This window comes from Rousettus aegyptiacus, unplaced genomic scaffold (genome assembly GCF_014176215.1).
Source record: "Rousettus aegyptiacus isolate mRouAeg1 unplaced genomic scaffold, mRouAeg1.p scaffold_m13_p_17, whole genome shotgun sequence".
Classification (NCBI taxonomy): Eukaryota; Metazoa; Chordata; class Mammalia; order Chiroptera; family Pteropodidae; genus Rousettus; species Rousettus aegyptiacus.
Genome location: NW_023416292.1, coordinates 33,022,787 through 33,577,087, shown reverse-complemented (window position 1 = coordinate 33,577,087; position 554,301 = coordinate 33,022,787). Strand labels below are relative to the sequence as shown.

Here is a 554,301-nt window from a genome sequence, read left to right as displayed (position 1 = left end):
GTAAAAGCATTTTTGTAAGAAAGGGTACACAGGCTTGACCAGAAGGCCAGAGGCTCCATAACGAGAACAAGTTCAGAGCCCTGGGACTGTGTAGAGACCAAGTCTGGGGAAGAGGGAGCCACTGGGACCATGGGAACTGTCCCAGGAAGGGTGGTTGAAGGAGAAACAGCCAGGGAGTGAGGGAAGCTAACTAGAGAAACTAGATCGGACGCAGGAGAACCAGTCAAGGTCGAGAAAAGCAGAAAGCTATGGAAAGCTTGTGATTTGGAGAACCAAGGAAAACAAAAAGAGCTCCAAGAGCTGACCAGGGGGCTTCACACTCAAGGAAGTCTGGAAGGCGGAGGAGAAGTCTGCAAACCAAAGGCCACGGGACACTATAGTGGCCTATGAAGGCTGATCCTGCTGGGGGCAGGTCTTCCAAAAAGCCACTGGGGACTCCTGTGCAGGATGCCTGAGGCAGGACATCGGTGAGGGGATCCCTAAGCTGAGAGGCCAGAGCTCCAGGCCCTGCCTCTGACCAGCTCTGTGACTTGGTCCAATCTACTTCCTCCCTTGGGTGAGCTTGTATCCTCTTTCTATAGTCGAGGGTATTGAACTAAAATAGCTCTAAGGGTTCCTTCAATAGAGACAATGCGGGATTCTGTCGCTCCTCTCTCTGGGCCTGCTGTGATACCAGCTGGCTGGTCCCACCACACAAATGCCGTCCCCCTCTGGGCCTCCAGCTCCTAAAATTTGGAGATTGGCCAAATGTCCTTGCGGATCCTTCCTGTGCTGATTATTTTGGGGGACTATTTATTAACCATAACAGAAGTACAGCCTAAGGGAGCCCAGTCAAAAAAGCCTTGCTTTCTCCGGTTGGCAAAGTCCAAAGAGCCTTGTCTGGGCTGGAGGTGAACAGGGGGGAACCAGGAAGTAGACCCCGCTGCTCAGAGCCTCCCTCCTTCATTTTCTTCATGTACATTGTTCTGACTTCTTGTGAGACACCTCACGGCACGTGACTCGTCTATAAACCTGCTGTTTACCCCCCCTTCCTCATCTCATGAACTGTGCACTCCTTGAACTGTGACCTCACCTTACAGAGCCGCTTTCGATCTCCTCCTAGTTCAAGAAACATTTGCTGAATAGATGGATGATATAACAATTTTTTGAATGAATGACATAATTACATACCAAATTTCTTTGAGAATAATTATTTGATTGGGGCAAGAGCACTGAAGTGCAAACAGAGGGTTAAATATATCTGTGAGCATACTAAACATGGGCCACGGTTAACAGGTGGTGAAGATCAAATTTTGTTACGGGACTTTTTCCCTCCGCTTTACCTACCAGTATGTCTGGTAGAGGAAAATAATTTCGATAACTGAATCACTCTGATTGCTCTATGGGAGAGAGGTCTCTACAACCATCCCTATGCTTTCTGTGATTTCCTTCTCCAAAGTCCCAGTTGGAGAATGAGTCTAATGCTGATCTCACTGGTCAGATTTCAGGCCACTGATTGGCCCTCTCCTCTGCTTCCTGTTTCAGGAGCAGTAATTAAGCCACTGCCTACTCAGGGACACAGAATAATCTTATTTGGTCTTGAGTCCAACCTGCCTACTCTAGTTGATTTTACCAAAATTGCCCATTGAAAGGTATTAAGCCCTCGCCCAACCAATAACAAAGAGGTTCACGGTTTTCCACTTGCTGTGTGTGTGCACGGCCCCCTCAAGAACCTCAAGGAGAACATGCAGCTGAGGCAAGACAAGATATGGGTCTTTCCAGAGAAATCCCTGTTCGTTTGGATGTTTAATTTAGAAAGACCCTGAGTTGGAGTATACCGGTCATTGTATAGGGGTCAGACAGGTAAACTGAGGAAATGAGAATGTCTTAGAAATTGCTTAGTTACGAGGAACTGAAAGTCACTTTGATAACGGAAGAAGAGAGGCATTTATTGTAAACTACAAGAAAATTCAGAGAACCAAGTTGTACCAAGGGAAAGCAGAAGAGAGAAGGTACAGAAATAGGGAGCCAATGCAAGATGAAGGCAGTAGATTTGCAGCCGTGGCTGGCTGTTTGAGAAAGTTCAGTGATAACACCGAGAAATGAGTCAGTAATCCAAGAAGATACTGGAGAAGAAAATGTCCTTGGAACGTACATTGAGGAATAGGAGTCAGAAGAAGAGCGATAAGGAAACAAAAGATGAGATAATTAATGCACAGTAGATGCTCAATAAGTAAATGCAAATAAATAGAAACCACCTGGGCTGAAAAGCATTAAAGTTAAATCTGGCTCAAGGAACCGCTGAGCACATTTTCTACATTTCTGTCCTCCTGTTAGGCGACTCCGCTCTGACTCCTCACGCACTGCAGTGTGGGACTGAGGCACCTCCCTCTAGGGAAACCAATGGTCCCCCCAGAAGGACAGTCAGGGGGACGTGGAGACACAGCTGCAGGTGGACAGTTCCTGAGGCCAGCTGCCTTCGCTTCCTAAATGAGGCCAAACAGAGGTGAAGAGAGCAGAAAGCAGCCAAGATCCCATTTCCAAATTGCTGCCATGAATCATTATTAGCGAAATACCAGTTCCACCAGAAGCTGGTCTTTCTCTCAAAGGTGATTCTTGCTTCACGGCCAGCACAATAGGGGGTCTAGAGAAGTGGCCAGTGATTTAAGTGAATTATTCTAGCCACCACACAAAAATTAAAGAGGCAAACTGAGTAAATGAGATGTCTCAGGGACATTTTAGTTATTAGGAACAGATGTTCATTCACACTAACTTGAATAAAATGGAATTGAAGGACCCAGGGGAATATCATAGAATTGTTTTTTAAAAAATACAATGGGCCTTATAGAAAATGGGGAGTTGACATGTTCTCTCTCCTTTTTTCTTCCTCTATACTATTTCTCCCATGGAAATCGGATGTTTTTGGACGGGAGGAAGGAATCCGGAAGGCGGGGGAAGGAGAAGGGAAGAAAGAAAGAAAGAAGCGGAGGAAGGAAGAGGAAGGGAGGGAGGGGGGGGGGAGGGAGGGGGAGGGGTTTCTCTTTCTTTCTCTCTCTTCTTTCTTCTTCTTTCTCTCTCTCTCTCTTTCTCTCTCTCTCTTTCTTTTTCCTTCTTTCTCCCCAAACCAGTTTCTGTGCTCATTCACCACTTTTATATAATCTATCATGAATGTCCTAAAATGAAATTAGATAAAATCATAAAATGTGCAATTAATAAAAAGAAGGCAGTAAAGGTAAAAATGATGGGGAGTGGGGACAAGAACAAAGGGGCCAATAGAAAACAAAGAGCTTGGGGGCGAACTAAATTTTAACCATATCAATGATCACACAGGTCTAAATAGTATAAACACACCAATTTAAAAGGCAGGGCCGTCAGACAGAATTAAAATCAAACGTTAATAGACAACGAAAACCCCACTAACATCGAATTCTGTGTCCTGCAAACAAAAACTAAGAGAACTTGTCACCAGTAGACCTGCCTTGAAAGAAACATTAAAAGTTCTTCAGAGAGGAGGAACATTATGTAGATCAGAAACCTGGATCTACATAAAGGAAGACTATTAGAGAAGGATTAAGCGAAAGTAAAATAAAAATCTTTATTTTTCTTATATGTATCTGACTTAGTTCAAAATAACGATAGGGACAATACATTGTGTGATGATAGCTTATGGATCAGAGACATCAATAACAGCAATAATATAAAGAATAGATGAAATCGGGAATATCTTGTTATATCTAAACTACCCTTGAAGCACTATAGTGTTACTTGAAAGAGTAATTGGAAGTGATATTGCAAACTCTAAGGCAACCACTAGAAAAAAATTTTTAAGAGGTATAACTGATGTGCTGAGAGAAAAGTCATATACTGTGCTCAAATTAAAACCAGGTAGCAGACTGAAAAAAGAAAAGTATTAGTATAGGAAATAGAAAACAGTTGCAAATTTGGTAGGCACTAATCCAACTATATCAATAATCACTTTAAATGTGAATGTTCTAAACACACCAATTAAAAGCCAAAGATGTCAGAGGGGATTAAAAAAAAAACTACCCAACTACAAGTTGTCTATAAGAAACCTATTAAAGGCACAGATATATTAAAAGTAAAGAAATGAAGAAAGATATGTCATGCTAGAACTAATCAAAAGGACGTTAACAGAAGTAAAGCCTAAGGGAGCCCAGTCAAAAAAAGGTGGTTATATTAAAGACAGAGCGGACTTCAGAACAAGGAAAATTATCAGGGATAAAGAAATCAATCAATCAAGAGGACATAACAATATAAGTACCTAATAACAGAGCTCTAAAATGCAGAAACAGCACTGCAGAAAGAAGTAAATGAATCCACAATTCTGATCAGAGATTTTAACAATGCTCTCCAAATAATTGATACAATCAATAAACAGAGAATTAGTAAGGATATTGAAGACATGAGCAACACTATCAACCAACTTAACCTAATTGACATCTATAGAATATTCTACCCCATAATAGCAGAAGACATTCTTTTCAAGTGCACATGCTAAATATTTACCAAGATAAACGATATTCTGAAACAAGTCTCGATAAATTTAAAAGGATTAAAATCATTCAGAGAATGTTCTCTGACCACAATGGAATTAAAGTAGACATCAACAATAGAAAGATATATGAAAAAATGCCCAAGTATTCGAAACTAAACAACTCACTTCTAAACAACCCATGAGCCAAAGAATAAATCACAAGGGATATTAGAAAATATTTGATTGAAAAAAAAAAAGCAAACACAATATATCAGAATTTCTTTCTTTCTTTCTTTCTTTCTTTCTTTCTTTCTTTCTTTCTTTCTTTCTTTCTTTCTTTCTTTTTTCAAGCTAACGTAGGTTTAAAAGATGATCTATAGCATTGAAAACCTTAATATTAGAAAAATAGAAAGGTTTAAAATCAATGACCTATGCTTCCACATGCCCAAAGTAAGGAGAAGGAAGTAAATAAAAAAGATAAAAACACAAATCAATGAAATGGAAAATAAAAATAATGGAGAAAATAAAACCAACTATTTCTTTTAAAATATCAATAAAAGTAATAACCGTCTAGGCAGACTGATGAAGGGCAGGGGAGAGAGAGAAAACAAATTACCAGTATCAGGAATGAGAGAAGGGGCATAACTATAGATCTTACAGACATTAAAAGAAGAATAAGCAAATATTATGAAAACTTTTTGCCAATAAATTCAACTTGGGTAAAATGGAGAAATTCCCTTAAAGATACAAACTGTCAAAACTCAAGAAGAAGAAACAGCTTAAACAGCCCTGTTTCTATTACAGAAATTTGTTTGTAAAAACCTCCTCATAAAGAACACTCAAGCCTAAATGGCTTTGCTGGTGAATTCTACCCCAAAGCTAAGAAAGAGATATTACCTATTTCACATAAACTCTTCCACAAAGTAAAGGTTGAGAAGGTGCTTCCAACACATTTCAACTCCAGCATTACACTGATCCCACAACCAAATAGTTATTTTAAGAAAATTAAACTATGAACTAATTTCCAACATGAGCGTAGACACAAAAATTCTTAATACAATTTAAACAAATTGAATCCATCAATACATAAAAAAGCCAATACATCACGACCAAGTGGAGTTTATCCCCAGAATGCAAAATCAGTTTAACATTCAAAAATCAATCAATGTAATTACCATATTAACAGTCTAAAAAGAAAAACCGTGTATCTCAATAATTATAGAAAAGTCATTTGCTAAAATTCAAAATATCCATTCATAAAAACTCTTGGCCAACTTAGGCTAGAAGGGAACTTTCTCAGCTCGATAAAGGGTATCTGCAAGAGAGCTACAGCTGACATAATACTAAATGGTGAAAAACTGAACGTTGTTCTCCTGAGGTGAAGAACAAGGCAAGAATGCCTGCTTTCTCGGCTCTTATTCAACACGGGGCTGTAGATTCTATCCAAGAGCAATTTGGGAAAGCAAGAAGTGAAATAAAAGGCAGCCAGACTAGAAAAACAAAAATAAAATTCTTTTTTTTCCTCAGGTGATACCCACAAATCAATGATTTATGCCCCAACTCCACCCACCTCTCACTTGGTTTGTTTGTTTGTTTGTTTGTTTGTTTGTTTGTTTGTTTTTTATGCCTACAGCACCCAGTCCTCCTAAGTGGTCTCCCATCCAAGTACTAACCAGGCCTGACCCTGCTTAGCTTCTGAGATCAGACGGGATCGGGCATATTCAGGGTGGCATGGCCATAGACAGAAATAAAATTCTTTATCCTAAAATTTACTAATTTCATAGGCTCATCGTCCTGGCATGGTGAAATCTGGAAAAGTCCCAAACATCTACTGGATACTAAATAATGCGTCCTGCCCCAGTGTCCAGTGTCCCTCTTTTTAACACCAGAAGGAGGAATGCTTCAGATTGGACGTAGTCAGGGACTTCCATTCTGATGTCATCATGCTAGGGTTCTGATCAACTTCCTCCCGCCTCCCTCTGCTCTCCCCTCCCTTCATTTTCCCTCCTTCTCCCTCTCTTACCAGAAGACCAGACAGTTAAATAGGTCACTGCTGAGCTTCTGCTTGAGGATGCGCATCCATTTCGCTCCCTTTTTGAAACCCTCTCTCATTTCCAAGAGTTTAAATAGGTAAGATGGCCTCAGAATGTGCTTGTACTAGAGAGTTCCTCAACCAGGAAATGCAGGGAAGATGAAACTTCTGGGTGTTCGATAAATATATTGAGCTCCCTCCTTGCTGGATAGTAAGCTCTCAACGTCCTGACGGCGACAGATGATATTAGAGCATGGACTTAGAGAGGAACAGGCTCAGCAGCTCGAATTGCCTTGGTTCTTGGTGCTAAGCTGCTGGCGGCATGGCAAAGGAGTTGTCCATGGTAGCACAGACATGTGACCAGAGGAACGCACAGGCGCTTGGTACCAAAGCGTTGTTGTGATAAAACTGGGGCATTTGCCTGACATTGCCCTCTCTACACTCTGCTTTCCAGAACACTGCGGAGCTGTCAGGGGCTGGCAGAAACAGCCAAGGACCCAGAAACCGAGGTCCCCGTCATATCTCGTTCCATCTTTCCTTTATCTACTACTGTGATAACCCCACAAAGGTAGAATGGACCACCGCCACCCAAAATTTGGCTCCTCGTGTTAAGCTTGATGACGCCATGTACACACATGCTAAGAGGGTATTAGAAGTTTGATTGTTCACATAAGACTCTCTGGGAAGAGCAGGAGAGGCTCCCGAGAGGCCAAAAATGACCTGAAAGACAGTGGTGAAGGGCAACTGGGCTGGGGTTTTGTGGCGACTGTGGAATGAGGCTGGCATGATGGCCTGGACTTGAGTGGTTTGAACCTCCCTACTGATGCCACAGCAGGAAGTACCATGGCTTTCTTATCAGCTTGCCCAGATGTGGGCAGAAGGAGAAAAGGAAGTAGGTTTGAAAAGCAGTCAGGAGTCACACATCAAAAGAGGAGTCAGACTCTTCACTACAGCAACACTATCAGTAATGCCTGGAAAGAGCTGCCTCGAACTCTCTGCCCTCCGCCTGCGGAGCACCCAGTGCCCCGACCCAGCAGCAGCTGCCTTTGTGGGAAGCAGGCTGTTGGGCGGGGGGGATACCGCTCCCCCACAACGAGTAGCCATTTTTTGCGGAGATGACAGGACCGAATGAGCTTGCAGAGAATATTTAAATTGCTAAACAGAATAGCATATTTACGGCCGTGTTCATCCCTAAGCAGTTGCAGTAAAAAATCAAAGTAATGCCATTATATGATCCCCCGGTGGCACGCACTTGGAAGCTCTCCTTTTTTAGCCAAAATTGATTTGGGGTTGTGTATAATTCTCCTTTTCAAACGGCAATTGAAAATTTCAATGGCGGGGCATTGAGCAGAAGAACATAGAGGAGCTTAAATCAAGAGCAGGAAGGAATCTGCTCAGCTTCCCCTGGGAGGCGCCCATGACAGCCCTACCCCTCTCTGCTGGCCGACTGCCAGGATTGTCAGCAGCATGGCGGAGGGGAACGTCTTTTGGCTTTGGTGCTGACTGACTCAGATTTTAACTCCGGCTCAGTCGCTTATCATGCAACCTTAAGAAATTAATTTTCTTCTAACCTCACATTAGGGATAACAGTATCTACCACAATAAAATTGTTTTAAGAAAAGAATGAGAAAATTTGTATTGGTTCCCAGGGTAACATTTGCCACATATACAACAGGCACTCGGCAGATGTTATCACATTTCTACCACTATCCTCACCATTAGGACAACCACCAAAGGATTTCGAGTATTTACAAACATCTGTGTTTCTTTCCATTCTTCTATCCACGGTACATAAATTGCTCTCCAAAATTACCAATTAAAAAGTCATGTCTGCACTTTGAAACCTCCAGAGAACCCATCACCTCCTCAACACACTCCATCTTCTGGATTCTAACAAAAGTTCTTCCTTAAACTGAACTGAAATCTAGCTGTCAGTATGTGACTAGCGGTGGAAGTGTAAATGGGCACAACCAATTCACAATCTCTGGAAACAGTTTCTAGTAAAACCAATGAGTTGCATCCTCCCCACGACCCATGGACGGTTACATCATAAACTTGCCCATACGCACGGGAGAAAGTACGAGAATGTTCACAGCAGAACTGTTTGTAATAACGAAACAGAAAAGAATGAAATACCCCCAAATGTTCAACAGGAAAATAGATAAATAGCTTGCTATATATTCATACGATGGAATATTAAATGACTATGGAAATGAATGAATTACAGAACTCGTCAACATAGATGGATCTCATCAATATAATTAATGAAAAAAGCAATTCGCAGAAGATTACAAAGAGAATAATTCTGAACTGGTACAATATTTCAAAGAGGTGAAACCTAACAAACAACACATTGCTTGGAAAAACATACAAAAGTGATAAAATTCAGGTTGGAGTCACCTCAGAAGAAAGGAAAGCAACGTGAACCAGGAGAGGCAGGCGGCCTCGGAAGGATCGATAACATTCCATTCTGTAGCATTTTACTACTACTCCAAAGACACTTGTATGTGTTATATATGTAGTATATACACTGCTTTAGAATAAAAAGATAATGACAAATTTCTAAAGAAATAATTTTGCGACTTAGCTGGCTGCCACTTTAAATGGTCATGAAGTTGGAAAAAGTAATTAAAGAAAGAAAATGTTTTCTGCCTAAAATAATTCTGTTTACTCGCCTGCTAAACTGATTTTGTTTCGTTAGAATTCTGGGACTCAGGGTCTTTAACATAGGAATGTGAATCATATACATCTCCGAAAGGAATTTAGAATTCCGTAATTCCCAAACTTTCTTAACCATGGACTATTTAGACTCAGAATATCTCGAAGACAGATACGGTTTGAGAAAAGTTCTTTTAGTCCGAGTTCCATGCCACACCTCCCACCCCGCACCGGAAGCCATTCCTTTCTCCCCCCCCTGACCCCGCCCTCCCACCCCCCACACCCCCCCCACCCCCCCCCCACCCCCCGCTGCAAACCTTCGCTGAATGTGTAGGGGACCGCTTCTCTGTCTGCCGACCTGTTCTCTGCTGGGTTTTGGATTCTCATAAATTTCGTAAGGCCTAAGAGCTTGGAAAAAATTCTATTGTCTCCCCCTATGGCCTGCGGCAGGATCTCTGGGCCCATTGTCTTTCGCGCACACTTTCAGCGCCGTATTCTGCCGACTGGCTTCCCTCCCAGGGCTCACGTGGGGCTGTCCGCTTAGCTCCTGCTCTAGCGCAGCAGACAGACGGAGTTCCAGATCAACCCCCTGCTCCGGCCTCTCTGTCCCCTGCACTTTGCCAGTTTGTTATTGGGTGTGACTTGAGATAAGATCATGAGACTTGAAGATAATTTCCCTGGGGACGGGCAGAACTGGAGTGACAGAGAAGAAAAGACTTGGGCAGACGGGCTCCAGAAAGAAAGAGTGGCGTGTGCTCATGAGGTCACCACTGAGGGCAAGGCGGTTTTCGAGGCCCACATTACAGCCCAGAATGAGAGCCGAAATAACCAGCTCTCTTCAAAGAGAAGAACCGGCCTAAATAATTGATTAGTGACTATGATTTGAGCAAATCAGGCAGATCTCAGACAGATGGGGATGGAAGAGAAAGACTAGCGAGCCCCCAGAAACCTCTTGGGGGAACAAGGGGGGAGGTGCAGGGCTAAGTGCCAGACGGTCCAAGCCCAGAAATGTCATGGAGGTTCTTGGAGGGCGGGACTGGGGTTCCCTACTGCTGCAGCAAAGGCTGGTCGGTGCCAGAGGAATACCGGTTCTACTCTGCCCCCTCCATTCATCTCCCTCTCTGCCCCCCTTACGTGGCCTGGGGAAAGCAGATGTCACAAATCTCAACAGAAATGCAAACTAGTATGTCATGAGTTATTACACAGCATTTGACTCTTGAAGACAAAAATCAAATGGCATAAATTAGGGTCTTCTGTGATAAGCACTCTGGCTGATGTTAAAAGAAAATGAACATTTTGGAAGAATCGACAGAAGGCTGGAGAACCAGGACGTGTCAGAACCCAGGATGGGCAGCAGACGCGATCCAGGTCACTCCTCAGACCCATCGGGGCAGGATAGGATCTCTGCTGTCACAAGGCCACCGTCACCTAGGGATAATCAAATCCAACACGGCTAAGTGCCGCCTCTCAAAGGCTGTCGCCACCACAAATAATGTCTGAATTATTCCTAAATCTTAGCACGGCTCCTTCGAGATTCAACGTGTGAGACGGGTCCAGAGAACTGAACCGAAGTCCCAGGCCGGCTCCCAGTGGCCCTTGGCCGACAGGATTCACAGAACGTAGTTATTTCTGTCTGAGCACCCATTTCCCAGACTTGCTACAATCAGCATGCGTAGCTTTTATAATCAGAAAAGAGAGCAGTAAAGAAATAAAACAAACTCCAGTGGAAGCTAGCCCTTCTTTTCCACTTCCCGCCAGAATAAATAAATCATCTTAGGGTAACAATTAGAAGCTAAATGTGCAAGAGGGAATATGTGTCTGGTGTGTGTGTAAAAGACAAAAATTAGCAAATTGTAAATCTGTAAGGAATCAGAACGCGGTCCTTGTGGTTTAGTTTGGAGTGAGTTGGATTGGTTGCAATTTAATTGCTTCTAACCGGTCTCTTATTTTGGGGAAAAAAAAATCACTTCTTATTTAATTTGGCAGCGATCCCTCTCTTCGGGTTCTACATCCTTTCCCCTGCCCCCTGTCCCCACCACTGCCATATTTTTCTGGGAGGCCCCTCTGGTCCTCTCTGGAGCAGCCCATCCGGCCCCCACAGACTGTGCACAGACTCATCTCCTGTTCTAGGGAGTGGCTCCGTGGAAAGTGTGAACACAGCCTGAAGCGACACCATCATGCGCAAGGTCGGGCAGCAAGGGGACCAAGTCCACGGCACGGAGGCATCATGCAAGATAGGCAAGACCCCAAAGGGGGGCAAAGTCCTTCTCATTCCAGATGCCAGGACAGGCAGGGGAGGAAATCCAATGCAAAGGAGGATGTGCGCATGGGCAACTTGAGGAACGCGGGGCAGATCTTTCCTAAGAAACCCATCCAAGGCGCAGCAAGGAGCTCCAGGAGGGGCCAGGCACCGGGATCTGAGAAATCAGCACTGAGATGCAGGTGGGCTCTGTTCCCAGGCACCGCATGTCCAGCCTGACCCCGGCCTTTGGGAAGCGGTCCCCACCTTGTCCAGAGGCCATGCGTTCAGACCTTGGCTTCCTAATTCACCCACCCGACCCATTCCCCAGCTCACTCCATGTTCTGGTCTCTCCAAATTTTATTGTCTGGGCTGCCGTGGTACCACTCCGGTCTACTGCTGTAGCACACCCTCCTTGCTGAAAATGTCACTCGTCACTCTCCTTTACTGGACACAAATCGGCGCTAAGCGATGGTATAACAAAACAGTTACCACCTCAGACAGATTCTCTCCCTGTATGATCAGAGGCATGGAAAGAGGACTGAATCAAAGCATAATTGTTCAGATGAACAGTGGCATACCAAGGAGAGGGAAGGGGGGCCGGGGGAGTATTTTACCACTGACACTGCTCAGCATCGTCAGCCACAGTCGATGCACCTCCTGTTCCTTGCACCCAACAGACCACTCGAACCTCCCTTGGTACTGACCAGCTCTCTTAACTTTGTGAGTGATGAGCTAACTTGCACTTTTGCGCCCTTGATCAACAGTCTTTGATTTCTCTATCCACATAATGGCATCCACAAGCGGGAGACAGCTGAGATGGGCTGGGGAGAGGGGGTTAAATATCATGCAGTCCAACCCTCTCATTGCACAGTGAAAGAAACAGGTGCAGAGAGACACTGTGATTTGCCCAAGTTATGGGCGGAACTGGGTCCTGACCTCAAGTCCTCCGAGCTTCTGCACCGGGGACTAGCACAGGAGGAGGCACAGCTAGTCCATGACTCAACCGAGAACTTTCTCTTAACTACTGAGGGTCCTAACAGCCATGTGCTCTCTGCCTGGGCCCCAAGACAGCTTTCTCCAGCACGATCAAAACCTCTTCCCTTACACCAGCTGCCCAAACGCAGACTTTATGGCCCCCTGGGTTCTACTCACAGAAAAGCCCTGCATTACTGCAATGAAAAGTGAGGGGAAAAATCCACTCTCCAGGCATGTGGTGTTTAGGGTCAACGCTTCCTGTGCTGCTCTGACTTTGAAAGCCTTTTCAGTTAGGCATCCTGAGCAGCGTGAGGCATTAATCACTCGGCACCCCTCATTCTCCAGCCAGAGATTTTCTAAAACCTCCAAGTTTCTCTCCGTTCCAGTCATCCCAGCGACTCCAGCCCTTGGGGGGGACAGTGAGTTCATGTCTCCCTTTCTGGGTCCCATGGACACCTATGAGATGGGGTCGTGGAAAACACCGGCATATCTGTGGCATACACCGGTTACACATTTGTTCCGCTGCTCTCGGCCACAAGGGAGTTTCTTTCCCCAGCCCCTGTGATACCGAGCCTGGGACGACGGCCGTGGCTCTCAAGAGCAAGCAGTTTTCACAACGGCCAGAGTAGAGTCTACAAATGAACGAAGCAAATCAACGGCTCCCCCAACAGCAAACTGTGATCTGGTCCACTCCACAATAGGGCTGAAGTTCTTTCCCATTGTCCATTATCTTTAGATTATTCATGCCATTCTTCTTATTTTCCCAAGTCATTGAGAGTTTATGGTTGGTGTGGCTGAATTATTGCCCAAGTGACTCAGCCTCTTGAATTAAGAATAGAACAAAAAACTTGTTAGTTCACCATTGCTTACCCAATAAAGACCCAACTCCCCTGCACATTCAACAAACCTGGCCACAATAAACCTTACCAGTTTATCATCCATCATCACCAGAAAGCCCTCTCTTTCCTCTTCGTGCCTCCACTTTCCATGCCTGATGCCTACTCACCCTCCAGGACTCAGCTTAAGTCACCTTCTCCAAGAGTCGACCTTGATTGCAACAAGGCCCCTCCTCTGAGCTCCCTTTCCTTCATCTCAGACTCATCTCTAACTTTGTTTCTTCCACTAGACTGAAAGTATGAGGAACGTATGGCTGTGGACAAGTCCTCGAACCTCCAACTTTCATCATTTGTAAATGGAAGTAAGAGTGCTACCCTCTCACACGACTGTTAGGGGGACTATATAAATTAATGCATATTAAGCACTCAATAAATTTCTGCTATTATGATGATCAGTATTCAAGGCATAGGGAAGGTTGATCATTCTTGGTCTTCCCAACATCTAGCCCCGTGTCTGAGATAAGTAATTATTGAGTAAGTTAATATACAGATATATTCCATCTAACCCTATCTTCCATTTCCAAAACACTCCTTTTTTTTTTTTTTTTTTTTTTTTTATAACTCTTTGCCTGTACACGCTCCGTTTGGAACTCCTGTTCCTGCTCACCCTACCCTACCCTCATCCATTTTCTACCTGGTGAACTCCCACTTATCTTTTCTACCTTCCCAAATGCCTTTAGAGAAAATTTATCTAAGCTTACACCGAATTGTGTTCATTATCCCTGTTATCATGTCCATGGCGCTGTCTTACGATTATTGTAATGCTTGTTTATATGTTAGTCTCCCCACTCTTGACAGTGAGCTCCTGCAGAGCAATGATTGATTTACGTATCCTTCTGCCCCAGTAGTCTGCACCGTGCTGGCATACGTTAGACACTTAACAGGCAAAGACTGGATTCCCCAATGAGTCCGGAGGTTGATCCAAGTGTCACAGAGATGGTAAGAAAAAAGAGCCTCGGACCTCTCCCAGAAAGCAGGAGATAGGGCTGTGTGCTTGGAGCAACATTGCCATTTCTTTATTTGTTAGCACAACAACAAAGAAATAATTCAAAAGAGAAGAAACATCATCCACTATCCTATTAAACTAACACATCAATTGCTTTCATTTTAATTGTTCCCCTACAGTGCTTTATTTATAAGCATGCATAATTTTACATAGTTGCACTCATAATGTAGACACAATCAGGCCTTCTACTTTTTTGTACTTATCCATTTCTCATAAGCATTTTTTCAAGTTACTGCACTGTCTACAAAATCGTTTAGTCTGGCTGCATAATATTCCATGTGGTCGCTTCTATATTGCTACTATTAAATATAATACTACGCCAAACATCTTTTTTACTTAGAGCTTCTCGTCTTCTAATTGGTGGTGTTTTTCAACCATTTCTGCCTAAGACTTCAGAATCTTCCTTGGAGTTTTGAAAAAAGCTGACTTTTTTTTTAAGTCCCAGCAAACAAAGAGTTAAGTCCAGGGGTCAGTTAAGGCAAGAGCACAGAATAATAGTTTCCAGACTCTAGATGTGCCTTGGAATCATCTGAGGATCTTTTACAGCTACCAGTGTGCAGGCCCGCCCCAGACCATTTGCATCGGAATCTGGGAGTAAAGGAATAGAATGTTTTCAAAGGTCTCCAGGTAACTGCAGTGCGAGTGGGAATCACCATTCTAGATTCTGCCAGGTCAGAGAATTAGCAAGAGCAGGAGCACCATGGTAAACAGCCTGATGGGTCTTTATTCCAGAACAGAGACCTCGATGTCACCTGCTGGGGTGGTCTCTACAGACCACAGAAAATAGTGATATACAGAAGGCAGTTAGAAGCTCATGAGAGAAACCTCGTCAGTCATTCAATAAGAGTTTATTGAGCACCAAATTGAGAAAACTTCACCCCTGATCGAGTTATTCCAGTCTAGCACACCTGACAGCCTGCTCTATATTTCTTCTTAGATGAAGACATCTTGACTTGGCATGTTCAGGGCCAAACAGACTTTCCTCTCTCAAACCAGTTGTTCCAACAGTGGTCCTCATCTCAGTCGGGAAAGCGTCTACCTTCCAATCGTGCAGGCCTAAAAACTTGGGACCATCCCGATGCCGTTCCTTGTATCACATCCCACATTCCAACCGATCAGTGAGTTCTGCGTGTTTTCCTTTCAAAATATATCCAGAATCTAACCCGCTCACCACTTCCACCATTACCCTGGTCCAAGCCACCACCATCTCTTACCTAGATTATTGCAGTAGCCTCTGAAATATTCTCCCTGATCCCTTGCCTCTTGTAGACTTTTTGCCACATAGCAGCCAGAGTGATCTTTTAAGAACATAACTCAGATTACATCACTTATCTCTAAATGTCTCCCCATTCGCTCAGAATGTAATGGTTAATTTTGTGTCAATTCGACTGGGCCATGGACAGACCAGACATGTGGTTAAACATTATTCTGGGTGTATCTGTGAGGGTATTTCTGGATGAGATGAACATTTGAATCTGTAGACAGTAAAGCAGATTACTCTCCCTAATGAGGGTGGGCCTCAACTAATCAGTTGAAAACCTGAATAGAACAAAAAAGCTAAGTAAGAGGAAATACCTCTTGCCTGACTGTTAAGCTAAGACATTGGTCTTTTCCTGCCTTTGGACTTATATTGAAATGTTGGCTCTTCCTGGGTCTCAAACCTGTAGGCTCGCATACTAAACCAAGTTGCTGGTGGCAGACTTTGGGACTTCTCTGTCTCCAAAACTGCATGAGCAAATTCTTTATTTTATATACATTGATTCTGCTTCTCTGGATAGCCCTAATACAAAGAGTAAAATTCCAAGTCCTTACCAACGCCTACAGGGTCTTACATGTCAGACCCCTGCCTCCTCCTGTTCCCCCTCTGTCCTCGGGCCTCTTCCCGTCAAGCACTATGATCCCACCATTTTGGCCTCAAATAAACCAAATGTGCTTCTGCCTCAGGACCTTTGCACCTGCTCTTCCCTCTTCCTGGAAAGCATTCCCACGTGTCTCATTCCTTACTTCCTAGAGCTCCCTCGGCTCAATGACATAGTAGAGAAGGCGGCCTCGACACACACACACTCGTGCAAAACAGAAACCCACCCCCACATGACTTTCCTGTCTTCTTCCCCTGCTCTAATTTCTTCTGTTAAGCTCATGACTGCCTGGTATGTTAAATATTTGCTTGTTTACTGTCTTTTTCCACACTAAAATGATACACACCAGAGGAAATCCAGATACATAACATATTAGGTAGTGATACATGCTCTATAGAGAAAAGTATACAGGGAAGAGGAAGAGAGCATGAGAGGGCACGGTTTCAAACAGGGCAGTTATAAAAGGGCTCCCCGAGGAAGCGAAACGGGGGCGAGACTTAGGCAAAGTGAGAAAGAACCAGGACTGAAAACAGGAAAGAGAAGCCGTGAACACAGCGCCTCTCCCGAATCCCCTCTTCACTCTTTATTCAGGTAAAGCCAGGGGCGTCCTTGCACGCGTGCCTACGGCTCTCACCTGAAGGCGTCTCCGGGCCTGCAAATGGGGTGGGCCAGCGGGCCCTCTGGGAGCAGCTCTTAGCCAATGTCGGCAGAGACTTGGGGCCTCAGTGTCCCGACTCCCTCCTCCTTCGGCGGGACAAGTCTGAGGCCCTGGTGGACCGAGCCTGCTTGCCCACAGCAGTCACCTGCTCACTAACTCCCCATTGGCTTCCTTCCCTTCTGCACCTGCTGGTGCTTCCTGGGTTCACGGCTCCCTGGACTCCCTGGCCTTCAAAGTCCTTGTCTCAGGATATGGTCTAAGACAGAAAAGAGCTCACCTGGTCCCCAGTGGCTTCTCAGCCTTCAGGAGGACGGTCGGACACACAGGGAAGGAGGACACAGGGACTGTAGGCACAGGCGGTAAACGCACACCTGCTGAGGTGGCTTGTGACCCCAGCACCCACACCACCCCCCACATGATCGAATGCAATGTTCAAATCAGGCTGAGGTCCTGGAGGGAGAGGGCAGCTGCACAGGCCTGGTGGTGAATTTACAGAAGCAGATTAACCCAATCTGCATACTAAATAGCATGCAAATTGTGTTATTTCAACCCATAAGTTTAAACATGTCCATAGGAATAAAAATTTATGACAATAATAAGAGGTATCGTTGGTGTAAATAAGCTAGCCCAAGCAAAATATGCTTAAAATGCTATGGAAAGTCTCCAAATTAAGTGAGTGATGCCAGCCCCGGCCTTCAGCCAGAAGCAGAAGCTGACGCCTGGCCCTTGGGAACCCTGGTGCTGCCTCAAGTCACTGCAGGAAGAGGGAGGAAATGGTCGTTGTTCACGCACAGGCAGGGGAGCTGCAGACAGAGGGCCCAGCCTTCGGAGGGGGTCACCCTCAAAGATGGGAACAGAGATCACTCCGAGATCCAGCAAAAATCCATTCAATAGTAATAATCGTCAATAATAACAACAGCTGACAGTTTTGAGGACTTAATATGTGCCTAGCACACTTCTGAGCCCTCTATGTAATCTACTCATTTGATTCTTACAACCACCTTTATGAGGTACATACTACTATGAATCCCATTTTAATATGAGGAAACAGGCTCAGAGGTTGGGCATGCAGTAACTTGTAGAGCTGACCTTGGACGGTCTGACCCCAGAGTCTACAGATGTAACTATAATGCACTACCGCCTCCACCGAATACTGTGCGAAAAGGAACGAACTTTCAGAGTAATTTATTTCAACTCTCTCACTTTATAGGTAAGGAAACTGAGGCCAAGGGGACATGGTGACTTGCCCAAGGTAAATGGCAGAGCCAAGATTCTGGCCTGGGATTTCAGACATCACGGTCAAACTCAAGGGCCTAGGGCACCCCTACCTCTTGTCATATGCAATGATCTGAGACAGCTAAAGGCATTGGAATCAGGTAGGGACAGCTAATCTTGGCTTTTCCTGAGTCCCAGCGGAGGTCTGCCTTCAGTAGATTTGCAAAGGGTGGCATAGAGGAAATTCAGCTCCCGTTCTCGGGTTTCTCTCATAGCCAGAAGACTCTGTCCTGCCCTCTGGAGTGAAAGAACCCAGAAAAACATAGATCAGCTCCTCCTTCCAGATGGCTTGACTCTGTCTCTTGGCTAAATCAACACAATACCCAAGAACCAGACGTTCTTGTCCAGAGTTCATTCTGTTGCAAGTGATCGACCCTATAACAAGCCTGCTCAGCCAAGGAGGAAGCCCAGGTGGAGTGGGCTGGGTCCGGTGAAGACATGGCTGTGTCCAGAGACCCGAACATGTCTTAAGGTCTCAACGTCTCCTTCTCGTCCCCCGCTGCCTGTGGGCCACACTCTGAGGGAGGTTCTCTCCACATGGCAGGAGAGAGAACAGCCCCGAGCAGCATTCTGGAGGCCAACCATGCAGAGGGGGAGACCTCCTCCTCTCCCAGGGCCATTTATTCATTTAACAAGGATTAAGGGAGTATCTGTTATGGTCAGGCACAGCGATACAGCCATAAACAAAATGAATATAAATCTCATGAATGTAAATAGAGTAAACACTCTATGAGAGGCAGAGTGGGAAACAAAAAACAACATGGATCTGGTCAAGATGGAGGAGTAGGTAGGCTCTGTTCTTGCCTCCTCTCATGACCACATCAAAATTACAACTAAACTACAGAACAGCCGTCATTGAAAATTGCCTGAAGTCTAGCTGAACAGAAGTCTTACAACTGAGGACATACAAAAGAAGCTACCTAGAGACTGGTAGGAGGGGCGGAGATGCGGAATGAGCGGGTCCCACACATGTGAGTGGCAGTGAAAAATAGAGCGGGATAGCTCAGCTGCAGCGGAGTTCCCCTGGAGGAGCGAGGGATCCAGGCCCCACAACAGACTCCTCAGCCCAGAATTCCAGTGCCAGGAAGAGAAGGTCCCACAAAATCTGGATGTGAAAATTCACAGAGATTGTGGAAAACTTTTCTAACCTGGCAAAGGAAATAGACATACAAACCCAGGAAACACAGAGAGTCCCAAACAAGATGAACCCAAAGAGGCCCACACCAAGACACATAATAACTAAGATGCCAGAGGTTAAAGACAAACAGAGAATCTTAAAAGCAGCATGAGAAAAGCAATTAGTTACCAACATGGGGGCTCCCATAAGACTGTCAGTTGATTTCTCAACAGAAACTTTGCAGGCCAGGAGGGATTGGCAGGAAATATTCAAAGTGGTGAAAGCAAGGACCTACAACCAAGGTCACTCTACTCAGCAAAGCTGTCATTTAGAATCGAAGGACAGATAAAGGGCTTCCCAGACAAGGAAAAGCTAAAGGAGTGCATCATAGCCAAGCCAGTATAACAGAAAATATCAGAGGGACTTCTTCAAGAAGAAGAAAAAAGATAAAAGATAAAAAATATGAATTATAAAATGGCAAAAACTACATATCTAGCAACAATCACCTTAAATGTAAATGGATTAAAGCTCCTGTCAAAAGATATGGTGGCCGAATGGAGAAGAAAATGAGACCCTTACATATGCTGCCTATGAAAGGCTCATTTTAGATCGAAAGACACAGAGACTAAAGGTAAAAAGATGGAAAAAGATAATTCGCGAAAATGGAAACAAACAAAAAAGTGAGGGTAGCAACACTTATACCAGACAAAATAGACTTTAAAACAAAGGCTGTATAACGAGAGACAAAGAAGGACCCAGTAATCCCACTTCCGGGCATTTAGCTGAAGAAACCCAAAACACTATTTAAAGGGACGTATGAATCCATATGTTCATGGCAAAATTATTTACAATAGTCCAGATATGGAGGCCACCTAGGTGTCCATCAATGGATGAATGATAAGGAAGAGGTGACACATACATACCATGGACCATTACTCAGCCACAAAAAAAAAAAAAAAAAAAAAGACGAAAATCTTGCCACCTGCACCAACATGGATGGACCTAGAGGGTATTGTGCTGAGCGGAGTAAGTCAGACAGAGAAAGACAAATGCCATGTGATTTCACTTACATGTGGAATCTAAAGAACAAAATAAACACACAGACGAAACAGAAACAAACTCATAGATACAGAGAACATTTCGGTGGTTGCCAGATTGGAGGGACATCGGGACAGTGGGTTAAAAAGAAGAAGGAATTAAGAACCACAAATTGGTCGTTACAAAATAGGTGTGGGGACATAAAGCACGGCATGAGGAATAGTCAACGATACTGTAACTACTATGTATGGTGTCAGATGGGTACAAGATTTATCAGTAAGATTTATTTGTAAGTTATATAAGTGTCTAAATCACTGTGTTGCACACCTGAAATTAATATATCAAATGCCAACTATAATTGAAAAATGAAAAGTATATCAAAGAAAAAAGACATAATTAGATGAAAATACATTATAGGGTGATAATTGCAGAGAAAATAAAATGGAAGGGGAATAGGAGTACCGGATGGTATATTACGGAATTGGAAGGAGGGGCAGGGAAGGCTTTACTGACATAGTGGCACTTGAGCAAAGATCTGAAGGAGGCAAGAGAGAGAGCAAGGCAGGCACCTAGAGGAGGAGCACTTCAGCAAAGGAGCCGGCCTGTGCGAACCCCCTGAGGCGGGAGCGTGCCCGGCGTGATGGATGCGCAGAGAAGGGGCCAGTGAGACCAGTGAGACACGGGGAAGTAGAAATAAGAGGGTCAGAGAAAGGACAGGGCCTTGTGGAGAAGTGGGTTGTCACTGCAGGGCCGGGGGGCGGAGAAATGGCATTACCTGACTTACGTGTGGAAAGGCTCACCCTGGAGCCGTGCTGAGAACTGACTGATGACTGACGGGGAGGGACAGAAACCGGAGGCTGCTGCTACAAGCCGGGGCTTCGGCGAGCATGGAAGCAGTGAGAAGATTCAGGATATATTTTGAAATGGAGCCAACATGACTTCCTGATGGACCGTCCGTGAATCGACAGAACAGTGTCAAAAATCACTCTCAGATTTCCCGCCCGAGCAACAGGAACGATGGAACTGTCATCAGCCGAGGTGGGGAAGGCTAAGAAAGGCAGGTTTGGGGAGGAGAAACAATCAGGGAGAACTGATACTTGCAGGCTTCCATGTCCAGGTCTAGGTGAATCACTGCACAAGACAGGGAAGGCACCCTAACTGGCCAGCATGTGTCACATGCCATGGCAGGAGGTAATGCGGCATGAACGACAGCCCCCTGAAGACCCCATGGGGTGGAAAAGCCATCGTTCCTCAAGGGAAGGCTTGCTGGTTATAGCTTCCACACACGTAGAGACACTAGTGAGAGGAGCTAGGTGGCTCGTCCAAAGCCACACAATCTCCAGGAAACAGGCCCCTCCTGTTTGTTCACATGCACGAAATTTGGCTGACTGCAAACCAAGTCCCATCACCTGATATCAGAAGAGCCTGCGTGGCATACGTTGAAATGCGGTTCGGCGGCCCAAATATACCCCCAGGCATTGGACAGGGGCACCACTGCCCACAAGCAACAGCCACCTGAATCCCCGGGGCCTGGCACAGTGCCAGGTGCTTAGTAGGTACTGACAAAACATTTACTGAGTGAATGAATGAATGAATGAAGCAACTGAAACCCCACTGAGCTGGTCTTTTGCTCATTTTTTCAGACGGCAAAGAGATACAGGCCATGGTCCTACTCTAACTCCATCAAAAAACCTCTTTGGGCAAACTCTGTAGACACAAAGGACGACCTGTCTTCCTCCTCTTCACGGGAGGAGCGGGCAGAAGCCACGGTGCTAGGCAGTACTGGTGCCCCCTTGCTTCCCAGAAAAGGTTTATGGCCTCGGTTTGGGGAATGGAAAGCTGAGCAACAGGGCCTGACCATGCAGGCCACACGCCCACCCCATCCCCCAGACACACCCTGGCCTGCAGCGGCTTCCCGCCAGGGTGCAAGAGCTCCCGCTGGCTCTGGGCTGCCCGGCAGGCCCGGCTGCTGAGGCGGGTCACATGGAGGGAGGGCAAGGCTGGGAAGGAGAAGGGTGATACAGCCAGATGCCTAGAACCAGGCGGGACAAACTGGGGTCTCTAAAATTTGGAGTCTAAACGCAGAGAGAAAAGAAGAGGGAGGAGGGTGAGAGACAGAAAGAGATGGAGACAACTCTCCCCCCATCAGGACGAGCCCCCATCAGAATCGTGCTCCTGCAGGGGAGAGGCTCAAGGCCGCTTGCCAGGGGGTGCGAGCAGGAGAGACAGCCAGGACCGCGCTCTGCTGGTGCTACAAGTGCATACGCTCCCCATCCACTCCCAGAAGGCGGACCCCAGGGGCAGTGTCACCCAGCTCCCTTGATGCTCCCAGTAGGGTGTGCCCATGGGAGGTCCTGACAGGGTTCAGAGGGTGGGAGGAGAGAAAGGTTGGGGCGTTTCATTCCCACTGCTTCCCACACTCTGGATCTTTCCTTCTGTGACTGTAGCTCCTCCAGGACGGTCCCTTTTACCCAGTTCCTCTGGGGCACCATCCCCTCCCCCTTGTGTATGGTCATTCTCTGGGTGCCTGACCAATCTGTGCCCCCTTAACTCTGCCCACATTTCTATAAAGCGTCCCTTCATTAAGGTCTCTTCATTGGGATAATCCATTTTCTTTTGAACTCAGGCCGATACAGACCCCAACCCCCCCCTGAGAAATCAGGAACAGTCATCCCTATAACCAGCACCGAACAATGGCCAAGGAGGGACAGCGTCACTCAGTAGAGTTACTCAAGATCTCCTTTGAGCAATGCACCGCGGGGCACCCAGAAACGATTCGATTTCAACCCCCGTCCCTAGGAGCATATCGTCTCGCCAGACCTGAGGCTGTAGAGACCTGACGCCCGTTACCTGGGTCCCCTGCTGCCTAAGCGATCCTCGTCACCTTCAGCCCCTCACTGCAGCCAAAGCCTGGGGCTGCTCCCCCATCCCACACTCCCACCCCCAAGGCTGCGCTGGATTCTCAGTTGTCCTCGCCTTCTGAGCAGATGGGGTGGTGTAGGGTGGACAGAGAGGAGAGTTCCCCAGGGGCCTTCATGGGGCTTCCACACCTCTCAGCTCTAAGGCCAGCACAGTGTTAGCCAGGAGGCATTTAACAAATAAGCAAATGAAGAAATAAATAAATGCACCTCCTGAATGGAGGGGCAAATATGCAAGGTTCTTGCAAGGTGTGGCACTGGGCTGCAGGCAGAGAGAAGGAAAGGCCATGGTCCCACGAGCTGCATAGCTCCATTATCAATGCACGAGGTGTCCCCAGGCAGAAATGCTAATGCAGACAGACCAGGATACCCAGAGGCCCAGGGAGCCAAGGGGAGACCACAGCTGAAGGGTCACACCCAACAGAGAGCAAGAAATCTGTGTGCTGTGGAAGCGTCTATCTGGGCATGGTTAAGAGCACAGACTCTGGAACCAGACTACCCAAGTTTGAATCCCGCTCTGCCTCTTACTTACTGTGCGACCTTGAACAAGTTACTTAACCACTCTGCGCTTCACATTCCTCATCTGTAACCTGGGGGTGATAACAGGACCCATCTTATAGGCTAACTGTGGATACTAAATAAGTTATAAAGCCAGTGAGTAACGAAGCCTAAGCCCTTAGAACGGTTCCCAGCACGTAGTAAGAGCTATACATTTGCTGTTGTTATGACTCACTATTAAAATGAAAGTACGAATTCGCGTGAGCAGAAGGGCAGGGTGCCCACTGAGCAGATACGCTACTATTGAAAATTATCAGCCAAGTGGCACCAAAGCGCTCTTTCTTCTTCATATTTTCTCATTTGACAAAAACGTGACGTTTTTGTACTACTGCAAAACAGATAGAACCACAACCTCATGCTTCAAAGTTACACATTCCATTTCATCTTCGTCTGAAGATGGTTCTAAAATATTTCTGATATGATTTTCTTCCTTCCTAGGAAGTGGAGGGGCACCTGGCACTTACGATGTGGGACTTAGGATATGGAAGTCCAACCTAGCAGAGGAGGAATCGCAATTTTGCTGGCAGCTAGACCTAAAGGGAGCAGTTAGTTTCCTCCCGGGGGAGACAAGTGGCAGCCTCGAATCAACGAAAGAACAAAGATTCTGACATAGGGTCAGGGTTCAAACCCACTTGCAAGCTTGCAACCACAGGAAAGTGGCAATCTCCCCAAGCCTCAGTGTCCTCGTCTGTAAGACAGAAATAACTGTACCCTCTTCCGGGAGTCTTGACAGAGATGAATTAAATAAGATGAGTTCTTCAGAGCACTAACACCGAACCTGCTTTGTCACAGGTGACCTTGTACCTTCCACTCCCTCGTTTTTGGAGAAAGGTCCTTATTCCCCACCAGCTGCCCAGCAGAGAGAAATGATGCAGGTAGCCCTCCTGGTGTGGTCTACCCAGAGGAGAAGCTACCGGTTCATCCCAGCTGCTCAGAGGCCCCTCTGAACTGGCTCCATTTCCAGAATTGGCTGAGGGCTCCTCCAGGGAGCAGTAGCCTCCAGGAGGATGAAAAGAAAGCTTGCACAAAGCTTTGAAGCCCGCCATAATGCTGGACCAGTTTCTCCTCCCTGCTCAGACGTCGGCTGAAGGGGAAGATACAAAGAGAATCTGTGATGAGCAAATGAGGGACAGCCGAAAGCCAGGATTTGTATCAACAGCTTAATTCTCCGCTTTCTTGTCAGGTCTGATGGCTGGCAGAGAGGATAATTTGAAATGAAGAATGTTTTTCAAGGAGGAGCAAGAGTTCCTCATCTGAAACTAATTTGTTGTCCAAAATTGTGCTGCAGAAGTTATTTAGAAGCTGCAGATTAAGTTGTGCATAAAAATACAGCCAACTCTTGCTTATCCGCACCCATGGATAATCCAAAACAAAACAAAACAAAAAAAACAATGATACTTCAAATGATTTCTGTTTGGTTTCATAATACAGGATTCTTTTCCCTCAACATTTTTTGTTTTCTGCATTTAATTGTCTTCAGGGTATAAGGCAGAGCTAGTGGATCTATAACCTTCTGTTAATTGCAAAACAATCAAGTTTTCAGCATCATGCCCTGCAATGCAGGAGCTGCCGGGATGGTGTCTATGAGTGAAAAAACAATGCAGGAGAATGAGGAAGGAAGTGAGAAAGTACGGTCGGATCTTTGTACTTTTCACGCGCAGACCAGGGAGAGGTGATGAAGAGCATAGCCCTGGAGCCAGACTGCCCCGATTCAAATTCCATCTTCATCTCCTACTAGGTGTGCCTGAGCACGCGAATCTCTCCCAGCCTCAGTTTTCTCATCTGTAAATTGGGGTTCGTAACAGTAGCAATGTTATAAGGCTGTTGTGCAAATTAAATGAGATCATCTGCCTCTGAACCACCAACCAGGCTCTTCCATTCCCCTCACCCCACATAGCAAAGAATCAGAGGGAAGGGCGTCTGAGCTGGTAGGGACCTTGCAGGCTGCGCTGTCCAACTTTCATTCTATAGGTGAGGGACTGAGGCCAGAGGGCCAGCTATTCCAGTCACGTGGCTGGTTACGGGCAAGACTCTGGCTGCATCCCAGGGCTCTTAACTTCCTGTTCAGTGTTACTTCTTTTGCAGGGGAAGCTCATCAAGACCTGGGAACAAGCATCATGCCTAGTGCCAGGCACCTGCCAGGAGCCCTCCAGCGAGGGTGGCTAACCCGCAGGCTGTCCGTCTCCCTACTTGCTCTCATTCTGGCTGACAGTAGAAAAATGAACCAAACAGTGACTGATGGCTTCATGGAGCCCTGAGATCCAGTATTGGTTTCTAATCAGTTTCCCCCAATATGAAGAGAAGCTCCTGAGACTCAAGTGTAGATCAGGAGGTGGACTTAGTAGCCAACAGAGAACTTCAGCCCAAGGAAATAGGCCGTGTGTACTTGGCCGCAGCTCCCAGAGGCTGCCCCACCACCCCAGCCCTCCCCAGCCCTCAGCTCCCTGGCTTTGGATCTCTGAGCAGAGAACTTCCCTCATCAGAGAGTAATTGCCCCCTGGCTCCCCTCACTTCTAATCAGCAAGCCAAGGTATTAGTTCCTGGGAGAGTGATTGATTTCCAGGGACTTGGAACTTAATTACATTTTTGCAAAATCTGTTTGGAATCCTCAGAGAAGCGAGACACTTTCTGTTCTTTGAACTCACCATGCGGGAGGGCTTCCAGCATCTCAGATATTCCATTCATCCTTCCCGGGCTAAGGGAGGGCCATGCTATGGCTGTCAGTTTTAATCTTCCCTTACCCAAGATCCCCAGCCCCTGGAGTTTGGCCGGAGGAATTTGGCTCCTCATGCAGAAGAATTCCTCACGTGGTCCTCCCCACACCAGCAGTGACCCTGTGATGCCCAGGGAAGCAGGAGTCCTGCCTGGGATGCAGATCCACCTGCCCACCTGCAGCTATGACAGGCCCATCCAGCTGGCCTCCCCTGCCAAGTCAAGCAGGCCAGGCCTCTGGCTTCAAACTCCTCCTCAGGGAGTATTATCATTCTAATCATCACCATCATTCATAACTACCATTTACCGAGCACTACATGCCAGGCCCTGTAAGATGCTTTATACACATCGGCTCCTTCCATCCTCACACAAAACAGCTGAAGATGACATTAATCTCTGTGTTGACCAAGGAGATGGTGCTCAGAGAGGTTCAGCAGTTTTTAGCCAAGATGACAGAACCGGAAGTGGCTTCGCTGGACTTTCAGCGGGCCCATCTCTCTGGGAAGTTACCGCGGTGGCCAGTTCAGCATGTTTTCTGCTGCTCTGATGACTAGCTCTGTCCCCCGCCTCCTCAGGGCTACCTCGCCTGGGGTCACAGGTCCCCTGAAGGCCTGCACCCCTACTCCAGCCTGACAGCCACGGTGCTGCTCCCCGCTTTCAAAAGCAGCTGAGAGTATAATAAGCAAATGGGGCAAAAAGTTAACTCTCCATAAGTGTGAAATTATATCAAAATTAAAAGCTTAAAAGAGTAAATAGTTTGTGTTAATGTCTATTTACAATAGTTTCACAGTCCTAGTCTTATTGTTCCTTTTACATATTGTACATTAATGATTGAAAGCTCAAAAATAATTTTAGTAACATCTATACAGTAAAGCCACATGAGATTGCTTTTGAGATAAAATGTCATAAATAAATAAATGCTGTCAGAAACAAGGTGGGGAAAATACACTTGATGGCAACCACATGCTTGTCTGGCCTCCAAAAAGCGCGTGAGCTGGATCCCCTAGCTGTCTGTCTGCTGAGCCCACCTGTCAGGACGCGCTCATCAGACCTGCCTCCCCCCGGCCCACGGCCCCGCCCAGGCTGACTGCCCAGCTGGGCCATTGCTCCCGCCCTCAGGCGCTCACTCACTACTGCTTTTCCCAGACCTGCCTGCCCCACGGATGGTCTAGTCCAGGCTCTGCCCAAGCCTCGGGGTCACACTGTGTCCCAAGATGTGGCTCAAACCCAGACCAAAGAGAGTCTGAGCCCAGGGGAATCTACTCTCTCACCCCACTGCAATCTGCCTTCCTTCATGGTCCCTGAGCTTATCAGACGAGATATAAGTTCATTGGAGCGTCTTGCTCACAGACTTAGATTTTTAATCTTGACTGGAAATTCCTGAGTGGAATTTCAAATCTGGAAGCTTCCTATGGGCCATGGGTCTGTTTAGATCAGCACAAATTTTGAAGGCATGATGAGGAAAAGAGTTTGATCTTTTTAGAAATAGATTTACAAACTTGGGTCTTTCTCGCATGGTATAGACCAACAGGTGAGTTCCAATACATTTGTTGAATGTCCACGGCGATAAAACATGTTGCATTATAAAAAGACAGAGGATGCTGGCGTATGTGAGCAGCGTGCAGCAGAAGCAGGGTGAGCGGGCCAGCCTGTGACTTCCCCGACCCGTTTCCATCGCCAGTGTAGATGCAGTGCCAAACCTGAAACCCATCCTCAGCATCCCCAGAGGACAGGGGAGCCTGCTCCCTCACTTTGCAAATACGTGGCTCCACCCCAGCCCTTCCTGGGCCAACCCTGCCATTTCCCCTGACCCTAGTTGGCACCCAGGCCAAAGCACCAGGTTAGGGGTACTCCGGCTCACTAAATTCTAGAGTCACCTCAAGGGCACACTCTGGAGCTCCTAAAAATTAGATCTCCTCTAGCTAGCTGTGGGCTTCCCTGAAGACACTTGTTGTTTTGAGAGCCACCGACTTATTGCTGGAAAGAGGAAGGGACAGTGGGAAAGGCAGCCTGAGGATTGGGGTGGGAAAAGAAGGAGAATCGATGTCTGCAGAAATTTCCGAACCTGTCAGTGAAGGTAAGGGAGCAGCCCTCCTCTTCCTCCCTGCCCTCCCCGCCAGCGCTTGCCACCGCCATTTACGTGAACCCATCCATCAAACGACCTGGAAACGTCCACGAGGAGCCAGATCCAATCTCTCCAGACAGACGCGAAGGCCAGTCCCGCTCAGCAGCAAAGCTCAGCTCCAACCACCCCAGGCATGGGAGCGAAGAGGGGAAATGATGCACAGCACAAAGGATGCGGCGAGGGAAATAAGCCTCCCGGCCAAGCCCAGGAGGCCTGCTCAGGAGCTCGCACGAAGAGAGAGCAACTAGGGCCACCCCGAAGGCCCCGACGTGAGATCACGACAGGGCCAGTGCCTGGAATTGTACTGCAAGCCAGACACCTGGCAGGGCAAAATATCCTTGGAAAACATGAGCGTATGAGATAGATTCCTACCCAAGTGCAAATGACACTAGGGGCAGAAGAAACCGGCTGGCAACAGGGGCTGAGTGACACGGGGAGAAGAGGCCCTGGCATCCGGCCCGGCGGCTTCACGTTGTCCAGGAAGATCGGACCTGGCCATTCACTCGATTCCCTACCATCTTTCTCGGACTGATTCTAAGCCGTGGCTTTTTTTTTATTTCTAAGTTAATTGAGCAATAGCGTACCACCTTCCCGGCTCCTCCCGACTCCCTATTCCAGATACACGTTCATTTCAGAGCACTGACCCTGGGCCTCTCCTCCCTTCCGATCAGACCAGCCTTTTCCCCTTATTTACCGTTGTTCGTTCATGCAGCCCATCCATCTCTCCTTCCCCCACGACCTCCTCCTCTGAACCTCCTTCCCAGGGCATCTCCCTGCAACTGAGAGCTGAGAACTCGTAGGACAGGGTCTGGGAAAGAAAAGACAGTAGAGGAAACCTGCGGGTTCGGGCTCGGGGATGTAGGCTTCCTGTGGCTCGAGCCTGTCCTTCCTCCGAGAGGCCCCGGATGACCAACAAGACCGCCCCAGAGCTGAGGGGAGGGCCAGGGTCAAGTAAGAGGGAGTGAACCTGTGCGATACAAGTTATTCTAGTCGTAAGTACTCTCAGTCGGGTGTCTACTATATGCCAGGTCCCTGGCTAAGCTCCCTACCTCATTTAATCCTCACAGGCAGGATTGCTCTATATTGATAGGAGAGAAATCCAACTTTCAGAGAGATTAATTAATTTGCCCGAAGTCACAAAAAACAAACAAGACCGAGATTCAGAGCGATCCTGGCTGTGGGTCCCGATGAAGATCTTACCTTCACTGCTCATCTCCCACCCCTCATCAGCGGACAACAGGAAGTGGGTGTGAGCAGAGGGAGGCGCAGAAACCCCAGGGTCCTAATGCCCCGACTCTGTCGACAGCTGAGGTGAGCTCATGTGACAACACCTGAGATTGCCCTGGCCGTTTTTGCCTCTTCCACAGACTCAGGTGGCATCCAGGCCTGGGACTCAGAACCGCCACCCCCCTTCGGGTTCAGTCGCTGCCTCTCACTGTGGTTTTTGTGTATCCCGGCCTCATTTCACCCACCACAAAGGTGCCGGTGGTTACCGGCATCGCCTTTTGGTCTACAGAACTGTCTGTCTGGTCTACAGAAGATAGCATTAAAGATGAAAAGAAAATTAAAAGATGGGCTTATTAAGAGGAAGGGTGTTAGTTGCTATTGATATTAATGTTTTAGCTAAATGACAGGTGGTTCCTGGCCATGCCCACTGCCCCCTTGGACGTGGGAGCCACATGGTAACCTGACAGTCAATCAACAAGCTCAGAAGTTCTAGGATTTGGAAAGAAGATCGGGTGCCCTGGAGGAGACAACCTGATGGTGCTTTTTTCCTGGACCAGGTCCAGACCCCAGAGGTCTGGGCACGGCCAGGTGCAGGGCAGAGGGGGTCTTTCGCTTAGCAGAAGAAAAGAAAGAAGGATAAAACTGGAGGAGGAAGCAGGAGATCTTGTTTTCTGCATCTTGAAATTCACACGCACGATGGAGCTGTAAAAGCCATCTGAGTTGTTTAAAACAGATGTGCATTCTGCCTCGTTGTGTTGGGCTGGGCTGAGAAGACACATTTATAAAACATCAAAAGGAAAGTTCCAGTAGCTGCTCACAGCCTTCAGACTCAGCTCCTCTAGGAATTTCTTTCCAAAGGGATATTTCTAGGGTTTTGTGCATGAGAAAGCCAGGGTTGGAGATTCACTTGGTCGACCAGCCCTGCCACCAAAATAACTGATAACTATCCCCCCGGGGAGGGGTGGGAAAGGCTGAGGCACTCAGAGGAAAGATGTCTTATTTATCTATCTACATGCTTCTAACATATACAGTGATAACACATCCAGTGCCTCAACTAATATTTATTACTCTCTGCCAGACATAAACTTATGTGTGGACACATAGTGATTAACATGCGGCCCCTACGCCCCAGGAGTTCTTGACTAATAAAAAAGACAGACCGATAAACAACTTACTACCAGTCTACTTTACGTTGGGCAGATGACAGGGACATAAAGTGCCTGGCGGCATAGAAGCAGGACCAGGGGAGCCTTAGCAGATGTGACATTTCTCCTATGACAATTTTCTAGTCATCAGAGGAGAGGTAAGAATTCTTCAAGGAGAAAAGGGAAGTGAGGACTCTTCCGGCAGAGGGAACAGCTCTGGCTAAGGCAGGAAGACGCGAAAAAGCATGACTGGCCCGGTGTGGGGCGAGCAGTGCAGGAGGTCTGGCGTGGTTACTGATGATTGAGCATCATAAATGACCATTTACTGGGCTGAGGCGTCATGATGATATATTTACACTCAACCCAATGTCCCTGATCAGTTAGCCCTTCCCCTGGGCATTCATGTTGGAAAGAGCACCCGGTCTTTTACTAGATTTCTAAAAGGTTCATTGGGATACTTTGACGAAGATCCAATTTCCTTCCTGAAGCCATGCTAACATCGGAGATTTTACTGGGGTCTGAGCGAACTAGATCCTGGACCCTCCTTCCTCACCCCTACTCCTGGGGCTGTGCTGGTACTAGACCCAAATACCCCCAGACCCATTCTTCATCCTTCCTTTGCTCTATTCTCTATCCTGGTGATGACAAGGACCTCGGCCCCTGCAGCCTGTCTCTCCCAAGCGTCCGGCTGTGTTCAGCCAGTGGGAGGTTGTGTCAGGGTGTAGCAGGAGGAGGAAGGGGGAGCCGGGGAACTTCTCTCCCCTCTCCGTGCCTCTCGGGCGCTGTCTCTGCAGCAGCTGTGACTCCTCCACGCCTCCAGGTCCCAAATCCGTTTTGGTTCAAGTTCCCACCGAACGCATCCACCGCGGTCACAGTGTCCACCTGGTGACCCCGACCCCTGGGCTCCGGCATTACCTCACCTTCCTTTGTCTCCCCGGCCTAGGGGAGCAGCGTCTCCCCAACAGCGCTGACTTCTGTGTTGTCACACCATCTCTCGTTCGGCCACCCAGTTTTTCTATCACCAGCTTCTTATACTAAATCCCTCTGCTGTTAATAGTTAAAGTGGTCTTAATTTTTTCATCTTGAGCCCTGAATCAGGGGCACTATTTTACTCATCTTTGAGTCTTACTATATCACCTGATACAGTCATTTTATGAGTGAGTATTTGATGAATGGACAGACGGGTAGACAGTCGATTAGACAGATAAACGGTGGTACAGTTAGGTAGATGAAGGGTGTGATGACTTTTCATGATTGTATGAGGATTTTTAATTTCGTGAAAATAGGGGAGTAGGTTCCAAGAGGACTACTAAGAAGGTGATTCCAAGAGGCTCCTAAGTGTGGCAAGGTTTAGACAGCTGCGCCGCCACTGATCAAGCCAAAAAGAGAATCCAGCAGCTGGACAAAACACACAAAGGAGGAGTCCTCCGTCAGGTTTATTCCTCGTCGCGTCTGATTCGAGTCACTCCTTCCTTCACTCTCTTTCTGGATCCCTTCCCACACTGGCCGAGGCCACGGTGGAAGGCGTGCTAGTGGCGAGTGGTCCTAATTTTCATCCGGCAGACATTTCCATCACATTTATTATGCCTAAGTCTCTGCAAAGTGAAGAAGATATAATGGAAGGAACTTCATCACCATTGATTCTCGGCCATGTACACTTGAAGAAGTTGCCTAATGGCTACAGTTCTGGGCTGGGAAGAATGTGATTGGCCAGACAACTCTAGCCTTTGGAGTTGTCGGGGAATTTCAGTAATTATATTCTCAGAATCCTGTGTCCTTCCTCTGAGTGTATTACCTTGAATAATTAACAATTCCGAGACCAAGCCTTTCCAAAGCCACTTTGTTTATCCCCTGGGGAAGCAGGGTTATACTGAAAGATGCTCGATTAGAGACGTATTTCCATCTCAGCTATTGGCGGTGTGGTGCAGGAGAGCGCTGAGCATCCAAGTTCCTGGCTCCGCCGCTTATCTGCTGGTTGTTCACAGGAAAGGCAGTCCCCTTCCATGAGTCCAAGATTCCTTGTCCTCGCCTGTCCTCCTCACAGATTTTTGAGAAGACCAGGTGAGATGATTGTGAAAGAAAATTAGAAGCCATCAAGCTCTATATCACTGTGTCATTTGTTTTAGAGTCAATCAGTTGTCCACAGAGATGTAACCTAAAACCCTCTAGCAGTACTTTAATCCCAGGCCATACTGCCCTGTCATGCAGGATAGATCTGCCTACTGAATCATCAGAATGCAACAAGTCACATCAAGAGTGAGAGAACAACCAGGATTCGCTTAAGGCAAGGGGCTGCCGCTGATCATAGCTGGATGGACAGAAATGACCAAGGTAGATGAAGTATCTCTTTGCTTCCCTCACCCCCAGCACCCTTCTCTTTATCTTCAAGAAAAACAGTTCTCATGTCAGGTTTCCTCCCAAGACCAGTGCTCCGAGACTACTGAATTGTGTCCATCCTCCCCATTTTCCTGCATCAGCTTCTCTCTCTTCCAATGCTGCTAATCTCACCTCAGAACTTAAGATGCTGATGTAGGCTTTCACACCAAGGTACAGGATGGCCTGGTGGGCCCCTTAATCGTGGGCTGCTAACTTTCTAAGGGCTGCACATTGGCCCCCATATCTTTAGATTATAGGACATTATAGGAGAAGTGAAGGAGGAGATATTTGGAGAGTGGAAAGTGGAGGGCCTTCCTAAAGACACTCCAGTTACTCTCCTAGGAACAAATTATTCAGCCTCGAAGAAAGGCCAAAACGGTCATGCCGAGGCCCTTTTCCCTCTCGGCCAATTCGAGGTTGGAGAACAGAGGCAAATCTACCCAGAGAATTGTTATCACATCGTATCTCCAGGGGACACAGAGGAAGGTTCTTTGTGCTCATAGTTCTTGGAATGGAAGAGATCTCCCTGCCAATCGAAATCCAGTTTGCAGTCAATTCCAAGACATTCTCATGGGGACAAACCACTTTATCAAGCTCCTCCGGCAAACGTTTTGTGCCAAGCTGGCCTCACCTGCCACGCTGGCTGTTCCCCTCATTTCACTCTGCACCATGGGTTGGTGAGTGTTCGGAGCATAAAATCTACTTTTTAGATTAGCCTTAACAAAGCATAAAGGAATGAATATTCTGCAGCCGCTGACTCATTGCAAAACCAATGTCGATCGATAGTTATTCATTGAACATCAACCGGCTCTGGATATGCTCTGCTCAGAATACCCACCCCTCACTTCCTCTTCACAGCCTCTTTTGTGAGCACCCCCTTTACCGAACCCACTGCCAGCAAGGCTGCCACCATCACCATCACTGGTAATCAAGCTGACAGCCCCCCCAGGAGCTGTCCAGCATTTCAGCACTGCACATCAAACCAGGGAGGCGGTTAACTGGCTTCCTTTTCCTCTCTTTGCCAGAAGCAGATGGGAAAGGTGGGAGGAAGGGAATTATTTATTTTCTAGTCTTGCCCAAAGCAATCTCTATTTTGAGGGTCAGTTCCCTCCACCCCCATTCCAAGCGCAACACTAGCTTGACTGACAGTGGCCCCCACCTCAGCCCAGCTGCGAGAGGCCCTAACCGACCCTTGCACGGGAGTGTCTCTGCACTGCGCAACTTCCAGTTCCAGGATTTTGCAAATTTTATGAGAATTTTCAGTCAAGCTGGTTTTTAGCTCCCCCTTTTCCCTCCAGCTAAAATCAAGATCTTTCATCCAGCTCTGATCTCAGAGGGACTTTTTTCTCCGCACTGGGGACATGATTAAATAACAGGCGCACGTGCATGCGCCAGCCCCAAACTCTTTTATTTCCCAGATCTTTCTTCAGTAATGAAGCCTGAAATGGAAAACTACTGTGCAGAGAAACTGTAGCAACGAGAGGAACAACGTGCCAGCCCGGCTCCTTCTGGAGAGAGAGGCGAGGACGTTTGCTCACGAAACAAGGGCAAATTAAATGCCGTGTATCAAGTGGAAGCCTTTCCAAGGAGGTTCAGTGACTACCAGTTGGGGGTCCATTAGCTGTGGATAAAGGAGGAATCAGGAAACATCTATCTTTCCACACTCTCCGGAGAACCTGGAGAGGATGAGAAGGGGATTGGCCGCAGGGAGCATTCTTTTCATTGTCCAGTTGGTGTGATCATTAACTCTACCAATTACGGCAATATAAAGAAATCATTAAAATCCAATTATTACAGCTGTATAAGTTTATAACTGCATAACTACATCAAGAAGCTGGCCTTTGTAGGTCTTTATGTGCTCTGTAAACCTGAATAAATTGCAGCAAAGAAATAAATTACTTCAATATGAATCAAGAGAAAATTGGAAATGTTTGTGCTACTCTTTGGATAGCAGCATTGAGAGGACTGGGTCCTCCTGTGACTCCTGGCCTCCCGAATGTGCCTGCTAGAGTCTTATCTTTGCTCTAGGCCTCCATCTCCCATGACCTGTCTTTGCTCAAATTGATCCAAAAAATGAAACGAAAGCCAGCTAAGAAAGTACAAAAAAAAAATATCACAACCCTATGCGTTTATATAATGTCTCGCAGCTCTCACATTAGAGAGCCCTCTGGCTATATAATTAACCTCAATTACAAATTTTTAAGGAACTCGCCTAAGGTTGCACGGCGGGCTGGATAGTGCGTGTGTGTTCTCCACTCTCCACCCTTCTCTGCACCCCAGGAGGCCTCCTGTGGGCTGCATCGATAGGCTCCCCTGCCCTCTGACGTTCCATTCGATCGGGAAGCAATGGCAAGAAAACAGAGTTGGAGAGAAGAGAGACATCAGGATTTTCATGCCCCTGGCTCCCTGCCTGTCTGGTCAGGGTCTGGCAGTAGCTGTTTTCTGTCTACAGCCACAGGTCCTGCCAGGTGGCCCTCTCCTCAGTGGTGGCCACAAGCCTCTCAGGTTCCGATAATCAGTCCTTCCATCTGCCCCTACAGGTCCAAGGCGGTAGCAGCTGCCCCGCTGTTGCTAGGCTCGAGGTGCTTCACCATTTCTGGTTGGGGCTTCCCCGAAATCTACACGCACCCCTTTTAAAAACCCTCTTCATGGACTCTCGAGTGTGCCCCCTGTTTCCTGCCAGGACCCTGACCGAGACACATAACTAATGAGTGCTGGGATCTGAACTGGAACCCAAATGATCGAAACCCCAGGAGCCCAGGTATGAATAATTTAGAACATTTACTTTGGTCCAGACACAGACATACTGAATGTCATCGCCATCAAAGCTTTAAGTCCCATACTTCATTTGGCACTCACTGTGCTGGGCCACTTACAGAAAGAGTTACAAGAACACAAGCTCTGCCTTCCAGGAATTTCCATGCTACATCAAGCCTACTGACATGAGCTACTCTGTAGACAGACTACAAGTGCAGGCAGACACATCCCAAACCGAGAGCTGGATGGACAATGCTTGGGGCAGAACTGTCCCACGGAGTAAAAGTAAGTTCATTTGGGAGCTGAGGGTTGAATATCTAGAAAACACATTTCTGTTTCTAAACTAGGTGGAGAGCAATGGATCATCCTAAACGAACCCAAAACATTTCTATTGGTTTTGACATACATGATTAGACAACACATCACTGTTTTGTTTGGGGATTTCTGCACCAGATATGCCTTTCTAATTAATTTTCATTAGACTAATAGTAAAGGGAGTTAGTATTCCTGGAGTTCACACATAACTTTTGTTGCCACCTGAAAGGAACAGACAGAGAAATCTGGCTTCCGATGGTTCTGGAAGTGGACTGAGAAGCGGATCTCCCATAGGCAGCCCACCACAGTTCACCGCCCGCTTGCACCGGGATCTGACATTTTCACTCTACATGATCTGAGATCATGGGTCTGTGCTTGCAGAATGTGGGTCAGGTTCTCGGGACAGAGCAGGCCCTTGCTGATGCACGGTGACTCTGTAATCCTTCCTCTGGGGATCTAGATGCTCCAGAATAGCAACTCGGGTCTCCTTAATAAATCACAGACAGAGGGCGGCAGTAAAGACCAAAGGTGTTTGGGAGTCAGAAGACTCAGGGGCTGGTGCATCCAAGCTAAGCTTCCCTGAAAAAGCCTCTGAACCCTGCTGATTTTCAGTGTTTTATGCTTGAAGACGAAGACAATAATATTCATGCCAAGTTTAAAGTGAGACACTGTGCTTGGCACATAAGATGTTCTCAGTGATTGAATCATGAATGAGAAAATGCTATATAAATGTTAAATTCCAAATGTCTGCAGCATTGATGTAGACTTTTAGAGTTGGAACCAGTCTTGCCAAGTTTGTAGATAAATTTCACTGAATTCCAAGCCATTATAAAATTATATATATATATATATATATATATAATATATATACATACATATATATTTGCAATAATGATGGCTAATACTTCTATGGGACCATCTACCAGACCATCTTCTAAGCAATTTATCTATATAATCCTTGCAATTAGTCCACAGAGTAAGTACTATAATTCTGCCCCATTTTAGAGATGAAGAAACTGAGACTCAGAGAGGTCACAGAGACAGTAAACAGCAGAGCTGGGATTCAGGTTGTGGGTCTGGATCTAGAATCTGTGCTGGATGACAAGGTAAAAACTGGTATGCCAAAAAAGAGGTATAAATAAAGTGTTATCAGGACACAGAGGTGGCTGAGATTTCTTCTGGCTGGGTAACCAGACAAGGCTCCAAGGAAGAAGTAACCCTTAAGTTGGACCTAGAAGGATGCGAAGAGATTGAACACACAGAGATGAAGTAGAAAAGGGACAGGGCAAGCAAGGCATGAAGATGGGGGACAGCAAGTAGTTCCCCGTGGGGTCATGAAGAGGATTGCGGGAATTACACTTTTGAAGATGGGTGTCCCAGAACATGAGGCCAAGTTGCATGGATTCTTTTTTCCTGGAGGACACGGGGAGCCACTAAGAGTGTTTGAGCAAGAGTTCAACAGGATCAGAACTGTATCTGAGAGAGAGTTAATGTGACAGTTGTGTGTAGGATGGTGTGAGGGGGAGAAACTGAAGGCAGGGAGACCACGTGTCCCAACCATCTAATAGGCAGCGCTGCACCCACTGAGATAAATAAAGACTTGTTGACTGACTGACAGACTGGCTGATTGACATGCTGCCTCCAAACCACAAACCCATCTCCATCGGAAGTCCCTTTCTTGGGGATTAACCACAATGGCAACTCTCTCAGAAAGTGGGGACAGAACTCTTAGGCTGAAATGATTGGAAAGAGACATGACCTTGCATTTGTAGATAGAGAAAGGCTGAAAACTAGAAACTGCACCCCCCCAAAAAAGACAAAGCTCCAGAGAAACACCCCCGAGGAACTGAATATAACCCCAATTCTTTTTCTTTTTTTCTTGTATTCCACAGTCATGAAGGGAAAATGCATGGCAGCTGTACATAAAATGATGGTTTTATTTCCACATGTGAGGTTGTCAGAGAATTTGGCTATAACCTTTTATTAGATGTTAATAATTTAGAAAAGGAAGAAGCATTCCCCAGTCAAATCTAATCTTGTACAAATAAATACTTTGCAGGGGAATGAGAGCATCGCATTCGTCCTGGGATGAAGAGCCGATTACCAAGCTTCCACACGTTGCTGGCATCCATCAGCCGGGCCATTCACTCTGGTTAATGGCAATTACATTACTTTCCTTGGGTCTGTTTTCAGCAGTTAGATTCGTAGCTCTGGGTGTCTCTCTCCTATACCGACTCTCCAAGGCTCCCTTCTATGTGTCTGTGAGGACCTATGTTCTCTGTGTATTTAGCGTGCACTGCAATAGCTATACATAGGAAATAGTCTAAGGTGTTTGATGTTCACTGATAGGCTAGTGCCCTGTGTTAACCCAAGAGGCCCCCTATGACTTAATGTTCAATTAAAGTCAAAGCATTCACTTGGGGGTATAGAAGTGACTTCACTTCGTGTCTACACGTAGGGGCCTCCGCAGGCAAAAGGCCCTGGCTGACCGGATGCGTTTGAGATTTTGCTACGCAAGTGAGATATTTTCTTGTTGCATGTTTCACTTGGATAACTGGACCTGAGTCAGCCCTTTGCAGCACTGCACGCATTGGCAGTAGCTATACAGCTGTCAGCCTGCTGTTAAATGTTAGTCAAAACGTTTATACATCTATATATTGGGGTCTGTGATTGCAAAGCTACCCTTTCCCATTGCAAAGGAAAATGAGCCTTAAGGAAGCAGGCATATAGTAGAGAAGAGAACCAAGAGAAAACTATGTTGACTACAAAGTATACCCGAGCTAATGTTTTCACTATAAAGAAACCGTTATTGTGATGCATTTGTCTGCTGTCCTGGATCCTGAATCAGATAAAAAGCTCTGCCTCACTGGGCAGAATGGAGTTGACCCTCATTTACTTTCCCGCTCCTCTCCTAATACCAGCCTTCCAGCCCCCAAGGGGAGCAATTCTCCCCAACTGGTCCAGCAGTCCCTCCAATCTGGCCAGATCCCTGGACAAAGCCGCGAGGATCTCAGACAGCTGCCACCCCGCACACAGAGTGCCCGAAGTGAGGGTGGCCCGGTGGAGTGCTGCTAAACTAGTCCTTCAGGAGAGAAGAACAACCCTGACTTATAGTGTTTGCCCATTTCCATGGTGTAAATAGCCCCACCACGGCCAATTTCAAGCTACCGACATTTTAACAACCAGTATGTGACATCCTTGAGCATTTAACAGTCTGCCCACGTGAATGAACTTCAGCACGGCACTGTCGGCTCCCCCTGTCCTCCGGCGCCCCTCAGGGCCTCCAGGCCTACGCGGGTGGTGGGCGCCCTAACCCCGAATGGTCTTCACATTCACCACTCTGCCTCTGGAGACTGCGGAACAGTAAGAACCTAACACGCTCCTTAATCAACATCTTGTTCAGAAAGTGTCACTTGCCATAAATATAGGCTTTTAACCTGTCTCCTTGGCAGCTACCTCTGGGTGTAGGGACAGGGAATTCATCATAAATTTCACAGCTGGTTGATTTCAAGGGAGCAGGAGAGGCTCTGCGCCCACAGGAACTGTGCAGTGTGCATGTCTCCGAGCTTCTTCACAGAGGAGCAGGGCAGCCTTTTCTGTGTCTGCCTGTCCTGGGTGCCCGGGCCAGGCGAAAGCCAGCCCGGACTCTGTTTTCATAAAGTGTAGGAGGGAGGCTAAGGGAGCACTGACCTCAAAGGTGTGGAAATTGGAGATCTGTTCAGGTTCAGAGCTGGAAACCCATCAACGGTTATTAAGTTATTAAGGGGATTACAGGAAACGTTTTGTAAGCATAAAAGCTGTTGCCAGAGGCTAGAGAGAGGAAACAAACCAGACGCAGAAACAGGGAAATGGAAACCGAGACAGGGTCAGAGATAGAAATGAGGAGAGGCAGAGACAGATGGCTAGAGATGGGCCCGAACCAGATTGTCTTAAAACCAAAAAGCCCGAAATGGCCGTATTCCTTTATTGTTTCCAAGCTCCTGGGTACAGTTCGAAGCCCGTTCAACCGATGCTCCCCTCCCCCCACCTCAATTCACCGTTTAACTTTTCATCGTAGCTGACAACATGCCCTCTTCTTTGTTCAAACTCGCAGGCCCCGACAGAATGTTCTAACTTGACTCTGTGGCTTTATCTAGGCCATTGCCCCTCTGTAAACATTCTCTTCCCTTCGAAATGACTTTCTTCTTCCCCAAACTCATTCCGGTCCCTGCCTCGCGCAGAAGACATCCCCGGTTAACTGACCCAGCTTCGAACGCTTTATTTCTCTCGGGCTCCCTCAGCACTTCGGGGCTCCATTTGGACGGATCTGTATCCTGGTGATCTCATAACGACTCTGCAACTATTCAGCAGTGCGGCCGACTTTAGCCAAGTCATGTCCCCTCACACCATCATTCTTCAACCGTACAAAAAAAAAAATTAAAAAGGCCAGACCGAATGACGTTTAGTTTTCTTGCAGCCCTGACATTCATCAGCTCTAAGTGATGAGAGCCACAGAGAAAGATGAACCGATGGAGCAACGTACCAACGAGAGGAGAACAGCCAGATGGGGTGGCCGAATGTGGGCTGAGAGTGATCAACGGTGACGGCGTAGCCATGATCTCAGTTGTCCCAGTATCCCCTCTCCCACGGGAACAACTGGCCACCCCGTTCGAAGGTCATAGATCCCAGTGTACTTTGTACTTGCCTAAGTTCTGGCTTATCAGACAGAAACAAAAGTGATGTGTAGCAGCTTCGGGGAACCTTCCTTACAGGACAGCTAGCGACCATCTTTTGCTCCCCTTTCTTCTTGATTCTCTCGTCCACACTGCTGCCTGGAATGTGGACGTGATGGCTGGAGCACTAACGTCCATCGTGGTTCGTTAGGATGAGAACCACACGGTGAGCCGGAAAGAACCTGCATCCCTGAGGACTTCGCAGAACAGAACCTCCCAAACTGCATCCCTCGGGACTTTCTGCTGAGAGAGAAATGACTCTCACGTTTGAGCCGCAGTTATTCTGAGTCTCTGTTACTCATAGCAGAACCTACTCCGAAACGATATACACAAAGTACTGAGTTTGAGGAGGAGTTACCGCGAGGCCCCTCCAGTCAGGTGGTAGAAGGCAGACGTGGGGTAACAGATGACAGGTGAAAGGTCGCAGAGGAGGAGTGGAGAGGAGCGGTGCCTTCCTCACGCCAGCCCCAGCTTCTTCACCGCAGGGCCAACCTCAGGCGTCTCTGCGCAGTTTTCTGTGTCTTTCTCTACGCCTACAGCACCTGGTCTTCCTAGGTGGTCTCCCATCCAAGCACTAACCAGGCCTGACCCTGCTTAGCTTCTCAGACCAGACGAGATCCGGCACATTCAGGGTGGCGTGGCCGTAGTCTGGGACGTTTTCAAAGCCCACCCCGAAACCCCGCTCCATAAAGCCTTCCTCTCGTTTGACCAGCCCAGCACCTCCAGGATCTGCCCTTCTCAAAGCCCCAGGGCAGTTCCTATTACTTATCTGGCAAGGGCCAAAATACTTGGTATCATCTTTGGGGATGTGTTTATTTTCCCAACCCAGCTACACCATATGCTTCTGGAAAAAAAAAAAAAAATTCTCACTTTTCTCACAGATACAATGACGACAACCTAGATTTTCTGGGGCAAATCAGATTTCCAGTATTCCGTCCTGGTGCTCCCTGAATTTTTAAAATTTTAAAATTTTAGTAGTTAAACTACATCAGCCAAACAATCTTTTTAATATAGAGCCATAACGAAAATTCCAGTTTAGACTCAGAAAATCTGATTCCATACCTATACAGCTACCTCATTGCTCAGTTAAAAAAAAAAAAAATCACTGATTTTTTTTTTCTTGAGAGATTAAAAGTATCTTGACAAGGGCCCAAGGGCATCTAAGTGGAAAGAGTGATGTACAGGAATAGGGAAGAGGATGAAATATGACAAGTGAAAGAAGTGAGCTTGACAGGGGTATTATCAGGACAGGGGGAAGATGCTGGGCCCAGAACAGTGACCAATGAGCCATCAAGACAGGGACAATATCAGCTTTCTCTAATGCACACGGTCTGTGTCAGGTATCCGGGGCCTTGCCATGGTGGGAAACTAGAAAGGTCTTTCTTTAAATGATAAAAGTAACTGGCCTGATTTCCTGGTAAAGGCGGCGAATTGAACACACATACATCTAATTTTACTCCCTCCCAAAATGCGCTACAACTACAGCAAAGGGATTGTTTGCAAAGGCATAAACCCACCAGGACAAGGCAAAATGGGAAAGGAGAAAATAGCAATAAAATTTGGGGAAGCCGCAAAGTGGATGGGCAAAGAAGGGTGAACCTAACAGCCCCGAGAAGTCTAAGTCACTGCTGGTAAGCGGGAAAGCTCAACGGCTACCTGGTTTACACCCCGAATCCCCCAAACGCTCCAGAATCGGCAGCACTGGGGATTTCTGAAAGTGGGAATGGCAGAGGTTTCGGGGTGGCTAAAGCAAGGAGGAGAGGGAGAAAGCTGTTCAAGACGCAGTAGTGTCTGGATCTCCTCTCCCTGTTATGGGCACCCAACAGCACCCACCTCCCCCCACCCCTACCCCCCCCCCCCACCGTGTTGGCCAAGGGCGAACCCGACGGCTTCCAGGCGCCTGTGAGGATGGTTGGTTCACTTTACCGAGACTGAGGGGCCCGATGCAGGCACTTTGAGTGCTTCCCCGGCATTACCAGACAGACACCTGACAAGAACCTCTAAAGCAGAAGAGAGATCAAAAGAAGCTGAAGGATCAACTGAAAAGAACTGGAACTGTGAAGGGAGAAGAACCCTTTATGACTAGACCCCGTTTGAAGATGCCAGAAAGGCACGTCTTCGGCTCTGTGAGCCTTCTGTTTGCCTGCCCGCCCCCAGGAAGACCAGCTGCACAGCCCCGAAGGTCACAGGAGAGAGCGGCCTTGCCCTGCACGGTCCAGTGGTTCTCAAACTCAGCGCGGAGGAACCCGAGCTCCCAGGAGTCCCTCACCAAGGGCCGCGCGCCGGGGGAGGAGAGAGGCTGAGCGGCGGGGCTCCCTCCTTGCCCCGGTTCAGACGAAACCGCTTCACTTTTTAAAACTGCTTTTAAAACTGAGGTTCTTGGCAAACTCTTGCTTAAAAAAAAAGGTAGTTCTCTTATTTAAAAAAAATAAAAATTCATAAAGGCTGCAAAGCACAGATGAGATCCAGGCCCTGGTTTGGGAGACGAGGAGAGCCAGCGGCGCCTTGGGAGTCAGGCTCCTGCCCAGAGCAAGCGATGGCCCTGCAGCCTCCAGCAGATGTCACAGCTGTCACACTGCCGAGCGGAGGCCCCTGGGGCCCAGGCCTCCCCCTGGAGACCAGGGACCCTCCCGCCTGCATTCTGCCATCTTCTCCCTGTGGTTGTCACCCTAGGGCCGTCTCCCCAAGCTGGGACCTGACAGCTCTGCCGTTTCACCCTCTCCACCTGAGACTCCTCCACACCCCCCGAGGAGGCCTGAGCCTCCTGGCACTTGGATGTGAGAGACTGGACGCACCGGCTTCCTTGCAAAGGCAGGTGCAGGAGACCCCACTCCGTCAGGTCACTTTCTAACCGGTCTGAGTCCCTGACTCTCTGTCTGTGGCTCCTCTGGACTCCTCACACCTCAGGATGTGTGTGCGCCCCTGCCCCTAGTTCCACTCTCCTGATCTCCGTTCTTCTCCTTCAATTCCCCTCATCCCCACCCACCCCATTGCCCACCCCCACTGCAGCAATCTTGAACAGTCCCCTAGAGGCTTGTGTGACAGTGGCCCTTGACTCTAAGTGGCAAGGCAAACACAGTCACTCTACTTAGCCTCAGAACTCACTTCTCAGACCACCTCTCTATCCCAACCAGGATGCTCCACACGTAGCAGGAGTCTCAGAGCACGGAAAACAAATGCAAAAATAAAAGGCTTCTCATGGCTCAGAACACTCTGTCTCTGTTACATAGATCAATAACTCTCTCTCACAGACACACATGCACATGCACACACACGCACACACACACACCTCTCTGGCCCGGGGCCCCCTCCCAGGGTGACGTGGCTTTTTCTCCTGTGACCTGCCTGCAGAGGCTGGAGCAACTGGCCATGCTACCTTCTAGCCTCTCCTTGCCCAGCCGACTTCGAGTACAGGGAAGAGCAACTTCTTTGGCAAAGTGACGGCTGCTCAGCGACGCCCTCCGAGCTGCAGGCAGCCCCTCTGAGACACAGGGCTGTCCGATGACAAGTCGCCTGCATGCAGCAACCTGCCCTGTGTCCCTCTGACTCATTTTCTGCCTCACTTTAGCGATGACATATTTCTATACTCTGCCTTGCTTCTACCTTCTGGAAAAGGAAAAAATAGAACAGCCACTATTTAACTCCGGCTAAAACTGGAATGTAAGCTCCTTGAGGGTGGATTTTGGTGTGGTTTTTTTTTGTGGCTATATCCAAGGGCATAGAACCCAGCACAGAGCAGTACTGGGCACAGAATGAATAAATGAATGAACAAATGAATGAATGAGTAGTAAAGCCAGTCTTTCTCATTCTCTCTCCCCTCCTAAAAGCCTTCCTTGCACAAGGCCTGGCCCAACGTCAGAGTGAAATCCAAGCCATGAAGAGGACCCTCAGGAGACAGGGAGCCCACCCCCATCGAAGTGGAGCAGGGAAGGGGAGAGGGGAGCCCCCCACCAAGCCCCTGCCAGGCCCCCTTTAAGTGCCAAGACCATCGCTCAGGGTGAAGGACAATCTGGTGATTTAGAAATAGAATAAAATGACCGGAACCTTCCAGAGATTCCAGAGGGAGCTGCAGCAAGAGAATCCCAGCTGTCCTCATAAATCAGCCTCCGCCTCCGAGTACGTGGCCTCTGAAGTGGAAGCCGCCGTGGTCACTGCAGATCCCTCCCGCCCCCCCCCCACTACTCCGCCCCCCCACCCCCCCCACCACTCCCCGTCCCCCTGCCACGACCCCCAGCCCCAAGCAGCGAGCACGGCTGGGGTGCCCTCTGGGACACCGGCGGAGAGCACCTCATGAGTCTGCAGGAGACTCTACGAGGACACGGGCAGCGGCGTCTGTCCCCGGGGAAGGCACATGACGCCCCCAGGGCACGGGGGGTCAATGGCCCCGGGGGCCCCGCCGCTCATCACCTCGCTGTGTGCCCAGGACATGGTCAGAACACACCTCTCCTTTCCTTTCTTGCTTTGTTTAAAATTTTTAAGAGAAGATAGTTTAACACTGTCAGTTTCTTGGGGTTTGGTCTTGCAGTAACGACAACAAAATAAAAGCCAGCTCGGTGAGGACAAAGAGCTGTCCTTAGGCCCAAGTGGCCCAGGTCACGTGGCGGTGGGGAAGCAGCGAGGGGCGGAGGGAGCTGGGGGTGAAGTGGGGTTGGGGGGGAGCAGCAGTGGGCTCAGTGCGGAGGGCGCGGGTGCCACCAGGGACTTCCCAGGGGAGAGCACCGTTCTGCAGGGCACAACGACCCCGACCTCCTTCACGTCTCCCACCCCTCTGCCCCCGGCTAAGCCACTGGGTCACGTTCCCATCACCCCCTTACTGACACCCACGCGCGCATGCGCACACACACGCCCGCTGTCCCTACGCGTGGCGAGGCTTTTCTGCCTTGTGAGGATGGATGATCCTGGATCAGCCGACAGCAAGACGGCCCGTTAACGCGTAAGCAGAGCTGTGTTAACCACAGACAGCTAAGTGTGGAGGACGGGGGTGATGTTGGAAGGGAAGGAGAGCACGCCGTGAACGGTCACCAGGGGCAAGCTGCCCCTCTCTAGAAGTTCGGCGGCACCTGGAAGATGCCAGTGCCCCCCGCCTCCCGTTCTCCACATGTGTTTACTAGAGTCCGTGGTGAGCCAGCGCTTCACCAGGTGTTGCAAAGACAGAGATGAAGAGCTCCAGCCGCACCCTCAGGAAGCCCCCGGTCAATGAGGGAGGTGCACGTGGGTACCACTCCCTAAACACAGGACGGACAGTCAGCGCCGGAGGCCGTGGGAGCACGGAGAAAGAAATGATGGGTGCCTGACGAAGATCCAGGGAACTTCACGAAGGGAGCGGCGTTTGAGCTGAAACTTGAAGAGAAAGTTTTGCAGGACCAGGGCTGAAGGCAAGATGGCAAACGGACATTCGATAGGTAATGCCTTCATTTCCTGGGGATGCTGTAACAAATTACCTCCTATCCGGTGGCTTAACACAACGGAAAAGTATTTACTCACAGTTCAAGAGGCCTGAAGTCCACAGGCCGACTCTGTCTGGAGGCCGAGGGGACCTCCCCCGGGGCTGCCTCCTCGCTTCTACAGCTGCCAGCGATCCTCGATGTCCCTCGGCTGAGACTCCCATCTCTACCTCCATCTCCACATTGCCCTTTTCTCCGTGTGTCTCTCGGTGTCCTGCCCTCGTCACATGAGGACACACCAGTCACTGGACTTGGGGCCCGTCTTAACTCCAGGAGACCATAAGAGCTACATCTGCAAGATCCTATTTCCAACTGAGGTCACATTTGGAGGTTCTGGGTGGATATGAATTTTGTGGGGAACACACTTACCCTACTAAAAGTGGTAAACAGATGAAGGAGAAAATGGTTTGTTTTCTGCCACGCCCTCTCATAGTCAACAATGCGAATCTTTGCCCCACCCACTTAGGCAGCAGGGATGTGCTTCTGGGCCCCAGCCGGGCGTGGGCCCAATGGCAGTGGTGATTTGGACCCCACATCCCAATGCCCAGCTTCGGAGAAGCAACTCATGGATCCCACCTTCAGGTGAAGGAGAGGCCAAGATCCACGCTCTGTATAAGCCAGTAAATCGAAATCCCTTCCAAAGTCCTCTGGTTTCTGTTCATTCAAATCTCCAACTTCGATTTTGACATTTCTCAGAGTTTGCTAAGGAAACGAGTAACGCTCTCTCAGGTCGACTCCTGCCCTCCCCTCCTCTCTCCTCACACTGGGTACAGCCTGTTCTGAACAGAGAGAGGAGGCTTCAGTGAGGTATGAAACGAAACAAATCCGCAGGCAAACAGCGAAGGAAGTCGGCGTGTGTTTAATATGCAGGCTCCATTTCGGGGCTCGAGGAGAAAGTTTTGCCTCTTCAAGTTGAAAAACCGGTGCGCTGGAAAGGGAGCCAGAGGGAGCGGGGAGAGACACACACCTCTCCCCCCTCAGCCGAGCCACTTCTCACGGAAGCAATTGTTTAAAGACAATGTGTGGGGAACCAACTGTTCACACTTGCCAAATATTTGCAAGGCTTCAACATCACTCAAGGTAGTGGGGTTTTTTCCCCCCCATAACTTGTCTACAAAGTCTGTCACCTCGACGCCCAGTGTTCAAACGGGGCAGTGTCTTGAGAAACGACTTTGTTCTCTGGCTCCTTCGCCGCGCTGGCCTGACGCAGCCTCTCTTGCCTGCATCGGTGTGAAGGCTGCACGGGGCTCGGAACAGCCGCCAGGAGCCAGGAAAAGTGGCCCTCGAACCACAACCCCCCGCCCCCTGCCAGGCGGCCACTCCCCTCCGTCCCCCACCCCTTCCACCAGCAACTGGGAGCCGTACAAGGGGCTCGCTCACTGTCAACCAACGTGAGCCGGAGCTGCCTACTCCGCGGAGGCCGAAGGCAGCGCCTCAGAACCACGGATCTGGGAGCAGCCTTGGCGAGCAGCTAGTCAGACCCTTCTTTCTACAGAAAAGGAAACTGAGGACAGAGAAAGGAGCGACTCGCCCTGGGGCTAATGGACGTCTACCATTGGCTTTGGCTGTTTAGCAATGCAACCCCTTCCTTTCGCGGGTGAATTCCTGACCGCAGGCGTCTTGGTGGGGATCAGAGCCCTCTCCCACCATAGAGGCTGAAAATGCCAGATGATAGCTTCTTCCCATATGTTTCTTGTATAGCCAGGGCGCAGGCACTGAACCTGACCCCTTGCCAACCAGACACTCCTGCTGCCCATATCAGGACATCACAATCAGGAGATAGTGACTCAATGAAAAGCAGACAGAGGAAGATTTTGCCTCCAAGGTCATGATTTTGAATGTTTTTTTTTTTCTGGCTCTAAAACTCCTGAGTCAGCGAGCTACCCAGTCTCCTTTTAATCCATCTTTTTTTCTCTCTCTCTCTCTCTCTCCTTAACTTAGCTAAAGTCTCTGTTGTTTACAAATAAGAACCTTAGCCGATGCCAAAAATGGTACCAAGAGATGGAGAGAAACAGACCCTCCAGAGACTGGCAGGAATCTGGGGTGGTGTGTGTGGCGTGGTCACGGCTGAACGCACTGGAGCGCAGCTGGAGGTGTGACTCTGCCGAAGTAAGGTCAACAGTGACAAAACTGTGAGGTGTGTCTACCTGTAGTCACCTATATATTGAAGTCAAGGTTTAGAGTACAAAAAGGACAATATAATGAATGGTACGAGAAATTTAAGGTGTGTGGAATAAAATGCTTGCTTCTCATAGTGCTAGATGGATTTTTTAAAAGTAAGAATGAAAAACACAAATTCTTAACTCAAAGCACGAAATGAAAACCAAGAACTTTCTACGACGGTACTAGAAGAATCTCTTTCATCTTACAGCCACAGTGCTGAGACAGACAAAATTAAACACACAATCGTATCCCGCAGCTTGCTAAATTACACAATAAGTTGAATTCGCAGCCTTCCTCTATTCTTAGGTGAAAATCAGAGTATTGATCAGGAAAGAGGTAGACCTGGGAATTGAAAGAGAAATTCATGAGAGGATTCAGATAACTCAGAAAGCATTGAATTTCTAAACTTCATTGATTCCTATCTCTTTCATCAGCCAAATCAGCTCATCCTTTCCTTCTCCTGAGTCTACTTCCACGTTGCTTAAAAATCCCAATAATCTGAACCTGAGGGTGTCACTTTGCAAAGGGAAGCCAATTCTCTACTAACTCAACCTCCTCTGACCGTCACTGTCTCCACGCCTACAATTAGAGTTAGATCTCAATATGTCCCTTGGCCAGGGTAGGGTGAGGAGGGGGAGAAGTTCTTATCTGAAGTCCATACTGAATATCTGAAGGGAAAACCTTATAGTCAAAATTGAATGACTTTGATAATCAATGTTAGCACAGACCTGAGAAGTAGATTCTGAAGATGCTAGGCCAATAAGGGAAAGCCGAAATTTTAAGTCAGCTGAGTTCATTGATATGGCGGCATCTGCCAGTGATTCTGCATTTAATTCACTAGCTTGAACATCTAGGAATCACTTTAATCATTTGCTGGGTGGGTTGACAGAAAACTGGACTCATTAGTGTACCATACTAAATGTAGTTGAGATGCCAAAAATTAAATATTATAACTCAGAGGAAGCACATTGAAAGACCATGGAAGATAGGAATGTCGGAGTGGATTTATCATGTCTGCTTGCCCGTCTCCTAACCATGTCTCCCAAGAGGATCCTAAACACACTTCCTCTGTCAAGGTGATGGCAAGTACATTAGCGAGGGGAGCGCCAACGTCTTTATGAAAAGCTAGAGTGGCTCTTCTTTATCAGCCAACAACGATGGTGGGGAAGAGCCGTAGTTGGAAATGAGATGCACGATTTCAATCGGATTGGGAATGTCACAAGGTTAACACGGGCCTGGGAAGGACACGGACTGCCAGAGGCATAGCGAGCTTGGCTATCACAGCAGGCAGCTGGCAGCAGGTCAGAACGGTCTGACCATAGGGATCTGCGGTATGGCAGCTCATGGTGTCCCAAAATGAAAAGAGGTGGACACACCAATCGGGTTCTTATTGTGATTTGACAGACCTAGCAAACAGAGGCCGACTGTGCCATCATGATGCAGAGCTGCGATCTACAGCGGACCTTGTTCATTTCCTACTGACCATTCACGCACATCCTTCATCTCGCTAACAGAAGTGTAATGAGACCTCTGGGAGAGGAAGCCCCGCTCCGAGAAACAAACTCTAAGAAGGGAGAGTCCCCCTTCCGTTAGACATTATTTGACTACAGGTGTTTGGCAGCCAGGGTGGCAGCCGCTTTGCAGTCATGGAGGGAAGCAAACAAACACAATGAAAAGGACAGAGCAAAGAAATTAAAAAGCCCACATCTTTAAAGGTATTGTTGAGCTGTTGAATTAACCGGCCCTGGTACTTTCCTAACTTCAGAATTTTCATGAGCTACATCTTTTTAAGTTTAAACCAGTTAACATTTTCTGTGATTGAAATCTAAAATAGCCTAATGATACATAATCCCTCCCTCGATCCTCATACCTGAGTCAGTTTACAGTCAGTTCTCCATGTATGAAGAGGGAGTTAAGTACCCTTGAGTAAGAAACCTGTCATTACACAGCAACCATACCCTGAATCTCTTCCCCAGAAGTCCCCAAATTGCCCTGCAACAATTTACCAGAGTATCTGAGTCCTAGAGAAGAGAGAATACTCAGAGTCCTTCTCCAGATTACTAGACATTGGCTTGGCTCTAGGATAATGGAAAAATCTGAAGATCTAGAGCATGATTGTGGTGTCAGAGCAGGTAATAAAGGGACATAGGCAACAGATGGTCTTTTACCTAAGTCTACCTCACGGTGGGCCCAGTAGGACCTCAAGCCCAATCCTCTGTCATTTTCCCACTTCACGAGCATCTGGCTGAAACAGACGTATTCCGTAGCTGGCAACATCTTCAAACAAGCTCTCTGACTAGAGAGCAAGGTAACAAACTAAAGGGGGCTAGGTAAGAGGAGTCAGGTAGAAACACCTGGAGTTCCCTCTCACTACCAAAAAGGTAAATAAAATGTAAGTCTTTCCCCATGAAGGGATCACAGAAATTTAGTGTCACCCTTAAATATTTGAAAGATGCAGAGGTAATGATTTCTCTTACATTCCCGTTTACCTGGCCAGCGTGGCCAATTCAGGACAGGGCGGGCCTTCCCAAATGGCCATGGATAATTACAAACATAATCAAGAGGCGATTCTGTTATAATCATAGCTTCTGATGTGGTCTTTTTACGGGAATAAATCACCATGCTCCCTGGCATCTGGACTGCATCTCTCTCTTCATATGCTCTTCCATCCTCAAGGGGACTGAACCAGGCTTTGTCACAGCACGCTGGTCTCGGGATTCCGAGAGAATGAGAGCCGAAGCAGCAGGACCCTCTTGAGACCAAAGCTTAGAAGCCGACATGTTGGTTCTGCCACAGTCTATTGGCCCAACCTAGGCGCGAGCCAGCCTGGATTCGAGGGGCGGAGAAGTAGACTCGATTTGTGTACAGCAGGAGACAGTCATGTTGCAAACAAGTACGCATACAGAGACAGGAACAGTTATTGGGGCCATCTTTGCAAACGATCTGGTATTTGTTCGGTCATATAACTGAAATGTGCAGACTCCGGGGTCCAGGTGCTCAAGCATCGCCAGAATTCTGTCTCTTTTTCTCTACACTGGACTGGAAATACAGCAATCAGCACCTCTGAATTACAGGGCCCTTACAGAAAATGACCATGGGACAGTTCCATAAAAACCACTTAGGATGAGTTGCCCAGAGGAAAGACGGATTTTGTTCACCAGAAGAAAGAGAAAAGGGTGGAGGAGGGACAGTGGCAGAGGCAAACCTTGAATTCAAATGGCCTGTCTCCTGGATCTGGGATCTCTCCACTTCAGTAATTGCCTGCAATCGAGTCACATTCCAGATGAAAGGAGAGGAAGGGGCGTGGGAAACTAAGACCCTGGAACCTTGCCTCAATCACTTGGCAGAGGGCCGAATTGTCCCACCTATTTAGAGGAATGTACCATCTTAAGGGAACTCGACTTAGCTTCTTTAAACACTGAAACTGGAACTTTGAGGCTTTCCATCCATGTATGCTTCTCTCCGAACTCATGCTTCTGAGACGGGCAAATTAATGTGTGCTCCAACTGTCCGCTTACCTGAGTTTAGGGACTTTAGGCAAGCCCCTCAAGCTCTGAGTGCCTCCGCGTACTCATCACTAGAGTAGGGTTGACACCCTTACCTTGCAGGAGGATGAAACGAGATCGTGCCCACATTATCAGTTGCCCCTCCGTTACCAAGGGAACACCTCTGAACCTTCTATCCTGCCTACCTCACACACGCATTCAGCTCGCCCCTGGCCACGCCCACGTCTTCCTTACTTCATAGCATTGCCACACTTGCCGTTCGGAAAGCTGCTCCTTTAGCATCTGCTCCATGACTTCTGCGCCCAGAAACCTCATCACGCTCATGCTCTTAGTTTGCGCTCTTTCCTCGTATTCAAGATCCTTCCTCATTCCGTCTACCTGGGTTCTGCGTTGATTCTCCCTTCTTGGAACCTGCTGTGTGGCTCTCCACACAACACAGAACGGAAGATGGAGAGGGAAGGAGAGGATGGGCACCTCGGGTCTCCGTGGAGGCAGCATCCTGGATGCAGGGAGAGTGCTCAGACTCTCGTGTACAGCTGCGGCCTGGGCAGTAGGCCTTGCCCTTGCCTCTCAGGGTTTGGTCGTCTTAAATGCCTCCCGAAACCTCCAGCCAATGACAGGAGATCTGCCTGCCGTTCTCCGCAAGGCCTTATTCCATGCCTCTGGGTGCATCCTTTGATCTGAACCGACCCTTTCCCCAGCCGGTGTGTAATCGGACCTCCATTAAATTCTGCTCCTGATCCCTCTAGAGCGATGTTAACTAAACACAAAGTTGTCACCACGTTCTCAGTCCTGCTTCCTTCACAGATGCTGTGACCCAAGAGCCCTTTGCATGTGCCAACGAGCTTTGTTCTGTCCTACTTGGGTCATTTCACCCGTGTGTTGGCCAGGGGGCAGACACGACCAATACCATCCCACCCATCCGAGACAGAAATGGTCTCTCGATGCCCTTCAGTCATCACCGTATCAAGGAAACTTGATAAATGATAAGTATACACCCAGCGATGTGCAAAGGATTCATTCATTCATTCATTCATCAACAATTGTTTTTTGAGCATGGGCTTCTATGTGCCAGGCACCTCTGTTGTTGCTGGGAATATAGCAGCAAACCAAAGAGACCAAGTCCCTATTTTCACAAAAATTACATTCCAGCGTGGTCTTAGTTGAGACCAATAGTTTTCGATCTTGGCCACACATTAGAAATACCTAGAGAATTTTTAAAATCTTAATTCCCAAACACATATCAAACCAATTTTAAAAAAAGAATTTCTAGTATTTTTTAAGGATCTCTAGATGATTCCTATGTGAATCTACAAGTATTTCTCTGATGCCTCAGATGATCAATCATAAGCCCTTTAAGTAGTCTGGGATGAAGTTCATCTAGAGTGACTTTCATCTTAAGCTTCATTAATAAAACCTCTCAAGAAAGGAGGAGACTGTCCTGCTATGCTTCATTCTGACCAGGTTAGTGATGATGCCTTAACAGGAATGTGGACAAGACAATGAAAGGCTAGGTTGGTCCTGAAACTCTCACAGGAGTAACAGAAAAGGTGTCCCTGGCAAAGAGACGATTCTGGGTGTAGGCGAAGGCTTTCTCCAAATATTGAAAAGGTTGCACTGTGATTGAAGGCCCAGGCTTGTCTCAGCAGAGGGCAAGAGGCTACAGGAAGGCATATTTCAGTTCAGCGCAAGCCATAACTCTCAATAATCACAATAATCCAAAGACGCGAGGAGCTGCTCTGGGGGACAGTATGGTCTCCAATACTATTCAACACTGCCTGGACCTACTGTGCCATGGGGGTCGTGTGGAGGGAATCTGGCATTGAATGAGGGACTGACCGCCCTGCCCATGAGAACGGCCTGTGCTTTATGGACTTTGGAGGAGGCAGGTGTGTGGCCAGCAACAGTGATCGAGTCTCCTAGAAACTGCACAGTGGGGCGGTTGGTTTGAGGATGCATCTAGGGTAGTCTTCTCCCTGAACCGTCCACCCCCAGCAGACGTCAGGTCAGACATTGTTTAGACTTCCTGTCCACCCTGCAGCTTTCAGATTCTACAACAGGAGGTGCCAGCGCAGTCATGCGGGCACGGGCCTTAGGAGGGGTATCACGTGGCAGCTAAGAGCAAGGAGCTGAAGGAGCTGGAGCCAGACCGCCAGAGCTTGATTTCCAGCTCTGCCTCTTACCACCAGTGTAACTTGGCCAAGTTACTTAACCTCTGCATCCCTTGATCTCTTCTACAGAATTAGGAAAATAAAATTGCCTACACACAGAGTCATTAGGAAGATTAAATGAGTTAATCCGCGGTGTGTGAAGAGCTTAGAGGAATGCCTAGCACAGCGCACTTGCCCAATAAGTGTGAGCTATTACCGTTTTCAGGAAAGATTGGTGAAGAAAGAAAATTATTTTGTCATGTTTTCCTACAGTAGATCATTTTCTCTGCAGTAAATCATTGTCATTTTTCCCTACTGTAAAGAGACACCCAGTTTGGCCTTCAAGCGGGGCTTATCACCATGCCCAGTTCCTCTATTTACCAAGTGCCCAGATTCTGCCAGTGAAGATGAAACAAGGCATATCTCTGGATCCTGAAGGTTGCTGTTCATCATGAGCTGCCCTGGAGCAAGCATGCATACACATGCACACACATGCATGCACACTTACACATACATGCACACACAGAATTCACCATCTAAAAATGTCACAAAACCCTTATCTCTCTCCTTTTGATTTTGCTCCCTGTTCTCTTACCCCCGACCCCATCCCCCCCAAAAAATGAAAGCTATCATACTACTCTCTAAAGAAGAGAAAATCATTGTCCCTGGAGTGGTGAGGTTGGCATTTCAAGTCTGAAGAAGCTCTCTCTGAAAGAGGAAGAGTTGATAGGTTCGGATCCTCTGTCATCTGAAGGGCCTGGTGGCTCCAAAAGGCAGGCAAGGGGCTGGCCTTGAACAGATCGCATCATCCCTGGGTGACCAGGAGCTCTCCAAGAGCTTGGACCATTGCTTTCACCACCATGTTCATGCAAAATTGCCCAACATACAAGTCCCCGAGCTAACGAATGATCTAACCTCATCAGCTCAGCTCCTCCTGCTCTATTCTGTCGTTCAGACATGACGAGGGGCCTTCTGCCAACAGGACACTTGTCCTCAGAGCCAGTTGTGGCCTGGGATTAAGACCTCCTTCAACTGGTGATAAAGTTCTAAGTAGCACGTCCTTCGAAGTAGGTGGCTCCTCTTGCTCAGCAGAGCCCGAGTCTGACTCTTGGACCCAGAAGCTCCTTACTCAGGGAGAAATGCTTCATGGGATGGAAGGAGAGAGGAAGTTCCCAGAGTTGATCCTCGCCCCTGGCTCTGGCTTGAATACAACTGCAACCCTAAGGGAAGGTGACGGCAAAAGAGAAAGCTGTCCCAGCACATTCGGTCCTCCCACAGAGAGTAGAGGTGAGAGAGGCGGCACAGGCGGTGGCTCCACTGGGTCTCGAGAGGCCTTGGTTCCGGGGCCAGTTATGTCACCAATTAGCTGATCGACCTTGGGAAAGTCTCATTCCCTCTCTGGGCACAACTTCCTTTTCCATAAAATTAAAGAATGCGCTCAGATAAAGATATCTGAGGAACCTTCTAGATTTGACTATCTATGAGTCTAGGATTCTAAGAGGTTGAGGGCAATTGGCTACTCCACTGGGCAAGAGAATCCAGGGACATGAGGAAGGGGCCAGAGGGTACCCTGCCCAAGTAGAGAGGGCAGAGATGCTTATTCAGAGCCAGACTCCTCACTCTCTGGGCCATGAGGTATCAAATTGTTTACCCGGTAAGCAGGTAAAGAGGGGTGAGTGGCTAAAGACTCATCTACCCCTTTCATGTACCTGTGAAACATGGAAAAACATCCTCAGCTCCTGGGAGTTCTGCCCTGCCCTAGAGGACAGAGTGAAGTCATGAAGAACCCCACAGGCTCCAAGGCTGAGCTGGATTCTCATTTGAAACTGTCAAAACTGCAGCTTGAATTCTGAGTAGTCCTGGTCTCTGGGGCTTATGGCTTCTCCTGCCTGCCTGAGAAATTATTTACTTGGATAAACTCAAATTAGACTTAGGAAAGTAGCCCATTTTTCTCTACCCCCAGATGTCTAGAGAGTCTCTCTACTGCCCCCCACACTTCTACATATATCTTCCTCTCTTCCCCAAATCCTTCAAGTCAGAGCCCTGAAAAATTCTCAGGACTAAGTCATTTCCAGAGTTTGTCAGAGATATTAGAGGCTATACCGAAGTCTAACAATGCTGGAGCTGGCTTTGTGAGATCCATTCATGGGGAAGGAGGGATGGCATGGGAAAAAAGAAACCTATGGGCCTTGGAAATAAACGCAGAGTTCCCAGGCTATAAAGACTTAGTGAAGACATTAGGAAATCTTTCCTAGCTTCCTACCTCCCTGTCGCACTGCTTTTAATGAAGTGCTCTTCCTAGTCCCTCTATTAAAAAAAAGATGAAGCTAATTGTAGGATTTACAGGGACGTACCACTGGCCATGTCTACCTATACTCCTGTTTTTTGCCCATGCCTGATTTTGCCCAACCTGGGCCAATCAGATTCTTCTTCCCAGGAAGTTGAAGACTTGAGCACATACAAACCAGGCAGTTGGTACTCATGGCATTTATTGTCCCGGAGACCAGATCCAGGAAGATCTATAGTGAAGACCCTGGAGCTGCCTTGGTTGTTCAGGTTTCCTTTTGATCTTGCGAACAACGATGATGGCCTTCATCTTGACCTCCCTAGATCAACTCAGTTTCCTCTAAAGCCACTCAATTAGTAAAGGCTCCCTTAAGTCCTATCCTTCCCCCATCCCAGTACTTGCACACTATCGCAATCACCTTTTTCTTTTTCCCAAATTCCTTCCCTAGACCAGAAGCTCCTTGGAGTCCTGGACCATGGATTGGTCTCACCTTTACCTCTCCACTCCCTCTTCGGCTGGCTAACTCTGGGGCTTTCCTCAGATCCCAGGTGATACTGATAAGCCTTCCCTGAGCTCTGCCCCTGCACCCCTTGTCTGGGTTAAGTGTTCCTGCAATGTATTCCCACAGCGCCAGGTACTTCCCCTAAGGCAGTGTGTTAAGTACTTTATCTCCTGGGAGACTGTAGCTCCCTGAGGCAAACCCTGTAAGGTGTTTGCTGTTTTATCCCTAGCATGTAGTGCCTAAGACACAGTAAGCACTCAGTAAATATTTGTGGAATGAATAAATGAATTAATGAAGACATATACTAATCTTCTCTCCTCCTCCTCTCAGTGAAATAATAGAAATTAATCACCTGGTCCAAATTATTATTCATCTCAGGATGCAATCAGCCAGTCAACAAATTAGTACTAACTAATGTGCAACTGGGATAAAGGTACAAATACAGGCAAATGAGAGGGGAAAATGTAAATCTGTAATAGGGGAAAATATACTCTATAATAGAGGACTCCGAGTTCCATTCGCCTGGTCTGAAGCATTCTATGCCTCCATTATCTGTGTCTGGAAATGGATGTGTAAGAATTACCATTAATGATTTATTGGGTTTGCAGCAGTTTCCTAAATCAATGGGCAGAATCTTCCAGAATAGAGAGCTAGATCCAAATGAGATAGAAACCTTTGGGCAAAATGGCACACCCAGCATGGCTAATTCTTGGGGCCCCTAATTGCTTCATCTCTGGCTCCTGCCCGGCTTGGAAGAGCCACTGCCCCAGATTGTGGGCTAAGGCTCGAGGCCAGTGGATAAGAGGGGGCTCTGAGCCTCTTTTTCCGGAAGGGCCCCATTGCTGCCATCCCTGCTACTCTGGCAGGTGTCGATAGGAGGGAGAAAGGGGCCGCTCCCCCTGCCCTCCGGGCTAGCAATTACAGAACCCAAATTGTCTCTTGCAAGAGGCGTTGTTGTTCCAATGTCATTTCAGCACAAAATAAATTGCCTTGCCCATCAGCTTGCTAGAGGCCACAGGCGGCTCCCGCCAGAAAGAACCTACTCAGATGTGGAGACAAGTCGACCAGCTGCAGCCAGCGCTGGGAGTGACCCTTCAGGCAGGCGCAGGGAGCACGATTCTGTTATGCAAGGACCCAGGGCGTGCCTGAAAGGGCGCAGCTCCGGCCGGGCACCAGCGACAGCTCTGCCACGCTTGTCTCCTGTTTGTCAGGTCCCAGCAGAAAGAGAGATAAATGATGCAGAGAGAGGCAGGTAACAAACATGCCATCCATGTGGTATCCGCTACTCTAGATGCGGGTCCACGTGCCTGCGTGTCTGCGGGTCTGCGCGTGCAGACCTCTGATGCTGCCCGGTTCAGTCCTCGGCACCTCGCGCCTGATTCTACCCATTCTGTCTCCCCGGCCACACTCCCCCATGCCTCGAAACGTGTGTTTCAAAATCGGAGCTGATCGTATCAAATCATCAGAAATAATGCCTACGATTCATGACCTTCTCAGCCCCAAATTACCTTGTTAAACCATGAAAACAAACAAACAAAAAAAAACTGGACATGTCTCCAAAGCAGTATGAATCCTCATTTCAAATGTTTAGATTCTAGAACTTGAAGGCCCCTCTCAAATGTCCTCTCCTTCAGGATACTCTTCCCTCCACCCTCGCTCCGCCGCCCCGAAGCTGGACGATCCCCCTCCTCCCTCTGACAAATCAAAAGTGGCCAGCATGTATCGATTGCCTGTTATGTGCTTGACACTTTATCTGCATCGTCATATTTATCCATCATATCAATTCTGCTCTTATTCCCATTTTACAGATGAGAAAGCTGGGGTTTTGGCGGTTCACCCAAGCTCACAGAAGTCCTATATTAGAGCCAGAACCGGAACCCAACTGCTGACTCCAGAACTTACACCCTTAACACTCTCTCTTCTGCTCCAAGGGCTGAGCAAGACAGATTCTTCGTTCCTGCAATTTCTATCACCACTCCAAATAAATTTATAATCTAAGCAGCAAGAGATTTATTCTGATGCCAGTGAAGCCTTATGCATCAAGGCCCCTCACTTCTTAGACCCCTTAGAGGTTCTGGGGGAAGCCCCGGTAATGCATTCACATGACCTTACGTTTTCGTAAAACTTTCTAAAATAATATGTCCTAATGAAAACTGGCTAAAGCAGTTATCTCTTTCCATCCCAGCCTCCCTCTATGACGTTTTCCCTCATACCAGTGGTGACAGAGTGACCACGGGCATTTAGGGATCAAGCTCAGGGGAAGCTGAATCGGGAAAGCTATTAGTTGGGTTAGTTACAGTTGTATAGTTCACTGTTTTGCACAGACTTAAGTTCTTGCTTAGAAATAACTCTGGGAGCACACTTTCTACCCCCTGTGCCAAATCACCTGGCACCGTGACCCGAAGGTGCAGGGCCAGAGGTCACACTGCATGGTGAACATGCCCATGGCTCCTCATGCTGAATTTATCACAATTCCAAAGTTTCAGGGCAGAAACCTATAGCATTATCACAAAAACAAGTACATCTGCGTGTGGAGTCTCATGGTTTAAGAATCCCAACTACCAATAATAAAAACAAATTTTGATCAGCTGTGCCAAAGAAAGAATCATCTATTTTGTCTTTACAAAAGGAGATTCCAAAATTGTTGCCTTGTGAAGGAGCATCAAAGAGAATGCAGCCCAAAAATGTAGGGAGAAGGTGCCACAGAGGTGTACCAATTAGCTAATTCATTTTTCATTTTACTATTTTTCTGATTTTGTGGTGTTCGTAGTATTGTCAGCTTTTATAATATATATTTATTATGATCTATTTTCTCATTTGAGATATTCAACTTTTTACCTGATTCCGCATTCATAATTTTATTCTTTTTCTTAAATAACCCCCCTCTCAATTAATAAGTTTCAGGCCCCCCCCAAAAAAACCTGGATCTGCCACTGAATCTCAGTGGAAACAGCATTCCTGCTATGCAAGTGCCACTTCAAGCACCCCGGGCCCTCCTTCCGTCTAGCTTGGTGGTGGTCTCAGGTACCTCTCTCATGGCACCAATCACTGCTTCTTTATACTTATTTATGTTCCTGTTTTATTTCTTTCCGGTCACCACCTCAGGGCCTTACATGGAGTAGACATTCAATAAATGTCTCAAGACAAGAGACCAGGTAGAAGGGCAGGCAGGAGCCCTTCGATCCTGGGGCAACCCGCTGGTGATGGCAGAAGATGTCTCTGATGTTTATCTTTTGAATACTTAAATTGTATGGGCAAAAGATTTCCTTGTCTCTTTCCCTGTATCTCGATCTCTGACATTCTTTTCGTCTCTCTGATTCTTTCAATTTCTTTCTCTTTCCCTCTCTCTAGCCCTGAAAGAAAGTAAGAGGGCCAATATAGCAGTCTTTGGGAGGAGCAGGAATGGGAGACAATTACAGGTCCACATCTTCCCATGCCAGGTAGAAATTCAGGGAGAGGAACCTACAGATAGGCGGCGTTTCAGGGAAGAGGTAAATCTCACCCAACCCCTGTGTTTCTCCATCCATGTGGCTTAAACCAAGAGTAAACCAATAGCTAAGGATTCCCGAAATCAGGGGCCAGTCTCATCAGTGACAGGTGAGGGGGAAGGTCTTCTGTGAAAGGAAGCTGAGCAGTAAAATCCATTTCAAAGATCACAAGGCTTGGACCCCACTTACGAGATGAGTCTTCCAGCCAACTCAATGGGGACGAAAAGGAAGAGTATTCAAATCACACAATTTGTCTGGCTAAATCAATTGTTGCATTCATTTAAATGGATTAGAGATTTTAATTAGCTGGGTCTGATTGTTTGCCAAAATTGAGTTTTGGGCATGTGGGTGTTATGTACACACATGTGTTTGTTCTAGCGGAGCCCAGGCTGGAGCAAATCTACAATGAATGCTGTCTCCACAGATGGAAGGTTCTGGCAGCCTGGAAGGAACCAGCCTTTTCTCCAAAGGTCCCCACCGTCGAGCTGGAAGGAAGACCATGGCATTCTCACCTGGCCTCCACTGGGGCCTTGTGCAGCTGGAGAAAAACGCCTGTGGGCTCAGAAGCAGCTCGAGGGGGAAGGAGGAAGTGGAAGGAGGAAGGGGAAGTGTGTGATGAAGAATGTTGACCGCAAAGCTTTCCTTCGATTTGTACCAGATGTCTCCCAAGTTGCACTGCAGGATGTGCGCCCCCAGGGGGCAGCAGAGCACCAACCCTTGGGTAGCTAGCTGCCCAGCTCCGCCATAAGGGCCAGAGAGGTGCTCTGGATAACGGTACTTCACCTGGATAATGGTTCTTCACTGCAGGAAGAACCACCTGGATAGGAGAACAAAGATTTGAACCACCCTGGGGCCTTGGGAGGCCAGTGCTGAGTTGGCAAGATGAAGAGCCAAACGGTTACAGGAAGAGAAAGGCTGGAACAAATGGGGGTCAGAACCAGGTTGGCATCAGTCCTAAGAGAGAAAAGGGGAGTCAGGGCCCAGCAAGCAAGGATGAGAATTCCCAAGGTGCAGAGCTTGAAGTCTGAACAGAATTGAGGGTGTGCCAGCCAGGCCACTACCCCAGACACCATCTATAAAAATTAAAATATCCCTGGAGATGGAAGAAGCTAGAGAAGGTGTTTGCTAGAACTTCCCCCCAGGGCGGGGCTGGAGGGGTTGGTGGAGCTCTCCGCTCAGCTGAGCCTCCCTGGGCCTGGGGCTGGGGCTGGGGCTGGGGCATGAGAAGAGAACTCAGGAGATAAAGGGGGTTCGAGGGAGGGCACCTCCCGGTTACAGATGCTTGCTAGACTCTCCTTATCCAACAGGCTCTTCTTCACCTGGTGGGGTAGGCAAGTTCAAAGCCAGCAATGAATTATTGGGGACAAACAGAGGAGAGGCAGGACCTGCCACCAGCGGTCCCCACCAAGCTCTCAGCCTTGCCTATAAATAATCGAGCCAGCTGGAAGGGAGTCCAACCATGATGCTGCCAGGTGCTCACCTCTGCGTCTGGCCCTGCCTATACTGCGGGGTCCACACAGCCCCACGGCAGGTGGGCCCCCTTCTGCGTTTGCTTCATTGACCTACTCAGGGCCTGGAGTAGTGAGTGGAGGTCATAGCAGGACCTGAGTCTCTTTTCAAAAAAGCCAAAGCGAACTCCTCTGCCTTCCCTACACTGGGCTGGGCAAAGAGCCTCCAACCTGGAGACAGAAGAAAGATTTGATTCTGTGATTCATTCCACCGCAGAGTTTGCAAGTGAGTTTGAACAGCACCCGTTACTCCTTGTAAGGTCTGTTTCACATCTGTTATAAAGAGATGGCAATAATGCCACTCGTGGTTATGTGGTCGATGGAGCAGAGGCAATGAGATTGTGTCTGGGCAGGGAGGAGATAATCTCATCTGCTTTGTCTTTTTGATCATGGTAGCAGGGAGGAAAATGAAATTTTATGCAGTTTACTCCTTTATGCTGCAAATGATGATGATGGTTATTTAACATTTCCCGAGTGCCAAAAAGGTTCTCGTCACTGAGGAACCTCTCCTCAGCATAGAAACAGGATTCGGCAGACGGGTACAAAACAGTTTCAGGGAAAGACCAACTCTCAAGATCATTTGATCCAGGCCTCATGCCTCTGGATAGGAGTATGCATAGAATATTCCAGAAAAGGAGGCGTATAGCCGAGTCTTACATTTCTCCCATTTTGAAACATGGTTTACACTCAGTTGATTTTCTCTTTAGCGTCAATCCCCACTCCCCACGTCCTCTCCTTCCACCCCTGACACACACACACACACACACACACACACACACACACACACACACACACACCCTGCTCGCTTTCAGGCCACTTCTCGCTATTTAGAGGAAGTGGGTAGTGGTAGTAGGTAGCTAATGCCATCAGGTCTGGCCTGTCAAATGAAAAGAATGTGAGGCCTTCTGCCACCACACCCCTCTGCCCCTTCTCACCGCATGCCACCGAGATCCTCCTACAAAAATAGAGGGAGCTAACAAACTGAGCGCGAGTGAATGAACGCGCTCTTCCTGGTCTCAGGTTCCTCATCTGTAAGATGACAAGCTTGGACAAGTTCCTGTTCACGATCTCGTACAGCTCTGATTGGATTGACTCTCAAAGGAACAGTCCAATTAGAAGGCTTAGGTTAGCTCCCGAGCACTGAGCACTGGGTGTGGCCACACTGAGGGGTTAGGGGGCAGACCCATGCAGCTGTGCCCTGCAGCTGTGCTGCTGGTCGGGGAGGGCAAGGAAGGAGAGGAGAGACAGAGAGAAGGCTGCGGGCAACTATTTTTTAAAAAGAGTCTTTAAAGTGTGTGAGGTAATTTCTTCTGAGGCTGCAACTGAAAACAACTTATAATGGAAAGTCTGAGGGCCTTGGGTGGGGAAAGCTACGTGATAGGGGATGCCAAGCTGCGGGCTGGGGTCCCTGGGGAGCACAGGGGCACTCGGTCTCAGCAGAGCCCCGCCCTGGGAAGGTGTCTGCAGGCCTGGGAAGAGGCAGAGCCCACCCCGAAACAGCAAAAGCCAGCTCAGGAAACCTCGGCGGGCCCATTCCCTCAAGCCCCGGGTCCAAGTTCAAACCACTGCAATCCATTCTGTTCCGAGAGCCCGGAGAGAAACACGGGGCTGCGGAGGCAAGAAGCCCTTTCTCTCTGGTGCCAGGAGACAGGAAGGTGATCTGGGGGACTCTGAAAGCATCAGGAGCGGGATGGAAGATGTGGTGCACGTGGGAGGTTGCATGGGGTGATGGTAATAACAGAGCTTTCTGCTTTATACAGCCCTCTCACATCCCTTACCTCGCGGGAGCCTCTTTGCAGCTCTAAGAGGCAGGCGGGGCGGCTGTTATCCTGTTATGTTTTATAGTTAAAGAAGATGCAGTGTAGGTAAATTAAGTGACCTGCCCAAGGTCACCCAGGCAGCTCACAACAGAGCAGAGCAATTCCAGCCACTCTGGAGTGAGCACCGGCTTGGCAGGCAGACAGACCCAGGCCCCGACCCTGCTCTGTCCTGCCCTTGCCTCCTCTGAGCTTCACCATCTCCATCCGCAGAACTGGGTAAAAACAACAGCAGCGGGTAAGGCAGACGATAAGCAGATAGGGCTCAGGCCCACGGAGACAAATCAACTTATCTGCTCTTTTCTGCTGCTAGCATTTAAGAATCTCCCTTCCTCGGGGTAGAGAGGGAACGAGGTAGGGTCAGCAAACATGATTTTGACTCCTGCTTACCACTTCTGGCCATGTGATCCTGGCACAAGTTACCAGAGTGGCTGGCAGTTTCCTTCTCTGAGAAGGCGGGGACCATAATGCCCGTCTCAGCGAGGTGCTTGAAAGTTAAGTAAGAATTGCGTATAATGCACCCCAGTAACTGTCTTAATAAATCCAGTTTTTCCTTCTTTTCCTTCTCTTCACTACAAGATGAGATGGCCAACCTCATGGAGCCTGCGAACAAACCCCTGAACTCCAGGTGGAGTTTCTAGGCCCCTGCTGTCTCCTCCGCCTTGAAAACAATGGTAATTGTTATTGTTGTCGTTTTTATTTGCCAAGTGCTTACTCTGGCTCAAACACTGTATTCGGTGCTTTACCAGCATTATCTCATTTAATTCTTACATCAGTTCAGAACTACTTAGCCCCATTTTATGGATGAGATAGCTGAGTCACAAAGAATTCGGGAACTTGCCCAAAGCGTTTCAGTTAATAATGGCCAAGCTGAGGCTGAGGGCTGAAGCCAGAGCTCTTCGCCTAGCTAGCCCCTAACTGCCCTGTGCCTGCTACCCACAGACTTGGGGGAAAAGCCCTGCTCTTCCTAAGGCCCTAGTGCCCGCCCCACGAGGTGAGGCCCCTGGCAAGCTGGGAGATACCCTGCCCCCATTTATAAGCCCAGATTTAATCATTTATGCAAATGCCAGGATTCTGTTTGCAGAAGAGGGTCCAGGCTGAGTTTCATTTGAGAAGCCAGAGAGTGTAGATGATCCCAGAAAGCCGATTAGCACACAAAGGGATATGATGCCCAGCTCCAAAAGCCAGGCAGGCACTGAAGGTATTAAGAAAATTTACTCTTTGTGGAAACTATTCAATTAGAGAATCAGCCAGTAGGTTTAGAAGCAAGAATGAACACGGGGAGCGGGAACCCCTCGCCTACCGTCTGGAGAGGACAGATTTTAGTGTTCAACCACCTTCCCTGGCAAATCAGTGGGTCAGGGCGAATTAACCGTCTCCCAAAAGCCCGGACACCCAGCGCCCGGCACAGATCCCGGCCCTGGCTAAGTGCTCGAGGCTACCTGAATGAATGTACGAATAAATATATGAATGGATGAATCAATCAATCAATCAATCAACCAAACAAACAATTCTCTCGCCAAGAGGTAGCAAAGAATCTGGAATACTTCCCAATCCCCCACAATCTCAGGAGATTCAGAGAGAACCCCGGTCCTTAGGGGAGACTTGAAAATGAACTTCCTGAGAGTGTAAAGTAAGAAACAGATGGAAAAAGGAAAGAAAGAAACAGATGATGAAGGATGAGGAAGGACCTGCCGCCTCCCAGGAAGGGGTCCTAATACCAGGCCGTGGCCAGAGCACCACATGGAAGTATACGGCATGATATCTACCATCCGAATCCTAAAACGATGAGAGAAATTAAATAAGAAAGGATTCGTCCAAGTAGAATAGAAGCTGTTGGCACTGGATTATTAGCGTATTTTGCTAGATGTTGAAGTGCTGGGAAAATCAGGATGGCCTACCCTCTGCCTGCTCCGGGTCCCTGACTCTGACCCCGCCCCAAGTCTCAGGCACTTCCTGCCAAGAGACAGTTCTATAAGACCTCTCCTGGGGCACACTCCACCCTGGTCACACCCACAGAACAGCTCCCCAGGATGTGGCTGTTTGCCAGCTCCACACCCATATTTTTAAAAGCCCTTCTCCTCTCAGAGCTGAGGGTCACTTTATGAGATGGTAATAATAGCCACAATTTAGAGAGGGCTTACTCTGTGCCAGGAGCTGGGCTACGGGCGCACGGGGATTATTTCACTTGAGTCTCAGAATAACCCTGTGAAATTGGTATATAATTAGCCCATTTTACTTATTTAACCCAAGTCACATACTTAATAAATGAAGGTTCCAAATTTAAAGGCCCAAGGCACTGAAAAGATTATGACAGTCCCTCGAAATACAATGCAAAAGCAAAACTAGTCCATGAAATGAATGTAAAGAAATCCATAGACTTCATTTTCCCATTTTTTTAAATTTAAATTTTAGAAGCGATCATAAAACTACTTTGTTAACTATCGAGTAATCTCCCAGGTGCCAACCCATTCTGCCTACTCCAGGCCTGAGCTCTTAACCGCAGTACTCCATTACTAGTGGACTTTGCTTTTTCCCAGCATCCAGTGCTTTCAGAGTCCCTAGACCTTCCAAGAAGCCCAAACATTTGTTTTCTTCTCAGGAAAGATCACAAAATAGATACTGCAAATGGCGGGGGGTGATGAGGAGGGTGATTTAGGTTGTTTGAGCTCGAATCTTAGGAAAGAGATTAGAAGAAATCTGCTGGCTCGCCAGCCACTTGGGCTCCTTATCTGAGCCAGAGTAATCACTTGGAGAAGGGCAAATCCATCCATCGCTGCCGCCGGTGTGGGAAGAGGCTTCTCTTTATCTTCGCCAGAAGCAAAAGAGCTTCTGCCTTTGTAATCGGGCCCTGTAACGGAGCTGCCACTCAGGCTTGGCCAGCATTTATGAATCGGGAGTGTCTGGTCCTGCCTTCCTCACACTGAACGGGCTGAGGTCAGCACCGATGTGGGGGCCAGACGTCGTGGAGTGATCCCCAACTGGGATGCACAAGTCCAAGGTAACTGGATGAGAGAGCCCTGGTTGACGAACATGGGTATATCAAATCTGACAGGCTTCATTCTTTCTCTCTACTGTACTTAGCATAAGAGGCTCTTTCTTTTGTGTCTGCCCGGTCTCCCCACCACCAACACGCACCACCTTCTCTTGTCACTTGGGAGGGGAGCATTCCTGCGCCTATGTTTGTGGAATGTGATCCTAAGAGGGCAGAGACCTGTCAGCTCCGCCGAGCCGATCACATTTCTCGTCTACAAATACAGACTTGAAGAACTGGAGCACTGGCCGGTGGCACTGGAGCTTAGAGAAGCCGACGCAAGGGGAGAGTTGGCCACGTTCTGCTGTGGACCCAGAAAAGCAGAGGAGACTCGTCTACCCAGAAAGAGAAGCACGCGGCAGTTGCGCAGGGAAGGAAATGAGGCCTCGCAGCCGGACAGTAGCCATCCAGGGCCCTGACAACGTTCTAGTTTCGGGTCCCTGACTCTAATGAAGCCTGAATTGACGTCCTGCCCTTGGGCGTCGGCTCAGCTACATCCCATGGAGTCTCCTTCTTCCTTGAGCTCCTCTGAGTCAGTTTCCATTATGTGCAATCAAAAAAAGGAGCCTTGAAAAGGAATTAACACTATCATTCAGATTAAGAGTCTACTAATGATTATTGAAAACCTATTATGTGCCAGGCATTGTTCCAGAAACATTGCCGTGATTCATCTCACTTATCAGCATCTTCATCGGCAACATCATGAACATTAGTACCAAAAAATGTTTATATAAAGAGACTACTCGGCTAGACTGAAAGATAATGACACCAGTCAGGCCTGTGTCCCCTGACAGTTTCTTAGACAGGCGTTCTGATGTGAAGACAAATGTACAGGGTGTTAAATGAAGACAGGAAAAGACAGTGAGGCATTTGCCTCATTATCAGGTTAAGAGGAAGGAGGGAGGCAAGAGCTAGGCGGGGCAGATAAGGGAGCCGCTGAGGGCATTCCAGGCCAGGGGCAGCGAAGGGCGATCCCCAAGGGAGGGAACGCTTCAAGCCAGCTCAGTTCGAGCAAAACGATACATAGAGAGAAACGTGACAGAGGCTGAAGGACCATCGGTTCCTGGGACCTGCTTCGCTAATCGGTGGGCACTGGCTTGGTCTCTGAATTCGGAGAGCGAGGAGAGCTGAGGGGGGACTGAAGGTGGATGGTGGGGTGGAAGAGCCGAGACAAGAAGAACCAAAAGAAATCTTCGACATCGATACGGATCCACCTGGCAGACCTCAGCCAGCACCCAGGATGCCAGAAACAGCGGAGAGCTGGCGGGGAAAGAGAGGCTGGAAGGGATAAACACTCAGAGTGGGAAAGCACTGATGAGGGTGGAAGCAAAGACAGAGAGAGGCCAAAGGGACGTGAGGGTGGAGGAGAGAGGCAGAGCGAGAAAAGGCAGACGATAGAAGGTACAGGATGGGGACAGAGGCGAGGAGGGCCCAAGGCTAAAAAGACGCCAGGAGAGACGAAGACGCCAAAACAGGATGAAAGATCAGAGAGACGAAACTTTGGAGAGAGAGAGTGGGAGGCCAGCAGGACCCTTGGGAATGGGCTCCCCCTACTCACCTCGCCACGGCCCTGGGGGATACTTCCAGCCTCTCAATCCTTCTAGCTGGAAACCTCAAAGGTTTTTCCCCTACTGCAGGATAGCCGGGCACCGTGCTTTGTCATTCTCGCTTTGAAACATCAGATGTTCTCGACCCCTGTGACCCTCACATCGCCCTGGAAGCCTGACACTGAAACTCCCGCCTTCCAGACTCACCATGGTCTTCGTCCAGGTCCGACGACAAGTCTCTCCCTGTTACCTTCCACTTTACCAAGAGCTCACGAGATGACCTATGATCCTCCCAGTTGCTCTGTGAGTTAAGATCATTATACGTATTCAACAAATCCACTTATTCATAAAACCAGTATTTCTTGAGAGCCATTCCCAGTCCCATGCTCAGGGCAAAGGATTGAACACTGAATGGACCGATACCGGCCCTGTTCTCCTGGACCCACAGATATTAGAAAAGTAAGTACAGTGTGACAAGTGCCACAAAGGAGTAGGAGGGGGTGCCGTGAGGTGTGGGACAGAGGGCCTGACTTAATCGAGGTACCAAGGAAGTGACGTTTCAGCTGAGCTCTGAGGAGCCAGGGAAGCTGAAGTCGGCGAAAGGAATCATTAGACTTGCCCGGGGTCTAGAAGCTACAGATCTGGGCTCAGAACTGTCATCTTCTGACTCTAGGTGCAGCGTCTTGCCCTGTAGGCCACTGCGTCCCTGAGTCTGCCATCTTGCTAGGCATGGGATACACAGAGGTAGACACGACTCTCTTGCCTTCAGGGGTGATGCCCCTGTTCTAGAACACCAATGCTTCTCTCTGGGCCCCTCATGTCAACCCCAAATGCCCAGGCCTCCACCACCTAGCCATACGGCCTCCTCCCTCTTCGTTCTACAGAACACACTCTGCACTGGTGAAGCCTTGCTCTCGCCCTGGGATCGTAGCGATAACTTTCCATTTAGCCATGACAACGACCCTGTTTCTCCTCTCTCCATCTCACTGTCCCAAGGCATGGTGCAGCCTTGAATTCACGTGTATATGTATTCATTCAGCCAACATTCTTAATCCTCCTGCCCATCGATTTCTTCTGCTTGAACTTTCACTCCCTTTCTTTTTCGCTAATCTAAAATTCTACTTACCTGGAGTCTTGTCTCCGCCTTCTTTAAATGCTTAGCATGTTATAAGGAGAGGAGCAGGGAACCCAAAGTAAGAATGCTGGTGTCCAATCAACTGAGGGCATGAATTTGCTCGGCCTCAGTTGTCCCATCTTTAAAATGGTGATATAGTATTTGCCCACAACAGAAATGCTGGCATACACAAGAATTAAAATAATACCGAAATAGGATAAGTTTTTGTATGAAAGCACGTTGCGAATTACTATACAGGTGTTAAGGAATGAGTTGACCAATTGGCCTGGAGCTCACCTGGAGCTCTCTCTTCTCTGAACTCCTGTTTATGCACACTCGACACCAAGCCATTAGGCTTTCTCAGCTTCAACCGTTGTTAGCCTTCCCTCTTCAAACGGGGTACAGGCAGTGTGCGGGGCAGAAACATAACACACTCTTTCCATCCCCCGCCGTGCATAGGGAAGTGCTAGGCACTTAGTAAACATTATCTCGGTGGGTTGTTGGAGTCATCTTGAATTGTAAGCACTGTGTCTAGCGAGTGCTGGCCCCAAGCTACCAGGAAAGAGAAGAAGCAGGCAGAATAACTCACACTTTGACCCTTGGCCAGCAACTGCTCCGAGCGAAAACCTGCAGGGCTGTCAAAGAGATGGGCAGCCCCGTTCTTCCTGTCACCTGACCTCAGGCTACCCATGCCCTAGAGCTGCTAGGGTGCCCCGTGCCACCACACCTCAGCAATGAGGACCACCGGCCATCAGATTGACTTGGGGATGTGGTCTATTTTTCTAGCGATTGCTGGAGTTCTTGTCGCCTTCGCCAGCCTCGCTAAAGCTTTTCTCTAGCCCCGGAATTATAGCAACACATTCCCATTTAACCATGACAAATGACTACTACTGCCCCCTCTCCCTCCGCCCAGACCCACCTCCATTGTCTCTCTCAGAGGCAGCTGAAGGGCTTTTCCTTTATGTAACATGGGCAGATCCTGCCATTTCCAGTCCCCCCAAAGCTGGTATCACTCCTGACTGTGATCCCAGGGAAAGAGATGCTGGGGCGGGAGAAAGAGGAAGAGAAAGAGAAGGGCTGGGTTGGGACGTGGGCCCGCCTCCCCTCGGTAAAGTCATGGACGACACTGACGAAAGCAAGGAGAGGAAATGAGGAGAGTACGAGGCCGACGGGAGAGGCAGAGGGCACAGGGGAAAGGAGGGAAGGAGGAAAAGATGTTCATTAGTTGCACTGATTCAAGGAGAAAGACAAGTGATTAAATAATTCGCCCCCAAGGAAGAGGCTCCCGCTTGTGACTTCCTCCCTTGGCAGGAAGCAGAGATAATTTCTCAGCCGAGTGGCTCTGCCTTGCTCCATCTGAGTCGGGGGTTGTGATGGGAAAGGATGCTGAGGAATGGGGCTCTGCTGCCAACTCTCAGCAGTGTTAATGGAGGGGAACGATGGCATGGGCAAGGCCCCAGCATAAACGGTCCCCTAATTGTCTCTCTCGGCCTTGGAATTTATGCATGGAGTGTGGGTATGCTTGGCTCAGTTAGGTCTGACAGCAAAACCCAGCCTAACATAAAAGCCTCTATTCCCGGAGCCTTGAGACTAGGGGGTGAGGAGGGCGAAAAAGTGGAGGGGCAAGCCGAGGCGGGAAAGTTGTACATTATCAAAGTGAGTGATCTGCATTCCCAGAGTCAAAAGTCAATTGTGACAATATCCGGAAGGGTGGGAGGCTAGCATCATACATGCCGGTACCTTCCGCTGGGCTAACCGGCACTGACTGCACGCCTGGTGCCTGCCAGGCGCAGAAGTTCAGGGTAAGGAAGACACAGTCCGGCAAGCATCCCTCAGTCTAGACCGGGAGACGAAGTGTCAGCAAGTCATTTCCACACAATACAGTAAGGGCGGAGACTAGGGGAGGTGCAGGAATGGGCAGCAGTGAGGCTGAGGGGTTCCAGAAGGTTCTCCGGAGAAGGTGGAGCTGGGACCTAGTCCTGGAGCTATCGTCTGAGCTGGTTCAAGGGTTTCCCTACGTCCGATGCTCCAGGTGCCCCAGCCCAGACTCCCTTTGCCAGTTCACAAATTTCCCAGGTGTTACTATCTTCCCGCCTACTTCCTTTGGTAGCCCCTGCAGAGGACAAGGAAGCCTCAGACCCCAGGCCCTACCTGCTGGAACAAGGTGTCCTCCAGACACCTGACAGGAGGACACTGGGGTCCTTCCTTCCCACAGATGTCACCACCAGACTTCGCCCCGCCAACTCATTACCACCTTCTTGCAGGTGCAGGCCACTCTAAAAAGCATCCTCTTTCAATACACTCTCTGGGATACATGGTATCAGACTAAAGTACAAATCCAGGCCTGGGACACAAGAGGATCCAGTTGTCCCTGGGCTGCCCCTGCCCTCAGAGAGAAGTAGGAGGGAGGCTTCTCCTCAGCCTTTAGCCTCCCACACACATCTCTCATTCTTGGCCAGGTACATCCACTTCCTTTTCAACCAAGGATTTAGTAGCAGCTAATTCAAAGAGCAAGTGCAGATCTTTTCTCTGTAGGAATTATCTCAAAGAGAACCAAAACCCAGCAACTCCCAAGGGACTGAAGGAGCAGTCAGGAGGTCACATGACTAATTCTGAGTTTCCAAGAAACACTGCATGTTCTTCCTTTTCCTGTTACGTGATTCCAACCCCTGCTTCCCAGGTAAGACTGCACCTGTAGGGTCTCACGATGATTCTGCGAGAGCTCTGCCTTGGCTCCACCTCCTCTCTCCATGGCGACAGACCCGAGGGAAAGCATCGGTTGGTAGGATGGAGAGACCCCTTCTCCCCTCTCACGTCAGCAACGCCTGTTTCCGCCCTGATTCGTGCGCCCAACTTCCCGGACTGAGCCAGCTTGCGTTTCTCCACTTTCTCAGACAAAGCACATGGCTCGACGGCTCCCTGCACCCCCACCACCAACCCCCGCCCCCCAGTACACACACACACACACACACACACACACACACACACACACACACACCAAGGACCCTAAAGGCAACCCACAAGTTGATCAAATTTAGCCAAGTTCAGCAAACTTCAAACAAGAAACCCTGAAAAAATCGTTAGTCTCTTCCCTCCCAATAATTGCAGCCAAAGGTGTCAATGGCCAGCTCAGAAACAGGACTTTTCCAACGGTAGCTATTTTGCACATGTGCAAAACCACATATATGCCCAGAAGCTTTCCCTGCCTCGAGCTAGGTGATGAAAGGAAAGGAGACATGCTATGTGTGGCCGGTGTGGGCATCGCCGTGGTTAGGAGTAGAAAGATGGGCCGACCCACACGAACAAGGGCTCCTTAACCCCATCTATTCTCCGTGGTGGAAAACAAATTACCAGCCATGTTCTAAAGTTAAGATCCAAGCACTAGGAGTTGGGGAGCATTGCAAAGTCTCTCTTCCCTTAACACTCCCTCGCCCTAAGAATTGAAGCTTGCGAGATGTCATCTAGGCCGAGGCCCTGGGAACCGAAGGTGGAAGTAACTTAACCAGGTCAAGGTCAATGGCTCCCCGAAGCAGGCTTTTCTGCCATCGCACAGCCATTGGTTAAAACAAAGCCAGGACGGGCAATTATCCTCCCCGTGATAAAAGAGTAGCTCTGTCCTGGCTGCCACGGCTTATTTAGCGTTAGCTTCATTCTCGTGGAAACATTTTTAAAACCACCTGTGACTCTGCAGGGGCTGGCTGGCCAGGCCTCGGGGGCGGGGGGTTGGCAGGTGGCCTGCTCCAACTCAACAAACCCAAGTGCACTGAAGATTCCAGGCACCTTTTTCCAGCCTCACCATCAGCTGGGGAATGTGCAGACGCAGAGTCAAACAGCAACTGTGATTTATTTTTTTTCCTTGGAGCCACTTGCTCAACCCCTTCCTTAGAAAGGTTGTAATCAGAAGACCGAATGTTTCGTTTTAGAAGCATGGATTTACAAGGCTGAAAGGAATAGGAGGGAAAGAACAAGGCTGAGTGTCGTGAGCATCTGGGGGCAGATCCTTCTCCCTGCCCAAAGCACCCCCTTCCCTCCTGCCTCCCTAAGCAGGGGCAGGCAAAAGAAAATGCAACTTTCGCTCCTCTTCATGACTGAAAGGACTTTGTCATCTCCAGGCACCATGGACTAACCACCCACTTCTCGTGCATGCCGTTGAGGTAGTAGAGACGCTGAAGTACAGAAGGATGGAGCCACCTCCCCCCAGTGCTGGTCTGGAGCCCGGTCCATGTCTGCCCAGTCCCAGCCACACTGCAACCCAAACGGGACCAAGAAGTCTGGTTTCCGAGCACTAAACACGGCTTTTTCCCACATCTGGGAAAATGGGGCGAGCTTCCTATTTCGCTGACCTCACAGAGCTGCTGGGAAGTTTGAAGAGGTGGTATCAGTGACGGCCCCTGACATTCTGGAAAACAAGAACGATCGCTCATGCTCTGGCTACATCTCCAACGAACCTGTGCCCTAAGACTCCTGGGCCTGGGTGGCCTTTGGAAAGACCTGAAGGGATGGGTATCTGTCATCAGGGGTACCTGACAGATACCCCAGAATCCAGGGTATTTATCCAGCCTGTCATGAGAGAGATGTCTCCACCCTTAGCAGGAGCCTGGTGCCAACAGCAGGCATTGGGGCAGTTACCCACAGACTCCTCCCAATTTGGGCCCACGCAGTCTCTGCAGCAGGGAATGGAACCTTCCAGCAGCACAAACTTCTCCGACTTACGCTCAGGCTCAGGGGCTAGGGTCAGGGGACAGCTGGGTGGACTGACATGGCGGCCTCACCTGGTAGCTGGTTTTCCCCCAGAGGGGAACAAACCTCCCCTTCTCCCCACTTTTTTAGGCTTGAAAGTCCCTCCCGAAAACATTCACCAAGTGCCACATCCAAGTCGCTTTAGGGCCCTGGTGACGTTTGAGCAGGTCTCAGGCAGGCAGTGAGTGGTGACAGAGGGGTGAATGTCTTGGGGTTGGGAGGGGCAGGAGCACAGAGCCCTCAGGCCGGGGTGAGGAGCACAGACCCTGGGGTAAGCCTCGGCAGATGTGCCCTGGGATGGCCCGAGAGGTGAGAGGTGCAGCCAAGTGGGCTCGGCAAGCACCAGAACCAATGCGCAGGGCGATGAGTCAGGGCGGGAAGATGGGGCTTCAACAAGGAGAGTCTTTTAGCAGGAAGCAGAGTGATAACACGGAAAACTCTGTCCAGGGAGCTCAAAGTGAATGGCCATCGGCCAGCTCTCCCCACCTGGGGACCTCAGCTGGTCATCTGAGAGCACAGCAAGGCACCTCAGGATGCATGACCAAGCCTAGGTTCCTGACAAAGGGACTACATCCTGGAGGGAGGGGTGGGGAATAGAGGGGGAAGTTGTTACAGCCACTAACCTCCTCTTTCTGGGCCCGAGCATCCTCCCCCCTCAAATACAGGGATTGAACTCGGTGGTTCCTAAAGCCCCTCCCAGCTCTGCCAGAGTGGGATTCCATGGTTATTTTTTTTTAATGAGATAGACAGACAGACAGACAGACAGGCAGACAGTGAAACAACAAGAAAAAAATACTGAGAGGAGAAGAGGAAGCGGAGAGGTAAGCTTGAGGAAGAAGAAAAAGAACAGCAGGCCAGCACAGGATGGGGAGGACTGCCCACTTCTGAGTGCGGCTGAGCTTTGGGGAGTGGGATAGAGTCTCTGGGGCCCACGGGTGCCCTTTGTTTCATTAAGAGGAATTAACTTTGTCAAGGCTGACAGCACGTCTGTAACTCCCCGGCCCGGCCACAGGACGCCTGGGTCAGCGGGAGCCCTTTGTCTTTCCATTAGAAATCGCTCTGAGGACCCTCGGCAGACCTGGACTCCCGCCCTGGAGAGGGCGACTCTACGAGCGGAGAACCCTCACGCCTCGAGTGACACTGTCCACCCGAGAGAAGGCGGAGAGGTCCCTGGGCCTGTGGCCACAGTCAGAGTCTGCTGCTCATGCCTCAGTGGGGCAGGGCCGGTCCAGGCAGGAGGATTAATGACAGTGATTGAATATTTTATAAGTGAAATATTGTGTATTTTCCAAAACCAAATGGAATGTCATTTTTTTTTTTCCAAGAGAGATGGGGGTTGTCACTGTCCTCGTTTCCCATTCAAACCACACACTCCATGGCAAGCAAGATGAATGAGACTGGGAGCTTCCCAGGGAGAAGGGGAGAAAAAGGGAGAAAGACGATCCTTCTTCGCTTTGTCTTCTCCTTGCTGGCCTGGCCCCACATCGCTGCCTCCCACGTCACCCAGTCCTTGAACCCCCTACCCCTCGGACCACTCCAGCAGCCAACTGGGAATACGTCTCCTTCCCTGACCCCTGTGTGGTCTCCATACTACACAGAGATCAAACAGATCACAAGGTCACCTAATCCGTCCTTGTTCCCAAGAAACACAAAGTGTCAGACATGGAAAATCTGCTCCCAGATCTTCCTTTGCGTTCTTAAGTCCAAGGTCCCCTCTTTTCTCTAGAAATGCCTTCCTTTGTTCTCACTGAAGCCCGCCTTGTTGCAGATGCCGGTCATGTCCTCTAAATGCTGACGTTTGTGGAGAATAAGCTAGAACTGCCCTCCCTCCTCAGGGCGGAAGCCCTGCCTCTTCTTGATATGAAAGTCTTTGAAATTGAAGTGCTTCCGAAACCCTGGGCCTCGCATCGCCTCCTAACCCATCCACTCTAATGCATTACTGGCCTGTGCAAATGGAACTGTGCGATTAGCACTGGAATGGCGAGAGGCCCCTTCCTTTCTCAATACCCTGCTACATGCTCCAAGGCCACCCACATGCTCCGCTACTTTGCATTTGCCCTGCAATCTTTCATGCCAGTTGACTTCTCATCTCCAAATCCCTTTTCACATTAAACACAAACCCACACACTCTGTCCCATTTTCCTTTGAAATAAATCATAAGCCCATGCCAGAAACGACTCAGGGTGTTCTCTGGAATTTGTAAACAGCATTAAAGTCTTGTGGGAAATGTCACAGAGTGTTGGTCTGAATTTATTAAGTAATTTCTCAGCTTAAAATATATCTTTCCAGCCCGCTGTCAGACAACATTTACCTCTAATGGAATTTTATCCACTCTTGATCACTAAGCACACTCCCACCCCAGAGTGCGGATGCTCAAGCTCCTCTTGTTCACCTCTCCAGCCAGGTACATTGCAGAAGTTCCAGCCATGCCCCCCCCCTTTCTCAGAAGAGGCCCCTGGGGCTCTAAGACCACCTGACTGTTCCATATTTCTGAGGTTGCGAGCGCACCATCACAGCACATGCATGAGGACGCAGCCGAGGATGCGAACGTTAGTCACAGCTACCTATACCCCGCGCCAGAGGCAGACCAGGGAAGGGCTTGCGGAAGGAACTTCGGTCCCTCCTAATCTCCACCAAGGTACCGCAAACAAACGTACTCTTTGAAATACCGCCGGCACAGACTGTACGAAATAGCTTCAAGAAAAGGCCCCTCGCCCGCCTCCTCCTCTTCAAACAACTGTCGTCCTTGAGCTCCTCCTTTATAAAAATTTCGGCACCGTCCTTGGGATTTTGAACTCTGGTTTCAATCGGTCGGTCCAATTATGTATCTGTAAAGAGCAGCTGTTTTGTACAAAGTTAAAATAAAGTGAGAAATGAGGCTAGCGGGTTGTGTCTTTCCTAGATCTGTCTGTCCCAGGCTCTGGTGTCTTCCACCTGGGGCCTCAGGCCTAGGTGGTTCCAGCAGCATCAGCCCAGCAGCTGGTGGGGCCTGGCCTGGCCACGGTACTCCGAGCACAGTATCCAGGGCGGTTAATCCCCAGGCCTGTCACGGCTCTGAATGTCAGCTTTCCTCTACCCTGTACTACACAGAAGATAGGATAAAACCCAGACCCCGGAACCAGAGCTGGAATCCCAGTTCTGACACTTACTCGGTGTCTGACCTTGGTCAGGCTGCTGACCACTCTCTGCTTCGGTTTCCCTATCTGTGTCATGGCGACGATATTAGCACCTACCTCATAGGAGTGTCCTGAGAATTAAAATATGTAAATATATATTCATATATAATGCATAGAATATAAATATATATATAGAATGCACAGAGTACGGCATGGTTATTGTTTTTAAATAACGAACGATTAGTGATAACTGACGATTACTTATTACTTTTCAAATACTCGCTATTATTTTGTTATCTGGCTGGCCGTGTCCCTTTCGTTTTTCTTCTTCTAATGAGACCTACGAGTTCCTCAGTCTCTGTAAACTCTCTCCTGTCCGGTGACTGAGGAGAGGATCAGAAGATGGCTTTCGATGCCGGGGTGTGGCCAACCCTGCTTCCCAATGGGCTCTTCTTGTACACCCCACTCTGAGGATGCAGGGACACAATCGGCTCTCAAGAGGTTTGAACTTTCGGAACCGAAGGCAAGTGCTGCCCACTCTGCCTCCTTCCCAAGAGACTCCGGAAGCTCTCTTCACATGAGCTCGGCCACCATCGCCCACGTGGTAAGTGAGGAACCAGACAAAGGGAGCTGTAGGTCTTAGGAGATACTTAAAACCATATTTCCGAGGGTGCAAGTTCAGTGAGGCATAATTAACAAATAAAGCTGGGATATATTTCGATTGCACAACATGGCGATTGCACAACAGGCAAAGGGAGCTGTAGGTCTTAGGAGATACTTAAAACCATATTTCCGAGGGTGCAAGTTCAGTGAGGTATAATTAACAAATAAAGCTGGGATATATTTCGATTGCACAACATGGCGATTTGCTTGCTGTATGTATACGTTATAAAAGGATTCCTACCGTCAAGTTAGCACATCCATCACCTCACAGTTACTGTTTTTCTTCGTGTGTAAGTGAGAATGCTTGAGATCTGCTCTCAGCAAATTTCAAGTATACAATGCAGTATGTAGCCTCCATGCTGCACATTAGAGTCTCAGAACTTATTCATCTTATAACTGGAAGTTCGTGCCCTCTGACCAATCTCTCCCTGTTTCCCCCACCCCCAGCCCCTGGAAACCACCCTTCTACTCTGTTTCTTTCTTTTAAGTCTGACTTTTAAGCTGAAACTAGGTTCGACCACCAGTCTCAGAACAGAAGTTAAAGTAACAGTTAATCAGAATAATAATAATCAGGTGTAGAAACAGCAAGTTAGGAAAGAAAAATCTGAGACAAAGTCCACGTGACTTAACACCCACTGGGCCAGGTTAAGAAGCGAAGAGCAGAATTTTAAATTTGAAAGTTTCTATTAGAAATTTTGCCCTGATCTGGAACATAGGTTCTATTTGAGTATACGTCTCCCTAGTCTAAGAATATCCCTGCGAAGGAGCTGGGATGCAGGTGCAGGTGCTATAAAAAGCTTTATTTGAGGTGGCTTTTTATCTGGACTCAAGACACTATCCAGCTTTCTGTTTGACAACAATGCCTTCGACTTGCTACAATTATTTATACAACTTTTCTTCACATCGCATTTTAATTTGGGAAGATGGGGGAAACATCTTTGTTTCTTGAGATTTGTAAATTGGTCCAAACTCACCAGAAATAGGTCGCCAAACTTGTAGTCGGTTCGCTGTGCATATTCTAAATTCTCGCTCTCTTTTCGGTCTCGGAGGATGGCTTTCTCATCTTTGTCTTCAACATCTAAAGGATATTTTGAGTTGGTTGGGAGATGGATAAACTATACATTTGTCTTTTTATGCTACGGCTCGAAGTTTTAAGTAAGTGTAAGGAATTACGAGAGGGCTTAAAATGTTTAATTCTGTCCCTTAACCCCTGGTCGAAGCTGTGGATAGCCCTACCTGGCAGGACAAGGGCTCAGGCAGCAGGCGGGAGGCAGGGCAGGTCCCGAACAGCCAGAGTGAGGAAGCCCGACCAGGGAGTCAAAGCGTCTTCCTCGGGGCTGTGAGATCCAGCAGTCAAAACCACAGGAACACCAGAGAGCTGGAAGACAGGTGGGAAGGTCAGCCGCAAACAGGACAGAGCTGAAAATAAACCTGGGATTAATTATAAATGAATTAAAGCTACCAGCTCAAATTAAACAGCCGATTTTGCGTTCAGCATTTACGAGTTTTTCTGCTGCAGTTTGTGTGTGCGTCGGCGTCCATGTTCTCAGAATATATTCCATTTGTCTTGTCTCAACATTCAGTAGGAAACTATTTTTCCTTAAAAACAAATTTTTTTTTTTTTAAATTCAGGCGATATTTTCTGTCTGTAGAGTTGGTTTGGCAAGTTATGCCCCTGGAAAATTATTCCCAAATCTTGGTCTACATCAAAATACCTGGGAGACCCTGAGTCAGGATGACTGGGCACCCGCACCTTCAATAAGCTGCTTGGTGAGTCTGAGAACCCCAAAAGCTTTAGAACCAGCACCCCAGAAAATGGACCCCTCCACACCATGTGAGTGACGTGAGTAACCGCTACTTGGTGCTGTAACTCTCTCACTTCCTTCCTTCATACTTCGGTGACCCATTAAAACGTAAGGAAACTCATATGATAACTAAAAACCTCTTGAGATGTTTTTCCTACCTTCAAGGTACTTATCTGGAGAGCCTAGTAGTAGGGAGACAGAGCATATGCATGGAGAGTTCATCACTCATAAAGGCAACCTGGGACGGGGGTGAGGCTAGAGGATGTCGTATTTTGGCACAGAACCAGGAGGTCAGGCTAGTTCTGTGAGAGCTAGGGCTGCAATGACCAGGGCAGGCTTTATAATAAAAAATGGCTCTTGGAGGGAACCTTAGAAGATGGGCAGAATATGTACAGACTTGTACCCAGAAGTGTGTTGCAGGGTGACCGAAGGTGCCATTTGAGGCTGCCGGCAATTATGGAGGTTCCTCTCCTTGGAGCAGCAAATGCTAATTAAAAAGTTGCCTTTGGCTCCCAAGGCACTATCGAGTTAAAGCTCGAAGAAGAGGAAATTTTTTTAAAGAGTCCATAAAATTTAGTACCAACTTAATTTTTATTCATTGTGAATCAGTGCAGAAACCAGAATAGACCTAACGCATTGTTGATGAGTGTGCTTTGGACCCACGGCACATTCTCAGCTGGAATCAGAAAGGTGAGAAAACTAAAGATGGTCTCGGGTCTCCAACGCCACTCGCGATCCCAGTTCTGCCCTCGCCACTTCCCAGCCGGGACGTCCCCGAGTACAGGAAGGCGGCCACACCCAGAGCGATGGATGGAGGGTGAACCAAACGTATGGGGTTTACAGGGGGCGCACACAGTTTCACCCCTGACCCTGGGTGACCGGAGCCTCTGCCCTCGTCTCCGCGTTTGGAGACTCCTTCTGCCCACTCCTCCTCCTGGTTATGCCCCTCCCCTCAGGGTGAGGAGTCCCTGGAGCTAAGAGACAGGCCCCCAAGAGTATGCCCTTCCAGACAACACTCTGGGTATCTAAGACATTGGAATTCCCTGCCCTCAGAGGCCTCCTCGCCAGGTCCATATTCCCAAGGGTATACAGGGTTCCTGCTGTATGGACAGAATTTGGATAAGTGAGCAAAACGCATTAGGCCACTTGATGAGCGTGCTTTGGACCCACGGCACATTCTCAGCTGGAATCAGAAAGGTGAGAGATGAAGAGGAAGAGGAAGACGGTGTGTCAGGATGACCTCAATTTCTACTCTCGTCCGAACCGTGAAAACATTGGGGGGAAGGCACTAAATAAAGATCCCCAGCCTCTTGGGAAGTGCGGCATGCTATCACAGTCACCTTCTACATGGCCCCTTTCTAGTCCCCGTCCAACGACCAAACGCTACACGGCTAATATTGCTCCACACCTCACACTTACACAGCGACAGGGGCATCCCTCTTTATCCCGTGGAAGGGAACGCTAAAACGTTCTCCATCCTCTCGCTTCTCCCTTCTGTTCTCCGTAAAGCTTTGTCTGATTGGTGATGTTGGAGCAACTCCCATAATGCATAGCTCAGCCTTTGCTGGGCCCTCTTAGGGACTCTACCTGCCTGCAGCACGGAGGCTCAAAGCCTCTCCATCCCGTGACTGGTATGTCTGTAGATTGAATGCAGGGGGAAAGGAGCAGAAAGCCAGCCTTTGGTCCTAGATCTGACTGCATTCCCCATGCCAGCAGCCACCACAGGCCTCTCCAGCTGCAGACTCAGTCACTTTACGCATAGAGTGACACATATCCAACTCCAGCAAAGCCGATTCTGAGATGAACCATTGATGGGTAACAGAAAACAGGAAGTAAAAGGGGAGAAGGAGAAAGGAAACCTTTAATCGGTTTAGGAGAGAAAATAACTAGAATGAGCTATGAGGAGCCACAGAGAACCAACTGCAAGGGGCGAACAGGAAGAAGACGGAGGAAATCGCTTCGTCTGGAAAGAAGGGATTGAAAAGGGAGACGGAGGTTAAGGAACAGGACTCTAGTGGAAGTTAATGCAGGCCACGAGCATGAGAAAAACACTCAAGGGACCTTAAGAGGACGCCAGCAGGCAGGCAACCTGCTGAGAGGAGGCCCTGGGATCCAGAAGGGCTCACCGATTCCCAGGATCGAGGTCGGCCACGGGGCCTGAAATTCTGTTTTGTAAAGCTCGGTCAAGCTGCATTTAACGTCTCGGCTGAGTATCTGTGATTGACCTGTTACAAGCTGTGTAGGCCCTGAAGCCTGGAACTCCCCTCGCTACAGGAAAAGAAACTCGCTGGAGGAACGGCCAGTCCGACAGGACTGTGATTTTGAACCATGAAGGGCCACAGTGCAGAGCTGGGTCATAGGCCTAACCTCACAGTCTAAAAATGAGAACAACTTTCCCCGTTCCTGTGTGTGGAGGTGACGGCAGCGGCCAGAGCGGGTGGCCAGTTACTGTCAGACACCCTGCGCTTTTTGTGCACTTATATTTATCTAAGTTACATAATGGTTTGGGAGGAAAGGGTTGGTTTATTTTATTCTTGAATCCCCTGCCCTCACCTTGGGTGAACTAAAGACACCTTGGATATCATAAAACTAACACCGAATTTATAAACGGCACATTTGGGATGGTACGTACCCAACGCTAGAGAGATTAATTAACATACAAAACCAAGGAAGATGTGAAAAATGAGGAACAAAGAGAAATAGAGTGTCCTTGGGGAGAATAAATTTTGACGGTAAAAAGATATAGAAATAGAAGCAGGAAAAGTTTCTTTCAATGGGGGGGGAGGGGAGACGGGGTGGAGGGAAAGGCAGGGAGGGAGGACAATGCCCGGATTAGGTGACTAGGGAAGAAAGCGAGGAACGGGGAAAATAGATGTTCTCTAAGTAAAAATATCCTCATCCACATGGAAACAAGGGTATTTTCTGCATTTCATTCACCCCCCTTTGTCGGTTGTTTTGTTTTAAGGCGGCAGGGAATGTCAAACAGCTGTTTTTACAGCTTCCGTCGCTCTGTCAAGGGCGGCCTGCGCTGTCTGACGGCGGGGCACACCCAGCCAGCACGGCGGGTGGCGCGGAGCCGCGTGAGCAGATGGGCCGGGGCCCAGGCAGCTGCCGCCGGAGACAGCGCCTGCCCGTGGCGCGCTCCCGGGAGCCAGGAACCGGGCCCCCCGGGAACGCTGCGGAAGGGAGATAAGCAAACATGCAAGGCGGCGTTTCTCTTTCCCGATTTAAAATTAAAAAAAAAAAAAAAAATCACCTAGAGGAAATCTTCCCTCAGCGGGAACAGCACAAAAACACAAAATTCAACGTCGGATGATGTGGACTTAGGCCCCAACTCTACCCTTTCTGAACTATGTGGCATTCTTAGGCTGGTCGTTTCACCCCTGAAAGTCTCAGTTTCCCCATTTGTAAAATAGGGATAATACTTGACACAGTTCCCATGAGGATTAAATAAGGTAATAAATAACATGGCACACAGCTAGAATAAAGTAAGTATGTTAAAACTCCACATTTGGTTTTAAAAAAAAATAAAAAGAAAGGAAGGGAGAGAGAGAAGGAGGGAGGGAGGGAGGGAGGGACAGAGGGAGGGAGGATGGAAGGAAGAAAGGAAGGAAGGAAGGAAGGAAGGAAGGAAGGAAGGAAGGAAGGAAGGAAGGAAGGAAGGGAGGAAGGAAGGAAGGAAGGAAAGGTAGAGAAAGAGAGAGATGGCAGATACAGAGATAGAACCAAAGAGATACTGAGATGGAGATCGAGATCAAGATCAAGATCCAGGAAAGTCCTTCGGATGAACGTTCGGTTCCTAATAAATACCAGAAGGAGTTCTCATGCTCCCTCCTCTCCTCCCATTCTGTCACTAGCGAGGCCCTTTGGAAATCGGAGGTGACTCGCTACCTCACCTCTCAAATAAACCCTCCAGCGGCACTGCTCTTAAGCCCACCAAGTCCAACGGAGGCCTTCGCCGCCACAGGAGACCCCCCGAGGGAGGGGATTCCTCCCCTGGTGGTCTGTCCCTCCTGAGAGTCGCCGTACAACTTGAGTGAGCCTGTGGTGGGGCGGGAACGGGACTCAGTGGGGAGACCTACTAAGAAAGAGACAAAGGCATCAGATTATAAAAGGAGAGAGCAGTGGGCCAAAGGTGTGGTCAAGATCATGGTCAAGGTCAAGGATTAGGGCCCTTTCCTCACAAGACCAGACACGGGTCATCCAATTAGCCCTCACGGGGCTGTTGCCAGCTCATCAGCACCCTGGTCTCATCAGCACCCTCGCTCTTGTCCCAGAAGAAAAACGAGTGTTTTCCATGGGGCTTGGAGCATTACCCAGTTCTGTCCTTTGTGCTGACCCTGTGTTTGGGCATCTGAAATCATGGCACTCGGCCTGGCCTGCTGCGGAGACGCCTTTGGGGCCTGCTCCCACCACCACCTTCATTTGGGCCCACCCAGAACACTCACAGGGCCAAGGGCAAGAGAGCTCGAAGTTATAAATCAAGCTAACAAACCGAGATAAAATATACACATATCCTTGACGAATGTATCTGCATAAGCCTGCAAGGTTTAAATATAAAATTCTCGGGTCCTTGGAATTCTGCTCTGACACAGAGAGCTATGTGGAAATCGTTCTAGCCCCGAGCCTGTGCCCTACCTCTTGCCATGCTGGGTTCTGTCTCACCCTTGAGGGACCACACACACACACGTTCAGCCCACATGTCCACTCTCCCAATGACACAGTCCACTCTTTAAAGGGTGTGCTGGGGAAGACGCTTAGGCAGACACTAGAAACGGGTTTGGGGCCATCTGGGCAGGGGACTCAGGTTCCCAGGTACCCGAAGTGTGGTACAGAAAGGGGGTCATGGGCCTTACATGAGCACATCGCCGTGGCCCCCAGGTTTCTTTGCCCTTTGGGAAGGCTTTGGCTGGAAGAGGGTCAGAGCGGGACCCCTAACGTACAGGGTCCAGAGCTGGGGCTCCTCTTGCCCAGCGCACGCTGTGAATTCATCAGCAGCACGGCCCACACCGAACAGCAGGCGCAGGCCCACCCTCGGCAGTGTGGAGGCCGCTCCCTGTGGATTTGCTCCCGCTCGGGCTCTCTCCCCTTCCAGCCAAGGTCTTACCGGCTCCAGCATGAACTGCAGTCACTCAGGTCCTGAGCCGCTTTGGGGAGGAGTGCAGGGGCGGGGAGAGGGAGAGCCAGGCTGGAGACTGAGGCAGCGCTGAGCAGAGGCAGGGCTCCTGAGGCGGGTCCCACTGTCAGGCAGGCCCCCCGCCAGCCTTAATGGAGCGTTTCTGCTGCGCTTTTCAGCGTCGTGGTTCTTAATAGGCTCCCCCGGCGGGCGGGCCGCGCAGGCCCACGCTGCCTCTTAGCAGCGGCGCCGCCGAACACTGAACTGAACGCGGGAGAGAGAGCAGCTCGTTTGCAGACCGCGTGCCTGTTGTCTTCTCCGGAAGCCATCGGGGCGCATCCTGGAACAGGCTCCCGGGGAGGCATCGCACTTTAGTGTGATTTGTCAACTTCACAGCTGCTGCTGGGGAGAGAGGGGACCTGAGGAAGAGCGCCTTCCCCAGGCCGCGAGGGAGAGAGGGAGACGGAGCAGGCAGGGCTCCAGCACGCCTCTGGCTTCGCCTGCAGCCTGTCAAAGGCCTGGTGGCTCCCCAGAGGGGGTCGGCCACTTGCCCAGACATCTGCTGTCACTCAGGGCGCTGGGAGGCTGGAGAAGCTGGGAGAGAGCCAAGATGTCGGAGTCGGGCTGCCTGGATTCAGACCCCCAGCCCCGCCGCACCACCCACTGGGCATGTGACTTACATGCAGCAAGTTACTTTGACTCTCTGGGCCTCTATTTGCCCATCTGTAGAATGGAAGCAAAAGTGATTCTTACTCGCAGGCTTGATGTTCAACTGGGGCTGTGCCGGTTACGAAACACTGAAATACTGGGTACGGAGAGGTGGTTCTCAAAGCGTGGTTTCCACACCAGCCGCGGCAGCATCGCCGGGAACCTGGGACACAGGCACAGGCCAGGCTCCGCCGGGCACCTGCGGAGTCAGCGCTCCGGAGCCAGGGCCGGGGATCTGCTTCAGCAAGCCCTCCGCGTGCTTCGAAAGCGGGTCAAAATCTAAGAACCCCCCCCACGCCCGACAAGCCTTCCCCACCCACCCCGACCCCGTGTGCTCCCCGACCGCCAGCTCGGGCCCCTCCGCAGGACGGCCCAGGCCTCCTCCAGACCAGCCACTCACGGGCCGGTGCCCACCACGGGAGGGGCCCCTGGATCCCTGCTCCAGCTGCCTCCACTCGGGGCAGTGCCCCTCACCCCAGTGTGTGAGTGTTATCAGCCTCGCGTAGCCCATGGGGTCGCTGTGAAGAATGGCAGATGCCCGCGGAGCACCGGGCATGACGGCAGTGCCCGACCGGAGGAGGAGGCACTCTAACGCTATTTGGGGGACCCCGTGCTAGTCTTTGCAACCTCTGGGTGCACGGCTCCGTCCTGGGCCAATTCCCCTTTCATGTCTTTCTTCTCTCCCTCGACCACAAAGAACCAGCCCATTGCCGGCTCCGATCCAGGGGTCATCGGAGCATCCCTCGGCCCCAACCCATCTGGGAACCGTGCAGCCTGGAAAAGTTGAGCTTCTTTTTCCTTTTATTCCTTTGATTGATTTTTAATAGGTTTTAATTTGTAGAGCAGCATCAGGTTTACAGTAAGATGAGCGGGAAGTACTGACTCCCACACACACGGCCTCTCCCACTGTCCACGTCCATACCAGAGAGGTACACACGACGTCACGGTTACGAACCTCTACGATGGTACGACAGTCCGTAGTTTACACTGGGGTTCACTCTGGGCGTTGCATGCTCTACGGGTTTGGACAAACGCAGTAATAAGTATTCGGTGTCTATAAGGGTTTGGTGCTGTGTGCTCTATGGGTTTGGACAAATACACGGCGACACGTATTGTTGCCAATGTTTGGGATTTTGGCTCTTCTAACAGATGTGTGTAATGGTATCTCACTGCTGTTTTAATTGACACTTCCCTGATGACGTATGTGGAAGATCTTCTCATATGCTTATTTACCTTCTATATCTTCTGTGGTGAAATGTCTGTTCTGGTCTTTTACCCATTTTTCTTTTTTTTTTAAAATCAGGTTGTTCATTTGCCATTTGTTGAGTTTTAAGAGTTCTCCGTGTATTTTGAATAACAGTCCTTTTTCAGATGTGCCTTTTGCAAATATTTTTCTGTCTGTGGGAGAAAAATATTTGTCTTCTCAATCTCTTGAGGTTGGTTGATGTGTTTTGTGTTGTGTTAGTAATACAGAGGAAAGGAGTAAAAGCAATAAATATTTAGGGGGAAAATGAGTATTATACGAATTTTAAAGGCCCCGCAGTGCAAGTTCTCCCGACGTTGGCCAGATGGCTCTACAAAGTCCCCTGGCTCCTGTCCCTTATTTCCGCTTATCTCCAAAGACAAAGCTCTGTCATTAGATAAGGAACTCCCCAGCTAACCATCCCCAGAACAATTTTCTGCTTCAACAGACAGACAATCGGTGTTTCTTAACCCTTTTGGGACCACTGACCTTTCTGAGGATCTGATCAAAGCTATGGATCTCTCCAAAGGAAAATGTGTGCACACACATGAGCACACACATTGCACGCTAACTCGGTGCTCATCAGTTCTGAAGCCCACACAATGCTCAGTGACCCTGTACTAAGAGGCTCTGCTGGAAAGAGAAAGAAAGACGTGAGTTGCTAATCGGAGCACCAAGGAGCAAAGTACAAGCCACTTTCTTTCCAAAGTAAAACCCAGACTCACAGTCCCTATCTTCAAAGCCCCCTGGGCTCTCTCCTTGTCACTGCCTTGCTCTGCTGAAATTGTGGGAGGAAATGAAGAAGTACCAATGGCCGGAGTGTGGAGAGGCCACCGAGTCCTGGTCACACCGACCTCATGCAACCCCTAACCAAAGCGAAGGGACCGTTCACCCACTGCCATCCCTGGTGGCGGTCCTGCTCTAGCTGCACAAGGCCACCTCCATCCAGGAGCTGCCTTCCCACCCACAAGGCCTTCTAGCTGCCCAGCCAGTGGTCCTGTATGTCTGCCCAGAGGGAGGGAGGGAATGTGGCCCGTGAGAGGGTTGGGTGAGCACTGGGCCCGCTCCTCACCCGGGGCGACTTCCCAGCACACTACACGCAGCCACCGTGAGCTCACTCAAGTCCTTCCCGTGGTTCCTGGGCATTCACGCACCTCTCCCTCTAGAGCTAGGTTCCACGGCCCCACAAACGCTAGTTCTTGGTATCCTTGCTCCCCTCGCCTTCTCCCAAGTCTGTCTGCTGCCTAAGGCCTGGGAAATGCCAGCATGCAGGGGAGGGCCCCACACCTCAGCTCGCACCTCACCTCACACCTCACCTCGCAGCCACCTCGTGCCCTCTGGCTGTGGTGGCTGAGGGGGGGGGGTGGTGTTAAACACACAGCAACTGAGAACTGCAAGAAGGGAACATCAACAGCTACTCTGGTGTGAAGCTGGTGAGGCCCCCGAGCTAAAAAAGGTGAGAAATTCATCCTAAATCCTTCTCAGAAGTGGCAGTTTTCACCCACTGATCCCCCAGTCCAGGAAATGCAGGAGGCAGAAGAAAGGCAACAAGCCCCCAACTAGGGTACCCCTCTCCCTCCACCATGCACCCCTTTCTTCTTCTCGCCATGGCCCCCCTACCAGCCTCGTCCCACTCCGCCGTCACCGCTACTGTGTCAGACCCTAGGAAAGGTAGAGCAGAGGCTACCGAAGGAGGTAGGCCACACACGCACACGCACACATGCACACACACACACACACACGCACACACAGAACATTCGAGAAGTTGGAAGTTTTTTTCCCTAGTCCCCATCTCTTAGAGAAGATGTTTCCAGGGTTGGGAGAACGGAGGTGATGAATCTTAAAAAGTTGTCCTATAGAGAGAGATGCAACTATGAATAATTGGAAGTCTTCATAACAAGAACCTGCCAAGCTCTGGAAGACAGGACAAGTCTGGAAGTCAGCCGTGCGGCTTCCTGACACAGTGCCCCACCCCCCTGCCTCCCACCGCAACTTCACCCTGAGATACTACACGAGATGGTTCGCCTTCCTGGGCCTCAGGTTCATGACATAAATATTTATTGAGCATCTTCATCGCACCAGGCACTGTGCCAAGTATTAGAGATCAAACTCATAATAGCTAACATTCATTACATGCTTATGGATTAAACACTGTTCTCAGGACTTTGCCTTTATTGTCTCATTTAATTCTCACAATAACCCTATGAGGGAGACACTATTAGTATCCTTATTTTATACACAAGGACACTGAGGCACAGAGAAATTAGGCAACTAGCTCCTGGTCACCCGGCTGGGAAGTAGTGGAACAGGACTTGACTCCAGACTGTCTGATCTCAGACCATGATCTTAACCAATACTGCAAACTCCCTCTCAAGACAAAAACAGACATACTTCCTGCCTCATGGACCTCACAGCCTAATGCATAGTATGGTCCACGGGCCAAATTTGGCTTGCTGGCTGTTTTATAAATAAAGTTTTATTGGAGCACGAAATTCATTCATTTACCTATTAGGTCCACTTTCACACAACGATGGCAGAGTGGAGTAGTTGCGACAGAAACTGTGGCCTTCGAAACTTAAAATATGTGCTACTCAATCCTTTACAGAAAATGTTTGCCAGCTTCTGGTCTTTAGAACCCTGTCGCCCTTCCCTGGGACAGGAGGACACAGACTATGCATTGAGCTCTTTGGCCTACGAAGTGACCAACACCCACAGCCAGAGTCATCCGTCTCCGGGATGATTAGCCAGGACGACATGGGAGCAGCCTGCCCCTAACTGTCCTCCTGTCACTCAGAGTCCTAGGCCCAGAGGACACAGAGGGGACATTGACCAGCAAGAGTCATAGCTAGTTACAGTCAGAGCATCCAAGCTCTAAGAAAGGACTAGGCACATTCCTCGGGGCCTAGACACTGCAGGCGACTTGGGAGATGGTGCGCTCCGCCTCCGCCTGGGGCGGCTGCTCATCGATTTGTCTAATCACTCAATATTTGTTAAGTACCCACTGTGCGCCGTGAGGATACGGTTCAGATAAAATCACACGCCGGGGAAGGATTAGACAAAAACACCGCGCTGCCTCGTCTAATTCGAACGCTGTGCCTCCGTGTTCTCCAGGCGTCGCTCCCTCGCTAGGGAGGCCTCCCCCGCTCTCCGGGGGACGCAGGAGAGGATCCAAGTTAAGGAGAGCTGCCCCACTATTTTCCTTCCTTCCAGCTCTTTCCAGCACTACCCCCATTCTGTTGCAGAGCAGCTGGTTCAGTGACTAGCACCAGATACGGAAATATATATGTATAAAATAAGCCCCACATTCGTCCTTGATTAAATGGCACCTAATGAAAAAAACATCAAGCAAAGACGCTAGCTATTGACACAAGCGCTTTGAAGATGCGAAGCCCCGGGCCAGCGTGAGGCTTCGCGGAGACAGATGAAAAAGGTTAGAAAATATTTACACATCAGATACGAAATTTGGGTTAAATCCATACCCTTTCTGTATCTCGTCATCATAAAGTTGAGTTTCCATCTAAGTCTGTTGATGAAAAAAGGCAGAGAACTTTCTTACAATAGCGGAGAGGTGAGGAGGTCTACGAACTGCTGACTTGTAATCATGAGACCGTTAAGCTTTGCTATCAGAGACAACACGTGTTGAAATGTTCGCTGTAGAAAATTGTTCACCTAATGTAGCTAAGCTGTGTTTATCAAAGGAGGTGGAACTTCCTCACCAGCTTTCCTATAATTAATACACTGACTATGACCTCACTAGTCTTGTTATAATTCAACCAGTGAGAAAGACTCGGCAGAGCGGTTAAAATTAGGAGCATGACTAAAGGCATGCCTTCCCTCAAAAAAAAAAAAAAAAAAAAAAAGGTTATTTTGAAAGTAAAATAAACAAGTGGTTCTAACAGATTAACTTCAAAACACCATGCAGAATCTCAATTTTCCACAACAGGGGAGTTCTCATGTAAAGAGGTTTAATGAGACTCTGCCTGAAGACTTTTTCCCTCTGTAATGGGAACACACGGGAACAGCGTCAGGTCACCAGGGTGTATTCTTACAGGCTCAGCCATTGCTCGTTCCTCCTACTTCGCTCCAAGTCTGAGGAACACGCAGCAAGTGCATCTCCTCCACAAGCCAGCAGCCAGAATCCTCGTTTCCTTCCCTGGAGCTCGGCCCCCTGCCAAGGCTGCTGGAAAGCGGGCAGGGAGGCTGGCTGCAGGGCGGGTGCTCCCAGACCACTTGGGCTCTCCTCCGAACCAGCCCAGAGCCTCCCTGAGCCAGGACTGCCCCTGGAGAAGCAATATGATTTCTAATGCATTTTCCCCACCCAATCAGGATCAAAGAAATGGTGCTGGCTGTTGCTGAAAGCTTTTTGGGTTAGACACAAATATTAATAGAATGAAAACTGGAAAATAACAAATATAGCACTATGCTGCCAGGCATCTCTCAAGGGAGCTGGCTAGATGGCCCAGGCAGAGTGGCCAGAAACCCGTGGGGCAGGATCCATCCCGGCCTCGCAGGCCGGAAGGCGGGTCTTTTCTCCTGACCCACCCCACACGCATTGCAAGCAGGTTCATGCCGAAGGAAGGTATGGCTCCTGCGGCTCTAGGAGGAGACTCCCAGTGCGCCTATGTTTTCAAAGATCAACTGCTTAACTGAAAATAGTTGAAACTGTTCTAAATTTCTGGGCTAGGCTAGACTGAGGACCAGCGAGGTATCAAAGAAATGTTGAATCCTCACAGACTCTCAGGCGCAGAAGGGGCACCCAGACACGCGGACACCCAGACACCCAGGGCAGCCGCCGCCCTCGCTCCCCACTGTGGGAACACCCGACTCCAGATGAAGAGCACCAGGGGCATTTTTCAGCTCCTCCCCTGCTCCTCCCTTCCTTTTCATGCTTGACCTTCTTGGCTTCCTCTTCCTCTTCTCTCCTTCCTCTCTCCTCACTCCTTCCCTTTCCTTCTCCTCAGTAGCCACCTTGCCCCCTCCCATTTCCCTTCCTCGGTGGCCTCTACCTGTTGACCTGAGCCTTCATATGCTTATAGAAGGATGTTTCTCCCAAACTCGGGAGACAGACCTGCTAGTGAGAGGGGCCAACGCTAGGAGTCCCGGGACAGAGCCAAGGGATCACTTTTCTCAGCCTGACCTGGGGGGGACAGGACTGTACCTCTACCCTGTTAAGAAAGTTGCAAGGTATAGTGTCAAGGATACAGGCTCTAAGTCAGAGAGACTGGAGGTTGAATCCCACTTCTAATAGTTACTGGCTGTGTGATCCTGGGCAAGTTACTGAACCTCCTTGGGCCTCAGCTTCTTCATCTGTAAGGGCAGGAATAATAACACTTAGCTCAGAATTGTCGTAAGGATTCAGAGCATCTGGCCCATGACTGGTGATTAGTAAAGTGAATCCCATCCTTTTTCCCTCCTCCTTTCTATAAATCAGGAGTGCGGCTCCCTGATGATTTGTGGCTTCCTTAGAGAAACAGCCCAGGAGATTATGTCTGCATCTGTCCGTCCAGATGACACTTCACTTCCTGCCCAGATCATACGACAAGTCAACATCTACAGGGTGTTCTGAGTCTACTACCAGGCCTCTGCTGGGCCAGCTCAGAAGACCATGGTTAAGAGTCAAGCGGGATCGGACTCCGGGAGCAGCCACGTGTGAAGGGAACAGAGTTCTGGGTGGCTCACGTGGTCAACGAAGTTTCCCAGAGCCTGTTAACAAACGAGTCAATGTCACCTCCCTTTTTTAGCCCTGGAGTGCTCAGCCCTCGAGCAGCTGATGCTCAGACAGCCGGTCCCGGGCCCACATGATGGGCCCCTGTGCTGGGTTACTGCTGCCCAGTCTATTCTGAGATGAGCCTGCTCCTCCTCCAAGCGTGATGGGCAGTCAGGGCTCCCTTCCCGGAAGGAATCACGCCCTGGCACCCAGGCATGTACACCTCCCTGCGGTCAGACCGCCGCCTATTTTCCAAAGGCCTCCCCTGGTCCCCTCTCCATCCTTGAGCATATTCAGGGACTATATAGATCCTGGGGGAAAAACTACAGCTGTGCATTCAAAAAGTTTTCTAGAATAAAAGCCACAATGACAACCAGTAACATCAGTATAACACTCAAAAGTTTTTGTAGAACTTTTCTCCATTTAAACCTGGTCAAAGTAAGCTAACCATTACAACGAATAACCCTAAAATTTCAGTGCCTTAACATGATGAAAGAATTTCTTGTTTTCATCACAATTCAATGCAGATAGGCAGAAAAAAAGGGGGAACTCTATCCTATGCAAACTCTGAGGGCCCAGGCTCCTTTCGTCTGTGGAACTGCCATCCCCTAGAACCTCCAAGTCCTTCACTGCTAGAGCTCAGACAGGGAAAGATAGAGTATGGAACCTTCTGTGGCGGGTTTCTATGGGCCAGGCCCGGAAGTGGGGAATGTCAATTCTACCACATTCATTGGCCAGAACTCAGTTACATCACCCACCTAATCCCAAGGAAGGCCGGATGCTCAGGAGGAAAGGAGACAAGAACTTGTAAACAGCACATCGTCTTTGCTGCAAAATCATGAAATGAATATTTTTCCCCCAAAGCAGGAAACTAAGGCTCAGAATGGTTGACATGCCCAATACCACTGTCAGTAAGTGGACAGAAGCAAGACCCGAACCCAAGATCTTCTAGCTTCGGTCCATTCTTTATCTCATGGAGAGTTTCTCCCTTCTACAGATATATGTGGCTGAACAAGTTACTGAGTCTTAAGAAGGACTCAGGTTTTCACATTTGTGTTTTGCATATACCAGGAGCTCTCGGAGGCCAAAGCCTGCACACTAGTTATCTCTGGGTCCCCTGTCCCCAGTGCAATGTCTCATAGGAGCCCAACAGACATGTGTTGAGTGACTTATCAATGAACTAAGAGTTGTGTCCACCAGGAAATGAATACTCTCTAAACTTACTAAAGTCAGTGTTCTTACACTGGGCGGGGGGCTGTCCTTAATTTAAAAGTAAAACTTCTTTTTAAAAAATCTAATCTCTCTTGGTTGATCCACGCAGAGAGGAATTTGTCCATGCTCAAATGCAGTGGCAGCGGTGAAAGCAAGACCAAGGTCCATCGTAAGGGGCGAGATGAAGACTCTGCATGAAGGAAATCTCAGACTCATGCAAAAACTCTTAAGAGAAACTGAGTTAAGAGTATGCAACTAAGCCTCAGGCTACAGAAATTCCAAGGGTCATTCAACGCAAAGAAACCGGCAACCGTCTGAGAGTGGAGGTGTGTCAAAAAAGCAGACAGTGGATCCAGGAAGAACTAGCACCAACCTGCTAAGATGAATTTCCATCAAAGGGTCCCTGAGGATTCCTCACGGGGAACAAGAGCAGCTGTGAACCCAATGGCGTCTCCCTCAGGTGTCCTAAGGGTGGGAGCAGGTAGAGTGGGAGACCACTGCAGCTGCTTTTATTCTGGGATCTCTCACGAACTCTTTTTTGCTTGTGCCTCAAAGGACACCACTTTACACATCCGCTGCTAAACCCAGAGAGAGACAGAGACATACTGTTTGGGAGTTTGATGACCTTAGGAAGTTAAGAAAGACATGAGCACTCTCTGGACAAATAAGGGAACATAGCTGGTTCCCTTTAGTTCGTTATTATAATTTTGTCACGTTTGCAGGAATAAACAGATCTTCCTCACCCGGGGACTCAACAATGCCTTTTTCCAGCACCTTCTATAAGGTAGACACAGCGGATACAGCCATGTATTAATGAGCCAGGTGACACTTTTGTAACAACAAAAAACAACAGCAATGTTCAGTGACTGAAAACACAAGAAGCTGGCTTCTTTCTCACGTGACAGCCCAGGGAGGACGTTCAGGGCCTCCACCATCCTCTGCGGACCCAGGTTGCCAGCGTCCAGAGCAGCCTCCAAGGTCACTCGGGTATCACCACGCCTTTGTCATCGTCTGCAGCAAGCCGCGAGAGGAGAAAGGCGGCAGAGGGGAGGCACTCTCGCTCTCTGGGCCTGGAGTAGCACGTTCCAGCAGGAAGGAAATGGCCTCACCCAACCGCCAGGGAGGCTGAGAGGAGCAGGGAGGCAGAAACCCTGTCCAGACTTCCTCACCCTCCGTCTGCTCTGCCGATGAAGCACACGTGGCCACCGCAGGGCGAGGCGCAGGCCAGGCTGGCTCCTCGGCTTAGGCCTCCCCCTCACTGCAGTTTCCAACGCTCCCGAAAGTAGGGGTTCATCGCCCACCCCGAAATCACTCCCTCACGCATCCAGTCGACATGTAAGTATTAATTTCATACCCTATGCCAGGCGTGGGACCGGGAACGAGGGGCACAGTGATGTGTAAGCCACACGCACACGGCTCCACGGAGCCTGCCTCCGTGTGTGCAGGAGAGAAAGATGCGTCCGTGACTAAACACGTGACTTCCGAAAGCGGTAAGAGTTTTACAGGAAATAAAACAGGCTTGTGAATAAAGGAGGTTGAGGGTCAGACGGCTCCTTTGGACAGAGAGCTCACAAAAGCCCTCTTTGTAACCTAAGAGGAGAAAAGGGGCAGCCAGAGCCACACAGACAGCAGTGGAGGCTTGGTGGGCAGCAAGCCCCGAGGCAGGAATGGCCTAGGGACTGACCAGAGGACCAACGTGGCTGGTGCCCCCCGGGGGGAGATTAGAGAGGTCGGCGGAGGGAGTGGCAGTGGAAGGTCATTCGATCACTCAACAAATGTTTATTGAGCACCAACAATGAGTCCAGAGACTGAAGATACCACAGTGAACGCATAAATCCCCGGCCTTGTGGCCCTTCATGTGCCGGGGGGACATAAAGCCAGCAAATGGATAAACAAACCGCCTCGCCAGGTGATGGTGGGGGGGCGGAGGGATGTGATGGAGAGCACACGGACGGGGCCGCTGGCGGCTGGACCGGAAGGGGAGCAGAGCGCCGGAGGAAGTGAGGACACGGGCCACGTGAGGCCCGAGGGTACCGAGTAGGGAGCTCGTAGGGGCGCCGCGTGAAGTGGAGGACGCCCAGCCACATTTGAAATACCGCATGGGGCATCCACTAAAAATTAGTCATTGTTTATCTGAAATCCGACGCTAACCGGGCAGCTCGTATTTTTATTTGCTAAATCCGGCAACTATGAGAGGGAGAAGGGAAGGTGTGAGCACCCTGAGGTGGGACGGGCTTGGCGCGGTCCAAGCACAGCGTGGAGGCTACCTGCGGAGTATGCGGTGGGAGGTGGGGCCGGAGACGGAGGCAGAGCCCGGAGCGTGCGGGCCACAGGGGCCACGGTGAGCATTTCGGTGTTTATTCTAAGTAGAATGGAAGATGTGGGAGGATTTTGAGCCACTGTGTGAAAGACAGGAACAGAAGACAGAGTTGCTACCTTAATCGTCCCCGCTCCAGAAGGGTCACGTGGAGGAGGTCAAAGGTCATGCTCATTCCAGTGCTCGCTATACTACGCCTGCCACCTGGTAGCCCTAGAGATGGGATCTAGGGAGTTTGGGACCCACTAACTCAGATGGGAGCATCGTTCCGTGGGCAGAGATCAGAGGCACCCTCCCTGACTCCCCCTACTCTTACTCTTCTCCAGGTCACCAATCCGTAGGGATAAGAGGGTTAATCGGAGCATCCAAGGCTCAGACACCACTCCTTCATCCTCCAAGAAGAAATGTGCATTAGACGAATCCCCTTTCTCTTCTCTTGACTGCTCATCAGTCAAATTTGGGATGGAGACAGTGGGAAAGAAACGGCTCGGTTTCTTTCGGTCCAGCCGCTGCTCTTGATTCTTTCTCCATTATCAGCACTTCTGTCCTGCAGTTTGGGCTCCTGGTTCTCCAGCTGTTGGCTTAAATCAGCAGCAAGAGTAAATACAGGCAGATGCGGGCTGTTCTCGGGATGCTCCATAAAGCTTCTCACACTCAGCTTGAAAAGGAACATTTTCTGGGATCGATTTGGGATATGATTCTTCAAGCATCCCAGGTTCCAGCTGAGAGGGAACAAGGAAAGAGCTGAGACAAGGCATACTCCCTTAAAGAGGCGCAGGAAGGAGGTTTCTTTATGACCGCTTAAGAAGCTCCAGCTCTGCTTCCAATAAAGGCGTCTGGTTCCAGTTTCAGTGGTTGAGGGTTCCCCTACAAAGACTACTGATTCAGAAATTGACGGGAGAGTCAGAGATCTACCTAGAAGGGGTTCTCTGGCGACTTATCCCCAACGTTGGCGTTGTCCTATAAAGCATCTACTTTGACGGCTTGAATAGAAGCATGCCACTTAAGTTTACAGATGACCCCAAACTAGGTGGCAGTGTGATGTAGGGGAATAAGCACTGAGGCAGCGGCGTAGCCGTAGGCAACTTACCTAACCACTCTGAGCTGCAGTTTTGCATCTGCCAAATGACACAGTAAATCCTGCCTCTTTAGATTGTTCTGAGAATTAACTGAGATCTCCTATGCGAAGCATGTATCCCAATGTCTGGCACAAAGGACGCACTCAATAGGCAGTACTTCCCTTCCCTCAGTTTTGTCATCTATAAAATGGGGACAATAAAACTATAAACGTCATTAGAACCTGAAACCTGACAGACTCTGGAAAGGAAGACTTCGCTGTTGAATAACTACCACGAACTAGAATAACAGACGAGAACCAAAAAATGCATATTAATAAGCCATGCAATGAAAAACTAATAGCCGCACAGAGACTACAAGCTTGATACCAGCCCCAGCGAAAAAGACCCAAGAGTTTTCATTAGCCATGAGCTCAGCTTGAAACAAGAGTGGGACGCATTTACCATGAGTAGCTTATGCAACCACAGATTACATAAGAGTGATTAACAGGTATTTAAAGACCCCAACACCCCTATGAGCTGCTACTTTTATCACTGGTTTATTGATGACAAAACTAAAGCAGAGAGAAGTTAAATAAATCGCCTGCCGTCACGGAGCCCATTAATAGCAGAGCTGGTACGAAAACACATCTGGAGCTACCGTGTGACTTCTGAGGACCATGTCAGGGAGAGCTGTGTTGTCCCCGCCCTGGTATCACCCGACTGCAACTGTTCTATGCCAACAGGTCAGGAGGGGAAGGTTCAAGTGGCACGACTTAGAACTCAGCCACCCTCTCAGGCCCAGGATCTAAAGGCCGAGCCATGACATCGAGACTCCCGCATTGACCTTCACATCTCGCGGCCCGTAGGGCAGACTCTGTGCTCCGTGGAAGGACCCTGGTTGCCCTGGTGCCCCTGAATTGTCACATCTCTTCCTTCTCTTCTCACCCTCAGCCCATTCAACTGATCCCCATAACAACGCTACCTGCCATTAACAATGATGGCACAGAAGAAGGCGGCAAGCTGGATATTTCTTTGAAGTCTCTTATCATCTTTTAAAAATTCAGGCAAATTTTATACTCTGCTCCATACTCAATCTGGGTTTGTTTTAATATAAAAATAATACTTTAAGTGACTTGCCGCTGAGTAAAACAGATGCTCTAGAGCGACGAACCACGGTTTTCCTGCAGCTTCTCAGAGCCCTGGGTACATGGCTACATGTCCCTAATTTAAAAAGCTCAGAACTGCAGATACATATTTCATAACAGGGAAAGATGTCCAGAGCATTGCATTAGGCAATAAAAGCAGGTTAGCAAACAGTATGCACAGTGAGATTCTATTTTTGTGGGCCGTCTGGAACGCTGCGTGTACGCCGAAATGTTAATGGAGGTTATCTCTAAGCCGTGGGGATGCGGGCGGTTTTTCTTTTGCTCTTTTTGCTGCTTATGCATCATATACTTTCTACAATGAGCATACATATTATTTGTGGGAGTGGAGATGGGGTTTTGTGGTGGTGGGGGGTTTTCTTGGGAGGCAGTTTTGCTTTTTAAGGTTTAAGATTTCACAGCTGCCTGAATTTTTTCAGACACTCGTTTTCAGTTGCTGTACCTTTCAGACCCTGAGATCTCTGCTCTCCAAAGCAAGGGGAGCCACACCACAAGGCCACCGTGCACACGGACTTAACCAGGCATTCTCCCAGAGCCCCACCTTGTCACTGCTTAACTCTGTCAGCCGCGACCTCGAATATCCGGACCGCTCTCGCAAACCCCTCTCACCTACGAGGCTTGCTGTGGGGCGCCCCAGCGGCAATCCCCAACTCTGCTTAATCTTAAGGCAAAAGGTTCCAGCGTCTGGGTGTGACCGAGGTCCTGCCTCCTCACCACCAGTTTAACGCTGCTGGCTTGCACGCGCCACGCAGTGAGGGAAAGGCCGCCCACGCTGGACTGTCTTCCCCACACTGGACGCTGCCCGAATCCACCACGACTTACTTCACGTTTGGAACCTATGACTCAGCTCTCCGCGTCTTCCCCAGAGGTCGCCCCACGGCAAGTTCAGTTGCCCAGTCTTCTGTCTCTACCTAGTTCTAAGGTCCCAATCTAGGTCGCCTTCCTGCCTCACTCATGACATCATCAATCACAATTTTTTGTTGCACAACTATTATGTGACAAGCACACATTGACCACTTTATATCTATTGTCTTTCAATTCTCAAAGAAGTCCTCTAAGGCAGATTTCACAGTCATTTCGTAGATAAAGAAAACTGAGGCTCAGGGAGATTGAGTAAAGCTTAAGATAGCTGTTCTGATGATTGCTGTATAATGAATCGCCCCTACGCTAGTATCTTAAAACAATGGTTTTATTCTGGGGGTTGACTGGGCTCAGCTGGGTGATTCTCGCTTGAGGTCGCTCAGGAGGCTGCAGTCGGACAATGGGTCAGCATGGAGTCACCTCAGAGACACCCTCACTACACGTCCTTGTACCTGGTTCATGCTGGCTCCAGGCTAGGACTTCAGCCCAAACACCTGCACATGGCCTCTTCCCATGGGCTCTCCACTCGGGTCAGTCTGGGCTACTTCTGTGTGACTGAAATCGAAAGGGAACGAGAAGGAAGTGCCTGGCACTTCTAGGATCTAGCCTCAAAAGTCACACAGTGTCCCTTCTGCCATCTATTATTGTCCATGGCAGTCACAAAGTTCTGCCCTTTTTCAAAAGAAAGGAATGCGGACCCCGCCACTTGATGAGAAGAGTGCTGTCACCTTGCGAGAGCGTGTGGGACGGGATCTATTGGGGCAGCCATCTCTGAAAATTGCAGTTGGCCACAATCACACAGCTAGTAAATTGGACAGAGCCGGTGTCTGAACCCGGATGAGCCTAAGTGCAAAGCCTGTGCTCTCAAACCATGACAGCGCGCCGCTAAGAGAGATTTGTGTGGCCTCAAGCTCTGCGTCTGGAAGACAGGATGCAACACATCGCGAAGACGTTAACCAACAAGCATGTCCAGAAGAGGGAGGCCAAGATGTGAAGATGCCCGGAGACAATGTCATGCAATATGACAAACAGTTGATATTTAGCCAGAAGAAGACAAAACCGAAAAGCGACACGATGGCTTTCGCGAGTGCATTAGAGGCGAACGTGTGGAAAAGGGAAAACAGATTGTACCTTTCATCCTCCGGCGATGGAGGAGACAGAGAGGCAGGCTCCGACCCGTCAGGGCAGCTCGGCGCAGACGGCAGAGAACTGACTTCGGAGGCAAGCAAACCAGATTTACCTCCTGGATACACCTCTTAGCAAACCACTTATCCTCTCAAGGCCTCCTTGCCCACATCTGTAAAACGGAGATAATAAAACCCATCTTACCGGGTGGTTGTAAAAATCGGAGATGATATACGTAGAGTAACCTGACATACAGTAAGTACTCAGTGACGACCGCTTCTATTACTGTTGTTGTTGTCATTGTCATTGCCGCTGTTCATTAGGCCTATTTAACAATGAGATGACTGCCGTGCAAAAACGAGAGGTGCCCAGAAAGGATCCTGTACTTATTTGGCGATGGGAAGTATCTGGATAGAATGTTGGACAAAAAGCCAGAAAGCTCTGGGCCCTTGCCTACCTTGGACCCAGCAGAGATGAAGTCCAACTGAGGAAGACCCCGTTTTCCTTCAGGTGGACTTAGCCCTGGGGCCTGCGGGGACACGGGCAGCCCTGGAAAGGAGAGAACAAGAGGAAGCCAGGAGGAAAGCATGGGGCTGAGAGAGAGTCATGGGTGGAGGCAGCAGAGACAGTGATCAGATATGACGATGTCAGTTGGGTTCTGGAAGCATCTAACCAGAGGGGTTCCCCCCAGGCAGGGCTCCTGGAGGCAGTCTCTAACTCCAAAAGGAAGGACAGAGTGAGACTGAATTAGGAGCTAGGGCCCCAGATTGAAAGGGTGACCCCGAGAAGAACTAATCACAAATACAAATCAGGAAACCAAGACCTGAATTGGATCTTACAGCCTAGGAGGAAGAGGGAAGGTAGAGGGGGCAAACGCAGGGAAGGGGGAACTTGATAAAAATAAATTAAAAAAAAAAAAAGCAATGTGTATAGCACTCACTATGTGCCAGGCATGGTTCTAAACATTTCATGTGTTAACTCTTCCAGCCGCCACAATGGTTCTATAAACTAGGGGCTATTATCATCCCCAGCTTACCTTGGGGAAACCAAGGTCTAGGGAGGCTAAGTTACTAGCCCAAGTTCCCACCGCTAGAAAGTTGCCAGAGTCAGGTTTGAACCCGAGAAATGTGGTTCCAGAGGCATGATTTTTACTACTTTACTCTTCTGTCTCTCTAAGTAGCAGGAAGGGTACTAGCAGGGTGCATATATCATTTGATTTAATTTTAAAGGTAGTTATTATTGCCCTTATTTTCAGAAGAGGAAAAGAGAGGCTCAGGAATAGAGAAGCATTCTCAACATCAAACAGCTAGTAGAGAACTGAGGTAGGATGTTAACACAGATCTCTAAGCTCTTCCAACTACACCAAGTCCCTTGTTTAATAGGCACAAGGCCTTAGGACCCACCAGAGGATGCTGGCTACCAGCGCAGAGCAGCAGGACCGACTGATCCCATCTGCTGCATCCGGAGACTATGAGCCAAAGGTATGCTGGCTTGTCTTGGGCTGAGGGAGCCCAAAGGATGGGTGGTTGGTTAAATCTCAAGGGCAAGGACAGGGTCTCAGTGCCCTGACAGGGACAATGTCCTCAGGGGAGGACAGCAGTTCCTTCCCCTACAACCAGTCACTTCTCCCCCACAAATGCAGCCATGCCTGGGCCTGGCATCACAATGATAAATTCCAGTCTCTGATGGCAAAACTCTCCAGCCCCATTCGTATCTGCCTATTAAGCTGCAAGACCTTTTCCGGGCTCACCAGGGAACACCTTGGAGGAAAAGGAAAAAGACTGGGTTTCCAGAACATTAAACTTCCATTGCCACTATTGCCTGCCAATCTCCCTGCTAATCACTTGGAGAAAAGAAAGCCAACGCACCTCAGAGGGAGCCGGGGGCAGGGGCTGCTCACTGCAGCACCGCCTGCTGACAGTCCTTGTCTTTCCAGCAGGAAGGGACCTTGGAAGGTCAATTCACCCCTTCTTCTGCCCTGGCCTAGACTCGCTTCACGCAGAGAAAGAAACCTGGCCCAGCCAAAGGAACAATTCTCCTTCCATACTTGGTGACAAAAATATCAACCAGAGTTTATTCAAGAGCCAGCAAATATTTAGTGAGCCCTTTCCATGTGCCAGACACGCCAACCCTCTGTCTCCAAAGTTTATAAGCAGGGGCTTAAGCAATGAGGACCGAGGAAGGAAGCGGTCCTCGGATACGAGGATGTACATGCTGAAAATCTCCCTCCCCCATCCGACTCTAACGCCTCCACCAGCACCCCACAAGGCACACGTTCTTTCCGCCTTTTCCAGCTTGACTGGACCGGGAAAGATTTTCATATGCATCAGCAGACTGCTCCACCACAAAGATGCAGTGGGATTTATCCAGCAGTGGGAGTCATAAAAAAAAAAAAAAAAAAACACTTAGCCGGACATGCAGTTAGGAGACTGGGTCACAATATGGACCCGGACGAGTCACTCAACCTCGTGATTCTGTCTCATTACCTATAAAATGGGATTAATTATACCACCTGCTTCATAAATTGTTCATCTCATTCTATTATCTTCAATTAAGCCCAGCTCACCATGCTGGCATATATGATATAAGGACACTTTAGAAAAAGTGCACAGAAAGGAATTGGCCCTAGAGTGTGGGGAAATCCACCCTTTAATGCACGGCTGGTAGTTGTATAACTTGGTTACCCTTTCAGGGGGCAGAAGGAGGGTGGCAATAAGTTTCAGAGAAAACTTAGTTTACTTACCCTTATCCTCAAAATCTTTCTAGAAATTCACTTTATAACATGAGAACAATGGTAATCACAATATCATCCATAATTAGTCCACTTTGATCATACTGTACATACAAAAGGTATATATGATTAATATATACATTTTAAGGAATTGCAGTGATAAAAAAATAAACAACTAAATATCCAATATCTATCTTAAGAAATAGAATAGTCACAATACATTCAAAGCCCCCTCCGTCCCACCCACCTCCTTCCCCCAACTCCAGGAATCCACTACGCCAAATTCTGTGCTAATTTTTTCATTCTTTTCCTTTATAGTGTTAACACACACCGATGCCTCTCTTTAAAAAAACAAAAGTTTCATTTATCCTATTTTTTTTTATCTCTATCCAAATATGGTCCATGATTTTAGGTCTAACTTGGTTTTTAACCCCACGGTTAGTTTATTATTATTTTATACAGTCGATATGTATTTATATAGTTACCATTTTCTTTCTTCGCCATTTATTCTCGTACTTCAAACCTCCTCCTGGGATCATTTTATTCTTCCTGGTAAATACTCGTATAAGTTCCTTTAGTGTCTCTTGGTAGTCAGTTGTATCAGTTTTGTTTCTAAAACATTTTTAAATTGTCGTTATTTTGCCTTTACGGTTAAGAGATCATTTTCGTGGGGGTAGAATTCTAACATATTTTCACTTAGCACTTCAAAGCTATCATTCCATCGTCTTCTAGCTCCATCGTTGCTACTGAGAAATAAGCTGTAAGTAGAATTCTCAGTGCTTTGTAGGGAATCTCTCTTTTCACTCTGACTACTTTAAGGATCCTCTCTTTGTTTTCAGTGTTCTATTTTTCTACAAAATGTGGGTTTCTTTTCTTTGTCCTGGTTGGGATTCACTGGGTTTGTTAAAGCTGAGTACAGCTTATCGTTCATCAGAACTGGAAATTCTTCACTCATTATCTTTTTTAAAACTTCTTTCCAATTCTCTCTGTCATCCTCTGACACCCCAATTATATGTACACTGCGTCTCTTCACTCCGTCCTTTATATCTCCTAACTCTGTCTTATCTTTGTCTTTCTACTATATTCTAGGTCATTCTTCAGAGGAACTTCCAGGTCACCAATTCTCTCTTCATCTGTGTCTAACTTATTATCACATCCATCGAGTCATTAATTTCAATGATTATATTTACTTTCTAGAAGTTGCATTTGTTTCTCTTTTACATTTGTCTATGTTATTCTAATAGTCTTTTGTTCCATAACTAGACTCCTAATACTCTTATTTCATAAACAAATTAAATACATTTGTTTTATATTCTGTATTGAATAAGTGCAAGTCATTATAGTCTTTGAGGAATCTGTCGTTTAAACTGAGTCCCATTTAGGATAATTTATTTCCTCACTTGTTTGTTGAATTTTGACTATAAAATCTATGTCCCTTAGAACTTGATCTTTCAGGGAAGATTGGTTTTTGTTTTTGTTTTTGTTTTCAGGCCCTGGGGAATCTCACCAATTCAGGATACTTTAAGTTTTTGGAAGGAAATTTTGGGTAAATTCAGGTTTAAGATTAGGAATTCTCTGAGAAAACATTTTCATGTTTTTCTTCTATTCCATCAAAAGTAAAGGATGACAAACAAGTAGCTTCACCAACTTTCTCTTTCTGTAGAGTGTGTTTCTTCTAGTTCCCCTAATGGGAGTTTCATCCTTCAGGGCTTTCGGCTTGTGTGAGAATTCAGCTTGTTTGGGCCCTGGGCTATATCTCCCACCTGGCATGTATATGGCCCATATTACCTATTAAACCCAAATAGGCTCCAAGACAAAGACTAGCTCTACAGCTCATTTTCTTTTTTCCTTTTTTTTTTTTTTTTTTAGTTTATGTTTTCTTGTTGTTTTTTGTCTCTTAAGAAATTTCCTTTATTTTTTTGCCAACTCAACCAGGCACTCATGTATTTTTTAACGGGGGAGAGAATATATATATATATATATATATATATATATATATATATATTCCATCATTTAGAAGCATACTGTTCCTAGAAGAGTTTCATGGAACATCTAGTCCACTATATTTGATGAAAAAATAATTGTAGTTATATTTATTGGCAAGGAAAATGTCAACATAATGAATGAGTATAAAAATTAAGTTATGTAACAGTGTTCTCTCTGGATCACGGGTTTTTGGGCGATGCTTGCTTTGCCTTTTGTACTTTATCCCTGTTGTTTTTATTTCCTTGCAATGGGAATTTATTATTGTAACAAAAACAGTTGTCTCCATTCTACTCACACCATTACGCAGACATGAAAAACATTTGCGGCTTCTTTCTCTCTCGGTAACAAGCTTAATTATGCTTCTGGAGATTCCGTCCTAGTGGGAAGCATGAGACTAGGGAGTAGGAGCCTAGTGGACCAGATGGGCCGGCTGCGTCTCCCCAGATCTGCTCGTGTCTCCCCTTCGCCACACGCTCGGTGGGTAGTCTCGGCTGCTGCCACCAGTGCCTCGTCTCCTACCACGGCTGTCTCAGCCTTCTCCAAAGTGAGGGCGTCAGCAGGTACCTCACTGTGGCTGCCACGCCAGGAGCCACAGTGGCTGTGGCGTCCAGGTCTGACTCCACAGGACTCCTGAATGTTCCGGCTCCTCGACAACCTCCAGACTCAGATGAGGGGTATATTTTTACTTATTTCTTTGTAATGAGTTGCTTCAAAACCCGGGCTCAAAGCAGCAAATGTTCATCATCTCACAATTTCTGTGGGTCAAGGATCTGGGAGATGGCAGTTTAGATGTTGACAGGAATTGTAGTCACTGAAGGCTTGAATGCACCGCGGTCAAGTTGGAAACTGGAGGTCCCCTCTAAAACGGCTCGCTCTCATGGCTGAAGGCAGGACGCTTTAGGTTCTCACCATGCAGGCCTTTTCGAGTGTCCTCAAACATGAACGCCGGCTTCTCCCCAAGCAAGTAATTCAGGAGCAAGCAGGGAGGCATAATGCCTCTTAGGAATGAATCTCAGACCACACACTATTCATTGTCACTCTGTTATGATTGCAAGAAGCAAGTCGCTAAAAGAAGCCCACACGCAAATGGAGGGGGACACAGGCTCTACCCCTCAGAGAGAATATTTCGTATTTGTAAAATACCACAAAGAGCCATGGTATAGGTGTGCGATCTCCTGCTTCCTCAGACCCTTCCCACAGGGACCAGGTAACACAAGGTTATAGTGCAGCAGAGGCAAATGATGACCATTGAAAGACAGGAAAGAGTTAAATACAGTAAAATATCAAACCATCCGCAGACTATTTGCGGCATGGCGGTTTCTCACGGTGCATCTAGAAGAAGTCTCATGTGTCTGAACAACCAAATGGGCGTTCTCGTGAAGCCGTGGCCCGGCAACGTCCTCTCTTTTTTGCCTTGCTTCCCTTCCCCCCCCCTTATTCGTCCTATCCTAGGACTGCACTGTTCAGTAAAGCTTTCGCATATGAGCTTTGTGTCAAGTTCTATGTTCGTGAAACTTTGGTTAAGACAAGGAGCTAATCCTGAAAATTACTGATTTTGACATAAACATCTCTTTGGATGTTTCTTCAGAGTAAACGTTCAGACTTTCAGATTTCACCCTCCAAGCTCCACCACCACTTCCTGAATGGTAGCTACAAAGATGGCAGAGTTGACTTGACCTTGTAATAATGGGGGAGAACTAACCTCTGATCAAAACTAATCTCTGCCATTCACCTACTCTGGTTCCTAGACTTGCCCACAACCGATTCCCACTAACTCATCTGGATGATACACTAACCCCACAACTAAAGACCACAATTCTGGTCCTTTCTCTCCAGTTGCAAAGCCCGCCGCTCTGTAAACTCTCTGTTCCAACCCCAGTCCTCTGCTCCACTGCAGTCTCTCACAGCACATAACCCAAGGCTAGTAGGAAACTCTTACGTGCCCCGCACAGCGTGCCCAGGGCACGGGAACACGAGAATTGCCACAGTCTCATCTCCTTGCCCACCTCCCTGCACTTTGACTTCTCTGCCACATTGAGGAGAACATCATGTTGGAGACATTACACCCATTTGCTTGGGTTGCTTCATACATCTACATGTTTCCACGGGGTCCAGTGATTTGGCCCACAGGAGCGGAAAACAAGGAAACTGGATTCTGACTCTATTGTCCTCCTTCCAACTTTCCTTTCTTCCTCCAAACCCGCTTAGGTGAGAAGGGGTGAGCTTCCCAAGTGACTTGCATCACACCACAGTCTGAATTTTCTCTACCCTGTTGTTTATAAGGAAATTCTATGATCATATTATTGGGAAGGTAAAAAATTCAGACTTTCTTCTTTCTTTATAAGACCTTATGTTGAAGGCTGTTTTGTCCTAATGAAATCTTTGAGATTTAAAGCTAAACAATGACTTCTTTGTTCTAGGTGGTTCCTGCCCTTCCTGAAGCAGTGAAATGTGTGGCTTTCAAGGGTGAAGAGCTCCAGGAAAACAAAATTTACAGGATATGGACATGCACTCAAAATACATTCTCAACATGTTATCTATCTCCTTTAAGCAATTAAAAAATAGTTTCTCAAAAAATAGCATCATCTTCATTGACTCGTTATTGCTTGATAAGGATATTCCTCTTTCTTCCTCCAGCTCTCAGTCCCAAATACTCAATCTTCCCTCATTATAGACAGCTCAGTTGAAACCCATTTTCCTGGTTTTGAACTTAGTCCTTTCAAAATGTGAGTTCTTATACTTACCCTATTGACCTAGGGTAAGAAGGAGCTCTCTCCAGTCAGGAAAGAGAGATCAAACACAAGGATGTCGTAAAACATAAAAAGATCTATGTGAGGTTACTTTGCAAACTGTAAAGCACTGTACAAATACCAAGTATTATCTCATGAAAGGTGACTTCTAAAGAAGCTGGGAATGGTACCATTCCTAATGTTGCCTCTCTGGGTACTTTTGTTTTGAATAATACTTATCCCAGGGCCAAGAAGGATAAAGTCAGTGTCAGGAAGAGGCTTCTTTATGTCACTGAAGAAACAAGACAGAGCAAGAGGGGCACCTGTGGAAAGCCATTTTTAGATGCATTTTGACTACCTAGACGACCACTGGCTTTGGGCATCTGCCGGCAGGGCAGAATTAGAGAACCCAGCTTAGGGAACACATCCAGAAATGTCCAAGTAGCAATACTGAGATGGTGGCAAACCAGAACCCTAAAATCTTCAGGCAGGCCACTTCTGTGGCTCTGGGCAGTGATCCACCCAGGCCGCTGTCCAAATTCACTCTGCTGAGTACAAGAGGAGTTGATTTATGTCTCTAGCAGGTATGCCAGAGAAAATTCAAATTGATCAAAAATTAAATATTCATAGGACATTATTCATTAAGATTCATCTCACCGAGTGGATGAAATGAGGCAAGGGAAGAAATTAGCTTGCTTGAGAGTGTCAAAGTGATTATGTGATTAAATTGCAATTTATAATTTCTCCTTCAAAAAAAAAAGCATTACTTCTTGATTTCTCCTCCTGACTGTGCCCCCTTGTTGTCTAGGCCTGAGCCAAGGGCACTCAGGGTTCAAAGGAGATGGGAAGGCTCCAAACAGTGCCTAGTCTCACTCTCTCCATCCTTCCCCCGACCCACCACTGACTCCGGAAGAGGCCCCTCCGTCCAGCATCAGGGCTCTGCTCTTACAGCTGAAAACAAAGCCTCCAGAAGCAAGTGGCAACCTTCCGAGAGGAAACCAGACAAATCCCCACAGTGCCATTCAGGTGGATGGTTTCCAACCTCAGGCCACTGCCTCCCCTTCCCCTGTGAGGGGAAAAAAAAAAAAGTGTACAACATGCGATTTCCCTGCAGATCTCCAGTCATCCCCACAGGGCATATCTGGATGGTCTCTGGGGAAGGCCCCTTCTGATCACCATCCATCTTCCAGAGAAGGCAGGTCTCCTTCTCATACTCTTGGTTCCCACCCTGAACTTAATGTGAAGCTATACAAAGCCTCCTTGAAGCAAAGTCAAGGTCAAGTGAGGACTCACGAAGTTCACCCACTGAAGGTCGACAAGCCTGTTCCCCAGTCCCTTCCAACAAAGGTCCCCAGGGGAGGGTAATCATCAGAGCTCAAGAACCTAGCAGGTTCAGGGGTCAGAGAACAGATGTCCCCTCAGGTAGCCCACCTCCTGCACCAGCTGGTGGACCCTCTCTACCACACACACTCCCCTTTCGGGTGACTCCCAGACAAGGCCGAGCCCGAACCGGGGAGGAAGCAGGGACCCTCTCAAAGCCCTGCCACACGGAGGCCAGGCAGCCTCAGCTTTCCCACAGTGCTCTCTCTCCTGAGCCCTGAGGATCCTGAGGACACAGCCCACCCCGTGGAGAGGAGGAGGGAGAGGCCACGAGGAGCAATAAGCCCCAACGGGAGCCCTTCGCTTTTATCTGCTTTATACATTGTGCTACTCCATGTGATTTCGTTTCATTTAGTTTTGCTGCTAAAAATAATTTCAAAACCACTGAATTAGATGACCTCTTACAAGCCCCATTCAGTCCGGAAGCTTCTGAATCTCTGACTTCAGGGATAGAGAAACAAAATGTACTCTGAGCTAGACAAAGGCTCTATTTCCTCCTCTTACCTCTCACTGTAAGCAGAAATGCAATCTGTCTGTCTGTCTTTCTAGGATCCAGAGTCTGGCTAAGAGTATGGAGACAGACGGATGGATAACTATTTATCTTGCTCTGTCTGTCTCCTTCCATCTTTGCCTCTCACCGTCTCTATAACTCTCTGCGTGTGTCTCTCTTGCTGCCGCCGATGAAGATTCGGAGGCCGCCTCCAGCGGCCAGGGAAGGGCAGTGTTAATTCCAAGCTTGTTGCCAAACACCACGGAGGCCTGGCCAGGTTAATTAGTTGTGCAGGCTTTTCTTCAAGCGACTGAGCCGGCAGGGTTTTTTCTACAGCTCTGCCACTGTAGCTATTTGTTTGCTTCCTGTTTTATTTGGAAATACATTTATCTGAAAATAAATAACATCCACTGTGACTAGGGCCAATAAAGGCAGTGAACAGCCCCTCCAGGGGCTTGGGAGTCACTGTCAGAAGGCTTCAAAGCTCTGTCCCCCTACCCCAAGCAAGAGGCACTGTCAGGCCTTGGGAGAGGCAGAGAGGATGTGGGAGAGGCCAGTGAGGGAGGCGGGGGGGGGGGGGGCAAAAGGAAGCAACAGGACCAAGGGGCACGGACAGGACTGAAAGCAAAGAAAGGCAATGCCCGCTGGCGAGCAGAGCCCACTGCGAGGGGACAGGAGCCTGAGGGTCTCGGGGGAAGGGCGCCGAGGATGGACCTGCGGTAGAGTAGAGCAGGGGCGGGACATCTGGTTCCAGGCCCCAGGTCCAGTGCGTAGAGGCTGCGTATCCTCAAGCAAGTCTCTAACGTCCGTGCCTGTGTTACTCACCCATGAACTGAGAATGGTCATAGTGGTTTCCGACTTAAAGTGCATTACAAATATCTAGGAGACCATGGAAGGAAATGTACTACACGAACGATAGAGATTCTCATTTTTCAGATGAAAAGAATTGCCCAGGTGGACTATCCTGGAAATATGGTCAGGGCTCTGGGCTTCCCTGGGAGAAAAAAAAAATCGATCTAAACATGTTAGAGAAGAGATTTCATGAGGGAGTTTCAGCCGTCTGTCCAAAGGTTCTATGCTCACAACCTCTACCCGGTCACATAGTTTGGCACGTTGAGACTCCATCCCGAAGGTCAACGAGCCAGTTCCCCCAGCTGACCACAATCTCACCATGTGCTCAACTCTTACACAAGCCCCAACTGGACAGATTCTGTTAGTCCAAACAAAAATTAGTATTGTAAATAATTCACGCTGATCTACAAGTACTTTCTTCGGGCTTAAGGGATGACAGAAGGGGGTAGGTGAGGGGGCAGAGGGAGCACGGTATATAGCCAGGCAGGCAGAACAGAATATTGGTAGAAGGTATGACCTTGGGATTCAGACTGCCCATTTCAGGCCAGGAGGTCGTAACAGCGCAGGCCCCTGCGGTGGTTCACCCGGCAGGACGTGAAAGGACCCGGTTCCGCAAGAGTTGAAAGAAGATGGGGGCAGCAATTCCATCCCAAGTCCGCGTGGCCCTCGAAGGCCACCGTCCTCCCAGCAGTCTCTGTGGCTCCGCACGGGCATCCGTGGGAGTCGGCCAACAGGCAGGAACCAAAGCTTCATCCAGGCTGCTGCTGAACTGAGAGTCGGACCCCTTAAGCCAGGGAGCGGAGTCGTTGGGAGCCTGTACCTCTAGTGACGCCAACAGGAGGTGCAGCAGAGGTGGAGGGAAGGGGGAGAAAGGGTGGTCCTTGAGGATGAAGGCGGCTGGGGCGAAATCTCTACCATGTATCAGAACCAGGACGGGGGAAAGGACATGAGACCCCTTCCTCTGTTCTCGTAAGTCTTTTGAAAAGGCCTTCTACTGCTCATCCCTTCCTGCAGCCTCCAACAGAAATGCTAAGTCCCCGAAGAGGAGCTGGATCAGATGCTGCCAAGCCAGTGGCCACTGCCCCTCCACTGCCCCAACGGCCACTGCCCGGCCCTGGCTTGTACTGGAGGGAAGGGAGAAGAGCTTTGAACCAAATTGGCAATGAAAGTTTTAAAGATGCAAAAGACTGAGTCCTAATTACGGGAAAGAGACTGTGCTAGCAACTGCAAGGGGCTGGGAAGTATGGAAGCAGACCAAGATGTCATTAAGGGAGCTGCTCCCCGGCAGGCAGGCGAGATCTGGCATGACACAGCTGGGGCGGTTACTGGAAGAAATAAAACCGCTTCGTGTTTACGCTCCAGCGAGCTGAGACTCCCCAGTAAGTTAGGCCCATTTACACGCACATGAGAAGTAGCCGGACCTTGGAGACCTGGACCCCTGGTCAGCGCACCCCAGATGAAGGATAACGACCCTCACAGAACCAGCCCCCTCTTTTCCCATTCGGCCGCTATCCCGCCTCCCAGGGCAGAGACAAATCCTAAGTGAAGGAGGGGAACTCTGTCCTCGGGCTTTTAAAGAGGCACGTAGAAAGGGGACCGCGACGGTTTCTTCTTACAGGAATCAACACCGCAGTGCGCTTGCAGGCAGCTGAAATTTGCTAACCCCTGGTCTATTCCAGGAGGCGTTACCCCCACGTCATCCTAACATTGGCCAGTGGTCCCCACCAGAAAGAGCCAACAGCCACGGAGATCTTTGCGTCTGGCTGAGAAAGGAAGAAGAGGAACAAGTCGGGGGACACCCCAGGCCCTGGGACGCAGGGGCAGCATGTCCCCAGGGTCGAGAAACTGCCGGAGGGGCTCAATCACCTAGTGAACAGTGAGAGGAAACGAAGTTTCTGAAGAGCAGCGTGGGAACTGGCTCTTTGAACAGGATGTTCCCTTGGCTCATTTCCATCTGGGGGAAAGGGAAGAAAGGACGTTCCTAAATGCCTGTTCGTCCTCCTCTCATTCAATCCTCCCACAACCCGGTAAAAAAAAAGGGGGCCTCCTCTCCATTTTACAGATGAGAAAGCCAAGTAGGGTGGTGGCCTAAGGTCACGTGCTGCTGCGAATTGAACCTCAGTCTGTCCGTGTGGCATAGTGGAGAGGGGCTGTTCATACTGACCCTTCAATATAAGACCTCCTGCCCTGCTGCTGAGAGTGCTGGTTCTAGCCGGCCCCAGCAGTTACCTCCTTCAGGGACCCGTCGCCTTTGAGCCATGATCATGCTTTTCTCAGGGGCGGCCCCCGGCCGATAGTTGAGGGAGATAGTGGTACAAGGGCCTCGCCCTTTTCTACCAACATGGAACCCTGCTAACAAGCAATGTTTCCCCAGGGCACCCCATTGGACTGGCAGGGGCTTTGTCAGTCTGCGTCACAGGCTGAGACCTCTTCCTGGGCAATCTCTCGTCCTCCCTTTTCCTGTCACGGTGTTACTCCCCCTTTGTACTCAGAACTCCAACTCGGCACCTGGTTCCAGAGAATCCGCCTGGGACTCCGAAGCTCCTGCTCATTCTGACACGTTATCCTCAATCTCACTCACCCTTGAGATAACGTTGCTGCAACTCAGGCAGTGGCTTCCTATCGGTAGCTGTGGCTTCACCCCTTCCGGAGGAGAGCTGCTACAGGTTTCGGGATTAGAGGCATTCCCAAACACTTAGTTGTCCTTGACTATTAGGTGCTCAGTGCTCAAAGGAAGTGGCTAACATTCAACCACACCGTGAAGTGTAAGTCCAAGTCAATAGTTTCCTTCACTTTCTCCCTTTCCCTCATGTCAATTTCAACCCTTACATTACCATAACCCGGAACCGAGATATAGAGTTTTATTATATGCCGTGCTCAATGGAAATATTTTGATTCCCGTGTTTAACTTAAAAAGCAAACAAGCATGAGCAGAAAAAGAAAAATATATGTAAATTGTACTTCATCAAAATTAAAAACTTTAAAGCAGAGAGAATACTTCCTAATTCATTCCATGAGACCAGCATTATCCTAATACCAAAACTAGACAAAGACATTACAAAAAACCATAGACCAATATCTCTTATAAATATAGATGAAAACTCCTCAACAAATATTAGCAAATAAAATCCAACAATGTATAAAAAGAATTATACACCATGACCAAGTGGGATCTATCCAGGTATGCAAAGTTGGTTCAACATTTAAAAATCAATTAATGTAACCCATCACATCAACAGGCTAAAAATGAACAGCTCACATGATCCTATCGATAGACGCAGAAAAAGCATTTGACAAAATCCAACACTGATTCATGATGAGAACTCTCAGTAAACTAGGAATAGAGGGGAATTTTCTCAATTTCATAAAGAATATCTATAAAAATTTGTAGCTAATATCATACCTAATGGTGAGAAACTTGCACTTTCCCCATAAAGATCAGGAATGAAACAAACACGTCCCCTCTGACCACTGCTTTTCGACATTGTAGTGGAAGTACTAGTTGATGCAATAAGACAAGGAAATAAAAGGCATATAGATTGGGAGGGAAGAAATAAAACTGTCTTCGTGCACAGGTAACGTGATCATCTATGTATAGAATCTGAAAGAAATGACAAAAACAAAAAGCCCTGGCACTCGTAAGTGATTATAGCAAGGTTGCAGAAAACAAGGTTAATATACAAAAGTCAGTTACTTTCCTGTGAGCAGTGAGCAAGTTGGTATTTGAAATTAAAAATACAATGCTATTTACATTAACATACCCCCAAATAAAGTACTTAGGTATAATCTAACAAAAAATGTACAAGATGTATCTATGTGAGGAAAACTATAAAACTCTAATGAAAGAAATCAATGAAGAACTAAATAAATGGAGAGATATTCATATTTACGAGTAGAAGGACACAATATTGTCAAGATATCAGTTCTTATCTACTCGATGTATAAATTCAATGTAATCCGAATCAAAATCCTGGCAAATAATTTGTTGGGTATTGACAAAATGATCACAAAGGTTAGCTGGAGTGGCAGAAGACCCAGAATAGCCAACGCAATACTGAAGGAGAAAAATGAACTCAGAGGACTGACATTACCTGACTTCGGGATTTCTATAATGCAACACTAATCAGGACAGTGTAGTGTTGGGGGGAAAAATAGATAAATCAATGGAATACAACAGAAAACCCAGAGATAGACCCACATGAACATAGTTAACTGATCTTTCATAAAGGAGCACAGGCAATAAAATGAAGCGAATACAGTCTTTCCAACAAATGATGCTGGAACAACTGGATACTCACATGCAGAGATAATAATAATAATCTAGACATGGACCTTATACTCTTCACAAAAATTAACTCAAAAATGGATCATACGCCTAAATGTAAAACTTAAAGCTATAAAATTCCTAGACATAAGAAAGCTTGGATAACCTTGGATATGACTATGATTTTTTAGATACAACACAAAAGGCATAATCCATGAAAAAAAATAATTTATAAACAAGATTTCATTCAAATTTTAAAGGTCTGCTCTGTGAAAGACAATGTCAAGAGAATGAGAAGACAAGTCAAAGGCTGGAGAAAATATTTGCAAAAGATGTATGTTATAAAGGACTGTTATCCAAAAGTACAAAGAACTCTTAAAACTCAACAATAAGAAAACAAACAACTCAATTACAAAACAGGCCTAAAACCTCAACAGATACCCCACAAAGAAGATATACGGATGGCAAATAAGCATATATAAAGATGTTCCACATCATATGCATCAGAGAAATGCAAATTAAAACAACCAGATACTACTACACACTTATTAGAATGGCCAAATTCCAAGACACTGACAACAGCGAATGCTAAAAAGCTTGTGAGGCATCAGGAACTCGCACTCATTGCTGGCGAGAATGCAAACTGGTGCAGCTACTTTGGAAGACAGTTTGGCAGTTTCCTACAAAACTAAATCTACTCATACCATACGATCCAGCAATTGTGCTCCTTGGTATTAACTCAGAGAAGCTGAAAACTTACATTCACACAAAAACCTGCACACAGATGTTTATAATAGCTTTATTCATAATCACCATAACTTGGAAGCAACCAAGATGTCTTTCAGTAGATGAATGGTTAAATAAACTGGGGTATATCCAGACAACAGACTAGTATTTAGTACTAAAAAGAAATGAGCTATCAAGCCAAAGAGACAAGGAGAAACCTTAAATGCATATTACTAAGTGAAAGAAGCCAATATGAAAAGGCTAGATGCTATATGATTCCATCTATATGACATGATGATAAAGGGAAAACTATGGAAACAATAACAAATCAGTAGGTGCCAGGAGCTAGGGATGGAAAGGGAACACAGTAACCTACAAAGTGGAAAAAGTCTCAGTTCAATTCCACCCCAAGATTTTTAGTGTTTTGGGATGGAATGACCCCAGAAGACCAAGAAGGCTGACCTTCCCCAGATTCCTGGACACAAACTTTCCCTTTATTAGAACACCCTTCCCTCACCTGACTGCCTGGCCAGTGTTGACACATCTTTCAAGCTCAGTTCAAACCTAGTCTACCCCTTGAAGCATTTCTTGTCTTCTCCAGGCAGCATTAGTTCGTGGCTCGGTCTGTTCTTCCCTAGCACCTGGGAATCCAGTAATCTAACCCCTTCACATTCCAGGGTGTACGATTTGTGGTTTCGACTGCTCCCAAAAGCTCCTAAAGGCCCACGATTTGCACTGGTTTGTCATGTGACTGAGGGACCAATTTGATTCCAGGTAGATGTGGGGTCCCACAGAGGAGCCAAGCCCCTACCCACCTCCAGGCCTTCATAGCCCGACCCATCTTCCTGGCCTCTACTTGATATGAAAACTGTTTTTTCCCTTTATGGAGAACAGACTGCCCAAAAAGAAGCTATCAGCTTATGATGGAAATGATGAGTGAGTGAAGCAGTCCAAAAAAGGGATGGTTCTTAGCCAGAAAATAGCTTTATAAATTACTTTAATCTTTTATTAAGAATCTGGACGCATCGCTTAAAAATCTTAGTTGTACTTCACAGAATTTTATGGGAAGAAGTTATATATACAGAGGCATTAAAAGGGCTGCAGACTTGACAAGGCTTTGGGCCTTGCCTCTCAGAAACGCCAAACCTCCCTGTAGCCCTAGTGAGTATATGTCCTGCTGTAGCATAATTATGCGTAGCTATCGCCCATCTAGTGTAAGAAGTACCGTAGTCTAGACTCTAGAGCTAGTGTCTGGGTACAAATCTCAGTTGACTTTACAGCCGGGTGACCTTGAACAGATGACTTAACTTCCTCGTACCTCGATTTCCTCATCTTTAAAATGGCAAGTAAAATAGTACCTGCCTAACAGAGTTCATTTAAATGATTAAATATGGCAATATATAAAAAGCACTTAAATCAACCCATCAAAAGTGCTTGATAAATGTTAGTAATTAGTTTGAGAGTTTCCTGTAGGGCAGAGTTTATGTATTAGGGACTTTATTAAAATTTTCAGTTCTCCAGTGGCTCAAGCGGGGAGCTCGGCCCATGGTACGTACTCGACGAGAGTTAAAGGAAAGCGCGCATGAGTCAGTGAGTAATGAGCTACGGCTCTGCCACTTTGCTCCCGAAGTCAAAATTGCTTTATTTCTGGTTTAATGGGCTTGGCCTATCTGGTATGCAGACACCACTCATGTGGCTGACATCCCTACCGCTGTGACATCCACCGCCGCCATGAATTGTACAGCGATCGAGAATCATGGTGCAGCAGACGCGGAGAGGACGCTGCAGAGGTACAGCTTGGTCTGTGGGCCCCTCTCGGCTATCACAGGAGAGAGGTGACAGCTAGAATCAGACAGAACGGTTCAGGAGGGAGGCAGAGCTGCCTTGGGATTTCAAGAGCACTCTCGCCCCTCCAGACTCTATGCTCAGCCCAGCACCCAGAGTGATCCTGTTCAGACCCCCATTGAATCATGTCACTCTCCTGCACAAAACCCTCCAGGCACCACTTCTCACTTGGAACGAAACCCAAAATAGTCGCAATGGCCTACAAGGCCTCGCGTGCTCCCGCCAGAGCTCCGCTCCCATCCCATTCCCCAGCCCGCTCCTCTCCTCTCCGCCTGTCCGCTCAGGCTCAGGCCTGCGCTGAGCGCGCTGGCTTCTTGCAGCTCCTCACACACGCCCGAGAGACCCCGCTGGGAGTCTTTGTGCTCGCTGTTTTCCCAGTGATCTGCAGCAACTCCTGGTTCACTCTATCGCTCCACTGGGGTCTCGGCTCAAATGTCACCTCATCGGAGAGGGCTCCTCTGTCCACCTACCTAAAACTCTATGAAGAAGAGACGTCACCTGTTTTAGGTATTTCTGCATCCCCAACACCTTGCCCAGTGCCCGGCACATAGTACTCAGTGAAAACTTATCAACTGATGAGGTGAATAAAACCCCCCAGGAATCTACCTGCTTTCTGCTCCTGTTTCCCTCCTGGGGCTGGGTCCTCCCCAAGTGGAGGCTTCTCCCCAAATTAAATAAGACGTGTAATGCGCCTGAAACACAGTAGATACTTAGTAGATGGTAGTTTATCACTATTGTTTTTATTGTCTCTGCCTTCTGAATGCTTGCAACCTCCCTACAATGCTCTATGACAAATTGGCATTCATACCTTTCCACTCTATGGCCTCACGGAGCTGAAAACATAGCGTCGAAAGGGCCAGCTCTTCCACAAATCGGAAAACCTTGGTCCATACCTTCCCCAGGGTTTCTCTTCCCTCCTCCAGAATAGATCAAGGAACATATTTTTGCTCTTAACTACCCATTAATCATTAATAATAAATCCTTACATTTTTAGAGTCTTTACCAAGGCTTTCACATATATTTCAGGACAGAAAATTGAAGAAGGTCGAGCAGGCACCATCATCACTCACTCACAGAGGTCCAGCAGTCGCCTGTGTGCACAGCTAGAATGTGGGTGCGCTGGCACTTAGACCCCACAAACCCTCTGCGCGCGCCATTAGGCCACATCTGCCACCATCCAGACCTCAGGTCTCAGGGCTTGAGGGCAAAGAGGAAAAAGAGACAGGAGAATCCATCTCCTCTTCTTCCCGCCCCTTCTACGAGGCAACAGGGCTCTGGAGCGACGGATCGGGACTGAGGGGGCGGCGGGTCTTCCAGGCGTGGCTGTCCCACCTCAAGGACAGTCTCGTCGTCCCTCTGAAACGCCTGCCTCTCCGCCCGGATCAGAGGGTGGCAGCAGCATGGCGTCTCAGCCTTCCCGCGGCACTCTGCAGGCCAGCCTTCTGCGACTCCACAGCCCCACCTGCTGGAGGCTGCCTGCCGCAGCCCGCGCGGGACTGCAGCTCTCCTGAGTTCCCCGTGCCATACGACAGGCTGGAACGGGGAGAAGCACCCCTACTTTTGTCTTGGTCTTACTGTAAATCTGAATCTATCATATTGGGTGATCTCTTTACTATCTCTGAACCTCCTCCCAGTTTCTCCCAGTTTGTAACCAGAAGATTCAGCCTGACTTTCCCTCCCCTCCTAGGGTGAAACAGGATAGGATAGCAAGACACCCACTCTGCCAGATGAAAAGAATTGGGGCTTTGTCGAGGAAACTGCTATAAATTTCCGAACTAGGGGGATAAAAGCAGCAGGATTCTCAGTAAACAAATGGAAAAACTAAGTTCCAGAGAATCGAACGAAGTAAGCAGCTGCAGCGGAAAGACTTGATTTGTTCACTTATGTACTCAATTGCTCACTCAGATATATTAATTAAGCATATAATTAATAAATTATATGCTTAATTCTTTATATTAAAAATTCTCTGTTCAAGTTAGGGTGTGGTTTCTGTTTCCTGAGTGGACCCTGACTGATATCACCAATCAAATAAGGGAACAGAAATTTTCGAGATGTGGGGTTGGGGGGGGGTCACAGAAGACAAGAATTTAGGCCCAGATGGAAAGGCTGACTATGACTAGAGAGAGGAATGACCTTGGCACCTGGAGACCAAAAGGAAAGCTATGTGGTGGGTAATCTGAATATATTTATGAGAGAAGATGAGGAGAAGCTGAGGGAATTCTTGGCTTTGATTTTCTCAGTGACGTAGGAGGACAGGCTGTTTGCTGAGGGCTTGAGGACAGTGAGGCAGATCAGTAACAGCCCTTGGTGAACGTTACAAAAGACTGGTTTGTGCCAGAGTATACAGAGCTCAGGAGTGCAGGCTTAAGAGCAGGCGGGCAGTTGTAGAACTGACTCAGGGTTGGGCTTTTCCAGGACTTGCAAGTGAAAGGAAAAGGGAGTGAAGGTATTGAAGAGGCTGATGAGAAACCTTTTAAGTTTTTGACCAGAGGTCTAGCTAGGATTTCAAAGGACTGAGGCCGGGTTTAAGGGGGAAGGAAAGGCAAACTGTGAGGCAATAGAAGTTAATGTGGTTAAAGGGCTGGAACTCAGTGAAGGCCAGGAGTGGTGAGGTGAGAGGAACAGAATAGAATTGGAACCATCATAGCCCAAGTGAGATGTCGAAGTTTAATTTTTGAGAGACGGAGCCAGGCTAGTAATGGTCCAATCGTGGCCTTGGAAAGGGTAGACGCAAGTAGAGCAGAAGGTTATTTGAAGTGATCTGGATTAATCAGGGAGAGGTCCGCGTGTCAGATGGGTTGGCCTCAGCAGTTTGGCTCAGGACGATGACGAGGTTAATGTGTAGGGGGAAGTGGGCGAGTCCTCAGTGGGTGTGGCCTGGGGTCCATGACAGCGAGAAGAGATAGAGGGCCATAGACCATTCAATGTGATGAGGGCTTTAAATGAGGGCAGAAAAGTCATAGTGTGAAACGGGGGGCGGGGAGAGGGGGGAAGCCGGGAGGCTGCTGACCCCCACGCACCTCTACTGGCTGGGAAATGGAGCGCATGTGGAGGAAGGTAACTCTAAAATTACCTTCTAAAGGGAAAGAAAGAATTCAAATATTCACATGCCTGATTTAAGAAGCCACTACCTCTAAGGCTGAGACAGAGCACCCAAGGAGGAAATACATCTGGAAGACACCCTGCTCCCGACACTAATACCTAAAACAGATTGGAAAGGGTGAGCCCTGACCTATCAGATGGCAGAGAGGTTGACTGAGACGTTGTGCCAACAGAACTCACCAAGAAGCCACCCTTCGGGATGCCTGGGGAAGCCGCCTGCGTGAAAGGTCTGTGCTGGAGAGCCTGCTGAGCCCACCAGACACTGCCCAGGAAGCCGTCTGGGGTGCCAAAGGACATCCTTGAGGAGGTGCTTCCCTACAAAGCTTGCTGGGAAAATACCTGCAAGGACGGTCCCCTAGGAAGCCACACTGGTATGCTGGGAGAAGCTGCCCACAGGGAGGGGCCGTGCGCTGCTGGCCGCCATGTGCATGGCTGGTTGCCACACTGTGGCTAGCCACTGCGTGCTGCTGGCGCTCTGCTGAAAGCGCTGACCAGCTCGTGGGAACCGGGAAGAAAAGCTTTCTCTCAGCGTCCCTTCAGCGCCCTCTACTGACGAAGCTTAGCATTGTTCCTTCCGCCAAAAGAGAAATGTTTAGAGAGTCCGGCTTCATTACCACAGAGCAGGCAATAAAGGATGTATTTGGAACAGAGAGGCAATAAATTGATAATGGACATAATTACTATCTTCCACTTCCCTTTTTTACCAGCTTCTTTCACTCAGCCTATGAACACGTACAAGTATTACCAATTAAACACACACTCATGCGCACACACACACATCCTCTAGGCCCTATGTTCCCCATTAGTTATGACGATACCTTTCTCATTTCCTTTTAAGCTAAAAAATGTAGTCCCCATTTATTGATTTCCCGCTTCCATTTTCCTATCACCCTTTTTTCTACTTTAATCTGGCTCCAACTACCACTACCTATAGAAATTTCTATAACCAAACTCATCAATGAAAGGCAAAGAATCGTCTTTATCCTTATCTTTTTTTTATTGAACATCTGAGCACATTACATTGATAACAACTGCTCACTCTTTCCTTGGGTCCTGTGACACTCTTTGCGGTAGATTGTGTCATTTGCTCAAAATTGTCCCTTCTTCCAGCCCAGCCGTGGTTTACTATGGCCTGGGTATGTGTCTCTGCTCCCATGTACTTGTGGCTTGACTATGGAACCCCCACTGGGCAATGACATGTGAATTGACAATGTGGTCGGTTCCAAGAAAACCAGCCTTCAGCCCTTCAAAGCAAATTCCCAAAGAAGCCACTTCTCCATCAGCCTGAGTCCCAGAACGGGGAACACACAAACAGACCTGAACACAACTCAATCTGTATGTGAGCTGCGGAATGAGCATGTAAAGTGAAAACATGCAAGATATAATAAGACTCAAATCAAACTTCTAAAGATAAAAAAGAAAAGGTCTGAGACAAATAACAGCACATGAACCGCAAGACATAATAGTAGAAACTATACAGAATGAAACATGGGGGGAAGAAAAAGACTGGGAAAAAAAAATGATCAGAGTATTAGTGAGCTGTGAGCCAACTTCAAATGACCTATTACGCATGCAATTGGATCCTAACACGAAAAAAGAGAGGAAGTAAAAAATGTTTTTGAAGAAATGACGAAAATTTTCCCAAACTTTAGAAAAATCCTAAGTCCACAAAATGAACCCCAAGCACAAGAAATATGAAAAACCAAGGCACGTCATAAAATTACATCAAGACATGAAGTGCATAGGGATAAATTTAATAAAATACGTGCAAAACTCAGACATGGAAAACTAAAAAAACATTGCTAAAATTAAAGAATAGCTAAATAAAAGGATAAGAAGACACAATATTGTCAAGATGCCAACTCTTCTCAAAATGATTGATAGATTTAACATAATTTCAATAAAAATCCCAGCAGGCTTTATTTTGCAGAAATTGACAAGCCAATTTTAAAATTTACATGGAAGTTCAAAGGACTCAAAATAGCCAAATAGTTTTGAAAAAAGAAGAGCAAAGTTGAGGGGCCTGAAGATTTATTATAAGTATAATAATCAATACAATATGATAGTGCTATAAGGATAAGTATATATACAAATGAAACTAAATAGATCGGAAATAGACCCAAAGAATGACAACGGATCTAAAGCACATGACAAGATAGTCGATCATTAGTCATCAGATAAGTGTAAATTAAATCTACAATTAGGTACCACTATAAACCTAGTAGAATAATTGAAAATTTAAAAAAGTAAAATACTGAGTAAGGTAAGAATAGAGCATCTGGAAATCTCATATGTCATTGATGCGAACGTGAAACAGTATAGCCGCTTTGGAAATAAGTTAGGCAATTTCTTTCAACATTTGACAAAAAAAGTCCACTACCAGGTATTTATCAAAAAAAAAAAAAATACATATACACAACAAGACTTTTCATAGCAGGTTCATTCATAATAGTTCAAACTAGAAATAACGCAAACGTCCATCAATAGGTGGGCAGAAGACAATTCGTATAACATTCATACAGTGAAATTTTATCCAGAAATAAAAGGAATACGTTTCTGAGCCATTCAATGACACTGACGAATCACAATACAAAAGAGTATATATCGTGTGGTTCCACTGACATGAAATTCTAGAATAAGCAAAACTAATCTATGATGATGGAAATCAGACCAGGGGTTGCCCGAAGCAGGCGGGGCAGGGGAGTATCTGAGGAAGGGGCTGAGGGAGCTTTTAACGTGATGGAAATGTGCCATATCGTGACTGGAGTGGACGGTACATGGGCGTATGCATTTGTCAAAACTGCACCAGAACTGCCTGCTACCTGATGAGATGGTAGCATCTCCTGCTGGCCTCTTTCCGGGAACTGTACCCTCAGAATGGGTAAATGCATTGCTTGCATGTAAATTACTCCTCAATAAGCTGATTTCTAAAAAAGGAAAGAGGACCTGACGGCGGAAAATGCACGTGTGCCTGTTTCGTGTAGTGCGTTGGGGTCCACACAAGCGTCGTGTTTCGAAGGCTACACACGGGCACAGTAGTGAGTTCAGCAACTAATTTTACAAGCACACCTGAAACTAATATAAAATAACAAGAAATTAAGGATTTAAAATTTAAAAAGATTTTTAAAAAAGGAAATAGGGAAAAAAATCCAGCTAAATTTATCCCTGCCTCCTGATTCTCTGTCTACATCTTTGGACAATCCTCTTCTATCTTCTTTACAAACTCTTCACTTCCTTTGCCCTTCGAAACATAAGGATTACCTGAAGTTCCATTCATAATGCCCTTTCCCCTCAGACGACCTCGTTTCACTCATTGCTAATGGAATAACCACCGCCTATTTGAAGACCATTCCCACATCTCTGTTTCTTGCACAGACTTTTCCCCCAGAACTCCAGACATGTATTTATATTCAAATGTTTAATGAAGAACCTATATCTCAAGCTCAATTACTACCTACAACCTCAAGCCTGCTTTTCCTACGGGATTCGTCATATAAGTTGATACACTGTGCCTGAAACAGCAAACACTGAATATGTATCTGCTGAATGAATAAGAGATGGAATCACTAACAGCCAAAAACTTGCCCCTCTCCCTCTTATACTAATTAAGCACAGGACCAACATGTTTTGTCTTGCCCAGCCTGTCCCTCCCTCCCCCTCCCTTTGGGAGGCAAGAGAAATATAAGGTCTTTCTAGGCTGGCTCTATGACACGGAGCAAATTCTCACCCTCTCAGGGCCTCAGAGACACAATATAAAAGGCACATGGTTTGGAATCAGATAGGAGCAGATTCTAATGCCTGCCAATCATTGATATACCTTTTGTGCGTTATTTTTATTCTTTGAACTCCACTTTCTCCATCTGCGAAGCAGAAAGACTAATAGCTATATTCTAAGGTTGTTCTGGGTATTAAATGAAATGGAAAGTTACCACTGCCTGGCACATAGGAAATGTCACTAAATGTTAGCTCGTGCTCTTACCCCTCCCCCCTGCCCACCGCCTTCCCTACTCCCACCCCGGAAGGAGAGAGAGTAAGAGTGGAGTTGGTACTCATCTCTGAATGGCACCTGCTCAGACTGACGGGCTTCGGTATTTCAAGAAACCCCCTCCTCCTCCCCTCAGGTGCCATGGTCACCATCAGAATTGCCTGCAATTGATATTCCAGGCAGATGCCACCAGCTGCAGAGGTGCTGTTATCTGATGGTTCATCTGTCTGGGAGAAAGAATATTTTTCCCCTCCCCAGGTAAGCAGCAGAAATAATAGAATTCAAATTGGAATGGCCATGAGATAAAACTCCTGCCCACCAGGTGTTTATCCCAGTTCATATAAACAACTATTTTAAGGTAATGAAAAAACACTCCCCGTTGGGGAAGCAAATGGGACCACACGTTTCCGAAACAGTTTGAGAGAGAGCGGCAAACTCAGTGAGCGGACAGCAAATGCATGTCAAGCAGCAGCATCACAGGCTGCCGGCCTCGCAGATCGCCCCCACAGACAACAAGGCTCCGGGGAAGGCTGGACCCCTTCCTACCACGCCACCCATCAGGAAACCGCACGGGCCTCCTCGCTGTCAAGCCCTCAGGCTTCAGGGGGACGTGGAGGGCCCCCATTTTCTCCTCTACCCACGGCCCAAGAATTCAACTTCATTTCTGTTTCTTTCATGCTGTCCTACCAACACCATTGCTTAGGACACTGTCTCCCCGGGTCTTCCTTTCCCTGTTGTCCCCAAAAATAAGCCCATGGGCTTTTATGGTTGGGAGAGCTTAATGTTAATCACTAGAAGAGAACGGACAGGGAATAACAAAACCAACAAAAATGAAGACTTTATTTACCTAGTGAACCCTTATACGAAGGGTAACCGAATGTCCCTGTTTACACAGGACAGTCTTGGTTTATACCTGTTGTCTTAATCTAATTATTAACAGCATCCCTTTCACTATCAAAATTATCCATGTTTGGTCATAGAGTAACTTATTCTATTTATATGGTACTTACTTACTTTAAGCCAAGCATATAAACAGTAATTTATTTAACCCTCGAAGCAATCCTATGAGGTAAGAAACATTTTTAAAATAGGAAGCCAAAGCTTAGAGTTAAGCAGCCTGCCAAAGTCTACACAGACAGTCAGGATCTGAGCCAGGATTCAACAGAGGCATCTGGCTTCCACACCCATGCTCTTAATGACTGGAGTAGGCTAGCTATGACAACGCTTTAGAAAACCATTTCTTTCACTTAGTAAATACTATGCATGCCTACTATGCACCAGGCACTATGCTACGAACTGCAAACATAACCACGAACCAGGCAGAGTCCCTGCCTTGGAGGAGTCTCAGCCTGGGGCAGATGCAGATACAGGCAAAGGGCAGGGAGTCCAGAGTGCACTGAGAACTATAGGGCAGGAAGAGGAATGTCTAATCCGGCCTTAAGAGATCATGGAAAGCTTCCCGGAGGTGAGTCCCGAAGAAAGAGTAGTTTAGTTAGCGAGCCTGGAAGAAGCAAGAAAAGACAGAGAAGGCAGAACAGCACTTCAAAGGGTCCTGAGGCCAAAGTGCAGGAAGAAGTGAAGGAATTCAAGGGGTTCGGTAGCACCCCAGGACCGCCTGGGGGCCAGGGAGGTGACACAGGTTGGAGCCGGAAACAGGAACAGGGGTGGGACCAGGACGGAACGGCTGGCATGCTCACCTTTGCGTTTTATCCTGAAGATGGCGGGAAGTCCATGACTTTCCAGGAACTTAAGCAGAGAAGTGGCCTGATCAAATTTCACTTTAGAAGAATCACTGGGGTTGCCATGCAGAAGTGGACTGAAGAGGGAAGAGCTGGAGCCGACATGGGAAACGCTAAGGCTGTTGCCGGGATCCAGCGGGGGGAGGACGGTGGCTGGTACTCAGATGGCCACAGGAAATGGGGAGAGCCTGGGTGGGCCGAGGGAGGACTGGCAGGACCTGGTGACTGGGCGGGTGAAAACGAGGGCCATGGGTGCCACGGAGATGTCCTCTTGGAGTCTGGAGCTCGGCAGAGAGGCCGGGGCAAGTCATCCAGGTAGAGGTGGTAACTGAGCCACCTGATCAAGTGGCTCACCCAGGAGAAGTGTATGAAGTGGGAGGAGAAAGAAATGGCCACAAAAAAAAAAAAAAAAAAAAATGGGAAGCAGAGGCAGGAGACCAATCCAGAGAGCACGGTGTCATCGAGACACCGAGAGGAGAAGGAGAAAGCGGAGGACTGTGTCTCAGGCTGCGTGGAGCACAAGTGAGGGCCCAGGCACACCCACGTGGTTTACCGACGGGACGGCCACTGGAAGTCCGGGGAGAGCAGCTGCATGGCGCAGGCTGGAGAGAGACCGCGGAGGGATGCGGAGAGGACGGAAGGTGAGGGTGCGCAGCAGGGGGCGGCCTCACGAAGCTCGGTCCCAAGGGAGGGGGGTGCGGGGGGAGCTGGAAGTGGGGTCGGCTGCTGGAACAGACGCCCGGCTCCCTGCTCTTCCCCACCAGTTCTACGTAGTACGGTAAGAAAACAGAGGGCAGTCGTAAGAATAGCTAAGACATCTTACTAAGTTCATGTTGCCATTCCCCTGTTTTATCGTCCAAGGCGCCTAGAAAAGTCCCTCACGGACTTTATTCCCGGCAGGGTGTCTTTGCTAGGCTGGCGGCCATCAGGGCAGAACTAGCATCCATGCCTAAGAGCGTCCACGCAGGAGACCATCTGTCTCACGGGGATTATCTGGATTCCTAGGAACTACCCAGATGGGTCACTGGGTTCCTTTTGGACATTTCCTCAATTTCAAGGTCATTTATTTAAATAACCACCAGGCCCAGGAATTATTCTAGACATTGACAATCAAAAAGTGAGTAAATCATGGTCCTGGAGATAGTTATAAGGGGATTTTTCAAGAGGGCCATCTAAACTCTCTGGGCTTCCCGGGTACCTCCAAGGGTGGTTAGAACCCTAGGGTTCCCCCAGAAGGGTTTGCAGTAGGTTAAAATAGGCCATAGAAGGTTGTATTTCCCACAACAACGTCCAGGATTATCATCGCAGCTGGAGACTAGGAGAAATGCTTTATAAAGCACCTGTTATATACAGTGCACTTTCTTTCATTAATTAATTCATTCATTTAATCAATAAACAGTTATAGAACACCTACTATGTGCCAAGTACTGAGTTAAGGTACTAAAGAAAAGAATAATGAGTAAAATAGACATGGTCTCCCCACGCTTGTGGAACATACGAAAGAGTTATGTAATCACTTTAACACATTAACCGAGATAATTCTACAAATATATAACTACAAATCATGATACATGCTACCAAGATGATACACTGGAGCCTACTCGCTCCATTGGGCTCGGGTAACTTTCTCGAGAAAGTAACATTGAAATGAGATCTGAAGGATACGTAAGCTTTAGGGATAGGGGAGGAAGAGTGGCTCAGAAAAGTGGAATAATATTAGCAAAGACTCAGGAATGGAAAAGCTGCCAGCGTTGAAGAAAAAAAACATTCTGGCACTTGTTAAATAGTAGGAAAGACTTCATTCAGGACTTTTGCAACAGGCGTCCAGACTACGGCAACAGGAAAGATCAGGTTCAACTCCAAATCCAAATGGGAAAATGAAGATGAAAAATGACTAAGAAATGACAATGAGGGCAGGAGGATTCTTGCCGAAGGCAGGCCAGGGACTTAAAACATCTAGGGTGAGAGATGAAGAACTTGATCGGATATCATGGGTGGGGAATTCTCTAAACGGACTCAGCAGGATTATTGCTAAGACTGGGCTGCGCAGACCCAGCAAGGCAGGGGAGGGGAGGGGGCGAATCACATCGAGACCTAGTCGATAACAGAGCTCAAAAAGCCTGACTAAGGTTTAATCAAGCAGAGAATCTCCATCGCCAATTGTCTGGAGCGGAGGGGCATTTGATGACTCTGGAGAGAGAAGCAGGAAGCAAATAATGAGGGCTTTGTAAATCAGGGTATCCTAAGAGCACTAAAAAGTTTTAACTAGGAAGGAGGGGGCATGACATGGTTGGATTGTGTTTTCTTAAGATCTGCTCCGCTTGCTGCGTGGAGAATGAATTGGAAGGGGTTAGAATGAATGCTAGAACACCACTTAAAGAGCTAATGTCATTGCCCTGGACAGAGACGAGATAATGGACAGACAGAGTCGGTAATGATGGTGAAAACAGGAGTAAAAAGACTTGAGATATTCAGGAGGTAAGATTGACAGGACTCAGTGACAGATCTGTAGCAGGGAGAGAAGCTTTCAGCAAGCTTCCTGGGATCTCATTTCGTCTTTACTACAACCTTGCGAATCACGTTATCATTGTCTTGATTTTATTAAAGGGGTTTGAAACTCAACGTAGCTAAGCGATGTGCCCGGGTCAAAGGGCTGGTACGTCCGGCTCGAAAGGAACTCTCTCCACGTGCTACAGAGGAGTCAAGTAGCCTTCCTTGAAGAAGGCCCCCCCACCCACCTCTGTGCCCCTGAAAGCTGTGCCTCGTCAATACCTCCGACAGCGGCCGTCACCCACAGCGTCCCCTGTTCACCTACGCAATAGGAAAGGAAATTAAAATACTGTCGCAGAAGCTGGGTGCCGTTTGAGTCGTGGACCTCCACAGATAGTACAAATTGATTCCTTTGTTGAAAAGAGTGACTTCATGGCCTTATCTAGTATGGCCCCTGGGTTGAACTGAGAGGAGACCAGTTTGGGCGACAGGAATTAAATCGCTCTGCATGACAAAGTTAGAGGAATTTTGGAGCAGAGATCAAGGCCACCACTGTAACCACGGTGTCTAGCGCACAGGAACTCAATACATTTTGTTGAAGCTCTGGCGATAGGGCCCAGAAAGCTGTGATTTAACAAGACCTTCAGGTGATTTCTATACACCCTCGAACCTGAGAGACCTATCTTTAAAACCCTTTTTAACATTGCCCATCCCATCCCCAGATCCCCAAATCCTCAGTGCGAGGCTGCCACACCCAGTCTTTTGTTGGTTGTGCTTTGGGCAGCAAAGGGCAAAGACCAGCCATCCTGGAGTTTCTGACAGTGACCAGCAGGCAAGGAAAGCCCAGGCCAAGGCAGTGTTGGGGCCGGGTTAAAGACGCTGGCTGCAGCACAAGCGGACCTAAGAGCAAATGTGATACACGCTCGCAAATGTGTAGTGAACACCCACTATTTCCTTCCCAGGCAGCCGTCTCCATTCTTTCTGGGAATGAATGAATGAATGAATGAATTTTAGGTTATAGCTTTTCCCCACACTTAATCTATAGCTCTAGACAGAGCACATAACCTAGACCTTGCCAATCAAAGCGACACATACCCCTGGCCACAGGGATGAACACATGGTCCCAGCAGAGCCAAGAAGAAAGACTGAGATTTTTTTCAGAGTTTTGGGAAACAGGGAGGTGCTCTTTCCTATTGAATATGACAGGACACGAAGCTGGAGCTACTAAGCTTATGGCCAACTGAGGAAGAAAGCATGTCTGAGAACAGAACCAATGCATTAGTAGAGTTGAGAGAAACCTGACCCAGAAACATTTTTGAGAAGCTAGACCCAGCATTGTCTGAAGTCAGTCCACTCCTGGACTCTCCATGGCCAGTTTGGAATAAGTTTTCTGTCCCTTACATCTGGAGGAGTCCTGATTATGACACAAGACAGTGGATTGAGTTATTTTCTTTGGAAAGTGTGGCTATAGAAAGCAGGAGAACTTGGGGCACAAGCTACATAAGTCTGCCTCCCCTCAAGACTGTGACCACCCTGGAGCTGGAACTGTGTGTTACGTCTTGCAGGAATGATGATGGGCACTGGAGGATTGTTTCAGGAACAAAAGAACAAGAGGGAGGCGAGGGGACAGAAAGAAAAGGGGGATGAGAAATACGCAGACTCCTCCCAAGCAAGCAGTAAACCTGGGTCCCCTGGTCACATGGTTCAGGGCAGACGAGACTCTGCAGGAGCCCAGCAGGAGCCATGAAGCAGGAAATGAGGGCATAGACGCTTCCAGCACTAGCCTACTCCAAAGGGCCACTTACCAGAAAACTGCCTGGAAATGACGGTGCAGCCATAACCAAGTCATTACTTTCCCTACAAATATTTCTCCCTTTTGTGAGCAACAAGGACCCATTCAGCTGGCCGCGTGGTGCCTCAGCTGAAATAACAGACTGGGGGAAATGTGTAATTGGCTTTCATCAAATCGAAAGCATGGGGCGGCCCAGCCAAGCCAAGGTTCTGTCTCTGTCCATAGCACAGAAATTATATTCTGCTTAATGTCAGTCCATGTGTGGGGGCAAAGGGGGTGGTCAGAGGGGCAAGAGAACGAGGACCAGCCTCAGCCCTTCGGGCAAAGCTACTCAGCCCAGATCTTTGTCTGTATAGGCAGCAGAGACAGAAAGGGGCTCTGGCTCCCGACTTTTGGGAAGAAGGCACCTGGGGCAGAAAGAAAGACAGAAAGGGGAAGGGCTGGAAGAGAGGGAAAGAGTTAGCCTTTAATAAAAAAAAAAAAAGGCAACTCACATATTAAAAACAGTAGCCGACTGATATCTTTTCCCACCCATCCGCCTATATAACGCTTGGAAATAAACTTAACATTAACCAGTTTATCAACTCGTCATCTGGTATACGTTTTCCAATTATAATTTAATAATTTCAAAGATTAAAATGAAAAAGAAAACTTAAAACTCAGCGCATTCTTCCAGGGTCCTATGACTAATCTATATTTTGGGAATGAGGGGAGGAATTAAAAATAACCCAAATTCTTGGGAACTTTGCTGAGTGATTTGGAAACTCTACAGTTTATCTCATCTACTTCCAGGAATTTTGCCCCACTGTGTTCCCCATCCTGGCCCCCCAACTTCAGGGGAGCATGTGAGGTCCACATAAGAAGAGGGAGACAGAACTGAGGGTCCTCCGGGTGCTCTCCCCAAGGCCCCTAAGAGTAATAACTGTTGTGCTATCACCGCTGCCCCGATTACACATTACCCCAAGCGAATCGTCCCCAGGATCCTGTAGACATTGGCCTTGGCTTTGTCATTGCCATCCTATCTCAGGATCCTACCTCTGGATCTTCAGATCCAAAAAAACCACATGGCCCTAGTTTCCTGGTCCTCAGCAAGGGCCAGGCAGCCTCAATAACAGGAAGAACAGTGAGGCATTACACGTGGTTCCATAGTGTAGCGGTTAGCATGTTAGCTTTACACGCAGCAGGTCCTGGGTTCGAGCCCCAGTGGAACCACGGTCCTTAGTCTATGGCCATGCCAACCTGAACAAGTCAATGTCTGATCTCGGAAACTAAGCAGTCGGGCCTGGTTAGTATTTGGATGGGAGACCACCTAGGAAGACCAGGTGCTGTAGGCACGAATAATAATAATAATAATAAAAGAACAGTGAGTCACGCTGGCCTCAGCTCAGTCCCACCTCCACCCCTGTCCAGCTCCAGGAGGCAATGGCGGAATGGAAAGAGTGTGGGACTGGGGTGCTGAGGACCTAGCTCTTCGATCTCCACCACGCTTCCCAGTTATCCCTTTCTTGAACTACCCAAATCTCAGTGACCTCTCCAGTAAAATGGATTAAAAGAAACAATGTGCCTCACGTGAGGTAGGCCCTAAGTAATTGGTCGACATTGTTATCATTATCATTGTTATTACCTGACCTTTGGCAAGACACTTAACCTCTGAACTTGCTTTCTTATCTGAAAAACTGGAATAATAATTACCTCTTAGGATGGTCATGAGGATTATATAAGGGATTATAAGGATTACATATGTAAAAATGACAAAGATTACACACACAGTGTAATATATTGGTAAAGCACCGGGCACAGTGCCTGATCCATTGTAGGCAGTCAATGTTAGATTTCCTTCCCTTTCCTTTCCAGACCTCCTCCTACACAATCCAGGATAAGAATTTCCTGGATTCCTCATGGCCAAGATGGCCCCAACATTTAGCTATAAGACAGAAGAATTTGTCCCCAAAGGTGGCTTTTCAAACAGTTGGTCCTTGGTCTCAGCCCACACCCACAAGAGGAAACGCCGGCAGGTGAGAGGCTTCTGCGCAACACACACTGAGATGGCCAAGGAGGAAGCTGACAACTGCAGGACTCAGCGCTCAGCACTAGGGGGAGCAATAAGCTCAGGAACACAGTGAAGGCCACGCCCAGAAATCTCTCCACTCTCCGGCCGGGTCTCCTACATAAGGGCCGATCGAGCAAGGAAGAGAACGTTTAAGGAATACTCGGAAAGGCCTTTGTGGAAACAAATGTTGGGAGAAAATGCGAGGTGCCAAGGAGAGCCCACCCTCCTTCCGGCTTCAGCGTCATCCCTGCCTGGAGAGCCCTCTCCAGGTACTAGGCTGCGACCTCCCCATCCTTTTCTGGAGGAGCTGGGAGGGACCTTGAGGAATCGCAAGACAGGCCAGGTCACTTTTCCCAGGCGGCCCAACATCTACATTTAGCTCACTCAACATCTTAACAAAGTCCCAGTGAGTCACAGATAGAAGGAGCCTTATAAAGCCACAGGTGTTCAACCCTCAGATGTTTAGCTGGAGGGCTGGGACAGACGGGCTGAGTTAAAGCAAGATCTCCCATGTAGTTTATACTGTTACACTGTCCTTTATAGAGTTAACCAAACCTTTATGTCCATCATCTCACTTGGATATTCACAAGCAGCTGGTGTAGACAGAGACCTTTACCCATTTCGCAAATGAGGAAACTGACGTTTCAGTGCCATAGCGCTCCTCTTCCCTACTAAATGTTCATTGCCATCCATTATTCCCTCCTCTCTTGCTTTCCTTATTTTAAAGTTGGTCCAAACTTCGAACAAAACACCAGGAAGATTGCTCCTCTACTCCAAGCATTCCGTTAATCGAAATTTAAAATATGTGTTACCTCCATCTAACCTATGCAGCATGATGGAGAGATGATATAGCAGAGTAATTATGAGGGTGCACTTGGGAATCGGACCTGGGTAAGTATTTTATGTTCATCTCTTATTAATTCCATGACCATGAACCACTCTATGCCTCAATTTCCTTATCTATAAAATGAGAATATTTACTTCTAACTCCTGGGATTCTTTCAAGGGTTAAACGAGATGTGCTATAGAGCAATTTTATAGCTCCTGTGATATGGTAAAAGCTTGATAAACAGCTTCTAGCATATAATCACAGAACCGAAATGAGCTTTGGGAATTAGTTCTTTACTTTTATGCTATTTACCAATGAAGCCAAATCGAGTTAAGCAGAGATGTTATTTTGCATACTGGTTCGAATGCTTCCCCCTCTCAAAATTCATGTCTACCTGGACCCTCAGAATTCGAACTTGTTTGGAAATAGAGTCTTTGCAGACGTAATGAGTTAATACGAAGTCACACTAGGCTGTTGTCCTTATAAGAATAGAACACACAGAGACGTCAAGACAAAGGGAAGAAGACCACGTGAACACAGAGGCAGAGGCTGTGGTTATGCAACTACAAGCCGAGGAATGACAAGTATTGCCGGGGACCACCGGAAGCTAGGAGGAAGACATGGAATGGATCGTCCCTCAGGGCCCCCAGATGGAACCAATCTTGTCAACACCTTTATTTTCGACTTCTAGCCTCCAAACCGAGAGAGAATATATCTCCGTTGTTTCAAGCCACCCAGTTTGTGGTAATTTGTTATGGCAGCCTTAGGAAACGAATAGAGCTTGTGACAGAGGAAGAACTGGGACAGAATTCCAGGTTTTCGAAATTCCAGTCTCGCCCTCTTTACTTCATCGTTGCCTCTCCAAGCCAGCAATAAACATTTATGGAACACCTACCTAGGAAATTTACTTGTTTGGAGAAAAGTCGACACAATCTATATAATCTTTAGCATTTCCTGCTAAATCGTCACCTGACACACTGTAGGCATTTAATAAATATTTACTGGCAAGTCGATAAAATAAGATATAAAAATGGCATTTTTATATTGTGTTACACAGATTTAAGGTATTATGAACCCACTTTCTGCGCTGCGTATGCCGTTGTACTATAATTTTTTAAATACTGAAGAATTTAAATTTTTTATATACTGAAGAATCACAAAACCCAGAACTACTTCTCAGAGCTGCCACTGCGGCCTGAAGGTCTCCTGAGGTTCACAGCCCTGCTCATTAACTACCTCCAGGGGTAATGAATTAAAAGGAAAGTGTTGACTCTAGAAGGAATGTACCTGTCAAAATGGACTCCTTGTGGTTAAGAGGGCCCAAATTCAAAATCAAGAGCCCAGCGACCATTGTTTGCAGACGCCTCTCAAGTACACCGCCACAGACTGAGTAAGCCATGCCTCCTGCACCGCCTTCCAGAAGCCTGAGTGGAACCTTATAAAGGAGTTTCTGAACTCATAATTTCAACCAATGGGCCGAGACTACCCTGTCCAATCAGAGCTGTGGAGATATATCCTCATTTGCATCTTTACCAACCAATCAGAGTGGCTCCATAACAACCAATCAGAACGTATGATTCTGACCAATCAGGACAGTGCTATTTGGACCAATCTAATTGTGAAAATTTTGATGCTTTATTTGCATAAAAATGAACCGATCAGGGATCAGGGCAGCAGCCTCCCAATTATATCAGGGGCTGAGCTTTCAATTTCCCTTCTTCTATTAGGCTGCTTTTCTCCCGGAGCTGTTATTTTCCCCAGAGGCTATATTGTCCCCAGTTTGCAAAAAGTTTACCAGAATAAAGTCTCTCCTCCACTCCACCTCACCCACATACACCAGACTGGGGACTCCTGGTGGCATTGGGTTGGTGGCCCAGACCCTTTGTTGACAAAAGCAATCTGAACCCTTCGGGATTCTGAATCTTCCAGGGCAAAGGTAATTTCCTTCTTGCTAGTCCTCCCACAGTAGGCAGGATCCTTCTTGCTAGTCCTCCCACAATAGGCAGGGGGGAGTCAGGAAAGCTGACAGTTGATGTAAAGGGAGTAGGCCATAGAGCACTATAGCCTGGAGTAGAATGGGTGGTGCTGTGTTAACAGCTATAAAAGGAAGGAGGGGAGGAGGGAGGAGCTGATTCACTAGGATTACTCTTAGAGTGACTCAGAAGCCAGCAGAAAATAGCTCATTCTCCCAAGTCAGCCTCATTGTCAGGCAGTGAGGCACTTCCTCATTGCACACCCTTAGGCAAGGCAAAAGGGAGGAGAAGCAAATGGGATTTTTTGAATTCGTAGGCCCAGTTCAGCACCTGAACTGTGTGTTTATAATCATTTCAGACATTTTGTTTCTAGTCAAATCACTTTTGAGCACTTATGTGCCTGGCCCTTCATCTTGCCTTTCACATGTCAGTTATCTGAACACAGAGAATATGTTTTTCCAAAGTTCTGTATTTTCTACTTCATTACCTAAAAGGCACTTGGGCTGCTGTTGAACACCTCACTACAGTCTTGCTGTCATTCATATAAATGACTCTGTCAAGCCTACTATCAATCAATGAGGAGAGGCACGAAGCTTTTTTCTGGCTCTAATGCTGATTTTAAAGTCATCCAGGCCCATTCTCTGGACCTGTCCACCGTGTGAGAGCCAGTGTGAGATGAGCAGAATATGGCACAAGTTTGGAGCCACACCAACTTTTTTGGAAGTTCTTTTCTTTCCCATTTATTAGCTCTTATGACTAAATTTCTCTGAATCTCTATCATCTCATCTGTAAAACGGGTACAGTGATGCCTATCTTCCAGGTTAGGAAAGATTTTTCATAGAGTAGTGAAGAGTAAATATCATATGAAAGTACCTGGCACAGTGATGACGTAAAAACCGATTTACTTCCTGTAGTTGAACAGACTGAATACAACCCTCCACCAAACTGTAAACTGAATGAAGGCAGAGCTGCGTCTGCCTTGAGGACTAGATACCTGTATTGCTTAATAATTAAAGTCAGTACGTCATTAAAATTAGTACATTATTTACACATTATAAATATTTGTTTTATAAGTATTTTATCATAAGAATTTATTATATTGGGGTTATTGATTTTTTTTTTTTTTTAGCCTAACCAGTCCGTGAACTGGAAGAGGGATACAGAAATCTTGACCTCAGGTAGGAATGTATCCTCTCCCTTCTCTTGTTGCCACTAGCAAGATCTGCATCCCTGTGTTCCCAAGAAAGGACAGACATTCTTTGCATACCCTACGCTTTGTTTTGTACCAGCTTCATTCCAAACGCTATTACCCACAGTATGAGGGAAGGACACAAAAAAGTCCCCACATCTGGCAAGGATAGCGTGGAAAACCCTGACACAGAAAATTGCGATTATTCTTTGGACTTCTACCTGGAAGGCAAGTCTGACTAGGTTTGTGTTCTCTTGGATGCTAGCCGGTGTCCCCATCCCAGGGGCTTCAGATCTAGTGTGCTTTTCTAAATGTAATGTGGAAAGAGAAGGGAGGTCTCAGAGGTTTTCATGTGCGTACCCTCGCTTTTAACACCACACGCTCAAGCTCGTCCAAGAAAAAGAGACCAGGAAAGAAGACACGTTACCGGGATTTCTACAGCTAATTCTAAAGCAGACACCAAAGCCCACTGCAAACATTAATGAGCCCAATCGATCAGGGTACCCGCCATTCCTAAGCTTCCCGGACCGGGAGGGTAAAGCACGAAGCGCTCGCCCGGGTCCCGCCTGGAAACTGCACAGAGGTGGAAAGTTGCAGAAGCCGGGCCAGGAGGGGCAGGAGCCCAACCCCAAGCTCAAACCGGAGGGGAACGCTTCCTCTCGGAAGTGACGCGAGCTCAATCCCAGCTTGGCTCTCCCCAAACAAAAGGGATCTTGGGGCCCCGGGAGGAGCCTCAATGACATTGGAGCAGCCCCGCCTCCGGCCGGCGCGGATTGGTGGCGGGACTGGAGAGGTAAGGTGGCTATTGGTCCTGGTGAATGCCAGTTCCCCCGCCTGGCGGTTGAGGGGCGGGACCTCGGGGGGCAGTGGATGGGAGCGGGTGGCGGAGGCGGCAGGGAGCGGAGCCCGGAGCGCTGGAAAAAGGTAGGATCTGCTGGGGCTGGGGCTTGGCCGTGGCAGGGAGGCCGTGTTCTCGAGCGAAAAGTAAAGATAGGACCACAAGTGTCCTCCTGCCACCGTCCCAACTGCCACTCGCGCCCATCCGCGGAGGGGGCGGGGCCGTCTCTTCCACCTCCCGGTATTCCCCGTGAGCTCCTCATCCTTCGAGGGTCCTCGCAGCTACTTATTGTTCCCCGTCAATCCCAGCTCCGCAGGAAAGTCTCCCCTTCTGACATCCCTCATTTAAAGACACCCCCTCGCCCAGCGCCTCAACCTTGGGGGAGGACGCACAGGTTCCCATCCTCTAGGGTGGGCCCCCCCCCCCATTTTGTCGCCCGGGGAGGCCAGACATCCCTCCCAACACCTGCCCCTGCTCGCTAAGGTGGCACCGGAGCTGGTTTCATCCGTAAAATAAAATCAGTGTTTTCCGAAAAAGAGGGATGGAGCGAAGCAAAAATCAAAGACCCGATGTAGGCTGCCTGGTCCACAGACGAAGCGGCCTTCCCCGACTTCGGTTCTTCCCATCCCCCATGGTCTGATCCTCAACCTTCCTCCTGAAGCCCCTCAGATCCTCTGTTCTCCTGTGGGGGTCGATAGCTCACCTGCGGCGGGACGTTTTTAGACTCCCGGGGAAGGAGAAATAGTAACTCCCCACCCTCACACCCCGCCCTTTGTACCTTCTCTACTCTGTTCCTTGAAGGAGAACCCAACTTCGAAGGGTCTTTCGGGTTTGAGTTGTGTTGCATGTTTGCTTTCCACTCTGTTTCTTCCATGAGAACTTGAGCAAAAACCATCTTTTTTCTTTCACAGTGAGGTGTTGGATATCTGCAGAGATGGCCTTGTGCGAGTAGGTGTTCAGTGTGTATTGTTTGACTCAGTGAATAACATGTGTCAAACGACACAGTATTGATGAGTAAATAAAGAGCATTAGATTAGAAATGAGTATTTATCTCCCCCAGTCTAAGGTGGGCTGGTCTGTTGCTCAGGGAGACTGCAGTTAACCTTGAAGTTGTAGTCTTGTCGAAACAAAAGGCAGGAAGTGTTTGAAGAAAATTCGGATTCAGTTGTTTCAGTTTATGATTAATCTGGTCCCGTGGCCTTTGGTTACTTTCTAGCCCTTTCTTATGGTGAGTTTTTCCTTCCCGGAGAAACTGATACGTATATGATGTTATCGATTGGTTTTACAAGAACAGTATCAGCTACCAAAATTTTTACATCTCAGACATAAGGATAACAAAGGTAACACCAGCTATTCACACACATTGTGACTACCAGAAAGTGTCTCTCTAGTGTGCTCATAAAGGCTTTGTCAAGTTGACCTTCATTTCAGCAGGTGCAAAATATTGATGAGTTTGTCCTAATGTTATTGCCATTGAATCCCCAGTAAGCATCTATTGCTAGCACTTCCATGTGTTAAAATTTGCCATACGTTTTAGCTTGTTTCTTTTGATTTCTATCTGTAGTCCATCGTAACTACTGTTACCTATAGATAAAGCTAATAGCAATGAGATGCAAGGAATTGGAATCACAGAGGGTGATTATTGTGGCTGTCCTTCACCTTCCTGATTAAACTTTCTGCAGGTAGGCTTCCTGAAGGTATTTATTTTTGAATAGTTAGGTTCGAAGTTTTCAGAGCCAGTCTCAGTCCTCACAGATCTGTTCGGTGATTGTTTCCAGATCTCCAGTAAAAAAGCACAAGGAAAAAGCTGTGTGGAGGGTCTCTGCAGCAAACGCAAAGCGTACTGCAATGGGGGGGGGGGGGGGGGCAAGTCACGGGCCCCCAGCAGTAACAGCAGAGAAAATTAAAAGCAGACCAGGAAATCCCCCAAAGATATATCTAATTACATGAGCGGAGAACAGAAAATAAACAAAGGTAAGAGACCAAGGAAACCAAAGTAGTGGTGATTGTCAGGGCCTTAATGAGCAGATAGGAAAAAGCGAATCCTGCGCTTTGATTATTTGGCACATTAAGTTAAGTACCTGTTCGATACACATTGGGGTCTTGGAAATCTTTCCTCTAACTTTTTCAATAACTGGTCATATTAGATAAAGAAAAGCATTGTGTTTGGAGGATTTCTATGTGTGTGTCTAATAGCGCATTAAACTGTAAATTCTTCAAGAACAGATAGTGTGGTTTTTTTTTTTTTTCATCTTTGTATCTTTCACAGTGCCTGGCATATAGTTTGACTTAATGAGTGTTGAACTTAGTTTGAAGCTGTCACCTTAGCCTAAAAAGATAATGTACCGATAAGATATGGCATAGCTTGTTAGGATGAATAGTCAATCCACTCTTTGTCTTGATTTAACTTTTATTTTCCCTATCTGACGTCTCATAAAACTACAGTATCTTGTATAACTCTAAAATAGTGAACTTCTTATAAGAAAATATCTGCTGGTTAGATATATAATTTTGCTATAATGAAATTTGAACCAGAATTATTGATGTAATCAGTGCTAGTCATTTTCGGATTTTATTTTCCTATGAATCTGACCGTAGAAGAATGAAGTCCATTTAGGAGAGCTCACTAGGAACTGGTTGCTGATTTTTGTTCAAGAAAGTTTTCTGCGTGTTTGGTTTTAACACATTACTGTACTACTCTGGGATTTTTCAAATGGATTTTTTGTTGATTTCTAAACCAGGACTAAATATGTGAACAGGGGCACAAATGGTAGTGGGTCCCCACATGGAGTCACCAGACTGACGATGGCCCGCGTGATGCACTCAGTGGGTTTGGCATCTGGTTTGCAATGCTACCATGAACTTGCAGAACAGGACTGGAATGCTTGGCTTTTCTGAGTGGAGCAGAATGGTGTTTCTAGAAGTTGCCACTGAATTGGTGTTTGGTGGCATGAGATGAGAAACTTTCTAGAGGAAACTTGTCCAGTCTGAGGTGGTTGACCCCAGGAATGGCTTGTCAGCCTATTTCTAATGACCATTTTTTTTTATTTCCTGAATGTTTTCTATTAACTTAAAATCAAGTCTTCCAAGTTTCAGTTCAAAGCATTTCATTGAGAAAATGACATATATCGAGAGTCTATTGAGTGTGGTAATTTACAGTAGCAAAGTTAGGTTCAAATCCCAACTCTGTAGTCTTTCACTGTGTGAGCGAGGACGAGAACAGAGTTTTCTGTCTTCACCGTTTCCCAGTTTCCTCTGCTGTGACATAGAATTAACTTTGAAGTTTTTTTCTAAGATTACATTTAAATATGTACATATCACAAAGCAAGGTACCTAATGTGTAGGAAGCACTCAATAATGATCAGTATTATTGTCATCAGTATTAGCACTTTGCATGTGTGCTAAAGAATTTAATATTAAGTATTCTTTTACTTCTTTAGCATTTTAGCAGAGGTGAGGAATTAGTGTCTGATTTTAGTTATTGGTTGATTTTGTTTAAACTTTTTCAATATACAGCTAAGATTCCTAAGTAGAGGAAAATGAAGCTTATATATGTCATGATCCCAAAACTCTGGTACAAGGGTTTTTAGGAGAGTGTGTGTCTTATAGTGTGTGTGTGTGTGTGTCATAATTTTGTCCTGCAAATTATCTTCCTTGAATTTTTTTGGCCCAGGAAAAAGAAAGGCAGGGTATTCAACCATCTGACATCTTCTCTCTGAATTTATTGTCCATTGTACCACTCCAAACTCTGCTGTCTTAAGTACCTCTATCCTGAGTGGCATGTAAATAAACGGTTTCGTGGATACTGTGATATGGTACCTTCTGTGAGATTTCAGGTCTTTTCACTGGCAATTTTGATTGAAAGGGATTTTAATTGAAGACAACTCTGCCGCCCCCTCCCCCACCCCCCAAGGTGAGACGCCTTTCATAGGAACAACCAAAATGGGTCCCTAGGGGGTAGGGGAGTGAAGAGGGGAGGTGGGGAGAGGAAAACAAGACTGCAAGCCAGCACCGATGTAAAGAATGCAGGAAGTTGGCTTCTCCCTGCCAAGTGTCTCCAGACTCTCGGGATTCAGGTATGGAGCCAGCGCTGCTGCTGCCGATCTAAATGTGACCTTCTGGAGCCACAAAGAATGTAATAATTCTTAATTGTCACTATTGTTACTGAAAAGACCCTGTCTTTTCGGTGGGAGGGTCCCCTGTTCCTCCGTTTCTGCTCAGGAGGCCTTTCTGTTGCAGCAGGTGTTAGAGGAGCGAGGGCAGAACTAACCTGGTTCTTAACGGGTGTCATAATCGAGGACACAGAAATGATCTGGTCTGCTTCTATATGTATCGGCTTCTTCCTTTTGCTTTTTGTTCCTTCTTTGAAGGCACAAAAGTCTTCTGAAAAGGCTCTCCCCCCTAACGACTTCTCCACTCCTAAACCTTTAGCCTTCACCGCAGCGGCTGACTTACCACGTTCCTCTTGGGGCCCTGACGACTTCCCATTCAGCGTGTCTCACATCACAGTCATCATTTCCCCCGAAAATCAGTTCCTTTTCTAACATCCCTGTTTTTCTCAATGGCATCATCTTTTTAGTCACCCAGTCTGGAAACCTCAGCTGATTTGGGAGTATTTCCCCTCTTGCCTCCTTAAATGGAAGCAGTTCCGAGTTACTGTAAATTCTTTTTTTAAAGTCTCTTGCATCAGTTATTCCTTTTCCATTCTTACGGCCACCATTCTGGTCCACACATTTTTGCCTCATCCCTATACTACGAAAGTCTTCTCCCTGCTGCTCGCTCTGCTTCCAGTTTCTCTTCAGTCACATCAGCTGTGTGTGCCTCAAGCCTTAACCTCCCTAACACTGTGCTTTCGTTATGATAGTCCCTGTGTTAAAAATGTCTAGAGGCGTCTCATTTCCTAGAAGATAAAGTCCACTGTCGTTGGCTGTAATTCAAGGTACCATGCTGTACATTTCTTTCCAATCAGCATTTTTTGAGCACCCCTTTGACCGAGAGACTGCTAGGTGCTATGTTTAACCAGTTGAATACAACAGAGTGTTCGTCTAGATTAGCAGTCATGTGAGGCAGAAGACAGATATGTAAACAGATGAACAACAGAAGTGATAACTGCTCCTGGGTTACGAATGTGGACACGTACCTATTATGCATGTAGCGTGATATCGAAGATAGCTGTAATATTTTTAGAAAACTCATTTCTCAGTAATTACAGGTTAAAAATTGTGACTTGATTAAAAGCTGTAAAAATTCAGCGGCAGCAAAGGCATGCTTCCCACCCACACGCTAAAGTCACGGAAAGCTAGTCTAGGCGGGAGGGTGTCTTTTTCTTTATACCGATGGCCTGAGCAAGCGTTGTGTGTGTCCCTAAGCCCGCCCTCCCGGGACCTGGGCATGCCATTCCCTTCTTGACTTCTTGTCGAGTCAGAAAGCGTAAACTTGTTTTGATTTCTAAGTTAGACGCATGGATGATAGAAAATGAGGACTCATTGGAAAAAAGGAAAACTTCATTATCCTTGCAGATGAAACCAAATATATGCTCTCCAGGGATGAGAAACGAGCAAACTGACCAGTCACTAACTCATTTAAGCCATTCAGCATCCAGTTAGACTATGTAGTGTTATCCCCGCTTTATAGATGAAGAGCATAAAACTCAAAGGTGAGGTGGATCAAGGAACCATGAAGTGGCCGAGCCTGGATGCAAACCTAGGTCTGTCGAACTCCAAAGTCCACACTTTCCACTACAACACACTGCCTCCCAGGAGAATTATTGTCCCCACAGAACCTTGCAGCAAAGACAATTGCTAAGGACTGTTGGTAATTTCCAACTGATACCAAATTGTTAAACTTTTTAAAAAAAAAAAAATCATCAGCGATCTGGTTTAGAAGACAAATTTAAAAGGCAAAGCGACATCATCAGTTATCATACTTCTGTTAGAGGATTTTGTGGAATTTTTTTTGCAGTTCGGGGAGAGTCAGGAAATGGGCATAGCTAAAACACAGATACTTAGAGTGTTTTATGGTTCGCCCTCCAGACCATAGGCTGTTTCTTCCCAGGTTGGAATCCTGATGGGGTCAGACACTTCATCCTGCATGAATATCTGAAGGGCTTTTATTCTACAGGCTCCCTCTAGAATTATGGCCCATGAATCATTTCGCTGGAAATAAAATTGGTCTACATGTTATTGTTCCCTTGTGGTATTTTTACAAATCATGGTGGCATTATTTCAGAAAAGCATAGACATAGACAGATATACTTATTTCAGTGAAATGTTAAAATTTCATTGAAACTAAATAAAGCCAACTGACAAGTATACTTGAAACGGTTCATACTTCTGGTTATTTTCTGATGTTGAAAGAGATTTTTTTTTTATTATTTTAATGAAAAAACGTCATCACCAAAAAACTATTATTCATTTTCATTAACATACATTCCAGTAGCTTACCTAATGTAGTTCTTCTGGTTTGGTCTTGTCTCAGATGAGAATACTTGAAAGGGTGTAAACAGATATCCAGGTAGACAGACCTGTTTTTAATAGCGTTGTACTAAATGTCCTCATTTTGAGGGAGAGATGTTTGAATGTTTCTTTACAGGCATCAGGCCACTTCCTCCTTTTCTTATATATATAAATCCCGTTGGCAACACAGAGACAATGAAAAAAACAGATGTACAACACCTAGTGAAGGAAGAGACAGACCTTCACTCATACACTTAGAAATACACCAGAGATGCGTGAGTCTTAAAAAGCTAAACAAAGTCAAAACCCGACATCCATCATAGTGTCCCAGAAAGTGGATTAGACTGGATCTCACAAAGTCATGAGTGTTAGACCTCGTCCTACTATTTAACTGTAAATATCAGTAATTCACTTACCTCTGGCCTCAATTTTCACCTGTAAAATGAGAGTGCTGAATTAGATTATTTCTGAGGGCCCCTCCAGCTTTGTAAATTACATTTTACTGAGGTTTTTCCACCACACAGTTCCTAAGGCTGTTAAAATGAGGTGATCGGATGTGAACAGTGGTTACCAAGTAGCGGAGTTAGTAAGGAAGCCTCTGGAATCCAGTTATCTAGGTTCAGATCCCATTTCAGCCATAAACCAGATGTGAGACTCTGAGCAAGTTATTTAGCCTCTGAGCACCAGTTTTCCCATGTGTAAAGTGGGGATGATGATGATGATCATGATCATGATCATGATGATGAAATCATTGGTTAAGGTTATAGCATCTGTCACTTAAGATGGCTGTAAGGATTGAACTAATACATATCAAGTACTTACGAACACTGCCTGGAACACATTAATACTTAGCTCGATAAACACAGATCTTTTTCATTATCAGTATTGCTTGAATTCTTAGGAAACTATGCTACAAAACTCTGAGGTGGTAGTGATTAACGGTGATAAATTCAATTATATCATTAATTTCTACACTAAGCATAAATGCAGAAAACCTGATATCTTAGAATCTGCTTTGAATACAGTACAGTGTATTTGAATAGAGTACTGAGCATATTTTAAATGTTGACTTTAAAGAGTACCAGCTTTATTACAGAACTGGTTTCTTGGCCTGCTGCAAAGTCTGCATTGACACTACGAGGTGAACAAGCATCTCGATGCCTTAGCACTGGTGGAATTTCGTTGTAAGTGCTCTATTCATATTATGTTGCAGGATCCTGCAGTTTATAACCTCTAAAACCGTTTCAAAACCATTCAGTTTTGTATAACACTATCTATAGCGTGGCTGGAAAAAGCAGACTGACAAGACAGAGCAGGGCACTCTGAGGCATGCGGTGTGGTGCTCACACAGCAGGCGGAAGGCTTAGCTCTGGCTGCTCCAGTCTTTAAACGTTGTCAGGGGTTAGCGTGCTGTGTTAGTTTGCTAGGGCAGCCCTAAGCACCTTGGACCGGGTGGCTTACGCAATGGAAATTAATTTCCTCACGATCCTGGAGGCTGTAAGTCCAAAATCAATCTGTCAGGAGGGTCAGTTTCTTCTGAGGCCTCTCTGTGTGGCGTGTGGGTGGCCGTCTTCTCCCTATGTCCTCACAGGGTCTTTCCCTGTCCACTGTTTGTGTCCAAATCTCCTCCTCTTACATGGACACTAGTCATTAGATTAGGGCTCACCCTAATGATCTTACTTTAACCTGACTACCTCTTTAAAGAACCTGTCTCCGAATGCAATCACATTCCGAGGTACTGGTGATTAGGACTTCAACATAGTAATTGTTGGGATGGGGGGGAGTTGACACAATTCAGCCCATAACACATGCTGTATATAACATATAGACACATGAGGATCCAAATAGTCCAGTAATATCTTTTACCTTCAACTGAAAGACTGTTGATTGACATTTGTAGTAAAGCTTATATTGCTTAGCATTACACAAGTCAGTAAAATGAAATTCAATTTATACGGTTTTTTTAGAAGCTTCATAAATAATAATAGCAAAAACAACTGCCTTTAGTAAACGTACAAAAGATCTGCTTTCTTGATCAGAAAGTTATTTTCCCATAGTGCTCTAACATGTGTTTCTTCCCTAGCCTCATCCCAAAATTCCAAAAGTTGAATGAGAGGTAGAATTTGGAATGTTGTCACCCTCCTACCCCCAAATACATAAATAACCCTTCCGAAAAACCGGAAGTACCAGGGGGTGGGGAGACGGAAATCTTTTGGGAAAGTCAAGGTAACGATGTGTCAACACCTTCCACTCCCAGAGGAGGGGTTGCTTTGGATCCATTTTTTAAAATACCAGTGTATTTTTGTCCATATTTAGACTTAGTATTTGTTAAATGTGACACATTTATTTTATTTTATATACATTGGCTTTTTAAGGAAGTAAATTATCTGGAGGAAAGCTGTCAGAAACACTCGTTTTGTGTGTGAGTGTTGGCTCTTTGACTTCTGAGAATTAACTGGCCTCCCACATTTTGGTTTTGCTCATATGTGTGTGGAAGAGTCTTTACGTAATTGGAGCGAATTTGCTTTATAGCTTTGCTCATATCTTAATATATTAAAAATGGCCTGAATCTCAGTCAGTTGTAGCCCAAGTATAAATTTCTTAAATTAGATATCTGAGTATATAATAAAGAAATAATTTTTTCTCCAGTTTTGCAAGAGCGGTCTACTGGGTAAAATAGCTGATTTGTTTTTTTTGTACTAGCCAAGTTGATTTTTTTAGAAAGCAGATCATGTAGACTTTTTCGAGTTGTTTCTATGTCAGGAAATATCTAGGATTTATCTAAAAATGTTATTTTCCCTCTTTTCACGTCCCATAACACCCACCACTTAGAAATAAAACCTTCGGTTCCAAATAAAGACATACACACACCCAGATACTTGATAGACAAACATCTAACTTGTACTCCACCCTGCCCTGCCCTATTGCTTACATCTCTATAGACGCTGTCTGGGCTGTTTCTTTTTCTGCCACCCAATCTCTGTGTAGTAAAAGGCAGCAAAGCCTGCTGTCCCGTAGAATTAATTCAGAGAGCTCCAGAGCACAAGCTGGGACCTCCCCAAGAAGGAAAAGGCACAGCCAGAACCAGAATAAGTCGAGTGTGTATTTTCCAGAAAAGGATGGGAAGGTCAGAAGAAAGTGAACAGAGCCCAAGCCACGGCATTGTTCCGTGGCACAACCAGCACTGGCATGTGGGAGACTCTGTAACTCTGGTGTCTCTTGGCACATGGAAGTTCGTATGGAAGAGACTCGTGCTCTCCTGGCTGTGGGCCCTGACCTGGTGGGAAAGTAGCATGTGAACAGGCCAAGTGGTATGCTGGGCAAGCTCATGTTTGAAATCACTTATCGATAACTTAAAAGTAAGTTTCATACTTAGCCCATAAATAGGCTAATTCTCCAGGGTATTAAAATATATATGACTTTGGGTTTTTTATTATATATTTATATTTTTTTAATCGAGAAAACTATGACACTCGATACAGCTATAGCTAGCTGTATCATTGTATATGATAATATATCCAGGCCACTCATCACTTTATTTGAAATAAAGTGGTCTTTATTTCAGATTTATAGACTTTAGCGTTCCTTAGGCAGACATTTCTGTGTCAAAATTCTAAGGAAAGGGAAAGTTGGGTCTCAGATTCTAACAGAAGGAAAAAGCTGAGCATCTGGTTGAAACGATCTTGTCTTTCAAAGTTACTTAATGGATGGTGACGGTGAGGAACTCATTTAGAAAATGAGTCGAGAATGAGTGTGTAGACTGCAGTGTGGCATGCCAAAAATCTGACAGCCTCATTTTTGATAATGAATATGGAGTTAGAAATAGCCATTTTCTGAAAATCTTGGGCCACATAATTTATATATTGGGCAGAGATTGCTGGAGGGGCTTATTTAGTGGTTTGCCTATATGATGGCTCTATACTCATTACTGACTTTGCAACAAACTCACACTTCTCCTAAATGGAGAAATTTGTAATTAGGTTAATGACTGATTCTTGGTTGAATGACACAAGCCATTATTGCTGCATTATTCCTCCTCTGACACTGTCCCGATTTGACTGTCAGGTTTCAGCAACTCAAACAAACAGGCTTTCATTCCTGGTGCCTAAAATATAATACAAAACTTATGTTTTATCAACTAAGATTTTAAATCTATTTCCTTTTTTTTTTTTTCTTTTTTTAACTTTGCCGGGTCTAATACACTTGTAGGGCAACATAAACAAAAATTTCGCATGTGATCCAACATTTAATATTTGAAAATAAATGAGAAAAAGTAGAAGCTGGAGATCCGTAATCAGCGTTACAAAGTCAAGATGGTGATAGGTTGATTCACTTCTCTGTCGATTGGCAGGAGGTGAGAGGCTGAGAATCTTCCTCAAACGAATTTGGCAGTTTGAAAATTTCGGTTGTGCTTATTTTTCTCTCAGAGTCTGTTGTGCATAAGTCACGTTGATTCAAACAAACAGCCTTTTGTCAATTCAGGGAGAGAAAATCAGTCTCTTTCAGAAACGTTCATAAGTTAGTCCATAGCAATGAATGTCTTGAAGTAAAAAAGATTGTGAAAGCCCTCACCTCCCCTAATTATAATTGCAAAAGGGAGGTCAGATTCCTGGTATTTTTCCTGTATTCCTCAGCCTCAACTTGAAGAAGTGGCTATTTTCTTCTTCCTGGTTCAAATCAACCTACAGCTGTCAAAGCCTCCTCAGCTGCCGTTGGCGTTCATGGGATTTAGGAATTGTTTCTAGTACGGTCACATAAGCAATACATTTCTTATTATTTTGCAGCATTGGACACTTTTTCACCATGCCGACGGCATTTTAAATATATTTGTCGATTTTCCCAAATTCTAACTGAAGAAAACTCTCAGAGTTTGTACTCGAGGACTAAAGTGCGACTGCCAGTAATCAGGTCAGTGTCACCCTCATTCTCACCCCTACCTGGTCCCCAGCTACATCGCTGCCATCCCAAAGCATAATGCAGTGTTACTGCCTTTCATTCATACTTCACGCAAAAATTCATTGCAATATCTTCGTATTGAGATGAGATTCAAATGTACAGAATAACGAAGATCTAAATTTTAATATTTATAAAGAAAGATTATTGGCATATGCAAAAACAAATCTGTTGGTTTTTTTCATTATTAAACAGTTGTGGCCCTTTTTTTTTCCCTCCTGTCATATTTGTATTGTATTCATTTCATGTAGACACTAAGCTAAATGAGTTGGGACACATTAGCAAAATGTTCCACATATTAAAATTATGCGCAGGAGTGATTTACAAATGTAGAAATGATGAGAATATTATTCTTTATGCCATTGACAAAGAATAGACTTTTTCTTGCCTAGGCTGGACTGCTTTATAATTAAAGTGACTCTGAAGATTGTTTCAATTTTATTAATTTATGAGGATATGTATTTATTGAACAGATGAAAAACTTTGATATAGGCACAATCTATTATAGTTCTTTATATATTTGTCTCTTATTCTTATTTAATTGGATTCTCTAACAAACAGTTCTTGATTTTTACCCATTGAAGCTTAGAACGGGACCAAGAAGGACTCCAGAGATTATCTATCTAGTCTGTCTTCTTTTACCTGTGAGGAAACAGCGCCAGGGCAGCTGGGTCATATTTTTCCTCAGGGCCACATAGCCAGCTGCTGTTCAGCGGCAGGGCTGAGACTAAAATTCTGCAATTCTCACCCTGAGTCTCTTGCGTTTTATTCATACCACTCTGCTTCTTTAAGCCACAGCTTTGGATCTCTAAATAAGAATATTTAAGGACTGTAAAGATATTGAAGAAAAAAAGTAATATGTCTGAACACTGTCATGTTTTGTGCTGTTCCTGCCTGCCCGTCTTGGTGCTTATACATCCAGCTGATTTACTCAGTGAAGTTGATACTTACGGAGTACCTTTAGCGGGTGTCCATTATCCCGATTAACATCGTGGAAGGGGAGTGGAAGGGCATAAAATGCTAGGATTTTTCCCCTGCTATATAATCTCTCTGAGAGAGAGAGAAACAAATACGAAACCATCAAAAACTGAGTGTGGGGGTCCTCTAACAAACCAGTGTGACTCAGCTGGTAGTTTCAATTCCTCACCATTTTCCACTCCAGGAGGCTATTGCCCTTCTTTTACAAAAGGGCAGGTGAAGATATTTCTGAGGTCTTTGGTTTGGCTTCCCCCGAATTTGGTAATACCATTCTAAGAATTTCTTTGGAAAATGAGAGAGGATAGTAGTTATTAATAATTAAACCATTGTTCATCTTGTATCAGGAAGTTGGCAAGGTGTTCTACATGTATGAACTCAGTCTCCACAGTAACCCTATGAGAGGGATGTCATCATCCCCCTACACAGATAATAGAACTGACAATCAGAAAACTTGCCCAAGTCACGTAAGTAGGAAGATGCAGGCCTAGCATCTACCTGACTGCAAAGCCACGTGCTCTTTCCAGCATTCCATCTTATATTAAGTTTAGCTGTATTAGGTTTGTAGTTGTTTTGCTCTTTTAGTTTTTATTTTTAAAATAACTGTTGTGAGATAGTTCTCTAATACCAAAGTGAGACTCTTAACTAGTCGCATAAACTCACTATTTAGAAAGTTTGCAGTTAGAGCTCAAGTTACACTGAACATATGTTACCACGTGGCAAAAGATTTGTATAGCCTCGCCACACGGCGAAGTCCACATTTCCTCCACGTTCTCCTTCATCTAAAGGCAGTAGCCCTGGAAGGAATCAATGACTCTTTTGTGTGCCGCCTAAAGTTTAATGTACTCATAAGAGCTGGGAATTCCTGGAGGGTGTGTGAACTAGTCATGTTGTGATTCACTTTAAAGAAAACTGTATGAGAGTGTCAATTTGGAAGTAAAAAGTGGGAGAAGGAAATTATTATTTGCTCTACTTTGGAAGTTATAAAATATATTTGACCACACACAATGGTCAGAAGACTTTTTAAAGATTGTAGAGCCATCTAACTTCTATCTATGTGTGGTTTGTGAAAAATTAATCTTGTGAAAAGGCCTGAACTTGTGCCATGCAATTTGCCATTTAACTTATTTCAAAAGATGCCAGGCCATGTAGAAATGCGAACTTGTTTAATGAAATAAATCCAGTTTGTAGTAGCATGGCCAGTTAAGATGTTCAAACAATATAGTAAAATATTTCATATAGTAAAATAAGACTTAGATGCACATGGTTGCATCTAAGTCTTATTTTACTATATGAAATATAAGTATTGTGATATTCTCTGTGAAAGTAGACAATTTAAAAGAAAAATTTCTCCCATACTCCCACCGAACATTATCTTTGCTCAAATTTCATTTCAACCAATTTCAGAGGGATGCCAGAATGTTTTATATACAGTTTTGGAATCTGGTTTTCTAAAACTGGAATTTTTCATTGTCACAATTTTTCAGCGAAATAGTATTGATTATACATAACACAATTTTACTTGAATTTCTAGTGAACAGAATTAGTCACTAATTCATTCTGAGACCTTCTAGGATGTTTGTAAATATGCATGGAGCAAAAATGATAAAAAATTAATCTTTGTGAGTAGTGACGAAATCAATAAAGTGAATTTTATCTTCTCTTACTATTCAGTCTGTGATTGTCAAGAAAACGTATTTTTCTATTTAATTTCCTTTCTTCAAGCATTTTATACTGTAATTGTTGCTCTTCTCTGAATGTATTTTTTTCTTTGATAATATCAAATTAACTCTGTCTTCTGGAGGTTGTCTGATTGTTGTCTCTGTTTTAGGCTTTCAGGATGAATCTGGAAAAACTCAGCAAGCCTGAACTCCTAACACTCTTCAGTATTCTTGAGGGAGAGCTTGAAGCAAGGGACCTTGTTATAGAAGCTTTAAAGGTACGTTAAAAGAAAGCAGAGAGAGGTCATCATATGTTTTCAAAGTTGTTTCATTGGTTGTAATTTCTTTAACTAGGGTATTTCTTATAGCCCCTGTACAAGTTAGAGGCCTAAGTATACATATCAATACTTGCAGTGGCAGCCATGTATGCGGTATGATTTTAGGGACACTGGTGAAGCCTTCTACCCCAAAAGTAGTTCCTTTCATCTTTCTACCTAATGTCTGGACATTGAACTTCATTCTTCGTGGCCTTAGTTTTATTTGAACGCCAACCTCTTAATAACTTGACGAGACCTGCTTCCTAAAAAATGTGTATATACCCATATGCCAAAATTCAGTATATACTATCTGAGATCAAGGACCCTGTGAAGACTCATCCATGGATTCCCTAGACCCCTGATTAAGAATTCTTTCTTCTGTTTCAGTATTTGATATCTATTAAAATATAAGGGGTGGGCGGGGGGCAGTGTGGAAACTGTACTTTTCACTCAATTTTGCTGTGAATTGCTCTAGAAGATAAAGTCTAATTTTAAAAAAAAATGCAAGAGGGCATAACTCCTTTCAAGTGTCAGGAATCTGTGAAACACCTTGGTAGGGCTGCTTCCCCGTCTGAGATCTGCAGAGGGGAAGAGAAGACGTTAAGGATGTCTGTGTGAGTAGTAGGAAGATGGTACCCCAAAAAGGAGAGGAGAAACGGCCAGCGAAGGTGAGCCTCGAACGTGCTGAAGAAAGTATAGTCCCTGCAAGATGCAACTGAGCCTAAGTATCTAAGAAGATTTTTGTAGTTTAAAATTTTAATTAGAGGGTATATATAAAGTTCATCAGTGAGAGGTTTATGAAGTGCTTTACTACATATTTTCAAAATTATCCAAGTTCTTTATTAGTAAATATTGTATTATTCATGTGCGTTCATAGGAAGCTCCTTTGTTGAAGTTTTTTTTTTTTTTTTTTTAATGGAAGCAGAGGTAATTAATTTTCTCTTTGCCATTCTAGGAGCTTAGAGAGTAGGTGATTTTTCCTAAGCAGCCAACCTAATAGAGTTCATACAAAAGGATATATCTTTTCTTTCGCTTCTCTTTTTTTTTTTTTTTTTCCTTCCTGCCCTGAAATAGAAGTGTGTTCATTTGGGGGGTAGTCATATTTGAGTAGTCTTTTCTTGGATTACTCTGAAATTATAATTGTGATAAAAATAAAAGCCGAACCTGTTATTTCTATATGCCGTTAAACTTAGAACGACATTAAGTTATGTTATTTAAGGCCGACTGAAAAAGACTGACATTTCTAATTAAATGTGCCTCAGGGTAATTTTTCACTGAAAACTATTGCCTTTTTGTTTTCCCTTGTAGCTTTGTAATGTATGATAAGTAATTTCCAGTGCTTTCATTTCTATAGAGTGCGTGAGGCAGTTCCCTTGTGATATGTGGGGGATGGAGTCTGTCTTTTCTTCCTTTCTCTGCTTGTTTCAGTCTCGTTTGACATGGCTTCACATGTTTATGGCTGTGACACATGACTAATCACGTAAATGTTAAAGTTCATTGCCTGAGTCTTTGCCTGCCATGCCGCTAAATGTGTGACCTTGGTCAAGTCATTCCATCTGTCTGGAACAAACCTTCTTTGTCTTCAGTTAGAATAAGTGATTAATAACTCATATTTATGTGTAACACTTGGCATGACATTGCACATATTCCAATCGTGTAGGATGCATTTCTTCTTTCCCCTCTAATTATATCCCGTCGGTGAATATCACGTAAACCATATCAAAGGAACCCCATATCAGTGGTTGCTGACCATCTGAATGGATGTCTCTAGAAGCCCTCAACAATGCCTGACTTTAGTCTGTCACGTACACACACACTACTGGTGATTTCTCTGCCTTTCCGTGTACATCTCTGAGCACTATTTCTCATAACCCCATTCCACTATTACCGGTAGTCCTAAGCTGCTTAAACCCAGGACACCATTCCATTTTTATCTGATCAATGAAGAGAAAAGGGAAAAAAAAAAGGATTAGGGAAGGTCTGAGCTCGCTCCTAAGCCTCACTCCTCGTGCCCGTAGTTCTTCCCAGTCCCTTCCCCTGGCTCTCCTATGAGACCCCTGGCTCTCCTCACCAGAGGAGTCATCTGCTTAGAACCGGAAGAGTTTCACTGCCTAGTGAAACCAGGAAGACTGAACCAGGAAGAACTTTGTCCTTGGTGACCCCTTTTAGAAGTCAGAAAGCATTTTCCAGGAGCAGCATTATTATAAATAGCAATCAGATTTTATAAAACTACAGTAGTTTGGCATTGTGTGTTCAACAGATTCACCTGAGGACCTACCCACTACTTGCACGGGGATGCAGTTTCCATAAATACCACAGTCAACTTATACAGAAAGTTGTCAGCCTCACCACCCTCGTAACTGGGGCAGGGGTTGGAGGGAGGATGGCCGCCTGTCATGGAAAAATCAGAGAATGACCTTATTTTCTCTTTGCTTTTCCTCTTTAGAAGCCATCTAAGCCTGTAGACTTTATGTGCCTCTTTTGCTAATCATTATATCCTCAGCCCCCAGCATCGTGCCTAGCAGATCGATGCTCAATAAATATTTATGGAACAAATGGAATGATTTTGCCATTGTGGTGTGTTGCTTTAAATGATTACCATATTTCAAAGCGAATGTTGTGAATTATTAAATTTTACAGCCTGTTCTTACATGTGCTGTAACATACTGCCTTCTGTTTTTAATGTGACCACATGCTTAGGTGCTTTGGTGCACATGTTTTCCTAAAATATATTTTTTCTGCAGGAATCCAATTTTAGTCTCTTCAGGCAGCTTCTGACACGTTGAAAGAGCAGCTTGAGAAGCAAGAGCTATAATTAAGAAAGCATTTTGATATAAGATACCATTCAGAACCAGGCACAAGTGCTGTATTTAGTCTGAGCATACGGCCCAGAGGTGATAAAGTTATCTTCTGAGGCTTAAGCTATATGCAGTGTAGGTGAAATGAATAGCTTCACCAGAAGTGATACATCTTTAAACAGTCTATTGTTAGAGAAAATAAGTAGCAGCTGAGGTCCGAATTATTTCAGCCCTTTGAAAAAAGCAACTGCCATCCCAAATTCTTAAAGTTAAAATGAAGTCTCAGTATTAATTTTGTTTTGTTTGTTTGTTTGTTTGTTTGTTTTGATTCTGTAATATGTTACTGCGTTATTTCTATAGTTCTTGCCTAAAACAAACACCTGTTGGACTTCTTGGACTAATATGGCAGCTTACTAATTTCCTTCCCTTTAGTAGTATTCTTTCTTAATTCGTGCTTAATGGGTTGAAAAGGTTTTAGTCTTTGTTCAAAATGGGTATGATTGATCTTTCCTTTCTATTCAAGTAAAAAAAAAGATATATATATATGCACACACACATATATACATATATACACATATATATGTTAAAGTTCATATGTGTGTGTATGTGTGTATCTTTTTTTTTGACTCCTCACCTTCAAAATAGATCCCCCCCCCCCCCCCGGGATATATAACCTCTTCTTCAGCCTTGCATTTGGAACAGAACAATATGGTTCATTCACTATTGCTGCCAAATAAATAGGTCACATTGGCAAAGTTTGGGTTTATATAGGGATATGTTATAAAGTTGCCATAGTTTATAAGTAGATCCTACCTATGGAATTATAATTATAGAAGAGCTTCATTCATTTTCCAAAATATTTGCAAAGTGCCAGATTGCAATGACACCCTTCTAGAGCCCCCATAGTCATGTTCCTTTTTCTCCCCAAAATATAAAAGCCTCCTCATTCTTCTGTTGCAGCCAAGGCATGTTTGGCATAGAACCAGAGAAGCGAATAGAAAATAATGTAATATTCAGCCTCTTCTGTATTTGAAGCCTAATTGTTACAGAGGCCGTTTATACTGTATTTGGTCCTAATTGAACTTTATATAAAGTATTTTCTGTTTTAGAAGGAATTACATCAGAGAGAAACATTCTTTATGAAAGTCTTTCCCTTTGACCACTTTATTGCCATGAATGAAAACACTATAGGAATCCCCTCCACAGTGAAAGCAAATCATATTGCTTATGAACTAACTGTTGGAGGCTGGGGGAGAATCACACAGTTCGGCAAGAGAGCCTCAGCTCATTAGTTCCAAGCAAATCTAGGAAAGGCTTCCCAGCCTGGTCTGACTGTTTCGGAAGAAAATGGGGAACCTTAATCAATGGCCAGTTTGAAAATTTGGAAAACAGATTTGACTGCTAACAAAAATTAGATTCGTTTATTTTTTAATCTTCCACATTGGGCATATGATATTTCTGCCTCTTAGCTCTGATGCAAAGCCACACTTAGCTATGACCGAGTAGAACCTACCCTGTATTTATTAGGATCATTTTATTTTAAAGCATTCTTTAAATTGCTTGTACAATGTTAAGTGGTAAACTATTACCACTTTCATGTAGAATTAGCTTAAGAAGCCTTAAATTCCTTCCCACTGATGTCTCAATCATAAAACAGTAAAACTCTTTTTTAACAGGTATAACTCTTTTAAAGCTTAGATAGGACTTTGTTGTTTTTGGCTAAAGGCCATTACAGAATTCCCTGAGCAAGATCTACTGACAAAAAATGTTCTAGACAGGACAGAGTTAGAAATTAAATATTTAGAGTATGAGATTATAGTATGCTATTCATTCTATTGGTTTAACTGTTTTGAGTTTTTAAAGCAGCCAAATATAAAAATTAAAAATCCAAATATTACATTTAGGTCTGTGTTGAAATAATAAATGATTTATAGGTATATCTTGTTTTATTGCACTTCAGTTTAGTATTGTGCTTTACAAATTGAAGGTTTATGGCAACCCTGCTACAAAAGATTAAAGTTGCTAAAGGCTCGGATGATGGTTAGCATTTTTTTTAGCAATAAAGTACTTTTAAATTAAGGCATGTACATTGTTTTGTTTTGTTTTTTTTAGATATAATGCTGTTACACACTTAATAGACTACAATATAGTATAAATAACTTTTATATGCACTGGGAAACCAAAAAACTAGTGTGACCACTTTATTGCAGTGGTCTGAAACTGAACTCATAATATCTCCGAGGTATGCCTGTACTTTTGCTGAAAATATTCTTAAAAAAACAGTAATTATAAGGATCCATGACAGTGCCAAATATATAGGAGAAAAAAGTTATCATGGCAGGCACTGTGGCTCAAGAACATCACAAATACAAGTTCACTCTAAGCGAAGTCTGACATATGTTTTTGGTCATGGCCTTGTGCCTCTTATGGAAGCAAATTATTATAAAGGCTGGTCTGAGATGAGGAAGGTAACATTGAATTTAGCAATCAGCATACATTGTCCTATATTAGTAAGCCTGTCAAGGGTGTTTACATTAAAGGGAAAAAAAACCAGATGTTAGCCTGCTTAACAACACATCTGTGAATGTACTTTAAACTCAAAGTTGATGCATTCTTCAGCACCCGTAAGCCTGGACCTAACAATGCTTTGGTCAAAAATGATCCCATTTTGATAAATGATTTTTAGAAGAGCTTTTAGGATTGGGGTAGGTAGTTTAGATCTTTGATAAAGATCACATGAACATAAAAGCTATAACTGAGAGAAGTTCAACTTCTGCCTGAATAAATGAATTAGAATATAAAGAAACAAACAGAACTTTATTGAGGAAATTGTAAGACTTCGGAGTTATATTCATTACCTTTACTATGAAATATGGTTTAGAAAGGAATTAATCAGTGGCCATTTTGGGCTATATTTTAATGTGTTGTTATAGTCGGAATGGCTGATATTTTTTATTCTCATTCTCTCTGAATAAAGTCCATATATGATATCCTAGCTTTTCATAAAAGAGATATAAAGATAATTACTAAGCACACTTCAAAACTATCAACTAAAACATTCAATTATGGGTAGCTGTTAAGAGCATGAGCTTTCAAATCAGACAGACCTACCTAGCTTTGGGCTCTGCCATTTCACTGTTGTATGATCTTAGGCCGGTTATTTACCCAGTATGCTTTATCTGTATGGTTATAGTGAGAATTAAATGAGATAGCAAATGATAATCGAGGTGCTTAGTGCTCAATTACTGTTATTATTATTAGGACATGTTTTAAAGTCCATCTATTTAGTAACAAGGTATATTCCATAAAGAATACAGATTCCAAAGCACTAATTTGCTGCCTTTCATGAGAAAGATGAGTCTTTAAATTAAATCTTTGTCAATTAACAGGGCTTGTACTTTAGCTTGTTTTTCTTACGGGAGTTGATGGTTTCGAGTTGGTCTGGCCTCACCCCCAGCTGTAGTTTGAGACAGCTGGCAAGGGTTAAGGGTGTACTCTGGGGCATGAAACAGATGTTATGTTATATTCCTCTCTTTCTGCCTTTATAATGAAAACAGGAAACACAGGGACAGTGTCGAAGCCTTTTTAGAATTGATTTTTTCCCATTGATTTCTTTGTTTATTTCTCTATGTTTGACTTGGGATACTGTTATAGTTTGTTTTTTAAAACAGCTTTATTGAGGTGTAATTGACGTAAAATAAACTGCATATATTTAACGTGTACATCATGATGTTTTGACATATGTATTCCCCATGAAGTCATTACTATAATAAGGAACATATCCATCACCCCCCAAATTTTCCTTGCAACCCTTGGTGACCCTTTTACCTAACCTTACCCACTGCTCCCTACCCGCTGTCCCTAAACCGCTAATCCACTAGAGATTAGTTTACATTTTCTGGAATTTTATATCAATGGGATTATGCAGAATGTACCTTTTTTTTTTGCAGGGGTGGGGGGTACCTGGTTTTTTCACTTGGTTGAATTATCTTGAGATCCATCCATGTTTTCGTATTAATAGTTCGTTCCTTTTATTACTGAGTACTGCTCCATTGTATATGTATGTACCAGTTTGTTTTAGCTGTTCATCTGTTGAACATTTTCATTGTTTCCAGTTTGAGACTATTAACAATGAAACTGCTAGGAACATTTATATACAAGGATTTCTAAGGACATGTGCTTTAGTTTCTCTTGGATAAGTACCTAGGAATGGAATGGCTATATTATATGGCAGGTGTATAACTTTTAACTTTTAAGAAACTGCCAAACTTTTTCCAAAGTGCCTGTAGCATTTTACATTCCTCCAGCATGTATAAGAGTTCCAGTTGCTCCACGTCCTCACCAACATTTGGTATGGCCAGTCTTGCCATTTTAGCCTCTAATAAGTATATAATACCTCATTGCAGTTTGAATTTGCAGTTCCCTATTGACTAATGATGTTGAGCCCCTTTCCACGTGTTTATTTGCCATCTGTGTTTTCCTTGCTAAAGTATTTGTTCAAATCTTTTGCCCATTTTTTAATTGAATTGTTTTCTCATTATTGAGTTTTGAGCATTCCTTACATATCTAGATGCAAGTTCTTTATTAGATATATGCCTTTTCTCCCGATCTGTGGCTTGTCATTTCATTCTCTTAACTATGTTTTCATTTTAACGAAATCCCATTTATCAATGTTTCTTTCATGGATTTCTTTTTAGTATCACCTGTAAGAAATCTTGACCTAAACCAGGGTCAAAAAATTTTTTTTCTTCTCCTATGTTATTTTCTATAATTTTTTTTGTTTAAAGTTTTACACTTAGGTCTATAATACAACTTCAAAATTGTTATATGGTACAACATGCAGATCAAAATCCTTTTTTAATATGGCTATTCAATTGTTCTAGCGCCATTTGTTGAAAAGACTTATCTTCCTCCATGGAATGGCCTTGGCGCCTTTGTCACAATCAGTTTCTCATGCTTGTGGGTTTATTTCAGGAATCCGTTATGTTCCATTGATCTACTTATCTACCCTGGTGCCAACACCACATTGTCTTGATTACTGTGGCCTTATAGTAAGTCGTAAAATTAGGTAGTGTTAATTCTCACATTTGTGTTCTTTTTTAAAGTTGTTTTGGTTGTTCGTGGTCCTTGGCATTTCCATATGAATTCTAGAATTGGCTCATCAATTTCTCCAAAAATCTTATTGAGATTTTGTCTTCCTTTTTTTCTCTCTCTCTTTTTTTTATGGGGCAACTAGAAATAACCTCTGATTAATTCTAAATCACAAGGCTAACACATGCAAGGAAGACACAATAAGAGGAAGTCAAAAAACAGGAATAAGCTGTTTCCCTTTTTTATTTGTTTTAGTTTCAAGCTGAATAAATGTAATAAAAGTCCCCACTGCCATAATCTTTTCCGTAGCCTGAGAGAGAACTGTGTGCTCTGTAAAGCACTTAACAAGCAGAATTCCCCCTTTTCTTTCCTTAAAGGCAGAGAAAAAGAGACCAGTGAAGATGTCAGAGAAATGCGAAATTTGTTTATTCTTCTGACGTCTTCGCTCTTGAACCCCTAAATGCCACAATTTGTGATGTGAAGGATGACATGTGATAAGTTGTTTAGCAAGTAGCTGATGTCAGGCAATTCTTTTTTTAAGAGTGAGCTGTTATATATGGGAGTCAGTGTTTTCCTGAATGAAACAAAGATGCTTAATTACTTAAGAATGCAGTCCCCCTTTTTTATAAATACCCAGTTTTTGTATGACCCATACAAATGCCCAGCCTTTCCTGCTGCTTTTGGCTCTTTTCTGCCAGAGTGCCCGCCACTGAGCCTGGTGCTCTCCTTTCACGAATTTCATTCCCTTTCCCAGAGCAGAGCACTCTGGGAACTCCTACCATCCTCATGGGAACCGAGCCCAGGGGGTAGAAGGAAGGGGCTTTGCGAGATGTGTTTCTGGCTTCAGCACTTGCAACTTAATACTGTCTTTCTCTCGCCTCCTTTTTTTAAAATATGCACACTGTTCTTTATCTTATTTTTCACTTATTATATCTTGGAGAATGTTTCACATAAAGATCTCTCATTCTCTTTAATGGTTGCATAGTATTTTATTGTACAATAATATCATTTATAAGAAATATCGTATAAGCAGGAAGATGGCAAGGAGTTAAGAAAGACATTTACTTTTTAACTATTGTTACTTCTAAGTAGCTTGTTCTTCTCACATAATCTGTGGTAGTTCTAAAATATAGTTAAAAGCGTGGAGACAGGTGTAGCCTAAGGAAGGCATGATCTTGTTATCTCCATAACCCTGATTTTTTTCCCCAAAAGAGCAAAAAGTAAATTTCCCACTAATTTTCAAATTCTGCTTTTTCACAGGATACCTAAAAGTTATTCTTTAAAGTAGATCTCTTTCTCACAGGTCATGGACTCAAATTAAATAAAGCTAACCATATGTGTATGAGCTACAGCTAACGACTAAAATTTCGAGAAATTATTATCATAGCCAGAGACCTACGACCATTCAAAGCATTTTTCTTGTTTTCAGTTTCATACATGTAGTTCATAATATTCCATTGTTTAACAACAACAGAAAGGATCTTCTGCCTCAGAAGGCTAACTGTGCCTAGTGAGTTCCAAGAATGCATAACTTTAAAAAAATTTTTTAAACCTAACTCAGCACCTAGCATACTCTCTGTATAACAGAAGCCTAAATTTGTTGGTAGACATAAGTATGTGACTGTGTTATTAAATTCAGAAGTCTCTGTTCCGATTGATTGGAAACTTCATACACAGAGCCTCTCACATTATTGTACCCAATAATTTTTTGTAGACTTGAATCATAATGTGATTCCTCTTTTACTTTTGTCTGCACTACATTAGTCATAATATGAGAATTTGTCCACTCATGCTGATAAACATCAGAGATTGTGGGGATTTTCATTTCTGTTTTCTTTCAGTCTAATATTTCTTTTTTCACTAAATTTAAGCTCCATGAGGGTACTTCATCTTGTTCAGCACTGCATCCCAGATATATAGAACCTAGTAAGTTCTTCAGAAATATTTGTCATGTGATGGGAGGAGGTTGAGGGCTGGGTAAAAAAGGTGAAGGAATTAAGAAGTACAAATTGGCAGTTACAAAATAGTCATGGGGATGTCAAAAATATTGTGATAACTGTATAGTGCCAGGTGGGTACTAGACTTATCAGGGGGATCACTTCATGAGTTATATAAATGTCTAACCACTATGCAGTACACTTAAAACTAATATAAATAATGTTGAATGTTGAATTATAATTGAAAAATAAAAATAATTTAAAAAGAAAGAAATATTCGTCATGTGAGAGAATAAGTTCGGGATCTTTAAGTCTAACTGGAATGTATTCAAGCCTCAAAAGAGATTGCCATTTAGTAATTCATATTTTTGAAAAGAGAGGTTTAACAATAGTAGTCTAGTTTCCTAACTTTTACCGTTGTTGATAATTCCCACTCAGTGACCTCTACATTTCACCCTGTACTAAGAGGGAACAATTTGTTCTTCAGGCAGGAAATTATTGCTTTGTGTTTGTTTCCATTTTTGTAGTAATTAGGATATGTACCTTTGTTCACTATGTATTTGTATTTGTCTTAAAAAAAATATCAAAGACCATATTTTAGTTTTCAACTGACATTTTACCTTGGTGTCCTTTCCTTTCAACCTGGGATGTGGCCATCTGCCTTCCCCAGCTAGTAGGTAATGGGAGCTTTGTAAGCATCAGAGAAAAAACAGCATCGTTTTAAAAAGGGCACAGCGTTGCTCATCTTTCTTCATCTACTTGGATATATATAAAAAACACTGTTTCCCAGCGAGGACCTCTGCGGGCATCTGTCTAAATTACATGTGTGCTCCCTCTTTCAGAATGTATTTACTTTCCCCCATTTCTCCAGTGTTTTTTTTTGTTTTTGTTTTTGGCTTTCACAAAATCTTCTTTTCTCCTTTCTCTTTTTGCTCTCCAAATTGATGACTCTGAGCTCTTTTCCCTTTAAAAGTTTTCTTTTAGTTCTTGTCCTTCCTTCCTGGCAGTGTCTCCATCAATGGGACAAATGACTAACTCCTGCACTTAGACCTAGAAGTCATTAGAGGAAAAGAATGCTGGAACGAAGTCTTAGAGGCTTAGAATGGAGCCCGTTTTCCCTGCCCCTTATGAGAGTAAAATGGGAAAGCGGTCGTGGAAATCCCATTCTTGTCCTTGGCGACATTCCAAGTTTCCCGATGGTGTTGCCATCCTTTAGAATAAAAAGGAAGAGCCCGTTTAGCTCCTGACAAAGGTAGCTCCTGCTCGTCCTCTGATCCATGCGTATTCTACGGCCCTTCAGTACAGCGTGGTTAGGAATGCACGGGCAGCCTTGGGTCACGGGCAGCCTTGGGTCGGGATTACTTGGATTGCTAGTGGCAGTGGCCAGCTTCGGCACGCTCCATCTCACCGTGCATTCAGTACCTCACTGCAGGGATGAACACTGCCCGTTCACGTTTAAAGTTGTCAGTAGACACCCCACCGGGCACCGACAGCCCAACATTTACTTTACAGTCTCAGCTGCTTTACCCTTCTTTCCTTTCTGTTCTCTGAAGAAAAACGATCCTTCTCAAATCTGAGTCCCAGTCTACTCGTATGATGGCTGCTTGAAACTGAATAGCCGGCTAGTTACGACCCGCTGTGGAAGGCTGCAGTGGCAGCAAGAATCGCCGCCTTGCCAGCTTCCAGCTTGCAACGTGGGGCTCATTCTCCTAATGTGGCATCGCAGAATCTGTCTTTAGGGTGTCTCATTAGCACTGTCCTGGCTTCCTTTTGCCCGCCCTGACATCTTGCTCTCGCCGTGGTATAGCTTTCAAACCATGCTATTCACTCTGCCCTGCCTCCACCCGCCCCCCCCCCCCACACGGCCCTCTACCCCCACACACTTCTTTTTCCTGTTTACTTAATAAGCTTCTAAATGTGAACACTTTCTACTTCTCAGCCAAGCTAAGGACCCTCTTCCCAGGACCTTACATTTGAGCAGCTTGTTTCTTGCCATGCCTCCTTGTAATATCAGTGTTTGTAATTTAAGAATCTTGCTTGGGACAAATTTTTAGAGTTAAGACCCATCCCACAATTATACACCTCCCTCCAGAGAATCCTCTAACCAGAGGAAAAAACTATCCTTTTACATCTTATTTAGTGAGCTCTTTTTAAATATTTTAACCTCGAAGTTAGTTTCTGCACTGTTAAGAATAGAGTGAAAGAGCCCACACACATCTCTAACAAAAGAAGTGTTTCAAGTTCGTAGTTACTTCAAGTATCACGCACAGTCACAGCTGGCGAGCTAGGTCTCTTCGTATAATACTTTAGAGACAGTTTTTGGGTTGTGCACATTTCCTGTGATTCATTAAATTGCTGATAGTCCCATTTACCTACCAGAACCCGCCCACTTCCAGGGCTGGCCTCTTCCTTCCTATTCCCTACGAGCATGAGGTCTGAGTCTTAGAAAGTTCTGCTCAAACAAACTGTACTTGGTGTTCCTCTGAGCATCAGGGATATTGTTCTGAAAACATTTAACGAGCAGCGGCGACTCGTTTATTTCTGCTGTTAGGCTTTAAACTTGTCTGGCAAATTTTAAGCTCCTAGGAGGACTACATCTTATCTGGTCAGATCTGTGTCTCCATATCAACATCCATGTAACTTAGCACATATCGTACTCAGCAGATTAAGTGTTTAATAAAAGCATTCAAAGCATGTACCTTGGTAACTCATCCGTAGGCCAGAAAATTTCCCCAGAATTCCCCAGTGCTGATAACACACACACAAGTATGTACATATATTACATTCTGTATATTCGATGTTAAGCTAAACTCCTGGTTTGTAGACTTTTATAACATTTGTTAGTAAAAAATAAAACAATACTGCTTCCTTATCACTTTTAGAATTTATGTATTCTAGCTAAAACTATTTAAAATCATAGATTTAGGAGTCAGACTTTTTGGATTCATTCCTTCTAGTGTTCTTCAAGCTTATTTGACAGGGACACATAGTAAAAAAAATAGGCTTTATGTTGTTACCCTGGAAACACCACACACACACACACACACACACACACACACACACACACACACACACACGTATTCTTATGCCAGAAGAAAAGTTCCTCAAAACAGTACTTTCCTTACAACATTCAATGCTCCACATGTTTTCTGTTCGGTTCTATTTCATTTTTAAGCTACTTACTGAGCCCTACTAAATGAAATTCATTCCTACAAAGTCCTGAGGAATGTCTTTATGTAGCATTCATTCAGCAAACATATTTAGTGCTGACTATTCATACCATTTACTGTTCTTATCCACTACTTCACTGTTTTTGTAACCTTGGGAAAGCCACGTGTTAATGTTCAGTTTCTTCCATAAAATAGAGGTAAGTGTGATGTCCGCCTCCAGAGGACTGCTGTTAGGCGAGATTCGAGCCGACGCGTAAAGCACTGAGCGCACCGCGTGGCAGGCAATAGGCGCTCCAGTGTGAGTTCTCTGTTGTTTCTGCTGCTGCTGTTGTTATTATTATTATTAAAATTATTTTGGCTTGAACCTCCCATGTTTCTGAGACATTATATATAAAGCATATATGTTACATATAACTCAATTTTCCCTTTAACTCATTATCTATTTTTATATTTTTAAATTAGAGATACAATTTAGATACAGTGAAATATACAAATCTTAAGTATTCAGTTCAATAAGTTTGACAGATGCGCACACCCATTTGACCTATACCCCTATCAAGAAATAAACGTTCTCGTCATACTGAAAAGTTATCTTGTGCTCCTTCCTGGTCAGTCGTCCCCCCCACCCCCGTACCCCGAGACAACTATTCTCATTTTTTCACCAGACATTAGTTTTGCCTATTAGAACACAGTCACGCAGAATGTGCTCTTTTATGCCTGGCTTTTTGTTGTTGTTGTTCAGTATAATGATTCTCAGTTTCATCAGTATCACTGTATATATCAGTAGCTCATTCCTTTTCATTGCTGAACAGTATGTGAATGCATCACATTTTATTTATCTGTTCTCCTCTTGATTGATATTTAATTGTCCCCAGTTGGAGCTATTATGAATAAGGCTGCTGTGGACAATTGTGTAAAAGTCTTTTTGTAGACAGAGGTTTTCATGTCTTTGGGATAGATATTTAGAAGTGGAATTGCAGGTAGGCGTTTTTCTAACTTAGTGAGAAACTTCCTATTAATTTCTAAAGTAGTTGTGCCATTTATACTCCCAGCCGGCAATATGCGAGTGTCCTAGTTGCTCCGTAGCCTCTCCAACATTCTCTAGTTGGCCTTTAATTTTAGCCTTTCTAGAGGTTGGATAGTGGTATCTTATTATTTTAATTTACATCTCCCTGATCACGAATGAGGTAAGCACTTTTTTATGTGCTTTTTGGCCACTGATATTTTATCTTTACATCTGTGATCCATCCCCATTTTTTGTGTATGGTACGAGGCAGGTGTTGACTCATATTTTGAAAGATGTATGGTCTTGAATAAAAGAGATTAGGATCTAATGCCTCACTAAAAATGTACTTTAAAATCCTTAATTTATATTCAGAGCATTAATTTATTCAGGTCTTACTGAATCCCTTTATACATTTTTGTCCCCAGCTCACAAAGATATTTATGTAGACTCACTCCAGATGTATATGTAACTTTTTTCAAGCACGTACACAGACCAAAAAAAAAAAAGACAAACTCAGCATATTTGTTTCCGTTTTACCAGAAATCCAGAAATTTTCACAGGATTCTTTGGAATCGACTGTTGAAGCAGCTACATTAGGCTGTTTACCCATAATTTTTTTTTTTCTATTAACAAGCAGGCCACTATCTGGAAGTACCACACTTGTAGCTATTTGTACTAAACTTACCATTTTTAGTCTTCAAAAGAATTTAGTACATGTCAAATAATAAATGATCATCTGTCCTTATGTAAATAATGGCTTTTATAAATATCTGGGGTTCCAAAAGGAATCTTTGAAGCTCATTCTACTTCAAAGTCAGTTTGCAAAGTGTATAAATTGACATTGCCTTAAATGATTATACTAAGTACATTGTAGGTTTTACTAAGAGCAAAATAAAATATTGACCTCGCAAAAATGGTGAGAGTAAGAAGCGGAGGCATTAGGAAAGAGGCTGGAAAGTAAATATCTGTCAAGTGTCTTAGGCTTCAGGCAAAACATAAGAGATCGAAAGAAGAAAGATGTCCGAGAAGTGCTTCTTCCTTTGAGTCACAATTTAGGCAGGAAGAAAAAATACAAATGAGAAATGTTTAATCATATGCTAGAGATACATATTAATTAAACACGCTATATAGAATGCCACATAGTAGTTCAAGACTGATTGCTAAATGAATAGATACTGTTATTAGTTATCCAGATTCCCACTACTTTCAGTGACATGTTATTTTGGAGTTATCTGGGGATTGATGAATTTTGTTTTGCTTTTAATGAGGATTTCCCAGCACAATCCAATTTTACAGAATCTTAAATCTGCAGGAGTGAGTTTAGTCATTGGGTCTACAATAAAGGAAAACCTATATTCTAAACTTGGTTATTAAATTATTTCATATTTATAGTACTTATTATGTGCCAGGAACTATAAGAAGCATTTTACATTATTTATTCAATTTTTATAACAAAGCTATCAGTAGATTGTTACCCTTATTTTACAGATGAGGAACCTTGAGGCACAGAGAAGTTCATGAAATTGCTGAAGGTAACACAGATAGAAAGTAGTCGAGCCAAGATACAATCCCAGTTCTATTAGACTCGAGAGCCAAAACTTATTAAAGAAAATAAACATGTAGAAAAGGCTACATTTGAGAAATAGCATTTATGGGTAAGTGATGGAGCACTGGATTTTAATAAGATATTAGAAGTCTTCTAATTCGTGAAAATGTTTGCTCTTTATTGCCATGTTACATTTTGTGCCATTTTCCAAAAATTAAAGTTTAATGCAAATGAGGCTAAATCCTCTTTTATCAAACTTTAAAATCTAGTTTTCTTTCAGCAAGTGAAAGGCAATTTCCAGAACAAAGAGTATTCTTGTAATGTTGTTATCATCTTTATCCAGAATGTTTGCTTTATTTCCAGTTGCTCAGGCAGCTATTTATAGTTTATCAAAGATTCTAGAGTGTAAATTATTTGAACATTAACAGATTCAATTTGAATGTGAAAAGGATTCCTGATAACATGCTTTTGGTATCATTAATAAAAACCATATTAGACTCATGTTCTTTTGTCTTTTTATTTCTGGCATAGAGGTATTCAGATATTTTTAAAGGCCCAAAGTTTTTATTGCTGATTACTTTTCAAAATATCACTTTAGAATTGGCAGGAAATGGCAAAGACACATTCTAATCCAGTGATGGTACCAGCCTGAGTCTTGAAAATAAAACTTTGCACTTGACTATAAACCCCCAATTTAATGGGCCTTAATTCTTCACCTTTAGATATAGAACAACTTTTCATGTTGATGATTATCGTCCAGAGAAAAAAGAGATGGATTTCCTATTTTAATATTAAAATGCATATATATATTTACTATAACGGTATATATTTTGCTATTTACATGTTTTATTATACCATAATGTATATGATATGCTATATATGATATATTGTATGTGTAATAGTATAAATAATATCAGAGAGGGTAGAGGAGACGACTGCTTCATATTTCTTTAAAATTTGCCATAGCAAAGCTGAAATTTTTAGAGAGCAAGCACGGTGGACTTTAAGGATATTATGTTGTTTTATTTTAAGCTTTCAGTAATGGTATGTTTCATTCAGCCTACGACAATAAAAATAAATGAGTAATAGATGACTAGTGTGTTTTGTAATACCCTATATAATTGAATCTGTCTAACCAATTATTTTCCTGTTGTCTAAAATTAAATATCATGTTTTCTGACAGTGTAGGAATTCCTATTCAGTTAAAATGTATGTTGTCTTTGAAATGGAAATAATGAAGTTATAAGAAATTGATTGGTTTTCACTATATTACTGAATTCTTCTCCCCAAAAGTCAAATCCAGATCATTTGAAATTTCTTATGAAATGGCTGAAATAGCATTAAAATGTTAAAACTCAGCCTTTACAGTCTTTAATATAGATCGATACTTGGTTTTGTGATTTTCACCTGAGATGTCAATAGTGGCAGTGTATCTGGTCATTCACTTTGTGAGAGCCAGCCTCCCAGATGGCGCCCAGTGATCCCACCTCCTGATAGTTCACACCTTTATGTAGCCCCCTCCCCATTTACCAGGGTTGGTCTGTGTGACCAATAGACTACATCGGAAGTGATGATGGTATGTCACTTCCAAGAGTAAGTTATAAGAGACACTGGGGCTTCCAGCTTGGTCTGTCTGTCCATCATCTGTCCATCTCTTGCATCGCCTGCTCTGTGGGAAGCCGGCACGTGCAGGGAACCACGGCCCGTGCCAACAGCCGTGTAAGGAAGCTTGGAAATGGATCCGCCAGCCCTCGTTTTACCTTACGCTGACTGTAGCCCTCGCCAACAGCTTAACCGAAACTTCCAGAGACACTGAGACAGAACCACCCAGCCCAGCCTCTCCTAGATTCCTAACCCTCAGAAACTATGAGATAAAAAAATGTTTACTGGTTAAGCTGCTAAATTTGGGGGTAATTTGTTATGCAGGAACAGATAACCAGTATACACCTCCACTAAAGCTCTCCTTTCATTCTTCACATCTTAACATTTCTTTTTCGTTATTATTGTTGTTATTTGTGCTGTTAACCTGTCACCCACACAGTTCACTTTACTGAGGCATTAAGTTGGTTGAAAAATACCATATTCTGTCTCTCATTTTCCAATCCAGTGTTTGGTATAAAAATACAGACCATTTTCTTCCCTACTTGGGCCCCATATTAGAATGTATTTAAAAGAATTGTTTTGTGACAAGGAGCCTTTTTTAGGTTATTCCACAGATTCTTTTCATTTATGCGCAAAGCCACCGACTTTGTATAACTTGGAATTACTGTGCGAGTGATTATGGAATTACTGTGAAGTACTTCAAGAGAAAACAGACAGCTTAACAACTGTTCTCACAGGCGTCTCAGACCTCACCAAACAAGCTTCTCATCCATTACTCGTAATTCAGTGACGCTTATTAATTATGCAGGATAATAACAGAGTGGGTTTTAAAAAGTCATATTTTTAAGGATTAGTTAACTATATATTCAAACCTGAAAGGCGGTGTCTCAGCAGATCTGATGGCAAGGTCATGACTTGTACTCCCAGCTCCCATACCACTCTCCGCATGGTGTTCTGCAAAGGGAAACATCATAAAAACATTCAGATGGGGGGGGGGAGGTGTCAAATTTTTTTCCCTACTAAACCAATTTCAGTGCCAGTAATCATTCCTTTACCACTACTAATCATGCAGAAACAGTAATCATAAATAAAAAGCGTGACAGTTAAAAATGAAGTAGAATTTGAACTTTTTAAAGGGTTTTTTTCTTTTACCCTAAGTATTTTTCTAAACATGGATTTGCCCTAAGACATTAATAGCTATCTATAACTGGATATTTTCATTGAATCCTGGGCTATCAATCTCATATTTTTATACCTGAACTAAAAGAAACAGATGTATTTTTTAGTGAAAGGAAAACATTGATGAATCCTGTGTTGACACTGTTGCTTTTTAAAATGTAACTAAAAACTAGCTATTTTTTTACTCTCATCATAATTTTTATTTTTTATTTTATTTTATTTTATTTTTTTAGGCAAGGCAACCCTTGGTTGACCTCACAGATTGCAAGGACCTTGTCAGCTTACAATCCCTTATTTTTTTTATTTTTTTATGCCTACAGCACCTGGTCATCCTGGTCTTCCTATCCAAGTACTAACCAGGCCTGACCCTGCTTAGCTTCTGAGATCAGACGGGATCGGGCTTGCTCAGGGTAGCAAGGCTGTAGACTATGATTTTTAAATATAATAAAATAAAAATAGCCAATTCAGAAATTGGTCTTGTCATTCTCCACTGTAAATGGCCTAGAGCTTATATTGAAATTTTACTGAGAATTTTATTTTAAATTTGGAGCTGAAGAAAAGAACAGGATTGTCTCTCGGACTCCATCTTTGAAATCCCTCCCCCTTTAGTTCATATGCACTTGCAGGAACACACACATGCAATACGATTATCAGTAATTTAGAGGAGCAAACAGAGTTCACAAATCCCATTTCCAGTACACAAATATTATCCAAATACTCCAATAATGTCATCTTGTAGTCAAGACAGAAGTAAAACCCTGGGCTTCTAACTCTGCATTGAACATTTGCCCGCAGATACCAACATAACATTCGTAGCAAAGGCTAAGTGATTCCTGGGTCTTAAACTTGAACAGTTTAATGAAGAAGGAGGTGTCAGATTTTCGACACTGAAGCATACTTCTGTTCTATTAAAGAAACCCCATGTCTGCTTTATTTTCTTGAGGGTTTTTTTTTTTAAGCATAGTCATTGAATTGTGAATTTTCCTTTCTTTTCCAATGGGTTCCTGTTTGTGGATGGTGGTTATAAGAAAATATAACTCCTGATGAAATAATTTTAATTGATAAATTATAGTAATTTTCATAATCGGGTTTCATTTGAAAGCTTAAATTATATAGTACTTTGCTGTGGTTTTTGAGAAAGTTTCCTCAGTGCTATATTAACTCTTTATTTTTTTTTAATATCTCAGGAAACTCGAATATCTGTAAAATAATTATTACTCTCCCTATGTTCGCCCGCATGTAACATATGATACTCATAAGAAGTAGTACTTCACGCTCTTCCCAGCAGATACAGGAGAAGAGGGAAGCCTAAGAATATCTTTCCCTTCCCAATCCTTAGACCTGGCCTGGCACCCAGGCCCAAAGCCCAGGACCAGACTCCAAGCACCAGCCCACATTCTCTGTTCACCTTCTCCTTCATCCACAAAGCTCCCAGGGGACAGATAGGAGGATGGACGATAGCAGCTAAACAGAGACTAGAGGAAGGGGTGGAGTTCGGCAGCAGGTAGAAGAGATTTCGTTTGCACCTCTAGTTATGATCGTCTCTGCCCCCTTGACCCACCAACAGCTATGTGAAGTTCTGTTCGTGCCAATGACTGACAGTCCTAGGTTATAATGGGAAAATAGTTCTAGTATCCTTTACTTAGCTACGGCCGCCTCGTTAGGTTCTAAATATGTGAGCTCCCAATATTATCACATTTCGCATATTTTATAAATTACAAATGCCATTAACGCCGAAAGAAAAGGCCAGATATACCCGTTGGTAACATAAGCATCATAAGCAGAGGGAGAGAGCGTGGTGGTTAAGGACACAGCCTTTAGAGCCAGGCTGCTGAAGTTTAAATCCTAGTCTGACCACTCGCTAGATACACATAAACCTGGAGCAAGTTATCTGCCCGCTCTGTCATCATTTTCTCAGCTACAAAATGGAGATGAGAGCCCTGCCGAATGGGGCTGTAAAATTTAAATGAGCTAATGTCAGTATAAATGCCTAGAACAATGTCTGCATCCTTAGCTCTGTGTAAGTGTTATCACGCCCCATTCTGAGGTCGGTTCGTATTCCGATGACCCCGTCGGATCTGTAGTCGGCAGCTTACATTCACACAACCCCCACCACCTTCGATGTATAACTACCAGTAAATCCCCCTCCTCAAGAGCAAAACGTTCATTTCTGTTCTCTTTCCCAGGCCCAACACAGAGATACTTTCATTGAAGAACGCTATGGAAAATACAACATCAGTGATCCTTTAATGGCTCTACAGAGAGACTTTGAAACTCTGAAGGAAAAAAACGACGGCGAGAAGCAGCCAGTGTGCACAAACCCGCTGTCCGTTCTCAAGGTGGTGATGAAGCAGTGCAAGAACATGCAGGAGCGCATGCTGTCCCAGCTGGCCGCCGCCGAGAGCCGGCACCGGAAGGTGGGCCCCCGGCGGCGCGCGCGCGGGCGCCCGTGCAGACGCCCGTGCAGACGCCCGTGCAGACCGTGCACATGGCGCCCGGCGCTCTCCTGCCAGCTGTCAGTTTTCACAGTAACTCAATCACGAGGTCTCACAGGTGTTAAAAAACCCCTTAGCTTTCTCAGGAGCCAGGAGATAGAAAAGAAAACATAGGTCGTTCCAAATGCGAAATTTAGGGAGTGTGCCAGACACATTCAAGACAGCATTCCTTCCTGATACGACACTCCAAACACTTGGGTGTTTTTTCAGCTCTTGATCATCCAAACTTTGGCAATAAACAGGTTTCACCAAGCTTGCAGCTGAACAGAGTGTTCTCTGTTTGCTTACTTAAGTGATAAATAGAAAGATTAACAGGTATTTGGGGAATGAGAGAGAGAATTTACCTGACTGTAAACATACAAACCAATAGATTATTTTCATTTATTCCTAGTTTTGAGTTTCATTGCATGTTACTTCTCATGAAACCATAGAGTCCCAAGGGTTGTTTACCTTGAAGCTGTTCTACCCTACTGGGAAACGGGGAGGAGGGGAGAGAGAGAGAGAGAGAGAGAGAGAGAGCGAGCGAGAGAGCGAGCTTGAGCGCGAGAGCGCGCGTGTGGTCTCAGGTCCTACAGCCCCTAGTTAGGAAAGGCAAACCTGTGCTTTCCTCTACCTCATCTCATCGGAATTCTAGTGTTTGTGATTTTATTCCCAATCTTGTCATTTACTGCTCACATTTGACCTATAAAAGACGCTCGGCTAGAATGTGTATTTTAAAAACTATTGGCTAAGGTTTATACCAACACAGGGGGTGGGCGCTTCAGCACATTTGATAGGAAGCATTTTATTCTGAAAATCTGGGTTAGCAGCTGCAGTTCGATGGACCTTAGTTTGCTTTTATGGTCACCTGCGTTAGAGAGGCATCTGCTCACAACGTATCTGACAAATTGCTTAGACTTAGGTCTTGCCTGTGATTTTTTTATTCCCTTCACAGAGTCCAAATGAAAGGCCAGAGTGGAGGTCCGAACCATGGATAGACCTCAGATGTCCTGTGCCACCCCACCCCCAACCCCCAGAAAATATACAGAATGTCAAAAGTTTGTACGCTTTCTAGAAAATGAAATTTCCCCTGTATCTTTAATTGAATTCTCAAAATTTTCCAAGACCCAGAAAAGTTTAACTTCCATTCTAGAATGAAATAACCTGAAGACAATTCATGTTCTGGTTTAAAAGGTATCAGTGCGTTTGAGTTGCCTAAGTTTTGGGGAGCTTTCACAGAATCCTCTAAGAAAATCTTTACAACACCCTTGTTTGATAGGCAGGCCTTTTTTCCACTTCATACGTGAAGCAATTGAGTTGTGCCGAAGGGCTGGCTGGCCCTCATGGCTATGGATGCAGTATGGTTGGGATGACTTGTGGCTTAGGTGACTAGAAAGAGGAAGAAGTTAAAAATAATTCAAACTTCTTTAATACTGTATTTGAATGTGAGTTTCTTAAGTGAATGTTAAATATCTTAAACCAGCTGCCTATCTATTCTTAAGTAGAACACTGACTCGTTAGAATTCAGGGACCTAAAGGCTCATGATTAGGCCGCTTAGAGCCCCAGTTTGCCTGAGGGGGTCCCAGTGTGTGCCTGTGGCCGTGACACAGTTACTCACAGTACCCCCTTTGACTCTCAGAGGGGTTGTGGTTTGAACAGTGAATTACATGGTTACTCTGCTTATTACGAAAAAAAAAAAAGTCCCCTCGCCCGTCTCTTCCCATTCCTGCTCCTCAGTAGTCAGTCAACCACTTCTTTCTAATTGCTGTTTATTCTGGTAGCTAGCTTCCATATTTCTAGATAACGTACTCCTCTCTCACTTATCAGTTTTAGACACATACTACTTCCTTTCCTTATAGATGTGGATTTCGTTAGCTTACACCTCACCTCCCTTCCCTCTCTGCCCCATCGTCCTCCCAAAGCGAACATAATCCCCTTTCCCGACCCCCGTCTGGCTGCTGTTCTTGTGTCCTGGGCCCGTCTTCTGTCTTCAGAGGAGAAACATCTGGATCATGCCTGGGCAGTCGGTGCCTGGCTGCTGACGGTCTATGTGTGGGAATAAAGTCGAGGGGACAAATACCTCTAATGGAACGTGCCGCCTTGGAGCCGGTCCCCTTGTTTTCTGTTCCACATCTCACCTCTTCCCTGCAGGATGCCCCACTCCAGGTTCAGTCTCTCTTTGGGGACCCCAAAGGCAAAACGGCTTCCTCCCCCATACCAAAGCAGTTCCCACTCTTCTAGCCTCTGTCCTTCTTCAGAGTGTTATTAAAAGTCCTTGTCTACTAAAGTCTCTCTCTATCTTTGTGGGTTTTTTATTCTTGTCATTCCATTTCTTTAATTTTAGGAGGCCCTTGGGAAGGAAAGGAGATGGTCTACCACCTTTAGCCAAAAGCTTATCTTTCTATTAAATTGAAAATTTAGATTTCTTTTTAAACTGGAAGGAAGTACACCAGAATGTTTTCTTTTTCGTGTTTAAAGAGGAATTTCGTGTCCCAGAAAATTTTCTCTCTCCATTCATAAAAATTGTTAGTGAGGAGAAACGATGAAAAATGGCCATTGGGACGGCAGTGCCCTGCCCTGGGGGTCTGGGCCAAGGCACCTCCGAAGCATGAGCAGAAGGGACTAAGAAATCCATTGCCATTCAGAATACTGCGCAGCTCTGGGCTGGATTATGTGGCAAATGTCCCTTTCAATTTGCATTCTCCTTAAAATTGGGCTTAATCCTTTGGCACCAGGATAAGTGAAGTGAGTAGGGAGGTGAATTAAAAGGCCTTGTGAAAAATCTCCCAATGATTTAGCCTTTTTACACGCAGGATGAAGTCACGAGAGTCTTTTCACCTCTTATCTAACTACATACAACATGCATGTTGATAATTAAGCGAGGCAGGGTTGGGATGACTCTCATTTGAAGTGTTTAATTTCAGGCCCCCCATTTGGTGCCTCCAGTGATTTGAGCATTGAGGGGAGAACCTCGGCTTTTAGCTTTCCGTGGCCCTCTCTTGCTTCATCACAAACTCCTGTCCCCTAGTGCCACAAAGTGCCTTCAGTTTCCTGGACCTTCTGTTAATTCTCTGAAGACTTCTCAGCCCCTGCCGCTGGACGGTTGGCTCTCTTCTGTTTACGTGCCATTCTGCGCATGCCTCCACCGAGCGCACACGTGGCTTGCCTGTCTTACACCCTACAAGGCAGCATGCTCCTTGATGGCTCTGCCTGGGATTTGTTTATATATTTATCCTATCTCCGGAACTCTCTTAGGTGCTTAGATAGGTACAGAGTACTTAACTGTATTGTAGGTGTGATGCCTTGATCTTGGAAATGATTTTTTTTTTTAATTCTTTAAAGGTGATCCTAGACCTCGAGGAAGAAAGGCAAAGGCACGCACAGGACACGGCAGAAGGAGATGATGTCACCTACATGCTGGAGAAGGAGAGAGAGCGGCTGACTCAGCAGGTATAGTTGAGGCGGAGGGATTCACAGCAGCATCTGCATTTCTCAGAAACTACTCCACTGGGTGTAAATTGGTGTTGCTCAAGCAAAGGGCTTTGTAGTCAAATAAGCCTGGGAATTACTGAGTTCCACGAAGTTAAACAGGGTTTCTAACCTGGATTTCTTAGACCCTTTAGTATGCAAAAGCACATTATGAGTCTTCAAGAGCAAGATAGGGTATTCTGTGTTTAGCAGATCTGTATTTTCATAAAATCTTTTTTGACACAGATCACTCACTGTGGGACTGTTGTTCCATAGAACATACTTTGGAGAACGCTAACACTGAGCACTCAAACTTTTTTTGACTCCCAGTAAGAAATACGTTTTATATCACACGGGCCTGAAACAGAAATCTCATGAAATCATACATAACCCTTACTGCTTACAATATACATTGATGTTTTCTATTTTACTTTTTAAAAGTTCTGGTTATGACTCACTAAAGGATTTTCCCTATCATTAATGAGTCTCAGAGTTTGAGAAATACCGACTAAAAGGGTTTCATTAATCCTTCCTGTAAATGGGGTTGGAATGACAATTAAAACAGACTGCATTTGTGTAAAAAGGTATAAATCAAATGCAACATGTTTGTTTTTAAGACCAGAAGGAATTATTACAGAAGATTTCAAGGTTTGTTCTCCACAGCATTCATCGCAGAATGTGGTTTAGATGGCTTTCTGTTTTCGGTTCTGATCGGTTCTAATCCTCCGGACTCTCCGCACACCTAAAACACAGTGACGGTTCACATTCCCACCAATAACCCTGAGACCATATAAAAATGAGAAGCACCTCCTAAATCATCAAAGAAAGACTAAATTGTAACGTAAATTTTTATGTTAGGTGTCTTAATACTTCAGAAACGTTTGGAATAAACACATAGCATACGTTGCTAATCCTGTGTGCCAAGAACAGCTAGCTAACCGGGGCACTTTTTAAAAAAAAACAAAAAACAAAAAATAAAAACAGTTTTCAGTGTATCTCGTTTGTTTCCTTAACTCTAATCAAGACATGTGGTGGCTTTTTTTCTTTCTTTCTTTCTTTTTCCTAGTTGGAATTTGAAAAGTCCCAAGTGAAAAAGTTTGAAAAAGAGCAGAAGAAGCTCTCCAGTCAGTTGGAAGAGGAGCGCGCGCGCCACAAGCAGCTGTCCTCCATGCTGGTGCTCGAGTGCAAGAAAGCCACCAGCAAGGCGGCGGAGGAGGGGCAGAGAGCCGGAGAGCTGAGCCTGAAACTGGAGAAGGAGAAGAGCCGGGCGAGCCAGCTGGAGGAAGAGCTGGCGGCCGAGAGGAAGCGTGGCCTGCAGACCGAGGCCCAGGTGGAGAAGCAGCTGTCCGAGTTCGACATCGAAAGAGAGCAGCTGCGAGCAAAACTGAACCGAGAAGAGAACCGGACCAAAACGCTGAAAGAAGAGATGGAGAGTCTGAAGAAGATCGTGAGGGACCTCGAAGCTTCCCGTCAGCACGGCAGCCCTCACGAGCCATCGAAGAAGCCGGGAGCCACGTCTAAAGGCACAGCGACGGAGCGCCCCGTGCTAGTGTCTGTATGCTGCCAAACGGAGAGCGTTCAGGCAGAAAGAACCCATGGGAGCAGCATAGCCAAGGTGCCAACCAGTGGGCTGCCTGGTCCCACCACTCCTCCCTACTCTTACGCAAAAGCCAATGGCCATTTTGACCCAGAGGTGCAAACTACCAAGGAGTTGATCACGGGCAGCAGTGTAGAAAACCAGGTGCCACCGCGAGAGAGATCTGTGGGACTGGCCCAAGAGAAGGCGGTGGAGAACGGCGAGTGCCCCGTGGGAATGGAGAGTCCGGGCCCGGGGCCTGGGCCCCTCCCTTCCGGCGGGAGCTCGCCGTCTCCCTGCAGCACTGCGTCCTCCTCGCTCACATCCTCCCCTTGCTCCTCACCAGTACTGACTAAGCGTTTACTGGGCTCATCGGCCAGCAGCCCCGGCTACCAGTCATCATACCAAGTAGGGATCAACCAGCGCTTCCACGCAGCTCGGCACAAATTTCAGTCCCAAGCAGATCAGGACCAACAGGCCAGTGGTCTGCAGAGCCCTCCATCCCGGGATCTGTCCCCCACCCTCATAGACAACTCTGCCGCCAAGCAGCTGGCCCGAAACACAGTCACTCAGGTGCTCTCCAGATTCACCAGCCAGCAAGGGCCCATCAAGCCCGTGTCGCCCAACAGCTCTCCCTTCGGCACAGACTATCGAAATCTGGCCAGCACTGCCAACCCGAGAGGTGACAGCAGCCATTCGCCTACTCCAGGGAAAGTGTCCAGTCCCCTGAGTCCCCTGTCTCCAGGGATCAAGTCCCCCACCATCCCCAGAGCTGAGAGAGGAAACCCTCCACCCATCCCCCCCAAAAAACCTGGCCTCACTCCTTCTCCATCCGCTACCACTCCACTGACCAAAACCCATTCCCAGGCATCCTCTCTGACAGCCGCAGAAGACCTTGCGAGCAGCTGCTCCTCTAACGCTGTCGTGGCCAATGGCAAGGACGTTGAGATCCTTCTGCCGACCAGCAGCTAGTCCCTAGGAGGGGCCCTCCACAGTTGACATTCCATCAGATTTCGTCCAGGAGCTCAAAATTTAACCCCTTGAGTCAGATCATGTTATTTATTTTCATAGTAGCCGAAACCGTCTATAGAATACATTTAGTGCATTTCACCTTTTTGTATTTTTTTTTTTAAGTAGAAAACTGAGTAGTTTGGATTTTTATGACTCAGCTCTTTGTGTACTCTAAAGCTAGACGGGCACCTCAAAGACGTGTCAAGCTCAGCAGTCACCGTCACGCTGTGATGCAGAAAGCTAACTGAGGACCAGATGGTGACCTGCCTGTCTGTCTTGGGCCTGGAACCACTCAGCACTCCATTTGAATTATGCAGAAGTGGTTCGTGCAGATTTTATTCCAGATCCAGATGAATATGTCTGAAAAGTGCCTGAAATAAGACTGCCATGTGAATGAGATTCTTCAGCAAAAACACAACATGGCTCCTTCCGTTGCAGAAAACACGATCCTCTGTGGATTCTGAATGTTAAAAACCAACACTGCTTTTAATCCTCTTTTACCGTTTTTAATATTCCGAGCTTTGTGTTCAGAAACAAGGCTGCATAAGTAGAATAGGAATCCTAAAGGTGGGTGTGAACTCACCACAAAGCCGAACTTTACGGAACCCGCGAGAAAACCCCCTGAGCAGTGAGCAGTTGGGGTGCTGATTTTCTTGTGCTTTTGAGAAATTAAGTCATTCCCAGTTTCCTGCATACATTCTCGATAGAATGAAATCACATCTCCATTCAAAAAAAATGTCTTCAGGCATCTACTGTTGTGTAAGGAACTTCTGATTCCAATTACTATTACTTGAATAGGAACTGGTTACTCGTTCTGTATAAAAGTTTCGCAACAGAATGAGATTTTTATTCTGTAATCAGAAAGCAATAACTTAAAATTCACTCTCTTTGTAATATTATAAGTCAGAATTATCTAGGTTTTACCAAAATGTTACACTTATTCTCCAAGCAGCCAGCGCTTCGTGGCTGTATCTGTGGAACCAAATTAACTTTTGCCTAACTGAAAGTATACATATATCTGTATAGACACACACCCCTTTACGTGTTTAACATACACACACCTAATACATGAACATTAGTGTGATTATATCTTTGGAGTTTGCAATATAGCATAAAGGATGAGTAGAAATGCACGTTAAGATTACCTACCAAAGCAACTAGACGTGGCTGGGACCCAAGCAAAGGAAGAACCTTGTCCACAAGGAGGTGGGGGAAATTCCACATGAAGTCACGCCTTCAGCATCATAAAAAGGCAGAGCCACACTGACCCCAGTGTTGCAAAACTCAGCTGGTCATGTGAATGAGTAAAACAGGTCACTCAGTCAAGTGGTGTAGGATGCCAGCAGCAGTGGGAACAGCATAGGAACCTGGAGTCCCCAAGCCCCATTTAACAGGTCCCTGTTCACACCGGCTGCTTGTTGCAAGAATGCTAGACCTGGGTTGTCAGCTCTTCAAATTTTTATGGAATCCAGATTTTCCTGAGAATTATTCTCAGTTTTAAATATCAAGAACAGATTCAGAAAAATGCTAAATACTGCTAAACAAACACTTCTGCAGCTGGACTGAGCCCACAAGCTACCAAACTGTAACCTCTTTTATTCTAGAAACTTCTTTCATGTCCATCATAGTAAGTTTATGAAGAGAAAAGCCTCCAGATTTTCCAACTTACAGGCTGCTACAGCCTACGAAGCCCAGGGAATATAGTGACTGGCTCCCTCTTCTAAACAAGACTACCCACAACCCAGCTCCAACACGGTGGTTACGTGATTTTGTGTCCACAGGGATGGAGAGGCCTTGGGGTTCTCACATACATTCTCCTAGCCAACATCTATCCAGCAGCCCCTCACCTCCTGCTCGAGTTGATAGGGGAAAGCAGGTGACCGAAATTATTGTTTAAATCACAATGGAGTATATTGGTGTCTCCACAGCTTATGGTTACATTAAGGCCATATTAAAAACTTAATGCCCCAGGGTGCCTACCAAATGACGAAGGCGGCATCTCAAACTGCCCAGAGCAGTCATGCACTAAACTTTATGTACAGCCAAATGAGCAGTGTTGATAAAATTACTCGAGTTTCTAAACAGGAGAGGGGGCTTGTTACCTCTCTTGCTTTAAATGGTAATCTTAAAAGTTGCATTGTGCACCTCCTCTGTTTTGGCATAGATATATATATAGAGAGAGAGATACTATAAGGAAGTTTATTTCTTAGGAAGTGCACTGAATAATGTATTTCTTTTACAGTGTAATATGGGGGTGGGGAAATGAAAGAGAAATGTGTATTTTTGCTAGTTGCCTATCTTCAGAAGATTAATAAGCACAATCCTGCAATGGATCCAATAATCCAGTTAGGTATTATAGATTAGTATTTAAGTTTGCTGTATATTGTGTGTGTGCTAAGTAAAAGTTCCATGATTCACAATTTTGGTATTAACCCATGTTGTAAAAGCTATGTTACTGGTCAACGGATTATAATGATGTGAACACGTAACACGAGCATTAACTAGTCATTAACATTTGTAAATCAAATGCACCATGCAGAAGCCTTCGTCCCATTTTTATAGCAAACTACATTAAAACAAGTTAAATCATACTGTCTGGGGGAGAAATAGTCTTGTTTGTACAAAATGAAGAATGTTGCACAACAGGGCCTGTTTTGTCGGAGAAGGAGCAAGTTGTATGGAGGGATCACTCGTTCGTGGCTCTAAAAAATCAAATGAGGTCAGTCCAGGTTAGACTCCAAGAGGAGTTGGGACATTGATTTTCTTTGGAATCTTGGATCTGAAAAAGGAGCCTTCACAGTTATCCAGTCTGTAATTTCTAAACCATTTGGGGGTTCCAGACCTTTTGAGAATCTAAGAAAAGCTAGACTACCCCCGGGGCGGGGGGGGGGGGGGGAATAGGTTTATATGCAAATTGATGGCTTCAGCAAGATCCAGAGACCCTGAAGCCATTGGTGATTCATGTACTCTAACTTCAGGATGCCTGCTCTGGTCCTGCCTTCTCATTTTATGAATGACTAATACATCCCTCGCCTCCTAGTCAGAGGCTGTTGCTGCTACATTGTTAGTAAATGCAAGTTGTAGCCAGACAAAAATACTCGACAGTCCTTTGGTGTACCAAAGATTTTAAAACAGTGTGGATGTTTATATATCTTAAGTTTCCAGCATTTAAGCCAATTAATGGTCATGTCAACAAACACTGGCTATATCCTTTTTCCCATAACAGCCTCACAGTCAGCAACATTGCCTTGTCAGTGTGTGTGTGTAAATTATAAAGAGTGCTTCTGATGCTTAGTCCTTGAAACAGAATCTCCAATGTCTTTTAAAACACTGGCTTCTGATAGGATGTATTTTCATACAAGATGAGTCAGAGGTAGGCAGTGAATATTGTTTCCACGGGAATCTTGTTAATGTAATTACTAGTTGATAAAACTTAAGAGCCTATCTCCAGCCATCCGCTCGGGAATCAATGGCCAATTCATTGGTAAAAGCAGAGGCAAAACACAGGGTAGAGGTTCTCAGGCTTTATTGTACTTCAGTATAACCTGAGTTCCTGGGGTTTGGACCTGGGGCCCAGCTGATGTAGGTAACCTGAGGGTCACCTTTTGAGAAGTTTGCCTCGTAGCCCTCACTGGTTCTTTCACAAGACCTTGTTATTTGCCTCTGACATAGGAGATGTCTTAAACTCCTGGATCTGGTTTGTCAGAGGTCAGTGACATTCAGTGTCAAGAGCACCTAGTTGGGTTCCAGCGCCCACGTTAGGGATTGCATGCACATGTCACCTCACTAAACTTCCCAAGGGAGTCGTGAGGTGTTACTAGCTCTGGTGTGCGGATGAGGTCTTTGAGGACCAGAGAGTTGTACGAGGGCCCTTAGTAAATGACAGGACCAGGATTTAAACCCCAGTAATTTGCTCTCCCCACTCGCTACCTGTGTTCCCCGGATGAGAAGGTCCCGATCGTTTATTACCCTAATCCCAGGCCTGCTGGAGATTCTGATTCTGCAGACTAAGGTGGGGCTCTAGATAAGTGCCTGGACAGATTCTTAGGATGGAGACAGGTTTAAACCCTGCAGTCACCACACTGCTGCTCCCACTCACCAGAACCACCCCACCCTCAAAGAGGAACAGATATTTTAAGATGGGACAGAAACCGAGGTAGCTATTACAGAAAACGAGTTTTAATGTGTTCCCTGTCCTCAGGGTACTCACAGTCTCATGGGGGAGGGGGGGAGCAAAACATTAACACAAAAAGTTGAGAGACAACTGAATAAAGCAAGTGGGGTTTAAATGCCACACGGGGTTATTGAAGGTGTTCCTGGCAAAATCACTATGGTAGAAGTGAGGTGACCTGAAGGATGAGAGCTCTGTCCACGCTACTGAAATGGTTTTCTCTGAGAGATTCCTGGAAACATCACAGTAAGATTGGCTTTGTCTCTGGGAAGTCGCCTGCTTAATTTGTCCTAGTACCTTAACATGGTAGACACCCAGGTCCTCTCCAAGAATGGAAGACTTTTTCCCTAGCTTCGGGGAATGATGACAAACTTCCCTCAGCCATAATCCCCTTCTACATGTTGCCTTCACTTGGAAGAAGGCCGTTGGACCAAGGTCACACCTCCTTCCAGGGGCAGTTCACATCCAAAGACCGATTGATGTGGAGTTGGAGTATAAAGATCTGGAACCCTTGTCCCTAATCAAGCGACCTCTGAGGCATCATCTCAGCTTCAAAATCCCCTATAGGACTGGCTGAGCTGCAGCTCACCTTACCTGCCCTGTTTCCTCCCCTCCCTCCACCTCTGCTCCTCCATGTGGATGCTGAGGGAGCTCCTTGCTAACCCTGCACCTTAATCCACCTCGGATTCTACTCTGTTCCTTCTGGTTATGATTAAGGCCTCTAAAGCAGGGGTCCCCAACCCCTGGGCCGCACAGCAGGAGGTGAGCAGCTGGCAAGCGAAGCTTCCTCTGTATCTGCAGCCGCTCCCCAGCGCTGGCATCACCGCCTCGGCTCCACCAAGGATCGTCAAGCATTAGATTGTGATAGGAGCACCGGTCCCTGGTGCCAAAAAGGTTGGGGACCGCTGCTCTAAAGGAGGGTACCAACATTTTCTGAGTAATTTATTTAATGCCAAGCTCTCAATCGGGCATTTTCCATGTTACATCATCAACACAACCACAGGGGCAGGTTATTCCTAGTTGACAGATAACATAATTCCACCCCACCCCACCCCACCCTCCCTCCCGCCCCCAGGCACAGGAAATTGCTCAAGGTCCTACAGCACAGCAGGGCTGAGATTCATAGCACAGCTGGAATTCGAATCTTTGTTTAATTGGCCTTCCAGTCTACTTTTTCCCACGGGCCACACTATAGTCAAGAACATGGAATTATACACCTGGGGAGTTTGAAGTATTAGCTTATTGTCAGTCGGGTGCCTACGTGTGAGTCCACTGGTTAGCGAGCTAGCTTTTGAGACTTTCAACCAGAAGCAAGACACTGAGGACGGGGCTTTAGTGAGGAGAAAGGAGAGGGATGCTTTGCCCACACACCTGGACCCATCAAATGTCAGAGCGAGAAGGAAGCCGAGAGACCCTTCCGTCCAGTTCCCTCATTACAGATGAGAATGAGGCCCGGAAAGGCCGGACTTAAGAGCTAGTTCTAGTTCGTGGCAGCACTCGAGCTAAAGAGTCGGCCTGGCCCTCTTCCACTCCACCACCTGCACCGCCCTGAGCTGACCTGGGACCAGGAATTGCCAGCCCAGCCCCGGCTGCTCCCTTGGAACTCCTTCCTCTCACCTGATTCTCTACAACGTCTGGGCTTTGATCTTGTTCGCCTGAGCCGCCCCATATTCCAGGCTTTGCCCTCTGCCCACTGGCCTAGGGCTGTCTGCCATACTTGTCGACACAAAACTCCTGTCCTCCTGTCTGAACCGGTTTGACAGCTGTGTCGAGGATGGCGGAGCTGCTCTTCCCAGGGCTGTGCCTCCGTCTGTGTGGCGTCAGCGCTGGGAAGCATTGACTCATAAGGCAGCCTTGCTCCTCAGGTGTGGACGAGCAGCCACTGGAGCCATGAGCATCTGTCCCCTCCCAGCCTATGAGTCTGACTGGGACACACACCTCCCTGCCCTGGTTCTCCTTCCCCACCTGAATCCAAACTCACAGCTCTCCTGGGAAGGGCCTTTGTCACTGTCAAAAAACTTAGCCATCTCGCTTCTCTGCCGTGCTCACCCTCCCACTTCCCTGCTCCCCCGCCCACCCGACCCAGATCAAAGCCTTCCAGGACTGATTGGGCCTCGGAACAGACAGGGTGTCCTAGGTGTGGTAGGGTGGTTTGGGGGTGCTGACCACAGCATACAGGCCCCTTCTTCATCCCTCATGAGTTTTCCCTCCCCTGAGTCTGGGTGAGTCAGAACCACTGGGCCACACACAAGGCTCCTATTCACGGCTCATTTCCCTTCTACTCTAACTCAGATCTTGGCGTCTCTCCTTTCTCTCTCTCTCTCTCTCTCTCTCTCTCTCTCTCTCTCTCTCTCTCTCTCTCTCTCTCTCACCTTATTCTCTCCATGAGAAAGCTCTGCTCCCTGCCCTGTGCCTCCTTGATTTTCCCCTTTACCCAGCCACGTAGGCCCTCAATTCCTCATCCATACCTTCTGGGAGTATGGAATTCTAGATGGACACAAACATAAAGGAAGTAGAACAAAATAGAAATGTTAAACCATTAAATTCTCATTCACGTATTTGCAACAGTGTTTGTGGCTGCTGGCTCTGCAGGCCCTGAGCTATGTTAAGAAGCATACACACACACACACACACACACACACACACACACACACACACACACACACACACTTGCTGTGTCTGCCTGTCATTTATTTGGCTTGTTTATTAAGCACAGACTGTGAAAAGCCTTGTGCTAAAGGCTGGAGTTTACACTTTAAGAGGAAACAAGTCTGAAAGATGTGACCTCTTAGGGCACTGCTAGGCAGGATGCGGCAGGTGTCCCAAACAGGTGATGGGGACCCCAAGTGCCTAAGAAATTCAGCAGAGCAGGGAAACCTGTGGTTTTAGAGACACTGATCTAAATAAACAGAAGGGGCAGGATATAGGTTTGCATGGATGGGGGACATGGTGCAAAAGCAGGATGAGCAAGGAGAGTAGTTCAGGACAAGAGCGTCGTCATCCTCTGTGGCTTTGGGCAAGTCGGCCTCTGCTAGCCTGTTTCAGCATCGGTATAATGGAGATATGAGAACCTCCCCTCCTAGGGCTCTGTAAGAATTCATGAGATAAAGCAGGCAAGTGCCTGGCGCGTGGTGAGGACCCCCCTTTGGGGACGTGGTGAGGACCCCCCAGATTATGTGCTGCCTTTGGGGAAAGGCGCCGCGGTGAGAGGGCCGCCCAGGGCCGCGCGTCTAAGTGGGAAGGTGAGTGCTTCCTACGTCGGAAAGCTGAGTTGCTTGCGCCCCCTGGCGTTTCTATCGCTGTGATTCTCTCTGCGCCCAAGGTCTGGCCGCATCCCTCCCTCCCCGGACAGCAGCTACTTCGGAGTGGGTGGCTCGGGCACGGATACAGCCCCTTCCATGCCCGCACTCCGCCATCTCCCTGATAGCGAAGGAGGGGGCACGGCCACAGTTCCTGCCTCGGACACGGATAGAAGCCCAAACGGTGAAAGGAGAATCACAAAACAACCCTACGAGGTGGTCGTGCGCCTTGAATGAGCAAATCAGGGACTGCAGACTACTTAGGGCATACGTGAGGACTCAGCAAGGGACAGCCTTTAGTATTATGTAGCTCCTAAATCACACCAACACACCGCAGGGCTCACCTATCACACAGGGGTCAGGAGAAGTCTACCAACGTTTACTTATTCATTTTCCCATTAATTATACTTCAAAAATGTCTTGCTCCTCCTATCCTGTCTTTTCTGTCAACAAACAGACAGACGTTTAATAAGTCAAGTAAGAGCCAGCACTCTGGGGAGGAAGACAAAGAGATTTCATTCATCCAGACATCCTAGCAGGTGCCGCTCCCTGACTTAGGCACTGGGTAGAAGAATAAGTCACAGGCCCTTAGGGGCTTTAGAAGCTGGTGGGAGAGACAAATGCCCAACAGGGTGTTATGTGGACTATAATAAAAATAGGAACAAGCTGTGGGATAATAATCCCCAGTGGAGTCAAGAACGACCAGTCTCACAGAGGAAATGACACTTGTCCTGGTCCTGAAGGAGTAGATCCTCCCAGGTGAAGAAGGAGATGAGCGGCATTTCGGGTAATGAGAACAACATAGGCAACGCAGAGAGCTGCAAACGGGCATCGTGAGAAGGCTGGGGCGGGGGAGTAATCCAAAGAAGTAAATGGGGACAGGAAAGGGCATGGTCTGCCCAAGGGAAGAACTTGGACCCCACTGGGAGCCTGAACTGAGGCGGCATCATGAGCAGAGGCAGATTCACCATGAAGTTTAAGCTTCAAGGACCGTCACTGGCACAGCCTCTTCCAATCCCTGAAGGGCCCCAGCAATGTGCTCGTGTGGTCACCTTTTTCTAAAGTTGGCTAAAGTAAGGTATCTTAACTGCAATTAGTTAAGACTGCTGGCTCTTGTCACGCTAATTTCTCCTTATATCGTGCTTTTCCCCATGTTAGGTGGCCTTGGGGTGGTGGCCGCAAGCGTTTTGGGAATTCAGCTAGAGGTAAGTTGGATAAGGGATGATTTTTGAGTGAGATATATTTATGTGATTTGCAGTAACATCCATGTATAATTGTTTTTGCTAACCATCCCAGTGTAGGAATGGCTTCCAGGAATACTGCCATCAGTCATCATATTGCCTCATGTTAAATAGTGGCATGAAGGAGCAACGACAAGGTTGTATTGCAATAAATGTATCCTATAGTACCTGGCACTGAAGATAAAGTGGGAGGTGGAGGAGAAAAAGGTTTTAAATGTAAATAGAAGCTGGTCTCTAGAAAATTCTTCCAGTTACTGGATGTATAAAACTGAAGCGGGCAATTAATTTCTCATCGATGCCTAGTCAAAACAAAATTTCTCTTTTGTCAAGAAGATATTCAATAATGCAGTGTACACAATTATAAATACACGATAAATATGAAGACGTAATCAAAGAGTATGGAGTCAAAAGATACATATTTTTTTATTTTAGAAAATTCTGCTTCTGACCAAGATGAAATAACAGAGACTGGATGTTTTTCTCCCACCTAAAACAACTAAACACCATGCGAAATATACTAAACAACTTTCAGGACATTGGCTATCAGGCAACAAAGAACAGACATGGAAAACAAAGTGAGTCCTATGATTGTCCCAGCAGTGAGGGGGAATCAAGGCATAGCCTGGCAACTCCTCAAGGAAGAGTATTGGAGACGAGAGAGCTACAATGAGAGAGATCTCCGGAGAGCTTCTCCTGGAGTCTTCAACTGAGTACTAATCGACATCGGCATATGATGGAAAAAAACTCAAGGCCAATGAAAGAACCAATCAAAAGAATTAGAGGGAACAATACACAGAGCTCACATGGGACTTGGAGCAGTTTCTGTTCCCACTAGGCAGAAGGACAAATCTCATAATTCCTGGGATATTGGATAGAGTTATCTATCCAATAGTATAGAGTTATCTCTATAGTATGCCAAAGTTAGCTCTAGACTAAATGCTCCCGCCTCCAAAAAAAGCTTAAAAGCAAGACTCGAAAGGATCAAAGTGTTTCCAAATAACTACATCCCAGAGCAAAGCTCAAAAGTCTGTATAGGAAAACAAAAATATCTGCATCCTAAAAATTAAAATTCACAATGTCTACCATCCAAGCAAAAATTAACAGGCATGCAATGAAGCAGAAAAATATAGCCCATAATTAGGAGAACAATCAATTGAAAATAAACCCAAAATGACACAATGATAGAATTAGTATACAATTATATTAAAACAGCTATTATCACTGGATTCCATATATTCAAGGATATAGATGAAAAATCGAGTTTGTTAATTAGAAACATGAAAGATATAGAAAAGACCCAAATCATAATTGTAGAGATGAAAACCACACTATCAGAGATTAAAAAAAAAAAATCGAATGGAATTAACAACAGATTACACACTATGGAAGAAATAAATGATTGTCGAACTTGAAAAAAATAACAGTAAAAGGAAATATAGAACATAAAAAATGATTTTAACAATAAACAGAACATCACTGAGCTTTGGAAAAATTCAAGTGACCTTCATATAAGTTTAATTGGAGTTATGAAAGGAAAACATTTGAACAAATAATGGCCAAATTTTTCCAAACTTGATGAAAATGAGAAACCCACAAATAAAAAAAATGTTAACAGATCCTAAGCACAAGAAACATGAAGGAAACTATACCAAGGAATATCATAAATTGTTCAAAACCAGTGACTGATAAGGTGAAAACCTTCGAAACCAGATGGGAAAACCATATTATAAAAATGAACTAGAATAACGGCAGACTTTTCACTGGTAACAATATAATCCTGAAGACAGTGGAGTGAAAGCTTTAGAGTACTGAGGAAAAAAATATCAACTTAGAATTCTATACCTAGTAAAAAAATACCTTTCAAAAACTAAGGCAAAAGAAAGACTTTTCTCATACATACACAAGCTGAAAGTACTCATCACCAGCAGACCTTCAGTACAAGAAATATTAAAGGAAATACTTCAAGCAAAAGGATAATGATTCCAGAAATCTGGATCTACGCAAAGGAATGAAGAGCACTAAAAATGGTAACTATGTGGGTAAATATAAAAGATTATTCTCTGATTTTTAAAATCTCTTTAAAAGGTTATCACAAGGATCGTAGGACTTATAACATATGTAGAAGTAAAATGTATGACAATAGTACGGAAAAAATAATATGCTGAGAAATAGTGTATACTATGGTAAGACTCTTATACTATATATGAATCAGTATAATATCATATGAAGGTAGACCATGATAAGTTAAAGATGGATACTGTAAGCCCTAAAGCAACCACTCAAAACAAAACAAAACAAAACAAAGTTCGTAAGACAACAAAGGAGATAAAAATGGAATCATAAAAAGTACTCAATCCAAAACAAAGAAAAAGGGGAGTAAAGAACAAACGATGGAAAAATAGCAAGATTGTTGATTGAAAACCAGCCATTTCAATAATAACTTAAAAGGTAAATGATCTAAACAACCCAATTGAAGGCTGAGATTGTCAGATTTATAAATAAGTAAGACTCAAATATATGCTGCCTACAATAAATTCACTTTAAATATGAAAACATAAACAGGGTAAATTGTTATAGAATACTCCAACCAAATGCAGCAGAATACATATTCTTGTTGAGTACACACAAAACACTCACAATGAGACTCGTAATTAAAATGTCTAAGTTTAAAAGGATTTAAATCATACAAAGCATGTTCCCTGACTACAAAGGAATTAAACTAGAAATCAAAAACAAATGTCTCTGGAGAATCTCCAAATATCTGAAAAATTACACAGTTTTAAATAACCCATGGGTCAATAAAGACATTATAAAATATTTTGATGTGAATGAAAATGAAAACACAACATCAATATTTGTGGGACACAGGCTGCAATCATAGCGCAGGAAGAGGAAGATGTTAGAGATTACGATTTGACTGAGGAGCAGAAGACAATCAAGACCACGTATCCAGCCAATCAGAAGCATGAGTATTTGGATCATACAGCGGATGTCCAGTTATATGCAAGGGGAGATACTCTGGAGGAAGCATTCAAACAATGTGCAATGGCCATATTTGGTTACATGGCAGATACTGGGACTGTGGTTCCCCTCCAAACAATAGAAATAGAAACCCAGGGAGATGACTTACAATCTCTTCTGTTTCATTTTTTGGATGAGTGGCTTTATAAATTCAGTGCTGATGAATTCTTCATACCCCAGGAAGTGAAAGTACTTAATATTGATCAAAGAATTTTCAAATTATAGTCAGTTGGGTAGGGAGAATTCTCATTGTCCAAGCACCCTCAGGGAACTGAAGTTAAGGCAATGACATATTCAGCAATGCAGGTCTATAATGAAAAGAAGCCAAGAGTTTTTGTGATCACTGACATTTAAGATACCCACCTCTAAAAAAAGGTTCTTATGGAACACTGGTTTTTTTCTCTTCCTTTTGAGAAGATACCATGATACCATGATATAAATTCTACAGTATCTGATGATACATGGAGATTGCAGAACAGATATTTTTAACCTAAAGTGTGACTCTTAGAAATGGAAAATCAAGGCACATCCTTGGCCTGTGTTAACCAAATAGTCAAACATTAAGAATTCTTCAGGTGGCAAGTATGGTTTCTCATTTACTAATTCCCTGCTGTAACAGAAGCTGCCTCACACCCTTCCACGGGAATGCCAGCCCTCCAGCCCAGTGTCAGAAGGGATCATTGGTGTTAGCAGCAGTCCAAGAGACTCTGAAGCCTCTGCGCTCTTATCGAATACAGTCTGGAAAAGTAATTATAATTTGAGAAATTCTACAAGCGGAATTTTGCTTTTCCTCCAAATTGGTTAAGACATATATTTTGTATATGTATACTAGAAGAGGTTGTATTTTAGACTGTGTGGGACAGAGCCATCCTGTATTCCAGTTGGTTTTCTTAGAATAATATAAACAATTGGAAGACTTCTCTAGAAACAGCCTTGATTTTCTCTCACCTTTTTAAAGTACTGATTGATACATTGATACTTTCCTCTTTTCTCATAAGAAAAATTTGATGCCCTTACAAATGGACCATTCCTTCTACATGTAATTTTATATTAAAGCTAGGATTGATACATTGATACTTTCCTCTTTTCTCATAAGAAAAATTTGATGCCCTTACAAATGGACCATTCCTTCTACATGTAATTTTATATTAAAGCTAGGATATTTATACAGTTGTAAAAGAAAAGGAGAATTTTTAAAAATTACTTTCGTTTTTAAAAATTGCCTAAGCTTTTCATTTCTAAAGAGACAGGAGGCCAGGAAAACAACTTTAAATGGATCTGAACTTTTAAAAGTAGATAACTTTTAAAAACAGGGGAAAAACATTTTTTGTGTGTGGGAAAGAGATAAAGCAGTACTTAGGAAGATACTGGATGAAAATAGGCCACTAACTCTGGTAATTGGGAAGAATTTTATAATAAGAATAATTCCCAATATACTTTTGGGTATTGTGAAACCAGATTATAGCAGATTAAGAAATAAACAGGAGTTAAGAAAAAATGGAAAAAGTTTGGAGTTCTTTTTAATGAAGACTGTACTCTTTAAGAAGTTTAGAGGTTAAGGAAAGACAAGGGAGGGTAACTAGATTTGAAAGAGAGTTTTAAGATAAAGTTGATAAAACAAAATAGATTTTATTTATAGACCAAGAATACTTGGTTAATGGACAGAGAAATGTAGAAAATTCAGAAACAACTTGGCTCATTATACGGAAAAAAGTAAAGTCAGGCCTTGAACCATGTACAAAACCTAATGTGGTTGGAATAAAAACTGAAGTGCAAAATATGAAACTGTAAAACTAATTGAAGAAAACATAGGGGAATCTTTTTGTGATCCTTGGATAAGGACAGACATCTCAAATAAAATCAAGGAAGTACAAAACCATGAGGCAAAAATTGATAGGTCTGAACACATCAAAATTAGGATTTCTGTTCAATAAAGAACACAATAGACAAAATTAACAAACAATGTTCGGAGTTTTTTGTTTGCTTTTTGTTTTTAATGATTGAACTGGGATAATGGGGAGGAAAATCTCATCACATCATATCAAGGGTACCCACCAACAACATGACTTATCACTGTCGATGTTGACCTTGATCACCAGGCTGAGGTTTGTTGGATTTCTCCACTGTAAAGTTGCTCTTTCCTCCCCATCTCCACAGTTTTATTTTCTGGACTTTTTGGAAATCACAATCTGTAGCCCACAAAGTAGCTACATAAACTATTTTGAATTCTTCTGCATGGGAGATTTGTGTCTTCTGCTCACGTATTTATTTACTCAATCACTGATTTCGGTATGGACTCGCGCATATTTATTTTATACTTTGGGTTAAAATTTAATACTTAATTTTGTTGCTCAAATTGTCCGGTGTTGACCACTGGGGGCGCTTTCAGTTCACCCATGTTCGTTTCTAATTTTTAATATGGATAGATATAACCTACATTAGTAAAAAGCTCTTTGGGGTCCCTAATAAATTCTAAGCGTGTAAAGGAGTCCTGAGACCAAAAAGCTTGAGAACCCCGCATGACCCCAACACCAGGTGTGGGCGTGGCTCTTCCTGAGGAAGAGGCTGCAGACGGCGAAGAAGCAAAGGTGATCATAGTCCCGCACCTATGGGGAACCCAGTTCTCCCTCCCACGCTCTCTCTCCACACGTTTTCTCTGGGTCTGAAACGCACGAGTCCCCCGCGAAAACGCAGCTCACCGTGCCACGCTTTCCCAGGAAACGCCACTGCGGGGCGCACCGCCCACAGAGTGAGTCACCGCCAGCGAGCCAGGACCCGGCCATATCCTGGGCTCCAGGCTCAGCGCTTTCCTCTGCGAGGCGGGGCCGCGGCCTGACGACTTGAGAGGTTCGGTACCCACTCCAGGCTCTGCTGGCTCGCGCTCCTGAGCCACATCAGGCGCGCAGGTGCGGCGCCGGCGGGAAAGAGCGCTCCTGCGGCAGGGGCAGCGCGCGCAAGGAGGACCGGCCGGTTCTCCAGTCCTCCGATGGGCGCCCCATGCCCTCCACCTGCTAGGCCCTGCTGAAAGCGCCCGGACAGCTCCCTGCTCTCCGCCCTCCCCTCGTTGGCCCGGCTGGGCCCCGCAGACCCTTTCCTCTGCAAGCGCACGACAGACAGATAAATGGTTGCAGCTGGAGGCCGGGCTAATTGATACAATAAGTTCCGTAATTGCCTCGAAAATAAAGTAATGATTTGGCAGAGGGAATACGTTGATCTTATCAGCCAAGAAAGACCTCTCCAAACGAAACTTCAGAGCACTGCCTGCTCCCCCCTCCCTCTTGTCCCCTGTTCCCTGCCTGATACTCCAGGCTTTTCAAGAAAGGATGGAGGGACTTGTCTCCTCCTATAATGACTGGAGAATATGCACACATATGCATGGGTTATGTATGCAGAAGGGGTGGGTTCTGGGCTGTTCAGGAACAGGGGGATGGCTGGAATGATTTCTCCAGCCCTCAAGAAGCTGTAGAAAAGGAGATGGGGGCGGGGGGTTGGGAAAGGCCAAATGGGATTATGAAAAACCAGCCCTGGCTCAAGCTTGATGAGATTTCTTATACAGTGATTTGGGCTTTTCAGGAAGGAGGGAATAACAGAGAGAGAACCTTGGTCCTGCCTTTTCCAAGAAGCTGCACGCGTGCGCGCGCGCGCGCGCGCGCGCGCACACACACACACACACCCTGATTCTGCACTGTGGGTGTCCCAGCCTGGCAGAGGCCCCAGCACAAAGAGGATTAGAGAGATGAGCTAATCTGGTTGATATCCCGGACACGGCCCCAGAAGGGGACCTTGTCTATCCTGATGTTTAAGGGGTGAGGAAGTGAGGAGTCTTCCTTTGGGGACCCGTTAGCTGACAGTATCAGAGACTCCTAATCATTGGGGTCTGAAGGATGCCGAGGTCCTGACCTCAGGATCAAACTTAGGGAGCAGAGAAGCAGAGGGCTTGGACAGCAGGATGGACTGTGCTGGTAGAAACCAGAGAGAGAGAAAGAGAGCAACAGGCCCCCACAGGGGAACTAGGTCTCCACCCACCTTGTTTCATCAGTGGGGAAACTGAGGCCAGGGGTTGGAAAGTGACCTACAGAGTCGTGCAAGCCATGCATGGCTCGGCTGGGGAAAAAGACTCCAGTTTTCTGATTTCTTTCGGCCTAATGCACTTTGTATTGTGTCTCAGGGACTGCGGAGGAAGCTGTGAGACAGAGAGCAAAAGAAAATGAGAAAGAGACAAAAAGAAAAAGATACGCACCAAGAATCATACAGGGAAGGACACACACAGAGATTGAGACTGAGAAAGCCACAGAGTCAGAAACGACGTGGAGAGAGACAGACGGGGAGACTACAAGAAGAGTGAGAGAGACGGTTACGCAGATTCACACACAGAGAGAAAGCCGGAGAGACAGAGGTACATGCCAAGAGGAGAGTGACATCGACCGAGAAGGAGACAGATCCAGACAGAGGAGGAAAGGCAGGCGGACGTAGACACACAGAGAGGAAAATGATGACAGACGAGCAGAGAGGCAGGAATAGACACAATGACAGAAATGAGCCGGGGAGAGCAGACCCAGAGGCGCACAGAAAAGAGACATGGGGAGAGCGAGAGGTAGGGTGAGCCCAGGAGGGCAGAACAGGAGGAAGGCAGGCAGTGTCCTCTGCAGATTTTTGTTCAGTGGAAGCAAATCTCACTTCCAGATCATTCTGGGGCCCAGAACAGGTGGCGGGGAGAGAAAGAGAGGTCAGTGCTTAGCTTATTCGATACAAGTAGATTGGGAGAGGGAGGCCAGGGGCAAAGTGGGAACTACCCTCCCTTGGGGTTAGACTGGTCAGTGACCACCCAGGATCCCAGCAGCACGCCCACTGGCCTCACACAGAACCTGGGCCACCCGCCCAGGATGGCTGTCAGCCCGCCTACTGCCTGGCTCCAGTCTGATTACAGCCGAAGTACTAAAAGGCTCCAGACCCCCATGTCCCGCCTCCTGAGCCCTCCCTCCTCCTTCGCCTTCTTCCTCAGCTCCCTCTTTTCCTTTCTCCCAGGCTCCTTGGGGAGCAGTCTACCCCTGTTTGGCCACACTGGCTGGGAGGAAGGGGGTCCCTGCCCTACCAAGCTCCCTTCCCTGGTTTGGGGCTGGATGCTCCTTCCTTGCAAGGACCTCTTGGTCTGGTCTCCTTGAGACATGTTCCATGCCTCGCCTGGGAGCTCATAAATACCAAGAAGCCGGTCAGGCTGTGTACAAAGCATGGATCCCCGCCCCGGCCCCCTTAAAAGCCCCTAGGTTCTTCCTAAACTCCCTTCTCTTCCCTAGACACCTGCATGAGGAGGCTGGGGAGGGAAAGAAAAGGGCAGGGGGTGGGCACTGGGGGCCTGTGTGAACCTGGAGCCATTTCAAATGAGACTGGCTTTGGTTTGCAAAGCAATCTCAGGAAAGGCAGCTCAGGGCCCCTTGTGCAAGCAGCAGGCGCAGGAATTCCTTGACTCTCATCCAAACCTCCCCCCAGCCCCTTCTCGGCCTTTCTCTCTGCTCATTACCATCCACACCACCTCCCACCCACTGGGAAAGAGAGAAGGTCATCGCCAAAGGGGCCCAGGGAAGGGGGGGGCCTCCTGGGAAGTGGGGAGGCCCAGTGGAATAAGAGCTGTTTACCCACACCAAACCCCTTGAGCTCATCTCCACTCCCATCCAAGGGCCAGTAGAAATTCAAAATCATTCTGTCACACACAGCTGAGAATAGAGTGAAAGAAGATGAATCTCAATTCGAAGTGGTCCCCCCCACCCCCGTAGGGAGCAGAGTAAGAGGTGCACTATCAAGGGGGAGAGAGCGCTCACTTTTGAGAGGGCAGGAGGCTGTGGTGCCACCTTGAGGCAGAAGGAAGAGCTGGCTCTGCTGCTGGCCGGAAGCTGTCCTGCTGGAAGCCTGTGGTGGGACGGGGCCTCTGGGATTTTCTCTAGGTCTCTCCTGTCATCTGCAGCATGCAGCCACCAACAGCCAAGCATAGTGTGCCACCCTCAGATGGCTTCCTTGTATTTGCAAGAAAACGCCTTGGACATAGGACACTTTCACTCTTTCTGTGTCATTTAGGATGCCCTGGCCAGTTCCGGGCATACAGCAGGTGCTCAATAAGTGCCTATGTGACTCCACGCAGGGCCCTCCAGACCAGAACTTGACTCCCAAATCAGCGACTCTTCCCCTGGCTCCCATTGTAGTGGAGGGCGGGGCGGGGGCGCAGGGGTTGTTGCGGGTGAAGATGGGAGGGAGGAGTAAGTCAGGCAGTGGTCTGAGCCTCTGGCCTTGACCCTCGGCTTGGAAGCCCGACAACAGGCCCTTGCGTGAGGAGCTGAGCTCTCCAGTGGTGTCTAGGACCTTGAGACTGGAAGTTTATTTTGAGATTTGAAGCTCCAAAGTGGCAGATCCCAGAAAACCTCTTCTCTGGCTCCGTATTTGTTCTCCAGTTAAGTGGCTGAGTGCAACTCTTGCAGTCAGCTGGCTCCTGCAGCCCCGGGTCCCTCCTGGGGAGCTGGGGGGGGGGGGCTCAGAGGGGAAACGAAGAAGAGGAGGAAGGAGCGAAACCCCAACCCGGGTTGTCCACTCAGTGGTAGAGGTAGCCTGTAAGCACTGGGGAGAAGTCTGGTTCCTCACCCACTTCCCTCCCTTTTGGAGCTCCTGATGTTTCTGGGCTGCCCACCCCCACGCTCAGCTCAGCAATATGCTTTAATAGTTGAGCATCTATGTAGTGCCAAGACACAGTCCCACTTGACTATGAAGACAGCTGAAGCCAAAGAAGGGGCCTCGTAAATGAGTTTGGGGCCCATGTGGGCGAGTCCACCCAAGGTTAGGGCTGATGTGATCATCTCCAGCTCCCCACCCTGCAACCTCAGCCCATATGTAGAAATAAACACAGGGCCAGAGTCACACCCAGGCCTGAGCACACAGGGGAGTCTGGGAGAGGCTGCTAGAGCCTGCAGACTGCTGCCCAGCACCAGGGTGGGGCCGGGCTGGGAGGAGGTGAAAGAGTGGGTCCAAGGGAAGGGGTCTTGCCAGGAATGAGCCCGCTCCTCTCTCACCTGCCCCTCTCAGCGCAGCTCAGCACAGAGTCTGCTCTGCTGCTTTTTCAGGAAATGGAAGGGCCGGCTGGAGCCTCCCAGACTAAGGGAGCGGAGGGAAGGGAAGGGGGTCAGCTGGTGGGTCTTTCTATTCGACCCTCCCTCTCCCGCTCCCACCCGACCCCTGCGCCACTCCACTTTCCACCTTCCCCCCAAGGGCGGGCACCCTCTGCCCCGCATGACTTGGCTCACCCCTGTCACCTCTCCAAACTCCTCTCCTCCCTAGTTCCCTCGGCACCAGCCGGCTACCCCCCTTGCCAGCTCTGCACACCCGCCCACTCCCGCCGCAGGGGTGCTGTACTCGCTGTTCCCCAGTTTGGGATGCTCTTCACCTGCCTGGCTTGTTCCATGCCTCCTTCAAGTCTTTGCCTGAATGTCACCTTACTGAGGCCTCCTGGATCAACCCAGTTACAACTGCTTCTTCCCCGCTGTACTTATGGCTTTCTGACACACTCGTGATGTACACTGTTTAGTGTCCATCTTCCCCCAATAGAAAGTAAACTCCATGAGGGCAAACATTGTTTTGCTTTGCTCACTGATGTGTCTGTCCTCCGTGTCCCAGTGCAATCTGGAACATTGTAGGGAATAAATATTTATTGAATTAATGAACACACTCTACCCTCTGTCGCAGAAAGTGAGGTAAAGAAGTTAAGAGGTGAGGAGAGGAACTAGAGGTCCCTCTGAGCCCTCCTTCCTCGTCTCTGCCCCTGGGTCATCCGCAGCCTCTCCGCAGCCAGCTGAGCCCTGTCTGCTCACACTCCAGTGTCTCGAACACCCCCCCAACCAAGAACTGACAGTGAGTTTGGGGTTGAGGGAGGTGGGCGGTTTCCACTGCATTGTTTGCTTCATAGTTTAGATAAATCTCGAGGAGAGGCACCAAAGACACCTGGGAATGAGGAGCTAAGAGAGAGAAACTGAGGCTTGGAGACGGGGTTGGGGCCAGATCCAAGGTGAATTCTCGAAGTTGGAAGACCCAAAGCTTTATAAAGAATTTTACGCCTTTTAAGGGCCACTTTGCCCCGCAAGGCTCTCTACCTGCCCCCCTGGGCAGTGCGGTGGTGGTGAGTGGGGGGGGGGCGTGTGGAGGAGAGGGGAGTCGCCGGCTGCTGTCAGCACCACCCACCCCTTCCCGATGTACCACGCCCCCAGGCGGTGTGCGGAGGAGGGAGCAGAGGGCAAGAGGGAGGGTGGAAACGCAAAGGAGAGAAACGGCTCCGGGGCTCCCCCTCTCTCAGCAGGACCCCCACCCCGGCCTCGGTTCGGGAAAGCCGCCCAGCTGTTTCTGATTCTTTGGTACTCGCAGCCGCGCCCGAGGGGGTGGAGGGCCGCAGCACCGGGGCAGCCGGGGAGACTGAGCCCTGCTGAGCCCCGGCAGTAAAGGGCGGGGAGTCCGTGTCGGGCCCGCAGGTGCGCCCCCCTCCATTCGGCCACTGACTGCTGGGCCACAGGCCGGAGGGAAGCAGCGGGGCCGGGCGGGTGGGCAGGAGCCAAGTCGGAACGTTGTTTGGGGCTGCGGTGGGCAGTGGGTGGGAGGAACCAGGGACAGCGAGCCCCAGAAGAGAGAAGCCCCTACGCCCGAAGCTGGCTGCCCAAGGCGCCCCTGTTGGCACGGTTGAAAAGGAGTAAAGATTCTCCCGCAACTTCCCTTGGCAGAATTCTACCCATTTCACAGAAGCGCGGGAACGGAGAGGGCCGGAGCAGACGAGAGCGTCCTGTGTGCTCAGCTCCAGGATCTCCGTAGGTTGGCGGACAGGGGAAGTGTCTGCCGCCCCCCAACCTCCGCGCCCCTGGCCGTCGCCCACGGAAGTCGGGGTTGCCGAATGAAGGGCGCTAGGACCCGGTGGCGCGGCGTCGGCAGAGACTGGGCGCTCTGGGCGCGGAGGGGCGCCGCTGCGCCCGACGCATCCCGTGGGAGCAGGTGGGGGCGCGGTGTGGCACGGCGCTGGGGCGCGCGGGGCGGAGGCGGCCGCCACACCTAGGGCGCAGCGGAGCCGGGGCTGCGCGGGCGGAGCCGCCCTGCGGGCCGCGCGTGTCCCCGGCCTCGGCCCCGCCCCGTGCCGTCCAATGAGAGCCCGCGGCCGGAGGGGTTGTCCGCACACTCTGCCCGCAGCCCCACTCCGCGTCGCCGACCCCCTGACACCGCACCCCGCGCTCAGGCAGCGCGCCCCAGTCCCTGAGCTCGGTGCGCCGGCGGCGGCTTCCGGACGCCGCTCCCTGCGCCCCTCTCCGGGTCGCTGCGCCCCGGTCCCCGGAGTCCAGGTGTCCCTACGTCTCCAGCCGTCGGCGAGCCTATGGCCCCCCCGGGGGGTGAGTAGGGACAGCCTGAGTACCCCCAGCCGGTGCCGCGTCCACGCCCCTCCGGGCCGCGCGGCGGGCGTCTCCGGAGAGCTATGCTGAGGCCGGGCGGTGCGGAGGAAGCCGCGCAGCTCTCCCCCCGGCGCACGCGCGCCCCAGTCCCCGCGCCCGGACCCGCGGCCGCCGACGGCTCTCGGGCTTCGGCCCGCCTCAGTCTTGCCTGCCTGCTGCTCCTCCTGCTGCTGCTGCTGACGCTGCCGGCCCGCGTAGACTCGTCCTGGTGGTGAGTGTGGCTCTCAGGGTTTGGAGGGTGAGGCGCTGGGTCACGGACGCCGGAGGGAAATCACAGCTCCGGGCACCGGCTGCTCAGGAGACCAGGTTGTCGCTTGGACGGAGTTAGAGAGGTGCCGGGCAGGGCTGTCGCTGGAGCGACTGCGGAGTGGCGGGGGCAGAGCTGGGGGAGATAGGAGAGCGCCGCTCCTTCCCGCCCCGATGAGGTGGGTGCTGGGTGTTTGGAACGAGGGCGCGCTGTGGTCAAACGCTTTCCAGGCCCCCATAGGCTATGCCCTCTGTATTTCAGCTCAGTCCTTTTAGGGTAAAAGCTGCCTTCCGAGTTTATCTCCGGGTAGATTCAAGAAAGCAGTCGCCCATCTGGGGTCTTGGTTGTCCAACAGGAACCCCTGATCGCCTAAGGCTGCCACCCTGGGAAGTGGACAAAGGGACGGCTGGCGAGGGCGGACGAGCCTCGCCTCTCCTCTCGGGTCGGTCTAGGCATTCCGCAACGCAGCAGGGCTCTGATGAGGACGCGGCGCCCAGCGCGGAGCATGGAACCGTGGCAAAAACACCCCCATCAACTCTCACGATTAAAACGAAACACTCGGGTTTTCATAATTTAGGCATTTGTCTGCAGCCTGTTTTAAGGACGTCACTTCAAATTTTGATGTCTCCATTCTGTGTTCTTTTTCTTCCCCAGTTGACTCTCTCTCTCTCCTCTCCAAGAACTAGAGGCTTCTGGAGTCCCCAGATATTGAGACCCTCTCCTCCGATTTACTGCAGGCCTTAAACTCCGGGCACTTCACAAGAGGGTAGACGAGGCAAAGGCATTAAAAATCCACTGGCTGCCTGCTCTTCTCCGGCACCCTCCCCCACCCTCGAGCCCTGGGTGGCACTCATCTTTTTCTTTCAGGAAGAGCTGCTCTCCCTCCTTCCCCACCTTCTGGGGCGCAGGGCAGCTGGGAGACTGGAGAGCCAGCTCGTCTTTCCTCTTCACTCCCCCTAATCAAACTGGCCTCTAGGACTGGCTGTTGCCCCTCTCTACCCATGCAGCGTCCCCCTTTCCTTATTCTGCTCTTCTCCAACCCGCCCTGACCCCACCACCACCTCGAAGTGTGGTCTCTTCTCCCCTTGCACCCTGTTTTCTCCTCTTGACTTGGAATCGTGACTGGAAGGGTGAGGGGTAGCTGGCTGAGAAGCCAGCAAGATCGGGCCGCAGATTCCTATCATTTCAAGATGCGTCTCTTACCATATCCACCCCCACCCACCCCCACCCCGTTTTCCTGTTTCAGAAAAATCTCTCTTTTAGATCTTTTTTATCTCTGCAGTGTTGGGGAAGGCAAGGAGGGGAGTTCTGGATGGGGGAGCAGGGAGGCCCATATCTTACATCTGGCTTGAAGCATTCCATTAGAAAGGGAAAGGGAAGAATAGGGGATGAGAAAAGCCTTTCAAAGTTCAGAATGAGCTTAAAGCCACCCTTTACCTTCAAGGGCTCAGTTTGGCCGGGGACTTACATCTTCAGTGGCCCTGTAGGAAAGAAGGATGCAGTGACCACTGCACATCTTTATCCATCCCAGGTGGCAATTTGCTTTAAGGGACTCTTGATTGCTTCTTACCAGTTTGGGAGGCTGTCTTGGAGACCACTTGGTGTTTAGATGAGAAAGTGTCTGATAGTTTCAGCATCTTGGTAGTGGTCCCTAAAGACCCATTTGGGGTTCTTCCTAGTCCCCCTTCTCTCCCCTGGGCTACTCCCTCTCCCTTTTCCTTTCTCTACTAATCTCTCCCCCTCCCCCCACATGGTTCATATTAAAGATTTTGGAAAAACTCCTGGGTGGGAGAGCTAGCTCGGAAGGCAGCCCCAGATGCTCGCCTCAGTGGGCACCACCTCTGGGATAAAGTGGAAAGCTGCTTTCTAAAGGCAGGACACACCCCCAAGGGGATTATTTCTCTTTCCCTTAGGAAAAAAGCCGGCAAGATTGATATTCTGTACAACTCCTGGAAGAGATGCTGTTGACTGTGTGTGTGTCTGTGTTCCACTCTGGAGCAGAAGGCATCACTGTCACCAACTAACAGTCTGCTCTTCCCCACAGCACCTCCCCCTCCCCCCCTCCAGCACCACTCCCCTCTCCCGCCTTTAACTGCAGGAGGAAATGATGGTCTCTTCGTAATCTATGACCAACGGAACAAGAAACAGGGGGCTCCTGGCATGTGCTTCCCTGTTCTGTTTTGCATTCTGCAGGAGGCTGGATATAGGGAATCACCAGAGCAGGACCGCGTTCAAGGATTCACAAAGGGAGAGGAACAGACACCAGCATCATGACACCAGCATCACTGTTACCAACAACATTTAACAAGCCCTTACTAAGCTCCAGATACTATGGCTAAATACCTTATGAGCATCATCTTCAATCCACCAAATAATCCAGTGATGTAGATACTATTTCCCCATTTCACACATGAAGAAAGTGAGGGAGAGGAGAGTGGTAAGAAACTCAAGCTCACATCAATTTGAGAGCCAGATCGGTATATTCTTGGTTAAGCACTGTGCCCCTGACTCCTGCCTTTGGAACGGAAATGAGCTTGGATTTTGGAATCAGATGTCCTTGGTTCACCTGGTTCTTTTCTGACCAGCTCTGATGGACAGAGCTGGGCACTACCACTTACTCTCCCCAAACCTCATTTTCTTCACCTGTAAAATGGAGCGCGCGCTCTCGCTCGCTCGCTCTCTCTCTCTCTCTCCTCTCTCCCTCTCTTCTCTCATCTCTCTCTCTCTCTCTCTCTCTCTCTCTCTCTCTCTCTCTCTCTCTCTTTCTCCCTCTCTCCCTCCTCTCTCTCTCTCATAGGGTTTTTTATAGAAAAATGTTTTGTGAACTGTAAAGTACCATATAAATGATGTTGCATTACAAGATTGAGGGAAGGGAATTAAGTTTTTTCCTTGTATTCAAAGCCCTATTTGGGCTGGGCTGAACCATGTATACTAGGGGCTGTAAAAGAAAGGGGGAAAATAAGAGGATCCCTGGCCTCATTAAAAAGACACAAACATAAAACATCTGCCAGTGGCTGGCCATGTCCACAAGGAGTAAAGCTATAATTAAAATGAAGTTTATGACTACCAGAGGGGAGAAGGGAGTTGGAAGTAAATCGGAGCACTTAGGTGTTTACTCAATGAATAGTTAAGTACCTACTGTGTGTCAGACACTGTCCTAGGTACTGGGGATACTGAACAAAACTGACAAAAATCTCTGCCTTTATGGAGCTGTGCATCCAAATCACCAAGGGATGCTGGTAAAATGCAGATTCTGATTCAGCCTGCGATAGGGCCCAACGTTCTGCACTGCTGACATCCCCAGGTGATGCAGATACCTCTGTTTTGGGGTATACTTTGAGTAGCAAAGGGCTTAGAGTATAGAGTAGGGTATGAGTCATTTTGTAAAAGGAAGGGATGTGAATTGGTCAAAAGCAGGTGAAGAGAACATTCTGGAACAGATAGCTGGGAAGGAAATGAAAACTTCTGGAAGGGTTAACAGAGCTAAAGAGTCAGGGATATCAGCCCTTCTACCAGCCCATGAGCTGGGGGATGCCATAAACATCTTTGTGCCCGTAACAGCCGAGCTGACTCCTTGCTCATGGCAGACATTTTGCAGGCATGTGTTGAATTGAGAGGAGGGTGGGCTGGGCCTTGGCTCAGTTTTGTTGGAGGTCCCCACACCTACTACAAGGGGATGACCTCTGGTCAGCAGGCAAGTGCCCTGCTCTGCAGAATCTTGAAGCAGCTACTTAGTGGAGTGAGGGTGGTCATAGGAGAAACTTAATTATCTTCTCATCTTAGATACTGAACAGACGTTCCCACGCTCAGTGAGGATGTAACAAGGACCAATGTGGGCTGCAGCAGAATGGATTTAAGTCAGACCACAGGAAGGACTTTTAGCCAGAGTTTGGCCTGCCTCACTCCAGACTGTCTCATGAGGGCTAGATTACTGGCCTCCCATGCCCATCCAACCCCCCTCTTCCCAAGACCCAGTAAAAAAAAAAAAAAAAACGCCCATTGCCTCAGGCAGTTCTCCAGGCTGAACTGAGGAAGCAGAACGTGGTGAGACAGGGACCAGCTCCAACTCCAACGGTCCTGATTCTCCAAACAAAGCACCACGGCAGTGGGTGTAACTCTGGGCTGTGCGTCAGGCAGCCCTTTCCGGCCTGGCCCAGACGGGGGTGTTTATTTTGTTTGTTCCTGGAAGCTGTTGCCCTGATGGACAGCGCTGGGGACGCTGATCCCATGGGATTTCTCGGTGATGGGTCAGCCTTCTCACCCCTCCCCGGGGACAGATGGGCCCCATCAACCCTGCTGAGTTTCAGAAGAGGCAAGCATCAGCCCTCCTTGTGTTTGTTTGAGTTGGTGTCACCAGTGGTGACCCAGTCTGTGGGTGAGGGCTGGGTGTGTGAATTGGGGGGCGGGTCCATGGAGAGCCCAGGGAAGTTCGGCTTTGCCCTTTCACCCACTGGCTGCCCTCCCTTCTCCTCACCCACCTCTAGGCCTATTTGGGGGCCTTTACCAAACCATAGGCTCATTCACAGCCCAAAGCAAATCTTTTCTGTCTGTAGCGGCAACTGCCTTCCTTGGCCCCCACCTGTTCAGGAAAGGGGAGAGAAGGCACCCTTTAACATGTTAGGACAGAAAAAGAGAGAATTCTCTCATCAAATCAAGGAAGGTGATAGGTGTTAGAAAAGGGAGCGAGAAGTGAGTGAAAGGGCCAGACCTCATTTGATGGCCTTGTGGGGAGAAAAGATGATGATGTATTCCTGTCTTCTCTCTAAAATGGTCTTCCTCCGGCTTGTGGTGGTATCCAGGGCTAAGAGTGTTTGGATGAAGAGAAGATAACTGACTTGAGAAATTTAAGAATGACTCTAGCAACCCACCTACCTTTTATTAGCCCCCTCCAAATGATCATATAACTGTTCATATTGGGCAAATTGGGGATGGAATACGGTGAGTGTCACACTCTTGCTTTATCTTGGCTTTTGGCTTCCCACTACAATAGCTCTTTGCCCGTGCAGGTCCATGCAGGACATCCTGCCCTACAGGTTGTGGGGAAGGGGAGGATTTTGAAAGACCCAAGACTCATTGGTTAAGAAAGGCCATAGGGTCTAGAAATAAAGAGTATAGGAAGGAGAGTTGGGAGTGGGGTCTTCCTCCCCAGATCTCAGCATTAGGAATGAGGATTTTTAGTCAGATGAGTCTGACTAGGGCTATAAACATTACTCAGAATTGCCCACTGTGTCTCTGCCCACTGGCCCCTCCCTGTCTCCATCCTTCTTCCCTCAAACCATGTCTTCATGGACCAGCCTTGCAGGATGTGCCACTTACTTGTGGGTGTAAGAGTGTTGTCTCAGACTCCAGTTTTGTTAGTTTATTTTTCCATGGGGCTCTTAAAGTTTATTAAATAAACAGGCAATGGGTTTATGTGACATGCCCGTCGCTTCTTGTGTACGTGACACATGCCTGGCCTGTGTTCTGGTGGTGTGTGTCACTCTGGCCTTTGGCTGGGGAACTGTTAATGGTGGGAGACCACTCAATTACTCTCTCTGCAACTGCATAACTATTTCTCCAGAACTTGTGGGAAACGGTCCTACCCATCAGGCTCAGGGAATGTGGGTTAAGGAAGGGGAAGGGACCATACCAAGGTCTAATGCCAAACCTCTCCCCTTCCATTCCTCTCCTAATGCAGAAGAAGGGCTGGGATGCTCTGACAGGGCCATTTCCTCCTTGCAGGTACATCGGGGCGCTGGGGGCCCGAGTGATCTGTGACAACATCCCTGGTCTGGTGAGCCGGCAGCGGCAGCTGTGCCAGCGTTATCCAGACATCATGCGCTCGGTGGGCGAGGGTGCCCGAGAATGGATCCGAGAGTGTCAGCACCAGTTCCGCCACCACCGCTGGAACTGCACCACCGTGGACCGGGACCACACTGTCTTTGGCCGTGTCATGCTCAGAAGTAGGGGTCTCTTCCACCTTGCCTAGCTCCTTCCGTTCTGTGCTTGGGGTGGTAAGTGGGTGGGGTAGGTGTGAGCCCCTCTCCCCTCTCCTACACACTACCTCATAATAAGAGGAACAGGGTAGGCAGAGCCCAGGACAGTTGGGAACAGAGCCTTTGTACCTTAGATATGTAGCAAGGAGCCCCTCCAAGTCCCAGTGTTCTGGATGATGGGACAAAGGAACCACATTCCCAAGCACCTCCATCTCTCTTCCTCGCTTTCCTGTGGGTTCCCATGAGCCATGAGGCTGAGGACTAGGTGTGCCTGCTCTGTTCTTATTACCGCCATCACTACCCTCACGCCAACTCTCCCAACTCTACAGTAATGGGAGCAAGGGATAAACAGAAAGGTGATATGTAAATATTTGGAGAGTCAGCAGCTTAGCCCCAGCTCAGCAAAAAAGCTAAGCAGAGCTAGACAATAAACTAGGACTAGGAGAAAGGGAATGAGATGAGAATCAGGAGGTGTGGTTGGGGGGGGAGGAAGAAGCAGCCTATTTCTCCAACAGGAAGACATCTGGGCTGGGGTCTCCATTGTAAGGGAACTGTCCAGCAGAGTGGGCCTGAAAAGGCCTGTAATGTGGACTAAGGCAGGCTTAACTGAGTCAGAGCTGGCACTCAGTGGGAGGAGATGATTCACCCTGAAACTTTTCAATGGATGGACCCAGAGAGTTTGGAAGGAGGCAAGAGTACAGGTCAGCCCCAAAGGTCAGCTGTGCAAAGAAGTGGATAGAGAGTTGTGAGGGCTAGGGGAAGGGGTCAGATACTCTGGAGAATGCTCTTGGAAGGAAAAGGCAATTTGAATAAAGGGGGTGGATGGGTTGCTTTGGGAAAGAAAAAGAAGAGAGATTTCATGGTTGGAGGCTAAGTGGGCTGAAGAAGGGGACAGACATGGGCCTCTTTCCCGAAACATGCTTCTGCCTTTCTCTCCATAGGTAGCCGGGAAGCAGCATTTGTGTACGCCATCTCGTCAGCAGGGGTGGTCCATGCTATTACTCGCGCCTGCAGCCAGGGCGAACTGAGTGTGTGCAGCTGTGACCCCTACACCCGTGGCCGACACCATGACCAACGTGGGGACTTTGACTGGGGTGGCTGCAGTGATAATATCCACTATGGTGTTCGCTTTGCCAAGGCCTTTGTGGATGCCAAGGAGAAGAGGCTTAAGGATGCCCGAGCCCTCATGAACTTACATAACAACCGCTGTGGTCGCACGGTCAGTACCCATGTCTGTGCATGTGCATTCATATTTTCCAGGGGTGACCCGTATATGTGATCACAGACTAAATGTGAAGGTGGAAGTGCTGAAGGCTTCTGGGTCACTTCCAAAGGCCCTAACCCCTGGGACAGGGGCAATAAATGCAAGGGAGCTTGGGAATGCTTAGGTTCAGCCAGGTGCAAAACAGTGTTCACATAGGTGGAAAGCAGGGGAAGGTGGAAAAAAGAAGGGAAATAACTTTTTGAGAAGGAAAAAAACTGCCTCCATAAAGACTGTTTTGTCAGTTCACTGGTATTTGGGCACCTCCTCTGTGCCCAGTCCTGTGCTGGAAAATGACATGCTACAAAAATAGAAGGCATGGTACCTAGAACTCTAAAACATGAAAACTGGAGGATGTACCAGCATACTGTAATCATGAACAGAATCCTATGGCTCTGAAGTTCAAATGGCCTGTCATGAAAAGGAAAGCACTGTTGGTCCAAGAAGGTTTTCTGGAAGAAGAGGTCCGTGAGTTTGATCAAGAAGAATGAGTGGGATCTGATGGGGGAGAGAACAGCCAGTGGCTCCACTAGCTAGCCAGCAGCAGGTCCAGCAGACCTCGGGGCACTCACATTTTCAGTCCTAGGGATGACTGAAAAGTGCCCTGACTGGCTGCCTCTCCCTTCTCTGCCTCTCCACCTCCCAGGCTGTGCGGCGGTTTCTGAAGCTGGAGTGTAAGTGCCATGGCGTGAGTGGCTCCTGTACTCTGCGCACCTGCTGGCGTGCACTCTCAGACTTCCGCCGCACAGGTGATTACCTGCGGCGGCGCTATGATGGGGCTGTGCAGGTGACGGCCACCCAGGATGGCGCTAACTTCACAGCAGCCCGCCAAGGCTATCGCCGTGCCACCCGAACTGACCTTGTCTACTTTGACAACTCCCCAGACTACTGTGTCTTGGACAAGGCTGCAGGTGAGTAAGGAAAGCAAGTAAGGACCTGGAGTCCAGTTCTTAGTGCTGGCGTCCTTGGGTAGGTAGTCAAGGTCTGCTCAGGCTTTGGAGTTAGGGAGGGGACGCTCTGGGAAGAGTCAGTCTCTTCCCGACATGAAAACCTTGTAATGAGATTGATGATACATGCCTCAGTTCACCAGGCTCAGTGCTGCCCAAGCAGAGAGGAAGTCTGTAAGATACACAGGAGTGATAGAGACTGCTCAGTGAATCTTAAATGAATCACTCATTCTCAGTACTGAGCAATGTGTGGGCTACATAGAAGCATAAGATGCAGCCTTAAGTCTTTGGCTCTTTAAAATCTAGCAAAGAGATGTAATGTAACGGGTAGACAAATGCAACTGCAAAAAAGAGATGACTGGAGAAATCAAGAGAAGCTAATTTGAAAGAGTGGAATGTAAGCTGGTTCTTGAAGTGTGAGGATTATATGGATGTCTAGAGAGAACAGGCAGACAACTGTCTACACATAAGCAGAGTGGTTAAGTGAGAAAGTACAGGATCTGTTCTAGGAACGGAGAGATTAATCTGAGTGAAGGTTTTGGGTAAGGGAGATTACAGGTGGAAAGATAGGTTGAGATCAGACCATGAATAACTTTGAAAGGTTTTATCCAGTATACTGCCACCAAAGATTCTAAAATAGAGTTAGGGAAGCAAAGAAAGAGGTGATAATTACCAAAGGCAACCACTGGCAGAAAGCAGCAAATAGTTATTTTTCAGTCTGTTCCAGATATTTGTGGTGGAATTCTTGGGGATGCGGGGAGGTGATATGGTATTCCCCCAAAAGAGTGGAAGTCACCATCCTGGCTCATATTTCAGGCTCAGATAGGTTAAACTAGGAGCAACATGCCATGTAGCAGATCTGCTCTTCCCCTGGTTACTGTCATGGGCTCTCAGGCTCTTCTCTGCAGACCCAGCGGTCAGGACTTAGGTGAAGTGGAGCCAAAAGCCTCAGCTGTCTTCAGTACTGTTTGGTTTCCCCCATCACTGTCGTTCCTGGAGAGTCAAGTGGTTCAGGGCAAAACTGGGCACAGAAACAGGGTGGAGCTCCACCCAAGTAACAGAGAAAGTAGTCTGTGTACTTTGAAGGAAGCGTGCTAGGAGAGAAAAAAAAGGTCGAGAGCCCTAATTCACCTAGTGATTTCCTGCCCCTAGGTTGTATTTCTTCCCATGTGTTACAATCGAGAGGGCCACTCTCCAAATGCCTGGAAATAATTCCCTAACCTCTGACGTGTACACCTAAGCTATGATGCCTAAAATGCACCTTTGGGGAAGGATCTTTGGAGTTAAGAGGGAGGACGACGAATGTGTGTTGGTTTTTCTCAGAGGCATAAAATTAAGTCTCATAAAGCGCAAAGTGGGGCCTGGAATTCAAAGGGTCCAAGTCATCCCAGAAGGGAGTATGGAGCCAGGAATTCCCTCCGAAGTACTGACCAACGGAAATTTCTGTGATGATAGAAATGTTTTACATCTGTGCTCTCCAATATGGTAGCCACTTAGCCACATGTGATTATTGAGTACTTGAAATATAGCTAGTATGACTGAGGAACTAAGTTTTAAAATTTATTTAATTTTAACTATTTAAAATCTAAATGACCACATTTGCCTAGTGGCTACTACACTGGATGACTCAGCCCCAGGGTGAAGAGGCTTCTGGTGCACAGGAAGGACTTAGGAGCCAGCCCCTGGAGTTAGAATAACATATATATAAGACCTAGTTAGCCCACACTCTAGAGTGTATATTCCTATCACTAAAAAAAATTTGAGCATGTACCTCCATTATGTGTCTATTTATTTCTAAATTATATCTATGTTCCACTGTGCTAATACGTACATTATAAAACATAATATAAAATATTTTAAATGGATGAGATTAAAAAACAAATATAGAAGTTCTAGCATTTTCTTCCTATATCCCAGTGAATGTAGAGACTATTGCTATAGAAACCTCCCATCTTGAACCCCGAGGCTTGTCACTTTCCTGTCTCTGGGAAAAGGTTGGAGTAGATTCTGTCTATGATCCATTCCATCCAAAATTCTATGACTGTATAATCTTTTGGCAGCATCTCCTTTGCTAAAATCAGTCAGAACAAGGTCCTGCACATGGTTCCTACCCTTCAAGACTTCCCACTGTGAGGGGTAAGGCAAGGAATATTCTTTAGGAATTCCTCAGGGATATGCCTCCAGTCAGTCATGATAATCAGTTCACCTCCTCAGTTGACCAGAGATTACAGAGAGAACACAATAATCCATTGGGTTAGATGCTATTATTATGCCTATTTTCACATGACAAAATTAAAGCCCAGAGAGAGTAACCAACTTACTAAATCACACAGTAAGAAGTGGCAAAACCGGGATTTAAATCTAGATACTGTGACATCAGACCCAAGCTTTTCAATTTCATACGCTACTACTTCCCTACATAGTACAACTTAATAAAATATAAACTAAGGAACAAAATACTAACAGATGGTATAAGGATCAGAGTTGTGGCAAGACTTCTTGGAAAAAAATAAATTATAGGTAAGTTATTTTTTTAAACATTTTTATTACAGAAAAATTTAAACATTAAGTAGAGAGTCCTCACCCAACTTTAACAATTACGAACACTTTAAGGCAAGGTTTTGAAGGGGATATGAGATGAGTATTGGCAGGGAGGGCACTGCAGGTAAAGTCAGTGGTCTTTGGGGAGCCTCGATGGTGGGAAGAAATAAGCCTGGTGCACAGAGCTATGAGGAGATGATCATTTTGGCTAGTGGGTGTATTTTCAGGAAAAGAGATTCTTTATGGTTTCCTCATGAGGATGTGGGTAAGGGAATGCAGAGCAGCTGAAGTAGGAGGTAACTTGGTTCTCTCTCTCTCTCTCTCTCTCTCTCTCTCTCTCTCTCTCTCTCCCCCCCAACCCAGGTTCCCTCGGAACTGCAGGCCGTGTCTGCAGCAAGACATCTAAAGGGACAGACGGCTGTGAAATCATGTGCTGCGGCCGAGGGTATGACACAACTCGAGTCACCCGTGTCACCCAGTGTGAGTGCAAATTCCACTGGTGCTGTGCTGTGCGGTGCAAGGAGTGCAGAAATACTGTGGACATCCATACTTGCAAGGCCCCCAAGAAGGCAGAGTGGCTGGACCAGACCTGAACATATAAATACCTCACTCATCCCTCCACTTCAAACCTCCTGACTCAGAAGCACAAGATCTTCGCATGCACGCCTTCCTCCACCCGCAACCCTGGGCTGCTCTAGCTTCTATTTAAAGGCTTGGAGAGTAATCAGAGGGACTCTGGTGTCCTGACTGGTTCCTCAGCCCTGGGAGGTTGACATGGGATGTAAGAATCTGAGCGGCTCCCAGACTGCTGGAGGTTAGACGGGAGAGTGAAAGAGATGTAGGGGTCTTCAGAGTGGTATGAGTTGCACTAAAGCATGTGGTCAAGGCTCATTTTTCCTGTCCCTTGCACTGGCTTCCTGACACTTATTGCGTGTGCAAGAGGAAGGGTACCTGGAGAGAGTTTCTTTTTCTTCCTACCTGGCTGATGGTAAATGAGACATAGATGAAACCACGTATCTCCTCCCTGGAACAGTTTGAGCATACTGCCTGGTACTGCCCACTCCCCACCCCACCTCACCCAACCCCCCCCCCAAAAAAAAAAAAAAAACTTCTCAAGCTACAACATTCTTTCATTATTGAGACTTAGACAAGAGTTAACCATAGTGGACAAGGTTCCATTCATATGCTCATATGTTTATAAACTGCTCTGTTTGTAGGGAAAACATTTTATAACTATACAAACATACATTTTCTTCCAATCTGTACTTTCCATCTATATCAGACAGCACTGCCTTTTTTGGTCGTTTGTTGCTCATTCAAATTGAGTGGCATGGAGTGGTACCCATGCCTAACAGATCATTAGAATACCCTGGAACATTCCTGAGAAAGAGTAATTTAGTAAATCTGCCTAGGCCTTGGGATTTTACTTTTTAAACTTTCCATGCAATATTCTGGGTCAGCCAGGATTCGGAAATACTGAGTAAAGGTAAACAATTCATGGAGGGTGAGAGAGGGCACTAGTCCTGATCTTAAGGGCCCACATGAGGCATCAGTGTATAGTAGGCAGGTAGAAATTTGACTCTGGCGATTTTTAGGAGGGGATCCTAGCCTTTGAAGTTGGGAGCAGAGTCCAGGGGCTACAGAAGAAGGAGAGCTAGGGCTTTGGGCCAAAGTGGTAAACAGCTTAGAAAGTAGCCTTTCCCCATTTATTCAACAAATCTTTAGTAGCTCTCCAAGTCCTGGTGATTATTGTTCACTCCATGTTTAGCTTAAATAAGGGAGCTCTTTCTTTGCTACTACCCGCTGCCTAACGAAGCCTGCAGTGGTGGAGTCTCCAGAGAGAGCAGACTCAGTAAGCTAGAGGGCAGTCCCCAAAACTGTGATGTCCTATTTTTATGTGACTTGGAACAGTGGTTATCTCTTGCCTGTTGATATTTTAAAGAAGAGTGATATAGAAATTTGCAGTTATGACAGATGTGAGTTGAAATCACAGCTGTTTTTGATATTTTAAACAAAGTACCCAAATTCTCTGAGCCTCTATCTTCTCATCTGTAAAATGAGGTACAAACCTATCTCAGATATCGAATTTTAATTATGCCCCAAACTCCAGCCAACAGACACTCTTTACCAAAGCCCTAACTGGTCTAACCCATCATGACTTATCTCAGAACCTTCAATTCAGGACTATACAGTATTGACAGCAGGCTGTAGATCAAGGGGCTTATACAAGGGATTCTGAATATAGCCCCCCTCCCCGCCCCGCTCTTCCCAAGTTCCTTCCCAACGTCCCCTGGGGTCCTCACATGTTTGTGGAGCAGCTTCACTCTGCACAGGCAGCAGAAGGGAGCCACAGCTCAGGGCCATGGGGGCAGATTTATTTGGATGATAGGACTAATATTTGTGTAACCTGCTGAGACCTGTGTGGGAGAGTTTGGGGTGGTTTTTCTTTCAGTGAGGGGGTTTGCTCCGATTTCACATCCATTAACACAAAACATGAGCGAGTCAGGGCCCTTGTGGTCTGCGGTGAGGGGATTCCTGTGGAGAAACGGGACTGAGTGAGTCAGGCCAGGGGAATGTCTTCCTTACAGAGTGGAGGCCACTGGATAACTGATGAGCCAATGGTGGGATTAAGGAGGGGAAAACGGGAGGGGAAGAGAAGAGCTTCTGACAGCTTGAGCTGGGATTAAGAGGAGGAAAAGCCCTAGGGTAGTGGGAAGGTAAGAGGGTCATAGTCTGAACTCAAGGACAGAGTTGAATGAATTTACAAAAGGGTGCTATCTTGTTTGCCTTAGGTCCCAGTTAGCCCCTGCTCTCACAAGAATATCCAGGTGACCATGTAAATGATAGGCCTTCTACGGGAAATCAACCCAAGTTAAATCTACCTGTGCTCTATTATCTATTCTTTTCAATTCTTACCCTGTGGAAGGAAGTGAGCCTCTTCTGGCATCTCATACTACTCCGTGCTTTCCCTTGAGCTCTAAATTCTAATTCACAAAGACCCAAGTTTTACATTTTCCTATAAATGGTTAAGAGCAAGCTGTTCAGAGAGTGAGAAGTTTGAAAAGAGAGGTGAATAGGGAGAGAAAAGAGGTCCATGTAAGCCGCACTACAGGAGCTATGTGGCCCCAAGAAGGAACGATGGCCAGTTTTTCCTCGTATTCCTTAGCTTGCCTCTGCATTCCGAATGGCTTTAGACAACTGGCGTCCATTCTGCGCTATACAAACAAACTAATTTATTTGGAACAAGCAGCAAAATGAGAACTTTATTTGGTGTAATCGGGGCTCCATTTGGTTCTGCTGCTACTCACTCCTGACCCTACCCTCCCCCTCCACTAGTAGAGCTCTACCCCTCAGATCAGCAGTCTCTCAGCCCCTCTCCTCTCTTCTGGTCCTTCCTATTGGTGCTCATTTCTTTTAACTTTTAATATTTAGGTATAATACAGGCAGAAAGTGCTACTTGGATACAAAGTTAACATAAAAAACATTATCTTTCTCCTTTAAAGATCTCAGAATCTTTTGGAGAAGGCACATGACTCGAGTACCTCAGCTGCACGGCCTGTAGCCAGTTTCTCTTACCTAAAAGTAAGGATGCCAGCCTTAACCTCACCCTGCAGATAAAAGCCAACTTGTATTATTACTAGCCTTGAATAATAGCGCTAATCAGGGACTTCAGATTATTTAAAAGAATCAAACATTGCCTGGCCCTGAGGGTCTGTTTGCAAAAGTTTTTTAGGTCTGACTCATGACCACTCACTGCCTAATTTCTCTTCCTCCCTGTTGCAGAGAGTAATTTCTTCTCCTTACTCTCACCTCCCTCAGCAAGAACACGAACCACTAAGTCATTGCCAAATTCGCAAACCCACTCATCAGGACATTGGCTTAATATAAGAGAGATAATTAGAATTTTTTTCCCCTCAGCCTTTCTGAGGTTTTTATTTAAATGCCCTCAGTGGTCATAGGGCAGAAGCCCAAGGGAGGACGCCAGGGAGAGTATGTTTCTCATCCCTGGGAGGCCGTCAGCCTCTGCTCCTGCAGCCAAATTACAGCACCAGAGAACAATGTGATGCATTCCTCTGCAGGTCGGTGGGACCCTGGGCGCCTGGGCCTGTGGAGAGAGGTGCCAGACACAGAGCTCTCCGTAAGCAATCCTGCAGAGCCGCCCCCTGGGTGCAGAAATGAAATACGAGAGAGCTTCACATTACACAGAGACCTGTAGCTCACACCTAGTTATTGATAGCCTTGGTGGAGGCCTCTGCCCCCACCCTCCACTTAGGAACTGCCTGCTACTACGGGGGTTGGGCATCTTTTAAGCAATGTTGGAAAACATGAGAAGCTTCCTTTTCACTCTGCCCTCCCTGTCAACCTGAACACAACTGTGAGAATGTACACACACATGAGATGCACATATACATAGCATGTACATATGGACATATACATAGCATCTCTCAGGTTGTACAGGAGTTCTAGTCAGCTTCCCTCTCCCCAACAATAAAAAAAAGCAACTAGATTTCAATCAAATCTGTCAAAAATCATACCAACAACAGGGGTTTCGCTATAACCAATGAATAGTAAAAAGTTGGATTATCAACATGCAAGCAGCTCTTTGGTTTGGGGACTAGTTCTCCCCTGGAGCCGGGGGGGGGGGGGGTAGCAGGAGAAGGAAACAGAAATCAACAGTGGACAATTAGCACCCAAGCAGAGGGGCTGAGACAACTTCTCACAGCTGGTTCATCCTGGACATAGTACAATTCGTGCCCTATGTGCTGTGGGTGATAGGGCAGTCTCCTGCAACTACACCAACCAAGCTTTCTATTCACAACCTGTTGTTTTTAACTCTTGTTAGTTTAGAAAGCAAGACAGCTTTGGGTTCCAGAGATGATCTCCATGAGAGAGAAGTACTGGAGAGGAGCAAGCAGTGGTTTTACTAGAGTAAATATGACATAATTACTGCACTGAACTGAACTTTCCCAGAAAATGTTATTCTCTCTGGGTGACTGGCAGGTTTCAGGCAATAGCCAGGAGGGTGTTAGTAATATCCCATCTTTGACCTCAAAGGGATAGAAGAGAAGGAGAGTTTATAAGCAGTTTTCTAGTTCCATGGCTTAAATGATCTCTGATCATTCTTCATTTACTTAAGATGTTTTAGTCATCCTGGATTTGAGAAAGCAAGGTATGCATTCTCCTTTTGGCCCCCTAACTCTGAACTATCCTGATTTAAACTTGCCTTTGCTCACTTCCATTCTGCCTATGGGTCTATGAATAAAAGAGCTGGACAGGGGAGTTCCCTTTCTTTAAAAGGAACCAAAATCTGGTGACTTTATTTCAATATCACCAGGCCTGACCAAATAGGAAGGCTACATTAATTGAATAAAAAAGGAATATGGTTTAGTCAACAGCTGTCCTGTTTGACTACTTTCAATGTAGGGCTTCTCCAAGAATAACTGTGATACTCATATAAAGCTTTTTTATGTACAAAATGTTTTAGCATATACGCAATTCTCACACCAACCCTGTGAGGTAGGAATTACACTCACTATATACAGGTGCTGTTCAGAGAGGCTCAGTGATTTGTCTAAGGTCACTTGGATTTTTTTTTTTTTTTTTTTTACACATACATAAGGTTACGTGGATATTGAGTGGCTCAGCCAGAATGCAAACCTAGGGCTTCTGACTTCAAACCCTGTGTGCTCCTTAAAGACTGAGAATGCCTAGGACTGGAAGTGCCAGAGTCTCAGCACCTTCAAAACAGAAATTGATACAAAATATTCTAGGAGGGTACATCTGAGCAGAATTTACAAAAGGAACAGCCTAGGCCTTCCCTAAGCCCATCAATAAATCCCCTTTTGCCATTTCTGTCGCAATTATCACCATTACCCAAATGATCACTATACTAAGTAATCTACATTTAAACAACTCTGGCTCTTAGTTCTATTCCTTTTTTCTTCTTCAGATTAATACTTAAAATTTTGTTTTAGTTTTATCTAATCCTTTTAAAGTGATGCTAAATGTGTAGACAGAGCAGAAGTAGTCATAAGAAGCTATGGGAGGAAGTAATTAAGGCTTTGGGCTTTTAAAGTATATATTAGAATTTCCTTTGAGGCTTCATTCTTTTTAAAAATGCTGTCAATCCCTAGGCTAGGAAAGCAAGAGCAGGGAATGAGAGTGCTAAAAAACCATCCGTCCTATCCCAGGCCAGATGCCTCCTTGCGGCCTAGTAAAAGTCTTGGGAACTCTAGCTAAGACAGGCAATTTATCTCCACCAAGGCAAAAAATATCTACCCTGCAGAGAAACCCCTGCAAGATGAAGCAGACAACAGATTTTCACTTGATCAAAAACTTTTGCTGTGCCCAACCCCTCCTCCCATCCTCATTCAAAATCTGGATTTCCATTTAGGTCCAAGACAGTGAGACAAAGCAGTTCCGAGAGATGCTGTGTGCAAGGGGAACCCCGTTCAACCCTGGAATGCATTCTGTTAGAGACAGTATAAGCCCTCACAGATCCTACCTATTCCACTCCTGTACCCCGACTGTGAAGGCAGGAGGGAAATCTGCAGGAACACAATGTTCATCAATCATAGACCTGGGATGCTATAGTTTCCTGCCCTGGGCCCCCACAGGAGCTAAGGGAAGAACACCTCATGAAAACAGTCTACCTATAGGAGGATTTCTCGCAGAACAAACTTTACTTTTTGGTCCATCGATCTTGGCTCTCGCTGCTCTCCCTGCTTCCCACCCCCACTGCCTCCGCATGTGGGCTCAGAAGTCATCATCTAAAGAATTCCACTGCTCACCTCCTGCATAGCAGCACAGCCCCATGAGGCCGCACACCAGATGGAGGGGATAAAAGTACGAGGTCATGGCTTCTAGCAAGAGGCTTTTTCTTAAACTAACCCTGACTCCTAGAAAAGAGGCAGAGCAGGAGAGTGTCGGGTGAGCTGCTGACGACAGCAGCTTCATAGGTCTTGTGTAAAAAGGAAGAAAAAAGCTAACTTGGCTTTCAGTGGAAATTTCTCTGCTCCCATCTCCAGACCTACTCCTGGTCTCACATCTACTTCCTGAAGGTATCTGAGGAGAATGCAGAGAATGTCAAACCAAAGGGTTAAATCTTTCCCAACTGAAGGGATCTCTTCAGCAGGCTGCCATACACATGCTGAGGTAGAGGCCAAGCCCTGAACACATGCCCTGTTTCTTCAGGAATGTAACTATGAAATAAATGGAAAGGGTATGGAAAGTGGACTAGAACTCAAGGGAAATTGAAAAGGTTGCCAGTAGGCCTTCAAAATATTTGTGTATAATAAAGATAAGGGGAAAGAGGAGAAGCATCATTCCTAGAATCATGCTGTCGGGTGACTATATAAAAGCAATAATTACAAAGAAACAAAACAGTTTAAGTAATGGACTGAGAAGTCTCAAAATAAAGGAATCAGGTGAATAAGATTCATCTACAAGAGGTGGCTTTTGAATTATATTTTTAAAAGATAAGGTTTGGACAGGCTGAGGACATTCGGAGGAAGGCATTCTAAATAGAAGGAACCAGTTTATGCTGAAACTTAGAAGAATGTGCAAGCAATATATAAGGAATTTCAAGCAAGTACATATTATATACATTGGGGAATATAGAGAAATTAGAATGCTGAGGTCAGGGCTTAAATAATGTGAGGTGACTGACTGCATGTGCCTAGACTGTCAAATGGTTCAGAGTCCCTTATAGAGCCACACGACATCTCGAGTTATGTCAGTAAACACCAGGACACCTATGGGAAGGCACAGATGAGTCCATTTGTTACACATACAGGGACTAAGCGAGAGCTAGAAAAAACAAGAGAAAGATAGAGAGAGGGAGGGAGAGCGAGCACCCACACACGCGCTACACTGTAATGCTCGACAAAATGTGAGGTATCATTAATTACGGTTCCCTGTCATTTTGATTCTGGGCTAAATAAGAGATCAAATACCCTATCCAGAACTGTGATGCATTAATGTAGGCTTACAGGCCCAGAACCTAGCTTAAATCAAGCCAAAGTCTTAAGAAATGAGAATATAAAAAAAGGGAATCATTTAAAATAGAAAATGCATGCTTCTTTCACTCACTGCTAACCTTAAATCTGACATTCCCCCTATACTCCATTTGGCATACTAGGCTTCTGTGGCTAGCAGAGGCATCATACCTGAGGCCATAGTGAATAGGAGAGCTTTGCAAAGCCCGTTCACTAATAAGTCAAAAGATAGTTGTTGAGCACTATAGGCTGCTAGAGCAGCAGCCAAAGACAAGAGACACGTTCTAATTTCATGACTTTCAATTAGGTCCCTGGCTTCTTGTATTCGTTGAAGCTACAACAAAGATATTTATCAGGCTCCTGCCATACTTCCTAAGTGAACTGCCCTGGCCTCTGAGGACAAACCACAAGGGCAACCCTGTTCTTCCACAGCACTTACCTGTTGTCACTTTCAAAAGAGAATATTGGAATATATATATTTTTACATTTACGAACATTAAATAAGCCAAAAGGTCAACAGTATTCTAAGTTTCTGCTTTACTTCACTGGCACAATTTGGTGTTGGAAGAGAGGCAGCCACTTAACAGTGACAGCATTTGTTAGTATCATCTTAGTTGTTTCCTCCTTTCCAAAGCAGTTTAGAGAAGGTGATTTCTGAAATCCTTCACAATGGAAAAGCTCAAGGGTTTACATTCAACTGTGACACAACTATGAATTCATTAAGAAGCATGTTTCAGGTTGCACTATAATTTCCCTATGTAACACAAACCCATGGAATCTGACACAAGCTGATTGCTCATGCTAGTTATTTTATTTACATTTCTGAATGGAAAAGATTTCAATACTCATAAAATATATCACTGGCTTATTATTTTTCATCTATTCTCCCAGAACAGCTATTATAAAATAGGCATAGAGACAGAAGTCTCAACTTGTATGACTGGTTAAGAAAGCAACCAGGGAAAAGTTATTGCTCAAAAGCAATTTTTAAAAAATTCAATAAGGAGCTTGAGGCCAAACAAGAGATACAGTTACTCTCAATGCTGTCTAAAAGATAAAAGTTTTTTTAAAAAGTTAAGTAACTGTGTTCGTTATCTTTGTCCAAGTCCTATATGAGAACGGGGTAGCTTCCTAGGAACACAGGGGCCCAGGGTTTACTTAAGTCTTTCTCTAGAAATCTAATGTTAGCAGACACCATTTAGTATAAATGGTAACGTGGGTGAAAGGATGAGAGTGGGCTCCTTGCAACCCAGAAGTATGAACGTACCTTTATGGACGGTTCCCCCTGTAAAAAGGTAGAATTGTCCAGGATACAGAAATGATCAGCAAAATTCAGTTTGGAATAAGGAGGAAGGAGCCTTATTTTAGTGCCTTAACCCAATAAACCTTTCATTGTTTCGTTTTGTTTTGTTTTTTAATTAACATGCTACGTGCCTGTTCTCAGAATCAGTGGCTACAAAATGCAGCTTTGACATTAACAGTGGGCTCTGGGAAGTTCTGAGTGGCTCTTTCTCAATCCTTCTCACATGTCCACAGAGCCAAGTAATTTTAGTCCTAACACTTGCTATCCTGTTCTGCTTCACAATGACATCACATTGTTTCATTTTCTAAACAAGGATGGCCTTGGCCCTTATTAATCTGTCATTATTAGGAATGAGAGTATATAAAAGAAATTTAAAATGTATTAAAGGCTTTTGTCTTATGGCAGCTACTATGTAAATCTGAGGAGAGACATTTCTTACTTACATTTTAAATTATGGAGTGCTTCGTTTTTTGATAAATTCTAAACTTCAGATAAATATAACAAATACTACCGATTACAAAAATATAAACTTTGCCATTTAGGTATAAAAACAAACGTCCTCCATGTCTCACTTGAAAAAGAAACAAATAGAGACCTCTTTCTATTTTCTCCTGATTGACTGAAAGGAATCCTACCAAATAAATTCTTCTAAAAGAAAAAGTCTTCTATGAGTCTAGATTGACTTTTTGGGTCACTAAATCTTGAGACACATGTGAAAATAACTCATCAGTCACTTCTAGTCAAATGAATACACATGCGAGGATGTAGTAAACGATTCTTGTGGCAATCGCCTCTGTCTTATACCAATACATCTTTTGCCTGCCTCAAACACCCTGCCCAATAATTATCTGTTCATTGAATGAATAAGTGAACAAATTCATTAGTATTAACATCTTAATACAATGAATTCAAGTGTCAAAAACTTATGTTACAGAATAATCATTACAATATTATAGTATGTTATAAAACAGTAAGTAACATATTTTTCAATGCTGAGGCTCTTTAAAGACTAAACTTTGAAAATAAATTAAGATAAGCTCTATTGGAATCCTTCCATTCAATAGCGAATACTGAAAGAAGAATCATTTTAGGGTACCCAGGACTCGGAACTGCATGTTCTAGTGCAGTTTTTTTTTTTTTTTTTAAGGCGGTATTACAATAGCTAAAATACACCAAGAGCAAATTAATAAGAAAAGTCTACACAGCTAGGGCTTAGCTGAATTAGAATCCCTGGGCTCCCAATAAGGGCTAAATCCCAAAGGGATCACAGTTGAGTAAATAAAAAATCGAGCTGAATTTTATCAGAGGGCAAAGTTTCAACTTTGAGTACCCCAGCAACCCAGGATGAATTATGTATAAGATTAGTAAAGTGCCTTCATCCACACCCCAGCCAGAGAACATTCTTCTATCTCACTGTGACTAAAGGAAAAACAGCAATGCACTTGCCTGCCAAGAATAGTTGTGGCTATACTCTAGATAGGAGTCTAACAACACTGAGGGATTAAAATTTAATTGTAAAGCTGCTGCTACCTGGGAGTAAAAGCTGGAACTCTGGCTTCAGAAATAAATTGGGACTCCAGCATACTGAATAGATGAAAACAAGAGCTGGCATGTTACTAAGAGTGTGAGAATCAGCCCCATCTTAAATTCTTTCCCAAATTGCTTCTTTTTCTGTACATCACATTGGTAACATGCAAGAATGCTCAAGGGAATATAGCCCTTTTCTACACTTTGAACGGTACATATACATTTCATTTCCAGAATGCTTGAAATTACAGGATGAAGTGAGAGGGTGATTCTATAATGTGAATTTCTCTGAATATCGGTTCTCTTAATTTTGTTGAGCATCATCTGAAGCCAAAATAATTTCTTTCCTTAAAGGTGATTGTCAAAAGGAATCTAAGGAAATCTTAATGTTGTTACAGAACTAAGAGAGATAACTTATTTTTTTCCTCAAATTCAGATACGCCATCAATATCAATCCTTTATTGAGGCCTCCTCTACCTTAAGGAAGACACTCAAGTTTCCTACCTATTGGTACAACTACTAGACGTACCTCTGCTACCTAAAATTCCCACTTTAGCAAAATAAAACAAAACAAAAAACCCAAGTTATATCTTAGACTAAAAGTTTATTCTGTTCAGTTAAACTTCCCCCCCATAATCCTTCACTAACCCTTTAATTTAGAAAAAAAATGATGTTGAAACATATGATAGATATATATTCATATTTTATATTAAAACTTTTTTTTTACCATTTCAGAGTCAATCAAATCCCCTTTGAATTATTATAAACCAGTGCCTACTGTTTCTTCAGTTATTACTGTATATTTTAGACAGAGAGGCTGAAGTTCTTTATACAGTTGTATGAGTGTGTGACATAAATGATCAAACGGTGTTCTTTCTTAAGTGGCTTACTAGCAAAAACAAGAATGAAATTAGAGGGAACCAGACTGAAAGACAGAAAAGCAAATGTGCATTCTTTATTTTAAAGCATCCTAGTTCATCAAATAGGCTTATACCGTGAAGAGTTCTCCGAGCAGCTTATTGTCTCCTTGTGCCTGTGCCTTTGCAGCGAGCATTTCCGCACCCGAAGTGCCCTTTCTCCTTTCTGACAACCTGCATCAGCCTCTTCACTCAAAATTCTTCTTTAAATTAATTTCCTATTAGGAAGACTTCTCTACAAAACTACTTTCCTATCACTACTGCATCTTTCTATATCTCCTCAGTTTACTGTATGTGGTTTGAAATTTATTCTTTGGTACTTGCTTTGGTGTTAAGCTGTGAAGTAACATATTATTGAAACTGAGCATATATATCATGGCTAAAGGGCTTTCTATTGTGTGATTTCAAGTAAGTGACCTAACTTTAATAACTCAAACTTTCCCATCTATAACATTGGAAGATCGCAATTTGCCATCCATTGTCTCTGGTAAGAATAAATAAGAGTATAAGTATAAACTCTTAATAAAAAGATAACTGAAGTACAAATTATTCTTGGGTTAGAATTATATTAGGTAGTCATACTAATTTAGTTCTTTTGAACGTTAGAACTTTGAGTGGTGGGGAAAGGAGCTAAATTACACTCAAGAACAAAGCCAAAAACTTTTCCTCAAGATTATAATTTTCTTCTGTATCCCATTATTCTCTCTAGTTAGAGGACTATGCTGAGTCAGCAAAAAAAAATGAAGTTTGTTTGTTTGTTTTTTTTTTCCCTAAAACAAAAATCCATAAGTTTCCTAATGTGATTCTAATATCACTAGTGTAATGAGTTTGGAACTGAGTGATTTACATCAGTATCTAGGCACAGCTCTTCTAAAAATTGCTATGCAGCCCACTTGCCCCACATGCTAATGATTAAGCAATAAATATATTAGTAGCAGTTACTGACAGGATCACCTAAACTTTGGCACTGAGACTTCTACTCGGAGGGGAAAAGATGATTAAATATACTGTCAAATAAATTCAGGGAGAGATTTTGTGAACTTCATACTTCACAGACACAAGTTAATATGGAAAGAGAGTGCTTTCCACAAACTTCAAAACTGAATTAATCCCTGGAGACATGTATTAAAAAGTACATATCTTTTCTTCTTTTTTTTTTCCCCCTTTGAAAAGAAGAGTCCAGTACTTAGAAAAATTGGATAAAGAAGAATATTAGTGATTTCACAAGTATCTGTCTGATATTCTTTGAAGGAGAACAATGAGGATGAAGCTTGAGGAACCCTTACGGAAAACAGAGAACATCTTTTCTCTTGCTACAAATATCTCAGTTAATAAATAAAATCAAAAGTGGAATATGCCAGACTGCTCAAATAAAGACTGCCAACAGCACTAATAACAGAACAAAAAAGTAAACATTTGAAAATTTTGACCTGTCAGACAATAGGCTCATTTTATTATCAGGACAGTCTCTGGATAATACCTCAGATGTATTGCTGTGGAAATGGCATGGTTACAGAATAACATTTCACAGGAATATAAGCATATGATTCAAATACTTAAAAAAAAAAACTCTATCAGTTTTTATTAACTAAAGAAGTCTCACAGCTTTGAAAAATAGTCTATTTTCAAACAAAGTGAAGAAATTTATTTTAACTGTCAATTTAATTTCCACTTTGGCCCTATATATCAAAGAGAAATACAACTATCAGGTTTTTAGTATTAATAAATCAAGTTGGATGGAGAATATAAATAAAAATCTTTCACCTATGAACAGATTAGGAACCTTTAAAAATGGTATTTATTTTTTCTATTGGTATATATCAACATATAGTTATAATTTTCTACAAATTCCCCTAGTCGTGAGGACAATCTTTGCCCTGGAAAAATGATGGGAACAGCGGACAAATCTCAAAAATTTTGATCAATATTCAGTAAAAGACATTTGTTATTTATATCTGCTTATTATTTTTTTAAATGTAATTTGGGTAGAAAAATGTTAATTACTTTTGGGCAGGGGCTAAAGACATCCTAGTGAGACATTCTGGAGAGAGGTCTTTCATTAGTATAACATCTGACCTTCTATATCTTTGGAAATCATGCAACTTGGCTCATGTAGTCCTTAAAGAATTAATCAAGCAGATTGTTAGGCCCCAGTTACACTGGAGCCAGCCAATTATGAGTTGCTCAGAAATTCATCACTGGCGTGTCCAACCACATTTTCCCACATAAAGATTAGTGGAAACATGTGGAAATAGGGTCCACCCCAGCACAGCTACAATATGTGGTCAGTGAAACAAATTTTAACAAAGTTTTGTCTTAGTGAAACAATTTATTTGGGAATCTTTTTGATTCCTGTCTTTACCCATAACACCTTTTCTGCCAACATTTCAAAGGCTGCCATATTTAGTTAAAACCTAACTAGGGTTATTTTTAAATATTGAAACACACTTCTGAATTCAAAGCACTAAAATCACATGCCACAAGCTTGAATTCATCAGTAAGTTAGTGAAATCCCCAAAGACCAACACCAGTCTTCACTATTGTGATAACACCCACCCAAAGCTTACTAAGAAGAAAGCTTTTCTTGCAAGAGAGAAATGAAAGGGCCCAGAGCAGATGAAGACCGGTTCTCTGAGGGCAGTGCTGCTCTTAAATAAAGAAGCTCCTTTCAGATAAGCAGAATCGGATTCCAGTTCATTTGGTTTGCTGGCTACCCTTACTTTGAACCCTCATATTTAACCCAGCAGGCTTCAAAGCAGGTGAGAAAATGACCCACCACTTAAAAGCAATTTTTCCTTTTTCAGGAATTCTGGCCTTGGAGAATATCAGCTCTAATATCAGCACATTCCACATCTCCAAGGATTTATGCAATTTTTTTTTTCATTGCTCTATGTCTAATGTCAGACTCAGTTTTCATCTAAGCCAGGAGAAAAATCAGAAAAAAAAAGTCCTAACTTGCTGGAAATGAAGTTTTATTCCACATAGCTTTACACCGTACAAAAGAAGGGGGACTAAAACCACTCACCATTCTAGTTCATTCCCTTCCATTTATCAGAATCTGATGTACGCTGAACATTTTAAAAAAATCATTAACCCTTACTGCATTCCTCCACAAAATGCAATTCTTGCTAACAAATGCATTTTAAAAAATTCAAATTGGATTTACTCTAGGATGTGAGCTAATACAAAAAGATATTAGATAAAGAGATAATAACAATGGAAGAAATTTAGCAAATTTTCTTAATTTTTTTGCCTTACTAAATAGAAGAACAAGTATGTTCCAAAGAAAATTCTTACTGAATTCTACTGTATTTGACCATCAAATATCTGACTTAATTGAAAATCCTAACAGAGGCAGTTTAAAAACTTACCAATAGGTTCTGTGCTACAAGGCAGTTTGCCAGTGCCTAGAATTTTAAACATTTCTCCGCTTTCTGTGGTCTACATATACGTAATGTACCAGAAATACAGTACCAATAATATTGTTTAAATGACACCAACCACCATTTACACCACATGTCTACGGGAAATGCGTTTTGAGTTTACTTTTAGGACATAGCTCCTCCACATGTGAGGGGAGTAGGGCTTCCCACAGAGCCGCACGTTGGTGTTGATAACAATGACAGTGGCAACAACAGCAACACTCAACTAGTTTTTACTACAGGCAGACACAGCTCTAAACACTTGACATACTTAAACTCATTTAACCGTCACAAAAACCTATGAGGTAGTATTATCGCATTTTATAGAGAGGGGGAGAAAAGGTTAAGTAACATATCCGAGGTTGCATGGCCAATAAGTGTCAGGGCTGGAATTCAAAGCAAAGCAGTCTGGCTCCAGAGCTATGCTCATAACCACTCAGCAATGCTGCCCCTTCTCTACCCTGATAAGGTGGCACCATCCAGGCCTTCTAAATTCCTCTTTTTGGGGGCAGAGTAGAGCAGGGCTTCTCAAGTTTTAATGTGCACAGAGGGTCACCTGGGGATCTTGTTAAAACACAGATTCAGGAGGTCTGGAGTGGTGTCTGAGGTTCTGCAATTCTAACAAGCTCCAGGGTTATCGATGGTTATGCTCATAGTGCATAGACCACACTTTATTAAGTGGTAAAGAAGTAGGATTTACGCCTCTGTTCCTTAGCTGGCTGGCTGGCTGGCTGTTGAGGCATTTATACATATATTTATAAGCTGAAGATTACCCATACCATAATCATTTCCCATTAATTCTTAAATGGAACCTGCCCTTGGAACTGCTGCACACTAAATATTGGTCTGCAGATACTTTCAGTAAATACTTAGCTTTTAGGAACTTAAAACATACATGTAAAGGCCACAGGAACTGGCTATAAAAGTTTGCTGTCAGGCACGTTTTTAACACTATAAAGCACCAACTATACGAATATCAAAAGGTAGTAAATACATGCCTATTTATTGTTCATCAACTAGAATCACAGTAAGTTAATAACTTTTGGTCTAAAAAAGAAGCTTCTACTTTAAAACGTATAATTATTCATTCTCAGCTCTGCTAGAGGAGTGACAAGGCGCTGTGCTTTGTAATCTTAAAGGCTCTTCTGGTGCATCAGTGATCACTTAGGTAAAGGCAGACACTATATTCTTACATCAAAGAATAGAGCAGACAGTGAGTACACTCCACATAAGTTTTAGCCAATAAGTACACTAGTAACAATTGCTACTCATCTATTCCAGATTCTAGATCTTCTATTTCACTCTATTTCACCTCCTTCACACTGCTCTAAGAGAAATCCAAGGACTATCTCTTCCATTGCTTGCATATTTTTTCCAGTTATTAAATGGATGGGATTCCCTTTCTAGACCATTTTTTTCCATGCCAAATTATACAGTAAGGTCATTTCAGTTTGAGATGCACTCACTCCCCAATCAGTACCACTGCAAACAATAGAGTCATGCTATGATCGCTCAGCTTCCTTTTACATCAATCGGATAGTCAGTTTCCAACTCAAATATCAATACTCCCTAAACAATGGAAAGTCATTCTTCTTAAAGTCTGACTGAAAATCAAATGCAGTCTCAGACTCCTAGGCCTGCAGCCAGAGGCAACTTATCACATTATACAACTGACCTTCAGGGAAAAAGGAAACCAGTGCTCTCACTATGGGTGCCAGAAGAAAACCAACTAATTTTTAAGGCACAAAATAAACTGTTTTTTAAGCAGGAAAAGACATTGTGAGGAAACAGTCAGAATGGAGTTAGAATGGAGGCATTCAGAAATTATATTACCAAGTAAGGGCTAGTGTTTCTATAGTTCTCAGTACTCTTCTATTTGGGAATATAAAGAATCAGCATTTCCTTTGGTGTTTGAACTCTTATTGTCTGGTAAAAATGAAAATATGTACAAAAAAGACACTTTTTAAAATGCTTGGAGACTTAAAGAACTTATCTTTAAGTCTTAATTTTACTTTGAGCCAGTGACATTAATTTATAAGTTCATGTAAAAGAGTACACAATCATGGGATAGCCTTTCTAATATCAGTCCTTGTGTATTTCCTGGACGTGGGTCAGGAAATGGGGAAGTAGTTAAAAACTGAAGGGTAAAAATGAAAATAAAAGTCTATATATAGTTCTATCACCCATGGTTGGGATAGGTCTATAAGAACATGCAGATACAATAACAGGGAGAACCTTTGAGTAAAGAAGTACATTGTACACAGGACAAATGCCCTATCTGTCCCATCTTACCTACTTATTCTCCATCTTAGCTGAACTCTTGAATTTAAAGTTCAGCAAATCCTTAAAACTAATGATTTCATTTAAATGGAAAAATCAAAAGTCTTGTTTACAAAATAGGGAATTTTTTTAAGTGCCAAAGAAAATGTATTTAAAAGGGCTGAATTATTCTTTAGCTAGTAATGAGTTCTATGTTTACCACCAAAAATAATCTACACAGACCAACTTTATGTTATGCCATTGTATTCTTCAAACTTTTAAGCAACAAATATATAGTTTGAATCACCAAAACCTTATGTTTGACATATTTATGGCAGCAACTTTACAAATCAATTCCTGTAATTCACTATAACAAATATCTCCTACTGCTCAACTGGTTTAGCACAAACACATCAGAGATGGTTCCTTGTGTGTTTTACAAATACTCTACACAAGTCCTTGAGATCATACTTACAGCTTTAGCAAAAACACCCATGATTTCAGGAAACTGGTGTGTGAGAAGAGCTATCATTGCTGTAGAAGAACACAGTCCTGCTGTGAAATGGATGAAAAAAGGAAGCTCCTTCTTTGGGTAAACAGAAACATGATGAAAGGCTGAAAGGGAGAAAAGGTAGAAACAGATTTTATTTCCAAATACAGTTTAAGCCAGTTTTAATATTTTCAAATGAAATCTATTTTTCAAAACTAAAAAGAAAAAAAAAAACAACAACAAGAAGTCTCTAGCAAAGCAAGGTAGAAGAAAATTATTCATTATTTACTCCAGCATCGACAGCATACCTATATAGCCAGATGACTGTGCTGGGGACCAGAAATAGGATAGCATCATGGGAAAGAACATTAATTGTAAAGTCATGCTGAGGTGGTTTTGAAAAAGAGCTTTGTCACTTACTAGCTGTGTGATCTTGAATAAGTTGCTAAACTCTCTATTAGTTGCTATGGAGTTGTTATGATGAACATTGTAAGCCCTTAATAAATGTGAGTTATAGTTCTTGCTCTTTGGGAGTTCAGAGACAAGTACAGCGACCAAGAGACAGACATGTGATTGAAGATTTCCCAGAACCACCAGTTAATAATTTTACCCAGTTATTCTATATGTGGTATTTCACTGAGCAATGTAAAAATCAAACTAGAACACCAGCACCCTAGGATTAGGAATATAAGTGAAGTTCCTTGTGCTATTTTACCACATTCAAACATTTATTCAGGTATTATTTTTCTAATAATTGTTTATTTCACTACCAATAGTAGTCAAGTATTTATATCTTACTTGAAATGGGAAAACACTTGAATAATAATGCTGAGATGAGCCTATTACAATGTGTGGCATGCAGTAGCTGCTCAATAAATGTCTGTTAAATTGCTAGCTATTCCGGGACTTCATCAGTTCAGGAAGTTGACTGCTCAGAGACAAACCCAAAAATTCCTGATGTAATATCCTGCATAAGTAAGGGATGACTAATTCGGTATTGAATCAAGGTCAGCTCTAAATTTTACTTTTTGAAACATAATGATTCACAGAGAATATTACACCTAAGTTTCTTTCAGTAGCCATGATATTTTTACGTCTTATACTATATTTAGAAGGTATATACCAAAAACCGAACTCATTAAAAATTCAGAAAATTACCAGTCTTGAGTCATATTTAAAGTAAAAGTACATCATCTATGACCATGCCACCCTGAACATGCCCGATCTCATCTGATCTCAGAAGCTAAGCAGTGTTGGCCCTGGTTAGGACTTGGATGGGAGACCACCTAACAATACCAGCTGCTGTATGTGCATAGGCATAAAAGAAAAAAAAAAATTAAAATAAAATAAAAAAGTAGAAGTACATCAAACCTGAATTTTTTAAAAAGTGAGTAACATTAAAACTGTGGACAACACTGTGCTTACTTTCAGCACCCCAACAAACAGTATTCTCTTTTGCCACATCCCTTAGCCATAAGAGGCCAACTTCTTCCAGCAAAGAGAAACCATGGTATTTGCGAAGACTGGGAACAAATACTTACAGGTACCAATGGTTATTATAATTGCTATCAAGTGAGATATAGCAAAATTAATAATGTTAACTAAACTGTAGAACATTTTATGGTTTACAATGTGTTTTAATTTATATTGTTTGATTTTTTTTTCAATAATCCTAAGAGATAGACAATATTATTCTCATTTTATAAAGTAGAAAACTATATAGCTTTAGTAAGATGATTTCCTAATATATGAGATTTTTATACTGTAGGAGAGACCTAATTACTTCTTTTTGGATTGCTTTCTGTAGATTCAATTGTCAGTCAATGTTTAGCTAATACATCAATATAATGGATGACTCGTACAGAAACACTCCCTTGGAAGTCAAGTTCAAATTTCATCACTGGCTTGTAGAGAAAAATTTATCAGGAGGCATAAAAGACAACTAAATAGCAATGTAGACTAAGGGAATAGTTCAAGTCTGAAGTTATGAGGTTCATAAGCAAATTCCAGAATGCTGTAAGTCATATCAAGGTTGAAAGAGAATTAAAAACAAAAAATATTAGGTACTCTTGAGTATAGAACTCCACATTATTAAAAATTTGTTCATTCTAACAGTCATAGACAGAAAAAAATACTCTAAGAACATACAATATAATCAAACAAAATGCCTCCAGCATATCCCTTTTCTCAATCCTCCTGTAATTTACTAATGAGTAGCACCCTAGAAATAATAAAGGCCTGCCAAGAAGCAAACTGTCAGTTCTTATAGCCTATGGCTCTAACAATACATAATAACCCTGGCTTTATTTATATTACTACATAAAGTTGGCCTTATAGCAGGCAACTTTTGTAACGATTTGGGGGACATTAACTTAGGTTAAATGTATTAGCCTAATATACTATACTCCTGAATATTGATGTTCCATAGTTAAAGATTTGTTCCTTTGCTTTAAATATCCTTGTTCTGTTAAAACGGAAAAACAAGAAAAATTTCTACTGCCACCTTCCTAGGAAAGAAAATAAACCTCTTCTCACTAATGACCATCAAATTGCCAAAATCAATGGACTCTTCTCAGCAATTACGTACCTTACTTAATATCTCAGATACGCCTTTGGGAATGTTTTCCTCCTTTTAGTTTCTAGGATATCTAGTTCTGGTTCTTGTCCTGTCTCTCTGGCCACTCCTTTACAGGATCTTCCAGACTCCTTATCAGCAACCCATTCCTTAGATATTTTTGTGCCCCCGTGGTTCCACTTTTAGTTTACTTCTCACTCTATTAAGTTTCCCTTAGTGATCTCATTCAGGCCTAGAAAATGGTGACTATGTAATAAAATATTTAATTTTAAATTAACAATGTATATGTGTGTTTATGGGTGAGATGTAATATATGTAACATACTCAAAGCTCAAATTTATTTACTTCCCCCACTACCTGCTCCTCCTGCGATATGATGAATTTACCATTCTTCAGGTCACCATAACCTTGGAGAGTGAGGCACTCCCCAGTCCAGCTTCCTCATAATCTATTCCATACATACAGCACTTAACACATTGTTTATCAGTCTTTCTATTAACCTATGAGCAGCTTAGGAGTTTGGAGAAGCGTAGAGAGGAAAAGGTACTAATATTTAATATTTCTGTCAAGTACTTAGAATGTACCTGGCGTGTTTGTTTATAAGAATAAATTAATAAACTTGACTAATTTGCATATTTCTTCAATATCAGTTTTTATGGTACACATTATAGAGATACATAGAGGAACAATATGGAGAATCCTGGCCTTCAAGTTTACAACCTAGAATGGGGAAAGGAGAGTTCAAAAAAAGCAGAGATAACTTACCTCAGAGGATGGAGGAAAATAAAGACTCTGGGAGAAAAATATCAGCATATTCAACTTCCACAATCTCTCTTAAATTTTTATCTATCTGAACTTTTCAGCTCATTAAGTTTGATGGTTATAAAACTGCAACTTTCCTTCCTATACTTCAGTTCTAAAGGCCCCAAATTGTAAAAACTGTGACACATGTAAGGAAACATGGTGCTAGTGTGTATAATATTCAGTATGCTTGCTTACTGGTTAAGTTATAAAAAGAAAAATTAAACAGAAAGTTACTAGTTCACAGAGGAAAACAGTGAGTGGATGATAGACAGTTGAGACAAAAAGTATAGACTATTCTCTTGAGAAGTTTGGCTTCCTGAAAGCAGGGACTAGAAGGAAACATTCTCAGCAATCATAATCCTATATATTTCTAGTTCTCCTCCTAATTCTTTGACTACATGTTTTTTAAAAAAAATAATGGGGAAATATAGTCCCTCAAATTACATTCTTCTTTGTAAAGATTGTTTCAGCTATGCTAGGTCCTTTACCTCGCCATATAAATTCTGAAATCAGCTTGTCAATTTTTGCAAAATCCCACCTAGGATTTTGATAGAGACTGTACTGAATCCATAGATCAATTTGGGAAGAATTGCTATATAAATAATATTGGGCCTTCCAATCCATAAACATGGAATTCTTCCCCATTTATTTAGATTTTCTTCAATTTCTCCCAGCAATATTTTATAGTTTTCAGTGTCTTGTACTTTTTAAAAATTTATTCATAAATTGTTTGTTCTCTTTGATGCTATTATTATTGAAACTGTATTCTAAATTTCATTCTTGGATTGTTCATTGCTAGTATATAAATATACAATTGAGTTTTGCATGTTGACATTATATTCTGCATCCTTACTGAACTTATTAGCTCTAATAGTATTTTTATGAATTTCTTACAATTTCCTACATATCATGTCATCTGTAAACAGACAGTTTTACTTCTTTCTTACAAATATCAATGTCTTTTATTTCTTTTTCCAGCTCGATTGTACTGACTAGGCCTTCCAATACATTGCTGAATAGGACTGGTGAGAGCAGCATCCTTGCCTTACTCCTGATCTTAGGAAGAAATCATTCAGTCTTTTACCATTAAGTATAAAGTCAGCTGTGGGGTTTCATAGATGCTCTTTATCAGGCTGAGGAAGTTCTCTTTTATTCCTGGTTTGTTCTGAATTTTTTATCATGAATGGGTGTTGGATTTGTGTCAAATGCTTTTTCTGCATCTATTTTCCTTTACTCTGTTAACATGGTACATCACCTTTTCAGATGTTAAAATAACCTTGCATTTGTGAGGTAAATCCCACTTGGTCATGGAGTATAATCCTTTTTATATGTTGCTGGATTCAGTTTGCTAATATTTGGTTGAGAATGTGTCTATAATCATGAGGGAAATTGTTCCATAGTTTTCTTGTAATGCCTCTGTCTGGCTCCGGTATCAGGGTTCTATTGGTCTTACAGAATGAGTTGGGAGTGTTCCTTCTTTCCTTATTTCTTAAAAGAATTTGTAAAGGACTAGGATTATTTCTTCCTTAAACTAAGATGACCGCTCTTATGATATCTTTAATTTTTGTGTCTTTCATTACACCTAGCACGGGGTTTTACCCTAAAATATTTGGGAGTGAATTGTTTTATACGACTACATCCAAGAAATGGCTAAAATAGTATTTAAACAGTATCCTGAATTTCAACCAAAAGCACCTTTAAAATGGAAAAATGCTATGAAAAACAATCTCATTACTATTTTTTAGTTTAGAAAAACTAGAACATTTACTTACTAGGTAATAGCTCTCTATCAGCAGTCTCTGTGCAGCTTGGATAAGGGTAAAATAGATGGCCTTTCTCTAATGGGTATGGAATCATTCTAAAAGCTGAGGGGAAAAAACACAAACATGGACATTCAATTCAGACTCCTTTTCATCCTATACCACAGATCAAAGCTATTTTTAGGACATATTTTTATAACATTTTCACATAGTATTTTATTTTATTTTTTAGAGATACATTTTAGACTAAATAAACTAGGTAAACAAAATAATAAATAAAAGAAAGAATAAGATGATTTAGAGAACAATGAATGGTTTGGCTGGAATAAAACTAAACAAAGTAGTAGATGGTAAGACTGGCCATGTCCTTCCTACCTTAGTCTCTTCATTACAAATATGACAGACTTTACTCTCTGGTTATGAATTCCACTTTCTATAGCAATCTTCATAAAACTGTAGCATATATAACAGTTGCGGCCATAACTACTGGCAACTCAAAAGAGTTCTCAATAGCTCCTAACTTCACATGTGAGATGTCACCAAAGTTTTCTATGAGCAGAGCTTACTTTAGATTAAGGACTATTCTTATGCTTTGGCCCAGTGGTCCCCAACATTTTTGGCACCAGGGACCAGTGCTCCTATGAGAATCTAATGCCTAATGATCTGAGGTAGAGCTGAAGCACTGATGCTAGTGCAGGGGATCAGCTGCAAATACAGATGAAGCTTTGCTCGTCTCCTGTTCAGCCCAGTTCCTAACAGGCCACGGACTGGTACTAGCCTGCGGTCTAGGGGTTGGGGACCTCTGCTTGGCCTGACTTAAGTCAGCTATCTGTTTTTATAAATAAAATTTTATTAGAATACAACCAAGCTTGTTCATTTACATATTATGTAAGGTTGCTTTCATGTTATAGGAGTTGGGTAGCTGTGACAGAGACTACGGCCCATGGAGACTAAATATATACCATCTGGTCCTTCATGGTAAAAGGTTACCCATCCCTGATCTAGATTATTACCAACTCTAGTAGACTTCTTAAAGAAGGAACTCTTATTGACCTACTTAACTAGTTAAGTATTCATCAACATTGTGAAAAGGCTTTTGCTTTTCCTTTAGTGCTTGTCTATATAAATTTTTACCAAAATACTGATTTTGAGAAAAAAACTGATGGTTGCTGGATGGGGGGGAGGGGGCGTTGAGGGGCTGGGTGAAAAGGTAAAGGGATTAAGGAGTACAAATGGGCAGTTACAAAATAGTCACAGGGATGTAAAGTACAGCATAGGGAATATAGCCACTAATATTGTAATAACTATGGATGCTGTCAGATGGGTACTAGACTTACCAGCGGATCACTTCATAAGTTACAGAAATTCCTAACCACTATGCTGTATACTAGAAACTAATATAATATTGAATGTCAACTGTAACTGAAAATTTTTTTAAAATATGAATTTTGTATGACCATAATAAAAAGTAGTGATTTGTCCAAAGTCATAGAGCAAATCAGGAGTAACATTAGGAAATCATGCGTTAAGATAATTATTCATGAAATGCAGTATAAATCATATACTTATTGAAAATCTCCTCTGTGCCAAGCAAACAGCTAGGCACTGAAGACACATACAAGATGAATAAGATAGAGTAGCTGGTTTTGAGGAGCTTATAGAGTACTGGGGGGGGAAAGCAAAAGAAACCTAATAACCCAGAGACATTCAGCTCCTCAGTTTCAGTTGCTCCAGTTTCCTTACTCTGTATATTGTCAGTGTCAAACTCAGTTTCTGACCCTGAGCAAATGGTTAAGGCAGGCAGAGGTTCCCAAATGTCCTTGGTTCAAGGACACATGGTCCCCTTTCCGTCTCAGTCATATTTTATGATGCTCCTAAGCTGAAAGAAATATCTAACAATTATACTTATTAAGTAGTGGATTCAAACAACTATAAATGTTTATGTTCTAACAGTTTAGCAGTGATTTGGAAAAAAATGCACATAAATTAAAAGGAAAAATAGTTATGTAATTTTATATAACCATCATTTCTTAGTAATGGGACATATGAGCCTGCTGGGTACTGCACAAATTCTCAAAAACATCGAAATCAGATTGGACAGAACCAACCTCATTTTATGTTTCACAGAGATTTTTGGGTGATACTTCTTTTAATCACAGCAACAAAAACCCGGCTCTGCAAAGCTATCACATGGAAAAGAATAGAGAGTCACCTAATTGTGAAATGATAAACTATTTAGAGTAATAGTTTGAATGGTGTCTGACAGGTGTTGATATTGCTGTATTTCCACTAAAATTTTAATACATCTGGTGCCACTCTTGTGAGTTTGCTGCAATACCCACAAGGTGCCTCAGTGCAAAATTTGGTAAGTGAGAGGGTTAACCAATTTTAGTGAATGAGCAGTGAATTTATTTTTGAATTTTTATTGATAGCAGAGGTGTATTTTTCAAGAGAACTATTATAAGAATTCAACTGATAAAATACTTTGATTAAGCGTCTTCATTTTCTTAGTGATTTAAAAAGTTACAAATAAGAGATCTAGTAGTTGAAAAACAGTCCAGTTCTCCAATGAAGATATACAAATGGCCAATTAGCACACAAAAAGATGTTCAACATCGCTAACATTAGGGAAATGCAAATAAAAACCACTGAGATACCACTTCACAGCCATTGTGATGGCTATAATCAGGAAAATAGAAAATAGTGTTGGTGAAGATACAAAGAAAGTGAAGCATTTGTGCATTGCTAGTGGAATATAAAATGGTACAACTGATGTAGAAAATAGTATGGCATGTCTTCAAAAAATTAAACATAGAATTATATGATCTAGCAATTCCCCTTCTGGGTATATACACAAAAGAACTGAAAGCAGAAATTTGAACAGGTATTTGTACACCCATGTTCATAGCAGCATTATTCACAATAGCCGAACAGTAGAAACAACTTGTTCATCATTGACAAATGAATGTATAAACAAAATCTGGTATATACACAGAGAATGGAATATTATTCAGTCTTAAAAAGGAATGAAATTCTAACATGTGCTATAACATTATGCTAAATGAAATAAGCCAGGTATAAAAAGACAAATGTATGATTCTGCTCTATGAGAAACCTAGACTAGTCAAACTCATAGAGACAGAAAGTAAAACAAACCATTACTAGAGTCTGGGGAAGACGGAAAAATGGAAAGTTATTGTTTAATGAACATAGAATTTCAGTTTGGGATGACGATAAAGTTATGGGGATGGATGTATATAATACTACTGAACTGTATATTTTAAAATAGTTAAAATGGTAATTTTTATGTTACATATACTTTACCACAATAAAAATTTATAAATAACATTGATATTAGTTGTGAGAAAAATAGTTTCGTTATACACATCTGAAACCAAAACAACAAAAATAACAGTCCAATTTAAAAAAGTATTAGAATAGCTCGACCACTAAAAAGATTATAAACCAAGATATGTATGTTTTCATTTTCTTTCCTTACAAATACGTAATTTAAATGGACACATGGCAGAATAGCACGACAGTTTCTCATTCTGCTTTTCCTAAATGTGGTACCAATATAAGTACATTAAGCATCTATTCTAGCAATAAACCAAATATAACACCACTGAGTTCACTTTGAAACTAATCAACAACAAATCCTTATGGAGACTCAATTCCATTTAAAAGGACTACCTGTGAACGCAATGAATAGTCAGAGAGATGAGTGTTACACGTGGAAAAAAATACTTACTGCCTTCCCAGGTACACTGCAACAGATTAAGAGCGCCTTCTATTCGCTTCCAGTGCTGAAGATGAAAGAAAGCATAGGCAATTGCTTCACTATCGCCCCGTTTCAGAATATGTTCTGGAGGTAAAATTAGGCTTTTCATCTCTAGTAAATACTAGAAAAATAACATATACACACATAGAGACACATCACACAAAAAAATTATGTTAAATTCAAAGGCCCACAAAAAGGTAGATTCAAATTTTATAAACTCGATTTTATTTAAAAAGCAAACTTTAACCTAAGTTGAAATAACATGAAGGTCCTACTGGCAACATGTGTATAAAATGCTTTAGAAGCAAATTCCAAAGATTGGAATATTTCTACAGGTAAAAATAAGTAGATAAACAGCTTATATGTGACCTTGCTAAATACAAAATGGAAACTCAAGCTGAGGAAATGTGAGAGCAAATATTAATTTTTCCAAAAAATAATTATGTATAAAATACAATTTTAAAACAACATTTCGTGGCAACATTCAATTCTTTTTTTCTTTTATTCCCATTTTACAGGTGAAAGATCTTAATTATGAAGAAGTTCAATTAAATTAATATGTACCAAGTACAAAGCACTATGCTTATCAGGAAATACCAAAACACACTCTATTTTTTGGAGCGTCCTACTATAATGAAAAAGACAGATTTCTTAAAACTGAATGTTTTATTAGAGGTATAAACAATGTATATGAGAATATGGATAGGAGGTATTAATTTTAGCTTTATTGAGATATAATTCATATACTTTAAAATTCACCCATTTAAAATATACAACTCATATATATGTGCAACTATCACCACAGTCAATTTTAGAATATTTTCACCACCTCAAAAGGAAACCCTGTACTCTTTAGTTATTACCCTCTACTCCACCATCTCCCTAAGCCCTGAGCAAACACTAATCTGCTTTCTGTCTCTATAGATTTGCCTATTCTGGATATTTTATACAAATAAAATCATGTAATACATGATCTTTTGTAAGTGGTTTCTTTCACTTAGCATAATTTTTTCGAGGTACATCTATCTATGTTGCACTATATATCAGTACTTCATTCCTTTTTTTGGCCAAATAATATTCCATTGTGTCGATATAACACATATGTTTATCCATTTATCATTTGATGGGTATTTGGCTGTTTTCACCTTTTTGGCTATTTTGAATAATGCTGCAAAAAAAACATTTGTGTACCAGTTTTTATGTAAATATGTTTTCATCGCTCTTGGGTATATATCTAGTTGTAAAATTGCTGGGTCATATGGTAATTTTTACATTTAGGAGGTATTAATTCTGATTTAGGGGCTAAAAATAAACCACTTGATGGAATTTGAAATTTGAGCTGATAAAGATGGACAGAATATGGATGAGCAGATTGGGGGTTGGGGTGGGTAGAAAAACAGGAGGATATATTCAAAGTATAGGACCTACTTGAAAAAAGGCACTGACTGAGCCAAGAGAGTATAGTGTAAGATTTATTTAAGGGATTAGTGAGTGTGCCTGTTAAAGAAGTTATAGACTATCAATTCTTATTCATATATAAAATTAAATTCTATCTTAAACTCTCGAAGAAAATACCTGCCTTAATATTATAATCCATAACAAAACCAGTACAATCACAGTTATAACACTAATCGAACGTACTAATTACACAAAGATGCTAAATTAACCACTTATATGTCATCTTTACTAATAAAATGGTCAATTTAAAACCAAATATTTAAAAATAATATTTAGTTAGTTAAACACTTGCAAAGACTTCCCCTACTGAAATAGGTCTGAAACGACCTCTTTGGTTCTAAATAATTTGATATTGAATGATGTGTCATAAGGTCCAAACCACATTAACTTCTGTTATAAAATGTAAAGAGAAACATTCCAGAGGTGTCTCAAAAGATATATTCTCATGTTTCAAATTCTAAATTCTTCAGGTTGTTACATAAACTAATGAGATAAACAGCAGAGTTGAATTTGTGAAAAACACTTTGTAAAACTGCTACAAGCAGGAAGAATCTTAAAAATAAAAAATTGTAATGGTTTCAAAATTCAAACCGTATGTTATTACTCAATATATATGTAGACATATTAATATATCAAAAATAAATTTTTCTTATGAAATATGCCTTTCCAACACTTATTGAGGTTAATGCCCATCTTTAATTACTCCTACTCCTACATCTTAATAAAGCTGAAATTAAAAAAAAAAAAAAAAGAATTACTCTTAGTCTTGATATATATTGCTTTCTCCTCAAAGTGTAAGAATGCAATCTGCTCATCAATTTACTTTAGCAGATGTCACAAGCTATGAGATTATTTACTAATCCAGTTTGGGGACTTAACATTTCCCATTCAGTTTCTTAAAGGAATGCAGCAGAGGTTGTGTCCTGGTCAAGCAAAGCCCATTTGCTGCCTGGTTGGGTTCTCTCCCCTTAGTGCCTTGGGCCTATATTCAGGAGGGTAATATTCTTTCTAATCCTCTCTAATCCTTGCCCATTTTTTTAAAACACAGTAAAAGATCACTCACACCAGGCGGCTGTGGGAAAATGGACTCAAACAGCTGACCCTTGACATGACTCCTTATGGTCTATCCAAGTACACGAAGAGCTTCTTCAGTAGGAAGCAAAGAAAATGCGGCAATCACAGTGAAATCTCCATCATAAGAAAGAGTATCTCATTTTCAAAAGAAAACTGTTTAACACTTAAACCAACTCCTTTCTATTAAAATTCTGTCTAATTTTACAGATAGAGGAGATAATATATTTTCGATGAGTTTTAGAACTCTGAAGCTTTAAACTAAACCCTATCTTGGTAGCCACTTAGCAAAGAGTAAACAAAGATATTCAGTTAACAATTATTCACTAAAATTTATAGAAAATGTCGACTTAATACTTTTTTGAACAGCAACTATACATCTATATTTTCACTGTTTAATAATCTAAGTGACAATTCAGATAGTAATTAAATACATATGGTATGCTTATTAGGAAATACTTCAGAAGTTGATATTAAAAAATCTTTGCTATTTAATCATTTTAAAAAATCTTCCTTATGCTTTTTTTATTATCATATCTTACCTACCAGCAAATGTCATTTCCAATTTGACTTTAAAGCAAATCAAATCTTATTTTTCAATTTCTAATAAAGCACTGAAATAAAATTTCATCCTCGAAAATAAAAAAAAAAATCAGTTTAAGGTATTTAAAGTAATTATAGGATTATTGCTTATTTTATCTTCCTACAAACTGCTACTAAGGAATTTCTGCTACCCAGCATAAGCTGTTAAGTTACCACACAATCGAAAACATATTCTTCGTATTCTACTATAGCACCTAACACTATACTACTCAAAGTAGGCACTAAAATACTTATTAATTGACTTGATCTGATTTATATAACTAAAATGTCTTCAAACTCATATTTCAGTTTTTACTAAGATATATATTTTTTAGGCAAGGCAACCCTTGGTTGACTGCACAGATTGCAAGGACTTTGTCATCTTACAATCCCTTATTTTTTTTAATTTTTACTTTTTACGCCTACAGCACCTGGTGTTCCTAGGTGGTCTCCCATCTAAGTACTAAACAGGCCCAACTCTGCTTAGCTTCTAAGATCAGATGGGATCGGGCTTGTTCAGGGCAGCATGGCCATAGACACTAAGAGATATTTTCTAACTCTCTGGGCAAAAAAAAAAAATCTGCTATCCAGACTACTTTTCTATGAAGAAAAATGTGAAAATTTAAAAACTGAAGGGTGGTTGGTTTAGGAATTTTTTGGCCTTTTTTCTTGCTTATAAAAGTATATGCTCAGTGTACAAAAAATGCAAACACTGCAGTTACATAGTAGAAAATAATATATTACAAGATTGAATAAAAGAATAAAGAAAACAAAGATAATCTGATTTATGTAATGTCTAATTTCTTTATGCATAATCGACTTTTTCTTAAAAATAGAATCAAGCTGTTATGCAACTCACTTTTTAATTTATGATACATCTCATACGTTTCTTCCTGTCTCTATATAAATCTAAAGCATTATTTTTTATTATTGTATAGTATTCCATTAAAAGCTGAGTTATTTTATAAATTCAGATTTAAGGTCATGCTGGAATTGTACTACCACCCTTAAAAGGTCAAAAATGATATCATTAAGCAAATCTCATAAAAATAGTAAAGTAAAAGTAAAATATAGAAAATTTATTTAAAATAGGAATATAAAATAGTAAAAAATTCATAAAAATAAGATGGCTTAAAAATTCCCAAATATAGGGTCTAAAATGTTATGTTTTAAAAAAAACTTACATAGGCCTTTCTAACAATGCAGATCTAAACTAAAGAAATGTCTATTTACCAAATATTTATTGAATGTCTATTATGTGCTAGGCAGAGTATCAGACATAAAATGAGAAAGACGAGAATTCTGCTTTTTAAAAAGCTCACAGGGAACTAAAGGAGATATATACAAAGAGACAAAAAAAAAGGTATGATTAAGGTATTGAAGGAACAGAGAGCCTTATCTCTGCTCAGGAAAAGTAGGAGACATCTCTATAAAGGAGGCAACACATGAGCAGTGTCTTTAAGAATGAGCAGAAACTTGCCAAGTAGAGAAGAGCGTGAGCATATACACAAAGGTAGGTAGAGAGATGCGATGAGAGATTACCAAATCCAGGAAGCAGTGATGCTGGAGATAAGGAGCAAGGCAGAAGTGGCAAGGAGTAAGGCTGGAAACAGATACTAGGCTCAGATTGTGAAGGGCTTCTATATAGGCAAAACTAAGGGACTGGTCCTTATCTTATAAGCCACAGGGAACAAAAAGAGCTCTTTAAGCAGAGTAACATTTGATTTTTAGGTAGCTAAGTCTGACAACAACCAAAATGGAGAGGGGCCAATGGCAGGGAGACCAGTGAGGAATTTGTTGGTAAACAAACTGTACATTTAGAGATGCATAGAAAATGTCCGGCAATATATAAGCCAAAAAGAAAAGAACGGTTACTTGAGAGAAGTAGAACTGGCAGAGAAAGAATGGAATATTTTACTTTCCAAACTTCCGAAGGGTCTGAATTTTTTTAAAAAGTACTTATCATCTTTATAATAACAATAATAATTTTAAGAACAAGTAGTGAAGGCACATAATGTTTGGTGACAGTGGGGATAAAGTAGATGGCTAGATCGGAAAGACATTTTAAGGTTATAATGCAAGTTGGGAATTTGGAAAGGGCAGAAGTAAAGGTTAATGAGGAGAAGATAATAAGGCCATATAATCAAAATATATAAGTAAGGAAGGACAGGCAAGTAGAAGAAGAGACTTAAAATAAAATTTAAAAATTCAGTATGAGACACATTAAAGTTGTCTGAAATACCTATTAAATGTCCAGATAAAAATCTCCATAACTAGAAAGAAATGCAAATCTATAGATAAGGAAGCCAAAGTTGAAAGATACAGATTTGCATATTAACAACAAAGACAATAAAGTTGAAGACATAAACCAAGGCTGGTACCTAGTATGCACTACATGGCCTTCTGTATTACCTCCAAATCTCCTTATTATTATATCTGGAATAAATCAGAAATTGCTTGGGAAAAATTCTACTAGTATTAAACTATGGACAATACATTCAAATAACTATTCAAACCTCTTGATTTTCACTAAAAATATAAAAAATTAAACCTACTTTAGAAGCTATAGTTAAAAAGGCATAATGATGTATGGTCCGATGGTTTCTTTTATAACTCTAAAACCATACCTATGCTTATACTCAAATTCACTTTAATTTTGAATTGCTTTGATCTTTATAATTTATCTTTAGATTACTTTGTTTCTATTACTTTGTAACTCTTACAGCAGCTTTTGACCAAAAGCAATATAATTCTGACCTGAAGTAATGATAATGCTTTATAATCTTCCTCTTAAAAGCAGAGGTTAAAGAAAAATCTCTCTGAAGGCATCTGAAATTAAGGTACTTTGCTCTTGATCAGTCATGCACACCAAGAACCAATTTATCTCTGCAATTAGTTTTCTCAGTGCACATTCTATGAGATTGGACAGGCAGGCCGAATGCAAAGAGTCCACATGAATGTGTATTGGGGAGGAGACTAAAGACGGTTCCCAGATAGAAAGTAAACAGAATTGCTATATGAATAAACTGAAAGAAAATATAATGGTAACTAACAACCTCTGGAGAAAAGGGAAAGGAGAGGGAAGGGAGGTTAGAAAGGGCATTTGCCACAGAAAAACTCCTTTCCACATCATCCTACAGAGCAGCACCTTGAGAGATAAGCATTTCATATTTCATCTCATCCACCTAAGTCACAGTACTACATACTGGAAAGGCAAAGGCCTCATTGTGCTCTAAGTTTGGGTCTTAGACTTCGGCACCACTTTCCCATTTCTCCTTTTACTCCTGCTATGCCACTCAAAATCTCCAAGAGTGCCTGTTTCTCTTATCTTTTACATATGCTGATATAACTAACATAGGTAGTTTGGCCAATGATATGTAAATCTGCCGCTAAAGAGCTAGTGTCTTCTATGGTGGATGAGACTCGTCTCATCCTAAAGGCTTCCATTTCTGGTCAACAGATGGGTTTTACCTTTTCTATCTTAATTTATTTTTAAAATTTCCCTTGTACTGATAAAAGCCTTTTTTGTTTTGTTTTTAAATGTTCTACTTTATTCTTCCTCCAAGAGCTTCTGTAAGACACAAATAAATTGTCCTCAAGGTATTAACTAGTTCAAATTAGTTAATTCCTAACTGTTTCAACATCTTCACCTTCACCTCATCTTAACAAAGGAATCCCCAAATCTTATACATTCTAAGGCTCTAAAACAATATTTACAAGGAAAGAGTACATACTGAAACAGCTTAAACAGGAAGAGAAAATGGTAACAGAAGTATAAGTAATGACTGCTCGATAATCAAGACTGTTGCCTGACACTCAGTGTTTTAAGCACTTCATATATATCGTCTCATTTAATCGGAAAGCATGATACTCTGACAGAGTAGTCCATTCTGAGAAAGAATTTTTTTTTATTGAAGTATAATTTAAAAAGTCAAATGCACAGATCTTAAGTATGCAGTTCAATGAGTGTTGACAAATGAAGACAAGCAACACCCAAATCAAGACATAGAATATTTCCATCACCTCTGAAAAATTCTCCTTTCCAGTTCATCCCTTACCCTGACCGCCTGAGGCAACTATTGTTCTAATTTCTACCACCACAGATCACTTCTGTCTTTTCTCAAAAGTCATCATTCAGTATGCACTCTTTGGTATAACACTCTATGTTTTGCTTATATCAGTAGTTCTTTCTTTTTATTGCTGAATAGTATCCCACTGAATAAATACATACCAATTTGTATGTTGACTTGTTAAAGCACATTTGGGTTGTTTCCAGTTTGGGGTTATTACGAATAAAGCTTCTATGAACATTCATGTTCAAGTCTTCTGGGGAACATATGGTTTCATTTCTCTTGGGTAGGACTGGAATTGCTGGGGTGAGGTATATGTTTAACTTTTATAAGAAATTGCCAAACGTTTTTACAAAGTGGTTATACCATTTTATACTCTTAGCAGCTATATATAACTGCTTCACATTCTTACCAACATTTTATGAGTCTTTTTAATTACAGTCATAAGCCGCATAACATTTCAGTCAACAGACTGTATATACAACAGTGATCCCATAAGATCATAATGGAGCTTAAAAATGGCCATTGCCTAGTGACCTCGTAGCCATGGTAAGGTTGCACTGCAACCAGTTCCTCATGTGTTTGTGGTGATGCTGGTATAAACAAACATACTGTGCTACCAGTTGCATAAAAATATAGCACATACAATTAATTATACACTGTACATAATATTTGATAATAAACAACTATGTTACTGGTTTACGTATTTACTATACTTTTTATCATTATTTTAGAGTGTACTCTACTTATAAAAAGTTTACTATAAAACACTAAACTGCTAAGTTGGCAAGTCACTTCATACACTTTATGTTTATTACATCTCTCAATTGTGTCATTTTCTCTTGTGCTTGATTTCATCTCATGTTGTTTTATAAATTTGGTGTAGCCTAAGAGTACAGTATATATAAAGTCTACAGTAGTGTAATGTCCTTCACATTTACTCACCACTCACCAAGAGCAACTCCCACTCCTGCAAGCTCGATTCATGGTTCGGTGCCCTATAAAGTGCACCATTTTAAAATTTTTACTGTATTTTTACTGTACCTTTTCTATGTTTAGATACACAAATACTTATTGCTGTGTTACAACAGTTTACAGTATTCAGAAAAGTAACATGCTATACAGGCTTGTAGCCTCAGAGTGATAGGCTATCCCATGTAGCCTAAATGTATAGTAGGCTAGACTATCTAGGTTTGTGTAAGTTTACATGATGATAAAATTGCCTAATGGTGTATTTCTCAAAACATATCTCCATCATTATGAGAAGTATGATTGTACAGCCATTCTGGTAGGTGTGAAATGGTACTTTGTTGTGATTTTATGCTGCATTTGCCTGGTAACTAATGATGTTGTGCATCTCTTTGTGTTTATTGGATATTCCAACATCTTTTATGAGGTATCTGTTTAAGGTTTTTGACCATTTTTCATATTAAGTTGACTTTTATATATTTATATATTCTGGATATGAGTCCTTTGCCAAACAAACTGCAATTTTTTTCTCTATCTGTGGACTACCTTTTCATTTTCTTGACACTGTCTTTAATGAGCAGAATTTAAAATTTTTGAAAAGGCCAATTAAAAGTTTTTTTTCTCTTCTAGCTCAGTGCCTTTTGTGCCCTGGGAAATCTTTGCCTGCTCCAAGTTTCAAAGATATTCTTAGATGTTTTCTTCTAGATATTGCATAGTTTTAACTTTTACATTTAGGTCAATTATCCATCTCAAATTAATGTTTGTGTATACTATAAAAAAATTCATGATTCCCCCCGCCCGACATTCAGATGTCCAAATGTTCCAGCACCATTTGCTGAAAAGTTTCCTTTCCCCATTGAATTGCATTGGTGCTTTAGTAAAAATTCAACTGTCAGTATATATGTGAATATATTTCTGGACTTCTTATTCTGTGATTTTATTTTTAAGGTAATTTTGTTCAAATTTAAATAGAAAAGTAATAAAAATTTAGAAGAATTTGGTAGTGGTATGCTTATTTTAAAAAACTTTCAATGAAATATTGTGGCAAGGTATTGCTAGATTTTAAATTAAAGTTAGACAACACTACTCTGATGTGTAAAGTGTCATAATAAGAACAATACCTTTATAATAGATCATTGACATTCATGGATTTAATTTTTCAATTTCAATCATTGGTAATATCTCTAAACACCCATGATTTATAAGGCCATAATTTTGCTAAGGCACAAATTTGAATCATGTGCGCTAAGGCTTGTGCACATATATGAGTAACTTACCTAATGAATAACTCCAGCTGACTCTTCAGCATCCATATCTCAGATAAGTTCATGACCCATTCCCATGTTTACCTTTCATGGGTGAAATTATATGTTACAATGGTGTTTTCAACTACGGAGATTCACAATGGTTTTGGACCATATTCATCAAGAATCTCATTGGCCTACTATAATAATAATGTTAAACAATACCTTCGATAGTAAGAGACAAACTTAAAAATGTACAAAGGAACTGAATAGACATTTAACCAAAAAAGATATACAAATGGCTAATAAACACATTAAAAGATGTTCAACTTCATTAGTCATTTAGGAAATGCAAACCAAAACCAAAATAGATACCATTTCACACCTCCTAGGATAACTATAATCAAAAGACAGGCAATAACAAGTGTTGGCAAGAAGGTACAGAAATTGGAGCCCTCACACATTACTGGTTGGAATGTAAAACAGCACAGCCACTTTGGAAAACAGCATGGTATAGTCTCTCAAAAAGCTAAACATGGAATTACAATGTGATCCATCAATTCTGCTCCTAGGTACGTACGACTAAGAGAAGTGAAACCAAGAGTTCACACAAAAACTTGCACATATTCATAATATTCATAGCAGCATTGCTTATAATAACCAAAGTTGAACCACCTCAAATGTCCATTAACTGACGAATGGGTAAACAAAATGTAGCTTATCAATACAATGGAATATTATTCAGACATAAAAAGAAATGAAGTATTGATACATGCTACATTACGCTAAGTGGAAGCAGTCAGACACAAAAGGCTACATATTATATGATTCTAAATTCATAGAGACAGAAAACAGATTAATGGTTGGGAAGGATTGGGGGAGAGAGGTACAGCATTTCTTTTTGGGTTAATGAAAATGTTCTAGAATTAAGATAGTGGTGATGATTATACAACCCCATGAATATACTAAAAACCACTGAAATGTGTACTCTAAAAGGGTAACTTTTATGACATGGTTTATCTCAATTAAAAAGACAATACCGTCTGTAAAGCTTCTTGATGGTTGGACAATGAATATGAGACAGTAGAATGAAATAGGATGCTATGTGATATTTAGAAAGTATGAAATATTTTCTACTATAAAATAAAAAATCTGTCAATTTCTATAGTGGCTGAAAGATGCACAATCTTTTTCTTGTTTGGTGACTAAAAAAAATTGTTAATTGAACCAAAGTCATAGGTAGGTAATGAAGAAAAAGTCGAAAACCATGAAAACATGCTGTTCTAATTTTTAACTATTATTATTGGTTACTGCACACTGAAATTCATTCAGTAGATTAAAAAAATCTGTACAAGCAATCGATATTAATGAAATATCTAAAGCAAATCATAGCCTGAAGAGATTTATGTGATCTTTCTCTATTGCACTTCTAATAGTTTCCAGCTTTAACAAATTGCACAGCTCCAGACCTACAGCCATTTCTGTTATAGCTATGTGGAAAGTTGCCAAAAATGTTTCTTGCTAAAACAGCTTTATCCTTTGTCATTTTACTGGTAACATTCATAAAATATTTGTCAAATCTGCATAATAAATTTGTAAGATTAAAAGAAGAGTTAAAATATAGATATATATTTAAATGTCACTGTTCATTAGCTTAAATAAATTATCACCACCCACAGCCAAAGTCTGAGGAAGAAAACCCCTAAAGCCCTTTATGTTTGCTTGGCTCCAGCTGACAGTCAGGAATATAGACCATAATATGAGAGTGAGAGAGAGACAGGGGGGCAGGGGAGAGAAAGGGGGAGGGAGAGTGAATGAGAGAGGGAAAGAGAAAATGAATCTGAATCTGTACATACTTCACTTTAAAACCCTAGCAAACACACAGCAGCAAATTCCAGAGCTTTCCCAGTTCATATAACACTAATGTTATTTAAGTGGAACATTATCCAAGTTGCTGCACCTTAAAATTTTACCAAAAAAACCTTAATAATTATCCTGTTTGATAACACCCAGTTAAGGTGTCTATCCACAAAGAATAATGTAAGATTATAGCACCATCCTACTTAGCTGGACATTTTAAGAGTTGAATCGTCAACTGGCTTTGACATAAAGTTGAAGGGGAAATAGTTAAATTTCTACCTATAAACAAAAATGATTTTAAAATGTTAAAGTATATATATCTTATATACTTTTTAAATACATATTTTTATCTATTAAATTATATATATTTAAGTTTCACGGAGGTATACTTTACATATCACAAATTCACTGTTGTAAGTATACAGTTCAATGATTTTTTAGTAAATTTATACAGCTATGCAACAATCACCACAAAAAGTTCCCTTGTGCCTGTTTACAGTCAATCCCTACTCCTATCCCTGGATTCAGGGAACACTGATCTGCTTTGTGGGTCTGTAGTTTTGCCTGTTCTAGAAATTGCATTAAAATGTAATCATAAAATATGTGTGTCTGGCTTCTTTCACTTGATATAAAGTATTTGAGGTTAATCTTTATTGTTGCATGTACTTATAGTTTGTTCCATTTTAATTCTAAGAAGTGTTCCATTGTATAGATATATCATAACTTATTCATTCATTCACCTATCTTTGATTGTTTCAAGTTTTGGGCTACTGTGAATAATACTGCTGCGAATATTTATATACCTGTATACTTGCATACAAGTCTTTGTATGGACATATGTTTTCATTGCTCTTGAGTAGATACCTAGGAATGGAATTGATGCTCATATTGTAAGCAACTATGTTTAACTGCAAACTGTTTTTCAAATTAGCTATACTATTTTACATGCACAACAACAATGTATGCAGCTTTGCCACATTCTTGTCAACACTTGGTATTGCCAGTCTTTTTGAGTAAAGCCATTCTAGTGGGTATGAAGTAATATCATACTGTGGTTTTAACTTCTATTTATCAATGACTAATGATGATGAGTATCTTTTAATGTGCTTATAGGCTATTGGTATATTTTCTTTAGTGAAGTGATTATTCATATCCTCTGTCCATGTTTTAATTGAGTTGTTTGTCCTCCTATTATTTGTATTGTAAGAGTTTTTTATAATTCTGGACATAAATCCTTCAATAGATAATATGATTTGCAAATACCTTCTCCCAGTCTTTTGCCTGTCTTTACATTTTCTTAATGATGACTTTCGAAGAACCGATGTTTTAAGAAGTCCAATTTTATAAACTTTTTTCTTTTGTAATGGTGTTTTTGATGAAATCTTTGCCTAACTCAAGGCCTCAAAGATTTTCTGCTGTTTCTAGAAGTTTTATAATTTTATCTCTTAAACTTAGATCTGCAATCCATTTTGAGTTAATTTTTTATATGGTATGAGGGAAGGGGTCTAGGTCCTCCCCTCAAATCCACCTAATTATTCCAGCACCATTTGTTGAAAAGACTATTCTTTCTCATTAAATTGCCTTGGAAATCTTGTTGAAAATCAACTGACCATAAATATGCATATTTACTTCTGGACTCTCTGTTGTCTTCCAATAACCTATACTTCAATCTTTATGCCAATATTATACTATCTTAATTACTATATAAAATGTCTGGAAGAAAAAAAAACCTTTAAAAATGGGTAGTATAAATCCTCCAACTTTGCTCTTCTTTCTCAAAAAATTTTTGGCTATTCTAGGAGCCTTGCATTTTCATATAAATTTTAGCATGAGGCTGTCAATTTCTACAAATAAACCTGCTAGGATTTTTAAAAGGAAATACATTGAACCTACAGATCAATTAGGGAGAACAGCGATCTTAACAATATTAAGTCTTCCAATTCATAAATATGGTATATCTCTTCCATTTATATAGGTCTTCTTTCATTTCTCTCAGACTTGTTTCAAAGTATTTCAGTGTATATCTGTGTGTGTTTTGAAAAAAGAAAAGTATCCCTAAAGGCATCATAGAATACTTAGAGCAGATTCAACCTGAGAGCTAATATATATTACCTATCCAACACTTTAATTTTGTAATTAGGGCAATGACTGCATTTCCACTAAGCTCCCCCTATCCATGTGCCTCTACTAGTAGTTTTGAAAATTAATGTATAATTTATATCATCAGAACTGTTACTATTGAGAATACATTTTTGCATGAGAAGAAGTCTATAACCATAGGAAACGATAGTTCATATTTTGGTATTTTGAGTAGGAATAAAATAAAATTTTTAGACATCTTAGTGGTGTATTTAATTTCAATAGTTCTGATTAATAACTACTATTCATTTTCTTACACAAGAAACAGATTCCCATCTCATCCTGGATAATAACAATAACAATCACTTCTGTTTTGCTTACTATGTAACAGGCAGTCTTCTAAGCACTTTAAAGATATGAACTCATTTAATCTTAATAACAACTCTAAGAGGTAGGGAATATTATGCCCATTTGACACAAGAGGAAACTCAAGTCCACAGAGGTTAAATAACTTGTCCAAGGTCATACAGCTAGGAAATAGTAAAGCCCAAATCCAAACCTAGACAGTCTAGTTACAGAATCCATTCTGTAAACTACTTGGAAGCATGAGACAGCACGGCATTTCAAATAAAAGTATTTTCAGACCTCTGCTTTCAATAGTGGAACACTAGGTAATTCAGATCAATCCTCCCAGACAACATATAAAAATCTAATTAAATACATCATATAATTAACAGAAGGTAAGAAATTATCAGCCCGCAGTCCAATGAAGGCAGAAATCAGAGAAGTAATGCAGACTTGGGGCTTCTTTTACTGTAGCAACATTTGCCAATTCTTGACAAGATGGCTAAGAGGCTGTTCACCCTATTTTGTCAGTGTCTTAAGGCTAGGGTAACAAAGTCAGAGTGACAAGCCCTGGCAAACTGCTCAAGATTGGATTGGGACCCTGAAAGTCTTCTTCCTAAAAATAAGAGTGAATCAGAAATAAACTAGAACTTTCAAGGACTATAGCTCACTTTCAAGGCATCTAGATGGACCAAAATTTATCAGTCCCTGAAACTGAATTAAGGTGATCCTGTCCTGCTTGTGCTTCTTCCAGACCTCTAAGAGCAAAGAAAATACTCTCTGAAGAAAGATAATATTATTTGAGGTTTTAAGTTATTTCTACAATTTCAAACACCTGGCACATAGTCAAAGAAAATGTGGCATAAGAGAAAACAAGACAATAGGAACATGATGCAGTAGGAAAAAAGAAAACAGAGACAGATACATGGAAGTTCCAGATATTGGAACTATCAGAGAAAGACTTTATTACTTTAAACTATTTTAAAAGAGATAAAAGACTATATTTAAAATTTTGGTAGAGATTAGATGCGAAAAATAAACAGAAATTCAAAAATTGAAAAATATTTCAAAGGAGTGAAACTACACAAAGTATATTCTCTAACCACAATGCAATTATGCTAGAAAACAATAACAAAAATATAATCTTATATATTTGGAAATTAAGGAATATACCTCTAAATGGAATAAATATATCTCTAAATCAAAGCGGAAACAATGGAAATTAGGAAACATTTTGAACTAAATTATATAAAAGATATTACTATAGTATGCAGTTAAAATTGTGGTTAGAAAGAGGTTTATAGGCTTAAATAGATAGATTAGAAAAAGAAAGGCTGAAAATTAATGAGTTAAGTATCTATGTAAGAAGATACAAGAAACAAAAACAAAAAACAAAACTGGGCCAAAGAAAGCTGAAGGAATGCCATAAAGAACAGAAATGAATGAACCAGAAAACAAATAGCAGAGAGGATCAACAAAGCCAGAGCTTGGCTCTTTGCAACTAATAAAATTGATAGATCCCTAGAGAATTTGACCAAGGGAGGGAGAAAAGGTAGCCAGTATTGGTAATTAAAAAGCGGATGTTATAACAAATCCAATAAATATTAACAAGGTAATAAAAGAATTTTATGAAATCTTTATGCCAATAAAATTTGAAAATTTTGATGAGATAAATTCCTAGAAAAATACAACTTCACAAAAACCAATATAAGAATAAGAAATTTGAATAGTTAAGCAATGGTTAAAGAAATTGAATTTGTAATTAAACTATTAAACTAAAGAAGTAAAATCTGTAACAAAAAAAATCCTTCTTATGAGGAAAACTCCAGAATCAGATGACTTTTTCAGGAAATTCTACTTGTTGCTTAAAGCAGAAATAATTTTAATTTTACACAAATTATTCCAGAGGAAATAAAAAGAGTGACCACTCCTTGTTTTATAAAGTCAACAAAAGAAAAGTATAAACCAAAAATATAAGAAAAGGAAGTGAACATACTGGATGTCAGAATAATAGTTACCTTTAGCAAGAGGGAAGAAGCTGTAATTGAGGAAGGGCAGTCAGGTGGGCTTTTGTGGGATGGTAATGTTGTTTTTTTTTTGGCCTCAGTGGTAGTTTCCACTCATTTGTTTTATAATAAATCTTTAAGATGCATGGTTCTGTTTTGTTTTTTTTTACTTTGCTATATATGTATTATAATTCACAATTAAAAAAATTTAATTAAATTTATGGAACAAGTGTCATTTCTTAGATTTTAGTAATTTTCTTGACTCTACTCTTTACTTACTCTAACCGATATACAACTTTCATTTCTTGTAAATTATCTTTTAGAGATTAATCTCTTCAATGTCCACTAGCTTCCAAATTCTATTAATACAGATTATATGAAATCAATAGTTACAATTACATTTTGTAGTGAAGGCATCTATTCTTGAATATTCTACACTTCCTAACATGGGCATTGTTTTTAATACCCACAATTTAATCTTGGGAGACAACACGCACAGATAAACCAACAATCTGTATGTATGTCTGCAAAGTGCACAATAAAAAGACAAATGAGATGGATGTAGTCTCATCTGGAACTAAATAAACATTAACTCGGCAGTTTTTTCTGGGAACTTCCATATCTGTTTCCTATTACTGATTATTTTAATCTATTTATTGGCGGTCTTGTCTACCTAGCTCTAGTTCAAAACCCAGGCATCTGTCTAGATATAAAAAGCTTTCACAGTAACAGGAAATTTGATTTAATGATCTGAAATGTGAATGATCTTTTATTAAGACCAAGCCATTTTATTTCTTCTCCATAACTATAGTAGAGGGAACAGCTAAGCAAACACATTTCAAATTTTATTTTGACAAGAACTGCAAAACCTATAATGAACTACTGCTCTTATGTACCTTCTAAATGCCTTTTAACATCTCTTTTAAGGTGAATAATAAGCATCAAATTATAGCAGACTAAACAATTCTGACTCAAATAATGGAGACCCAAACTTTGGTCTATGCACTGTGATCAAATTGACAAACTTAAAAGCAGTATTTTTTTTTATCATAAAAGTTCTCACTTTTGGGACATGAGGATTAAATTCCACAGCTCTATGAATCGCTTCCACAGCATTAATTTCTGCTGTGTTTAACCCTCTTCTGGAGGCTGTTTCTGGAGAGAATCTGTAAGAAAAATGACAAAATAAAGAAATGAATATAAAAAAAATACATGGATTTAGATCATAATCTAGCCCCTGATCAGAGGTTTCTGGTGATGGCTAAAGATAAAGCCAAATAACTAAACATGAAAGTAAAGACTTTGGTCTAGCATATAAAAAAAGGCAGCATAAGAAGTGAAAATCTTCAAATTCAGGTAAAGAAAGGCTTCAGGAGAAGTTCACTGAAGGTTCACTTGGGGAAAGAATAAAAGAAAGGCTACACAGCGATATCCAGAGAATCTCATGAAATAGTACATTCTTATCATATTTTAATTGAGGAGAAAGAGATTGAATATTCCATTCTAATCCATATCAAGGTGTAGTAATCTCAGGTGAAAAAAATTGTCACCAAGGTGGTTTCTGAATAGCTTACCTGTGGAATAGAGACATTCATTAAGGGCAGCCAAAAAATACAAGGTATACGGAATAACTCAGAGTAGATAATATGAAACCTATTTCCCTACCACACACCTTATCATCATCATCATAACTGCTATGTACTGCATGCACTTTCTTTCCAGCATTGCTTTAGGCATTTATTATACATAATCCTCACATAACCAACCACCTTACAGTATTACTCTCATTTTACAGATGAGGAAGAGACTCAAACTGATTAACTTGCCCAAAGTTCCAAAGCCTAACTATGTGGTAGACCTGAATTTGAACCCAGGTTTACTTAGCTCTAAAAACCTTGCCCTTTCCACTACTACACATAGTAAGAAGCCTCAAGGGCTTATTCAGAAAGGGTTATTCGGAAAGTAGAAAGGAAAACGAGCATTGTTTGAAGTCAATGGATGACATACATAATATTGAGGTCGGCAGTCTTTTTAAATTATTTTATTTTTCATAACTACTTACTTATCTGAAACAGTCCTTGTCTTCAATAGTGCTGCTGTATAACAGATTGCTGCTGACTTTGGAAGGCTTATATCTGTAATAATAATTTTCAATTTTGGTAAGAATCAAAAAAATACCTGGAGACAATTTTTAATAAGAATAATTCATAGTACAAATTCAACAGATATAATATAGTAGTAGAAACATGAGGACATTTAGTTAGAAGACCTAAGTTCAAATCTTGATTCTACTATTTACTAGCTATGCATTCCTTGAACAAGTAGCAACTTCTTTAACCACAGTTTTCTCTTGTCAAAATAGAAAAATGGTACCTTTCTGAAAGAGATTAAATTAAATTATGTCTGTGAAAGCCCTCAGCACAATGGTAAAAAGGACTTAAGAAATGTTTGTAATAATTTGCTTTCAATAATACTATTCAGGGAAAAAGGCACAGTATACTTAGAACTACTATGTAAAAACTCAACCTATTCACAGAGAAAAACTAAGATTCAATAAAAATATTTAACTGTAGTTAAATCCAAGTGATACAACCCTGGGTAGTTTTAATTTTTTCTTCTCCTGTGTTTTAGTATTTTCTACATTTTCTTAAATGACTTTTTTTTACAGAAAATAATTAATCAGAAATTATAATGAAATAATTATATAAATTTTTTCTTAAAGAATGCCCAAAATAGAAAATCAATCAATGTGATATACCACATAAACAAAATGAAGGATAAAAGTTATTGATCACATCAATAGATGCAGAAAGCATTTTAAAAAAATTTAACATTGATTTATAATAAAAATTCTCAGCAAAGTGAATATACAAGGAACATACCTCAATATAATAAAGGCCATTTGTGATAAAACACAGCTAACATCATATCATACTCAATGCTGAAAAGCTGAAAGCTTTTTCTCTAAGATCAGGACAAGACAAGATTGCCCACTCTCATCACTCTTATTCAACATAGTACTGGAAGTCCTAGCCATAACAATCAGGCAGAAAAAGAAACAAAAGGCATCCAAATTGGAAAGAAAGTAGTAATGTCACTATTTGCAGATGACATGAGTGAAAAAAATGAAGGGAATTAAGAAGTACAAACTGCCAGTTATATAAGTAGTCACAGAGATGTAAAGTACAGCATAGTGAATATAGTCTATAATTGTAAAAACTATGTATGGGGCTTATCATGGAGATCACTTCGTAAGGTATAAAAATGTCTAGCCAATCAATATACTTGAAACTAATAAAAGAATACCTAAAATAATGTCATCAGGAAAGTAAGACTACAGAATTCCCTTGAAGTTTCAGATTCCATAGTTATACCAGTAAATGGAGAACTAAAAAAGTAAATTTGCTTTTAACTTTCTCAGAATTCTAGAATAGTAAAAACTAGGGACTCATAAAAACAACTGAAAATACAGACGTTTATCTGTTAGTTTTATTTTTAATGAATCAGGTCCTAGCTGATGTTTTATTTTTGGTCTTTAAGCTTGTTTATCATAGTATCATAAGCAGGCCATGTATCTGATAAGTTACAGATGGAAAGATTTCTCATAAATTTCTTCATGAGCTTACATATTCTGAAGTACTTCTTAAGAATTCCAGATGTTTAAAAGAAATAAACTTCACTTTCCAAGTGTAACACATTTCAAACCTTCCAAGTCATGAGCATTCCAAAGCTAACGGCTAAAAACTTACAACTGGACAAGTGTGAATAAGTGACTTCTGTGTTCTGTTATAGTGAGAGAGATGATCAGAAACATTATGCTACTTAGGATGTTCTCAGTTTGGGCTTAAAAGCTGACGCCTCACTAAGAATGAGGAGAAAGGCTAAGCTTAAAAATTCTCTCAACTCCATTTGTGGTAAATTAGCACTATTATAGTATAATACTAAAAACAGCCAGTATATTGACTTCTTACTACTGGAAGGCTAGTAAACAAATAAATGGAATACCTGGATTTAAGTTCAGGCCTGCCTCTTACAGGCTGGAAACCTTACTCAATCATTAAACCCTCTTCGACTGCAGTTTCCTTATATACTTACTAACTGGAGATAGTAAAAGTACTTGTCTCTCCACCTCACAAGATTATTATGAGGATCAGATAAGAAAAATTATACTTTGTAACTAAAAAGCACAGCAAAAATTTTATTCTGAATTCTTTTTTTTTCTTTTGGTCAGAAAATCTTATTCATAATTTAATTACTTATTAATCTTGGAAGAAAGACATTTTATACATCTTGCACTTTATTTTGCACAAACATTTGATTAAAATTATCCCTCCAGTTTAAGGGGCAAATCTCACTCTGAATACAGCTTTTGTTTTGGGCCAATCTGTCATGGCAATAAATAATTATGTATTTAAGAAAAAACAATATTTGTATTTGACTTAATGTACTCTTACATTTATGCAATTATATATACATCTTTGAATTGCAACTTACCAAAAGAGTTTCTATGTAACAGCTTAATGTTTTGTTTTCCTGACAAAATATTCTGAATTACTCTTATACATACTGCTAAGCAACTTCTGTTAAGTACCCTGACACTCCAAAACAAATGAGGTACCATCCTATGTGAATAGCAACCTATACTTTTCCAATTATCTCACATAACACACTATACTTCGATGTAACTACTATTCATTTATCTGTATGTTCCACTAAACTATAAATCTTACAAGAGTTAAGTTCATGTCTTCCTGTTCACCACTGTAGGCCAAGAGCTTCACTCATATTAGGTGCTTGATAAACAAATATATCCCAACAGAAGAAAAGTTCCTTCTTGCAGGCTTTTGCTACCTAAAGTCCTGATGAAAAAGATACTAATAGTAACTTAATAGTAACTTGTACCCATGGATTATAAATACTGGCTAGTACAAATGGAAACAGAAAATCAGAGAAATACCAGAATAGGTTCACATTTACTAAGACAAATGTCACTTACCTACTAAGACAAATATCACTCACCATCATATTTTGCTAGGACTGCCTGTACATCTGCATAGGCCTGCAATTCTAAAAGTGATTCTAGGAGATTTTCATGGATGTTCAACATGGTAAGAGGAGGAAATTCTTTCATCAACTGTATATTAAAAGGAAAAAAAGGTTAAAATTATTGCAAAGGAATTCAATAGAACTAAATCAGATTCATTTAAACAGAAATTCTTTTGTTTCTTAAAACTGTAAAGACTCAACCTTTAAGAAATGTATGTATATTAATAACTACATATTAAAAACAGTGATTCTGCATTAAAATAACTGGAAACTTAAACCACATTTTCAGAGTTTTGAAGACTATAAACAGTCATCCAATTTACTTACATCTCTCATTATTTTTACTGCTTCTCTTATTCTTCCTAATTTTCTTGCACACATTGCCAATCTTCTTTTAATATATACCAGTACATTGGTATCTCTTCCTATTTAAAAAAAAAAAAAGACACAACTATCACTTTTGTATTATGACTTGCTATTTCATTAACATTAACATTAATTTCATTTGCTTATTCTAGAAGGTTCAATTGAAATGAAATTGTGTCAGAATGGAAGAATATTAATGACTGTTGAATTTGGGTGATGAACATTTAAGGAGTTCATCATACCATTCCATTTGTATATATGTTTGAAGTTTTTTATATTAAAAGATTAACATATATACATATTTTATATTACTTTTCCCTCTAACAATAAGTACAGTATGTATAAAGTAATCCATGTATACTTAACAAATACATTTTAATATTAACATAAAAGGAATACATACATGAGTAGAAAGAAATAACATTAACTTAGTAAATTTCAGCATAAACAATCTATTATTTTAATATTCTCTATTGTTCTAACTGACAAACAAAAGATGTTCAAAACAAAATTTCCATGGCTAGTGTACACTTTTACTCAATAGCTAGTAACTAATAAACTATTATACTACTAGAAAGGGCTAACAAATATTTCTGTAATTATCTAATAAACATATTTGAGATGATACAAAGACAAATGGTATAACTTTTTTATAGATGTAGTTTCATTAGTTTCAAAATTATGTATTCCCACAGTTGTGTATCATAACAACATGCATTAATGAAACATACTATACACATCAATATTTAGTTTAGAGAGAAAACATTACCCAAATTTCAATTTCCACAAACAAAAGATTTAGAACTTAACTGATAGCAGATAATGCATTATGTAAACAGATTTCAATTTATTGCCTACAATCTGCCAAAACCACGAAACTAAAACCCTCTGACCATAAGAAACAGCAGGAAGTAGCAGTACTACAGATTCTAAAATCTTTGGTAAAAGTGTCTCAATCATAACTGGGACAGTATCCCTAAGAGTAAGAAGAAAGGATTTCAGTTGTTATGCCCCTAAAGACCTCAAACACATCAGAGGAAAATCAACTAAAGAAAGAATCAATGCCAATTATAAGGCTGGTTTTTGTGCTAAAGGGGCTACTCCCTGGCACTATATGGAGATACAGTCTGAAGAGCAAAGCAAATGTCCCTCTACTATTGCTTGGGGGTTAGGGTGAGGATAAAGGTAATAGCTGCTTATCACTACTAGGAGGCTCTCCTGAATCTTTTTGAGTTGTTTCTCCAATGACCAGCCCAATTCTCACATAAAATAAATTACTATAAAGTCTTAGAGCAGAACAGCTCTGAATAACCAGGGCAGATCTGCTACCTTCCACGAGCACTCTCTAGCTAACATATATTTCTGTCTTGCTGGCTTGTAGATATTATGAATAGATTAGTTATCTCTTATGAAAAGTAGCTAACATCTGAGTATTATTGTTTTGTGTTTTAAGCATAAAAGAGCCAATTGCAGAAACTAAAAGATGGGTAAAAATTAGTTCAAATTTGCTTACTCAGTTGAGCTTCATGCTGAGGACTTTGGTGCTGGCACTGCTGTGACCGCCTATAAATTGTTTCTCCTGCCTTGAGTGCCTGTTTAAATAACCTTTCAGCATCTACAATAGTTGTTGCTTCTTCCTCGGCCAGTAGAACATATGCAGTAGCACAGCTATGAAGAAAGCAAGCAAGGCAATTTTAAGTAAAATGGTAAAGCAAGTATTTTTTCTCAGGTATGTCCCTTGGCTAACTTTTCCTATACTTTACATCTCTTAAAGAAGAAATTCATTCTATATTTTAATTTATTAGAAGCATATTGGTGTATCCTTTGTCCTGTATTTTCATTTTGTGGAAGGGGGTGGGGAAAGGGGATACATAAAAAATTATCTGAAAAGTAGTTAAAAGGACTATACACTCTAGTAGCCATGCCTACTCTTAGTCACTATGTACTTTGTAATACCCATCTAAAGGCTACTGAAGGTATAGGAGAGGGTGGCGAGTGAGAAGAAAGTTCCATGACCAACTAGGCACCTTTAACATTTGACTCAGAAGCATGGTCCAGGACTAGATCTTTTCCCCAGCCCAGAGTAGTCCCTCTGTGTGCTGCCCCGGCCTCTCTTGGACTTACCCACAAAAGTACTGCAACGAAACTCTCCTTAGCCCGAAGTCTAGTCTTCCCTCCTACACTTTTACTCTCACTTGTCATGTCCATGTTTACTTCAAGTTTCCTTTTCTTCACCCCACTAAAATACAGATTTCCCTTTGTATCTTTTAAGTCAAAAACTGTCTAATAAGATAAACTAACTTGTTTCAGAGCAAAAAAGAAAAACAAAAAGTTTTTTTTTATTCCCAGAAATAACTAGTATATCCCTTCTGGAGACGATGTCCTAGCTCTGATTATCCATGCCTGGATTGTCCAGTATTGTAGCCATTAGCCACATGTAGTTATTGAGCACTTGAAACATGTGTAGTCTAAACTGAGAAGTGCAAAATGCACACTGGTCAGTGTATGGTCAGTGTAAAATGTATACTGAATTTTGAAGACTTAGAAGAATGAAAAATACTTATTAGTTTTTTTAAAATATTGATTATATGTTAAAATATTTTAAATACAGCTAAATAAGATATATTATTCAAATTAACTTCACCTATTTCTTTTTAGTTTTTAAATGTGGCTACCACAAAATTTAAAGTTACATACATAGTTTGCATTGTATTTCTATTGAACAGTGTTTAACCAACAGGAGAGGAATTATTGGTAAAAATACAAGGCCAGGCATGAAACAAAGTGATTACAAGATAGTGATCAAACAACTGGGGACAAGAAGGGTCTTTCCCCTGTATAAAATGCAAATCATATCATTTTGGCATCCTTTAAATAATTCTCTAATTTGAAGTACACAATAATTTCATTAATCAACAGAGATTTCTTCATCATGTTACAGTGGATTTCTCTGAAGCATCAGATATACTGCTGCTTTAAACACTAGGCTCTCTGCTATTTTAAGTCCAATTCAAATGCTTTAAAATAACAAAATAATCAAAGCACCTTTATAAGATATGGATGGATACAAACTGATGCAATAGAATCAAAATATAAACATAATTTTAAATTACAGTATAGCTACATAATAAAGAGGTTGTTCTCCCTTAAAGCTTCCTTGTGTTTGTTTGAAAGTATTTCAAATTGAGATGTTAACACAAGAAATTAATTTACAAATAACCAATGACTCTTACTATTGGAAATTATTTTTAATTGAGGTAAAATTCACATTGCAAAATTAACCATTTTAAAGTATATAATTCAGGGACTTTTAATAACATTTACAAGTTTCATTCATGTAACATGTAGTGGTATTTCATTTTTATGAGTGAATAATATTCCATTGCACAGACATACCACATTCTATTTATCCATTTGTAATGTGATGAACATTTGCATTGGTTCCAACTTTTGGCTATTATAATACCATTATAAACATTTGTATAAAAGTTTTTTTGAACACCTGTCATCAGTACTTTTCAGTATATGCCTAGAAGTAGAACTGCTGGGTCATACAGTAATTTTAACTTTTTGAGGAACTGACAAACTGTTTTCTACAGTGGCTGTACCATTTTACATTCCCCCCTTCAATCTATAAGGGTTCCAACTTCTCCACATTTTCACAACACTTGTAATTTTCTGGGGAGTTTTGTTTGTTTGCTTTTACTCATCTTATAAAGGGGTATCATCTCATTATGGTTTTCATTTCCCTAATGATAAATGATATTGAGCATCTTTTCATGTGCTTATTGGTCAGTCATTTGCATATCTTTTTTGAGGAAATGTGTATTGAAGTCCTTTGCCCATTTTTAATTTTTAATTTGTTGTTGTTGTTATTGAGTTGCAAGAGATCTTGATATAGTCTCGAGACTAGACCTTTATCAAATATATGGCTTGCAAATAATTTCTCTCATTCTGTGGGTTGCCTTTTCACTTTCTTGATAGTATCTATCCTCTGATGCGTAAAGGCTTTTAATTTTGATGATGTCTAATTTACCTAACTTTTCTTTCGTTGCTTGTTATACCTAAGAAACCACTGCCAAAGCCACAGTCACAAAAATTTGCCCCTAAGTTTTCTTCTAATAGTTTTAGCTCTTACATTTATGCCTTAATTTTGAATTAATTGTTGTGTATGTTGTGAGGTAATGGTCTAACTTTATGCTTTTGTATGTGATTATCTAGTGGCTCAGAATCATTTCTTGAAAAAACTGTTTTTTCTCCCATTGAATGATCTTGGCACTCTCATCAAAAATCAATTGACCATATATGTATGGGCTTATTTTTGGACACTAAACTTGCTTAATCTAAATGGCTACCTTTATGACTTAATTACTATAGCTTTATAGTAAGTTTTGAATCAGGAAGCTAGTTCTTTAAATTTGTTCTTCTTTTTCAGACTGTTTTGGCTCTTTAAGGTCTCTTGCAATTCCATATGAATTTTAGGATCAATTTGTCCTATGAAAATGGCAACTGAAATTTAGGAACAATTTATCCTTCTGCAAAACTGACAATTGAAATTTTGATAGAGATTGCATTAAATTTATAGATCAACTTGAGAAGTGCTGCCATCTTAACAATATTAAGTCTTCCAATCCATGAACACGAAATGTCTTTCCATCATTTAGGTTTTCTTTACCTTCTTTCAGTAATACTTTGTAGTTTTCAGTGTACAAGTCTAACACCTCTTTGGTTAAATTTATTCTTAAGTATTTTAATATTTTTGATGCTATTGTAAATGGAATTGTTTCCTTAATTTCCTTTTGAGATAGTTCATTGCTAGTGTATAGAAATACAGCTGATTTTTATATGTCGATCTTTTCTCCTACAACTTTGTTGAACTCATTTATTAGCTCTGTTTTGTGTGTGTGAATTCTGTAAGATTTTCTCCATGTAAGATAATGTCATCTGTGAATAGAGTTTTATTTCTTCTTTTCCAATTGGGAAGCCATATTCCCATTCATCTTGCCTAATTGCACTGGCTAGCACCTGCAATATAATGTTAAAAAGAAGTAGAAAGAGAAGACATCCTTGCCTTATTTTTATTTAGTTAGTTACTTTCAGGTATACAGTACACTGGTTAGACATTTATATGGTTTATGAAATGATTCTCCCTGTCTCAATTTCTCTATCACCCATCTGGCTCTACACAGAGCCATTACAATATTATTGACTATATGCCCTATACTGCACTCTACTAATTTGTACTTCTTCAACCCTTCACCTTTCTTGATCTTAGAAAGCTTCCAGTCTTTCGTTATTAAGAATTCAGTTAGCTGTGTATTTTTTACGAATTTCCTTTACCAGTTTGAGGAAGTTTCCTTTCATTCCTTGGGTTCTTTTAGTGTTGATTATTTATTATTTATTTATTATTAGTTATTATAAAATGGTGTTAAATATTGTCAAATACATTTTACACATCAATAAAGATGACTATGTTGTTCTTGTCCTTTGTTCTATTAATGTGGTGTCATACACTGATTGATGATTTTCATGTACCACCATCCATGCTTTCCTGAGACAAATCCTGCTGAGCCATGGTATATAACCTTCTAATATGCTACAGGATTTGCTTTGCTAGTATTTTATTAAGGATTTTTGCATACATATTCATAACAGATATTAGTCTGCATTTTTTGTATCTTGTGATGTCTTTGGTTTTGCTATGAGGGTAATACTGGACTCACAGAATGAGTTAGAAAGAGTTACTTCCTCTTCTATTTCTTTGAAGAGTTTGTAGAGGACTGGTGTTAATTCTTTAAGTGCTTGGTAGAAGTCACTAGTGAAGTAATCAAGTTCTGGGCTTTCTTTGAAAGTTTTTAAATTACTGATTCAATCTCTTCATTCTTGATTTCATTCTTGATTTTAGTATTCTGAGTCTTTTTTCTTTTTTAATTGGTCAGTCTAGCTGAAAGTTTATCAATTTTGATGATCTTTTAAAAAAATTAACCTTAGGCTTCAGTGATTCCCTCTATCATTTTTCTATTCCCTATTTTGTTTATCTTACTCTAATCTTTACTACTTCTTTCCTCTGCTTGGAGCTTAGCTGGCTCTTCATTTTTTTACTTCGTTAAGGTATAAAGTTAAGTTACTGATATCAGGTCTTTCTTCTTTACTAATGTAGATATTTACAGCTATAAACGTTCCTCTGAACACTGCTTTTGCTGTATCTCCTAAGTTTTGGCATGCTTACATTCAAATAATTTGTGAAAAGGACTTGTTTCTGCCATTTTCCTATTTGTTTTCTATATGTCCTATCTTTGTTTTGCCCTCATTTCCTGCATTATTGCTTTCTTTTGTGCTTTCTAGTATACCATTTTGATTCCTTTATTTCTTTTACTATATATTTTAGTTATTTCTTGGTGGTTAATAGTTAACAATCTAGTTTAAATTAATACAACTTAGTTTCAATAGTATATAAAACTCTGCTCCTACATAGCTCTTGCCCTACTCTTTATGCTGTTGTCACAAATTACATCTTTATAAATTGTATGTCCATCAACATGTATTTATAATTCTTGTTGTTACATAGTTGCCTTTTAAATCATATAGAAAAAAAGAATTGCAAACCAAAAATACATTACTAATGACTTTTATATTTGCCTATGTAATTACCTTTGCTGGCATTCCTCACTGCTTTGTGTGGAGTAAAGACTGTCTAGTATCCTTTTGTTTCAACTTAAAAGACTCCTTTTAGCATCTCTTGTAGGCCAGGTCTACTGCAAATGAACTCTCTCAGTTTTTGTCTATCTGGGAATGTCTTAATTTCCCCTCCTTTTTTGAAGGATAGGCTTGCTGGATTATAAAATCTGTAGTTGACAGTTTTCTTTCAGAACTTTGTCATCCCACTGCCTTCTGGCTTCTATAGTTTCTGATGAGGAATCAGCTGTTAATGTTATTGAGGCCTTCTATACCTGATGAGTTGTTTCTCTCTTGCTGCTTTCAGGAAATTCTTTTGGTCTTTGGATTTTGAAAACTTGATTATAATGTCTTATTGTAGATGTCTTTGAATATATCATACTGGGGGTTCATTGCGCTTCTTAGATATATAGACCCATGTCTTTCATGATTTGGAGGCTCTTTTCAGCCATTATTTCTTCAAATATTCATTCTGTTCTCTTCTCTCTTTCTGGGACTCCTTTATGCATAGGCTGATATGTGTAATAGTGTCCTGAGTCTTTTAGGATGTTATTTATCTATCTATCTATCTATCTATCTATCTATCTATCTATCTACCTATCTACCTATCTATTTATTTAATTTATGCATGCATGCACCTCAGGCTAGGTAATCTCGATTGATCAAAATCCAGTTTGCTGATTCTTTCTTCTGCCTGCTCAAATCTGCTGCTGAACCCCTATAAGAATTTTTTTTATTTCAGCCATACTTTTCAACTCTAGAATATCTATTTAGTTCCTTTTAATTATTTTTCTACATCCTTATTGACATTTTCTAATGGTGAGACATCTCCTGGTTTCCTTTAGTTCTTTGTACATGGATTCTTTTACCTCTAAGCATATTTAAAATAGTTGATTTAAAGACTTTGTCTAGAAACTCCAAAGTGTGAGCTTTCTCAAGGACAATTTCTATTCATTTCCTTTCTTTTCTGTATATGAGGCATATTCTGTTTCTTTACTTGCTTTGTAACTTTCTCTTAAAAACTGGAAATTTTGAACATTATAACCTAGAAACTCTAGAAATCAGATTTCTTCTCCTCCTCAGAATTTGTTGTTGCTACTTGTAGCTATTTTTTAATGACTTTTCTGAACTAATTTTGTAAAGTTTTATTCTCTATCATGTGTGACCAGTGAAGTCTCTGCTCTGCTAGCTTAGTGGTCTGCCAGTGGTTTAATAAAAGATTGCTGTAAACACCTGGAAACCAAAATAAAAATAAAAAATAAGTCTTTGCAGATGAATTCTGTGTGTGTTGGGCACACCTTTAACATTCAGTGAGGCAGTTTACAATTCTACCTTAGCCTTCAGCATCTGTTTAAGCAGAACCTCAAACTTAGACAGACATGAGAGTATGTAGGGCATTCTTAAATCTTTTCTGAGCATGTACCCAACCTTGGGCACGAGTGAAGCTTTGAGATTCCCAGGAATATGTGGCTGCTTTTCAAAACCTTTATTCCCCAAATATCTCATTCCCCAGGCTTTTCTCCCCGAGCTTTCTAGTTCGTCTGGTGTTTGCCCCAACTCTTATCCCTTGGCCCAGCCACCAGGGGCTAATGCATTTGTCTTTAAATGTTTTAACAAATGCCCCCCGTCGTGTAGCTGTGTCAGTGCTGGGAGAGTTCTGAATTAATGTAAATAAAGGTAAGCCCCTTAAAGTGGTTCTTCAGGGAGCCACCAGATAGGTCGAAATAAACCACCACAATTTCTTGAGAATAAGGTTCATTTCACTTCCTCTGGTAGTAGGAATCTATGCTTAGGATGAAGACTCTTGTCTTCAAGGCTGCCACTGAGCTAAGGAGTGGGGAGTGAGGCCAATATAAGTTAAAATATCACAAAATTCTCTTACGGAAATCCAGCTTTTTTTAAAATTGATTAAGCATTCTCCAGATTGCTATAAATTTTTGATTGGTTTCCAGAGTTTCAATAAAGTTGATTTACTGCTTTTGGAATTTCCTATACTGCCATTTTTGTTCCACCTTGGGAAGGTCTTAGTAACAAGGATAATATATCTGGGGTGAGACAGAGGGAGGAAGAAGAAGGGACAATGCTAAGTTCATATTATTAAGGGAGCATACCTTGATTAATCCCAACTGGGGCCATATTCTATTCTGGGCATTTATTTAGTTTTAGATAAATATTTATTGAGCTGTCCCATTTAAATATTAAGTTAACTTATGATTTTACATTTTGTCTTTTCAAAATATAAAATTAATACCAAGAGCTATAAAAAAATAAATAGTGTTAACACACAAAAAAATTAAGTTAAAGCTACATTTAACTTATTTCGAATCCTCTTCTCATATCTGCAATCCTATTAGCAACTAAAGTTCTCAGGGTTGAACAAATGCTTTAAATGAACGATTTAAATGAAAAACAGAGGCGAAATACAGATGTCAGTGAACACAAAAAGAGAAAGGGGGCTCCTCATGACGCCAAGAGTCTTAGGAACAGACAAAGGGAAACATAAAATCATTTGCCTGGGTTTCCTTCAAAACAAACTTATTTCCCATACATTTCAAACTTACTCATTGTTTAATTCTAAAGCTTGGTAGGCTGCTTTGATTCGAGCTGGAGGATTTCTTTCCCTCCATGCCTTCTGCATAACTGTAGGAAAAATATTCAAAAAGTCAATGAGATGGTAAACATAAATAATCTTATGCAAAATATATGAAGAACAAGCTAGGAGAGTAAACAAAATCTTAAATAACATGTTCTCAAACATAAGAAACAAGAAATTGGGGTGCTAGCTCACATTAACCTTACAAAAAATTTACATTAAATTTAGGAAGCTTCACATATAATAAAAATATACTGCTTCTCTGGTCTATTTGAATAACAACATATAAGGCATTTAATCAAGTTAATTAAATGCATACTAAAACTGAGTTTGAGTGATATCAGATTATATTCAATTAAACTATAATCAATATGAAATATTCTAATTTATCATTTTGAAAAGGTTCTTTGGAACTACTAGAAATATATAAAATACTTAAAGTCTTTGTCTAATCAGTGATTCAATCCAGGAAGAATGTTTGAATTTGTATTTTGTATAAAAAGGAGGGGATTAATTTAGAGTATAGTATATTTATGGAAAATATCAATCTCTATTAAGATTCAGTAAAAGCCTGAATTAGAATCTCTCTGGAATAACAACATTAGTTTTACTCTCATTTACAGTACGGAATGAAAACTTCACACTAAGTAAAGTTTCTTAAAAATTAAACAAATAAAGTACATTCATGAAACTATCTGGCATATTTCAAGTTTGCTTTTGAAATCAAACCTACTACTGTCCAGAAAGAATAATGTGGATAAATTCTGAGTTTTCCTTTGGAAACAAAATATTAGTCTTGGTTTAGAAAATGAGACAATATATTCTACTGTGTAACAAAAATATATTTCTTATATCAAACATGTCATCAGCTAGCTGATAGCTAATACTTCCTAAACTTGACAAATTGATGTTCATCAGCACCCATCTGATAATAACCAGGTAAAGAATAGTATTTTGCTGAAACTTTAAAATGTAACATAAAATTAAGTATATTAAACTTGCCATTTTTGATCATAAGATTTCTTCTTTAAGTTACATGATATTCACAAGTCAAATTCTGACACTGAATCTTTACCAACATTTTTAATGGTTTAGTATTCTGGTATATTAAATATCATAATTTATTTAACCAATTCTCTTCTGATGGACAATTAAGTTACATCTAATTTTTTGCTAAATAGAAATACTGTGGTATCCATCTTTCAATATCTACCTTTGTATATCTGGCCAAGAAGCAGAATGGTTGGTTAAAAGATTTTAAATATATATTCCCAAACTCCTCTCAATAAAATTGCATTAATTTATATTACTTCGGGCAGTATAAGAAAGTGACTCTTTCTCTACTTCCTTACCAACATGTTAGTACATGACAACTATCTCATTTGAATTTGCATTTCTTTTATTTCTAGTAAGGTCATTGAGTCCACATTTAAGCATTTTTTATTTTGTTTTCAACTGCTCTATCCAGCCTTTCAAGATTATTCCTCACAACCAATGTAGTTCTAAGCCAAAGGGGAAGGGAGAAATTAAGTACAGGAAAGAAAATATATATTTCCTTCTAAAATAAGGTTTAGGACTAATTTAAAGAGAAATGTGTATTTAGTATTCAACTGTCTGCTTTAAGAGCTCTTGATATGCTTAAAAAATAACACAAACAGTTAGCAAGTCAATCAAATTTTATTTATTTTTCAAGTTACATAATATTCTAATATGCTAACAAGCAGAAAAGAGAGTAGCATTTAACCTAAGATGAGAGGTCACAAGCGTAAGTGCCTACAAAGACAAGGCAGAAAACAAATGAACTAAAAACACATGTACTATCTAAAGGAGAGAATCACAACTTAGGTCTAACTAATCACTACCACGTGGAAATGCAGGTCCAGTTTTGCCATATTTTCCAACTTTCAAACAGTGTAAATCTAGCTTTTAATAATAAATATCCTGATTTTATTTTTTTTTAAATGTTGCAAGAAAATACCATGAAGATAAATGATCAAAAAAACACTGCTAGCTAGCCCTGAGGTTATGTTTGTTCTCTGGCTTAGATAAACAAATCAATAGGATAAGAACAAAATTTACTGATACTATAGTCAATAGAAATTTGTCACATCACACATAATACACATTTGTCTTTTCTGAATATAAAACTACAGATAAAAATCATTATCTTAATGTGAGTGTCTGAAAAGATCAATATGGAACCAATAGACCATTTCTGGATTATCATACACAGATAAAGTCTATTCTTGAGCTCAGTCTTTAGCTGGGATTATACGTACCTCTAGAAATACATGAAACTTTGCAAGGACCAGAATGGAATGCATGGTTTTAAGAAAATCAATTTCTAAAGCCTCAACTTTATATGATTCTTTCTTATAAGTGATCTACCTGAAGAATGTTCCTCTGGTCTATGCATCATGCTGGTTTTCCATCCTACCCAACATCTGTTTCCCTGCTCTCCAAAGAACATATTCCCTTTCCCTACTTTACAAAAAGAAGGCATACTTCTCAATCATCATGAACCTTTCCAAGGTGCACTGTCCTAGCATGTAAAAATCTCCAGGTGCCGAAGGGACAATTCACAGTTCAGGTTTGGGGGCAGCCATTTTTAATCAAAGAATCTATAATAGGGATTCCTGCCTGTCACTTATTTCTTGTAATAATGAAGCTCAGCATTAGAATTAGGGTATTCTGGCCATTGGATGCTCTGAATTCAAGTATATTGTAGAGTGGGAGGGAGTGATAACAATATTTATCAGTTCCATTTATCAGCACCCCTCTCCCCTTACTACCAAAGAATACATTCCTCCTGAGAGAAGGTCCCCTCACAGTAAGGCAAAGGGGGCATTAGTAAGTAATAATGAAATCAGTCAAATCTTATTTCAGCCAGTGATAAGCTCTAGGTAAAGCTCCAAGACTTATCTATCCTTCTATCTTATAATCTTAATTCAGAAGAGTGATGGTTGTCATGAGGATGCATGTTAACATGTTTATTTGAACTGAAAAATGAAGTTAGACTTTGTCAGAAAGTAAGTTTGATTTGGTTGAAAGGAATGACAAAGAACTCACAGAGCCTATTAGGTTATATGGAAGACATTTTCCAAAGTTAAAAGATCAAAATACATAGCTCCGAGGATTTGACCAAAATATAATTAAAGTACATGATACCATTTAGTACCTTATACAAGGAAAACAAAATTTTTAAAAATTTATACAAAAAGAGTTTATTGTGGGAAAGCATATACATGTGGCAAAGGACACTCAATCCTAAAATAATTACATTAAAATCATATGGAGGTATTGAATGGATATTAATTCAGGAAGAAATAAAACTTATATAAAAGTCGCTACTGTTACGGAGTATTTGTTCACGTTCAACAGTGGGTATCAAGTCATTAGATTCCTTGAGATACATTTAAATATAGGATATTCTAGTTTTATTTTTAAATGTCTATATTTGTATGTCAAAAATCACATTCTTTGCAATTATTTAACCTTGTGACATCAACTTAAAAATGTGTGAAAGAATACATAGTTTTTAAAAATTCTTTTAGGCGGTATGTGAACAAAAATGTTTTAAGACTACAGCTTTAGTGGATAGCCAAGGCTATTATCTGAAAAGCCTGTCAAATCTGCAATTCTGCCTGTGAGAAGGAAATGAAGCTTTAATTTCCAGAGTCATCTCAGTCCTTAAAGTTCTTAAAGTTAATTTATAACACTGACTTTCTACTGCTGTTATTTCTCCAACACCTACACTTTTGCCATTAATATAAACATTAAGCATATAAACATAAAGGACTTCCTTTTTCTCCTATTCGCAATGAAGCCATTTAATGTAATCATACCAAACATCTGTGCGTTTCCTGCTAGTATCCCTTAATATATTTAATCCAGCAGAGAGATATCACAATGAACTCACTTCAATGCTGGAAAACTGGCTAATTTTCAGATCCTTATTCTTGGTGAGTTTCTTCTGCCTATCAATATGGTAAGTAACAGTGGCAATGTGGTAGGGGTGGTGTAGTGGGTAAGAGCCAGACTAAGTTTGAAACCCAGTTTTATCATTTAACAATTAGATAACTTAGGCATGTTACTTGATTCCTCTTTGCCACTGTTCCTTTATTTTTAAAATGAGGCTGAAAATAGTACCTACTTCATAACGCGATTGGGAAGATTAAATTATTACATTTAAATAAATTGCTTAGAATAGTGCTTGGTGCATAATAAGTGCTTTACAAGTGTTAGCTATTATTAGTGAAATTGCTTACAACATCTGTGACACCAAGACCACTCATTCATTCACACTTTCACCAAAGAATATTAATATATACATTATGTTAGGCAATGTGCTAAATGATAGAGATTCAAAATGATGAGAATATAGCACCTGCTTTCCAAAGTTTCACACCCTATTAGGAAGGACAAACAGTAAAGCAACACAATAAATGTTTGTGGTCAAATAAATTAACTAACATTGTTTCATTGAGGTTTGGACTAAGTACTATAGAACTGTAGAGAAGCAAGTGTTTAACTTTGACAGAGGATCCCAGAGAAGGCTTCCTAGAGAATGTAACTTTTAATTTGGATCTTCAAAGATAAAAGAAGGAAGAATAAAAGTAGAAAGATATATAAGGGGTGGGAGGGCATTCAAAGTAGAAGACTAGTTATGATAAAGATGTCTGTCTTTAAGCCATACGTTTAAAAGTTCAAATACTCTTTCTATAGAGAAGAAGAGCTTAGAACTAAACAGGCATTTCTATGATATTCCACCACTTTACATGCATCTCTAACTTATAATGGAATAAAATATATCCCATTTTTCTCTACATGCCATGCCCCAATGTTTATACTCTGACTTATTCTTAATTGCAAGTGTCAATTCCCAAACCAAAATTGGGTATACTGTTCTCTGCATAAGCAGTTGCTGTATTTGATCTGAAAGGTTTTTTTAAGTAATAAAAGAGGTAATTTAGTATTTTAATAAAATACCTTAAATTCTTTGTAAGAAAGAAAAGTAGTATAAAAGCCTAGTTTACAATCATAATTAGCTTCAATTTAATCTGGGTTTCTTATCAATATTACAAACTCCACGCCAAAAACTTTGTATATTATAATAAATAATTCTAAACAACTATTAAAGTAATTTCCATGACCACTGTTTACCCCATGAACAGATATGACACATACCTGTGTCTGAAGGACGTAAAAAGTCTGTGTCACAGGTGAAAAAGGTCTGATGGTCCTGAGCTGACAAATTCATGTCATAATATGTAAGTGGCTCTTTACCAGTCACCCAAGTGTATCTTTACCAAAACACAAGAAAATACATAAATTGAATATGAGAAAGCATCTGTCTGCTACAACGGACACTTTAAAATTCAAAATATACTGCTACAAATTCTATTCAGGATGTTTTAAAAGCTTACTATAATCAATAAAATGAGATAACCTATATACACTACTTAGAGTATGATAATAAAACATCAAAAACTAAAAGGGAAAAGGCTAGAATATTCAACAAACAGTACTTCAAAATTGGATTTGAAGGGTTAAAACAATCTGACTTAGATATGTACCTTATTAAATATACCTCAATAAATTCTCAGTGGGTTAGAATTAAGTTAAGAAAAGTAAAACTACAAAGAAACTAGAAGAAAACACAAGCAGGCTTTTACTAGATGTCAAGATAGTAAAGGGCTTTCAAAGCATAAAAGCAAAGAGAAACTTTTTCAGATTTTACTAAATTAAAAATTTTAACTTTCATATCTCCCTGAGACCCACAATAATAACAGCAAATTAACAAGCCAGTTAATAAATACAATTTTTTCAACAGTAAGTCATATATACTACATTGTGTGTTCACAGCCAATTGTTAAATTTCTTTCTGTAATCACGTATTTCACCCTTAATAAATACATTTTTAAATTGTCCTATCTCATTAGTAATCAACAAATAGCGAAATAAAATAACTAATTTTTACTTTTCACCTATCAAATTGATGAATAAATATATGTTGTCAAGGGTGAGGTGGGATTGGCATTTACATTTCTGTTTCCAGAAATTAATTAGGTAGATCAATTAGGTAAATCAATTAGCAGGGAGAGGTAATATCTATCAAGAGTCCTAAAATATTCACACTTAGCTAGGAGATAGTATATGTAATTCCATTATACCATCCTCTCTACTTTTGCTTGTTTTTGAAATTTTCCATAATTAAAAAGAAGAAAAGATTTAAAAAGGAAAAATCACTGTCCACACCCTTTGATTCAGCAATCCCAGTGCTACAAATCAACCCTGTAGCTAAATATTTATATATAAAGATATCCCTCTAGTGAAAATGTTAACAGTGAAATATAATGTGTAACCCAGACAGGGGACCAGTTAGTAAAGTATGGTATGTCTATGTAACAGAATATAGTACAACTATTGAAAATTATGTTTTTAAAGAAATTCATGGTTAAAGAAATTCTGTGGGAAATTCACACATGTATTAGAAAAAGGTAAAACTACATACACATTTTTGATGTTCAAGTTCTGTTTCTATATACACATATAGGAGAGAGACTGAATGGAAATACTAATAGCCGTTATCAGTGATAAGAAAAAGTGGTTTTTACTTTCTTTTTCATATATCTTTTTATTTTCCCATTCGCTACCATGAATATGCATACATTTTATAATCTGAAAAACACTTTAAGAACATATTATAAATATTATTTATATATGTGATTAAAGACTTTAGGTTATTTAACAGTATGAGTTGCCTTGCTATTTAAAGTTTTTAGTTGGTTTGTGAGAAATTATGAAGAAAAAAGGAAAAGCAAATCCTTGTTCACTTGGCAAATTTGTACACTTTCAGAAACCATAAAAACTTATTTATTACCAATCTACATTATTCCCGAAATAATTTAAAACAATTAAAAAATAGAATATATGATATTAAAAAACAAAACTAAAAGTAAATTTAAAATATTCAGTAAAGTAAAAACAAGAATTGGGCCATAAAATAGAATCTGGATGAGGCTAACATATGAAATGCATACCAGAGTTCTATACACTTGCTAAGGGTTGGCTACAATATGACTCTAAGCTTTGATTATCCATCATTATCAGTGCAATTTAGACTTTTATATTAAGACAAACTAATCATTCAAAAAGAATCATAAGTGTTCCTGATACTAAGAAATTTCTCTTTAAGATCTTTATGAAGTGGACACTGCATAATATAATATGGAATAATGTAAAAACTTTTCAGTTAACACAATGAGAAGTTCAAGGGCCTGTTTCATGTATCCCTTAATAAAGGCTAATGTCATCTCTCATAGAAGCCTAGCTTTCACTTCCCGTAATTGACTCTTCTACACAATCAAGTCCTTAAATACAGGGATTATTGCTTATTCATTTTGTACCCCTCATCATTTTACATAGTGCCCATATATAGTAGACGCATGTTTCTTATTTAATGGATTAAAAAGCATGCCAGTCTACCTACAGGTAAAACATAGCCCTTCTCAAAATAAAAGTAAAGTATCTTTCATTATAAGTTTCAAAAGATGTTTTCTCATTTAAAATAAAAACCAGAAGAGAAATGGATACAGTATAGTAGATAGGAAAGGGCTATATAAAACACAATATAAAAATACTATACCTTGTACCATTGTACAAATGAAGTTCATATTCACAGTCGGATTTATATTTTCTAGTGAATCTTCAAGTAAATTTTAAAGTTGAGCACACAGGCACAGAAATACACTGATATTTGTAATTTTTTCTTAATCTCATGAATTCTTTGAAAAGGCTTCCATAAACCAGGGGCCAAATGTACACTCATTACGTAACATGAACATACGGTTTGAAGCAATGTTTCTCATGATTATAAAAGTCCAGATGCTGTCAACTAAACTTTGGAATAATCATTTTATCTCATTATATGTCAGTACCTCCGACTAGAAGAGCTGTGATATATTTATAAAAACAAATGTTTCCATGATACTTTTACTCTGAAACCAATGCCATAATCATACAGAAAGCAAATGTAATACCTCCTATATTCTGCTCCTCTGAAAAGGTTTAGAGGGTTTCTCCATACCTTGCATTCTAAAAAAAAAAAAAAAAAAAAAAAGGGAGGGAGGGGAAGGGGAAGAAATGAGACAGTTTAATCAAATCCAGTTAAATCTTAATTTCATCAACATTTATTGTATAGTCACTGTATGCTAAGCACAGTACTTATCCACAGATAGCACCAAGATAAATAAGACATGAATCACCCCTGCTGTCATGAAGCATACTGTTAAATCTAGTCATTCCCTTATTTCTGTCTTTAAGCATTTAGTTCTTAATTCAAATATAGCACTTAATATATTACAATGTGATTATCTGTTTGTTTTTCAATTTCTTTCTTTTAAATATGTTCTTAACTTTGTTCAATTGTCTACATTTTCCTGGAGCCTAGCACAGCATTTGGAAATAACTTATTTAAATGAATAAATGTAGCATGAGAATTATGTAAACTACCACCTAAACTGTGTTTTGTTCCAAGAGAAAAACAGGAAGTGACTAATTTTGCTCTGGAGAAATTAGGGAAGGCTTTAGAAAGGTAACATTTGAACTGATGTTGAATCATTATAAAAGTTGAGCAGAAGGTTGCCAGATAAAGAAGCAAAGTATCATAAAACCACACAACACAGTTAGACTAGAGTATAAGGCAGGTAGTGAGAGCGCAAGCTGTAAATGAGACTAGAAAACAGGATGGAGGGAATTGATGAAGGAGCTTATCTACCATGTAGAGTTTAGATATTTTCCTTCATCAATCAGAAGTCATCAATGGTTTATAACCAGAAAAATAACAAATATCAGATCTTTGTTTAGATTAGCAATTCTCAAAGTATGATTCATAGAACTGCAAAGTAACAACTCTTTTCATAATAAATGCTAAGACATTATTTGCCTTTTTAACTGTGTTGACTTGAACTCAACCCTGAGAGTGAAGGCTTCCTTAAATTTTGTGTCCCAGGCACCTGACTTGCTTCACACCCTGGTTCCAGTCCTACAAAGTTGAGCCAATGGTACAAAATCATAGTGGGTAAAACTGCTAGTACTTTAGCATGAGTCAAGGCAGTGACACCAAATTGTACAAGTCATCACCGTATTCGTTAGCTCCTTACCCCAATAAACAAGGCAATACAAAGCATGACAACTGTCTTCAGTATAAATAATTGTTTTTTGAGTTGAACTGCCCTTTTTTTTTTTAATTCATGGAATATCACTTTTACTTGAAAGAGACACCAAGAGGAAAACTTATGGTTATTAGATGAATATCTAGCAGACATTTTCTCAAAGATGAACAAAGTGAGTCTGCCAACTTCAAGGAAGAAAAAACAGTATTTGCTGCCAATGAAAAAACTGGAGCTTTTGGGTAAATATTAGAATTTTGAAAAACCTGTCTCTGCTACTGTGAGCCTGGCAATTTCCCAATATTCTTCTGTGAGACTGGTGGTAATATTAACAAATGTGATTTTTTAAAACCATGTAATAAAATGTGTCAACATCCAGAAGATATGCATAACTCAGTGAACAAATTTTCTAAATAACCAATGTGCAATGTTATAAAATTATGCATAAGTAAAAGATCCATTCAAAATGTAAGATATACCAATGGATTTTAATGTATTATAGAGTGAAAAGTTCATTGGTATAGCTTCAGATTACACATTGCAACTAAACTTTAAGAAAGTACTTCTTAGAAAGTTTTGGTATAGTATCAAAAAAGAATATCCACAATTTTCTGAAAAAGTTATTAAAATACTCCTCCCTTTTCTAACCAAGTATGTATACAACCATATTTTCTTTATATACTTAAACCAAAACAATATATCACAAAAGACAATGTAGAAGCAGATATGAGACTAAGCTGTCTTCTATTAAGCTAGACATTGAAGAGATTTAAACAAATGTAAAACAATGACAGTATTCTGACTAAAATTATTTTTGAAAATAGTCAGCTCAGGCTGCCATAACAAAATACCACAGACTGGGTGGCTTAAATAGAAATTTATTTTCTTACAGCTCTGGGATCTGGAAGTCTGAAATTAGGGCGCCAACATGGTAGGGTTTCGGTGAGAGCTCTTTAACTTGCAGATGGCTGCCTTCTCCCTGTGTCCTTATATGTCTCCTCAAGTGGTGGAGAGAGAAACTGATCTCTCTTTTTCTCTGTTCTCTCCTTTATCTAAAAAGACCCCTTGATTATTAGCTAGGCATATGTAGACTGAGAAAATGGTTACAATTTCCAGCTTCCTTTACAGTTAGTTGTGGCCATGTGATGAAGGTCTGACCAGTAAGAAACAAGCTGAAATAGTATGTAACACTTCTGGGAAGTGTCTTTGACTGCTGTGGGTAGGGGGAAAGGGTGTCCTTCTGGTCTATTATTCTTACTGCTGATTGGAATAAGTATGATAGCTGAAGCCAGAGCAACTGTCTTGGACCACAAGGAAAAACTGAATTTGGAGACAGCAGGCTAACAAAATAGTAGTCTGGGTTTCTGATGATCTTTGTTCTCCCTGTCGGCCATGGATTACCTCTATTTACATGAAAGACAAACTTCTTTATTGTGAGTTTCTATTTCCCACAGCCAAATATAATCTTAACTAAACAGCTCTGAAAATACATTAGATAAGTAGTCACCTGACAAATTCTGTCTGCTGGTTTCACTTTCTCTGTTGCTGGAAGGAGAACCTGGCTCTGAAATGCTGCTTTCTGTTCCTCCCATCAATGGTCGCAAATGGCTTACAGACACTTGTTCAATAAAAGATGTGCCATGTTTATGGAAGTACCACCATTCAAATATCTGTGACAAACAGAAAACATCCTGCACTTAAAAGAGGACTGATGAGCAGATATATAGGCTCAAATTAAAATATTATCTCAAGATGTCCCCGTTTAATTCAGCATTTTAAAGGAGCTCTCCTTCCAAAAAATAAGCTAAACACAAGATTCTGCAATAATGCATGCTAAGCAAGAGTGAAATACCTTTTTCATTGTTTTGTAATGAAATTCAGACAAGCTTAGGCAAAACTAGAAGAACTATATCTGTAAATAAAGCATTAGAAAATAAAATGTTTATAAAAATCTAACCTTGTTATATTTACGTTGTCATTTTATTCTATCCATAGCATAAAGAAAAAAAAAACAAGTCTGAAAAAACTAGCATGGTGGATTAAGCACTAGACTAGGATTAGAATGCTCACATTTGATTCCCAATTCAGCTACCTATTAGCTTTGGGCAAGTCACTTAAGCTCTAACCTCTCAGAGCTTTAATGTTCTATTTATTAAATGTGGTTAACAAGAATTATAAGTGTCTTTTGAGCAATAAAGTATTATTCCAGTGCTTGCCAGTATTGTTAATATAGGTTAAGAGTCAGGTTGAACCATCTAAAAACCAGGATATTAGGAATATAGTCACTAATACTGTGACAACTAAGTGTAGTGTCAGATGAGTACTAGATTTACCAGTGATCATTTTATAAGTTACATACATGTCTAATCAATATGGTGCCCACCTAAAACTAATATAATATTGTATGCCAACTGTAATTGAAAAATTTTTTTTAAAAATCAAGATACTCATTTCTTTCTGCTTCAAAAAGAGGAATCAAAAGCAGCTCTGTGAACTAGCAGAACGTTTCATACTTTGGACACTCCAACCTTCTTGACTCCCTCCACCTGGCTCCTTTGGGTTGCAGCTTAAATGACACAACCTTGGGGAACTTTTTTCTGAACCATGGAACAGAAAGCTGTGTTAGGTACTCCCATTGGATCTTGTGTTTTTCTTTCAGAGTAATCTTTTCACTTGTACTTATTAAACAACTTATTTTGTTGCTATTCTTCAAGCTCCCAAGCATATTACCCCTATAGGAAGAAGTAACACAAACAGCACAGCTAGTTTCCTCATTTCCTTGAGATCTTTACTAAAGAATCCCTATTTCAATGAGGCCTTCACTTGCTTCCCTGTCTAAAATTTCAACCTTCTCCTCTGACACTTCATATGACTTTTTCTGCTTCATTTTCTTCCTTTAGCACTTATCACTAATAGTAAGAACATACTATTTGTTTTACTTATCTTTTATTACATATTGCTCTAATATAATGTAAGCTCCATCAGGACAGGGACTTTTTTGTTTTGTTTACTGCTATAAGCCCAGTGCTTAGAAACAGTGTGTGGCACCTAGTAGGTATTCAATAAAAACTGTCAAATGAATTAATCAATGTCCATAATCACCTTCTAGACCAAATTCCATGAGGATAGAATCTGTGTTTGTCTGCTTACCATAGCATCCCCAACACCTAGAAGAGTGCCTCAGAGATGAAAGGACTTTATAATTTAAAACTGTTTGAATAACTAGTAACTAGTTTTCTATGTTTTGACTGTACAATAACATCTTCCTCTTCTTATTTATAGACTATTTCCCTTAAAAAATCAACTGACTAACCTCCTGCGAAATTAATGGACAAATATATTATTATTTTTTTAAAGAATAAACAAACACAACCACAACTACCTAAAGGCCATCTCTCTCTCTCTCTCTCTCTCTCTCTCTCTCTCTCTCTCTCTCTCTCTCACACACACACACACACACACACACACACACACACTCTGTTTTCGAACCTTTAGGAATGTTATTGTTTGCTTCAGGAAACAATAGAATATGTTACAATGGTGCCAAACATATACAGTCATTTTGCACTACATTGCAGCCCAATTACTCTACTGACTAAACACTATAGCATTTACAGGACATTGCTAGGAAATCAAGGTGCAGACTTTATTCTATCAGGCCACTAATGTTTTATGCTCAATCTAGAATAGCTTTTTCTTTCTGCTCACTTTACTGAGTTAGCACCACCAAATATGGCTCTGGTTTGTTTTTTACCATGTTTTACTAAGAAGTAGAAAGAAACTTGTTTAAAACAACCAGAAGAAATCACACAAGCAGAAATTATTCACGTGACAGAAAAGATAAGATTTATATTGGATCATAGTCAGGGACAGTAATCACAAAGGCAACAATTACAAACTGTCCTTCACTATATGAGGTATAGGTAGATGTTAATATAATGTTATGAGTCTTCTTCTAGTTTAGAGTCAACTTTTTAACACAAATTAAATGAGCAATGATAATAATTGCCAATATTTATTAACCATTGTGCTAAGTTCTTTACATGCATTATATCATTTAATCCTTACAACGACTAATTTTAGAGATGACATATAGTCCAGGTTTAAATAACTAGCTCTGGTTCACACCACTAGGACTTGGTAGAACTGGGGTTCTTACTTAGGTCTGCCTAATTTCAGAGTTTCTAGCCAATACACAGACTGCCTTCCAATCATTCTATAGTGTGTGTGTGTGTGTGTATGTAAGTGTGTGTGTACAAGTTTAACAATTCTGGGTGGTAAAAGAAATTATAAACACAACCTTTGCTGATGAAAACTCATTAATATTGCAAGAGTAATGACAGTTTAACCTTTAAAATGTTTTCTATTGCCTAATTTAAAAAATTTGAAAGATAAGATGTATAATATATATTTAAGTTTTCTCCCCTCTTATATATGAGATTAAGACTCAGAGAATTTATATGACTTGCCCAAAGTTAACTGCTGGTAAGGGGCAGAGTTAAAACTCAAAACCACATCTTCTGGTTCTGAAACCAAGGCTTTTTCTATTACATCGTTGTTCAAAAATAGTTTATTTTCTTTAGAGTTTTATATACTATTGACTAAGTATGCTAAAATATGCTTAATTTTGAGTGGGCTTTATGAATCAATAAATATTGAGGCTTATGTTAACCCACAGTTTCATCCTGAATTCCTGATAATTTTTTTAAGTCAGGAGAAAAATCCCTTTCTTGTCTGGCATTTCACTTAAACAAAATGGTCAAGTACTAGTCGTTATAAAAAAAAAAAAAAGACAAAGTCTAAACACTCCAATACAAATGCCATTATTTCTACTACAGCTGGAGAGCACCACCTAGAGATAAGAAAAAAAAATACAGAAAAATTCATTGGCCATGAATGTCATAATACTTCCTAAGATTTTTATCTGTAGTAGTATTTTTCCAAAGCTTATACTAGGAAACACTAGTTGCTAGGGATGTTAATAATAATTATAAAATTAAAAAAAAATTTTTTAATTAAAAATGCTAGCTTGGTTAAATAAGACAAGGAAAAACTAAATTAAAGTTAAACAGGTTTCTTTATTGTGGAACCTCTCACCAAAATAGCCAAAATTCATTAAGTGTTCACTCCGAGTTAGCTACCAGGTTGTTACAAGTTTTACACACATATCTCACTTAGTTCTCATAATCTTATGAAGTATTTTCTATTATTACCCTCAGTTTACACAGGAGGAAATTGGGGCACAGAAAATTAACATGCTCTAAGTCATACCACTAAAGTGATGGTTAGCCTGACTCCAAATCCCTGCTCTTAAATACTCCAGAGAAGATAACCCGCAGCCTGTACAGGCTTTAATCAAGACACAGATAAATTTTTAGTCTGCTCAATGTTGCCACGTTAAAGTATTGCAAGATTTTATATAAAAACTTGTATACCCAGGTTCTCTTGAAATCATTTGGAAAATTGTAAGATCTGGTAATAATGGTCCGTAAGTCTACCTGGCAACTATAAGCGTTAGCCCTTCCTAGAAGGAGCACTACACATTTTCCAGTTTACCCAGTCCTCAAAGTAAGTAAAGAATTCAGTTCTTATACTCTGCCCATGTCACACTCATTTTTGTTACCATGTTGAGCCCTGCAGGCATTTAGTTGCAACCTACCTCCCAATCCCCTACAATAATTTATAGGCAAATGAATACTGTCAATTTCTAAAAGTGGAGGGAGAGGCAGTGTTTTTTCAAATGCTGAACACATCATCTACAAGTATCTATAATTACTGTAACCATGTAAAGAGAGTTGATCTTTAAATAAATACCAAAGCATGAAAGTAATGGAAACTACTTACAAATATTAGTCCTGATATCAAAGAAGATGTCCCTGTAAGTGCCACATAGAATTTGGGTGTCAATGAATTTAAAAATAGTGTCACTGCCAAAAGGAAAAAAAAAAATCAAAGTTTAAAAATGCAAATTCAAAGTACTTGAGTTACAAATACACAGGTGTGTTTAATAAGAGTGGAAGAACATAAGTCCATTAACATTTATTACTAGATTCATTTAAGTTGTAATTTTTTAAAAACTACTTTAAAGTCCCATTGTATCATATCTTAAAAATGCCTTTGCACATGTAAGGGTAAGATTTAAGAATGCTGATTTGTTAAATAAGCAAGTCAAAATGAGATAATTTAGTTTTCTTTGAGAATAAAACTAATAATTTATAAATCTTAATTTAGATAAGAACTTTTGCAAATCTATAAGGATAAGCCAAACAAACATTCTGTTACAAAGATTTAACAAAGCTCCCTGATTATTTTGGTGAGACACAAACCAGTGGTTCAAATTAGAGGGAAGGAAACAATGTATTTGGTAGTCAGCTAGAGAGGGAAAATAGCCCAAAGAGAACAGCAACAAACTGAGACTGCCCCTCTCCAGTGCACCTGACTGGCTGAAAGCCTAGATCAGATTGTTCACTTCAAATAATTTTCATAAATACTTTGGGTTTGAGAAAGAAATAAAAATGTATTATAGTCAACTACTCTCATCTAAAAGGTGTATCTATTTAACGTGGAGAAAAATAAATGGTAAACTCAATGAATTTCATTTCACTGAGTATTAAAAACACTAGTAAGCACTTCATAACCTGTTACAGACACCAAATTAACTTTCAAAGTCTAGAAGGTCAGTTTATTTAGCTTGTTTAGTGTGTAAGATATATCTGAATTTACATATTACTATGTTCTAAAAAGCACAAAATATTTTGGCATACTGTTTCAGGGTCTTTCAGGTCATCTCATGGAATAGAAAAGGAGACATTTGCCTTTTCTTGGTGCAGAAAAATAAACCACGATATTGACAGTCACAGTCATCACATAACATAAATACTTTCATCTTGTTCTGAGGTTGCTGTTCAGAGCTTGAAATATTGTTAATGACACGGTAAAAGGCCCTGGCTTCCATCCATTTTGTCCTGGATACAACTAAAGGGTAGTGTTTGCAGACCCCACGGGCATCATCACTTCTCACAAGTCTGTATTTCAGCCCAGACTACACAGCAAACTCTCTTCAAATGTTCAAAGAACCAAGAACCCACTGCTGTTTGTGGCTCTCTACTTCCTGTACTTTTTTATTACTCAAGGTAATAAAGACAAAAATATGAGGAAAAGTGTGTCTTGATAGAACTATTTTAAAACATGAGAATGGTTGGCTGAGATCGTGGCATTTTTTTCTTTTAGATCTAGGAATATGCAAACGCTTGTCTTTGTCGTCTGGGGTGTGGGCACTCAGCTGAGCCGCGGGGTCTCAAAGGAATGATTTTCAAGGGATCCTGCCAACGGTGGAGGTGTATATAAATTCTTTATCCAAGTCGGAAAATGCTCTCATCAGTCCTACCACCTGAAGCTTACAGCTTATCGGGTGGCTTTTCCTCGGGTAAACGAGGACGGGGCACAGAGGGCGGATCTTAAGAGCTCTAGGGAGGAGCCCGGAGCTGCAACTCGGGTTTGACAGTCAGCTGCGGAGTTGCGGCCCAAGGTGGGGGAGGGGGACCCCACTTGGTCGCGCACCACCGACTCACTCTCCGAGACCCTCCAGTGACTACTGAGTCTCCGCTCTTTAGCCCTTGCCCCGGCACCTCTCCTGGCTCCCCACCCGTCCCCGGGGAGGTCTGGGCCTCTCACCCGCTGCCAAATTCTCACACAGCCTCAGCGGGACCCTCAGAGCGTAAAGCAGCCCCAGCCCCGCCACGAACCACAGCGAGGCCCCAGTCCCCGCCAGCCCGGCCCGCAGCCGTTCCCTCCAGCCCGGCGGCGGGCTCAGGCCGGGGGCAGGTGCTGGAGAAGCCGCAGCAGTCGCTGCTTCACTCAAGCCGTCACCGTCCGCCATCTTGCCGCTCCCTCAGGCGCCGGGAGCTGGGAGGGGAGAAGGGCAGGAAACCGGGAGTCGGGAATCCTGGGATTGTGGCGGACCCGAAGTCGGCCTCTGGGAAGGCTGGGTACCAGGGAACGGAGACCGATATTTGGAAGGCGGAGCGCCGCAGGACAGGGGCTACCTATTCCTTCGAAAGGGCGGGAAGGGACGGACAGCGGCACCTATTCTGGGGGAACTAGACTGAGATGTGCCCTCGGAGTGAAGTGATTTTGCTTCCATACAAGTGAGGGTCACCTTTAACCCCCCCCCCCTTCCTGGGGTTAGAAAAGCTACTGACCGAGGAGGGGCACTGCAACCGTTAGACTTTTGGACTCGGCTGCCATGGAAATCACTGGTACTGGGAAAACCTATAGGAGTAGCAACCGCTGTTTGGTCGGATGGAGCTCGGGCGCCAAGAACAGTCGAAACACTCTCCCGCGTCCCACAGCTGAATGGGGGAATGAATGAAACTCAGTGAGAAAGCTAACAGACTGAAAGTCATTTAAGGCAAAGCGCACTCCCTGGGCCGCTGGCGCTCAGAGCCATCCCCCCTACTCCCGCCCGTAACTGACATGGCGCCTTCTCAGTCGGCGTTTCCGGGCGGGTCCTTCCTACGGCCCCCGCGGTGATTCCATCACTCGGCTGCCTTCCCGGCCTGCCTCGCGCCGGGGCCGGGCTGGGCCACAGCTGCCCAAGATGGCCGACTTCGAGGATCGGGTGTCGGATGAGGAGAAGGTAAGGGGTCCGCCTCTCTCTGTCACCTCCTTCCGCAAAAGGCAGCAGGGGCTCGACCCTGCTGCAGTGGGAACCCTGTAAGTGTCCCCCCGGAGAAAGAAGCTTCTTAGCTCTTGCTGGCATACGGTCTCCGCAGTTGGGACGCTTTCCTTTTGAGGGGCTTTTCTCTGGCTCGTGGTGGCCCCAGTTCCCCATTCCTCAACTCTCTTTTCCTTCCGGGCCTGAGGCACAGCCCAGTGGCTTTCCTGAAAGAGAGGAGACTTGCCTTATTAAATCCTGACTATGGACTCTTCCCTATAATTAAGAGAGGCGGCGATAGTGATGTCGCGACGTATCAAGAAGCAGTTATTTTACCGCCTTTAGCTGTTAGGGCTCGCCTCATCCCCCTCCCCCATTTTTAGATATGATTGAGGCTAGTTTAGGGCGAGTCACTTCCTGGTCAGAGTGGCCTCTTGACTTCCTTTTTGCTCCTCCTTCCCCAGGAAGTGATTTTGCTGTCACGACTCCTCGACAGGGAGAGGTCCCCATGTGTCATCCGCCTCTGGACACATCCACCTCTTTTGTACTTATTATAGGGTGAACTAATTCACAGTAATGTGTAACCTTCAGGACATTTGATTCAGCGTTTGAACACCACTCTTTCCTGTAGACACTCCCTTGATTGTGTGTGTGTGTGTGTGTGTGTGTGTGTGTACATAGGGCCCTCGCGGTGGCTCCATTCTTGGCGTCTTACATCCTCTTAACGATAATTTTTGAAAAATAGTTTTCGATTTTTTGAATAGCCAACAGATTTTTAAAATACTCCATAAGGGTTTTTTTTTTTTTATATATATATAGCGCAAAAACCTCACGTTAACACATTCAAGTCTGGACAAAGCATCCTGCCGTTGATGCTCCACTGGGGTGTCTTTGATCATATTGAATTTGTCATCGTGTTATTTGTGTACTTATTTCTTCAAAAGCATTTTAACTAGAAAAGCATATTCTGTTACTTGGGTAACTTTTTTTCTAACAGCTGCACACCTTAACAATTTGTCAGGCTTTGCCTTAACTATGTGACTTTAGGGCCTTGTAGAAATTGGAATGATTTCACTAGGTGACTCGCTAAAGGACAAGAATTATGTCTTTTGTTTCCCACAGTGGCACATTACAAATGTGCACCCTTGTGTGCTCTATAAACGTTATCTGGGCGCTTTCTTTTTCAATAAAAGAGATTGTGATGATAGAGGAGACTATATGCGGTCTAGCAGTCCTTTGTACAGAATTTGGTATATTATACTCAAATATGGTATGGTATTTTGAAATGCTGAAGAATGTGCTAAACACTCAAAAGCTGTTGAACAACACTTTAGCGTTAAATTGTCTGTTTCTTGGAAGTTCTCATAAATGTGTAAGTCTGGGGGGGGGAGCATCTTATATATGAACTTATGCTGGAGAGAAAGCTGTAATAAACGCTTATTTTAAGACAAATAGTTATGACTCAGGTGAAATTAAATTACAGTGGAAATCATGGTATAACAAAACATTTGTTAGCCCAACTGATGGTTCACTTATTTTAAGCAAAAATATTAGCAAAAATTATAATAAAATTTCACTAAGAATTTAAATAATAATAAACTTTGGCGCCCCAGCAGTACTACTAGTGCTGTTAGGTCGTTGATTTTGACACTGGGTTAGAATGTCTTATTATTTAAACTTGGGAAGATATATATGTATTTTGAAATGCAAATTAAGATGTCTTTGGATATTGACAGTGTTTAATAATAACATTAATAGTCTTGATTTTAAAATAGCAGGTCTGTGACCAGATTCCTCTTATCTTCCAGCATACCTCTTTTGTTGCTTAATTTTAAAAATGACTTAGCAAGCTAATCAAAATTATTAAGGTAAATCTGCCATAAAATGTTGATGAATTTCATATTTGGTAAACAGTTTTTTAAATTAACCACATTATCTTCATTAGTATGGATAATTAAGAATAACTGATATAGTAAACGTCTCATAATAAATCCGTATGATTTGAGATTACTAAAATTTTATTAGATTCTTATTCTCAAAGAGATTGAACTGATCTGTAAGTACAAGGGAAGGGGTTTGACTTGTAAGATTTCTTCAGTTCTCCTTCAGCTGCATACCTACCTACCTTGCCCCGTTTTCCTCCAGGCTTCTGATTCCTTTTAATGAATCCAAAAATTAAGGAAGTATTTGTCCAACAAGACTTGTTGATATGAATATCTTAGCATTCGTAAACAATAAGTATCCTTTAAATGAGATTCTTGTCTTGTAAAATTTTCACAGCCAAGGTACATTACAAACAAATTTTTAAAAATAAGATATTTTCAGCCTTTGTATTGATTCTTCTTTAAAGGAACTCTAAAGTTTCCATTTTTTTCTCTTTTTAACTAAGACCTGAACTGCATTTCATTTTGGGTGTTAAAAGCATGCATGTCATGGTGCCAAATATATTTTAATACTGCCTTTCATCTTTGTTACATTTTCTGAAAGCAGTGAACCCAGAGGTAAACTTGGTGATGATGGGCTCTGATTTCCTTGCAAGTATTTCTCTAAAAGCTGGTAAGATCAACCATTCTCATAACTAACTGCTGAATTTTGTATCACTTTATAAAGAGGAAGTTGGGTTTTTTAACATATGTGTTGTTACCTGAAATGGTCATGGTGAGCTGCCTAAATAAAACAGGAAGTTGAAAGTGCAATAACTTGCAGAAATAAATGCTGTTAGTCTTATCCTGGAGTTCAGTTTCTGAGAATGAGTTCTACTCTTCTTAGACTCTTCAGTTACTTGGTTCCAAATGCTTAACAAGACCAAAAGGACTAGATACCATAATTAGGAAACTTAAAATATGAGATGAACTACATGTTTGGGGTTTTTGCACTGTCTGTTTCCTTTATTTCATGATTCAGCATTTTTAAAACAAATGCAGGGGAAGTATTAAGGCTGAAAAGAAGGGAGTTTAGTATATTTTCCCTTCACCTAACTAGTGGAATATTTGTGTACAACCTCAAAAATACCATAACTAAAAAAATAGATCTCTATATTTTAAGTTTAAACAGTAATGTTTTTAAGTTACTTTTTGAGAAACAAGTTTGTCAAAATTATTTAGGGGAGATGTGGAAAATGTTGTATATAAATACAAAAGGGCTCTGTTAGAACTCATGAAAAATACACTTATAAACTGGATTTCCTTTGATTTTGTATTACCTCTTTAATTTACCAAATGAGTTGTTACCTTTATAGGATGAAGTGAGCCCAAAATTTTATTTGTCATGGGTATTTTCTAACAGGTCATCAATTAGTATGAACACAGATATTCTTTTTTATCTTCCCTTTTTTCAGTGAGTTGTGCTGATTAGTATTTCGATAGTCTGTTACAAAATTCTTGGACAGGAACATAAAGCCTAAGCAGGTACAAACTCAGATGCCCAATCTTTGGTTGAGAGTATACATTTATTACAATTTCTTCCAGAACATCTAGCTGTTTTATTAGGACGAGCCTTAATGCTAAGCAGAGTATAATTTGTCAGGAAATTCAAACCTCAGGTTTGTCTGATTCTGAAGCCATGCTTTTTTCACTACGCTTTTTTTGCACATAGCCATGAATGAAAAACACAGAATAGAGGTATCCATTTAATGAATTATAAATGAGGTATTGTGATATAGAGGGAAAGAATGATTCTGAGTGTTTGGAGATCTGACCTCTCCCTGCTGTGCTTTTAGCCACCAGTTCAATTTTAGAAAAATCACTTAACATCTGTGGGCTTCAGTTTTCTGCTAAAATAGGAAGGTAAAGGGAATTGGATCAAACCCACCGAAAAAAGTTTATTGAACTTTTTCAAACTCTAATTTTAAAAATCAGTTTTAAAAATTGAAACATTAAAATGTTCCCAGAGTTTCTGTCATTGTCTGCTTTTGCACATTTGTCCTGATAACAAACTGAATTCATTGGTAACTGAAATCATGTCTTTTTATCTAACACCTGGCATTGGACCACGTACATATTATAGGCACAGCCTATTTCTGTGAAACAGACCAATCACACCTTCATTCATTTTCATATCTCCCCAACTCATGCTCCCTGATCTCTCCCCACCCCACCCCCCAAATTATTTCTGGAATCCCTAGGTATTTCTTGTGTTCCGGAATGTGTCCATATCCTGGGTACCTCTTGGGCATTCATTGTGCCTAAGCATCTGCTGCCATTACTGGTGCTCTGCCTAGCCACTCTTGGGACCATTTGACCCTCCTGGGATCATTTTTTGCAGTAAATAACATAAAGCTGCAAACCCTTAGGCATACCAAAATGACCGTGTATTTATACTTCAAGCCTCGTAAAACTCCTAATCAAAGTATTTCCTTCATTTCTAAGTTCTCTCCTTTTGAGCTCAGAAAACATAACACTGTGGGATTGGGTATCATTTGCTTTTTTCTCTTTCCATTGTACAAACTTCTCCCATATTCTTGGGGGGTGGGGAAGGTAGAGTTAAAGTCCTTATATGGATCAGCTCTTGCAAAGAAAAACCCTAGATAGGGGAAATTAGTCATGATACTGAAGACAATTTGAGTACTTGGGGATTTCTGAATTAGGTGATGATTTTAATATTTTAAATATTTAATATTATTTTTCCTTCTTTCATCAGAACCTCCTGCCAATTTCAGCATTTCCATTCATTCCAGTGTTGTTCTGTTTGAGTCACACAAGCTCAGAACATCAGCAGGATCTTTTTCACTCTTAGCTTTTCCTCTCGTCTTCAGTCAGTTGTGTTCCAGTCCTGTTAATTCTTCCTGCCTATCGTTAGATTCTGTTCTTCCATTTTCATTAGTTTTTTTAAAAAAATATTTTAGTTATATAAGAACTGTAGTCACATGTTTAAAATTAAAATGGTAGGAAAGGGCATGAGTAAAAATTCCCTTTTCACCCCTGTTTTCCAGCCACCTAGTTCCCAAAGAGGCAGCCAATATACCAGGGTTTTTTGTTTTGTTTTTGTATATTTTCTGTTCTACACAAATACAGGCAGGTATGCTTTTCACTTAATATGTCCAACGTGTCCATATTCTTTCTACCATTACCTTCATTGAGGACGTTATGCTTGAATTATTTTAACATCATTTTTAATTGTTCTGTTTGCCTCCAGCCTCTGTTTTTACATTTTCATTGATTTGCCAGAATCCTTCACACTACTATACGTAGAGCTTATCTTTGCTATAACTACACATACATATTTATTATAGGGGAGTGTCTGTGAGATAGAATGTTCAACTAAGTGGACAGTGTAAGTCCTGGTATAACATATAAGCAGGAAGATAACATAAGGCCAAACTACACCAAAGAAAGATAGGGGTTTATTGGAATATGAGAGAACTTTGCCTGTGACTTATTTGGCCTCTAGATAACTTAAGTGCTTATTATATACTAGATACTGTACACATTAACTTGTATTAATCTCAGAACATTCCCATAATATAGGTACTTATATTATCATTCTACAGTTGAGTAAACGGAGGCACATCTGAAGTCAAAAAAAATAATGACCAAGCGTCCAAAACTAGTAATAGGACAGACACAATGCCAGCCATTCGCTTCCAGACCTGTGCTCTTACCCACTTTGATTTCTTTGAGTAGATAGTAAGTAGAGTTAAGATAGCAAATAGTTCTACCGAAATAATGACATAGCCCTAGACAGCAATCAAGTTTAATGGTGTAACACGGATGCTTCTATAGACACTGAAACATTGATGTTTTCTGGTAGTGACTGCAGTACAATTACTGCTAAATTAGCTTAGTGCTCTTCTGAACTTCTCTATTTAAAGTGTGCCACTAAGAATTCTAGTATTTAATTGTGTTATAAACTCAAAAGTATTGAGAAACATGACTTTAGGAGTTTAAAAATCAGGAAAGTCCTCAGGACAAGGCCAATGACACTGTCTTAAGAATGTTATCGTGTGATAGTACCTTAGGACATTTTTGCCTATAGTAGAATCGCTGGCGTGTTTCTTTCCAAAGCAGGTTTCTGGTTTCTGTCCTAGACCAACTGGATCAGAATTTGGGGGAACCAGTCCTCAGGAATCTATTTTTAATAAGCTTCCCAACAATTTTTGTGCAGCTCAAGAACCACTCTCCAAATCTTAGTCCTCTGCCCCTTAAGCCCAAAAGCTTCATTCATCAGGATACTAAGACCAGCTCTCTCAGGGACAAATTCATATTAGCTAGGCTGATGAAACTAATGTATAAAAGTAGAGTAACAACTAATTTAGTAAATACAGAAGGGAGTAGATTGTTTTAATCAGGTAAGTCAAGCACATGGGAAATCAAATTATAATTTTTCCACAGCATGGAGTCAGGACCAGGGAAGTTATATAGTCTAACATTTTAATGGCATTTCCCTCCATAATATATATACCCAAAACCAAGACCAAGTCAGGTCTTTGGGTAAGGCACCCTCTTAACTTTTAACAGAAGTGGACATTCTTCCTCTAGATAGATTTGGGCGGGGAGGGGACTGGAAGGAATCCCTTATGTCAAAAATTTGCATATTGTAGCTTCCCCTGCAATCTTTCCCCTCTTAGTTAATGACATCTTCATTCATTAGTTGCTCAGACCAAAAAGTTTAGTGTCATCTTTGACTCCTTCTTCTCTCACAATCCACATGTGGGCCATTAGCAAATCCTGTTTTCTCTGCCCACAAAATATATCCAGAATTTGACTTTTTCACCACACTCTCATTCTGTGGTTTCCCACCTAGGTTACTGCATTAGTCTCCTCTCTGGTCTCCCTGCTCTGCTGTTGCCTCTCTCCCCAACCCCTCCAGCAGTCTGTCCTTAAGGCAGCAGTACCCAGAGTGATCTGGTTAAAAAGAAGTCAGAACATGTCACTCTATTTAGAATCCTTCAGTGGCTTCCCATCTTTAGAATAAAAGTTCTTATTCTGGCTACAAGTCCCTACCGTGACCTGGGGTTTTACCTTTTTACCACTTACTCTCTGACCTCATCTCCTGCCTGTTCTCTTCTGATTCTCTCTGTTCTCTCCCCACATTCTTGCCTAAAGGGCCTGTGCATTTGTTCTGTATTCTGGAATTTCTCTCCTTCTGTATCCTCCACTTCCTTTAGATATTTAATCAGAAGTCACCTCACTGAAGCTTTCTCTGGTCACCCTATCCAATTCCAAATCCTAACATTTTAGATCCCCTTTTTCTGCTTTATGTTTTTATGCTTAGCATTTATCACTAGCTAGCATATCATGTAATTTAGTTATTTAATCTCATCTATTGTCCGTCTACCCACTAGAATGTAAGTTGCATAAGGACTGTATGCTTTTGAACCACCATTGCTTAAAACAGTGCCTAACACATAGTAGTAGGTCTTCAGGTATTTGTTGACTGAGTAAACAAATCTTGCTTTGATAGCATCTGTCTTGATTTCATAGTTAACTCTTAGAGGACAATCTGATTTCCAGGATTTTTGAAGCTGTATTGACAATTTCAGTACTTCCTTATTACTGCCAGATTTTTTTATTTTTTTAGGTGAGGCAGCCCTTGGTTGACCTCACAGATTACAAGGACCTTGTCAGCTTACAGTCTCTTATTTTTTATTTTTTACATCTACAGCACCTGGTCTTCCTAGGTTTTCTCCCATCCAAGTACTAACCAGGCCCGGCCCTGCTTAGCTTCTGAGATCAGGCATTATCAGGCTCGTTCAGGGTGGCATGGCCATAGACAGATTAATTTTTATTAATGGAGCTTCCCACTCAAAAGGCTTCAGCAGTTCTCCTTTCCCTATAAAATAAAATCAGACTTGATATTATAACTCTTGCCTTCTGACTCATCTTACTCTCCCCTTTTATTGTCTCCAAATAAATCCCCTATTCTTTCCAAACTCATTTGTTTACAAAAGGCTGCTTTTCCCCACCTTTTTTCCAATTTTACCATTACCTCCTTTGTAAAACACTGTCTCTTTTGCCCCCTTATAGTAGTTGTTTGACCAGACCAGCCCAGCCCATATTCATCTCCTTAAATTCTGTGCTGTATATTATCTCTATTACTGATTTGGCAGTTTTGCTCCTTCGAATTATAGTTATTTTTTAATGTTTGGTAAGTCTTTACTGAAGGCTATTATTTGTATACATTGTTTACTAACAGGTGGAAAAAAATGCAAAGATTTGAAAAGCTGAGTATATACTTGTCATGTTATTTGTATCCACTATGATGATGTACACTTAATATTAGGCTAAGGTAGTGGTTCTCAACTTTGGCAGCACATTAGAATCACCTGAGGAAGCTTTAAAAATCCTGATGCCCAAACCCTACCCCAGAACTGTTACATCAGAATCCTTGTGGATGGAACCCAGGCATCAAAATTTTTAAAGCTCCCCAGGTGGTTCTATTGTATAGACAAGGCTCAGAATCACTGACTTAAGGCTAAAAAGAAAAAATTATTCTGACACTTGTTGAAATGATACAAAGACTTTATTCACTACTATTACATTAGGGGAGAGATCTCCAAATAAAGCAAAAAACAACTGGAGATTTATAGCCAACAAACAGAGTGAGGGGGGTCAGTGGTTGGAAATTACTAAGAGGAGACATTAAGGGTAGAGGAATTCTTGCTAAAGGCAAGAATTAAGGACTTATACATCAAAGGTGGGATTGAAGAACTTGATCAGATTTCAAGAGTGGAGAAGTTCTCACAGAACTAACGAGATTCTTGTGAAGACTGGGCTAGGCAGCCCATACATGAGATGGGCCAAGAACATAGCCTTGTTGAGAAGAGAGCTCAGAGGAATCTGACTGAAGTTTGGAGAGTCTGACACCCCATGTGTGTGATATAATTAATAAATCTTCAAGTGTATAAGACATCCCAGAAAAACAGTTACTCCTTAGAGTTTGTAGAATTCTTAAAATCAAAATTGCTTTACTTAAACTTACTTGCTTTCTCTACCTATTTGTCTATATCTGCCATTTATAATTAGTTACTAGAGAATAGTTTCTAAGAACTACTTAAAATGGCCTTTAAAAGAATAAACATAAAACAATTTGGAAATGTCACTGTCTATTTTTTATAATGTTGATCCTAATTTAAGACATATCTGTATTCTTAGGCCTTAATCCTTACTGATAATGATAAATCAATATATACATCTAAAATGTTATTTCTAAGTGCATTCTGAGTTAATTTTTTGTTTTTTTTTATTTCGTTTTGTTTTTTGTTGATTTGTTTTTAGTGTTTCCAGGGCTAAACTAGGAAAGTAATATTTAGGTTATTGGAAATTTCAAAAAACATAGCTAACAAGTTTTATTTAGTAAAACCAGTATTCTATTTGGTCCTGGAGATCACTGAGAATACATTTTTTCTAGAATTACAGCCCCAAATTAAATTCTCACTAGCCTTTCAGAACCCTCAGCCAGAATGGATTTTGTTTATTTGATAAAGGCAGTGAAACTGGTATTCTAGAACTAGTTTGATACTGAAATATATGCACATCTATTAAATTATTGCCCCAGTTTATTAATATACTGAAAGCCTTAGAAACAGATGAAAAAAATGAACCACACAAAGCAAGGTGTGTTTAAAATTTTCATTCTTTTTTTTTTTTTTTTTTTTACCAAAATAACATTCTAGGGCAAGAGAGGGTTGAATAGACAGAGCACAGAGGATTTTTAGGGCAGTCAAAATACTCTGTATGATACTGTAATGGTGGATGCATGTAATACCTTTGGGTGTATTTGGGTGATGTGTCGATGTAAATTCATAAATTATAACAAATGTTCCACTCTGGTAAGGATGTTAATAATGGGGGAGTTATGCATGTGGGAGATAGGAAGTATATGGGAAATTTCTGTACTTTTCTCTCGGTTTCACTGTGAACCTAAAACTGTTCTTAAAAAATTTAATAAAGTGTTAAAATACAAAATATAATAATATCCTAAATATTTTAAAATAGGAAAAAAAAATTCTATGCAAATAGAACTTACTTTCTTACCAAGATAAGAATAAGGTATCTTTCAGGAGGAGAAATGCAATTATTTGTCCTTGAACGCTTCTGGAATGATGTAATAAAAAGTAAAGTGAATATTTCAAAAGCACAACTTACTACTATACTTTTTTTGAAATGTAACCTAGTTGAAAACATAAGTAAACTTTGAATGATGTAGTATTTCTTTAAAGGGAAGTGAAGCATAATCACTTGTCTGTTTTGAAGGGGATATGACATAAATTTACCAGATGGAAAATCCCGTTAAAAAATAGAAAAGCTTTAGTAATTTACGTAGTGTGATGGTTTTATCCTTTTTTTTTCTTATTTTTCTCCTTTGGTCTATAACAAAATTGTTACAGCAACGCAAAATAAAATTGTATGTTTAAAAAAGAAATAAAGTGGAGCAGAGCCAGTTTGGAAAACTTTTTGATGAAGATTATAGTAATGGAAAATAAAAGGTGACTAGGACCTAAAAATTTAAACAGGAACTTTTATTTCAAGGGATGTAATGAAAATTTTATAATCTGTGAATTTCTTCTCCTTTTATCTGTCACTCTTCATAGTTCTCTTACTATGTATTATATTTCTCTAGGTACGCATAGCTGCTAAATTCATCACTCATGCACCCCCTGGGGAATTTAATGAAGTGTTCAATGGTAAGTAAAGATTAGTATTTAGTTATTTTAAGCCCTCCTTATAATAAGCATTTACTGAGTGCTTGCTATCTTTTCTAATCCTTATAATATATTATAAATAAAGCTAAGGAAATCGGAATTCAAAGAGGTTAAAATAACGTGCCCAGCATTACCCTATCTTATTTGAGAAAAGATTTAAAGTAGTTTAATATACTAAATGTAGAAATAATATTAAATCGTTTTCATAGTTTTACATCTCTCATTCTAAATCATGGCTTAAATTTCTTCGGTGCTTTCACTCAGCAGTGCCATAGTGTAGGAGACTTTCTTGAGCCATTGGGTGTAACTAACTGCATCTGGGAACTTTTTAAATATACACATTCCAGTGTTATCCTCTCAAGATTCTCATTCATTAGATCCAGAGTGGAATCTGTTTCATCAAGTTCTCTCAGGTGATTCTGAGTCAAAGCCAGTTTGGGAATCACTATTCCAATATATTTATAACCTTCCATACTGTTCACTATCTTAACACAACTTACAGAATGAAAGATGTAGATAAGGGATCTTGAACTTAGTAGTAAAAAGCAATAATCGTGATCTCATTAATTCATCTTAAACTTCCTTTAAGTAAAATCATAATCTCTGGGTGTCTTGGTTCAGTTTAGCAAGTATTTTGAAATTCTAATTTGCAAGAGAAAGATTACCTACTTGAGAGGGACTGTGTGATACTCATCTGTAGCTGACCCAAACCCTACATGTGGTAGAGCAATCAGTAACCTCCATTGGTAAAATTAATGAAAAAGTAACTAGGATAACATGTAAATATTTACTATAATAAGTAGATATGCAATTAAAAAAATCAAGACAGTATTAATAGACTTGCTTGTAAATTTTGAGCACTGACGGCAAAGAGAAACAGACGCAGTCTGTCTTTCCACAGTCTTTCTTCCATGTTGACCAAATGTAAATTTTCAACAACTGAGCTTTTAGAAAACTCTCCTTTTGATCTGAACTTTATCCAACTGATTAGTTCAGATAAATTTTTGACTTAACAAAATTAATGATCTTTGTAGTTAGAAGTCTCTTATTTTTGATGATTAAATGTACTTTATAGGAATATCATGAAAATAATTGCTACCGAATCATTAGATTAAGAATTGGTAGTATACTTAAAACTAATAAAATTAAATTAAAAAAATAAAATGATAAAATTGAAAAAAAAAAAAAAGTGTTGGTAAGCTACTTGGCCATGAGGGCTGGTTTTTATTGGCATGCTGCACATGAGCCACTGCCAGCCTCTTCTTTCAGAAACTCTTAACAGTTGATGGCCTTTGGTTTATAATTGGTTTTCTCTCTTAGAGTTAATTGTTGGTAGTTTTTTAGTAACAAGGACCCTCTTCCTCTGAAAGAAAAGTGACAGACTCTTGACACACAGCTTTTTAAAATGGTTGTAGGCCCCCCACATGAGATTATTCAAAGAAAAATATGTTTAGCAATTTTACTGCCACTGACTTAATTGTGCCCAGCTTTCTTGGTCTAATGTTATAAACAAGCCTGTAATTCTTAATAAAATTTTAAAGGATTCTTTAGATACAAAATTAACAGTCCTAACTGTAACCTTCTATAAACCATGTTTTTCATATGCCATGAAAGTCCTTGAGAATTTATTGTTAGATTATTGTACCACAAATAATTATGTGCAAATCTATGAACATCAGCATCTGTTTGTTTACATTTTGAGATACAGTATATCCAAAGACTAACCTTGCAAAGGCTGATTTTTAAAAAATCTAATCTAGAAATCTAAAAATTTTCAAGTTTGTCCTCTATTAAACATTTTAATTTTAACATCTTTTAATATTTTCTTCTTCCTAGATGTCCGGCTACTACTTAATAATGACAATCTCCTCAGGGAAGGGGCAGCACAGTAAGTTATATCTTTATAAATCCACTTAAAATGTTACTCTAATATTGGATAAACTATTTTGATAGTAAACTAGACCCTGATAACTAAATTTAAAATACTTCAAAATAAAGCAGTAGGTTTCAGCACTTTTAGGGTTTTTTTTTCCCTTGGAGAAAAGTGTTTCTCCAAAATGTTGTTTACTTCCTTAAAGCTTATATATGGTCTTAATTATTTTTTATTTTTGAATAGATTTTCCTTATTACAGCAGAATGTAATGTTAGCTCTTAGGTTTTCTTCTATAGTTCTTTCAGTTTATGTTGAATTTTTTTTAAAACTGCTAGTTATAGAAAGATTAGGCTGCTGTTAAGAATGAGAATGTTTCTCAAATTGCCAAAGACTAGCAGATATTCATGAAGTATCTTAATAGTAAGAATTAACCATAGAAAAATAGCATGATTATTCTACCCAGTCATCGACTCCTTATCACTGTCAAGCTAATTTAGCTTTGTAAAATATCTTCATTTTGTCTTTGTCAAAAACATTACAGTGATATAGGGTTGTCTGTTTGTTTTGTTTTTGTTTTGTCTTCAAATCTAAACACTGTCTAGCAAATCTAAACACTGTCTAGCTTTCAAGGCCCCTTGTTTTAGGGCTTTATCACTACTCATTTATTTTTCAATACTAAGTTTTATTTCAGTTATTCTCTACCCAGCTGGCCCAGAGTTCCTTTGTAAAGAGGAAAACAAAATTGGATAATATCTGGGAAAGGGTGGAGTGGGGAAATGGGACAAGGATTTTGATGCAGAGCAACAGATAATTAACATGAAGGCATTTGTTATGAAATATAATTGATTTAGAGTATTTAGCTACAGAAAACTATTTTAAGAGCTGCAGCCTGGGAAACATGCATCCTCTGCCTTGTCCATCATGCTTTTTTGGAACTCATTTTGGTACCAGATTCTGCCAACCTAAAATTTGCATACCATCACTATAATTGTCATCATGAATGATACCTTAATTATATACATTGATGTAGAAAATTATACATTGACTTAAGCACCACCCTAAAGGTATATTGTAATGCTGGTTTCTCTTCGATGCATAGAATGTGCCATAGAAAAAGACATTCATGATTTGCTAGTTCAACCCCGGTCTACAATCTGCCCTTTTCATTGAGAGAATCTCATCTACATTTTGTCAACAGATGGTTATTGAATCTGAATGCTTCTAATAATAAGGAACTCTCTGTCATACAAAGCAAGCTCCTTAAGTTTGCCTCTCATGTTGCTCTTAATTTTATTCTTGAGTGCTACCTGAAATAAATTACTCTACTTCACTTGATAAGATACTGCCAAAGGGGGAATGGGAGTGGACTGCCAAGACCCAAGAGTTATCCCAAGTTTTAGGCCTGCACACCTGGTAGAATGAAGATACCATTTACTTGAGATGAGATTAAATGTTAACAAATTTTAGTGTTGGTGTTTGTAATCTATATAGTCCTAGGACATGTCCTAGAATGAAATACTTACTTGTTTCCTACCCCTTAAGTTTTTTTTAATTAATATTTAATCCTCTTTCCATGAACATGTAATTTATATTCCTTTCTAAAGAGCCAGTGTGTTAGGACTCATTTTACTTCATGGGAATGTGGTGTTATAAGATGATTCATTGAAAAACACAGCAATAGTCTACGGCCTTGCCACCCTGCATAAGCCCAACCCCGCCTGATCTTGTAAGCTAAGTAGGGTCAGGCCTGGTTAGTACTTGGGTGGGAGACGACCTAGGAAGACCAGGTGCTGTCGGTGTAAAAAAAAAAAAAAAGAAAAAGAAAGAAAAACACAGCAGTAACTTTAAAAGAGGAGATTAAAGATTTGTCTGATATATAAAAAAAGTTTAAATATTTGTTACTTTGGTTTCTCTTGAAAAGTCTAGGAAAAGTTTAATGCTTTGCTTAAAAGCAGTAATCTAGCTGGTGTCTCAGTAAGTTAAAATTGGGCTGGAAAGATGTTAAACTCTTCCCTTGGTAAGTGAATTCAGTGAAAAGACTGATACTATATAAGAATATAAATAAATGTATTAAATGAGTATAAATGTGTTATGCTTTCTCATACTGTAGATTCTTTCCATTTTTTTTTCTTGCCTTATCTTTTACTTTAGTTAACTTTATAAAATGTACTAGGGAACCATTGAAAATGCAGTTTCATAAATCTAGTCAACAAAACAGAACAAGTACAGAACAAGTCAACAAACTATTAGGCATGTACTTTGATTATTTATTCATTATACTTTTTTAAATAACTCCTACTTTCCCTTTCGTTCTCCTGAGATTTACACTCTACTCTCACCTTATACTCTCTCCATGTCAGATGCTTTCTAGCACATTTAGTTATGGTTTCTCCTACCCTGTCTTGCCTCAGAGAGCCCAGAATAAAGAAGACAACATTTCCAAAATAGTGCATCAATTTAAGATTTTGCATTACTGAAAGCTTCTGTCTAAATGATTAAACTGTTGGAATTCACAATAATCAGATTGCTGAAAATTTAGAAATTATCTGAGTGGGAGCTCTTTTGTAGCTTAGGAGTGGAGAGGAAAAAGTGAATTCAGGCTTCAGGCACTTCTGAGATTTCTGTGGAAGGGATTTCCTACAGAAAGCTGGAAGGCATTATAATATCACCAGTTGTCTGGAGAGAAAAGGAAAAAGCAGCAGGGAGTGTTTTCACATTCTCTTTTAATATTATGTGAAATACCTTTTGTGTTTATATATAATTCTCTCCCCCTTTTTTTTTTATTTTTTATAAACCAGTGCATTTGCCCAGTATAACATGGATCAGTTCACGCCTGTGAAGATAGAAGGATATGAAGATCAGGTAAAAATTGTTCCCATTAGATAAGCTATGCCTAGAAGTGAATAGAAATCCTATAAACCAAAGTAGATGTCTATAGATATGATGCTGGATGAATTTATGTATTAGTTTTCATAGCTTTTGTAAATATTCTACATAATAGTAAATTCTTCCTCTCTGATAATAGTAGGAGTTTCTATGACAGTAAAAGAGAGCTACCTCTAACAAGAACAGTAAAAATAAAACTTTTAGGTTCTGAGTCCTATTTCTAATTCTCCTCGTTAAGAGTAACAGGAGAGATTATATTTAATGGGAAAGCAGTCATTCTACTCAAATATAGGAACAAAGCAAACATTCCTATTATTATCATAGTTATTAACATTACATGGCAGGGCTTTGTAAATTCATTAATATATACTTGAAAGGTGATATGGAACTAAATGCCAGTTGCCTTTTAAAAGCCCGACCCGGATCCCCTTTGGACCTACAAGTCCACAGAATATTTCTTAGGAAAATCAATGTACAAATGTATAAAAAGACTAGATGAAACAAGGTTTATAATAGTAAAAAATTGGGAACAATCTAAATGTCTGATGTTAAATTAAACATCTATAAACCAAAATATTCCATAGCCACGGAAAACCGAAATAAATAATTGATGTGGGAAGAGGTCCATGATATATTCATCTAAAACAGAAAGCAACATGTAGAATTATACTATTTTGTAGATATTTAAATGAACAGATATGCTGATTAGAATCAGTTCATCTTAAATTCAGTGAAAGGTGCATCATTATTTTGTGTACCACTAAAAAAGAGAAAACACTACCAGTTAAACTACAACAGTCCTAAGTACTGTCAAGTGTAAAATGCATCTTATTTTATCAGGTATTAGAAAATGGGAACATATGCCTCTTAAGAATTAAAGAAATAAAGTATGTAGGAGTGCATAGAAATGGAAATGTGGGGAAATATACACCAAAATGTTAACTCTATATTTTGGGATTACAGGATTACTAGAATTTATTTTCTTTGTTGTTTTTTGCTTGTTTTGGTTTATATTTTTGCTCATCTTAATTTTCTTAATGAAAATAGATTAATTACAAATATAAAAGACAAAAATACTGGACGATGGTAAGTATTTCTTACAGTTGATATCCTATATTTTAATAATACAGAGAAATTATTCAAATAATAAAGTCTGTGTCCAGATACATGATATAAGAAATGGCTAACTTTGTCAACATTCCCATACACCAGTAGTGGTGAACTTAATTTTAGTGTATGTGCTGCCAAAGTGAGCACCAGTAGTAACCAACTTAAAAATATACTCAAAAGGAGATCACATTCTAAGCCATAACAGTAACAATAACAAAAAGATGTTACCCGGAATCTAAAATAGGGAAAGATATATCGTTATTAAAGTAGATACCATCACTGTGTATAACAAAAACATCAGCGGGTTAATTAAATAGAGATTTTATTTTTGCTACGAAAGAAGTCCAGAGGTTTTATGTAGGACTGATATGGTAGCTCCATGATGTCATCAAAGACCCAAATTGCTTCTAGCTCTCTGTTTTGCCATTCTTAGATATGGTTTTCATTATCATGCTCTCATGATAGCTGTTCCATTTCTGGGCACTGAATCTTTATTCCAGAAGGAAGGAGAAGGACAGTGCACAAGTGCTATTGGCCATTCCAGAAGCAGCTTCCACTGATAAGTTATTGCCAGATTGCTTGTCACTTTATCATTGCTAGCTGGGAAGTATCATTTTTTTAATTTGGATACATTGCCTTTTTGAAAAACTTTTAGGTTCTGTTATTAAGAACAAAGAGAGTGGAGGTTGGATAGGAAACTAGCAAGGAAGGATCTGCCACACAGTTCACATACACTTTTCACACTAAAACATTTGCCAACACACTTTTTGATCCGAGAAATAAATAGAAAATTAAATAGATTTAAATGCCCTGTTTCTGAATAAGAAATCTAAATAATATGGAAAGCTTATCTGAGTAAGAAATATAAATGATATGGGAAAGTTCGTTTTTCATTTATTTCATACAATGTGTCTGAAAATTGTAATAGACTACAGGATTATTCTGATCAGCAACAGTGAAATAAGACTAATGCTAGCAAACATAAAGACATAAAGCAATAATCATAGGGCCCTCAAACCTAAGTGTCATAGAGCTGAAGGGAAAAGAAAACAATTGATAAAATGTATGGGATAAATCTAACTTTGATTTTCATTGCCAAATATATACTTAAATTCTGGGGGGTGGGGGGGTGGGAGGTGGTTTAAAGTTAACTGTTTTTTTTTTAACATAAAAATTTAGTAGGAAATCAAAAGAATCTAACGAATAATAATTAAACATTAACATTTATAAAAGAAAGTGGCTTCTACATAATAAAAAACTTTTAAAATGAGATTTAAAAAGGAGAAAACATGTACTACAAACATAATAGAAAGATTATTCAAATACCTGAGGATGCTGCTAAGAGTTCAGAAAATAAATGAGCAACAGGCATGAACCAGTCGCACCCAGTTAGGGAATACTAACCAAACTTGGAAAAGTGTTAGATCACCTAGTAATAGTAATTCAGGAAGTGCAGATTAAAATTTTAATGATATATTTACTTTTTAGTTAAAAAAGTTGCAAAATTACAATGAGAAAACTTTTTAAGGGTAAGACTAGGAAATGGTTGTTTTGTTCCTGCTGTCATGAACAGGCTTTTTAAGGATAGTCTGATGATAAAGACAGGAATCTCAAAACAATAAATTCTTTCCAAAGAAATTTTTTAAAGAAGACTTTATCTATGGTAGAGTGGCTTCTTAACGGTAAAAATGTAAATAGTTTAAATCTCCTTCAATTCAGAAATGATTAAGTATATTATGATATGTCAATATTGTGAAAGCATATGTAATTGTTAAAAATTTTGTATTGTTCAAAAGACATATAGCAAATTAGGGAGAAATAATGTGGAACTCAAAACATATGCAAAGAGTTACTCTCTCAAATTAGTAGAGTTCAGCTGGAAAAAGACCAAAGACTGCCAGAAAGTCGGCAAAATATAGGAACAGACAATTTACAGAGGAGGAAATATAAATAACTCTTTTTAAAAGGTAAACAAATGTCAACTAAAAATTTTACTGATGATAGGCTTATAACTTGGTCCAACACCCAGTTAGAGAAGAGTTTGTTAGTCTCTACGAGAATTAAGAATTTATTTCCCCCTTGACCCAACTGTCCCACTTCAGGGAATTTATCCCACAGTTGTACTGGCACATATACATAATTCGTACATAATGAACAGAGAAGGGCATTCATTACGATGTTGTTCATAATAGCAAAAGATTAGAAGTAACCCAACCATCCATTGAATAAATTTTTGTGCATCCATACAATGCACTAGAAGACAGCTGTAATAAACAAGGAAGTTCTCCAAGTACTAATATTGAAAGATCTTCTAGATACATTAAGGAAAAGACAAAGTATAGTATAGTATGCTAGTTTTTATGTAAAAGAAAGGAGTGGAGAATTAGAATACATATTCATATTTGCTTGTATTTTTAAAAAAGAATGCTGAAAGAATACTCTAAATCAGAAATTGGTGAATTTTTTTTCCCATAAAGGGCCAGTAGCAAACATTTTCAGCTTTGTAAAACAAAAGAGTTGTAACTACTTAACTGCGATTATAGAAGGTAAGCATCTGTAGACATGACAAAAACAAACGAGGGGGACTATATTCATGCATCATTTGTCAACCCTTGCACTAAGTTAATAAAAATCTGTTACCTTGTGAGGAAGGGGAAATGTGTTAGGAATTTGGATGGGAGATAAAGGTGAGAAAAAGACTTCACTTTTTGTATATATTTGTTTCATTTCTGAACCATGTGAATGTATTACCTATTTTAAATGCTAAGTATAATAACTGGAAAATTTTATGAAATATGTAAAAAATAATACAAAAGTATAAATATAAGTTATTACAGCTATATAAGAATAAAAATGTGACTAGATTGAAAAATTGATGTGAAAGAAGAATCTGACTAAATGAAAAGTTAACTATCTTCTTCAGAATTCTTATTTGTTTTGTAAAATCTGTGAAGAACTAACTTTTTTCCAGAGTTACTCATATTTGTAATTATTCTTTGGAAGGTCTTAATTACAGAACATGGTGACCTGGGTAATAGCAGATTTTTAGATCCAAGAAACAAAATTTCCTTTAAGTTCGATCATTTACGGAAAGAAGCAAGTGACCCCCAGCCAGAGGACGTAGATGGAGGTCTGAAGTCTTGGAGAGAATCCTGCGACAGTGCTTTAAGGGCCTATGTGAAAGATCATTATTCCAACGGCTTCTGTACTGTTAAGTATCTGCCCGCTTTAATATTAGAGTGTTTTCTTTCATTTCCTCATCCTTTTAAGGCTTTGGCCAGCCAAACGTCATTTCTTAGTTATAGTCTTCTCTACATTTTATTCCCTAAATAAGTTTTGAAAGGGCTATAAATGGAAAATTTTATATGGAATGTTCTTTTTTTAAATCACAGTGCATGAAAATTTTAATTCCCAGTGTGTCTTGTTTCACATCTCATTAGAAAATTGTCTTCCATCAAAAAAAAAGTTTTAAAAGTCTTTAGCTTACATGTGGGAAAAGTAAACTAAGATTGTCGAGAGAGCTATTGGCTATGTTTATGACTTTTTGAAATAAATATCTTTATACAAAGCTACTTTACATAGTTTAGGTTCTTTTATTGGACAGCCAAAACTATTTCAGCTATATAATTTTTTTAAAAGTCACAGGTAATTTGACTTTCTTTTACTACCTCTTGGCTTTAAAAAATGATAATTTGGGCTTCATCATGATTTGTCCTTTGTAAAATTCGAGCATATTACTAAGAAAAATGTCAGAATATTTTAAATTTGTAATGATAATGAGTTCAGTGGCAGTATAGAACATTGTTTAACAGCACTTACTTTTGAAGCCATACAAACCAGTTTGAATCCTAGCCTTACCACTTAACTAGTTGTGTGACCTTCAGCAAATTATTTGACATCTCTGTGCCTCAATTTCATCTGTAAAATGGAAATAATAGTTTTTACCTCATAGAATTGTGAAGATTAAATGAGTTAATGCATATAAATTGGAAATTGGCTGGCACAAAGTAAGCTCTAAATAAATGTTGGTTATTATTGTTATAAGTTTGTGTTTAAATAATGGAGAAAACCCATTATGGTAAATAAATACAAAATTCCATTTTGGAACCCACACTCTTTTTAGAAATTGACTATTCAATCCTAAATATACTTTCAACTTAATCATTTGTTACTTTATTCAGAATTTGTCACTATCCATTCTTAATTTGGAGAGATTCCACACTGAACAACTCTACTGTGTCCTTTACTCATTTCTTCTCTTAGCTAACAAATGAGCAACAGAAAGTCATGGAATTGTTCCGACAGTGTCTACTGTACCCAAATGTCTTATATCCTCAGCTATTCTACTTAGTAATTCTTAATTTCATCTCAATACTCTCTATGAAATTTTCTATATATTTCAAACCTTTCTCCTTGTCCTTAGGCATCTAATCCCCTCACATTTTAATAAAATTGAGACTGACATTATTACTTTTCTTCTTTCCACACTTAGAAATCTTCCCTTTCTTCCATTGAATCTGAGGAAGAAAGATCTTTATTCTTGATTTCATACTATCCTATCTACTTCAAGATGTCGTGACATTTTCTCTTCTGATGTATTTCTCTTTACCTAGAAGTATTTTTTTCTCCTGTCCTAGGGTGGGGTGGGGGGATTTTCCTCAGTCATAATTCTTGTACATTATTTTTCTTCCTACCTCGCCCTTCCTCCTTGTCCTCTGCTTGCTCTCTTCTCTCATATCTGTGTCTATCACTGTCTCTTTCCCTCCCCTACACAAATAGGAAACATTCTGCTATTAGTATCATTTCCTCATTACCTACCTACTTCTTAACTCTGTGAATTTTGGCTTCAATCCCTACTCTACAGAAACTGCTTTTGAGGTTTTTAATGGTTCCTGAATTGCCTGACCCAGTGTCCTTTTTTCAGTTCTTGATTTCTGCCTGGCATTTCATACCGAGGCCAACTAGCTACTCCTAGAAACTCTTTTGCTTAGACTGTTATGCCAGCATCCTCTGCTTATTCTTACTCTATCTTTCCTTATTTTTCTTCTCCCCTATTTTTGTAAATGTAGACATACGTCGTTACTATATTTCTCTCTTGAAAATTCATAATTTATTTGATGTAGGGAATGTAAAAGAACTTGATGTCAAAAAAGCATTGGGTTTGGGTTCCGTATGTGCCACTTACTTTCTGAATGACTTTGGGCAAGAAGCTCTATGAATTTACACTCTCGTGTGTACATCAGGGGTCCTCAACCCCTAGGTCGTGGACTAGTACTGGTTGGTGGCCTGTTAGGAACCGGGCCACACAGCAAGAAGTAAGTAGTAGGCAGGCTAACGAAGCTTTATCTGTATTTGCAGCCTCTCCCCAGCACTAGCATCACCGCCTCAGCTCCAGCTTAGATCACCAGGCATTAGATTCTCATAGGAGACCGGTCCCTTGTGCCAAAAAGGTTGGGGACCACTGCTGTAGATGATAATGATAACAGTGTGTTTCAGAGCAAGATTTTAGAGTAAGGGAAAATGCAGTGGACTGTAGAGCACTATATTCATTCATTTATTTATTTATGCATGCTTGCTTTCCCTTGGTGATTACGTTTCTGTTCACCTCTCCCACACTGAGAACAGTTGGTCTTTCTAACTACTAGTTGGAAATTTCCGCCTGAATTTCCCAATTTGTTAATGACATCACCATCTTTCTAGTCACTGAAGCGTACAAGTACTTTAGCTCCTTCCTTTCTTTTGCCCTTCACTTGCAATATATTGCTAGACTTTTGATTGTGCTTCTGCATCCTGATATCCATTGATACTACTCTGACTTATTACCTAGATTAATTCTGTGGCCCCAAAACCAATATTTAATATTCTTCCAAAATAATAGTTCAGGTCATATTGTTAGTACGTGGCCTAAATCTATCACCCTATTTTGTCTCCCACTAGTCCACTTCACATATACCTGTAACTTGACACAATTAATTGCCATTAACTGAATAACCCCTAGTTTCCTACCTAAGCTGTCTTCATCTTTATTTCCAGTCTCTGCTTATCAGAATATCATCTGATTTATAATGCCCAGTCTGACTGGCACCTCCCTGTGCCCTAAACTAGGAGCAGTATTTCCCTCTGTATTCATTTTAAGGCTGTCTAGTCTAGAATTTAACATATTGTGTTCATATCCCATGAACTCCTGTGAGTTACCAGCTTATCCTGTCTGATTCTTTGTCTTCCCCAAGGATTTAGCTATCAGCATACTGCTTTTGTACAGTGTTTGTTGTTTAGATCAAATGTGTTTTCAGAGTCTAACTTTTTTCTTTAAACAATAGGTTTATGCTAAAACTATAGATGGACAACAGACCATTATTGCATGTATTGAAAGCCACCAGTTTCAGCCTAAAAACTTCTGGTAAGAAAGTAGATACTCTCTTCTATTTGCATCTAGATTATATTGGAAACCAACAGTCGAGACTCATTTTTTAATATAACCAGCTTGGGATAAGTTATTTGACTTAGAGGCTTCAGCTCCCCATCTTCAAAATAAAGGATTTAGACACAATCGTTTAGATTCCTTCCACTGCTAAGATTTTATAATCTTTTTTTGAAAAAAGTACTTTCATATTGAGTAAGACTACATGATTAATAAAGTACCCAGTTGAAAGTCTGAGTCTTACTTAGGTTTGATTAATAATACTTTAGTTAATTGCAGAACTCAGCAACCCATCCATCTCTGGAAGAGCCTCCAATGAACAGAGTAGGCATGGTTTTCTACTCCAGAATAAAAAAAAAAAAAAAACGAAAAATGAAAAGTCCAAATTACTTACTGAAGGCTTCTGATTAGGCCACTTAAATACAACTTTCATTCTAGTGGGCAGAGCCTTGGATTTGTCAAACTGGAAATTATTTGTTTCATTTTTCCTCTTTTTCAAATTCTCTGCCTTATTGGGAAATCATCTTATATGCTTATTGCTAATTTTACAGTGACGTGTGTGTCTTTTAATAGGAATGGTCGTTGGAGGTCAGAATGGAAGTTTACCATCACACCACCTACAGCCCAGGTGGTTGGAGTACTTAAGATTCAGGTGAGATCCCAGCTTATTAATAAGCCATGTTAAAATGTCACATCTTTAAAACAAACCTGCAAGTTGGAATTTGTTCTGGTGTGAGAAATAAGGAACAACTATGTAGATGCAAAGAGAGATCAGTGGTAGTGAATAGAAATAGAAGCCTCCTTCCTGGGGAAGTAGTGAAACAGAGAGAGCCATTCTGGCTTGATAAAGGACGGTCCTGTGACGTGTACAGCTTGCTTGTTATTTTTCTCTGTCAAAGATAACCTGAGATCTTTCCAGGAATTATCAAATAACAGTTCTAGGAAATAAGAAGAATACTTACTAAGAAGCGACTATATAGCAGCTACTGTAACTTACTAAGGGTCTTTTATACATGTCTCATTTAAGTATATGCATATAGACATATGGAAAACTTAACTGTTATGTCTGAAGAAAGCTATATGAATGGGTTTATTGTTTTATTTTTACAGTAATGACAAAGTTTTAAAATCCAGTCAATAAAATAGGAACTAGAGAAAATGGCCAAGTGTCATCACATTATGGAATATAAGTAACCAGAGTAGAAGTCTAATGCTGGTTTCTGGACAGACAGGCAGGTGAATAAGGTGCTTAACTCATTTGATGCCTGTCTGGATTGATTTCTGATATCCTAGCATGGGTTTGACTTTCAAAATTCAGGGTGATTTAATTCTTAAGCCCACCTAACTCTAAGATCAGATTAAATAGTTGCTGATAACAGAATATCAGTACCTAATTACATCTATGTATTGTGTTGTCTTGCTTTGATAGCAATTAAGAACAGCTATCTTTTTACAGGGTATAATGTAGTCAAACATATGTAGTAGATATCATCTACTGTGCTATACAGGTCTTCCAGAGTCAAATGCCCAGTTGTTACCTCATTAATGCACCAATAACACTTTCTTACCTTCTGTGTCTGACTGTGTCTTTGCTAGTTCTTCCTGAGATTACCTCCCAAATATACTACTTCCTGTCAAATCTTGGGAATCTGCTGTTAGGGGAGTCCAACCTAAGACAACATATTGTTCTATTTCTGTTAACCATACCTATGAGTAGCGTAATGCTCTAGACCTCTTGTAACTGTGGAATCAGAATTAACCTAGCAGCTTACCATAAATTTATGTAAAAGTAAATTTATTTTCCTTTTAGAAGGAAATAGTTACTTGTGTTTCAGCTTTGCCAATGCAAACATATAAATTAAGAGCACACACCAGAAAGGGTGAGAGTTTCTGTTAAGACTTTTATAACAGGGCCCAGTACCCAGACCTAATTTATGCCTTTTACCCACAGATTGATCACACTTTGGGGAAAGGCTTACTTCATTTACACATCTTTCAAAAATCAGTGTGAGAATTATTTGGAAAAGTCATTATTATATGTAGCCTGTTTGGTTATCGTGTAGGCAAAAGGGTAGTTCTGGGAAGGCAGCAGTTTCTGAGGATTTATGTTGACTGAAGTCATGCTGAAACTTTTATTAGATGAGACCTAGGAAAGGTTTTTCTGCTTTTGGCAACTCTGAAGCTGGGGAGATCCCAGCCAAGCCGAGAATATCAGATATCATTGTCCTTCCAGCCCTTCTACACCTCCCCTAAGCCCCTCAGTAAAATGGTTTGATTCCCCACCCAGAAAAAGAAAAAGTTTTTATTGAAACAGGTAGAATTTAAGCTTAATTTATCACTAGTGTATTAGGTAATAAAAATGATATTTTTAGAATTTTTAATTGAGTTCATAAACAGCAAGACTTACCAACCTTACCCTGTATTCCTCTCCATGTCCTAGTTCTTAAGAAACATGATAGAAGTTTAAAACAATTACACAGTCTTTAGTCTTAGACAAAAAAGAATGTGCCTTGCATACTTCCTTCCTTCAGATGGGTTCTGAAATGTGTCTCAGGTATAATCAAACAAAACTAGTCTCTGAGTGTGACCCACTGTATTTTAAACATCCTTGTTCTTGTCTTTTGGAATTTTAAACTTGATATATTATCATTATTTAGCCCAGTGCTTTTTAGCCAAATCTTTGCTCCTCTGATTTTTGCATGTAAGTATTACTGGCATTTATCAACTCCCTGCTTTTCCAGTGTGTTTTTAAATTGTCTTTTCCTCTTTAACCTCTTTTAGAAAGCCAAAAGAGGGAATTTAAGGGTTTGGATAGGGTATGGAAAGTCTAGCTTCTCTTGCTCATCTAGACAGCCAAGTATTTGTCCCCATTAAGGAAGACACCTATTTTTATTCCTTAAACAGGGCTGTACAGTAGGTTCATGTTGCCCATGGAAGTCCTTTTGCTGCTCATAGGATCATGGTTTCTGCCTAGATGTAGCTTGGCTGTTTTTATACTCTTCTAATGATATCTTAGAAGAGTTAAGTTCCTCCTGAGACAGTTTACTTCTACTTGAATTGGGGAGTTTCTAACTTTGTGAGAAAACATAGCATTGAGAGTTATTATGCATGTTGGATAAGGTTTTAGTTCTGGAATTTGACCTAATACAGATTCTAGTTCCTCCTACTAGGTATGTGAACATGGGTAATTTATTGAACTGCCTTAAGCCTCAGTTTCCTCATCTGTAAAATAGAATTAACAGTGGGTCCTATTAGAGTTTTTGTAAAGAATCCATGAGATAATATAAGCAATAAAATATTTTCCATAGTGCCTAAAACATAGTAAGGACTCAGTAAATAATAGCTATAGTAGTGCAGGTTGTTGATCTTTTCTTCTATTTTTCTACTTTATCTCTAAAAACATTGCTTTCTGTTCAAATATAGCCTGGTAGGGTAGACTAGATAAAGGAAATAGGCATTACTTGGACTACTTCTGTTTTAGCACCATGCCCTCAATTTTCCCCTCTTTCTACTTTATTTTCTTCATAACACAAGTATAATCTTTCTAAAACATTCACTTTCTCTGAGTCCCCATAACCTGTAATAGGATCAAGTCTGAATTCTTAACATGGTTTATAAGGTGTTTATTCTTCACAGTCCATCTCCAACTTACTTCTGCCACACTCCCCTCCTCCACACATACTCATCTGCAATGAGTTCTTTGTTCTTCCCTAAATTAAACCAGTTGGCTCCTTTCTCTTATACTTTTTTATCCCCTTGCTAGATACACTTCTGTACCTTGTCCACTTAGGTGACCACTCCTGTTTTCAGGACCCTGTTCAAATGCATTTAAAAGGAAAGTCATCCTATTCTTTATGGCCAGTTTGTAGCCGTGTTAAGATGACTGAACCTAACTTGTAAGTTGCCAAAACTTCTCGAACCTTGTGTGTCATTGTGTTATGTCTCTTGTGTCTCCTTCTTGCTAATTGTTTTCCTAATTGTAGCATGCCTCTTTAAGTTATATTCTCAGAACTGCTTTTGTCTTATTTTTGCAGCCTGATTTACCAATAGAATATTTAATTTTCAATCCTGTCTTTAATCCTCAATTAAGTTTTTTCTGCACCTGGTCAAATCTACTTAGCAGTATGACGGTAGTGTATGTGGAAAGATGTGTAAGGGATTAGGATCCATTAAAATTCCTTGGTTTTCACAGAAAAGTTAGTGTTCAATGTTTTTATTTTAATACTGTTAAGAGTGGAATCTCATTTAAGATCTTTGTATCACAATGCCTAGCACAGTGACTGAAATGCATAAAGACATAATAAATATTTGTTGAACTTATAATCAGTTTTCCCTAAGGAAAAAAATAATTTTTTAATTTAAGTGTTCTGTGAATTTTAACCACCATTGTAAATTATCATTGATCATATTATCCGTTCAGAATTGGTAAAGATTGGGTATGGCTTAAGGCATGGGTTTGTGCCCTAAGCAGTAGGTTTCTACGTAAACTACACATAAACTTGTTCCAACACTGTCTCACACAGGTTCACTATTATGAAGATGGCAATGTGCAGTTGGTTAGTCATAAAGATGTACAGGATTCAGTGACTATTTCGGTGAGTGTGGGATATTTAATGTCTGTCTCACTTGTATCTTGTTTTTCTTCAAAAAATTATTTTTGATCCTGAGTACTGATTTTACCACTAGAAATTCAGTTTGTTTTCAGTGCTTTGATTTTGGAAGCTTATGAGAGTATGTAAGCAACCAGCTATATTAATTCAGTTTTGACTCAGAATAGTGGGGTTAGAGAATTCAAACTTCCTTCTTTCTCTTTCTTCCTCAATTTTTCTTGTATTATCAGTACTTGTTTATATTTCTAACCCTCAGATAGCTTGTTTGTGTTTTATATCTATCAATATTTACCTGTTAGAAATTAAGATCTATGTATGGTGCCAGATTGGTACTAGATTTATGGGGATGGTCACTTAGTAAGGTATTATAAATGCCTAATCACTATGTCATTTACCTGAAACGAAGATAAGATTGTATGTCAACTGTGATTTTAAAATGTTTTAAATAAAAAAATTCTAAATACAAAAAAATTAAAACTGAAAATATTAAAATGTTAATTAAAAATAACAACAACCTATTGTTAACCTAAATAACATTTGTGTGAAAAACAACTATATTTTCCAAACAAAAAATAAATCATTGAAAAGAATGACACTGATTTACATTTTCACAAATTGTGCTATGTCTGACCTAATAAAAGAACTGGGTTCTCAAATGTGCTACACATTCGAGGGTATTCCATTAACTCTCCAAGTGATCAGACATTACACACATAACTTCTGTGGAACTGCATTGTACATACGTGAGAGAGCACTAAAAGGGCAAGTAACTTTGTCTTTGTGTTATTATAAAACTAGAAAATAGTTTTGACTATTCGAAAGAATCTTGGGACTGCTGCTCTAGGGGTGAAATTTTTACCCTCTTTTAATTCTGTTGTACTTAATGGTAAAAGGAGAGAGATTCGATTCATTTTGTACACGAATCATGTAAATCAAAATGTAATTGGTTGGTTTAGCATCATAAGCAGCAAATAGAGGAGTATGTGAGCTTACCATATTTGACCAATCTGTCTGAGGGCACTATTTATGTCATCTTAAACCAGAGACATTTTCAAGGCATGAAAATCTGAAGGCATCATGATCATGTCTTTTATATTGTGGTAGGTTGGAAAGAGTGTGGTTTTTCTTGTTTTGTCTTGTTTTTGGCAAAGCCCTGGATTCAGATCCCGTCTTTATCATTCAAACGCTGTATAATTTTGGTCAAGTCTCTTAAGAGGGTTCTATTTTCTCATCTGCAAAATGGAGGTGGTGATAAGAGAGCTACTTCACAGGTTATAGAGAGAATCAAAGAAGATACTGTGCATGAGAACACTTGATAAACCATACACTGTCATACAAATGTTAGTGAAGATGGACCTTTTGGACTTTTCAACTGTCTTTTTAGTCATTGCTTACACATTTTAAAAAAAATTCATATTTTCCTCTCCTCTCTCCATTAGAATGAAGTTCAAACTGCCAAGGAGTTTATTAAAATCATAGAGCATGCAGAAAATGAGTATCAGGTAAGAAGATTTGGAACTAATTTCTAGATCTGCTGCTGTATTATTTTGCTGTTAACATTTTGTTAAATTTCTGTGTCCTTTTAACAAATATACATGTCGTTCAGTGTTAGTAAATATGGAGAATTTGCAGACCTTGAACCTTGGCATTCTGCTTATAATCAAGGCTTCAGCATTGGAAGGGACTGTAGCCCTAGTTTTAGAAATGAGAGAGGCGGGCTTGTTAACTAACCCACTTCAGATTGGAGCTCAGTAGAAATAGTACGTGCTGTCTGTCCTTCTTGTGAGACTCAAGCATGTCCTTCGACATCACTTACTTTCCTATTCACAATCATCCTGTCTCTGTTCAAGCAACTTATCTTTAATTATCTATTGCAGACAGCGATTAGTGAAAACTATCAAACAATGTCAGACACCACATTCAAGGCCTTGCGCCGGCAGCTTCCAGTTACCCGCACCAAAATCGACTGGAACAAGATACTCAGCTACAAGATTGGCAAAGAAATGCAGAATGCTTAAAGGCTGAATCTAGGATTTTTCAATACATGTAAAGAAAGGATTCAACGTGTGGTCATATGATAAATAAGTGATTTATAAACAAGAGTGATATTTTGCTAGGGCTTTCAAAGTTAACAGGTTTTCTAGCCTCATGGAATACTGTTGAACCTATAGCATTGTCTTGATACTTTTGTTTTCTCTGCCATGTAATTTTCTGTTTTCACTATATCTACTTGTACCTTTTTTTTTTTTTTTTTTTTTTAATTCTGCCACATTTAATAATGGAGAGAGAGATCTATCCTGGAGTCATTTTACTATTTAGAAATTTTTCCTAGCCATGAAGCCCTGTTACTGAGGTAGACAGGTAATATGTTCAGTGCTTTTCTAACCCCGTCCTTCAAAACACTCCTGGTACTTCCGTGGTTTATACTGATCCACCAACAGCTAAAGAGGCTATGCTACCAACTGTAGCTGAATGGAAGACACATTCATCCTTCTCCCTCCAACTGCTTTGATCATTTATAGCATCACATACTGTAGTTTTCAAAAGTTTAGATTGGGGCTTTTCAGGTCCTTTTAAGGGGCAAAGGAAGTTTTCTGGGAATTCCATTATAGCCAGCTTCTTTGGGGAAGTTGTTTTTAAATCCAAAGACTTGAACCACATTCCCTGCACATGAACGTGTTTTTACCCTTCCCTCATTGTCTTCTTCCAATCTAGTACCATTATAGTAGTTATAGACATCTGCATTTTTAGCAGAGTTTTACCCATTTGTTTTTTTTAATATTCAAGAACTGCTGACATACGAGAGATGTAGTAGAGTATCAAACTTGAAAAATGCAGATGTTGAAGAAATAATAGGTATCATGTGCTTTAATACTTTGTGGCAGGATTGTACTATAAGCAAATGAATCAAAACAACTATGTAAATCACAAACAAAACCTAAACATGAACCAAAGTGAAAAGGATAACTTCTAGGCAGTATCTTTCTATTGTAACCTGTTATTTAAGGGAATACTAGTGATTTGTTCTAAATAGGATGTAAAACTTGTTCCAAATCATTTTTCCTCAGTCCTGCCTGCCAAGAACTCAGATGTAACTGTGATTTTGCAACCCTTCCCAGGTATATTGGCAGGTATATGTGTGATCTCAGAATATACAGGTGACATAGATAAGATATGACAACTGAAATGGTGGATTCATTTACATTGTTTACACTTCTATGACCAGGCCTTAAGGAAGGTCAGTTTTTTAAAACCAAGTAGTGTCTTCCTACCTATCTCCATATACATGTCAAAAAAGAAGGGTGTTTGTGCTTCAGCTTCGTTTTTGCTCAGTAATACAGTCAAGCAAGAGTTTGTTTCCAAGTGACCCGTTGAGTTGTGTAAGCATTTTTGTTTATTTCAAATAAGATATATTTGTATTATTTGTCATTCCTACTATCCATCCATACCACAGTATCCTCTGTATCAGGTAGTCCAATAGAAATATACCTGTTTTGTTCTTAAATTGTCTGAGTCTCCTTTTTGATCTGTTTCTTCAGCCTTAGTTCACAAGATGTGGTACTGCATTTGATCTAATTTGATGAGAATGGTCAGGGTTTCTGAAATTGATTCCTACCTTCAACTATCGTAGACACAGTGAATACTGAAAGATTTATAAAGAACGAGTCTTTTCTTTTTTTTCTTTTTTTTTTTTAACCAATGTGTCTATGGAGTCAACTGCTTTTCGCTCTGAGGTTACTGGTGACTCAAAGGTTTTGTTTTGGGTTTCCTGTTTCTGTCAAAAAGAAAAAAAATCTAGTTGTCTTTTCTACCTATGACTCAGGGATGGTTGTAGTCACTAAGCAGGAAATAGAAATGATAGAATCCTTGTACCTCAAACTTAGGTAATAGTTTACATTGACTTCATTCTAAGTACTGCTTTCCTTGCACGCAAATCCGACTTAGCTACAGACATGTGAGAAAGGCACTTATCCTGGTTCCCAACAGAGAGCCAGAAGCATATCACTGCTTCACCTGCCATCCAAGGCCAGTTCAAATTCCCACCTTTTTGAGGGACATGTAACTGCACTACACCTTGCCAGGTCCTACAAAGACCTCCTGACTTTAACCTTCTTCAGGCACACAGTATGGGGGCAAAGTGTTTCCCAGCCAGAAAGGAGTTTTCTGTGAGGCTTCACTGCTGTATTTGGGTTTGAAATCACACTGCTGAAGACTATTTATTTCATTTGAGCCTGGGTGGTTGTGTGTGTTACCTATACCTAGTTCCAGTACCTGTTCTCTGTTTTATAATCTAGAACTTGGATGCTGGACTCATCTAGGTTCATGAGATACTTGGCAACCCTTGGCACATCCTTTGCAAACTCACAAAAGACCAATATGTATCTGAATGCCAATTTATGACTATAATTTTCCATGGAACTACGAAGCTACCCACTACGTGGAAAATCAAAGAAAGGAAAATTGGTAAATACAGAACAAAACTGGATGGTCCATCAAGATAAGCTGAGCTAACTAAAATTCTCCCTTGAAGAGACAGGGTATATAAAGGTAGGGTAGACCTAAGCCAGCTTGAAGGCAGAAAGCAATCTCACACCTCTTCAGATTCAATGTATTAAAAAGCACTCTGTATATATAAGAATGTACAGTTGATTCTCACAGTAGTTATTTCTATAAAGTTGCAAGCAAACATGAGCGAATACTGCAACATTGCTCTTAGGGGAAATACAAGGTTAGGTTCCTATGAGCTTCTGGTCACATTTTCATCAACTGATCAGTGCATAACCCTGTTTTATATGTGTTTCTATTTAAACCATTTTATTCAGTATACATTGTTAATTCAGTAAAAATTGAACTGACTGCCACCGGCACTGTAATTCATGCCTGAAGTTCAAAGGAATTGTCTTTGTAAGTCACATCACAGCCTTGCACTTAAAAACACTAGAGAGCACTTCAGCACTCGGTAGGCTTGGGGCCATTTTAAGCAATGAAATCAAAAACAAAAAATAACCATGAAAAGGACATTTGTTTATAATGTGAGCTAAAACCAAGGCAGAAATCACCTTGTTCCACTTTAGCTGGGAACAGGTACACTGGGCAACTCAAATATTTTTTGCTGCTCTGGACACAAATGACTGCAAAAGTACCGCAAACACTAATTTTTAAGTTATAATTAGGTTTCAGTGAGTTGGTGAATTTGTAAGTACGGAATCCACAGATAATGAGATCAACTTGTCCCTCCCACAGCTTCTCCTTTGGTCTAAGGTAGACTGATTTCAGCCTTTTAGTTTAAGGGCTGATTCTAGTTGCCTTAGGGAGTACAGTCTGGAATACACAATGTTAGAGAACGTTCGAATGTAATTGCAGAAGCTAAGTTACTATGGAGTAATAAGAATTAAGAAAATACAGAGTTTTTAATCTTGAGAATCTATAGATCTATTCCAATAACATCACTGACCACAGTTAACTTTGGAATTTCCTTCAGTGCTATTTGGACCCATATTAAAACCAACCTTATTACTTTAAAGTCATATTCTTATAAGTACAAATGGATTTGGGGAAAGCTTCAAAGATGTGAAAGGTGGGGAGGAAGACCATTCTAGATATCTAGCCAGCATGTTTGAAAATAAGAGTTGCAACTCCATGTGAAGCAGATTTTTTTTTTTAGATGAAACTGGTTTGGAGAGGTTACATTGTAACCAAAGCCACATAATATCACATTTTTACCCAAGTTTTACTATACTATGGTTGTGTATGTTTTGAAAACATCCAGGAGAGAGGCCTAGCCAGAGAGTAGGAGATTACATATCCAAGATTTATGGAGACTTAGATGTGTTGATCAGAATGGAGCCAGACATGGTAGTTTTTTGAAATGGTAAGTAAACCAATTTTGAGTTCACTCTCCTCACTCTCAGGCCTCACCAGGTAAACGAAGGAGAAAAAAGGTAAAATCTTTCTTAGTTTTTTCCCCTACTTTGTAAAATAAATTTTTCAGATATTTTCCCCTGCTCTGTTTTCCCCCTCCCTGTAGCCTTGGTTCCCACTGACTTTGCATTTCCTGTTGCTAAAAGCTGTTTTTCCTGGCGTTAGTAGGTTGTTGGCCTGGCAAAAGGTACAAGGATAGCCCAGCTGGAACATGACATGAGGTCTGGATTTTCCTTACACTAGGTTAGACTGTGTGACCGCCCACAGTATATTTGTTTATTTGGTATATTTGTTTAAGATTTTTTTGTATAACTTTTATTTTCTTTGCCCCAATCTAATGTGTTTTGTTTTGCCAGAGGAGGCATAAATGCAGAGGCTTGTTTTAAGTTTGTTGTGATAGTCTTTTCTAAAGCATGTTGGTCTTTTACTTCTCTTCCTGGTACTGATGCTGACAATTAACCATTTATTGCCTAAAATAACAGTCTCTTGCTCTCAAGAAGCTAATATTTTGATGACTGGAGCAACCCTTACTTATATACTAGTAACAATTAATGAACAACAAAGACTGAAGTGCAATTAAGTGCCCAAATACATAGCTCAAGGGTAGGGATCACCAGCCTCTCCACGTCACGAAGCCTGTGTACCAGAGAAAAGTAATGACTGTTCCTCCTGGCGGAGCCCCTTGTCCCTCCCACACGTACACACCTTTATCTCAGAGACACTTGGTTCTTTCCCTCAAACTTCTTTTTCTCTTCTGCCTTCCTCCCGGAGTCTGAAGGGGAGGGGGCGTGCCGCTCGCTTCCGTACTGGTTTCTGTCCCTGGTAGTCTGGGGGAGGTGCTGGATGAGCTGCCCCAGTCCAGCTGCAGCCGACTCAGGTCCCAGCCCCTGCCCTTTGCTCGCCTGCTTTTCACTAAGTCCCGAGGCCCTGGGGGCGAGCGTGGGAGTAGCCCAAGCTCAGGCTGGAAAGTCTGGACTGTTCGGGGGGCCTCAGGCGGTAGCCACGTTCAGAGTCTGGCTAGAAACCAGGGGAGGGAGCTTGGGGCAAGGGGAGGGCCCTGAGGGAGGGGTCAGACTCCTTTAGTAAAGAGTTAATGGGAGAGGGGGAGGGGATAGGACGGAGACCGAAGGGAAGGCTCAGGTAGGGAAAGGACGGAGGAGGGGAGCCTGGTGAGAGAAGGGACCCTGCAGGATCGGGGATCTCAGTTAGGGGGCTTCCCCCCGGCTGCACCCACATCTTAGGGCCGCCAACTTCTAGCCGCAGCGGCGACTTTCAGTTTCATTTCCCGGACACTTCTGCCTGGGCCGCAGCCGCCGCCGCCGCCGCCGCCGCGATGCCCCGCAAGTTCAGCTGCCGGCAGCTCCGGGAGACAGGCCAGCGCTTCGAGAATTTCCTGGTCGAGAAGGGACTGGACTCGGAAACAGACCGCGAGAAGCTGCGAACCATTTATAACCAAGACTTCAAGATCAGGTACGGGCCGGCCCACTCCCCGGCCCTGCGCGCCTCCGCGACCCCCGCGGCGGGGCCGCCCTTCCCGCCCCGGGGCGCGGAGTCGCTGCAGCTCCCTCCGGCAGCGGCGGCTCCGGCCGGTCCCGGGGCGGCGCAGACCTCCCCTCCCGCGCTGCCCACGCCCCGCCCGCGGCGCCCGGAGCCCGCCCGCCCGCTCTGCCGGGGCCGGGCCGCCGCGCCGCGTCCCGGTGCAGAGCCTCCCGCGCAGCCCCTCCTCCCCCGGCGCCCCGGGCCGGGTCGGGGTCCGGCGGCCACCCACCGCTTAGGGGGCTGAGGGGACAGCCGTGGGGGAGGGGGCGCCGGGTGGGGGCCCAGGCGGCGCGTGAGCGCGGGGAAGGAGCTTCCTGCTGGTGGCCGCGAGCCCAGGCGCGGGCGCACGGGCGCTCCCGCCCCCTGGCCGAGGGACTGCTTCTTCGGGGGTCCACTGTCCCAGAAAGCCGAAGAGACTCCGTGTAGGAGAGAAATCTCAGGGAGCTCGGAAAGACAAATAGGGTACCAACTGCGTATGTACCAAACCTCCATTAGCACCTGTGGCTTCTTAATGGAGACCCAGTGCCAGGGCCAGGCTCCTGGGGGGACCCCTTCCACTCTGTGGCGGAAGGCTGTTTGGTCCCCCATTCCTGGTGCCAGCCAAGTGAAAATCAAAGAGACTTCTCTGTGTCAAACCATAGAATTGTGCTTCAAAAACACCTCTATCAACAGGCTGCATGCAGCCTTGGGTGGAAAACTGAGAAACAGTTTAACGGGGCTTAACGTGAAGACTTAGGCAAATAAATACGGGGTTAGGTTCAGTAATAGCCCTTCTGAAAAAGACTAGATTTTAGCAGACCAAAAGGCCAGCATGGCTGCTAAAAGAGCGAAAGAACTGTGAGACTGCGTTAACAGAAGTATGTGTGTGGTGGTGATTGGGGCGGGGGGAGGTTGGGGGCGGGGAGCAGTTACTCTCCATATTGATCGGATTGTATCTGGAATATTATTTTCAATAATGAGTATCACATTTTGTGAGGGGCGTTAACAGGCTTGAGCAACAACTGAAGAAAGGGCAAAGATGAGAACTGTTTATGATCCCACACTGTGCTGAGTACTATGGGGAATCTAAAGATGGAAAATGCACAATCCCGGGGAAGCAATAGAAGCTATGATATGCCTGAAAGTATAGGAGGGAATTCAGTGCAGAAGGTGGCATTGGCCTTGGCCGTGAAGGATGAAAATTAGTATTTGAAGGAGGAAAGGCTTCTGTGTTGATTTCATAGTCTGTCGTGAGACCCAGTCAAAAGAAATCAAGAAATTAGAGGAAAAATTGGAGAGGACAAGTTAGTTAACTATGAATATTTTAAAGATTGTCATGGTGGAGAGGACAGTACCTCTGTGCCATTCCATAAGGCAGAACTAGTATTCTAATTAGAACTTTCTTATGCATCCTTTAAACCCAGGCTGGAATGCTGTTGCCAATCCTCATCCTCCTAATGGTACTTCATTGCTTCATCCTCTGGACTCTTAGAGCTCGTTCTTTACACCCTGGGCCATAGCCCATGCACTCCGCCTGTATTAGAGCTGGTAAGGGACTGTGTTCCCCCACCAGACTGTCAGACCCTCTGAAGACAGAAACGGGCTTTTCATCTTATTTGCACCTTCCCTCAGTCCCCACCTTAGGGCCTTGCTCATTCAATTCTTGCAGAATCTAATTGAATTGGTAGGTGGAATTGATCTACAAGACAATGGACTGTCCTGGAGGTACTGCAAGTCCCCCACTGTCAGGAATCCTATGAGATTCCTACACTGGGAAGGATTAGTCCTTTCCAGCTGGGTTATTTATGATGTTAACGAACTGCTGTGCTCCCAACTCTTGCCTTTTCCCATCTCTCATTATTCATTTAGCAAACCTATTTAAGGAGGGTCTGCTCTTCCTGTGCCCTGGTTCCTGCCTCTAAGGGCCTAGTCTAGTAGGGAGTGGCAGACGTGTAGACAGATATGTGATATGGTGCTGCAGGTGCTAGTGTAATGTTTGGAGAGCTGAAGTTGAAATCCTGGTTCTGCCCTTTACTAGTTGCATTAGATTTTGAACAACTATCTGTTAAATAAGAAAAATTCAACCAAGTATATTTTAAAGATCTAATTGTCTTTTTTAAGCAATTCATGCATTGGGCATCATTCTATCTAGTAAATAGAGAGTTGCTCTGAGAAGTTTTACAAAATGGGAAGTTTTTTATAGGCAGGAACTGGGCTGGGCAAGGAAGTTATTAGCAAAAGAAAAGGATGTTTCAGTCTGGGGCACCTTTTTGGGTGGGGGGAGGGCGGCAGGGGTCTTATCTGGCATATTACCTCACCAGTGTGGATCTGGAAATTCCAGACTGAATTGTTTGAGGGCACATTCCTGGTAAAGGCTAAAAACTGCAATCTAGTCTTGGTTTCTTGTCCTAGAGGCAAATGACTCTGCCTTGGGCCTCTTTTATTTTTTTCTTAACATATCTCAGTTTTCCTAACTGGAGTGTATAAAATGCCTGTCTCCCGGGGTTCTGTTGAGGCCAGAATGCACTATGGTAGGTAAAGTGTTTATCCTGTGTAGCACATTGCATAGGTTTTGGGAGTGCTGGCTATCATTTTAGTACAGCGAGGCTTAGGAGTCCTTTATATAGAGTAAGGACTGGTGTCATGAAAAGTTTCTAAGATAAGATGATTATTTCCTTGAGCAGGAGACTCATTCTTTTATCAGTAAGTATGGGCCGGATGCCTCCTGCGAGCAAAGCACCACTGTGTGAGTCACAGTAGATACACGGAAGGAATCTAAGAAAGGAGGCCACAATTAAACAATTATATAATTATTGCTGTGATAAGTGTTTGTAAGAAAAAGTCCAGTATGCATTGAGTGTCTCCGTAACTTGTAGGTATAATTATTGTTGTGATAAGTGTTTGTAAGAAAAAGTCCAGTGTGCATTGAGTGTCTCCGTAACTTGTAGGTCTAACTTAGTCTAGGAATTTGAAGTTTCTGGGAGAAAGTCAGGTTTGAACAGAATCTTCAGAGATAAACGGGAGTAGGCAGAGGTAAAGGGCAAAGAGAGAGCATTCCAGACAGAGGGAGTAGCACCTTCAAAGACTGGGGGTGAACTAGGGAGAACCCAGGGACACAAGGCCAGAGGGAGGCAGGGGCTGGAGGGGGCACGAGGTCCTCCTGGGCTGTGGGGAGGTGTTGTGCCGTTTTCATTTGTTGTGTTTCCTTTTTAATCTTAACAGAAATAGGAAAGCACAGAACGTTTCAGAGGAGGAGACTGACAGGATCAGAGTTTTAGAAAGAACATTCGGGCTTCTGGCATGGAGACTGGCGTGGTGGTCGGACCTCTGTCCAGATGAAAAAATACAATTTACTTCAGGGCCGGGTGTACATAGTTTTCACGGAACAGTATGTGTCCTTGGTACGATACGTAGCCTCACTCCCTGCCCTCTGATTTTTTTTATTCCATTTTACCTTAATTTTATAAACATTCTAGTCTTGACCCCCCTAATCAGAGTTGCAACCCAAGGTTTGTAAAACACAAAGATCGCTTCCAAATCTGATACTGTGTTCTGAGATACCATTCCTCTAGCCGATAGCTGATAGTCTTTCCTGAACTGGATCTGAAAAGATTACTCATCTTTCACCCTGCAAACCACAGGGGCCCAGGGCAAGCATTACAGACCAAGAATGTCCACAGCTGCCGCCAAGTCTGGACAGGCGTGCTGTGGTACAAGTAGCTGAGAATGGCTGAGGTTCCATTAAAAGTGGTTTGACCAGAGGCCCCATGTGGCGTGAGGACCTGTGCCTAAGTTTCTTCTTTTCTAAAATGGAGCGGTAATAGTCGCTCCCTCAAAGGGTTGTTCTGAGGATTAAATGAGATAATGTGTGTAGATACTTAGAACAGTACACAATAAGTGCTCAATAAATACTTTCTACTGTCGTTGGTAATGTTATTGTGTTTGCCTTCTCATTGTAAACATAGACGATCCAAGTGTGCCATATTAAAGCAGTAGACTTAAGCTTGTAGACTGTGGAGCCATAAATTGGGGGACTTGATCTGATTTGTGTTTAATGGTCACCCCTGTCCATTTAAGAGATGGACCAAAAGAGGGCCATGAAAGAGGAACCACTCTAGGGCTTGGAAAAAATGTCATGCTCAGGCAGTTCACGGAAGAAATGTAAATGACTAATGAACAGAAGGACAGTTCCTCAACTCTGTAATGATCAGGGAGATGCAGATTTAAACAAAATGCCATTCCTTTTTGCTTGTGGATTGCAGTTTTCTGGTGTTAGGGGCTGGGGGGAAAGGGCATTCTCAAATTCTTGTTAGTGAGAATATAAGTTTGTACAACTTGTTTAGAGGACAGTTTGGCAGAACTTACTAAAGTTGTAAAGGTTCATCCTCTTTAATTCAGAAGTTCTACTTCAAGGGATTGTCTCATAAAACTCACCGACTAGTACAAGAGTTTCTGTGCAAGAATGGTTATTGTCATATTTGAAATAACCAAAAACCGTAGGCAGCCTTAATATCACTGGGCAAGTAGTTGAACACACCACAGTGCATTCACGCTGTGCTGTTCTGTGCAGCCCCCGAAAGAGCGAGGTGGCTTGGTAAAATGTCACAGGAGGATGTCTGTGGTGGTGAAGGAAGTCTGTCGCAGAGTAGAACGTATAGCGTAAAGAAATAATGTATGCTGAAACATGTTTTTATGTGCATAGAAAGAAATCAGAAAAAATATACATCGAGCAGTTCAGTAGGTAGTTGGAAGAGAGGGATGCTAGGTATTTGTCTGGTTCAAATGTTTTTTAGTGCTTTTTGTAACTACCCTTTCATTTATCTCTTGCATGCAAACTGACATCACACCTATGTAAGTTAACCCACATGAGATCATTATAATAAATGTCTTTTTTTTTTTATCATGGGTCTCTCCCTATATTTGCATCCCACCTTCATTTCCACATTTTGCCCCACCCTCAGGTAACTCATGATATAACTCAGGGTATTTTTTTTTCCCCCCCGGTTGTTTCATTAAAAAAAAAAAAAAAAAAAAGATCATGTTACACATTTTCCACATTCTGATTTTCTTACTCAACAATACACCATGGAAATCACTCTTAACTGTCTGGTATGTGCCACTAATGCGTTGTTGGGGTTTTTTTTTCTGCCCAACGTTTTGTTTTTTGATGCATTTCAAAGTAGGTTATAGACATCAGTGCACTTCATCCCTAAACATTTCAGATGATTATCATGAACTGTAAGAGTTCAAAATTTGTTTATGATTCTTTTTCAAGTAAAAATTACATACAATGAAAAGGACACATTTTAACAAACCCATATATCTTTGTGCGACCCCCAGTCAAGATTTAAAACATGAGCAATCACCCCAGAAAGGTTCCCTTGCCTCCTCTCTTGTACCCACCCAGAAGCAACCACTGCTCTCATTTGTTTTGAGATAGTGCCTGTTCTAGAACTTAATTTAATGGAATCGGAGATACTTTTTTGCATCTTTCACATATTCGACCCTATTGTGTGTATCAGTAGTTTCTTTTTAGGTCTGAGTAGTAGTCTTTGTATGAATACAAATCAGACTTTGTTACCCATTCTCCTGTTCATGGTTTCAGTTTGGAGCTATGTTGAATAAAACTGCTTTGAACATCTTGTACAACTTGTATTCTCATTTCTCTTGGGAATATACCTAGGGATGGAATTACTGTATCATAGGGTAGATAGAATTTACTTCCACACCCACCTCCCACCCCCGTAATCTTAGGCACCTCTTTTTTGATGGCGGCAGTGATGTCTTCTGGACTAACCTGGCGTGACTTTGTCTGGGATTAGGCTGCTAAGCCTACACTACAGACAGCCCATTTCCTGAGCCTACTTCTCCCAACTTCCCAGCAATTTTAATAAAGCTCATATCACTTAAATCACCCATCGTTTATTTTGTTACCTACAACTAATGACTCCAGTTGTACACAGTCATCTAGAAGTAATGCGACTTTTAAAATAGATAAAAATATTTAAAATTTAAAGATAAAAAATAATTTTAAAAATAAAAAAAATTTTAATTAAAAAAAATAAAAGTAGTGTGGTCATGTCTTTATATGTTTTAGCTCCTTCCCACTACCTTTCTTCCTTTACATAGATTGTCCAAGTTTGGACAAAATATATAACCTGACCTCTAACGTTCCAGGCCATTGCAGAATGGCACTGTGTAATTGCCCACCCAGCTGTTTGTTTGCATCGTCATCTGGTTAATCTATAAAACAACAGTTGGGGATTATTTGATATTTCTTTCACCCATTCTGTCAACAAGTATTTATTGAATAAATACCAGGGCTAGGTCTACAGTAGGTGTTTTAGTTGCATTATTTTTCTAAATGAACTTTTATTGGACACATAATGTAATAATGTATTCTTTTCATTAAAAACAGAACATTACAATATATGTTTAGGTTTATAGACTATCAGTCCTTTTCCAAAGTGATTTCCATTTTATATTCCAACCAACAATTCATGAGCATTCTGGTGTTTTCATATCCTTGTCAACCCTTGGTGTTTCCCACCTTTTAAATTTTAGCCATTGAGAGAGTGTGTGTGTGTGTGTGTGTGTTGCATTCTTTGTAATGGTTGCATAACGCTCCATGGTATGAATGCTTACAATTTATTCAGTCATCTCTCTGTTGATGGGCTGTGTTTTGTCTCCGGTTCTTGGCTGCTGTGAATTACTCTGCAGTAAGCGTCCTCGCACATAAGTCCTTATACACTGGCACTTTTCTTTCCATGAGATACATTCCCAGGAATGAGATTCCTCAATTAAAGGAAACCTCTATTTCAAGGATTAGGAGATGTTACCGTTACCGGAGAGTGGGGGGTCCTCTCCTGGCACATTGTCCAGGCTCTTGATGTCTTGAACAAAGAATTGAGCAAGACACAGAAATACAGTAGAAAAGAAAAATTTTATTAGAAAGGAAAGAACATTTCCTGAGCAAAAGAAGCGTGGCTCAAAAAGGCCTGGTAACAAAGCCTTTGGGGTTTTTATCCCTGTGTGCTGTGGGTGGTTACTTTTCTTAGAGGGATGGGCTTCCTTGATTGACAACTAAGATTGACAGGACTCAGATTCATCATTTTGCTTTCTGCATGTGTTTGCTCCCAGAATTCAGTCTGTTATAATGATATTAAGGAACTTCCAGGCATATGCATCATATTATAATGATGATATAATGAGCTTCAGGTGAGTTGAAAGTTGTTGGGGGTCTCACTGCACAGGTGCAAGTGACTGGCTTAAACTGGTACCTACTTCTCTGCCTATTTGTTTCTTCGAGTTTAAAAAATGCCTTTTGGCTTGCGTAATTGTGGGCGGATTAGGGCGGACCCCTTCTAGGATAGGATGACCTCAGTGTCTTTGCTGGCATACTCAAAACCCCCTAACTTTCCTGCTTAACTCTTTTCTAAGAGTCATGACCCACCCCCCTTTTTATTAGTATGAATGTTGAGGGACGGGAAGTCTCTTCTTCCCCATATCTGCCCCCTGCTGAGAATGGCCACAGTCCCTGCCTCCAGGGGTTTCGTGGAGCTCTTTCTCTTTCTTCCTCAGTCAGTGTGGGGTCTTGGGCTTCCTGCTAAAGTACCACCTCAGTCCCTAGACAAGGAAAAGAATATACAAACCTATTATTTAAATCACATATTAATTTCTATTATTGATTTGCCTATTAAGTGAGTAAAGGGAAACAGGCTTGATTAATACATTGCTTAAAGAGTACAAAAAGACCTTTGGCCTAAAGTTTCCTCTCCTCTCAGACTCTTAAGGGCCCTGTCTGGCTTAACACCATTTCTGCTAACAATGGGGTGATGACCCTTATCAATAGCCAGAGAATCTGAGTCTCCGGGGCAGTTATCAGGATTTGAGGAAGAGGGCCTTTTTGCCAAAGAAATGAGGGAAGAAAACTTAAAAAGATTAAGAACTCTGCAAGAGTGTCCCATTTCATTTGTTGCTAAAAAATTAAGAATTTTACAAGTGATATTCCGTTTCGTTGCCAGATTGTTTCCCCAGAGGTTATAATAACACTTCACCTTTCTACCAGCAGCGTACAAGAGTCCACTTTCACAGGCACCTAACAGCAATACACGTTTTGACTATTTCTATTTTTATCAATCAAATGGAATAGTATCTCACTTTTACTTTACTTGGTATTTGTCCACTTTTTGAAGCATCTTTTCATACTTTTTTGATGATCTGTATTTTTTCTTTAAGTCGACTATCTGTTTTTCTATTGAATTATTCATCTTTCTTTTTTTTCTAGAAATCTATGTGAGTAGATGTATAATACAAGAATTGGGCCTTTTTTTTTTTTTCAATCAATATGGACTAAGTTTGTGATTTAAAAAAAAAAAATGAAAAAGAAAACTTTTTATGGCGGTCCAGGGATAGGTGAATTTGGGTGGTGGTGTTACACATGAAGAACAATTTGAGAAGTACTTAGGTGGTAGCACCCACAGTAGAAGTTGCAAAATTTGCAAATTTGAGTACTTCCTGCCTGTGCGCCCATACATTAGTTTCCAAAAAGTCAGAAGATCTGGCCATCTTGGGCCTACATTCCCTGCTGGCAATATCTGTCTGGAATTGAGGAACCCTGAGGATGTAGTCCTTACACTAATGACTCAGCAATGGGACCGTAGGAGTGCCTGAGAGGGCCGACTGCAGGTATCAAAGATACCTGAGTAGGTTGGCCTTTGTCTGCATTTGAGTTTGTGCCTGATGCATAGAATTTAGTGATTCAATCACCAAGGGGTCCCAGTGAAAGTTACTGATGACAACCTGATTTTGGTGCCTTTATGACTGGACTCCTCAGCTCCATACCTGATTTTTTAAGACTTCCTTCTGATACTCCTCCCATTCTTGGGGGTTTCTTCTCTGATTTCTCTTCTTCTCTGGGTTATTCCGGCCTCAGCTGTTGTCAGACTACTCACATTCTCTCTGGGGAAGTCCCAAACACTTCTGATAGCACTGGCCAGCGTTACAATCAAAAAGGAGGTTTATTAGAGAAGTGGTAACACTCCGTAGGCAGAGCATGGTCTTCACTCAGGGACCAACAGTGAGAGCCTGAGAGAGAGGGACAGAGCAAGAGACAGTGAGAGGGACCTGAGTGCTGGGAGAATTGAGTGTATATGTCATTGTTAGTTTCTATGAATTACGGTTTGAAGACTTTGTTTACCCATTTTCTTTTGATGGTACGGCTGTGTGGTGTGAAAGATAGGAGCATGCAGTGTGAAAGGCCTGCCGGCAATTCCTAGCCTTTAATCCATAGGTTCCCCCGTGATCTTAACCTGTAGAGAATGAATGACTGCGTTTATTTTGTGCTTTCCTGTTTTCCCTTCGTGGTATAGATAAATGGTGTTTCAGCAATACCAGCAGAAATCTTCCTTTTTTTCTGTAGGTTTCTTCGTGTTCTGGTCTTAGGTCCTGTCAGCACATGGCAGTCTCTGAATATGGCTTGATTTAACATTTAGTTCTGTTGCCTCCTCCCTAAATATACCTATTGTTGTAACTCCTACCTGAGATTGTCACTGCTCCCCAATATTAGCGTCTGCGTTGATTTTGGCCTGAGTTCTCAGCTTCTGACTCAGGGACCCAGCTGCCTCTGGATCACAGGAATCTCAAACTGAGTGTGTCCAAATCATAATGTCATGGTCGGTCCTCTCCTCCTCCTCCTCCTCCTCCTTCTCCTGTCCTTTTTCCTATCTCGGGAATAGTCCTCTAAGCCAAGCCACTGATTTGGGTATTGTCCTAGACTCTTCCTTCTTCCCAGTCTCCATTCTTCCTCCTGTCAATCACCAAATCCTGCTAATTTTACATTCGACATATTAGATCCCGCCTCTCTTCTATCCTTAACCACTGCCTTATTCTGGCCCTTGTCATCTTGTAATTGGACAGTTAGTTACAATGGCCTTCTTCTAACTGGTCTCCCTGCCTACAGTCTTGCCTCCAGCATATCCATCCTCCAATCCTGATGCCAGAGTGATCTGAAATGCAAATATGATCTTGCCACTCCCCTGCTTAAAATCCACCACCGAGGTGGTTCTGTAACCACAGTGTAGCCCTCTGATGCAGGCTGAAAGTAAGTCGTTACACTACTCTTCCTACTGCTACTACTGTTAGTACCACGATTACTACTAATACGAATACTAATAATAGTAGTTAACATTTACTGAGCATTTTCTGTTGTGTTTCGGAACAATTCATTATCTTTTTAAAACAGATCAGAGCCCATTCCAAGTTTTGTGAATAGTGTCATTCTCATTTGAGGTGAAGGAAAGGAGCAGAGTTATAGGCAGGGGGCAGGGCACCAGAGAAGTGTCTCTATCTGTAAATTGTCTTACCACATGCCAATGAATGCCCATGCTTGACTGAGCCTTAATAGTTTAATTGTGGCCACCATGGTCCCTACCAACTATGGTTTGCTTTCATTCCCTGTAAAGCATCGAGGGAGGGTGGTCAGCTGTCCAGATCTCAGATATGTCCATGAAGTATTGTCACATGGGGGGATGCTCAGTGGCTCCTGGGTACCAGTAAAGGAGGAGGACTGCTGGCCTTCAGGGTCAAGTCCAGGCATCATGGCCCGGCACACATAAGTATGCGTGACCTGGTCCCTGCCCACCTCTGCTGCCTCCCTTGCACTTTTCACGCTAGTACAACCACACTGTGTCTGACACTAACCATAGCTCACCTCACTGAGGTCTCCTTATGTGCCAAGCACTGGGTTAAGCCGTTCACTGCAGTGTGTCCATCTCTTGTAATCCTCGCAGCCCCGCGAAGTGTGTTGTCATTATCATTTTATAGAGGAAGAAAGCGAGGCTCTGAGAGGTGAAATAACCCCAAGGGGACCCAGCTAGTTGCAGAGCAGGTGGGCCCCCTGTCCCTACCCCTGGATCACACCCAGCACTCACGTCGTACCCGTCGACACCCATTCATTCATCCTTCAGCGCCCAGTTCTGGTGCGGGCTCCCGGGAAAGCCCTGTCCCTGTCCCTGTCCCTGTCCCCGGGCTGGGGCCGATGCACTCAGTCCCTGCTCCTCGCAGCAGTTCTGGAGCTCCTGCCAGTTTGAACCCACAGCATCTAGCGCAGTGTCTGGCACATAACAGGTCTCCGTTAAGTGTTTGTCGAGTTGACTAACCTGAGTTACAGGCGTGGAATGTTGACGTCCTTGTCCTTCTGACCAGTTTTCCCTGTCTTCACCTTCTCTAGGCACAAAGCCAAGCTCTTTGATCTCGGGAGAAGGCTCCTTTCCCTTCCTGCGTGGGTTCCGCCTGCACCCTCTGACTCTGGGTGGAACCTGCTGTCTGATCAGCCACCTCCCCCACGCAGCCTGGACATCTGTTCTCTCTGGCTGACCCCCCTCACTCCCCCATCAGCCTGGACCCTAGATCCACCCTCCGAATCAACTCACTCACTTTCCCTTAAACTTAGCCCTTCCCACTGGGTCGTTTGTATGTTTTTCTGTCCCGCAAATAGTTTTCCCCGCAAATCTTCATTTCTTTCTCCCTCTTAGTCCTCCAAATCGACAGCCCACAACTGGACTTTTCTCCTCAGAAATGCACGTCCACGACCTGCTGTTTAAAACTTGGGAGGGCCCATTGCTTTTCCTTAAAACATTTAAGATTCCTAGGATCCCCAGCCCGAGGTTGTCCTTGGGCCCTGTCCCGGACCGCGGCAGGGCTGATGTGTCCCCCGCAGACGCCCTCCCCGGCAGGCCGCCTGCGTCCCCCTGGCCCCGCCCCGCCTCACTTCCCAGTCTCCTCTGCTTCCGGCAGCTCTGGGACCCCCAACCCTGGCTTCTCCTCCATGCTGTACGGGATGAAGATTGCAAATCTGGCCTTCGTCACCAAGACTCAGGTCAGGTTCTTCAAACTCGACTGCTGGGCCGACGCGTCGTTGCCAGAAAAGAGGAAAATGAAGCTGGGGTCCGATATCAGCACACACCACAAGTCACTGCTAGCCAAGATCTATCACGACAGGTGTGTGCGACAGGCGGGGGCCGGCGCGTGCGGGAAGCCGCCTGGCTGGGGAAAGCGGTTTGCCTCTGGTGGGGGTGAGGACCCGTCTTTGAGGGGGGCTGGGAGAGGTGGATTAGGGGCTGGTTGTTCTGCGGGAGGGGTGGGTCCCCTGAGCACAGCCGCCACTTGGCCGGCCTCCCCAGCCTAGAACTTTCCGTAAGGCAACCCTTAGCCCACGTGCCCCTCACCCCAGCCCCCACTTTGATTCCCACTCTCCCCAGGGCTGAGTATCTTCACGGAAAACATGGTGTGGACGTGGAAGTCCAGGGGCCCCATGAAGCCCGGGATGGGCAGCTCCTTATTCGCCTGGATTTGAACCGCAAGGAGGTGCTGACCCTGAGGCTTCGCAATGGAGGAACGGAGACCGTCACCCTCACCCATCTCTTCCCACTCTGCCGGACCCCCCAGTTTGCCTTCTACGATGAAAACCAGGAGCTGCCCTGCCCACTGGGCCCTGGTGAGGGGGTTTCCAAAGGAAGAGCCTCTGGTGGACAGGAGCTTGCAGAAGGAAGGGCTGGTGCCCCGGGAACCATGCTGTTGCTGTCCCGTGGGCCCCACCTTGGGACGGGCTCTCGGGGCAAGTGTCCAGGGCAGGGATGCCAGTGGGGAACCACTTGCCCACAGCACCCGCACTCACAAGCCCCTGTCCCCCAGGTGAGAGCTACGACCTCCACGTCCACTGCCGGACCACCTTTGTGGGCTACTTCCCAGCCACGGTGCTCTGGGAGCTGCTGGGACCCGGGGAGCCCAGTTCCGAAGAAACGGGCACCTTCTACATCACCCGCTTCTTGGCGGCCGTCGCCCACAGTCCCCTGGCAGCACAGCTGAAGCCCACGATGCCGTACAAGCGCATCCCGCTCACTGGAAAGCCCGTTGTGACCACCCGGGTGGAGGAAGGAGAGAGACCTGACCGGTAACTCTGCCCCCTCCCCGCAGCCGGGCTGGGGGGCGCCCTGACTCGACCGAGTGGACCTGTAGGAGGAGCAGAGCTGAGAGCAGAACCCCCATTCTTAGAAACTGTGAGTTCTTAACTCCTCCAGGTCTCAGAGACCTTTTCTGCCTGGGAAGAAAGATGCAGATACACGCAAAATTTGAAGTCTTTTCAACTGTGTGATGTTAAAAAGGCAGCGCAGTAGAGACCACTCACTCTCTGGTGACGACTTTATTGAGACAGTTCACACACCATGCGGTTCACCCATTTAAAGTGTACAGATCTGGTTTTTAGTATATTCACATGTATATTCACACGCCCGGCCATCACCGCTGTTCTAGAACATTCGTTACCCCAAAAAGGAACCCACCCCCTTCAGCTATCACTCCCTTCCACTCCCCATTTCCTCCCAGTCCTAAGCAGACACTCATCTGCTGTCTGTCTGATATGAATGCAGTCATAGAAGCTTTGCAGGCATCTCTTCCTGGCGTTTTTTTTTTTTTTTTTTTTTTTTTCTCGTTGAAAACATATGTGTATAGTACAAATTAACAAAGAGAAAAGTCTGGAGGACTACCTACCAACACGTTAATATTGATTATCCCTGGGTGGTGAAAATGTTGTTTATTTGCTCACTGATTTATACCTATTTTCCAATTTTTCTCTAATGCACACATTGTTATGTACATATATATGTATTGCATCTGTATTTTTGAATGGATCGCACTTTTCAGAACTGAGAATGAACGGTCCAACCGTGGGGTGAGCAGCCTCGTAAGATAGTGAGTTCTGCCTCGTTGGGCAGAGGCTGCCGGCCCCCGTCGGCCGCGGTGCCGTGTAGGACTCCTGCCTCCAGGGAGGGTCCCTCTCCAAGTCTCTGAAGCGAGGGTGCTCTGCGTTAGTGACTGCTTTTCTTCCCCAACTCCTGCAGTGCAAAGGGCTATGACCTGGAGCTAAGTTTGGAGCTGGAGATGTATAACCCACCCCCCAACCTCCGGCAGTTGCTCCCCAAACTTCAGGGAACAAATGTCTTCACTGCCCCAAAGGACATTGCTAAAATCAAGTAAGTGCCACCCCTCTCCGCCCCTGGTGCTTTCCCTGTCTCTCCCCTGCTGGCTTCTTCCCACGCCCCATACCTGTGCCCTCAGCCGCCCCCACTCCGTTCATTCATTCCCGTATCCGGCATGCACTGTGTACCTGGCACTGTTCAGGGTGAATCAGTTACCTGAGGGCCTTGCCCATTCTAGTCGGGGGGAAGTGAGCATTTGTCTTAAAACCTGTTGTAATTTCACGGAGTGATGCGTGCTGTGAAGAACTAAACTAAAGCTCACCTAAAACCAGGAGATGGATGGTGCTGTTCTGCAGAGAGCAGTTGGTCCTAGCCTCTTAGAGGTGGCATTTGAACAGAGACTGATAGTGAATGAGGTGATGGTGGGAGTCATAGGGGGATCTTGGGAGGAGAACATTCCAGGCGCTGGGATCCACAGTGCAAATGCCAACTTGGGTCTGAGGTAGGGGGCAGGGGTCTGACCCCTATTCACTTCTCTGCCTTCCTGGCCTTCTCTGATTCCTGATGTTTTCCTAGTTTCTGAGCTGCGGATAGGAGAGGTTGCATGTTCCTGGCCGAGGAGGGGGTTGGTCTCCTGACCCATCCTCTTGCTGCCCCCTCTCTCCCACCCCCCAACTGTCACCGCCAGGGCCCAGCTGGAGACACCCCTAAAGTCGAGGAACTACGAGGTGAAGTTCCGGCTGCTGCTGCACCTGGAAGAGCTGCAGATGGAGCATGACATCCGGCACTATGACCTGGAGTCGGTGCCCATGACCTGGGACCGCAAAGACCAGAACCCCAGGCTGCTCACGCTGGAGGTCGGGGCTTGGATCGGGTTCGGGGACGTGATCTCAAGTTAGCCAACCCGCAGGCTACAAGCAGAACACTGTTCATGCTGGCGGGGCAAAACAAGAGATGAAGAAGAGGGCTCAGCAGGAGGCAGAGTGGGCACCCTACACCCAGAGCGAGTCCGAGCAGGGCACTGGGGAGGACCTGGGTTGTAGTCCCAACTTTGCTGCCGCCGGCTCTGTGGTCCTGTGCAAGTCACGTGCTCTCTCTAGGTCTAATTCCCTCACCTGGGAAGTGCAGAGCTGGACTGGTTCATTCTTAGAGCCTTTTCCAGCTCTCAGATGTTGACCGTGTCCCCAGAATCCCAGAATGACATGAGGATGGGTTCTGACACACACATGCTAAGGCAGGGACCCGGTGAGAATGATCAGAGAGATTCCTGCAGGAACCGAGTTTGAAGGAGATTTTAAAGGCAGAGTAGAAACTAAGCTGGCCAAGAGAGCAGCAGCTGGGCAGGCCAGAAGGCTGGCTCCCAGATCCTGAGATCATGTGTTGAAGAGTTTTCAGGATACCTGTGCCCAGCATCTCTGAGCAGCTTGGACAGACTTGTCTCCTCCCTCATACCCGGACTCTTGCACTGTCTGCTGGGAGAGAGGAAAGAGGCAAAACCCCCAGGGTCTTGGGGTAGAAACGTAGAGCTGCAGAGGGGGCCTAGAGGGCCTGGGAGTTGGGCCCTCCATTGGGGCCCCCTGGGATAGAAGCTTGCTTGTGTCCATACCCCATAGGTTCCCGGGGTGGCAGAGAGCCGCCCCTCAGTGCTCCGGGGAGACCACCTGTTTGCCTTGTTGTCCTCTGAGACACACCACGATGACCGTGTCACCTACAAGGGCTACGTGCACAGGGTGGAATTGGACCGCGTCAAGCTGAGCTTTTCCCCAAGGTGGGTGTTGGGGGAACCCTGAGCTGCTCGAAGGGTCTGCAGACATCTCTCTGATGCCGGGGGAGGAGGGGTGCTTTTCCCTGACATGAGCTGGGACTGCAGGGCCAGGGTAGGAGGCTCTTCTTCAGGGGGACCCTGAGATGCTTCAGCAGCTTTTTCTCTCAGAGGGATTGCACGGAGGTCTTGAAGGCGAGGGTGAGCCAGGGCGGTGAAGAGTCCTGGCCTTTTATTACCCACAAACTCCCTCTCACCCCCCATCAACTGGAGCTCTTCCTGTCTCTCACTTCCTAAAGCCTCCTGAACCGCTTCGTGGATGGGCTGACCTTCAAAGTGAATTTCACCTTCAACCGCCAGCCTCTGCGGGTGCAGCATCGCGCCCTGGAGCTGGCGGGGCGCTGGCCGCTGTGGCCCACGCTCTTTCCTGTGGCCTCCCGTGACATCCCGCTGCTGTCCTCGGATCTGAAGCTCAAGTGAGAACCATGGGCAGGAGGGTTCTGGGCTACTCAGATTGTGGGCCTAGAGAATAGGGGGGCCTCTGGGACAGTGGGTGACTTCACGTCCCCGGCCTCTCTGCCAGGCTCTACGACCGGAATCTGGAGTCCAACCCTGAGCAGCTACAGGCCATGAAGCACATTGTTACGGGCACCACCCGTCCAGCCCCCTACATCATCTTTGGGCCACCAGGCACTGGCAAGACTGTCACCTTAGTGGAAGCCATCAAGCAGGTGGGGCATGAGCATAGACCTGGGCCCTACACACCAGCTTCCCCACGTGCAAGCAGTTGTCCCCAGATTCTGGTCTCTTGCAGCTCCTAATGCCCCTCTGCTGCCAGCACGGGTCAGTGCTTCCGTTGAGCAGGTCGTGTGCTGCGCACCTCCTGGAGTCACCGTCCACAGTTCAGTCATCATAGGCTCGTTTGCTTACTGCGAGTTTTCCAGCATTAAAGCGCTGTTTGGACTGGCAGGGGCTGGGGGTCGGGGCTTGCCTTCTGCATCACTCCCTCCCTCAGTTTGGGGAGGCAGATGCCAGCCTGAGTCACAACCCCAGCCTGAGTCAGACCGAAACCTAAGTGATAACTGAATCTCCCCCTCTCCCGCCAAACCAGGAAGCTGCTTTCCACACCGCTTATTCTCCCGCCCCACCCCCACAGGTGGTGAAGCACTTGCCCAAAGCCCACATCCTGGCCTGTGCTCCATCCAACTCGGGGGCTGACCTCCTCTGCCAGCGGCTTCAGGTCCACCTGCCCCGCTCCATCTACCGCCTCCTGGCCCCGAGCAGGGACATACGGATGGTGCCTGAGGACATCAAGGTACCTGAGGAAGTTCAGGAGGCCAGAGGTCGGTGGGTGCTGGGGAGGCTCTCAGCAGACTCTGGGGCAGCAACCCTGGAGACCTGGATTCTGATCCTCTGTATGTGACCCTGGGTGGGTCAGGACCCCTCTCTGGCCTTCACTTTCCCTGTGTGTAAAGTGAGAGACGTGAATAAAATTTCCTGGGGGCCCAGAGCCGGAATGAGGGTGAGAGTAGGTGGGGCCAAGCTGATTCTCTTCTCCCTCCGCGATCCACAGCCCTGCTGTAACTGGGACCCAAATAAGGGGGAGTATGTGTTTCCTGCCAAGAAGAAGCTACAGGAATATCGCGTCTTAATTACTACCCTCGTCACTGCCAGCAGGTGGGAATGTGTTGTGTGTCTCTTAATCACTTGTGGAAGTAAAGGGGCTGCAGGCCGGGGCGGGGCCAGCTTGGATGAGCATTCAGGTTTGCTAGTCAGGTTCCTGGGTATGACCGCTGCCTGGCCTGACACCTCCCAGGTTGGTCTCGGCCCAGTTTCCCATTGATCACTTCACACACATCTTCATCGATGAGGCTGGCCACTGCATGGAGCCCGAGAGTCTGGTGGCCATAGCAGGTGAGGGACTCAGGGTAGGTCGCGGGTGCACCCACCCTACATGTACGTGGGGTCTGGGAGGTCCCACCACTGACGTTTCCCCCCGTGCTGTGTTGCCTCCCAGGGCTGCTGGAAGTCAAGGAGACGGACAACCCAGGGGGACAGCTGGTGCTAGCGGGAGACCCTCGGCAGCTGGGGCCTGTGCTTCGTTCCCCACTGGCCCAGAAGCATGGGCTGGGGTACTCCATGCTGGAGCGGCTGCTCACCTACAACAGCTTGTACAAGAAGGGCCCCAATGGCTATAACCCCCAGTTCATAACCAAGCTTCTACGCAACTACAGGTATTCCACACCCGCCCCCTGCCCCTTCCCACCTTCGCGCTCTCTGTAGCTCCAGCTGGAGGTTGCTCAGTCCTGTTGCTCAGAGGCTGTGTGATGCAGGACTATAAACCGGAAGGTCCAAAGGCTCCTCTCGGACCCCAGCACTGCTACCCCATGGTGGTGTGACTTAGCAAGCGGCTTTGCTCTCGAGCAGTTTGCTTATCTGTATATTGAGGGATGGTCTGTGGTTCCCAGACGCTGGGACGTGTCTGGTATGGGTCCCAGATGAAGTTTCCAGGCAATCCAAAGAGAAATGAGAAAAAATAAGGACAATGTGTTATTTTTTTTTTCCATTAAGCTAATTGTTACTCAAAAAGCTACCCTTCCTTTAGTCAATGAGTTTATACATCTGAAAAGCTCAGATGAGTTCCTAAGTCCTGATTAGTTCTTTAGTAACTTGGCTGTCATGTTAGTACTTTCTGTGTTTTTGGATTTAGTACATTCTTATCAAATAAAGGTGACAGTAGATGGTACTTGTTTTTATACCGTCCTTTGTTGGCAAAATTAGAACTTAAGAACAAGTCCCTAATTTCTTGTTTTCTTCTTTTAAATTTGGCTGGTCTTTGAAACCTCTGGACCAGATCCTCTGTGGAACCACGTGGGGTTCTGTTGGGCTTAGTCCTGGGAGCAGACATTGTAGGTGAATGAGCCTGCCATCCAGTGGGCAGAAGCAGGAAGATAATGTGTGTGGGCCCAGAGCCGGCAGGGCGGGGTCCCGGAGGGCAAGGCAGAAGTAATCCAGCACCTGGTCTTGCTCTCCTTCCTCCTCCTGCCCCCAGGTCTCACCCCAAAATCCTGGACATTCCCAACCGGCTCTATTACGAAGGGGAGCTGCAGGCCTGTGCCGACGTCCTTGACCGAGAGCGCTTCTGCCACTGGGAGGATCTGCCTCGAAAGGTGAAAGGCTCCTACCCCTGAACCCCACCTTCCCTCCTGTTGAAGGTGCAGGGCAGGAGGTGGCTCTGAGTGGAAACCATGGGCCTGTCCCTTTGTCACCTTCGCCTGCCTGAAAGGGTTTGGGGGTGAGAGGAAAGTGGGCAGGGAGGTCCAGCTGAGGGTTTTCCCCCACCGTCCAGGGCTTTCCCATCATCTTTCATGGCGTAATGGGCAAGGACGAGCGTGAGGGCAATAGCCCATCCTTCTTCAACCCTGAAGAGGCTGCCACGGTGACTTCCTACCTGAAGCTGCTCCTGACCTCCTCCTCTAAGAAGGGCAGAGCCCGCCTGAGCCCCCGAAACGTGGGCGTCATCTCCCCATACCGGAAGCAGGTCAGGTCCTCAGTTCCCATCAAAGGTGGGATGCCCAGATGGTACCTATCTCATAGCCAGACCACTAGGTGGAGGTTCGCAGAGCTCAGGCCTCTGCCGGCCCCATATCTCAAGCTCAGAGTTCAGCTGCCCCTCCCTCTTTGCGTCCCAGCTCCCTGGCCTCCTACCTGACTCCTCCCTCTTGCACTGGGGTAATGGCATGAGCGAAAGGCACCTGTCCCCATCTTCCAGGTGGAAAAAATCCGATATTGCATCACCAAACTTGACAAGGAACTTCGGGGCCTGAATGACATCAAGGACTTGAAGGTGACGCCGAGCAGTTTCACATTCACTCCCTGCCTTCTGTGCCCCTCACTTCCCCCCTCGGAGGCTTCCTCAGGCTCCTGCCCTGACGCCCCAGGCCAGCCCATGCCCCACTCCACCCTGGCTTGATTCTCCCCAAACCTCTCACTCCTGGAGATCCCAGCGTGTGGTTCTTGGATGGGACAGGGAAGCCTGCGTGTTTAGCAAACGCCCCACACCATTCTTATGATCAGGCTGGCTAGAGGCCTCTGCCCTAAGGATATAAAGTCCAAACTCTGGCCTGCCTGACCTGTCATGTGATAGTGGGGGGCGGGGTGGGGGCTCCCACCCTCTGGGTCAGTCAGTAGCTTGGCTCTCTCTAAAGTCTGACTTTCAACACTGGCTGCAGATAAGAATCTCCTGGAGAGCTTTTAGTGCTGCCAGAGCCAGGTCCCCACCCAGCCAATTAAGACAGCTATCTGGGGGCAGAGCCAGGGCGTCCATATGTTTTCCAGCTCCTCAGGTGACCTCGTGGGCACCCAGAGTTGAAAACCAATGCTTTTAAGAGGTAGAGGCTTCTCCCTTGGAAATTCTGATTCAGGAGGTCTGGACTTAATGTTTATCTTCAGGAAAGTTTGAGTTACTTACTGTGTTTTCTTCGCTTAGAACGCGCTCCGGCCCCCACCCCTTCCACGGGATCCACCCTTCAGGTTTCAGCTTCCAGGGCATCCTCCTGTCCCCTTTCCTGCCCCTGTCGAGGACTTACTGCTCTGTGACAGTTGCCCAGGGACTTCCCCCACACCCACCTTGGATCGCAGTCTCCCCGAGGCAGGGCTTGTCCCTCTGGCTCCCCTCTCGGCCCCCTGGTCCCAGGCCCTGCCTCTCGCCTCTCTAGGTGGGCTCCGTGGAGGAGTTCCAAGGCCAGGAACGCAGCGTCATCATCATCTCCACTGTGCGCAGTAGTCAGAGCTTCGTGCAGCTGGATCTGGACTTTAACCTGGGTTTCCTGAAGAACCCCAAGGTTGGAGGGCTGGGAAGGGGCAGGAATCCTCCGTTCCTTAGGGCCTTTCCCTCCCATGATGTGACCACTTCTTCTCGCAGAGGTTCAACGTGGCTGTGACTCGGGCCAAGGCTTTGCTCATTGTGGTGGGCAACCCGCTCCTCCTGGGCCATGACCCCGACTGGAAGATGTGAGCATTCCCACCCCGTGATGCTTTTCGTGGGGCCACAGCCCCCAGCCGAGGGCGGGAGGATCTTGAGCACCTTCTTGTGGCTCAGTTCATCCTCAGACCTGTCAATCTTCACAGTCCCATTTAAGTTACTTGACACTCCGAGGTTAAGCGACTCACTCAAAGACACAGGACAGTGTGGCAGGACTCAGGCTTAGCCCCCAGCCTCTGCAGGCCTGCACAGCTGTGCGTGTGCGTGTGTGCGTGTGTAAATGTGCTTGTCCCCCACAGATTCCTGGATTTCTGTAAAGAAAATGGGGGGTATACTGGGTGCCCCTTCCCTGCCAAACTGGACCTGCAGCAAGGACAGAACTTACTCCAAGGTCTGAGTAAGCTCAGCTCCTCTACCTCAGGTATGGCTGGGCCAGGGTGGGCCAGGTCAGGGACAGTGCTGGGCAGGGGGGCGGTAAGGAAGACAGCTCCAGCTCCCCTCCTTTCTTTCTAGGGCCCCGAAGTCGCGACTACCTCCCCCAGGAGCGAGGGCGTGAAGGCGGCCTGCCCCTGCAGGTGGAGCCAGAGTGGAGGAATGAGCTCTGAAGAGACAGCAGCGGGCCTCGCGCACCCGTCAAGCCTTAAGTGCCTGTCCACCCACCCACCCTGACCCAGAACCCAGCTGAGCTGCCTCAAGGCTGGGAGTTTACATCCCCTCCCCTGCTGGAAAGAAAGAAAAACAATGAAGACAAAACCTTGATTGATTCCTAGCCTCTTCTCTGCCCGGCCCCAGGTTCAGGAGCTCTCAAGTAGGACCCTGCCCAAGGCCACATCCCTTTCCCCTTAGAGAAACCCCACCCCCGCATCCAGGGAAGGAAAGCCAGTGGGAGGTGGCAGAGAAGCCACCCACAGGCTTCTAAGTTTAGTCCCTGCTCCAGACCACTCCCCTCACCCGCCTCCAAGGCCCTGAGCCAGGCATGACCTCATCCTTAGCTCCAAGATTCCACCCCGCCTGCCCAGCGTCCTGCCTTGCAAACGGGGAGGGGCGGGGCGGGGGGGGGGGACAAACCGGCCAGCAACTTGGAAATGAGGAGAGATGGGACTCCAGGCTCACAGCCAAGATAGGGACCTGGAAAGACAGGAAGCTGCTACACACATGTTGAAGCCTGTGGCCTTTATTCATGCCCCCCACAGAGTATATATAGCCAGAGACAAGGCCCCTGCCCAAAGCAGAAACCCCAGGGGCCTGGGACTCTGGGTTACACCCTCCAAGTCCCCAACACTCCTGTGAGCCAGGAGTGTTTAAAGTGCTGGTGTGTGATGAGCCCCTGGACCCAGATGGCAGCAGAACTCTGAACTCTGTCCTGGGACGGCAGGGCATAGCCCTAGGTTCCCAGAGTGCTGGGAGGGAGGAGGGGAGGGAGGGCTTGCCACCTCCACCACTGGGGTGGGGGTTTGCGAAACTCAGTGCAGTCCTGGGCTGGAGGGAGCTGAGAATGGAGCCTTCAGCATGGAGCCCTAAGAGGGGGGAGGCTGGGCGGGGTGGTCCTATACCCCATGAAGGGAGGGGAGATGGGGAAGGAGGGGAGCCATGGGTCTCAAAGAATGGGGCAGCCCCTCCGGCGCTTATTCTTGCGGACCTGGAGGCCAGCCCGAGTGGCCATCTCAAATACCTCCCGCACCCCATCCTTGGTCTTGGCCGAGCACTCAAGGTAGCCAAAGGCACTGATGCGATTCGCCATGTCCCGGCCTTCCTCAGATCGAACGGGCTCCTAGGAAGACGTGAGAGGTCAAAGGAAGCTGGTGGCAAGGTGCACCTCTCACTGTCACACCCATAAGTATGGTGACTGGAAGGAACCAGCATCTCCAGCCTCGACCCCACAAAGCACCCAAGCGCTGGCCACGCTGAGCAGCTTGGGGGCCAGCGACCCAAGACTCGGGGTCACATTCAGATTCTCTCCATCAGCTCTGCACCCCACAGTACACCCTGCTCTTGCCTGAGGATCCAGCACCCCTTAACTGACCCTGCTTCTATTTTTGCATTTCCCATGGCTGTTGATTTTTGCGCCATGAAGATCTGACATCTCTGTCTGTCCCCAGCTTACCCTCAAGGGGTAGTCCATGTTCTTTATCCTGGCGTCTTTCTCTAAAAAACTAATCCTCTGGCTAGGGAGCCACGTACTAGGTCCCCAGATAGGCCAGCTCCCTCGCTCTGGGCCTTTCTTCCAGCCACATGATCACCCTCCTGCATCCACGTCAGCCCACCCCTCTCCAGGGGTACTCTGACAGTATGACCCGCATACCCCAAGCAAAACATCCACCATAAGGACAGGGATTTTCCTGTGCATCTTAACAGCCCCAACCCTAACACAAGACAAATAAGTTAGAATGCCAAGTGGCCTTAGGGAAGTCACTTCATTCTCCAACAGCTACATCAGATACTGAGTCAGACTCTAAGGGCCCTTCTGGTTCTCCCCCCAGCAGGGTGCAGACGTGAGGGGGTAGGACGTGTACAGCCCGACCCCCCCTAGCACGGGGCAGTCCCCCGGAGGGGGTAGGACGTGTACAGCCCGACCCCCCCTAGCACGGGGCAGTCCCCCGGAGGGGGTAGGACGTGTACAGCCCGACCCCCCCTAGCACGGGGCAGTCCCCCGGAGGGGGTAGGACGCGTACACCCCGACCCCCCCTAGCACGGGGCAGTCCCCCGGAGGGAAGGCTCCCCTCCCCAGCCTGGGGGCCCCGCCCACCTGCTTCGTCTTGGCCAGCTCTCTCCGGGTATGTTCGTCTTGCCTCAGGTCCTTCTTGTTCCCCACGAGGATGATGGGCACATTGGGACAGAAGTGCTTCACCTCTGGGGTCCACTTCTCAGGAATGTTTTCTGCGCAGATACGTCCCAATGGGTCTCAGGGCCTCCATTTAGCTAGAAAGCGCCGCCGGGGCCCCTGGCCTCCCCACAGTAGTCTTAGAGGCTATTCAGCAGGACAGTCCCTTCCACAGCTCAAAACCCCTCCCCTCCCCAGTACACCTTCCCCTGACCCCTCCCAGGGGCCAGAGTTCCCAGTGAAGGAGGCTAATGCCCCATGCACCCCTCTCCATAGCCTCAGCCTCTGAAGATGGCTGAAGTGAGCCAAGGTAAGAGCTACCTCGGGTTGGTTGATTCCAAAGGGTTCTCAGTCCTCTCCCTCCAACATCCTCACCCCCACCTCACCCAGGCTGTCGGGGCTGTCAATGGAGAAGCACATGAGGATGACGTCAGTGTCCGGATAGGAGAGAGGCCGCAGGCGATCATAGTCTTCCTGCCCTGCTGTGTCCCACAGGGCCAGCTCCACCTGACACACAGGGCCGGTGAGTAGCTAGCCTGAGGGCCCCAGTCACATACTCCCCACCCTGCCACCTAGAGGTCCTCTCTGAAGCCACTAGTCCTTTAGGCTCACGACATCAATTGAGCACCTGCTGTGTGCCAGGAATAATGGCGAATCACTCACCGAACATAAATTAGGTGAGTTCTTTAAAATTCTGAGATGTCACTGCTTGACCTTTGCCGTGTGAGTGCCACTATTTTATGTAATCCTCAAAAACCCTTTGAAGGCGGCCTTATGTTATCCCCGTTTTGTAGTTGGGGCTACTTAAACTCAGAGGCGAAAAGGACTGGGCCCGCGTTTCGGAGCCAGGTGCAGAGAACCAGGTGTTCACTTCCTGACTTCGACTGCTTCCAGCAGGGAATATGGAGCAAGGACGTGGGTGGGTGGTGAGGAAGGAAATCCTGGGCTCGCCGTGTTGGGGCGGGGTTCCGGGCGGGATGGGAAGGGGCTCTGCAGTCACCTGCTTGCCGTCCACCTCTATGTCTGCGATGTAGTTCTCGAAGACAGTAGGGACGTAGACCTCTGGGAACTGGTCCTTGCTAAAGACGATGAGGAGGCAGGTCTTCCCACAGGCCCCATCCCCCACAATGACCAGCTTCTTTCGGATTGCAGCCATGGCTAGGGCTGGCAATGAAGAGGAGATGGGATTTTTAAAACAGCCAATAAACCCCGAAACACTTCTCTGGGGCCCCCAGGACCTCCCTGGAAACTGAGGCATCCAGCAGAGGGAGGGGCTTGCTCAGGCATGTTCTTTCCAAGAACCCATTGTTCAGGCAACTGAGCTTGAAATTCCTTATCTTGCTGTCAGGGACAGGTATCCCCCAATGGGTCAGAATACAGAAATGGGGGTGGGGGGACCACTCGCTCGAGTCAGACTTGAGTTCTGATCTAATCTACTCACCAACTGTGGGACCCTGACACCTACAGGGGTGCTCAGGGACATGTCCAGAAGAGCTAGCCTTTCTCTGCTATCCATATTACGGTTTCAAGTCAGACTTCATTCATTACCAGAGTTTTGATACTTTTAAAGTTTAATAATTGCTAAAGTCCAATCTAGAACACACTGTCCCTCAGCGCAAGTCATGCCTGCCCCATCACAAACAAGGACTCCCTCTCCAAGCCCACGGGCCTGTGGAACAAGCTACAGATGATAGGGGGCTAAGGAAAACTGCTGGGCATTTTGACAGATCACATCCCTTGGTCCCCAGAAGCCTGGAAGAAAGATGGAGAGCTTCCCACTTTGACAGACTAGGAAAGTGAGGCTGAGACAAGTATTCAGCAGAGTCGCGGCAGGGACGGCACTCAAAGCGGGCTTGTGTGACTAGATCTCGAGTCCATACCTTTTTCTACATCTCACCCCAGAGGTGGGAAAGAATAGAGAGGGAAACCCGGGCCGAGGGCAGTGGCAGTAGCCGGTCGGCTTCCCTGGCCCACCCCATCCCGGTTCCCAAAGCCAGAGTCACACAAAGGAGGCTCAGTCCCCATAGTCCCCGCAGCCCACACACGGGCAGCCTGCCTCCCGCCCCCCTTCCTCCTGGGCCTGGCAGCAACACTGGGTCACTCAGCCTCAGGCAAGGGACAATGACCACACTGTAGGGAGCCACACATCCACCATAGCAGAGCGACTGAGAATAATCCACTAGGGAGTCACCGCCACCCACTCCCTGGAACAGCCCCTTCCTCCTTCCTCTCTGTCCTGCTCACCCAAGGCCTTGTCCACTCCTCCCAGTGACTCAGGGTGAGGAGTCAGCTTCCTAGGGTTTCCATGTCCCCCCACCCCAACACACACGAGTAAGCATCTGCACAGTTCGTCACACCTTCCCAGCTTCCCTATGGAGCTCAGCCTCACTTCCTCCCTCCCCGGGGAGAGCAGGGAGAGCGGCTGATCTCCAGTCCGCTGATCTCCAGTCCGCAAAGTTCCCAGGCTGTGGGTCTGAAGGAAGAGAGGGCGGGCTCTGAGGCTGTTGGGAGGAGCCCCAAAAAGGAGACAAATGAGGACCAGTCCCAGCACCAACCAGGCAGGGAGTAGTTAAGAAAGAAGGAGATGGTAACCTGATCTCTGCCCCAAACCTGGCTTTTTCTCTCCGTCCCACATCCTGTCAAACTGGGTTGAATTCCTTTACTCCCCACACAGCACAGCCACCTCACGCCCCTCTCTCGGTCTGCTTCTTAGGAAGCAAATATTCCAGCCCCAGTTTAGTATTCTTCAACAGTGGGGTCCTGAGTGGCCTCCCTCCCCTACACAAACACACACACACACGCATGCGTGCACACACACACACATACACACACAATCTGGGATGAAGGGAAGTGGATATGAGTCAGAGAGAATTTACAGGAGTTGAGAGTACATGGCCACTCTCCCCATCTCAAAAGAGGTTCTCCCTGACACCTTAAAAGACAGGCAAGAAGGGATTCACCATGGCAGCAGATCCTCTCTAAAATAGAAACCACCCTTCAAAAAGGGGGTTCCCTGGAAAGTCTACCCAGGTGACCAACTCCCCCCACCCACTCCTACTAGTTCCATTGGTCCAGCTGTGTGAAAACAGGATGGGGTAGCCCCAGCCTGGGCTGGGCAGTGCTGATGGAGGGCTATCGCCAGGGCATGAGTCCGCCACTGCCCTCCCCCAGCAAGGCAGTTTAGGTGGCACCAGGCAGTGGGAGGCGCAGGCCAGGACTCAAGGACCAGGGCCTGCATTAAGTGACCTGGAGCCCCCAGCTCACTTAGAAGCCTTTCACTTCAAGCTCTGGTTGGGCCAGAAGAGCAGCTGGCCCAAACCAGGACACTTAGGCCCAAGGCCAAGATGGCAAGGACCACAGCAACCTGAGAGAAGCGGCCTCCCAAGAACTGCCCCCCTGACCCTAAGAGGGGGGCAACCAAACCCCTCACAGTGCCTGAAATGGAGCTGAAGCTCCTGGTGCCCTCCCTGAGACAAGACAGCCATCGACCATCTCCTCTGTCACCCTCTGGATGTCCCGATGACCCAGGGGCCCGCTGTTCCCTGCCGACCAGCCCAATGTCTCCGGAAGGAAGCCCATACCGCCTTCTCAAGTTTAAAACCAGAGCGAGAGCAGGACTCGGCCTCGGGTCTCCCAGCCCAAAGGACAATCTTGAGCCAGGCTGGGGAGTGTGAGGGAGAGGGCTGGAAGAGAGATCCTTACACACACGCGCGCGCGCGCGCGCGCGAGCTGGATCCTTCCTGATCTCCCCCACCTCCCACCCAAGGCGGGCTCCAGGAACCGTCCAGGGCGGTGTCCAGACCCCGCCGAGCAGTGGCAGCCCCCGCTAGTCGCACCCCGCCCCTATTCCCGCCATGCCCCCGGCCGGGCCTGGGGGAAATCCCACCTCCCCCCGGCCTCGGCCCGGCCCCACGCCCCATCCCAGGTCCCCATCGGGCCTCCCGGGCTGGGAGCCGCGGGTCTGGGCTGGGACCACCTCGCGGAGACTCGGCTTATCCCCTGGCCCGGCGGGGCAGGTTCCAGGAAGCCGGGAGGGGAAGGGGCGCCAGGAGGCAGGAGGCCCTGCGGGGCAGCCCCCGGGAACCGTCGCTGCAGCCCAGGGAGGGGCCGAGCCAGCCGGACCCCGCACAGCCCAGACGTCGCGTCCCGGCGGAGGGACGGCGGGCGGCGCTCGGGCCAAAGGCCCCTCCCCGGCCGGCGCCCCGAGCTCCAGCCGAGCGGAGAGGGGGCGCGTGCCCTCCCTCCCGCGGACGACCTCCCGGGACGCCCCGCCACCCCCAGCCCGGGCCCAGCGCACCTTCCGCTCCGCCGCCTTCAGCCGCACGGCCGGTGCCGGAGGCAGGGACTGACCCGGGGGCTCCGCCCCGCACTCCTCCGGGGCCGCTGCGGGGAGGGGCGGGCCGGCCGGGAGGGGCGGGCCCCGGTTCCGCCCGCCCACAGCCCGGGCCCGGCGCCGCCGGCGGTGCCCCCCGCCAGTGGCCGGCCCCCGGGCTCCAAGGAGACGCCTGGACTGGAGAGGAGTGGGTAGTGGGGCGAGGCGGGAACCCCGAGGACTCTCCCTCCGCCCCGCCTCCCAGCCCCTAGAGGCGCACGGCGCTGGGAAAGTTGAGAAGAGCTCCGTGTGGGGTCAGCAAAGGGCCGCTGCTGCCCTCCGGTGGTCACCCAGCCACCTGTGTCTACACCACCTGGGACCTCCCGGGAGGCAGGACCAGGAAAGGGCGGCCTCCTGGACGCCCGAGGAGGCGGCTGCGAAAGAGACCCATCCTCTATTCCTAAAACGTTTGCGGAATGAGTCCGGTCCAACGCCGTCCCCCGGCCTTGAGAACTTTTCAGAACCTTTGAGACCCGGGCCGCCGTTCCACTTCAGTTCCCTTCCTTCTCCCGACCTTGAATTTCCATGAGTCCAGTTCCTACCTACCCCTCAAAGGGCGCTGGTAGAAATCCAGACCCGCAGCTGGGCATTCAGTTCCCTCCGGAAGTGTTATTTTCTGTGGCGACAGGGACATTTTACCCCTGTCTGACTTGACACATTGGGTATTTACCTACACGTGTGTCTCCATCCCTGTCGGGTGGCCAGAGGATTACGTCTATTAACATTTCATTAGCTTGTGTTCGGTACACTACATAGCTCTGCACTTTTACTACTCCTCGCAGATTTTTTGGGCTAAGCACACCCATTCTCTTTTGCTTGTAAGGAAACCGAGCCTCAGAGAAGTGCCTTGCCCCAGTCGTTACAATATGTATGTGATGGAACAAGACTTCAGACACTGGGGCCTGTCTGGCTCCGAAGCTGACTCCCTGCTGGTCCCTGTGCTCCTCCAACCTGCCCTGACCTGCAGCCTAGCCCAGTGGGTGGCACATGATAGGTGTTCAACCAATATTTGCTGAATGAATGAATGCTGGAAGTCGTGTGGACGCTAAAGATCTGAAGCGCAACCCACACACTTGATCAATGAGGAAACCGAGGCCCAGAGCGCTTTGGTCCCCAGGCCTCTCAATCAACATTTACCGAGTGTGAACCGAGAGCTATGTGCTCAGTTCAGATCAATTTCTGCCAAAGTACATAGTCTAAATTCAGAAAAAGACAACGTAAAGCTAGCTAACAGTTATCGAGCCCTGATTACATGGGCCTGGCTCTACCTGTGTGAACTGTTTTAGCCCTTAGGACAACCTGGAGATAAGGTTAGTATCGTTATCTCCATTTTCCTGAGGAGCAGCTTGAGGCTCACAGAGGCTACAGAGCTAGTGTTGGTTCTGGCACCAGAACCCAAACAGCAGGACTCTAGAACCCTTGCTCGTAACTGCTACTCATACCAGCTCCTGACACAGGTCATACATAACACAGGAGGCAGTCTCTGCGGTGGAGGCGAGACTGTTCTGGTGTACTTTTCACCACAACCCAGGGAGCTCTTTGTTGCCTTCTGGTTTTGTGGGCACTAGGCCCAGCTGAATCCAAGCCCCGGCTGGTCCCAGGTCTGGCTGTGATCCAGGCCCACAGCTAGGAACAGGCCCCCAATTTAGAATGTTACATTAGTGTAGTAGGGCGCCTGCGCCTAAAATATGTAAACATACTTCAGCTTATTGTATCACGCATGTGTGGCTAAAGGCCACTATTGTGCTCTGCTACGTGTGGAGCCATGTGGTCCTCTGGAGAGCAGAAGGGGAGCACAAAAAGGGGAGCACGAGGGGAGCAGAAGCGCGCACAGTACCACGCCCCACGCCCCCCGCCCCCCGCAGCAAACCCCACTTCCCAATAGAACCGTCCTCCACGCGATAAAGTTGGTGGCTGCCATTTCATTCTCGTGCCGTCTCTTGTGCATTCTTCCAACTGGGCATCTCACCATCAAACCCCTTCTTGATCAGCTTGGTGCTGACACTTGGCGCAGTCGGTGGGATCAGTGTGCTGGTGACAGGTTTCTAGTCAAATATACACATTTGTATCCATCTGGTTTATTTGCCAACAGCTATAACTTTGGATCTGGCATCCCTTCTTCAGTTAAACTGCCAACGAAAGGAGGTCGAGACAGCTTCAGACTTTGGGTTGGGAGAGGGGTAAGTGTGGGATACCCAGCTTTGAAAGACAGGTGACATATTGAAGGTGATGCGTAGCTTTTAAATGGGTCGGAGCTACTAAAGGCCTACAGAGTCACAAAAACCCCAGGAGGGTAGTGGCAGTGGTGATTGACAGGGCTGGAGGAGGAAATGGTGGCCCGATCATGAAAACCCTTCCATGCCGCACTAGAGAGTTGAGTGTTGATTTCGGTCTAGGTGCAGTAAGAAGCCACTGAGATGTTCTCTCAGGGGAATAACCAACTCAGATTCACACTGCGGAAAGGTCACTCTGTCACGCCCACAGTATATTGGGGGAACCAGGGGCATGGCCTGGAGACAGAGTTAGGAGATGAGTTAGGAGGCTAATGCCGTGAAGAATTAAGGTACTGAGGTATTGACGGGAGGGGTGGAGATAAGAGGACAAAAATAAAAAACCGGTTTTATATAATTGACAATATTGAGTGGTTGACTGGCTTGATGAAGAAGATGTAGAAGCCAAAGGTGACCAACTCCAAGGTTTCCACCTTGAGCAGCTGAGATGGCGCCCACTGAGATGACGAGCCGGAGGCACACGTTTGCCCAGGAAACGATGAGTTCGGCCTGGGGTATGTTCCGCTGAAGTGCCTGTGGGACGCCTAGGAGATGTTCGGGAAAGGACTGGGGTGTGAGGGTCTGGAGCCCAAGAGGGGTCAGGGCTGGAAACGCCGACCTACACGACACCAGCAGATGACTGGAGCCACACAAGGGATGAGAGTGTGGCGGGGGGGCCGAGCGGAGGGCGGAAGAACGAACCCGGGAACACCACGACTCTGCGACTCTCCTGGTGCACTTTCCACCAGCCCAAAGAGCTTTTTGTTGCTGCCTTTCAGTTTCTAGTCAAAGTAGATAAACACACACGTTTTCATCTATCTGGTTTATTTGCCAATAGCTATAATTTTGGATCTGATACGCCTTCTTCAGTTAAAGTGCCAAGAAAGGAGGTCAGGAAGACAACCTCTCAGACTCTGGGTTGGGAGAGGGGTAAGCGTAGAGAGGCTGGGATGGCGGGGGGCGGGTGGGCAGGGCTGAGCCTCTCAGGAGTAAGTGCCTGGCCCTCCCAGGGGGATGATGAAGACTGAGATGTCATCCCCGGAACCCAGCTTGTTGTTGGGGAGACGCCAGCCACGGTCCCGGGGGGTGCCCCGGGCCCCCAGGACCAGAGCTTGGGCCAGAGCTGTGTACCTGCCAGGAGCACATGGGCACCAACATGTACATGGGAAGATACATACGGAGGGCCCTCGCTGCTCCCCTTTGCCCCTTCCTTCCCCACTGTCATCCCTCACCGCCATCCAGCCCCTACCTGCTGGGGTCATTGGGCTCAAAGGTTGACAGCACCCTGTCCACAGTGGCAGCTACCTCACAGTCGCTGGTGACATCCCAGAGCCCATCTGTCCCCAGGACTAGCACGTCATCTGGGCAGTGCTCGTACTGCGTCAGGTCATACACTTGCACCTGGTGGGGAAAGAGGGTGGACAGGGAGCTTGGGGATAAAGAGACCTGGGGCAAAAGCCAGCCCGAAACCCCCGGAGGGATGGTGCGGTTAAGAAGGTCCCCACGTGGCTCACCTCGGGGAAGCAGGAGAGGAAGGGCTTGATGGGCAGGGTGGAACTGCAGACTTTGAGGTTGTGGTCTCCCAAGCCCCGGGTCACCCCAATGGTGGCCATCACTCGAGCCTAAAGGCATTGAGGCAGGGGTGCTGCCATAGCCCTCTCCCAGCCTCTCTGAAAGCGTGGCCCCTCCCACCCCTGCCCTCAGGTAGCACCTCCACCTCCCTAGACAACTTGCGGTGGGTCCTCCTGCCCTCTCCCGCCTCTACCCCTCTACCGTGGAGTTACCTTTTTGCCCTCCCCACAGACCAGAGGAAACCTGAGATCCTCCAGCTCGATCTTTTTGTAGGCCCTGGGGAGGGGGGGAGTAGAGGAGGCATCACCCAGGCATCAAAGGCCCTCTCCCCTGGGAGCCACGCCCCTCACACAAAACCCTAAGAGGGACTATATCCTCCCAACTCCCAGCCTGGCCCAGCCTCCAGCTTCCACCTTGTTGCTGGTGAGGGACTGGTTGTGTCACCATGGGAATGGGCCCAGCTCTGAGAAAAGTGTTACCAGCCCGTCATGTTCTGGTCCCGATACAGCATCCTCTGACCCAGTTCCTTGGACTGAACTCTGCGGGGGAACTCGAGGTGTGTGAATTCACCGCCCAGCAGCTCCGGTTTCAGAAAGCCCTGGGGTTGGGAGTGGCCAGAGGGCATTAGGCTTACAGCACACCCTGGTGTATAAATGATCTTAATTACGGCATATCCTTAAATGAAGTTTACAAGGTGTTGTGCACTGTCTAATATTAACACATATTAACTCATTTACTGCTCACAGCAATCCTAAAGGCAGGAATTACTGATGCAAGTTAGGAGAACTGTGCAAAGTCACAGTTAGCAAGGTGCTTGAACCAGGATCCCATCCCAGGCAGTCCAGCTCCAGGGCCAGTGCTTAAAGCTCTCAACCCTGTTGCCTCTCAGGGGCCTTTGCTGTTCCCTCCACACCTCTGACTCCACTTCCTTCCCAGCTGGGGCCATGGTGGGAGCACCGGAACAGCCCACGCTCCTTCCTGCTGCTTCCTCCACCAGCTCAGCCCAGTGCTCCTCCCAGCAAGGAGCTGTCAGTGGAGTGGGGGTGGGGCAGTCCCTGGGACACAGGGTACAGACAGGCACAAGGCTCAACAAAGAACAGGAGTGGGAGTTTTTTTCCCACTTACGAGCAGCTGAAGACGCTGGCGCTCAGTCTCTGGGGTGAATTCCCGAGACATTGGAATGATTTCACCATTCCGGACAATGATGGCCCTGGCCGGAGAAGGAAAAAGTTTGAGCTTGGCTCTCCTCGGCCCCCTTGTGGAGAATTCCAGAAAGACCATGCCTTCCCATAATGGCCTTTATGATCCCGCACCTGGACCCTCTGCATTCCTCCACTCATGGCTATTTCAGGCCCTTTCTTATGTCTGTAATCCCTCCTGACCCCCTCTGGTCTTTGATTTGTAACACCCAACACTTCACTCTTTTCTGTGCCCCCATCCCAGAGAGTGACCCCCTGTAGCCACTTTCAAAGCACTTCCCCCTCCCTGCATACCTGCTGTCACCTGCGTTGGCCACATAGATCTTGCCTAGCAGGTAGACCACAACCAGTGCACAGCAGCCCCCCTCCACTTGGTGGCCACGCCGCTCCCGGGCCATCTGCTCATCCTGCCACATGAGAAAGGGTAGAAGGGGGTGGATGAAGAAAAGTTTCCAGGCATACAGCCATCCCCCTCCCTCTGCAAAAGTAAACTGGTCCAGCCAAGCCACACTGGAAGGGAGGAGGGAAGATATGGGTAAAACTCCCCCTCCTCCCTCCCCTCTGAACTGAGCTCTGCTCAGGCTTTCAAAGGTATTGGGGGTTCTCGGGCCACCTGAACCTCACACAGAACTGACCAGGGTATCTGCCTAGCAGGCCCTTGGCCCGGGGCACCCACTCACCATGAGCTGGAAGGCATTCTCAATGGCCCCCACTACCAGGCTCTCGTGGGTCACTTCCTTGTGCGAAGACCAGCAAGACTGAGGAGCAACCAAGTGAGAGGAGTCCGAGGAAGTTGGGGCCTCTGGAGTGGACGGGAGGCAGAGGGGAGGTGGAGAGGGGTCCTGGAGTATCTCCACTAGGTCCTTCAGCTGCTCCCGGATGTGGCGATGCAGGAGCCGGGAGGCCATTTCGGCAGCTCCACCCCCTGCATGCCCATCAAACAGGCCCCAGTAGTAGAAGCAGAGTCCCTGGTGGAGGAAAAAGTTGGAGGTGAGTGAGTGTGAGAGTGTGAGTGTGAGTGTGTGTGTGTGTCTGCGTGTGTGCCCGCTATGCAGGATGAACAGTAAGCCTCTTGGCATCCATACACACATCAGAGAGGAGGGCAAAGCTTAGTAATAAAGGAAAATTAGATTTATTCACTCATTCCCCAAGGACCTACTTTGTGACAGAAGGTAAAGCATTAAAAAAGCCAAATTCAGAGGATGAAAGGTGCAAAAATAAGCACTGGTAATTAATTAAATCATCCATCAATACATGAGCATTTTAAATGGAAAACTAAATATTCATACTGACATGGTTGAATCTATCTGATCAATGCCAGATAAAGGTTCTGGGCCAGGAGGCAGAAAGCTAGTGAGCGAGGAGGTGGGTCTTCCACATGTCTCAGACTTAAAACCAGGTGCCTAGAATCCCTGGGGAGATGAGGCACTCTGTCTCTGTAGGCTAGGAAGGGGGCTCGGGGCTTACCTGGCCTCGGCTGGGCTCCCTGGGTACCCCTGAAACACTCCTCCGACCTTCCACATACACCACTTCGCAGCAAGCCTGGTCCTCATTGTGCCGGCTCTTGCCAGCATTGATGACCCTGTCGGGCCAGAATGACCACATCAGGTTAGACACCAGACCAGCTCCTGGAATAACTCCCACCTTAGACACACAGGCGCACACTCTCTCTCTCTTTCTCTCTCTCTCTCTGGCCTGCTGGCCAAGCTGAGAAAGGTCACAGCCTCCTGGGATCCAGGCCAGAGGGAGGAGAAGAGAGGCAAGGCAAAGCACAGCGAGTACTATCTGAGTGTCAGGCCCCGCCACCCCATAGGAAGGCTGGCAGCAGCACCTGCCTGCCTCAGGTCCCCCGCCCCTGGCGAAGCAGGCATCCCTAACCATGCTGCCAGAGGGAAGGGCTGGTTGGGGGGCAGGAGGTTTTACTTCCCTGCTTGCCAAGACCTTACATCTCACCCTGAAACCCAATCAACTCTTCTAGTGCCTTGTCCCACGGCACCCCACCCTCATGGGCACACCCACCAGTATCCTAAAACCTTGTAGTGAAAGTTTCTGCTGCTTTGGCAATGAGGAAGTGCTCCAGCCCAGATCGCGAAAGAGGAATCGAAATAAGGTAGGGATGGAAGCCCACCGGGATTGCGCAGGAGCCACCAACCATCAACTCTTTCCAAACAGGAAGCTAAAGAGATGATGGGGCCACAGGTCCACCAGCCGCCACTCTCGGTGACCTCAACGCCCCCATGGCTCTCTGTGCTCCGCTTTCCCAGCACAGGCATTAAAAACACACATCGCCTGGGAGCAAACCGGCGGCTCCGTCCGGATGTCCACTTCTTTGCCTGGCCAGCGCGAGTCCACCCGCCCAGGGGTGTTCAAAGGGAACCCTCCCGCTTCCCCGCACGGCCCCTGCCCCTGTCCCTGGGGAAGCTCGCGGCCGCCAGGTGTCGCGGACTATTTCTGGGTGTAGAGGGGGAGGGGAACGGTAAGAGGGACAGGGAACTGGGGCGTTGGGGGTCGGGAAGTCTGGGAGCGAGTCTTCCTAGTAGCCATCTCCTTTATTAAAAGAGAACCCCGCTCCTTGAAACCTTTCCTCCTTTAGCCAGTAAACTGCTGGGCCACGACTGGGCACCGGCTAACTCATCCTTCGCGGGGCCCTCCACCCTCCGGGCTCTGGGAGGGAACAAGGTCCTGAGGCGGCGCAGGTGAGGGTGGTCCACGAGCTGGAAGGTCCGGAGGAAGGCTACGCCGACCGGAGAGAGGGCTGGGAAGAGGTGCGGCCCGCAGCCCAGAGGATAGCAACGGCTCTGGGAAAAGGCTGCTGCTGGCACCGAGCACAGCAAAGGGGACGCACCCAGCGCCTGGGATGCTGAGGTGAGGAGGGCAGTGGGGGTGGGGCTCCCATCCTGGTTAGGGTGTCCCCAGGGGCGCTTACTCGGCATATCCCGTGCTCCAGGGCAGGCGACGGCCGGTGTCCGGGGGACTTTGCACAGCCCGGCCAGAGTGGTCGTCGGCGCGTCGCAGCCCCCCCGGGCTCAGCTGCAGAAAGGTCGGTCTGGAGAAGCTCGCTCGAGCCTCTGCTGTCTTCACGGGCACTGCGCTCCCGCTCCCAGCCCTCGCCGGAGGGCTCCTGGGCGCTTCCGGAGGGGCGGCGGGCAGCGCCGAGGTCGTGTTGGGCAGGTCCGGAGACTTGGAGCGCGGGGGCGGGGCGCCCCCGGAGCTCACCAGGTGCGCCACGGCTGAGCGCACCCGGTTTAGCATGCTGCCTCCCTGCCCCGCCCTCGGCCGTGGCCCCGCCCCAGGGAAGGCCCCGCCCCCTAGGGCTCGCGGTGGGCGGTGCTCGCTCCCGCCCGCTCTACCCCACCATTGGCTCCCGGTGGGCAGGGCGGGTCCGCGGCAAAACTTCCTCCTGTTTTGGGCCACCCGGGAACCGCCCCACTGGCTCGCGGCATCTCCCCGCCGGGTTCCGGCTTCGCCCCGCCCCCGTTCCTTTGGGGGAGAAGGGTCTGCTCTTGTGGGAAGGGGATGGAGGGGACACGGTTTCAGCCGAGCTCTAGGTCAGTCATCAGCTAGAACCTCCCTATTGTGACGAGAGGATGGTGTCCCCTCGTTCTCAGTTGTGGCCAGCCAACCCGGCGGGTTGATGGGGTTGGTGACCTCAGCGAAACCAGGCGCTCTGCTACCGCCGGGTGTGAAGCACCTGGTGTGATAACACCTCTGGCTGGGTCTACTGGAGTGAGAGAGTGAGGGCGAGGGAGCTGACGTGGTGTGGGGGTGGTGACCACGCAGGCCGGAACCAGCTGTCCTGAATTAGGGAGCCGGGGGTAAGTTTCTGGGCTCCGTGAAGACCACCTCGATCTGGGATAGCGGTTGCCACTTCGACTCCGCTTTGTCTCTCAGGACCAGATTTCCCCAGACACTTAGACCTACCCTGACCACAGGTCTGGTTAGTGTGGATAACCACAGTAACTACTATTATTGAGGACTTACTACTTAGTAGGTCCTCTAAAAAGCACTTTCCACATATTAGGCCATTTATACCTCACGCCAACCCTTAAAGGTAGGTTTTATTATTATCTATTTTTACCGATGATGCTACGATCCTGTTATTTTACAGACTTGCTCCAAGAGGTCACACGGCAAATGAGAGGTTCACACCCATGTCAGTCTCCGGACGTCCAAATCCGATTCTGTTTTAAGAACCAAGCTGATTTGGCGGGATCAGGGAGGGAAGGTTAAGAGGGAGGTGAAAGGTAGAGAGAAGAGTTGGGGTTCCTCTTCTCCCACCCTCCCCCGCCGTCTCTTAAGGCAGAGGCTGAGAGCAGTCTGGGGATGCTGAACAAGTTCTACCGCTGCCACCAGGGGGAGACAGAGGCCAGGCTAAGTTTCCTGCCTGTAAGGGGGAGGGTGGTATCATAGAATTGATTACTAGGTCTCTAGAGACACTTACATACCCCATCCAGGGTACAGGACGCTTGTGGCCCTAGTGCAACTCGAGAGTAGCTCTCAGGGACCACCGAGTTCGTGGTTGGGACTCCACCTCTGGGCTTTGTGGGCAGGGTGCTTCCTGACCATAACCTTCTCTGTTCCTGGGCTAAACTGTGTCCCCAGAAGGAGTGGCTTTCCTGGCAGCTTCCAGATAAAAATCTCATAATGGTCTCTCATTTTTAGACTTGCTATAATTGTGCCTGCACTCTGGGCAGAGAGAGCCAGAGAAAAAGAAGTCACAAGAAAAAAAAAACTCAGTCCAAAGATACAGAGTGGCACAGGCAGACAGGCAGAGAAAGAACATGCTGTTGCTATGGGTAGTTCCTTTCTGTTTGAGAAAAACTGTAACCAGCGCTCAGATCAATGGCATAAACAGCAGCAGCAAGCCAAAGACTGGAGAAAAAAAATACAGCATTCTGGCTATTTTTATTATTCAGTGTTTCTGGGACACTTTGCTTACCACTTCTCTGTCACCCAGATCCCTAATCCCTGCTCTTCGTAGCACCCAGCATGGTGTGGCTGCAAGTGGGCCACAGAACCATGTCCCAGAGACACATCAGATGGTCAGCAGGGATGTCAACAGCTCTCTCGAGCTCCAGAACAACCCTCAGGTCATACCCAAATTCTAAAGCTCTCCTCTCCCTGAATCTCTCACTTCCTCTTCTTGGCATCATCACACTTCCTCCGTCCTCAGACTGCCCCAGAACTTGGTGAGAAGGCCATCACCTCTACTCCTCCCTGAGGCAGCACAGTGAGAAGGAGAAAGTGGGGGGGGGGGGGTGAGGTGGGAAGAAGCAGACTTGTGAAATATTCTCCTCCGCTGGGAACTGAGCCTCTGCTCAGTGGCTGGCTCTACCAGGGGTGCAAGGCCTCAGCTAGGGAGGAGGGTTGGGCATCCTCAAGACAGGTTCCTTTATCCCCAGCCACGTGCTGTGGCTCAGAGCTCAGAACTGGGCTGCTTTCCCTTGCATCTCTCTTCCCCATTACCCCCATCCCAAAGCCCTCTTAACCGAAGAGGGCTGGCCTTCCTGTAAAGAGACACATTCACAGACCGCCTCCTCCCAGTGGTCTAATGCTTTCACATCCAAACCTTGCCCTGTAAAGAGTTATAAAATTGCAATTACACTGCAGTTGTTATGATGAAGAAATTGAGTCTATTGAGTCTCAGAGTTTGGTTTCCAAATTGGGGTTCACACCCCTCATCCGGAGGGACCAGCTTGTGGTAGCCTTCCTGCGGCTCTGCCTCTACCCTCATACCTCCCCTAGCTAGTCCTTCCCGCCCCTGAGGACACCTCTCCTAGGGTAGAGATCATTTGCTATTCCCGCCTGAATTTTAACCTTTTTGAGAGGCTGACATATCAATCTAAAAGAGGCTTGTCAGAATTTTGTGCAATGAGGATGATATTCATTTTCCCCACCCAGTACAGTGGTCCCTAGCTACAAATGGCTATTGCGCACTCGAAATGTGGTGAGTGCGAATGAAAAGCCCAATCTTTACATTTTATTTAATTTCTATTTAAATTTAAATAACCACACGGTTAGTGGCTACCGTATTAGTACAGACCTGGAATCTTCAAAGCTTAAAAACCCCGATGGTCTGGGAAATCACTCATCATACTCAGTCCCCTTCACCTCCCGGAAGCCCCCACACCTGGAGCGTTTGGAGGGACTTCTCTGAGTGACTCCGGCCCGCACCCGGGAGATGCTCACCCTTAAGGAACCGCGGAGGCCAGGGAGCCTCTGTTCCTCGTCCTGCCTCGGCCGCCAGGGGCCGCTGCGCCTGCAACGCGCCGGGCCGAGCGCCGCACGCGCGCCCCTCAATGTCCTGGAGGAGGCGACGGCGTCCGCGCGGGGCTGGCGGACCCGGCGGCCCCGGCGAGGCGGCGGCGGCGGCGGCGTGCTTGCCGGCCTGCGGGCGGGAGCCTCGGAGGGACTCCGGCGGAGCTCTGCCGAGCCGGCCTGGCGGACCCGGAGCTCCCCCGTGCCCGGAGCCGGGCCCCGCGTGACCGCGATGCCAGTTTGGCCGGAGCTCTGCCGCCTCCGGGGCGCAGCAACTTGGTGAGGGGCTCAGGGCTCGGCACTAGACAGCACTCGAGCTGGCCGCTCCCGCCGGAAGTCACCTTTCCGAGTCTTGGCCCCGGCCCAGGGGCAAGGAGAACCTCAGGCCAGCAGCGGGACCAGTGGCACTGCCGCGGGGGCAGGTAGGTCCTAGGGGTGGGGCTCAGAATGTGGAGGACTGAGTGGGGGCGGGGCGGGGACGGCGAGGAGGGGGAGGTGGGAGAAGGTAGGGAAAGGTTAAAGGTTAAAGCTTCTCATGGTTCACATCCTCAACCCCGCGCTGGTACGCCAGTTGCTAACTCAGCCTCCCCGTAGCCTGGCCTGGGGTAGGAGGAAAACATGCTGGGAAACTGAGGCAAGAGTGTGGGAGCCCGAGAGGAAATCCCAGAAGCTGCTTTCTCCAGCTCTCTCTGAGGAAGGGAATAGAATGCCAGAGAACCCAGCCCAAATGCCGCCTCCCCCGCGCCCCGCAGGTCTTTTGGGTCTTGGGGTTCACAGGAGAGATGGGGGAGAGGGGTTGGAGGGTGTGGCAGCTCCGAGAGAAATGGGGTGGGAACTGCCCGGGAGAAGACAAAACTGCATTTGTAGTGATCAAACGGAAAGTTCCTGATGGGGACACCCACTCAGAGAAGAGATGCATCTAGAAAAATGAGCAGCTCTCTGCCCACAGAGCACAGCCGAGCCCCGGGTGGGCACCACTTCCCCTGCCCCGCGGTCCTCTCTGGGTTCTCACTCCAGAGGCTAGGACACAGGGTTCCCAGTCCTTCCCGGCCCCCACCATCCTACCTGCCTCAGTCCACCTCCCTTTGCAGGCTGAAGGAGGAGAGGTATTATGAAGAAATGGAGACGCTGTTGGGGCCGGGCCCTCTGAGGCTGGAGGAGCTGGAGGACCTCCTTTATAGCCCTCTGGAGTGGGAATGGGGGTGAGGTGGCAGAGCCGAGCCCTCTCCGTATGAGTCCAGGAAGCAGGTGCGAGGGAGGTAGGAGGTGGAAGCGAAGAGGATTCGGGACCTCAGGGGTCTTTCCCAGGCGCCTCTTTGGGCAGCATCCTGTCTGATTCCGCTCAGGAACCCTGCTCTGGCTTAAGCTCCATCCCAAGGCCAGGAGGTGACAGTGATGGCTCTTAGACACCTCCTACCATCAGCCCTGCTTCCCTCCTGGGACAGAGAAACTCTCAGCTACTCTTCTCAACCTCACCACCCCACATTTCCCAGAGTCTGCAGGGACCCCTGCAAAGTCCCAGGGCAAAGGAGAAACTGCCCCTTGCCTGCACCCAGGCCCCTCTTCACCTCCTGCAGGACCATGAGCTCTGTCTGTCCCTTGCAACCACCCAAGAATCTTTCCTACTTGTCTAGGTCGAGTGAGTCTGAGGTCAGTGGATGAACAGACAGAAGCTGAAAGATCCCCATAAAGGTAAGTGAGGACATAGAGAAGGGAGTGGACAGAGATCCAGCACCGTATCTCAGAGGGCAGCCAGGTTCTGGCATTTGCCTTGTCCTCTGGTGTTCCCAGTGCTGTGCTGGCACCCGAGGGAGCCCAGCGACGGCCCAGGGGCCCCGCCGTGCAGCAGAGAGGGCGGTGCAGGCACCTTCTATGCTCAGGCAGCTCCCAGCCGCTCTGCGCTTCTGCTTCCCAGGGACTCCCTCCATTTCTAGTCCATCCTCTGGGATAGACTGGGGAGGCCTGAGCCATTGAGGATGGGAGAAACGGGGGAGAAGGAAGGGGAAGAGAGCAGAAGCAAGGTGCAAATAGAGCAGGCTGCTGGGCTCTGGGCTCGGCCACCCACCTGCTGCCTGGCCTTGGGCAGGTCGTTTGACGTCTATTAACCTGTTTCCATTCTTCCTTTCCAAATTTATATTTGTTTAAATTGATTTGTTATTACATTTGTATGGTTCAAAACCCAAAACATAAAAGAGCGATAGGTAGGAAAATAAGTCTCCCTCTACCTTTATCACCCAGCCAACTAGTTCCCCTTTTTGGTGGCAACCAGTGTTTTTATATTTTCCAGAGCTGGCTTAGACGTACTTGAGCAACACATATAATCCCTCCCTTTTACTCATTTTATACACACCACCCTGCACTTTGCTTTTTTCTTCTCTTAACGGTGGATTATGGTTAGAGATCCTTGCGTGCCTTGGTACATAAAGCATTTCCTCATTCTTTTTTTTTTTTTTTTCACAGCTGCCTGGATGGGACTGCATTTGCACAAACGCTCCCAATATATTTAGCCAGCCCTTGTTTGACAGTTGTTTAGGTTGTGTCCAGGCTTTTTGAGTGTCAGTTTATTCGTCTGTAAAACAGGCACAAATAATCCCACTTTGTAGGATAGCCTTGAAGGATTCAAGACCAAGTTTGCTAAGTGCCTGGGGTCAAGTGCTTCAGACACGGGAGTCAGCATTTCTGTTCCTCCCATGTCAAAGCCCTGCGTGGGATCATGTCTCGTTCATCGTTCAAGACCCCTCCTAAATGCCATCTCCCAAAAGCTTTCTGCGTTTTTCCCAGCAGGACAGGCTCTGTCACCATTCTCTTTCCTGCTAGGAAAATACTCTCTACTTTCCACAGTGAGTTTATGCCAGGCTGAGAGCTGCCTGGGGACAAGGTGTGCACCCTACCCACCTCTGTGCCTCCCAGAGTGCCTGGCACAGAGGCGCTGGGATTGGGCGCTGGGACAGGGTAGGGGAGCCCTGCCTGGACTCAAGCAAGGTGCACCCTTTCCTCTGCAGGATGCCTGAGAGGGCCTCGTGGAACTGGAGCGCGGGCAGCTGGCTGCTGGCACTCTGCCTGGCCTGGCTGTGGACCATCCTGGCCTCGGCTTCCTTGCAGCCTCCAACTCCCACAGGTTTGGGGGTGGTGGCAAGGTCTGGGGAGGGGGCTTCCCAAGACACCTGAAGAGCTGGACACCACCCCACCCCATTCCTCAGCAGGCAGGTCTCCGAGGCAGAGTCTAGGGGCCCTGGCTCCTCTGTTCCAGCGGAGACGGCGAGGGCAGACCCATCGCACGCCTTCCCATTGGGGCCAGAAGGGGCTGTGCAGGGAGAGGCGCCCTCGGGTGGGGGCTTAAGTCCAGTCTCCTGGCCTAATTCTGTGGTTTTCCTTCTGCGATGGCTAAAGCCTGTGTAAGCGGATGATCCTCCCCACGCATTGTAAGCCCTGGGCCCCTGCCCTCACCCAGAGGAAGCCGGGGAGGTGGGGGTTGGTGTGGGACTCCATCTTTCTTCCGCCCAAGGACCAGGCCCTGCCAAAGGGTGAGGCGTGCGGCCTCCCTGGGGAAGAAGGGACAGGGACCCTGAAGCTGCAGGCAGATTTCATCTGTTCCCTCCTCCCCTAAGCCAGGGTGGGTGGGATGGGAACACGGTCATGGCCCTGGGCTGGGCGTCTGATCTCGTGCGGGCTTCCTCAGTCCCTGTGAAGCAGGGCACCTGCGAGGTGACAGCTTCTCATCGCTGCTGCAACCGGAACCGCATCGAGGAGCGATCCCAGACCGTCAAATGCTCTTGCTTTTCTGGCCAGGTGGCGGGCACCACACGGGCAAAGCCCTCCTGCGTGGACGGTGAGTGAGAGGCCAGACCGGAGGGGACGGCCTGATCAGAGAGAGAAGGAGGTCTGTCTCGGCCTCTCCATCTGCTGGGAATACAATTTCTTCCCCATCTCAGGGCTTTCCTGTCAAGTCTTAAGTGAGGGGGCAGCTCTGGGGAGAGGGAGGCGAAGGTGACCACGCTCGTTTCTTACACGAGGAGAACCCCCGTCCCACGCACGCCCTGCCCCCCCCCCATCTGCACCCGCTGCCTGGCGCTCACACCGACGCAGACTCCTGCGAACGTTGCCTTCTTCACTCGCTGCTCCTTCCCAGCCCCTGACACACGCCCACCTCCCGTCCTCAAGCCAGCCTTTCCCCTCGCCTCACGTGGACCTGTGTCTCGCTCACCCATGCGTTCCTCCACACCCACCCCCTTTCCCACAGGCCCCCCCCTGCTCATTTCCTCACACTCACTCACGTGGCAGCGCTATAAACGTGCCCGCGGGTGCTCACACGCATGCCTGCTTGTTCACTCCCGGTCCGTGGACCCCTGCTCACATACACTGAGGGCTGTGTTGAGACTGTGCCTCTCTGCTGATGACACGGTGGCTCAATTTGAGAGTTGCCTTAGAGACGTCCCCTGCCTTCACCCTGAGCCGTCTTTGGTGAAATGCGGGAGTCGGTGGGATTGAGGTTGATATGGTTAAGAGCTCCGGCCTCAGCCCGAGTTGGGGAGAGGCTCAGAGCCAGGGGTGGGCGGGCATCCTGCACAGACCCGCCTTCCTTCCCTGGCTGTACGCTGTACTCGCAGAGAGCTTAGCGCTGCCCTCACTGCCCCCTGTTCCCACAGCCTCCATCGTCCTGCAGAAGTGGTGGTGCCAGATGGAGCCCTGCCTGCCGGGGGAGGAGTGCAAGGTGCTCCCCGACCTGTCGGGATGGAGCTGCAGCAGTGGACACAAAGTCAAAACCACCAAGGTATCTAGGGGTGGACACTTCGCCCCCCACTACCGTTCCCCCTTCCCCTGGGGGGATGTCCATGTTTCAAGGTGAGGTCTGTGAACCCTGTGGGCACATCTCTGGACAGTCCCCCAAGGTCTGTCTTCACTCTGGGGACTGAAGTTTGGGCTTCTGGATCTGAAATCTGATGTGTCCTCCCGGGCACATTTCCCGATGGCGTCGTACACTTCGGTTTCCTCCTCTGCCTGCAGTGAGCCTCTGCCTCTGGAAAGTGTCAGGTCCACAAGGACAAAGTAGAGAATTGAGGAAATCCTCCAGATAAGTCAGAGGGGACTCTCTCCAGTGGCCACTCTGCCCGCCCACCCCTGCCACTGACCCCACCCAACAGCCCCATGATTTCCTAACTCACACCCACCTTCCGCCGGTGGAGCTGCTGTGCTGTGACCCACGAGGGTGATTATTTTCACGGTTTGCTGCCCGCCCCGCAGAACAAGGGCTAATTAAAGTGTTATCAAACTCGTTAGCAAGTCCACAGTGGGTCGGGGTTAATCCGTTATCTCACTGTCATCACCGTTGGTTGGTACAGGTGATGACCCTGTGGGGTAAGCCGGAACTCTGCCTCTGCCTACCCCTCCCTCCCACCACACGTAGCAGGCAAGCACACAAATCCAAAGCACGGAGACGGAAAGGCGGCCTTCAGCGTTCTGAAGAGAGCAGCCTTTTCAGAGAGCGCAGAACAGAAGCACTAAAAAGTGTGGCTGGGTATAAAGAAGAGCTTTGTATCTGCAGGCAGGCAAAGGAGACTTACATTCTGAGTGTATTTAAGACTAGAGGAGAGTGAGACCCCTCACAGAGCTGGTGATATTTGTGACTATTTTATACGTGTGGGTTTGGAGCCTGTAGATCACTGTGCTTGCAGTTGGGGCAGCGATTCTGAAGCGCACAGTGGTGAGGCGTGCCTGATTTACGTTTGTGCGGCCACCTAGCCACGTTTTCCCGGGCTAGACCACTCTAGGAGGAAGGGATGGCAGCAGTGACCTCTACATGACCTGCGTATCCTGGGGGTATCCATTCCCTTCTCTAACCTTCCCCCGTCACTTGCTCTCTAGGTGACACGATAGCTTTTGGGTCACAGCCTGGACGGGACAGCTTGACTGAGCCACGGACTGAAGCATGGTGTCCGGTCATCACCCAGCAAGAGTGGAGGTTCACTCACCGCGACACGCGCCCTGAGCCGAACGCAGCGTCCCTCCTCCCAGGGGCGTAGCCGTTAAGCTGCTCGGGGGATCCGCACAGATCTCGTCACTTCCCTAGTGCTGCGCTGGGCTCTCCTGGGGGACAGGGAAGAAGGTCAGGATTCAACTCCTGCCCTCAGGGAATGTCCAGTCAAGTTGGAGAGTTAACGAAAGGCAATTTGGATTAAGGTGTGCGGTCTCAGACTGGCTTCTAGGCCACAGGCTGTGGGCGCGTTGGGGGTTTGGGGGTGAGACTCCCACAGCTCTTCGGCCACCCGCTGCACAAAGGCGAGAGGTCACACCCAACACCAACCCCTTGCGTCCCTCACGTCAGTCTGAATCCCCAGCGAGCTGCTAACGCGTTGAAGGAGAACGCCCTCCCCTTATGCCAGACTGGCTGCGTCTCCTTTGGATGGGACTGGCTTGGCTTGGGAAGGGGTACAGAGATGAAGCCAGATGGCTTCCAGCGAAGTTTCTGCAGAGGCGTGGCCTGATTTGGCCAGGTCACTGGGTTTGAGGTGGACAGGACCTTAAAATCATCACCATCCAAGCACCCCAGCTTTTTGTTTGTCTGCTTGTTTGGACAGATGAGTAAACTGAGTCCCAGAGAGGTGAAGTGACTCGCCCAAGGCCTCACAGCTGGGGCCTCCAGATCTCTAAGACTAGTGACCGTTCAGTTCAGCCTGGATGTGGATTCCGACCTGGGCCTTCCATGTTGTTGTTTTTTTTTCTCAAGAACAAAACCCTGCGAAGAACAGCTGTACAGCAGCAACGTTTTTCTCAGGAGACCCTAGAGCAGGAACTTTTATAAGGTCACTGTTCTCCTGTCTGAACTGATCCAGAATACCTACGCACCAGGACGTGGGGCCACTGGATCTCCGCTTCGTCCTCAGTTCAGAAAATTCCGAACAGGCCCCATGATCGCCCAGAGCTCACGCAGCCCATTGACAGCTGGGGCACTTGGAACCGGCAGCCCCGTTGCTCACTCCGACCCATCTCTTCCACAGTCCTTAGGCTGTAACTCTCGGAGGCTCTGGATCCATGGCAGGTCTGGGTGGGGTCCAGGGCTGCTCAGAGTCCTTTCCCTTCAAAGGCCTGGCTGGGCAGGAGGAGAGCCCCTGCTGGGCTGGGTGGTTGAGGGCTGACAGTTGGTACAAGCTTCAGGGACTCAGAGACAGGGGCTACTTGGGTATCTCTTCAGTAAGAGAATGACAGCCTCAGTGATTGCTGGGGTCAGCTGGGATCACCAGGATTGCAGAGTACAGGGAGCAGGGGTGCCAACAGAGGCCAGTGTAGACAATGCTGAATGTACTGTCCATGGGCTGGGGCTGAGTATCGGCCCCTCCCTGCTTCTCTCCCTCCCTCCCTCCCGAACTGCAGAACCAAGACCATTCCCCACCCCCCCCCCTTTCAGGGTTTATCATCTTGGTTTTGTTTTGTTTTTGGTGATGGGGTGAACAGCGATGATATCTTCTTACTAGACTTTAAATATCAGAATTCTGACGACTTTGAATCTCTGCCCATGCAGAGTCATGGGGTGGAGTGGTAAAGGAGTAGGTCAAAGGTTGGCATCACCGCTTTTGAGACTGCAGAGTACATTAGGGGTTGGCGAATTTCTGGAAAGGGCCAGATAGTAGATATTTTAGGCTTCACAGGTCACATACAGTCTTTTTAGTGTGTTTTCCTTTGGCGTTTTTGTTTGTTTTAAAAAAACCTTTTAAAAAATATAAAAAATATTCTTAGCTCAATGACTACCAAGGCTAGCCCCAGGCTGTTTCTGGAAGGTTGCCCGTGAACCTTTGCAGGCAGGCCATCGTTCATCTCTGCACTGAGGACTGGCTTAGGTGCAGTGGGAACCTGAGCTTGAGGTCTGCATTGGGTTTTGTTTTTCTTCTAATGCTCCTTGAGAGATTGGTGAGTGAATTATTTAGGCTACAAATAGACAGCTTTAGCAGAGTCAGACAATGAGAGCCGCTCTCCTGGAGGCCAGGATATGGGCTTCTCCACTCCCTCCCCGCCCCTCGAGATTCTGTCGTGGAGGCAGGGAGAGGGCCCCTGCCCCCTGCCCATCGGCCTGGTCCACAAGCCACGGGGGCTATGAGCTGGGGATGAACCTGAGAGAGTGGGATAAGGCTGTACAGCACCCACCCCCCACCTTCCCCAGCCCCGGCCTCAGCCAAAGTCCAAGCCCCCTGAGGCTCCCTGACCTCTCTCATCCCTGCTCACAGAGCTGACCTCTTTCCTTTGGCATCTGTTAGAACCTGCTAATTCATTTTTTTTTTTAACCCCTCAAAGTCTCCATTTCCTCCTGACCTAGTCAGATGCTAATTTGGTGGGCTTCGAAGGGTGTCCCTTACATAGCCCGGAGACCCGCACGCAGAAGGGTGGGGTGGAGAAGGGAAAGCATCCCACCTCCCAACAGCAGCTCCCCCTAGGGCCCTATTTCCAACTTAGTCAATATTTGTGTGCATTTCGTATGCACTGCAACCGCAATTTAGAAATGCAAAATGATTCTCCTGGAGCACAGGGGTCCTGGAGTCCTCCGTCTTCCTTTTCTCCGAGTCAGATGGGCTCTCGGATTCCCTGAAGTGAGCTGGTGCCCTCACGCCCTCAGCCATGAAGGCCTTAGGAAGGCCCCCAGCTCCAGGAGATCGTGTGGCTCATTTCTGTGACCTCCTGGCAGTTTCATTAAGGTCTGTGAGTGACATCCTAATTAATGGCCCCAGACAGTTGCCCGGAGTTGAGGCTGCAGTTTCCTAAAATTACAAGCTTAGAGCTAAAAGGGACATTAAAGATCAGTTAGCCACCTCCCTCACTTGACAGATGCGGAAAAGGAGACTCAGAGAGGTTAGGTGATTTGTTCAAAGTCACACAGCTGGCTGGTGGCATGTCCTGCCTGGTGATCAAGACGAGTGCTGTTTACACTACTGCGCAGTGCCTCTTGACTCTAGTACAGATGAGGAGGCCGAAAAGCAGCCAGGCTTTAGCAAGAATGGACGTGAAAGAGACTCATTCTAAAATCGCCCAACCCATAAGTGCAAGGGGACAGAGCGAAGAAGAATGGGAAGCATTTAGAGATGTACACACGGAAAGAGGGAAGTCAGGACGAAAAGGAGGAATTAAGGTCACTCATTCAGGAGAACATCAAAACACCAAACCATAGCACAAAATAATCAGAACAAAACTGATGCCGCGTTCAAAACAGTTGATTTTTGTCCTTTTTCGAGGAGACAGAGTAGAGCCCCTACCAACCTTTGGAAGACCTGCAAAGCCGGTCTTGATGGCTTCTGGGTTTAGACCCTCGTGCAGGGGTCTGGAAACTAAGGCCCAGGGGCCACATCTGGCCTGCTGACTTTGTAAATAAAGTTTTGTTAAAACAGAACTGTGTTCATTTGTTTATTATTGTCTATGACTGCTTTCCTGCTCTGAGCGCGGAGCTGAGTCATTGTAAAGAGACCGTATGGCCCATGAGGCCTAAAATATTTACTAGTGAACCCTTTATAGAAAACTTTTTCCAACTCCTGCCCGAGACTTTTTATTGAACCTTTTTCAGTACATCCGTATTAATCTGGAAAATGATGGCTCCGTTTCTGGGTTTGGGATTTTTTTTGGAGGCTGTGCCTGTGTCCCCTTTAACCCCTTCCAGTGTCACTTGTGTGTTCTAACAACCAAAGAAATGAAGACATAAAGAAGACAGAGACCAACAGAAAGTCTCAAAGCAGATGAATGCTTCCCTAATATGTTGTTACACCCCAGATCAGCACAGGTCATATTTTCCAAGTTCATGTAACTTCTACTTTTAAACTTAAAGTAACTCCGGGGCACTCATGTGTGAAGATGTAATTGTGCATGCATGCATGCATGCTGCTGGTGTTTCTGTGCATCTGTGGATCTGAGCTTCTCCACGCTCGTAAGCAAGGCTGATATTAAAAATATATAATGAGCTCAGTTCAGAGGCTGACTAATCAAGACAGATGCCGGCCTATCTGTCAGACCGGGTTATGCCGGCTGCCCAAAGCCCAGCATGCAACTGCTCGTGCCCACTCCACCTGCTGTGGCTGAGATGGGCTCCAGAACAAGGGAGGGCCCGCTTCTCCCTTACCTCAGAATGAGCAGCCAAGCTGGTTCCTGACTTCCTTGGGTTTGTGATCTGTCATTGTGTATGGGTGTGTACATGGGTACAGAAGCTACTGGATTCAGATGGCTGTAAACATTGTACTTGGAACAGACATATAGACTGGCATAAGGAGGACCAGACAACTGCCTTTCAAGCCTTACATGAGGGAACAAACCCCTTCAGTCTGGCTTAGCCATTTTCAAAGGCTAGACTGACCTACGTGCTGGGTGACTGGTAATAAATACACTGTAACTTCTGTTAGTGAATGTCTACCATGTGTCAAGCACCATGCTAGTCTCATTATATAGGTTGCAGTATCTTAAATGGGACTCTTCCCGTCTCAGAATTGGGGCAGAGGCCCCAAAGGTCAGGAAAAGAAAGATAGGTATCAACTATTCTCAATTACTCCCACGTTCTAAATCAAAATGTTAAGACTATTTCTACAGATTTGTAACATAAATGTTCCCCACCTCCAGACTGCATATGAGAAGGCTAAGAGTTTAGGTTGAAAGGCAGGTGGTAATTATGATCTGTCTGGAGTGTTACCAGCCAGGGGGAAAGTTTAGGTGTTGATTCTTTCTCACTATAACCCATGTAAGGTGGGGATTGCAGAAAAGAACTCCAAGAGCTTGATTTGAATTGATTGGCAGGTGGGAAACAGAGGGACTCAGGCCTGAAGAATAATCAGAAGACGAGTGGCTGTGGCTGGCTCGCTGGCCTAGATTGTGACCTTGAAAACTATCTTGGGAGGGAGCTGTACCTCCAGAGCTTAGCAGAGCACAGATACTTGTATGTTTTCCAAGGGCCAATGTGGAGTGCCCAAGAGGGCTGCCCAAAAGGGTGACCCCAGTCAGGGAAAGACTACCAGACAGAAGTCATGAGGCTGAGAGAGTGTCATAAGTGGCCAGTGAGAGAAGATATCACCCATCCCAAGGGACCTGTAAGTCAGAGATCCACAGCAACAGGGCGTCTTCCAGAAACCCAGGGAGTTGTCCCAGAAGACACTGTCCAAATTCTGATATGTAAAGAGACTTAGAGAGATTCAAAGACATTAAGTAATTTTCTGAATATCAAGTGGCTAATAAATGGCATGTGGTGGCTATGTACTGTTTGGATTTGGGTAAGCTAAAACTACATTTCCCAGAATCCTTCCCTGCGTGGTTCCAGATTAGAGTTGGCCAAAGATTAATTTGTGAATAATTTGGAAGGCAGAGAAGTGCAGCAGTAGCAATTACTCTCCGAAGCGTGTCATGGTTCGAAGTGCCAGCAGGTCCCAGGCTAAGCTCATGTTTCCTCACTCCAAGTCAAGCTTTACTTAGCAACTCCCAGCCCTTCTGACTAATAAACAAACCCAGGCCAATCCCAAGATGCAGAGGTAACAGCCTTCCATAAACACTTCACTGAGTCTCCAGGATCCTGCCCTAACAATTGGACATGCCACCTGGCTACATTGAGTGTGGTTTTCAGAAATCGCAATCCTGCAGCTACAGCAAATAAGGGTTTTTTGGGTGTGTGTGTGTGTGTGTGTGTGTGTGTGTGTGTGTGTGTGTTTAAGGCAATCAAAGAATAATCCTACTCTCTTACCAAGGCCTTGAGCTGGGTATTTAAAGCCCTGAGCTCATATTGTCTTTCTCTAAGTTCTTGAGTGCACTTGGAAGCAACCGACTAACCCCACTGTACTCTTTATTTTCATTAAATTGTTTAATGGCAGCAACTACTTGGTCACCCAATGCCAAGTGGCAATCTCTGCTTCCATTTTAATAGAATCATTCTTATGTCCCCCGGTGGAGACGTTCTTTTCTTGGAGACTCTAAACCAGCAGTGCCCAAAGTTTTAGGAATGGGAAATAGCATTTTGCTAGTGAATCATTAGGGATAGGAATGCAAAGAGCTACTCTCATTTCCACTCCCTATCAGTTACTAACACATGCAGTGAGGGCTATTATGGTGATAAATGTTAAGTGGAAACCTCTAGAAATGGCCTGTACCTACTAACATGCTAAGACCAAGGCAATGTCATTCCTGGAGGGATTGCAGAGATCAGTGTCACCGTCAGTGCTTGAAGGATACGGTAGTGATGATTCCTACCATATTTTCTTTCAACTTGCCTATTTGTGTAGAATACAGATGAATCCTGGAGAATGACAGTGGATTACCATAAACTTTATCAGGCTGACTCCAATTTCAGATCCTGTTCCAGACATGGTTTCTTTCCCCGAACAGAGACATCCCTTGGCATCTGGAATGCAGCTATTGATATGGCAAATGCGCGCGCGCACACACACACACACACACACACACACACACACACACACCTGGTGGTAAAGCTGACGAGAAACAGTCTACTCAGTCTACTTTCAACTGGCAGGGCAGGGTCAGCAAAACACCTTCAAGAGCAGGAAGTAACAAGCACTCTAGATAGTTCGGTAAGACACATGTGTGCCAGATGGTGGGAAATCAGTCCCACAGCAATTAGGGAGCTTGCCACCCTGGTAAATTTTCTAGGGGCCCAGTGACCTGAGGCATGTCAAAATATCCCTGTAAGGTGAAAGCAGTTTGCTGCCTCTGGCTTCTCCTACCAGGAAAAATAAGGGACTCTCTGGATTTTGAAAATAACATATCCTTCATTTGGACATGCTGCTCGAATCCATCAAAAAAAAATGTCAAAAGTCTGTGAGCAGAATCCAGAATAAAAGAAGGCTCTGCAATAAGATCATGCTGCTGTGCAAAGTTATCTGCCCCTTGGGCCATACGAACTATCACATCCAATGGTGCTTGAAGTATCCGGCCACTGTAGGAGCCACAGACACTGTATGGAGCCTTTGGCAGCCTCTGAAGATGGACTGCAGAGCAAACCCTTAGGATTGTGGATCGACTGTCTGAAGGTGAAAAGTACTACTGCTCCACGAAGAGGGGACTGCCCCACTCAGGACAAAGGATAGTGGCAAAGGAAAATCTTCCTAGGGTACAGAGTTTTGAGCAGCTCACATGGTTGCTCATTTTGCCTGGAAGGAGAGATGGCTTAAGGCAGAGATATACACTGAAAAAAAGGGTGTATATGCTGTGGCTAACGATTTGCTCTGATGTGCAGGGTATGAGAGGAAACACATTTGGAAAATCGGTGATGAGGAAGTCTGGGGAAGACGAATGTGGATGAACCGTTCTAAACTGATACAAAGTGTGAAAATATTCATCTCCTACACCAAAACACAACCTTTTTAGAGCGGGATCTTAATGGTCAGGACACCAAGATGCCACATCCTTTCTCCAACCATTTCCTCCAGTCATTTCTGTCTTTGCCCAATGGCTCATGGTGGCGAAAACACAAGTTATGCATGGCTCGGCACTACAGGCTTTCGTTTGTCAAGCCTGCTATGGTTATAGCCAACAGCAGAGACCAACACAGAACCCCCGATATGGCACTATTCCCCGGGGTGAACAGCCAGCCCCTTGGTGACAGGTCGATCATACTGGAACACTTCCTTCTGGAAAGGGCAATCCTTCTCACTGGTAGGTACTTACTCTGGACATGAATTTTTTCTTCCCTGTCCTCATGCTTCTCCCAACACCACCATCTATGTATGGACTTACAGAATATCTTATTCATTGTCATAGCTTCTGACCAGGAACTCATTTAACAGCACGTGAAGTATGGATATGGGCTCATAAACATAGAATTCACCGATCTTAAAATGTACCCGATCACCTGGAAGTAAATGCCTGAGAGGATGGTAAAATGATCAGATTTTACACTAGCCGAGTGTCGACATTTGGCAGGGCTTGGGCGATGTCCTCCAAGGTGCTGTGTATGCCCTGGATCGGTGACCTATAATGCATGGTCCAGGGGTAAAATGGAAATGGCTTCTGTCATCGTTAACTCCTAGTGATCCACTGAGGACATTTTTACTTCCCAGACCCACAACTTTGGGTTCTTCTGGTTTAGAAAACAATTTATCTGCCTATGTTAATTATATGTACATAAATTATGTTACTAGAGATATCTCTCAGTGACTGTATTAGGTGAAGTGTTTGCTGAAAGCAAAGAGAATACAGAATGAATGGTAGAGAAGGAAGTTAATATCAGCTTTAACCACATGACCAGTTATAGAAATGAACACTGTAGTAGTTATAACTATTTCTTCCTTACAATAAATGAATGTATTGATTAAATATTAAGCAGTTATTTTCTTTCGTTTACCCACTCATGAAAGTGATCAGGATTATTAATTACCAGAAAGCAACCAGAAAAATATATAGAAGCTGGCTAATATTTCATTGAGAACCACAAAAATCAGTCCATATGTTGAAGTCAAAAGTGAAGTTATAATAAAGAATATAAGTTTTCCCTGTGTGAGTCCTACCATGTCATTTTAATTGGTTTCACATACTTTGAATCATTTAATCCTCACAAGATCCTGTGAAGTAAGTGTCATTATCAGTAATTTACAGATGCAGATGCTCAGAGAGGAAAAAAAGTCTAAGGGTCTTCAATAGCTGTCTTGCTGCCTGGGAGTTCAGGACCAGGAAGAAGTACACGGTAAGTAAGAATTTAGGGGAAGACACTCTTAATGCAAACTGTTTCACTTAATACAATTCCATAAGGTAGGTGTTACTATTCTGATTTTACAGACAAGGAACCTAAGACTTAGAGAGGTTAAGTAATTTGCTAAAGATCACACAGCAAAATCAGAACCACGATTTGAATCTAAGTATGCTCAGCTCTAAAGCCCATATCCTTTCGCCATGCATGGGCTGTGTTCTGATCATCTCCAGGACTGACTGCCCAGAATTGAGAGGGGCTGGGGAAGGACTGATAATAAGTCCAATAATAGAAGTATGTCCTCTGTGCTGCGGAAGAACCTAAATCCAGCATGGGGAAGGCATCCTGAAGACCAAGTCTTTAAAGCTGAGTAGGAATCAGCCAGGTAAAAAATGTGTGTGTGTTGGAAGAAAAGGGAGACTAAAGGTTGGGACGGGGGAGCGTTTGCAAAGGATTGCTTGAAGCAAGTTCAAGGAAGGAGTTAACTGTGGCTAGAACAGAAGGGGTAAGGAGAGATGAAAAGAGCTGAGGCTGAAAATTGGCCAAGGGTGAGCTCAGAAAGAAGCTGGAAGTTGTTCGATCTGAATTCTACCTCAAGATAAAGGAGAACTTTGCAAGAGCCCAGGAACACCGGGCAGGTTGCCACATCAGAGAGAGGGCTGTGTCGAACTCCAAGAAAGAAAATACCAAGAAAGATTCCTTGTGGTTAACTGTGCCCAAACTCATACTCATAACTAGAGTCTTTCAGTCATTGCTAAGCAGGAGCCTCTCTTTCTCTCTTACACTCTCACACTCTCTCTCTCACACACACACACACACACACAGAACATTTCAGAGAACAGCCTCCAGACAACTGAGCCTAAATTTATAAAGGAGTTCAAGGAATCATATTTCAACCAATGGGCTGAATAGCTGCTCCATCCAATCAGAGCTGTGCATCTATAGCTTCATTTGCATCTTTACTGACCAATCAAGAGTGACTGCATAATGACCAATCAGGACACATGATTCCAAACAATTAGGATAGTAAAATTTGGAACAATTGACCTCTGCAGATTTGATTTCCTCATTTGCATAAAAAGGATCAATCAGGGACCAGGGTGGGCACTTCTATATATAAACCAGCCTCCAGTTGTTTTGGGGGTGGAGTGAGAGGGGGAGGGGGTGGGAGAAGGGGAGGGAGAGGGGAAGGGGGGAGGGGGGAGTGCGGTTTTGATTTCTTCTGAAGGTTGTATTTCCTCTGTTGTTTACCTGAATAACCTCTCTTTTACTGTACCCTGGATTGGGGACTCCTGTTGGTATTGTTTAGGTGGCAGTAACCTTTTGTTGATAGCTGTCAGGCCAGATGACAGGTGGATATACAGAGAAACCAATGAAAAGTTTTGGCAATGATCCAGGTAAAATAAGGCCTTGAACCACACAACCAGTGGTTGCCCGGGGGCTCAGAGAGGGGAGGAAAGATGATATTTTCAAGCTCTGAAATCTCTTTCCATTCTACTGCTTTTTTCCTCTCTCAATTACAGAGGCATGGTATGTTCCGGCACCGACCCATTCATGCACAAGGCGGGTGACTGCCTGCCTGCTGTTCGAAAGGCACTGAAAGCCCATCGTCCCAATGCGTTGCTTTTACCAGGGTCCCCCCCTTTTTGGGGGGTGGTATTCACACAAAAGTAAACATTTCCTGAGCATTCATTGGTGCTTTTGGTTAATGACATTTTAAGGGGCCACCACTCAAAACTGATCATTTCAAGGAAAGGCTGGAAGAGGAGTTTGTAGATGGATTGTGGCAATCCCAGGGACCATGTGCCCAGGAATTCCTAGGAAAGAGGAGGCCACACTGCTTTGGAGTTAGGTTGGATATCCTGCCATAAATAATTCCTGCCCTCTGGCTCTCAGGAGCTTGGGGGCATTGGTCTTCCCTTTCACTCTGGCGAAGGGTCAAGTTTCTTTTTAGCTTCTCTTTATGCACTTGGGTGTCCAGGCCCAGCTTGGTCTGTTCCAGCCGGAGCCCGGGGGGAGCTGAGAAGGCGTGTGATGGAGCGCTGCCTCTGAAGTGTTTTTCCAGAAGAGATGGGAGGTGGACGGTGAGAAGCTGTCAGTAGCTGGCTAAGCCTCAAGAGAGCTTTCTGGGAAGCTCTGGGTCCCTCAGAGCACCCCCAAATTGCAGAAGCAGCCTTAGCTGCCCTGAGCCCCAGCTTGTACCATTCCTAAGTGCTCGTCAAGGACCGAGCTAAGAGGCATCGCTGGCCCAGAGGATGGGAGCGGAGTGATACCACTTGGTAGTGGTACCTGGGACAGTCCTCAAGGCTGGGAGGCCAATGTTCGCTGTCTCTCGCACCTGGGGAGGTCTTTTTCGCCCTCTTCACCTGCACCGGAGCACCCACTGGGTAGCCGGCCACCAGTCAATGAGACATGCAAAGATCGTTTGCTTTTAGTCGCTGACTTTTAAAGATTAAGCTGCTTAGTGAGCCGAATGCACATCAGCAATCTTTCTAGAAAAATCTTTTAATTAAGTTTACATAGGAACAATTGGTTGCAATTGCAGACAGTCAATTAGATGGGAAAAACCGAGCGGAAACGGGAGGTGGAGGGGGGCCGCGGTGCTGGGTGTGTGTGTGTGTGTGTGTGTGTGTGTGTGTGTGTGTGTGTGTGTGTTGGGGCCGGGGAGATTGAGAGATGTGTGCAAGATTTGAGGAGGACATCTGTGCCGGAAGCAGTGGCGGGATGGGGAGGGTCAGGCCGTGTCCCTGTAGGAGTCCTGGAGCTCACAGGAGATTTGGGGGCAGTGTCCACAAGATACGCCTTCCTGGGCCATCAGTGCGGCTGGGAGCAGCAGAATCCTGTACGCGGGCCTTTTCCCTCTCGGACCTTCCCCTGGCAGCGTGCGGGGAGGCGGCTCCACCGCGAAGGCTGGCTGGGTTCCAACGCTATCTAGCAGGACTCGACAGGATCAAATAGGATCAGATCGGGTCACCCCCAAAACAGGGTGCTTCCCTCCAGGTCCCTCCGCACGGCGAAGGCACTAGGAGCCCCTCTTAGGCGTTGGTTGCCTGCTGGAGTCCTGCCTGCCCCTCTTGCCCTGTGGCCTGCTGTGCACAGCGTCCTCGCTCCTGACCCGCCGAATGGGGTTAATCCAGGTCTCGGGACGCGACAGTGCAATTCCAAGGCCTTGGCGACGGGAGGGCCAGGAACCCTGCTGAGGGGACCGCGCGCTCGCGCTCGGGGCAGAGATCTCAGGGTCCATCCTATATCCGATCTAGATGTTTTGCGTGTGTGTTCTCGCAATCTGTGGCTTGTCTTTATATCTTCTTAACGTCGTTTCGAAGAGCAAAGTTTTAGATTCGATGTCGTTCAGTGATCATTATTTTCTTCTAGGATTTGTAAGTTCTGCATCCTCGCTGGTGGATCTTTTGCCTTATTTGGCAGCACAGGTTTTCTCCTTTGTTTTCTTATTCTAAACACAACAGTTTTTGCTCTTATATTTAGGTCTGTGAGCAGTTTTAAGGCAAATTTTATGTATGGTGTGAGCCAAGTGCTGAGGTTAATTTATACATATGTGTGTGTGTGTGTGTGTGTGTGTGTATACACACACATATATATATGTATATGTATATATATATATGTATATGGATGTCCCATTCTTCCAGCACTCTCTGTTGACTAGACTACAGTTTCCCCATTAATTACCTTGGCACTTGTGATAGTCAGCCTTCAGGACGGCATCTAATGAATAGCTTCTGTATTCAGGCCCCTGTGTAGTACTCTTTCACACAGAATATGGCTGATCTGTGCAACCAATACAATATTTGACTTAAATCAGTTTGGGCTGCTGTAACAAAAATACCATGGACTGGGAGGCTTGAACAGCAGAAATTTATTTCTTGCAGTTCTGGAGGCTGAGAAGTTCACAGTCGAGGTGCTGGCAGGTTTGGCTCCTGGTAGGGGCCCTCTTCCTGCTTCGCAGATGGATGGATGCCTTTTTGCTGTGTCTTTACATGGTAGGGAGAGGGATCATCATCTCTCTCATGTCTTTTCGTATAAGGGCACTAATCCCTTTCATGAGAGTTCCAGCCTCATGACCTAATTACCTCCCAAAGGCCCCGCTTCCAAATGCCATCGCTTTGAGGAGTCGGACTTCCACACATGAGTTTGAAGGGAAACACGAACATTCAGCCCACACTGATGTCGCGGAGATGGTGGAGTATACCTGACAATGCCACGTCGTGGAAGCACTGGCTGCCGCCCCACTCTCTCGGATCACTCATCTGGGTGAAGCCAGTGATAGAGTCTTAGATACTTACGCCACTCTGTGGAGAGTGTCATGTGAAGCCTCCTGCCAACAGCCAGCATCCACCTGACAGACAGGTAAAGGAGCCATCCCGGGCGAGGATCCTCCAGCCCAGGCATCATTTTCACTGCAGCCTCATGAAAGAACCGGAGCCCGAACCACACAATGAAGCTGCATCCGAATCCCTCACACACGGGCTATGTTTCTGGACTCTTGATTCTGTTCCACGGATTTATATGGAGCCCTTATGCCAACACCATCTGACCTGACTACCGTAGCTTTATAGTAAGTCTTGAAGTTCTTTAAGTATTTTTTTTTTTTACTACTATAGGTTCTTTGTGTTTTTATATCAATTTTAGAATCCGCTTATCAATTTCTACAAAAATCTTGCTGGGGTTTTGATTGGACTTGCATTTCATGGTACTATGTTTTATAGTATTTCTAGTTCGTTATTGCTAGTATAAAGACATAAAACCAAAATTCCTTTGGTTTTCTGCATAGATGATAATGTCATTTGTAAGATAATTCTACTTCTTCCTGAGTCCTGGCTGCCCTTAGCTCTTGGCAAAAGCTCCTGAGACTGCCAAGGCCCCGGCGTTCCAGAGGGGGCTTTGCTTGACTTCTCCACATCGAGGAAGTAGACTTGCAGCTCATTCGAGGGGGAGTGACACACAGTGGTTTGGACTGTGGCCTTGGGGCCAGGCCACTGGCCTTTGAACCACGTAGTAGCTAAGTGTCTATGAGCAAGTTACTTAACCTCACTGTCTCAGTTTCTTTATTGATAAAGTAGAGCTAATAATAGTATGTTCACAGTGATGTCACAGGGAACACATGAGTCCGTGTTGAGCACTTGGCATAAAATAAGCATGTGCTGTTCTTATTTCCTGGGTTGTGGGCTGAAGGGAGCATGCTCTCCCACCACAGAATGAACACCACGTTTGGGTTATTCTGCTGCAGTATTTCTTCCTGTCCTTGGACCCAGGAAAACCGAATTGCTCTGAAATTGATACGCAGATGAAGGATGTAAGAATGAGCTTCCTTTGAGGAGAAATTAATCTCTGGCAGGTGTTTCATCATGGGAGATGCAGATGCTGCAAGGCTGCCCGGCTGATTCCACCTGAGCCGCCGCGTCCCTCCCTCCGCTGGCCCGCTCGTACCCCGAGTGGCTCCTCCGAAGCAACCTCTGTCCTTCTCCGACAACGTCTAGGCCAATGTCCTGGGTCGGTGCTGCCTTCCAACATACACCAGGCCAATATTTACATGTTCTGTGTGGTCTCTGGGTCATTCGATGTGTGCTTGGAGGTAGGGATATGTCCCCTGTTAGACCATGAGGACCCTGGGAGGAGGAACAATCTCTTTTCTTCCTTCCTCAAGGTCACTCACACCGCGTGGGTCGGGATGCTCATGGGAACATAGGAACCTTCTCTATTATTTCTCAGCTTTCTGACTCCACTCCCTATTCTGGGCTTCTATGTGCAAGGGAGTGTGTGTATGTGTGCTTGTGAGAGACAGACATGGAGACAGAGAGAAAGAGATGGGGTGGGGGAGGGGGAAGAGAGAGAGAGAGAGAGAGAGAGAGAGAGAGAACCATCATAGCATTCTGACCCAGGCAGAAGAGCAGAGAGGAGAAAGTGACCCCAGTAGAAGATGTCGAAACCATTAAAACTGAAGCAGGTAGACAGGCAGCTTCAGATTCTGAAGTGTCACTGTGCCTGTGATTACAGATAACGGAGGGCCCACAGAGCTTCCAGTGTCCCTGCCCCCTGCCAGCCACACCTAGCCCTGGGCTCAGGGGAAGGCACTTGAAACAGGCGACCTCTCAAGCTCAGGAGAAGCCCCACCTCAGTCCCTCTGCTCCCCATTGTCACGGGCTTCGTTCATGTGGGTAGGGATTGGAGGTGAGGGGGCGGGACTCCACCGGGGACATTTACCAAAGTCATGAACTGAGTGAACACCGTAATTTGCTGATTAAAAATTTAATTCTTGTTCTAAGGTCAGAAAACGTCAGAGAATGTCAAACATTGGATGTAGAGATAGTGACAGAAATAGGAGGATGGGAGAGTAGAACAAGCCAGGTCTGCTTTATTTAGAGTTGGGGGGGGCAAGTTGTCAGGCTACTGGGGGCCAGGGCAAGAGTGTAGGAGGAAAATGGGGAAGGCCCCCTGCCTGCGGATGCGGGCGGGACACCTGTCCTCCTAAGGGAGCTGGGTGGGGCAGACACTCACAACCTGTGCCCAGGTTTGGGGAGAGACAGAGCTAGGACTTCAGAGTGAGGCTGACCTGGGCTAGGTAGGCTCTGGTGGTGTAACCTTGGCCACGAGGAACCTGTCTAATAGAGAGTAATTACAACACAGCAATAGTTGTTTGTGCCAAAGTGCAGGGCTGGGATGTCTCTAGGTCCCTTTCTGGAAGTCTGACCCACCCTCCCCAACCCCATCAAAAAAAGAAAGGAAGGAAAAAGAACTCTTCATTCCTCCTCCTCTTTTCTTTCTCCTTCCTTCCTCCTCCTCCCCACCTCCTAGGACTAATTCCTAACTCAGAAGGAGAGGAAAGGCCAGTCAGTGTGGAGGAGGCAGGGCCCTGGGGGCAGAATGGAAAAAGGAAGGACTCCAGGGCAGATGGGATGAGGGTGAGAATGTTGGTGAGCACTATGGCCATAGCAGCCTCCCGCCTGTCTCTTCCAGATCCCTCCCCGCGGACTCCTTGGCTCTCAGAGAGAAACCGTGGTCTCCGCCATGCCCAGTCTGGGAGGATAAAGCAAACAGAACAGTGAACACAGGGCGCTTGCAGGGTGACCAGCCAGACGCCGCTCTAAGGAACTGTTTAATCCCCACCACGGTCCAAACCCTGAGGGGCGTGACTTCCATCCCCACTGCCCAGGAGGGGCCACTGCTACACGGAGAGGTTAAGGGGCCCGTCCAAGGTCAGACGAGGAGAAGCAGAGGTTTGAGACCAAGCTCTGTGTGTGTGTGTGTGTGCGCACGCGTGTGTGTGTGTACACTCACACACATGCACACAGGTCTGCAGGTGATGAGTGCATTTAGAGCCATAGGAGACCTTCTTCTAACACAGCCTGCGTTGACGGATGCCTTTCTATTTCTTCCGTCCTAGGATATATGGAGAGGCGGCTGTGGAAGGCCAGGTGTTAATAACACGCTGGATGTGCTTCTCCTTTATATCCTCCAGTTATAACTTCATTTTATTAGAAAATGAATCAAATAATCATGTCTGCTCCTTCAGTTCTGAAATGTGGCTTTCCCCAAGGCTGAAGTTGGGCGAAACAATCTTTACTTAGACAAATTTAATGTGGCCGCTGCTGGCTGGTGGAAGCCGTACCTCGTCTGTGGTTTTGAAGGTCCCTTGGTCCATGGATACTGTGTCCCCGGGCTGGACAAGGGGCTGAAGGAAGAGGCTCAGTTCCGTGTTTCTCTTTGGATGTTTTCTCTGCCCTTTAGCTGCAGTAATTTTCAGTGACTAATGAAGTAAATGGTTAAAGCTTATTTTTCAATCAAAATTTAATTCCAGCAAATAATAAAGGAAGGAGGGAGAGGAGTAAAACATTAATGAAGCTCTTTTAAATACCAAGCTTCTTTTTTTTTTTTACAGAAAATCAAATTGTTTGACAGAGGAAAACAGCTTCTTCCCAGCCCGCTCCATCGGATTGTCGTAGTGTTCTTTACACTAGCTAATCGCATCGGGGCCCAGCTTTGGGCTGGAGGAAGCATGCACTGCTTGAAGGACCACATGGCTGTGGGATTAGAATCTGGGTTCGGCCACTTACCAGCCCTGTGACTTCATATTTCTGAGCCCGTTTTTGTATCCATGAAAAGGTGGTTAGTAACTCCTACTTTACAGATTTAAGGACGATGTGTAAGATGGCTTGCCATGCAGTAGGCACGCAGTGAATAGCTCTTGTTATGTGCCTCTGGGTCGTGGGCCGAGTGTGAGCACACACCTGTGTGTGAGTGTTCGGAGCAGAATACGTGCCCCGTGTGAGGGGCAGGGAAGTGCCCGGTGCAGGCGGCTAGGCGTGTGGAGCGTGGCTGTGCGCCACGGGAGCTTCGTTGTGGCCGTGATCTCTCTGCGGGGTAAGCCTGCGTCCTCCATGCTTCTTTCAGAGGCCTCCAGACAAGCATGGGAGGAAACCTCGGAGGGGATTCCGCAAGGGTTGCCTGGGAATGTGGGGGCGCAGCACCCCTTCCCTTACGGCAGCACAGGCTCTCAGGCCCTGTCTCAGTATTCCAGACGTCGCTTCAACACCTTCACCAGCCCCTGGTGACTTATTAAAATACTTCAAAGGAGAAGCTGCAGCTTAAATGCCTCACTTGCCATTCATATTTTTTAACATTGAAAATATAACTATACAGAACGTGTCTGTGAATGGTAATTAGCCGAGAGAGAGAGAGAGAGAGAGAGAGAGAGAGAGAGAGAGAGAGAGAAGAGGATAGAAGAGAGACACAGACGGTGAGCTGGAGGGGGCCCGAAAGATGCTGCGGCGGAAAGGGAGTTACTCCTTGAATTCTGCAAAATGACCTCAAGGATACACATACCTCACGAAGGTGATGAAGACTGAGTTAAGTACCAACAACAAAAGGGTCTGATCCAAGAAAGGAGTAAGTAAGGCGAGAGATGGAGTTGGTGTAGGAATTTTGCTTCTCAAAGAGGCAACTGCCCCCTCCATGAGGCCAGCTGAGACCATGCAAGACAGGGCGCAATAGACACCAGAAGTATGGGGTGCGACTTGAGGGTAGCTGTTCAGGCTCCTGCCCCCCAATTTTTTTTTCCTGCACCCACTAACCCCAGCCACTTATATCTGAATTCCTACTTTAATAAAAAACACAAAAATTAGTATTTAGCACCAGGTACTTTTATAAATACTCTCTTATTTAATTCTAATGAAATTATAAATACTTTATGTGTATATTTAAAGTAAAACATATATAATATATATATATACACACACACATATATATATATATTTTTTTTTTAAGTAAGTATTTAGGAAATATCTTGACTATAGGTAAGGAAACAAAACATGAAAAGGTCATACCCGGATCTGTCTCCCGACAGTGGAACAGGCTGCTTCCACGCTTTGGGTCTTAAAAGTTTGGTTTGTTACTATCAAATTGTTTGAATCTTCATCCCCCGCACCATTACCATGTAAATACATTTAGTAAACGCATTTTTAAAACAATTAAAGTTACAAAGAAGAATTTAAAAATCATTTGTAATCTGTAGTGATCTCTATTTCTTTACAGTTTCTTTAGGTCTTTGATAATTATTGTAGCTAGTGGGATGCTGTTAGGAATGCTTCGACTATGAGAAACGGACAACTTGACTACCAGCACATGGATACGAGGTGTTTAAAAACTAGACTTATTTTTCTTATCTATCAGGAGTCTGGAAGTAGCCAGCGGCCACTGTTAATTTAGTGGTTCAGCAATAGATCGACATCCCGAAAATGCTCTTAGCCTTTGCCTCGTGGTCGTGAAATGGCTACCGCAGCTCCGAAAGATCACAGCCGGGTTCGAGGCAGTAAGAGGGGAAGGGGAGGCACTGGCATCGACTGTTCTTTTATGGGAGGAGGAAAGGCCTGCGCAGAGGCTCCTGGAAGACCTGCTTACAGCCTGCGGGCCACGACTGGGTCACAAAGAGACTCCTGCCTGTAAGGAAGCCTGGGAGAAACATTTCGCTCCTCTAGACTCTCTAGTCGAAGTGGGTTAGGGGGAAGGGGCTTGGGGATGGGAGTTGAGTTAGCTGATCAGAGGTGCCTGCCACAGATGCAATGCTCTGATCGGCCAGGCTTGGTTCGCATGTCCACCTCTGAAGCTCTGACAGACTCTGCTTTCCCTCCATCACATGGACTGAAACTGGTGGAAGAAAAATGGATGCTCGTAAACGAAAGGAAAATGGATGCTGGGGATAGCATGAATAAAAGATGCCCGTTCCATTTCACATCGGTTAACCCGTCCGTATAACGACTCGCCCTCGAACGTAGTGGCTTAAAACAAGCCATTCATGATTCCTCACACTTACGTGGGTCAGTTGAGCAGTTCTGTTCTGGGCCTGCTAAGAATTCTTAGGCCCCTTTGAAATCTCAGAAGTGGAATAATAATAGCCGTTGTTGACCAGGTACCGACTATTTCTGAGATAGTAACATTAATCTACGTATGTACCGCCTTGTACTGTCCTCCCTCCCCTACTCCTGGAATCTGTCAGCATATTTTGAAGGATTTGTATCCTACTGAGGCATATTCAGAAGTAGGTATCATTTTTGAGGTTCAGCATTAGGTGCCCCACATACATGGTTTTATAAAATCCTCACCATAGCCCTATAACGTCTGTCCATTTACAGAGGAGGAAACTGAGGCTCTAAGTAGTCAGGTGACTTGTTCAAGGTCCCTTAGCTATTATTTCTCAGCTAAGGGTCTCCTTAGTTGCTTCCTTGGGCCTGAGAATTCTCCCCAGGGGTCCAGAAGGCCATTTGGGTGTGTTAGCAAGTTTTTGCCACCAGAACCTAGCAAACCCAATGGCTCCATCCAGGATTCAGGAGGGCGACCTCACAGGGACTTCCACCTGCCAGGGGCTCGCAGGAGGGGGAGGAGCCAATCACTCTGAAGCCGTTCTGCAAGCCTGCTCGTTCTCACTTTGGCTGAGCGTACTTAGGCCAGGAGAGAGGAACTGAAACATAAACCTCCTTTCCAGGGTGCGGCATTAATGCTTCCTTTGGTTTTAGAGGCTTGAATTGAGGCAGAACTATGACTTTGTCTCTATAAGCGCTATGAGATCCGCATACCACTCCTCTGGCAGAACGAGGGGAGCTGTTTGACGCACAGCGAGCCTTGCTTGGGAACACTCACATCGTCAGTCACTGCAGGGCCTCGTTCATGGGTACACGCACCGGAGATGCTTCCTGTTCCGGACCTTTGGGTCCCCAGCTATTCCTGAGCTGCTCTCCCTGGTGTCCTCCCAGGGACACTCTGGACACTTGGGGCCTTGCCTCACTCTCCCTCCCATATCACACTTCACGAGTTTGATGCTGCCTTTCTCCTGGTTGTGAAGTGCACTAGGAAGTCACACCTCCCTCTCGAATGTCTTGTCTGCCCAGTACTTACACTTTCCTTCTCTTCCTCTCCGCTCCCAGGCACGATTTCCGAGCTGCCACCCAACCGCACGGCCCAGCCAGATGGGACTGGTCCAGGGGCCAGCGTCCCCTGCATGTCAAACACTGGAATTCCCTCCGTTGGACTAATAGCAGCTGCTATTTACTGAGGACTGTTCTGAGTACTTCACTGATATTAACTCGCTTAATCCTTACCCCCAGTCTTATGAAATAACCTAATTTGCAGATGATGAAACAGGAAGAGTTTAAGTATCCTTTGGGCCAAGTTTACTCAGCTAGAAAGCAACAGAGAGCCAGGATTCAAACCTGGGTGGTCCTCACTCCCCCTCTTTGTCCTTCTAAAGTTTTGAATGAGCAGAAAGGCAGACAGAATAGTGTAATGAATTCCCATATGCTCATTATCTAGATTTAATAGCTAATACTTGCCATATTTGTTTCATCTGTTTTTAAAAATCTCTAATAGGGAAGGACTTTAAAATAGTGTTGCCACGATAGCATAATCCTACTCAGCTAAATTAACAGTAATTTCTTCACATTATCTATTAGTTCATGGTAGTATGTTCTGATTATATCGGATATGTCTTTTTACAGTTTTTATGCAAATGAGGACCTAAAGTTTACATGTTGCATTTGGTTGATACATCTTTTCATCTGTAACACCCTCCCCCCTTTCTTCTTTTAAAGCCATTAATTTGTGGAAGAAACAGCCATTTCTCCTGTAGTATGTGGCCAATCGTATCCTTGTGGCGTGGTTTAATGTGTTATTCTACTGAAAACTAGTGTGTCGAGATGGAGCGCCAATTAACGTCGAGACGCTGTTGACGTCTCTTGGTTCTCCTGGGCGTTCATTTCTATGTGTCAAAGGTTGGCTCTTGCTGCCTAAGGATTTTTTGTCTCGCTGTGAAGGATACTTACCTGGGCTCTGGGCAAGTCAGGAATGCAGGAGATTCAATCTCCACACAAGCAACCCTCGACCGATGGACCAGGAGTCAGTGGGTAAAGGCCCTAGCCTCCTCATCCCATAGTTGGAGTGACTCTGAAATTTGTTCCACGCTGTCCACATTTTCCAGTGAGGTGGCTCTGCAGTTGCCAGCAGGGGACCTGTCTCCCTTTCCCACTCCCCTGTTAGAGTTTTCCGGGATCACCTCCCAAATAAACCACTTAAAGTGAACCCTAGCCTCCGGGTCTGTGTCCAGGGTCACACAAACCGAGACGGATTCTGGTTCGCATTTTTTGAAGAAATGCATCAAATGCATTTGCCATGTTCCAGGCACCGTGCTAGGTGCTGGCAATACAGAGACTATTTAGGCTCAGTGCCTGACCTCAAGGAACTCACAGTTCAGTGTAAAAGATGATGTAGAGTGATTGGGTTCTAGTGTGTTCACCTCTTACAATATCGTCTCCTTTTTACAGATGTAGAGACTGGAAAAGGCAGTTCGCCCGAGCCTGGTGAAGTGACATGACGAGGACCTGAATCCAGATTTGTGTGGTCCTACGAAGCATCCTGTAGGTGGCCAGAAATCCCTCCTCGTTTTGTCTCCTGGTGTTGAGGTCTTCTCCATTGTTAATGTCATAAGCTTATTATCTCTCACCTGTACCCTTGAAATGTCCTCCTCGTTGACCTCTTTGCCTCGCTGCCTCCAATTCGGCTTTAACTCTGCTGCCTGCGTGATCTTGGAAGGCAGTAACCAGGCTGTGCCCAGCAGGATGAAATTGACACTGTTCAGCAAAGCCATTGAGCATTTTCATGCCCAACTCCTGCCTGCCTTTCTGGCCTCATCCTTTAAGGCACACCCCACCTCTGAATTTAGTGAGTCCAGATCCACTCGATCAGCTCAGATCCCCAAACTGACATTAGGTAAGTTTCTTAACCACTCTGGACCTGATTTGTCAGATAACAATAAGACTACTGCATAGGGCCATTGTGAGAAGTAAATGATAGATTATATATGGAAAGCTCTTGGAGTCCTGTTTGGTACGTTCACACACCCAGTGAAGGTTGTAGATATTACTGTCATTAATGTTGGGATGCCTTTCCTCCATCTTTGGCTAGCAAATTCTACTTATCTCTCAAGACTCACCCTCTCGCCGTAAAATCTTTGCAGACATCCCTAAGTAGGTCACTGCCACTGTGCAGAAATTTACAACATTCTATTCACTCATTGGTTAACCTGTCTGTTACCCATCCTAAACTGTAAGGCACTCGATCACGAAGACTGCGTGTGGTTGACCTTGTCTCCTACGACTGAGTACGGTGCCTGGTTCCTGGTCAGTGCTCGGTAGGCACTTGGCCAGCAGATGAAGGAGTGAATAGGTTACCTAGCCAAGGACTTCCGCTGTCTGGCCAGAGGGCACCCGAAGTCACTCCTCTGACCCTGGCCTGGGACCTTCCCGCTGCACCTGGGAACTTGTGCCTCTCATTCCTGGAAATGAGGTCGCTAATCCCCTGTCATTCTGCTCCCCAGCAGGCCCCCCTCCAGGAGCCCCAGCTTCTGGCTCTGCCTGATGAAAACGCTCACGGCTCCCATTCAGCACGTCCAGGTAAAGCTCCGCCCACAGCCGTTTGTGTTTTATCAGAGGTTTTGGTGACCTTTCTCCACATCCCCCAAAGCCACGTTTGGAGGGGAGATCGCAACATGGGACATTTGGGTCAGCGGCAAACGATGCGCAGGCTTGTCCTTAGCCCTTCCGCCTCCTGACCTCCAGGCACGAGGGAAACGACGGGAGCCCGCGGAGGGAGCCGGGAGGGCAAAGGGGGCACGAGACTGCGTCGTTTCCTCGCAGAACAAACTAACTTGTGCCCGGGAAGGTCTGGGTCAAGCTGCACGGGGGCGGTTCAAGGCGGGTCCGAAGGCCCTTCTGGATTTAGGACTGGAGACTTCCACGCCATGCCGCCCTGTCCCCTCTGCTGCTTGGGGGCTATTGCAGGGTGATCAGGGCCACCTGTCGCATCTGCCTCACCCCTTCTGAGGCCCAGCTGGCTTCCTTTATTCTCGTTATGGTCCCAGGGACCAGCATAATGTTTGTCCCTGTGGAAAAGCAGGGGCTTGGAGTCAGGGTGGGACCGTCGTGTGGGTTCTGACTGGCACCATCGTGATCTAGCCGTGACTTTGGGCCAAAGTGTCTAATTCATAAATCAGGATGCAGAATTTCAGGCCTGTTTCCTTCCCGTAGCTGGCGACAGGGTGGAATGTGATGGTGGAAATGACCTGCTTGCTCGTCTGATCCTTTCGCCCTGTGCTCCACGGGGCAGAAGTGTGCCTTTCCCATTCGTCATGGCCTTCTCAGCTCTAGGAGGAGCCCCCGGCACGGGAGCTAGATAAAGCGTGCGGAGTAAATCACTGCAAAAGCGTCTCCTCGGCTGTCAAGGACCGCTACGCGGGACTGTGTTTGCTGCTTCTCCGTCTGATTTACGGCCCCTCCAGCCAGCTGGCTACTCCAGACAAGAGGGAGGAAAGGGAAATATGACCCTGTCGTATTTACAGCAGGGGTGGGGTACGTTCGACCAGGCTCACGCGTCAATCTTTCAGGTTTCTGAGGAACTTTATACTTTCACATTCATTGTGGTTAATCTTATACCAATTGTTGAGGAAAGCAGGTCGCGTGGGGACACCAGGGTCCAAGCTCCCGAAGCGACCGGCTCAGGTCCACTCTGTGTTTCCCCATAGAGTGTCTCTCTGTGGAGAAACAGCTTCAGACCCCTCTAGCTCCCTTAGGTTTCTCTGTCCTCCATATTTTTTATGATTTAAAAAATCTTTTTTAATTTAATTTTTTAAATCGTAGAAATGATTAAATTTCCCCCCTTGTCTACCTCCCCTTCTCCGCTCTCCTCTGGTAACCACTGGCCATTGTCCATGTCCATGAGTCTGTGTCCTGTTCGTTTGTTGCTTTTGGGTTTATATCACACATCTGTGTCCTCCATATTTTTCATGGAATGTTCTCCCAGTGCAGATGCTGTTCCCTTTATCAACTGCTACTTCAAGACTTACTGTCCAGTGGTAGCTCCTCCAGGAACCTTTACTGGCTCTCCAAGCCTGGGTTAGAAGCCCCTCCAGGCGCCCCTCTCTCTCTGCACCTTGAGTTTGCTTCTCTCGGCACGCAGATCCAGGGCGGGTCGGCCCCTCTAGAACGGCAGCTCCCAGTGGGCAGGGACATCTCTGTGACTGTGCCCCGGCACACACCTTTAGAAATGCCTGATGCGTGAATGGATGATGAACAGTACACAGAGTTGTTAAGTGATTCGCCTGAGGTCACTCAGCTGGGATAATAAACTGAAAAGCAAAACATTTTTTAAAGGTCGAATAAATGCACTATGAACTCAGGTTTTCGCTAAGTATTTTCATTATCTCATGGCAGGTGTCCTGACTTCAAGTGCGATAGTCTCTCCATTGCCCTCACACGAGTGCCTATCACCCATTAAGCCAATCCTGTCCTGCTGGGGGAACTTTAGGAGGTGGCGTGGGCTGTGTGTGGAGTCACCTCAACGAGGGCGAGGAGGTTTGATACTTATGCCCTCCTCTGTTTTCTTTTGCTGAGGGATGCTCCTGGGGCCCTCAACTCTCTCGTACTTCTGGTTTGCCAGGCATGCAGATGTTCTAAGTGGCAGCCTTGGATGTACAGTGGTGAATGTCAAAGGCATGTGGGCAGGGCGTGAGCAGGATCCACCGAGGTCTCATCAGGATGGGGTTCCAGCCTGGCTCAGTGTTGTTTGAGCTTCATCCTCCTCTCCTGTGAAAGAGAGAGAGAGCAATCCACCTCCCCAGATGGGCTGTGGTGAGGTTAGAGAAGATGAAGGTATGTGACACCATTCGGTAAGGTGAAGGGGAATGATGATGATTGACAGTTATGACTAGAGACAAGTCCCGCTCTCCTGATGCAGTAAGAAGAGATTTAGAAATCTAATGCCAAAGAAAATGCTGGACAGGTGACTCCAGGGAGAATAGCTTTAGCTTTAGCTATTCTGATTAAATTTCTGAGTTGGATAATGATGGAGGCAGGACCGCCCCAGGCTGTACCCAATTACCGGTTAATTCACACCCAACCCACGCCCAGACCTCTGGGAGGAAAAATCACTTTCATCTCAGCTCCAACCTTTGGTTCAATGATTACTCCCCACCGGGCAGGAACTGCCGGCGACTAGAGACAAAGCTGCTGAGATAATGAAGGGCTGTTTCTGGTCGGTGGGAGGGAAGGACAAGGCAGGATTCAGATGCGAACAGATGAGATTCTGCTCCAAAGGATGCAGATGGTTGACTGAATGGCAGGTGTAATTTACAGGCTCTCACCTTTGAGTATCTAGAAGTTTCAAAGTGGAGAGGGAAAGAGAATGAAGAAAAGGACTAAGAAACTAAGGGAGGTCTCTGTTTATCCTGCTCTTTCCCCTTTCCTGGCCAAGGCTGCTGGCAGTAAATTCAGCAAATCTTTTTGACACTAAACTTGTTGGAAGAATTTACTGTAATTTGGTTCACTGTGGAGATAATCAGATTTGTGTAAACTTTCATAATAGTCTGCAAAGGCTTCATATATCTTGACGGATATGGTCTTTAAAATGCCTGTGCTCTGATCTTAGGATAGGAGAAGAGAGACCGTGGGCTGGTAGGGACCATTGGCTTAGGGTCCAAAGAGGTGCACAGACCTGCTTTCTTTTCTGACCCTACTCTCGGGTCTTCACCCCCCTCCTCGCATGGCCTAGCTCCAAAGTTGATAGGATTCAATTGGTGGATGGGGCTGATCGTGGCCTGGGTTGAGAGGTAGGGATATCTTAAGGATGAGAGGCTAGTACCTTCCCACTTACCCAAATCTAGTTGTCCAATAAATCCTGATCCAGTTGGCCTATAGTATTGTCTTTTAAAATCTTTGTTTTTTTTTTTTTGTCCTTGTAGCAGCAAATTTGATGCTTAGCGGTTTGTTTATAATTTTCAATGATTAATAGAATTATGTCTGTTTATATTTGAAAGCCATAGAAATACTTATTTTATGCATTTTTTTGTGCCTAGAAAACTTGCCATGAATAACAATTATAATAAATATAATAAGCATAATATACAGAAACAGCAGGGTTTTTGTTTGTTTGTAACGATGGGAACTTGTTCTTGGAGCAAATGGTGGGAGGTGAGAGAGAAAAGGCTGAGAACTATACTCCGGGCTGCCTGTTCTCCTCACAGCGAGCCAGGTTCTGGAGGGCGTGGATTTATATTTCAGTCATGCTGACGGGAAACTATCAATCTCCTTTTCTCAAACAAAACACAGTCCCCCAACTCCAATTATTTCATTATAAAATGCAATGCTATGTGGTCTGTCATCAGGCTCTGTGAATCTGGGAATGTGCGTGGTTAAGGATCTGAGAAGCCAGGGGAAGAAGTGTCCTCAGGAGGCTGTGCTCTGAGCCTGGAGGCTGTCCTGGTCATCAGGTGGGGTGAGGAGAACTTAGGTCAGAGTGGTTTCCGAGAGCTGGAAAAGATGGAAGTCTGAGAATCAAAGAGAAAAACAATCGGGCTCGATGTCAGATTAGGTATGAGGCTGGGATGTTGGGATTGACATACGCAAACTGACTTGTGGGAGTGTTAGCTTGGGGACTAGAAAATGGTGGTATCCTGAGGAGAAATGGAACCATTGGGAAAGGGGGACATTTAAGTAGAGAAGATGAACTCGTTTTTGGACATGTTGAGCACAAGTGGCTTTGGGGCGATTGGCTGAAACGTCCTGCGTTAATGGTAGGCATAGGACTGAGCAATTGGGGCAGAAAATGGAGACTTGAGCATCATTCATGTGGGAAACACTTCTTGAGCCCCTGCTGCACGCCGGGACATCAGGCGACCACCAGGAGCAGAGGTGTTTAGGGTTGGAAGTGGGATGATGATGTGCGTGGACTTTGGATCACTTGTGTCTGAGTTTTGGTTCCATCTTGCCACTTCTTAGCTGTATGACCTTGGGAAAGTCATTTAATATTTTTTAAACACAACTTTCCCATTTTTAGAAAGGAGATAAGACTATCTGGAACATAGTCATCAATAATAATGGCAATTTTCATGAGTATTGGTCAGGATAATGCATATAAAGTATATTGCACTGTCTGGCATAGAGCAGATGCTAAAAGGTTGTTACCTGCTATTATCATGAGAAAGTACTTTTGGCCTTAGGGATCTCCTTCCTAGTCTAATGGCTATAAAAACTGGAGTCGAAGGTATTGGGGGCGGGGAGCACTGAGTTGTCAGGTGTCTGAGTAGCTGATTAAAGAATCATAAGACTATGAATAATTATGTGCCAACAAATTGGACAATCTAGAAGAAATGAATAAATTCTTGGAAATATACAACCTACTAAGACTGAATCATAATGAAATAGCAAATCTGTGAGAAGATTGAATCTGTAATTACCTAAGGTCAAGCCTGAGAAATCACACACGGGTTTTTAACCAGGAGTCAGACTCCTCAGAAAGTACGTGATAAAGGAATGTCAGACCAGCAATGTTTCTGTGACCTACAAGGCCAGGCCAGTGACCATAGGACAGGAACAGAAGCACTTGTTATAGGAGCAAAGGGGTCCGTCTACTTGTGCACTTCTACGTCAATGAGATATGTACATGTTTTGCAGCAGAGAAAGTAAGGATTCATTTTAGAGAGCTACAAGTCCCTGAAAAGTCTTCAGTCATGGAAACTAAAGGAGTTGGGGGTCGTGGGTGCTACTGAGTGGACAGGGCTGGGTAATGGATCCCTGTGTCTGGTTCTGGAATCAGCCACCATGGTGTTGTAAGAGTGAAAAATTCTCCAGTAAATTAGTCATTAGGCCAAGACAGGGAGTAGTGATACCTTCAAGTGCCAGCTCCCAAGAAAGAAAGAAAAAAAAGCCAACAACATCACCGCCAGGATGCAGATAACAGAACTGGCTACCAGGCCCTGTTTGCTATAAGATTTAAGAGTCCCCCAGAAACCACATTTTTGCACCAGGCATAAACAGCCAACTTCTGCTTCTATAATCTGCTTAATGTATAACTAGGGTGTAGTTCTAGGAGATGTCCTGTGCAAAGATATACTAATGGCTGACTTCTGCTTCTGTAAACCTGCTTGCTTGTTTAATGTGGTTTTAGGCTTTTTAAGCTACCTCCTCTGAAAGCTCGGAGCTGATTCTCTAGTGGGAAGAGTCAGTCGCTGGCCAGCTAAAAAAGGCTCATAATTAATCTCAATTGGCTCCATGGGTCTCAAATTTAAACACACCACAACAGTGTCATCTTGTTCAGTCTGTGGCTGCCTCTATGGGTCAAGGTGTTATCCTTAGTTTAACCCAAACCTATTGTCCTCATGGTCAATAGACTCCAGGCTTCATCTGACACTGGCTGAATGTTATGTCCTAAGGCTTAATGGTTAAGGGAGTAAGCACACAAAGGAGTCAAGATGCCATTATCTACGCAGAACCAGCAGGAATCCAAGATAAAGCTAAGTGAGATCTGGGTGTGGTTCTGCTCGGAGCTGTGAAGGAGTTAGCCTGGGCTCCGAACTGGAGAGTTCCAGTCGGCTTTGCAGAGGACAGTTTAGTGGTTCATCAGGACTTTTCTCCCACTGACTCTCCCTGGTCCCTTTTCTTTGGTGTCCCAGTTGGTGTGGTACGGAGGAAAATAAAACGAAAACATGGCGACTGTGTTTTCTTTCTGACGATGAGACTTGTCCCCCAGGCTGGTAGTAACCTGCAAGGCCACTGCCCATGAAAAGTACCACATTCGCTGCAGTGTGAAAAGGACTCTCCGACTTCACTCTGTGCAGTGGGAGCAGGAGAGAGCCCTGGGGAATGAGGAGGTTTTCCCTGCTAGAGAAAAGCTAGCAAATGAATTTTCAAGTAAATTGCTCCCCTTTGTCCTTTAACCCCAGGAGTTTAGGGAGGTAGTTACTGACAGCTCTTCTAATTTGCATTTCAAAGTAATCTATGCAAAAATAATACTTTTCAGCCATGCTTAATTAGCATATTTAAACAAATTAGCTGCCATTTCTATCTTTCTCATTCTTACTCCAAGTTCCCTAATGCATTTGGGGACGGGAGGGAAGGAATAGGAGGTGGAGATTTGGAGGGAGGTAGAAGAGAAAAGTGGAGTAGAGACCTGTAGAGCCAGGGGTGTGTGTGTGTGTGTGTGTGTGTGTGTGTGTGTGTGTGAGAGAGAGAGAGAGAGAGAGAGAGAGAAATACACACACACGAACATGTAGACACACAGAGTTAATGTGTTGGGTGCAGAAGGATTCCTATGAGGCCAAAAGGAAAACTGAAAACTGGCCTCATAACAGGACTTGGGAGGTGGACTGATCGATGAAGTGTTTTCCCCTTTGCCTCTCCCCCCCTTGGGAGGGCATGTCAAAAAGGAAAGCTAGAAGAGCAGCGTAATCAAAATCAGCACAGGCGGGTGAGGCAGGGATGGCCCGAGGAAGGCTGAGGACTCAGGCTCCTGGGGCATCTTATTCGGTTGTTTCTCCCCTTTCGCCATGCCTTCCTGGCCCATGACTGGAAGTCAACACGTATGGTGACCACATTTTCCAAACCCCAACTTGGGCCTTTCGGTGTTCACCACATCGTCTGACAAGATGCTATATGTTTCTGGTGGGAGCTGGTGGCGCACACTAGCTAGATGCCTACCAGGTAGGTCATTTCCTCTTGCTCCCTGTTCAAGCCCTTATCGTCCCTCGCAGGGACTATTACAGTAGCCTCCTAGTTGGTCTCGCTGCTTTCTGGCTCTCCCACTTTAAATCCACAAAATCCACCCAGCAGCCAGGGTGAGGGCTCCTTTTTCCCTTCCTCCCACGTTTAGGAGTTTATATCAAGCCACAAAAATTAACTCCTGCTACCAAAGTGAAAGGAGAACTTATTGGAATATGGAGCATCCTACAGCATAGTAGGAACAACTGAATAATGAAGCCTTGGGCAGGACAGGGACTGAGTCAACTCCAGGGATCTGGGTTGCAAAAACCAATAGTTTCGTTACAGCGGAGCAGAGCGCAGCAGCTCCAGCCACCTTCCGGCTCTGTGTTGTTTTACTCAAAACTCAGGTTCCAAGGGGAAAGTGTCTCAATGGCCCATCTGGAGTCTTGCTTCTACCCCTTGGCTTAGGGGTATGTTCTGTTTCCCCCCCAGACCCATCATTTTCCTCTTTCCACCCAACTTTCTGCTCAGGGAGGCTGACATGTATGGAAGGGTTCACTTGCCCTCTGGCTTCCCATTGGGTTTGGCAATGGGGAGCCGCAGCAAGAGCCTGGAGGGAGGGAGGAGAGGTTGGGGGGACTATTCACCAGTTTCTTTCTGGCGGGCTTGCCTGGGATCAGCTGTGCCTGTCAGCCAATGTCTCAGCTTCTTTTAAGGAAGCCCTTTCCTTCTGGGGTACTAGTCCTTTCAGCCCAAGGGGCTAACAGTTCTGCTACTAGCCCAGAATAATGTATCTCTTCTGGTTTCCCTACATCCTGTTTACATGTTTGTTTTCGTGTGATCTCCGTGAAATCCTTAACAATTTTGTCTTTGAATTTGTTTTTGAGAAGTCCAGCAGGACAATGGATTATGTACTTGAGCAGAAGAGATCCATGGAATCTGCGCGTCCGTTGTCCTCGCTGCCCCATTCACATGTGGCCTTTGTGACGCCCAACGAGCACTGCCTTACATTACAATGTGTGGGAGGAACGCAAAGTAAGCGTGTCACACCTAAGGAGGGGGTAGCAGGGCACTGGCAGCCCACAGAGGCCACATTTTCTCCTCAGAGGCAACAGAAGTCAGAGCAATGTGAACAATGGAGAAACCTTATCGTTGCCTTTCTGACAACTGTTACTTCCTTGTATTAACCAGCTCCTCATGCTGAAGATGGTGACATAGGAGGACACGGAAAGTCCGGACAATTGTAGTTCCTTTTCCTATTGTCCTTTAGTCAATTGGCAAGCCGTAAGGAGAAAGTACTGGTAGGCTGTGCATGTCTCAAGAAGTAAAGTAAAAGCTGCTGAGTTAGTTTTGTGCCTTTCCACCATGCTGGTAAGAACAAAATGCATATAGACGAACAAACTATGAAATACGAATTATGTAACTTTGGTGATTCTGCATCCAAACTAAACGACCTTATGTTTGCATTTAAAATCGCCATTGTGTGAAATAAAGACGAACAGTAAAAAAATGTCAATAATTCAAATTTTTAATTTTTTAAAATTTAGAATAACAAAATTTAGTGGCAAATAAACACCATAACAAGTCAAGGGAGACTCTGCAGAAGAAAGGGCTTATATTTTAGCAAATTTATAGCACTTTTTTCTTACTTTTTGAACAAGGGGCCTAATTGTTGTTGTTAACAGGCTGGACCTGGTAAAGAGGCCTTATGTTGAGGTGAGAAATGCAAGGCTGAGTGGATGGTCAGGACGCAATGTCTATGTGAAATTGTCCTGCGAGTCAAAAAGCCCGTAAAAGCTCCGAGGAAATTTTTTCTGATTGACTCTGCCTCCCATCTATAAGCTTAAAGAGCCATATATTTATGACAAAAAAAAAATGTTCTTAATACAACTAAAATGTTTTTACATTGCTTTAGTGTCGAAATATATTTTCTTCATAGTTTTTAAATTTCTTTAACAGTAATTTAACATCAGCATGACCATAAAATAAGGAAAAGATAAGGTTAGACTGGTGGGTCCGTTGGGTCAATCGGAGGAAGTTCCATGTGTTACCTGCTGGAGGCTCAACCCAGGGCCCATGCCTCCCTTCCACAAATCTCAGAAGCACTTCGTTCTCCATTTTAAATTTCTTGCATCTTGAAATAGCTAGAGTGGTTTGCTTCTTGGGCAGAACCTGACTGATCAATGAGTTTGCGAACACAGGCCGGAGGGAGCAATGTCAGAGCCTCAAGAGAATGAAAATGGCAGTCCTGCACGAGAGACCAGAGCTGTCGCAGCTGTGAATTCCTCCCTTGTGTTAACGGAATCCCTCCCTGATCAGCTAAGCCCATTTCCTCCTTGACTACCCTCTGCAGAAAACCAGAAGGGCTAGACGTTGGGCTCCGTTTCCGACCCAGGGGAACTGTTCGCCGCTGGAGGGAACTGAGTCTAACCCAGCCTGGCCCGGTGTGTCTGAGACGGGGCACTGGGCCTCCAGCTCACATGGTGGTTCGAAGGCCCTCCTGACAAGCCTTCCGGTTTCCACAGAAGCTAGAGCGAGGCCTGGCAACACCACTAGACCACACCTTCCATCCCAGTTAAGACTGATTTCCTGAGGCAAAAGTACCAAAAGCCTCCCACCTTGTTCCTTGAAGCTAATTTCCCTTTGGCTGACACCGAGAAGCAGAATGTATTAATCCCCATGATGGGTGATCAGCCTTCAATAAATAATGCCGGTTGTTCTAATGTACCTGGCATGAAATATTCAGAGCTATTAATGCATTTCGGTTTAAGTAGTCACCAGGGCTTTCATCCAAATCAGTGGTGAGATTAGGTTCTGTGATTTTTCATCTCACAGATCAGACATAGGGTGTAGGCTAAGAGTTCCAGGAAGAGACACCAAGGGGCTGACCGAAGGTGGGGAGCCATGCGGTGCAGAAAGATGTTATTCAGGGAGTGGCTAGGGTTCTCACTTGAGGTCCAGGACTCTTGTCCTTAGCCTGGCACTAGCTACACTGAATGACTCGAGGCTCCTCTGGTCATGGGAAACCAGATCAGAGCGTTACTGGATGTCTTCCCCAGTCCTTGACTGTAAGCATTTAAAATGCACGCAGTCTGTATGGGGAACGTGGGGCAGTGGGGGAACCTGTATGACCAGATAGGTTGTGAGTGAGACTCAAATTCCCAAGCCATCAGGACCGCTATAGGAAACTGGATCGCCGGAGATTTGAGAAGGCCGAGTTCAGATACCCTTTCGATCCGGAGATGGTTGACAGGTCTATAAATCATGTTTGCTCAGGAGCTGTGATCCTGATTGGCAGGTGGTGAGCACGGGAAGAATCTGAAGGGTGAGCTGATAGGAGTGAGTCAGTCTGGGCCTAGTGGGACAGCTGTCCTTCCCACATCTTTTGTTAATTTTTAGGACATTAAATTAGAGGTAAAGAATTATTGGTGTGGGGACCGCCTCCTCCCCGCCCCCACAGACAACTGAATTGCCTAAGCTCCCCCATCGCCAGTATCCCCACAGATCCCTGAAGTTTCCCCACCTTGCCCCACCCCAGGTGAAGTCCATTAAGAACCCAATCCACAGGGACTTGAAAGGAAAGACAGGGGTTCTTAGTTCTGCTAAGGCTTGGTTCCTTGTCTCCTCCCTGCCCGATCGGGTCGGGCAGGGAGGCTTCAGAGATGGAATTAGCTCTTGGGGCTCCGCTCTCTGACTCCCAGCTGAAAGCCTCACCATTTTCTCATTCCTGTTCCCGGGGACTGCGGACCTGCCCTCGCTCTTGCCTCTCTTCCCATTCTTCCATCAGCGCAGGTCACCCGAGTGCTTTCTCCACGAGCCCCTTACACTGCCCCTTCCCAGCAGCTCCTGTCTGATCTCGGTGCTAATAGACGGATCTGCTTTTCCAGTATGGAGTCTTCCTCAGCTGATGCCTGCTTCCCCTCATCTCGGCTTTACTCAGCCACCTCTCGGATGGGGGACGGCCCTGCCTGGACTGACCTTAGGCAGCTGGCGAGCCCCGCGGGGTGTGCGCCAGTTTCGCAGCCACTGAGTCAGCTTCAACCCCGTCCTCCCACGCTCTGCTGTGCGACGCCGGGGCCAGAACTGAAAACCACTTATCTGCTCCACTGCTTAGCGCCCTGGGGAGGGTCTGCCAGTAGGGGTCACCAGAGGGAGACCGGAAGGCTGCAGAAGGAAGAAGGGGGGTACCCTTTCCCTCAGCGTCCTGCTCCTGTCAACGTCTAGCTTTGCTTCTGCCCGCCGCAGAGGCAGTTCATCCCGGCTGGCAGCAGTTGGTTCCAACCTGCGACTGCTCTTCCTGTTTGATTTCTGAATGTGGGATGTCCCAGAGCCGGGGGGGGGGGGGGGGCAGTCCTGCACGTTCGCTTCTCTACGGACACAGTGATTTCAGCGAGTTTATGGATTGATGTGCTTCATATGTCGATGACCCTCAGATCCATCTTTCTAGTGCTGACCCTTCCCTGTGCTCCATATTCAAAATGTGAGACAGTCGGGTCTATAATAGGCATCTTCAACTTAACATGGCCGAACATAATTTTTATTTCTCCTCTTCCACACTTCTCCTTGTGTCTTCTTCATCTCAATAAATGCAGCCGCCATCCAGGCAGTCGCTCAAGCCCCAGGTCCCAGTTATCTTAGTCTCTTCTCCTCCCCCGCCCCCCACAATGTCCCCTCTTCCATGCAATCCATCTGCAGATCTAACCTGACCACTTTCACCATCTCCACGGCCTCAGCCTAGTCTAGAGCCGAGAGGAACATCAGGAAAGCTCTTTAAGTAAAGCTACTAGAATGCCCAGTCACAGACTCTCAGAGCACAATGACTTTTCTGCCTGAACAAAAGGAAACTTGGGGTAACACATCTGTCGGGGGTGAAACCAGAACTGTGCAATGGAGGAGTGGGGCGGGGACTCTCAGAAGGAGCAGGATGGAAGGGAGCTGAAACCGGAAAGTTGCTCCTTCTGATGACCTCCACCTCCCTGCCTCGCAAGGGTCACACGCTCCCTCTCATTACCTGCACCTGACCGGGGCTGTGCGCTGTGCTGGGGTGACAGCCCGTAACTACCCATCGTGACTTCCTGGGGCCCAGCCCAGGTAGGAGCCCAGACATTTCAAGATGATGGTTTTCCTCCTTTTTATTCTGAGTATTGACTCCCTGTATGGATTGAAAGGTGCTTATTAACACAAGTGCCTTTGATGATGAGGTTGGTCCTGACTTCATTAAACACTGATAAGCTTCCTGTTTCTGGGTCCAGGCAAGAAAAGGAGCCAAAACCCTGGATTCTTCTTTAAATGAGTCTCCGAGATGCAGAGGGGGCAGGAGTTTTTCCCTCTTGTGCTCCTGGGTTGAGCTGAGGGAGGGGGGTGGAGGCAGGAGGCCAGTCCCATGGGGCAACTGGAAGAGCCCTTTCTCCCTTTCATGCCCCCCACAAGCTGAGCCTCAATTTTCTTATCTGTTATATGGGGCTTAGAACCAGAGAATGTCAGCGCCAGAAGGGAACTCAGAGAGTGATGCCTACAGGTTTATCCTACCGAGAAGATACAGTTAGAGTCCTAGAGAGGGGAAGGAAGTTGTCCAAGATCGCATAGCTTAGCTATGCCAAAGCAGTGTCTCCAATGGGCTGTGACTGTGGCCTCAGTGAAAACCCAGCTCTGGGAGCCAGGAACCAGGTGTGGACCCTTCTTCACTTGCACAGTCACGTGGGTGGGAGCCAGGTGCCCTGTGAGCTAGCTGGTCAGGCCATCGCAGGTGCAGACACGAGGGGACAGCGCCATCTAGCTGCACCCAGGCCAGAGCAACAGCATGGCCCTAGAGCCGCTTAGTCAAAGGGGTGGCGTCCAGGGAGTTCCTGGGTACCGACTAATTCTTCAGCGGACCAGTGGCCTTTCCTGCCATACAGGAGATGACACGACCTCAGCTTCATTGGTCCCAGCTGTGGACCTACAGTGCTGTAAGGGGGCTTATCAAAAGCACCTGCAAATGTTCAACGTGAGCCAGCTGGTGACCAGGCTTATCACAGAGGCCAAGTATCCAGGCTTTCAGGTGACTGTCCTACAGTGCACCTGTGCTCCATTGTCCACGGCGCCATGCAGAACTTCAGAAGAGGGTCAAATGTGTGTCCTTGGGACTGCTGAAGGGGATGGGGGCCAGGGCCCTGCCCACATTCCTGTTCTGGACCTGGTCTGTCCTGAGGGCTGGGACAGGGACCATCCTGTGTCCCTTGCAGCCTGGCACAGGACTGACACCCTCTTAGATTCACCATCTGTGGCTCTGCCTGGCAGGAGCTGATCAGCGTGAGAAGAGCCTGTCTGAGCTGTCCAGGCACCGAGAATCTCTGCTCGGTGAGATGACGAGCCCTGTCACTGTCAGAGTGCAAGCCGGTGCCCCATAGCTGTGTCATGCTGAACACGTTGCTGTATTGGGTGTGTGTATGGGGGGGGGGGGTAGGGTGGGAGGAGGAAGCTGGGCTAGAGTCCTTCTGAGGCTCCTTTAATTTGATGATTCTATAAAACCTCCGTTTCTAACATTTTAATTTAAATCCCTGTCACAAGTTAGGATGCCCAAGAAGCAAACTCTGCGATGGAGGTGAGTGTGCAGGACATGCATCAGGGAGTTCTCTTGGGATTACGGCCTGTGGAAGGGGACAACGGCAGGCTTGGCCAGGGGAAGGTGAGCGGCACTACAGGGAGTACAGAGCCAGGTACCTGGCGGGCCCTGCTGGGAGCAGAGGAGCCGAAATGACCTCAGAGCCGACCCAAAGCGAAGTGTGAGCGCCTCCCCCCAAGCTGATCGGCACTGGGTGCGGGCTAGCTGGGAGGGGGCAGTGTGAGTCAGGGCAATCCGGAAGGAGCTGGCCGCCGAGGCTGCCTGCTGGTAGCAATCCCAGGGGCCAGGGAGTGCGTCCTGCTTTCCTGGAGGTGGGGTCCGGGCTGCATCGTGTCACAGCATCTACCACTATTCCTGTGGTGACGTTTAGATTTGGGGCAGTGGACTCTGTCCTGTGTTTCTGAACCCCTGCACTAGAGCGGCTCCCAGAGAGGCGGTGACCAGAGGCGGAGTGTCTGCCCCGTCCAAGCTCCTCTTCCTTGCCTCCTCTGATTGGGCAGGTGAGGGGAGCAGGAGACTGCCCAGGGATCAGAGGCACTCGCTGTAGTGGCCAACAGGTAGATCCGAGAGAAACCAGTTCACATCCATTGCCACATGTAGGGGCTCTAATTAAAATTTAAACTCATGTTTCCTTTGTCTCTTAAAAATTTCCATGGTAATCAAGTTTTCTGTGGGTAAGCAATTAATTAATACTCTGTTAATGATGATGGAGATCAGAATGCTTGGGAATTTGTATTGTTTTCTTCCACTTTTTAAAAAGAAGTGGCTTCAGTGCTGGGAGGGGGCGGGGGGAGGAAAGCTATGATGTTGTAGTGAGCTTTTAGGGAGTGCAGCCTGCAGAGGCTGCAGGGCCGGCCTTGCCCACACGAGGGCGCCCCACACGGCCTCATCCGGCCAGGAAAGACCGGAAGGAAAGGCTGTGGGGAAAGGAGCCCTGACCTAGTCTGCCCACAGGCTAGCCCCTCTCCCCAGGTTTCTCCTGTGGTCCAACCCTGAAGATCAGTGTGAAATCCCTGTGGCCACTAGAGAGACAACCCACTTTCCGGCTCTGAGGAATTCATGCTATGCATGTCAGGGCTGCCTGCGTGGGGTGGTTTGTGTTGTGATTGTGCAGTGTGGTTTGTGTGTGTGTGCTGGGCATGGCAGCGAGGGTAGGAGTACAGAGCCAGGCACCTGGCGAGTCTCTGACCCTGTATGCCAGGGGCTTTCCCGTGGCTGGATGGCCCTTCAGCTCTGGGGAGGAGAAATGGCCGGAGCGCAGAGAAGTCGTCCACAGCTTTTCCCATCCCTCCTCCCCTCATCCTCTGACCCAGCTGTAGAGCTTCTACAGTGGTCCAGCCAAAAATTTCTCTCTTGGATGTAACTGTGGGGGAAGGCTCCCTGGTTTCTGGTACATTGTAAATGCTTATAAACATTGAATAATTGAATCACACGCAGGCTATAAAATTGATGGAGGGAAGGGGCTTTCTAGAACTCTGTCCAGAGGCAGGGAGGCCATGGGCAGGCACCACCCCAGGCTGAGTGCCCGGAGTTCGTTGTCTCCACCCTGCCCTGCCAGGTGTGTTTCTGCCACCCCAAGACTGGCCTAGAGGGCCCTCTCTGCCCTCTGAGCTCCACGGGCTCGTAGGATGCACTTCTACACGGACCACTTTGCTGTGGGATTCCTCTTCACGCTCCCCTGGAGTCCCGTCACTTCTCCGGGGGAGGCCCTGCCGCCCGCTGCCGTATCTCCTAGGGCCTAGCCGGGCGCAGGCCTGCGGCAGGCAGGGAGCCGCAGCCACTGCGAGGTTCGCGGGGGGCCCTTCGCTGAGCGCGTGCCGCGTGCCCGGAGCGGTGGGGGCGCTCTCCAGGCACAAACGCGGTCGTGGTCACGGGGCCCACCTGCCCCCAGGGGCCGTTCCTGCCCGTGTCCTGTCCTACAGAGGAGGCAAGGCGGAGAGCTCGAGCTGCATCTCCCAAACTGACTCCTGCGAGAGTGGCGGTGCGTGTCGTGACCCAGGCTTAGTGCATCTGGAAGGCGGGGGGAGCCCGAGGCCGGCTTCCCGCTGCAGACGGGGTCAGGCAGCCGCGCGGCTCCTGCAGCAGCGTCCGGCGTGCGTGCCCCGCCCGGGCCGCAGCAGTGGAGGCCCTGCTGTCCCCGGGTCACAGCCATGTCGGCACGTCCAGTGTCAGGAGTGCCAGTGACAACCTCCAGATGCCCACCTTCCCTTCCTGCCCAGGCTGAGGGAGCAGAGCGTTCAGAGGCTCGGCTTCCCCTCCTCCCTCCCCACCCAGCCATCCCATAAGCACCTAACCATCCAGATCAAGTCACTTTTGTTCAAACTTCCTCAAGTGGTTCCCAAGGTGTGTGCCCATTCCTGAGAAGCAAAGCAGCTCAAGTTCCCGGCAACTGTCCCCAAGGCTGGGGCGGACCCAGATGGGACGTGTGGAGCCGAGAAGCTGCTGAGAGAGAGCCCAGCTTTCTGGGTACCACATCAGTACCTCCCATGGTTGGACCAGGGTTTGCCAGCCCAGATTGGCAGTGTCTGTACAAACACTTCTGTGGTCAGTTCGGAATCACAAAGAGGCCGATGGTGAGCTGGAGGTGTCCCCAGGCCCATGGGTCCGGAGGCCAACTGGAGTGGCATCGCCCTGGTGAACTTTGAGTGGTATGGTCTTGTTAGTGTCTCGTGGTGGAATGGAGCCTAGGAGCCTGACAGACACTGGTCATTCACCCACCGGAGGCCAAGTTATTTCTCTTTTAGATGGCTCCGTTTATTTATAAAGTGAGGACAGTAACAGTCCTACCTCACAGGTTTGTAAGACATGGCAGGACATGTAAAATCCTCAGGCCAGTCCCTGGTTCACTGTGAGTTCTCACCTGGTAGCTATTGTTGTTATTTTAAAATATTTACTACTGAGAAAAATCGCACAATTAAAATGAACTCACAGTATTTTAAAGGTGGAGTATAATATATATATATTTTTTACAATAAACATGTTAGTTTTCTGATCAGAAAAAAATTATTTTAATAAGGTAATTGTTTTGACTCCGCTCTCAGCATGATGGTTTGGTTTGGTTTCATTCAGCTGTGCCCTCGAGCGACCGTGCTGTGCCGCACTGTGCCAGCGCCGACGGGACAGAAGTGGCAGGAGGCTCGCTGACCTCTGCTTCCTGTCCCCTTCCCAATCTCCTGTGCCTGTTTTATGTTAACAGAACCATGGGCAGGGAGACATACTATACCTAAAAGTGGTGGCCCCAGGAGGACAGGACAGCATTCCACGATGGTCACCAATCCCACAGCGCTAGAGAACTTCTGGGGTCCAACGAGGTCCATCAGTGTTTCAAACAGTACCGAACTGAGCCACCCAAACGCAAACCCAAAGAATCCCGCATAAATACAGAAGCCAACATAGCTGGAGGACAAAGGCGCTAGCAGATGACATACTCCATTTGCAATAACAGAAGCAGCAAAAAAATACTGAACTCGAGGTCTTATCCACTTTGTGTTGGCTACGAGTCCCATAGAGGGTCTGGCCACCATGTCAACGAAAGCCAGAATGGAAAGAAGGAAGGCAGCCTTCTCACTAGAGTAATGCTGACTCTTGGCGTAACTACTAAGAAAGACCAAAGGTGTAGTCAGCCCAAAAGACATTACCACATTCCTAGAGAGGTATAGCACAAAGCCTCTGTGGGTAAACAGGGAAAAGTCCAGTAATTTGTTAACTCTTTGCAAAACTGACTGTTTCTCCTCTTTGGGGTTTCTGCCATTAAATTCTGTATCCACATCACCTGCATCTTTTTTTGCATCAGCTTTTCCAGCTTCCTGAAGGTGTTTCTTTAGACCTGTCTTTCCCTGCAGTGGACAGCGAGGGCTCTATCGGTCACATCAGGGCCCTGGCCACACAGCAGTTTAGTAGGATCCCTCCAAGAATTAGGAAGCTTCCTCTCCAGCCAAAAGTATCAAAGAGAGCCTGATCGAGGGGGGCCAGGGTAGAGAGGGACACAGGGCTGCCTGCCATGGCCAGTCCATTGGCCAATGGCCACCTCTTGTGGAAATACTTGCCAATCATGGTCAGAGTTGGATTTAAGTTGAAGGCAAGCCCAAGACCTGGGGAGGAGGGAAAAAAAGAATCACATACTATAGTAAATGTCAGAAATATATTTGTTATTAATTAACTAGACCAAGAAACTGAATGGAAAGAGGTCAAAATCATTATCTGAGAGAGACTATTATAACTAGTAGATCATTAAATGGACTGTTATCAAATAATTATAGACAAAGTCTCTTTATGCAACGAATACTAGATTTATAATGTAACAAGATAATTCTCTTTAGCAACCAAAAGAATAATAAATAAATGGCCCTTTGTTTAATTTCAGAATTTTAGCTTTCCCGAGGAAAGCCTATTAAAATTTAAAAGAGTGGGATTTCAGGGGTACTCACCTGCACCATACGTGACAGCAAATATGATGGAAGATACCCGTGACACTTCACTGGTGCTGGCATTAAATACTACTTCAATTTCTTTGTAAAATACAGAAGTAGATGTGCCAAATGCACAAGAGAAGCCAATGGAAATGAATGTTCCAACAATCATCGCCCACTCCCAGCCTCCATTCGGTGGGGAGGGAGGAGCAGCGTAAATTCAACAGGACCTTCCTTTTGTTATTCGTTCTCTGAACAGAGTAGAAAAAGTCTGAGTCATAGTATTGCCCCCGATTTTTATAGGCTTAAAGTTAAAAACTCAACCGCTACTTAAACTGTGCATCAAAATCCTTTTCGATAAATGCAGTACTGTTTCTTTAAATCCCTGGCTTAATGTGGGGACTGAAGTTAGCTTTCCTTTGCTGTGTGTCCCAGACTTATCTCCCAATTACTAGCTCAGTTATGCAAGGCATATCGTAGAGTAAATGCAATTCAAATATTTGAGTGACACGTTGGCATCCGGGTCACCACTTCATTCCCTTCCTCGCGCCACCTGCCCGCACCGGCTTCACGAGCGGTTCCCTGCTCCGCGGCCACGCTGCCCCTGCCGGGCCGCCCTGCCCAGGAGACCAAGGTCTCCGCACGCCCCGGCGGCCGGCGACCCGCCGAGGCCGCCAGCGCCCCGTGGGGCCCACGCCGAGCGCCCCCGGCTCTTACCCAGCGAGCCGCACCGCGGCGCGCGGCTCGGGGCGCCGAGCGTGTGCGTGACGCGACGGCGCGCGGCGCCGGGGTGGGCGCCAGGCCGCCCCCACGACGTGCCCCGCCCCCGCCCCCGGCCGCGGCCGCGCCGCCGGAGGCCCCGGAAGCTCTCGGCAGCGCCCCGCGGGCCGGAGCGCGCGCTCGGGGACGCGCTCAGACCGCGCGGGTCCCCGCACAGCCCGCCCGCTGCCTCCCGCCCCCGCCGCGGGCTCCCCAGCAACCCCGCAGGGACGCGGGACACCGAGGTCGCCTCACGCTCGCTTGCTGACGGAGGAAAGGAAAAAGCCGGCACGGACGAATGTGCCACGCCCCAAGGGACCTGGCCCAGGTGAGAGCGCAACGCGCGCCGGGAGGAGCGGGGAAGCGCCTGGAAGTGGGGGGACTGGGCGGGCTTCGAATGGACTCGGGGACACCTACCCGGGGAGAGGCCGAGCGGCCGGCGGTTGGGAGCGCGGTGCGCGCTCTGGTCGGCGTTCCTGGAGTTTAGTGACTTCAGGGAAGTCGCTCAAATTTCACGCCAGTTTCCGGTTCTCAGCACCTGGAACAGAACGGAACCGACCTCACAGGCGTCTTTGGTAGTTTGATTGAGAGGAATGAGGGAACTCGGCTGTGGTCTTCGGTGCGTATTGTTAAACTCAGAGGTCGGCAAAGAAGAGCAATTCAGGTGTCAAGACTGAGGGGCCAGGTGTGTAATTTGGACACGTGGCGAAATGAGGATGTAGAGGCGCCAAGTTTTTATGGACACGGAATGTCTGGGGCAGGATATAATAATAGCTAGCAGTTTGGGGGGGTGGTGGGGGGGCTGATTATGCGCTAAGCACTTCACCTGTATCCTCGCGACCCTGTAAAGTACTATTAACATTTTACAAATAAGGGACCTGAGGCTCATGTTCAGCAGCCCTCCAGAGGTCACACAGCCAGCAGTGGCCACATTTGAAGTCAAACTCGAGGGTCAGATTGTTGTCATAAGAGCCGTGGTAGGTTCTTGAGCAAGTCCAGATACCAAAGTGTATCTGTTAAAGTGATTAAAGAATCTTGACTTTTAAGAAATACCAAAAGAGTAAAAGTCAAGGGTCCTGCCTTCCAAGACCTTACCAGTTCTTTGGGGACACTGGCGTACAAATCGGCCACCATTTTGCTGCATGCTAGCAATTCCACCCCTAATTCTCACAATGACCCTGTTGAGGTTGCTCTTAAAGTTTCTGTGTTGCAAATGAGGAACTTGAAGTTGAGGAGGAGCGGGGTTTGGGGGCCCAGATCCTGAGAGGTCCCATGTGCTTGTCTGTCACCCCCTCTGCCTCTGTGTCACAGCAGACTTTTCAGTGACAGTTCAGCTTGTTAGACGATAGATAGAATCCACGGCCAGCCCAGTCACGGAGCCACCACAGAGGACTCAGCAGCCGCCCCCTTGAGCCACCTCGCTTCCCAGTGCTCCATCCCCCTGCCCGTCTGCTCTGCCACTGGCTTCCACAGGCCCTTTGCACGGAGGGAAGAAAAATCATGTCGTATGTTCGTAATCAAGACCTCCACTCTTTTGACCCATTTGCTGACGCAAGTAAGAGTGATGACCTTCTTGCTGGAACTGAGGATTATTTATATCCATATAAGAATTCAACAGAGAAATGGCAGGAAGACTCTTACTGCTGTCCAAGGGATGGCTGATGGTTAGGATAGAAAGAAACTATGAAGGTGTTTAAGAAGAAATTTGCCTGCAATGGTACTGTAACTGAGCATCCAGAATATGGAGATGTAATTCAGCTTAGTGACCAGCGCAAGAACAAATGCCAGGTCCTCACGGAGACTGAACTGGCCAAGAATGACCAGCTGAAGGTTTGTGGGTGTTAAGTGCATTTTGGTTCATTGAAGCTTAACCGAGGATTTCCTTGCAATGAATAGAATTTCCCTTCTGTTCCTTGTCATAAGTTTAAAACCCTCACGGCTTGTATAACGTAAACATTTGATGTCTGCTTTTAACTTGGGCTGATGTAACTCCTTCATGCAGTGAACTGAAAAAGAGCCATGCTGTCTAGTCTTGAAGTCCCTCGTTTAAACGGAAGTCAGGTAGTAGGCACCTGCGGGGTTCACTCTGAAACAAAGCAATAACGTCATGTTTCGGCCGAGCCCAGAGCCCCAGGATCACAGACGGCTATGCCTGGCCAGAAGTTCCTCCGCTTTTCCTCTAGAGAGTTCCCTGCCCCAAGAGAATGTCACCGCCTGAACAGCCTTCCATGAAGCTGAGAGGGGAGAGGATGGGGTAAGGCAGCAACGGCAGCTGTGCCACTAGAAGCACCTGTCGTAGTCAAAGAGCCCTTGGTGTCTCTAATGTGACCAGGTGGGCAGAACTTCAAGTAGCCACCTTCCCGCTAGTGAGGTGATAGGACATCTGGCTCGCCACCGAGAACTTTTTGACCACACATGTCTTAGCTAATTGATGTCCAAACACCAGGGTGTGAGGCCATCCTTCTATCAGAGCTGAACTTTTGACAAGGGAACAGATTTCAGTCATGTAACTAACTACAGAGCTTGCAACTTGCTAGCAACAGCTGCCCGATGCCATGTGAAGTACCAAGCTGATTTTTGCGTTTTATTTTCCCTTTCAGTTTTACTGTTATGTAATGTATTTAAATAAAACTTGTTTTCAGGGTAAAAAAACGAATCTCTGGCCAAGTACTGTTTATGAGCAGTAATTGCTTTTTACCTTTGGAAATGCAGAGATGATGGGGAAGGCGCTTCAGGCGGTTGTGGTTGGGATTTGGAATCGTGGTGCTGTGGGGTGGGGTGGCAGCAGCATTCAGGGGAGCACGCTGAGTGAGGGAGACAGGTTCAAGTGTGAATTTATAATGGCCTAAAACGATGGAATGGCAGTGGGAAGAGGTAGAATAAACTGATTCCCAGGAAATGTCTCAAAGAAGGCTAATAAAGCAGCAGTGAGATGTGTCCAGACCGCCCAGTGTCCCCGAAGCAACAGACCTAATTAGGGTTTGGGAGGGGGCGGGGGGATTAGAGTTCGTGAGGCACTGAAATAGAGCCCAGCGTATAGCCAGTGCTGAACAAGTATTTGTTAAAAACAAAGAGAAAAGGAAACTATGACAATAATTCTGTTTATAACAATGGCTCTTTTTGAAAAAGTGGAAAAGCTGAACTCCAAATTCATATGGAATTGCATGGGACCCCGAATAGTCAAAACAATACTGATAAAGAGCAAAGTGTAGCAAAAGAGAAGCAAAGAAGGAAAAGTTGATAAGAATTAACATCGTGACAATATTTATACTACTCAAAGACATCTGTAGATTCAGTGCAATCCCTATCAAAATACCAGTGGCATTTTCACAGAATTAGAACAAAAAATCCTAAAATTTGTATGGAACCATAAAAGACCCCAAATCACCCCAGCAATCTCTAGAAAGACCAAAGTTGGATGTATCATGCTACCTGATAGCAAACTATACCACAAGGCTATAGTAATCCAAATGACATGATATTGGCATAAAAACAGGCATATAGATCAATGGAACAGAATAGAGAGCCCAGAAATAAGGATGCTCAACATTATTAGTTATTAGAGAAATGCAAATCAAAACCGCAAAATGCCACTTCACGGCCCAGTAGGATGGCTATCATAATAATTTTTTTTAAGGAAAATAACAAGGATTTGCAAGTACGTGGAGAAATTTGAAACCTAGTACATAGCTAGTGGGAGTATAAAACGGTACAACCACTGTGGAAAACTTTGGCAGTTCCTCGATAAGTTAAATATAGAATTACCATATTACCCAGCAATTCTAATTCTAAGTATATATACAAAGAATTGAAAACACATATTCAAACAAATACGTGCACAGGAATGTTCATAGCAGCACTATTCACAACAGTGAAAAGTTAGAAACAATCCTACGGATAATTGAAGGTGGTATATCCATACAATGGACTATTATTCAGCCATAAAAAAGAACGAGGTATTGATACAGGCTGCAACATGGATGAGCTTGAAAATACTGTGTTACGTGAAAGTAGCCAGATACACATGGTCTCAAATCATATGATTCCGTTTTATGAAATACCCAGCATTGGTAAATCCATAGACAGAATGCAGAGTGGTGGTCGCCAGGAGCCAGGATAAAGGAAGTGCCTGCTTAATGGGTACGGAGTTTTCTGAAAATGATTTGGAACTTGATGTAGGTGGTAGTTGCACGGCATTGTGAATGTACTAAATACCACTGAAATGTATACTTTAAAATTGCTGAATTTATGCTACATGAATTTAGATCAACAAATAAAACCAAGTAAATATGGATAAACAAATTTTCTATGAATTTAGTAAAGCCTACTCTCTGTATTCATAGGATCATATCTAATTCTCTGATTGTAACTTCATATTCTTAAAGAGGACTGGCGTGGTGGTCAGAACAGATGCCCCCGGCTCCGCCATGTCCACGTTCTAACCCTCAGAACCCCGTGAATGTGACAAAAGGGAATTAAGGTTGCAAATGGAATTAAATTTGCTAGTCAACTGACCTTAAAATAGGGAGATTATCCGGATTGTCTGGTCCCAGTGTAATTAAGAGTCCTCAAAAGAGGAAGAGGGAGGCCGAGAGGTGAGGGATGCCGTGTGGGAAGGACTTGATGCGCTGTTGCTGGCTTTGAAGTTGGGGGAAAGCAGACGCCAGCCCAGGAATGCAGGTGGCCTTGAGAAGCTGGGAAAGGCACAGAAACCCACTCTTGCCTAGAGCCAGGGAACGTAGTCCTCTTGACACCTTGATTTTAGCCCAGTGAGGCGTATGTTGGACTCTTAGCCTACAGAACTGTAAGATAACATATTTGTATTGTTTTAAGCCACTAATTTTGCAATGTTTTGTTATGGCAGTGATAGAAAACAAATACTGCCAGCATAAATGTGGATACTTCAGGTCCCACAAAACCCGTATCTTCTCACTGACAGGGAATTTGATTGGAGAGTGTACGCTTTGGAGTTGGAAGGTCAGGTCCTCTAACTAACTGGCTGTGTTACTATAGACAGTTCACCAAATTCTTCAGGACCTCAGTTTCCTCACCAGGTACATTGGAGATAATACCTACAAGTCTGCTTTGTTGTGAGAATCAAAAGAGAAAAGGATGGGTAAAACTTCAAAAGTGCTCTGAGAGTGTTTATGTATCGTGTTATTCCAAGTTGTCAATAAAGTGTGATTAAGAGGGAAAGGTCAGCTGGAAAACTAGAAATACGGAAGGTGGAAGAGAAACCAGTTTGAGTGAGCTGGAGAAGGTAATAAACTAAAGCAGGTATGATCCTTACTATTTTCCAGACGCCATCCTAGTTTTATGGCAGTATAAGAGGAATTTTAGAGTTGACGGGAGCTTGAAAATTACAAAGCCAAGCCCTCTCATTTTGCAGATGTGGAAGCTGAAACCCAGAGAGGCTGAAAGAGTTTGATCAGGTGAATAAAGAGCTCTCTGGGCTTCACCGAATGATCCACAATCTTTAAGGTAAAAAGTAAGTTTTGCTCAGAAATCTTTACTGTAAACCAAAGAGGATACAGTGCCCTCTAGTGGCGTTTTACTTTATCTTACAAATCCCCATTACTTCACATTTCTTTTTTAAAGAATAACCTTACAGTTATTTGAAAACTCAGGAAGATTTCAAGCAAGTTTTAACCTCAGAAATTAGAGATGAGGATGAGAAACACCATTAAAGAAGAGGGGGGTGGATTATATAAATTCAGAATTGGAAATTCATTACTTGTGCTGAATACATTACTCAAGTGTTTTATCTGGCAAAATAAGTTTCTCTTGTATTTTCCCTGACAAATTCAGTTGCCTAGTGCCTTTCCCTCCCCTCATTTAATTATTCTTTCGACATTTTTCTTAAGTAAGAAATAGGAAAGTGTTCTTAACCCTATTTTACCATATGACATACGACGTGGAACATTTTTTTCGTGTTGTTTTTTGCCATTTATGTATCTTCTGTGGTGAGGTGTACGTTCAGGTCTTTGGCCCACTTTTTAATCAGGTTGTTTTCTATTGTTGAGTTCTCAGATGTTTTTTCTGTATTTTGGATAACATTCCTTTGTCAGATGTGTCTTTAGCAAATATTTTCTCCCAGTCTGTGGCTTGTCTTCTAATTCTCTTGGTAATTGTCTTTTGCAGAGCACGAGTTTTTAATTTTAGTGAAGTTCAGCTTATCGATGATTTCTTTTATGGACCATACCACATTTCTTTTTAACCCACTGTTCTGTTGATGTACTTTTAGATTGTTTCCAGTTTGGGACTTTTATAGTTAACACAGCTACCATGATTTGTGTACCAGTCTCTGTGTGGACACATGCTTTTAGTTCTCTTTGGTAGAGACCTAAAAGAGGAATCTTTAAGTCACAGGGTGAAAGTATGTTTAAGTTCATTAGAAACTACTGAGTTCTCGAAAGCAGTGGTGTTTTTTTTTTAATCAGGAGTTTCTGAGAGTTGCAGTTATTCCATAATCTTGCTAACATTTAATGTTGTTAGACTTCTTTTACTTTGGCCATTCTGGTGAGTAGGAAATGGTCTCTAATTTTAATTTACATTTTCTTGATGACTAATGATGTTTAGTTTATTTTCATGTGCTTATTTAATATTCATGCATATTCATATGTGAAGTATCTGTCCCTTTTACCCATTAAAAAAAATAATGTTATTTATCTTTTTATTGTTGATTTGAAGGAGTTCTTTGTGTATTTTTTAGATGCGTGTGTTAAGAATAGTTTTCCCAGTCTGTCTTATCTATAGTTTTTGTAATGATGTTTTTTAAAATTATTATGAAAAATTTCTAATATGCAGCAAAGTTGAAAGTTTTACCTTGAACACCTGCACGTCTGACACCTTGATTCTACTATTAACATTATATTATACTTACTTTATCATCTGTCTTTCTATCCATCCACTAATACATCTTGTTATTGATGAGTTTCAAAGGAAATTGCAAATATTAATGCACTTTCCTCTAAATCCTCCAGCATACATATCATTAATGACAGTTCATTATTTATTAGTAGTATTTTTTCTTTTCAAGAAAATTTGCACGAATGTATTTTATAGGTTATAATTTGTAACATTAACTTATTAATATTAAAGTCAGTGATTTATCAGCAAACTTTTGATTAGTAGAGCTAGGAGATTTTGAAATTGGAATGTTGCATAATTATTCCTATTTTTACTTTGTTTGCAAAGTATCGAAATGATTGCTGATTGATCAAGATAAGTAGTCACAAATGGTGGCAGGTTTTTAAATAGTTCACATTGTAGTTAAGGTCACCTTTCAATTAAATTAATTCCAAAGCTTGAAGGAAATGTAATAGAGATTTTTCTTTTCAAATTGGAATCAAAGTATATCTAATAAGAGTTCAGGTTCCTTTTCATATATGTAATAGTTAGACATAACTCACTCCAACAAGCAATCAATTCTAAGAGTCTGTATGTAAGTGTTCACTGATTACTGTACAGGTGATCAATGCAATGTGAAGACAATTTGCTCTATTTCTGTGAACCTTGTCTTGCATTTTATCGAGCGTTTTATCAAGCATGCCATTGTTACCTGCTCACCTATACAATTTTACAATCTGGATTTTTAAAAAGAGATTAACATCTTCCTAGTCAAGCACATGTTAAAAAGAAGTTCATACTTAGTGTATAACAATGGCAGGAGAAGCTCTATTTAGAGACCTGTGTTTCTGCCGAGGGAGGAGTTTGAAAACTATACTCTGGATGGTCTGGACAGTTAGGCTCGTACCGGGTTCTAGAACTCCTCATGTAGGAAGCAGAGGGGCCCTCCCCGCACCCATTGCTGTCTCCGGTGCCGGCAGGAAGCCAGCTCGCCCTACTCTGCGCACGGTAGAGGGCACCACCGCCCGAGGACTGTCAGAGACCTGGGTGGCCAGTGCTCTCACCAGCAGGCAGACTTGTTTTGTGTTTGGCTTCAGGGTACTAGGCTAGTTGGAACCCTTTGAAGAATCCCGCTGGAAAAAGTCACAAAACCCACACAAGGCTCCTAAATAACCATATTTAGTTAAGACAGGAGGTTTGCTCCTTGAAGAGGCTCAGAGCCTTCAGTCCAGGGGCGATTGGCACTTCATTCACTTTTACGAGGGGAAAAGGAAAGTTTCTGGAATCCTCAGAAACTGCCCCCAGTGACCTAGTTTCATTGGAATGGGCCCAGTCTGTTCTGAGAAGCTGTGCCGCAGTTGTGGTATGGCGAGAAGAATACGATTTTCTGAGTAAGGGGAAGTGTCGCTTGGAATATATTGGTTAAGTGACCTTGAACAAGTCACTTAACCTTCATTTCCTCATGTGTAAATGGATTGCCATGGTAAGGGCTTCATAAAGTAATCTATGTAGAAGCACTTAACATGGACTCTCAGTATCTGTCACTTAATCTGAAGACAATCATCTGAGTAAAACAAATATTTCTTAACTCACCAACAGATACTCTTGAGTGAGAAAGAGGTTTTTAATTGGATGATCATCAAATAAATAGGAGTGTTCATGTCATTGTAGCTATTATTACTTTACCTTTTAGATTGAAAGGGACCTGACATATCACCTAAGATAATGCCGAGGTAAGTACATGAAACTTTTGCTTTCTGACATGGAGTAGTACATTCTGTGCCCTTCTGGGGAGGCCAGAGCCTAAGTTGCCTCAAACGTATATAATAACAGCTTTTATTCTCGCCTGAGTAGCATTCATTCCTCCTTTTATGTTTATAGCAGCCAGTTTTCCTCTGTCGTGCTCAGTCCATTAGTCCTGGGGGAGAAGAGTCCACTCCAGCTTCACAAATGAACTTGTGAACCAGGTCTGGCCAATCAGAGCATCACGCCTGTGGCAGGCCCCATTGATCGGCTCTGTCGGTTCCCACTCCCACCCCCCTCTTCCCAGCCTAACTCAGCTAGAGAGTCTGGAAGAGCAAAATGCTTGGCTGCCCAGCCACCCTTGAAGGTGTAGCCTTGTGACCCAGTTACAGCCAGTGAGTCTGCTGGGTGCTTTTGGGAAAAGTTTTGCTTCCCTCAGAGGGGGATATTTGCTGCCCATAACATCCTTTTTCCTGCCTAGAACCTGGTTGTGATTTTTTTAGAACAGCAGTAGTCATCTTGCAATAATGAAGAGAAGGCCAGAGAACGATCAGACATGCCAGTTCGTTGGCTCGTCAGCAGTAGCTGCGCCTTCCATAATGTTTTGATATAAGGAACGTGAACCCCATTTCGTCTTACCGAGTCTCCTGTTGTTGGCCGGTGAAGGCATCCCTCACCGATAAAGTGTCTCCTCGGCCGCATTGATTGGTTCAAGGATGGTCACGCGACTCAAGTTAGACCTGTCGGAGCCAAGAGACTCAATTTTAGGACTTTCATTGGACTGTTAGATTTAGTAGTTCTCTATTTCTGTATTTGAAAGTAAATATATATACACACACCCAGAACTGTCCGCAGCACTGTGTCCCTCCGTGGGGTCAGCCAATGTGAGAATGAAGCGAGTGCCAAGGAAATTCGCAGAGATGAGATATGGAGGGAGAACAAATGTAGGATGACATCTTTGAGTTCTTGATCCAGATTTGTGTGACGTGAGGGTGCCTCTGGGCTTTTTGAATATATGAGCCAAAAAAAAAAAAAAAATCCCTCTTTGGCTCAAGCTTATCTGAGATGTCCTCTGTGGTGTATCGTAGCCTGGTCAGTCCTTGGTACCATATCACTCATGCTGCCTCTAGTCCATATTTCCTCCTACCTGCATCGCCTCAAGTGGTATTTAAGTACCTAAGAGCAGGGCCTAATAGTCGCCCCTTTCTAGGGAGCCCCTTCTCCCCTAGCTTCTCCATTGAGACTTTGGTGGCTCCATCCCTCCTTGCCGTCTGCAGTTCAAGGACAGGCCTCTGTTCTGGGTGAGAAGAGATGAAGGAGCCCGCGCATCTTATAGGCAAGACTCTGCAGCACAGTGCGCGTGATTTCTCTCTGGCCGACATTCGCGAAGAGGCTGCTGAGAGAGATAAGGGCAGGGGAGAGTGGAGGGAGCTGCTGGAAGGAAGGGTAATTTGGCTTATTACTATCAAATTGTTTCCACTGTTTTCCCTTATCAAAATCATGCAGAAAATGTGAAAAGAAAATAGTTACTATATTTCACAAATAAATCTTTTTCTTTGCATAGGCTTCTGTACTTCTTTATGTTTTCTAGCAAGCATGTATGCCTTTGATAATCAGAATGAAATGATAGTGGAATCAATTTGATAGCAACAAGCCAAGCATTCAAGGCCAAGGGAGAACAGCGGTGTGGTCTAGGACAGAGTGTCAGTCCTGACTTCAGTACCCACAGCTGTGTGAGCTCTGATTCTTCGTTTGCTCATCTATAAATAGAGGTTACAGTACCTGAGTACCTACCTACCTACCCACCCACCTACCTCCTGTGGATATTGTGAGAATTAAATGAGATAATTATCAGTATTTCTAATACTAAACAAATATTTGGTTTTTGTACTTCCCGTTAGGGTGTTAGAGTAGGGAGTTCGATGTAAGTAACTGGGGGTGGCAGGTGCAGGAAAGATGGAGGGAGAGAGCCTGGCCGGCCACCCCCAGTCATAGCTCCGCCTCACAGTGCCGGTTGCACCCCCCACCTCCTTTGGTGCCGTCTTCCTGCTCATGTCGCTTTATTATTTCTCCTTTGTTGTTTTCACCTCTATTGGCATGCGCAGCTCTGAGGCTGTTTCACAGATGCAAAGGGAAACATACACCCACTTCCCCTGCCGGCTTGCTGACTCCACAGCTCTGTGTCTCTCTCCTGCTCTTCTCTGTCCCTCTCTGGAGACTAATTAACATTCTGAGACATGTTCTTTAGGGTTATGTCGTCAGGATTTAAAAATGTGAACGGGCAAGTAAGATCTCTGGTCTGATGTTTCTCCTTTAAAGTCTTTTCACGAGTCCCCAGGGACTGAGGGGGCACAGCAAGGGGCCTGAGAGCTGTCGAAGGGGTGCTGCACCCCGCATTTCCCGATGACCCTCGAGGAATCCCCTCTGAGATTTCCTCCCGTGCTTGTCTGGAGGCCTCTCCAAGCAGGATGGAGAATGTGGACTGACGTCTTAACCTACAGGGAGATCACGGCCACACAGACGCTCAGAGCTCCAGCGACACACAGCCCAGCCGCCTGCACCAGGCACTTCCCTGCCCCGACACGGGGCACATATTCTGCTCCAAACACTCACACACAGGTGTGTGCTCACACTCGGCCCACAGCCCGGAGACTCATAACAAGAGCTATGCACTGCGTGCCTACCACCAAGGAATACTTCACATACGTTTTTCTCTAATTGTTTTTCACATTTTACAAAGCAAGTTATTGACCCCGCTCTCCTTTCTTCTGTACGGATCACAAGGCAGGTTTAGGATGTTGAGTGACCGGCTTAAAGTCAACAGTGGAATGTCACCACCAGGTTGTGTACCCAGGTGTGTCAGGCTCATGTCCTCCGCCCTGTGCCGTGCTATCATCTGGCCTACAGACTGGCTGAAGCTCGTGTTTTGCTGTTTCCTGGGTAGCTACTGAACAGGGAAAACCCCAGCCTGGTTCGATCCCAAGGGGAAAAGCCATTTTCCTCTGTCAAGCAATTTGATTTTCTGCAGAAAAGAAGCTTGGTACCCGAGTGAGCTCGGTCCCTGTTTTCTTTTCCTCCCTCTCCCTCCTCCCTTTACTATTTGCTAGAATTAAGTGAGTTTTGATTGGAAAGTATAAGCTTTAACCATTTACTACATTAGCCACTGGAAATTAGTACAGCCAAAGAGCAGAGAAAACATCCAAAGAGAAACACGGAACTGAGCCTCTTCTGTCGGCCCCTGGCCTAGCCCGGGGACACTGCCCACAGCACCCACGGCCCAGAGAGGTACAACCAGTAGGAGGAGGAGGGGGAGGGGGAGGGGAGGAGCAGGAGGAAGAGAATACTTTCCTGACTTGGCTTCCAGGATCTCACACTCACTCGCCTTTTACTTCACTGGCGACTCCTCCCAGTCTCTTCTGCTGGTTCCTTCTTATTCCCCCGGTCCCTAATGGCAGCCTGCTCCCTGACACTGTGTCTCTTCTTTACATCATCCAGTGATCGATGAACTCGTCCAGTCTTACGGTTGTAAATACTACCAGTGGTGGAAACTGATGTGCCCCCCCGGTACTAAGGCACTGCCAGTGGACAGCCTTCGGCTGTCAGTCCTTGCAGGGATCGCCTTGGCTGCAGAGAGCCACCAATATCCAGTAACTGGTTGAGGCAAGAGTGTCAAGGCCTTGCTACTTCAGCCTCACGTAGGACAACTCTGACAGGCCTTTTCAGCTCCGTAGCTCCCCGTGGAATCCGCTGAGGCTGTGAGGGCTGATTCTTGGCCCAGCTCCATCTGCCCATCTGTTCCCTCCATAATTCTTCCAGAGACGTTGATCCCAAGGGCATTCTCTAGTAAACATCATAAACACTAAAGTCTGTCTCAGAATCTGCTTCCCAAAGAACCCACACTGTGATGCCATTTATATGCTGATGACTCCCGAATTTTATATCCCCAGTTCAATCTTCTCTGAACTCCAAATGGGATATTGAACCGCCTCCTTGGAAATGTAACAGACATCTCAGATTTGACATTTCTAAAAGCTGAGCTCTTTATCTTCCCATTTCTAAAAGCCTTTTCTTCTTCTTTTCTCAGTAAGTGACAACTTAATTCTTCCAGTTGTTCCGGTCAAAAATCTGGAGCAATACTTGATTTCTTCCCTACATCCTGCTATCGATAAATCCCATCTATTCCGTCGTCAGAATATGGACTCACATTTCCATTGCTAACAGCCTAGCCTCAACCACCCTTGTCTCTCCCCTGGATTATTTTAACATCGTCCTGATTGGTCTCCCTGCTGCTTCTCTTCTTCTGCCTCATTCTGTCCCCAGAGCGATAGTGCTACGTGTACCTCATACCATGTCATTCCTCTGCTCAGTATCCTCCAATGTGAGAAGATGAGTAAAACGGGCAAATCTCCCTCCAGGCTTATCAGAAAAAAAAAAAAAAAAAAGGAGCTAAGACATAAATTACCAATGTCAGTAATGAGAGAGGACATCACTACAGAAATCCTACAGGTATGAAAAGGATAATAAGAATATTATGAATAATTTTATACCAGTGCATTTGATAACTTAAATAAAATAGACAAATCTCTTGAAAGACAAAGTATCAAAAGTCACTCAAAAAAAAGAGATAACCTCAGTAGGCGTGTGAATTCGATTTATAGTTAAAATCCTTCCCACAAAGAAAATCCCAGGCTCAGATGGCTTCACTTGTGACTTCTATTGAACATTTAAGGAAGAAATAGTATGTTCCACACAAACTCTTCCAGAAAATTGAATACTAAGATATATTCTATGAAACCAGAAGTACCCTGATACCAAAACCCAACAAATGCATATTAACAAAAATTTGGCAAATCAAATCCAATAATATATAAAAAAAGATCGTCCATCGTGACCAAGTGGGGTTTATAACAAAATACCAGGTTGGTTTAACATTTGAAAATCAACCAATGTAATTCATTGTATTAACAGATTAAAGATTAAAACCATATTACATTAGAAACAGAAAATACATTTGAAAAAGTCCAAAGTTGCTTAACTTTTCAGAGACTGTTTTTTCTTTTGTTAAATGAATTGTTTGGAAAATTAAAGGAGATATTGTATGTCAACAACCTGCTGTCTAGCACAGAAGAGGGGCCCGATACATGATAGCTGTCATCAATGTCACGTTATTTATGTAGGAGTTATATATCTTAGACTCCTGTACTAGCGGAAGACATAAAAAGAAAAGACGTGTTTAGAAAAACATATGAAATAATACTTGAATTATTAAGAAATCTCAAAGGGTGAAAATCCACACCGCATAAATACTTCATTTACAGTTATGATTAAAATAGGCCCTCAATAGACGAGCAACAAATAGGAGATAACTCGCCAACAATTAAAAGAGTAGATCATTATGCAAGTGGAAGGGAAAATTTTTTCAAGTGTGATAGCATTTAATTAGAAAATACATTTCCTTCCTTTTCTTGGGCAGGGTGTCTTCTAAGATGATTTAAAAAGAAATTTAAAAGAATTTTTTTAATTATAAAAAACTTAGAAAAAATATTTGATGGAAATACCCAATTCTAATAAAGTTGGGGTGAAAAGGTACACTCATTTAGGGCTGCAGCATCTCAAGTTGATACAAAATATGCTTGAAAAGCCAGAATTTCATGAAAAAATGCAGAATAGGTTTTATATTAGCCTCAGAATATACGTTTAATAGTTTCTTCATTTTCTTAACTGTCAGTTAATACGTGCATGACGACAAACTACGGAAAGGTCAAGGTTGGGCTGACAGCCTCAAAAACATTCAGTCCTGTGGACCCAGGGAGTTACCCCACTGCTCCAGCCTTCCCAGCGGCTTTGACTGTCCTATACCAGATGCCTTTCTGCTCAGAATCCCTAGGACACCAGGGGGGTTTCGGTTCCTCGTATGGAACCCTTACCGCTGAGTGGGTTTGACAGCATAGCCCAAAGGAGCAGTGTGAGAGACTCGCAGGATGAAATCAGCATTCCAGCAGGAGAGACGAGAACTGATTACTGTGAGCTTCTCTCTGGGCGACCTAAATCCCCCCTAATACAACTAAGCATTCCACTAAGCCTATTTACTTCCTTTCAATCCCTTGTTGAACAGCTACACATGTTGAGCTCCAATTCAGATGTCAGAAATTAATGTCTCTGCTAGAGAAAGCTGCATCCTAGGCCAGTCTGCTCGTGTCTGGGATGCGATCATGGCCCTCCCTCCCCATGAATGGGGGTGGAAAGGCCCTCACGAGGAGTCCCTGGAAGTTCCGTCAAAAGTTAAAGTGAGGTCAGGTAATGCCACTTGCCATTATTAGATGTGTTCCTTGAAACTAATATCCTTCTGGCTGACCGTGTGGCAAAATATATTAATACCCGTGATGGGTGATCAGCTATTAATAAATGATGCTGGTGGTTCTACTCTGATCACCTGTCATGAAATATTCAAAGCTAAAAAGGGGTTTCAGTTTAAATGGTCATCAGGGCGTTAGTCCAGGTCAGGGTGGGCTCCGGTTTCATCGTATTCATGCAGAAGTTAGATGGAGGGCACAAACTGGGGGGTCCAGGAGAAGCACCAGATGGGCGACCCCATGGCGAAGGTGGGGATCTGTGCGGCGCGGGAGTGCGCGATGGGAGGAGTGGCCGGAGCCCTCATTTCAGGTCTAGGGCTTCTGCGTCCTGTCCCTACGTGAACTGGCTCTGCTGAGGGACTCGTGAGGTCATGGGAAGCCAGGTCAGGGCATTTCAGGATATATTCCCCGGTCCTTGATTATAAGCAGTAAAAATGCTTCCACGCTTTTGAGGTCGTGTAAGAGGACATGAGAGAGTGGAGGAATTGTATGAGTATAGCTGGGAGTGGGGCTCAAATTGCCAAGTATTCGGTCTCACGCCAGAAACTCTGGATAGCCGGAGGCTGGGGAAGACTCAACTGAGATGTCCTGTCAATGCAGAGATGGTTGATGTGCCTATAAATCATGTCTTGGGAGCTGAGGTCCTGATTGGCAGAGGGCGAAGTGGGAAGAGTCTGAAGGGTGAGCTGACAGAAGTGAGCGAATCTGGGCCTTTCTGCTTAGAATGTGGAGAGTGGTTTGTTTCCTGCAAAAATACCCATTTAGAGTCAGAAAACCCTGCATTCGAATCATGACCATGTCATAAACCCTCTTGCCAAGTTTCTTAACTTTTCAGAGACTTTTTTCTTTTGTAAAATGAATTATTTGGAAAATTAAAGGAGATATTGTATATCAACTACATGCTGTCTATCACAGAATAGGGGCTCAATACACGATAGCTGTGATTAATATCCTGCACAGATCCCAACTGATACATGAGGTTTGAGAGAGCAGACCAAAGGGAGCAGAGTCAGAGACTCAACGTGGTCACAGCAGCGGTCCAGCAACTGAGGCTAGACCCTTGCGGCTTCCTTGTATCCTCGTCTGTTCATTTTAAGGACATGGTTAGAGCCAAAGAGGAATTGGTATAGGAAGCACGGTTGGGACCAGGCGCTGCAGGTGAGGCACTTAGGGCACAGGCCCTAAGGAGGCACTCACTCTCAGGGTCCAGCTCAGCATCTGTACGATTTAGAGGTCATTCAAACTGTGTGCCTCTTTTGCCTCCTGGAATGTCATGCCTCCTTGCCTCTAGGTAGCCCTGGCCCTGGTAGGGAGTCCTCTAAACAACTGCATTGCCTAGGGTCTCCCATCACTCGCATCCCCACAGCCCCTTCTCCCATTTCCTGGACCTCTGAAGTTTCCTTTACGGGCCACACCAGGCACAATACCATGAGCGTCTAGTCTTAGGAAAGGCAGTGTCAGTTAATTAAGGCCTCCCTGTATTCTCCCCTGCCTGGACCAAAGATGGATATGGAGACAGTGATTTCCGAGAGGGACACATCTGCCTCATTTCCACTCCCTGAGTCCAGGCCCAGCTGAACGCCTAAATGGTTTCTCATCCTCATTCTTAGGAAATGCCGACTTCCCCTGCCTCTTACCCCTCCGCCCATCCTTCCATCAGCTTAGGCCTCTCGCCTGCCTTCACCGTCAGCTCCAGGTTGCTCCATTCTGATCTCAGAGCCTGTAGATGGATCCACTCCCTCCACCATGGCAGCTTGCTATCTTCTTTCCTTCATCTCTGCTTTACTCAGCCACCCCCTGGCTCTAAGACAGCTCCCGGGGTCCAGCCCCCGGGGTGAGGGAGAAAGCCTTACCACTCAGTGCTGTAGGCGATTGACAAACAACCAAGTGTGGGAGTTCAAGAAATCTTCTCACTTTCCTTTGACTAATTCCTATGGTACTTCTCAGATGTATAGCTCTTGGTAGAATGCAAATACCCCTGAGAAGGCAAACACTTTAACCTGTCATCAAGCTTGCCTGTGTGAACAGAGTTGATGAGAATAGATTTTGGTAGGGAGTTTGAGGCTTTGGGTGCTGTTAGTTAAGGAGGCTTCTAAAGGACAAACCGAGGATCCCAAATGTGACAGTTAAAATTTTTCACGGGCCCTTAAAGTTCCTCACTCCTCACTCCCCTGCTTTCTACCTACGCCCCTTATCTTTTTCTTGCCTTTTTCTCCTGGCAAGTCAGCGGTTCCTGGCTGTTGACAGGAAACCTCAGTCCCTGGTCCGTGGAGACCTCTCCAGAGGGCTGCCTGAATTGAATGTCGTCGCCGCACGGCGGCTGGCTTCCCCCACAGTGAGGGGATCCCAGAGAGAGAGGGAGGAAGATGCTCTTTCTGTCCTGATCTCTGAAGTCACACACTATCTCTCACTTCTGCCACATTCTGTTCAATAGAAGTGAGCTGTGATGTTTGGCCCACAACCTAAAGGGAGAAAAATCAGTCTCCTCCTTATGAAGGAAGAGTATCAGAAATCCGTGGGCATATTTTGCTCAGGCCATGGGATGAGTCATTGTCATCCCTCGTCCTGGTCCAATTCATCATCAGGCCCTATTGCTCTACATTCAGAATAGACCCCACACGCGACCATATTTTTCCATTTGATTTATCAGGTAAAATTTGTACACAGAGAAATTAACCCGTTTTGGGTGTAGTACTGCAGGTTTTGACAAACATAATCATGAAACCAGCACCACAGTCAAGATCCAGAGCAGTCCTAGTCATCCGAAAGCTTCCCGCATGTCTCTTAGCCACGCCCCCTCTCACCCCCACCCCCAGCAACCACCCATCTGTTTCCGTCCCTATAGTTTGCCTTCACAAAGATGTCATATAAAAACAATCATAAAGTGTAAAGCCTTTTTAGTCTGGCTGCTTTTGCTTAGATAATGCATCTGGAATTCATCCATGTTATTGCAAACACCAGTAATTTGTTCCTGTTTATTGCTGAGTAGTCGTCTCTTGCACGGATAGGCCACGATTTGTTTATCCATTCCCCAGTTGAAGGACATTTGGGTCATTTCCAGTTTTGGCAACTGCAAATAAAGCCCTTGTAAATATTCATGCGAAAGACCCTGTGTGGCCGTGGGTTTTCATTTCACTTCTGACCACCGCTCAGGATTTTCAGTGCTTCCCCGCTAGTCCGAGCCTCCATCGTCTCTCCCGGCCACCTCCTAACCGTTCTCCTTGCTGCACTCTTGCCTCCCTGCAATCCATTCTCCAAGGAGCAGTCAGAGTCAAACTGGAGAACTCGCCATCAATTTAATGTGACTTCAGCTGTCAGCTCTCTAGTGGATCCAGATTACACTTAGACTGGAGTCCAAGTGCTTCAGCCTGCCTTCCTCCCAGAGCACTCTGAGGCCCGATCCTGGCCGCCTTCTCCAAACACACCCTCTTCCGCTGTGCTGCCCGATGCTCCAGCCCTCGGGCAGACCCAGGACCAGGGGGACCTGAAGTTTATATAAGTTGTGGGTCGTGGGGAAGTAGGAAAAGAATTTAAAATGGCAGATCGGCGTGGGGCTCCGAAAGCACCTGCGGGGGGCCCTGGAAGCTTCAGAGAACCCTCTTCTCTTCCAGATTCTCCTTCCTTCCTCCTCCTCCTCCTCTTTCTTCTCCTTTTTTTTAATTAAAATGTATTTGTGTAAGTTTAAGGTGTTAGAGTCCCCTTCCTTCTTTCTGTCCCTTTCCTCTAGCTGTTCACTTTGCCTGGAATGCTCTCACTCTGAATGTGCGTGTTGGCATTTCATTGACTTTCAGATCTCGGCTGCAATGTCACCTCAGAGATGCCTCCCCTGTCCCCCCAATTTAAGAATCTGCCTACTCACACGAGAGAACAACATTGTTCTAGTGCTTGGTGTGGTATTCGAGCCTATTTGTCTTTCTTGTTCATTTGTGTATCTATTGTCTGTCTTCCCAAAGGAAAATGTCACTGCAGGGGCACAGGGTCTCACCTGTATCATTCATTGCAATGACTCGAACTGTGCCTGGCACATAGTAGGTGCTTACGAATGAATCGAGACTCCACCCTCCAGGAGTGGATTATGCAGTGAGGAATTGGGTGACCAATAAATACCTGAAATGCAAGGCAGGACGGCACTGAGGTGATAGGGAAGTCAGGAGGAGGGGCTGTGGAGGTTTAGAGGAGAGAAAATACCGCTTCTCACGAGGGAGTTGGGGGCTGCTGCTTAAAGGCGGGGTTCTTTGGGCTCGGCCTCGGGTGTAAGTATGGTTAAACGTGTGAAATGTTAAAATAAAGTACCCAGTGACACTTGTTAGAGCATGGGAAGGCAGACCACTCAGGACCGTCTCGACAGGAATGGGGACGGCTCCAGTGGGCTTTGCAGTCAGGTTCGACTCCAGATTCAGCGTGGGCAAGTGGGAATGGATAGCCAAGGAGCAGGGCGGGGGTCGGTGGAGGGAAATCACTAAGAGTCGATGTCAGGGGTGAGGGGGCTGAAGGCAGGCCAGAGTGGTCAGACACCTCCTGGGAGATGGTGGAGGATGGGGGGGTCTGGTCAGATATCAAGGGTGATCAGGTACCAGGGGCGGGGAGCTTCTCGATAAACCGACGTAGCAGGGTCATTCTAGAAAGAACCGGATTTGACAAAGATGTGCGAGATGGGCCTAAGAGAAGGTTCAGGAGCCTGACTAAAGTTTGGGGAAGCAAAGAATCTTGGTCAGGAGGCAGGGCTGTGGTGGGAGTGTCGCAAACAGGAAACAATGAAAAAGGTGCAGGATTGTGTATAGGAAGTGGAAACTGAGTTTATTTGTTACTTAATGCTATGTAAAAAGTACCCCAAAACTTAAAACAACAGATGTTTATTATTTCTCACAATTCTGTGGGTTGACCAGGCAGTTCTGCTGGGCTCGCCTGGGCTCCCGTGTGGGTACTCGGCTGCCGGCTGGGCTTAGCTGGGCTGGAAGACCCAAGATGGCCTCGCCCACATGTCTGGAGCCTTAGGGCTCACCGTATATTGGGGTCCCCTGTTCTCTTCCATGTAGGCTCTTTAGGGAGGAAAACTCTTCCTATTCTAAGAGTTGGGTCCAGTAAGTGAGGGCCTGAGCACTCACTGACAATATACAGGCTAACAGGACAATAGCCAAGTTACAGGTGCTCCCAGTAATAAAGTTCTCTCTCTCTCTCTCTCTCTCTCTCTCTCTCTCTCTCTCTCACACACACACACACACACACACACACCACCACCACCACCACCACCACCACCACCACCACCACCACCACCAGGACGGGGATTTATTCGGGCTTCAGTGGGAAAGTGGAAGGTTCTGCTGGGCTTTTCGATGCCAACAGAAACAGGCAGTCCTTTTCCATGGCATCTGAATTCACAGAAGACTCTCTGGGAGGAGAGGTAATGGTATTTTCATGAGTCTCTGCTTCAGTCAGGTAGGGCAGGTTCAGATAAGAGTCCTTCCTGTGGATTCCGTAGCTTAGCTTTTTTCACTTTACCGACGGTGGGAGTCCCAGTGGGTCCCCACACCGCTCATCCTTCAGAAGGCCAGATCTGCTTTTTTGTTTTTATTTGGCAGGCTGGGGGCTATTTTCTGAAAGGAAGCAGAAGCTGCAAGTGTCGTGAAACCTAAGCTCTGAAATTCATACAGTATCCCTTCTGCCGCATTTCACTGGTCAGAACAGGCTAGACTCCCAGACGGGGAAGCGGAGTCTGCCCCCGAAGGGAGGAAGAGCACAGAGTTTGTGGCCATATTTAATCTGCCACGGAGTCGAACTGGAATGTTAGGTAGTAAAGGGGCTGGAGTCTCGAAGGAGCCATACACCTTCCTCTCCACTGACGACCGGCCCCCTTTAAAAGGAGGTCAGCCTCAGAGGCTCCCCGTGTGCCCCCAGCTTCTCTTCCTTCTCATTTGCTCTCCACCCTCAAGCCATGTCACTTTTCTTCCCTGGCCCTCCCGACTCAGGTCCACGTTCTTCCTACCTCTTGCCAGAGACGCCTCCCCCTCCCCGGCCTTTCCCTGGGAAGGAGAAGCCAGCTCAGAGGGAGCCCAGGCTGGTTGTCTTGCTGGGGTGTCAGGTTCTAACCCATAATTACCCAAAATGACTTCACAGAGCTCAGCCCAGCGAGGGGCCCAGGCATTTCGAAGTAATGGCTTTTTTCTTATTTTTATTCTGAGTGTGTTAGCTCCTTGCATGGATTGTAAAGCGTTTATTAACACAAGTACCTTTAATAATTAGGCCAGTTTTGACTTATGTGCTATTCATTACAGACTTCAAGTTGCAGGAGAGGAAGAAACTTCTCTGTACCCCCGAGGTTCTTTCAGTTGGTCTAATAATCAAATAGACATGAGACTGATTAACAAGAGAAAATGGCCAAATTTAATTGCATACATACGTCTGGGAACCCCGCATACAGAGAGAGAGTCAGAGACCCCATGTGCACGAGAGGTTCAGAGGCAGAAAAGGAACCGAGGGACAGGAGACATTCTGAGCTGGGGATGTGGACATGCACCTTGGGGCTTCAGAAAGCAACTGCGCGCATAATCAGTAATTAGTAGTTTGCCCTGCCATACAAGTAGGTGAAAAGGCGTTTCTGCTAATAACCCTTATCACAGGCCATGCTCCTAATTTAGATTCTTCTAGATAGTTAAAGCGGGAGCCTTGTTCTGAACCTCTACGGAGTCAGGATGTCAAGGGTCCTGCTTGTGGACCAGGACAAGAGAAAGAGGCAGAAAACTCAGTCCTTTTCAGAAGGAGCCTCCGGTGTCCAGAGAGGACAGAGGTACTTTGTCCTCGTGCCCCTGAGTTGAGCTAAGGGAAGGGGACGAGCAGGAGGCAGACCCCGGTGGTGGCAGCGGGAAGGAGACAGCTCCCAGAGTGACACCCACAATCTGAGCCTCGATTTTATTATCTGCTGATTTAGTCTTAGGATTAGAGCAGAAGGCATCAGAGATCAGTGCCCATATTTTTATCTTTGTAAGGAAAAAGTGTGAGACTTTGGAAGTATGTGGGAGCCAGGACCTGGAGAGCTCATCCTCCCAGGTTACCTCTGCCTGATTTGTCTTTGACTAGGCTATTTTACAACTCTTGAGAGCAGGGGTCCCCAACCCCCAGTTCGCAGACCAATACCAGCCCATGGCCTGTTAGGGACCAGACCATACAGCAGGAGGTGAACAGCGGGCCAGTGAGTGAAGCTTCCTCTGTATTCGCAGCCGCTCCCCAGCGCCGGCATCACCGCCTCAGCTCCACCTCAGACCATCGGGCATTAGATTCTCACAGGAGCCCCGGTCCCTGGTTCCAAAAAGCCTGGGGACCGCTGATTTAGAGGTAGAAGTTAATTTTAAAAGCACTAATAGTGCTTGAGAAATGCAAATTGTTGACTATTCCATAATTGGAATGTAATTGATTCCTGTGGATATTGACCAATTTTGCCAGTTCTTATACCTTTGCAACTGTTTATAAATTTATTTCAGCATTTCTCATCTGCCTTTCGACTCGTGGTTCTTTGCATTTTCTTCGGAATTGGTTGTAATGTCTCAGGGCTTCCTCATTAATTGATGAGTAAACTCTTTGACACAGGTGCATTTTATACCAGTATAAGAGTTGTCATTGACTGGAATTGGGACATGTGTTGGATTGTATGTTTCTTGAGGCTTCAGTTATGATTTTTAAACAATAAAAAGTTCTCCCTGAAAAATAAAAGTCATTGTATCCTCTTTGAATATTGTTGATCATAAACAGAAAGCCAACTCGCTATTTCTCTAGCAAAATGGGTTTATTTGGGAATAACGAGAAATTGCAGTCTGGAAGGCGCAGCCAACCGTGGTGGCCGTTTGCAAGTTCACTAAAACCGAAAGAGGAAACAGGAAACAGGGAAGGACTGTTAGGAAGAGCGTCCCTTGTCATCCCTCCCTGATCAACATAGGGCGTGAGAGCTTCCCCTTTTGGCTTATTTCACTTTAAATGAGGTTTCTGTTTATTCATTTTTAATAATATTAACCCCTTAACCCAGAGAGGGGATGGGACCTTCCTGAGATCACATAGTTTAGCTGTGCCAAAGCCATGACCAGAACCCAGACTTCTTTTGGCTTCTCTAGGGTTAGTAATTTCTTATGTACTTCCCAGCATTGTCACGAAGACCAGAGGTAGGAGAGAGAAGAGAAGGCGGTGTGACCAGTGAGACATGCCTTGCAGAGGTGAGGCCTTCCTGTGTGGGCTGAGGTGGGGAGAGGAGGTCCCTGAGGGCCTGGGTTCCAGCCTCACGTACCAGACACGTGAGTATGGCCAGGTCATCTAGCCCCCCTGGTCCCTTGACCTGCCCCACTTGCCTCACAGGGCCCCGGGGAAGAGGCGAGGGAGAGGGGAGGCTTGTAAAAGCTGTGGTGATTTCAAATATGTATGTTCACATGTTCTTTGTTACTCTTGTCTTCAAGGGGTGGAGTGTGGGCTGCCTGGAGTGTGGGCCGGGTTCGGTAACTTCCTTCCTTCCCTTGAGTGTGGGCCGGATTTGGTAACTTACTTCTAACAGACAGGTTAAAGGAGAAGTGTTGGGGTGTGTTTAGAGTATGTGCGTGTGAGAGAGAGAGGGGGTGAGAGACACAGACACAGACACACTAGGTCATAAAACGGCACTGTGGCGTTCACCTTGGTCACACTCCCTAGTCCGTGGGAAAGCCAGCTGCCCTGTCTTGAGAATACTCAGCTACCCCCTGGCGAGGCCCTTGTCGTGAGGGACTGAGGCCTTCAGTCAAATGGCAGAAGTCCCTTTTTATCAATCATTTCTTTAAATGCAAATGGATTATACCTTCCAAAGACATAGTTTGGCAGAATGGATAAAAACACATGATCCAACTGTATGCTGTCTCCAAGACACTCACTTTAAGCCAAAGACACAAATAGATTGGAAGTATGGAAAGAGGTATTCCATACAAATAGCAATCCAAAGAGAGCAGAGGTGGCTGTACTAACGTCATACAGAATAGACTTTAAATCAAAAAATGTTACAAGAGGCAAAGAGGGATATTATATATTTATAAAAGGGGCAGTAGAGCAAGAAGATAAATAGTTATAAACCTTTACATACCTAATAACAGACCAGAAAAATATATGACCCAAAGACTCACAGAAGTGAAAGGAGAAATAGAAAGTTCCATTACAATGGTTGGAGACTTCAGTACCCCACTTCGGTCATGCATAGAACAACCAGACGGAAGATAATTAAGGAAATAGAGAACTTGAACAACACAATAGAACAACTAGATTTAACAGGTATATACAGAACACGCTACCAAACAACAATTGCATACGCATTCTTCTCAAGTGCACAGGGGACAGTCTCAGGATTGATCCTATGTTAGGCCACAAACTAAGTCTCTGTAGGTTAAAAAAGATAGGTATATGCATCTTCCTCCTCAATCACAGTGGGATGAAGTTAGAAAGTAATAACATAAGAAAAACTGTAAAATTTATGGAATTGTGGAAATTACACACTTCTAAACAACCAATGGATCAAAGAAGAAATCACGAGGGAAATTAGAAAATACTTAGAGATGAATAAAAAGTGAAGACACAGCATAACAAAACTTACGAGATGCAGCAAGTGTTCATAGCAACTTATAGCTATAAACACCTACATTAAAAAAAGCAAGAATGATTATAGATCAGCAACATAACCTTATACCTTAAGGAACTAGGAAAAGGAACAAACTAATCCCAAAGCTAGCCCAAGCGACGAAAAAAAAACACAGCAAGCATCATACCCAATGGTGAAAGACTGAATATTTTTCCTTTAAGACCAGGAACAAGGCAAAGAAGCCTGCTTTCACCACTCCTGTTCAACATAGTACTGGATGTTCTGGCCAGGGCGGTTCGACCAGAAATAAACAAACAAACAAATGGCATCCAAATAGGAAAGGAAGATGTAAAATTATATCTGAAGATAACTAGATAGTACGTGTAGTAAACCCTAAGGATTCCACACACACCAGAACTAATAAATGAATTCAGCAAAGCAGCAGATACAAAGTCAACGTACAAAAGTCATTTGCATTTCTAGACACTAACAGTGAACAGTCTGAAAAGGAAATTACAAAAGCAATTTCATTTACAATAGCATCAAAAAGGATAAAATACTGAAGAATTAACCAAAGAGGCGAAAAATTTGTACAACGAAAACTATAACACATTGCTGAAAGAAATTAAGGACATAAATAAATGGAAACACATCCCATGTTTATGGATTAGACGACTTAATATTGTTAAAATGTCAGTACTACCCACAGCAATCTATAGATGTAGGGCAGTCCCTATCAAAATCCCAATGATTTTTTTTTACAGAAATACATCTCAAAATTCATGTGGAATCTCAAGGGTCCCTGAATAGCCCAAATCATCTTGAAAAAGAATGAAACTGGAGGATTCACACCTCCTGATTTTAAAACTAATTACAAAGCTACAATCAAAACTGGAATTGGCATGAAGACAGACATAATGGCCAATGGACTAGAATAGAGAACCCAGAAATAAACCTTTATATATAGTCAAATGACATTTAACAAGGCTGTCAAGACCTCTATGGGGAAAAGGACAGTCTTTTCAATGAGCGGTGCTGGGAAAACTGGAACTCCACATACCAACGAATAAAGCTGGACCCTTACCTAACACCACATACAAAATTAACTCAAAATGGGTCAAGGACCCAAATGTAAAAATGAAAACAATAAAACTCAGGAGAAAGCATAGGATAAAAGCTTCACAACATTGGATTTGGCAGTGATTTCTTGGATATGACACCAAAGGCATAGGTAACAAAAGAAATAGTAGACAAATTGGACCTCATGAAGATTGAAAAATTCTCTGTGTCAAAGGACAGTTAACAGGGTAACAAAGACAACCCACAGAATAGGAGAAAATATTTGTAAATCGTATAACTGAAAAGGGGTTACCATCCAGAATCTATAGACAACTCCTAGAACTCAACAATGAAAATACAACCTGATTCGAAACTGGACGAAACACTTGAATAGACATGTCTCTAAAGAAGATACAAATGGCCAATAAGCGTATGAGGTGCTCAATATCATTAATCATTAAGGAAATGCAAAGCAAAACCACAATGAGATACCGCCTCATGTCCATTAGGATGGCCACCTCATATCCATTAGGATGGCCATTATAAAAACAACAACAATAACAGAAAACAGGTGTCGGGAGGCTATGGAAAAATTGTAACCCTTGTACACAGTTGGTGGGAATGCTAAATTACACAGCCACTATAGAAAACAGTATGGGGGGGGGTCCTCAAAAAGTTAAAAACTGAATTACCATATGATCTGGCAATCCTGCTCCTGGTATACACCCCAAAGAATTGAAAGCAGGGTGTCAAAGAGATATTCGTACACCCGTGTTCATAGCAGCAGCACTCAAAGTAGCTAAAACATGGAAGCAACCGATCAGTGAACTGATCAACTGATCAACTGATCAGTGAATTGATAAGCACTTATGTGGCGCATATACATAATGGAATAATATTCAGGCTTAACAAGGAAGAAAATTCTAACATACACAACATAGATAAACCTTAAGGACGTGCTAGGTGAAATAAATCAGTCACAAAAGACAAAATCTGCACGATTCCACTTGTATAAGATACTTAGAGTATTCAGATTCATAGGAACAGAAAGTAGAATGGTGGCTGCCAGGGGCTGGGAGAAGATGGGAATGGAAAATGTTAAAAACAAGACAACAATCCAGCAATCCCTTTATTGGATATTTACCCTAAAGACTTGAAAACTCAAATCCGAAAAGATATTTGTACACCGATGTTCATAGCAGCATTATTCACAGTGGCCAGGACATGGAAGCAACCAAAGTGTCCTACGATAGATGATTGGATAAAGAAGATGTGGTACATACATACGATGGAATATTACTCAGCCATAAGAAGAGATGAAATACTGCCATTTATGACAATATGGATGGACCTCGAGATAATCATGCTAAGCGAAATAAGCCAGACAGAAAAAGTTGAAAATCACATATCACTCGCATGTGGGATATAAACCTAAAAGCAACAAATGAACAGGACAGAGACTCATGGACATGGCGGTTACCAAAGGGGAGCGGGGAGAGGGAGGGAGGCAGGGTAAGGGGGTTGAATATGTGGTGAGAGAAGGAACTCTAACTATGAGAGGGGAACACACAGTGTAAATATGTATATGCCTCACTGTTAAAGTGTGCAGCTGAAACGTACTGGATTTTGTTAACCAATGTCACCATAAAAAAGATAAAGAAATAAAAAAACGAGACAACAGGCCCCGAACAGAGCTGCTTATACTAAGCCCCATGTCACCAAACTGAGACTTAACTTCATTGCAGTTCTGGCTTTCCTAGAAGTGGAATCTTACAGATCGGGAATCCCCTGATTAGCACTAGAGCATCTGCCCGCTCTCTGCCCTTCCCTGAAGGAAGAGGCCGTTGCAATAACCAACCCTCTTTTTTCCCAGTATAACTTCCTTGTTTCTATTTCCTTCTGCTTGTAAAAGTTTTTCATTTTGTGCAGTTCTTGGAGTTCCTTTCTATTTGCCAGATTGGACACGGCCCGTTCAAATTGATTTTTGTTCAGATAAACTGTTCAAAAATGTTAATATGCCTCAGTCTATCTTTTGAGAAGTTATTATTTAATGGATATAGAGTTTAAGTTTTACAAGATGAAAAGAGGCATGAAGATGGGTGGTGGCGATGGCTGCATTTACTACCCCTGAACTGTACACTTAAAAATGGTCAACAGGGTACATTTTATGTCATGTGTATTTTATCACAGTAAAAAAATTTTTTTTGTTGTTTTTTTGATGCCTACAGCATCTGGTTTTCCTAGGTATTAACCATCCAAGTACTAACCAGGTCCAACCCTGCTTAGCTTCCAAGATCAGATGGGATTGGGCTTATTCAGGGTGGCATGGCTGTAATAAAAATTTTGGGGAAAAAAAAAAAAAAGCAAGTGAAAGCATGAAGTTTAGGACAGCAGTCACCTGCTGGAACAGACAGGAGGGCGTGGGTGAAGAGGAAAATATAACTCGTTAAGTGATGTTTCAGCTTTCTGGTTGGGCGGCAGGTTCGGAGGTGTTAACTACGTTATGTTTTGTAACTAACATTTTGTTAAATGTGTCCTTTCATATGCACAGAAGATTGTATTTTAAAATATAAGTGAGAAAATATTCAGAGGTAAAAGTAGGAGGGAATCTAATTTGGAGGCAGGCCAGTTAGAAGTAGAGAGCGTGGGCCGTGACACAACTGTGCCACCCTTGGGACATCGGGGTCCAGGGCTCTGGGAGAAGGGCGCGTGTGAGTTTAGGAGGGAAGCCTGGCGGCAAGGCTGCAGGTCTGGCCTTGTCCACACGAGGGCGCCCCACGCCCCGCACTGCCACATCCAGCCTGGGAGAAGGCTGGAATGGAGGGAAGATGGGGAGGAGGCCTTCTGGCCGGGAGAGTGTGGGGGAAGTGTCCTGTCTGCAGAGACTAGGCCCTCTCTCCAGGTTTCGTGTGTGACCAGCCTCGAAGGTCAGTGTGAAATCCCTGTGGCAACTGGAGACACAGCCTGCTTTCAGGCCCTGAGTAATTCATGCGTGTGCATGTCGGGGCTGCCTGCATGGGGGCAGGGGAATGTTTGTTTATCGAGGTATTAAGAGGTATGTGTGTGTGTGTGTGTGTGTGTGTGTGTGTGTGTTTGCGTGCGCGCGCGCGCTGTGCTGGGAGTGGCTGTACATAGGGGTGTGGGGGTGCGGGTTTCTCCAGGAAAACAGTAGAGGGTGGGAGGGGGTCATGGGAAGGGGCAGTTCTGGCTTCCGGAGGCCTGGGCTGGGACTGACAAGGAGGGGAACCCGAAGCCCACGCAGGTCGCAGGTCGCAGGTCAGCTGGCTTTCCCCCTCGGAGGGGTCCCGGGTCTGAGAGAGGCAGCATAAGCCTTTGCCTTGGGCCTGGCCCAGCAGGGCTGTGTCCTGAGGACTTCCCTGTGAGTTGCGAGTCTGCGGATCCCCCCGCCTTCCAGTGGCCGTTAGTTACCTAGCAGAGGTAATTCACTGAGGCTGCCAGGTCCTGGAACCCTCGAAGTCCTGCTGCTCAGGGGCCTGGTGTCACCGGATGTGCCCAGGGGTGACACAAGAAACACCATTGGTCTCACTTTAGGCCAAAACATTTTTTTTTTTCTCCTGAAAGCTGCCTGGGGAGGTGGCAGGGAGCCCAGGTTTGCGGATAGCAGAATATGCCACCCCAAAATATGCCTCTTGGGCAGAATGATTATTTTGAGCTGATTATTTTGAGAAGCAACAGATACCAGAGAAGCTCTGAAAACACTGTGGAAATTACTCTTTTGAAAGGGAAATTTACATTATAAAGGAAACCTCCATTTGCAAGGGCGCCTCCCTCTTGGTCCTAGGAAGAGAAGATGATGCTAAGTCATAAGAGAATCTTCTATCAGTGGAGAAGGCGATGACCTAAGTCTCTCTAACAAGCCTTGCCCTTGTTTACCCTGCTTTTCTTCGTGACCTTCCATTGCTGGCCTCCCCTCTACGCCCATCTTCCTTTCTCTTGTCTTTAGCTGAAGATGGTATTTAAGCTGCTGGCTTGGGCCACGTGGGAGAGTTAACTCATTTTTCCCTGAATACCTCCCATATATGCATGAGGTATATAGATAATAAACGTCGGTTCCCTTTTCTCATGTTATTCCTTCATTCCAGGGGTCTCAGCCTAGAACTCAGAAGGGAAAACTGTTTTTCTTCCCCTCCAGCGGGGACAGCGACCAGGGGCCTAGAGTCTTCTCCCCGCTCCCACGCGCTCGCCGACAGCTACTGCACACGGATAAGCCCCGTAAGCTGTACCCTGGCCTGGCGTCTCAGCCGGAGCTTTAAGAGCATTAGGGCGGGTGGAACGTAAACCCAGGGTGGGAGCCTCCAGCCAGCAGGGTGGGGGGAACTGTCCCAGGGCAGGGGGAAGATGAGTCCTGAAGCTTCTCAGAGCCAGACTAGGAGGAGCATTAAGAAGCCCGGGAGTCCTGCGCAGGATGCTACAGAGCCTGGGCCACCGCGGCTGTTAGGGGGAGGCGAAGAGCAGAGCCTCACAGAGCTCCAGTCGATCCGTCTCTCCTAGTCCAGACTTCTCCCCAGCAGACCTGCCCCTCACAGCCTGGCCGTGGCTCAGTACGGCCCCTCATTCCCCGGAGCTCCATCCTTAGGCCCAGCCCAACGACCACAGTAGAGAGATCTCAGGGAACATCCTTCTGAGATGTTGAGATGTGACTGCTCTAGGGGAGAGTGGCCCTTGGCAGGGAGCAGGGGCTCCAGTGAGTAAGGCTTAACCACCCTGTAGTGGGGGGGGGGGGGGATGCGGGGGGAGCAGAGTTTGCCACTCCAAAATCTCCCTTTTGGGATGTTGATTATTTTTACGAATGAAAAGCCTCAGAAAAAACTCTGACCTTTCCTTCAGTGCCTAAAAATTTTGAAAGAGGACCTGCTCCAGGAAGAGTGCTATCTTGCTAGATAACTGTAGTTTAATATGAACCCTGTGTGCAGACAGGGAGGAACCTAGCAAGGCCCATTTGATCAAAGTCCTGTTTGTGTCCCAGGGTTAAAGATGTCACAGCAAACACTTATTTACCAACATTTGCTTTTCTGCCTCCATGGCATAGAGCCTTGACTACTCTGTCAGTCCTGGAGTGCCATATGCTTCTGGAACAGTCTTTATATACATATGTAGTAAACTGGTTATTTTCTCCTGTAAATCTGTCTCATGTTAAGTTGGTTATTAGACCAGCCGGAAGAACTTAGAAAGGTAGAAGGAAAATTATTTTTCTTTCCTCACACAGCCACTAAGTGGAAGGCACTGGTATCGGGCCTGGGTTGGTTAAAACTCCAGCTCAGCCACCTAGTAGCCATGTGACCTTAAATGAGCAAATTACTTCACCTAATTGAACCTCAGTTTCATTATCTGCAAAATGGGAACAATAATCACCTTGCAGAATTATGAAGATTTAGAGTTTAGAAGCGTAGAGTACTCCGTCAGTAGTAAATGCTGTTACTACCGTTATTTTCTAATGCCCAGACCTCCCTAGAATGACCTCAGGCCTGTTGTCTCAGATAAGAGCAATCCTGTAATTTGCCTGCACTACCGTGATAGTGATGGGTATGAAGTTAATATGTTACTCAGGCAGTAATGGTTTCATGTCCCTGTTTATAAGAGCCTTGGGCTGAATCTACTAGTTGGCAGGCAGCAAGTCCTGTGGGTGAATATATAGGTGGATCTCTCTCTCTGGGATTTCACAGCAGAAGGAATACAGAGCTTTAAGAGCAGAAAGAGACCAGGGGTGGCTGCCTGTTCCAGTAGGGGTTGGAGCCCAGGGCCTCTGATGTCCTTTGTACCTTTTCTATCATGGGGATGAGGGGTGAGGGGGAGGAAACAGGGCCTCAGTGTGGGCTGTATGTCCACAGCTTACCCTTCCTCACTGCTTACCTGCAACCTCCCATCCCTGCCCGAGCCTCCAGTCATGCAGTTCAAATTCACTTAGACGAGGCAGGGAGAAGCCGCCCTGGTTCCTGGCACATAATAGCTGCCTGAGAAACATCGGTGGAACCGAATTGCATGCAGGCCATAAAGTGGATGGGAGGGAAGGGGCTTTTTGTGAACCGAGTCCAGAGGCGGGGAGCCTGTGGGTGGGTACCACCCTAGATCAAGTGCGGGAGTAGATGGGGCCCCACCCTTACGGGTGTGCCCCTGTTGAAACCTGGCAGCCACCCCGGGGTCCTCCCTGCTCCCACTGCCACCGCCCTCCTGTTCCGTCTGCCTCCTCATAAACTCCTGTGAATCCGCTCGGCCCGGTCCCTTGTCCTCCTCTGGTAGCCATGATTCCAGCCCAGACGCAGCAGTGTCGCGACCGAGATCCTCGCCTGCCCTCTTCCAGCCTGTTGCACAAACCACCTCGAAGTGCTATTTCTGAAACCAGAAAGGGGATGATACTTCTCCCTGCTGAAATACCTCCTGTGTCTTCCCAGTGCCCACAGGATGAAGCTCAGATTCTCCAAAGCCACACGTGCAGTCCCACGAGACATCCGGGGCCCTGCTTTCCTCTCCAGCTTCGTTCCTGAACCACTGCTCAGTGCCCTGGTCAGACCGAACTGTCCTCTCGTGGAAAATGCCAAACACCCTCCATCTGCCAGGGGTTCGTACAAGTATGTGCTCCCTCAAGGGGGAACTTAGCATTGTCGCTAACACACACACACACACACCCCCTGGTTTCCCCCTGCTTGACTTAGTTAACTTCTAGTTCTCCCTAGTTTTAGACACCACTCCTACTGGAAAGCTGTCACTGACCTCCCTTCTCCCCCAGACTGGCCCAGGGGCCCCCTTCTGCCCTGAGCGCCACGGGCTCGTAGGATGCACTTCTACACAGACCACGTTGCTGTGGGATTCCCCTTCACGCTCCCCTGGAGTCCCGTCGCTTCTCCGGGGGAGGCCCTGCCGCCCACGCTCCTGTCTCCTAGGGCCTAGCCCGGCGCAGGCCCGCGGCAGGCAGGGAGCCTCAGCCACTGCGAGGTTCGCGGGGGGCCCTTGGCTGAGCGCCTGCCGCGTGCCCGGAGCGGTGGGGGCGCTCTCCAGGCACAAACGCGGTCGTCCTCACGGGGTCCACCTGCCCCCAGGGGCCGTTCCTGCCCGTGTCCTGTCCTACAGAGGAGGCAAGGCGGAGAGCTCGAGCTGCATCTCCCAAACTGACTCCTGCGAGAGTGGCGGTGCGTGTCGTGACCCAGGCTTAGTGCATCTGGAAGGCGGGAGGAGCCCGAGGCCGGCTTCCCGCTGCAGACGGGGTCAGGCAGCCACGCGGCTCCTGCAGCAGCGTCCGGCGTGCGTGCCCCGCCCGGGCCGCAGCAGTGGAGGCCCTGCTGTCCCCGGGTCACAGCCATGTCGGCGCGTCCAGTGTCGGTAGTGCCAGTGACAACCTCCAGATGCCCACCTTCCCTTCCTGCCCAGGCCGAGGGAGCAGAGCGTTCAGAGGCTCAGCCTCCCCTCCTCCCTCCCCACCCAGCCATCCCATAAGCACCTAACCATCCAGATCAAGTCACTTTTGTTCAAACTTCCTCAAGTGGCTCCTTTTTCCTGCACTGCACTCTGGCGGATAGAACTCATTGTCCTTTTTTTTCAGATGAGGAAACTGAGGCACAGAGCCACACAGCCAGCGAGTGGGAGAGCCAGGCTCCAAAACCAGGTCTCTGAGCCCAGAGCCCAGATCGCTCTTGCCTCTTGCCTCAGGGAGTGTGTGTGGTGTGTGCCAGGTGTGGGAGGAGGATCAGTGGGCCGGGCTGATGTCACGGCAGGTCATGAGAAGCACAGGCAGCTCAGGTTCCTGGTGACTTTCCCAGAGGCCGAGGCTGACTCAGATGGGACGTGTGGGGCAGGGAGGCTGCTGGGATTGCCCAGCCCTCAGGGCACCACGCCAGGACCTCCCGTGGTTGGATAGGGGTTTGCCAACCCGGATCGCGGAGAAACGGAGAATCAAGAGGTTTCGGAAGTGTCCCCAGGCCCGTGGGTCAGGCGGCCAACTTGGGTGGCACCACCGTGGTGAACTTACAGTGGTGTGGTCTTGTGTCGCAGGGCGGAACGGAGCTTGGGAGCCTGATGCCATCTGAGTCTACCACGTAGACCAGAGAATTCAGGGGTGCGGTATGGCAGGCACTCGGGGTGGACGTTCCTGCCAGCTCCTGAGCACATTCCTTCCTATCGGCCACAAGAGTGTCCAGCAAAGAACTGGCAAACCACACGAGTTGTTCGATGCCTCCGGTATTTAAGGGACAGCAGTCCTGGGCTGACCACATCTGAGGACACTGAGCAAGGCAGTGGTCTCGTCCCGTCTGTCAGTTCATTCCTTCATTCACTTATTCATTCTTTATTATATATTCAACAAGTGAGTGCTGTCCCGTAACAAGCATGTTCAGATCTGCTCCCTGCCTCACAGAGCTTGCATTCTAGGGGAGACCCCATTTTCCTGAGTTTCCTTGTTGATCGATCCCCCTTTAAAAATACCGCCTCTCAGCAGGTGAACACCATCTTCCCTGCCGTAACTTTAAGCGTCCTGGTTCCCTGAGGGAGACTTTGGGAATGCTTCAGGTTGCCCCTGTCTGTAATGACCACCGTTCCCAACACTGGAGGGGACACAGACCTTAATTTTCCACTGCCGCTTGTCTGCCAACAGAAGTCTAGCCCCAAGGCAGGAAGGGCAGGGGGTCTGGCAGCGGGAGTAGAACAGATCCTTTTCATTCACCTCTCGGAGGCTGCCCCTCATCCTGCGCTCACAGGCACCTCCTTCATCTTAGTCCCTTCAACAAACCTGGGCTTGGGCAGCACTGTCCTCCAGCCCTTGAAGTACAGCTTCGAGAGCTTCCAGGGCCCTCACCACACCATGTCGTAAGCACTGATATGTCTTTTTATTGCCCCCGTAGACTGAGAGCATCTTGAAAACAGAGACCAGACTCATTCATTGTTTTCCCTCCCCAGCCGGGGGCCTAGCACGTAGTCTGTGCCTGAGGCACGCTTGTCTGTCAGTCTTCCCCGCGTCCCACACAGCTCTCCCTGGACGCTCTTCCCTGGGGGAGGTGCAGCCTTTCCTCTCTCCCCCCAGTTCCAGCATCCCTTCCTGCAGAAGCTTCCGAAAATCAAAAGGAAGCTCTCACTGTGTGTGTGTGTGTTGTTCTCTCATCTCAAGAAGCTCGAAGTCTGGCAGGGGTTAGAAAAGCAAACATGAGCATAATCCACTGTGGCGCTGGGAAAACAGTGAGACTTTCAGGCGGGAGGGAGCGCTCGGAGTTCCCGGCGGGATGCTGTGCGCGTCGGGCTTCCAGGTTCCCTGGTTCACTAGCGGTCTGCGCGTTGGAGTGTCTTTTGCTGGGCGATTTTACAACAGATGCATGTAACTTGTGAAGGCCGATGAGCGTGCAAATGTTTCCTGTCTGACGTGTGATGCAAATTGTTTCTGTTCATGGCAATTCAAATACATTTGGACCAGTAGAGAATAAATCTCTTTTGAGGCAGTTGTAAAACCTTACTGGTTCCCACCTTAATGAGTCATATAAGCATGTTTATTTATGTGAGTCATGACTTTACCATTCTGAGAGTTATCCTTTAACAGTGGTAAGAGCTGTCTCTGGCACAGGTGGTGAAAATACCACCTAAGTATTGGAATACTTATTCTGTGTCAGGTACCATGCCAAGGGTTTTATAGTCACTGCCTTATTTAATTCTCATGACAACCCTACACACTATTCTGTTAGGAGTCGCATTTTACAGATGTAGAAACTGAGGCTTAGAGGTTAGGTAACTTGCCTGAAGACTCAAGAGTTAGTAAGTGGCCTATCTGAAATTTGTACCTAGAGACCTGGGATTTGCTTGCAAAGATTCGTACTCTAACTGCACTATAGATAAAAGGGCAATCAAAACAAACTGGGGAATCAGGTTAGGTCCTCATGCCAAGAGGACGTGTGAACTGAGTTTCAAAGGATGAATGCGAGTCAGTGGAGGAGGAAGGAGGGAGGGCCAGGTTCCCAGGCACAAGTTAGTGTGTAGGCTGGCAGAGGTCTTCAGCAAGGCCCAGCACTTAGGGATCTAAGTTCAGCTGGGCTGGAGAGCAGGGCGTGGGCTGACTGGCAGGAGATAAGAGCTGTGGACTTTATCCTCAAACTATAGGATTTTAAGGAGAGGAGTGACATGACTAGATGAGTTTTATTATTTTTATCTTTATTGCTTTTATTAAAGTTATAAAAACAGCTGAAAGATTTGGCCTTTCGAGAGAAACCGTTTTTGGCAGCAGCACTGAGGCAGGCCTGAGGTGGTTGGCGGGAACAGAGGTAGGGAGGCTGGCAGGGAAGAAGAGAAGGAGGGGACGGCAAGAAGAAACAGTGAAGCTGCTAAACCTACACCTTCGGGCACCTGATGAAGTGCGCGGTGCACGGGGCCGGGCCGGGCACACGCAGGGGGAGCGCGGGGGCCATCCAGTGCCTCGCCTAGAGAACCTGCTGCAGGCCTGTTCTTGCGCGTGTAGCACCTTGGAAACATCACGGTACTTGGAATTTAGGAGCAAAAGCGTTCTTACCAAAAAGTCTCTGTAGTTCCCATTCTGAAAAGCACAGATAGACCCCGATACAAAAGGACCCGGGCCCCTTTCTCCTGGCCTTAAAGGAAAAAAAAAGCAATGAGGAGAAAGGAAAAGAAACGTAAGCCATAATGACAACCACCATTATAAACCTCTTGATGATTATGCACATACAGATTGTCATCGCACCAGGTGATTTTTAAATCCCAGTCCAGTTCCCCTCTTGGCTTCTTAATGGCAGCTGGCCATTTCCTCTTGGGACCTGGCCAGAGTAAGCTCAGGAAATGCAAACTTTTAATTCTGCAATCAGTAAAGCATATTAGAAAAGTAAATCCACAAGTGAAGAAAGCACATTATGAATTCCAAAGCTAGGAAAGAGGACCGTTAAGATTGTGAATTTGTTGGGGGCAAGACCACTTTACTCCCCTCGTTCTGATGCGGTACCCCCTAGCGATGGCTTTGATCACTCGCCCTTCAAGATGAGCCAGGATTAGGCCTCTTCCAGCCCTGGACGTTTCCCGCTTCCACCCACCACACTCTGGCTCTAGCCACTGAGCTGTCTGCAGTCTTGCTTTGTGCTCTTCTGACGGCAGAGGATGAAGGCCCAGCTAAAGGGTTGCCACTCTTTGTTATACCCACTGCCCTAGGATTTTGCATGAGTCAGACAGAATATACTTGAAAGGCCTTTGTAGACTCTGACGAGCTATACAAATATTACCAGCTCTTCTTTATTGTTCTGGTTGATGATTTAACTGGCACTTGCTTTACTGCACTGCAGAATATCAAGCAGATTCGGATTAACTTTTACAACTACTGTGTGTGTGCTCAATATACTACAAGATGCTATGTACTTTCATACTTACTCCTCACAATAATTTCATTATGTTTATTTTACCGAAGAGGCTCAGAGAAGTAAACTTTCACAAGAACATACTTTTTGTTCTTTTTTAGGCCCGCCCGAGACTGGGTTAGAGCCTCCCTCTCACAGTACCTCCCTACACAATTTTCCCCACCAGACTAGAGGCTGTGGGTGATGGGAACTGGATCTTGTTCAGTTACATCTCCTCTATCCAGCAAATGGGCACATAGAAGATGCTCCAAAAAACGCTGTTTAGATGAATGAATGAAGGCTGATCTTATATCCATGTCTCTATTCTGAATACAGCTGTTTTCCTTATCACTTGCTGTTCACTGTCTTCCCCTACCAGACTGTTAAGATGCATGGCATTAAAAAACAAAATGCAACAAAGTTACTTTGAAGATCTAATTGGATTTATTAAGCAATTCATGAATCTGGCAGCATATCTCATCTAAGCGACTGGAATAGTGCTCAGATGAGCTGTACAAAATGGAAGGTTATATAAGCAGAAAGAGGGTAGGACTGAGAAGTTAAGAGTGGATTTCAAGCAAGGACACCTTCTCTCAAGGGAAGGCAGGGGTCTTTATCAGGCAGATTACCTTACAAGCATTGATCAGGAAATTCCAGACTGATTGGGTTAAAATTCCACTCTTGGGAGAGGCTGAAACTGCAATTAGGTTAGTTAGTAAGTTTTGGTTTGGTGACATGGCTTAACAAAAGTGACTCCAATTTGGCTGGCTCTTTCTTTTTCTAACGATGGGAAGACACACTGTGTTTCTTTCGTGGCTGGATTCTCGAAGCCTAAGAATAATGTTTTAGGACATCAAAAAGGTCCGATAAATGCTTGTTGGTAAATTAACAAATGATAGCTGGGCAGACAAGCAAATTCTACTCCTGTTTTTGTGACATCAGTGGTATTTTTTTCTGATGCTGATTTCAGTAAGATGTTTGAGACTGTGTGCGATGCCGTGACTTGGATAACTGCTGAACACTCTGGCTTCTTGAGTTAAACATTCACTTGCAGCTGAATGATGAAATCATAACTTGAGACCATTATGCTCTGTGCTCCTCCCTGTCACATTCACCTCCCTTCATCAGATGAAGCAGGAAAAAAATAACCTACTTGTAATAATCAGCTTCATATTCTACATCAAATGTACTTACTGTTTTTCCCTCTGGAAACCAGTATGTGCTGCACCGAATGTTTTCTTTTAGTATAAAAGTGATCATCACATTAATAACATTTAGACTATGGAGAAAATATAGAAAAAAGTCACTTCTAATTTTACTACGCTCACAAAATGATTAGCATATTAGTGTATGTCCTCTTGAACCCATGCGTGGGTATACCTGTCTCATAAGGACTTCATAACCATCCATTTAGATAGTTATTGATAAAGTTGTAGGATTTTCCAAATAAACTGATAATTTCAAAAACACATAATTTTCTTATATAAATTCCAAATCTGGAATTCTTAGGAAAAAGATGTGAACTCATGGTACTTGACAGATTATGTAACTGCTTTGCTAATGTTATCCCAATTGATCCAGCCACCAACTGACGATAATTTATAATTTAAATCATGTTACTGATGTAGTAGGGAAAATAAAAACCCCATCAGTCTTTCGATTTGCATTTAAGAACATTGCTAGGGAAAAAGAACTTTAATCGTGATAGGTTAGTAGTTATATTTCTTTTCTTTTAAAATCTTCACAAATATCGAGGGGAAATTACATCTGCTAGTTGGGCATCTCTTCCCCATGGAGGCAGTGTACTGTTAGGGTAGAAAGAGCAAGGGCTTTGGGATTCAAATCCACCCTAACTCAAAGAGTTGGACATATATGCACCAACCTTGTGAGTTGTTAGTTTCGTCCATTCATTTACCAAAGAAAGACCATTAATTACATTTGTAAGACTAAAAGGAAGATGTGATCAAAAAGGAGAATGTGATCATTTAGCTAATATTCTTTGAGTCACTCCCCCACTCACTGTCCTCATCAAGTAAGGAACCATCTTGGGAAATAGAAGAGCTCCCCCTCCCTCTCAAGTATTAATTTTCTTTGATTTTTTTTTTTTTTTTTTATGTCAGATGCTTACACTTATGAAGCCTTTGCTTTACACGAGATGTCACATATCAACTAACCTTCATGACAACCCTAGAGAGGTTGGGAGTAATTATTAACACCTTACAAAAGAAACCTGATGCTTAGGGAGGCTAAATAACTTGTTTGATGTCATACAGCCTGTTTGAACCTAGGCGGTAGCTATCTGGCTATCTTGCTAGCTACCCCAGTCTCGTCTAGCAAGTGAGGGTAAAGTCAGCAAAAAATAAATAAATCACTGCTGTTCTGCTGAAGAGAAAGATACTTGACCAATCACTCTCATTTGAATGCTTTTGTCACTATGGCCTAGGACGAATGGCGGAAAGGTGACAGGATCTAAAACTTTAAGGCTAGAACACATTTCAGGAGTGGTGTGCTTGAAACCCCCTTAGATACTTCTAAACTCTGAGGCAACCTGGCTTAATTGCTCACAGTTGGGCAAGTCAGGCAAGCCTGGGCTGTCATTTCCTGTCATGTATTGAAAGAATTTTCATAGTGACACAGTCTATCATTAACCTCTTTCTTCATTTCATGTCTTCTAGGCAAGTGCCTGACTTGATTATTAAAACAACCATGTTGCAAAGGTGGAAATTTACTTTTAACCCTTCTTTACCTTTCCAGCCAAAAGTAAGGGTAGGGGGACACACGTGACTAAGTTTGTTATACTGTAAACCATTTGCTAGGGGAGGTAAAACCCAGACATTTATATTTTTCAGACAAACCAATACCTAGTTTATCAATCTAGAATTCAATACAATAAAACATTGGCTCATACAAAAATATTAAATGGCTTTTAACAATTATTTCTTCCTTTTTAAAAAATAGGATTGATACTGCATATCTATGGTGCAAAAGTAAAATACTAAGTTCAGACAACTCAAGAATCTAAATCATTCATTAATGTGATTAAATTAGAGATAAAAATGCCTCTCTGAATGTCTCCAAATTTATTTTACTATCTTCTTTTCCTGGAGAAATTATTTTCTTGGCTACTTAAGATAATTTAAGTCCTCAAAAGACTTGAGTATAACGTGAAAAGTCTTGTTTGGTATCATGATCATCTGCAATGCCCAGCCCATGTTTCTTAAATAACTTTCCAGCTTTGACTTGTCTGTTCCAGCAAGTGCTCTTTTTGAACTGTCCCCAACCTTTTTAGGCACTGCAGCTATCAAAGAGATGTATACGTTCTGTGACTTACGGTATGGGACAGAGAAAAGCAAAGATAAGCAGGTGCTCTGTATATACATCTGTTTTCTCAAAGCAGCCACTTGAAACTGTGAACTCAGAAGTGCTCACATGAAGTAAGGGATAACACACTGGATCAGAAAGCCTAGCTACTTCCATTGTTGAAGACAATATGGCAACTCACAGAGAGGATGAGCTGACTGTTAACAAGGAATAGAGATAGCACAGAGTAGGCCTATACTGGGTTTTAGTGCTGGGTCTGTTACTGAAATTGATCTTGAATAAATCCCTTAAGCCTGTACCTTCATTGGGAAAAAGTCAGGGTCGGACTGGGTGATAATAGGTTTAGTTCCAGCTTTAGACCCGTTTTTAACCCTCGCTTCTGAATACGGCAGCTCCAGAGCCCTTCCTTCTAATAAGTGGTGGTTAACCTGCACCAAAACCCCCTCACTTCACTAGCAAGACTCAGTGAATGAACAAAGACCAAGCTAGGGATTGTGACTGGCTGTAGCGCAACATTTGGGATTGGGGAAAATAATCCTATACACCTGCCTTATTTAGTTCTTTTTCCCTCCACATTTCCTGTACTTACATTCCCTTACTATCGGTGATCCTTGTTTTAATAGAAAGGGAAAGAGGCACACAGAGATCATGGACCCGGGTCCAAGGAAAATGGCAGAATCCAAACTGGAGCCAAGCCTGTCAACCTGCCAACAGTCACAGCAGGCTTCTCCCATAAATGCCTCCTCCATCTGCCGTGACATCAGGCTCAGAAAGGGAGTTTTCATTGTGGCCTTAGGGTTAACTGCTCTGGATGCTTTCAGAGAACCTGCTTTAAAATTCCCCTCTTGCTTAACATTAAGTAGAGGAAAGGAGAAAAATCAAAATAAGCCATATACACAAAGCCCAAAGCACATAAGCTAAATGATTTGATTTAATATTAGCAAGGGTCAAGTTGAATCTTAATAATGAAAATGGAGACAGTTTCCTCAAAAACAAAAAACAAAAAAAAAACATTTGGAGGAAGAAACATTTCTTAAAAAAAAAAAAAAAATAGTTTATTTGGAAAAGCCAGCCTCTTATACAAGGTTTTTATCTATACTTTCACTGTCAATTACAATATTTTGAAATGCATTGAATATAATATATAAGTCATTGAATGTCTATCATTGTTTTGCCACAATGTAAAAGATATTAGGTTAAAAAATATTTCATTTTCATTCTGGTCCATCTTCCTTCCTATCTTATACTAAACCCCTTTCTCTACTTTCCAGGTAAGGGAAAGAGTCATGAAATTTATAGATTTTTAGAGTAAGAATGTGTCCAATAATTCTAAGCAAAACATAATTATCTTTAAGATCGTCTCAGAAAAAAGAAAAGGAGTTATTTATTGAACTAAAAATATTGAGCAACTTTCCTCCCAATATTCTAGGTTTGCTGGGGGCCAAAACACACAAAGACCGACTATCTCACACACAGCTCTAAGCTAGACACAGATATAAATGAAACCACTATGAATCAAAGGGGAAAAATTCCAGGAAAAACAACAAAAAGATTCCGAGTCTCACAGTTTAACTGAGGTTTTAGAAAAACCTAAGCTGAATTCGGCTGCTGTTTGAAATATCTGTCTACACTTAATTGGATGTATTGTCTTTACCTAAGGAGGCACAAATATGCAGTTTTGTATATTTTAATACTAACTTTAACAGTGAAAAAAAAATAAGTGATCTCAAAAGGGTCAGTGACCACCCAAAATAAGTCTTTGAAAAAGGGTGCCAAAAAAAAAAAAAAAAAAAAAAAGTCACTTAATGAAATTAACTCACAAGAACTTGGCTTCTAATAAGTTATCTTAAGATACTAGAGGGGTGTCGCTGAGTACATTGTGTCTGGAACAGCCAAGATGTTTCCAGTATTTTATGCCTTAAGTTTCCTAAATATATAGCAAGCAGGCACATATGCCAGACAACTATTGATACCAGGAAAATATTTTAGGATTTTATAAAATCCCCAACTTTCAACCTTCTACTTATTAATCTTTCAGTGATAATGTCTGACAAAACAAATAACAGTGAAGCAAGATTAATTTTAAATTTTACACTTGCTTCAAACCAGTTAGTTATTTCTCCTTTTAATGAAACACAAAATAGATGAATTCAGCAGAATGGTTTTAAAAGTTAAGGCTCCCTAAAAATTCTAAAGACTAAAACTTAAGGCACATATTATAATCTTCATGACACTGTTAAAAGCTAAGATTCAAAAAAGCAAACAAAAATTCCCGACTTCCTTCTCTCATTCTTTGCCAACCACTCCCTCCCCAAAGGATATGGCGTTTTTAATTTGGGCTACAGGTAAGGAGTGAAACAAAAATTCCATCAAGGAACACCTGGTAGGATTTCCATACAAATGTCCACTGTTTGCATTGAGCACCACTGGGAGATGACAGACCAGCAGGATGTTTTCAGATACCTTGGGTCACGAGCTGCTCCATTGGCTGCAGGCTCAGACGGGACTCTCCTCCTCTTTGGGGCTGTCTTCTGTGTCTTTCTGCTCTGGAGATTCTGCTGTGTTGGCAACTTCTTTTGGCTTCTCAACATCTACGTTGGTCTCCTCCTCTTTACTTTCCTTTTTCTGCTGCCTCTCTGCTTCCTGTTCTTTAGCCACAAGGTGATAATTGATGCCCATGCCAATGAAGAGAAAGATGCCTGCGACAATGAGGATTCCACCACACACCCAGTATGTGTATTTGTAGTCTCCATATATGTCATTGAGACGACCTAAGGATGCCCAAAAAATAGTTATGTGGATAAACGTAACAAGTATATCTCTTTCTAAATAAAGCTTAAGGATCTACTCAGAAAGCTATCCCCTAAATCCTCAAAGAGCCCACAAATGACAATTGGTTTCAAAAGGAACTGCTAAAAACGACCTGATCTTTTTTTTATGATGTCACACTTGATTTCGGATGGCCTCGCGTGTAGCTATTTCTGGCAACTTGAAAATTAAATCTCGGCAAATTTGAATTGGGAAAGACCTAGAGATCACCTGGAATCAGTTTTCTCAATTCACAATGGAAAAAACTTGCTCAAAAGAGGCTTAGCCTTGGCCAAGGCTTCAGAGCCGATCCAGTCTCCCAGGCCCATGCTCTTTCTCTGACATCAGCATTTTCCACAGAGCACTCCTGTGAACACTCGTCTTATGCTAACACATCATCTAACAGCAATACCTGTGGCACTCTGGGTGCTTAATCCTCACAACAGGCAGATTCTATCATTGTTCCCATCGTGTAATGTGAAAGCTGAAGTACACAGACCTTAGCAAGTCGTCCAAGGTCAGGAAGCCAGTAAGTGAAATAGCTAATATGTATAATATACATTGGTGCACGCATGTACACACACATAATGAGGCTGGAGAGAAAGGTGGGCCAGGCTGTGAGTGGCCCTGCAGGCCACATTAGGGAATTTGATTTTCACCCAATGAGCAATGGGAAGGAACTGGGGAGTTCTGATCGGCTGAAGTAGCAGATGTGCATTCGCAAGGATAATTTTGCCTGCAGAGTAGAAAACAAACTGAAGGTGGCTAGAGTGGATATAGGAAGACCAGTCAGGAGGCTACAGGAAAAGCCCAGATAGGAGATAGGAACTATGGATAAGGAGGTGTTGTGAGGAGAAAGGGGGTAGATTAGAAAGAGATTTAGAAAGTGAAAACTGAGAAGACTTGGCAACTCGTTGGGTGTGGGATGAGGAAGAGAGCAATATCAAAAGACAGCTGTAGGTCGTCTTTATGTTCACTCACCCCCTAAGTCATACTTTCAAAGTATGAGTCACATCCAGGAGAGCCAAATAATTTTTTCACTACATGTTATCTATTGAGCTATTAACTTAAAAGATGAAATATTTGACAACCATAGGAAACAGTTCGCAAATTATATACTCACTAGCTGTGTGATGTAAGGCAAATTATTGCACCTTTCGAAGCCTCTATTTCTTCACTTGTGAAGTGGGAACTCTTAACTATCCCTACCTCGTTGACTTATGAGATATAAGAGGATACCGAAAATGGTTAGGACACTCCCTGGTACACTGTGAGCTTACATGGTAGCTATCATCATCATCATCGTTACTATTACTACTACTTTAATTATTACCACTGAAATAAACTCTATCATTAAGATGTAATCACCATCAGCGCTTCAGAGGTGGAGTTGTATTGTATATGTTTTTCTACAATAAGCATGTACATTTTACGAAGAGGAAACATTTTAAAAAACAATGTCAATTTGTAGAAATATTTGACTCCGCTCTCAGCATGATGGTTTGGTTTGGTTTCATTCAGCTGTGCCCTCGAGCGACCGTGCTGTGCCGCACTGTGCCAGCGCCGACGGGACAGAAGTGGCAGGAGGCTCGCTGACCTCTGCTTCCTGTCCCCTTCCCAATCTCCTGTGCCTGTTTTATGTTAACAGAACCATGGCCAGGGAGACATACTATACCTAAAAGTGGTGGCCCCAGGAGGACAGGACAGCATTCCACGATGGTCACCAATCCCACAGCGCTAGAGAACTTCTGGGGTCCAACGAGGTCCATCAGTGTTTCAAACAGTACCGAGCTGAGCCACCCAAACGCAAACCCAAAGAATCCCGCATAAATACAGAAGCCAACATAGCTGGAAGACAAAGGTGCTAGCAGATGACACACTCCATTTGCAATAACAGAAGCAGCAAAAAAATACTGAACTCGAGGTCTTATCCACTTTGTGTTGGCTACGAGTCCCATAGAGGGTCTGGCCACCATGTCAACGAAAGCCAGAATGGAAAGAAGGAAGGCAGCCTTCTCACTAGAGTAATGCTGACTCTTGCCATAATTACTAAGAAAGACCAAAGGAGTAAATAGTCCAAAAAACATGATCACGTTTCCAGAGAGGTATAGCAAAAAGCCTCTGTGAGTGAACAGAGAAAAGTCCAGAAACGTATTAATTCTTTGGAGGAACGATTGTTTCTCCTTTTTGGGGTTTCCTCCAATAAGATCCGTATTTGCATCACCTGGTGCCATGTTTTTCTCATTAGACTTTCCAGCTTCCTCAATGGTTTCTTTAGCCTTATATTTCTCTGCACTAGTTGGCTTGGGCCCTATCGGTCGCATCAGGGATCCGGCCACACAGCAGTTGAGTAGGAAGCCCCCGAGAATTAGGAAGCTTCCTCTCCAGCCAAACATATCGAAGAAAACTTGATTGAGGGGGGCCAGGGTAGAGAGGAACACAGGGCTGCCTGCCATGGCCAGTCCATTTGCCAATGGCCGCCTCTTGTAGAAATACTTGCCAATCATGGTCAGAGCTGGATTCAAGTTGAAGGCAAGCCCAAGACCTGGGGAGGAGAAAAAAGAATCACATACCGTAATAAATGTCAAAGATATTTGGAATTATTTAACCAGACCAAGAAATTGCTCTTAGAATACTGTCTGGCATGTAGTAAACACTCAATAAATATTAATTATATTTTTATTGCTTATACTATTTAAAGGTGAATAACTGCCTAGTTGTCAAATCTAGCAAAATCAGTTTCTATGGATCACTGTACTTGTAGAAGATCATTAAGTAGACAATTATCAAATAGAAAATAGTTTTACAATAGAAAATGCAATACAAAACTATTCCTTTTACAATAGCACCAAAAACTAAAGTGTGCAATTTATAATGGCTACAATTGTGTAACTTTTCCTGAAGAGTTGGAGAATTAAAAATGACATATACATGTTTTTTGACAAACACAACATTTTCAAGATGTCAGCACTCCCCAAATGAATGCACCAATTTAATGTGATTCCAAGGAAAATGGAGATGACTCTAAAACATACTTAGAGAATACAGGGGAATTGATCAGGAAATTTCTAGTGGTGTGGGAGGAGGAGTGGGACCAGACAGATATTAAAATGGACTTATAAAGCTGCTATCGTTAGAAAAGTGGGGCTCTGACTCGGGAATAGGTAGGTACACACAGATTGATGAAAACAGAAGTTCAAGGACAGACCTGAAATATATATAAACATTAAATGTAAGATTAAAGTGATTTTATCTTACATTTTAAATTACTGCAGAAAGAATCGGTCAGTAAATACTGCTGGTATAAGTAAACACATAACTTCTAGATGCTCTCCCTGGCCGCCTCTTGCTCCTTGCCCTTTACATTGAAGCTATTCACAGAGGCCCAAACCACAGGCCAGAGCAGATCACTCCCCTATTTCAAACCTGCTAATGGCTTTCTATCCATAAGCTTCACCCTGGTCCTTATCTCATACCAGACCATTCTCACCTGTGCTAATACACAGGCTGCTGACTGAGAGCCTGTGTCCCCCGGACTGTCACAGTAAGTTCCCTGTTGTTACTCAGATCTCTGTTAAGGTTGTCTCTTCAGTGAGCCCTCACCTCCGTTAACCACCCCGTCTTCCTCTGTCAGAATACTTTGACTTGAGGCTCTGTCTAGCATTTCTCAGTGCCTGATATTTTTCTTATTTACGTTTTTGTGGCAGTACCATCCACTTCTACCCATGGAAGAGCAAGACTCACCCAACGTGTTCCTCTATCCCCACAGCAACTAGAACTGTGTCTGAATGAATATGCTTCTTGCTCAGTAAATATATGAAGGGTGAATAAAAGAGTAAATGAACAAACTGACTAATCATGTGGGAACAGTTATATTTCTTCTCATTTTCATCCATCAAATGTTTTCACCCTTCCAGAAGTTTTAAATGTAAGAAGGCATACTTTTATTTATTTTTTGGTTTATAAAAGGCGTATTTAAAAAAGTAGGCAAATATTTTCATAATCTTGGCATGAAGAACAACTTTCTAATAATAACAGAAATAGATTGAGATTTTTGAATATTTAAAAATTGTAGACATTTATTGAGGGGAAAATGGAAAGGTCTAAATTTTTTTTTTCTCAAAATTCAACAGCCAAATAATTGTTGAGAACAGCTATTTGCACGCCCACGTTCATGGCAGCATTAAGCACAATACCTAAAAGATGGAAGCAACTCAAGTGTCAGTTGGTAGACGGACGGATAAATAAAATATGGTGTATACACACATGGTGGAATATTAGGCAGCCTTAAACAATAAGGACATTCTGACACATGCTACAACATGGATGAACCTTGAGAACATTATGCTAAGTCAACTGGCCAATCAAAAAGAGAAAAAAAATGTATGATTCCACCTGAGTTACTTAGAGTTGTCAAAGTCATAGAGACTTTGAAGGTAGAATGGTGTTAGCCAGGGACTCAGAGGGGATGGGAGGACGGGGAATTATTTCGTGGGTATTGTTTCAGTTTTGAAAGATTATATATCGAAATGTTAGTAGTCATATTCTCTGGATTGGGAAGTTATGAGTAATATTTATTTACTATACTCACCAGTAGTTCATTATCATAATTTGGTTATTTAAAAAGGGGAGAGGGGTTATCAAGAGGATCCCTTCTCTCCCAGAAATGTGCGTGCACATTCTACCACATAATTCCTGCTTTACCTTTACACTCTCTCCTGCCCCCTGCGAAAGAAGTAATGAGAATGACAACCAGTGACCACCCTTGCAACAAGTTGCCAGACACATTTCATCCCCTGCCACTGACTATTCTTAGGACAAGACATGCAGTTATCCCTTCAGTTCATTCATTCATTCATTCAACAAACAACATCTACTGTATCACAGAAATTTCTTTTAAAAAGTTTGTTACTAGTAGTCTTAATGTATTTACAGTTATTCAAAAGGATAAGTAATTTCTATAAGGAAGGAATTTCCCTCAAGAGATCTGAAAGACGGATGCAGGTGAATACCAAATAAATTAATACTCAAAGATGAATCAACAGCAACTCACCTCCAATGACTCCAATACACAAGTAAAGTTCTTGTACACTGTTACAGAAAGAAGCTGCAATCAAGCCACAGCCTGACAGGCAGCCACCGACAATCATGACGGGACGACTGCCATATTTATTCACCAGGACACTGCTGACAGGACCTAAGAAATAACCAAAAATTTAGTGGTATAGAGGCAAAGAACCTCCCTTCTCATGGCTACAAGGCACTAATGACACGAAATGAGAAGTCCTCCAAAATAAAGATACCCCAAAAAAAGAAAAAGGGTAAGAATACTGCTTTTGGTAATTATGTCATAGTCACAGGTTAAGTCTGTTTTTAAAAACAATGTACATATTCAGGATATACCACTGATCATATGTTGACATTCCATTTCTATATACAATATGGAAAATTCAACAGTTACTTATATTCTAGTACTATTATTCAGAGTTGCAGTGTGGTGTTTTAAGATTCAAAAACAAACTCTGGCCCCAGGGAACCCAAATTCAAATTATGGTATGTACATACACATACATGTCTACGTACTAAACAAGCAAGAAGGAACTCAAGCTTTTGATATCCTAGTATTTCAGAGGACTGAGTCTCCCTCTAAGGGGGCTGGGTCAAAAACTGGCTGCCAGGAAAAACGTCACACTCAACCAAGGGTATGTGTTAAGTTTTTACTGACCTTCTAAGTCGCTTCCTGTAAATAATCAGGCCACAGATGGTTTGGAAATAGGAACTTATAGCTTGTGTAACATGAAAGATTTAAATACTGAAAGAATATTCGTGAAATATTTTCATATAAATTACTTATGAAAGAGAGTCTGTATAGTCAATTACAAAGGTCAAAATATTGCCACGTTGTTGACTTTGTAAAATAGAAGTTAATGCTGTAAAGTTTGCAGTATTTTTAAATAGGAAGGTTAAGATGACATCACTGTGGAACTGAAAATATGTAAAGGACAACTAAACCACTCACAGCTCAAAACATATTAGTGTCGTGGGTGTGGCCCAAATGCACAAGTTAAAGGATTATGGCAGTTGTAAAAGTGGTAAATCTTAGGGGACATACCTTAAGAGCCAATCAAAACAAAATAACCCATTTAATAAAAATTTTGCCACAAGGCTCATGATAGGCAATTTGTCTTTCAGAGTTATTTCAGGAAAGATGGCCCCAATTAGCTATCATTAAAAATAGAGAGGGGTACAGTTTATAGGCCTATTACAACATAAATTCAGAGAAATGTGCTAGTTATCTCTGGGTGAGGACAAAGAAGGTACTGTTTTCACAAAAGAAAGTGTCATGTGCAGTTAGCACAACTGACATCACTTACTTTCGATGAAAAATGTTAAATGGCTCTCAAGCTCGTTGGCAGCTTGGAATTGCAACATGTGAACCTCTGGTTTGTGGTCAGCTTCAAGACACCATCATAATTTCTTCAAGCCATCACAGTCAAAACCTGATTAGAAATCTTGGCAGATGGAGTTCAAAGCCTCCAAAATTATTGGCTCAGAAACTAGATAATGTCCAAAATCCCTTCTGATTTCTCTGAACTTATTTTTAAAAGTACTACAATTTGCACTTATGATACTTTTAAAAAACTACTTAATAGACAGAGCAGGCTTACACTCAAATGTTACAAGGCACAGAAATACAGATAGTAGGAAAAAAATGTCTCCTCACTCCTGTTTCACTCACCCAATTTATCCCTCTAAGGCAACCAGATTACCTGTTTTCTCTGTGCAGTGAAATTATGCATCTAGTTATGACTTCAACTAGGTTTTCTTTTTTCAGGAGTTTATGTTATCCTCTCAACAGGATTATAAACTTCCCAAAGGCAGAGATCAAGATCAGTGTTCTCTATTAGGACACCTAGCCTCCTTGGAATATGCGCATAAAACTTAATTAGTACTGACTGACTCTGCCATCTGTTAGAGTCCTAAGGCTAAAGTTTTACAGTTGAAATATAGTGGCTATTAAAGAGCTGCATGTGAAAACAATCTGAGGCGCTGAACTGTCACCAAAAAAGGTTTGTGGGAGCAAAAACTTGCTTAAATATGTTACCATGAGACACTGTCAATCACTTGGCTTTAGAATCTCTAACTAAACAATTAGATTTTAAGTGCTATGGTAGGTTTTGACTTTTACTTGTTAAATTGTGATTTGATGCTTCCAAGATGAAAGGAACAGTATTTTAAATGATGTTACTAAGTAATCCTTTAACTTACTCTCCACATTTCCTTCACGACATGCCAAAGAAGACAGAAGGGGAAAAAAGGATAAAACTTGTTTAGGGTGCAGCTAACCTGCTTCCAGGATGAATATCACAAGGAACAAGGGGGCGGTTTTGTTAAGTTCTTTAATTCTAAGACCATGAAAAGCTTTTATCTGAGACTTCGAACTATGCTCTCCAGGTTAGCATGATTTACTTTCATTCTCCCAAGGTCAATTTTTAAAAATCTTTATGTTTACATCTCAAAAGTCTGGCAGAGAGCACTAAGAAAAATCAGTTGTGTACATGTCATTTTTCTGAGAGCTTTTTTAAACTCAGTGATACTGAGGGGAAGCAGATCAGGGCTCTTCACAATTTTTCATTTCTGTTTCAGAATACTGTAGTAGAACAAACAGCACAAGATATTGTTAACGGGAATAAAAAATGTGATTTTGAACATAAATCTTCAAGAAATAACATTTTAAAACACCTCACTGAATAAGACATAAAAAAAGAAAATTAACCTAATACAGAGCCTCTGGCTGCTTAATGAACATTAAAACACCAGGCCTTAATGGTACTTACCTCCACCATACATGACAGCCAGCATAATGGAGGATATCCATGACACTTCGCTGGTGGTGGCATGGAATATACCTTCAATTTCTTTGAAGAACACAGTAATAGACTTGGGAAATGCATAAGAGAAGCCGATGGAAATGAAAGCTCCAACTACCACTGCCCACCCCCAGCCTCCGTCTGGGGGTGTGTATCCAACTGGACCTCCAACTGCTGGTGGCATTTTAAGTGTAGATGAATTCCAAAGTGCAGTTCAAATCCAGATATCTGAAGGATATAAAATTAAAATGGTATATCAGCAACAAGGCACTCCCACCTAGGACTCCCCACAACAAAGCACTTCCGCCCTTCACACCTAGCTCTCAAGTAACTGAATTGTTTTCCCATGTTATTTATCCTATAGACATTATCTTCTAAGGACATTTTCACAAAAAAGTCTTCATGCCATGGTATTGCCCACAGTTTTTAGCAGCTTAAAGGGAAAGAGCTCCTCACCATTTAAAAGAAACCATAGCTAAAATAAATCTTTTTCAATAATTGTAGCCTTTGTATTTTGAATAAGCCTACTTGTTTTAGCAGTTAATACAGTTCCTTAAATTACTGTAAATAACTAAATGCCTTGACTTATCTGCTTGCAAAATTCACATAAACACATACCCTACAAAAGTTCCATAGTTTAGTACAGACTTCATACATTTTTCCCCTTTCCCGAAATGTACTCTGAATCAATACTTAGTTTCTTTTTACTTCCTCTTATTTATATGCTGACTTAAAAGTATTAGGAAGTGGGTACCTGACTCACTAGAGATGTAGCAATTTGCAAAATAGAAGGTCATTCTGAACACAAACATTTCATTTAATGGACTGGAAGATTATGTCAAAAGACGGTAGTTTCAAATCAAAGACTATCTCTTTTCATGAAGCCACCTAGCTATAATGAATAGCATGTTTAGAAAATGGAACTTCCTGTTAAATTATGACTAAGGAAAAGACAGGAGTGAATGTTTGGTGGTAGATATGTTTTCTCATAAAAGTCTCCTTTAATTTATAAAGCCAGTTTCCACCCTATAGTATTATTCATCCTGCAACAGTATGTTAGCGTGTTCATTTCTACTTATCTCCACTCAGACTTACAGCAGTAAGTAAAGGTCACTGATGACAAGCTCACTCTTGGCTACAACATTCTTTAATCTAACACACAGATCTTTCCAGCCCATCTGAACACTTCAGATATGAATGTTGTAGGAGCAGAAAGAAAATAACCTGTGGGGAGTTTCCCTAAAACCAAGGATGAGGTTTTAATCGCTTCTGCTTGGCACTGTGCTAGAGGTTCCAGCCGGTGCATGTTGGCAAGAAAAAGAAATACAAGGTATAAAGACCAGAAAGGAAGAAGTATGGCTAAAGAAGCTGTGGTACGTATATACAATCGAATATTACTCAGCTATAAGGAGAAATGAAATACTGCCATTTGCAACAACCTGGATGGAGATAATCATGCTAAGCAAAATAACCCAGACAGAAAAGGTTTGAAAATCACATGATATCACATATGTGGGATATAAACCTACTAAACGCAACAAATGAACAGGACAAACAAACAGATTCATGGACATGGACAATGGACTAGTGGATACCAGAAGGGAGGGGAGAGGGGAAAAATAAAAAAAATAAAATGTTTAAAAAAATTAGGTATATATGAAAAAAAAATAAACTGGCATTTTAAAAAATAAAATAAAAATGAAGTAAAGCTGTATTTATTTACAGATGACATATCTATGTAGGCAATGCTAAGGAATACACAAAAAAGGTACAGAACTCAAAATGAACTAAGTCTCAGCATACAAAATCAATAAACTGAAATCACCTGTCTCTCTATGAACCAACAATGAATAATCAGTATTTGAAATTAAAAAAATGCCATTTACAGTAGTATCAAAAAACTCTACAGGAATAAATTTGACAAATGATATATAACATGAACACTGAAAACTACAAAATATTACCAAGAAAAAATTAAATAGATAACCCATTTTCATGGTTGGAAGATTCAATATTTAAATTAGGCAAAGATTTGTGAAGGTACATAATAGCATTTTTATTTTTAAAAAAAGTTTATAAATTAGACTTAAAGCTACAGATTGGGAGAAAATATATATGAAACATGTATACAATAAAAGACATGTCCAGAACATAAAAATAACTTTTATGGCTCAAAAGCAAAAAGACAAACGACACCATTGAAAAATGGGCAGATTATCTGAACAGATACTTAACCAAAGATCCATGATGACAAAGCACAGAAAAAATGCTTAAAAATGTTAGTCATTTGGGAGATGCAAATGGAATCATCGTGAGATATTAATACATATATACTAGAATGACTATGACTGATAATACCAACAGCTGGTGAGGACATAAAGCAATGGAACTCTGATATTGCTGGTGGTAAAGCAAAATGGTACAGCCAAGTTTGAGAGTTCCTTATAAAGTTAAACACACATTTAACATATGACTCAGCCATTACACGTCTACATATTATCCAAGAGACATGAAAACATATATTTTCAAAGACTTAAATGAGAATCCTCTAGTAGCTTCATTGATTATCAGCCCAAAGCTGAAAACAACCTAAATATCCATCAAGTGAATGGATAAACAAATCGTGATATAACCATATAATGGAATACTACTCGTCAATAAAAGGAGCAAACTACTGATGCATGGAAGAACACAGACGGACTGTAGAAGTGTTACTTTAGGTTAAAAAAGCTAGACATAAGATTATATTCTGTAAGGTTAAATTATATTACATTCTAGAAAAGACAAAATTCTAGTAACAGAAAACATCAAAGGTGGAGAGAGATGGCTAACTGCAAAGGAGTATTAGAGAACTTTTTTGGGTGATGTAAATGCTCTGTATGACTGTGGCAGTTGTTACTCGTCAAATTGTGCATTCGAAATCAGCAAATTTTATCGTATATAAGTGTTACCTCACTAAAGCTGATCAAAAACAAAAATAGTTCAAGGACAGTGACAAGAGGATAAAATGTTTGGTAGCAGAGGGAGATAATACAGAAGGAAAAGGAGATGGCAGGCAAATTTCTGCTGTCTTGGCTCTCTGGGTGGCTGGAAGAAAGCAGAACAAAGAGGATAGAGGACAGAAGAAGGCCTGAGAATTCAGAGCTTAGGACTGTGTGAGCTTATGGCTGGGCGGGCAATGCCTGTGGGAAACCTCCGTTGTGCTTTCAGAGAGATACTTTGTTTGATTTTGCTAGCAGGGATTTCCCACAGACAATGGCCTTGCTAGATAATAAACCTACCATCTGAAATTTCAAAACGCATCAAGAATCAATTAGCCATAAGTAAAGCTAATCCAATAGAGCCCGTTTAGACACTCAAGAAGTACAGATATTGGATATGGATATTTAAAATGTTTAAAAACATGAGATAAATTAATTAAAAAACCCAAACACAAAATATTATGAAAAGACTAGTTGATCTGAAACAGAACTTCTAGAAATGAAAAGTACACTCAATGAAATTAAAAACTGGTTAACCAGCAGACTGAACACAGCTGCAGAGAGGCAGTGAAGCTGGAGGACAGGTCTGAAGACAATACTCAGAATTCAGGGGACAGCTTTATTCTGAAGCTCTGAGAAAGGTAGAGAAGCACAGAGTTTAGGAGGAGATCTAATGGGACTTTGGGAAAAAAGAGAACAGAGAGAATGGGAAAGAATCAATTTTCAAGGGTTAATGGCCAAGGATATTCCAGAGTTGATGGACAATATGAACCTACAGTATAAGGAAACCCAACAGGAGAAAAATCTTTAAATAACAACTACTGAGAAAATACAGATTACACAACTATCGCACTGAAATAAATAATTCTCATCAATTTTGAAAAACTCAGCCACTACATTTTCAAATATTGGGTTTTCCCATTCCCTCTTTTCACTCTTCTGAGACTCCAAGTGGATGTGGGTAGGACCTCCCATGGTATCTACTCTCTTACTCTCTTCTGTATTTTCCATCCTTTTGTCTCTCTGTACTAACAATTTGAGACCTACGATAATCTTGAGAGATGCTTTTCATTCACCTAGGGCTGTGTACTCAGACTCTCTTTAAGAGTTGTTTTGCCCACACAGATGACTTGAAATTAGGTCGCTGTTCATTTGAGGACAGGTTTGCCAATTCACCCCCAGCCCTATGGCACAGCCCTTTAGGGTCCCAACCCAGAAGAACAGGACGATCCCAGAGCTCTCACTCTTCATGGGCCCTCGACTCCCAACATTTGTTTCCTTGGCCCCACAAAGCTTTCCAAAGCACTACTCAGGCCACTGGAAAGCTGCTCCTCTTTCTACAACCAGAAAGCGTCTGACTCCAAAATCATAGTACTATTGCCACAATTAGGAAGTTAGCAAGATAAGAAGCTGCCAAAACCAGATAATGATCAAAATCAGGAAGTGACCACAATCAAAGGCTGTTAACGGCAGCTGTTAGTTCCAGAACCACATTTGTTTCCTATGACACCACCCTCAAAATGGATCCCACTTGGTTTTGCTGCTCAAAATCCCAAAGCCAGTGACTAGACACTGAGACATCAGTTCCAATTCTTCCTTATAAATGTCGCACAAATGCATTCAACTAGTGGGATTTAAATGAAATTCAGAAATATAGTTGCAAGGGAACCTGGGAAATGTAGTTTTTAGCTTTAAAGCCTCTGTAATATAGGAAAGTACCCTAGAAAAGAGGATGTAATGGATGTCAAACAACATCAAAATTCACCAGACACATGTAGTATGATACCATTCATATAAAACTTTAAATCTTATAAAACATTAATATATTACTTATGGAGATATACACAGGTACATAGGCACGGTTGCTTAACAACAAGTTGATGTCTTGAGAAGTGCATCATTAGGCAATTTCACTGTTGCGCAATCATAGAGTGCACTTGTAATAATTAATCTAGATAGTCTAGCCTACCTAGGCTGACGGTACAGCCTGTTGCTCCAAGGATATAAATCTGCACAGCACATTACTGTACTGAATATGGAAGGCACCTATAACACAATGGTAAGTATCTGTTTACCTAAACACATCTAAACATAGAAAAGGAACAGTAAAAATATGGCGTGAAATCTAAAAAGTGGTATACCTGTAATAGGGCACTTATCATGAAAGGAGCTTGCAAGCTGGAAGTTGCTCTGGGTGAGTCAGAGAGTGAGTGGCGAGTGACTGTGATGCCTACACATGCTGTACACTGCTCAGACTTTATAAAACACTACATTTCAGCTACACCAAATGTATTAAAAATATTTTCTTCAATAATAAATTAACCTTAGTTACTATAACTTTTTACTTTATAAACTTTAAAATTTTTCAACTTTTTTCGACTTGTAATAACAGTTTAAGACACAAACACATTGTACAGCTGTACAAACATTTTTTCTTTATATCTTTATAATTTTGTTATGTTTACAATTTTTATTTATTTATTTACTTTGAAAACTTTTTTGGAAAAAAACTGAGATACAAATACACATTAGCCTAGGTCTACACAGGGTCAGAATCACCAATATTACTGTCATCCACCTACATATCTTGTCCCATTGGAAGGTCCCACAGCATGGAGCTGTCACCTCCTGGGATAGCAATGCCTTCTTTTGGACCATTTCCTGAGAGGCCTGCTGGAGGCTCTTCTTGAGGAGGCGTCATTCTTTTCAGAAATCTGTCCATGGTGGTTTGCTTGATTTGTTTTTCTTCTCCTCTACTCCCTTCCTTCCTTCCTTTTTTTAAAATCATAGATTTGCTTGGAAGATGTTATACCACGCACATTCCTCTTAATGAAAACCTTTTGGTGTTGGGATCCATGTTTTCATACTTTTAAAAGAGCCTGTCTGCAAAAGCTGCTGCTAAATTCTTCACTGTGAATTTTCCTGGAGGTTTTCTTCTCATGTCCTTTTCTTGTCTCTTCTTCAGCTATAAATTCTTGATCCAGTTCCAATAACCCCTCAGTCAGTTCCCAAGAATCACCTCTAGGACCTCTTCAATGTCATCTTAATCCACACTAAGGTTAAAGTTGTTTGCCATCTCAACCACAGCTTTGCTGAATTTTGTAACTTCCTCATTCTTGGCAAATCCTTTAAGTCATGGAAGAATCTCCTGAGTGTCTTCCTCCATATGCCATTCATATATTCCTTGGTGACATCACCCCAAACCCAAGCAAAGGTCTTGATGCAGTCATAGACATAATCCTTCCAGAATGCATTAATGTCTTCCGTAGTTGCAGTAATAGCCTGGCCAAAGGTCCTTCTCAGGGAGTAGGCCTTAAAAGCTGCTGTGCCTCCTTGATCCATTCAGTGGATCAAAGAGGTGGTGTTTGAAGAAATCCCACTTTGACATTGGGATGAAGATTACCAATAAAAGGAGGACACTTGAGAACATTATCAAAAATAAGCAAAGTCTTAAAAGGTATATTAGTCTCCAAACAGGACTTCTCCATTTCTCTGGCCTAGCAATTCAAGAGGGCATCTTGGAAGAGGAGAGAACCTGAGTCACCCATGACTTCTTATTCCTCCTGTAGTACACTGGCAGTGTGTGCTTACTGATATGCTTGAAGGCCTTGGGGTTCTCACTGTACCAGATCACAAAGGGTTTCAGTTTGTAGCCTGCAACATTGTACACAATTGAGACTGTTATTGCATCCTTAAAAGCCTTGAAACCTGGCATTGACTTGGCTTCCTTTTGGGAGAAAGTCCTTTAAGGGATCCCCAACCCCTGGGCTGCGAACCTGTTAGGTACTGGTCTGCGGCCTGTTAGGACCTGGGCTGCCCAGCCGGAGGCGAGCAGCAGGCAAGTGAGTGAAGCTTCATCTGTATTTGCAGCTGCTTCCTAGTGTTAGCATCACCACCTCAGCTCATCAGCCATTAGATTCTCATAGGCGCACCGGTCCCTGCTGCCAAAAATGTTGGGGACCTTTGCTTTAAGGCATCCGTTTCCAGAATGGGGGAGGGGGAGGTTAGCCATATTGAGTATTTGCTCTAGCAAATAATTTTCCTCCACAATCAGCTCATCTAGAGTTACCAAAAATTCCTCAGCTGCCTTCGCATCAGGACTCACACTCACCACTCGCGTTCACATTATGTAACGGATGATGATTCTGGAACTGTTTAAACTACCGAGAGCTGGCAGTAATTCAACACTGTAGCAAGGTCCAGCCTTTTCTTTCAAAATCACAAACGTTTTACTTGGCCATGATCATCATGGTGCTGAGAGGTCTTCAGTCCAGGTTGTTAGAAGTTTCTCCATGTCTGATACAGACCCTTCTCAAATGTGTCTTAGTCTTGTTGCCTTTGATGAAGCAGATAGATCAACAGCTTCCATCACTTTGTTCTTGCTCTTCAAGATTGCAGCTGTGGAAGATTGGGCCGTGCCTGACTGCTGAGCAGTAAACATTGCCGATGTTCTACCTTCACACTCCTTAATTACTTTTAATTTTACTTCCAAGCCAATGACAATGCGGATCCACTTATAAGCTGCTAATTTTCAAGTGACCCACACAGTTCAAACCCAAGTTGTTTACAAGTTGGCTCTGCAGTTGGGAATCTGCGTATGCTGAGAGCTGACAGCAGGTATACACAGGTTTTCTACTGCATGCGAGGTCAGCACTCTTATTACCAGCAGTATTCAAGGTCAACTGTACAGAAAGTAACATTCACTTATGATCATTATCAAGTACTTAACTGTACATACTGTACTTTTATATGACTTACAGCGCTGTACGTTTGTTTGTACCAGCATCACCACAAATATGTGAGTAGTGCATTGTGACATGGTGGCTAAGCAACAGGAATTTTTCAGTTCCATTAAATCTTATGGATGTCATATATGCAGTCTGTTGTTGACCAAATGTCATTTATGCAGCACGTGACTGTATACAAACATAACATGGTCTGTGTAAAGCTGAGGTCCCTAGGGGAAAAGAGGACATACCCTCCATTTCGACTGTAGAAGAGGTTTAGTCAATATGAGGAGACATTTCCGAGTTCATCCCAACCTCACCGGAATTGTAGATCCATCCAAATCTACTGAAGCATAATTCTGTGTCAAAGATCATCGTTTGCATAGACAGAATTACTGGCTTGTCCTGATTTTAGGCACTTGCCCATCTAAAGATCCTTATTAGCTTGTACTCTGTGAAAATGGTGGCACACCCTAAAATAATTTTTTTCCTTGTAAGTGCAATCTTTAATAAGTTTTACTCCTAGTATGCACATCATTATATGACACATAATTACCCAGAGTTCAGAGTTTACCTACGGGTTCACTCTTGGTGTTGTACGTTTTATGGGTTTGGACAAATTTATAATGACGTGTATCCCCCATTATAGTATCATAATGAGTAGTTTCATGCCCTTAAAAATTCTTTGTGCTCCCAACAGTCTTCTCTCCTTCCTCTTTAACTCCTTCCTGGCAAACACTAGTCTTTTTACTGTCTCCACAGCTTTGCCTTTTCCAAAATGTCATATAGTTGGAATTATACAGTATGGAGCCTTTTCAGACTGACTTCTTTCACTTAGTAATATGCATTTAAGTTTTTTACATGTCTTTTCATGGCTTGATAGCCATTTCTTTTTGGCACTATATACGAATATTTCATTGTCTGGATATATCAGTTTATTTATCTGTTTACCCACTGGAGGACATCTTGGTGGCTTCCAAGTTTGGGCCATTATAAGTAAAGCTGCTGTTAACGTCCACGTGCAGGTTTTTGTGTAGACAGAAAAAATACATGCCCGCTTATATATGAATATGACATGTAAAATTTGTTATTAACCTTAACGGTTACAAAAAATATAATTTCTGACATATTATATATCGTAGTCTATGTACTTTAAATATATTTATCAAAACTTTGGCACCAAAAATTTAGTTCAGGTTATGGAAAATACCATATAATCTAACTGGCAGTCATACCCAATTTTAACCGAAATAAATGTGTTAATACACATCCCTGTGATAACTATCTCACTTTCTAAATATAATTCTAACTTAGAAAATAAAGACGTTTGTTGTCCACATGGAATAAGGTCTTACCTTATCCAATATTTCTGACCTAACCCCTCTATGGATTTCCGTCGTGGGACTTTTTCTCTCTGGGACTATGCATTCTGAAACTTTCCCTTATTTGGGGCCCCCAGAGATTTTTGTAGCCTGGGGCAGTGAACCACAGTAAGAATTGGGATAAATGAGAAATGTACCTTTATTTTGTAGTAGGGGTAAGGGCTTTTGGGTAAAGCAAATTGGAAAAGGAGAAGCAGAAGACCTCAGGCATCTTTTCTCAGGAGAGATGATATTTGGTTAAGGGTGCATCTGAATGTGAGAATCTGGAGAATTCACTTAAAAATATTAATCAGTATAAAGATTAAAGACCTCTGTCCCTGGGCATTTCACTTATCTATGATTCGAGTGGAATAAAAATATTAGTTGAAGCTTCTTAAAATTTCTACTGGAATGAATATAATAAAAAGCTAGCTATACAACAGCTCAGTTCTGCTGAAGGAAATGGTCTGGAGTCTAAAATTATATTAAATAGAACTAATCCAGGCATTAATTTTTCGAGTTTTTCCTTGACCTAAGTATGAATAAAGAGAAAAGCACTTGAAAATTTTCAATCAAAGAACCACTAAAAAGATTAATTCACCTCAGAATGTTTACACAGAGAGAGAGAAATCCACACACAGACGGGAGAGCTATTTAACACATCAGGCTCTGACTCGATCAGCTAATACGTGCTGGACGTGATTAAACTTTGAGCTTAGCTGCCAACTATGATTTGTCCCAGTTAAAGCAGTTACTAAGACTTGCCTCATCAAGTTAATAAAACCTTATTCCATAGTGTCAGAATTAGATTTAAAAATTCAAGAAGCTTTAAAAGGATTCAGAAGGAAATGTATAAAAAATAAAAGTAGCCAAGTTTTGAAAAAAAGAACACTTTAAAAAACCATACATGGATTCGATACAATGCTGTCATCATCCAACAAATGGCTGTTATTATTAATTTAAAAATTCTGATGGTACATAATAGGAAAAAGTGTATATTATTACTATCTAAACATATTATTTTCTTTTAAACTGATCAAATTTCAGCTATAAACAAAAGAGTTCATTCAAGAAATAAATTATGAGAGTAGGCCTCTTTGTATAGTATTCAAAGCTCCTGTTGAGAAGAGGGCGTATTCAAGTCCAGAGGCTAAAAGAGATTAAAATTTAAGATTTTAATCCTTACAATGTGTACAGTAGCCTTTCCTTTTAGTTCAGCTATTATTTTGATTCTCTAGTAGCTGCCTGAAAGTGATGGGAGATTTAAAAAAAAAAAAAAAAAAAAAAAGGATAAGGGGATGAGAAAGTTCACTGATTTGCCCAGTAAAAGGCAATGGGAAACAATAACCCTAACTTTTCTTGGCAATCTTGTTGGTGACAAAAACCACCTTCTATATTTTCTGAATTCTTTTTCTCATAACTCTCAGGAATTGTGCAAGTAAACTAATCCAGAAAGCCAAAGTTGTGTTCCATACAACCCATGCTCTGCCCCACTCCAGAAAAGAAGAGTTACAAAGGCCCTTGGAAATAGTCTTCATTATGTTCTCTACATTTTCTCCATCAATATTTAAAAGAAAGCCAGTGTCATTTCCTAAAACGACAATTTGTGAACTTAAAAGAGGCAGAAATTTAACATTGATAATCTTAAAAGAATTTGTTATTAAGTGTAGACCAGTTTTTAGGTTTGAAATTCCCATGGAAACATTAAAATCCAGAAAGGCTGATTTACTGAGGCTACTGTGGCTGAAGTATCAAGTCTACTGCTTTACAACTGGCCTTCCTCCAGCTTCCTGGCTTAACAGAAACACCTACCCCAAGGGTAAGTTCCTAGATCCAAGGTCTAGGGAACATCACCTTCTTTTGTAGTCTTTTTCATTTTGAAAATGAGAGAAAAAGAAAGAAAATGCAATAAAAATAAAAATTAAGGGGGAAAAAAAACCAAAGAACCAGTGAAAGGGAAAATATAACTTCTGTAGCTGGCTAGCCAAACACTCGGCAGTTATGAAATGCATGATTTTGATCAAACTGCATATAAACCACCTAAGAAAATGTAAACCTGGCTTTGCAAACTTCCAACTGTTTGTATCTCCCTTATCACTCAAGACAAACCCAACCCACTTTATATGAATTCAAATATACTGTGCTATCCTTAAAGAGAAATTAACAGTTTGCTAATTAGGATGCTTAAAGAAGGATTTTGGGTCTATCTTTCAGAATATATGAAAACTGATTCTAGATCTTGTTTTAATTTAGCTCATAGTTTTAATCTCTAAAAACATCAATATTTTAGTTATCAATAATTTCCAGATTTCTTACTGACATGGTCAGACGATCCTACCAATAAATATAAAGTATATTTCTTTTCTGAGACAACAGATCTCAAAGTTTTTGGTTCAAAGGAACCTTAAAGATATCTAGTTGGAAAAAGAAGTATTGTAATAGCCTTTTCAGATAATTATGGATATTCTCCGGTACTATACCAAAACTTGGTTAGTGATCATTTCTTAATGATTAGTTACAATGTGGAACCTAAGGATTCCAACCCTGTCTTTAGGTCCTTGAGGAGCCATAAACTACACTTCGAGAATGGTTGTTTTAAACCATTAACTCTCTTTGATCACAAAAGTGATGAATTGTAGAACTAGGAGGTATTAGTTATGGAAAAGGCTGATGCGTATGTATATGGGAAAGGGTGGTAGGAGAGGATGTAGAATGGACTACTATTCCTCATTGTAAGTCTTAAGTCTATTTAAAATATATATATTTTATAGTTGCATAAAAACTGTAAATATTTACATAATCTCGGTTAAAATAATTTTGATCAAGAATGTCAAGTTTTGCTATTTTTAGTCAGTTAAAAAGAAAAGAATGTGCAATAACTCTATTATAGAACAAAATAGCTAATTTCCTTTCTTTTAAGGGTTCCGTGTAGGCTTCCTCACATTTCCTTGTAGTCCCAAATGCCATATATGTTGTTGGAGAGTATTTCCTACCTAAACTAGAAATTTGTTCAAAGTTTTTCCCAGCAAGAAAGCTCACAATACATATGTGTCAGGGGCCCAATGCACCGCAAAACAAGAAACCTGACATTTCTAACTGTCCTCATTTCTGCTGTGATCTAGAAAAAGGCTGCTCTGTTTCAGGTAAATGTAACATGTACCAAAGGATATGTGTTGACATGGAGGGTGTTGTGTTAGATCTCAGGGCCTCTTCACCTAGAATAAGACAGAAGTGGGTGTTGGAGGTTGAGCGGGGAGGGTTTCTTTAACACAAATGACGACTACCCCTTAATTCCCAACCTTTCTGCTACCTCTCTGTTCACTGCAGTCTTCTGTATAGATCGTTTAAGTATGACACTTTTCCATCTTATGAATGACAGCTTTCTATGAACGGTCTTCACAAATATTAGTCAGCTACTTTTCCTTAGGTGAGCAAAGCCTCAAAGCTGTAATTTTTTTGAGAAGGCAGAAATGCAAATTTGCCAGTTAACATGAAAACATGTGGACATAAAGACCCAGCACTAAGAAAGATTTCCAGAGAATGAAATTTAGTACCACCTCCAAATGACATGTATCATACATACTTCTGGCTTATTTAGTGAAATGGGTTTAAGTTCTCCTACAGGGCTTCCTGGCAATCAGTATATCACCTTTCATATCAATATATCAATATAGCAGCAATTAAGGCTACCTCTGCTGTCCTATGAACAAAGCAAGGCAAACTATTTCAATGAATGACAAACATGGGAAATTTTGGCTATTTGCAATTTCAGCTAAATTCCATAAGAAAATACAGAATACTCAAGACTTAATAGTAAGTAATAACCACTTTTTGTTTATATTTCTGGTTGACTAGGCCTGTGTTGATACACAATTCCAGTGAATTTATCTTGACCTTGTTTAATATTTTACAATAGCACTATGACGTTGCCGTAGTGACCCCAGTTTTATAAATATCAATCCTAATTTTCTCATAGTTATTTTAGAAATGAGGAAGTTGATTATATTTGCAAATGGTCAAACTGATATGCAAACTTAAAGGTTGAATATACATATATATATGTGCTTATATATGCACATATATATATATTTACTTAATCCTCTTTTGTCAATCTCAGCCAATGTCATGTTCAATCATATGACTGTAACAATTCCTCTTAATTCTCCTTGTAAGACAATAATATTTAGCACCTGTTCATCGAAATAAGCATGATTTTATACAAGGGGTAGAAGGAGGAAGTATGGTCCCAGTAATATGTAGAAACTCTCAATTCAGTTTCTGGTTTCCCTTGTTGTATCATTATTTCATTTATTTTAAAATAAAGAGAAGCTTCTTACTTTTTAAAATCTGATTTGCAAAGTATAAGCATAACCAAATTCCAATAAAAATATTTTTCCTTTTAATAATTCAACTTGAAGTTCTAGATTTTACAACAAATTATAGAATACCTACTAAAATGTTTATTATAAAAGAGGTTTCAAGAAACTAGCAACTTCAGCTGACATTCAGCAAAACATGAGAACAGTACAATGATGAGACCCAAGTTAATATATTTTATTACTAGGGTTATGGCTCCAATTCTAAAAGTAAGTAGTCTTCTTTCAAAGGGACAAAGCATGAAAAATATAAATCTCCAGTTTAACTTTGCTCCTAGTGAATTATAACTTCAAAAAGAAAAAAATGAAGCCCGTTAGCTATTAAATATACCACCCAAGGTGAAAAGTAATAGCAGATTATCTATTCTTGTCTAGAAGTTGAAGGCTTGTCCTTCCTTCATTGGCAGGTTTTGCTTGGCGGAATTCCAAGTTATATTCTGGAATATCTGTATATGTTCTGCTTTCTTCAGAAATCCAAAAATATATTCAACAAATCAAGATCTAAGTAGGCCATTTCAATTTATTAACCCATGACCTATCTTGTTCCAGAATCTTAAGAAGAAATGTAGTGGCTGGATTAAAATTATAAATAGATGTGTCGTCAGGATTGTGTTATTTATATTTCTTTAAATATAAATGAGTATTTGAATACAGGTGGTATTTCTACTAGAATCCACTTCAGTATTCTGAAGCCTCATGGGGAGAGTAAGTAGATTACAATTCATTAAAAGATGAAACAACAAAAAAGCTTTTTATTTTTTTGCAAAAAGCCAAGTAGAACTATTCACTCATAGAAATAATTAAAACTGTACTTAGTTTCACATAAAAAAATCTTAAGTTTTGAAGACTAGAGACAACATAGTAATATATAGTTCATAAATGTGTAATTATAACAAGTACTCTTTACAAAGAAAAATTGACTTTCATAATAGAGGATGATGGGTTCCTAGGGGAAATACTTTGTTGTGTTAGTGTGAGAAGACACCCAACTTAATACATATGAAAGCCATCTGAGTAGGCCTTTAGGAGGAAATGCTAGGTAGCCTGAGACCTGAAGGATAAATAAGCGCTAGCTAGGTCACAGTGTGGTGACGGAAAGGGCATTCCAAACATGAGCACTGAAACTATAGTTAGTACAGGGTGCACTGGAAAAACTGAAAGAACTCACCAAAGCTAAAGCTAAAGAGGGGGCAGAGAGAATGGGGAGAGGTAGTTAGACAGGTAGACAATATCAGATAGTGGAAGGCCTTAGAAGTCATTTTAAGGAATCAGGGAAGGGAGTAGGTAAAAAAAATTAAGGGGGCCCTGTGGTCTTGTAGGTAACTGGAAGCAGTCTGCAGGTGGTAAATGGGGCTGGCGATGGCAAGATCAGATTTTGCATTTTAGGAACATCATTCTGGATACAATGTGGAGAACAGGTGGGAGGGAGGTGTGGGGGTGTTGTGAGACCACAGTGATGGACAAGATGAAAAGCAGCGGAGGATGAAAGAGAGAGAGGGAACAAACAGGATTCAGTGGTGGACCAGATATGGGAGACTGGGGAAGTCAGCAGTTAAAGATATCTCCCAGGTTACTAGCTTGAGCAAATAGTCTTTTGAGTTTATTAGGTGGAATTTGTCTCCATTTAACCAATGGAGGTATTAAGGGGTTGTGTGAGTAGCCCCAGGCTGCTCAGTTTGTAAGGCTTGTAAACAAAACTCACATCCATTCCTGTCTTCTCTGTTTCTGTTGGTATTACTGAAAATGATGTTTTTTCTAATTTTTTTCTTGTCTAAACTATTCATAATGGAAACTTTCAAACACAATTGAGAGCCACTACTGTTTAATCTATATCTCTACCTACTCCACGCCTCTACTGGATTATTATGGGGCAAATCCTAGATATATAATGATTTCATCTGTAAATATTTCAGTATATCTCTAAAAGACTCTAAAAAACTGTAACCACAATGTCATTATGCCACCTCTAAAAATTAACACCACCAAATAACCAGGTAGTATTCAAATTTTCCTGAATCGTTCTTAAATAATTGGTTTATTTGATTTGGAATCCAAACAAGGTCACACATTGCATTGGGTTGGTACGTCTTTTAATCTCAGGGTTCTTCTTCCTTTCTCTCCTATTTTCTTCATATTCATTTGTTGAAAGAACCAGGTTATTTCTTCTGTAGTTTCCTTCATTCTGGATTTTGCTGAATGTGTGCATCAAGTATAGTTTTAACATGTCCTAGTTTAATATGTTCCTCTATCCCCCTGTATTTCCTATAAATTGGCAGCTAGGTTGAAGACTGAGCAAGCTTATATCAGTTCAGGTTTGATTTGAGTAGGGACGGTGTGGGGGAGAGGGCAAATACAATTCATAGGTGGTGTGGTGTGTATCATTATCAGGAGGCATATGTTTGGTTGTCCCTCATACTGCTATATTAATGCCCTAATTCCATTATTTCAGTAGTGATTTAACGATGACTTTAATTCTAACATTCCCTCTTAATTTATTAACTAGAATACTTCTATAAAGTAGTAGTTTGAATAGGAAGGGCAAGTCAAAGTTTTTGTTTTAATACAACTGATTGACACTATCTTTTTGGAGAAATGTATTTAAATGTTTCAAGCAAGGTACATTCTCTTTAAAAGCCAGTATTTTGTTAAAATGTTTTTAGCACTAGATGTTAACATTTCAAGTAACTTTTAGAATTTGGAATATTTAGAATTTTTGTTCTTAAATTAATAGAATTTCTTTTGATCTTTTGTTTTTTCTTTAAGAGCTTATCTGTTCCCTATTTGGTAGAATGAATCACTACCAAATCTAAGTTCCTAACTGTATCTAGAATACAGATTTTAAGATCCTTGAAGACAGAATTGACTACTCATACATGATCTGCTTTTCCAATTTCAAATTTAATACACTGCCTTTAAAGCTCATCGTCTCTGCCTGTTCTCAACTTCCCTTAATACCCCAAACCTAGTCTTTTCTTCTGACTACCAGTCTTCCAGGTAGCCAGGCTTAAAACCTCAGTCATCTTAATACTTCTTAGTACTCATGCCCAACTGAATGCAACTATGTGCCCTCATGTTATGGAGGAAAAAAAGGGGTTCTATGGAAAGTAAACTCAGAGTGATCTGATCACAAATTCCTAACTAGGCAGGTCATGGTCGGTAATCACGCCCAAGGCATATAACATTTTTAGTACAAGGTTTTATTTTTGCCTTAAGCAAGCCCTGTCCATTGTTTCTGTGCTCAAATAAACTCTCATGATGATCTTATAGAAATGGTGATATCTCTTCTGGGATCACAGTACACACAATGACAGCAGGGGCTCACATCCACAACAGGGAGTCTGGCTGGAAGGGCTAAGCCATTGAAGAGTGCCACTGACCTCTTAGGCTGAAGCAGTAAGATCCGGCTCTGTTGGTTGTCCACACTACCCTATCACTAATTACAACTCATAATTTTGTTGAATCTGATTTGATTACAGTGACCTAGGCTTCGTATAAAGGAGAAATTCCTCAAAATGTACAGGCATTATAAGCTACATATTTGATCATTGATTGAAAAATATTTCTACCCTGTGATTTTGCTCTTCCTATGTAAATCTTCTTAAGATTATTGAATGAATGAAAGCCCAATGATACTGCTCTGCTGTGTTAAACTATTTTGGATAGTAACAGGGCTTTTCTAAGTTGCCTTATTGAGGTTTGAGAACCAAAGTTAAATTTTTACTTTATTAACTTTCTCTTCTCTTCCTCTATCAAGGGGTTTTAACCTGGGATCTGCAGATTAATCCTCCATGGTAGATGGAGTTCAGGGAGTCTGTGTACTTGGTTAGGGGAAAATCCAGTAAGTTTCAAGTGTGTGAATTATGTCTTTTCATTAACCTCTAAGTAAAGCTTAGAATTTATTTCATCTCTGAATATAGAGAACAAATCGTAGTAGTATTAGCAGTACTTGTGATTTTTGTCATCAATAATAGTCGTATTTTCCTATCTGGATAAAATGGTTGCAGCTATCTTGAAATTATCACTACTTCAAAATTACTGTGGTTATTAGACTTACTACTAGATCTTATCTAATATATTTTTAGAAGCACATTACTATATCCATAAAGATGCTTTGACAATTATACTTTTGTATTTTATTTTATGCATTTAAAAACATTATTCTGACAAGGGCTCTATAGGTTTTACCAAACTGCCTAAGGACTCATGCTGCTAATTCCTGTACTTCTGTTCTGAAGTGAGAATGAAGTTAGCCAGATCCTATGATGCCATGTAGCATGCAAGTCATGTCACAGGTTATGTACATTCTTTGGCCATTGATTTTTGTGTACGAAACCATCATAGATTCTAATGTCACAAATGAGAGGGAACAAAATACGAAGGGAAATTAAATGATTTTCACAAATTCAGGCAGAATAATTTTCCTTTGTATTAAGGAAGTATATGTTTATATAACTTAAAATTACTGTTTCCAAAGGAGTTCTATTTTAAGTGCCTTAAGTTAAGTAAAACAGTGGGAGTCTTCACTGACTTGGGAAATTTTCCTGCCCTCTTTTGGGTGCACAAGTGAATGTGCTTGAAATTGCTTCAAATCTTGTCTTCAACAGCTTGCTATATTAGATGCAGGCCTTTACTTTGCTCAACTAGGGGAACACAAAAAGATTGATGAACCCCAGGTTTGAAATACCTGCTCTGTAGATTAGAAAACACATCCTTAACATCAGTTTGTTGTGGTTGTATAATGATGCTGTGTATTTACTCTACATCAGTTTGTTGTGGTTGTATAATGATGCTGTGTATTTACTCTATCACCTAGAAAACTATTTGACAGAGTAGATGGAAGAAGAGCAGTTTAACAATTACTGTAATTTCCAAGGGGGAAAAAACCCACTCATTTGAAAATTGCATATTTCTAATTAAGGAACTTATAATTATCTTAATGACAACACAGTCTTAAGATTTATATTGTCAGCAATTAAAAAGGCAATTTAAGTTTAACTGTAGTGTATTTTGAGGTAATAATGCTGACTTCCTTTTGATACATCTTTAGTATCTGAATTTTTTTTAATTATTAGGGTGACAATGATCAACAAAATCCAGTAAGTTTCAAGTGTGTGAATATATTCTAAAAACATCTTTTCAATTAAACATTTGAGAACAGTGGATAATGCTCTAATGCTAGAAGAATGATACTCAATTTTAACATTTTGTGATTTGTTACTAATCAAATGAGTAAACAACTTAGTTCTTAGAAATAATGAGGATCAAAGGTAGCATAATAATGATGTTCGGACTCATTCAATGGATATTTATTAAACAATTACTATGTGTACAAAAAGTTACTAGAAAAGGATGGAAGAATTATATATTTAAAAATATGGTTTGAAAACTTTTAGAATGTGAATAAAGCTTTGAATGAAATGTTATATATATCCCCAATCTCTCATAGTGCCTGGTAGCCAATAACAAATTGCCAAATACATAAAAATCCACAACTTTCTGATCTGTTTTTCTCACATCCAAGGCCCACCTTCCTATTCCTCATCTGTGACAAAAACGACTGACCATGTAGGTATTTACAGGGACCTAAATCCTGTATAAGAATGCAAATTATGAAGTGGGTTAAAACCACAAAGGGAAAGAAGGAATAAGTTATTACTCGAAATACTTATTTTCAGCATAAAAATTTAAATTCATGTTTACAATTTTAGAGAAAGCTCAGGCATGCCAATCTGATTAAATAGGAGTTAAAAGACATGTATAATCCTCACCCAACCATTAACAAGTTTTCAGAACTATGATGATTAATCACAACTTCTCAAACCTCAGTTTCCTAATCTGTAAAATAAGGGAATCTGACTGTTCATTAAGATGTTTTTCAGCTATTACATGCATTAATATTTAAAAGGCCCAAAGATATGTAAACTATTGAAACATTAATCCATTGGTTTCATCTTATGGTAGTATGACTTTTTTTTCCTTTTTAATCTGTTTAGGTATGTTATAGCCTATTATATTAAGCTTACAACTAAACCTATTCAACTATAAAAATCTCACAAAGTGTTCCCCAGACCATTACCTTGCATATTTAACAAGGGTCACTGCAATCCAATGAAAGCACAGCATCTATCTAAACTCTGAATTAATTACTGAAGTATGTTCAACTTCTGCTTAATACTTACCCACACTCCTGTTTTAAGAGCTAAATACCTTGAATTTTTTATCATTTATATGGCAATTTGAAAGCAAAGGTGTACCCCAGGCTGTAAGATTTGGATTTATGGGTACTATTTAATACTTAACTAAAAAGATACATAGACTGCTTCACCTCACTGGGCCGCTAGTTGACATCAAAATTATTAACGGCTAATTCCTCACACTCTTTCCAAACTCTCACGCAATTCAGAATTTGCTCTATCACAACATTCCACGAGTTACTAATCCTACGTTTGTTTTATCAAGGTACTGACGTGTACATACTTTATTTTGAAACCAGAATATTTGAAAAAAATTCAAAACCAGTTATGATAAAGTAGCTTGCGAACATTTAATTGTTATCACTAGATGCCTAGTTTATAAGCAGACACTGGAAACCCGGCTAAAGTAGTAAGAGGTCTGTTTCTTGGTTAAGATTAATTACAAACTAATTACAAAATTGCCTGTTGCACCAATGACTTGACAAAAAAATGAAACGTTAAAACGCACGTGGAAAAAAAAAAAAAGGGATGTACTTGGAACGAAAAGCGTTCATCTGACCAACTGTAATGCTATCCTTCGGATTCCTCTCAACAAGGCCGCCTTAAAGACCACGAGCACCACGAGGGCGCTGCGGCTGACGTTCTGCAGCCACAAGTTGAATGACAAAGAGCCCTCCCGTCAGCACCAGTCCCGGGAGTCTGCCAGCTAGCTGCACAGTCCCCTCGGCAAAGTCCACTGGAACCAGGCAGTCACGCCCTGGCTGCGGGAACTGCAGAGTCCCAAACTACTACCGCAAGTCACCACCAGGTCTTGGGGCAAGGATTGGCTGGCCGAGGACGTTGGGACGGGCATGCCACGAGTCCAAAATAACTCCCGCCCGAGTCCCTTCCCTCGGAGCAGGACGCGGCTAGGAGAGTCTGGAGGCACCACGTGAATCAGCCCCACATCGTCCCTTTTCCAGATCAGAAGCATCTCTTGAGGAGCCTACTAAAGATCGGCGGGGAAGCAAGTCCCCAAGGTCACCCGCACCACGACCCAACTCCTCGGCCAGGCAGGCCGGTGGCAGGCGCCTGACCATGGGGCCGTAGCTCTGCTGGGAGAGGCGCTGTCCCGAGCCTCAAGGTCTCCTTCGCCAACGCCGCGCTCCAGGGCCACGCGGCTGCTCGAGGCCACGATGCCAACCGGGCCGCCTCCCTCACCCCGGAGGCCAAGGTCTCCGCTCCCCCGAGGCTGCCTCCGATCCCCCTAGGCGGCCGGGGCACCGCGGGGGTCCGCGCTAAACGCCGGCGGCCGTTACCCAACTAACCGTTATACGCGGCCCCGGTGCCAAACGCGTGCGCGACGCGGCGGCGCGGCTGCAGTTCTGCGGGGCTCAGGGCCCCAGGTCGCGTCCTCTGCCTGCCGCTCCTTCGCTCTCTCCAGCACCACGCGGCCCGCTACTCACGTCGCAGCTCGCCAGCACTTGGTCGGCCCGGGCGGGTTAGGCGGCTTTATATCGCGCCGGGACCGGAGCATGCGCACAGGGGGCGGAGCCGGCCGTCCTCGCGGCCGCCCCCGCGGCCGCCCCCTCCCCCGATACATACTCTCGAGCAGCCAGTCGCTCCTCCGCAGGCTCGCAGGCGCGCGCGCCCGGCCGCCCGCTCGCTCGCTCGCTCGCGCGCTGGCGCCCCCTCCCCGCCACGTGACCGGCCAGGCCCCGCCGGGCAGCGCCGCGCCCTCCCGTTCAGCTGCGGGGACAGAGCCACCCCTCCCCGCTGCGGGACTCGTCCCTCGACTGTCGGAGCAGCTCTCGGCGACCTCCGCTCGTGCGGGACACCGATGTCGGCCTCACCCTCGCTTGCTGACGGAGGAGAGGAAAAAGCTGGCAAGGACGGATGCGGCGTCCCTCAGGGGCCTGACTCAGGTGTGTGGGCGACGGGCGGAAGGAGGAGCGGGGAAGCGACTGGAACTGGAGGGACTGGGCTGGCTTTGAATGGACGCGGGGCCACCTCCTACCCGGGAGGAGGCCGAGAGGTGGCCTCTTGCGAGAACCGGCTGTGGTCTCGCCACTGCAGTTCTGGACCTCGGGAAGTCACTTAAACCGTCTGGGCCTATTTCCTCTTCTCGAAGCTGGCACCAGTAATAGAAACGACCTCATAGGCGCTTTGGGGAATTTTGATGAGAGAATTTGTGGAACTTTATTACGACAGGCCTGTGACATTCGACGAATGGTGAGCATTAAACACAGAAGTCAGGAAAGAAGAGTGGGTCTGAGGGTGATGACACAAGTCCCTAGAGGGAGGGTGTCATGGAGCAATGAGAATGCGGAGAGGCCAAATTTTTATGGACACTGAATATTTGGGACAAAGTATAATTATAGCTAACAATTTTGAAGGGCTAATTATATACTTAGCAATTCGCCTGAATTATCCTCACAACCCTGTGAGACAGGCACTACTACATAACATTTCACAAGTAAGGGGCCTGAGGCTCAGAGAGGCGGAGTAATTTTCAGAGGTCTCAGAGCTAATGAGTGATAAACATTTGAAGTCAGACTCAGTCCAGGGACTGATTCTGTCATAAGAGCTGTTATTGGTTCTTGAGCAAGTCCATATCTGTTGAAGTGTATCTGTTGAAGTGATCAAATTAAATAATCATGGATTGTCTCTGATATCCAGGACTTTTGAGAAGTGCCAATAATGTATGAGTCCAGGCTCCTGTTTTCTAAAAGCTATTAAGTTCTTTGAGGAGACTGAGTCAGGCAGAAATCAACTAGCATTTGAAGAGCACTTGCTGTATGCCTCCAACTCTGCCCTTACACACACACACAAACACACACACACACACACACACACACACATACATCATTTAATTCTCAGAACAATCCTGTAGGGTGGGCCTTAAGTTTTTGTTTTACAAGTGAAGAGCCTGAGATTGTGGTGGAGTGGAGATTGAGGGATCAGAGTCTCAGATTCTGAGAGCTCCCATGTACTTTCCTCTGACCCACTCTTGTTTGTTTCACACAATACAAAGTTTTCAGGAGCGGTTCAGTTTGTTAGACCGTTTACAATCTGTGACCGAGTACTGCTTATGAGCAGTAATTGCTTTTTACCTTTGGTAAATGCTGAGAAGAAAGGCGCTTCAAGTCATTGGGGTGGCCAGGACTTAGAGCAGTGCTTTAGGATGGGTGAGGTGGCAACAGCATTCAGGGTAGATGGTAGAAGAGTTAAGTTAGGGAGACAAATAGCACTAGTTCAAGGTGAATTTATCAGGGCCTGAAATACAGGATCTTGTGGGAAATGGTAGAATAAGGTGATTCCCAAAATACCTCAAAAGAAGGCTTAAAGAGGAGCGTAGTGTGATAGATTCACAAGATGGACCTAGAAGTCAGACCTCCTGAGTTCCAGCCTCTCACTTACTAATTCTGGGTCCTTAGGCAAATCATTTTACCTCTCTGAGCCTCGTTTCTGTTCTGTCAAATAAGGATAGCACTTACCTCATAGGGTTGTTATAATAATAAAATTAGTATTTACTTCAGTGTCTGGCATATAGTTAGCACTAAATAAACGTTTAACTATGGAAAATCATGAAACTGAATCCTAAAAATTAACACTAAAAGCCCCTCACTTGAGTAGACCTTTTCCAAGGCCCTGAGAGGGGCCCTAACAATCTGTTCAAACCATCTTACTTAGTGTTTATTTTGTGTGACTTTTCTTGAAGATATACCAAAGTTATCTTCAAGATCTCAGGATCCCATAAAATTGAGATCTGCCCCTAGTGGGAACTGTACTGTCGTAAAAAGAGTATAGGCTTTGGAATCAAAAGCTTTGTTCCCATAACTTATTATTTGTGTTACTCTGGGTGATTAATTCACTCAACTATTCTGGGCCTCAGTTTATCAGGTAAATTGGAGATAATAGCAACCAGGCTGAGCTGTTGTGATAATAAGGTAGTGCTTGCAAAGGTGAATTATGAAACTTGAAAAGTGCTCTACAAGCTTTTATGAATCAACATTATAATTCATCCATAGTGCATAAGAGACAAAAATCAAAAGCAACACCAAGGTTCGTAGCTGAAAGAGTAAAAATAGGGTGAACTGGCAAAAATGATGAAATGATACAGGTAACGTTCTTGCTTTTCTGTCAGGATTTCTTCCTGATTAGTCCATGAGACATTGAAGAAATAAACTAGTAAGCATAGAATCAGAAATTTAGAGCTGAGAGGAGGTGGAAGATTACCTAGCACTACTCCTCATATTTTATAGAAATATAAGTTAAGGCCCAGGGAAGCTAAAAGACTTTTCTAAGGCCGCTGATCTAATAAGTGGCATGATCAGAAGAACCAGATCTCCTGGCACCAGGTTCTTCTTACTCTGTACCAAGTGCAGTCTTTAATAAAAGCAGTTCATCATGGCGTCTTTCAAAATCAGATATAGCATGGTGCTTACTCTTTAATGGCTTTTGGCTTTCTTGCAAACCCGTCCCACCCCTTTACTTTTCTGTTTTAAAGGTCGATAGACTGCATGAGGCATTGGTCATCCGCTCTTTGCAAGCTTGTTTAGTGAGCAAAACTTCTGAATATTTCAAGGTAAGAGTTATTTCAGAAATTAGTAATGGAATGAGAAATGTAAAATTCGAAATGTAAAATTTGAAAATTTGTAGCAGCTAGTTGTTATCCAAGCTAAGAAAGTTACTCGATTGTTCTATCTGGAAAAGGAGAAAATAAAAATACAGTAAGTTTTCTCTAGAATTCAACTACTTCACTTACATTTCCTTCAGTCATTCCATCATTTCTGTGAGGTAGGAAATAGGAAGGTGCTGTAATTTCTATTTCAGTAACACCAAACAGCAGAAAAGGATTCTTTTAAAACATAATAATTCTCAATTGATTAAGAACAATCCTCCGTTTATAATTTATAGTTCTTTAATAAGGAAAACGAACTTAAAATTTGCTTTTGTATTTACCAAGCAAATACCTAGGGTAAAAGAGAATAATTCCCATTTGAAAAACTTCCTTTCTTTAATGTAGAGAACTCTCAGAACATCTTCCTCTAATTTCATGTTCTATGTCGAGCGTAGCCTTCCTGCTTCCCAAGGGCTGGATCTGGATGAACTTGCTGCCCTTTGAAGTAACGCTAACTCTGTGTCCATGAGATGCACTCCAAGTCTCTCCTTGACCTCTCATTTCTCTAGGGCTTTTCTTGCTCTGTTTTGACCCCTCACTTACTATCACCAACCTGCAGGTTGGCATCCTAATCAGTTGGCTTCTCTGGCTTTCTGCTGACGGGAAATAATTTGGTCAAAACAGTTTGGTAAAAAACAAATTGGTTGCAATAAAATTTTCCTCAACATGACAAATTAGTCAGAAATGATTATTTCTAACCACTGGCCTTTTGTGTGTTTAGTAATTTTGGTAGTCAAGGATTTATTTTGCTGCTGCTTTGAGTTTTTGAGAATTTTTTTGTGCACAAATATGTTTTTCAAAGAATCATTCTATACGTACTGTTTACCACATTTGAAAAATATTTGCAGTGGCTTTGATAGTAAGAGACATTTACATTGTTTTTAAATAATTTTCTAAAATGAACTTAGATTAAAAAGCACAAAGGTTTGAAGAAAAAAAAAACTAAAAAATTATGATAAACTGACAGTAATGCTTAAAGACTTTAAAGATTGGAAAGCCACCCATACAGGTAACAAGTAATTTGCTTTCAACCACATTGCCTGATGCTCTCTTTACCTATGGCAATCTAATTGAATTCCCTCATTACATTCTGTGACCTGATATGGCTTAGCACCTCTCCTTGTTTGCCAGAACGGGGAGAGTTTTGGCCTATGTTCTTTGTAACTTACATCACTGTGTAGGATCTTCCCTAGCAAGCATTTCTTCTAGACATTTCTTCCTATATATTTGCCAGACTTATCTACCTCCTTGACCTTTGGTAACCCTGCACTCCTATCTTCTTTTTTTTCCTTTATCCTTTCCTTTCTCCCTCCCTCCATATGTTTTCTCCCTACCTTCCTGTCTTTAGTACTCTAGGCAGATGGGGTGAGGGAATACTACTACTACTATTAATGATAAATTCATGACAGCTAGGACTTAGGAAGTACTTACATGCCAGCCATTGGTCCAAGCACTTTATACATATTAACTTATTTACTCCTCATAAAATTCTGTTAACCAGGTACTATTCTAGTCTCCATTTTATAGACAGATACAGGTACAGATATAACAGGTACAGATATAACAGATACAGAGAGGTTAAGTAATTTGCCTAAGGTCACATAATCAGTATTGTTTGGAACCATGAAGAAGTAGTCATCATTTAGTTCCCACAAAAAATATATGAATAGAAATTATCATTTATAACTATTCAGTAGGAGACTAATCCTTAGACTTTGAAAGCCATCTTGATAGTTGACCCAATTCTAGGTTCCTTCTGTCTTCGGTGAAGCTAAACAATCATTACAAAAGCTGTTGGCCATGAATGTTGCCTTTTGAAACCAGAATGTGCACTGCTGGGAACCACCCCTGCTTCTCTCAATCTGAAAAAGCTAAGGACCCCTAGGCAGCTAAGTTGGGAAACAGACCATGGGACATGATTTTTCAAAACCTTAATTTTAAGATCACTTACATTCCAGGCAGTTCCGTATTCTCTGTTGCGAGCACTTGGACCTTAAGGCCCTCACCCAACAGCAGCAGCACCTGGCAATTGGAACTCCTGAACAGCTGTACCTCAAGCCTAGTGTGACTCAGGAGAGGGGTGCATGCAGTGAAGGAGGACTCTTCAATCACAATGAATAGCTTTGTTTATCCACTGGCCAGGGGAGCCAGACCTGGGTGTTACAACTGGACCTTGATGCTGCTATACTGGTAGCAGTCTGCACAGAAGTCATTCTACAGTGACCTCTGAACTCCGAATCTGCCACAGTGCCTGACCTGTGACTCCTGTGCCCAGGCGACATCCAGGTGCTAGTAACTTCACTTCTGAGCTCTGCATTACTAGAGTGAAGCCTCCACTCAACCCCTTACCTTTTGCACAATTCACAAGTTCAGATGCTCTGCCTATTGTGTTGTACTCTGATAGGATTATTCTTTTTTGCAGTCATAGAACATGGCCATACAGAGAAACCTGGAAAGGTTTCTCTAAATAAGGTAGATGTTCTCTTATCAGTCATTCAAAGAAGAAGACAATTCTCACACAGAAAAGCATGGAGCATGGAACAGGTAGAAGGTGGCACTTCTGGATTTACCTTTTTAGGGTTTGGACTTAGAGGAGTTGAGAAATGCAGATGATCCTCTTCGCTGATGCGGGGGAAGTAGCCTCTGTCATAGGTGCCTAGGGAGCCAGCCAAAGAAGTTCTGGAGACATCAAAATAAAGGTAAATATGCATGTTTTGCGAGTCTTTTTATTGTTGCATCACTCTGTCCCTGAATTTTAGTCAAGTTTAATCTAAATCCAGGATTCAAACTGAACAGCCTTCAAGGACCAGAAAAAGCTAAACAGGCCGCTCTAAGATAATAAAGAGTGATGAGCAGTATGGTGAAAGGATGTCCATATCCATCTAGGCATCCAAGTTCAGATCTTTCAAATGTACTCTGTGAAGCACTTCCCCATACAGCACTAACAGACATTTTTGCATAATACATTATTCAGTAATTCAAAAGGATTGAATCCTTTAAACTCCTAACACTTTATTTTTATCAAATAAAAGGGAGTGTCGTGTGAAGGTTAGAAAATGAGGAATGGGTAGGCAGATGGGGAGTGGGGCAAACAAATACTGCGCAGGTTAACCGGTTCTAGCTGGGTCTCTAAGAAGAGGCAAAATGTGGCATGTTTTCCCTCCTGAGTCCTTGTGTCAATGGTGATTTATAAACCATCCCCAAAGAGAAGTTTAACCTCAGGATACGGTTTGGCAGTCCCCTCTCTATGCAGAGTCTTCTTGGGTTGTCATCTTTGGCAGATTAGAATTCAAGTTGAAGAGACTGATTTCCTTACAACTTCACCCTCGGTTTTCTCCCACCCCAGCCCTGTGGTTCCATTTTGGTCACTGTGGCCACAATGATTGAAATGGCCTGCTTCATCCTTCAGCCCCAAACTCCAAGCCAACTGCTAAGTTCCTTCTTCTCTAATATTTTCAAACTCATGGCTTCAGACTGAGGGCTTTAATTTTATCCTGCTTTGGGAGAGCCCTCTTTAAGTCTTCCAGATGTACATATACCTCTCACTGTTTAGCATCTCTAATCGGTAGCAGGAAAAAAACTGGAAAATCCTTTGTTAGAGAAATATTCTTTGTTTTATCCTACCCACCTCTAACATAGCTGGTCTACTCAGTGCCCCAAAGCCAAAAGTGTAGTAATTCTCACCATGCTCCAAATACACCATTCTACTGCAGACATTGTTTTCACCATTCCCTCATCCCCCCATGCACACACACTTCATTGTTTTGTCTTGTGTATACTTGCAATAGCGACATCAGCAGGAACCAGATCTGGAGAAGTTACGTGCCACGTAAGAGGTCAGCAAGGATCATGAAGCCATAACTTGCAAACGGGCAACAGATAGCAGAGTAAAGGACCAGGTATGGCCTTTGTCTCATGTTCCATTAGGCCAAGACAAACTAAATGAGTCTTTGCTCCTGTTTCCATTGAAAAGATAAGTTTATTTGGGAGCCTTCTAACTCTATCATGTGTATCTTCTCTGGTTCAGTAGTCATTCCTTTGACCAACCCAGATAAGACCACCTCATGCATAAAACACAGCCCAGATATGCTTCAGCCATAACGTAGGAGTACATAATTCAGGCTATGTTGACCACCAAGCCCACTTACAAATCCAGTGGAATGAGAGAGATATGGACTCCGGGAGTCCAGGAGTCCTCGTCACCTCAACTGTGCTCCTAAACAAAGGCCTCCACTAAGAACCTAGGGAAATGCCATCTCATCTCCCCAGACTTATAGGTATGTCACTATGATATTCTTATGCTTAATCAATAGTAAGTTTTAGCTTAAAAGTACTATAAGGCTGAGTTTTAAGTCTAGGTCTATTTAACTCATAGCCCATGCTCCTAAATGTTAAGCTATTTTCATTCATTTATTTTGTTCAAAATCCTGAGGTCAAATGGAAAGGTGGGGAGGAGGAAATTGATAAGAGGGCTGTTTCATAATTCCAACTCAGCCTTCAGCACTTGTATGGGCTGTTTCTTCATAGAAAGCACTCTTCCACCTGGCGAGCTGTATACAAGATAATATGCAGATGAAAGAGAAGCCAATAAACTAACAAGGGAGCAGTTTAGTAGTTCTATTACATAATTCAAACCTCTTCATAATCCAGTTTAGTTTCCCCACTAAGTAATGTGAATTAATAAGGTTTCATAATTACCATATTTACCAATAAGTTTCTTCTTACATGATTGTTTGCACTTCAATAAGTTAGGAAGGCCAGCTCCAAATCCAAATTAAATATAATACATTTCATTTTCTTTTTCCTTCCCTGGGGTACTTGATTATTTTGGAAAAAGCATTGGCTTGAGAGTTAAATTCCATATTTTGCCCTGCCTCCCATGTTGGAAGACCTGGATAACTATCTCTGGATTTTTCTCTAGGTCCTCTCTGTCTTTCTCCCTCTCCCTTTAATATTACATATTTATAAACAGTACCAATCCACGGGAATGGCTAATAGTGGATCTCCTTAAGTATTAAAGACCTCAAGCAAAAATGTATGCAATCTTTGTTATTTTAAAATTCAAACTTTCCAAACTCTTAATGCGTTGTCTATTAATACAAAAGCCATAGTATTCAGAAATTATCTTAAGAGTATTGAATAACCATATAAATGTTTTGTGATCTAATTTATACATTTTCTATATAGAAAAGTTTCCCTTGTGTTAGCAAAGCAAATTAAATGTCTTTTGTTTTCATCTGAGGTGAAAAAGCTGGGGGCAGGGAGGGAAAGGATATATTTAGAGCGATTTAAGAAAGGCCTAATGCCCCAAGGATTTTCTTTCTATCCAAATATTGGAAGGAAGTTTAAATTAGGTATTAGTGTTTGATATGACTTCTTGTCAACTTGTAAAATTAACTTTTGTCGGACAATTTCTACTAAAAATTGGGACTTTGTTTTCAAAAAGATTTTTGTTCACTCCTTTTCAAAGAGATTGCAAGATCATTTTAACTCTGAGGAACATTTTTTGCCTCAGTTACGCAGTACGTCTGTAGTACAGTTCCCTCTAACACTCCTCCCTTTGTTTTTTACATTGGAAGGTATCCAAAAATAAAGGTTTTTAGAAATGGATGAAGGCAAAAGACATTCGCCTGTATCCAGGAGCACTTCCTCCTGGCCTCTTCCTTTTGGCAGTCTACTCTTCTCAGGAGAAAAACAATTACTTTACATATCCTCATTCAAGTGACAGATTTCCCTGGGAATTTTGATTCTTGTATTCAAAATATATTTAGAGTTGGGCTCAGTTAAGTTTTATGACACCAGAATTGTTGAAAGGTGGTGATAAATTATTACTGTGCAATTTGTTTCTGTTTATTTTAAATATTAGTGATCTATGTTTTTAACTCATTTGGGAAAGAATAGGCTTTGAGCATTTTTCAACCTTTGATACAGGACTCCAGCAAAACTAGCAATGGACATTGATTGGCTCAAAGAAAATAAATGTTTTTTTCTTTACGATTTTACTTTCTATCTCTTCTTCAAAATGTGTTACTATAAATGTCTTATATACAGAGACTGTTTTTTGTCTTGGTATCATATCCATTGGTTTGTGTAGACCTACATACAGGTCTAAAAAAAAAAGTAGTGAGTGTCAGTAGAATAATGACGATGATGAAAAATAGCAGCTAACATTTATACAGCATGGCCTCTGTGCCAGGCACTGTCGTAAGCATTTTACGTAGAGTTGCTCAATGTACAACCATTTTTATCTGGTTGTATTTACTTTTCTGGCCAAACTCTTTAAGCATCTGTGCTGCAGTACATTCCACAGTTCAGCCTTCGCTTCCCCGAAAAGAATAACTAGAATTCCAATGTCTTCCCTTCAGTATTTTGATTCCAAGAAACTGTCACTGTTTAGATCCAGGTTTGTCTCCAAGGCTTGATCAGAATATATAACAGGTAGCTGCTTTGCTTATCTTAGGACTCTTAGGACATAAAACAGTAAACAAAGCCTAAAGTAACTTTGCACTTGGTGTAAAGCCTTGATTAGCTTCACGGAAGTAAGAGATGTAATAAAAATGTTAATTTGAAGTCTGCTTGTTCTACCTTTCATCATTTTTCAGAAAAATATGGATCAGGACCAGCTTCCTCAGCAAATTGTGTGTGTATGTGTGTATACATATGAAACTTTTTTATTCCTTATAATTTAAAAAGTAATAGAAATCTAACCAAGTGACAATAGTTTTTTCCCCAAATTCAGACCTTATTTTTGTTCTTAGAAAGCCATATAGTCTCATGCAATTATGAAATTTCACTATTTAGCAGTGAGAGAAAGGTTGACAAAACTGCCATAAGACAAGTTTGGGTCCTGACTTGTTTGTTTGTTTGTTTGTTTTGGGAGGGTAGGGACCTGACTTTTTAATAATAGAGTTAGTGCATTTTCTTCTAGGCCACAAGAATTGCTTTTGCCAGCGACTAGTAATTCTTCCACAGATTTAGGGGATGGAGGATAATCTGGCTTTGTTTATACAGGAATTTTTAAAGCAGTAGCCTAGAACCAATAGTAATCTGGATAATAATACAAGCAAGCAACAGTATATTAACAGAATTATTTTTTTTAATTTTTTGAAATTATAATATCTGCTCCAGAGTTTATGTTACTGAATTTTCCCCTAAAGTAGAAGACAAAACTTTTTTACAAAAATATCCTACCTACCCATGGGATTGCTTCAAAACAAACACTTTTTAAAAATAATACTTTTTTTAAGAAAATATTTCTTTATTCAACCAAAGCGCTTCTCTTCCCTTTATCTTACTTCTGTCATTTCTGAAGGGATTTACAGAAAGTTTGCTTCAGTTTGACACATTCATTTTAACTATGCCACTGCTATGTTATATAGATCCCACAAAGCTTTAGTAATCCAAGTGTAGGTTTAAGATATTCATTCATTTTACTGAATTTATTCATCTATTCACTTATTCATTCATTCCATGTTTATTGGATGTCTACTTTGCATAGTAAGATTTTTATAATTGTTTTTAAATTGTTAATTCCTATACACAGAACAAAAATTTAAAGGTACAGAGGAATAGACAATGTAAAGGAAACCTTGTTCTCAGCCATTCACCTTAATTCCCTAGAGTCATCTATATTACCAGTATCATTTGAGTATGTTAATTTGATGTTCTTCTAGAGGCATAGATATATTCTTTTTATATATATAATGGGAACATACTGAATATACTACTCTGCACCTCTTTTTTCACATAACAGTGTCTTATGGTTAAGATTTTTGCTTTTTTGGTACATTAGATTAATTTCAACATCATAACCAACACATTGCAATATTAAAATGTTAGTTTAAAACAAAAGATGCCCCAGAAAAAACCCTAAAGTGATTTTGGAAAGTCAGTAAAGATAGTGTTTGTTACAGAATCCAAAAGTTATCACAAACTCTTACCTTTTCTAAACTCTTACAGATTCTAAAAATAGATATACATATGAAACAACCAAAAAACCCACAAATCGGAGAAGAGGTTAAAAGAGAATAATAATAAGACATATGCTCAGGAAAAAAAAAATAGGTATAAGCTCAGATAAAGGTAAAGGGGAAATAAGTTTTTTGAAGGTGGGCTTTGTTATCTCATACGTGACCAGCGTGTTACAAGCTGTTCTTTTGAATGATGAACTATCAACAATAACCTGCTCAGCCAGTAGGTCCAGAGTCCAGCGAGGGGGCTCTCTGGGCTTTCCTTGTTTCTAGCTTTGTGTTTCTTCTGAAGGCTCTAAAGAGCCCCGCATTTGTCAGGATGAAAGCTTTTTGTTTTTTAAAAAGTTATAATGAAGGTAAACACTTGCAAAGTGTTGGTATTTACCTTTTTATTCACCTAGCTAGTCCACCCACAGACTCTGATAAATTAAATTGTAGGGACAGATCTAAATGTAAATCCTTTGTTCTGCTGCCATAATTTTGATATGTATACTCTAGTAGGTTGTACATGTAAAAATCAAGTACTTGCGGTGTGCTCACATTCTTCTAGTTTATCCAATATTGACTTACCAATGTTTAAGATTTATTAGTGTTTCAATGCATAGTTAATGATTTCTTAGTATTTTATTCAAAATATTTCATTATTAAAATGTTGATGAGAAGAGGGCTCCAGAATAGAGCCCTAAAGTGTTTTACTGGTAGGTTTAGTATTTAAAGAGCAGAACAGAATTCTAAAATAATTCCTGGATAGGCCAAAGGAAACTGTAAAAGAAAGAACACTAATTGAAGCTTTGGTCTGGGACCATAATTGTGGTATGGTGATTTTGATCTTCAAAAGCAGCTGAATCTCCCTAAACCTGCAGAGTACCTTGTAAAGTCTACTCCCATCAAAAATAATGAGACATTTGGGATATCTCAAAAAGATAAGTGGTGAACAAGTAGAAAAATGGGCAAAAGAATAGAATAGATATTTAACCAAAAAAGAAGTGCAAATGACCAAAGCAAAATACAGGAAAAGGTTCAATAATAATCAAACATGTATATCAACAAGAGTTCTTCTTAATTACAGAGCCCAGAACTTCAAAAGTTTTTCAAGTGGTGTATTTTCTTTATAAAACCAGTTAGATAACCCTCAATGGTGTCTGGAAACCAGCACTCTCATGCATTGGTAGTAGGCGTAATTCTAGTTATGAGAATTATCTTTAGGAAATAATCAGCTAATCTTGTACAAGTTTGTTCAGTGCAATGTTATTTATAATAAAGACTATAAATAACCTAGATGTCTAACAGGAATAGGCGAATTTTTTTGTGGTGTTTCTAAATGATAGATTATAAATGCAGCCATGAAAAACGGTCATTCTTTAGAAAAATATAGGGAAATGTTTTGATGTATTAAAGAATATGGTTATCAAAACACTGAGTACAAAGTGATCACAATTTTATTTTTTTAAGTAAATATGCATAAAAGAATGGGCACAAAAATAGTATTAAGAGATTATAACTCAAGTTGGTAAGAATGTTTATCCATCTGTGGTGGGATTATAGGATAGTATTTGTTTTCTTCTTATATATCATTATTTGGATATTTTTAATATAGTTCTTCAGTGGTACCATGACTACCTAAAAAAAAATAATAAGGTAGACATTCCATATATAGAGATTTTATTTTAAATATCTATGGTAGGTAATTAAAACTGGAGAAGATTGATTATTTCATATATAACAACAACGATGACAAAGGAGAGAGTTTACCTGTCAGATGAAATAGGATATCTAAATGGGAGGATGGGTTAGAAATAATTCAATTCTTTTTCTTTTGCAGTTGAAAAAAGTCCAAACTTATCCAAGGCTATGTATGCATTTTTGTCTAGTGTTTAGAATCAAAACAAGAATTGGATTTTTTAATTTTTAGAATTTATCTCATCTTTCTTCCCTTCTACTTTTGTATAATGAAGTAGTTGGCAACTGTGTTCTTTTAAGTCTGAAAAAAGAAATGGAAAAATTTTAGGATAAAGAGAAAAACTGTATCTTAAATAACATGGTAACGTTAAAGTAAAGCTTTTCTTTCTGTTTTTGAATTAGCATTTGCCAAAAAAAAAAAAAAAAGGAAGCCCATTTGAAATAAAACCTCTAAGTAAAACTTAATGATTTAAATTTTTTTTCTTACATCCTCCATTTTTCCTCAGTCAGTTCTGTTAAGCCTTCATCAAGGCCAGAGATTATAAGAAAAAATTAAAATCAACTGTTCCCACGGGCTCTGCTAAAATCTGAGTTATTAGTGACTAATGTTGAAATGTTTGATGAAATTTTAATCAACAAATGAAAAATGGTTGTCAAAGAATGTAATAGACACTTGTATTAGATAATATCATGTACATGTTGGTTCATATATTTATACATTCAACCAATATTTATTGAACTCCCACCATGAGACATAGTATTATCCCTGGTTATAAAATAATAATTAAAACAGACCCAAACCCTGACCTTGGAGCTCACAGTATAATAGTCTTTATTAAATTATATATTATAAGGCAGGAATCACGTCTTATTCATTAGTACAGTGAATAAAGCAGACTTTCTTTGAATATTATAGACTAAATGAGTGAATTTTCCAGGGTTTACTTTGCTCTAAACATAACAGACATAAACTTGTGCAAGTTGAGAAATAATGTGGACTAAGAAGCCCTGAAATAACCACTACCAACTTAAGCAATCTCCTTCCAAAGCCAACTCATCCTTCAAATCACCCAAAATTGGGTCTCATACTTGGTTTACGAAAAGATTTCTGACAAACATTTAAATGTAGCCACCCAATGATAAAGCAAGTAGCCTTGGTGTTCTGAGACTGCTGTCATTTAGATAAGCACAGATTTTTGTCATCATTATTGTAATTCCTTTAAAAAGAAGACCCTTTGACATTTATTTTATAATGGTTTTTATAGTTACATAAGGTGATTTGGGAATGTAATCTGAGATCATATGACCCAGCAGGATTTTTGGAAGCAAGTAACAGATTTTAGCACCAATACTTAATAGAAATCTCTAAAGTAATAGATTCTTAAATAATCAGAGTATCAGGAACTTTTTCTTTGGAGCTTATTAATTGATATGCAAACGTATTTTTTTCATTTGCTGACATCTCAGTCAAATCAGGATCAGTGCTCTTGAATCAAAGAAGCAAAAGTCTGTGATGGCTTTCCTTAGTTACCTCCCCTGTAAGGAACAGATTTTTCTACTTTAATTTATCTGGAGAGGTAAACACAATATGAAAAGCAAAGATTTGGCCCTCCCTATGTCTGGTCTACCTAACAGATAAAGTGGGTTTACCTGGGACCTCCATGAGTTAGCCTCTACTGAGTTTTAAAAAGAAAGGAGAATAAATTGCCCTCTGGGCTGATACAAATGAGGGCAGACAACAGCTGTCTGTGACTTTATGTTTTGACATGGTTCTGGCATCTGGAAAATTTGGTAGCCTGTGTTTTGTCACTTTCTAGCAAGTATAAAGGCTACACTATCTGGGCCTAAGACTCAATCAACCCACAAGGTTCCATACTTCCTTGAAGGTAAGAGAAAGGGGTCCCAATATTCTCAGCATTTGTTTTTTTCTCTTTGATAAGCTTTAGGGTCCAGCTAATGAGCAGGCACCACGCCAGGAAGAGATACATGAGCTTACATCTCAAAGGGTATGTACTCTGATGCTGAAATCATAAACCAGAACATCTGATGTGTGTCTCACACACAATGAGGGAGGGAGGACTGCTGATGGAAATGTCACACGCAGCTGCTTTTAGCACTTGGCTCTCACTGATGACACTTCCTCCTCTGCCACTGTGCCCTACCCTCTTCCTGCACGAAAGCCATTTAGGGCTCTGTAGTTCTCAGCCTGCATGCTGTGAAAGAGGATGTAACTTTATATCTGTTACATAAGTGTAGTTCATGGCTGTTTGATGTGCCTGATGTGCTATAGGAGTGATGGCCTCAGGTAATGTGTGGGTCAGGAAAGAGTCTACCCTAATTGTGTGCCCTGCCCTAAAAGGTATGGAATATGGCCTGTTGTCCTAATTAAACTACTTGTTAAACAATGTTCTTCAAACACTGTCTTCTACCACTCCAGCTATACAATTAAGCATGTAATCTGTGTGACTTTATAGTATGGTGTGGGTTGTGAGGACAAGCTATTCCCTCCATCTGGAATACCCTCCCCTCACTTTAACATTGACAAATTCTGCTCCTCCTTTGGATTTAAGTTGAAAGATCAATTTCTTGAGATCTTCCCTCACTTTACTTTCTTACTGGTTAAAATCAGGAAGTCTCCCAGTTCATCGCTGTAGTACCTGGTACTTCTCCTTTTGCAACTTGTATCATGCTTATAATAATTAAGTGCATGTCCTCTCTATTAGACTATAAATTCCATTAGGGTTAGGAATTAATCTTCCTTGCCTGAATCTCCAGCACCAAGCATTGTGCTTTGCAAACAATTTAGTGCTTAATAAACATTTGTTGAATGAATAAATGATAAATTACATCTTTGTAATTATTATAATAATCACTTTGAGAGTCCTTTATAAAAACCTAACGTTGAACTCTTTGTGCCGTCCATATCCTGCAGGTGGTAACTTGTCGTATAGTTCCCCATGCCCGACTGCTACTTGTCTATATCACCACAATCTAAGTTTTTACCATCATGGAAACTTGTTCTCAAAACTTTAAGCAGTCATTTCTAGGAAGTCTGCTGCTGTCTGTGTTCATTTTAAAATGAAACCTAGAAGCCAAACTGGCATTTAGAGTTGAGTGTTGTTTCCTCATATTTTAGTCAATTTAAAAAATCATTAAGCTCTCAAAGAAAAGATTTCATGTAATCTAATTACGTTTGGGGATGAGTTTGCCAACTTCTAATACATTCTTACTACCAAAATACCTTCTTAAACTCTAGATATTTATGAAATAGTAACCTGAACTTTAGTACATAACTCTATCTAGAAACTTTTCAAAGTAGGTTCATAGTTGAAATGAGGAAAACCAGCTTCAGATGCTATTTATTCATTGATTTACTGATCCAGTAATTATTAGTGAATACTATAAGCCAGACACAATTCTAGATGTATGGGACTATCAGTGAATAGATTCTTCTCCTCAAGGGGGTAGTTATAAAACTCCTGTGGTCCATAGACAGTACTCATCAAATAATTCATGTCCTGCTTTTCCCAGCCTCCCTTGTTAGGTTAGGGTCATGTGATTACTTCTAGCTAATGATCTGTGAAGGAAGTGACTTGCATCACTTTCAGAATAAAGAAGTTATAAGATGAAGTGCCTCCCTTTTTTCCCCTCTCACAGTAACCTGAGGTTACATGTTCCACATGGTACAGCAAAAATACGGTGGATCCTGAGTCATCTTGGCTACTGAGTGAAGGTGTGGAGTAGAGCATTAAAACCTTCACTGCCTGCCAGCCTGTGCTAGATATATGACATGTGTGAGATATAAATTTTGTTGCTTTAGCCACTGAGAATTCAGGGTTTGCTGGGACAGCCATCATTAACTACCCTGAGTAATATAACACCTTTGATTTATTTACTGCCTTTTATGTGCTAGGCACCATACTAAGCTATTTGTAATAGTGATCTATTGCTGTTAAAGCGCTGACAATTCTCCTTGCCAAAAGGGAGACATTTTTAGTATTCATCCTTAGCTACTATATTCATTCTCACCAGATCTATTTTTTCTTTTTAACGGTAGCACTAAGATTGATGCAGACCTTCAAATCTTAGAGGGGAAAAAAGTCCTTATCCTGATTCTATGGCTCTTTGAATGGGTTATTTAATCTACCTTATTTTTCACATAGATAAAATGTGGGCTAATATTTTGCTCCTGATATCACAAGGTTATTATGATGATAAAATGAGTTAACTATATAAACTATGAACCTTTCATACAAGTACAATATGACCATTCTTATAGAATCTAAGACACCGCCAACTGTAGAGCACACTATTATTTTGTGTGCTGCTAAGAAAGAAAATAGTGCTGCAAGTTACTCTATGGCACAATGGTTTCTTATCACTCAGCCCTTATTAAAGGGCTTATTAAGATTTATTTAAACATCGAGTTTTATCCTATATCACACTTGTGCATTAATAAAAGGGAAATAATTGGTTAAGGTAGTTCAGAATGCCTTCACATTCAGAGTCTGTTTTCTGAGTCACTAATGTCTATATTTTTCAATATAGTATCACCCCCTGTGACATCAAGAGCCCTGGTGATATACCATTGCTTAAGGAGGTTGCTGCCATTTTTTTCTGAGATTCTCTTCCAAGCTTCTGACATCCATTCTGCAAATTTTGAGGCTGGTGCTTTGTTGATCTTACCAGAAACTGTCAGTGAATGGTTTTCAGTCAGCAACTGGATTAATATTTCTTGCATAAATGATGCTTTTTTTTTTTTTTGACTGAAAGGGCCATAAGTTTCAGTTGTCCAGTCATGCCACCAGAAACAACAAGCAAATTTGTAGATGAGCAGACAATAGCAATTGTGTCAACAGCTAAGCAGTGGAAACAATGAACATCATCAGTTGCCTCTATATCAGAAACATTAAAAATGCAAAAATACATGCATCTTAGAATAGATAAAGTATTGGTGTTTCTTTTGTTTCTTTTTTTTCTTTCTTTTTTTTTTTTTTTTTTTACAAATAATGAATGTATAATAATAAGGCCCTAAGAAGGTCAGCTACGCAGGAACTCACAGATCATTCTTTGATCTCCATACTGTCATTAGCGTTCTAATCCAGGCCTTCACAAAGCAGTAAGAAAGGCCTGGGTTTTGGGGGACAGAGAGCTGGCTTTGTGTCCGAAGACATGTGTCTGACTCTCGGCCCTCTAACTTTTCATATGTGCTACTTTGGGAGTCAAGTCACTGCTCCGGGGGAAATATTTAATTCAGAAGGTTTTAGGGGGGATTTAATGTATGCAAAAGTACTTTGTGAACTATAAAATCTTTATGTAAAGACAAGAGAACGCTTGTTGAGTGCCAGGAACTGTGCTTGGCACTTCACATGCATTATCTTATTTTGTCTGATATATGCTAAGGCATTCAGTGTTTTGATGGTCAGCTTGCTACCTGCATTTTATATTGTATGAAATCTTTTTCACAAAAAAGTCCTTTCATTGCCTCGCTCTTTAAGCAGAAATCTTTGGCTACTGTTTGGATCACAAACAAGTTGATGACTAGGAGCCTGTAACAGAGCTGCAGGCTCTCACTTGCTCTTGCTGTGCAGCCAGAAACATTTGAAATAAGAGACTGTTAGGGTACCAATGTACTGCCATCTCTGTAACTCTGGTGCCAAAACTAGCCCCTGAGGACCATGCAAAAGTTTTTACTTTTGGTAGAAGTCCAAAATGATCCAAGATTCAGGGTTTCGATCTAAACAGGGATTAGACAATTTAAATAGATTCAGGTATGCGGAAAGTTGGCATTCAAAACATGACCTTAGAAACTAGAGATCCCAGTGACAAGGATATAGTTTTGGAGCCTGTAACTGTATTCATGGGAAGAGACATTACCTGCAAGAAATCTAGTTCTGGGGAGTAGAAGTATAAGGGAGGAACCCCCCAAAGCTTGGTAACCTTCGAGACCGACTATTTGAACTAATGACCTAGTCTCATGTTTTTCTAGCAGGAAATATTGGAGTTTTTGAATTGGAGTGAAGCTTAATCTACAAATTAGGGCTATCGATTCAAGGTCAGAGCCTTGAGGAATATGTGGTTAAGAGCTAAGCACGTTATTACACCAGATATATGAAATGCTATCTTGAACTACTAATAGGTGGGGGTTAGGTGGAGGGGGGTGGTTAAAGCAATAAACTTTATTCTGTTTCATATGTCCACAGGATAGAGGCCTTTGTAAAGCTTCAGAGGAGCAAAGACCCAAAAAATGACTCCCAAGACTCATCACAAGGCCGCGGCCTTTAGGACACCTTCCCCAATAGCAATGTTATAATATTTAACTTGTAACTCAGTATAACACTCGTGTTGTTTGCTATTAGTTTATATACACATTGACTTCCCATTGAGAGTTTAAACTTAAAGATGGTAATAGCATCTTACTTTAAAAGCATTCTCCATGTATAATACCTAGCACAATACTATATAGTGCTAAGAAAACTTATTAATGTCACTGTTTGACTCTGGCAGAGCTTATATCTTGCATGGTCTCTGTAAAGATGAGAACCCAGGTTACTTTTCGCCATTCAACACATGTTTTTTCTGTGAACCCAGCCACTCCAAAAAATCTATCTCATTTGCAGAACTGTTGCAAAATCTGACACTCCTCTTCACTTCCCCGGAATGCCCTTGTAATTGCCAAATGTCGCCTTGACTCATGGAAATTTTTATCCAGACCTCTGGATTGCCAGCCCTTGCAGCTGTTGACCCTTGAACTCCCATTCTCCTATAACAGCAAATCAAACAGGATTTCTTAAGACACTGAGCGAGTTGCTGTCGAAGGTACAGGCACAGCTCATTCTATTGTGCTTCCCTTTATTGCTCTTCGCAGACCACATTTTTTACAAATTGAAGGCAAACCCTCCACCAGCAAATATGCTTTATTGCAGTATTTGCTTTGTTGTGATAGTATGGATCCAAACCTGCAGTATCTCCAAGGTATGCCTATAAAAGATGTGATCACCGCCCTCATGTGGTTTACAGTTTATGTAAAAACAAGCATGAATACGTAAATAGTAGGTAAAGACAAGAGACAGTTTTATATAGTAGAAGGGATAATAAAGGCAATGATGCAAAAAATGGCTCGAAGAATTCACTGGGGAATGAGATGACCTTTTTATTCCTATCTAGAAGGCCGGTGTAGGAGCTCCTGTGTCCTGTTTTCCTTTATGTCACTATTTTGAAATGCACTTATGGAAAAGATATGATGTCCTTGTCCCACACCAATCATTCATGTACCTTGAGCCATCTCCTGGGTTTTAGATTCTCACTTCTTGATCTGAGGTTACTCAGTGGCACCCAGTGAAATTCCCGCCTTGCGAAATGCCTTCCTCCTGTCTTTACTACTAAGTCTGTTGTTAGAGCCCTGTACCCTTGACTCATTTAAGTTTTCTGGACCTGCAGACCCTGGACTGGTACCAGGCCACAAAGACATGTTTATTCATGTCATTACAAGACTTACTCTCATCCCCCAGGATATATATGATTTCTACTCATCCTCGCCATTCTTCCTGGAAGATAATTTTTTTAGAATAGCCTGTTCTTCTGAGAGGAAGGGACTTTGTCAAAAGCAGTGCAGTAGCTACTGCCTCCTATGCCTTCACCTCGTTTTCCCCATTCCCTCCCTACCTTCTCTCCCTTGGCAACTTCATCTGTTGCCCTATGAGAATGAATGTTACCCTATTCCAAGTCTTCAATCAGTGTGTTCTAAAAGGAGAGAAAGCCGAAGAGCATGAGTCAATTTTATTCCTGGTGCTGAACCCTGTTTATCCTCGTGTTAGGTGGCCTGAGGAAGAGGGAAGGGAAGTGCCATTTCTGTTTCTCTTGCTATGAAAGAGAAGCGAATGGTCAACCCATTTTATTAACTTAAAGGAGATCCATTTAAAAGACAGTCAGGTGTTTATGGTGCTTAATGTGTTACAGTTGGCTTTATAACCTTGGTTTTGGCTTCTTAGGCAAAAACAGAATCAGACTACTCCAGGAGATCAACAGGCATCTGCCTGGTGGCCTGATGGGTTATAATGCTCTCCTTCAACTTTTCTAGGTGTGGGGAGTATAAGGAGTATAACTGCAACCTGCCCTGTCCCCACCTAGTATTACAGTGACTTAGGTTTGCTCCTCTGTCGCTATTAGAATTCGCCTCCTGGAGGTGAGAATTTGTATTCTTATTCATCTTTGTTCCCCTCCACGTCAGTGATACATTGCATATGCCCGTGCTCAGCAAATGTTTTTGTGTCAGTCGAGCAAGCATTACCAAAGCGGTAGCCTGGCTGTGTGGAAGTCTGTCAACTCTGTGTGCCAGCTCTGTAAGTGTTAAAAATAACAACAACAACAATCAAAAGGGGTTACCTGTGGCCACCACGAAAGGCAACTCCGCTGAGAGCGAGTGACAACAACAGAAAGGGTAAGGAGACGTATCGGGGTCGTAGTCATTCGGACCTTAGACCAGGGAACGGCTCTGAGGCGCTGCATCCGGCACAGAGCTGCTGGCGAACACCCACGTTCAACAGCAGTATCACTGACTTTCAACACTCAGCGGACAGCCTCGGAGAGACCGTGCTCCATGTCTCACACAGTGAGTGAGAAAGGGGAGACTCTCTCTGGCCGGAGCCTGTAAACTTGAGAGGTTCCTGCCGTGGAGATTGCTGAGACACAGAGCAGATGTAGTAGGAATGCTGTGCTCTCCCCTGACTGCCTATTTTGGCCATCTCCCTGCCTATAGTCTCTGCAGTGGAAGGGTCAGAGGCTCACGCCAAGCCAAAGATACAGGAGAAAGATCTGGAATCTACCTCCATGGGTGGGGCCTATTAAGTCAAGCGGGGAGTGCACAGACGGGAATGTTCAGAAAACAAACTTCTTGCAAGAATCTGAAGTCTTAAAGGGGCCGAGTCTTCCTACTCATTTAACCCCTGAGCTTTGGTGGGAGCTTTATTTTAGTGCACGAATGTTGGGGAGAGGTGGGGTACGGTAGGAAATGGTATTTTGAGTGTACGGACTTGACAGTCTAGTCCCCCGTTGGCCTTCAGTGAAGAGAATCAATAGCTGTAGCTTGACTTCCCCAGTCAGCCCTACCCCTCTCTCCCAGTGTCTTCCGAGATCTCTCGAGTGAGAAGCCATGGAAAGAATCAGGTCTCTCCTGTGTTCTGTGTTTGTGCACCAGGAGTTCTGGGTCTACCTAAGATTCTTTTTATCTACAAAGAACTGGGAATTGTAGGCCTCAAAAGGCAGTGCCCTTTAGTTCTTGTGCCTTTTCAGTGTAGCAGCTGGAAAAAACTCTGCTTCCTGAGGACATTTCCTTTTCCTTGTCCTGTGAAGATATGTAAACCCCTCACCCGCAGGAGAGGAGAGGAGTTTGTTCACACTAGTCTTTCCCTGTGGGCTGCTATGCGCAGTTGTCAGACAGCACATGCAGGCAGTGAGGCACACGTTCCTTTAAGCTCTGAAGATACCCTGGGCCTGAGGTTCTGGGATCGACTGCCCTCCTTTAAGCCTAACTGATAGGGCTTCCAACCTCCCTTTTCAGAGTTCCAAGCATTCCCTGCTGTTATCAGCAGGAGACTCCCACACGTTCTGGAAGCTCTGCATGAGAGCAGGAACCACTGCTGTTTCTGTAGCTGTGGGGACCCACAGCAAAGAGCCAAGAAAGCAAATACTCCGCGCCATGTGCACCGATTCCCCCCCAGAGCTGGCACAGCCAGAGTCTGCAGAGCTGTGTAAATCTTCCCCAAGCAGTCTGTCTCTTCAGGAGCTACAGAAACAGTGTTTGTGACCTTTTAGTTTTTGGTACATGGGTGAGAACCGATTATGGTAAGTCTCTGTTTCAGAAGCTGTAGAGCCAACCAGCAAAACCTTCAGAAAGGAAAAGGTCTTGCCTCCTTCTGCCAGTGTCAGTACTTTGAGGCCTCAGTGAGAGGTCTCCCCTCCAAGAACTTAGAGTTCAAGTTGCCCTTTTAGATTTAAACCTTAAAATCACTGCATAATGGATCAAAGTATAGTTGTTCCAAAACAGTAAAAGAGAACTATGCTGTGGCCTGAAAAAAAAAAACCTAAATTCAAAAAAGAGCAAATCAGTCCAGGCCGGTCAGCCCTGAGAGCTGAAGGAGAAAGAGGACCTAAGAGGCAATTCTGGTGGTGTTTAACCAAGTATTTTTAGATCAGACGTTGCGCTAGCCTGTTCAGCTCTGGAGGTAGGTAAATCGCTGCTTTGAAGTTGGGTGAGTTTGCCTCTGTGAAGCATCCAAAACATAAAACAGACTCCCCTATTTCTCATTCCATGCCTGCAGCAACCTACTCTTACCATCTGATTCCCAAGTGCTGGTCACAGGACATGAATGTTTTGGCTGTTGGCCATGATACTTCTATTTCTATTCATAATTTTCATTATGAATAAACTGGTGTTCTGGCTTTGCATACCTGTCTGTGGGAGCCAGAGTCCACTGTGGGAGATGAAGCCACAATTTATCTATTTATCTATCTATCTATCTATCTATCTATCTATCTATCTATTTATCTATCTATCTATCTACCTATCTATCTATCTAGGAGACTCTTGGTTGACCTCACAGATTGCAAGGACCGTGACAGCTTACAACCTTTATTTTTATTTTTTACATCTACAGCAAGTACTAACCAGGCCCGACCCTGCTTAGCTTCTGAGATCAGACGGGATTGGGCTTGTTCAGGGTAGCGTGTCTATAGTAAAGCCACAATTTATGTGTTAATGTAATGGATTTCTAAGCCGACAGGGCTGAGGACCTGGGTGAGTCACCAAGGTAAGGCCATGCTGCCATGGAGGGACCTTTTGGGGTCCCTGGAACCTCCCTGACTAGGTGGTCAGGCTCCTTCCTACTTGGACTTGTAACGTTATCAGGCCTGATGATCTGTGTATATTCTGGAACTGGCAGTGTAGAACTGTGTTTGAGATCCTGGTCTGGAGTCAGATAGACCTGATGTATATTTTTTCTTCAATTATTAACTTAAGCGAATTGCCTAATCTTTCTGTGCCTCAAGTTTCTCATCTGTGATTTGGGGATAACAAAAATGTTTACTTCATAGCTTCCTTAGGAAAAAATATGACAGCCTGTTAAAGCACTTCATGTGCTGCATAACATAAAATGATGCTTAATAAATAGTAGTTACTCTTATTTTTAGAGCTCTCACTAGATGCCAAGCATTGTGCATTGATACGTTTCCCCAAAGTCAAACAGCTAGCAAGTGGTTGAACTGGGTGTTGGACCAGGCCAAAGCTAACGCATTTGACTGCTGGTTTAAACTGTGTCTAATAGTTTAACAAACATGGCAACACTTGCACTTTCAAAATGTCTCTTTTCCCTTTGAAGGAATACATTTAGAAAACTGTATATTTATTCTCAAGCCTATTTGGAACTCCTCTTTTGGATTTACCTGAGAAATCTGTGATATATTTTTAAAACATTCTTAATAAGGACAAATCTTTGTTCATAAAGAGAAGATTTGATCTTCCTTAATAACCAAAGTGTATTTTATGCCAAGCTCAATAAATAAAGTGACGAATTAGAAAAACGTGGCATAGAAAGCAGTTCCATGGTTTTGACAGAAGTAGCAAATATTTTTTCATCACAAAGCATTTTTTCTATTTCTGACTTTACTTTCCTATCACGTCGGTCTTTATGGGACAAAGTAAGGAAATATGTATTAATGTTAGTAAATGAGGTTAACTACGAATGAATTAAATTACTGTAACTAAAGACTAATTAGTTGATTACTATAGACATAAAGAAAGTCCTTATCGTTTTGACAATTATATCATTGGCATGAAAGTACGCTCATCAAATCTGTGAATCAAAGCTGGAAACGGTGATTTTTTTAAAATGGGGAGTTGAAAATTAAGTTTAACAGTTAAATGTAAGATCCTGCATTTCAAGCTATAAAAAAATAACCGACTGACTTCACATACAGGTTAAGCAGTATAGCCTAGCAGAAGCACATGAGTAAAATTCGTGGAAGTTTTAGTAGATAGGATCTTACTCTGAGTTAATGACTGCCAAGAAAAATACCGAGATAGTAAGCTGAATTAAAGGAAGCATAGATTCTAGAACAAAGGAGGTAACACATTAATGATTAGAATTCTAGAAACAACAGTTTAAGAAGGATATGATGCAACTAAACTGTATTCGGAAGAGTAATGATGGTAAAAGAAAACGAGAACTGTTGAAAAGGTAAGAGATATGTTGTTTTAAGGTGAAAACTGGGGAAGGGGGCACGACTGATTTCTTTAAATATTTAATGTACAATTGGTCTACGGCAAAGCCACGATGAACAAGCCCGATACTGTCTGATCTCGGAAGCTAAGCAGGGTCAGGCCTGGTTTGGAAGACCAGGTGCTGTAGGCGTAAAAAATAAAAAAGAGATTGTAAGCTGACAAAGTCCTTGCAATCTATGAGGTCAGCCAAGGGTTGCCTTGCCTTAAAAAAAAAAAAAAAAAAATTGCAATCTCATGGGAAAAGGATACAGGCCATTCCATGTAGTAGCAAGGGATGGGGTAAGAAAAGGGTGGAAGCTTCACTGAGAAATATTTTTAGTTCAGAGTACAAAAGACCTGTGTAACAGTGACAGAAAACTAAAAATGAACTGAGGTTTCAGGAAAAAGTTTCCTCATCACTTGAGGTGCCCATACAGAAACAAGAAACTGAACAACTTGACTTATCTTTGTCCCCAAGAGAGGACTCAAGTCTATCAGATTCTATTGATAACCATCACTGTCATCCAAAAGTAACCTGAAGGCATCCATGTGTGAAGCTAGAGTGCCAACCATGCCAGTTTTCCCAGGACTAAGGGGTCTCTTGGGGTGCTGGACTTGTGGTGCCAAAACTGGGAAAAAGACCCATACAAACTGTGGTAAGTTGATCACCTGGAGCGGAGGGAGTTTTAAATAAAGTGGGTCATGTAAGTCATGGTTGAGGCAAACAGAAGATATGCGATCAAACCTTTTTTGAACCAACACGTGACTAAATGAAGGTATTGTCTTTTACATATAAATGAAATTTGTAGATATTTGAAGCTTACCCTTTAAATACCAACAAATTTATGCATATTTGTTTTAAAATGTCCTAAAACATATTACATAGTTCCCTATGCTCTTTTTTATCAGGCAATATGAATCACAGATTTGTGTTTTTTAAAAAATATATCACCGCAAAATTAGAATTGGAATAAAAAATGATAAAAGAAATCAGTTGAGACTTAAGTTTTGACAGAGATAGGTTTGACCTTGTTTCTGTCAATTATGGCATGTAGGTTACATAATCTATATCTTAGTTTTCTCAACTGTAAATTGGGGATAATATTTATACTTACTACATGGAATAGAGCCTAGTAGACTATAATAAGCACTTGATAAATGGTATTTTGTCATTGTTGTTAAAAAGCAACCGTTATTGTCTGGGCTAAACAGCTCTAGCCAGTTGTATTGTCTTCTGGATCATCTGAACAGACTCGCTGTCTGCTCTCAGTATCTCTGGTCTGTACACTTAATCCCATTATTTTATACGCAATTGAATGACTGTGAGGGTACTTAAAACAGGAGCAAAGTGCATGTGCTTTTTGGTGGCTATTTATGCGTTCATATCTGGTAACTTTGGAATGCGTTCCAATTACCTGGAAGTCCTGGAAACATTACCTGACTGTAAGTGTGGCATTACAAGATTCAGTTAATCTGCCTGTTTTACCAGCAGTTTGAAGTTAAAATAATCATTTTCAAACATAATTTTACAAAGACTCTTCTTTTGTTCTACCACCCATTTTGTCCAAAAAAAACGTCCTTCTTCTCTTACAGTCCCTCAAATACCGAAGAACTGCTTGGACGAAATCTGCACCTGAACTTCATTAGTTTTCTTCAGAAAGCCCAGGAGAGGGACATTCCCAAAGCACAATAATGAGATTTTTAAGACAGTAATTGTTTATCCTTTCTGAAAAAGCAGGAGGTAAACACGCATGTGAGAATCACAGGGAGAAGGCTCTAAATGAATAAGGGGACATGGAGAGACATTTAATATGGCTCTAGGGACTTTCCTACCCTTCTTTCTCCTCCTGTCTGCAGATCTGACCATTTCAGCCCAAATCTGTGGGTCACTACTTGATCAGCTGCACTTCTCACTTCAGGACTGGACGAAGGTTACCCACTGAAGTCAGGCTCTAAAATCCAGCATAGACCCTGGAGGTGTTCCCTGGGAGAGAGGAAGTGCTTCAGAAGAGTAGATAAAGTCAAGTATACTGGCATCTTTCACGTGTTTGTTTGAAAGTTGCAAAGTTTTAAAAAATCTTTTTAGTCCAAAGTTAACCTATTTGAAACCACTGGAAGTTGGCCTCCTGTTTGCAGGTTTAGCTGTAAGTAAACATTCTAAAAAAAAATATTTTTTTTTTCAGACCTTGTTTTTGATCAGACTGTTCAAAGAAAGACTTTTTGGGTAAAAGTTCAGTAGGCTGAAACAATAGAAACATTGTGAGTAGACTATGACTTTCACTCTTTTTCTTTTAGGTTTTCTTTTTTAATATGAAAAATTGACGATCCCATACAAAACAAATTCTTTTGATATTTTCTTTAGTATTTCATTATTTTCTAAGTAGTCATAGTAATTTTTTCTTTAATTAAAGTATAATTGACGTACAATGGCATTCATTCTTCAAGTGGAGGACTCAGTTCCCCTTTGCTAGCCTACTTCACAGGAGAACCTGGACACAGCTTTGTTCACCTCTAAGAATATTTTATGAGTTGATCTTTGATATTAGGAGAGTCAATCAGAAGATACTTTTCAGTTGGACATTTATCTATGTCTGGGAAAAACAAAACAATTTTCAGAAGGGTTGGTCTTCACTTGTCAAATAACCTCCTGAGTCATTAGGCCAAAACTCATTTAATGATTAAAAAGAAAAAAGAAAAAAAGTGGCAAGAACTCTCATGGCTGTGTATCAATCCTACTATATGGGTTGCTATAAAAATCACCCAGAACTGAAGAAGAAAAGGTAGCCAGTCTTAGCCGTCCCCTAATTTAAATATTTTAAATCTTTTCTCTGAGATAGAAAAAGGAACTTAATCTTTTATTAATGAGCCACTAAATTAGGAGAGGCCCAAATGAATTCTTGTTTTAAGAGTATGAAGTTCTATGAGTTGGCCTGTGTGTTCCAGTTGTAGCAACCATATGTCCTAAATTATCTGGAAAGTTCAAGTTTTACATATTTTATCTCAGTAGTCCTTTACACAGGTCGTGAAGTTCAGAAATTTTTCAGTTTGTAAAATATTTTAGCTATAGCCTCATAAGTGCTGTTCATGAATGATGTGCAAAGCTGTCTTGGGCTGAGGGAAGGCTATGGAACCAGTAGTTATCCTCTGCCCGCTTCAGATAGCAGACCAATGCAATACGTCATAGCATCTGTATGATTTTAATGGATACCAAAAGAACAGAGCTTATCGCAACTAATCCTAGAATGTTCATGACCGCCTACTTTAGTGTTAGTGGAGAAAGGAGAAGGGGTGTTGGTTTATGTCCCTTATGAGTTGGCCCCCGTCCCCCTTCTAGTTGGAAATTACGTGCTTTTCCCAGGTGCCTGCGGCACCATATGCTCTTCACCAGCCGTGTGCTCCATCACGAGTCACAGCAGAACTCCTGGACACAGTTCTCTTGTAGGATGTTCCCTGTGGTGAGCGCAGCGTACAAGTAAGTGCGTAGCAGGGCACACTTGTCTGTACACTACATCCCCTCATTCCCCACACTTCCACCCCACAAGGTGGTGGATGTCCATTGGACTTAGTGACTAGTTGGAATACTTTGAGGAAATCACAGTGTAGGAGGGGAAAGCATTAAACTGAACATGAAATTTGCTATAATCGCACAGCCATCATGCATTTGGTAGGTAGCAGCCCTGAACATGCCGTCGGCGCTTACACTGCATCTCGTTAATTAGAAGTTGAGATCATGGCCAATAGACCTGCTGCTTCAAGAGTAAAGTCCATATTCCAGTCTAAATTTTCTCGTGTCACAATGGTTTCAGCCTGGTGAACCCACAAAAGACTGTAGAAGGGAGGCCAGCAAGATCGAATGTCCTACCTCCCCTGCAACCCAGTCTCTAACCTTTCTACCCTACCCTCTGCGGGCCCTGCCATTTTCTAACCTCTGCTGTGGGGCCGTCCACCTGCCTTTGGGAAGTTCTTGTCATTATCCGTGGAGTCGGTCTCACTTCAAGAACTATCTCTTGTTGCTTCCACTAGTTCATTCACTCAGAGTGAGTTCATTAGTCAATAAAACCCAAATGCTTCAGGCAGCTCCCACGGACCAGTCGTGGCCTGTGGCAGAAGCTCCAGCGCCACAGAGCAGTCCAGGTGGGCACGCGGGCCCTCCAGGCGTGATCTCTGCCTGAGTCTCCTCACCACTGTGAGTAGCAAATACGCCCCCTCGTTCTTCAGACTGTCCAGCCGGCGACTGTTGGAACCTACTGACACACGTGCACACTCACATCCACACCTTTCAGGGGTAAATAGTAAATAAATCACAGAAATAACATAAAATCTAAGCTACAGCTCTCAAGCTGCCTATAAATTAGTTTGTTCCACAGACATGTCTAATCATTGTGGTGTTTTGTGGTGGTTGCTGTCTCAAGGATTTTTAATGTCTTTAGAAGGGGCATGCATTTCCCATTTTCCCTCAGTCTCTAGTCATCCCTATTATATTACATCTAACTCCTTTACCCATTTATAGTACTGGCCTGCCCACTGAAAGCCTTTCAGTTTGAGATCCTGTACCTAAAGCTATAAGGAGGAAAATATACATTTTCCTAATTACGGTTGTCTCCCCTTTATCCATGGTCTTGCTTTCTGAGGTTTGTTACCTGCCATGAACCAAGGCCTGAAAATATTAAATGGGACATTCCAGAAGTAAACAATTCATAAGTTCTAAGTTGTGCATCATTCTGAGTAGAGCGATGGACTCTCGTGTCGTCCTGCTCTGTCCCAACCAGGACTTGAGTCGTTACTTTGTCCAGCACATTCGTGCCGTGTACGCTCCCCATGCATTAGTCACTTAGCAATGTTGGTTAAATGATCAGTTATGAGAGAGAAGGAGAGCACTCTCACATAACTTTTATTACAGTATGTTATTATAATTGTTCTATTTTCTTATCGTTGTTAATCTTTTACTGTGCTGAATCTGTATTTTAAACTTTGTCAAAGGTGCCTATGTATAGCCAAAAGCATATATGGAGTTCGGTACTATCCGTGGTTTCAGACATCCACTGGGGTTTTCGAATGTATCTTCCATGAATAAGGGGGGACTGCCCTACCCTGTAATATGTGAACGTGTCTCCTTTTCCCCTCTTCTGCTTTTAAACTTTCCCCCCCTGGATCTTAGTTATTGTAGTCCACTCACTTAGCTACTCCTAAACCGTGTGAAACTTTTAAATGTTCCTTTAAGGATCTAGGTAAATTCTTAGCAAGACTTACCCTCTCCACCAACCTTAGAAAGTGGGAGGTGGAGGGGAGGTTTGATGCTTCGGGCCACATTCATACTAGTCGTTTTCCAAGTGTCCTTAGCATTCTCACTGACACCGCTTGGAATACTGAAAACTGAGCAATGATTCCTTCAGGATTTTATTTAATTTTTAATTTCTTCCTGTTGTACCACCAAACTCTTTACTTTGTTCCACAAAAATGTATTGAGCTCCTACTATGAGTCAGGCGTACTCTTACTGGAATGGGGCAGTGAACAGAACAAAGCCCCATCCGTGTCCTCACAAAGCCTACATTCCAGTGAAGGAAACAAGTTCAGTGATTGCAGTAGAGAGCCTGTCCATAATTCAGAATTACCTGTCTTACATGTACATCTTTCATATAATCAGGAGATTTTTATCTCAAGAAAAGTAATTGCATGTTATTAAATAGCAATTTCATAAAATATTCACATGTGACCAGTCTGTGACTAGTTAGCTCAATAAAGGTATAATGACTTGAGGTCATTATCTCTTGGGCTTATTTTATGCACAATTTAGTTAATACCGTTCAGGCTCAGGGCTACCAAGTGGTTTGCTAACCTGGCGGGTCCGCCTTCAGAGGCTTGCAGTTGGAAATAAGAGAAATCAGGAGTGATAGATTAGGTGCCTATTAGCACTGTTGGAAAAACAACTTAACATCCACACCCTGCGGATGGTTTTCTTCTCAGAGACAATAGTGCAGTTGTGATCAGGCCCCGGGGCAATCTTCAGGAACGGCTCTCCAGGCTTCCTTGAGTCTCCACCAGCCAGGAAAATCATGATTCTTTTCCTTGGACGAGATTCTTGGGGTAGGATTGCAGTCCTTTTATTTCTGTGCTGCTTGTGGTATAGTCCGCTGTCTCTTTTCAAGAGAGTTTCTGAATTAAACTACTGATGCACATAATTTAAGAGACTAATAAATACGATGGGAGCCTTTTGAGAATTTAAGCTGACACGTTCTGGTATTCAGCATGTTTGGAGGACCTGGTTCTATGTATGTGAAGGTCCCTTGTATGTGAAGAAAGCCCATCCTGATGGAAGAGAGGACCACCAGACAGGATGGGAAGAAGGAAGTGATTCTGGTCACTGACTGGATTCGTGTTTGAATCCTAGGCAAAAGGAGCTGAAATAAAGGACATGTAAAACCCGAAAGAGTAGTTTCCGTATATTCTCTGTGAGCCATCAGGACCTTAAAGCAGCTCTTTCAGATTTGCTGTGTCACTGTGTGGGACAGAGTTGGGGCGCAGAGTGCTTTTGCTAGTTGGAATTCCTGTTAAGATATAACAGGCTGAAACAGCCAACAACAACAACATCGCCGTGGCGATGAAACACAGATATCCGTGCTTCAGGTGCTTTTGACCCTGGCACGGGTGTGTACATGCAGGTTGGCTTCAGGAAGATGGGAGATTGCACTGAAGTGAGTAAGAGGAAAGAGAGTGCATCTAGGGGTGGGGAAGAGGAGTAGTTTTACACAGTTCTCACCTTCAGAGAAGGGAGTTATAAATATGGAAAGGGGAAAGGCTCAAACGAATCTAGCAGTGCTGGGCTGGAATTGGAAATACGGGTGTGAGCACATTGTTTTATAAGTGTGTATGAGTGTGTGTGGGGGGGGGGGTTGGGGGGGTGCTCCTGCCTTCTGAGAGGGCCTATAAGCAATGGCAGTAGCATGAATCAGCATACTCAGAACCCAAATCTTTCTAAATAACATTCTCCACTAAAGAGCTTCTCAGAGAAGTGGAAGATTTCAGGGCTGATGCTGGGAGAACCCCAAGAAAAGCCTCGAATATCTTGTGTCATGAAGTTAGGAAGCTCAAAGAATTTTTGGGACATGTCAGAAGGGCAGTTTGTAGGGACTCTCACTATCCAAATCAGGGAGATTCAAGCATTATAATAAATAATGTCAATAACAGATAACCCATAGAATAAAATAGGAATCTACGAGTCCAAACTGGTATAAATCATCAAATGAATGAAGAAGAGAACATTTTTCCTTACAGTAGAATGTCAACTAAAAAATATAGAAATGAGAAAATTATAAAAGCACCATTTGGGAATCAGCACAGTAATATTTGACTCAGGCAAGAATCATCAATGGATGTTAAAACTAGCAGGTCAAATTTGATGAAAAACAGGATATTTACGTACTCTCAAAGCGTCTCCCCAACGAGACACTTGCCAACAATAAAGGGGAACATTTTAAAGTGGAGAAGCCTGGCAGATACCATTTTAACCAAGTCATTATAGGTAACGTCAACACCAGCAGAGCAAACCAGCTCCTGATGCTGTGTACTGAGATCACTCCGTCACTTCTGTGATGTTCCTGCTAAAAATCCTTAACCTGAATCTAGTTCTGAGGAAGCATCTGACGACCCAAGCTGAGGAGCACTCCCTGAAACGGCTGGCCTGTAACTCTCCAAACATGTCGAAGTCGTGAGAGACGAAGCGTGGAAAATTTACTCCAGAGTCATGGAGACTAAAATAAAGATAAAGACGACTGAATGCCAGATAAAATCTGGAACCTTCTTTTTCTATAGTGGACATTATTGGGAAAATTGAAAAAAAATTTGAATGAGTTCTGTGGATTAGGTATTGCATCATTATTGACTTCTTAATTTTCACAATTGTACTGTGGTTACGAAAGAGAATGTCCTTGTTTTTAGAAAATACATACTGAAGTAGTTAGGGGGAAAGGGCATCATGTCTACAACTTATTTTCGGAGGAACAATTTCAGAAAAAACAAATAGAGAAAGCGTGCACGAGTGCACACCAGGCATTTGTGGGCTGCTAGGAGAAGGAATTGAAATTAACAGGCAACTTTATTTATGACAAATGTCAGAAGTTCTGGGGACATGCCTCAAAACCCTTTTATTGGGTACTCTGTGCAAATTTATGATGCAAGATAAGGTAAGCATCCCACAGGGCAGAAAGTTTTGAATACCAGTGAGTCATTCCCTAGGTCTGAGACAGCTATAGGACCCTCTTCTACCCCTACGTCAGTTTAGCCCATCTCAACTTCAATTCCACAAACTCCTCTACCAAAAATTATGTTTCTTCAACTTTCATCTTTACATTGAATCATTGCAGTCGCAAATTCCACAGGACTCTGCTGCTCGAACAATAGAATAATCCATTTTCTGATGAGCAGGTTTAATCCAAGTAAATTCCAAAGACATCGATTATAGGGTAAAATATTTTGGACCTAAAAGTCAAGGTTGATTAAAAACTAGAGAGATTTGGACCACTACCAACCTCTCTTTGCTCTGTTATCTCTATATCACTTGTAGGCAGGAAGCAGTCATATTGAAATACAAATTCTTTTTTTGTTATTTTTAAGAAAAAGAAAAATAAATAGATGGTTTATTCTGAGAATGTACAGGAACTTATATTCTAAATGTCTATGAAAACATATTCTAGGGACTCTTACCACCTCAGAACCCTACTAAGGCTTCTCTTTAATCTTTTTAAAACATCCTGTTACGTAAATTGCAGCTGCATCTATAGCAGGAAGAATAATAAGATAATAATTGGTCAAACATCAAAAGCATTTGGGTGAGTCTTACACAGACCTTGAGTCTTCTCTCCCACCAACACCACGTTCTTAGATTTTTTTCCCAACCACATTAATGTATTTTTTGTTTGTTCTTTTTCCTTTCCCCTGAGTAATTATGAATTTTTTTGCCAAATCAGGACTTTTTCCCAGGAAGAGACCATGACTATGAAGAAAGCAGACAATAGTACCTGAAGATAAGATGTAAACTGTTTCCATACCCGCCCCTCTCTTTGATTTCTTTCTCTGTATCCACTGGGATTAATTGGTGGGATTGCATGTCTTCATTTTTTTGTGTGAGGGAGTGGTCCTCTAACTGACCTATGCTAGGAATTCCCTATTAACTTTCACAGGATGAATTGGGAACTGTCCTTCCCACCCAGTATTACAGTGAGAAGCCCTCGAATTGTCTTATAAAGACTGTGAATCTAGTATATGTATACACTCAGCAAATATTTCTTGATCATAAAATGTTAGAATTAGAGTTTTACAAGTCATTTAGCTTGACCTCTCATCCAAAGTAGATATTTCTTCCATAATTTTTCACCAGCCGAGACTGTGTTTGTTATAACACAGAGCTCCCCACGGTGTTGGGCAGCCCATCTCAGTGCTAGACTGCTCTCCTTGTAACCCTTGGTTCTTGCTCTGGTTTTTTGGAGCCTCACAAAATATGTCTCCACCTCTCCCATACCACGGCCCTTCACACATTTGGTGGCTGCTGATTTGTCCCAACTAAGCTATCATCAGGACTTGAAAGGATTTTTCAGATCACATTGAGTAACTGCATAAACATCAAAAGTCAACAATAATTAACTCCGGAAGGTAAGATTATGGTTATGTTTTTTATTATACGTAAAATCTAATTTTCACAGTAAATAATTACTTCACTTTAATAACTGACGACGTTAATTATTTTATTGTGTTTATTCTAGATGCCAGTCCTGACATGCTATATGTAATTATCCTACAATAACCCTGAGAGGTAGGAACTATAGAGGGGTTAAATAATTTGCCAAAGGTGCACAGCTAAGTAAGTGGCTGAAAAGAAATTAGAACCCAGGTTTGTCTGATTCTTAACCAATCCTCTTATAACAAGAAAAACTATTTCTTTTAGGGGGGAAAGAAAACAAAATTTGTTCATTTTTAGTGCAATGTCCAGAAATTGAAAAAATATGCTAGGTTAGATCTGAACAGCATAAAGTACACTGCGGTTATTACTTCCCTAGATTCGGACATGGTACAGTCTGTTAATGTCCCAGGGACTGTGTTCGATTTTTCGCCTGTGATGTGAGATTGGCTCATATAGAGCTCTCAAGAAAATCCTTTGGTTCTTCTTTTTCTCTTTTCTCTTGACTCCCTCGCACCCACTCCTCCTCAGTCACCCCATCAGCCCTTGCACCTCCAGTAATCATTTCAGCAACCTAGTTAACGTTTTTCTCCATGCTCACACCAACACACGTAGACAAATAACAAATGCACGTATACTTAACATATACGGCTTTTTGTCATTTAAAAAGTGAATACATTTTTGTCTGTTACTTTTACTTAAAACGATTTCTTGTGTGAAATCCCTCTCAATCAACTGGTGGAGTACAAACCCATTCCTTTCAATGGCGTTCCAAAATGTGGATATACCGATTTTTGTCACCTTTCACCTATTGATGAGCATGCGTAGAATTTACGATATGTGTGTGTTGCCACTTGAGATGCTGCTCTAATATCCTTGAACATGTTTCATGATGTTTTCACTTCAATAGTTTTATTGAAGCTAGTATTTTTACTTCAGTAGAATAGATTCCCAACACTGAGGCTGCTGGTTCAAGGGGTATAAATGTTTTTTTACATAATAGCTGTTGCCAGTTTGCTTTCCAAAAGCCTGTAACACTTCATGTTTTAATAGCAACACATAAAACACCCTTTACCCCACATCCCTGCCGCAGGAGGTATCACAGCCTATTCAGTAGCCATTCTGATAAACCCCTGTGAAACAAGAGATCAAGGGGAACTACTTAAATATAATAAAGATCAGTTACTACAAATTAACAGTTATAATCCTAACTGGAAAAATATTAAAAATATTTCATTCAAAATCAGGAACTAAACATTGAGCTTTTAAATCCATCTCCCAGGTCTTGTTTACTCTTAAGTTTAAAATTGATGCATGATATACATGTGAAAGTACACAGATCACCAATGCACAGATCAAAGAATTATTGCAAAATAAACATCCGTATAACTACCACCCAGGTCGAGGAATAGACATTACCAGCACCTCAAAAGCCTTCCTCAGGCCTCCCAGTCATTGCCCCCTTTCTCCTTCCTCAAGAAAACCACAGAATAGTTTTGCCTGATTGTGAAATACATAGAAATAGAATTATGCAGTCTATGCTCTCTTTCGCTGTGTCTGAGTTATTTTCCCTAACATTAAAGTTTCTCTGTGTTGCACATAGGAGTAATTCACTCATTTTCATTGCTGCACAATAGTTCATTGTATGTATAATACACCACAATTAACTCTCCATTCTCCTTTTGAATCTCTTTTTTAATAATATACTGGATAACGTGTCATCCAGTATATTAACCACCAATACTCCCAGTTTCGTGTTATCAGAAATTTAGATGATTACATTTCATTCTCTACAGATCACTGATTTTTCTAAATTTGACAGGACCAGACAGAGTTGTGTCAGCCAACAGGAGATTTCCCTTCAGGTTAACGTGTATTAATACACTAATAAATATCGTTTGGACAAGTTGTTCAGGAAACTAAAACTGCAGCTAACTGTAGCATTATTTAGTGTGGGTTTCTGCACCGCATCCGATTCAAGTTAACAGATATTTATGGAGGCGGCTGCTGTGTTTCGGGCGCTGCCCGGGGAAAGAGCAGTGAGCAACCCAGATCAGATCCACACCTTCATATCGAACTTATATTCTAGGTGATAAGACGCATATAAAAAAAATAATTTAGATAATTTTATTTAAGTTCATGAGGAAAATTAAACAGGGCAGCACTATACAGAGTAATGAGGAACAAGGCAGGCAGCTTTCGAAAGAGCTAGCCACGCGAAGACTGGAATAATGACATTCCAGACAAGGGAGGCAGAAAGTGTAAAGGCCCTGGGGAGGGGGATGAACGTCAATAAACAGGAAGGCTAATGAACCTGCAGCAAATTGTGAACAGAAGCCAAGTGGAAAAGTGGACAGGAGCCAGGTCATGTAGGATCTTGAAGTCTTAAAATTCTAAATGCAGTGGTGAGATGGATAAGGAGATGCCACAGCCAGATCTCCCCTTAAGAAGGGCTGTGAGGTGGTCAGCACACGGCCTTAAGCTGGCATCTCTTTTGGGGTCTTCCTCCACTGCAGAGAACCTTGCTGCCTGAGGCCGCACTCTGGGCGGTGGTGGTATAAAGGATCAAGCATTTCGATGTGGCACCGGATGATTTCCGAGGCGCCTGACGGGTTGGACATAGCCTTGTTGGGTCTGCATTGCTGGGATTTCGTCCTCTGCCCAGGCCTGTTTCCTCCCCTTTTCTTTCACAGGTCTAAAATCCAATCAACAGCTCAGATCTCAAACTCAGTCTCCACATCTGTAGAAAACCCAGCTTGTGACAAATGGAAGCCATTGAAGGGTTTTAAGCAAAGAATTCAAATGGAATGCTTTTGTTTTGGATCCAGTGGCACAGGGCAGAGAAGGTGGTAGCCCTGATCTAGCAAGGAGCCAGAAGACAGGGAGAAATGGGTGGATTTTGCATAGAATTTGGTTGTAGAACTAAGTGTAGTTTGTCTCAAGTGTTTTGATCACTTGTCTTCCTGAAAACAAATTTAGGGAGTGTTTGTACCTTTCCAGTAATCCTTTTAAAAAAGGAAATAGCATTAGTTAGCGTCTCTGTGACATAACCTCTAGTTATCAGGATAGTATCATTCTTGAGCTTTCCTTCCTGTTTACTGTCCAGGCCGCATCAGCTTTCTCTCCCTTCCTCTAGCCTGCCGAGCTGATTGCTGCCTCACGCCTTTTTCACTGGGGTGGGTCAGCTTTCTCCATAGCTCTGCTCACACTTTACCTGCTTAAATCCTATTCATCCTTCAGAGCTAAGATTGATTATAAGCTGCCTCCTCACAGAGCGTTTCTCTCACACCGGCCCCTCCCTGCCATGAGGCCTGTTCCTCTAGTCGTGTACTCACAGAAATCCCTGCGCTTTCTTTCGTAGCACTTACCGCAAGTGGGAATTCTGCTGTCGTTTTTGTTATTATTTGTCTCCCTCACTAGAGTTCCGCAAGGGGCAGGAATGGGCCCGTTTTGATTTCTGCTTCATTCCCAGTGCCTTGCACAATAACTGGGACCTAGTAGATGTACAATAAATATTTGTCGAATGAGTGAACTTGCTCTAGTGGACCCATATTGGCACCTGGGGTCGATTCCTTGAAGTGCTCATAGAGCCTCGTTTAATCCACGCCACAATCTTCCAGGGATCATTCTCAGACCATAATTTTAAAGATCTCGTTTTTTGTTTTTGTTTTTTATCCCCAGATGAAAAACGTTTTTTTGGGGTGAAATTTAGTTATTGTGTTATATGGATGTAATTTTAAAGTAATACCAAATAATAATAATAGTAAAAATGAAAAATAACGCTGCTCCGTTCCCCAGTCTTCCTCTCTAGATCGGCAGCTACTTGGAGCAGCTGTGGTCAGTCCTCTATCTTTCACAGAAGTCTGTTTCACACTTGAAAATCAGTACCTTTTATCTTCTGGCATTTTTCCCACTGTCAATAATGTTTGTATTTCCATTTGTGGTTTGCAATCACATTTGGCAATTTCTTTCACTTTCTTTCAGTATTTGGGACTAGAACTCTTGATTTGTTCAAAGCAGAACATCTCATATTATCTTCCCTCAGTGGTGTTTCAAATTTCTTACTTATCTTTGTTCTTCCTCTTCGAACATGATATTTTTTTAAAATTGAGATATAACTCACCATAAAATTGACTTTTTATAAAAAGTATCTTTCTTAATGAACACAGAACGAAAAGTACCCCCTACGTGGTTCACCAGCAGACATTCTACTGCTCCCTGGAAGAGATGGCCTCTTGTTCTCCTCTAAGGGTGGCCTGAGTTCAAAGCCTAAGTAAGGAGGGGGAGGGCAGTAGTGTGAACAGGTGGGTGGAGGCAGGAAAAGGGAGTCATAGACTTTGTCTAATCAGACCCGGTAGTAAATTTCTTCCAAGGATTTCCTTTCATAACTAGTCTGTCATTCACATCAAATTGTCATTGATTATCCTAGGCAGAATTTGATATAAATTTATTTTTTATATAGTTTGGAGTTTATGCTACCCAGGTCCGTCTTAAGAGTCTCCTGTGTCCTAGGTATTGTTACTTTTGGAGAGCCTTTTAGTCTCATAAATACATATTAAAATATTGCATAACCTTTCTTGAAATTATTATTTAAACTATGACTAGATGTTTAACTTATCATTTCTCAACAATTATACGATTATTGAGAAGTCTATGTAGAATGAAATAAAATCTCATCTTCAAATACTTTTTAAATATAATAAACTTCTTCGGAGTATTAATTTTATAATTAATTTTATAAGAACTTTACATATTATATCTGTAGACATTTAATTAGAAATTTTATTAATTTCGAAAAATGGATTGGGCACAAGCATAACTTTTGTTTTAAGTATTATTATTTTTTAAATTAAATACATTCACATGTAAACAAATCAGTCCAGAGAAGTAAGAGTAGTATAAATAGAAAAGTACAATCCTGTTTTCTATCAGCTTTCCCATTTTTTAGAGGCTAGAAGTAACTCACTCACCGCTGTTGACAGTCTTGGGTATCTTTCCAGATAATTAGGGTACCTATCGCAGTATAATGGGGATCTAAAAAAATCCACAAATAGTATTGCAAGATGTATATTGTTATGCGGCATGCATGCTCCTTTCACTTTATAATCGCTGTGGGGTTTTTTATATCTACAGATTTATCTTATTGTTTTAAAATGTTGCATAACATTCCACAAGATGAACTAGAATGTATTGAGCTAGTGCTCTATAAACATAGCTTTTAAAAAATGTTTATATTTGGGGAGTTAGTGGCATTGTGTGTGACTTCTGCCTTTTATTTAGAACCGGATTAATGTTGCTAGCTGTTCATGTAATTCATTTTTTTAATTAAAAAAAGAAAAAGAACCATCCCTTAGGGTATGGTTTTCAATAACAAATTCAATAGGATACTCAGAGTCAGTAAATACTGAGAAGCGGCTTTTGGATCCGCCCATTCAAGAGGAGATAATGGCCTCTAATTACATTTTCAATAGAGACTAAAACAAATTATTGGAAGTTAAGAGGTGAGCATGACTGCCAGCCAGGATGATTTGTTAGAGGAGTTTGTTGAAGATGGGCGGAAACCGGACAGAATGTGTAAAGAGCAGTAAAGTTGGGCAATGCCTTTGTTCCAGGCTGGGAAGGGTTAGTTAAGCTCTGCCTCCTTCCCGATTTCCATTGTAATGCAAGAGCTTCTTCACCTTTTTCTTTACATTGTTTTACTGAGCAAAAAGGGAGAAGAGGGTAAGGATCTTCATAAATTATGCTCTTGAGAGGTCAGTAACAGGGCTCTGGGAAGGGGAGAAAGCCACCAACTGTAAATCCCTCACGTTTCACACGTTAGCAAAATCTAGCTCGTGTCAAAAAAAAAAAAAAAAAATCTAGGTCGTGTCAAACTGGCTCGTCTGGAAGATGTGGGGCTGTGGGAAAATGAGTTACACTTAAAATCCTGAAATCACATTTGCCTCAGTGAGGGTCCCTTAGGGCTTCCCCAGATGGGTATATATTTCGAAGAAGAGAATGGAGAGAAAGAAATAACAAGAAAAAAAAAAATAACAATTTGGTTGATGAACAAAAATGCCTTTAGGCAGAATTACTGAGTTTGCCTGTGTAGTCCTGGAGATGAGTTGCCATCTTGCTTACTGTAAGGCTTCTCTTTCCCCTGGAACAATGTATGGCCGGGCTGAAGGGGAAGGTGGTAGGAGGCTAGTGGAGACACATTTTGGACAAAGCCCTGGACTTTTCCACACTTCTCAAATCACACCACGTAAAGAGCATTCTCTCCCAATACCCAGGACCCTCACTGTTGAGGCCAAATCAAGGTCTTCCAGATGATGGTGGTGAGGCCGGCTCGAGGAGGGAAGTGTCAGAGGAGGGAAAGAGCGACTTTTCATGTTATATCTTTTCTATCTTTTGAATTTTGTATTGTGAACATGTATCATTTTACTGAAAAAAAAAAAAATGTTGTTTTAAAGACTCAATTAAGGCCAAGAAGAGAAATTTAAGATTTTGTTTTCTAGTCGGCATAGCTTCCTGGGTTTACTTTATTTCATACCCTGTTTTTTATTTGATTTGTGATTTCGTAGTGTGAGGTTTTAGTTATAGGGGTCTCTTCCTGCAAACGGTAACCCTGACCCAACTTAACTAGTCTATTAAACAGGTTAATCGATGCGTGCTATCACCCTTTCTTCTACCTCACTTTTGTTTTTCCATTGGCAAAGAAAACATCTTTTCAAACATACACAGTCACCTCAAGCTTAAGATCTGAATCTGAAGCAGATGCCAGTCCTGCTACTTACTAGCTATGTGACCTTGCAGGTCACATGAAATGCTCTGGGACTCAGTCTCCCCATGTGGGTCATAGGATGTGGGTTCAACTTCTGGTTCTGCCACTTTGTTGCTATGGGACCCTGGGCGTGCTTGGCCTGCAAGCTTCAGTTTCTATAGAATCAAAGTCAATCGTATTATATCAGGGACATTGTGAAAGTGAGATGAGAGATATGTCTTGTGTCTAGGACACATGGGCAGTCGAACCATGTTAATGTCTTTCCTCTTCACCTTTTTCTTTCCTTTTTTCTTTTTTTAACTTTGTAAAATCTGTTACACAGATCCCCTGCCTCTCAGAGTGCTTTATAAACTGAGAAGCAGAAAGCAGAATGTGTGGTTGTTTTTGGCACCCAGCAGATGCAGGGCCCCAGGCTATGAATTTCTCTGACCTCTCGAAAGTGTGCTGGGATTCCGCAGGATGGCTCTGTTTTTCAAGATGGAAATTAGGTAAGCTTTTCCCAGAGCTCAACCCCAGCAGCAAGCTGGGGGCTGGGGGCTGGGGGCTTCCCTCTGGAAATCCTCCCCATCGTTAGCACCAGGGGCTCAGCATCAGAGCCACCTGGGGATTCAGGAGTCTCCTGGCTGCTGGCTTACTCCCTTGAGGCCAGAGAAGCGGCTCAGGTTTTTAAAACAAATTACTGAAACCTAATTCACACACGCAAGCCAAACTGATGAGGCTGATGATGTTAATGATGCTAAACGCTAATCATAATAATGCTAATAATAATAATAATGATAATAAACCACACCTGCTGTTCAGTAAGTGTGCTGTGATCTGGGAGAAGTCAGATGCCTTCAGCCTAGTACTTAATTTGATAATTAAAGATTTTATTGGATGTCTGTCTCCTCTAAAGTTTTACTTCTGCAGGCACATCTAGGTGTATAATCAAAGTTCTGAACTAGACACACTAAGAGAAGGGAAAAGAGAAGACAGTTAATACAAAAACTAGTAAATCAGTCATTTTAATTAGTTTAGAAATGACCCAGAGGTAGTGGAAGTGTAGAGGAGTTCATTAAGATACTTAGCTCTGCCACTCTGTGGATTTGTATCTTTTATTAAGCAAGCAACTCTCCCTGGGCCTCAGTTTTCCTGTCTTAAGGTACAGAGAATTGGTGAAATAATACCTAACACTTCCTAGCTTTAACTTTTCTATGCCAGATGCTTACAAATCGAAATTCTGTGATTTCAGCCCTGTCCTCTGCTCAGACAAGGGGAAGGAGAGAAAAGGTCCTAGTTTTGAGAGAGCAACTAACACATGTCAAGCATTGGGTGAGGGATTTTAAGTACATTAACTCCTAGCACAGAATTGCTCTGTTATTTTGACTAGTGGTCTTTAAATAGGGAAGGCATGCAAGGCAGCAGTACCATCACTAGAAAGCAAAGTAATCAATACCAGAAGTATGTGTGTAATTTATGTATTTATAAATAAAATTAGTTTTTACATATATAAATTGTATATTTGTGTGTGGTGCATAATTTAAATTTTATAGCAGCAGTATAAAATTTTTTTAAAAAGAGTTGAGACATTATCCTGGGCACTGGAAATAAAATCATCACAGTTAACCTACCAAACAGATATTTTCCTTGGTGGGGGTGGGGGTGGGGGTAACTTAGAATCTGTAATATGTCTAAATCAAGTTTCATGTATCAATCACAGGTGAGCTGTTTCCCCATTCCTTTCCTACTTAAAAGAATTACACGTGTAATTACACATGTAATTCACTAAATCATTCTGACTGTGAAAGAAATCCAACAATACAGAGCAGAGAGTTCTGTGCCATCCTCCACCTTGCCCTCCTCCCAGCCCCCACCCACCAAGTTCTCTCACCAGAGATAACCACAGTTATCATTTTGGTGTGTATTCGAGATCATTTTCAAATTAAAATTTCATTGCTAACCTTAAGACGTTGCCTAGGAAAAAAAAAAAAGACTGGAAAGAGTGAGGAGAAAGTGGGATTCAGTAACTTCAAAACATTTGAGGCAAGATACTTTTCAAAATGCCACAGGCAGAGCTGGGAGTTGAACCGCGTGTGGTTTCCAGTGCAGGGTGTCTGGCGGCCTCCACCTCCGTAAATACTGCTGATTGACTAGCTTTGGCTCTGACCCACCTGCCCGAGACGCCAAACACAGGACACCTAACAAATTACTGGCATCCCTCGCTTCTTATTTATTCTTTATTACTCACCACTCCGTTCCCCCTGTTCCCTGATAATGGCTGGGAATAGTAGTTTCTTTTTGTGTAGAATAGCAAGGACATACTGTCTCTCCTTTTCTTTCCTTTTTAAGGGACAGTGTCAAGGGCATGTTCGGGCCTGGTCAGAGAATGTTACATCAGAGATACTGCTGCTATATTTACCCTCACTTGCCTTTCAGGCAAAGCAATTTATATGATGAAAAACGGCAGAGACAGGCTGTCCGGGGTATCTCCAGAGAAGAAAAACATTGAATTTAAAACTGTGTATGACTTTACATTGCAGTAAATTTCTCCAGGGGCTAAATTTCCCTTCACTCTTTTTATTTTTAAAGATTCTTTTAGGAGGGAGTTAAAGAGACTTATTTCATCTCAGGCCTTGGAACCTGCAGTTGCTATTCAGGGTTTAATCCATTCCAGGCTGTCACCATAGCCTTGGGATAAGAGAGGCTAACCAGACAGGAGAATGACAAGCAGAGTCATCACTGATTTGCTTTGGTCTGGAAGGGTCTATATTGGCCTCTGTCTCACTCCTACGCTCAATGGCCTCCGGACCAATTATTATTTTCCAGGCTTCGCTCTGTGCCCTGTTCATTAAAATAGGAAGAATTGACTCTGTTTCACTTGGAAGGGGATTGGCAGAAGAATAAGTATGAACAAGGGCTTGCAGGAGAAGGTGGGTTATTCAGCTCTGGTTCAATTCAACATTTTAAGTGCTGGTAGAGCATATCATCTAGAGTAAGAAAACCAACCTAACCTTCAAAGAGTTAACAATCTGATGACTGGTAAAAAGAACAAAACAAAACCAAAAAAACACTTTTTTTTTTTTTTTAACAAAGAATCTTAACCCCAGGCAGTAAATGATAAGAGTCCCAAATTTCAGAGGAAAGAATGCTGAGGGAATTAGGAGAGGATTAGGGGAGGCTCCAAAGGAAGAAGAAGCCTTTGAGATGGGAGGGAACGGAAAGAGGACATTCCAGATGGAGGATAAGGAGTAAAGAAGGGTGGGAGGAGCCAAGGCTGTGGCGAGTTCAGGGAACAATGAGCACAGCTATCTCCACATCGGGGAGAAAGGGCGATATGGTGGGTTCCCCTTGGAGAGGTTAGAGGTCTGTGCTTAATAACTCCAGAGGTATGGCAGATGCTTAGTTGAGGACTGACCTCGTTAAAGTAGTGCCTTAGGGCAATTTCTGTGGCAGCCGTGGCGGTGGAAGGGACACATCGGAGGGATGAAAAGAATAGATGCTTCAGTGCGCGGTGGCACAGCATCACAGGGCTGTCCTTGACCAGTCGCCCAGAGTGAATCTCTGTGTCAGGTCCTGTTAAAGGAAAAACTTCCCTGCTAGCACTCAAATAGTCAATAGTTCTACTCACCAAACCTGGTTTGGACGGGTCTTTCCCAGGCATGACTCATGGCTCCTCATTAGAAGGTGAGCTTTCTGGGAGTAGGGCCTTTTCCTTTCCCTCCTGCCTGTGCCCGCAGCCCAGGCATAGCCCTCACTCAGGGGGAAGAGACTGGCACGTTTGGAACCAGCTTACACTTTCTTCTGCTTTTGTCTCTCGTATTTTCAGGACCTTCCGAAACATCCAGTTACTTCTGAGGGTGAAAAAAGAAATAATCGAAAGGTACAAAAGAGAAATCCTACAGAGAATTGTGCAGTTTGGGCCTTTCCCACTTTCTTGGCCTTAAATCTCTGACCTGTTTGTTGCCTTTATTTGGGAAAATCTTTCTGCTTTGGGAAGAAAGATGGCATTTTTCATGAGCTATTTCCTCCAGCCTCACCCCTGCTCTTCTTCTTGTGCTGTATACAAATCCCCTCCCCCTAAATGCTCCCCACCCCCATCCTGGTGCATCCATGGATATACGCAGGTGCACTCCGGCTGGCTTACTCCTTTTATATCCATCTTTGGTGGTTTGCCTCAGGTACCTCACCTACCCTTGGAGCCAAGAAGCGTGTTTTGCAATGTGAGGTCTGGGGTGAGTTGGATAAAAGGGTGGAATGATTTTCTGCAGGAGCCCAGATCTTCCCAAGGAGGCAAATCTGTATAAACTGAAAACATATTTTAATCCCATTGTTTCAATTCACGTTAAAGAAAGGCATAAGTGTTTATTATTATTTATAATCAAAGAGGAGCATGAGCTATAAAAGTTTGAGAATCGCTGGTCGGTAGAGTCAGAAGTGCCTCCCATTACCCACCTGTCTTTGCTTCAGGGTGACATGGCCAGGCAGCGTTGAGGGGGTCCAACCAGAGAGAGCTGGAAGTGGGTGTCTGAAACCCTGCAGCAGAATGACTGATGGGAAGGGTTTGGGCCTCAAAGGAAGACCGTCTTAAGATCCTTCTAGTTATCAGATTCTTAAAAACAAAGATTTTTAGGATTTAATGAACAGATAAGAAGTTCTAGGAGATTTTATCAGATACCTGCTCTGTTCTGTTATTAGAGGAGCTCAGTCAGCCTTTGGACAAGGAGACAAGAGACCTTAGTGTGTAAGCCCAGGCTCCCTGCTCTGGCCGTGATGCTGTAGACAGTGCTTAGCAGAGACCCATGAAAGACTGGACTGTTCTCAATGCCCATGTTAGGAAAAGATGTTTTGGCCATCCCTCTAGATTTTCTGACAAGCTCTGAGTCACTGCCAGGAATTAGAGGTGGATAGACTGAGTGCTGGCATTCTAGGGCTCCAGTTCTTCAGAAGTGACCAAATGACCTTTGACATCTGGCCTGACCTCTCTCTTTCTCATTCTTCCTCTTCTGTTGAATGAGTTTTCACGTAACATGAGTGGTTTCCATTGCCAGGCGCATTTTAAGGTAATCGATGTAAATTTGAAAGCAGTGGTAGCACTAGAAAAAGTAGTAGAAATAGAAGAAGCAGTAAATATTTTTCCCTTTTATAAATTAGAAATTAAGAGGTTAAGTACTTTGCCCAAGGGTATCCAGGTATTTGTGTACATGACTGAGTCAGCAACCACGCGGAGTATGTGACTCCAAGGTGAGTTATGGTGTCTCCAAGGTGAGTTACTGGTGTGGGTTGCTGGGAATAGGGGCGGAAGTGGCTGCAGAGGAAGTTGAAGACTGGTCTGGCCCTGCCCTGGAACAGAGTCTCGTAGTGGTTCTGAGTCACACAGCCCTGCTAGATTTTCTCTTCCGGAAATGACGTTGGCCTAGAATACTCCTATAACTTTCTAGAAGAGTTTTAAAAAACCATGTACTCGCTTGTACATTTTAAAGTTGACATCTAACAGTTTTCACTGTAAACGTAAAGTGTTGTAAGAGCTGTAAAATACAATTATTGGCTTTCTGTAAATATTAATATAATAAAATTATGAAATCAGTCTTTAGTAAACTTAAAAGATTCATATAAATATTATAGTAAGTTGATATTACCATCAATGGTTTAGCTAATTCATGGCTAAACTCTTAAAATTGGAAGTTTTATATTGTTTCTTTTTTTCTTTGAAATCATATTTCCATTCTTCTGTCATGTAATCTTGTCTTAATATAATTGAGTGACCAAAAGCATCTTATTGATCCTGTTATACATACATTTCTGCAACAACAAAAATCAATTGAAATTCATTTTAAAAATATTTCTAGCGACATAAAGTTCTACTTGTTTCGAACCTATTACTATTAGTAGCATTTATCAAAACAACAGGTATTATCAAATTTTATAATTAATAAGCATTCTTTTCCTAAGAAGTGAACATTTATTGGGGATTCGTCTCTTAAGGAGATGGATGGTTCCTTGCTTAAAATAATTGAGGAACTGTCCCTTTGATGAGCCAGTGGTTTTTATACCCCAGAGCGATGCATCATTTAGCAGGAACGGAGAGGAGTGGGAGGTAAGCTGTTTTGGTTTTGGTTTTTGGCTAAGCTGGAAGAGGGCAATTGAAAAAGGAGCTGGGAAAAGAAAATCAGGGCTGCAGATGCCCTCTGAGGCACGTCGGCTCTAGGGAAGAGCACGAATGGATACTGAGGGTCTGGAAATTGATGTCCCACACCCGCCAAAGGGGAGAAACTGGGTCACGGTAACGGTGACCAGGCAGTGCTCTTTGTCCCCGACCCCACCAGGTTTACACAATTTCCAGCCCCTTCGAGGTCCTCCTGAGTCATCCTGGAGTCACTGGAGGTGGCTCTTTTGTGCTTGCAGACTGGTCTTTTTGGCTCTTTTGTGGTTTCTGCCCATATTGTTTGTCTTCTGTGGAGCTGCTAGCTCCGTAGCTGCCAGAGCCTACTAGCCTGTTCCACGTGGGGAAACTGAGCCTCAGATCCCAGATCCGTCGGCCTCTTTGGGCCCAGACAGTGGCCCTGCAGAGGGAAACGTGTCCCTCCCCCGCCAGGTGTCCTCCTGCTGACAGTTCTTATAGGGGTTTAGGAAACACCTCAACCCAGTTGGCCTCCCTTTTGGTTTAGGGGTGGTGATACGTGTTCGAACTGGGCTGAGGTCCCGGTGCTATGACAGGAGCCCCACCCCACGCCGCACTTGGTATTTCGGCATCACCCCCATTGTCTTCAGACCCCGAGACGCACGTGGCCCCTTCTCTTGGCCTTGCTCTTTTACCTCCTTGGCGACCTCACATTCACCCTTCACATCTCAGTACAGTCCCTTCTTTCAGGACGCCTTCCCTCTCCTCCGACGGCCTCGAGGGCGCTTTTCCCATCTCCACGCTCTTCCTGCATTTTGGTACATTCGTTCTTACATCTGTTAAGTCTTTCTCTCCAGTTGAACGTTGGTCTCCTTGAGGGCTAGGACTAGGTTTATCAGAGATTAGACATCCCCAGCGTCTATCACAGGTGCGGACAGAGCAGGTGCTCAGAGGATGTTTGCTGAATTGAATGTTAGGCCAGTTAGAGAAACTTGGAGTGGGAAAAAAAGGAAGAGAAGTGTCCTGCTGATTTTGGCCAGTCATAATGCGGGTGGGGGGTGTTAAGAAGTGCCCACCGATACTTCTCTGTCTTTCAGGTGCGTGAACAGAAGTGAGTGGTCTTTGGGTGCTCAACTGTCTTGAGGGTAACCAGCTCATTCCACCATTCTCTGTGACTCTGGAGGTTCTGAGGTTTGCAGGGTGCTGAGGAGAAGACAGAGGCCTCAGGGCTCAAGTTGTTGAACACAGTCAGGGGGCCTGTAGGTAGAATCTTCATCTCTACCCCAGGGTTAAAGGAGGGGCCTAGTGTGATTGTTCTGCCAGTTGGAATGAAAGAAACAGTCAATGGAAAACCAGCCTATTATCTGAACTCAGCCTTCTACAAACAAAGCCAGGGTTGATACATTCTCTGCTCCTTTACCAAGGGGAGGGAGCAGCAGCTGCAGGCGGATCTGTGAAATCTTCTGGCCTGGATTTCGAAGGATCTGGACTGACTGTTCTGGGAGAGGTTGTCTTATCAGGATTTTAGGCAAGCAAGCCCCTGACCCAGATCTATACAATGTCTTCACTGTATTTGGTGCATAACAGTGCTACTCAAGATGTAGTCCACCACAGGCAGCATTAGACTGTCTTGGGAGTGTTAAGAATGCAAATTCTTGGGTCCTACTCCAAACCTCCTAAATCACAATTCCTGGGTGATGCCCAGGGAGCTATATTTTAACAAGCTCTCCAGGTATACTAAAGTTTGGAAAGTGCTGCTGTATTGGACACACACACACACACACACACACACACACACACACACTCATAGGTGCCAGTAGCTCCTGCAGCTGCTCATGCTACTGGGTCATTTCCTGCAGCTTCCAAGAGGTTGGGAGAGGAAAATGAGCAAGAATGAAGGCGAGAGAGGGGGTGGGGTTAGCTAAGGCAGTGGAGCTTTCGAGAATGAAGAGGAAAATGGTGAGTGACAATGTTCCTTTGTGAAGAGTTAGCTTCATGTTGATGGAGCTGCAAGTCATTAGCAATCCCGGCTCGCGGTGGGGGAGTTGACCCCGTCTTTCTCCAGGGCCAGATCGCCCTCTGCTGCCCACTGATAAATAATATTCTGGAAAAGAGAGAAGTTCCTGGGGCTGGGGTGGGAGAGAAGATGTGACTAAGGCCAAGAGGTCACAGACTCACCTCTTCAGGCAGCAGAAGCATCTTGTTATAATCTTGTGTGCCGGGGAGGAAGAAATAGCCAGTTCATTGGGTGGTTCCAGGACCCATCCAAGCCCAACAGTGGGGTTCTGCCAAGATCACCGGCTCCCAAGATTCCATGCTCCCTTGCTTGATTTGGCCACTCTTTCCCCCTTCAGGCTCGCCCTTACCTCGCCTCGAAAAGAAGGGGTGTTTAAAATAGGAAGAGGGATTTGAAAACATGGATGGAATTTATTGGTGTGGAGACATCTAGGGGTTATTAGTCACGTCTCAGACTTTCAAAAACAATCTCATTTTTTTCAGAGTCTCTTTGTTTCTTTTGTCTCGGTGAAAGCACTATATCTTCCTGTCTTCTTTCTCTTGCCAGGGAACTCTTGCCCCACGGATGTGGAGTCAGCCCTTCTTTATTGCCCCATTTCATTGCTTTTGGGAATTACGGTTCATGTGGGTCACTGGTGAAGAGAGCAAAGACTTGTTCCCAGAATAAAAGCTGGAGCACAGCAGTTCCTGCTGCCAACAACGGGGCAGTGACCCATTTCCTCCTAGTTCTTGCTTTTGCCCCTTCCCAGCTCTGACCGGAGCTGGCCACCAGTGGGCCACACGCCCCTGTATCTCCCACTCTTGGGACTTCCAGAGAGAGTAGGACTCCTGGGGAGAAACCTTCAGGGTCAGGTCTTCTGGAAAATTACTTAAACTGCCCTAAAGGGCCTGGGACGGAGTGGAGGAAGGAAGGGGTAGGAGAGGGTGGGAGATGGCAGAGACGAGGAGAGGGGCGTGGAGGGGGGCGTGTAGCTGGGGAGGAGGCGAGAGCTGCAGCCACGGTTTTCACCCTGTTCCGGCGTCGTGAAACACTGGCTTCTCCCCAAAATATCCTCAGGTACAGACTAAGCCAGTCCACGTGGTGCTAAGCCCCTCAACCAAAACAGGTATCTTTCGATAAAAGTGTGGTTGTTTGCTTCGTTTTTCATCTACATGGGACCAAATATCTGGAGTACACATTTGGGTAATTTTGTCTATGTGACCCCAGATATAGACTGCTTATCTATTTGTATTAAAATCGAAGTACTTTACACACTGCCTTGTGACTACGGCACTTGAAGGAGAATTTCATGTCCCGTACAAAACCTGTGTGGTTGCCCTTACCGTGAGCGGGGGCACATCTCTGGAGCCTTTTTGTGCCTGGCACTGGACCAGAACTCCAAGAAGATGGAACGTAATTGTAGGCACTTGGGCTCGTGAGAATGGCCTGGTCTCTGCAAACATGGGCAGATAGGGGGTTAGAGAAAAGAATGGTTAATAGAGGCTGCGATTGTAACACTATATGGTGATGGATGTCAGCTAGACATCACGGTGATCATTTCGCAATCTATACAAATATCGGATCATGTCGTACACCTGAAACTAATATAGTGTTGTATAGCAGTCATGCCTCAATTTAAAAAAATAGAAGGTGTGAGTCACGCCTCAGAGCAAAATGAAAATACAAGTACTCTTGTTCAAAAATTATTAAGTCTATCAGGATGGCAGCCACAGAATATTAAGTGTGAGACCCTCGTCAGCACAGGTCAAAGGTCATGCAGCCAGCCCTGGAGGGTCTCCTGCGGGGCGTGCGGACTAACAAACGCATGGAGCAGTGGTGTGTCCCCCCCAGTTTAGGCTTCCCCCCACTGCACTGTCATTCCTTCCTTGATTTTCAGAAGGGGTCATTCCTTCCATGATTCTCAAGGCTTCCATCAGGCTTTTTCCGACACGCATTTGCTGGTCTTAGCTGTACTTTGGGGGATGGGTGGAGAGCCTTGTGTCCAGGTTGGAGAGAGACACCTGGGGGAGAGCAGCAGCAGTACTGGGGAGCAGCCAGTCCTCAGATGGCCTTGGACCTGCGAAGCAGCAGCAAGGGTGGCAAATGTATTTGGGGAGAAAACCCGAAAATGTCAGGACCATGTTGGCTTTCTTCCTGGATTCCTGCCACAAACAGGACAGTAAAGGGAGAATCTAATGAGCGTCAGCTTCTCACATACCAGAGAAGAAACTTAGAGTCTTCGAAATGTAAATATTAAAGAAATGTGACCCGATTCTCTGGTGCTAGGCTAATGAAGTTTTGGGACACTTGGTTGTGTAATCAGGTATAACCAGTCTGACACGCTTTGTAGCTTGAGGTATAAATACGGGTCTCATCTTTTAATTTTCCATCGATCCCTCAATTGCCTTTAGTAGCGGAAGTCCTTTATCCCTTCTCGATCTTTCCATCACCCTTCTGAATAATCCAAGAGCAGGAGGCTTCGGCAGGCCCGGCCAGGTCCTGTTCGGGGTGGGGGGGGCGAGTTGGGGGGACAGCTGTAAGGAGTGGCTCAGGGTGGAGGGGACGCTGTCCAGAGGTTCACTGAAGTTTAGAAAGCAGCGGCCCTCATGGTCAGCTTTATGTCCTTCCCCTCGCGAGCTCAATCAGTGCTATATTTATATTTTACGTGAACGAGGAAACTCCATCCTTTCTGGCTTCTTTCTCAGAATTAGAAAACTACCGACTATCATTCAAAACCTCACTGTCTGTAGACATCAGTCATTAAAACATCAATACTTAGACAACACACTGATGGAATTTCTATTAAGGAAGAAAATAAAATACATTTTAAAATGTTTAAAATGTGTATTTTAAAGTGTGTTTAAAATATGTATTTAAAGTGTTTATATGTAAGTCTCAATAATTTAAATTGCCATTTAAAGCAGAGAGTGTTGCCGCTTCTTCCTTCTCAGGATGGTGACAAAATGCAAATCGTTGAGGGAAATAAATCTCAGTGACAGTTGGGGAAAGGGAAAGGAAAAGAGCTTTCTAAGTGGCCCTGAGGGATTTGGGCCGGGAAGAATGCTCACGGGTTAGCAGAGCACAGTCACACGTTAGTTCTGCTAAGGCCTGGGGTTGAGTAGGAGAGGTCAGTTGTTTTGCATAACGGTAAGGGGAGATGAGTTCCGGGAGGTCAAAGGAAGGGAGGCCTGAAGATTGGATAAGCCGGGAGGTTTTGGGAGAGGAAATGATGATCAAATCAATTTGAGTTTTTTATTTCTAAAAATGTAAATGCCTTTCTCTCCCCAGATCTTCAGTAAAGTCTGTTACACACACAAATGCCTTGGGCTGACGATAAAACAACACATAGTACTTGCTGTGTATTATGTGCTATTCTAAGTATATCATATGCACAGATTTATTTAATCCTCATTATAATCTTATGAAGTCAGTAATATTCAATTTTTTATGAATGAAGAAACTGAGGCACGGAGAGTATAATTTGCCTAAAGTCGCTCGTGGTGAATGTATTTTGAAACATCACTAGATATGGGTATGCTATTGTTTATTTAAATGCCAGCAATTGAAAAGTTTCAAAACATATACATCAAATACTTGACAAATAAATTCGAAGTTATCAAATTTAACATTAATGGAGAGACAAAACAAGGAGGAGTGTGGGCCAGGACAGATTTTTGTTTGTTTTGTTTTTTCCCTTCCCAAACCAAAGGAGCACTGAGGCCAAACGCTGTAGACACCGCAAGGTAGAAAGCGAGGAGCTGAGCAAGTACAATGACATAAAGAGCGATGATGCTGAGAAGAACAATGCTGATAAGGAGTCAGAGAGAGTAAGGAGGCGGTAAACGAGCTTTTTAAGAAAGCCCCCAAATCTCTGGGCCCGGAGAATTATATTCCATAGTAGTAAAATAATTTGTTGATGGGACTATGGATCTACCAGCCATTTCCCATCTTCGAGCACAAAGTTATATATATTTTAACTTCGAAACGTATATATACTTTAACTTGAAAACTTGAAAGTTGTGATGAAAATAAAAGGGGGTCAGAAGGAAACATGAAAATGTAAATGTCATGTATGGAAAAAGAGTGGATTCTAGAGTCTCATACTAGGAGATAGGATGCCAATCACAGTGGAAGAAAATCCCAGAATACTGTATTAAATTGTTGTTTTGTGGGCACTTCATAAAGAAAGATGTTGACATTTAGAATGAGTGTAAGTTTTCTAGAAATATTTTATGTCAAGTTATATTTTATGATAAAGTTACTAGATGTATAAATTAGGGTGATATTTGCATTTTTTTCTCAAGGACTTAAGCATTTTATTAAATTTGTAGATGACAAATTTGGGGGGAATATTTAATGAATTAGATAACAGAGTCAAGATTTAAAAAGATCTTACTATTTTGGAATAATTACTCCAAACCAATAAGAATGTTATTGCATCCTGCAATCAAGTCTAGAAACAGATCGAACAGGTATGAGCTTTTAGATGATGTTTCAAAGGAAAATCTATGAAAAACCCTGGCGGGATGGGTGTGTTCATTATTTTTAGCATAATGGCTAAAAACAAACAAAAAATAAAAGAACCTTTTCCTGGGTGGCCACATCTGGAGCTCTGAATACGGTTTGATATGCCACTCCTTAGGGAAATCCTTAAATAATGAGGGGATAGTCAAGCCTGCTAACACAGTGCAAGAGGCTTTAGTATGTACATTTTCTCATGTATTTCTTGCCACAGTCTTGTATGATAGCTATTACTACCCTCATTTCACAAATGAAGAAACTGGGGCATAATAAGATTAAGCATTTGCCCTAAATCATGCAGCTATAATTAAGATTTGAACACAGATCTGGCAGACTTTCCCACCCATATGCTCAGCCACTATTACACTGCCTTTGAGAAGCATGATCCGATCAGTATGGTCTATGGGGAAGGAAAAATAATATTACTTCTACCCTTCTAAATTCTCCTGGCTGGACTAATAATCAAATAACATGAGACAGATTCGTAGGAGAAAAAGACCAAATTTATTACATATGTACATTTGAGGGTTCCATGAGAATAGGGGACCCAAGGACAGACCTGGAAGTTATTGAAGCTTGTGTGCCATCTCGAGACAAGAATAAGTTAGATTGTGAATTGGGACTTCATAGGGCAGGAAAGCAATTCATATGGAGATGGAAAACCAAATGTTTGGTAAATGAATGTTTGCTGGGCCGTCTTTATTTATTTAGGCGAGGCAACCCTTGGTTGACCTCACAGATTGCAAGGACCTTTTCAGTTTAAAATTTTTAATTTTTTATTTTTTATGTCTATAGTACCTGGTCTTCCTAGGTGGTCTCCCATCCAAGTATTAACCAGGCCCGATCCTGTTTAGCTTCCGAGAGCAGACAGGATTGGGCTTGTTCAGGGTGGCATGGCCGTAGACTGGGCCATCTTTAATAATGAGGTACAGACAGGACTTTGATCAAATGGGACTTGCTAGCTTTCTCCCTGTCTATCACACCTAGTTCATATTAAATTATAGTTATCTGTGCTGAAAGCTCCCTTCTTGGAACGTGTCCTCTATTTAAATTCTTTTAGGCATTTAGGGGGAAGGTCAAAGGTTTTTCCCAAGTCTTTTGTTCCTTAAAAATAACCAGCTTAAAATAATTGATATCCCAAAAAAAGCATATTTTGGGATGGCGAACTCCTTTCCCTTCAGTCCTAAATTAAACTGTGCCTTATTAACACAATGGTTAAAGACTCTGGCTATGTATTTTTAAATATTCTTAGTTTCATATGAAACATGTAGCTCTAGAGGACATAATTAGGACAAAAAATTCGGTCAATATCTGCTACACATAGGGAAGGATTTTATATTTAGTAGAACTGTCTAATAATGGAATAAGCTGCTTAGAAAAAGTATGTGTGTGTGTGTGTGTGTGTGTGTGTGTGTGTGTGTGTGTGTCCACGCTCTAGGTGCTGGAACATGGCAGTGACCGAGGTTTCTGCTCTCAAGGTTTCTTGCCAATGTTTCAGAGTTTCTTGCAAAGTGTATTCAAGATGCCTTGTAACTCTGGATTCCTTCCAGAAGTGATGACATGTGAGTTGGGTCTATACTGGGTGGAAACTTGGACTGGTGAAATCTAAGTTTTACAGTTAACTCGATGATTTCTGTATGTAAATGTTTGGATAATTTAATGTTTAAGATTTTATGCAAATGTTAGCTACTCATGCCAAAGAGAAATAGCTCACGTTACCACAATCACTCTACCCACCTCCTGTCCTCAGTCACTGACAGCAGTTGCTGTTGTTTGAACAGTTATTTAAATAAGACTGGCTTAAGTATCTACAAAGACTTGTACAGAAACATTCAGAGCAGTTCTATTTATAGTAGACAAAAAATGGAAATGGGTAATGAATGGGTAAACATGGAGGTACATCCATACCATGTGATATTTATTACTCGGCAAGAAAATGGAATGAAATATTGATATGTACAATAACACGATGGATTTCAAATCAAAATAATTATACTGAGTAGAAGAAGCCAGACTAAAAAAGAGTACACGTTGTGCTATGCAATTTACATAAAACTCTAGATATGGAAACTAATCTATTGCCGGAGGCAGGTGAGCGGTTGCTTGTGGGCAGGGTTGGTGGGTGTTGGGAATGGATTGTAAAGGTGGTTCGGGGAGAGAGGGTGGATTACTAGGGAGTACGAGGGAACTTTGGAGAGAGATGGATAGTGTATTATCTTGATTATGGTTGTGGTTTTACAAGTGTATGCATATGTCAAAACTCACCCACTTGTAAACTCTAAATATAGGCAGTTTATGATATTTCAGTTACACCTCAGAGCTGAACTTTAAAAAAGAAAACGCGTGAAATGAAATATAGGAAACTATGCGGTAATTTCCTCTTAAGTTAGGACTGGGGATGACTTAATTTTCCCTTTTGTGCTGTTTAAAATTTTTATTTAAAATTTTTTTAAAAAACTTAAAAAAAAAAATAAAACTGTTTACCCAAGCAAAAATGTCAGGTTGTGTGGAGCCCAGAAATTAATGGATTTGGAAAAACTTCGAGATGGTTGGTTGCATGTAGAACAAAAAAGTCTGCTAGAAGGGACTGTGCAGAGGTGGCCTAGTTACTGAGAACTGCAAAAGCTGAGCTGTCAGCTCTTTCAAAGGTTTCCTCACGTTCCTCTTCCTTGGAGTCAAAAAGTCTATGGCACTCAGCAGTAATGAGAGACTAGCAATAACATTCTGTCTCTCTGGGTTTGAATTAGAAGTCATTCAGTTAGGAAATCTATTGGGTCACAGTTTGCTTTCAGCACCATGTACTTTGTACTTGGAATGTGCAAGGCACCAGGATGGGTGCTGATGGTCTTTGTTGTCAGTTGTAATTGTCGTTATCATAGCTAATCTGTGCAAAGCACTCTGCCAGGAGACTTCGGGTGCAGCATCTTGTTTAATCCATTTATGATATTTTAAATTCTCATTTTACAGGTGAGGAAATTGAGGCAAAGAGAAGTTCAGTGTCTTACCCATGGTAACAGAGCTGATAAATGGTTGAGCTGGGATTTTAATCTAGACAACCTTCCTCCAAAACCAGTTTACTTAACCATCACTTTATACTGCCTCTTTAGGGATACTAAAATGAAAAAGATAGAGGCCCTGCAGTTAAGGGACCCATGGCCGGTGGGGAAGACTGCCACAGAGTCGCAGGGATCCTAGCATGTGAGAAGCACTATAATGAAGGTGTGTGCAAAGCACCATGAAAAAGGACCAAGGAAGTCACCGCTGCCCTGCCTCGGGAATACGGGGAGAGTGGCGTCTGAGCTGGACCTCGGAGGATCGGAGGGTTTTGCCACGTAGAGAAAGGGGAGCGAGTATGGCTGGCAAAAGGAACGACATGTGCAAAAGGCACTGAGGAGGAAACATGAAGGCGTATCAGATTTGGAGAAAAGGAGATCAATTTAAAGAGTGAATAAGGCGGGGTAGCGGGAGGGAAGAATGGAGGCTGCTTGTGAAAGGCCTTACTGGGTGTCGAGGGCCCATGGAAAATGCATGGGCAGAGTGACAGGGCTGGATCTGCAATGATGCCGCCGGGGTAACTCCACCTCGACAGCGTAACGAGGGGGACCTTAGACTTTTGTCATAAGTTTAGGATACCCTGAGCTCAGACTGGTTATGACTTCGAACGAAGAGAAGTTCCTGCAGTTCATTTATTGTTTATTTGCTTTTGCTTAGCAAAGGCGACCCCGGGCTGTTGGTTCTAGAAGGGGCAGAAAGAGGCTCTAGCATAATACTTGCTATTTCCTTGTGAACTAGAAACACCAGGCACGCTTCCTTGCCCATTGTTATCACTACCCTCATAGGCATACCCTATTGGGACACTTTCAGTTGCAACTAACAGAGAAGTAGACTTGAGTACAGAATTGATCAGCCCGTGATGTTAGAAAGGCCGGAGGCAGCCAGCTTTAGAGGAAACCATGCCTTTCTTTCTACTCTGCTGTCTTTTTACTAAATCTGACTCCCTGTGGGGTCCCAAGATGGTTACAAACAGCTCGCAGGGCTGCTTTTCTGTTCACACGCAGCAGGAAAGACAGCACCTTGTCCCAGCACTCCCATCAGCATCCCGTCGCCTGGGAGCCACCCTGATTACAACAGCTTTGGTCACATGCGTCCTCGTGGCTATGGGGAAAACAGCAGTGGCTACCTCAGCCTTCGGGGGTCTCCTGCTTGACCTCTAAAGGCAGGGAAGGAGTCAGCTTTCCTGGGACCAGATCTCCAAATGTAAAACAGGGCTACTGGGAACATGGAAACGGGCCAATGACAACCGTCCTCTGCACTCAGGTGTCAGAGGTTCAGGGGACTTGCTCAGTTAAAGCGCTGGTTTCCACGTAACCTCATCCACCGATTCCTAGAGCCTCCCAAACCTCGCACTCATGGCAACCTCTATGTAATCTGGTGATTCTCGGCATCTTTGGAGATTCTGATTTCATTGGCTTAGACATCAGTGTTGTGTTGTTAGCTCGCCAGATGATTCTAGTAGGCAGCCAGGGCTGAGGACCATTGCTTTAATCTTTCATTATTGTCACTTCTTCAGTCAAAGGCTTTGTTTTGTGTACAGCTGAACTATGTTGAATCTAAATAAATAAGAATTAGGCAAACATATAATTAAAATGAATAGTAACTAACACTTATCGAGGCTTACATGTTCCAGGCACAATATGTTTTACATGCATTATCTTATTTCATCCACTCAGCCATCATATGAAATCTAAGAAACCTGAGGCGCAGAGAACTTAATTGTCCAAGGTCATGCATCTAGTATGTGGTTAAGATAGGACTTGAACCCAGGTGTATCTGACTCCGAACTTGCATGCACTTAACCCGTTTTGCACATTATTTTTGTTCCAGAACCATAACTAGTAAGAGACCTCATTTATAGTTCTTTTCCCAATCCTTTTTAGTCCCCAACATGCTTTTGTTAGGGATTTGTCAGGGCCTGCAAGGTGAGATTCGGGTGTTGTTTTTTTTTTTTGTTTTTTTTTTTTAAGCCACTTCTTTGTGTCTTCTGGACTATCTACCACATTTTGTATATATTGTATTATGTATGGAGTTTGCACCTACAATACATCTGTAGGTAGATAATGGGATATGATCTAAACATATGTTCACAAATTATACATTGTGCCCTTAGCTTTTATATCTATACACACACACACCTACGTTTTACACACATATAAAAGTTATGGATGTAGTATAAGAGAGAGGACACTGATTTAGAGTTCCACTTTTGATTGGCACTGTGACTTAGGTAAATCACCCAAATTTGTTAGCGTCTTTCTCTGTTATCTCTAACATAGGGAGATAATGCTCGTTTTTTTCTAGGTGCACGATTATATGAGGATCAAATGAGACCCCAAACCTAGCAAGGAGGCTTCACTGTATGTTATATGCTGGCTTATGAGCGGTACGCATGAACTCCAGTAAATATATATGATGTGTCATTATCTTTTATAGCATAATTTTGCATCTCCATGTATCCCAGCGGAGCCCTAAATTCCCCTCCCTTATTTTCTTATCTACTGACAAACCTTTGGAGTTCGGTGTAATGTACATAGGTCAGAGGTTGTGAATTTAATAGAAAGCAGAGGGAAGGCGAGAAGGAGAGGGAAAGAGTGGGAGAGGATTTTTTTTTTTGCATCTTACATACTAACATTTATTTTTTTTTACTACAAAACAAGTTACTGTTGGCTAGGATGGGAGGAAATGAGCCCTTTTATACACTGTCGGTGGTAGTGTAAATTGGTATAAAATTTTGTAGAGCTAGTTATCAAACTGAAGACCAACATATCAGTTCTATTTTGTACTAGATAATACAAAATTAAAATGTAAGCTCATTTCTACTAGGATTTAGCAGGAAAAGGTATGAAAAGATAGACAACAAATAGTTAATGGTGGCTGTTGTTGGTGGGTGGAGTGATCTAGGTGTTGTGGTACGACCAAAATTAAGACCCACCGAGCCAACTGAGATTAATTATGAGCCTTTATTAGCCAGCGGAGGATTGACTCTCCCCACTAGAGAATCATCCCCGAGCCTCCAGAAGGAATAGCTTAAAAAGCCCCCAAACCCCCTCTAGCAAGCAAGCAGGTTTACAGAAGCAGAGGCTGGCCATTAACATATCTTTACACAGGATAACTACACCCTTAACATTAGCATATCTTTGCACAGAATAGCTCCCAGAACTACACCCTGTTTAACATTAAACAATGGAAGCAGGAGTTGGCCATTTGAAAATTTTCCGCCCTTAACATGGGAAGAGAAGTTTCACTTTTTACTTTATATTCTCCTATATAGTTAGAACTTGCCTACAAGCATTTATTATTTTTTTTTTTGCAAAACCCAAAGAAGCCCAGAGCAGAGGACGGCTAGATACCCACGCGTCAGCGGTGCTCCGGTGTCCTTGACACGTGGCTCCTCTCTGCGAGGCAGGCCTGCAGTCCTAGGAGGGCGCTGACCCCTGCCTGCCAGGCCCTCCTCCTGCTGTTTTGCAGTGCTTGGCCAGCTGTTGAAGCAGCAGGCTCCTGATGACTGGTCAGCTGAAACTGCTTCAGGAGGACAAACAGGAAGGACGTAGCTGCCGGTGGAGATTGCCCCATTGGCCTCATTGGCAAGAATACAATTTAAATCTTAAAACGTTGAGGAAAACTTCATGCTATTAACAGCTCCCTCATGCCTCCGCCTGCACTGGGGAATGAGGCGGATTTAGGTCGCCCTGAAGAAATTGCAGGCATTACAGGCTCTGGTCCTGGCAAGGTGGCCTCCACACTTGTTTAGAGCCTCAGGTCCACGGTCTAAATCTCATGGGGACCCTGACCCTGTTTGTCAAACCGGAGCTTCCTCTATAGAAAAATAAAACTCACCATTCCTGCAGCTAGCCTTCTCTTATGCAAAATGCCTGCAGGAGCTCGGGACAAAGAGAGCTTAAGGGAGGCGATGAAGCAAGTTAAGAGCTGGGAGGAGATGGACAGCAAACTCCTGCTCTGAGGCCAGTTGTGAGGCCTTACGCAAATTACTTCTCTCTGAGCCTAAATTTCTTTATTTGTAAGACAGGGAAAATAAACCTACCTGTATTCTAGGATTGCTGGTGCTGCTGCCTGTAAGAGCCGTAGTTAGCACTCTCTGCCTGAAATAGAGACATGCTCAGTCCTTGCTACACTGATGCATGCTTGGAGCCTCATGACTCATCACTCCCCGTGATGGCAGTGCTTTGGGCTCTGTTCTTTATTGCAAGTGTGACTTTGGGCAATCCTCTTCGAGCCTCAGTTTTCTCGTGGGAAGAATGAATATAAAGATTCCCATCTCATGGAGCTTATGAAGATTATCCGAGATAATGCACACAAAACAGTAGAGTGCCTGGAACACAGGCATTCAGGAAATGGGCCTGTTACACTTTGTCGATGAAAAATTCGCATGTTTTTTATAAAAAAAAATACAAGTTTTGTAAAACCACCTTCCAAATTCATGCCTGCCCTCTCCTAAAACTCTCAGAACGTGAGCTGCTGGTTTCAACCTGAAATTTAGTCTTGAACTCCTGTGCCGTAGGATGTTCCTCTGTTTAGTCCCTTCTCACTCTTCCAGCTTCTCTCTCTCCCTGCCTAGGCATCTCATTAGTCCAATTAATAAACTGTTACTGTCATTTCAGTTTAGCGCCAGGAGCAGGGTCCCTTGAGGATGTGCATTATGCTGGGGAAGAGAGGTGGGGGCAGCTGCAGGGACTTCCCCATTTTCTCCGGATAGCGAAACAAGGAACCGGGGTTGGCAGCAGACGGATCTCCCTGGGCCCTGGCTCCTGGGACATCATCAGGATAATCAGTGAGAACTTTATTATACAGAGTGAGTCTAGCTGTTTGGCAGAGCACCAGAGTCCCATTCAGGGACTGGAAGCTTCTGTCCTGGAGATAATGACCTCCCTGAGGCCTCTGACCTTCTTTGCACTGGGCTTCGGCTCTCTGGCGCATGCGCTTGTGTGCACATACACACAAACAGGCACGCACGCAAGTTTTCTAGGCTTTCGCTCAGCCAAAGAGTTTGTGGGTACATTCCAGGGCTGGAAGGCTGGAATGTACCCATTGTGGGTGAGGCTGGAGGGCCCGGGAACGCACGACTGCTCCTGCTGACGGCTGAGAATAACCAAACCCAGAGGTTCCCAAGAGCCTGTTACACATCACAAGTGCCTCATCCAGAGAGAGAGAGAGACCAGGAGCCCAAACTTAATGTGACTAACAAGTTAGCTCAAAAGCTCCAGTCCAGAGACAGGTTGGTTTGTTGGGTACACAGTGGAGTCAGCGTTTTTACCCCTTATGTTGAGGCCGGGGGGCCGGGGGCGGGGGGGAAGGGGCAGGGCGTGTGTGAGAACGGGGTGCATGGTTTGATGTGAAGTCAGCCCAGTTATTTCCTCAACCAGTGATATAATACATACTTGTTCAGGCATATATTTAGGCAAAGGGGATTCATATCAAACTCATTCCGCTGACACTTGGCTCCTACCTGCTGCATTGTCAGCACTGCTGTTCACCACCTGGAATTATGAGCCTCTGTGCTGGCCTCAGCCCAAGATGAATGCAGAGATTGCCACATTTTCTTTCACGGCTTTGTCTCCTAAACCCCTACGACCACAAAAACACATGTGCTGTGTGTAATAGACTCTACTGTAGGCCTCAACGTGGTCTGCTTCAACATTAGTTAGAAACTTGATGGAAATGCAAATTCCCAAGTGTCCTCTCCGCCTCCCCACCAAATCAACTGAATCAGAAATTCTGGGGGTCTCAGCTCAACAATTTGTATATTAACAAGCCCTTGAAGTGATTCTGATACTTGCTGAAAGTTAAGCACCATTGATATATGCTTTGAGGATAACTTGAAAAAAATTTCAATGGTGAAAAGGAGACTAAATTAAAACAATTGTAAATAGGACAGGAATATAAAAAGGAGCTTTCATGGAGTTTCCCTTCTGTCTTTGAAGGCCCACATGCAGGGGTTGATTTATTCCCATATTGAGACAATCCATAGCTTGTGCGTGTGCGCGTGCACACACACACACGCACACGCACACATACACTCCCCACCTTCTCTTCACAGAAGCCACAACGTTCTTGAATTTGATGATTATCATTCGCATGCACATTTTTTACTTTTTTACTACATATTTACTATGCAGTATTTTTTTTTTTTTTTTGCGTATTTTTAACCGTGTGTATTTTGGACGTACTACTTTCCAAAGCTGTTGGCAGTTTGCTTTTTTCCATTTGCCATTAAGTTTTGAGAGTAATCTTTGGTGCTACTGCATCTGTCTTTTTTTCTTGTTGGTGGACATTTGGGTTGCTTCCAATTTTCAGCTTGATCGGCCGGAGGAGACGAGAATGAGGGTGGGATTGAGCCAAAGCGAATTCTGAAACAGGCTTTATTGGGGTCTGCGGGCGAGGTTCTCTGGTCCCGAGGAAAGGGGCCCGAGAAGTCGCCTGCAGACCCTAATAAAGCCTGTTTCAGACTTCGCTTTGGCTCAATCCCACCCTCATTCTCGTCTCCTCCTGCCGATCATTTGGTGCCGAAACCTGGGGGGGGCGGTTTTTAGCCGCCTTTCCCAGTGGCGGCTACCCTCCCCCAGACCAGGCTCGACTCATTCTCTCTGGACCCCGGCTGCTCTGCTGCTCGTGAGTAAGTTCTCTCCCCTGTCTGCCCTCTGCCTCCCCTTCCTCCTCGGGGAGCCTAGCCCTAGCCTCGGCCGCGCCTAGTGCTCCCCCACTGCCGGCCCTTCTGTTAGGGCCTCCGCCACCGGTCATCCTCAGAGACGTCTGAAACTGCCCGGCTTGGCTCCGTGGCTTTCGCCACTCTGATCCGGGGTATCAGGTTGGGACGGGGATGCTCCTCCCAGCCCCCCGACTCCAAGGGCGAGGCCAGATCCGTTAAGTCTGACAAAGGGAGAGACTGACCCTAAGACACCCCTGGGGTGCCTCCTGGCCAACTTCGTCCGCCTTAAAAAAGAAAAAAACTGCTCTTTCTCTCCCGAGTGGCCTGGCCACAATAGAACCTGCCCAATAGCTCCCACTAGCCTCCCACGGGCACATGTGACTAGCAAGTCCTTAACGATCTAGAAAATTTCTGTAAATTGAACTCAAAAGATTCCAAAGTTCCATATGTACAGGCTTTTTGGGATCTGCTCTCCCGTCCAGACCTTTGCCCCTCCTGCTCTGTCCTCCAAATCCCCCTGGCCTGCTCCCCCAACCGCTCACCCTGTTTCCCAAGTCCCACAGCCCCCCCCCCCGCCAACCCCCCCCCCCGCCTCCTCTTCACCCCCATCTCCCAAGCCGCCTATTGATCCTTCCCCGGAACACGACCTCCCCGAACTCCTCAGCTCTCCTCTGCCCTACCGCCTTCCCGAGCCCTCAGCTCCCACCGCCCCCCGATTCCTCATCACCACTTCTGCCCCAACCGCTGATGCCTCCTCGCTCTCTGTCCCCTCCTCACTCTCCCGTCGCTGCCCATACTCGATCTCATCCCCGTGAACCCGACTCCTCTACCGGCCACCTCTTCCGTCTCCGAGAGGTGGCCGGAGGAGATGGAGTAGTCAGGGTTCATGTTCCTTTCTCTACGATCTCTCCCAAATCGAAAAAAGCCTCGGTTCCTCTCATTTCATCTCCCAGTCTGCCCCTGATGTTAAAAAGAAACTCAAAAAGGCTGAAGATAGATGGTCCCGAGACCCCGATTCAGGATCTGGTAAAAATGGCATTTAAGGTATTCAACGCCCGAGAGGAAACGGCCGAGGCCGCCCGACAAGCGCGCCTCCAACAAAAGGTCCGCCTCCAAACCCAGGCCTTGGTTGCAGCCCTGCGGCCCGTGTGTGGGGGGCTACAGTCATCTGCAGCCTGCGGGACCCACCCTAAAGCTGTGCCGCCCGGTGCCTGCTTCAAGTGTGGCAAAGATGGCCACTGGCCTTGCCAATGCCCCAATCCTCGACCACCGACAAAGCCTTGCCCTCAGTGCGAGCAGCCGGGCCACTGGAAGTCTGACTGCCTGGGCTTCCCTCGGCCCTCGGTGCCTCCACACGGAGGGGCGGATGAAGGACAACACCCAGTTTTCGAGCTCCTATGCCTGGCCGAAGACCGAAGAGGCCTGGGTTCTGGCACTCCGGTCACCCTCGCGGAGCCCAGGGTCATGCTCCAGGTAGCGGGTAAGTCCATCACCTTTCTGGTGGATACGGGGGCTACCTATTCGGTCCTTCCCTCTCACTCGGGCCTTACTCTTCCTTCCCAGACCACTGTTGTTGGGGTTGACGGAACCCCCCTCTGACCCCAGCCAAACCCAACCCCTTTCTTGCTCCTATGAAGAGACCCCTTTCACCCACTCGTTCTTAGTCATGTCCTCCTGCCCCGTGCCTCTGCTAGGCCGCGATATCTTATCTAAACTCCATGCCACTATCTCTTTCAACCACGCGGCACCCTCCTTCCCGATGGTTCTCCACCCAACTTTATCTCCCGACCCTGCACTCCCTGTCGCTAACCTCCTTCCTGATGTAAACCCGTCTGTGGACTACAGACACCCCTACCATTGCCACTCACCATGAACCTGTATGTATCCAACTAAAAGACCCCACCTCCTTTCCCAGCCGTCCCCAGTTCCCAATCTCTAAGCAACACCTCCAGGGACTAAAACCTATCGTCACTCGCCTGCTGGCACGGAACCTCCTTGTCCCTACAAATTCCCCCTGTAATACCCCAATCCTCCCCATTAAAAAAACCCCCGGCCAGTACCGCCTGGTCCAAGACCTCCGTATCATTAACTCTGCAGTCGTCCCTCTATCTCCGGTCGTTCCCAATCCGTATACCTCGCTCTCCCACATTCCCCCCGACACCTCTCATTTCTCTGCCTTCGACCTCAAAGACGCCTTCTTTACCATTCCCTTACACCCCGACTCTACGTTCCTCTTTGCCTTTACCTGGGAAGACCCTGACACACACGGAACTCAACAGCTCACCTGGACTGTCCTCCCCCAGGGCTTTCGCGACAGCCCACATCTTTTTGGCCAAGCCCTAGCCTCTGATTTAGTCACCTGTGACCTTTCACCTTCTGCTGTACTTCAATATGTCGATGATCTTCTTGTCTGCTCGCCTTCCCGTAAGGAATGCCTCCGAGCCTCCATCACACCCTCCCGACGGAAGCACGCCGTCTTCTTACCCGTTATTGCCAGAATGTCCCTAACGGCTTCACTTGTTGCCACGGGCCTCCGTGCCAGGGCCCTTGCTAACTCCATAACCCAAACCCGAGACCTCACCAACCGCCTCCAGCTCGCTATAGATGCCTCTGCAGAATCCCTTGCCTCTCTCCAGAGACAGATCACCTCGCTTGCCCAGGTAACCCTCCAAAACCGCCGGGCCCTAGACCTCCTTACAGCCGAAGAAGGGGGGACCTGCCTGTTCCTTAAGGAAGGGTGCTGATACTATGTCAATGAATCAAGTATAGTTGAAACCTGGGTAGCTGCTCTGCACAAACAGAGTGCAGAACTTCACCGACGGAAATTTGCTAATGACACCACTTCGTGGCGGTACTCCTCAATGTTTTCCCTTCTTGCTCCCCTCTCAGGACTCCTAATTTTAGTCTGCATCATCCTCCTGGTAGCCCCTTGTTTTATTCAATTTGTCAAAAACCGCATTAATGACATTTCTAAAAAAAACTTTCCACCAGATGCTCCTTCAGCCTCTTCACAACTACCAGCCCATCCCACAACCCTGGGACACTGAGTTCCTGACTCCTTAGGACCCCTCCCCACGCCACCCCCTCCCAGCAGGAAGCAGCCAGATGACATCAACGCTCCTTTTCCTATCTTAAGGAGTCGGGAATGTTCGGTTGCTCATGAGTGCCTTTACGCCAGCGGGAAGGTGGCTCAGTACCTAAGATGGCCGATGGCTCACGACCAAAGTTACAGCAGAGGCTTCCATGGCGGCAAGATCAGCCAAACAGAGAAGTCCCTGCCCTGGAACCCCACCGACGTCCTGGGCCAAAACCTTTAAAAACCGCGCCTATACCCCAGGCACGTGCGACTTCTCTGGCCCCTTCCCTCGGGACCAGTGAACCTCGCCCGCAGACCCCAATAAAGCCTGTTTCATACTTCGCTTTGGCTCAATCCCACCCTCATTCTCGTCTCCTCCGGCCGATCACAGCTATTATAAATAAAGTTGTGTTTAACACTCATGTACATGTCTTTCTGCACCAGTGTTCAAGAGTTTCTCTGGGATATATGTCTAGGAATGAATGAATATCATAGTAACGTGTATTTTCAACTTTACTAGATCTTTCCAAGTTATTCTCCACTTTGGAGATGACTCGATTTAAGCAGCTTACAGAAACCAGGCATAAGAGTTTCTGTTGCTCATTGTCAACATTTTGTATTGCTAGACTTTAATGTTTTTCTTAACTGTGCCCATTTATGGCTGCAAATGGTATTTTTTTTTTTTTTTGGTGGTTTTAATTTGTATTTATCTGATTGCTGTTAAAGTTGAACATGTTTTATATGTTTACGTGGTCATTTGGCTTCTTCTGTGATTTCATGTTTATTTCCTGTGTTTATTTTTCTGTCGGGTTTATCTTTTCACCACTGATCTGAGGAAGTTTTTTTTAACATACTCTGGATAGGCATTAAAAATATCTTCTTTCAAACATGGTTTGTATTTTCACACTCTTGGTGGTGTTTTGCAGTATCGATATTTTTCATCTTTATGCAGTCTAATTTATCAACATGCTCCCATCTAGCTGGTGCTCTTTGACTCATGGTTACAAAATATTTCTGTGTTGGTAAAGACTGAGATGCTATAACAAAGAGACCCCCAAAACATGGTAGTTTAAAGAAGAGAGACATTTATTTCTCACAAAACAGTCCCTAGATGAGTAGCCCTGATTGCTGTTGTGGCTTTGCTATATATAGGCATTCAGGGCCCCAGGTTCATGCCATCTTGCGGGTTTGCCATCCTCTCGGGCATATCACCCTCTTGTATAGTCAAAGCTGGGTCACTGCCATATTCAGATTCGAACCCGTAGGAAAGAGAAGGAGGCATACCTAATGTCAAGTCTCAGAGCTGCAAGTGGCAGCCATTATATCTGCTCACATCCCATGGTGAGAACTTAATTTTATTACCAGGGGAGGCTGGAAAGGGGCCCAGCTACACCACGATTGTCATGGAAGAATGGGAGAATGGGTTTTGTGGGCAAGGAGTAGTTTCTGTCACACTTTGCTCTACCCTGAGATCTTTATTTCATTTAAGTTTTATTTTCATTATAGTGGGGCTAGGCGTCTAATTTTATTGTTTTCTTGTGTCCTAGCACATTCGATGATAATCCATCCATTTCTTATTGCTTTGTAATGTGACCCATGTCTTATATCAACTTTCCTGTGTGCATAACTTGTCTTCTGGACTTATTCTGTTCTGTTCTTTTAACTATTTGTTTGTCCTTATACCTCTCCCCTGGGTTCTTAATAGTAGAACATTATTACAAGTATTACTTAGAAGGGTAGGCCCTAGACTTAACTTTTTCTCTTAAAAATAGTCTTGGTTCTTCTTGGTCCTTTGCTTTTATTTATAATTTTAAAATCAACTTGTCAAGTTTCATAAAGTACTTTATTAGAATTGCCTTGCACTTCTGGATTCATTTTGGCAGTCTTGTCATTTTTAACCTTTCTATTATAAAATATTACATATAGGAATCTACACTTTGGGTGTAAACAAAACCTATGTAACCATCACCCACGTCAAGAAACAGAATACAGCTAGAACTTCAGATGTCCCCTGTATATTCCTTACCAATCACAATTGTCCTCCTCCTCTGTAGAGGTGACCATTCTTAGGATTTTTTGTCGCTTTTCATTATAGTTTTACTGCCTCTGTATACAGCTTTAAATAAAAGTTTTCTTTGTTTTTAAGCTTTATATGAAAAGGATAATATAGTATGCATTTTTATAATTTGGATTTTTGGTTCAACATTATGTTTGGGTTGTTTCCCGTTGTTGGCAATTATTATACTGTTGCTATCAACATTTTGACACATACGTCCAAGGGCATAATCTCACTTATCTCTAAGGTGTGTACCTTCAAGGGGAACTGCTGGGTCCTGGCATGTGTCCATCTTCAGATTTATGAGATGCCATGCTGCTTTCCGAAGAGGTTATTGCTAACTGACTCCCTTTCCTACTCACCTTGAACGAGACGCCTCATCGTTTCACTTTCTTACCAACACTCAGGGTTGTTAGGTTTCATAATTTTTGCCAATTTGATGTGAGAAGTGGTATTTCATTGTGCTTTTAATATTCCATTTCCCTGACAAATAATGAGATTGAGCAATGTTTTATGTGCTTTTTGGTTACCTGTATAATTTCCCCCTCATTTGAAGTGCACGTTATCATCTTATGCTCATTTTTCTTTTGGGTCGTTTGCCTTAATCTAATTAATTTATAGGGATTCTTTGCGAATTCTGGATCCTTTCTTGGTCGTGTATATTGCAAACGCTTTTTTATAGTGTCTTTTGCAAGTGAAAATTTATTTTAGTGCATTCAAACTTATGGCTATCTTATTTTATGGTTAATGAATTTTTTATTTTATTTTATTTTATTTTTTTTATGTTTTAAGAGATTCTTTTCTACTCCAACTGAAAATTTGGAGTAGAAAATAGTAAAGATAGTCACTACTGTTCTCTTCTAAAAGCTTCTTGGTTTTGTTGGCAGTTATAATTAGTCACAGGGATGTAAAGTACAGCATAGGATTTATAGACAATAGAATTATAATAACTATATATGGTGCCAGGTCAGTACTAGAGTTATCGGCGAGATCACTTCATAAATTATATAAATGTCTAATTACTATGCCATACATCTGAAACTAATATAATACTTAATGTCAACTGTAATTTAAAAATAAAATAAAATTAAAAATAATAAAAGCTTCATGGTTTTGCCTTTCATTTTTCAGTCTTGATTTTTGAATGTGGTGTGAGAAAGGACCCCGTTTAATTTTTTTCTCTATGATTATCTAATGATCTCAACCCCGTTTATTGAAAAGCCTGTCCTTTCTTTCCTGATCTGAAATCTACCTGTATCATAAATCAAATGTCTGGTGAAGTCTCTGTTATGTACCAAAAGTCTGTTTAACTTGCTCTGTGACAATGCTAAACTTTTTCATTGCTATAGCTTTAAATACCTATCTTGATATAGAGTAAATCAAGTTCTTCTACATTTTTTCCCCAATAGTGTCTTTGCTATTATTCTCCCCTTGCACTACACTTGGGATTTTTATTGGGATTGCATTAAAGCTGCAAATCAACTTGGGAAAATTAACATCTTTAATAATAATCATTCTTTCAGTCTAAAAGTGTAGTACAACTCTGCATCTGCTTAGATCTTTTAAAAAATACTTTCAATAATGTTTTATGATGTTCTCCATGTAATTTTTCTCTGACACTTTGTTTAATCTAGGTATCTTTTAGAGTTTATTGCTATTGCATGTGCTATCTTTTAAAAATTATATTTTATACTCACTGATTTATTAGAATAATATTGATTCTACTATGTTCGTCTTATAGTCACAACCTCGTTAAAGCTTTTTACTAGTTCCAATCGTTTACCTGAAGATTCTTTTGGATTTTTTCTTCGGACAATCATATCCCATGTGGTTAAGGGTAGTATTGTTTCTTCCTTTCAAATCTTTACACCTTTAATCTTTTTGCTCATGCTGGTTATGACCTCTATCCAGTTCAGTGTTATATAGAAGTAGCAATAGTCATCACTTTCTTGATCCTAATGTAAAATGAGCATTTTTAATGTTTCACTATGAAGTATAAAGTTCGCTGCAGGTTTTGGTAAATGCACTTTATCAGCTTAAGGAAGTACATTGTGTGCCAAGTTGGCGAAGGGTTTATGGAATACTATGTTTTTCACACATATGTGATATATCTCATATGACACGTGTGACCTATATTATATATCATATAGTATATAGGTTAAAGGAGAAAAACCATACAACTTTAGTACACGAAAAAATATGATATATACATACACACACACACTATATCTGATAGTGTAGTGCAAAAGTTGTTCAGTTAGGAAGTGACCGAAGTGGATAGGTGAGAGATAATTGTGAGTTTGGCGGGTGCAGTGGAAATGGAAAAAGCCGTCAGTTTTAAGATATATTTTGGATTTGCTGCTGGAACGGATATGGGGTAGCAGTGGGAAGTAGATGGAGAATAAAGGGAAAGGAAAGACTCAGAGATGAGTCTCAGATTTCTGGTTTTAGATTAAAAAAAAAAAACTGTGGTAAGATATACATAACATAAAATTCACCATTTCAATTACTTTTAAGTGTACGTTTCAGTGGCAGTAAGTACATTCACATTGTCGTGCAACTATCACTACCCATCTCCAGAACTTTTTCATCATCCCAAACTGAAACTCAGTACTCGTTCAACAGTAACCCTCCGTCCCCTCATCCTTTTAACCACCATTTTATTTTCTGCCTCTATGAATTTGACTACTCTGGGTACCCCAGGTAAGTGGAATTAACATTTGTTCTTTTGTGACTGGTTTATTTCGCTTAGTATAATGTCTTCAAGTTTCATCTTTGTTGTAGCATGTGTCAGAATTCCCTTCATTTTTAAGGGTGAAAAATATTCCACTGTAGGTTTATAATATACCATATTTTCTTTCTCCATTAATCTGTTGATGGACAGTTCGGTTGCTTCTGCTTTTTGGTTAATGTGAATACTACCGCAATGAACATGGGCATGCAAATATCTCTTCAAGTACTTGTTTTCAATTCTTTTGGATATATAGCCTGATGTGGAACTGCTGGATCACATGATAATTCTATGTTTAATTTTTTGAAGAAATTCCGTACCACTTTCTACAGTGGCTGTACCATTTTACACTTCCACCAGCAATGCACAAGAGTTCCAATTTCTCCAAATCCTTGCCAACACTAATTTTTTATTTTTGATAATAGCCATCTTGATGGATTAGAAAATTGTGGTTTTGAATAGCATTTCCTTAATGATTAGGGATGTTGAGCATCTTTTCGTGTGCTAATTAGCCATTGTATATCTTTTTTGGAGACATGTTTATGTCTTTTGCCCATTTTTCAAGGAGCTCTTTACATACTCTGGATGTGAATCCCTTATCAGATATATGCTTTGCAAATATTTTCTCCCATTCCATAGGTTGTATTTTCACTCTGTTGATAGTGTCTTTTGATACACATTTTTAATTTTGATGAAGTTCAATTTATCTATTTTTTCTAGCTTTAGATTTTCTGTTAATGAATAGTAATTATCATTATTCCTCCTTTGCTCTAGCAGATGGAGGGAGACAAAAGTCATTCTATATAGATTTGGGCTTATTCAGTAGAGAAATGGTGAAGATAACCATGATTTATACAGTAATAAATATTCATTTACTATCTCTTGTATTCCAGACACTGCATGTAGCACCAGGGATATAAAGAAATATGGAGATTTCTTAGTGGGAAGACAACCAGAAAAAGATATTTTGAAGACAGTGCGGTGGCATGAAAGTACCATGTGTATATATACACACACATATACAACTGTGAATACTATGGACTATAGTTGTAGAATTGAGGAGGAAATGCTAAATGCCTTGAAAAGTCAGATACATCTTTATAGAGGAAGTATCTATAAGGAGAGTCGGAAGTGCTTGGCCAGAGGAGGTGGGGCGAGCAACCAGTAGAAGGAACAGCAAGTACAAATAATTATAGATATATATGGCCCAATTTATGAAAAGCAAATGATTTCCTGTGGCTAGAATATGGAGAAAATGATGAGAAGATACGGGAAATGCAGGAGGTAGCTAGGCTGGGGCCTGATTATGGAATTTTCAACGGTAGGATAAAGAATTTGGAATTTGATATTATAGGCAATGGGGGGTCATTAATTATAAATATATATATATATTTTCTAAAATAAGAATAATCCATGTTCATTATAAAACTTGGGAAAACCCGAATTAAAATGTAAACCACTGGGAACATCAAGTATTGTATGTAGGGAGAAGCGAACAACACACTTATATCACTATGCTTTGGAAAAACAATTCTGCTGACAGAGAGAGGGAAGAGACTGGAGGACAGAGGTTCAGAGGTTATGGCATTAATATCCATGATAGACGAAGGTCTGAACGAAGTAGCAGTGGGGATGGAGAGGTGGGGAAAGATCTGAGACATTCCTGGGGGGAAATCAACAAAGCCAAGTGATTGGATGTGATAGGAAGGATAGAGGAGAAAGCTTGCTTGACCCTAAGATTTCTAGTTTAAGAGAATGTAGTTGACCAGATTTGTTAGCTAGGATTTAGCAAACAGTTAAGTTCAGAGATAAGGGGAGATGGGAAGGCTAAAGTTTAAGGAGATGGTATTTATAGAAATACCACCCATACAAAAGTCTTGAGTCAGGAACCCAAAGTCAGAAGTTTTCTTTAGGATTCTGGAGCTTGGGTTTTCTCTGCTTATGGGTTACACTGAACTCTAAAAACTGCCCAGGTACTTGGGCACCCAAAGGTTAATTAGGTAATTCTAAGGCAATGAATATACAAACTCTTCCTTCCATTGTTAATGAGAAGTGGATCACTAAACTATTAAAAACATGTATTTGCTAAATCTTGTTGGATATATTGGGGCTTATTCTCTGATTTTGTTTATTGGTATATATATTGATATTTTTCATAATACGTTTTAAAAAATTGTAGAGAACACAGTCGAGTGTAAGGTCATATCGTTAACTATTCATTTTTCAAGCATTTATCAAGTGTCAATTATGCGTCAGATACTCTGCTAGTGCACAAGGGGAATATAGAGATATATAAGGCACATGTAAGTGCTTTCAGAATGGTAAAAAATAGTGTGCACAATGACTTAAGAGCTGGGAGGGACTCCTGATTGTTGTGACCTGCAATCGGTGAGGACACAGGGTAGAGAGTATAAATTTCTAATGGGCCCAGATGGAAGCTCTGAAACAATAATGCAGAGAGATTCTAAGATGCCCCATTTTTTTGCGGGGCTCCTACCTATATGCAGCTTCTTTGTGGAGGCTGTTAAGCACGCTCAGCAGCCTGGGGATGGAGGCTAAGAGTCAGTTTCATTCTGCTGTCTTGGCTTTGAAAGTTTGGTTTAGGTTGGAGCATTGGGTATGTCTTTGATTCCAAGAAATAGTTCAATATTATTATTATTATTATTTTTTAAAAGAACAGGGGAAAAAAAAGTTTTTAAAGGCATGATTGTGATTCCAAATCTGCCATGGAAAGATGGATTTCAGTTACTCCCTAGGACAGCCCAGTGACCTAGACATTATTCTTTTTAACTTGCTCAGGTTTTTAATTTAGGAGAGTCAGAATACCCTCTGGGCTTGTTTCCTCATCAGCAATTAACTGTCTTGTCAATTTCAGTCATTGAGGAACCAAACAAGGTAACAGATGCAAAGACTCTTTGAAAATAAAAATACTACATATAAGCAAAACATCATTATTATTCACAAAGTCTTATTCATAATCTTGGATAGAATACAAAGCTAAGTGAGCAAAACCCACTGTTCCTAGTAGGTTTTCCATAGTCTCTGCTTCG

The 554,301-nt window shown here is 43.7% G+C and overlaps 12 protein-coding genes, 1 long non-coding RNA gene and 7 pseudogenes across 22 annotated transcripts; 9 read left to right on the top strand and 11 right to left on the bottom strand.

The window, feature by feature from the left end:
• Positions 1–6,098: 6,098 nt before the first annotated feature.
• On the bottom strand, positions 6,099–6,217 carry LOC118613196 (annotated as a pseudogene).
• A 35,388-nt stretch (positions 6,218–41,605) lies between these two features.
• On the bottom strand, positions 41,606–41,724 carry LOC118613092 (annotated as a pseudogene).
• Positions 41,725–79,128: 37,404 nt separating this feature from the next.
• ST7L (suppression of tumorigenicity 7 like) lies at positions 79,129–286,263 on the bottom strand. Of its 5 annotated transcripts, XM_016124312.2 has the most exons (18): positions 285,414–285,506; positions 284,887–285,117; positions 283,057–283,139; positions 278,720–278,882; positions 276,082–276,136; positions 273,227–273,342; positions 268,008–268,086; positions 260,285–260,439; positions 258,733–258,830; positions 258,379–258,493; positions 255,422–255,494; positions 254,423–254,525; positions 237,646–237,796; positions 233,907–233,999; positions 228,741–228,880; positions 169,843–169,924; positions 79,391–79,532; positions 79,129–79,232 (listed from the first exon to the last, which is right to left on the bottom strand). In XM_016124312.2, exons 2-18 carry the CDS (start codon positions 285,089–285,091, stop codon positions 79,226–79,228), a joined length of 1,860 nt encoding a protein of 619 aa, XP_015979798.2. In that variant the 5' UTR covers positions 285,092–285,117; positions 285,414–285,506; the 3' UTR covers positions 79,129–79,225. The 5 variants fall into 5 exon arrangements, with proteins under 5 accessions (XP_015979798.2, XP_015979802.2, XP_015979801.2 ...); XM_016124316.2 differs by lacking the exon at positions 285,414–285,506 and having other exon boundaries at positions 284,958–284,976; XM_016124315.2 differs by lacking the exons at positions 233,907–233,999; positions 285,414–285,506 and having other exon boundaries at positions 284,887–285,111.
• LOC107499810 lies at positions 100,519–107,735 on the top strand. Its single transcript, XR_001594358.2, has 3 exons — positions 100,519–100,724; positions 101,852–101,950; positions 107,607–107,735. It is a non-coding gene; the product is annotated as an uncharacterized LOC107499810 (long non-coding RNA).
• On the top strand, positions 137,470–181,270 carry CTTNBP2NL (CTTNBP2 N-terminal like). Of its 2 annotated transcripts, XM_016124311.2 has the most exons (6): positions 137,470–137,545; positions 148,699–148,822; positions 151,674–151,781; positions 172,336–172,566; positions 175,967–176,074; positions 177,159–181,270. In XM_016124311.2, exons 3-6 carry the CDS (start codon positions 151,683–151,685, stop codon positions 178,638–178,640), a joined length of 1,920 nt encoding a protein of 639 aa, XP_015979797.2. In that variant the 5' UTR covers positions 137,470–137,545; positions 148,699–148,822; positions 151,674–151,682; the 3' UTR covers positions 178,641–181,270. The 2 variants fall into 2 exon arrangements, with proteins under 2 accessions (XP_015979797.2, XP_036091144.1); XM_036235251.1 differs by lacking the exon at positions 148,699–148,822 and having other exon boundaries at positions 137,482–137,545.
• WNT2B (Wnt family member 2B) lies at positions 199,016–211,731 on the top strand. Of its 2 annotated transcripts, none has more exons than XM_016124318.2 (5): positions 199,016–200,080; positions 205,838–206,058; positions 207,033–207,310; positions 207,999–208,263; positions 211,204–211,731. In XM_016124318.2, exons 1-5 carry the CDS (start codon positions 199,893–199,895, stop codon positions 211,431–211,433), a joined length of 1,182 nt encoding a protein of 393 aa, XP_015979804.1. In that variant the 5' UTR covers positions 199,016–199,892; the 3' UTR covers positions 211,434–211,731. The 2 variants fall into 2 exon arrangements, with proteins under 2 accessions (XP_015979804.1, XP_015979803.2); XM_016124317.2 differs by having other exon boundaries at positions 199,999–202,553.
• Positions 241,206–241,324, bottom strand: LOC118613000 (annotated as a pseudogene).
• On the top strand, positions 285,144–316,915 carry CAPZA1 (capping actin protein of muscle Z-line subunit alpha 1). The gene is made up of 10 exons (XM_016124319.2): positions 285,144–285,850; positions 296,429–296,492; positions 298,347–298,398; positions 301,182–301,245; positions 305,383–305,589; positions 308,700–308,779; positions 309,374–309,452; positions 313,324–313,395; positions 314,850–314,912; positions 315,288–316,915. Exons 1-10 carry the CDS (start codon positions 285,812–285,814, stop codon positions 315,426–315,428), a joined length of 861 nt encoding a protein of 286 aa, XP_015979805.1. The 5' UTR covers positions 285,144–285,811; the 3' UTR covers positions 315,429–316,915.
• LOC118613164 lies at positions 293,462–293,580 on the bottom strand (annotated as a pseudogene).
• Positions 316,916–320,118: 3,203 nt separating the features above from the next.
• On the top strand, positions 320,119–342,335 carry MOV10 (Mov10 RISC complex RNA helicase). 3 transcript variants are annotated; one of them, XM_016124305.2, is made up of 21 exons: positions 320,120–320,802; positions 330,812–330,952; positions 332,081–332,850; positions 333,111–333,346; positions 333,544–333,802; positions 334,749–334,880; positions 335,515–335,683; positions 336,440–336,594; positions 336,888–337,064; positions 337,172–337,319; positions 337,745–337,903; positions 338,162–338,265; positions 338,405–338,502; positions 338,606–338,822; positions 339,641–339,758; positions 339,938–340,129; positions 340,361–340,435; positions 341,307–341,432; positions 341,513–341,601; positions 341,872–341,993; positions 342,086–342,335. In XM_016124305.2, exons 3-21 carry the CDS (start codon positions 332,555–332,557, stop codon positions 342,175–342,177), a joined length of 2,964 nt encoding a protein of 987 aa, XP_015979791.2. In that variant the 5' UTR covers positions 320,120–320,802; positions 330,812–330,952; positions 332,081–332,554; the 3' UTR covers positions 342,178–342,335. The 3 variants fall into 3 exon arrangements, with proteins under 3 accessions (XP_015979789.2, XP_015979791.2, XP_036091141.1); XM_036235248.1 differs by having other exon boundaries at positions 320,691–320,802; positions 332,647–332,850; XM_016124303.2 differs by lacking the exon at positions 330,812–330,952 and having other exon boundaries at positions 320,119–320,802; positions 332,647–332,850.
• A 393-nt stretch (positions 342,336–342,728) lies between these two features.
• Positions 342,729–348,839, bottom strand: RHOC (ras homolog family member C). The gene is made up of 5 exons (XM_016124320.2): positions 348,691–348,839; positions 345,394–345,557; positions 344,780–344,900; positions 344,319–344,449; positions 342,729–343,343 (listed from the first exon to the last, which is right to left on the bottom strand). Exons 2-5 carry the CDS (start codon positions 345,547–345,549, stop codon positions 343,170–343,172), a joined length of 582 nt encoding a protein of 193 aa, XP_015979806.2. The 5' UTR covers positions 345,550–345,557; positions 348,691–348,839; the 3' UTR covers positions 342,729–343,169.
• Positions 348,840–351,839: 3,000 nt separating this feature from the next.
• PPM1J (protein phosphatase, Mg2+/Mn2+ dependent 1J) lies at positions 351,840–357,079 on the bottom strand. Of its 2 annotated transcripts, none has more exons than XM_016124429.2 (10): positions 356,733–357,079; positions 355,274–355,388; positions 354,487–354,774; positions 354,101–354,213; positions 353,733–353,817; positions 353,087–353,205; positions 352,820–352,883; positions 352,550–352,657; positions 352,285–352,436; positions 351,840–352,166 (listed from the first exon to the last, which is right to left on the bottom strand). In XM_016124429.2, exons 1-10 carry the CDS (start codon positions 357,056–357,058, stop codon positions 352,019–352,021), a joined length of 1,518 nt encoding a protein of 505 aa, XP_015979915.1. In that variant the 5' UTR covers positions 357,059–357,079; the 3' UTR covers positions 351,840–352,018. The 2 variants fall into 2 exon arrangements, with proteins under 2 accessions (XP_015979915.1, XP_015979916.1); XM_016124430.2 differs by having other exon boundaries at positions 351,844–352,166; positions 352,341–352,436; positions 356,733–357,075.
• A 3,078-nt stretch (positions 357,080–360,157) lies between these two features.
• On the top strand, positions 360,158–369,434 carry TAFA3 (TAFA chemokine like family member 3). Its single transcript, XM_016124431.2, has 6 exons — positions 360,158–360,486; positions 361,699–361,756; positions 363,067–363,182; positions 363,744–363,893; positions 364,711–364,835; positions 365,927–369,434. Exons 3-6 carry the CDS (start codon positions 363,068–363,070, stop codon positions 365,936–365,938), a joined length of 402 nt encoding a protein of 133 aa, XP_015979917.1. The 5' UTR covers positions 360,158–360,486; positions 361,699–361,756; position 363,067; the 3' UTR covers positions 365,939–369,434.
• A 34,788-nt stretch (positions 369,435–404,222) lies between these two features.
• Positions 404,223–408,037, bottom strand: LOC107499817 (monocarboxylate transporter 1-like). Its single transcript, XM_016124338.2, is given in 4 exon segments — positions 404,223–406,153; positions 406,155–406,432; positions 406,769–407,001; positions 407,927–408,037. Coding segments are annotated over 3 exon segments (1,179 nt in total). The 5' UTR covers positions 406,923–407,001; positions 407,927–408,037; the 3' UTR covers positions 404,223–405,406.
• A 6-nt stretch (positions 408,038–408,043) lies between these two features.
• On the top strand, positions 408,044–449,529 carry LOC118612912 (annotated as a pseudogene).
• Positions 435,307–435,424, bottom strand: LOC118613103 (annotated as a pseudogene).
• Positions 446,507–479,501, bottom strand: SLC16A1 (solute carrier family 16 member 1). The gene is made up of 5 exons (XM_016124335.2): positions 479,358–479,501; positions 458,379–458,639; positions 455,594–455,737; positions 452,216–453,085; positions 446,507–450,503 (listed from the first exon to the last, which is right to left on the bottom strand). The coding sequence occupies exons 2-5, from the start codon at positions 458,593–458,595 to the stop codon at positions 450,229–450,231; spliced, it is 1,506 nt and encodes a 501-aa protein (XP_015979821.1). The 5' UTR covers positions 458,596–458,639; positions 479,358–479,501; the 3' UTR covers positions 446,507–450,228.
• Positions 479,362–492,789, top strand: LOC118612913. Its single transcript, XM_036235081.1, has 5 exons — positions 479,362–479,954; positions 480,106–480,261; positions 482,540–482,617; positions 485,292–485,412; positions 486,499–492,789. Exons 1-4 carry the CDS (start codon positions 479,565–479,567, stop codon positions 485,337–485,339), a joined length of 672 nt encoding a protein of 223 aa, XP_036090974.1. The 5' UTR covers positions 479,362–479,564; the 3' UTR covers positions 485,340–485,412; positions 486,499–492,789.
• Positions 492,790–534,453: 41,664 nt separating this feature from the next.
• On the bottom strand, positions 534,454–534,572 carry LOC118613104 (annotated as a pseudogene).
• A 9,428-nt stretch (positions 534,573–544,000) lies between these two features.
• Positions 544,001–546,737, top strand: LOC107499816. The gene is made up of 2 exons (XM_036235080.1): positions 544,001–544,868; positions 545,818–546,737. The coding sequence occupies exons 1-2, from the start codon at positions 544,136–544,138 to the stop codon at positions 545,940–545,942; spliced, it is 858 nt and encodes a 285-aa protein (XP_036090973.1). The 5' UTR covers positions 544,001–544,135; the 3' UTR covers positions 545,943–546,737.
• The last annotated feature ends 7,564 nt before the right edge of the window (positions 546,738–554,301 follow it).

Bases quoted from the DNA above. Each gene is read 5' to 3' on its own strand.
- CTTNBP2NL (XM_036235251.1), top strand. From the start codon at position 137,492: ATGGGAGCGGGTGGCGGAGGCGGCAGGGAGCGGAGCCCGGAGCGCTGG. The intron at 137,546-151,673 runs GTAGGATCTGCT...TCTCTGTTTTAG, and splicing joins GCCCGGAGCGCTGGAAAAAG to GCTTTCAGGATGAATCTGGA. The intron at 172,567-175,966 runs GTGGGCCCCCGG...AATTCTTTAAAG, and splicing joins CCGAGAGCCGGCACCGGAAG to GTGATCCTAGACCTCGAGGA.
- WNT2B (XM_016124318.2), top strand. From the start codon at position 199,893: ATGCTGAGGCCGGGCGGTGCGGAGGAAGCCGCGCAGCTCTCCCCCCGG. The intron at 207,311-207,998 runs GTCAGTACCCAT...TCCACCTCCCAG, and splicing joins ACAACCGCTGTGGTCGCACG to GCTGTGCGGCGGTTTCTGAA. The intron at 208,264-211,203 runs GTGAGTAAGGAA...CCCCCAACCCAG, and splicing joins TGTCTTGGACAAGGCTGCAG to GTTCCCTCGGAACTGCAGGC.
- ST7L (XM_016124312.2), bottom strand. From the start codon at position 285,091: ATGGCGGACGGTGACGGCTTGAGTGAAGCAGCGACTGCTGCGGCTTCT. The intron at 260,440-268,007 runs GTAAGTTTGAAA...CTTTCTTCATAG, and splicing joins GCTTTAGAATTAAACAATGA to CTGTGCTACTGCATATGTTC. The intron at 228,881-233,906 runs GTAAGTAAATGT...TCTCCCTTTCAG, and splicing joins TGATAGAGAGCTATTACCTA to CCTTTCATCATGTTTCTGTT.
- CAPZA1 (XM_016124319.2), top strand. From the start codon at position 285,812: ATGGCCGACTTCGAGGATCGGGTGTCGGATGAGGAGAAG. The intron at 298,399-301,181 runs GTAAGTTATATC...TTTATAAACCAG, and splicing joins CTCAGGGAAGGGGCAGCACA to TGCATTTGCCCAGTATAACA. The intron at 309,453-313,323 runs GTGAGATCCCAG...TGTCTCACACAG, and splicing joins TTGGAGTACTTAAGATTCAG to GTTCACTATTATGAAGATGG.
- MOV10 (XM_016124303.2), top strand. From the start codon at position 320,666: ATGCCCCGCAAGTTCAGCTGCCGGCAGCTCCGGGAGACAGGCCAGCGC. The intron at 337,065-337,171 runs GTGAGAACCATG...CCTCTCTGCCAG, and splicing joins TCCTCGGATCTGAAGCTCAA to GCTCTACGACCGGAATCTGG. The intron at 340,130-340,360 runs GTCAGGTCCTCA...CCCATCTTCCAG, and splicing joins TCTCCCCATACCGGAAGCAG to GTGGAAAAAATCCGATATTG.
- RHOC (XM_016124320.2), bottom strand. From the start codon at position 345,549: ATGGCTGCAATCCGAAAGAAGCTGGTCATTGTGGGGGATGGGGCCTGT. The intron at 344,901-345,393 runs GTGACTGCAGAG...CCTGTGTGTCAG, and splicing joins TAGAGGTGGACGGCAAGCAG to GTGGAGCTGGCCCTGTGGGA. The intron at 344,450-344,779 runs GTGAGGTGGGGG...GTATCTGCGCAG, and splicing joins TGACAGCCCCGACAGCCTGG to AAAACATTCCTGAGAAGTGG.
- PPM1J (XM_016124429.2), bottom strand. From the start codon at position 357,058: ATGCTAAACCGGGTGCGCTCAGCCGTGGCGCACCTGGTGAGCTCCGGG. The intron at 354,775-355,273 runs GTAAGCCCCGAG...TTCCTCCACCAG, and splicing joins GGGAGCCCAGCCGAGGCCAG to GGACTCTGCTTCTACTACTG. The intron at 353,206-353,732 runs GTAAGTGGGAAA...TCCCAACCCCAG, and splicing joins GCCAGCGTCTTCAGCTGCTC to GGCTTTCTGAAACCGGAGCT.
- TAFA3 (XM_016124431.2), top strand. From the start codon at position 363,068: ATGCCTGAGAGGGCCTCGTGGAACTGGAGCGCGGGCAGCTGGCTGCTG. The intron at 363,183-363,743 runs GTTTGGGGGTGG...GGGCTTCCTCAG, and splicing joins GCAGCCTCCAACTCCCACAG to TCCCTGTGAAGCAGGGCACC. The intron at 363,894-364,710 runs GTGAGTGAGAGG...CTGTTCCCACAG, and splicing joins AAAGCCCTCCTGCGTGGACG to CCTCCATCGTCCTGCAGAAG.
- SLC16A1 (XM_016124335.2), bottom strand. From the start codon at position 458,595: ATGCCACCAGCAGTTGGAGGTCCAGTTGGATACACACCCCCAGACGGA. The intron at 455,738-458,378 runs GTAAGTACCATT...GTTATTTCTTAG, and splicing joins GGCTGTCATGTATGGTGGAG to GTCCTGTCAGCAGTGTCCTG. The intron at 450,504-452,215 runs GTATAGTATGTC...GGGCATCCTTAG, and splicing joins CCTGGGGCCACCACTTTTAG to GTCGTCTCAATGACATATAT.
- LOC118612913 (XM_036235081.1), top strand. From the start codon at position 479,565: ATGCGCACAGGGGGCGGAGCCGGCCGTCCTCGCGGCCGCCCCCGCGGC. The intron at 479,955-480,105 runs GTGTGTGGGCGA...TCGCCACTGCAG, and splicing joins CCCTCAGGGGCCTGACTCAG to TTCTGGACCTCGGGAAGTCA. The intron at 480,262-482,539 runs GTGAGCATTAAA...TCTGTTTTAAAG, and splicing joins CCTGTGACATTCGACGAATG to GTCGATAGACTGCATGAGGC.
- LOC107499816 (XM_036235080.1), top strand. From the start codon at position 544,136: ATGCCTCCTCGCTCTCTGTCCCCTCCTCACTCTCCCGTCGCTGCCCAT. The intron at 544,869-545,817 runs GTAAGTCCATCA...CCTTCCCGTAAG, and splicing joins GGTCATGCTCCAGGTAGCGG to GAATGCCTCCGAGCCTCCAT.